Below are 558792 nucleotides of genomic sequence, written 5' to 3'. Positions count from 1 at the left end.
CTTTTCATGGAAATCTCTCAAGACGTAAAAATGTGAATATTTAATTTAATACCTTTATATTTATTTCATTCTTCACAGGACTTGGGTGAACGTAAGGTCTGTCTATCCAGCTGAAGAAAGAGTCGAGCCAGAAGGCTTTTTATTTACTATTTCTATTCTTACCAATGGTCATCAACCAAAAGAACTAACATGATGGATCTGAGAAGGTGAAATGAGGCCTGCTCTAGAGATCAGTGAGAGGCTCGTCCATTAGAATGAAGCTCAAGATCTTTGAGGTGGACTCTAGACGAACATATTTTACATGTGATGAATATTAATTATACCAGCTTATACTGGTAAATATTACAGATTCTGCTGATAAACAAGATTATTTTGATGCTCCAGTAATGTTTCTCTGTGTATTGCTGCTGCTCGAGGCGTCATCAGCACCTCGGACAGCTCCTTGTACGCACCAAGAAGGCACCAAAAATTGACCTCAACTTGCAACCTAAACTTTCAAGCACCTGGGATGTGTGGTTAACCACCTCCAGAGAGGTCACAGGTCAAAATCAGAGAAATAAGGAGGTGAAGAAACGTTGTCATGAGCATCTGGACCAAAAGAAAATGCCCCAAATGACAGACAACAGAGAAAAAGGGGAAAGAGAGTCACCTGCTCTGACAAAAGGAAACACACATTTTGCTGCTTCATTATGGTTACAATTTCTTGGAATTTTTTCTAATGTAACATTTGGTCAAATTTGGACATTCATGGAGACAGTTATTGCAACACTGTTTATTTTAAGATTGTGAAGGTCATTCACTCTTGTCACACACATACTTTTTAGCAATTACTTTTTTTAATTACTTTTTTTCCAAGCATCTTAAAACTTTTTAAGTCCCTCAAAAGTTCCACTTTGGAATCAGAATTGAACTTAATTAAAGATGAAATGAAGTAGTTTTCTATTTCAAAACAGTTTGAGATCCAGCAGAATAACTTGTTGTTCACAGTTGAATGGAAAGTTTCTTGTTGTTGTGGTCGTCAAACACTCTTCCTGTCTATTGCTGCACAAGCTTTAGAAAAGTTGACTTTTTTTCATCTCTGCGTGTCAAGTAACCACACGAGAGCTACACAAACATATAACACCTCTGCAGGCTTCATCCTGCACGAACATGCTCCGTTGAGACAGGTCCATTTTTCAAGATGTTTAATAACTTTTTAATGTTTTACAATACTGCATTTAGTTTTAGATGCTTTAATGTAAAATCTGAAATATATAATCCAGAATCAATATTCTGATAAATATTTTATAAAACTGAAAACTATTTACAATGAAAAAATAAAATGTTCTTTTCTTTTTAATTTTCCGAGCATATCTTAGCGTTCTTATTGCGATATTTTAGGATTACTTATGGCATTTGGTAGATAAGGATCTAACTAGGTTAGGATTAGAGTAACTATAGCTTAGCATTAGATTCAGAATAGAGTAGCATTAGATTCATGTATCTTATAACATAGCATTAGATAGATATAGTTCATATTTATCAAAACTATGTCATTTAAGAAGAATCTAGCTTCAAATTTTTGTGTAAATACATTTGAAAGAATTGTGTTTTCTCACACTAGGAGTCATAAGACAGGAAGCCCATCAAGCCTCAGAGAGAAGAAGACAGGAAGTCAGACGCCATCGCTTGACAGGTTTTAACGTTGCACTCTAGACCACAGAGAGAGAAAACTTTCCATTGAGCAGTCGGAGGATGAATCGAGGCTGATGTGGGAGGTTCTTTCTCTGAGAGTGAGTGTTACTTGACGATAAACACACTTTATTAAATAAATAGTACATAGACTTTTGTTGCAGTAGTCATTAGAAGTGTACCATTAACCTTAAATGTTCCAACCATTCATCCTTCCATATATTCATCCACCCAACTGTCCATCCACCTATTCATCTGTACATCTATCCACCTGTCTTTTTTTTTTTTTTAATTGAAGTCTTCCCCTCCGAGATGCATTAAGTCCCTCATCATGATGTGGTTTTGAAGTAATAACTTTATAAAATGATTTCCCGTCTAAAATCTCTGTGAATGAGAGGTTACGAGAGTCCATTATGATGTAACAATGGCTTCACTCCTCCTCCAGCCAGCTGCAACCAAGCCCCGGTTTGTTTAAACAATGAGAGTTTTGGAGTTGGAGACTTCTGGGATTGATGACACTGCATGACAAACCTTGATGTTTGACCAATCACGGCTTAGTGGGCGTGGTTATGGTGAACAATATTTCTTCTCCAGAAAAACCAAGTGATTTTAGTGGGTTTATGTCAATGAAAAGAGAGTTTTTGACAAACAGACACATACATGATGAGTACAATAGAGGTCTAAGATATATTAAAGAGATACTTAAATCAACATATTAGTTGACCTAGTTGAACTCAATTAAAAAGGGAGACTGGTGAGAGATTTTTGTGAACTGCAAATCAAATAAAATAAACATTTTCTAAAATGGTTTTCTTTTAAACTCCTGAAGAAAAAAGAAAAAATTAAGTTGTTTTAATCGCCTATTTATTGAGTGTCTAAAGCCTACTTTCTACATGTGTTAGATGATTTCAGAACTCAAATTCCTCTATTCTTAAATTTTTTTTTTAAATGAGTGGCAAGCGGAAAAATACCTTGTTAAGTTCCCCCCTATCTGCTCTTTCATTGCAACATAGAAGTTTTTTTTATTTTTATCTTAAACCTGGCTGGACTTGTGGTGAATATGTTATTAATTTATTTGCAAACAATTGTTGTCTAGATTAAGTTCAGGTTCAAACTAATAAATACGTTTCAATCACGTATTTAATGTTATTATGTCAACTGTCGACTTTCTACATTTCAATGCATGTTTTAAGACGTCAATTTCCTCTAAAGAGATGAAATATTCAGTGAGAATAATGAGGGTAAATCTTCAAACCACAAAAGATTCCTGCAGCTGCTTTTGGTTGAGAAAGTTAAAAATGTAAGAAAAACACAGAGAGAAGAGATCGTAAACTAAAGAGACACATTTTGAAAATGTAAACTTCTTCTGGGGTGAACAAAAACAAGCTGATTATTTTCATTGGTCGAACTGAGAAGAAAAAAATGACTACAGACCAATGATTCTTTTGTTCCCACCCACTTGTGTCGCAACATAAATGCTTCAGTTTGTAGGTTTTGTGTCTCAAACTTGGCTGGACTTGTGGTGAAGATGTTTTACGTTTATTTTCTCTTCGTCTTTGTCTCGACTGGAGGTAAGAATGATCAGCTTTATGAACATTCTATTTATCTATTTTAACACTTGATTTACTTGTAACAACATTAACTTGTGATTTTATATAGATATGTATTTCTTCATTTGTTTTGTCTTTTATTTTAAATTCAGTAAGAAATAATTTAATTCAGAGTTTATTTAGACTTTAAAAATGTATCTGAATAACAAACAGATTTTTCTGCTTATCTGGTACAAATTTAACCATATGATGTTGTGTATTTCACCTTTACACCGTAGAAATACTTATCAGAAAAGCTTTTTACACTTTGGTGAAGAATAAAAATAACTTGTAAAGTGTAAGGAAAATGTTCAAATATTTTAATTCACAAACCACAACTAATTGTTTAATCTGTTCCAGGATGTGATCAAAACTTTTCTTCAAGCACCGTACTTGTTGGACAGGATGTGACTTTCAAATGCAACATTGGGAGCCGATTCGGGAACTTACAGTGGACCAGATTAACTTCTGACAACCTGCTGGAAGTTTTACTCTCTGTGTCTCCCTATGGAAGACAATTACAAACCAAGTCTCGTCGATTCACTGCAAAACATGACTCGGATTATTTTGATCTGAATCTTACCAGAGCAGAGTCGAAAGACACTGGATTTTACTTCTGCAGCGAAGTTTTAAACTCAAAGATGACATTTATAAATACAACTTTTCTGCATGTTAAAGGTACATTAACACTTTCTTTTTTTTCATTTGACATACACATAAAACATTATGCGGTTAAAACATTTTTTTATCAACTTGTTTATTTGTTTATTTCCATTTCCATTCATTTAGATTTGACTTCTTTGAGTTAAGTGATAACATTCCATGATAATATCATATCAGTTATTTTAATGTCCATATATTCTGTGCACCTTCTCTTGCATCGTTTGTATGTTAATATTTAATTTTTTAACATTTAAACATGTTGACTGCTTTTTGTCTAATATTTTCTTGAATCATCTCTAAATATTTGGACTTCTTCACAGACAGAGATGCTGATGTAACTGATGTGGTTCAGACTGATCTGCTGCATTCAGGAACCTCCGGTAATCTTCAATGTTCACTCCTCACAGAGAAGAAAAACTCATGTTCTGGAAAAGAATCAGTTTACTGGTTCAAATCTGGAGCAGACAATGCACCACGTTTTCTCTTGGCTCGTGACATTGGAGGAGATGAATGTGAAGAAAACTCTACGATTCAATCGAGGAAATGTTTCTACAACTTGTCCAGAGACGTGAGCTCCTCTCACCATGAGACCCTCTACTGCGCCGTGGTCTCATGTGGACACATTTTCGTTGGAAATGCATCCAACATCAAAGAGGCTCAAGGTAAAGGACCAGTTACATTTGCATTAAGACTATGCTCAATAATGTATTTTGTTCCTCCAGATATCTCTACCGATGATTTTCTGATGACAACTAGGTCAGCAGCTGTTGTCTCCATAGGTCTCGGAGTTATGGTTCTACTGATTTACCTCCTCACGATACTTGATGAATGTGTTGGTGAGTAAATAATGAAATAATAAAAATATGAAGATGACTTTATAATTATTTTGATTTTATCTGCCGATATTTTTCACCATCCACTGAAGAGCAACATGTGCAGCAGGTAGATATTTAGGATGTAAAAGTGAAAATTATTAAATCTGTTTTTAATTCCATTTTGTCCGTTTCATTCATGCAGGGAAGTGTAGATTCATCCGTGCACTCTGTGGCCATTTTTACTCTGATGAAGGCTGGAGAGGGAGAATACAGAGCAGATGTGAATAGAAGACACATATAAAAGTGATGAGAGGATTGTGAAGAAGAAGAAGAAGAAGAAGAAGAAGAAGATGTCGACGTTTTTTTTTTTTTTCTGAAAAATGTATTAAATTTTATTTTCAGATTTGTTATGTTGCTTGCGAGATACAATAGAAAAAAAACAAAAATAAAACTGTGATGCTGTCATAATAAAGATCAGACCAGTGTTAATGGGCAACAATTCATGACTGTTATTATTTTGTATCTTTATAATCAAGTGACCACAGAAACTAAAGGAAACCTTAAAATAACTTTTTCTGTTTAACACTTTATCTTGTTTGTATTTTTATTCTTTAATAAAACTGAAATAAACTTTTGAAAAAAACAACAACAACAACGTTCGTCTCAACTTGTGTTAATCCTCAACCACGCAGACACACGATAGTAAAATCATATATTTATTGAAATATATCACATTTTTATTTATGATCATATTCAAATCATCAAATATTAAGATAAATGTTTTTTGTCTGAGTGTGAGGAAGGTGTTTGTGGTTTAGTTACATGTGTTGAAAAGAAGAAACAAATGTTCTTGACCTCATTAAGAAAGAGACAGGAAGTTTGAATATGTGACCAAAGTAACATGAAAGTTTCGATACAATTTTGATTATACTGTGTAAAAACTGACTTCTGTGACATTCAAATATTTTTCATCTTGTGAGTGAATTTCGGTGAAGGCAGACATGACTTCAAAAACACTAAAAAATGTCTGTGCCTCAAATAAGGTTGTGTTATAATAACTGGTGTTGCTATCTTGACGATCAGAAAAAATCATGGAGTTAAAACTCCAGAAGTTTTTTATCCAGCTATTGAATTAAAATTAACTTGAAAAGCTTGATAGAAAAAGCTGAGAGCTCAGTGTCATCAGCACCTTGGACAGTTCCTTATACGCACCAAGAAAACCCTAAAAATTGACTTCAACTCACAATCTGAACTTTCAAGCACCTGGGATGTTTGGTTAACCACCTCCAGAGAGGTCACAGGTCAAAACTAGAGAGATAAGAAGAAACTTTTTCATGAGCATCTGGACTAAAAGAAAATGCCGCAAATGACAGACAACAGCAAAAAAAGGGAAAGACAGTCACCTGCTCTGACACAAACAAAAGGAAACACACATTTTGCTGCTTCATTTTGGTATCATTTTCTTGGAATTATATCTTATCTAACGTTTGGAGAAATTTGGACATTCATGGAGACAGTTAATGCAACACTGTTTATTTTAAGATTGTGTCACTCTTGTCACACACTCCACAAAAAACATACATATATTATCTTTCACTTTTTAGCAATTAATATTCTTAATTACTTTTTTCCAAGTACCTTAAAACTTTCTAAGTGCCTCAAAAGTTCCACTTTGGAATCAGAATTGAATTTAATTAAAGATAAAATGAAGTAGTTTTCTATTTTAAAACAGTTTCAGATCCAGCAGAAGAACTTGTTGTTCACAGTTGAATTGAAAGTTTCTTGTTGTTGAGGTCGTCAAACGCTCTTCCTGTCTATTGCTGCACAAGGTTTAGAAAAGTTGACTTTTTTTCATCTCTGCGTGTCAAGTAACCACACGAGAGCTACACAAACATATAACACCTCTGCAGACTTCATCCTGCACGAAGGTGTGACTTAAACTGCAGCAGTCGATGTCATGAACATTCTCCTTTGAGACAGGTCCATTTTTCAAGATGTTTAATAGGTTTTTAATGTCTAACAAAACGTCATCAAGTTGTAAAAGCTTTATTGTAACATTAAAATAAATAATCCAGAATCAATATTCTGATTAATATTTTATAAAACTGAAAACAATTTACAGTGAAAAATATAATTTTCATTTCTTTTCACTTTTCTTAGCATATTTTAGCGTTCTTAATATGGTATTTTAGGATTATATATGGCATATGGTAGATCAGGATCTAACTAGATTTGCATTAGAGTTACTATAGCTTAGCATTAGATTCAGAATAGACTAGCATTAGATTAATGTATCTTAAAACATAGCATTAGATAGATATAGGTCATATTTATCCAAATGTCATTTAAGAAGAAGCTAGCTTCAAATTTTTGTGTGAATACATTTGAAAGAATTGTGTTTTCTCACATAGGAGTCATAAGACAGGAAGCCCATCAAGCCTCAGAGAGAAGAAGAAGACAGGAAGTCAGAGGCCATCGCTTGACAGGTTTTAACGTTGCACTCTAGACCACAGAGAGAGAAAAGTTTCCATTGAGCAGTCGGAGGATGAATCGAGGCGTGGGAGGTTCTTTCTCTCAGAGTGAGTGTTACTTGGCGATAAACACATTTTATTTAGGTCTATGATAAACTTGTAGTCCAATCTGTCTGATCAGAAATTAGATTATATAAGATTGACTTTATTAAATGAATAGTACATAGACTTTTGTTGCAGTAGTCATTAGAAATGTACTATTAAACTTAAATGTTCCACCCATTCATCCTTCCATATATTCATCCACCCTACTGTCCATCCACCTATTCATCTGTACATCTATCCACCTCTATCTCCTTTTTTAATTGAAGTCTTCCTCTCCAAGATGCAGTAATCCCCTCATCATGAAGTGGTTTTGAAGTAATTGATTTATAGACTTCTTTCCTGTCTAAAATCTTAAGGAATAAGAGGTTACGAGAGTCCATTATTATGTAATCATGGCTTCACTCCTCCTCTAGCCAGCTGTAATTATGCCCCGCTTTGTTAATACAATGAGTGTCTTGGAGTTGGAGACTTCAAAAGAGGTCCAATATATATTTAAGAGATACTTAAATTAACACATTTGTTGACCTAGTTGAACTCAATAAAAAAGGGAGGCTGGTGAGAGATTGTTGTGAACTGCAAATAAAATAAATAAACATTTTGTAAAATGGTTTTCTTTTTAAATCGTGAAAAAAATACAAAAAATAAAGTTGTTTTAATCACCTATATATTGAGTGTCTAAAGCGTACTTCCTGTTTTAGATGTTTTCAGAACTCAAATTCCTCTTTTAATTTTTTGTGGTGAAGATGTTATTCATTTATTTTCAAACCATCTTTGTCTAGATAAGTTCAGGTTCAAACAAATAAAGTGGTTTTAATCACATATTTAATCAACTTTAGTCAACTTTATTTCAATACATGTTTTAAGACGTCAATTTCCTCTAAAAAGATGAAATATTCACTGAGAATAATGCGGGTAAATCTTCAAACTACAAAAGATTCCTGCAGCTGCTTTTGGTTGAGAAAGTTAAACTTGTAAGAAAAACACAGAGAGAAGAGATCGTAAACTAAAGAGACACATTTTGAACATGTAACCTTCTTCTGGGGTGAAAAAAACAAGCTGATTATTTTCATTGGTCGAACTGAGAAGAAAAAAATGACGACCGACCAATGATTCTTTTGTTCACACCCACTTGTGTCGCAACATAAACGCTTCAGTTTGTAGGTTTTGTATCTCAAACTTGGCTGGACTTGTGGTGAAGATGTTTTACATTTATTTTCTCTTCGTCTCGACTGGAGGTAAGAATGATCAGCTTTATGAACTTTCTATTTATCTATTTTAAGACTTGATTTACTTGTAATAACATTAACTTGTGATTTTATATAGATATATATTTCTTCATTTGTTTTGCCTTTTATTTTAAATTCTGTAAGAAATAATTTAATTCAGAGTTTCTTTAGTCTTTAAAAATGTATCTTAATAACAAACTGTTTTTTCTGCTCATCTGGTACAAATTTAACCATATAATGTTGTGTATTTGACCTTTACACCCTAGACATACTTATCAGCAAAGCTTTTTACACTTTGGTGTAAAATAAAAATTAACTGTAAAGTTTAAAGAAAAATGTTCCAATATTTTAATTCACAAACCACAACTAATTGTTTAATCTGTTCCAGGATGTCATCAAAACTTTCCGTCAAGCACCGTACTTGTTGGACAGGATGTGACTTTCAAATGCAACATTGGGAGCCGATTCGGGAACTTACAGTGGACCAGATTAACTTCTGACAACCTGCTGGAAGTTTTAGTCTCTTCGGATCCCTTTGGAAATCAACTAGTAAACAAGACTTCTCGATTCACTACAAAACGTGACTTGAAACATTTTGATCTGAGTTTTACCAGAGCAGAGTTGGAAGACACTGGATTTTACTTCTGCAGTGAAGTTGTGAGCTCAAAGATGACATTTATAAATAAAACTTTTCTGCATGTTGAAGGTACGCTAACACTTTTTTTTTATTTGACATAAACCTAAAAAAAATATGTGGTTAAAACATTTTTTTTGCATTTTGTTTGTTTATTTCCATTTCCATTCATTTACATCTGACTCTTTGAGTTATGTGATAACATTCCATGATGATATGCTATTAGTTGTCTAAAATTCCATAGATTCTGTGCACCTTCTCTTGTATCATTTGTATGTTTATATTTAATTTTTGAGCAATTAAAGCTTTTATCTGCTTTTTGTCCAATATGTTCATGGATCATCTCTAAATATTTGGACTTCTTCACAGACAGAGATGCTGATGTAACTGATGTGGTTCACACTGATCTGCTGCATTCAGGAACCTCCGGTAATCTTCAATGTTCACTCCTCACAAAGAAGAAAAACTCATGTTCTGGAAAAGAATCAGTTTACTGGTTCAAATCTGGAGCAGACAAAGCACCACGTTTTCTCTTTGCTCGTGACATTGGAGGAAATGAATGTGAAGAAAACTCTACGATTCAAACGAGGAAATGTTTCTACAACTTGTCCAGAGACGTGAGCTCCTCTCACCATGAGACCCTCTACTGCGCCGTGGTCTCATGTGGACACATTTTCGTTGGAAATGCATCCAACATCAAAGAGGCTCAAGGTAAAGGACCAGTTACATTTGCATTAAGACTATGCTCAATAATGTATTTTGTTCCTCCAGATATCTCTACCGATGATTTTCTGATGACAACTAGGTCAGCAGCTGTTGTCTCCATAGGTCTCGGAGTTATGGTTCTAATGATTTACCTCCTCACGATACTTGATGAATGTGTTGGTGAGTAAATAATGAAATAATAAAAATATGAAGATGACTTTATAATTATTTTGATTTTATCTGCCGATATTTTTCACCATCCACTGAAGAGCAACATGTGCAGCAGGTAGATATTTAGGATGTAAAAGTGAAAATTATTAAATCTGTTTTTAATTCCATTTTGTCCGTTTCATTCATGCAGGGAAGTGTAGATTCATCCGTGCACTCTGTGGCCATTTTTACTCTGATGAAGGCTGGAGAGGGAGAATACAGAGCAGATGTGAAGAGAAGACACACACATCATAAGTGATGAGAGGATTGTGAAGAAGAAGAAGAAGAAGAAGAAGAAGAAGAAGATGTCGACGTTTTTTTTTTTTTCTGAAAAATGTATTTAGTTTTATTTTCAGATTTGTTATGTTGCTTGCGAGATACAATAGAAAAAAAACAAAAATAAAACTGTGATGCTTTCATGATAAAGATCAGACCAGTGTTAATGGGCAACAATTCATGACTGTTATTATTTTGTATCTTTATAATCGAGTGACCACAGAAACTAAAGGAAACCTTAAAATAACTGTTTCTGTTTAACACTTTATCTTGTTTGTATTTGTATTCTTTAATAAAACTGAAATAAACTTTTGAAAAAAACAACAACAACAACGTTCGTCTCAACTTGTGTTAATCCTCAACCACGCAGACACACGATAGTAAAATCATATATTTATTGAAATATATCACATTTTTATTTATGATCATATTCAAATCATCAAATATTAGTGTGAGTGTGAGGAAGGTGTTTGTGGTTTAGTTACATGTGGTGAAAAGAAGAAACAAATGTTCTTGACCTTATTAAGAAAGAAACAGGAAGTTTGAATATGTGACCAAAGTTACTTGAAAGTTTCGATACAACTTTGATTATACTGTGTAAAAACGGACTTCTGGGACATTTAAATATTTTTCATCTTGTGAGTGAATTTCAGTGAAGACATACATGACTTCAAAAACATAAACACTAAAAAATGTTTGTACCTCAAAGAAGGTTGTGTGATAATAACTGGTGTTGATATCTTGACGATCAGAAAAAATCATGGAGTTAAACCTCCAGAAGTTTTCTATCAAGCTATTGAATTAAAATTAACTTGAAAAAAGCTGAGAGCTCAGGGTCATCAGCACCTTGGAAAGCTCCATATAAGCACCAAGAAAACCCTAAAAATTGACTTCAACTCACAATCTGAACTTTCAAGCACCTGGGATGTTTGGTTAATCACCTCCAGAGAGGTCACAGGTCACAACCAGAGAGATAAAAAGGTGAAAAAACTTTGTCATGAGCATCTGGACTAAAAGGAAATGCCACAAATGAAAGACAACAGAGAAAAAAGGGAAAGAGAGTCACCTGCTCTGACACAAACAAAAAGAAACACGCATTTTGCTGCTTCATTTTGTTTTAATTTTCTTGGAATTATATCTAATCTAACATTTGGAGAGATTTGGACATTCATGGGGACAGTTATTGCAACACTGTTTATTTTAAGATTGTGAAGGTCATTCACTCTTGTCACACACTCCACAAAAAATATACATAAATTACCCACAAAGTATGTTTTAACTTTTTAGCAACTACTTTTTTTAATTACTTTTTTCCAAGTACCTTAAAACTTTCTAAGTACCTCAAAAGTTAAACTTTGGAATCAGAATTTAACTTAATTAAAGATAAAATGAAGTAGTTTTCTATTTTAAAACAGTTTCAGATCCAGCAGAAGAACTTGTTGTTCACAGTTGAATGGAAAGTTTCTTGTTGTTGTGGTCGTCAAACGCTCTTCCTGTCTATTGCTGCACAAGGTTTAGAAAAGTGTAATTTTTTTTTCATCTCTGCGTGTCAAGTAACCACACGAGAGCTGAACAAACATATAAACCCTCTGCAGACTTCATCCTGCACGAATGGATGTTGTATGTTAATATTTTATTTTTCAGCATTTAAACCTGTTGACTGCTTTTTGTCTAATATTTTCATGAATCATCTCTAAATATTTGGACTTCTTCACAGACAGAGATGCTGATGTAACTGATGTGGTTCAGACTGATCTGCTGCATTCAGGAACCTCCAGTAATCTTCAATGTTCACTCCTCACAAAGAAGAAAAACTCATGTTCTGGAAAAGAATCAGTTTACTGGTTCAAATCTGGAGCAGACAAAGCACCACGTTTTCTCTTGGCTCGTGACATTGGAGGAGATGAATGTAAAGAAAACTTTACGATTCAATCGAGGAAATGTTTCTACAACTTGTCCAGAGAAGTGAGCTCCTCTCACCATGAGACCCTCTACTGCGCCGTGGTCTCATGTGGACACATTTTCGTTGGAAATGCATCCAACATCAAAGCCGTTCAAGGTATTACAACCATGTATTTTACGATGTTGAATTCATATTTAAATTTGTTTTCAAACAGAAAAAACAGACCCTTGTGACTTCATGAGTAAACTGGTGATTGTGTTTGGTGCTGGTCTCTCCATTTGTCTGCTCATTATTCTTCTACTGATTTACATCATCTGGAAACTAAAGCAAGATTTAAACAGTAAGAACTTTTTTTTTCCACTCACAGATTAAGAATGATGCGAAATAAGTAATAACTGATCTATTTTATGATTAGAAATTAGTTTTGGGATTTAAAAAAGTGAATTGATGGTTTTATTTTATTTTATTTGTTTCTTGTGATGTTTTCTGTGCAGAGATGTTAAAGGAAGACTAACTGTTAGATCTTTCTTTTTATTAACGTAGATCATTTAATCAGGTGCACAGAACTTTTCTTCTTTCTTGTTTCATCATTTATAGATATTTTTTTCCAGTTTATAAGACACCTTCAATTAAGTAGCTTCCGAATGATGCAATAGTTTGAATTTCTAATGTGTTTTTTTGTTTTCTCACTTCATGAGAACTGCAAAGATCAATCTGTGGGTTTCCTGCAACATTTTTTTTTTTTCTTTCACCTCTACTTCCTCACTTCAGATGAATGCACTTGGTTTTTGACACAAAGATAAAATAGAAAAGAGGAGTTGTGTGAAATGTTCCTGTTGTGGTATTTAACTAGTCCATCAGTAAATGATTTTAAACATTTTTTTTTTGTATTTTACATTCGTCTTCCTGGTTTAAAAAAAGTATAAATATTAGAAACATTTTAATTATTAGATTTTTTTGCATGATTGTATTCATGATATTTTATGACTGTCATTTAAGTACATAACATATTATTTAAATATTGATTTCTGATATTGTTTTATTTGGCATAATATTATATACATTCACCACTATGGTTGATCTCATCAATGCTGTCAAGAGAAGAAAGTAAATCAAACCAGAGACAGGAAGTAGAAGTGAAAGTTCAGAGAAGTTTTGACACTATTTTGGTTGGAGGTTCAATGAAACACGTTCATCTGCGTAATATTTTCTTTCCTCTATAGAATCTTCATGTCTTCAACCAACGTCCAAAACTGATGACGGGGACCAGCAGGTAGAAACCAGACGTCACTGAACTTCTCTATTTATCCATCAGTATTAATATGTTTCTCATTTTCCAGCAGGACAATTCTGACTCATTGGTTTACGCTGTACCGAGTTACACCAAGAGGAGAAGCGGAAGAAAGGAAAAACGTGTGGATCTACAGGAAAACGTGATCTATTCTGGGGTCAATGTGAAGAAATAGATTTGTCATCATGATGCTCCTGCTGGACCTCAGATGAGCCTGGACTTGGAAACACCAGAGAGATCCTTCACAAGAAAACAAGAGGCCAAAAGAGGAGTCTGACCTGCTCAGATCTTCAAGGATTGATACGCGACAACCTCAACCTCTACTCTGGAGCTAAATCCATCAATAGAAAGAACTGTGTGGATGGACTAGGAGGAAGATCAGGAACATTGGAAGCCTCATGGACAACTCCTCTTACAGGAGCAGAATCATGGCCAAAAACATTTTATTTTAGTGACAAGTTAAATCTGAAAGAGTTCATCAACATTCATGTTTTTTTATTTACGTTAATGTGTTAATGTAAATTTTAATTTAAAAAAAAAAAAAACATGTTATCATTACCATTCGTACACTGTCACATTTAGTATTTTACCGATTTTTTTGGATGCTTTCAAACTAGTGATTGTATCTCTTTTATAACATGAAGCTTGTTCAATGTAATAATAAAAGATCAATTGTTACTTATTTTTAATCATTTTTAATTTGTAGATGAAAAAAAATATATATTATTTTCGTTTAAATCTTGCTTTAGTTTCCAGATGATGTAGGTCATTAGAAGAATAATGAGCAGACAAATGGCGAGACCAGCACCAAACACAATCTCCAGTTTGCTTCTGAAGTCACTGATATTATTTCCTGTTGGAAAATACATGTACAAGTGAATTCAACAATGTAAAATATTTGGTTAAAATACCTTGACTGTCTTTGATGTTGGATCCATTTCCAACGAAAATGTTTCCACATGAGACCACGGCGCAGTAGAGGGTCTCATGGTGAGAGGATCTCACTTCTCTGGACAAGGTGTAGAAACATTTCCTCGACTGAATCAAAACACACAAAATTTATAGTAGAAGTCGAGTTAAAATAGGTTTAAGTCAAGACTTTTGATGAATGTAGTCTTAGTGATTGAAAGGCATAATTTAAAAGAACTTTTTTAAATACTTAAATCATTATTTTCTTCTGCAGTTGATGTTAAAAGTTATAACATCTGCCGTCTGAGTCCACAAGACTTTCAACAAAGACTTCTTCCATTCGCTGAACTCAAAATCAAAGAGTCGAAGATCGTCCAATGAAATGAGAGAACTGACTCAAGTTGAAACAGTTTAACTTTATTTTATAATAATTACACGTTCTTTTCAGAGAAGTTATGGTCTGGTTTTTCAAATCCTTCCATATGACTTTCCTTTTGGGATTTTAACTTATGATTTACTTATCTTTTCTTTGTTTTCCAGGGTGTGAAAGAATTTTTATGAGATCTATTCAAGTCGGACAAAATGTGAGTCTTCACTGCAGAACTCAAATACAAATACGGGACAAGGACATGGATTCGATTTTTTACAGACAACTTTCCTGAAATGTTATCTAAGAAAGATCCCTTCAACTCACCTGATGTTTCAAATGTTAGGAAAGACTATCAATTATTGACATTTGATCTGGATTTACATGGATTACATTTGAATGACACAGGATTTTACTTCTGCTGTGAAGCGTGGCATTCTGATTTTAAGATTCTGAACGCAACTCTTTTGCAAGTTGAAGGTAAGGTGACCTCCTTATTTATTACATGTTTACTATTTATACTGTATGCGTACATTTTATTATAAGGTATATGATTCACTGAAATAGTATCAAAATGAAGATAAATTTAAGATTTCTAAATACCATTTTTACTTTCTTCATTCATGACAGAAATAAAACCTGCGATCACTGATATCCAAGAGACTTCACCTGATGTCCAACGACCTCCTTTCAATCTACAATGTTCAGTTTCTTCTGGTTCAAATAGTAACTCATGTAAAGAGAGAGTTTACTGGTTCAAAACCAGAACTGAAGAGTCACCGAGCTTACTGGTCGCACGTCAAACCAGGCCTGAATTCTACGTCTGGATTGAGGGAATGCGTCTACAGTTTGTCCAGAGAAGAGAACTTTGCTGATGATGAGACGCTTCACTGTGCTGTGGTCTCATGTGGACACATTTTCTTTGGACAAGGAACCAAAAACAAAACTAACGGTATACATTAAATACTAGGACATGCATTTTTTATTCATCTTATCAGACATTTCCCCTTTTCCAGAAGATCAAGTTTACTCGTGGAAAACTAAAATAGTGTTGAGCTCTGCTCTCACCATCAGTCTGGGAGTTAACGTTCTACTGATGTACATCGTCAAGAAACACAACGGTAAGAAAGATCGTTAGGCTAACACTGTGTAGCATTGTGTCAGGATTATTTGCTTGATCTCTTCTTGACGTTAGGACTGTTCCTAAAATAAATTAAAAAATACAAATATAAAAAACAACATTTTTTTTTTTGATCATCTAGCCACATTCTATACTTTATTTCTAAAGGCTGGTACTTTTTGCCGTCTTTGTCTTGTCCTGGTCCGAACAGTCTACAGTCGGTCGCTATTTTTTTTGATCTAAAGATAACAAAGTAGTCGTGAACATTTGTCAAGCTGAAATAAAATAATAAAGATTATATTTTATAAGTTGAACAGAGCATGAAGCTAATAGTATTTAAATGTTGATCTTGACTTGGACTGTCTTGCCCTGACACTCTCTGAACTTAAGTTTCTTGACCTCAACTTTGTTGTTTTAATTATGATGGTCAGTCCATTCTCAGTGTCATTTGAATATTGTATATATATATATATATATATATATATATATATATATATATATATATATCTTTCTGACAAGTGAAACTTTAAATTGTGATGTTGTGTGATGCTATCTTTCATCAGTTCCTAACAGTCTGAACACACCAGATAACTTCCTGCCACAATCACTCGATCTCTTATCTCTTTGCTTCTGTTTCCTTCTCTTTGGTGTTAACCTCTGATTTGATTGTGGGAGAACTTACTAGTGTTTCTACTGTATGGAAGGAAATAACCGTGTTTCTAAAGTGTGGGCCTGAAACTCTCACTGTTTCCTGTTTAACAGTTGTTTTGTTCCAATCTAGCAGCTAACAGTTTCCAACCAGCAGAGACTGATGAACAACAGCACCAGCAGGTAGATATATAAGGGATATTTATACATCTAAACATCACTTTCTAAAGATCATTTCTTAAATTGCAGCAGGTAAACAATGAGCATTTGGTTTATGCTGCACCGAGATTCACCAAGAGGAAAAGTGGAAGGAAGGAAAGATGTACAAATATGGAGGAAAACGTGATATATTCTGGTGTTCGAGGGATGGAATAGAGCCTGTATCTTCAACTATGGACCAGTGGATTCTGGTTCACATTCAGAAACTATTATTGCTCTTGTTGTAAAAAAAAAAAAAAACACAGGATTTTTTTGTGGTGATATTAGTCAATAAGTAAATAGACAAAATACAAGAATGAAGAAATTAGATGATACAATTAGTGTCAGCTTGTCAAAAAAAATAAATCTGATGCACTAAATTATCATCACAATATATAAATTAATATATATTAAGCTTGAAGAAAAACTTCCTGTACATGTTTGTGTCATGTTGAATTCCAAGTTTTCAGTGTTCAGTGTTCAGTGTTAAAACAGTGTTTTTATTAACAGTATGAATAAAATCATTTGTAATAGATGTCTCTTTTCATGGAAATCTCTCAAGACGTAAAAATGTGAATATTTAATTTAATACCTTTATATTTATTTCATTCTTCACAGGACTTGGGTGAACGTAAGGTCTGTCTATCAAGGTGAAGAAAGAGTCGAGCCAGAAGGGTTTTTATTTACTATTTCTATTCTTACCAATGATCATCAACCAAAAGAACTAACATGATGGATCTGAGAAGGTGAAATGAGGCCTGCTCTAGAGATCAGTGAGAGGCTCATCCATTAGAATGAAGCTCAAGATCTTTGAGGTGGACTCTAGACGAACATATTTTACATGTGATGAATATTAATTATACCAGCTGATACTGGTAAATATGACAGTTTCTGTATACTTTTGATGCTCCAGTAATGTTTCTCTGTGTATTGCTGCTGCTCAAGGTGTCTTCAGCACCTCGGACAGCTCCTTGTACGCACCAAGAAGGCGCCAAAAATTGACCTCAACTTGCAACCTAAACTTTCAAGCACCTGGGATGTTTGGTTAACCACCTCCAGAGAGGTCACAGGTCAAAATCAGAGAGATAAAGAGGTGAAGAAACTTTGTGATGAGCATCTGGACTAAAAGAAAATGCCACAAATGACAGACAACAGAGAAAAAGGGGAAAGAGAGTCACCTGCTCTGACAAAAGGAAACACACATTGTGCTGCTTCATTTTGGTTACATTTTCTTGGAATTATTTCTAATGTAACATTTGGTCAAATTTGGACATTCATGGAGACAGTTATTGCAACACTGTTTATTTTAAGATTGTGAAGGTCATTCACTCTTGTCACACACTCCACAAAAAATATACATAAACTACCCACAAAATATTTTTTTACTTTTTAGCAATTACTTTTTTTAATTACTTTTTTTCCAAGCATCTTAAAACTTTTTAAGTCCTCAAAAGTTCCACTTTGGAATCAGAATTGAACTTAATTAAAGATGAAATGAAGTAGTTTTCTATTTCAAAACAGTTTGAGATCCAGCAGAATAACTTGTTGTTCACAGTTGAATGGAAAGTTTCTTGTTGTTGTGGTCGTCAAACGCCCTTCCTGTCTATTGCTGCACAAGCTTTAGAAAAGTGTTATTATTTTTTCATCTCTGCGTGTCAAGTAACCACACGAGAGCTACACAAACATATAAACCCTCTGCAGACTTCATCCTGCACGAACATGTACAGGATGACTTTTCCATTTTTCAAGATGTTTAATAACTTTTTAATGTCTAACAAAACTTCATTAAAAGTAATTTTAAAAGCCTAAATGTAACATTAAAATAAATAATCCAAAATCAATATTCTGATTAATATTTTATAAAACTGAAAACGATTTACAATGAAAAATAAAATTTTCATTTCTTTTCACTTTTCTTAGCATATCTTAGCGTTCTTAATATGGTATTTTAGGATTATATATGGCATATGGTAGATCAGGATCTAACTAGGTTAGCATTAGAGTTACTATAGCTTAGCATTAGATTCAGAATAGACTAGCATTAGATTAATGTATCTTAAAACATAGCATTAGATAGATATAGTTCATATTTATCCAAAATATGTCATTTAAGAAGAAGCTAGCTTCACATTTTTGTGTGAATACATTTGAAAGAATTGTGTTTTATCACATAGGAGTCATAAGACAGGAAGCCCATCAAGCCTCAGAGAGAAGAAGAAGACAGGAAGTCAGAGGCCATCGCTTGACAGGTTTTAACGTTGCACTCTAGACCACAGAGAGAGAAGACTTTCCATTGAGCAGTCGGAGGATGAATCGAAGCTGATGTGGGAGGTTCTTTCTCTGAGAGTGAGTGTTACTTTACGATAAAGAGACATAATCTAAGCAAAACAAAATGAATCCAAACTCATTTTATTTAGGTCTATTATTAACTTGTAGTACATTTGTGTGATCAGGAATTAGATTATGTAAGATTTACTTTATTAAATGAATAGTAGATAAACTTTTGTTGCAGTAGTCATTAGAAGTGTACCATTAAACTTAAATGTTCCACCCATTCATCCTTCCATATATTCATCCACCCAATTGTCCATCCACCCATTCATCTGTCCATCTATCCACCTCTATCTCTTTTTTTAATTGAAGTCTTCCTCTCCAAGATGCAGTAAGTCCCTCATCATGATGTGGTTTTGAAGTAATTGATTTATAGACTTATTTCCTGTCTAAAAATCTGAGTCCATTATGATGTAATCATGGCTTCACTCCTCCTCCAGCCAGCTGTGATTATGTCCTGCTTTGTTTATACAATGAGTGTCTTGGAGTTGGAGACTTCATACTAATGAGTAAAATAGAGGTCCAAGATATATTTAAGAAAAACTTAAATCAACACATTAGTTGACCTAGTTGATCTCAATAAAAATCAACTGGTGAGAGATTCTTGTGAACTGCAAATAAAATAAAATAAACATTTTCTAAAATGTTTTTTTTTTTTAATCCTGAAGAAAATACATAAAATAAAGATGTTTTAATTGCCTATATATTGATTGTCTAAAGCGTACTTCCTGTGTAATATGTTTTCAGAAGTCAAATTCCTCTATTGACATTTTTTATTTTCAAATAAGTGGCTACTGACAAATACCTTGTTAAGTTCCCCCCTTGTTAAGTATCTGCTCTTTCATTGTATCATAGAATTTATTTTTATTTTTATCTTAAACCTGGCTTGTGTGTGTTGAAGATAATATTCATTTATTTTCAAACCATCTTTGTCTATATTAAGTTCAGGTTCAAACAAATAAAGTGGTTTTAATCACATATTTAATGTTATTATGTCAACTGTCAACTTTATTTCAATGCATGTTTTAAGATGTCAATTTCCTCTAAAAAGATGAAATATTCAGTGAGAATAATGTGGGTAAATCTTCAAACCACAAAAGATTCCTGCAGCTGCTTTTGGTTGAGAAAGTTAAAAATGTAAAAAAAACACAGAGAGAAGAGATCGTAAACTAAAGAGACACATTTTGAACATGTAAACTTCTTCTGGCGTGAAAAAAACAAGCTGATTATTTTCATTGGTCGAACTGAGAAGAAAAAAATGACGACCGACCAATGATTCTTTTGTTCCCACCCACTTGTGTCGCAACATAAATGCTTCGGTTTGTAGGTTTTGTATCTGAAACTTGGCTGGACTTGTGGTGAAGATGTTTTATATTTATTTTCTCTTCGTCTTTGTCTCGACTGGAGGTAAGAATTATCAGCTTTATGAACTTTCTATTTATCTATTTTAACACTTGATTTACTTGTAATAACATTAACTTGTGATTGTATATATATATATATATATATATATTTCTTCATTTGTTTCGACTTTTATTTTAAATTCAGTAAGAAATCCTTTTAATTCAGAGTTTATTTAGACTTTAAAAATTGATCTGAATAACAAACAGATTTGTCTGATTATCTGGTACACATTTAACCATATAATGTTGTGTATTTCACCTTTACACCGTAGAAATACTGATCAGCAAAGGTTTTTACACTTTGGTGTGGAACAAAAATTATTAAATACATTCTCAAGAAAAATGTTCAAATATTTGAATTCACAAACAATAACTACATGTTTAATCTGTTCCAGGATGTGATCAAAAATTTTCGTCAAGCACCGTACTTGCTGGACAGGATGTGACTTTAGAATGCAACATTGTGAGCAGATTCGGGAATTTACAGTGGACCAGATTAACTTCTGACAACCTGCTGGAAGTTTTAGTCTATGCGGATCCCTTTGGATTACAATTACAAACCAAGTCTCCTCGATTCACTGCAAAACATGACTCGAAACATTTTGATCTGAGTTTTACCAGAGCAGAGACGGAAGACACTGGATTTTACTTCTGCAGTGAAGTTGTGAGCGCAAAGATGAGATTTATAAATACAACTTTTCTGCATGTTAAAGGTACATTAACACTTTTTTTGGATTATTTGACATACACATAAAACATTATGTGGTTAAAACATTTTTTTTAGCAATTTGATTGTTTGTTTATTTCCATTTCCATTCATTTAGATCTGACTTGTTTGAGTTAAGTGATAACATTCCATGATAATATCGTATAAGTTTTTTTAATGTCCATAGATTATGTGCACCTTCTCTTGCATCGTTTGTATGTTAATATTTTATATTTTAGCATTTAAACATGTTGGCTGCTTTTTGTCTAATATTTTCATGAATCATCTCTAAATATTTGGACTTCTTCACAGACAGAGATGCTGATGTAACTGATGTGGTTCAGACTGATCTGCTGCATTCAGGAACCTCCGGTAATCTTCAATGTTCACTCCTCACGAAGAAGAACAACTCATGTTCTGGAAAAGAATCAGTTTACTGGTTCAAATCTGGAGCAGACAAGGCACCACGTTTTCTCTTGGCTGGTGACATTGGAGGTGATGAATGTGAAGAAAACTCTACGATTCAAACCAGGAAATGTTTCTACAAATTGTCCAGAGACGTGAGCTCCTCTCACCATGAGACCCTCTACTGCGCCGTCGTCTCATGTGGACACATTTTCTTTGGAAATGGTTCCAACATCAGAGACGTTCAAGGTAAAGGACCAGTTACATTTGCATTAAGACTATGCTCAATAATGTATTTCGTTCCTCCAGATATCTCTACCGATGATTTTCTGATGACAACTAGGTCAGCAGCTGTTGTCTCCATAGGTCTCGGAGTTATGGTTCTACTGATTTACCTCCTCACGATTCTTGATGAATGTGTTGGTGAGTAAATAATGAAATAATAAAAATAAGAAGATGACTTTATAATTATTTTGATTTTATCTGCCAATATTTTTCACCATCCACTGAAGAGCAACATGTGCAGCAGGTAGATATTTAGGATGTAAAGGTGAAAATTATTAAATCTGTTTTTAATTCCATTTTGTCCGTTTCATTCATGCAGGGAAGTGAATATTCATCTGTTCACTCTGTGGCCATTTTTACTCTGATGAAGGCTGGAGAGGGAGAATACAGAGCAGATGTGAAGAGAAGACACATATAAAAGTGATGAGAGGATTGTGAAGAAGAAGAAGAAGAAGAAGAAGAAGATGTCGACGTTTTTTTTTTTTTTTCTGAAAAATGTATTTAGTTTTATTTTCAGATTTGTTATGTTGCTTGCTAGATACAATAGAAAAAAAACAAAAATAAAACTGTGATGCTTTCATGATAAAGATCAGACCAGTGTTAATGGGCAACAATTCATGACTGTTATTATTTTGTATCTTTATAATCAAGTGACCACAGAAACTAAAGGAAACCTTAAAATAACTGTTTCTGTTTAACACTTTATCTTGTTTGTATTTGTATCCTTTAATAAAACTGAAGTAAACTTTTGAATAAAAAAACAACAACAACGTTTGTCTCTACTTGTGTTAATCCTCAACCACGCAGACACACGTCAGTAAAATCATATATTTATTGAAATATATCACATTTTTATTTATAATCATACTCAAATCATCAAATATTAAGATAAATGTTTTTTGTCTGAGTGTGAGGAAGGTGTTTGTGGTTTAGTTACAAGTGGTGAAAAGAAGAAACAAATGTTCTTGACCTCATTAAGAAAGAGACAGGAAGTTTGAATATGTGACCAAAGTAACATGAAAGTTTCGATACAATTTTGATTATACTGTGTAAAAACTGACTTCTGTGACATTCAAATATTTTTCATCTTGTGAGTGAATTTCGGTGAAGGCAGACATGACTTCAAAAACACTAAAAAATGTCTGTGCCTCAAATAAGGTTGTGTTATAATAACTGGTGTTGCTATCTTGACGATCAGAAAAAAACATGGAGTTAAAACTCCAGAAGTTTTTTATCCAGCTATTGAATTAAAATTAACTTGAAAAGCTTGATAGAAAAAGCTGAGAGCTCAGTGTCATCAGCACCTTGGACAGTTCCTTATACGCACCAAGAAAACCCTAAAAATTGACTTCAACTCACAATCTGAACTTTCAAGCACCTGGGATGTTTGGTTAATCACCTCCAGAGAGGTCACAGGTCAAAACTAGAGAGATAAGAAGAAACTTTTTCATGAGCATCTGGACTAAAAGAAAATGCCGCAAATGACAGACAACAGCGAAAAAAGGGAAAGACAGTCACCTGCTCTGACACAAACAAAAGGAAACACACATTTTGCTGCTTCATTTTGGTAACATTTTCTTGGAATTATATCTTATCTAACGTTTGGAGAAATTTGGACATTCATGGAGACAGTTAATGCAACACTGTTTATTTTAAGATTGTGTCACTCTTGTCACACACTCCACAAAAAACATACATATATTATCTTTCACTTTTTAGCAATTAATATTCTTAATTACTTTTTTCCAAGTACCTTAAAACTTTCTAAGTGCCTCAAAAGTTCCACTTTGGAATCAGAATTGAATTTAATTAAAGATAAAATGAAGTAGTTTTCTATTTTAAAACAGTTTCAGATCCAGCAGAAGAACTTGTTGTTCACAGTTGAATGGAAAGTTTCTTGTTGTTGTGGTCGTCAAACGCTCTTCCTGTCTATTGCTGCACAAGCTTTAGAAAATTTGACTTTTTTTCATCTCTGCGTGTCAAGTAACCACACGAGAGCTACACAAACATATAACACCTCTGCAGACTTCATCCTGCACGAACATGTACAGGATGACTTTTCCATTTTTCAAGATGTTTAATAAAGTTTTAATGTCTAACAAAACTTCATTAAAAGTAATTTTAAAAGCCTAAATGTAACATTAAAATAAATAATCTGGAATCAATATTCTGATAAATATTTTATAAAACTGAAAACGATTTACAATGAAAAATACAATTTTCATTTCTTTTCACTTTTCTTAGCATATCTTAGCGTTCTTAATATGGTATGTTAGGATTATATATGGAATATGGTAGATAAGGATCTAACTAGGTTAGTATTAGAGTTACTATAGCTTAGCATTAGATTCAGAATAGACTAGCATTAGATTAATGTATCTTAAAACATAGCATTAGATAGATATAGTTCATATTTATCCAAAATATGTCATTTAAGAAGAAGCTAGCTTCACATTTTTGTGTGAATACATTTGAAAGAATTGTGTTTTATCACATAGGAGTCATAAGACAGGAAGCCCATCAAGCCTCAGAGAGAAGAAGAAGACAGGAAGTCAGAGGCCATCGCTTGACAGGTTTTAACGTTGCACTCTAGACCACAGAGAGAGAAGACTTTCCATTGAGCAGTCGGAGGATGAATCGAGGCTGATGTGGGAGGTTCTTTCTCTGAGAGTGAGTGTTACTTTACGATAAAGAGACATAATGTAAGCAAAACAAAATGAATCCAAACTCATTTTATTTAGGTCTATTATTAACTTGAAGTACATTTGTGTGATCAGGTATTAGATTATGTAAGATTTACTTTATTAAATGAATAGTAGATAAACTTTTGTTGCAGTAGTCATTAGAAGTGTACCATTAAACTTAAATGTTCCACCCATTCATCCTTCCATATACTCATCCACCCAATTGTCCATCCACCTATTCATCTGTCCATCTATCCACCTCTATCTCTTTTTTTAATTGAAGTCTTCCTCTCCAAGATGCAGTAAGTCCCTCATCATGATGTGGTTTTGAAGTAATTGATTTATAGACTTATTTCCTGTCTAAAAATCTGAGTCCATTATGATGTAATCATGGCTTCACTCCTCCTCCAGCCAGCTGTGATTATGTCCTGCTTTGTTTATACAATGAGTGTCTTGGAGTTGGAGACTTCATACTAATGAGTAAAATAGAGGTCCAAGATATATTTAAGAAAAACTTAAATCAACACATTAGTTGACCTAGTTGAACTCAATAAAAATCGGAGACTGGTGAGAGATTCTTGTGAACTGCAAATAAAATAAAATAAACATTTTCTAAAATGTTTTTTTTTTTTAATCCTGAAGAAAATACAAAAAATAAAGTTGTTTTAATTGCCTATATATTGATTGTCTAAAGCGTACTTCCTGTGTAATATGTTTTCAGAACTCAAATTCCTCTATTGACATTTTTTATTTTCAAATAAGTGGCTACTGACAAATACCTTGTTAAGTTCCCCCCTTGTTAAGTATCTGCTCTTTCATTGTAACATAGAATTTATTTTTATTTTTATCTTAAACCTGGTTGGACTTGTGTTGAAGATAATATTCATTTATTTTCAAACCATCTTTGTCTAGATTAAGTTCAGGTTCAAACAAATAAAGTGGTTTTAATCACATATTTAATGTTATTATGTCAACTGTCAACTTTATTTCAATGCATGTTTTAAGATGTCAATTTCCTCTAAAAAGATGAAATATTCAGTGAGAATAATGCGGGTAAATCTTCAAACCACAAAAGATTCCTGCAGCTGCTTTTGGTTGAGAAAGTTAAAAATGTAAAAAAAACACGGAGAGAAGAGATCGTAAACTAAAGAGACACATTTTGAACATGTAAACTTCTTCTGGGGTGAAAAAAACAAGCTGATTATTTTCATTGGTCGAACTGAGAAGAAAAAAATGACGACCGACCAATGATTCTTTTGTTCCCACCCACTTGTGTCGCAACATAAATGCTTCGGTTTGTAGGTTTTGTATCTGAAACTTGGCTGGACTTGTGGTGAAGATGTTTTATATTTATTTTCTCTTCGTCTTTGTCTCGACTGGAGGTAAGAATTATCAGCTTTATGAACTTTCTATTTATCTATTTTAACACTTGATTTACTTGTAATAACATTAACTTGTGATTGTATATATATATATATATATATATATATTTCTTCATTTGTTTCGACTTTTATTTTAAATTCAGTAAGAAATCCTTTTAATTCAGAGTTTATTTAGACTTTAAAAATTGATCTGAATAACAAACAGATTTGTCTGATTATCTGGTACACATTTAACCATATAATGTTGTGTATTTCACCTTTACACCGTAGAAATACTGATCAGCACACTTTGGTGTGGAACAAAAATTATTAAATACATTCTCAAGAAAAATGTTCAAATATTTGAGTTCACAAACAACAACTACATGTTTAATCTGTTCCAGGATGTGATCAAAACTTTTCGTCAAGCACCGTACTTGCTGGACAGGATGTGACTTTAGAATGCAACATTGTGAAGAGTCATGGGAATTTACAGTGGACCAGATTAACTTCTGACAACCTGCTGGAAGTTTTGGTCTCTGTGGATCCCTTTGGATTACAATTACAAACCAAGTCTCCTCGATTCACTGCAAAACGTGACTTGAAACATTTTGATCTGAATCTTACCAGAGCAGAGTCGGAAGACACTGGATTTTACTTCTGCAGTGAAGTTGTGAACTCAAAGATGATATTTAAAAATACAACTTTTCTGCATGTTAAAGGTACATTAACACTTTTTTTGTATTATTTGACATAAACATAAAACATTATGTGGTTAAAACATTTTTTTTAGCAATTTGATTGTTTATTTCCATTTCCATTCATTTAGATCTGACTTGTTTGAGTTAAGTGATAACATTCCATGATAATATCCTATAAGTTTTTTTAATGTCCATAGATTTTGTGCATCTTCTCTTGCATCGTTTGTATGTTAATATTTTATATTTTAGCATTTAAACATGTTGACTGCTTTTTGTCCAATAATTTCATGAATCATCTCTAAATATTTGGACTTCTTCACAGACAGAGATGCTGATGTAACTGATGTGGTTCACACTGATCTGCTGCATTCAGGAACCTCCGGTAATCTTCAATGTTCACTCCTCACAAAGAAGAAAAACTCATGTTCTGGAAAAGAATCAGTTTACTGGTTCAAATCTGGAGCAGACAAAGCACCACGTTTTCTCTTGGTTCGTGACATTGGAGGAGATGAATGTGAAGAAAACTCTACGATTCAATCGAGGAAATGTTTCTACAACTTGTCCAGAGACGTGAGCTCCTCTCACCATGAGACCCTCTACTGCGCCGTGGTCTCATGTGGACACATTTTATTTGGAAATGCATCCAACATCAAAGACGCTCAAGGTATTACAACCATGGTTTTTACATTGTTGAATTCATATTTACATTTGTTTTCCAAAAGAAAAAACAGACCCTTGTGACTTCATGAGTAAACTGGAGATTGTGTTTGGTGCTGGTCTCTCCATTTGTCTGCTCATTATTCTTCTACTGGTTTACATCATCTGGAAACTAAAGCAAGATTTAAACAGTAAGAACTTTTTTTTTCATTCACAGATTAATGAATGATGCGAAATAAGTAATAACTGATCTATTTTATGATTAGAAATTAGTTTTGGGATTTAAAAAAGTGAAATGATGGTTTTATTTTATTTTATTTTATTTTTTTCATTTCTTCTATGTTTTCTGTGTAGAGATATTAAAGGAAGGACAACTATTGGATCTTTCTTTTCTTTTAATGTAGATCATTTAATCAGATGCACTGAACTTTTCTTCTTTTTTTGTTTCATCATTTATAGATATTTCTTTCCAGTTTATAAGTAAGTAAGTAAGTAATTAATATTTATTTATATAGCGCTTTTCGAGACCAGGGTCACAAAGCGCTTTAACAATCAAAACAATACTCAAAACAGTACATACTTCAAAGATCAAGACAACACCGAGAACAACACAGGAGTTCGAGAAATTCAAGGAAAAGCCTGAACAAATAGAAACGTCTTAAGATGTTTCTTAAAGGAGTCAGTAGACTCCATCAAGCGCAAAGAGAGAGGAAGATTGTTCCAAAGCTTAGGAGCAACAGCCTGAAAAGATTTCTCTCCTCTGGTCCAGAGCCGTGTGCGTGGAACCATAAGTAGATTCTGATCCACAGACCTCAGAGACCGAGCTGGGGTGTAAGGCTGGATCAGATCAGTGATGTAAGGAGGAGCCTGACCATGAATAGATCTGAAAGTAAGAACCAGAATTTTAAAGTTGATCCTGAAAGAAACTGGAAGCCAGTGAAGAGTTTTAAGGATCGGAGAAATGTGAGTTCTCCTACTTGAGCGGGTCAGAATTCTCGCTTCAATTAATAGCTTCCGAATGATGAAATAGTTTGAATTTGTATTGTGTTTTTTCGTTTTCTCACTTCATGAGAACTGCAAAGATCAAGCCGTCGGTTTCCTGCTACAATCGTTCTTTTTTTTCTTTCACCTCTACTTCCCCACTTGGTTTTTGACACAAAGACAAAATAGAAAAGAGGAGTTGTGTGAAATGTTCCTGTTGTGGTATTTAACTAGTCCATCAGTAAATGATTTAAAGTATTTTTTATTTTATTTTTTACATACGTCTTCCTGGTTAAAAATGTTTATAAATATTAGAAACATTTTAATTATTTGTTTTTTTGCAGGATTGTTTTCATGATATTTTATGACTGTCATTAAAGTACATAAAATATTATTTAAATATTTTTTTTTTTTTATTGTTTTCTTTGGCATAATAATATATATATTCACCACTACAGTTGATCTCATCAATGCTGTCTTAGTCCCGCGAGGGGATATTCAACCATTCACACATACTGATGGGAGTAGGCTGCACACTTGCGGCAAGTTCACCATCAGGAGCAATCAGGGTGAAGTGTCTTGCTCAGGGACACAACGACACAAGCTTGTCTGGAGCTGGGATTGAACCTGCAACCTTTTGGACTGCAGGCAACCACTCTACCATCTGAGCTATGTCGCCCCTGTCAAGAGAAGAATAGAAAATCAAACCAGAGACAGGAAGTAGAAGTGAAAGTTAAGAGAAGTTTTGACAGTAATTTGGTTGGAGGTTCAATCAAACACGTTCATCTGCTTAATATTTTCTTTCCTCTCCAGAATCTTCACATCTTCAACCAACGTCCACCACTGATGACGGGGACCAGCAGGTAGAAACCAGACGTCACTGAACTTCTCTATTCATCCATCAGTATTAATATGTTTCTGATTTTCCAGCAGGACAATTCTGAATCACTGGTTTACGCTGTACCGAGTTACACCAAGAGGAGAAGCGGAAGAAAGGAAAAACGTGTGGATCTACAGGAAAACGTGATCTATTCTGGGGTCAATGTGAAGAAATAGATTTGTCATCATGATGCTCCTGCTGGATGTCAGATGAGCCTGGATGTGGAAACACCAGAGAGATCCTTCACAAGAGAACAAGAGGCCAAAGGAGGAGTATGACCTGCTCAGATCTTCATAATTGATACGTCACAACCTCATTCTCTACTCAGGAACTACATCAATCTATAGAACATTGAAAGCCTCATGGACAACACCTCTTACAGGAGCAGAATCATGGCCAAAACATGTTGAGGAGAACACATGATCAGTCAGATCTACTCTGGGAAAACATCAGAAGAAGTTAGACATTATTGAATATCCATCATCAACCAAATTTCCACCAGAAGCCACGACACCAGAGCAATGCTAAGGAGAAACGATTTATTCAATGCTATGGATGGACTTTCTTGGAAATGTGATTTCAGAATCATACGTACATGGTTTCCTTATTTTATTTGAGTGACAAGTTAAAACTGAAATTGTTCATCAACACTCATGTTTTGTAATTACATTAATGTGAATAAATTCAATTTTAATAAAAAATAAATTAAAAATCAAGTTTTCATTATCATTCACCTGGTAAATTATCATTACCATTCGTACACCGTCACATTAAGTATTTTACAGATTTTTTTATTTTTGGATGCTTTCTCACTAGTGATTGTATCTCTTGTACAACATGAAGCTTCTTCAAATTAATTTGACAAATTGTTACATGATTATGAACCACTGAGCCGCAAATGCTGAAGCAAACTCTTATATCTTTCCTGTCTAATGAGTTCTGCGCATTCGTTTGATCCAAGGAAGAGTAACATTTTAGAATTAAATGAATGAGTACAAAAGTAGGTCGTACAAGACCTCAAATATAACAGTTTAACAAAGAAATGCAAATTATTCAGAAATACCATAGGTTCCGAGCTCGGTCCAGTCTCTGTCAGACATCCTGGTTCACCCACCAGATCCTTCCAGAGAGTGGCAGCTAATCTTTAGGTCGTCCTTTCTTTTAAAGACCTCAAGACACTCCCAAAATAAGTAAAGTAAGTAAATCTGACTCCATTATGAACAACAGATGTTGTTTGACCTAATCAATGACCTAAACAAAGAATCTTCAGACTTCCTTCACACTTGTTATCTCAAACCAGGTCTGTAGACCATAAATTCTGTGTCTTGACATTTTAAGAGTCGTAAACAAACAAGGACAGCATTTCCACATGGCTCCATCCTTCTTTTACCAATACATATGTCCTTCACAGTCAGCACTTTTGACACAGAGTTGCGCCAAGTTCCATACAAGTTAAGGAATAGATGCCCAGAGCCCCTGAACCCTGAACCTTTAAACCCCAAACCGTTTGAACCCTGCTGCCTGGAAAAGGCAGCTGTCGTCAGACAGAATACAAGAAGATGTTTAAGATCTGAATAAGAGATAACATTATCAATGTTTAACAATTAAATGCACAAGAAAGAGGACATACATTCAACCCATCAATGAATACACATATAGGGAAGTAATTTGGAATATGTCTTCAATGCCCAGGAATTGATTTATTATTTTGGCAAAAAAATCAAATGTTTATCAAATGTCATATTATTACGTTTTCTTTTTAATTCTGAATATCATGAAGACAGGTTATGTTTTTTATTTTTTTTAGCTAATTTATCTTTCTTTTATTTAATGATTATGTGTTTGATTTCCAACTTCACATCTTTGGTGATTTTGTATAGAGATTAAAACACTTTTCTTTCCAACTGTTCTAACTTGTTGGACAGGATGTGACTTTCAAATGCAACATTGAGAACAGACACGGAGACTTACAGTGGACCAGATTAACTTCCGACAACCCACGAAAAGTTCTAGTCTCTGTGGACCCCTATTGACGACCAACAATAACCAAGACTCCTCGATTCACTGGAAAACGTGACTCAGATCATTTTGATCTGCATCTTAAAAGAGCAGAGTGTGGAGACACTGGAGGAACAGAGTGTGGAGACACTGGATTTGTATGAATACAACGTTTCTGCATGTTAAAGGTAAAAGTATCTTCTCCACCTTTATTGATAGATGATCAAAATATGAATTAAAAGGAATATTTTTTAATTGAGTAAATCTGAGAAAAAAAAAAAAAAAATTCAGCAACTAAAATGTATAACTGTGTTTTATCCAGTTTTTAAATCTTCGAAAAACTTTATTTCACAGACAGAGATTTTGAAAATCTGGAGCAGACAAAGCACCAAGTTTTCTCTTGGCTCGTGACATTGGAGGTGATGAATGTGAAGAAAACTCTACGACACTCATTTGCATGAAGACTATGCTTAATAATGTATTTTTTTCCCGAGGATATCTCTATGGATTATTTTCTGATGAGAACTAGGTCAGCAGCTGTTGTCTCCATAGGTCTCAGAGTTATAGTTCTACTGATTTACCTCCTCACGATACTTGATGAATGTGTTGGTGAGTAAATAATTAAATAAGAAAAATAGGAAGTGAAAGTATCAGAATTAATCAGACTTTATATTTTACTTTATCTGCCGATATTTTTTACCATCCACTGAAGAACAACACGTGCAGCAGGTGGATATTTAGGAAGAAAAAAAAAGAAAGATCTAAAAGTTAATCTTCCTTTAACATCTCTACACAGACAACATCAGAATAAACCAAGAAAAGAAAAGGAAAATCAAACCATCAATTACATTTTTTAAATCCAAAAACTACTTTCTAATCAAATAATAGATCAATTGTTACTTATTTTTAATCATTTCTAATTTGTGGATGAAAAAAAAAAGATTCTTACCGTTTTAATCTTGCTTTAGTTTCCAGATGATGTAAATCAGTAGAAGAATAATGAGCAGACAAATAATGAAACCAGCACCAAACACAATCTCCAGTTTACTTCTGAAGTCACTGCTATTTTTTTTACTGTTGGAAAATACATTTACAAGTGAATTCAAAAATGTAAAATATTTGGTTAAAATACCTTGACTATTTTCGATGTTGGATCCATTTCCAACGAAAATGTGTCCACATGAGACCACGGCGCAGTAGAGGGTCTCATGGTGAGAGGAGCTCACGTCTCTGGACAAGGTGTAGAAACATTTCCTCGTCTGAATCAAAACACACACCATTTATACTAAAAGTCGAGTTAAAATAGGTTTAAGTCAAGACTTTTGATGAATCTAGTCTTAGTGATTGAAAGGCATCATTTAAAATAACTTTTTTAAAAACTTAAATCATAATTTTTTTCTTCAGTTGATGTTAAAAGTTATAAAATCTGCCGTCTGAGTCCACAAGACTTTCAACAAAAACGTCTTCTATTCGCTGAACTCAAAATCAAAGAGTCGAAGATCGTCCAATGAAATCAGAGAACTTACTTCCTCCCTCCTCTTGTGTTTCTACTTTAAAGTGTCGCGCCGAGAGTCTTGACCTCAAACTGTCGCATTTGCTGAAGCTGTCGTGGAGATGCTGTCGTTCTTCTATCTGGCTGCTCTGCTCTGGATTGGAGGTGAAATAGATTTACTTTACTTTACAATAGTTACAAGTTATTTTCAGGAAAATTATCTTCTGCTTTTATAAATCCTTCCATATTACTTTCCTGTTTGGATTCTAACTTCACATTCAATTATCTCATCTTTGTCTTCCAGGGTGTGAAAATGTTTTTCTGAGATCCGTTCAAGTCGGACAAGACGTGAGTCTTCACTGCAGAACTCGGAGCAAATACGGGACAACGAGATGGATTCGATTTTTTACAGACAAGTTTCCCGAAATGTTATCTAAGAGAAATCCCTCAAGTGCAGGGAAACACGATCAATTAGTGACATTTGTTCTGGATTTACATGGAATACGTTTGAATGACACAGGATTTTACTTCTGCCTAAAAGCGTGGCATTCTGATTTTAAGATTCTGACTGCAACTCTTTTGCAAGTTGAAGGTAAGGTGACCTCCTTATTTATTACATGTTTACTATTTATACTGTATGTGTACATTTTATTATACTGTATATTATTCACTGAACTAGTATCAAAATGAAGGTAAATTTAAGATTTCTAAATACTATTTTTACTTTTTCTTCATTCATGACAGAAATAAAACCTGCGATCACTGATATCCAAGAGACTTCACCTGATGTCCAACGACCTCCTTTCAATCTACAATGTTCAGTTTCTTCTGGTTCAAAGAGTAACTCATGTAAAGAGAGAGTTTACTGGTTCAAAACCAGAACTGAAGAGTCACCGAGCCTACTGGTCGCACGTCAAACCAGGCCTGATGATTGTACCTCGAATTCTACGTCTGGATTGAGGGAATGCGTCTACAGTTCATCAAGAGACAAGAACTTTGCTGATGATGAGACGCTTCACTGTGCTGTGGTCTCATGTGGACACATTTTCTTTGGACACGGAACCAAAAACAAAACTAACGGTATACATTTAATACTAGGACATGCATTTTTTATTCATCTTATCAGACATTTCCCCTTTTCCAGAAGATCAAGTTTACTCGTGGAAAACTGAAATAGTGTTGAGCTCTGCTCTCACCATCAGTCTGGGAGTTAACGTTCTACTGATGTACATCGTCAGGAAACACAACAGTAAGAAAGATCGTTAAGCTAACACTGTGTAGCATTGTGTCAGGATTATTTGCTTGATCTCTTCTTGACGTTAGGACTGTTCCTAAAATAAATTAAAAAATACAAATATAAAAAACAACATTTTTTTTGATCATCTAGCCACATTCTATACTTTATTTCTAAAGGCTGGTACTTTTTGCCGTCTTTGTCTTGTCCTGGTCCAAACAGTCTACAGTCGGTCGCTATTTTTTTTGATCTAAAGATAACAAAGTAGTCGTGAACATTTGTCAAGCTGAAATAAAATAATAAAGATTATATTTTATAAGTTGAACAAAGCATGAAGCTAATAGTATTTAAATGTTGATCTTGACTTGGACTGTCTTGCCCTGACACTCTCTGAACTTAAGTTTCTTGACCTCAACATTGTTGTTTTAATTATGATGGTCATATATATATATATATACTGTATGTACTGTATGTATATCTTTCTGACAAGTGAAACTTTAAATTGTGATGTTGTGTGATGCTATCTTTCATCAGTTCCTAACAGTCTGAACACACCAGATAACTTCCTGCCACAACCACTCGATCTCTTATCTCTTTTGCTTCTGTTTCCTTCTCTTTGGTGTTAACCTTTGATTTGATTGTGAGAAAACGTACTAGTGTTTCTACTTTATGGAAGGATAATAACCATGTATATAAAGTGTGGGAGTTAAAATCTCACTGTTTCCTGTTTAACAGTTGTTTTGTTCCAATCCAGCAGCTAACAGTTTCCAACCAGCAGCGACTGATGAACAACAGCACCAGCAGGTAGATATATTAAGGGATATTTATACATCCAAACATCACTTTTTAAAGATAATTTCTTATATCGCAGCAGGTAAACAATGAACATTTGGTTTATGCTGCACCGACATTCACCAAGAGGAAAAGTGGAAGGAAGGAAAGATGCACCAATATGGAGGAAAACGTGATATATTCTGGTATTCGAGGGATGGAATAGAGCCTGTATCTTTAACTATGGACCAGTGGATTCTGGTTCACATTCAGAAACTATTATTGCTAGTGTTGTAAAGAAAACATAGGATTATTTTGTGATGATATTAGTCAATAAGTAAGTAGACAAAATACAAGAATGAAATAAGATTATACAATTAGTGTAAGGTTGAAATAAAAAAATCTGATGCACTTAATTATCATCACAATATATAAATAATATATATTAAGCTTGAAGTAAAAATCCAACTTCCTGTACATGTTTGTGTCATGTTGAATTCCAAGTTTTCAGTGTTCAGTGCTAAAAGTGTGTTTTTATTAATAGTATGAATACAATCCTTTGTAATAGATGTCTCTTTTCATTGAAATCTCTCAAGAAGTAAAAATGTGAATATTTAATTTAATACCTTTATATTTATTTCCTGCTTCACAGGACTTGGGTGAACGTAAGGTCTGTCTATCAAGGTGAAGAAAGAGTCGAGCCAGAAGGCTTTTTATTTACTATTTCTATTCTTACCAATGATCATCAACCAAAAGAACTAACATGATGGATCTGAGAAGGTGAAATGAGGCCTGCTCTAGAGATCAGTGAGAGGCTCATCCATTAGAATGAAGCTCAAGATCTTTGAGGTGGACTCTAGACGAACATATTTTACATGTGATGAATATTAATTATACCCGCTGATACTGGTACATATGACAGTTTCTGTATACTTTTGATGCTCCAGTAATGTTTCTCTGTGTATTGCTGCTGCTCAAGGTGTCTTCAGCACCTCGGACAGCTCCTTATACGCACCAAGAAGGCGCCAAAAATTGACTTCAACTTGCAACCTAAACTTTCAAGCACCTGGGATGTGTGGTTAATCACCTCCAGAGAGGTCACAGGTCAAAATCAGAGAGATAAGAAGAAACTTTGTCATGAGCATCTGGACTAAAAGAAAATGCCGCAAATGACAGACAACAGAGAAAAAAGGGAAAGAGAGTCACCTGGTCTAACACACACAAAAAGAAACACACATTTTGCTGCTTCATTTTGGTTAAATTTTCTTGGAATTATTTCTAATCTAACATTTGGAGAAATCTGGACATTCATGGAGACAGTTATTGCAACACTGTTTATTTTAAGATTGTGAAGCTCAATTACTCTTGTCACACACTCCACAAAAATTATACTTAAATTACCCACAAAATAATTTTTAACTTTTTAGCAATTACTTTTGTTAATTACTTTTTTCCAAGCACCTTAAAAGTGCCTAAAAACGTTCCACTTTGGAATCAGAATTGAACTTAATTAAAGATAAAATGAAGTAGTTTTCTATTTTAAAACAGTTTCAGATCCAGCAGAAGAACTTGTTGTTCACAGTTGAATGGAAAGTTTCTTGTTGTTGAGGTCGTCAAACGCTCTTCCTGTCTATTGCTGCACAAGGTTTAGAAAAGTTGACTTTTTTTCATCTCTGTGTGTGAAGTAACCACACGAGAGCTGAACAAACATATGACACCTCTGCAGACCTCATCCTGCACGAACATGCTCCGTTGAGACAGGTCCATTTTTTAAGATGTTTAATAACTTTTTAATGTTTTATTATACTGCAGTTTTCAAAGCTTTAATGTAACATTAAAGTATATAATCCAAAATCAATATTCTGATAAATATTTTATAAAACTGAAAACGATTTACAATGAAAAATACAATTTTCATTTATTTTCACTTTCCTTAGCATATGTTAGCGTTCTTAATATGGTATTTTAGGATTATATATGGCATATGGTAGGTCAGGATCTAACTAGGTTAGCATTAGAGTAACTATAGCTCAGCATTAAATTTAGAATAGACTAGCATTAGATTCATGTATCTTATAACATAGCATTAGATAGATATAGTTCATATTTATCCAAACTATGTAATTTAGGAAGAAGCTAGCTTTAAATTTTTGTGTAAATACATTTGAAAGAATTGGGTTTTCTCACATAGGAGTCATAAGACAGGAAGCCCATCAAGCCTCAGAGAGAAGAAGAAGACAGGAAGTCAGAGGCCATCGCTTGACAGGTTTTAACGTTGCACTCTAGACCACAGAGAGAGAAGACTTTCTGTTTAGCAGTTAGAGGCTGATGTGGGAGGTTCTTTCTCTGAGAGTGAGTGTTACTTGACGATAAACACATTTTATTTAGGTCTATGATTAACTTGTAGTCCATTTGTGTGATCAGGAATTAGATTAGATAAGATTGACTTTATTAAATGAATAGTACTTAGACGTTTGTTGCAGTAGTCATTAAAAGTGTACCATTAAACTTAAATGCTCCACCTATTCACCCATGCATTCATCCGTCCATCTATCCACCTGTCATGCCACCCACAAAACAGGTGAGGTTTAAAGTGTTTTTTAAAATTTAAGAGTCTAAGTACTTGCAGTATGACGGATGGAAGTTCTAGCAAAATGTTAATAAATCATGCCAGCTGTGGTCCTTATCCCGCATAGAACATAACGGATCAAACAATTTTTTATCTTTACTAAATCAGCATTTCAGTTCATGTAAAACTATAAGGTAGAACACATTTTCTTAGTACATATCAAGTTGTTTTTTTCTTTGAACATGTGAAAAAATACGAAAAAAAAAGAAAAAGGTTTCACCATCTATAACTGTGGCAAGGAAGGAGGAACTTTTCATTAGCCACAGAGGAGGTGTCGGACCAATAGCGTCTCTGACTCCTCTTGATCCCTCCCAGACTGACTTGAATGTCTATTTAATAGCGTCCGATGAAGTCAGTTCACTTGTTAGTGTCGACTGTTTTGGATTAACCGTCAAAATGCTTTTCGTCCTTTATCTGTCTCTATCTTTTTTCTGCCTGGCACGTAAGTAAATTCTACAATTGATAGACGTATATAAATACCCTTTTGTAGCGAGTACTAGTCATTAAATGTTGTGTTTGTGATTTTAAGTCGTATTTTTAAGTTTACTTTATATTTGAATTTCACATTGTTAGTATTTGTCTTACAAGAGGTTTAGTCATAATGACTTTATAATAAAGTGCATTGTGTAGCAAACCTTTAGATTATAGTTGTGTTATTATTGTGACATTTTCCATTAGCTTATAAGTGTGGAGTGTGAATGATCATGACAGTGTCTAGATTCACCAGATTATTATTACATGTGTATATGATTTTATAACACAATTAATTAGGCACAAAATTGTGTATGAGATATGAGCAGTAGATTTCTGAGAAGTGAAGGTGCTTTTTGCAATCACCTGGAGGAATATTATATGTTTCAATTAAATAATAATATAATTACGAACGATACATTTTACAAATTGACGTCATAAGAGAGAGGTAACTTATCATATGTTGTGAAAGACAGTGTGTGAGAGTTTTTGTGTAAAACTTTAGGACGGCCGTGTACCATTCATCATCATCATCGGATTCCGGGAAAAAAACATAGTCTTGACACATTAAGTATAGTATAATTGTATCATTTCAATGGTTAAACATTTGCTAACATGATTTGGAATGATATGATAATTCTGTGTGAGAATTTTCTTATTAAATGTTTTTTGTTTTTTTTGCCAATACAAGAAAGTGTAGGATTTAGATTTAAACTCACATGGAGACTTGAATTATTTAACACAACACGTCAGCTAACAGTTTTTAGTCATTTTTAACAATTGTAGTGATTTTAAACTTGACCATCTATTGCATTTTTTTATGTTCTAGGATCTACAGGCACCAACTTGATACGAGTGAATGACGGGGAAAGTTTGAAACTACCTTGCAAATGCACTTCTCCTGCTATTCCGAGAAAGGTTACATATTTTTGGATAAGATCTGTTGGTAACAAAGTTCCTGAGGTTTTAGCAGGAACTTTCCCAAATTGTTCACCAGAAAAGCTAAACACTCGCTTCGATGCCACATGCGATAAAAAAAAAGAAACATTTATTCTGCACCTCAGCAGAGTGGAGGCGAGTGACTCTGGATTGTACTACTGTGTGGAAATAGAAGATCTAACGATGAATTATCTGAACACCACCTTTGTAGGAGTCAATGGTAAATTAATTGTGTTATGACAAAAAAAAATTCAGAAGATCTTCAACAAATATTAAATTTACCTTTTTTTGCAGGACCTGAAACTGACATCCAGACTGACATCTCCTTCAATGTCTCCGGACACCTTCAGTGTTCAGTCTTCTCTGGTCCTGAGAGTCCAGGATGTTCGGAAGAGCCGACAGTCCACTGGTTCACATCCAGACAGGGTCAAGCGAGCGTCCTACACACACATAAACACAGAGGCGATGAGTGTGTGAAGGAGTCTAGAACAGCTCAGCAGAAATGTGTCTACAACCTCGTCGGCAGCATCGCCTCGTCTGATTCTGAGACTCACTACTGCGCTGTGGTCGCATGTGGACAAGTCCTGTTTGGGAATGGGACCAAATTGGACACTGAAGGTTTGAAATGTTTAAAAGATCATAAAAGAACAACATGGTTTACTCACATATTTTCACAGTGAATCCAAGTCGAAGTGTTCAGTTTGTGCTGGTTGCCATTAAGACTGTGCTTAATAATGTTTTTTTCTCCCGCAGATATCTCTACTGACCTTTTGACAACTAGGTCAGCAGCTGTTGTCTCCATAGGTCTCGGAGTTATGGTTCTACTGATTTACCTCCTCACGATACTTGATGAATGTGTTGGTGAGTAAAGGAAACAAATATATATATATAAAGTTAAAGTATCAGAATTAATCAGACTTTATATTTATTTTATTTCATCTGCCGATATTTTTCCACATCTACTGAAGAACAACAAGTGCAGAAGGTAGGTATTTAGGATGTAAAAGGGAAAATGATTAAATCTGTTTTTCATTGCATTTTTCTGTTTCATTCATGCAGGGAAGTGTAGATTCATCCGTGCACTCTGTGGCCATTTTTACTCTGATGAAGGCTGGAGAGGGAGAATACAGAGCAGATGTGAAGAGAAGACACATTCAAAAGTGATGAGAGGATTGTGAAGAAGAAGAAGTACAAGAATAAAAAGAAGTATCTCGATAAATATTTGCTTGTGTCATACAAAAGAAAAAAGAAAATAAATAAAACTGTGATGCTTTCATGATAAAGATCAGACCAGTGTTAATGGACAACAATTCATGACTGTTATTATTTTGTTTCTTTATAATCAAGTGACCACAGAAACTAAAGGAAACCTTACAAGTAAGTGTTTCCTTTAGTTTATCTTGTTTGTATTTTTCTTCTTTAATAAAACTGAAATAAACTTTTGAATAAAAGAAACAACTACTTTTGTCTCAACTTGTGTTAATCCTCAACCTCACAACATTAAAATCATATATTTATTAAAGTATCTACCATTTTAATTTATAAACATATTTAAACAAGTTAACTTGATCAATTGTGGCCTCATTAAATGATCAAATATTAAGATAAATGTTTTTGTCTGAGGAAGGTCTTTGTGGTTTTGTCACATGCAGTGAGAAGAAGAAACAGGTTTTCTTGAGGTCATGAAGACAGAGACCGGAAGTTTGAATACGTGACCAAAGTAACATGAAAGTTTCCATACAAGCTCAGATTCTATTGTGTAATATCTGACATCTGTGACATTCAAACATGTTTCATCTTTTCTGTGAATTTTAATAAAGATAAACATGGAATCAAAAATGAATAAAAACGTTTGTGACTCACAGAAGGTTGTGTGATGATGACTGGTGTTGCTATCTTGACGTTCAGACAAAATCCTGAGTTAAAAACACCAGAAGTTTTCATTTAGATGTTGAATTAAAATCTCTCAGAGAGAAAAGCTGTCAGAAAGTTCAGTGTCAACAGAGCACATAAACAGACAACAATATGAATGTTAAAAAAAAAAAACTGTAATTTGATGATGGAGTTATGTCTGTTAAAATTGCAGACTTTAAACAAAACACACAACATTTATACTAGAAGTCGAGTTAAAGTAGGTGATGAATCTAGTCTTAGTGATTGAAGACATCTTTTAAAATAAATTTTTAAAAAACCTAAATCATTATTTTTTTCTTCAGTTGATAGTAAAAGTTATAACATCTGCCGTCTGAGTCCACAAGACTTTCAACAAAGACTTCTTCCATTCGCTGAACTCAAAATCAAAGAGTCGAAGATCGTCCAATGAAATGAGAGAACTTACTTCCTCCCTCCTCTTGTGTTTCTACTTCAAAGTATCGCGCCGAGAGTCTTTACCTCAAACTGTCGCGTTTGCTGAAGCTGTCGTGGAGATGCTGTCGTTCTTCTATCTGGCTGCTCTGCTCTGGATTGGAGGTAAGTCTTGGTTTCTATGATAAAATAATAATCACTGACTCAAGTTGAAACAGTTTCACTTTATTTTATAATAGTTACATTTTCTTTTCAGAGAAATTATGGTCTGGTTTTTCAAATCCTTTCATATTACTTTCCTGTTGGGATTCTAACTTATGATTTTCTTGTCTTATCTTTGTTTTCCAGGGTGTGAAAGAATTTTTCTGAGATCTGTTCAAGTCGGACAAGATGTGAGTCTTCACTGCAGAGCTCAGAGCAAATACGGGACAAGGACATGGATTCGATTTTTTACAGACAAGTTTCCTGAAATGTTATCTAAGAAAGATCCCTTCAACTCACCTGATGTTTCAAATGTTAGGAAAGACTATCAATTATTGACATTTGATCTGGATTTACATGGATTACATTTGAATGACACAGGATTTTACTTCTGCTGTGAAGCGTGGCATTCTGATTTTAAGATTCTGAACGCAACTCTTTTGCAAGTTGAAGGTAAGGTGACCTCCTTATTTAATACATATTTACTACTTACTTTATACTGTATGCGTACATTTCATTATAATGTATATTATTCACTGAACTAGTATCAAAATGAAGATAAATTTACCATTTTTACTTTCTTCATTCATGACAGAAATAAAACCTGCGATCACTGATATCCAAGAGACTTCACCTGATGTCCAACGACCTCCTTTCAATCTACAATGTTCAGTTTCTTCTGGTTCAAAGAGTAACTCATGTACAGAGAGAGTTTACTGGTTCAAATCCAGAACTGAAGAGTCACCGAGCTTACTGGTCGCACGTCAAACCAGGCCTGATGATTGCAACTGGAATTCTACATCTGGATTGAGGGAATGCGTCTACAGTTTGTCCAGAGATGAGAACTTTGTTGATGATGAGACGCTTCACTGTGCTGTGGTCTCATGTGGACACATTTTCTTTGGACACAGAACCAAAAACAGAGCCGCTCATGGTAAAGGACAAGATACTTTTGCATTAAGACTGTGCTTAATAATGTTTTTTTTTTCCCGCAGATATCTCTACTGACCTTTTGACAACTAGGTCACCAGCTGTTGTCTCCATAGGTCTCGGAGTTTTGGTTCTACTGATTTACCTCCTCACGATACTTGATGAATGTGTTGGTGAGTAAAGGAAAAAAATATATATATATAAAGTTGAAGTATCAGAATTAATCAGACTTTATATTTATTATATTTCATCTGCCGATATTTTTCCACATCTACTGAAGAACAACAAGTGCAGAAGGTAGGTATTTAGGATGTAAAAGGGAAAATTATTAAATCTGTTTTTGATTGCATTTGTCTGTTTCATTAATGCAGGGAAGTGTAGATTCATCCGTGCACTCTGTGGCCATTTTTACTCTGATGAAGGCTGGAGAGGGAGAATACAGAGCAGATGTCAAAAGAAGACACTTTCAAAAGTGATGAGAGGATTGTGAAGAAGAATAGGAAGAAGAAGAAGAATATCAAGTATCTCGATAAATATTTTAATTTTATTCCGAAACATTTATGAAGTTTTCTTTTTAGATTTTTTATTTGCTTGTGTCATACAAAAGAAAAAAAAAAAATTAAATAAAATTGTGATGCTGTCATGATAAAGAGCAGACCAGTGTTAAAGGACAACAATTCAAGAGTGTTATTATTTTGTTTCTTTATAATCAAGTGACCACAGAAACTAAAGGAAACCTTACAAGGAAGTGTTTCTGTCTAACACTTTATCTTGTTTGTATTTTTCTTCTTTAATAAAACTTTTGATTAAAAAAAAAGAACTACTTTTGTCTCAACTTGTGTTAATCCTCAACCACACAACATTAAAATATATACACAATAAACATATATTTATTAAAGTATCTACCACATTTTAATTTATAAAAATATTTAAACAAGTAAACTTGATCTATTGTGGCCTCATTAAATGATCAAATATTAAGATAAATGTTTTTGTCTGAAGAAGGTCTCTGTGGTTTTGTCACATGCAGTGAGAAAAAGAAACAGGTTTTCTTGATGTCATGAAGAACGAGACAGGAAGTTTGAATACGTGACCAAAGTAACATGAAAGTTTCCATACAAGCTCAGATTCTATTGTCTAATATCTGACATCTGTGACGTTCAAACATGTTTCATCTTTTGTGTGAATTTTAATGAAGATAAAGATTTTTTACAGACAAGTTTCCACCCATTAATCCTTCCATATATTCATCCACCCAACTGTCCATCCACCTATTCATCTGTATATCTATCCACCTCTATCTCTTTTGTTTTAATTGAAGTCTTCCTCTCCAAGATGCAGTAAGTCCTTCATCATGATGTGGTTTTGAAGTTATAACTTTATAAAATGATTTCCCTTCTAAAATCTCGGCAAACAAGAGGTTACGAGAGCTAAGTCCATTATGATGTAATCATGGCTTAACTCCTTAACTCTAGCTAGCTGTAATTACACCCCACTTTGTTTATACAATGAGTGTCTTGGAGTTTGAGATTTCAGTAGAGGTCCAAGATATATTTAAGAGATACTTAAATCAACACATTAGTTGACCTAGTTGAACTCAATAAATAAGAGACGAGGGTGAGAGGTTGTTGTGAACTGCAAATAAAATAAAATAAACATTTTCTAAAATGGTTTAAAATCAAGTTGTTTTAATCACCTATATATTGAGTGTCTATAGCCTACTTCCTGTGTTAGATGTTTTCAGAACTCAAATTCCTCTATTGACATTTTTTTTTTTTTTTTAACTAAGTGCCAACCGACGAATACCTTGTTAAGTTCCCCCCTATCTGCTCTTTCATTGTAACATAGAAGTTTAATAATAAAGTTTTTTTTGTTTTTTTTAATCTTAAACCTGGACTTGTGATTAAGATATTATACAGTTCAGGTTTGCAAACAAATAAAGTCGATTTAATCACATATTTAATGTTGTTATGTCAACTGTCGACTATATTTCAATGCATGTTTTAAGACGTCAATTTGCTCTAAAAAGATGAAATATTCACTGAGAATAATGAGGGTAAATCTTCAAACCACAAAAGATTCCTGCAGCTGCTTTTTGGTTGACAAAACACAGAGAGAAGAGATCGTAAACTGAAGAGACACATTTTGAACATGTAACCTTCTTCTGGGGTGAAAAAAACAAGCTGATTATTTTCATTGGTCGAACTGAGAAGAAAAAAATGACGACCGACCAATGATTCTTTTGTTCCCACCCACTTGTGTCGCAACATAAACGCTTCAGTTTGTAGGTTTTGTATCTCAAACTTGGCTGGACTTGTGGTGAAGATGTTTTACATTTATTTTCTCTTCGTCTTTGTCTCGACTGGAGGTAAGAATTATCAGCTTTATGAACATTCTATTTATCTATATTAAAACTTGATTTACTTGTATTAACATTAATTTGTGATGTTATATATATATATATATATATTTCTTCATTTGTTTTGTTTTTCATTTAAATTTCAGTAAATAATTTCTTTAGTCTTTAAAAGATCAGCTGAAATTATGTTTTTAAGAAAAAGATTTTACTGCTTATCTGGTACAAATTCAACCACATATTGTTTTGTATTTTACCTTTACACCCTAGAAAAACTGATCAGCAAAGATTCAAGATTCAAAGTGTTTATTGTCATATACATCGAGAAACACGTTTCCCTATGCAATGAAATTCTTTCTTTGCCGTCCCTCCACAAATATCGGCGTAACAAAAAAATAAAAATAAATATACATAGCAAAAAAGTCAAGATAAAATAACAATAAAAAAAATAAATAATAATAATATAAGAAAGGAAGGGGAACTGTACATGAGATGGATTTAAAGTGACAACAGTGCAGTGTTCAGCTGTTTATGATTCTTATTGCAGTGGGGTAGAAAGAGTTTCTCAGGCGTGTGGTCCTGCATTTTGCACTCCTGTACCTGCGTCCCGAGGGCAGGAGTGTAAACAGTCCATGTTGTGGGTGGGAACTGTCCTTGATGATGGTGGCAGCTCTCCTGTGGACTCTGTGGTGGTAGATGCTGTGCAGAGAGGGCAGTGGAGACCTGGTGATCCTCTCCGCTGTCTTAACCACTCTCTGCAGACGTTTGCGGTCCATGGCCGTAGAGCTGCCGTACCACGCAGTGATGCAGTTGGTCAGACTGCTCTCCACGACACAGCTGTAGAAGTTTCTGAGGATCTTTGTCGACATGCCAAACTTCCTCAGCCTCCTCAGAAAGTACAGCCGTTGCTGTGCCTTCTTGACCAGCTGTGTTGTGTTGGTGGCCCACGTTAAGTCCTCAGTGATGTGGACCCCGAGGTACTTAAAGCTGCTCACCCGCTCCACTTCAAGATCCCGGATAAACAGTGGTTGGTGAGGTCTCCTCTCCTTCCTCATGTCCACTATCATCTCCTTTGTTTTGTCTGTGTTGAGGGTGAGGTTGTTGTCCTCACACCAGGAAACCAGACTGTCCACCTCTGTCCTGTAGGGCGCTTCGTTCGCCGCGGTGATGCATCCTATCACCGCGGTGTCGTCAGCAAACTTTAGGACGGTGTTGTCTTTGTGGGAGGCGACACAGTCATGTGTGAACAGGGTGTAGAGGATGGGGCTGAGGACACATCCTTGTGGAGTGCCAACGTTTGTGATAATGCTGGTTGATGTTCTCTTGCCAATCCTGACAGTCTGGGGTCTGCCAGTCAGGAAGTCAAGGAGCCAGTCGCAGAGGGTAGGGTGGATGCCAAGTGTGGACATCTTGTGGGTCAGTTTGTAAGGGATCACTGTGTTGAAGGCGGAGCTGTAGAGTATCCTGATATAGGACTCTTTGTTTTCCAGGTGGGAAAGGGAATGGTGGAGGACAGCTGAGATGCCGTCGGTGGTGGACCTGTTGGGTCGATAAGCATACTGCAGGGGGTCCAGTGAGTCTGGGATGCTGCTCTGAATGTGAGCCAGCACCACTCTCTCGAAACACTTCATGATGATTGGAGTGAGCGCTACTGGTCTGTAGTCATTCAGGCAGGTGGGTGGGCTCTTCTTAGGGAGGGGGACGATTGTTGTAGTTTTGAAGCAGGTGGGAACGGTGCTCTGGCTTAGGGAGAGGTTGAATATGGAGGTGAAGACGTCAGCCAGCTCGTTGGCACATGCTTTGAGTGCACGGCCAGGGATGTTGTCTGGTCCTGCTGCCTTGTGGGGGTTGATTTTCTTCAGTACTTTGTGTACCTGTCCTGAAGAGACTTTTGGTGGTGGTGAGGGGGGTACGGCAGTCCAGGTGTGTGTGTTTGTTCCGGTGTTGTTGATTGTGGCCTCAAAGCGTGTGTAGAAAGCGTTGAGGTCGTCTGGCAGGTTGTCCGTAGAACTGATGATGCTGGTGCTGGTCTTGTAGTCTGTGATGTGCTGCAAGCCCCTCCACATCCGCCCAGAGTCAGCAGTGGAGTAGAAGCTGTCCAGCTTCTCTCGATACTGTCTCTTTGCTGTTGTGATGGCATGTCTCAGTTGGTACTTGGCAGTTTTGTACTCAGCTTCGTTGCCAGATTTAAAAGTAGTGGAGCGAGCACGCAGCATGCTTCGTACCTGAGTGTTCACCCAGGGCTTCTGGTTGGGGAATGTCCTGACATGTATGGTGGGGACGATGTTGTCAACACACGTGCTGATGTACCCGGTCACATACTTTGGTGTAGAATAAAAATAAATGGTAAAGTGTAAAGAAAAATGTTCAAATATTTTAATTCACAAACAACAACTACATGTTTAATCTGTTCCAGGATGTGATCAAAACTTTTCGTCGAGCACCGTACTTGTTGGACAGGATGTGACTTTCAATGCAACATTGTGAGCAGATTCGGGAACTTACAGTGGACCAGATTAACTTCTGAGAACCTGCTGGAAGTTTTAGTCTCTTTGGATCCCTATGGAAGTCGATCAATAACCAAGTCTCCTCGATTCACTGCAAAACGTGACTCGAAACATTTCGATCTGAATCTTACCAGAGCAGAGTCGGAAGAAAAACTCATGTTCTGGAAAATAATCAGTTTACTGGTTCAAATCTGGAGCAGACAAGGCACCACATTTTCTCTTGGCTCGTGACATTGGAGGTGATGAATGTGAAGAAAACTCTACGATTCAAACGAGGAAATGTTTCTACAACTTGTCCAGAGACGTGAGCTCCTCTCACCATGAGACCCTCTACTGCGCCGTCGTCTCATGTGGACACATTTTCTTTGGAAATGGTTCCAACATCAGAGCCGTTCAAGGTAAAGGACCAGTTACATTTGCATTAAGACTATGCTCAATAATGTATTTTGTTCCTCCAGATATCTCTACCGATGATTTTCTGATGACAACTAGGTCAGCAGCTGTTGTCTCCATAGGTCTCGGAGTTATGGTTCTACTGATTTACCTCCTCACGATACTTGATGAATGTGTTGGTGAGTAAATAATGAAATAATAAAAATATGAAGATGACTTTATAATTATTCAGATTTTATCTGCCGATATTTTTCACCATCCACTGAAGAGTAACACGTGCAGCAGGTAGATATTCAGGATGTAAAAATTAAAAAATCATTAAATCTGTTTTTTATTCCATTTTGTCCGTTTCATTCATGCAGGGAAGTGTAGATTTGTCTGTGCACTCTGTGGCCATTTTTACTCTGATGAAGGCTGGAGAGGGAGATTACAGAGCAGATGTGAAGAGAAGACACTTTCAAAAGTGATGAGAGGATTATGAAGAAGAAGTCTATGAATATATATTATTTTTCTGAAAAATGTATAAAGTTTTATTTTCAGATTTTTTATGCTACTTGCGTGATACAATAGAAAAAAAATAAAAATAAAATTGTAATGCTGTCATGATAAAATCAAACCAGTGTTAATGGGCATGACTGTTATTATTTTGTATATTTATAATCTGTGACCACAGAAATTAAAGGAAACTTTACAAGTAACTGTTTCTGTTAACACTTTTTTTTGTATTTTTTTTCTTTAATAAAACTGAAATACAATTTTGAATTTAAAAAAAAAACAATGTTTGTCTAAACTTGTGTTAATCCTCAACCAAACAGACACACGACAGTAAAGTCATATATTACTTGAAATATATCACAATTCTATTTATGATCATATTCAAATCATCAAATAATAAAATAAATGTTTTTGTTTGAGTGTGAGGAAGGTCTTTGTGGTTTTGTCAAATGTGGTGAAAAGAAGAAACAAATGTTCTTGACCTCATTAAGAAAGAAACAGGAAGTTTGAATATGTGACCAAAGTAACATGAAAGTTTCGATACAACCTTGATTATATTGTGTAATAACTGACTTCTGTGACATTAAAATATTTTTCATCTTTTGAGTGAATTTCGGTGAAGACAGACATGACTTCAAAAACATAAACACTAAAAAATATTTGTGACTTAAAGAAGGTTGTGTGATAATAAGTGGTGTTACTATCTTGACGATCAAACAAAATCATGGAGTTAAAAAGGTGAAGTTTTTTATCCAGCAATTGAATGAAAATTAACTTGAAAAGCTTGATAGAAAAAGCTGAGAGCTCAGTGTCATCAGCACCTTGGAAAGCTCCATATAAGCACCAAGAAAACCCTTAAAAATGTACTCAGACTCACAGTCTGAACTTTCAAGCACCTGGGATGTTTGGTTAAACACCGGTCACAACCAGAGAGATAAGAAGGTAAAGAAAATTTGTCATGAGCATCTGGACTAAAAGAAAATGCCACAAATGACAGACAACAGAGAAAAAGTGGAAAGAGAGTCACCTGCTCTGACACAAACAAAAAGAAACACACATTTTACTGCTTCATTTTGGTTAAATTTTCTTTGAATTATTTCTAATCTAACATTGGAGAAAGTTGGACATTCATGGAGACAGTTATTGCAACACCGTTTATTTTAAGATTGTGAAGGTCATTCACTCTTGTCACACACTCCACAAAAAACATACATAAATTAGCCAAAAAATATTTTTTAATTTTATAGCAATTAATATTGTTAATTAATTTTGTCCAAGTACCTTAAAACTTTCTAAGTGCCTCAAATGTTCCACTTTGGAATCAGAATTGAACTTAATTAAAGATAAAATGAAGTAGTTTTCTATTTTTAAACAGTTTCAGATCCAGCAGAAGAACTTGTTGTTCACAGTTGAATGGAAAGTTTCTTGTTGTTGAGGTCGTCAAACGCTCTTCCTGTCTATTGCTGCACAAGGTTTAGAAAAGTGTAATTTTTTTTTCATCTCTGCGTGTCAAGTAACCACACGAGAGCTGAACAAACATATAAACCCTCTGCAGACTTCATCCTGCACGAACATGTACAGGATGACTTTTCCATTTTTCAAGATGTTTAATAACTTTTTAATGTCTAACAAAACTTCATTAAAAGTAATTTTAAAAGCCTAAATGTAACATTAAAATAAATAATCTGGAATCAATATTCTGATAAATATTTTATAAAACTGAAAACAATTTACAATGAAAAATACAATTTTCATTTCTTTTCACTTTTCTTAGCATATCTTAGCGTTCTTAATATGGTATTTTAGGATTATATATGGAATATGGTAGATCAGGATCTAACTAGGTTAGCATTAGAGTTACTATAGCTTAGCATTAGATTCAGAATAGACTAGCATTAGATTAATGTATCTTAAAACATAGCATTAGATAGATATAGTTCATATTTATCCAAAATATGTCATTTAAGAAGAAGCTAGCTTCACATTTTTGTGTGAATACATTTGAAAGAATTGTGTTTTATCACATAGGAGTCATAAGACAGGAAGCCCATCAAGCCTCAGAGAGAAGAAGAAGACAGGAAGTCAGAGGCCATCGCTTGACAGGTTTTAACGTTGCACTCTAGACCACAGAGAGAGAAGACTTTCCATTGAGCAGTCGGAGGATGAATCGAAGCTGATGTGGGAGGTTCTTTCTCTGAGAGTGAGTGTTACTTTACGATAAAGAGACATAATCTAAGCAAAACAAAATGAATCCAAACTCATTTTATTTAGGTCTATTATTAACTTGTAGTACATTTGTGTGATCAGGAATTAGATTATGTAAGATTTACTTTATTAAATGAATAGTAGATAAACTTTTGTTGCAGTAGTCATTATAAGTGTACCATTAAACTTAAATGTTCCACCCATTCATCCTTCCATATATTCATCCACCCAATTGTCCATCCACCCATTCATCTGTCCATCTATCCACCTCTATCTCTTTTTTTAATTGAAGTCTTTCTCTCCAAGATGGTAGTAAGTCCCTCATCATGATGTGGTTTTGAAGTAATTGATTTATAGACTTATTTCCTGTCCAAAAATCTGAGTCCATTATGATGTAATCATGGCTTCACTCCTCCTCCAGCCAGCTGTGATTATGTCCTGCTTTGTTTATACAATGAGTGTCTTGGAGTTGGAGACTTCATACTAATGAGTAAAATAGAGGTCCAAGATATATTTAAGAAAAACTTAAATCAACACATTAGTTGACCTAGTTGATCTCAATAAAAATCAACTGGTGAGAGATTCTTGTGAACTGCAAATAAAATAAAATAAACATTTTCTAAAATGTTTTTTTTTTTTAATCCTGAAGAAAATACATAAAATAAAGATGTTTTAATTGCCTATATATTGATTGTCTAAAGCGTACTTCCTGTGTAATATGTTTTCAGAAGTCAAATTCCTCTATTGACATTTTTTATTTTCAAATAAGTGGCTACTGACAAATACCTTGTTAAGTTCCCCCCTTGTTAAGTATCTGCTCTTTCATTGTATCATAGAATTTATTTTTATTTTTATCTTAAACCTGGCTTGTGTGTGTTGAAGATAATATTCATTTATTTTCAAACCATCTTTGTCTATATTAAGTTCAGGTTCAAACAAATAAAGTGGTTTTAATCACATATTTAATGTTATTATGTCAACTGTCAACTTTATTTCAATACATGTTTTAAGACGTCAATTTCCTCTAAAAAGATGAAACATTCACTGAGAATAATGAGGGTAAATCTTCAAACCACAAAAGATTCCTGCAGCTGCTTTTGGTTGAGAAAGTTAAAAATGTAAAAAAAACACAGAGAGAAGAGATCGTAAACTAAAGAGACACATTTTGAACATGTAAACTTCTTCTGGCGTGAAAAAAACAAGCTGATTATTTTCATTGGTCGAACTGAGAAGAAAAAAATGACGACCGACCAATGATTCTTTTGTTCCCACCCACTTGTGTCGCAACATAAATGCTTCGGTTTGTAGGTTTTGTATCTGAAACTTGGCTGGACTTGTGGTGAAGATGTTTTATATTTATTTTCTCTTCGTCTTTGTCTCGACTGGAGGTAAGAATTATCAGCTTTATGAACTTTCTATATATCTATTTTAACACTTGATTTACTTGTAATAACATTAACTTGTGATTGTATATATATATATATATATATATATATTTCTTCATTTGTTTCGACTTTTATTTTAAATTCAGTAAGAAATCCTTTTAATTCAGAGTTTATTTAGACTTTAAAAATTGATCTGAATAACAAACAGATTTGTCTGATTATCTGGTACACATTTAACCATATAATGTTGTGTATTTCACCTTTACACCGTAGAAATACTGATCAGCAAAGGTTTTTACACTTTGGTGTGGAACAAAAATTATTAAATACATTCTCAAGAAAAATGTTCAAATATTTGAATTCACAAACAATAACTACATGTTTAATCTGTTCCAGGATGTGATCAAAAATTTTCGTCAAGCACCGTACTTGCTGGACAGGATGTGACTTTAGAATGCAACATTGTGAGCAGATTCGGGAATTTACAGTGGACCAGATTAACTTCTGACAACCTGCTGGAAGTTTTAGTCTATGCGGATCCCTTTGGATTACAATTACAAACCAGGTCTCCTCGATTCACTGCAAAACATGACTCGAAACATTTTGATCTGAGTTTTACCAGAGCAGAGACGGAAGACACTGGATTTTACTTCTGCAGTGAAGTTGTGAGCGCAAAGATGAGATTTATAAATACAACTTTTCTGCATGTTAAAGGTACATTAACACTTTTTTTGGATTATTTGACATACACATAAAACATTATGTGGTTAAAACATTTTTTTTAGCAATTTGATTGTTTGTTTATTTCCATTTCCATTCATTTAGATCTGACTTGTTTGAGTTAAGTGATAACATTCCATGATAATATCGTATAAGTTTTTTTAATGTCCATAGATTATGTGCACCTTCTCTTGCATCGTTTGTATGTTAATATTTTATATTTTAGCATTTAAACATGTTGGCTGCTTTTTGTCTAATATTTTCATGAATCATCTCTAAATATTTGGACTTCTTCACAGACGGAGATGCTGATGTAACTGATGTGGTTCAGACTGATCTGCTGCATTCAGGAACCTCCGGTAATCTTCAATGTTCACTCCTCACGAAGAAGAACAACTCATGTTCTGGAAAAGAATCAGTTTACTGGTTCAAATCTGGAGCAGACAAGGCACCACGTTTTCTCTTGGCTGGTGACATTGGAGGTGATGAATGTGAAGAAAACTCTACGATTCAAACCAGGAAATGTTTCTACAAATTGTCCAGAGACGTGAGCTCCTCTCACCATGAGACCCTCTACTGCGCCGTCGTCTCATGTGGACACATTTTCTTTGGAAATGGTTCCAACATCAGAGACGTTCAAGGTAAAGGACCAGTTACATTTGCATTAAGACTATGCTCAATAATGTATTTCGTTCCTCCAGATATCTCTACCGATGATTTTCTGATGACAACTAGGCCAGCAGCTGTTGTCTCCATAGGTCTCGGAGTTATGGTTCTACTGATTTACCTCCTCACGATTCTTGATGAATGTGTTGGTGAGTAAATAATGAAATAATAAAAATAAGAAGATGACTTTATAATTATTTTGATTTTATCTGCCAATATTTTTCACCATCCACTGAAGAGCAACATGTGCAGCAGGTAGATATTTAGGATGTAAAGGTGAAAATTATTAAATCTGTTTTTAATTCCATTTTGTCCGTTTCATTCATGCAGGGAAGTGAATATTCATCTGTTCACTCTGTGGCCATTTTTACTCTGATGAAGGCTGGAGAGGGAGAATACAGAGCAGATGTGAAGAGAAGACACATATAAAAGTGATGAGAGGATTGTGAAGAAGAAGAAGAAGAAGAAGATGTCGACGTTTTTTTTTTTTTTTCTGAAAAATGTATTTAGTTTTATTTTCAGATTTGTTATGTTGCTTGCTAGATACAATAGAAAAAAAACAAAAATAAAACTGTGATGCTTTCATGATAAAGATCAGACCAGTGTTAATGGGCAACAATTCATGACTGTTATTATTTTGTATCTTTATAATCAAGTGACCACAGAAACTAAAGGAAACCTTAAAATAACTGTTTCTGTTTAACACTTTATCTTGTTTGTATTTGTATCCTTTAATAAAACTGAAGTAAACTTTTGAATAAAAAAACAACAACAACGTTTGTCTCTACTTGTGTTAATCCTCAACCACGCAGACACACGTCAGTAAAATCATATATTTATTGAAATATATCACATTTTTATTTATAATCATACTCAAATCATCAAATATTAAGATAAATGTTTTTTGTCTGAGTGTGAGGAAGGTGTTTGTGGTTTAGTTACAAGTGGTGAAAAGAAGAAACAAATGTTCTTGACCTCATTAAGAAAGAGACAGGAAGTTTGAATATGTGACCAAAGTAACATGAAAGTTTCGATACAATTTTGATTATACTGTGTAAAAACTGACTTCTGTGACATTCAAATATTTTTCATCTTGTGAGTGAATTTCGGTGAAGGCAGACATGACTTCAAAAACACTAAAAAATGTCTGTGCCTCAAATAAGGTTGTGTTATAATAACTGGTGTTGCTATCTTGACGATCAGAAAAAAACATGGAGTTAAAACTCCAGAAGTTTTTTATCCAGCTATTGAATTAAAATTAACTTGAAAAGCTTGATAGAAAAAGCTGAGAGCTCAGTGTCATCAGCACCTTGGACAGTTCCTTATACGCACCAAGAAAACCCTAAAAATTGACTTCAACTCACAATCTGAACTTTCAAGCACCTGGGATGTTTGGTTAATCACCTCCAGAGAGGTCACAGGTCAAAACTAGAGAGATAAGAAGAAACTTTTTCATGAGCATCTGGACTAAAAGAAAATGCCGCAAATGACAGACAACAGCGAAAAAAGGGAAAGACAGTCACCTGCTCTGACACAAACAAAAGGAAACACACATTTTGCTGCTTCATTTTGGTAACATTTTCTTGGAATTATATCTTATCTAACGTTTGGAGAAATTTGGACATTCATGGAGACAGTTAATGCAACACTGTTTATTTTAAGATTGTGTCACTCTTGTCACACACTCCACAAAAAACATACATATATTATCTTTCACTTTTTAGCAATTAATATTCTTAATTACTTTTTTCCAAGTACCTTAAAACTTTCTAAGTGCCTCAAAAGTTCCACTTTGGAATCAGAATTGAATTTAATTAAAGATAAAATGAAGTACTTTTCTATTTTAAAACAGTTTCAGATCCAGCAGAAGAACTTGTTGTTCACAGTTGAATGGAAAGTTTCTTGTTGTTGTGGTCGTCAAACGCTCTTCCTGTCTATTGCTGCACAAGCTTTAGAAAATTTGACTTTTTTTCATCTCTGCGTGTCAAGTAACCACACGAGAGCTGCACAAACATATAACACCTCTGCAGACTTCATCCTGCACGAACATGTACAGGATGACTTTTCCATTTTTCAAGATGTTTAATAAAGTTTTAATGTCTAACAAAACTTCATTAAAAGTAATTTTAAAAGCCTAAATGTAACATTAAAATAAATAATCTGGAATCAATATTCTGATAAATATTTTATAAAACTGAAAACGATTTACAATGAAAAATACAATTTTCATTTCTTTTCACTTTTCTTAGCATATCTTAGCGTTCTTAATATGGTATGTTAGGATTATATATGGAATATGGTAGATAAGGATCTAACTAGGTTAGTATTAGAGTTACTATAGCTTAGCATTAGATTCAGAATAGACTAGCATTAGATTAATGTATCTTAAAACATAGCATTAGATAGATATAGTTCATATTTATCCAAAATATGTCATTTAAGAAGAAGCTAGCTTCACATTTTTGAGTGAATACATTTGAAAGAATTGTGTTTTATCACATAGGAGTCATAAGACAGGAAGCCCATCAAGCCTCAGAGAGAAGAAGAAGACAGGAAGTCAGAGGCCATCGCTTGACAGGTTTTAACGTTGCACTCTAGACCACAGAGAGAGAAGACTTTCCATTGAGCAGTCGGAGGATGAATCGAGGCTGATGTGGGAGGTTCTTTCTCTGAGAGTGAGTGTTACTTTACGATAAAGAGACATAATGTAAGCAAAACAAAATGAATCCAAACTCATTTTATTTAGGTCTATTATTAACTTGAAGTACATTTGTGTGATCAGGTATTAGATTATGTAAGATTTACTTTATTAAATGAATAGTAGATAAACTTTTGTTGCAGTAGTCATTAGAAGTGTACCATTAAACTTAAATGTTCCACCCATTCATCCTTCCATATACTCATCCACCCAATTGTCCATCCACCTATTCATCTGTCCATCTATCCACCTCTATCTCTTTTTTTAATTGAAGTCTTCCTCTCCAAGATGCAGTAAGTCCCTCATCATGATGTGGTTTTGAAGTAATTGATTTATAGACTTATTTCCTGTCTAAAAATCTGAGTCCATTATGATGTAATCATGGCTTCACTCCTCCTCCAGCCAGCTGTAATTATGCCCTGCTTTGTTTATACAATGAGTGTCTTGGAGTTGGAGACTTCATACTAATGAGTAAAATAGAGGTCCAAGATATATTTAAGAAAAACTTAAATCAACACATTAGTTGACCTAGTTGAACTCAATAAAAATCGGAGACTGGTGAGAGATTCTTGTGAACTGCAAATAAAATAAAATAAACATTTTCTAAAATGTTTTTTTTTTTTAATCCTGAAGAAAATACAAAAAATAAAGTTGTTTTAATTGCCTATATATTGATTGTCTAAAGCGTACTTCCTGTGTAATATGTTTTCAGAACTCAAATTCCTCTATTGACATTTTTTATTTTCAAATAAGTGGCTACTGACAAATACCTTGTTAAGTTCCCCCCTTGTTAAGTATCTGCTCTTTCATTGTATCATAGAATTTATTTTTATTTTTATCTTAAACCTGGTTGGACTTGTGTTGAAGATAATATTCATTTATTTTCAAACCATCTTTGTCTAGATTAAGTTCAGGTTCAAACAAATAAAGTGGTTTTAATCACATATTTAATGTTAATATGTCAACTGTCAACTTTATTTCAATGCATGTTTTAAGATGTCAATTTCCTCTAAAAAGATGAAATATTCAGTGAGAATAATGCGGGTAAATCTTCAAACCACAAAAGATTCCTGCAGCTGCTTTTGGTTGAGAAAGTTAAAAATGTAAAAAAAACACGGAGAGAAGAGATCGTAAACTAAAGAGACACATTTTGAACATGTAAACTTCTTCTGGGGTGAAAAAAACAAGCTGATTATTTTCATTGGTCGAACTGAGAAGAAAAAAATGACGACCGACCAATGATTCTTTTGTTCCCACCCACTTGTGTCGCAACATAAATGCTTCGGTTTGTAGGTTTTGTATCTGAAACTTGGCTGGACTTGTGGTGAAGATGTTTTATATTTATTTTCTCTTCGTCTTTGTCTCGACTGGAGGTAAGAATTATCAGCTTTATGAACTTTCTATTTATCTATTTTAACACTTGATTTACTTGTAATAACATTAACTTGTGATTGTATATATATATATATATATATATATTTCTTCATTTGTTTCGACTTTTATTTTAAATTCAGTAAGAAATCCTTTTAATTCAGAGTTTATTTAGACTTTAAAAATTGATCTGAATAACAAACAGATTTGTCTGATTATCTGGTACACATTTAACCATATAATGTTGTGTATTTCACCTTTACACCGTAGAAATACTGATCAGCAAAGGTTTTTACACTTTGGTGTGGAACAAAAATTATTAAATACATTCTCAAGAAAAATGTTCAAATATTTGAGTTCACAAACAACAACTACATGTTTAATCTGTTCCAGGATGTGATCAAAACTTTTCGTCAAGCACCGTACTTGCTGGACAGGATGTGACTTTAGAATGCAACATTGTGAAGAGTCATGGGAATTTACAGTGGACCAGATTAACTTCTGACAACCTGCTGGAAGTTTTGGTCTCTGTGGATCCCTTTGGATTACAATTACAAACCAAGTCTCCTCGATTCACTGCAAAACGTGACTTGAAACATTTTGATCTGAATCTTACCAGAGCAGAGTCGGAAGACACTGGATTTTACTTCTGCAGTGAAGTTGTGAACTCAAAGATGATATTTAAAAATACAACTTTTCTGCATGTTAAAGGTACATTAACACTTTTTTTGTATTATTTGACATAAACATAAAACATTATGTGGTTAAAACATTTTTTTTAGCAATTTGATTGTTTATTTCCATTTCCATTCATTTAGATCTGACTTGTTTGAGTTAAGTGATAACATTCCATGATAATATCCTATAAGTTTTTTTAATGTCCATAGATTTTGTGCATCTTCTCTTGCATCGTTTGTATGTTAATATTTTATATTTTAGCATTTAAACATGTTGACTGCTTTTTGTCCAATAATTTCATGAATCATCTCTAAATATTTGGACTTCTTCACAGACAGAGATGCTGATGTAACTGATGTGGTTCACACTGATCTGCTGCATTCAGGAACCTCCGGTAATCTTCAATGTTCACTCCTCACAAAGAAGAAAAACTCATGTTCTGGAAAAGAATCAGTTTACTGGTTCAAATCTGGAGCAGACAAAGCACCACGTTTTCTCTTGGTTCGTGACATTGGAGGAGATGAATGTGAAGAAAACTCTACGATTCAATCGAGGAAATGTTTCTACAACTTGTCCAGAGACGTGAGCTCCTCTCACCATGAGACCCTCTACTGCGCCGTGGTCTCATGTGGACACATTTTATTTGGAAATGCATCCAACATCAAAGACGCTCAAGGTATTACAACCATGTATTTTACGTTGTTGAATTCATATTTACATTTGTTTTCCAAAAGAAAAAACAGACCCTTGTGACTTCATGAGTAAACTGGAGATTGTGTTTGGTGCTGGTCTCTCCATTTGTCTGCTCATTATTCTTCTACTGGTTTACATCATCTGGAAACTAAAGCAAGATTTAAACAGTAAGAACTTTTTTTTTCATTCACAGATTAATGAATGATGCGAAATAAGTAATAACTGATCTATTTTATGATTAGAAATTAGTTTTGGGATTTAAAAAAGTGAAATGATGGTTTTATTTTATTTTATTTTATTTTTTTCATTTCTTCTATGTTTTCTGTGTAGAGATATTAAAGGAAGGACAACTATTGGATCTTTCTTTTTTTTTAATGTAGATCATTTAATCAGATGCACGGAACTTTTCTTCTTTTTTTGTTTCATCATTTATAGATATTTCTTTCCAGTTTATAAGTAAGTAAGTAAGTAATTAATATTTATTTATATAGCGCTTTTCGAGACCAGGGTCACAAAGCGCTTTAACAATCAAAACAATACTCAAAACAGTACATACTTCAAAGATCAAGACAACACCGAGAACAACACAGGAGTTCGAGAAATTCAAGGAAAAGCCTGAACAAATAGAAACGTCTTAAGATGTTTCTTAAAGGAGTCAGTAGACTCCATCAAGCGCAAAGAGAGAGGAAGATTGTTCCAAAGCTTAGGAGCAACAGCCTGAAAAGATTTCTCTCCTCTGGTCCAGAGCCGTGTGCGTGGAACCATAAGTAGATTCTGATCCACAGACCTCAGAGACCGAGCTGGGGTGTAAGGCTGGATCAGATCAGTGATGTAAGGAGGAGCCTGACCATGAATAGCTCTGAAAGTAAGAACCAGAATTTTAAAGTTGATCCTGAAAGAAACTGGAAGCCAGTGAAGAGTTTTAAGGATCGGAGAAATGTGAGTTCTCCTACTTGAGCGGGTCAGAATTCTCGCTTCAATTAATAGCTTCCGAATGATGAAATAGTTTGAATTTGTATTGTGTTTTTTCGTTTTCTCACTTCATGAGAACTGCAAAGATCAAGCCGTCGGTTTCCTGCTACAATCGTTCTTTTTTTTCTTTCACCTCTACTTCCCCACTTGGTTTTTGACACAAAGACAAAATAGAAAAGAGGAGTTGTGTGAAATGTTCCTGTTGTGGTATTTAACTAGTCCATCAGTAAATGATTTAAAGTATTTTTTATTTTATTTTTTACATACGTCTTCCTGGTTAAAAATGTTTATAAATATTAGAAACATTTTAATTATTTGTTTTTTTGCAGGATTGTTTTCATGATATTTTATGACTGTCATTAAAGTACATAAAATATTATTTAAATATTTTTTTTTTTTTATTGTTTTCTTTGGCATAATAATATATATATTCACCACTACAGTTGATCTCATCAATGCTGTCTTAGTCCCGCGAGGGGATATTCAACCATTCACACATACTGATGGGAGTAGGCTGCACACTTGCGGCAAGTTCACCATCAGGAGCAATCAGGGTGAAGTGTCTTGCTCAGGGACACAACGACACAAGCTTGTCTGGAGCTGGGATTGAACCTGCAACCTTTTGGACTGCAGGCAACCACTCTACCATCTGAGCTAAGTCGCCCCTGTCAAGAGAAGAATAGAAAATCAAACCAGAGACAGGAAGTAGAAGTGAAAGTTAAGAGAAGTTTTGACAGTAATTTGGTTGGAGGTTCAATCAAACACGTTCATCTGCTTAATATTTTCTTTCCTCTCCAGAATCTTCACATCTTCAACCAACGTCCACCACTGATGACGGGGACCAGCAGGTAGAAACCAGACGTCACTGAACTTCTCTATTCATCCATCAGTATTAATATGTTTCTCATTTTCCAGCAGGACAATTATGAATCATTGGTTTACGCTGTACCGAGTTACACCAAGAGGAGAAGCGGAAGAAAGGAAAAACGTGTGGATCTACAGGAAAACGTGATCTATTCTGGGGTCAATGTGAAGAAATAGATTTGTCATCATGATGCTCCTGCTGGATGTCAGATGAGCCTGGATGTGGAAACACCAGAGAGATCCTTCACAAGAGAACAAGAGGCCAAAGGAGGAGTATGACCTGCTCAGATCTTCATAATTGATACGTCACAACCTCATTCTCTACTCAGGAACTACATCAATCTATAGAACATTGAAAGCCTCATGGACAACACCTCTTACAGGAGCAGAATCATGGCCAAAACATGTTGAGGAGAACACATGATCAGTCAGATCTACTCTGGGAAAACATCAGAAGAAGTTAGACATTATTGAATATCCATCATCAACCAAATTTCCACCAGAAGCCACGACACCAGAGCAATGCTAAGGAGAAACGATTTATTCAATGCTATGGATGGACTTTCTTGGAAATGTGATTTCAGAATCATACGTACATGGTTTCCTTATTTTATTTGAGTGACAAGTTAAAACTGAAATTGTTCATCAACACTCATGTTTTGTAATTACATTAATGTGAATAAATTCAATTTTAATAAAAAATAAATTATTATCATTCACCTGGTAAATTATCATTACCATTCGTACACCGTCACATTAAGTATTTTACAGATTTTTTTATTTTTGGATGCTTTCTCACTAGTGATTGTATCTCTTGTACAACATGAAGCTTCTTCAAATTAATTTGACAAATTGTTACATGATTATGAACCACTGAGCCGCAAATGCTGAAGCAAACTCTTATCTCTTTCCTGTCTAATGAGTTCTGCGCATTCGTTTGATCCAAGGAAGAGTAACATTTTAGAATTAAATGAATGAGTACAAAAGTAGGTCGTACAAGACCTCAAATATAACAGTTTAACAAAGAAATGCAAATTATTCAGAAATACCATAGGTTCCGAGCTCGGTCCAGTCTCTGTCAGACATCCTGGTTCACCCACCAGATCCTTCCAGAGGGTGGCAGCTAATCTTTAGGTCGTCCTTTCTTTTAAAGACCTCAAGACACTCCCAAAATAAGTAAAGTAAGTAAATCTGACTCCATTATGAACAACAGATGTTGTTTGACCTAATCAATGACCTAAACAAAGAATCTTCAGACTTCCTTCACACTTGTTATCTCAAACCAGGTCTGTAGACCATAAATTCTGTGTCTTGACATTTTAAGAGTCGTAAACAAACAAGGACAGCATTTCCACATGGCTCCATCCTTCTTTTACCAATACATATGTCCTTCACAGTCAGCACTTTTGACACAGAGTTGCGCCAAGTTCCATACAAGTTAAGGAATAGATGCCCAGAGCCCCTGAACCCTGAACCTTTAAACCCCAAACCGTTTGAACCCTGCTGCCTGGAAAAGGCAGCTGTCGTCAGACAGAATACAAGAAGATGTTTAAGATCTGAATAAGGGATAACATTATCAATGTTTAACAATTAAATGCACAAGAAAGAGGACATACATTCAACCCATCAATGAATACACATATAGGGAAGTAATTTGGAATATGTCTTCAATGCCCAGGAATTGATTTATTATTTTGGCAAAAAAATCAAATGTTTATCAAATGTCATATTATTACGTTTTCTTTTTAATTCTGAATATCATGAAGACAGGTTATGTTTTTTTTTATTTTTTTTAGCTAATTTATCTTTCTTTTATTTAATGATTATGTGTTTGATTTCCAACTTCACATCTTTGGTGATTTTGTATAGAGATTAAAACACTTTTCTTTCCAACTGTTCTAACTTGTTGGACAGGATGTGACTTTCAAATGCAACATTGAGAACAGACACGGAGACTTACAGTGGACCAGATTAACTTCTGACAACCCACGAAAAGTTCTAGTCTCTGTGGACCCCTATTGACGACCAACAATAACCAAGACTCCTCGATTCACTGGAAAACGTGACTCAGATCATTTTGATCTGCATCTTAAAAGAGCAGAGTGTGGAGACACTGGAGGAACAGAGTGTGGAGACACTGGATTTGTATGAATACAACGTTTCTGCATGTTAAAGGTAAAAGTATCTTCTCCACCTTTATTGATAGATGATCAAAATATGAATTAAAAGGAATATTTTTTAATTGAGTAAATCTGAGAAAAAAAAAAAAAAAAATTCAGCAACTAAAATGTATAACTGTGTTTTATCTAGTTTTTAAATCTTCGAAAAACTTTATTTCACAGACAGAGATTTTGAAAATCTGGAGCAGACAAAGCACCAAGTTTTCTCTTGGCTCGTGACATTGGAGGAGATGAATGTGAAGAAAACTCTACGACACTCATTTGCATGAAGACTATGCTTAATAATGTATTTTTTTCCCGAGGATATCTCTATGGATTATTTTCTGATGACAACTAGCTCAGCTGCTGTTGTCTCCATAGGTCTCAGAGTTATAGTTCTACTGATTTACCTCCTCACGATACTTGATGAATGTGTTGGTGAGAAAATAATTAAATAAGAAAAATATGAAGTGAAAGTATCAGAATTAATCAGACTTTATATTTTACTTTATCTGCCGATATTTTTTTTACCATCCACCGAAGAACAACACGTGCAGCAGGTGGATATTTAGGAAAAAAAAAAAGAAAGATCTAAAAGTTAATCTTCCTTTAACATCTCTACACAGACAACATCAGAATAAACCAAGAAAAGAAAAGGAAAATCAAACCATCAATTACATTTTTTAAATCCAAAAACTACTTTCTAATCAAATAATAGATCAATTGTTACTTATTTTTAATCATTTCTAATTTGTGGATGAAAAAAAAAAAGATTCTTACCGTTTTAATCTTGCTTTAGTTTCCAGATGATGTAAATCAGTAGAAGAATAATGAGCAGACAAATAATGAAACCAGCACCAAACACAATCTCCAGTTTACTTCTGAAGTCACTGCTATTTGTTTTACTGTTGGAAAATACATTTACAAGTGAATTCAAAAATGTAAAATATTTGGTTAAAATACCTTGACTATTTTCAACGAAAATGTGTCCACATGAGACCACAGCGCAGTAGAGGGTCTCATGGTGAGAGGAGCTCAAGTCTCTGGACAAGGTGTAGAAACATTTCCTCGACTGAATCAAAACACACACCATTTATACTAAAAGTCGAGTTAAAATAGGTTTAAGTCAAGACTTTTGATGAATCTAGTCTTAGTGATTGAAAGGCATAATTTAAAATAACTTTTTTAAAAACTTAAATCATTTTTTTTCTTCAGTTGATGTTAAAAGTTATAAAATCTGCCGTCTCAGTCCACAAGACTTTCAACAAAAACATCTTCTATTCGCTGAACTCGAAATCAAAGAGTCGAAGATCGTCCAATGAAATCAGAGAACTTACTTCCTTCCTCCTCTTGTGTTTCTACTTTAAAGTGTCGCGCCGAGAGTCTTTACCTCAAACTGTCGCGTTTGCTAAAGCTGTCGTGGAGATGCTGTCGTTCTTCTATCTGGCTGCTCTGCTCTGGATTGGAGGTGAAATAGATTTACTTTACTTTACAATAGTTACAAGTTATTTTCAGGAAAATTATCTTCTGCTTTTATAAATCCTTCCATATTACTTTGGATTCTAACTTCACATTCAATTATCTCTTCTTTGTCTTCCAGGGTGTGAAAATGTTTTTCTGAGATCCGTTCAAGTCGGACAAGATGTGAGTCTTCACTGCAGAACTCGGAGCAAATACGGGACAAGGACATGGATTCGATTTTTTACAGACAAGTTTCCCGAAATGTTATCTAAGAGAAATCCCTCAAGTGCAGGGAAACACGATCAATTAGTGACATTTGATCTGGATTTACATGGAATACGTTTGAATGACACAGGATTTTACTTCTGCCTAAAAGCTTGGCATTCTGATTTTAAGATTCTGAACGCAACTCTTTTGCAAGTTGAAGGTAAGGTGACCTCCTTATTGATTACATGTTTACTATTTATACTGTATGCGTACATTTTATTATAATGTATATGATTCACTGAAATAGTATCAAAATGAAGATAAATTTAAGATTTCTAAATACCATTTTTACTTTCTTCATTCATGACAGAAATAAAACCTGCGATCACTGATATCCAAGAGACTTCACCTGATGTCCAACGACCTCTTTTCAATCTACAATGTTCAGTTTCTTCTGGTTCAAAGAGTAACTCATGTACAGAGAGAGTTTACTGGTTCAAAACCAGAACTGAAGAGTCACCGAGCTTACTGGTCGCACGTCAAACCAGGCCTGAATTCTACGTCTGGATTGAGGGAACGCGTCTATAGTTTGTCCAGAGAAGAGAACTTTGCTGATGATGAGACGCTTCACTGTGCTGTGGCCTCATGTGGACACATTTTCTTTGGACAAGGAACCAAAAACAAAACTAACGGTATACATTAAATACTAGGACATGCATTTTTTATTCATCTTATCAGACATTTCCCCTTTTCCAGAAGATCAAGTTTACTCGTGGAAAACTGAAATAGTGTTGAGCTCTGCTCTCACCATCAGTCTGGGAGTTAACGTTCTACTGATGTACATCGTCAGGAAACACAACGGTAAGAAAGATCGTTAAGCTAACACTGTGTAGCATTGTGTCAGGATTATTTGCTTGATCTCTTCTTGACGTTAGGACTGTTCCTAAAATAAATTAAAAAATACAAATATAAAAAACAACATTTTTTTTGATCATCTAGCCACATTCTATACTTTATTTCTAAAGGCTGGTACTTTTTGCCGTCTTTGTCTTGTCCTGGTCCGAACAGTCTACAGTCGGTCGCTATTTTTTTTGATGTAAAGATAACAAAGTAGTCGTGAACATTTGTCAAGCTGAAATAAAATAATAAAGATTATATTTTATAAGTTGAACAGAGCATGAGGCTAATAGTATTTAAATGTTGATCTTGACTTAGACTGTCTTGCCCTGACACTCTCTGAACTTAAGTTTCTTGACCTCAACTTTGTTGTTTTAATTATGATGGTCAGTCCATTCTCAGTGTCATTTGAATTTTCAGAATATACATATATATTCATATTCATATACATATAAATATATATATATATATATATATATATATATATATATATATATATATATATATATATATATATATACTGTATGTACTGTATGTATATCTTTCTGACAAGTGAAACTTTAAATTGTGATGTTGTGTGATGCTATCTTTCATCAGTTCCTAACAGTCTGAACACACCAGATAACTTCCTGCCACAACCACTCGATCTCTTATCTCTTTTGCTTCTGTTTCCTTCTCTTTGGTGTTAACCTTTGATTTGATTGTGAGAAAACGTACTAGTGTTTCTACTTTATGGAAGGATAATAACCATGTATATAAAGTGTGGGAGTTAAAATCTCACTGTTTCCTGTTTAACAGTTGTTTTGTTCCAATCCAGCAGCTAACAGTTTCCAACCAGCAGCGACTGATGAACAACAGCACCAGCAGGTAGATATATTAAGGGATATTTATACATCCAAACATCACTTTTTAAAGATAATTTCTTATATCGCAGCAGGTAAACAATGAATATTTGGTTTATGCTGCACCAACATTCACCAAGAGGAAAAGTGGAAGGAAGGAAAGATGCACCAATATGGAGGAAAACGTGATATATTCTGGTGTTCGAGGGATGGAATAGAGCCTGTATCTTCAACTATGGACCAGTGGATTCTGGTTCACATTCAGAAACTATTATTGCTAGTGTTGTAAAGAAAACATAGGATTATTTTGTGGTGATATTAGTCAATAAGTAAGTAGACAAAATACAAGAATGAAATAAGATTATACAATTAGTGTAAGGTTGAAATAAAAAAATCTGATGCACTTAATTATCATCACAATATATAAATAATATATATTAAGCTTGAAGTAAAAATCCAACTTCCTGTACATGTTTGTGTCATGTTGAATTCCAAGTTTTCAGTGTTCAGTGCTAAAAGTGTGTTTTTATTAATAGTATGAATAAAATCCTTTGTAATAGATGTCTCTTTTCATTGAAATCTCTCAAGAAGTAAAAATGTGAATATTTAATTTAATACCTTTATATTTATTTCATGCTTCACAGGACTTGGGTGAACGTAAGGTCTGTCTATCAAGGTGAAGAAAGAGTCGAGCCAGAAGGCTTTTTATTTACTATTTCTATTCTTACCAATGATCATCAACCAAAAGAACTAACATGATGGATCTGAGAAGGTGAAATGAGGCCTGCTCTAGAGATCAGTGAGAGGCTCATCCATTAGAATGAAGCTCAAGATCTTTGAGGTGGACTCTAGACGAACATATTTTACATGTGATGAATATTAATTATACCCGCTGATACTGGTAAATATGACAGTTTCTGTATACTTTTGATGCTCCAGTAATGTTTCTCTGTGTATTGCTGCTGCTCAAGGTGTCTTCAGCACCTCGGACAGCTCCTTATACGCACCAAGAAGGCGCCAAAAATTGACTTCAACTTGCAACCTAAACTTTCAAGCACCTGGGATGTGTGGTTAACCACCTCCAGAGAGGTCACAGGTCAAAATCAGAGAGATAAGAAGAAACTTTGTCATGAGCATCTGTACTAAAAGAAAATGCCGCAAATTACAGACAACAGAGAAAAAAGGGAAAGAGAGTCACCTGGTCTAACACACACAAAAAGAAACACACATTTTGCTGCTTCATTTTGGTTAAATTTTCTTGGAATTATTTCTAATCTAACATTTGGAGAAATCTGGACATTCATGGAGACAGTTATTGCAACACTGTTTATTTTAAGATTGTGAAGCTCAATTACTCTTGTCACACACTCCACAAAAAATATACTTAAATTACCCACAAAATATTTTTTTTTAGCAATTACTTTTGTCAATTACTTTTTTTCCAAGCACCTTAAAAGTGCCTAAAAAGTTCGACTTTGGAATCAGAATTGAACTTAATTAAAGATAAAATGAAGTAGTTTTCTATTTTGAAACAGTTTCAGATCCAGCAGAAGAACTTGTTGTTCACAGTTGAATGGAAAGTTTCTTGTTGTTGAGGTCGTCAAACGCTCTTCCTGTCTATTGCTGCACAAGGTTTAGAAAAGTTGACTTTTTTTCATCTCTGCGTGTCAAGTAACCACACGAGAGCTGCACAAACATATAAACCCTCTGCAGACTTCATCCTGCACGAACATGCTCCATTGAGACAGGTCCATTTTTCAAGATGTTTAATAACTTTTTAACGTTTTATTATACTGCAGTTTTCAAAGCTTTAATGTAACATTAAAATATATAATCCAAAATCAATATTCTGATAAATATTTTATAAAACTGATAACGATTTACAATGAAAAATACAATTTTCATTTATTTTCACTTTCCTTAGCATATGTTAGCGTTCTTAATATGGTATTTTAGGATTATATATGGCATATGGTAGATCAGGATCTAACTAGGTTAGCATTAGAATAACTATAGCTCAGCATTAGATTTAGAATAGACTAGCATTAGATTCATGGATCTTATAGCATAGCATTAGATAGATATAGTTCATATTTATCCAAACTATGTCATTTAGGAAGAAGCTAGCTTTAAATTTTTGTGTAAATATATTTGAAAGAATTGTGTTTTCTCACATAGGAGTCATAAGACAGGAAGCCCATCAAGCCTCAGAGAGAAGAAGAAGACAGGAAGTCAGAGGCCATCGCTTGACAGGTTTTAACGTTGCACTCTAGACCACAGAGAGAGAAGACTTTCTGTTTAGCAGTTGGAGGCTGATGTGGGAGGTTCTTTCTCTGAGAGTGAGTGTTACTTGACGATAAACACATTTTATTTAGGTCTATTATTAACTTGTAGTCCATTTGTGTGATCAGGAATTAGATTAGATAAGATTGACTTTATTAAATGAATAGTACTTAGACTTTTGTTGCAGTAGTCATTAAAAGTGTACCATTAAACTTAAATGCTCCACCTATTCACCCATGCATTCATCCGTCCATCTATCCACCTGTCATGCCACCCACAAAACAGGTGAGGTTTAAAGTGTTTTTTAAAATTTAAGAGTCTTGGTACTTGCAGTATGACGGATGGAAGTTCTAGCAAAATGTTAATAAATCATGTCAGCTGTGGTCCTTATCCCTCATAGAACATAACGGATCAAACATTTTTTTATCTTTACTAAATCAGCATTGCAGTTCATGTAAAACTATAAGGTAGAACACATTTTCCTAGTACATTTCAAGTTGTTTTTTTCTTTGAACATGTGAAAAAATACGAAAAAAAAAAAAAAGGTTTCACCATCTATAACTGTGGCAAGGAAGGAGGAACTTTTCATTAGCCACAGAGGAGGTGTCGGACCAATAGCGTCTCTGACTCCTCTTGATCCCTCCCAGACTGACTTGAATGTCTATTTAATAGCGTCCGATGAAGTCAGTTCACTTGTTAGTGTCGAATGTTTTGGATTAACCGTCAAAATGCTTTTCGTCCTTTATCTGTCTCTATCTTTTTTCTGCCTGGCACGTAAGTAAATTCTACAATTGATAGACGTATATAAATACTCTTTTGGAGCGAGTACTAGTCATTAAATGTTGTGTTTGTGATTTTAAGTCGTACTTTTAAGTTTACTTTATATGTGAATTTCACATTGTTAGTATTTGTTTTATACAAGAGGTTTAGTTATAATGACTTTATAATAAAGTGCATTGTGTAGCAAACCTTTAGATTATAGTTGTGTTATTATTGTGACATTTTCCATTAGCTTATAAGTGTGGAGTGTGAATGATCATGACAGTGTCTAGATTCACCAGATTATTATTATATGTGTATATGATTTTATAACACAATTAATTACGCACAAAATTGTATGTATGAGATATCAGCGGTAGATTTCTGAGAAGTGAAGGTGCTTTTTGCAATCACCTGGAGGAATATTATATCTTTCAATTAAAGAATAATATAATTATGAACGAGACATTTTACAAATTGACGTCATGAGAGAGAGGTAACTTATCATATGTTGTGAAAGACAGTGTGTGAGAGTGTTTGTGTAAAACTTTAGGACGGCCGTGTACCATTCATCATCAACATCGGATTCCGGGAAATAAAACATAGTCTTGACACATTAAGTATCATATATTTGTATCATTTCAATGGTTAAAAATGTGCTTACATGATTTGGAATGATATGATAATTCTGTGTGAGAATTTTCTTGTTAAATGTTGTTGTTTTTTTGCCAATACAAGAAAGTGTAGGATTTAGATTTAAACTCACATGGAGACTTGAATTATTTAACACAACACGTCAGCTAACAGTTTTTATTCATTTATAACAATTATAGTGATTTTAAACTTGACCATCTATTGCATTTTTTTATGTTCCAGGATCTACAGGCACCGACTTCATACGAGTGAATGACGGGGAAAGTTTGAAACTACCTTGCAAATGCACTTCTCCTACTGTTTCGAGAAAGGTTACATATTTTTGGATAAGATCTGTTGGTAACAAAGTTCCTGAGGTTTTAGCAGGAACTTTCCCAAATTGTTCACCAGAAAAGCCAAACAACACTCGCTTCGATGCCACATGCGATGAAAAAAAAGAAACATTTATTCTGCAACTCAGCAGAGTGGAGGCGAGTGACTCTGGATTGTACTACTGTGTGGAAATAGATGATATAACGATTAAATATCTGAACACCACCTTTGTAGGAGTCAACGGTAAATTAACTCTGTTATGACAAAAAAAACAATTCAGAAGATCTTCAACAAATATTAAATTTACCTTTTTTTGCAGGACCTGAAACTGATATCCAGACTGACATCTCCTTCAATGGCTCCGGACACCTTCAGTGTTCAGTCTTCCCTGGTCCTGAGAGTCCAGGATGTTCGGAAGAGCCGACAGTCCACTGGTTCACATCCAGACAGGGTCAAGCGAGCATCCTACACACACATAAACACAGAGGTGATGAGTGTGTGAAGGAGTCTAGAACAGCTCAGCAGAAATGTGTCTACAACCTCGTCGGCAGCATTGCCTCGTCTGATTCTGAGACTCACTACTGCGCTGTGGTCGCATGTGGACAAGTCCTGTTTGGGAATGGGACCAAATTGGACACTGAAGGTGTGAAATGTTTAAAAGATTATAAAAGAACAACATGGTTTACTCACATATTTTCACAGTGAATCCATGTCCAAGTGTTCAGTTTGTGCTGGTTGCCATTAAGACTGTGCTTAATAATGTTGTTTTTTTCCCGCAGATATCTCTACTGACCTTCTGACAACTAGGTCAGCAGCTGTTGTCTCCATAGGTCTCGGAGTTATGGTTCTACTGATTTACCTCCTTACGATACTTGATGAATGTGTTGGTGAGTAAAGGAAACAAATATATATATATAAAGTTAAAGTATCAGAATTGATCAGACTTTATATTTATTTTATTTCATCTGCCGATATTTTTCCACATCTACTGAAGAACAACAAGTGCAGAAGGTAGGTATTTAGGATGTAAAAGGGAAAATGATTAAATCTGTTTTTCATTGCATTTTTCTGTTTCATTCATGCAGGGAAGTGTAGATTCATCCGTGCACTCTGTGGCCATTTTTACTCTGATGAAGGCTGGAGAGGGAGAATACAGAGCAGATGTGAATAGAAGACACATTCAAAAGTGATGAGAGGATTGTAAAGAAGAAGAAGAAGAAGAAGAAAAGGAGTGTCTCGATAAATATTTTTATTTTAATCCGAAACATTTATGAAGTTTCCTTTTTAGATTTTTTTTTTGCTTGTGTCATACAAAAGAAAAATAAAATAAATAAATAAATAAAATTGTGATGCTGTCATGGTAAAGAGCAGACCAGTGTTAATGGACAACAATTCAAGAGTGTTATTACTTTGTTTCTTTATAATCAAGTGACCACAGAAACTAAAGGAAACCTTACAAGGAAGTGTTTCTGTCTAACACTTTATCTTGTTTGTATTTTTCTTCTTTAATAAAACTGAAATAAACTTTTGAATAAAAGTAACAACTACTTTTGTCTCAACTTGTGTTAATCCTCAACCTCACAACATTAAAATCATATATTTATTAAAGTATCTATCACATTTTAATTTATAAACATATTTAAACAAGTTAACTTGATCAATTGTGGCCTCATTAAATGATCAAATATTAAGATAAATGTTTTTGTCTGAGGAAGGTCTCTGTGGTTTTGTCACATGCAGTGAGAAGAAGAAACAGGTTTTCTTGAGGTCATGAAGACAGAGACCGGAAGTTTGAATACGTGACCAAAGTAACATGAAAGTTTCCATACAAGCTCAGATTATATTGTGTAATATCTGACATCTGTGACGTTCAAACATGTTTCATCTTTTCTGTGAATTTTAATAAAGATAAACATGGAATCAAAAATGAATAAAAACGTTTGTGACTCACAGAAGGTTGTGTGATGATGACTGGTGTTGCTATCTTGACGATCAGACAAAATCCTGAGTTAAAAACACCAGAAGTTTTCATTTCGATGTTGAATTAAAATCTCTCAGAGAGAAAAGCTGTCAGAAAGTTCAGTGTCAACAGAGCACATAAACAGACAACAATATGAATGTTAAAAAAAAAAACTGTAATTTGATGATGGAGTTATGTCTGTTAAAATTGCAGACTTTAAACAAAACACACAACATTTATACTAGAAGTCGAGTTAAAGTAGGTTTAAGTCAAGAATTGTGCTGAATCTAGTCTTAGTGATTGAAGGCATCTTTTAAAATAACTTTTTAAAAAACCTAAATCATTATTTTTTTCTTCAGTTGATAGTAAAAGTTATAACATCCAGTCCACAAGACTTTCAACAAAGACTTCTTCCATTCGCTGAACTCAAAATCAAAGAGTCCAAGATCGTCCAATGAAATGAGAGAACTTACTTCCTCCCTCCTCTTGTGTTTCTACTTCAAAGTATTGCGAGTCTTTACCTCAAACTGTCGCGTTTGCTGAAGCTGTCGTGGAGATGCTGTCGTTCTTCTATCTGGCTGCTCTGCTCTGGATTGGAGGTGAGTCTTGGTTTCGATGATAAAATAATAATCACTGACTCAAGTTGAAACAGTTTCACTTTATTTTATAATAGTTCCTTTTCCTTTTCAGAGAAATTATGGTCTGGTTTTTCAAATCCTTTAATATTACTTTCCTGTTGGGATTCTAACATAGATTTTCTTGTCTTATCTTTGTTTTCCAGGGTGTGAAAGATTTTTTCTGAGATCTGTTCAAGTCGGACAAGATGTGAGTCTTCACTGCAGAACTCAGAGCAAATACGGGACAAGGACATGGATTCGATTTTTTACAGACAAGTTTCCTGAACTGTTATCTAAGAAAGATCCCTTCAACTCACCTGATGTTTCAAATGTTAGGAAAGACTATCAATTATTGACATTTGATCTGGATTTACATGGATTACATTTGAATGACACAGGATTTTACTTCTGCTGTGAAGCGTGGCATTCTGATTTTAAGATTCTGAACGCAACTCTTTTGCAAGTTGAAGGTAAGGTGACCTCCTTATTTAATACATATTTACTACTTACTTTATACTGTATGCGTACATTTCATTATAATGTATATTATTCACTGAACTAGTATCAAAATGAAGATAAATTTACCATTTTTACTTTCTTCATTCATGACAGAAATAAAACCTGCGATCACTGATATCCAAGAGACTTCACCTGATGTCCAACGACCTCCTTTCAATCTACAATGTTCAGTTTCTTCTGGTTCAAAGAGTAACTCATGTACAGAGAGAGTTTACTGGTTCAAATCCAGAACTGAAGAGTCACCGAGCTTACTGGTCGTACGTCAAACCAGGCCTGATGATTGCACCTCGAATTCTACGTCTGGATTGAGGGAATGCGTCTACAGTTTGTCCAGAGATAAGAACTTTGTTGATGATGAGACGCTTCACTGTGCTGTGGTCTCATGTGGACACATTTTCTTTGGACACAGAACCAAAAAGAAAACTAACGGTATACATTAAATACTAGGACATGCATTTTTTATTCATCTTATCAGACATTTCCTCTTTTACAGAAGATCAAGTTCACTCGTGGAAAACTGAAATAGTGTTGAGCTCTGCTCTCACCATCAGTCTGGGAGTTAACGTTCTACTGATGTACATCGTCAGGAAACACAACGGTAAGAAAGATCTTTAAGCTAACACTGTGTGAAATTCACACTGTGAGGATTATTTGCTTGATCTCTTTTTGACATTAGGACTGTACCTTAAACACATTTTAAAAAATATATATAAAAAACTTTATTTTGATCATTTAGCCACATTCTATACTTTTATTTCTAAAGGCTGGTACTTTTTTGCCGTCTTTGTCTTGTCCTGGTCCGAACAGTCTACAGTCGGTCGATAACTTCTTTGATCTGAAGACAACAAAGATTGCAAACATTTGTCGAGCTGAAATAACATAATTAAGATTTTATTTTATAAGTTGAACCAAGCATGAAGCTAATATTATTTAAATGTTGGACTGTCTTGCCCTGACACAAGTTTCTTGACCTCAACTTTGTTTTTTTTAAATTATGATGGTCAGTCCATTCTCTGTGTCATTTGGAATTGCAAAATATAAATATATATTTTGTATACGTATATATATATATATATATATATATATATAAATAACGTATATATATATATATAAATATATATGTATCTTTCTGACAATTGAAACTTTAAATTGTGATGTTGTGTGATCCTATCTGTCATCAGTTCCTAACAGTCTGAACACACCAGACAACTTCCTGCCACAATCACTCGATCTCTTATCTTTTTTGCTTCTGTTTCCTTCTCTTTGGTGTTAACCTCTGATTTGATTGTAAGAGAACTTACAAGTGTTTCTACTGTATGGAAGGAAATAACCGTGTTTCTAAAGTGTGGGCGGGAAACTCTCACTGTTTCCTGTTTAACAGTTTTTTTCAATCCAGCAGCTAACAGTTTCCAACCAGCAGAGACTGAACAACAGCACCAGCAGGTAGATATATTAAGGGATATTTATACATCCAAACATCACTTTTTAAAGATAATTTCTTATATCGCAGCAGGTAAACAATGAACATTTGGTTTATGCTGCACCGACATTCACCAAGAGGAAAAGTGGAAGGAAGGAAAGATGTACAAATATGGAGGAAAACGTGATATATTCTGGTGTTGAAGGGATGGAATAGAGCCTGTATCTTCAACTATGGACCAGTGGATTCTGGTTCACATTCAGAAACTATTATTGCAAGAACATAGGATTTTTTTCTGTTGATATTAGTCAATAAGTAAGTAGACAAAATACAAGAATGAAATAAGATGAAACAATAAGTGTCAGGTTGAAATTTAAAAAAATAAAAAAATCTGATGCACTAAATTATTATCACAATATATAAATTAATATATATTAAGCTTGAAGATAAAATCCAACTTCCTGTACATGTTTGTGTCATGTTGAATTCCAAGTTAAAACTGTGTTTTTACACAGTATGAATAAAATCCTTTGTAATAGATGTCTCTTTTCATGTCTCTCAAGACGTAAAACTGTGAATACTCAATGTAATACCTTTATATACATTTCCTGAATCACAGGACTTTGATGAACGTTAGGTCTGTCTATCCAGCTGAAAAAAGAGTCGAGCCAGAAGGCTTTTTATTTACTATTTCTATTCATACCAATGATCATCAACCAAACAAACTAACATGATGGATCTGAGAAGGTGAAATGAGGCCTGCTCTAGAGATCAGTGAGAGGCTCATCCATTAGAATGAAGACCAAACGGCTTCATCCTTCAGACGAAACATAGATAATTAAATAGATAATTTTATTTATCTTCGGAAATCGGAAATCGGAAATTCACAATTCAAGCAGAAGATTTACAGATGAACACGTTTAAAAAAAATAAAAAGCAAGAATACAGAGTTTTGCTAACTTTGGGAATGTACATAGTCAGGTATCAGACCAAACGGCCTCAGAAAAACCTCCGTCAGACGAAAGCCTCAGAATGAACGACCTCAGACGAAAGCCTCAGAATGAACGACCTCAGACGAAGCAGCCTCAGACAAAACGGCGTCAGACAAACCTCCGTCAGATCGAACTTTGTCAACCTTCAAAATAAAAGGCCCCAGAAAAAACTACATCAGATAGCGTGTGGTAAAAATAAGCAAACCATTTTATTGCAAATTAAACCGGAAGTGCATGTGATAACAATGTGATATTAGACAAATCGACATCAGATAGCATCTGGGAAAAAAATCACCGGACCATTTTATTTCGAATAAAACCGGAAATACATGTGATGTTACACGTCAACATGCCATCGGATTTTGTAGTATAGTTATCACATGAATTTTGGTTTTCATTCGAAATAAAAATTATACGTTTATTTTTTTTTCTATATGCTATCCGATGTCGTTTTGTCTAATATCACGTCATTATCACATGCATTTCCTGTTTTATTTAAAATAGAAGGAGCGATATTTTTTGTTTCCAGACGCTATCTAATGTAGTTTTGTCTGGGGACTTTTATTTTGAAGGTTGACAAAGTTCGATCTGACGGAGGTTTGTCTGAGGCCGTTTTGTATGAGGCTGCTTCGTCTGATGGATGAAGCCGTTTGGTCTGATACCTGACGATGTCCTAAAATGTACTGCCCAGACCTCAGCGAAAGGTGGTAAGATTTTTTCATTTCCTCTCTTTAATTCGGCTTTTACTACCGAGTTGAACGTGAGTGACAGCTGGTACCCACGTGACAGCTGCTGTTCTCTTCAAAAGATCCCGCTCTGCACGCCTGTCAGTGATGCAGCGTCATCAGTGACGTCATCGGTGCTGAATGTAGGACTTCTGAATGTTCGCTCCATTACTAATAAATCCTTTATCCTTAATGATCTTTTCACAAGAGTTAATTTTGATTTATTATGTCTTTCTGAGACTTGGCAGAGAGAGGAAGAGTTTATTCATCTGAACGAACTCTGTCCAGTAGGGAGCGCTTTCCTGGGGAAGCCTCCCCTCTCTGGTCATGGGGTAGGTCTTGCTACAGTCTATAGGGAGAGTTGTTCTTGCAAAGTGATTCAGACACAGGAATTCACTTCTTTTGAGTCTCAGCTGATCTTGGTTGGTTCTAGAAGAACTTTCTATTGTGTGTCAATCTACCGTCCACCTGGTCCTGCGGCGGTGTTCTTGAAAGACTTCAGTGACTTCTTATCTTCCATTATTCAAATGGAATCTGTTCTTATTCTTGGAGACTTTAATCTTCATGTTGATGACGTCACATCTTGCTCTGCTAAAGAACTTTTAACTATAACAGAAGCCTTTAATTTTGAGCAACATGTTTCTGAACCCACTCATCAAAAAGGCCACACTTTAGACTTTTTACTCTTGGCCTGGACATCTCTAATGTGATCATCATGATGTCCATCTGAGTGATCATTCTCTTGTCTTGTTTAACCTGGACTTTATCCCTGAACCTAAGCCTTTGAAAGTTAGGTCTCAGAGACGCGTCATCTTAGCTAATACTGCAGACAGTTTTTCTGCTATGTTTGACCCTCTTTCCTTTGATGACTGCCCAAACGTGGAAAGTTTGATTCACTGTTTCACTACTCATTGTGTTGAAATACTAGATCAAGTGGCACCTGTTAAATCAAACTTGAAAATTCAGAAAAAACGGTGCCCTTGGACAAATGAAGATCTCCTGAGTCTGAAGAGACTTTGTCGAAAGACCGAGCGTATCTGGAAGTCCACTAAACTTGAGGTGCACAGACTTCACCTCAGGGATCTGATGACTTCTTACAATGGGATGGTAGAAACTGCTAGATCTGATTACATCAGAAAACTGGTAGCAGCAAATAAGAAAAACCCCAAAGTGTTGTTTGACATGATTAATTCTCTCGTGTCTCCTGCTCCTCAAATCACGCCTGTCTTCTGTGAAGCTGACATCAATGCATTGTTGACGTTTTTTCAGTGACAAAATTAAATTGATCAAAGAGAAAATCTCTCCCCCTTTGTTGGGAACCCCTACTGTCTCTGAGCCCCTCTCCTCCTCTTGGTCTACCTTCACTGCTGTATCTTTAGGTGATATTTCGGAACTAGTGAACAAGATGAAACCCTCCTCTCGCTCAGATGACGTCCTTCCTTGTAGGCTTTTTATCAAAGTATTTGATGTAATTGGCCCCTGGGTTACCAATATGGTGAACCTCTCCCTTTCCACAGGGGTTTTTCCCAATGCATTTAAACATGCCATTGTAAAGCCTCTGCTCAAAAAGCCAGGCTTAGACCCAACTGAGCTCAGTAATTTCAGGCCTATTTATAAGCCCCCTTTCTTGTCCAAGTTCTTGGAGAAGGTGGTGTCTGAGCAGCTGTCTTTGTTCCTGGATCAGAGCGACATCCATGAGAAGTTTCAGTCTGGCTTCCGTAAACATCACTCTACGGAGACAGCTTTACTGAAGGTGTCTAGTGACATCATGATGTCGGCTGACTCTGGTAAATTCACTGTTCTGGTTCTCTTGGATCTGTCCTCAGCCTTTGACACAGTTGATCACCAGATCCTGCTGAAAAGACTGAGGGATGAAGTGGGACTGTCTGGGTCTGTGTTAGAATGGTTCTCATCATACCTTTCTGGGCGCAGTTTTAGTGTATCTGCCAATCAAATGAGGTCTGAATCGGCAGATCTGATGTGTGGAGTCCCTCAAGGTTCTGTTCTGGGTCCTTTATTGTTTTTGCTGTACTTGATTCCCCTTGGTAAAATCATTCAGAGATTTCTGATGTTTCTTATCACATTTTTGCTGATGACATCCAGCTCTGCTGCTCTTTTGATCCAACTGAGCCCCAGAGGCTGAACAGCTTAGTCAATTGTTTGCTAGAAATCAAACAATGGCTGAGTGAAAACACTCTGCAGCTAAATGTGGACAAAACTGAAACTCTGGTGATTGCTCCTGATAATAAGATTCCAGGGTTGTGTTATCAGTTTTTCTTGCCCTTTAAAGTATATACTTTATTGAATATTGTTTTGATTGTTTAAGCGCTTTGTGACCCTGGTCTGGAAAAGCGCTATACAAACTTATTTACATATTTTACATGTGATAAATATGAATTATACCAGCTGATACTGGTAAATATGACAGTTTCTGATATACAAGATACTTTTGATGCTCCAGTAATGTTTCTCTGCATATTGCTGCTGCGCGAGGCGTCATCAGCACCTCGGACAGCTCCTTGAACCCACCAAGAAGGCGCTAAAAATTGACTTCAACTTGCAGTCTGAACTTTCAAGCACCTGGGAAGTTTGGTAAACCAACTCTAGGGAGATCAAGTGTCACAACCAGAGAAAGATAAGAAGGTAAAACAACATGACAAGAGCATCAGGACATCAAAAACAGGGGTATGACTGACAACAACTCAAAACCGCGACTGACATCACTGATCTTTTCAAACAAACCTTTTTGTGTTCAACAGGAAGTAGCAGTAGCTCAAGTGTAGCAAACAAAAAGTGAACCTGCAAGGAAGTGTGTGTATGTGTGAGCGTGTGTGTGTGTGGGTGTGAAGAATCTCTGTGGTGGTTGAGGTTTCCTTGCATAAGTATGGCCTCAGTTTGCGTAAGTGAATCAAACACTGGTTTCATTCGTTTTCTTTTGCTGCCATCTTTTGGAAATGAACTGAATAAAAATATTCATTAAATATATAATTATAATAATGTTGTAAATGTTAGTGTAATTTCTTTATGTATTATATTTAATTCGATTTTTTTACTTAATTACTTAATTAAGTTTAAATATTTGGTCATACGTGTATGACATGCACAACATTAAACTAGATCTCCATAACAGATACATACATACATACAGTACATACACACACACACACATATACATACATATATATATAAATATATTTAAAGTATATATATTACTTCTAATTTTTAACAAATATATTAAAAAAAAATAGCAAATTACAATCTTTTTAATTAATGCAAGATATTATTGTTTTTGCTATTTATATTTTGTATGTCCGCGTGAATTTTATTATTGTATCTCTTTATTAACTTGACCATTATATATTAACGAACCATCTTGTCTCTGTGCTTCACAGAAAACATCGAAGAAAATCAGTCATTTTCTCGAAAACATCGAAGAAAATGTTGAATAGATGATAAAAATCATATTCAGAAAGGGTTTGAAAATAAAGTTTTTACATCAATTATTTTTTTCAATAACTGCAATGCTTTACTCTAGTCTTTGTTGTTTTTCTTTGACATATGTTCTTCTTTGTCTTTATCTTTAGACTTAGTTTGTGTCATCTTGTTCTTTCTCTTTATGTTCTTCTTCTTATTTTATTTTTTATTTATTATTTTTTATTGTTTATGAAAAATTGCTGGCTATTGGAAAAATAATATAAATAAATATATTTATTAATGATAATCCACAACAATTCACGATTCATGCAAAATTTAAAAAAAGTCACTTCATGTTTCTTTCATCAAGGGTTTCTGCAAAGAGAAAGAAAAAGAAATGAACTTGGAATTAAGATCAAATCTTAAATATATTAATTGTTTTACCTGAATCAGAAACACAGAAGAAGCAGAAAGTTAAATTATAACTTCCTCAGTTATTTCTCTTGAATATATTCTCAAAATTGAGACCACAAATTGCAGTCACTTTTTCCATTATAGATAGACAAAGAGCAACATTTCGGTTACATTTAAGGTGTAAAACTGTTCAGTAAATGTATTATTATTGCTAGTTTTAAAAAAAAAACTTGGTTGTACTTCACACACTTTATTCAGGACCTAAAAAATAAACATTTGGAAAAAAAAAGGTGCATTGTTCATTGCAAGAAAAGTAAACATGGACATACATCTCACATTTGACTCTCACTTTCTGTCTGGAGACCGACCCTTTGTAGCGATATTTGGGGGGTTCTGTTTCTTCCTGATTAGATCACACAACACAACATCGTAGAGGCCTTTGCTAGTCTTCTTTTCCTTCTTCTTGAAGTGAGGGGTGAGAGGTGAAGTGAACTTTTTATTTTATTTATTTTACATATTTAAAAAGTCATTAGCAATTGCAATCCATGTCCACTGACAGAAGGAGAGATAAACAGATATAATTTTACAATTTATTCTTAATGTAGTCTCAGAATTTTCACTTTATAATCGTACTTTAATCTGAATTGTCTGATTAAATGCAGCATTATCACTTGAATCTTCTTTATTATTTTTGCGAAGTTGTCACAAGTTATGAAACTTAAATATATGTCACCTCAATTTTCAAAATATATTCTTTAATATTTGGATAAATAGACACAAAGATTACCTTTTCCTGGAGTCGTCACCTTTTGGTTCTTTGCTAGAACACAAGAAGGTTAATTTCATTAAATCAAGTTGTTATAAAAAAAAAAAGAATGCAATGAAAACATTGCTTACCTGAAGTCTGATAGATATCTATGTAGTGAATCATGATTTTGTTTGATTTGTATTTATTTACATAACTCTAATCCTAACTCTATTTGCACTGATTCTTTAAAATAAGATAACTCATTGACTCATGATCAACTGCATTTTGAAACGCTTACATTTTTAACAACATGATTTAATTAATTTAATCATTTATTTTAAGAGGGACATTTGTCAGTGATGTAACAATCTATAAACAATTATTTAACCATATATAAACCAATTTATGAAGTGAATCAAAATTGTGCAACAGGAGAGTAAGCACTCACTAAGACATGCGTCTCCGAGCTGAACCACAAACACCACAGAAAAGAGAAGTCACACTTTTAACTGAAACAAGAGTTTGTTCAAGTGGTTTTCTCAGCTCTCGTCTAGAGGTGCTGCCTGTGGGGTTTTCCTCCCAGATTAGGCACAGTTTCACTAAGATCAAGACCAAGTGTCAGAAACCTCACTGACACCAACCAAGTGATCAGCCTCATACTTCTGCATCAAAGACTTCGACTACAAGGACTTTATTGATTAGTTGAATTATTTTCTTTTTATATTGAAGCTCTGTTTGACACACTCACTACACAAGTCACTCTAAAAAACATCACTACCTCTAAAGTAATTAACATGTCTCCTCTCTGAATGAATTTGTTGTCTAAAGAAACATGTCTTTAAATTATTTTCTTCTTTCAACTTTCTGTTGCTCAACAAACTATTTTATATTCATCGAGATGTTCAGCAACATTACAAATAAACCTGTGATGAGGAAGAAACTGGTTCTGCTTCACTAAGATAACATATGTTATCAGAACAATTGGTTTGTTTGACTAATAATCAAATGAGTACAGGTTAAATATCATGGCTCTAATGAAGAGGTTTAAAAATGTTTAACTATGTATGAAAATTTTATCGATTAAAATAACAAGTAAAAAATGTAAGTCTTGATTTTGAGACAAGAATACCATCGAAGAAAATGTTGAATAGATGAGAAAATCATATTCAGAAAGGGTTTGAAAATATCGTTTTTACATAAATTATTTTTTTCAATAACTGCACTTAAACAATGTTTTCCTCCTCAATAAAAAAAAATAATATTCTATTTATTAATGATAATCCACAACAATTCACGATTCATGCAAAATTAAAAAAAGTCACTTCATGTTTCTTTCATCAAGGGTTTCTGCAAAGAGAAACAAACAGAAATGTACTGAAAATTAAGATCAAATCTTAAATATATTAATTGTTTTACCTGAATCAGAAACACAGAAGAAGCATAAAGTTGAATTATAACTTCCTCAGTTATTTCTCTTGAATATATTCTCAAAATTGTGACCAGAAATTGCGGTCACTTTTTCCATTATAGATAGACAAAGAGCAACATTTCTGTTACATTAAAATAAGTACAACTGATCAGTAAATTAATTTTTATTGCTAGTTTTAATAAAAGAAACTTGGTTGTACTTCACACACTTTATTCAAGACCTCAATAATAAACATTTGGAAAAAAAACGGTGCATTGCTCATTGCTAGAAAAGTTAACAGGGACATAATTCTCACATTTGACTCTCACTTTCTGTCTGAAGCCCGACCCTTTGTACTGATATGTATATGTATGTATGTTTCTGTTTCTTCCTGATTAGATAACACAACACAACATCGTAGAGGCCTTTGCTAGTCTTCTTTTCCTTCTTCTTGAAGTGAGGGGTGAGAGGTGAGGTGAACTTTTTATTTTATTTATTTTACATATTTAAAAAGTCATTAGCAATTGCAATCCATGTCCACTGACAGAAGGAGAGATAAACAGATATAATTGCACACTTTATTCTTAATGTAGTCTCAGAATTATCACTTTATAATCTTACTTTAATCTGAATTGTCTGATTAAATGCAGCATTATCACTTGAATCTAATACTTTTGATTTAAAAATTATAATTCTACAGGATTTAGGGGGGCAGGATTTGAAGATTAAAGATGGAATTCTGATTTTAAAGTTCCTCTTTGGTCTTAATCCCTTTGTGTTGAACATAATTGATATATTTTTTTATTATGTTTGCGAAGTTGTCACAAGCTATAAAGCTTAAATATATGTCATCTCAATTTTCAAAATATATTTTTTAATATTTGGATAAATAGACACAAAGATTACCTTTTCCTGGATGAGACGTCAACTTGTGGTTCTTTGCTGAAACACAAAAAGGTTATTTTCATTAAATCAAGTCGCTACATTAAAAAAAAAAGAATGCAATTAAAACATTGCTTACCTGAAATCGATAGATATCTATGTAGTGAATCATGCTTTCTATCGCAATTCCTTCTTTGGATAACAGATCTATTTCAGAGAACCTTGCACAAACCAAAGGACATCTGTAATATATTTTTAACCATTGGGTCCTTCACCTATTACCACCAAATCTTGCTACTGGACAGCAAACGGAAGAACGGGCGTTAAACCTGGTCCTGTGGAGTAAAATGGGCTTAGAGGGTCAGAATTCGTGACCCTCTGAGACAGAAGTCGGTGAAGATGGCTCATCTACCTTGAGGAATAAACAGATTCCTCAGAATTAGTTTGCTGATCTTTTTGAATAAAGACCCACTTGAGATGTTCTAATGTATGAACATGCGTAGATGTGTATGTGTACATGTATGTGGATGGATCTATGTAACACAAAGTGTCTGATTGACTAAAGAAAGAAATGAAAAGAATAAGATCAAGTCTTATAAACCTGCAATAAAACATCGATTCATACGATTACTAGCTGCCTACATTTGTTATAACTAATCATATAATTGATGTGTTTAGGTTTATTTAAATATCCTTGGTTTCTTGGGAAAGATTCAAGACAGAACCAATAGATTGAATGATCCCAAAACAATGGGTTGTTGGGAAATGACACATGAACAACTGCAATGGAGTTATGGAGGAAGGAGAGAGAAGGACATTTAAGGCCCCAAATAAGGAAGTCAGCAGGGAGATTGAATAGCAGCCAAATAAACTGTGAACTATCCTTTTGTGACCACTGAGTTTGTGGATAAATACTCAGTGTAAACCACTATAATGGGGTGTGCTTGTGACAACGTCAAGATTCACCCACCCGTGGTCCGCGGGTGAGCTTCAAGCCATCTGAAGCTTCCATCACGTGCTTTACGACGACCTGCCGGCTGAACTTCAACTCCTGGAAGATCCAATTGCGAGCCATACTTCCCTTCCAAGAAAAGAAAGGATCTGTTCGAGTTCCACATCCTGTTCCAGAAGATTATTTCCCTTATTCCGGTTATAAAATGTGCAATAAAAACTCATTTTTGTCATTCATCATCACAGTTTTTTAATGAATCTATAAAACTTCACGTCACTGTGCAAGTATCTATTTTGTTGTGTAACTGTCATTTTAAAAGCCTCAAAGTAAATAACAAATACTCACGACAAACAAGTAGTAACTTCAACTAACGAGATTCAAACTAGTGATTCATAGTTCATTAATAAGGCCAATTAATTAATTATTATTCACATAAATTGAATAGTTTCCTTGTACTATAAAACAAAGGTGGTGCTCCAACTTCACATATTCATACCTAGAGGCAATTTTAAAGTTAAATTGACCAAAACTTAGATGTCCTGAAAAGTAAACCTTTTTTATAAGGACTATAATCACTCTATCTATCTATCTATCTATCTATCTATCTATCTATCTATCTATCTATCTATCTATCTATCTATCTATCTATCTATCTATCTATCTATCTATCTATCTATATATGGATATATACCTGTATATATATCCACCTACCACTCCACAAGTAATGTAGAAATGTTGCCATCAAAATATAGATTTATTTTCTCTCAAAAGCAAACCACTATTGAAGCATCTCTGATCTTTGCACACAAACCACACTGGAAACGTGTTGCTTTTCTCACGACCCATTTCAACTTTGTTCTCACCAAGTTTGGTTGTCTTGACCTCAACAGTCGTTGATTGCAGCCACAAAAAGGTTTTCAGTGACAAAAAGAACATCTTCAGTTCATTCTCATGCCTTTTAGAACCACATTTCTTCATGTTTTTATGATTTTATCCTCTCAACAATTAAAAAAGTAATCACTCCGGGCTACCTGCTCAAATGAATACTTAAATGAAAATAAAAGAAACTGGTGACACAAAAAGTCAAATTATTGTTTAAACAGGTTTCCTTTTCATACATTTATTCATGGAAATGTTTGATTCTAAATTATGCACAGCATTTGTGTCAAACCAGGTTATATATATAAAAAACAAAATGGTGCCAAATTAAAAAAGATTCATCTTTAAACTGTCTGTTTTTGGAGATTAAAGATTCAAAATAGTTTGATTTGTATTTATTTACATAACTCCAATCCTAACTCTATATGCACTCATTCATTAAAATAAGATAACTCATTGACTCATGATCAACTGCATTTTGAAACGCTTACATTTTTAACAACATGATTTAATTAATTGAATTATTAATTTTAAGAGGGAATTTGTCAGTGATGTATGAGTCTATAAACAATTATTTAATCTCTATGTAAACCAAATTATGAAGTGAATCAAGATTGTGCAACACAAGAGTAAGCATTCACAAAGACAGGCGTCTCCGAGCTGAACCACAAACACCACAGAAAAGAGAAGTCACACTCTTTTAATTAAGTGGAACAAGAGTTTGTTCAAGTGGTTTTCTCAGCTCTCGTCTGGAGCTGCTTCTGACGCAGACTGTTTTTTTTTTTTTCCCACACACTTTCAGAAACAGTTTCCTAAGAACAAGTGTGAAAAAACATCTTTGACACCGACCAAAACGATCAAGACGACCTTCAGCACGGACGACCATACCAGTCTAAAAAAGATTGATACATTTAAAGTAGAACACTTGAACGCCGCTCTTAACTTAACTGTTCAACAAAAATATGAATAAAAGTCTGGTCTCAGATACTATTGTGAGCTTTAAAGAGATATGAAGGGATTAAGATATCATTAATTATACAGAGACTTCCAGTAGAAGTGTTGTCGTTTGATGGGAGTGTCTGTTAAGGACAGTGGCGGGCTGTGCATTTCACACATAGGCCTTCATTTCACTTAGCCGACAAAGTGAACAGGGAGAAAATTTTCACATTTGACTTTCACTGTCCGTGTGGAGAACTTGCCATTGTACTGACATTCGGGGGGTTTCTGATTCTCCCCGATCACGTGACAGTCGAGAACATAGTAGCGTTTTTTGCTGGTCACCGTTTCGTTCTTCTTTCCTTGACAGATGGATTTAAACTTTTCGCTGTCCACTCTGATAAAAGAGTTGATATCTTTGCACATCTTTCCCATTTGAATCTTTCTGCTTTGAATCAGCTTGTTGCACATGTCTGCAGGCCTATTTCCAAACATTTCTTTGTGGATGTGTTTGTATTGGAAACCATTCCAAGTCCCTTGATTTTTTTGGTTGTCAATGTCTCCCGATGGAACAGATACGACCAGAAGAGGCAGCAGAAGGAAGACAAGGTTGTACTTGATGTTCATCTGAGGGAGAGACGTGAGAGTCATTTTCTATCGCAAAGACTGACGGATATAAAAGACCGGGTTTTGATCTAAATTTATATTGCTCTTGTATACACCAACATAATAGATTTCAGTCTCGCGAAAAGGATAAGGGCAAAAAAGAAAATAAACTCAGATTGAGAATAAATTTATAAATCCGTCTTTAAAATGAGAAGTATCAGTGTCATTTACTATGAATTTAATCTCAGAATTATAACTTCAAGGTCAATTAAGAGAAAAAAAAAACATCATCATTTACTAAAATGTTTTTGTCGTGGGAGAAATGCCACTTGAATCAATTAACACACAAACACATTAAAGTGATTGATTCTGATTTTAAAGTGCATTAAAGTTTGAATTTTAAGAACATAGTGAGAATGCTAAGCTTGAATTATTTTTCTAATGTTGTAAACTTGTAACAGGTATTACTAATGTAAATATATTTCACCTTAATTTTAAAATAAGGTTTATTTTAGTCTATTTAAAAAAGCAGACACATGATCAATCACTTTAAGTATTATTTTAAAGTAAAAATTGCTTACCTTTCCTGGATGAGTCGTCAACTGGTGGTTCGTTGCTAAAACACAAGAAGGTTCATTTCATTAGATGAAGTTGTCATATTTAAAACAAACAAACAAAGAAATCAAACGTTGCTTACCTGAAATCTGATGAGTGAAGAAACGAACAGCCGTCTGTGAACTTGACGTCTTCTTCGCCTTCATTTAAGGTGTCAGGTGCGACCACCACCTCCCACAAACCACCTCCTGCATCCGCCTCAGACACGGATGTTTGCTTGTGAAGGGAACTTATGTGATCAAAAAGAAATTTAAAAAAAAACATTTTATATTGTATCATTAAAGTTTATCAACCATAGCTGGTATCAAGAAGTTAGAGTTATGGACCATAAAGAAAGAGTTCACTTGTTTTTAAAAAAGTTTGTTAAACGGCTGATGAATCACGAGTTCAATTGAAAATGCTGGCCTCTTGCGGCCAAATATGAGAAGGCACCCTTGAAGAATTTATTTGGCTTTACATCATAGTGCATCTAAACTATGCCTCTCTTCTTCACAAGACCTTCACATAGGCTTTAAAATGTGGACATATTAGCTTTACCTTTTAATACCGGAATGTTGCTTTTGGTCTATAAAGTCAATTCCAAAGACAACATGAGAATCTTATAGACTTGCTTAAGTCCTTTTTGGGAACAATTGGAACTCTTATAGATTCTTCAATACAAGATTGACATTTCAGATGAGCAGTACGGAGGTATTTGGATGTTTTTTAAGTGCATCATTTTGAATGAAGATAAAGGAAGAGATTTTTGGATAACTGACCCTAAATAAATCTTTGGGTAATTTTCCACGACTTAGGAAAGAATGTAGCATGAGATCGACAGGTAGACCAGAGCGGCATCAGCTGTTAAGCAGATGCTGCACCTGTCTGTGATGGTAAAAAGAGAGCTGAGCCAAAAGGCAAAGCTTTTGGTAAACTGGTAGATCAACGGTAGATCAATGTTAGCACACACACACTCTTCATCAAAGCGCTGACGTTTGTGTAGCTAACTCGAATCTGATTGGTCAACACAATCCTTCGGCTGCCGTTGATTTCAATGAACAAGGGCCATCTCTGAAGCGACTGAAGGCCTCGGGTAACACATGACCAGCTGCTCAAATATGTTTGGGTGAAAGCTCTCACATGAACGTACAATCGTGGAAGCAGTGCCCAACTTGCACAAGCAAGAGGAAAGAAATATAATGAAGAGAAAAGACTATAAGGAATAATTTAATACATATTTATGAAAAATAAACGACATGAAAAAATAAAAATGTAAACTTTTTTTTTCTTTTTTAAATTAAAACATTTAAATGTATTTTTCTGATTATGTTAAGAGAAGGCCTTGCTGGCCCACCACTGTTTAAAGAAAGACAAACACATAGATATTTAAGAGACATCTTGGCCCTCATGCTGTTCTGATGAGAAGAAAACAGCAAGACTTAGAACGACAGGTGTAGTTAAATACAATCTAATGAGTACAGGTGACATAAGAAGGAACACACAGCATGTGCCTTATAAATCGATTATAAATGTACAACTATGTATAAAAGAAAATTAATCAACAATAAATGAAGAGATAAAAATGTATCTCTGGGTGAGGAGACACGTACCCCATTGAACAAAAATATATTAGCATGTTAATTATTCCATCATAGTTTATTTAGAATAAAATATCATGTTAAACAACTTAAAATGTGTTTCATGTTAACGTTTATTTAACAAGAATTACTTTAAAAAAAAATAATCGTTTTATTTTCTATATCAATCCAACGTATGTACTTCATCTCTAGACATCCCTGAACACATTTTGAACTTTACTGGAATATAAAAAATAACATTTAGGAAAAAAGTGAAATATCCTTAATAAATGAAAATATAAGATTTGTTTTACCTGGATCAGAGACGCAGAACTAGAAAAAAAAAGTCAGAGTGAAATTTTCTCTTTTCCTTCTTGATTTCATGCACCACATTGTGGTTTCAGAAACCGACAAAAGCAAGAGAGAGAAACATCTTGATTTCTGTTTCAGATGGAAAAAAAAAGTGATGTAAATACAATTTAGTCAATTCATCTTTATTGTAAGTTTCATTACAAGGATTTTAAAAAAGCAAATGCAGCGTCAGTTTCACTTCTGACATGAGCCTGAATTATTTTAAGAGAACTCAATAGTAAAAATTTGGAAAAAGGTCGGAGGTGCATTTCTCTTTGCCCTCAAAGTGAACAGGGAGATCATTTTCACATTTGACTGTCACTTTCTGTTTGGTGACAGAACCATTGTACTGACATTTGGGGGGTTTCTGTTTCTTCCCGATCAGGCAACACAGGAGAACATCGTAGAGGTCTTTGCTGGTCATTGTTTCCTTCTTCTTTCCTTGACAGATGGATTTAAACTCTTCGCTGTCCGCTCTGATAAAAGAGTTGACAGGTTTGCACATCTTTCCCATTTGAATCTTTCTGCTTTGAATCAGCTTGTTGCACATGTCTGCAAACATTTCTTTGTGGATGTGTTTGTTTCGGAAATCTTCCCAAGTCCCTTGCTTTTTGCCTTTCCCTCCCTTGTCAGCGTCCAGCGAGAGAACAGATACGACCAGAAGAGGCAGCAGAAGGAAGACAAGGTTGTACTTGATGTTCATCTGAGGGAGAGACGTGAGTCATTTTCTATCGCAAAGACTGACGGATACAAAAGACCGGGTTTTGGCACCACCTGCTGGTCTAAATTTATATTGCTCTTGTACACACCAACACAATAGATTTCAGTCTCGCGAAAAGGATAAGGGCAAAAATAAATAAAAAAATCAGATTCAGAATAAACTGATAAATCCGTCATTAAAATGAGAAGTATCAGTGTCATTTACTATGAATTTAATCTCAGAATTATAACTTCAAAGTCAATTAAGAGAAAAAAAACATCTTCATTTAATAAAATGTTTTTGTCGTGGGAGAAATGCCACTTGAATCATGGTTAATTAACACACAGACGATTAAAGTGATTGATTCTTATTTTAAAGTGCCTTAAAGTTTGAATTTTAAGAACATAGTGAGAATGCTAAGCTTGAATTATTTTTCTAATGTTGTAAACTTGTAACAGGTATTACTAATGTAAATATATGTCACCTTAATTTTAAAATCAGGTTTATTTTAATCTTTTTAAAAAAGTAGACACATGATCAATCACTTTAAGTATTATTTTAAAGTAAAAAATATGTTTACCTTTCCTGGATGAGTCGTCAACTGGTGGTTCGTTGCTAAAACACAAGAAGGTTCATTTCATTAGATGAAGTTGTCATATTTAAAACAAACAAACAAGGAAATGAAACGTTGCTTACCTGAAATCTGATGAATGAAGAAACTAACAGCCGTCTGTGAACTTGACTTCTTGTTCGCCTTCATTTAAGGTGTCAGGCGCGACCACTACCTGCCACAAACCACCTCCTGCTTCAGACACAGATGTTTGCTTGTGAAGTGAACTTATGTGATCAAAAGGATGTCTTTCCCACGGCTATACCTATTTTATGACTCAAGTGAGAACTTACCATTTATTGCTATTATTATGACTTCTTCTCAATTGTTACAGAGCAATTTGTTAGATTAAAAATTATTAACCACTATACGTATACGCCATACTTAAATTAATGCTAAAAGATAATCAAAATATAAAGTTTAAATTACTAGCTTCATCTAAGAGCTTAAACGTTTGAATACACATTCACAATCAGCATTTCACTCAGACTGATTTACACTGTTTTCAAGGCAAGCTTGGAACAGACGTAGAGTCATGACAACGGTTATTTAAACGTGTTTGTCTGCCCTTTTCACACCTTGGGTCGTGGATCAGAAGAACGAAGCAGGGACACATCTGTCGGGGGGGGGGGGCTAGGAGACAGGAACTCCCACCGAAGAACATTTGAATGATTAGAAAAGGAAACAAAGTAGGAAGAACTCTCCGCAGGAGATCGTGACACAGGGAGGTTGAAGGAACCAACAGGGCGATAGGGGGAGGACCTCTCGGCTCGGAAATTTGCCTTAAATATAGCGATGTTTCTATCCTTCGAGACCGTCTTCCCCGGAGCTATCGACCTGAAAAGCTGCCGGCAAAGAGCGCGCCCGATCGATCGTAAAGCTTGAATAGAATAGAATAGAATAGAAAAGCTTTATTCATCCCCAGAGGGGAAACACACTTTTACAACAGCGCAGTTTAAAAAAATAAAGTGCAAGGAAAAAAAATAAAATAAAAAAGAGAGAGAGAGATAATACAAAATAAAATAAAAAAGATCTTAAAAATATACAATTATTTACAAAATTAGAAATTTAACACTATTAACAAAATACAATAGAATAAAATAAAATAAAAATAAAAACAAAAAAAAGTAAAAAATAAAATAAAACACACAAGAGGAAAAACGGCCCAGGACAGAGCCGGCCCTCGTGACCAGCCTGTTCAGTCTCTTCCTGTCCCGGTCCGTGCTGCCTGCTCCCCAGCAGACCACAGCGTAGTGGATAGCAGAGGCTACCACGGAGTCATAAAAGGTCCTTAAAAGTGGTCTGCACACTCCGAAGGACCTCAGTCTCCCCAGGAGGTGCAGGCGACTTCGGCCCTTCTTATACACGGCGTTGATGTGTGTGGACCAGTTCAGTTTATTGTTGAGGTGAACATCTTTGTTTGACTTGAAGCGGCGAATAAATGACCCGTTACACTCTGCATTGACCTTTTTTCTCCATAAAGCAAAGTATTAAGACCCGGAGGTGACATTGTGTTGGAGCGAAGGAAACGGACTCCTGTTTTAACCGTTTTAAATTACACAGTAGTAACACGTCAGTATTAAAAAATATATATTTTATATTTTATCATTAAAGTTTTTCAACCATAGCTAGTATCAAGAAGTTAGAGTTTTGTTGTTATGTTCTGCGATGCTGAACCCAAGAGCAGACAGAGGCGAAGTTCCAGAGAGTACAAAAGGGGTTTATTGAACGAAGGGGAAGAAGGTAGTTGAAGGGGAAGCCGGAGGGAGAGCGAGATCGGCGAGCTGGAGTGAGGGATCCGAGTTACACGGTAGAGTAGAGTACGATCTGGCGCCGACCGCGGGGAATCCAAGGGTAGATGAAGGGGGTTGATTGGGGATCAGGAACAGGTGAGTGTGATTGGTGATGAGGACCAGGTGTGAGGTGAGGCGACAGGAGGAGTGGCAGACCAGGGGGAGGGGAACACAGCAGGCTGCTGTGACCACAACAGCACCCCCCCCTCAAGGGACGACTCTAGGCGGCCTAGGCCTCTCTGGGTGAGCCTGATGGAAGTCACGGATGATGGAAGGGTCGAGGATGAGACCCAGCGAAACCCAGCTCCTTTCCTCTGGCCCATAACCCTCCCAATCCACGAGGTATTGATGCCCCCTGCCCCGACGACGAACGTCCAACAACCGCCGAACTGTGAAAGCTGGGTGACTGTCAATCAAACGGGGAGGAGGGGGGAGGGGGAGAGAGAGAGCTGACGGAGACTGGCTTAAGACGAGAGACATGGAAGGTGGGGTGAACGCGCATGGCTGGAGGCAGCTTGAGTGTGACAGTTGAGGGGTTGACGATGGACACAATAGGGAAGGGACCAACAAAACGAGGGGTTAGCTTCTTGGAGCCAGTCTTTAGGGGGAGATCCTTTGAGGACAGCCACACCTGTTGGCCCACCCGATAGGCAGGAGCGGGAGCCCGGTGGCGGTCGGCAATGCGCCGGTTCTGCTCGGCGGAGCGCAGCAGAGCGGAGCGTGCGACCCTCCACATCTTGCGGCAACGGCGGAGATGGTGTTGAACCGAGGAGACAGAGATATCCTCCTCCTCGGCGGGAAACAAGGGTGGCTGGTACCCCAGGGAACACTCAAATGGAGACATGCCGGTGGCAGCGCAGGACATGGAATTGTGGGCATACTCAATCCAAGAGAGATGGTCGCTCCATGCAGAGGGGTTGCGCGCAGCCACACAACGAAGTGCAGTCCCCAGGTCCTGGTTAGCTCTCTCAGCCTGCCCATTCGTCTGTGGTTGGAATCCTGAAGACAGGCTGACAGAGGCTCCAAGTGCTTGGCAGAAGGCCTTCCAAACTTGGGAGATGAATTGAGGGCCACGGTCGGAGACGAGGTCAGTGGGAATCCCGTGGAGGCGGACGACATGCTGCACAAGCAGCTGGGCAGTCTCTGTGGCACTGGGGAGCTTGGGGAGGGCAATGAAGTGAACTGCCTTAGAAAATCTGTCCACCACCGTTAGGATCACAGTGTGGCCCCTAGAGGGAGGAAGACCGGTCACAAAGTCCAGGCCGATGTGAGACCAGGGCCGACCAGGAACGGGAAGGGGACGTAGCAGACCAGCAGGAGCTTGATGGGAGGACTTGGCCCGAGCACAAACCGTGCAGGCGAGCACGAATGCCCGAGTGTCGGCGTCCATCGCTGGCCACCAAAAGTACCTCTTCAGGAGGGACAGGGTGCGGACCACGCCAGAACTTGGGAGCGAACCGCACTGGGCACGAAGAGACGGTTAGGAGGACCGTTACCCGGATCTTGTTCTGTGACTTGGGCTTCCCGGATGAGGGACTCAATTTCCCAGGTGACGGCAGCGATCCGGTGGCAAGAAGGGGAGAGGATCGTGTCAGGGGAGGCCGGTGCGTCCTCAGGGTTGAACTGACGAGAGAGGGCATCAGGCTTGACGTTACGGGAACGCGGACGGTAAGTGAGGGTGAAATTAAATCGCCCAAAAAAGAGGGCCCATCGGGCTTGGCGGGAATTAAGACGCTTCGCTGCCTGGATGAGGACAAGTTCTAGTGGTCCGTCCAAACCACGAACGGTTGTTCAGCCCCCTCAAGCCAGTGGCGCCATTCCTCCAACGCCAATTTCACAGCCAACAACTCTCTGTTACCAACATCATAGTTGCGCTCAGCAGGTGCCAGCCGCCGAGAGAAAAACGCGCAGGGGTGAATCTTCTCGTCAGAGGCAGAGCGCTGGGACAGGACTGCCCCCACCCCTGTGTCAGACGCATCGACCTCCACGATGAATTGCCTGGAGGGGTCAGGTTGGATGAGAATGGGGGCAGACGAGAAAAGTCTCTTTAGATCAGAGAAGGCAGTCTCCGCCTCGGGTGACCAGGCAAATGGGAGGGCAGGAGAGGTGAGACGAGTGAGAGGGGCTGCAACCCTGCTGTAGTTCCGGATGAACCTCCGGTAGAAGTTAGCAAACCCCAGAAACTGCTGCAGTTTCTTGCGGGAATTGGGGATGGGCCAGTCTGTCACCGCACTGACCTTCTCGGGGCAGGTCCTCACTTGTCCGCTCGCTACGATGAACCCAAGGAAGGATACCGAGGTGACACTGAACTCACACTTCTCGGCCTTAACATAGAGTTTGTTCTCCAACAGCCGCTGAAGAACTTGTCGGACGTGCTGGCAGTGCTCCTCCTCGTTCCGAGAAAAAATAAGTATGTCGTCCAGATAGACAAAAACCGAGCGGTTGAGAAAATCCCGGAGGACGTCATTTACGAGGTTCTGGAACACTGCAGGGGCATTAGAAAGACCGAAGGGCATGACCAGGTATTCGAAATGGCCAAGGGGGGTGTTAAAAGCAGTCTTCCACTCATCCCCTTCACGGATGTGCACCAGGTGGTAGGCATTGCGTAGGTCCAATTTTGAGAAGACTGTAGCGCCCTGCAGTGGCTCGAATGCGGAACTGATGAGGGGCAGGGCATACTTGTTCTTGATCGTAATGTTGTTGAGTCCCCTGAAGTCGATACAAGGACGAAGAGACTTGTCCTTTTTGGAGACGAAAAAGAAGCCAGCACCAACAGGGGAGGAGGAGGGTCTTATGAGGCCAGCCGAAAGAGAATCTTTGATGTACTTCTCCATTGCCTCCCTCTCTGGCCGGGACAAGTTATACAGGCGACTACTGGGCAAGGGGGCGCCAGGGAGGAGATCAATGGGACAGTCATAGGGGCGATTAGGGGGCAGGGTGAGCGCACGACACTTGCTAAACACCTCTCCTAGGTCATGATAGGCTGGGGGAACCAAGGAGAGGTCGGGGGGTACTTGGGGCGAGGGAACAACTCCCTCTGCTGGAGGTAGTGCAGATTGAAGGCATGTGGAATGACAGAAGGTGCTCCAACTCACCACCTTGCCAGACGACCAGTCGAAATGGGGGTTGTGCAGCTTGAGCCAGGGGTAACCCAGGACCAGAGGGGTACGAGGAGACTGGATAACGTGAAACTGAAGTTTCTCATGGTGATTACCAGAAACAATTAATTCCAGGGGCTTGGTACGATGAGTAATAAGGGCCAGGTGGCGGCCATCTAAGGCGTTAGCGTTAAGGGGCGAGGGTAATTTTTCGAGAGTGATGCCAACCTGAGAAGCGAACTTGGCGTCAATGAAGTTTTCGTCCGCTCCTGAGTCCACCAGGGCGGGTACTGGCAAGGGACGTCCGAGGAACAGAAGAGTGGCATCCAGGAGAGAGCGTGAACCGAGAGGAACGGGGACGGAAGGAGGGTGGCTCAGCAGGGCCCCGAGTCTCACTGCTGGGCCTTGTCTTTTGGCAGTGACGAACAGGTGGAGATGAGATGTCCGGGTTGTGCACAGTACAAACACACCCCATTCTTTAAACGACGGGACCGCTCAGCTTCGGTGAGACGAGTGCGCCCCAGCTGCATGGGTTCCTCTTCGGGCACAGCACATCTCACGGGGGCAGAGGGGGTAGCTCTCGGGAAGTGTGAGGAATGGATAGTAGAGAGTGCTGGGGATATGGAACTCCCTGTCATCTCCCTACGCCGCTCACGTAGGCGGTTATCCAGCCGGATAGAAACGCAGATAATTTCGTCCAGAGTCTCAGCCTCCTCCCTAGTAGCCAGCTCATCCTTGATGGACTCACTCAGACCAGAAAGAAAAATCCCACGTAGAGACTTATCATTCCAGCCCGATCTTGCTGCATAAGTCCTAAACTCTACGGAGAACTCAGCTACACTGCGGGAGCCCTGGCGTAAGGAAATAAGGCGTTTGGCGATGTCCCCTCCCTCCACGGGGTGATCAAAAACCTTCCTCATTTCCGCAACAAAAAGATCAAAATTATCCCTGACTGGAGAATCACTGTCCCATACTGCTGAGGCCCACGCTAAGGCATTCCCCTTAAGTGACCCCATAATGTAAGCTATCTTAGCCTTCTCAGTGGGGTAGGTGAGGGGTTGTAAACTGAAGACTAGGGAACACTGAATCAAAAAGGCCCTGCACGTACCCATGTCCCCGGCGTAGCGTTCGGGCGCAGGAATGAGAGGTTCTCGGGCTCGTGGCAGGTGTGCTGGGGAAGTGGGGGCAGGCGGAGGAGTCATAAGCAGTGGGGGTTCCGGTGTGTGGGGAACCAATGCATCCAGTTGTGCGGCCATCAGAGTGACTCGGGTGGCGATGTTTTTGAAGGCTTCCATAGCGTCCCGGAGGGCTTGGCTGTGCTCGGCAATCTGAGTGCCTTGAGTGGCGAGAGCTCCGTGGACTTTTGCCATGTCCGCTGGGTCCATCTTGGCCAGATCGTTCTGTTATGTTCTGCGATGCTGAACCCAAGAGCAGACAGAGGCGAAGTTCCAGAGAGTACAAAAGGGGTTTATTGAACGAAGGGGAAGCAGGTAGTTGAAGGGGAAGCCGGAGGGAGAGCGAGATCGGCGAGCTGGAGTGAGGGATCCGAGTTACACGGTAGAGTAGAGTACGATCTGGCACCGACCGCGGGGAATCCAAGGGTAGATGAAGGGGGTTGATTGGGGATCAGGAACAGGTGAGTGTGATTGGTGATGAGGACCAGGTGTGAGGTGAGGCGACAGGAGGAGTGGCAGACCAGGGGGAGGGGAACACAGCAGGCTGCTGTGACCACAACATTTGTTCAATCAAGAAAGAGTTCACTTGTTTTTAAAAATGTTTGTTAAACGGCTGATGAATCACAAGTTCAATTGCAATGCTGGCCTCTTACGGTCAAACATGAGAAGGCAGCTTTGAAGAATTGGTTTGGTTTCATATCAAAGTGCATCTCAACTATGCCTCTCTTCTTCACAAGACCTTCACATAGGCTTTCAAATGTGGAAATATAAGCTTTACCTTTTAATACCGGAATGTTGCTTTTGGTCTATAAAGTCAATTCCAAAGACAACATGAGTATCTTATAGACTTGCTTAAGTCCTTTTTGGGAACAATTGGAACTCTTATAGAATCTTCAATACAAGATTGACATTTCAGACGAGCAGTATGGAGGTATTTGGATGTTTTTTAAGTGCATCATTTTGGATGAAGATAAAGGAAGAGATTTTTGGATAACTGACCCTAAATAAATCTTTGGGTAATGTTCACGACTGAGGAAAGAATGTAGCATGAGATCGACAGGTAGACCAGAGCGGCATCAGCTGTTAAGCAGATGCTGCACCTGTCTGTGATGGTAAAAAGAGAGCTGAGCCAAAAGGCAAAGCTTTTGGTAAACTGGTAGATCAATGGTAGATCAATGTTAGCACACACACACTCTTCATCAAAGCGCTGACGTTTGTGTAGCTAACTCAAATCTGATTGGTCAACACAATCCTTCGGCTGCCGTTGATTTCAATGAACAAGGGCCATCTCTGAAGCGACTGAAGGCCTCGGGTAACACATGACCGGCTGCTCAAATATGATTGGGTGAAAGCTCTCACATGAACGTACAAGAATAGAATAGAATAGAATAGAAAAGCTTTATTCATCCCCAGAGGGGAAACACACTTTCACAACAGCGCAGTTTAAAAAATAAAGTGCAAGGAAAAAGAAATAATAAAAGAGATAATACAAAATAAAATAAAAACGATCTTAAGAATATACAATTATTTACAAAAATTAGAAATTTAACACTATTAACAAAATAAAATAGAATAAAATAAAATAAAATAGAAATAAAAACGGGAAAAAAATAAAAAGCACACAAGAAGAAAAACACACTACGGATTAGCATCAGGATATTTAAAGTAGAGAGTTAAATATCCTGACACCAGTTGGGATGAAGGACCTTCTATAACGCTCCGTCCTACACTGGGGGTGCCTGAGCCTGCCACTGAAGGAGCTGGCCAGCTCCTCCACGGTCAGGTGCAGTGGGTGAAGGGCGTTGTCCCTGATGGAGGATAGTCTGGAGAGTGTCCTCCTCTCTCCCACCTCCTCCACCGAGTCCAGCGAGCGGCCCAGGACAGAGCCGGCCCTCGTGACCAGCCTGTTGAGTCTCTTCCTGTCCCGGTCCGTGCTGCCTGCTCCCCAGCAGACCACAGCGTAGTGGATAGCAGAGGCTACCACGGAGTCATAAAAGGTCCTTAAAAGTGGTCTGCACACTCCGAAGGACCTCAGTCTCCCCAGGAGGTGGAGGCGACTTCGGCCCTTCTTGTACACGGCGTTGATGTGTGTGGACCAGTTCAGTTTATTGTTGAGGTGAACACCCAGGTATTTGAAGCTGTCCACCAGCTCAATGTCCGAGCCCTGGATGCTCACCGGTTGATGTGGTGGGGACTTTTTCCTGAAGTCAATCACCATCTCCCTTGTCTTACCGGTGTTTAAGCAAAGGTAGTTGCTCTCACACCAGTCAACAAAGTCCTTGATGACTGACCTGTACTCCAGCTCGCCCCCCCCAGACACGCAGCCCATAATGGCCGAGTCATCAGAAAACTTCTGGAGGTGACAGCTGCTGGAGTCATAGGTAAAGTCCGCCGTGTAGAGGGAAAAAAGGAAAGGTGACAGCACTGTCCCTTGAGGCACCCCGGTGCTGCAGATGGTCACCTCAGACCTGCAGTCCTGCAGCCTCACATACTGCGGCCTGTTGGTGAGGTAGTCCATCGTCCATGCTGCGAGCTGTGTCCCAACTCCTGCGTCCTCCATCTTCTTCCTTAGCAGCGCCGGCTGGATGGTGTTGAAAGCACTTGAGAAGTCAAAAAACATGACTCTCACAGTGCTACCGGCGGCTTCAGATGAGTCAGTGCCCGGTGCTGCAGGTAGATGACGGCGTCGTCCACCCCCATCTTTGGCCTGTAGGCAAACTGCAGCGGATCCAACGCAGAGCTCACCGTCGTGCGTAGCTCGCGGAGTACCAGCCTCTCCAAGGTCTTCATCAGATGAGAGGTCAGGGCGACTGGTCTGAAGTGGCTCGGCTCCTTCGCGTGTACCGCCTTGGGAACCGGAACCACACAGGAGGTCTTCCACTGGACCGGGACCTTCTCCAGTTTGAGGCTCAGGTTGAAGATGTGTGTGACCAACTCACAAAGTTGATCAGCACAGTCCCTGAGCAGTCTGGGGCTGAGTCCATCTGGTCCAGCAGCTTTCCTGATCTTCAGTCGCCTTAATTCTCTCCTCACCTGTTCAGATGTAACAGAGAGAGGTGGCTGTGGGGGGTTGGGCAGCTGAGGCAGTAGGGCGTGTTGGGGGGGAGAAAGGTGGCTTGGAGGTGAGAACGGTTGGGGGGAGGGGGCTGAAGCAGGGGAAAAGCAGCTTTGTGAAGAGTGGGGGGCAGAGATGGAGGGGGGAGGGGGGCCCTGATCAAACCGGTTGAAATACTGGTTAAGTTCAGTGGCCCATCTTTGGTCTCCCCCTGCTGTGGCTCTGGCTCCACTCTGGCCATGACCTGAGATGTTCTTCAGGCCTTTCCACACATCCCTTGTGTTTCCCTGCGCCAGTTGCTCCTCCAGTTTCCTCTTGTATTCCTCCTTGGCCATCCTGATCGCCTTCTTGAGCTCTCGCTGGACCTCTTTAAGCTCCTCTCTGCTCCCTGAAGCAAACACCCTCTTCTTCTTGTTCAGCAGAACTTGAAGTTGAGGGGTCACCCATGGCTTGGTGTTGGCAAAGCACCGCACCTTGCGGGTCGGTGTGACGTTGCCCTAACAGAACTTTATGTAATCTGTGGAATGGTCATTGAAGGTGTCGATGTCATCACCATGAGAGAACACGCTCCAGTCTGTAGACTCAAAGCAGTCTCTCAGCCTCTCCTTGGCTTCATCATTCCACATCTTAACAGTTATTTTCTGTGCAGGCTGTCTCCTCACCATGGGAGTGTATTCAGGTCGCAGACGTATCAGGTTGTGATCAGAGCAGCCGAGGGGGGGCAGGGCGGTGGAGGTGTAGGCACCTTTTACATTTGCATATAAAAGGTCCAGAGTCTTGTCCTTCCGGGTGTGGCACTTCACGTATTGTGTGAAGGTGGGAAGAATGGAGGAAAGTGAGGCATGGTTGAAATCTCCGTTAATGAGCAGGAGAGAGTTCGGGTGTTTGAGCTGCAGGTCCGACACTGAGGCGCTCAGCCTCTCGCTCGCTGCGGCTGCGTCCGCAGAGGGAGGAATGTAAACAGTGAACACAATCACATTTGAGAACTCCCTCGGGATGTAATACGGGCGGATGCCCACCGCAACGAACTCTATGTCCTTAGTGCACACTTGTTCTTTAATGGAGACATGCGCAGGATCGCTCCATCTCTCATTAATAAACACCGCCACTCCTCCTCCTCTCCTCTTTCCATCCATGTCCCGGTCCACACGCACCATCTTGAACCCCTCCAGGGAAACAACAGAGTCTGGGATCTTCTCCGTCAGCCAGGTCTCCGTGAAACATAGAAGGCTGCTCTCCCGGAAATCTCTCTGATGCCGGGTCAGCGCAGCAAGCTCGTCCGTTTTATTCACGATCGAACGTACATTTCCCATGATGATCGATGGAATAAAGGGACGGAACCTACGTTTCTTCTCTTGTTTCATCCGACCTGCTCTGCATCCGCGTCTTTTTCTCTTGATTTCCACGGGAATCGTCCATTCCGCGCTGAGAGAGAGAGCGGTGTTGCGCAACCCCAACAGCTGATCCCTTGTGTAAACAATAGACCCGCTGAGCGTGTCTGCCAACGGAGTTCCCAAAAGTGACGAAAATAGCAGAAAACCGTATGCAAAAGTTGTAAAAGTGGTCTCGTTTTGTGCACAACGGCAACAAGATCTGACCACTCTAAAGAAAAAATTAAAAAGACGCCAAAAAAAAGGAAAAAGTGTAATAAAAAGTGTAATAAAAAGTAAGAAGAAAGAGGGAGCTGTTGTAACCAGCTGCTGCTCGTGCGGCGCCATTCCAATTGTGGAAGCAGTGCCCAACTTGCACAAGCAAGAGGAAAGAAATGAAATGAAGATAAAAGACTATAAGGAATAATTTAATACATATTTATGAAAAATAAACAATAATAAAAAATTAAAATGTAAACTTTTTTTATTCTTTTTTTTTAAATAAAAATTGAAAATGATTTTTCTGATTATGTTCAGAGAAGGCCTTGCTGGCCCTGACGGCCCGCCACTGGTTAAAGAAAGACAAACACATAGATATTTAAGAGACATCTTGGCCCTCATGCTGTTCTGATGAGAAGAAAACAGCAAGACTTAGAACGACAGGTGTAGTTAAATACAATCTAATGAGTACAGGTGACATAAGAAGGAACTACACAGCATGTGCCTTATAAATCGATTATAAATGTACAACTATGTATAAAAGAAAATTAATCAACAATAAATGAAGAGATAAAAATGTATCCCTGGGTGAGGAGACACGTAACCCATTGAACAAAAATATATTAGCATGTTAATTATTCCATCATATTTTATTTAAAATAAAATATCATATTAAACAACTTAACATGTGTTTCATGTTAACGTTTATTTAACAAGAATTACTTTTAAAAAAATAATCATTTTCTTTTCTATATCAATCCAACGTTTCTGCTTCATCTCTAGACATCCCTGAACATATTTTAAACTTTACAGGAATATCAAAAATAACATTTAGGAAAAAAGTGAAATATACTTAATGAATGAAAATATAAGATTTGTTTTACCTGGATCAGAGACGCAGAACTAGAAAAAAAAAGTCTGAGTGAAACTTTCTCTTTTCCTTCTTGATTTCATGCACCACATTGTGGTTTCAGAAACCGACAAAAGCAAGACAGAGAAACATCTTGATTTCTGTTTCAGATGGAAAAAAAAAGTGATGTAAATACAATTTAGTCAATTCATCTTTATTGTAAGTTTCATTACAAGGATTTTAAAAAAGCAAATGCAGCGTCAGTTTCACTTCTGACATGAGCCTGAATTATTTTAAGAGAACTCAATAGTAAAAATTTGGAAAAAGGTCGGAGGTGCATTTCTCTTTGCCCTCAAAGTGAACAGGGAGATCATTTTCACATTTGACTGTCACTTTCTGTTTGGTGACAGAGCCATTGTACTGACATTTGGGGGGTTTCTGTTTCTTCCCGATCAGGCAACACAGGAGAACATCGTAGAGGTCTTTGCTGGTCATCGTTTCCTTCTTCTTTCCTTGACAGATGGATTTAAACTCTTCGCTGTCCGCTCTGATAAAAGAGTTGACAGGTTTGCACATCTTTCCCATTTGAATTTTTCTGCTTTGAATCAGCTTGTTGCACATGTCTGCAAACATTTCTTTGTGGATGTGTTTGTTTCGGAAATCTTCCCAAGTCCCTTGCTTTTTGCCTTTCCCTCGCTTGTCAGCGTCCAGTGAGAGAACAGATACGACCAGAAGAGGCAGCAGAAGGAAGACAAGGTTGTACTTGATGTTCATCTGAGGGAGAGACGTGAGTCATTTTCTATCGCAAAGACTGACGGATACAAAAGACCGGGTTTTGGCACCACCTGCTGGTCTAAATTTATATTGCTCTTGTACACACCAACACAATAGATTTCAGTCTCGCGAAAAGGATAAGGGCAAAAATAAATAAAAAAATCAGATTCAGAATAAACTGATAAATCCGTCATTAAAATGAGAAGTATCAGTGTCATTTACTATGAATTTAATCTCAGAATTATAACTTCAAAGTCAATTAAGAGAAAAAAAACATCTTCATTTAATAAAATGTTTTTGTCGTGGGAGAAATGCCACTTGAATCATGGTTAATTAACACACAGACGATTAAAGTGATTGATTCTTATTTTAAAGTGCCTTAAAGTTTGAATTTTAAGAACATAGTGAGAATGCTAAGCTTGAATTATTTTTCTAATGTTGTAAACTTGTAACAGGTATTACTTATGTAAATATATGTCACCTTAATTTTAAAATCAGGTTTATTTTAATCTTTTTTAAAAATTAGACACACGATCAATCACTTTAAGTATTATTTTAAAGTAAAAAATATGTTTACCTTTCCTGGATGAGTCGTCAACTGGTGGTTCGTTGCTAAAACACAAGAAGGTTCATTTCATTAGATGAAGTTGTCATATTTAAAACAAACAAACAAGGAAATGAAACGTTGCTTACCTGAAATCTGATGAATGAAGAAACTAACAGCCGTCTGTGAACTTGACTTCTTGTTCGCCTTCATTTAAGGTGTCAGGTGCGACCACTACCTGCCACAAACCACCTCCTGCTTCAGACACAGATGTTTGCTTGTGAAGTGAACTTATGTGATCAAAATGATGTCTTTCCCACGGCTATACCTATTTTATGACTCAAGTGAGAACTTACCATTTATTGCTATTATTATGACTTCTTCTCAATTGTTACAGAGCAATTTGTTAGATTAAAAATTATTAACCACTATACGTATACGCCATACTTAAATTAATGCTAAAAGATAATCAAAATATAAAGTTTAAGGAGACAGGAACTCCCACCGAAGAACATTTGAATGATTAGAAAAGGAAACAAAGTAGGAAGAACTCTCCACAGGAGATCGTGACACAGGGAGGTTGAAGGAACCAACAGGGCGATAGGGGGAGGACCTCTCGGCTCGGAAATTTGCCTTAAATATAGCAATGTTTCTATCCTTCGAGACCGTCTTCCGAGCTATCGACCTGAAAAGCTGCCGGCAAAGAGCGCGCCCGATCGATCGTAAAGCTTGAATAGAATAGAATAGAATAGAAAAGCTTTATTCATCCCCAGAGGGGAAACACACTTTTACAACAGCGCAGTTTAAAAAAATAAAGTGCAAGGAAAAAAATAAAAATAAAAGAGAGAGAGAGAGATAATACTAAATAAAATAAAAAAGATCTTAAAAATATACAATTATTTACAAAATTAGAAATGTAACACTATTAACAAAATACAATAGAATAAAATAAAATAAAAATAAAAACAAAAAAAAGTAAAACACCCAGGTATTTGAAGCTGTCCACCAGCTCAATGTCCGAGCCCTGGATGCTCACCGGTTGATGTGGTGGGGACTTTTTCCTGAAGTCAATCACCATCTCCCTTGTCTTACCGGTGTTTAAGCAAAGGTAGTTGCTCTCACACCAGTCAACAAAGTCCTTGATGACTGACCTGTACTCCAGCTCGCCCCCCCCAGACACGCAGCCCACAATGGCCGAGTCGTCAGAAAACTTCTGGAGGTGACAGCTGCTGGAGTCATAGGTAAAGTCCGCCGTGTATAGGGAAAAAAGGAAAGGTGACAGCACTGTCCCTTGAGGCACCCCGGTGCTGCAGATTGTCACCTCAGACCTGCAGTCCTGCAGCCTCACATACTGCGGCCTGTTGGTGAGGTAGTCCATCGTCCATGCTGCCAGCTGTGTCCCAACTCCTGCGTCCTCCATCTTCTTCCTTAGCAGCGCCGGCTGGATGGTGTTGAAAGCACTTGAGAAGTCAAAAAACATGACTCTCACAGTGCTACCCTCGGCTTCAGATGAGTCAGTGCCCGGTGCTGCAGGTAGATGACGGCGTCGTCCACCCCCATCTTTGGCCTGTAGGCGAACTGCAGCGGATCCAACGCAGAGCTCACCGTCGTGCGTAGCTCGCGGAGTACCAGCCTCTCCAAGGTCTTCATCAGATGAGAGGTCAGGGCGACTGGTCTGAAGTGGCTCGGCTCCTTCACGTGTACCGCCTTGGGAACCGGAACCACACAGGAGGTCTTCCACTGGACCGGGACCTTCTCCAGTTTGAGGCTCAGGTTGAAGATGTGTGTGACCAACTCACAAAGTTGATCAGCACAGTCCCTGAGCAGTCTGGGGCTGAGTCCATCTGGTCCAGCAGCTTTCCTGATCTTCAGTCGCCTTAATTCTCTCCTCACCTGTTCAGATGTAACAGAGAGAGGTGGCTGTGGGGGGTTGGGCAGCTGAGGCAGTAGGGCGTGTTGGGGGGGAGAAAGGTGGCTTGGAGGTGAGAACGGTTGGGGGGAGGGGGCTGAAGCAGGGGAAAAGCAGCTTTGTGAAGAGTGGGGGGCAGAGATGGAGGGGGGAGGGGGGCCCTGATCAAACCGGTTGAAATACTGGTTAAGTTCAGTGGCCCATCTTTGGTCTCCCCCTGCTGTGGCTCTGGCTCCACTCTGGCCATGACTTGAGATGTTCTTCAGGCCTTTCCACACATCCCTTGTGTTTCCCTGCGCCAGTTGCTCCTCCAGTTTCCTCTTGTATTCCTCCTTGGCCATCCTGATCGCCTTCTTGAGCTCTCGCTGGACCTCTTTAAGCTCCTCTCTGCTCCCTGAAGCAAACACCCTCTTCTTCTTGTTCAGCAGAACTTGAAGTTGAGGGGTCACCCATGGCTTGGTGTTGGCAAAGCACCGCACCTTGCGGGTCGGTGTGACGTTGCCCTCACAGAACTTTATGTAATCTGTGGAATGGTCATTGAAGGTGTCGATGTCATCACCATGAGAGAACACGCTCCAGTCTGTAGACTCAAAGCAGTCTCTCAGCCTCTCCTTGGCTTCATCATTCCACATCTTAACAGTTATTTTCTGTGCAGGCTGTCTCCTCACCATGGGAGTGTATTCAGGTCGCAGACGTATCAGGTTGTGATCAGAGCGGCCGAGGGGGGGCAGGGCGGTGGAGGTGTAGGCACCTTTTACATTTGCATATAAAAGGTCCAGAGTCTTGTCCTTCCGGGTGTGGCACTTCACGTATTGTGTGAAGGTGGGAAGAATGGAGGAAAGTGAGGCATGGTTGAAATCTCCGTTAATGAGCAGGAGAGAGTTCGGGTGTTTGAGCTGCAGGTCCGACACTGAGGCGCTCAGCCTCTCGCTCGCTGCGGCTGCGTCCGCAGAGGGAGAAAGTGAACACAATCACATTTGAGAACTCCCTCGGGATGTAATACGGGCGGATGCCCACCGCAACGAACTCTATGTCCTTAGTGCACACTTGTTCTTTAATGGAGACATGCGCGGGATCGCTCCATCTCTCATTAATAAACACCGCCACTCCTCCTCCTCTCCTCTTTCCATCCATGTCCCGGCCGCACGAACCATCTTGAACCCCTCCAGGGAAACAACAGAGTCTGGGATCTTCTCCGTCAGCCAGGTCTCCGTGAAACATAGAAGGCTGCTCTCCCGGAAATCTCTCTGATGCCGGGTCAGCGCAGAAAGCTCGTCCGTTTTATTCACGATCGAACGTACATTTCCCATGATGATCAATGGAATAAAGGGACGGAACCTACGTTTCTTCTCTTGTTTCATCCGACCTGCTCTGCATCCGCGTCTTTTTCTCTTGATTTCCACGGGAATCTTCCATTCCGCGCTGAGAGAGAGAGCAGTGTTGCGCAACCCCAACAGCTGATCCCTTGTGTAAACAATAGACCCGCTGAGCGTGTCTGCCGACGGAGTTCCCAAAAGTGACGAAAATAGCAGAAAACCGTATGCAAAAGTTGTAAAAGTGGTCTCGTTTTGTGCACAACGGCAACAAGATCCGACCACTCTAAAGAAAAAATTAAAAAGACGCCAAAAAAAAGGAAAAAAGTGTAATAAAAAGTGTAATAAAAAGTAAGAAGAAAGAGGGAGCTGTTGTAACCAGCTGCTGCTCGTGCGGCGCCATTCCAATTGTGGAAGCAGTGCCCAACTTGCACAAGCAAGAGGAAAGAAATGAAATGAAGATAAAAGACTATAAGGAATAATTTATTACATATTTATGAAAAATAAACAATAATAAAAAATTAAAATGTAAACTTTTTTTATTCTTTTTTTTTAAATAAAAATTTAAAATGATTTTTCTGATTATGTTCAGAGAAGGCCTTGCTGGCCCTGACGGCCCGCCACTGGTTAAAGAAAGACAAACACATAGATATTTAAGAGACATCTTGGCCCTCATGCTGTTCTGATGAGAAGAAAACAGCAAGACTTAGAACGACAGGTGTAGTTAAATACAATCGAATGAGTACAGGTGACATAAGAAGGAACTACACAGCATGTGCCTTATAAATCGATTATAAATGTACAACTATGTATAAAAGAAAATTAATCAACAATAAATGAAGAGATAAAAATGTATCCCTGGGTGAGGAGACATGTAACCCATTGAACAAAAATATATTAGCATGTTAATTATTCCATCATATTTTATTTAAAATAAAATATCATATTAAACAACTTAACATGTGTTTCATGTTAACGTTTATTTAACAAGAATTACTTTTAAAAAAATAATCATTTTCTTTTCTATATCAATCCAACGTTTCTGCTTCATCTCTAGACATCCCTGAACATATTTTAAACTTTACAGGAATATCAAAAATAACATTTAGGAAAAAAGTGAAATATACTTAATGAATGAAAATATAAGATTTGTTTTACCTGGATCAGAGACGCAGAACTAGAAAAAAAAGTCTGAGTGAAACTTTCTCTTTTCCTTCTTGATTTCATGCACCACATTGTGGTTTCAGAAACCGACAAAAGCAAGACAGAGAAACATCTTGATTTCTGTTTCAGATGGAAAAAAAAAGTGATGTAAATACAATTTAGTCAATTCATCTTTATTGTAAGTTTCATTACAAGGATTTTAAAAAAGCAAATGCAGCGTCAGTTTCACTTCTGACATGAGCCTGAATTAATTTACGAGAACTCAATAGAAAAAATTTGGAAAAAGGTGAGAGCATTTGTCTTTGCCCTCAAAGTGAACAGGGAGATCATTTTCACATTTGACTGTCACTTTCTGTTTGGAGACCGAGCCATTGTACTGACATTTGGGGGGTTTCTGTTTCTTCCCGATCAGGCAACACAGGAGAACATCGTAGAGGTCTTTGCTGGTCATCGTTTCCTTCTTCTTTCCTTGACAGATGGATTTAAACTCTTCGCTGTCCGCTCTGATAAAATAGTTGACAGGTTTGCAAATCTTTCCCATTTGAATCTTTCTGCTTTGAATCAGCTTGTTGCACATGTCTGCAAACATTTCTTTGTGGATGTGTTTGTTTCGGAAATCTTCCCAAGTCCCTTGCTTTTTGCCTTTCCCTCGCTTGTCAGCGTCCAGCGAGAGAACAGATACGACCAGAAGAGGCAGCAGAAGGAAGACAAGGTTGTACTTGATGTTCATCTGAGGGAGAGACGTGAGAGTCATTTTCTATCGCAAAGACTGACGGATATAAAAGACAGGGTTTTGGCACCACCTGCTGGTCTAAATTTATATTGATCTTGTATACACCAACACAATAGATTTCAGTCTCGCGAAAAGGATCAGGGCAAAAAAGAAAACAAACTCAGATTGAGAATAAACTGATAAATCCGTCATTAAAATGAGAAGTATCAGTGTCATTTACTATGAATTTAATCTCAGAATTATAATAAGAGATTCATCTTTAAACTGTCTTTTTTTGGAGATTAAAGATTCAAAATAGTTTGATTTGTATTTATTTACATAACTCCAATCCTAACTCTATATGCACTCATTCTTTAAAATAATATAACTCATTGACTCATGATCAACTGCATTTTGAAACGCTTACATTTTTAACAACATGATTTAATGAATTGAATTATTAATTTTAAAAGGGACTTTGTCAGTGATGTATGAGTATATAAACAATTATTTAATCTCTATATAAACCAAATTATGAAGTGAATCAAGATTGTGCAACACGAGAGTAAGCATTCACAAAGACAGGCGTCTCCGAGCTGAACCACAAACACCACAGAAAAGAGAAGTCACACTCTTTTAATTAAGTGGAACAAGAGTTTGTTCAAGTGGTTTTCTCAGCTCTCGTCTAGAGCTGCTTCTGACGCAGACTGTTTTTTTTTTCCCCACACACTTTCAGACACAGTTTCCTAAGAACAAGTGTGAAAAAACATCTTTGACACCGACCAAAACGATCACGACGACCTTCAGCACGGACGACCATACCAGTCTAAAAAAGATTGATACATTTAAAGTAGAACACTTCAAGCCGCTCTTAACTTAACTGTTCAACAAAAATATGAATAAAAGTCTGGTCTGAGATACTTGTGGCAAACTCAAGGCCACTATTGTGAGCTTTAAAGAGATATGAAGGGATAAAGATATCATTAATTATACAGAGACTTCCAGTAGAAGTGTTGTCGTTTGATGGGAGTGTCTGTTAAGGACAGTGGCGGGCTGTGCATTTCACACATAGCCCTTGAGTGGCGCACATTTGTAGGAATCCACCTCTCAATAACTACTTTAAGGTTCTCTATACACCACAGGGATCTGAGTGTGAAGTGCAGTGCAGTATATCAAAATATCACTCCCACTAGTCTTCACACTCTGCATCGTGGAAGCTCTGAAGCGACTGAAGGCCTCGGGTAACACATGACCGGCTGCTCAAATATGATTTGATGAAAGCTTTCACATGAACGTACAATTATTTTTTTTAATTAAAAAATGTTATTCATTTTCTGAATATGTTTAGGCCAGCAGAGAAGGCCTTGCTGGAAAGAAAGACAAACACAGAGATATTTAAGAGAGGTAGAGACATCTTGGCCCTCATGCTGTTCTGATGAGAAGAAAACGGCAAGTCTTAGAACGAACGGTTTAGTTAAATACAATCTAATGAGAACATGTGACATAAGAAGGAACACACAGCATGTGCCTTATAAATCGATTAAAAATGTACAACTTTGTATTAAAGATTATTAATCAAAAATAAATTAAGAGTTAAAAATGTATCTCTGGGTGAGGAGACAAGTAACCCATTGAACAAAAATATATTAGCATGTTAATTATTCCATCATATTTTATTTAAAATAAAATATCATGTTAAACAACTTAAAATGTGTTTCATGTTACCTGGATCAGAGACGCAGAACTAGAAAAAAAAAGTCAGAGTGAAACTTTCTCTTTTCCTTCTTGATTTCATGCAGCACATTGGGACCAAACTCACTTCCTGCATTATTATGTGTTTCAGAAACCGACAAAAGCAAGACAGAGAAACATCTTGATTTCTGTTTCAGATGGGAAAAAAAAGTGATGTAAATAAGGTTTAGCCATTTCATCTTTATTTTAAGTTTCATTACAAGGATTTAAAAAAAGCAAATGCAGCGTCAGTTTCACTTCTGACATGAGCCTGAATTAATTTACGAGAACTCAATAGAAAAAATTTGCAAAAAGGTCGGAGGTGCATTTGTCTTTGCCCTCAAAGTGAACAGGGAGACCATTTTCACATTTGACTGTCACTTTCTGTTTGGTGACAGAGCCATTGTACTGACATTTGGGGGGTTTCTGTTTCTTCCCGATCAGGCAACACAGGAGAACATCGTAGAGGTCTTTGCTGGTCACCGTTTCCTTCTTCTTTCCTTGACAGATGGATTTAAACTCTTCGCTGTCTGCTCTGATAAAAGAGTTGACAGGTTTGCACATCATTCCCATTTGAATCTTTCTGCTTTGAATCATCTTGTTGCACATGTCTGCAAACATTTCTTTGTGGATGTGTTTGTTTCGGAAATCTTCCCAAGTCCCTTGCTTTTTGCCTTTCCCTCCCTTGTCAGCGTCCAGTGAGAGAACAGATACGACCAGAAGGGGCAGCAGAAGGAAGACAAGGTTGTACTTGATGTTCATCTGAGGGAGAGACGTGAGTCATTTTCTATCGCAAAGACTGACGGATATAAAAGACCGGGTTTTGGCACCATCTAGTGGTTTAAATTTATATTGCTCTTGTATACACCAACACAATAGATTTCAGTCTCGCGAAAAGGATAGGGGCAAAAAAGAAAACAAACTCAGATTCAGAATAAACTGATAAATCCGTCTTTAAAATGAGAAGCATCAGTGTCATTTACTATGAATTTAATCTCAGAATTATAACTTCAAAGTCAATTAAGAGAAAAAAAACATCTTCATTTACTAAAATGTTTTTGTCGTGGGAGAAATGCCACTTGAATCATGGTTAATTAACACACAAACACATTAAAGTGATTGATTCTGTTTTTAAAGTGCCTTAAAGTTTGCATTTTAAGAACATAGTGAGAATTCTAAGCTTGAATTATTTTTCTTATTTTGTAAACTTGTAACAGGTATTACTAATGTAAATATATGTCACCTCAATTTTAAAACAAGGTTTATTTTAGTCTATTTAAACAAGTAGACACATGATCAATTACTTTAAGTATTATTTTAAAGTAAAAATTGTTGCTTACCTTTCCTGGATGAGTCGTCAACTGGTGGTTCTTTGCTTAAACACAAGAAGGTTCATTTCATTAGATGAAGTTGTCATATTTAATACAAAAAAACAAAGAAATCAAACATTGCTTACCTGAAAGCAATGTTGATGAATGAAGAAACAAACAGCCGTCTGTGAACTTGACGTCTTGTTCGCCTTCATTTAAGGTATCAGGCGCGACCACTACCTGCCACAAACCACCTCCTGCATCCGCTTCAGACACAGATCTTTGCTTGTGAAGTGAACTTATGTGATCAAAAAGATGTATTTTCCACGGCTATACCTATTTTATGACTCAAGTGAGAACTTACTATTTATTGCTATTATTATGACTTCTTCTCAATTGTTACAGAGCAATTACACAGTAGTAACACGTCAGTATTAAAAAAAAAAAAATGTTTATATTGTATCATTAAAGTTTTTCAACCATAGCTAGTATCAAGAAGTTAGAGTTTTGTACCATAAAGAAAGAGTGCACTTGTTTTTAAAAATGTTTGTTAAACGGCTGATGAATCACGAGTTCAATTGAAAATGCTGGCCTCTTGCGGTCAAAAATGAGAAGGCACCCTTGAAGAATTGTTTTGGCTTTACATCATAGTGCATCTAAACTATGCCTCTCTTCTTCACAAGACCTTCACATAGGCTTTCAAATGTGGACATATTAGCTTCGCCTTTTAATACCAGAAAGTTGCTTATGGTCTATAAAGTCAATTCCAAAGACAACATGAGTATCTTATAGACTTGCTTAAGTCCTTTTCGGGAACAATTGGAACCCTTATAGATTCTTCAATACAAGATTGACATTTCAGACGAGCAGTACGGAGGTATTTGGATGTTTTTTAAGTGCATCATTTTGGATGAAGATGAAGGAAGAGATTTTTGGATAACTGACCCTAAATAAATCTTTGGGTAATGTCATCTTGGATAGACATGGAGTAGAACCACTACTTGTTCGCATTGTGAGGAGTCAGTTCAGAATAACTTGCGCTAGCATCTACAGATAGGCAACCACAGGCGAGACCCAGGACACGCTGGGGAGACTTTGTCTCTCAGCTGGCCTGGGAACATCTTGTGATCCCTGAGAAAGAGTAAGTAAATGAGTAATACGTATGTGTAAAGCCCCCTTTCTCAGACCAGGTCACAAAGAGCTTAAACAATAAAAACAATGCACAGTCAAAGTACATACTTTAAAAGGCCAAGAAGACAGAAATAAACAGAGTAGCTCCAATAAAGTCAAGAAAAGCTCAACTAAAAAGGTCAAAAGATGTTTCTTGAAGACAGTAGATCCATCAAACACAGAGGGAGAGGAAGATCGTTCCAAAGCTTAGGAGCAACAGCCTGGAAGGATTTCTCTCCTCTGGTCCAGAATCGTGTTCAGGAACCATCAGCAGATTCTGATCCACGGACCTCAGAGCCCGAGCTGGGGTGCAAGGCTGGATCAGATCACTGATGTAACCAGATGTAACCTGACCATGAATAGATCTGAGAGTAAGAACCAGAATTGAAAAATGATCCTGAAATAAACTGGCAGCCAATACAGAGTTTTAAGGATCAGAGAAATGTGAGTTCTTCTACTAGAGCCGGTCAGAATTTTCGCTTCAGAGTTTTGTATTAACTGCAGGCGAGACACATTCTTGTTTAGACTATTATAAAAGTTTATTTTCGTGTCTAAACAAGAATGTGTGACAAACACATGGATTTTAAACTCCAGATCATGTTGGGACATCATTTAGAGATTTTTCTCAACTCAAGGAAACCGTTTTTGGTCAGTTTAGAACCATGTTTTGTTAAACACCCAGGTTTCTCAGGCTCAGTTTGACAGACTGACCTAAGTCACCCAAGTAGTGACTCAACCCTGGAACCTTATCATCAGGAGCAATAACCAAAGTTTCAGTTTTGTCCAAATTTAGCTGCAAAGTGTTTTTATGTAGCCACTGTTTGATTTCTAGAAAGCAATTGACTAAGTCTGGAGAGAAGTCTGGGTCTTTCTACTGAAGCTGCTGCCCCCTACGTCCCCGACCCCGGATGAAACGGTAGAGACAAGGTTTCATTAAAAAAACGTTCAACAATCTAGTGGTTTTTGAAAAATATCACAAAGCTTCATGAAGCTTCATCACAACTAACCAAGAAGTCCAGAAACATGGCGTCAATGTTTGCTTTGAAAGCGTCTGTAAAGTCAATGTAGATGCACAATTACTTGCAGAAATATTTCACGCTACTATATTGAAGCAGAGGATGAGACGTGTCTGGGTGGGTTAGTGTTGCTGCTTCAGTGTGTTCCTAGGGTTCTAGTGGAGGAGAAACGATGGAGTGAAATTCAATTTGGATGATTTCAATGAAACTTACCGAACCACACAACACAAATAATAGGGGATTGAGGACAGGACTTTGAGGGATACCATCATTGATTGAATCAAATCTTTTTTGGTGATTTTCTGGAAAGATTCAACGACCATATAACAGAATATCTGACCTTTAATAAATGTCTTCATGTCTGGTGTGCAACAGAAAACCAAAGAGTAACTCGAGGATTTATCTCTGTGGAAAGAGTCTTTTCACTGAGGAGGATCATGTGCAGGATGAAGTCGACCAAAGTTCATTTCTTCGTAGAAAAAGTGTCCATCTTTTCCTTTGCTGGAGTCGACGAGTCTCTCCGAAAAAATCCTTCCTCCCTCTCCCACGCAGCTCACATTTAACCATGCAGATGCAAAGTAACATTAATAGGGTTAGAGTACATATTTATACATACATATAAACTCATATACTTTTAAGAATGTTAATCTATATTGCTGTGTACTTTCTCGCTTCATACAAGGTAAAAAATAAACTTTCATACTATGTAACATTATATCATCAACATATCGAAAAAAAACATCAGTCCTTTTTTTTTTTTCTCATTTTCAGAAACATCCCTCATAAAAATATGTTTTTATTCTTCGTTATTTTACAATATATTTCTCTGTCAAAAAGAAAAACAGTCCCATTTTCGTTTTGACTTTTTCCATGGCAGCAAATCAGTCTAAATGAAACGTGTAAAATAAAAATAAAAAAGAAGATCACATGACGGCGATGCTGGTGAGAAACATCCGGGCGAGGGGTGGGCGGTTGGAGGGGGAGTGGGGGGGGTCATTCATGAATGAAATGTGTTACAACGGGCATCGGGAGCAGCCGCACTCCAGCGCCGTCTCCATCTCCTCGGAGAACGAGGTGCCGTCGGTGCAGCGGAAGACCACCTTCCTCCTCCGGCTCTTGGTGACGCCACAGCAGACGCCCGGCGGCGCCGCCGCCTGGCAGGATCGGGGGCAGTCCATACGCGGGATCTTGCTCGTGGACGTGCAGGTTCTCAAGGGCTGGATGCGTTTGAGCTGCTCGCGGATCATCTCGCCTTGACACGTGACTTCTGGGAAAGGGATAAATGTTTGACTATGATTTAGGATGGTAATGGGCAACTAATGTGTTAAATTAAGTGTCTCTTAAATTAATCTTGGACTCTATTGTGCTCATCAGTATGTGTCTGTTTGTACAAAAAACTTTTTAAATAAAGATATTTACATTAAAAACCCTTTGTATTTCTATAGCTAAAATCGTGTTCACCATAACCCGCTCTGCTGTGATAGACCAAGCATCGAGATTCGTCACTCAGCGTCATCAATCCCGGAAAAAAATCTCTACCTTCAAGGGCCACATGCATAAAGAAAGAAGCAGGGCGTTCTTCGCCGCTGCAGGGAGCATAGCCCATTATTATGTCATAATGGAATCCGCTCTCGTAACCTCTCGTTCGCTGAGATTTCAAACGTCAGGTAGGAGAACTTCATAAAGTAATAACTTTAAAACAGCGTCACGATGATAGACTTCATGCATTTGGAGAGGAAGACTTCAACATTTGAAACATGATTCCGTCAGGGGAGTTGGGTTTTTACATTCGTTTCCATTTAAAAACAACGAATGTATAAACGATATGTAATGAAACCGAATCTAATATTTAGCCTTTATTTTTAAATGTATGGTTTAATTAATTTAATTTTTAAGTCTTTTTTAATAATAAAAATAACTAATCTCCATAAAGATTATTATATTTTGGAAATATGTTAGTTAAGTTATTTAATTTACTTTGGTTTAAGATAATAAGAAATTAAATTCAACGCAAAACCTTTGTCATTGGATCAGGAAATGTGTTTAAACACTAATACATTATTATTATTATGATCCGTTTTCTGTTTTTTTTTTATTATTATTTGTATCATTTTATTGATTGTTTAATTATAAATAAAGTCTTTTAGTGTTTAAAATGTCTAATATTTGTGTTTTTTGTGTACTTAAAGTACTCAACATTTTGTGGCAAAGAAACCCAAATATCATGGTCTGCTGAAATTATTATTTTTTTGGTTCAAACTTTTCTATAAATAGAAACGTAAACCACATTTTTCTTGCGAATACAATTTTTTGGTATTTATCATGAGAATTTTTTCGTCCAAGAACCCAGTTGAATGACTGTGTCCTAATGTAAAAGAACACACCTGTGTCACATGACGCTCCAGAGTAGCCCGGCTGGCAGACACAGACCGGTTCTCCTGCCTCCGACACGCGACACTCCCCATGGCCGCAGCGTCGCCCCCTGCAGGCGGTCGGCTCCTGCCGTCTGTCGCAGAACTGACCCTGGTACCCCTCGCTGCACTGGCAGCTATAGGACTGACCTTTGGGCACGCACTGACCCTGAACACACCTGGAGGAGGAATGGGAAGTTACAACTCATTCGTCCTCGACAACGTTAAGCAGAAGCGCATCTGGATCAGGCACCTGTTGCTCTGACAGGGGTTGGATGTCGTGTCGGCGGCGGTGGTCTGGTCACACAGAGCTCCGCTGCGACCGGGCGGGCAGTCGCACGTCACGCCGGTCTCGCCGCCCTCCCTGCACGCTCCCTGAGCGCACACGCTGCATGAGTGACAGCCGGCCAGGATTCCTTCGACCTGAGGAGAAACGGAAGAGTTTTTTAATGAAAAATCGGAATGTCATTTTTCCTGCGGTGTGTCCACCTGGACGTCTCCCTGGAGCTGATGCAGAGACACGGAACATCCTCATCATCAATCCTTGGAGAAGCATGACTTCAAAAAGAACAACTCAATACGAGTTGTACAACTGTATCCACTAAATACTTGTTTATTATGTAATGGTATATTTGTTTTAAAGCTTATTCCAGACCTGTTATTTTTGTCTGTGCTTTTTTTTTAAACTTTTTTATTTCCTTATTATTTCATTCTTTTGAAGAGTTTGGAAAATCCCCACAAACTATCACTTTTGTAGATGTATTTTTTATTTTTATTTATTAGCCTGGAGGGATTTTGGAGAAAACATAATTAGAATTTTTTATTAAAGCTTGCATTAGTACGGACAAATAGGTATTTTTCTGAAAATCTGTTTATGTCTTTGGTTGTAAATATGCAACATGTTTTACGTACTTTTTTGTCAAATTAAAATAGTACAAATATGTATATCTATATATTTCCAAAGAAACGGAAAAAAAAAAAGAATTTAAATTTAGTAAAAAAACGTCTATTATTGTTTTATAACACCAATGCCATTTTTACACTGTAGCCATTAGCTTTGTAATCGCAATAAAAGGTGAATGAGTGGTAACCTTATCAATAAGGAGAAAAAAAAACTTAATGGATGAAAATGTTAAGTTGACAACAATAAATTATTTTTTAAATTATTTTTACCTTCCCATCAGCCCCTTGAGATCGACCTCCTGCAATTCGGTAGCTCAGGTCTTGTAGCTCCCCGTTCACTTTGACGTTATGTATGCAGCCGTTGAAGGTCTGCGAGGATCGTTCGGGCCCGGTCCGTAGACTCGAGGCCACCACTTGGAATGGAACGCCTGGAACGAGGACATGGACAAGTGAGCGAGCTGAATCCTCTAGTCTTGGTCCATGTGTTCGCGTTACCGCCGATGTAGAGCTGGGTGTTGTGGTCCACGGAGGGTTGGCGTGCGAGCTTGCCCAGGCTCTTGGGGGCGCCGTCGTCCACCACCAGGCTGATGGAGCGGTTCTGGATCAGCAGCTCGACGGTGTGGAAGAGCCCGTCGTTCACAGACTCCACGCTGCAACAGAGATTCCCGGGGTCAACATGGTTCCGATTACGACCAATTACAGTTTGAAGGGGGAAAATTGGTGACGAAGCAAATTGGAAACACAAAACAAAACAATTTCCAGTTTTTGTTTTTCCTTTCTTTGCATTCTGTTTTGCATACGGAGCAAAAGAAAAAAAAAAGAAATCTGGAAGCAAATCTTCCTTTTTTAACGGAGAACATCTGGGCGCAGATACAAATGATAAACATCTGGTTCCAGGCCGGCTGATACTCTACGCTACGGTACGTTCAACAGAATATGAGAAGAGATTTTTTTTTTTTTTTGACCAAAAAGCATCTGCTATTGATATTGTTGTTCGAGTTCTATATGTTTTATTATTCATCACTTTTCAACAAGACCACACAGCTTGTGGGACACTGTGTGTTCTGATCCGAGAGCTATTTTGAAATAAAGTTATCAGCGATTATTTACTATATTAAGCCACAAAATGTTGCATTTACGACACTGGTTACACAATTTTGTGATTCTGATATTTAAATTATTAATTATTTATACATTTATAATATTTAAACGAATAAAAAAAATATATATCCAAACAGATTTTTAATATAAAAAATGTAAATATGGAATAAGGGTTAGGGTGAGGGCGGTACCCTTTTTTAAAGTATACAACAAAGTAAAGAAAACACAATATTTTAAATTAAATATAGATTTTTGTTTACGGGCTTTCTAGTGTCATACATCGAATTTATTATTATTTTAAATTATTTTATTATCTAAAGTATTGTTTATATTAACTATGGATTTAACTATAAAAATATAATAAATCATATTATTTAAGAAAAATTATTGCCAAGGTTAGGAATAACTTTTCTATACCATAAAATGACGCAATTTTTATTAAATCTATCATAAAGTTATCACTCGACAGCATTTATGTTCACTTTCCTTTAATTTAACTGTAATTAATTGATCCTAAAGTGTTCTCAATCCAGATTATTCACGCAATCTAGAAGAAAGTGATTATGTCCTTATTTAAATTTATTTTCAATTCAATTTTTTAACAACCTTTACAGGATTCATTTGATTATGGATGAAGGTACGTTTTTTGGAGGAAATCCGAGTGGAAAAGTCCCCAAAGAAAGCTTTAATCCCAACCCCTGGATTTGAACCTTCAACCTCCTGTACCGCCTTGTCTTCATCTTTTTTTCTTTCTACACGAAAACTACTCAGGGTCTCTGTCGGATGCCTGAGCTAACCTTGTCGGTTAGAGTCGGGACCTTTCGAACCCTGATTCACCCTGGGAATAAAGTGTTCGTGTTTTCATGTGCGAGTGTGCGACTGTGATCCCCCCGCTGTGTGGTTTCTGCTGGAGGGGAGACAGACAGCTATAGAGACAGTGGTTTGGCACAGCGGCGAGCGAGCAAGGGAGCATGAGCGAGGTAGATGCAGGGGTGGTGGACTCGACTCCCAAATATCGCCGCAGAAAACAAGCAGAACATCAGATATATATATATGTCTTTTTTTCAAAAGACAAAAGGAGGACTCGCTCTTTCCACCGGTGGTCTCGCGCCAGACAATGCCGGTCTTTGTCTCAAGAAGCCGGGGGAACCCGGGGTCAGCGGTGATTGACAGCTGCATACAGAGGATTTAAATTTTCGGTGATGTTACATTAGGGGCCGATGTGGCTGTGATGTGAGTTCTGGATCGGTGCCAGAGAGAAAAAAAGAAGAGATCTGGACTTTTTTTTTTTTCTTGCTCTTAAAAAGGTCTTTCCCGAAAATCTGACCACAAGTTTAGGATAAAAATAGACTGATAGTCATCGAGCGTGAGATTGTCCTGCACCGGTCAGAGGATAAGGACAGAAATGATCCTGGTTCAGAGCATTGAACGGCTTAAATATTAACAGTAAATTTAAGTTTGTGCTAACAGGAGGATTTGGATGAAAATGTGGGTATAGACAATATTTTTCAGTCCGATAGTCATCCCTTTATAATGACAGCAGCCACACAAAAGAGTTGCGCTCATTGAGCGATGGCATTTGAGGTTTGTTTTTTTTATATTAACTTTATTCAATTTTAGGCCGTAATTTCATTAAAATTAGCAGAAAATAAACAAATCCTTCTAAATTTTACATTAAAGGGCATCTAATGTGAAAACCGGACTCACTCGCATGTTTCAAATGTTGAAGTCTTCCTCTCCAAGATGCAGTAAGTCCCTCATCATGACCATGTTTTGAACTTATTACTTGATCAAGTTCTCTCCTGAAATCTGAGCAAATGAGAGGTTACGAGAGCCATTATGATGTAATTATTGCTTCGCTCCTCCTCCAGCCCGCTGTAATCACGCCCCACTTTGTTTATACAATGAGACCCTTGGAGCTGGAGACCAATCACATCAGAGTGGGCGTGGTTCTGGTAAACAAGATTTGATCTCCAGAAAGGGTTTTTAAGTGAGCAGGGATTACGATTATTTTCTCATGTAAATATAGAGACAACTAAATCCTCACATAAGTTGCTCTTCAAGCAGTTGCATGTCAACCAATGACACATTTACATCAGAGAACACTATTTAAAACAAAGGACAGAAGAAAACTTAGAAAAGCGATCCAAAATGTAATTAAATTTACGTCCGTACTGAGAACTTTGGAAAGACAAAGGCTAACCCTTCCATGAATCGGCCATCAACATTTTTTTTTAGCTAACATCAACAAAAACATGTTTGGGACGAACCTCCTGGTCAAAATTGATATAATTTACGTTTAAATAACAAGCAACTCAAACATGATTGACAATGTTAAATAACAAAAATACTTTGTACCATTTAAAACAGTAATTTACAGAATAAACTCCAATATTATCGTATGTCCATATTTTAAAATAGTTAATATCATAATGATAATAATAATCAATATCATAATGACTTTATTTACTAATTTCAAGCATCAATTTTACTATTTTCAACTGGTGATCAAAAGCCACCATATAAGCTAAAAATCTACTAATAGTTTATTAATTTCACTGTAAATTGTGTTAAAAATTGCCAATGTTAACAATTAAAAAACATTATTATTCGAGTAGTGACCTTTCATTTAATGGTAGGGTGTTGGGTCCAATTGTAAACCCCTAGATTTCTTTAAAAGGCTCTATTTTATATTTAGATAAGCTGACTTTGGGGCATTTTTCCTACTTAGCACAAGGGGGCAGTACGAGACTGATTTTAAAATGTGGTCATCTGAGCTCTACAACAGGTCACACTAACCCTGATAAACTACACAGATGCAGAGAGTGATGAGATTTTGCACAAGAGGGCCTTACCTCAGTCATTCCACACATAAGATGAGCTTCTGAAGCCTCAAATGTGGCAGAAGAAATCATTTTCAATGTTCAATAAATATTATTAAACTGAGAACAAGTCTGTTGACGACAATAACGCCAGCATGTTTGTGTGTGTCCATGTGTCTGCGTCTACTATGTGTGTCGAGCAGTCTGATCTGATTAAAAGTGATGCAGGGCAGACAGGCATCTCAGTTCCATATTACCACGGTAACCTCAATTAGTCATTATTGCGATGGCAGCTGCTGAACAGCGAGCTCCTTCACTTGTTTTCTTTCCCCCTTTTTTTTTTTTTTCCTCCTCTAAGGTTTCATTAAACCGGTCAGTTCCTATGAAAGTTCCTCCTTTCACCAGTGAAATCGTTTTGAAGTCGGGCTCCTGAACTGAGCGCTCCTTGTTTTAAGGCTATACCATTTCACTTTCAGAATTTCTGACCTGCCCTTAAACATGTGACGCGTCCGTGCGTTTTTAACCACAAGCCCCTGAAAAGGATTCGGGTCAAATGTGAGGACAATTATTTTTACCACAAAATATACCTGGACGCCTGTAGAACCTGGAAGTAAACCGTTTAAACCTGTGATGAAGCAGGAAGTGATGCAAGCAATTTAAATGTCTAAAATTTCCTTTAAGCGTTGAAGGTAAATAAACAGTCTCAAAGAGTACTGATGGCAGTTGCTTCGAAGTTCAATTAGGCGTCCCCCAAGGCCCTGTAACTGGCCGATTCTCGTGTCATACATTTAACACTTCTTCAGTTTCAGCTTGTTAAATATTTCCACAAACTCGTGTTAGAATTGGAAGTCAAAGGTGGCATACCCCTGGGATCTGTTCTTGGCCCGCCAATATTTATATATTACTTATATTCACAAGTACAAGTAGTGGATGTTAAATGACACGATAATATATATAAAGTATATAGCATATACACACATGACATTGAAATTCTATGTCATGAACTTCCTTAATACTTAAAATGCTCATAGTTTAGGATTTTTAAGAGGAGAAATGGTCGATATTGGAATTAAAATATTTATGATTTTGCAAAAAGGAAGCATATCAATTATTTAGGGGGTACCCCCGTGATCTGTCCTTGGCCCTCCAATATTCATGTAGACAATGAGTTGATGTTGAAATTAGATCAAAGATTAAAAGATAAATATGTTGTTACAAAAAATATTTTTTGTTGTCCGATTCTCCTGTGAATCAAACTCTTGCGTGTTCAATCAAGCAGGTAGCAAATATAACACTCTGGACACAAATTAATACTTTCTTAAATTGAATCTAAATGTTAACGAAAAAACACTTAAAAAGAAGTCTTCAATTGTATATTACTGGCTATAAATTGAATGTCACTGACCATTTTTAAAAAAAATTACATTAACATCATGGTTTCAGCTTTCAAAATGACGGGAAAATGGGTAATGTGAGAATACAATCAAACATGGCATACTCCTGGGATCTGGTCTTGGCCCCTTCAATATCATTGTTAAAGTAATGACAATGAGAACAAACACAAATCCTTGGTTTAAACCAAGAAACATTTCAAGGTTTTCTAAAGTCAGCTGGTTCGAAAGTTAGCGAGGCTCTTGTTGGTTAATGATAATCTATTCCGCATGAACCCCCTTTAGTACTCTGGACACAGATTAAATGTTTTCCAGGTTGACAAACATTTGGTCTTCAAGAAACTATGACTATGGTGTCTTTGTTGCCACATTCCTGCTCACGCTGACAAAAGTCTCAAACGCTTGTTCTGCAGTTTTCGAGAATCAAGCTAACCAACCCCCTGGATCACCATGCAAAAACATCCAAGAGCCTGGCACCGTTCCCTGGCCATCTGACGATAAAACCGCAGTAAATACACGGACAGTGCCATCCTCAGAACCGCTGTGCTCGGATTGTTCCGATGCCATCCCCAGCCATGCCGTCTAAATGCTTCCAGATTAGGACCATTAGCGACTCCCAGGCTCACGCAATCAAAAAATGGCATGTCTAAAAACACATGTGGTGAGATGACGCCCGGGTTGCCAAACACAACAACGAAAGTGCAAACTCGTGATACTGTTCTTATCGCTCCCCTCAACAATTGCTCTCCAGTCGTCTGCTTGAATCCTCTTTTTCGGCTCTTTACCATTTCTTTTTCAATCATCACTGCCATCTCACTTAAACGAGGACCGATCAGGATAATTTCCCGACTCATTCCGTGGTTCACCATCATCCCCTACACCTTTAATTCTCAATCTTCTCCGTCTCCCACTGTGCATCAAACTTGTCCTTCTATCATCTATTGTATCCCTCCTGCTCTCCTTCCCTGCCAGGCAACCGGTACTACCTTGTTATCTCTTTATCGTGTTCCAGGAATTCTTTCCTCCTCCATCTATTAGGTGGATCTTCATCTCTGTCTCTTACGCTCAGGCTATCACTCAGTCTTTTGGTGCTCCCCTCCCCCACCATCACTCCGCCTGTCCTCTACTTTCTCCCAGACAACAAGAGGTACGCCAGCCCATCTGTCACGCTGTCTCGTTACAACTTTACAAATCTCGAAACAAGTGAAAAACTTTTGTATTTGAATAAATATGGACGCAAATCGCAGTCATAATTATTGAATTGATGTTGTATATGTAACAATTGTACCGTCGATGTCAACACAGTTGTCGTTTGGCAGCCATTATGACAGAGAGTCATTGAGCAAACTTCTTGCCCAAACTCTTACTTACAATTTAAACAGTTTAACAAAAGCGTCGGAAAAACTGTCGGAGATCACAAGAAGAACAAACACTGAGTAATACTGGTATGTGTCTACGAGGTTTGCAACGTATTAAAACATAAAATATCGGTAGAATTTTTTTAACCGTTGCGGCAAGAAATGTCTGTCATTTTTTTGTTGTTGTTGTATTTACAGTATATTTAGGCAGAACTTTATCGATCCCACCTTTATTTCAATTTCCCAAAGAAGACCTCCTGAGGGATCAATAAAGTTCTACTGTTATGTTTGAATATTATATTTAATTTTGTTTTAAAATGTGAATATATTCCTTGTGTTTAATACCTTTACATATATTTGATTATAGTCGCAGAATGTGTATAGTTAATGTGGGCGTGTAGGCGTTCATAGCAAGGGTTCTCCGATGCGAACAATGGAACACCCCAAAATTCAAGAGTTAAGTATCCCAATAGCACCTACAACAAAAAACGGTTTCCAAAGTTGTTTGTTGGCTAGAAATCTGTTCCCCTAAATGTGTATTTTACGTTACATACTAAGCCTAAGTATGCCAAATTTAAAAGTAACACTTCCAAAACATTGTCAACGCTAAAGAAAAAAGTCTTAAATAAGGACTCTATTTTCTTTTTTATTTTATTATTTATCAATTTCAAATGGTCGTGATTCGCACAGTAAAACTGGAACCGAACTTCTTCACAATAGTTCCAATATAGTTTGTGGCACGCTAGTTGGTGATTTGCGCTTCAATTTTGACTGCCTTCAAGGCATCTTGGAAAAATCGCAATTACAATTGTTGTATTTTGACTGACTCATAATTATTTGTTTTTTCTGGTTTTGCGTTTTTTTGTGTGTGTGTAAATAGGAGCAGATTTTGAACTAGTGAGTAACACATTATATGTTAATTCAAAAATGCTTGTGGGATTTTTCGATTTTGTAAAACCACACTCTTCTTACCACCAGAATTAAATTAAATATATTGGTTTTAGAAAATATGCCCCGTCGTGTTTTTTAATCACGAAAACATGACGCGTCAGCTAAAAAATGTCCACCAAGCCCCACCTGTAGACCGTGGTCGGCGGGTAGGTCGCGATGTCGTAGATGAGTCGAATGTGTCCCTGGTACAGCTCCAACGCCAGCGGGTCGTGATCTTCTTTGTACAGCAGGATCCCATTGTCCTTATCTGTCGCCACCTACGGAGACATACGAGATCCAGAGAATTCCCAAAAACAATTTATATCGACTTCGTAATGGCTCCAGCATGACTCTTCAAACACATCAGTGCTGGATGACAGCGCTGAGCAATTGGCAGGATTTGGGTTTAATTCAATCATTTAGTAGACAAGCTTGTTCCCAGACACGGACAGATTGCGTGACTAATGCCACTACAAACTCCGAAATACTCTCGAACAAACAAGCAGAGTAAACAACGTTAATTGCAGTGGCTGTTTAGATAATGAAGCTTTACTTTAAATGCTTCTTTTTTTTTTAATTTATTTGTCAAACATGATAGATTTATAACGGGATTATTCCTCTAAACTTAAGCTCAGGAAAAGGCACAAAGACACCCAATTAAATCAGTTTTTTTTGGTGACTGTTGACAATGAACTGAACCAGTCATGTCCATTTGATCCCTTTAACTTTCACACATTTAGATAAAAATCCGAAATCTATAGAATCACAAGAAGGTCACCTTCACACTGAAACAAATGTGTCGCACTCCGAGCCTGCTCCGCTACGCACAGACTAACTAGCGAATGGAAATGAGGCCAAGGGGCCAAGCACTTAACGCCCCGGCTTCAATGGAGCAAGGCCAAGACAACACCTGCTAACAGGCTGTGGGAGAGGAGACGGGGGTGGACCTGAAGAGGAGCGCTGCCAGAGAATGCCGTAGAGGTAAGTTTTAAACAAAACCAAGTGGATGGAGTGTTTGAAGGGTGGGAACCGTGTGGTGATTTATGAAGTGCTTCTTTTTTTCTTTTTTTTTCCATCTCCAGGACTATTCAAGGTCCTATTCTGTGGAGTTGACTTGACATGGCTCCTGACATGCTCAAGTGGGTGGTAAATATGTTGGTCACCTTTTCTCCTTAAGTAACAGAGCTGGATAACACATTCGTCCGTCCACCTGGTTACCTCATCTGGCTTCTCTTGATGTGGTGGAGCCGAGGTTCTACTTAAAGTCTTTTCTGGATCAATGAGCCGCTCTATCGCTAAAAGGACAGTCCGGCCATAAAACTTCAAGATCTTGTTCTTTTGGTCGGCGAAACAAGTGAGACTGGAGATTTAAATCGACCATCAAATCAAGAGGACTGCCTTTTAGCTCAGCTCTAGGATGAATACATATGGAAAATTCTTATTATTAATTATTTAAAATAACTGGTTTGATTTCATCCAAATTGGACGCATTTGATTTTTCATGGGGGCCTTCTGCCCCCCTTTCCGCCCCCATGCAATCGACAAAAAGAGTTAAAATTTTGGAAATATTATCATGTATTATTTAATATAAATGGTTTCATTTTATCCAAATTTTAATTTTCCGACTTTTGCCTCCTTGGGAAATAAATCCATCTCTTCTTGTCCAGCAATATAAACCCGATATTGCAATTTTAAGGTGAGTTCACACCAGGGGTGACAACATTTACATTTTTTGGATGTGTAGTCGAGGCTTGCGTAACCAGTTTCACTCAGTTTCACCATATAACCACCAGTGAGCTTGCATTCCATCATCTCATAATCCCATTACAGCAAAGCCCTTCCAGTAGTTATCAGCCTTTTTTTTAACAAGTCTTGTAGACCAGCAACATCACACTTAAAATCATTTAATTTTTGCAAAAATCGACAGTTGTCTTTGAGCTTTATGCATAAATTCTAATTTTACTTACTGACCTCAAACCGATTTTTAATACACAGCCCCCCCAAATCTCTCAACGTGTTGTTGAACTACAAAGCCGTATTACAAATCACCAAGTCGTTATTCCACACACAAGTATTATTCCACGAGGCTTGAAGTTTTTAAATCACATTAATAATCGACAGTACTTTTTGGGTCGTCGGCCCCTAATAACAATAGGAGTATAAAATATGGTTCGTAAAATTAACTGTAAACAATACAAAATGTAAATAACAATGATTTTATTCTTTTCTAAATTTGATTTGTAACTTCAGTATTTTAATCATTTTTTTGTTATTTTGCTTTTCGTATCAAGGCTATTTTTCTTCCTCCAGACTTTCTTTTGGGTTGACTAATAAGAAGCAACCACAACAATAAAAATAACGAAAAATAACAACGAATAAAAGTCTCACCTGAAAAGCAATATGAGCCGGGGGGCGGAGCTTTGCACCTGGTAACTCCACGTATCCATCTCTCCCCAGGAAGTGAACGGTGGCCATTTTGTCGCATTTGTTGCCGTAGAAACCGGGCATGCAGCGACAGATTGGCTCGCCGGCATCCACCAAACACTGGGCGCCGTTCTGGCAGTCGGTCTGGTCGCAGGGGCTGGTCTGCAGCAGGATCATTGGCGGTGGATTCTCACAGAACAGCCCGCTGAGGAGGTCAAGCGGTAGATAATTAATTCTCATGGCCCCTGTGATGATGGAGGAGGAGGAGCACCTCGGGTAAAAAACGTCAGACGGATGAAGCCTGCGTCAATCTTTTTCTTGTTTCCATTTTGTCTGCCTGCTAATTAACTTTCTCCTGCCTTTATGTCTATTTTATTGTAGATTGCTAAATCATTGCCGCTCCCCTCCCACTCACAGTGCCCCCCCCCAACGTGATGAATGTGTCTCTCCCGAGTGAACTGTCTGTTCTGTAATTAACCACATGGAGTTGCATCTGGCGAACACACACACACACACACACACACACACACACACACACACACACACACACAATGGAGTGTCCAATTATGAGTCAGCATCTGCATCCCCCTCCTCGGGGTCCCTCGTCGGAGCTCACCTGAAGCCTTCTTTGCAGACGCAAGTGTAGCCGTTGACGGCGTCCACGCACTCGGCGCCGTGCTGACACTTGTTCTCCAGGCAGTCGTTGTAGTCCTGCTCGCAGTGCTGGCCCACGTAACCCGGTAAACACTCGCACCTGAGGAGGAGACGGGAAGGGCGATTACTGTCGGCGCTGATTGATTAGAGATACGGCGGGTTAAACATTATCACGCAGCAGGTGAGCGGTGAGAATATAATACGTAAAAAAAATGAGGGTTTTATTCGTTGAAACCCACCTGTGATCGCGGCCGACGTGGACGCACTTGGAGTCGTGCCGACAGGGGTCGAAGCCGCGGAGGCAGGGGTCGATCACCTCATCGCAGAGGTCACCTGGGGGGTCAAAGATGGAGACAGTTTTCCTCATGAAATTCCAATGCAAGGTCACTGCACTTCAACTGGATGCTGAGAGAAAGAAACGACCGACTAGTCTAGAGAACTGGAAAAAAAAAGAAAAGTTTCCTAGACATGGAAATACCTTATCAGCCGCCGCTCAGAGGAGCTCATGGGCTCAAGGGGTTTAATCTCATCCTACTGACCCATTCCCACCCTCTTAGTCGCCATCCTCTGATCCAGGAGCGTGACACTTGCTCAGATTGTGAGGCTGAAACCTTCGCCTCACTTCATGCAATAACATTGGCAAACAGTGTCACAAAATGTTGGTTCAAATCCCTGGAATACTAGCGGAGATTTTTTTGTGGAGGATGTGCCTCATCATAAAATGGTTTATCATCAGTTCTGAACCATGATTAATGCTGAGTTCATACTTCGAAAATGATCATTTACACCATTGTGTTTTCTAAGGGTCAGAGTGACCAGAATGTCTGAAAACAAATGTGTTTTTGATATCCCTTAACGACCACGACTGCATATGTATTTATGGAAGCCAGGGAGTTGGTTCACTTTGACCCAGAGAAAACACAAGGGATACCTAAAACACATTGGTTTTCCGACCTTTGGGTCACCTTGAGCCTGAGATAACACAAGGGTTAAGGCAGAAACAATATATTAATTTGACTCCATTATCACACTGTAGGATCTGCGATATATCAAGTCATAAAGTCATCAACATCAAGTCATTTATAAAATCCAAACCACTCTTCTATATTTTTTGAAAATGTGGACTACCAAGCTCTCACTGAAGGTTTAGGAAGGGGGGAGCAAGACTCCATCAAGTCAAGGTAAAGGGGGCACAAGGGGGGCAACCCCTCCCACTTGGAAAATATAAAAAATATCAAATTTAAATGACATTTCAACCATGTATATAAGATAATAAATAAGCGATATGGTCAGAATCTAAGGTTTCTTTATGAATTGTAAAGGGGGCGCATATGGGGGGCAGAAGACCCCCATGAAAAATGAAATACGTCCAATCTGGATTAAATTAAACCATTTATTTAAATAATACAAAGCAAATATTTACATAACTTCAGCTCCTGTTGTCAATTGTAAGGGAGCAGAAAATGGGGCCAAAGACCCCCTTGAAAATGTAAATAATCCATTAATGATACATCCCATTATTTCACCAAGGAATCGCTGGGTATTTCAGATCATACAAATCATCATGAACTAAAAAAAAAGCCTTGAAGCTTTTTTATACATTGCTTGGAATCCACTAGTTCCTTAATGACTTAGATCAAATAAAAAACACACAAATTAAACATTTTAGTCAAAGTAAAGTAACTAAAAAAAAACATTGTTCAATCACGTGGAAGGTTGTTTATGAATTAAACTTTTACAATACAGTTTGTTCACGGCTTTCTAACAATAATCCACCCCAGCTTTAACCAAATGGCAACTTATTATTTTCCTATTATTAGAAATCACTTAAGTAAGAACAGTAATTAACTTTAATTGAATGTATTATGGATCGGTGAAAGAAAAACGGTATTTTTACTCAAATCTTACGTTTCAGTAAATGTTATATTAATTAAATCTTGACTCGACTCGATGTTCTTGACCACCTTCTGCCCCCCCACCCACACACCAACCCACCTTCCCTCCTCCTTGTTGCGAAAACTCCAAAACATCAGCGCCTGGATATGTTTCTAATCTTAGAGTTCGGGGCTGACATTTAATTTGTTGCTGATATTCAGGCTCCTGTCCAGTTCATTTAGACTGTGGTTTTGGAGCAACTTTACTTTAGCGATTCCAAAAGGTCGCGCGGTCCTTTTTTTTTTTTCTTTTTTTTTTTTTTTATCCGGCCCTCCTCGTCGGACCAAATCCGAGGTGACAGCTCTGCTTGCTGAGCTTGGAGAAAGCAGAGGGACCAGCAGAGGACGGTCCTCTAATGTGACACCTGATGATTACGACCCGGTTCACCGAGCTGAGTGCAGCTCCGGCGCCAAGGGATCCAGCTGTGTATGTGTTTGTGTGTGTGTGTGTGTGTGTGTGTGCGAGTGTGTGGGACAGCTGGATGTGGTGCGGTGGCCGCCAGTGTGGGAAGCTTCTGTCCGCCAACAATGATAATGACACAGTGTGTGTGTGTGTGTGTGTGTGTGTGTGTATTGACTGAAATCCAGTGTCAAAGGGGACCAGCTGTGTGTGTTTGTGTGTGTAAAAGGAGGTGAAAAAAAAACTATTCCTGAGTCAGCATTTTTCATTTGCAGACGTCTTCTTTTACTCCTTTATATATTCACTTTATTTGGAGAACAAAATCTCTTTCCTGTGGGGGGGGAAAAAGGGATTTTTTTTTTGTACGTACCGGTGTAGTTGGGCGGACAGACGCAGGTGTAGTTGTTGATGCCGTCGATACAGGTGGAGTTGTTCTCGCAGTCGTTGTCCTCGCAGTCGTCGGGGTTCACCTCACAGCGTTGGCCCTCGAAGCCCGGCGGACACACACAGCTGTGGACAGGAAGTGATAGTTTCACGTCAAGATCAACTTAAAGTTCAAGATATGGTGGTGATCTCTCAAGATGCTAGTGTCCAAGAGAAGATGAGGGACAGGAATTACGAATGAAAGACGATACAAATAGAACTGGAACTTGTTGAGGACAAAACCCTGAGATGGTTTGATCCTAAAATAATGAAAAGACAATTGATGGGTCTCAAATCGCACACTCCTCTAAGTGCACTGCTTTATAGTACACTTTAAGACAGCACACATATTTAAAAATCAAACGCTGCTGCTATTAACGTACCGGAAATGACTCGACAGATTCTTCTTCTACTACTTTTTAAACAACCAGTAGTTGGAACACTATAGCCGACACTTTACAGCATTTTTCGCCAAACGAAACAAGTTATCAGGTTGTGTTTCATTTTGTTATTACTGTTGTTGTGTTGTTTTGTGGTAAAATTTGTGCTTTCTTGAGACATTTACGTCAGACGTGTCGTCAGTGACGTAGCTTTTGTTTAGCGCTACCTACGTCACCAAGATGGCAACAGTTAAGGGTGGAAAGTGTCCATCGATCCACACTCTTTTTTTGGCCATTTGAGTGCTCCATTTGAGTGCTCATTGCAAACAAAATTTTCGCACACTGCTCATCCGGACGCACTTGTGCACTCAAAATATTAGGTGTAAGTGCAGAAGTGCTTGAATTTGGACACACCCAAGATTAAATTCTGACTCCCTGTTAGGTAAATAAGCTTTACATTTTGGTTGACCAGTGCCTTATAACAATTGTTGTCAAATGTTACCGGGCCACACAGGAAAAACAAATCTTTAAATTATTACTGCCTAAAAGGTGTTTCATTTAGAAAAATGAATTACATATATTTTTTCTGAAACATTATAAACTCCAGAAACAAAATGTCTGTTTCAAAGTCCTCATTCTATAGAAATAATGTTAAAAAAACAAACTCACACATTGGCAAAAAGTCTCTAAAATCTAGGAGTCACACACATACATCACGCCATCGTCTGCATACAATCAAATATACGTAGATGCAAATACACAAACATTTTTGTTGTAACCAGTCCATTGACAAACCTTTTAAAATAGAGCCAAATATCGAATTAATATATATGAAATGGAGACAAATGGGACAAGAAGAAGTTAATTTTTGGTTTTCTAAATAATCATCTAGATTCATGGAGGATTTGAAGATGTTTACAAACATAATTAATCCATACAAGGAAATAATTATAACTGACTGTATGGAAATTAGAATTCAAACATGTATATATTGAATAATATTTAAGGAAATAATCTTAGCTAATGTAGCATCATAGTTTTATTTTTAATACCTTTAACAATATTTAACTGAAAATGTAGCTAAACAAATCATATTTGAAGTTTGTTGATCTATAAATAAACACATTATATCTGCTGCTGTTTTTCTGCTGTAATTTATTCTGACATAACTCGAGGTAAGACCTCAAAAGCAACACTTGTAGGTGGAATTCGATTGCGCTGCGGCGCTCCGAACACATGTCATCAAAGGACTTCTCTTCCTCCTCCCGTCCATTCATCCTCCTCCCTCCTCTCCAAACTAATTTGTCTCCGATCCACTGATTCAGATTCGTCTTCCATTCTTCTCACCTTTGATCACACTCCCACCGCCCGCAACTTTGTATCACACGCTCCGACCACAGCTGCAACTCCGGTCCTCTCACAACACTCGCTTCGCCGTTCAGCCTCGACGTGTCAAGTTGACTTAAATAGACGAAATGTTCTCCACATCAAGGTCGACCCAAAGGACGTATTAGGAAGAGAGTGACAACCGCGCCGAGATGCTCTCAGTGTACTTTCATAGCTCTTGAGCTCTTGAAAATGTAGCCTTCAGTGTGAAGAGCATGAAAGGAAAAAAAAAACACAATAGCAAATTAAAATATCTGCCTACGTTATATGTATTTGTGCAAAGTAAAGCTCTTTGCCTGGATCCAACAAGCCCTAATGAAAAGGAAGAAATATATATAGTCCATTTATATTTATATTTATAGGTTTGATATAAACCTTAACTAATATTTAAATAGTTTTGTTAAAACTTCATTTAAATGTAATTTAATTGAAATTATTTATATATATATATATATATATATATATATATATATATATATATATATATATATAATCCCTCATTTGCATTAATTTGTAATATAAATATTTACCATAATTCACCCAGTATCATATAATATATGATGATATTACATTATGTAATTACATTAATCTGCCAGATTATCGATTATTATTTAAGTTTCTGGAAGTTTATTTTATTTGTCTCCAGTATTCACACCTGTTTAAGGAGTTATACTAACATACATATACTTTAAATACAATTAAAATTAAGATTATATATATATAAAACAATGTTAATCGCAACAGGCATTTACAAATGATTATATAGAAAATACATTATAATAAGTACATTTATGACAGGCCCCAACACCAAAATGTAATAAAGCCTTTATGGAAAATAATAAAAAATATAGTAATAAAGAATTTAAATGAAATAATATATTTATATAACAAGAAACAAAAGTTTCCTCTGGTTACAGACTAATAAGATTTAAATTAAATAAATGGCCAAACTCCCACAAAACTCTCCTAAGCTAAACAAAACCCTCTTAATAAATATGAACTAAGGTATCTTAGAAATGTCAAACACTTGATTGGGCCAAACGGATTAATTTAGTTTAAAAAAGTTTTTAAAAAATTATAAATAAATGGGTTTATCAGAAGGCAAAAGCATTATGGGATACGCAGTTTGTAATTTTGCCTTATTTTAAGTTGATGGTGCTCTTGAGTTAAAATAGTAAAAAGAAAAAAGGTAGAGCAGGTGTGAACCTGTTAACCCTGGGATGGACATTTATCAACCCTTTTTTGTTTTACCCTGAGTCCGTCTAATCTCACTCCTGGTGCCCTGAAGATGTTTTCTCACACTTTATCTCACTGGCTCTCGCTTCCCACACGTTTCATGATAGTTACTGCTTTCCCAAATGTGGCGTCATTTCTGGGCTTACAAAACAAAACAAAAAAAACAGAGTCCTCTGCCAAATAAAAACTGGCAGTCTCGAGATTAAATGTATTTTTGTAGCCTTCTGTTGAAGAAGTCCAATATTTTCAAGGAAGTAAAAAACGTACTTCAACACCAATCAGTATCCATTATAAACAAGTCGCATCAATGAACAAATGTATTATTTGACTTCAGAATAAAAGCTTTTTCTCCACCAGGGAATTCATATGTCAAATTATATCTTAAAAAAGTGGTAAAACCTCAATATAAAAACATAAACTCAACTAATATAGACGATGAAGCTTCGTGAAGACTCACTAGCATTCTTTTTTCTTCTATCTTTTTTCAATTGAATTTATAAAACAGACAGTGTCACTACTCTTAATATGAGGCTTCATGAAGCTTCATCAGTGCCTCCCTCACACAACAATAACATGAACATATTAAACATCATTTCCGCTGTTAAACTTCTTTAGAAAAGGTGACATACATCAAACATTAATTCTTTCCTTGAGTCCGAGTTTCAAAAGAACCGTCAGTCAGACTGACGCCGCCATCAAAGGCTTGCAGCCAATTAAATCCCAATCCTGACATTTAAACAATATTCTTTGAAAAATGTCTCCCCTCGCAGACTTATTAAGACTCATTGAATATTTCACACTCATTTTTAAACATGTAAAAATGTCAACAGGGTCTGGTTTCTCTCTTTCTCACCATCCATGTTCACCTGTGAAGAAGGAGGAACCACTAATGACGTTACTTTAGAGGTTCTGTAAAGGGCAGCGCAGATCAAAAGACTAGCAAACTAGTAAACAAAGATTTTCGCTTTTTTTTTCGAGTTTTTGTAAATATTTTGACTCAACAGTTTTTGTTTAACCATTTCTTTAGCGTTACATTAATAAATATCTTTTGTGGATTTTAGTGTAAGAAGTGAGTGAAATTACATAAAAATATAATTTAAAACAATGTTGGTATATAAAAAAAAAAAATGTGATTAGAAATAAAAAATGTAATTCTCAGGACAAAATAGAACAAACTGAATTTCTTTTGTAATAATACATTTAGTTTTGCTGCAAAGCACATTGAAAACAAAGAGTATATACTCATCAAATTGCTAGTGTTAATCAGACACAAACAGTTTTATATTTTATACATTATTTTGTTCATGCTAGACAATTTTTATTATATATAAATATAAATGAAAAGTTTTTAGCAATTTTTTGTCCATTTTTGTAGTGTCAGTTCGAAAACAAACTCGCTACTACATGAGTACATAAATATATATAATTTGATATTATATAAAAATTGGTACAATATATGTTGTAAAAATAATACATAATATTTGTGTGTATAATGTGAATATAAAAAGAATAAAACAATTGATCTCTTAACTCAATATTTAGCTCTTTATTTAGATCTTACTATTTAATTAGATAATTGTTATGGTTAAATAAGTGGTTATGGTTAAAGTTTTAAGGAAATCCATATATACTGTAATACAAAATTGTATTCAAAAAGTGCTGAAATTAACATTTGAAATTTGAAAAACCGAGTTTTCACAGGAAATATGTTTCCACGGATTCAAACTTCGACCTCGTTTGAACCGTGACAACAACCGTCACAGCAGGGGGGAGGAAAACATTGAACCACAAAGTCTTTTTTTTTTTTGCCTTCAAACTCAAATGATAGTTTCACACGTTTTCTTAGCGGCGAAAGCATGTTTCTAATAAACTGACTGGAGTCTCTGGATCATCTTGAGGTGAGAGCCGAGATTGTTCTGCTCGTAAGAACTGCTGCTGAGTGACCGTTGACCTCCGGCGTTCGCGGCAGGAGCTGCTCCGTGTCCAGGAGTGACACACTGAGATTGCAGCCGGCAGCCTGTCGGGTGCGAATGAGTCAAACTGTTTGAATGTGAAGGAGGGAGTTCTTGAGGGGGGAGCGAAGAAGGAGTGAACATGTGTCGTTCAGCTTCCCGGGATGAATGCAGATCAGTCGACGGGCGACTTTATTTTCCACAGAGGTGCATTAAGTTAAGATAAAGAAGGTGAGGGGCCAAGAGCTGGATTACCCAGACGGTCGAGGGTCACGGTACTTTCAAAATAGCTTTACCAGAGAATTCTAAATTCTTCGGTGGGAAATAGATATTTGCTCTTTTGAAACAGCGGCCAGCAACTGTCTCGAACACATTCCTGTTTGAGAAGAAAATCATATGAATCTGAAGGCGGAAAACCCTCAGCAGGTAAAAGTCATGACTCGTACTTTTGTTTAAGGTAGTGCATAATTTTTCCAGGAAAACTTTTCATTTCATCACCTAAAATTCCTTTTAGTCCTTTATCTCAGCCAACTCAATAAATAAATGTTTTTGGAAATGATTGTCCAAGTTCTTTAAACTCCCCTTCAAAATGATGAATTAATCAAGAGCCATTTGTTTATCTGATCTGCAACATTTTCTTCCATTTTTTTTCCTTTTGTACATAAAAAAAAGTTCTGGTCAAAGTTTAGTTTTAACAAAAAAAAGACCAAAGGCAAAAGTTCAGGATTTAATGCTTGATCTACCGTCCAACTTTAGGTGCCGAAAAACCCCCCCAGCTAAAATAAGATTTTCTCGGCAGGTGAGGAGCTCAGTCGTCCATGACAAACTGAGCGTAAAAAACCCTTTAGATGTCGTCTAAGGATGCCTGCTGTATGCCATCCTCGTAAGGTACTCCGGCACCAAGAGATACTTTCAGTTAGCCTGGGAACGCCTCAGTATTCCCTAAGAAAAATTTGTCCCAGACCCAAGCTTGGAACATTAGTGTAAAAAGTCACTTCAAAAAGGCTTAAAGCTTTTCTTAGGGTACTTAATGTATGACTAACGGGAGGGTCTTAGAGACCAAGTCATACTCTCACAAGACCTGGGATTGCCTCGGTATTTTCCAAGAAAAACTATTGGAGATCCTATGAGAAAGGGAAAATCGGAGCCTATTGCGCCAGATTTGGTCCTTGACCCAATCTCCGATAATTTCAGGGTCAAGTTGACCCAGAGGCCTGAAATGTGTTCGACCTCCCTGGCTTCCAGAATACTAATAAACATGCAGTGATGGAGGTTGTTCACTTGACCCAGAGACAACACATGGGATACCTCAAACACATTTGTTTTTCCGGCCAGGGTTTGAGGATTGCCTATGGGATGCCTTCCTTGTGTAGCACTGAGGGGCCAAGAAAGACTATTAAATGGCCCTATAGCGGCTTGGTACTCCTCAAGAAAAGGTTGACCGAATGTTTGTTTTTTTTTAGTTTTTTTTTAGGATTTCTTGACTTATTCGCGCCGAATGCTGACCCAGACAGAACCCAGGGGGTGGAAAAAAATCAATTCAGATGGCTTGAGGGTCTTCTTAAAATGCCCACTCGGTGTGCCCCTAGCGGGGTACTTCGGGGCCAAGAGAGTCTGGCCTGGGAATGCCTCGGTTTCTCGAGAAAACAAAGTGTTTTTAAAGTTAATTTATTTCAGATAGGAAGGTCTGAACACTGACAAAACCTTGGATAAGTGGTTGAAGATTATTGGGTAATAAGGTTTATGAAAAAGTATATGTCTTATATACAGAATACCAAACGTATTTTGAGGAAAGAACATTACAGAACCGAGAGGGGCAAATGTTACTCTAGACAGTTGAGGAAGTCAAACACAGGAAATTAACGAGCAGCCACAATTGGGTTCAGGTCCCCCGCCTCGTCCCTCAAACACAGTCCAGAAAACCCATCGGAGGGTCAAAGCATGTTGCTTTCTCGGGTAATGAATTGTTCAGTGGGGCAAGACCGTCCACTTTAATCTTGTTTTCTGTTTTTCTCTGCAGACCAAAGTGAGTTTAACCAACACGGAGGGGTCGGTGCGGGATCTCACCCGCGAACCCCAAACAATTCAATCTTTAAATAAAATCAAGTGACGACTCATGCTTGAGAAACCAGTACCTGAAGTGGTCTTCAAGTCCGGGATGAAGGTGGCAGGTTCCCCCGTTGGAGCATGGGAAACTGATGCAGGCGTTGAGCGGCATCTCGCAGTTCTGACCCTGCAGGAAGCAAACGAAACATCCTCCTTGAGTTGATTATCGTCCTCATGATAGATGTGCATTTGACATCAGAACCAGCTCAAACTGAGCCTCTTCCTCTCCACAACTTCCTGATTTTCTTTTGTCTAATTCCATTACTGCTGAGAAAGAACGAGATCCGTGATGAGAAACAGAGAATGTTCTGGGTTGCCAGGACCGCAGAGACATGGGTTCAATTCTTCTTGTCAAGCTGGTGATGGATTACAGTTTGCAGTTTTTTTTTTCTGTTAGGGGATCCCCAGTGGGTTTTTGAGATTTGTCACCGCGGGTGTATCACCAGATGGGGGGTTCTGGTGCCAGCAAGAAGCGGTGTCGGCCTTGATGTAATTTTTGAATACAGTTTGCCGGAATTCCAACAGCGTGAATAAAACATTTTGTTGATTTGTTGCACATTCCCTCTTTAAATTTGCATCAATCCACCATAATATTATGATCACCTTCCCAAGAAACACAATCTCATTAAAGTTAAACTGTCTTTTATTTCACACACAACCTAATACATTATTATTAAAACTAGTTAAGGAATAGTCAACCCACTCATACAAATATCACTTTTACTGGTTTAATGTGTTTCCTATATTTTAATTCAATATTCTTGAGAGCTGAAGGTCAAATATATTTTGTATAATTCTTAATGTAAATGCTTAAATATTCATCACAAAAGGTTTGGGAAGGACAGTGGATTTTAAACCTTTTTCTTTCCATGTGTTTATGTCCCACCTTAATTTAAGTTTGGGTCTAATGCCAGGTCATGATACCGTCTTGCATGTCATGATTTTTAATGAAAAATAAACTAATAAATTATCCATTAAATCATTACATTTAACATATGTGCAGTTATACGGATATGTTACTTTTGAGCATTTTTTTAATTGAAAATTAAAGAATAAACTATACTGTCTAACAGAGGAATAAAACTAATATAAATAATATAATATATAAAACGTATATACTGATTAATATTATTATTATTAATATTAATATGTGTGCGTGCAATGTTTAAAATAAAATTAAAGTATCAAATAAATAATAAAGGAATCAAATAAATCTAAACAAAACAAAGGTATCTAAAAGAAAAGTATTTTTTTGTGGAATTGTCTTATCAAAAATAAATCAATTAAGCAAGTCATTTATACATATATAATTAAATATATGCAATTCATGGTATTTTTTATTGGGAAAAAGTGTCAAATAAGTTAAAAAATATATAAACTAAAAATGGTACAAAAGAGAATGATCTGATTTAAGATAAACATGTAAAGTAAGAAATTATAAAATAAATAATTAAATAACAACATTAAAAATAAGTGCACAATTTCTTGTTATAGTGTATAAAAACAGGTATCAAATAAGAGATAAAAATAAATACAATATTATATATTGTATATATTTTGATTGAAAATAGATTAAAAAAGTACTGTGTAGAGAACATGAGTAACATATTGAAACGTTAAAATGTGCAGAATTATTTGCATAATATTTATTTAAACACATTTATTATTAATACAACATTTTATCAAGAATAAATCTATTATTTTGGACTAAATACTGTTGAATAAATGATCTGATTACTCGATGGTAAGAATCCAGCAATTTCCTAGAAGTTTAAATTGATAAAAAGCGAAAGTAAACTCCTCCTTCAGGGCTCGTCATCCATCCTTCAACGCTAAACTAAAGCATTTGAGGTTTCTCCGCTGATCGCAGATGAATCTGGAACCTTTAACTGCGATATAATGAGCTTGTGGCCTTGTCGTGAGTTATCGCTTTAATACAACACAAAAACCCACAACGCTCTGTCAAGCTAAGGTTTCACCATTGTTAAGAAAAAACGAAGCTGAGCCACGACTCTGAGCGATTAGTCCGGTTCTGGAGGAGGCCAAACCTGCGAGAGCAAGTCGGGCATCAAAGACCCCTCGGAGGAGGCGGTGCCGCAGTCTAACCGCACAAGAGTACACAAAACACATGGCGGCTCTCGGGGAACACTTGAGTCTTGATGCACTGCTCTTCTCACCGCACACCTTTCACCCCCCCCCACCCCTCAATTTGCAGATCTTGTATCACAAACACACACCGCTGTCTTGACACAGAACCCCCCGCGGCGCTCGTTTTAATTTCAATCCTGCAACCCTCGCCGGTCGCTAACACACCCACTTCCTCTGATCAAAGCTGCAAGGATTCTCGTTTCCCCTTCATCCATCTTCATTACTTCCTTTCCTGCTTTTTTTTTTTTTTTTTTACCTTTCTTTTAAACGGCAGCTTTTTATGTTTCTGTTGTTTTCTCTTTTTAGTTCTGGCCATCCTTCCTCTGAGTCTCCCCTCACACCTCGTATACGTCAACCTCCCTCAGCTTCTGCTCCCTCTTTTCCTTGTTTACATCCTTTGTTCTGCTTTTCTTTGATTCCTCTTCGCAGTCTAATTAACCCCGTCCCGATGGAGACGCGGAAAAAGAAAGCAGACGCACGATTGACCTGCGCCGTTTTAACTATATGCCTGAGTAACTCATTCTCTCGTGCACAATTCACACGGGCGCGTTGGATTTACGCAGCTACGTTTTGATGAACAACAGGATCCAGACAAGAGTTTGAACTTCTGTCTTCTGGAGAGTCGATTCTGCCTGCTGCAGTCAGCTTTCATTTTTCTTTATTGATCAATGGTTGAATGCATAATGCATACCAGAGGCGAGCCGATGAACCTGCTTATGTCGCAGGGCCGTCAATCTACACCTGGACGAGGATTTACTTTGAAAAAAAACCTCTCTATTTTTCTGTTTAATCAAATAATTGATCAACACATTTTAGTCAAATATGATAGTGTTTTGAGTCACATTTCTGAACTTGATAGGTCCAAAACTAATGCCTTGCAGGAGTGGAGAGAGTGACTGATAACATTGACCAAATTAAGCAGAGACAGTAGTTTATGATTGATTTTTCACTTTTTCAAGACAGCAATTGAGATCCATTTTTTCAACTCTTAACTTCTGTATTTTCAAAACACTTAAAACTCATTTAAAAAACAATAATGTTCCCTTTCTGAAGATTAAAGAGCAAATAAATGAACAATTTTAACTACAAATAAAAAGGAAATTATGAATATATCGCATCAGCTTCTAATAAATGTATTAAAATATCATAATAATTTAGAATAATATTGACTGAATAAATTTGTATATTGTGTTAATGCCATGTAAGGTTTTAATGTCATGTAAAACAGAATAAAACACAAATTAATTAATTTAAAGTATGGGTTAGTTGGGGTCACTAGACAACAAATCTGTTTATTCATGCATTACATGAAGTGTAATTCTTAGAGCTCAGGTCTTGTGACAAACCTCACTATATATATTTATCATTTTTGACTACTTAGAGGTGATTTAACTATACATTTTCTTTAAAAGTCTACATTTAATTGTTGTGATATTTTGGCATTCAAGGTCTACATTTTGTAGAAGAGTTCTTTGGCTTTCATTGATTGTAACTTGAGATAGTAATTGATTTATAGCATCATAAACCAGGCATCTTAGACATACATGAGTATAAAATAGTATAAAAATATTATTTTTAAATGATTGATTTCTACAAAATTCTACATTCAAATGATATGTTATTGAATTATTGAATTATTATTATATTAATTAAATATTAAACCCTGCCATTTTTAATGATTTAAAACCCATTTATTGGGGTCCAATCTTAATTTGTTCAAACAATCAATATTCATGGCAAAAATGAATCAAATGAATGATAAGAAATAAAAATAAAAAAAGATTAACAAACTGCATTTAAATTATTTCAGAGAATCCCCGTGAAAAGGAAGGCAGACATTTGTACTGGTGCGATGCTCTTAATTCGAAAGTTGATTGCATTTCATTGCAAAAAAAGTTTGCGAAGAACAGCAAAAAACCTCTTCCCAACATGTCTTGGGATTAACAAGTAAATATTTAAGTACCAAAAATAGAAATTGCTACCGTTGAATCTAAGACTTTCGTCCGAAAACCTATGGATAAAACACATTTTATAGTTACTATGACCCAGTCGTACTGGTTCATAGTAACTAGAAGATGCGACCATTTTTATTTATGAGTCTCAATTTTAAGATGTAAAACTTAACTGAAAAATATTAAATAAAAGTGTAAAAATAGAATTTAGTTTTAACAAAATAAAAGACCCTAAGTTAACCACATTTTAAATTCTTAAATACAAAAAAAAAAAGAAAAGTTCTGGTCCATCTGGAAGAATTAAAGTTGAACTAGTTACAATAAGAAAATGAATTTCACTATTCATTTACTGGTTAGCAACTTTAATTTTTGGTACTATTTTTGGTAATTTTGCCCTCCTAAAAATAAGCTTTTCACAAGTTGATATGAAGCAACACAACAGCAGTTCAGCGAAACGTTCTCACCTTAAACCCGAACGGACACGTGCAGTGGTACGAGCCAGACGCATCCGAAACACAAGTGCCGTTATTCTGACAGGGCGACGCCAGGCAGGGGGCACATTTGGACATGAGAGCGACATCTACAGGACCTACGGCAGAAAAGACAGATTGACGTCCGTGATGAGCGGCGCAGACTGAGGAGCGGACATGAGCGGTTTTGGCAAGTAGATGCCGAAATGGAAGATGAAGGGGTCAGACATGGTCAGACTTCTAAATGTCAGCGCTCGCAGCGTGTTAAAGTCATTGCCTGTTCTTCTGCAACCTCAGAATTTAATAGAAAATTAGACCTCAAGTTGAGTGAAAGTGCGAATTTGTTGCCAAGTTGTGGGATTACATGTTGTTCATGAATCTGTTTTATGACTCTAATGTATACAGCTAGTCTGAGTGTGTTTTCTTTTTTCGAGACAATGTTTTTATTAAGAAAAAACACCCTAAAACACCCCTAACACAGAATTTGACTTGTTAAATTCTAAATCTTTATTTAAAAACATGTCAATTGTATTCCAAACAATTATATAAAATATCTTGAAATATGTTAAATACATCTTTTTGAATGTGTTAAAAACATCAGTAGATAAAATACACATATATTTAAAAAAAATACCACAACGTTTAAAACATATCTAGAAACGATTTGTTTTAAAAAACATCCCACAAAGTACATCTTAGAAAGCTTTAAAGATACCAAAATAAATATTTTTAAAAGAGAAAAATAACTAAAAATAGTAAATGTATATTTTCTATACGTTATAAAAAAAACGCTATAAAACACTTAGATGTCAATGATATGTTAAAAACATTAAAAAATGATAAATACTGTATATATTTAAAAATGTTTTATCAAGACACGCAGAAGTCAAAATGTATATAAATAATGTGTTTTAAAACATTCAAAGATGATAAAAAAATCTTTAAAATGTTTCAAAAAGATACAAAGGAGTCAAAATGTATCTAATTAATGTTTCTAAATAATTAAACGATGATAAAACATCTTTAAAATGTTTAAAAAAGATACAGAGATGTCAAAATGTATCTAAATATTGAGTATGCAACATTAAAAGAGGGTAGAATAATATTTAAAATGTTTTAAAAAAAATATACAGACGTCAAAATGTATCTAAATAATGTGTCTAAAACATTTAAAGATGACAAAGCATATCTTAAATAAAATAAATCTAAAGAATTCATTTTAAACTATTAAAGATGATGAAATATATATTTTAAAATGAGTTACAAATATTTAGATATTAAAATGTATACACTTTTAAAGAGTTAATATGATTTATGTATGTAATAAAAAATATATCTGAGCTCATACACAAATAAAGATGTTTAAGATGGTTTAATGTTTATAAAAGCAATGTTTTAAATAGTTATATTCAATCTTTTTTATGAACCATAATACTATGACAATAATAAAGTTCTTTCAAGTTCTCTCAGGCGAGGCTTACTGTCCGGTTCTAGATAGAATAAACCGTCACGGATTTAAGGGGAACTTGAAATAAAAATCCTGTTCAGTGGAGAAGACGGTCAATTTAGGGCAAAATCATCCGGAAAATGACTTTCTAACAATACAGGAGGAATTCATACCTTTGCACTGAAACCTGTTGAGCGGAGTGGTGAGCAGGAGCCTGTCAGCCATGTCTGGAGGTCCAGTACAGCGAGCAATACCTGAAACAAAGTAACATGTCGTTACACAGGACATTAAGTAAGGGTTCAGTCACCAGAACTTGATTTCTCATACAGTCTATATGTGCATAGTAGTGAGAAGAAAGAAATGTTCTGATGGAACTCATGTTATTCTACCTCATATTTGACAACTACAGTGTAACAGTCCTTCCTTAAATCCTGCCCCCGTCTGTACTTATACATATTTAACGGTCTTACCAGGCTCTTTGAAACCCGCCTTGACCCACTGGGAGAGCCAGCGCAGGTCGCAGTTGCAGTACAAAGGGTTGGCTCCGAGAGCCCTGAACGCAAACACAGAATTGCAAACGGTGTCATTATCCTGTTTCAATTCGCCACCGAAACGCTGAACTCACAAGTGGGACAGAGAAGTGAGATGGTTGAACGCTCCTTCTGGGATGGTGGAGAGATCATTTCCATGGAGAGTCCTGGAGAGAGTCGACAGCATGTTAATGGACTCCGGAGAGATGTGGTTCCACAAGAAGGCAATTCTTGATGCTACGCACGTTTTTTTTTTTTTGTCGTTTTCATTTGATTTCACAATTGACGCACAACAATACAAGCTTGTATCACCTTCAGTACTTGATGGTTTGGAGAGTTCTTTTCAATAAATAGATAATTCACTGTTTACAGGAAGGATGTGGCTGATTAAAAAACATGTTTCATCTTCAAAAAACTGTTAAAATGTATCATTGTTAAGTAAACAAAATAAAGAAATATATTATTTTGCTGCTTTATTTGCATTATTATGTAGTTGTAACAGGAGAGGTTTTTTTTCCTGATTAGATTATGAATGTCGTTATTATTTCACATTCTTTTCTTAATATTTATAACTTTTTTAAATGAATAAAATTCCTTAAAATGCTACATTTATTCATATGTGATGAAGAAATCAAACACATGAAAAAATGTAATTAACAATAATTATAGCAGAATAATAGAATATTTAGAGTTCAGTTAATGTCTTATATAATATTATATATATATATATATATATATATATATATATATATATATATACATATATATATATAGTATTACCAATAACCTTGAAGTAATGTTTACAGATGAAAAGAGAAATACTACATTTTTTTGGGATAAATAATAAAAATATATATATAAAGAAATATATCAAAAGTTTTCAATTATAATAAATGTAATACAATCTGAAGAATTAGAATATCCAATTTGCGAGGATTTTTTTGTTTTTTGAGGAAGGGGGGTTGACTAAAAATTCCTCTAAAAACACATGAATGAAAAATAAATGTTTACATTTTCGCACACAAAAACAAATACTAGTGATGATGCTTCATGAAGCAGTGTCATGTTGTATATAGGTCAGTAGGTGGTGCCATCATTGAAAAATGTGATCATTAGAACAGTTCAAAACAAAGGAAAAGAGAGTGCAGAGGACGCCATCTAGTGGACTCTGAAAATAATGACAATGCTTCATGAAGCTTCATCAGACCATCACTAACAATTACACATTTTTAAAAGTTCAAAACAGCTCATCACACAAGCTTATAACTTCAAAGCGGAAAATGTATAAAGTGCAAAACAAATAGTAATAGATATACAATAAAGGGCATTATGACACAATTAGTAAGTAAGTAAGTAACAGTTATTTATGAAGCACCTTTTTTAGACCAGGACCACAATGCTCTTGAACAATCAAAAGCAATAAAATACATATGAATTTTTAAACTCTACAAGGCCAAGACAACAAACAAAGAAGTCCCAGAAAATTAGGAAAAAGCCTGCACAATTAATAAGGTCTTAAGATGCTCAAACTCTGTTACCAACCAGGAAACCACCAATTTTGGATTTCAAGATCCATCACGTTTCTCCCGATTAATATCCTAAGTAAACAGATAGATTTTTTCTGACAAAGGTTACCACCAACACCACCTTTTGACCACACACACGTCACTGTTGTAGCTTCTGATGTTTGCCGACACAAACTTGTGTTCGTCTCCTCAGATGTTATTCTCAGTCACGTTTTTTTTCTCTTTTTTTTATCAGTGCCGCGCAGCTATTTCTGAACAGCCTGACGCTTCTCTTGCTGTCTGGCATCACATCCATCACTGGAATCCACAATGCCAACACGTCTATTAACCGACTTCGGCGGCTCATCATTCTGGCCGCGGCCCTGACAACGTCGCCCCTGTGCTCCCCGCTAATTTTAACAATAAATTCCGAATCAATCCGGCCTCTCTTAACTGCATCTGACAGCCTATCACCCCGACTCTGCTAAATTATTTAAATGGCGTGTGCTCGTCCGGCGCCGCAGACCGACTATTATCTGCCGCTATAATGGAAAGTTGCTCAAATATTTATGAAAGTGCGACGACGAATAAACAGAAAGCTGATTTTCTAAAAGCGGGTGATAAAGTCGGCTCCTCGCTTGTCACTGGGACAAACTGCCGGCGACTCTTTTTTTTCTTTTTTTTTTTTACGGCTTCTCCCGATGGTCCGCCATTGCCATGGTTACCGGCGGGTCGTCCCTGATTGATTTAAGCAACCGGAGATGGTAAAAGTGAGGTTCTTTGCTCGCTGTGAGTCACCAGCAACCAATAAAACGCCAGTTAATATAGATCGCAGATGCTGAGCCAAGACCTGTTCACCGCCAACATGTCTTGCTGTTTACGAACCAGACAACAATGCAGGCTCGAAAAGTATTTGGCAATTTGTTTATTAATTTTTTTAACTTAAAGGCCCTGTCTGTTGTTTTAAAAATGGTGTTTCTGGCTCCCCCAGTGTTGAAAATGAGCGAGTGCAACATCGTAAGATCTCTATTTTTGCCATTTTTTTGCTTATATATTTCAATAGAAAAACTATATAAACTCTTTTTGTATTGGTTTCTCGTTTTACTGGTTACTAGCGAAAGAGTCCCAGGTAGATAACGAAAACTGTCCCAGAACCACTAAAACAGTTTGGTGGACACTTGAAAAAGGTCAAGAGCATAAATAAAATAGCAGCTACATTGTTATACTACACATGCCATGATTGTTTTGAATTAAAACCAGCCATTGCCAAAAACTATTAAAAAATACATTCAAATGTTACATACAGTATGTTGCTTTAAGAATGATTAAATATAAATAATAATTTAAGGGGCCATTGACTGCTAGTGTGGTTTTATCAAAAACTATACAATATTTATAAATTAGTTATATATATTTTTGTTTCTAAAAGGCCCCATCTGTTGTTTTTTAAATAGTGTTTCTGGCTCCCCCAGTGTTGAAATTGAGCAACCGCAAAATCTTAAAAGCTGTGTTTTTGCCATACTTTTGCTTGTATAATTATTTATAAAGATTATTATGTATTTCTCAATTATCAAAAGTATCTCAGTACTTCAAAAATGTCTTGGGTAAACAATGACAAGGAAGTTGGTAGTTACTGGCTTTTTTGGCTTTTTTGTTAAAATTCTTCCTAATAATTGCTTTAACTTTGCATAAATACATAGATTAATATAAGATACCATTGATTGCTAATCATTACAATGAATGGCAATAAAAAAATCTAGCATTTTAATTTAAACAAAATGAATTAAAAGACGTACAATTATATCGACTACCAAAGCACCACCATCAACACCAGAACCTCATTGCGTTTGAAACAACACGGTCGTTACTTTTTATTCCAATTTAAAATCAAATTTGCACTTATTTCCATTCGTTTTTTTTTTAGGAATCGGTGATACAACAAATGTGGTTTGTGCTTCGAGCTAACAAGCTAAAGCTGCAGTGTGTCCTCATTTTTGGATGTCAGACGATCAATTCAAAAGGTCTATTCGTGGAAACAGCTGTGGGGGGTGTGGTAGGGGGTGTCATTATAGCCGCTATTATTAAGTACGAGTTTGTGCGAGTCCATTCTTCAAACTTTCTTGGTGGCTAACTTTACATTCATGCACGAGCGCGTGACGCTTTGTGTTTGTGTGCGTGTGCGTGTGCGTGTGCGTGTGCGTGTGCGTGTGTGTGTGTGTGTTCGGTCTTCAACCGTCTCCACTTCGGGTCCGGTCCAGAGGGGGCTGTGTGTAATGAGGAAGTGACAGTGATGACTGCCTGGCAACCAGTTGCTACGCGGGGGCAAGAGCGGGATCAGTCCCACGGGCAACATCCAGTAAAACGAGAGCAAAAAAAAAAGAAGAAAGTAAAAAACGGCAATCTCAACTTTCGGCAAGGTGGAATCAATGAAAATGGGGGGTAGAGGACGAAACCGGCCAGACAATGAAAGGCTACAAAGTCAAAGTGTAATGGGCTGGTGTTAACTTTAATTTAACGATTAAAATTCGCTTCTTAAAGTCATGGCTGGGCAGTTAAGGTCAAAAGGGGAATGAGTTACCGTCAATGCAGCCACAAGACACATCGCTATGTATATTTTCAAGCCTTTTTTTTTCTTAACCCTCAGACCAGTTGCTAATCATGACTGATTTGAATAGGCAGCTGCTGCACTGAGTTCAATGAGAGGGAGTGAGACGAGGAGAAAGCAGTGAAAACACTGATGAAAATCCACAGGAGGACTCACATTTGATAAGGAACTCTTTTCCCGTGTTGAAAGAATCATTCAAGCAGTATGTAAGTGATAAAAGTAAAGCTTGAAAAGCACTAAATAAAATGGTTTTTTTGAAGATGTTATTTCACTTTTTAATATTAACATCACCTCATAACCAGAATGTGAGCATCAAACACATCGCTCTGTGATGACGGCGTCAGATTAATTCTTAGTAACATTTAATTTGTTTGTTCCAGCAATCTTTGAAACAACAAATCAGCAGTTTTAATTGACAAATGGCTAATCCCATGAGATATGGGTAAACATTATGACAACAAAAGCACAGAAATAGTTAATTTTTAACCTACGAGAGGGAAAAGCTTTGCTTGTCAATAAACTTGTAAATGTACTTAATCGTATGCAATAAATAGATAAATAACATTATAATAATAATAATATATATATATTTTTTTCAAATCATGTTTACTTTAGCACTTTAGCATGTGTGGTTTATATTTCACTGTGTGAAATAAAATAAGCTTTTTTTTATTATTATTTTCAATTTACGTTTGTGCATCTTTGTGTTGCAATTAACCCTCCGGCCACTAGATGGCAGCAGTTATTTCATCCTCCGCAGCTAATGCAACAATATAATCTTGTGAGATTCCATCACAATGACTGAGGATAAGGGGATACAGACAATTCCAGCAGCTTTTAAATGTTTGGACATATTTTGGTTTGCAAAAAATGTAAGCAGTTACGACTTAATCAAGAGTCATGTGAGCTGTAAATTCTGCAACAGTCAATACTTCACGTATATATTCTTGCACAGTATTGCAATATATCACATCATTGCACCTGTATCGTGATACGTATAATAGTAGTTTTGACAAGAATAATGTAATTGAGTGGATAACGTGTACTTACAGAAAATTCACAGCAAATCAAATTTTCTTGCGAGTCCACCATTAGTTTTTATAATAGTTAAAAGCGTGGAAACTTACTTGTCAACAGGAAAACATCATAATAAAAGTCCAGGATTAAAATATTGTTATTGTAAGTATGTAGAATTGTTCACAATTCATAATATTATTCATACACCCAAACTCAAACATACTTAAAAAAAAATTGTATGACCATATGATGAAACTAAAGCCATGTCAGTTTAGTATAATTGTGTTCGTAAATGGTTAAAAGCTACAACATTTAAATTATTAATCCACATTTTTACAATTCTGACAAGATATTGGCATAATTGAATATTGAAAAAGCTCCATACAGGAGTTATTTCCAGCTAACTGGGGCGACAGGCACGGGATATCTCAGACACTTGACACCCCAGTAAATGACTCTTAAATGGCGGTTAGTCGTGACAACGCGCAGAAGACGGCGACATTGTTTAAAAAACCGTGCACATGGTCGTGTCTGCGTGCAAGGTCGACCAGAAGGGAAAAAAAAAAATCACAAAGTGTGTGCGTTTGGGTTTTCTGCGAGACACGAGGGTGGACAAGAGATGGATGACGGAGAGAAACCGAGGCTGAAGGTCGATTCATCAAACATAACACTGGGCGGACAGACGGGAGGAGAGGGAGAGCAAAGCAGGGGAGGATGGATGAGGGGGTGTAGGGGATGGGTGAGGCGGAGGGTTGCCACGTAAACACGGGGTCAGACGATGCAGATCCCGGAGGGAGATGCGAGACGGTCACTTTTTTTTTTTTTTTGCATTTAGCGGAGAGTGGCTGGGCGGCCGAGCAACACGGTGATAAAACTTTGATTCGGCTCGGGAGTGTAACGAGCAGAGCCCAGCGTTGAATATTGAATCCACTGCGGCACCCGAGGTGAAGCTACTTACAGCAGGCGGAGCGACTTGAGGCCGTCGAAGGCGTGGACGGGGATGCAGCGGATTTGGTTGTAACTCAGGATGCTGCGGAGAAAGAGGAGACACCGAAGGTCACGCTTTTTTCAAACAAACCTTCAAAATCCAGTTTGATGTTCAAGGTTATAAGTACCAGTCGGGATTTATATTAGAGATTAATCTCATCATTCTCAGCTGCTCTCCCATTGATGGGTGACATAAGAAGAGCCACAACCTTTCCATCAAATCCCATTAAAAAATAATATATCATAAAATATATATACACTATATTTTTTTACATTCATTCATTGGCAATTACATGCTTTTTGTTTTTACTAATCAATACAGTTAAAATGAAAGATTTCCAAAGGAATTTTAAGACATTTTCAATTTTAATTTGTTTATTTTTATCATACATTTTTGTCATTTGACGTTTTAAAACTTAAAAATAAATCAAATAAAAATATTATATGAATGACAAAAAGAGGAAAAATAAATCACTGGCCTAATACAACAGTAACTACAAAATAATCCAAATAAATCAGCGATATAAAATGTTCTTTTTTAAAATTTGTAAATAACATTAACACATTTTTATTCGTTTTTTTTAGAAAGAAAAAGTTTTTAGTTCATATAACTATAACATTTTGAAAGAAATACATTGTGTATATTTATCAAAAGATGGTTTAAGTTGTTTATAATTGATTGCGAATACAAAAAAAAGCATACAAATCACATTGATATTATGTAATTATAGTAATAAAATAAGCAGAAATATGAAAAAATATTCACACAAAGCAGATCAATTCAAAAAGTTGTTATTACAGTACAAGTAACAGAGAAGCGATGAACCCGAGTCAGGGTCGTGAACAGACTGTATGTTTTAAAAAACGCTGACTCCCCCTCCTGACATGTATCTTTAAGATCATAATCTAAACAGAGGCGGTAAGCAGTTCCCGGGTTTACGATTCTCAGGAGTCCACTATCCCATAATTACTGATTGAACAGAGACCAGAAGTTGCTTCCAAGAAAAAGAAGAGCTGTGAACTTCAGCTCCGGCCCTAAGAACAAACTATTAAGCAGTTTGTCTATTACTGTTAGTCATTTTATTGCAAGTGTGTTAATGTCCCTGAACTTAATGCTGGGTTTTTATTACCAAAAAATAAAAGATTCTTGTAATACCATTACTTTATTTAATTACCTTTATCATAACTTTAGTGCTTTGATTATTATTCATGGCTTCGTTTTAGTAGCTAATATTAAAAAATAACATAAATCTGTGGATAATTTTAGACTCTTAAACAGTTTTGATCTTTGTTTTAAGATTTCAATTGAAGAACAATCCATCATTCAACCACTGGTCCTACTTCTTATTGGAAATATGTGATTTTTTTTACTTCTTTTTCTCTCAATTTTCTACTAAACTGGTGCTTCAGTTTCAAATATATTCCTTAATTAGATAAGATAGACTTTATTAATCCCTCTGGAGATCTTCTTCTTGAAATTGGAAATTGAAGGAGTTTTTTGTCAAATTTGGCTATGGAGACACAACAAAAGTTTCAATAAGCTGTTCTTTTTCCCAAAATTCAGAAATAAAACAAAATGTTTAGCCATTTTCGACCCATCGGCCTCAAGGTGGAGTAAGAAGCAGATTTAAAAGGATAAGGAATTGTATGAAGGGGTAACCTCGTAGCTTTGGTTTGGATAAGAGAAGGGCAAATTAAAGTTTTCTATAGGGGTGAGAGAAGATTTTGATCCAGCAATATATCAACGTAACAACATATTTTTTTCCATTTTTATTTTTGAATTATGTTTTTTTAAGCATGCTAGAATGGATGGTTTATATTTCCATAAGATGCATGTAAAAAAAAAAACTTTTTTATATTATATACTAAAATTTCATTTTTGTGTTGTGATTTAAACCTCTGGCCGCTAGATGGCAGAATTTATTACGTCCTCCGCAGCTAATGGAACAATAAAATGCTGTGAGATCCCAGCAATGACTGAGGATGAGGGGATACAGTCGAATCTAGCAGCTTTTAAAGCTGATGTTTGGACATATTTCGATTTACAAAAAATGAAAGCAGTTACGACTTAATTAAAAGTCATGTCTGTTAGTTCTGCGACAGTAAATTCTACACACATGTATTCTTGTATAGTATTGCAATATAGGAAATCATTGTCCCTGTATCGTGATAGGTATCGGCAGATTATTGCCAATACACAATCCTATTTTTTAATAAGGAATCTTGACATTTCAACCCTTTATCTGTTTTTTTTCCCTCAATATTTCATTACAAAAACTTTTCAAATAGACTCTACATCCTTCTTTTGTATCGAGGTCTATTGTTACTCGAAGAATTGTGTGTGTGTAACTCACAGCGTGGCCAGCTGGGTCATGTTGCTGAAGGTGTACGCCGTCACCGTGCTGATGCTGTTGTTGCTCAGGTCTCTGTTAATACAAACACCAAGCCATTATTTTCTCTCAAAATAAAGGAAGCGGGGCCAAGGTGAAAAGAGTCGTACGTACACCAGCGACAGATGCTTCAGCGTCGCCAGCTCCTTGGGCACAGATGTCAGAGTATTACCCTCCAGGTAACTGCAGGGCAAGACCATAAAGGGTCAACACACACATACACAACGATGCATAAACATAGAGAGAGAGAAAAGTTAAACAAGTTCAAGAGAAAACTCCACAGACTGAATTTAAAGCGATCAAGACATGGTAAGAAGCCGAGGAGCTGATCTTTGCTCCTGCTGGTTCACAAGTAGGTCATGTGGACAGTATGATGGAGTGTCGGCCTCACACTGATCAATACCTAATCACTCCTATTGACCCGGCCGCACATCTATTACGAATATTGTGGCGTTAAGCATCTGTGTACCAAACATAACTCACTAAAACATTTTCATCCATTTTCTCCCCTTAACTCATTTAACATACAGTTGATATGAGTTGTAAAATAATAAGCAGTGAATGCCTTAAAAATGGCAACATTACTTGTGTTTCTGTATTTTCATATATTTTCTGTATTTTCGAAAACAATAAAGATAAAAACACTGAAAATATAAAACAAATTATTATTAATTTACATTATTAATGCTGATATTCATTTTAATATGATTTGAGCGTTTTTACTAGTTTTATATTTTATACTATCATTTTTTTATACCAATTTCATTGAATGATTCATGAAATGATTAAAAAAATATATATATTCAACCCAACTTGATTGGAATATTTCAAATAGTGATTTTTATTCTGTTTATTTTAAGTTGATTTAAAATAGCAAATTAATAAATTGATTAATTGTATGAAGTTCATTTGTTTATTACTATTTTATTAATGTCTTTATTAACTTTTTGATATTATTATTTTCTATTGATTATGTTTATATGATTGAATTTATCTATTAAAGCAGCTGTATGTGATTTTAAGTGTTGTGGATAACTAAACATTATATGCATAATGATGGCTTTGTAAATAACATATCTTTAACTTTGTTAAAAAAGAAAAATAATAACAAAACATCTCAAGTCATGGTATATTAGTTATTCAACTAGATTAAAGTTGTTATGAAAATATTTTAGGACAAAAATATCAAGGTACCCAAACTACCTACAGCCGCTTTAAAATTGATAAAAAAAAATCTATTTCATTAAATGTTATTTAACACCTGTTTTTTTAAATTGTATTTTAAATTTTTGATTTTGTTTTTAATTATTTGATATACTTAACTGATCAGGCTTTTTGCCCTTTAATCCAATTTATTTACTTACAAGTATATATTCATGTTTGTCTTCATTTTATTTGGCATTTTATTTCATTCTATCCATTGATCAAGATGAAGTTAGGTGAAGAATTGAATGCAGGCACGGCGGCGACCAATAATGTATGAGATCCAGAAGAGAAAGACCGTATAATGAGGTGAATGGATACAAATATACAAGTGAAGGTGGTGGATTTGCGGAAAATCGGGGGGGACTCACAGCTCGGTGGTGTCTTTGGGAATACCCTTGGGCAGCGCGTGAAGTCCTCTGTTGCTGCAGCGCACGACCGTGTCAGAGCAAGTGCAAACATCAGGACAACCAGATGTAGCAAGACAGCCGTTATCCTCCACACCTGAGGAGAAGAAAGAAAAGACGCCCTGCATCTTTAAAACATGTGTTGCTAGCTGCACTCAGGAGTGTGTTTTCTTTGAGTGAAACTAAAGAGCTGCCTCCTGGGCTCACACACCAGCCCACCTCAGGTGAACCCACTAACTCCCAAACTCATTTCCAAGGCAGGAAATTAAAAAAAAGTCTAATGAGTCTAAAGACGGTGGAGGGAGGAGGAAAAAAAGTTAAGAGGTAAAATCATTAGCGAAAAAAAAACTTGAGCCCAAACATTTGTTGTCATAGCAAAAGCAGCGGTTCTTTCACGATTGGCAGCAATCGTCATGGCAACAGCAGCATCGCTGTGGAGACTGATGTCATCTCAGGCTGTTGTTTGCTGGCAGCGAGTGAAGCAGGGAGACCTCGCGACCTTTCGCTGATGGTGTGTTTTCGCAGCGTGGAAGGTGAACTATCATTCATTCCAGCGTCAACGCCAGCTTAGGCTTGAATGGGATCCATTTTAAAACACATTTCACTCTAAAGAATGAGGGAGTGATTCTGCACATCTATATTTATTCACACATAAAAAAGGTCGAAGGGGCAGCAGGTAATGTAAGAGGTCCAGACTTTCTATCTTCACACAAACTTCCTCCAATCTTTTTAGGCAAGGATAAGATAATATTTTTTCTCAGTGTGCCATGGATCTGCCCCGGGAATCCTCCCAAATGGACATGCCCGGCACACCAGACAAGAGAAGACATTCATTTTTTATTTCCCATTTATTTTTGCATTTACAAAATGTTATTTTTTTAAGCCAAACTTCCAGCACCTCCTCATTACTTTTAAGTTTATTCAGTAACCAAATTAGGACAATTTTAAAAAACAAAGCTGAGACTGAAATGAATTATTAAAACTAATTGATTAATAATACATGAATAAAAATGATATGATGATTTATTCCTTTATCGATCCCACATTAGGGACATTTAGGTCAGAGCAGCTCACAAAAACAAATCATACAGTGCACATTTTAAAAACAGAAAAAAATTAATAAATTATAATAAATAATAATAAATAAAAAATAATAATTATAAGAAGGAGAAACACAATAAAACTGTCTTCAAATAATAAATAAATAAATAATGATAAATTATAAACACAGACAAGTTGACAGTTTATGGTCAACTTAAATTATTGATTAATATATTTAATTAGTAGAATGTTTTATCGCGTTAGTGTGATAGTGTTCCTTTTTTTTTTCTTAGATCTTTGGAGGAAATTAATTCATTAAATCATGACTTTACTTCTAGTTTTCAAGGAAATTATAATTGTAAATTATTTAAGGTTGTATGTCATTTTTAAATGTTCTTTTATTCATATTTTTCTCTTATTAAGGATTCAATCATACAATACAATTCAATACACTTTCAAATAAATACAATTAGCAGGGAACCTTAGAACCTCACTGTGTGTTTAATGCATTGTGAAAAATTAATAACAAAAAACTTTAATTATATTTTATATTTATGCATTTCATTTTTACTTAATCAAATATATACTGTATATTTTTTATATTTTTATATTCATAAAAGTCAGTTTTATGTGGCCATTCTTATCCAGCATTTGACCAAAAATGATTAAAAAATAAAACAATATAATGATAATTTCGTAATTCACTCATAAGCAATAGATCGATGCATAAATAAAGGGTTCTGAGAGGATGACTCACCATCACATGTGAAGTCCGGCGCTGCCACGTCCTGGATGGGAATCTCCTTGAGGAACGCCGGCCTCTGACACCGAGGGTTCCCACTGACCACCCTGGTCTTCTTCAGCCACTGTCCGAGCCAAGTCAAGTGGCAATCGCACACGTACGGGTTGGACAAGAGATTACTGAGGAAAGAAATACAAATCTTAAATAAGTGGGAGCCTCCTAATAATCCTGTTTCGGTGATGGTCAGGAAATCCACTGACGCGTTTGAGCATGAAGAGAGAGAAAAAAAAAAAAAAGGTTATCAAGCTCTGCTTAATTCAGTCGGTAAAGTCAATGAGATACGAAGAAAGAAAAGAAGCGACAGCAGCATTGTGCCGCTTGAAAAAGAGAAAAGACGTGTTATCTGTTCATCGTATTCATTTTTGATCACTGCCAAAACTTTTTTGTCGCCCGCCAAGCGCCTCATGTAATATTCATGCCGAGCGATATTTAAAAAACGGGACGTCTAATTTTGAAGTATGTGATTCTCCATTGAAATGTGGAAGAAAGAAGGAGGAACGCTGAGCGGACGGACTCAGAAGTGACATTGTGGGAATACTGAAGAGGATCTGGAGCACATGTTTATTTGAAAAGTACTTTCGGTTTTTTTACATCCTTCTGTTGCCCTGCATGTCATTTCCTCATGTTTAAATACTGCATGGTTTGTTTCATTTTGAATCTGTGTGTTTGGAAAAAAAAAAAAAATACTATAAATGTATTTATGGGTTGATTAATGAATTATAATGTATTACTCAAATCTTAATTCATGACGTAACATAAGTCATTATTATAAATAAAAACATGTAATATACAAAGAATACAAAAAAAAAATGTTTACAAGTATTATGTCCTTCTCATTTATGTAATTAAATAATTATATTAAACCTTATACTAAAAAAAAGATAAATACAGTTAAATTAATTATATTATATTAACATTTAACTGTAAGATTAAACTAATAAAATGACATATTTATGATCAATAATTCTGTTTATTTTAAATTTAGTTGGTTTCCAGAATGGAGTTCTGTAGTAAATGACTTTATTCAAAAGTAAAAGAGCTAATACACAGTAAAACTTTATTTCAACTTCAACCCCCTAAAAATGGCCACAACATCCACAATAACTCTATGAGCATTTATTTTATTTAATATTGTGGCATTTCACCATTTACCGTGAAGTAGGTGAAGGTCGAGAGAGGTTGAGAAATAATTTAAAAATAAAATTAAAGCGTCAATGTGTATTTTTTTGTATATATATTTTTTGTTTCTGTTCAATGTTGATTTAATAAAAAAGTTGTATTAGTTGCATTTGGAAATAAATATATTCCGTCCAACTACCCATGAAGTTTAATTTTATTTTACATTTTCTTAATTTAGCTTCACATCTTCTTATAGCAGCCTTTTTTATTTATTCTTTTGTTGTTTTTTTTCAAATTAGATAAACATAAAAAAAATGTTTTTAATAGATAATAAAAATGCTAAAAAAGTATTTGTGCTGGACTGTTTAAAAACATCAACAATATGGAAAGAGTGAAATAAGGTTTGGGAGATGTGTTGCTAAAAGGGATAAACCTGGTGTGTCCAAACTTCTCAGAAAAAGTTTCAAGCTTTAAAAGCAGAAAAGGAACAAATAGCAACAATGGCACCGAGGAAAGAAAAAAAGAATAAAAGAAGGAAGCACACAGGGGAAATATTGTGCAGCATTTTTAGCATTCAGTGGGAGGCTGTGAACAATTGACGTTTTATCGATTCTACAAGTTCACATATAGGTGGTCTTAAATATCAACACACAAGCGCACACTTACACACACACACCTCTTGTTTTTCTGCCTAAACCGACAGTACAAAACTTGAAAAAAGAGCCTAAAAACAGCCGCCAAAACCTTCAGGGAGATTCTTGGGATGAAAGCATTTGAAAACAGAGACATAATTTATGATTGTGTGTGTGTGTGTGTGTGTGTGTGTGTGTGTGTGTCAGTGTGCTCGATAACCCCGGAGCATGAGTGGAAAAATGGAGGATTAGAGTTAAAAGAGATAAAAAGCAGGATCGCACATTAGCGGAACAGATAATGGAACAGCGGGAAAAGCCCGGGGGGAGCCGACCGATAACACTTACATGGTGGACAGAGAGTGCAGGGTGGAGAAGGCTCCCGGGGCGATGCTGGAGATCCGGTTGTCATACAGCGACAGCAGACGCACGGAGCTCAGACCCGTGAAGGTTGCGTTGTCGATGCAGCTGATCTGGTTGCTACGTAGCATTCTGAAATAAGCACAAATAATAATATCAAATATAAGGCGATAAAATACATCCATATTGAAGTTCGGTCACGGAAATCACTGCCATGTTGACATTCGCTCATCTTAACTGGATGGTAAAAATTGTATCAATCCTATTTTTATTAATCCAAACCAGAGATCACCAAGCAAGAGTGCCTTACGTGGCATTAAGGTTGGATAAAGCCTGGGCCATGCCGGGGACAGCTAAGTGAGTTAGTTAACATTAGCTATCTCTGGGACGGGCTAACCCAGTTAGCATGGCTATTACTGGAGCATGGAGCCTCGTAACGTAATACAGGGACAGCCGTGATGCCATTAGAGAGTCATTAGCCCCGATATACACACGTGATGACATTACCGAGTCATTAGCCGGAAAACACGGGAACATTAGCTCGGCTCGTGATTTCATAAGTCTTGATTGGACGCAAGGGGGGGAAGTGGGGTCGGGGTGGGGAGCGCATCATTAGCATTGACTTTAACAGTAATAAACAACCATCTATTTAATATTCACCGAGAGGAACGTTGTAATTATCCGTATCGGACGTCGGCATTTTATTTTCGAGGTGGGGGTGGAAATCCGCATTTTTTGGGGGCATATCAACAGAAACGAAACATGAAGTAATCTCTGACACAAAGAGTAGCTCAACACTACACTTTAAAGTAAGAAACGTACAGAGTTTTCAGGCCGGTCAGGCCTCGGAACATCTTTCCCTGCAGCCCGGTCAGCTTGTTCCCCGTCAGCAGGAGCTCCAGGACTCCGGACGCTCCGTCGAAAGAGCCTTCGCGGATGTCGCGGAGCTTGTTGTTACTGAGGTTGCTGCGAAAGAGGGTAGATGTTAGCGAGAGATAAGGACGCTTTCATTTCCGTTCCCGAGTTCAATTCCCGCTCGCTCTCCCGTCAATAGCGGGGAAAGTAGCGCGGCACTACAATGGAAGAGTAAAGTTTCAAAAGATCCTAAAGTCGCTCAGACTCGGAGTAAAGATCTTTTAAGAAGAAGATACTTTTTTCTCAAGGATATCTACAACATTTTACACATATCCAATTGTTAACACTGCTACCATTAGCCTTGTCGGAACAATTTTTGATTCTACGAAAGTGTCTTTTGTTCCCGGTCAGTCAAAACATATTTAAACTGATTAAATTGTGTTCCAAATAACATCATATTGGTTTTTCTTTGTTACATAAATTCCACTTCCTGTACTTTCTAAAGTCCAAAGTCGGTCTTAGCTCATTTCTCCCACAAAACGCATATAAAGTTAAACAAAATGTTCAAATATGTAATTGTTAGATATGTCCTTAAAATTGTTAAATGATACAATGTTTAATTAAAAAAAACATGATTTATCTCAGTATTAAAGTTTTAACTTTAGATCCTGTAAGACTTACTGACTCTTATTGACATCTAACCTTTACAATTACTTTCTTTTTTTAAGCAGAATCTGAGGCAGCAGATCACTCAAATGCTTCCAAAAGCCAAAGTCGCATTTCACATGATGTAATTTCTCTTATTAGGAGCTAGCCCGCGAACCTCACCATTCAAAACACAGGATGGTTATAACTGTTAGATATGAGATAAAGAATATTTTAATCTAAACAGGTTGCTACGTACCAAGTCTGTTACAAGTGCTTGGTGCGGTCTTTGGGTGTTGGAAATCTACCACCCATTTCGCATCATTAATGAGAGTAAAACCTTCAATAGTTGGTAATAAATACAGCTTTGCGGTTGAAATGTTGAGTTTGTATTTCATTAAAATCTCCACCCCGGTTTTTAAAAACAGCAACTCACAATCAATATTGTCTCCAGGCGACGTGACGTGTGAAAATAATAAAACTGATTGAGCATCTGTCCATGTTTACGTCCTCCCTTACCGTCCGCCAGTGTTATTTACGAGATAACACCTCACAACGACGATAAATCAACATGTATTTACGACCAATTACCGCACACATGTCGGTGATCAGTGTCAACAGACAAGTGGTCGCCATGGGAACGCGTTTCATCAGAATTATAGTGGGATTAACGTTCATCCTTGTGTGGGTTCTCAGTTCTCACAGACTTTGTACGTCCGAACGTTGAAGAAGAATGGGTGAAGACGATAAAAAAAAAAAAAACGCCAACTTTCCTCTGTGTTCAGACAAATTTGAGTGAGAAGAGAACAATGGCCACAGAGACAATACTGAGGGTTGATAGCGATCGCAGCATTTTTGTTGCGCCTCTTATCAGCTTCACAGAAGTGGGGGGAACCAAGAGAAGGACGGGAAGAAGTCGCGACTGAGAGGAGCAAAATGGAAATGAGCTCGAGCCAATCTATATTGTCAGTGACACCGTTAGATGGTTCGCAATTTCCTTTTCGATAAATCAGACGCTCTAACTCGGACACGCACACACTTGCCGAGGCCGGTTGTAGATAAAGTAAGACTGTAAATCTTCACCACGGGCCCATTTTCGACTTCCCGTTAATAGTTTTTATTTTTTTGTCAAACTCCTACACATCCTTTCTCCCTTTCCATTCCTGTCCACATCCTCAATCTCATTGAGAACTTTCCCTATGCTTGTTCATTATATTCACATATTTATCATGTGTATTGGCCTCAGCCTGAACCTCTCTTACCTTTCCTTACTTTAAACTACACTATTACAGTTTTTGAATATCAGGCTTTACTTCAAATTAAACCATACTCACATCTTTTTTAAATTAGGAAGCTTCTTAAATGTTCCTGCAGCCTCCAGGATGGCGATCTCGTTGTCATTTAATCGACTGTAAAGAGGAAAGCAAAGACACTTTTATTAGAATTTCAATTTGCATGACATTTCTGGACAACATACAAGAATTTGCCCCAGGAATCATCTAGTTGTATTCCATACTTTGACAAAACATCATCAAAGTCAATCACGTTTAGTGGCTGGAACATGTTCCTTGAGATCAAGGAGATCAGTAATGATTGAGGTTCTTACACCAAGGAGAGAGCAGGAGATTGAAAATATTTTAGATAAACTTCTTGAAGTTAAAATCTAGATATGCATCTTTCAAGATGGCTAATGGACACAGGTTTATATCTCCATCCGCAGCAGATGAATCGATCAATAATTATTATTATTTTTAATTACATGGTGATAAGAGTGGTATCCTTTTTGTCTATGAGATCCATGAACGGTAGCCGTCCAGGGTATCCGACTACTATACCCGTCTACTGTACCTGACTGCGATGCTCGTCTATAGTGCCCGTCTGCGGGGCCTGTCAATGGCACCCATCTACAATAGCCGTCTACGGCAGCCGTCTACTATATCCATCTATGGTAGCCGGTGCCCGTCTACGGTAACCGTCTACTTTATCTGCCTATGGTAGCCGTCTACTGTATCCATATACAGTACCCGCCTACTATATCTGCCTATTGTATCTGTCTACGGTATCTGTCTACTGTATCCGTCTATGGTAGGCGTCTACGGTATCCATCTACGGTATCCATCTACGGTATCCATCTACGGTATCCATCTACGGTATCCGTATACAGTACCCATCTACTGTATCTGCCTATGGTATCCGTCTACGGTATCTGTCTACAGAATCCGTCTACGGTATCTGCCTATGGAAGGCGTCTACGGTATCCATATACAGTACCCATCTGCGGTACCGGTCTGCGGTACCCGTCTATGGTAGCCGTCTACGGTATCTGCCTATTGTATCCATCTACGGTTTCTGTCTACAGTATCCGTCTACGGTATCTGCCTTTGGTAGGCGTCTACGGTATCCATCTACGGTATCCGTCTACAGTACCCGTCTACTGTATCCGCCGTGCACGGTATCCATCCACGGATTCGTCCAAAATATCCATCTACAGTTTTGGTCTATGGTATTCGTCAATTTTCAACATTTAAATATTGATATTAGAAGCTTCAAAGCATTTGATAAACCTGAATTGATACTGTTCTGCTTCTTACATTGGATACAATAAGTACCTAATAAGACCTAAGTAGCAGGGAAAAATGCACTCTTGGACAGCCAGGAGAAGTGGCGGTGTTTGTGAATCACTAGCAGCTAAAAAAGGGATCAAACCTGAAACACAATTCCTGGTATTTAATATTTTGAGTCCTACCAGTTGTTGCATTCAAGCATAAAACAACTAATACGCATTAGGAGTTATCCAAATAAAACCAAAGCAGAGTGAGAGAGAGAAGACGGTTTGATGAATCTTTTCTATGTGGTCATCAATACACACTTTGCCCTGAGTCTAGGGAAAACACTTAGAGAGATAAGGAGCCAGACATCTGCTTTATTGTCGCAATTTGTACCAAAAAGCCGCAGTTAAGAGGATGTGCTTAAGCTACACAAGCGTGTTTTGGGGAAATAAAGTGTGCGTTCAGCATCAGGGGATAGTCCATAATGAGTGTATCAACCGTGATGGAGGCAACGTGACGGATTTAAGGTTTAAAGGGGAATAGATTCTGTCTGTTTCCAACCAGCCGTGGTGCATCAATAAAGATGAACGCTAATGGATGAAACTTGAATTTAAAACAGACGTGAACAGCGTGAGCTTTTTCTTGCGCCTTTTTAAGACACAAGATAGTTGATCATTTGAGTATAAATTGTAGGGATACTAACAATAACACTTTAAGATATTTTTTAATACAACAAAGAACATAAAATAAAGTGTTTCCAATCAAGTTTTTCATGAAAAAAACAAGTGATTTGCCTTTAAACAAAGTGAATGCACATATTAGCCTGTTTTTTTCATGATGTTTGTTTTGTATTGTTTTTTTTAATAATATTTTTCTCTCCTGTTTGGAGTCTATCGACTATTCAGTATTCCGTAGAGAAGCTCTGCCCTTCTTCAGATATCATGATGGCTCCTTTGGGACTCGAGGGCGGGAAATGGAAAATACTGTCTGGAGAAATTTGAGTTTGGGAGCTCAAAAATGAAAAGTGACATTTGGGATATGGCTGCGAGGGAGTATCAGACGCGTGTCAGGAATTCCGATCATCGTCGCCCCGTCAGTATCCAGTATAGAATTTGGGCTTGCGACATGTTTGACAAGTGGAAATGATTTACATTTTTGTGTGTTTAAAAGTACGGCAACTCACAGGTCGGTGGTGTGTTCGGGAATGTGGGGCGGGAGGCGAGTCAGCTTGAGATTGGAGCAGTCGACCACGGTGCCCTCGCAGCGGCATTTCTCCGGACAGACCAGATCCTGGAAGCACTCTCCACTCAGACGGCTGCGATAGTCCTCCTGACCTGTTGAGCGGGACGATAAGGAGAGACAACAGCGAGATGTGAGGATGGATAGAGGTTGCCAGGAACAGGCATTTACAGCTAAAGTTATCATTCAGACATCGGACACAATGTTGTTAAATAAGATTATCGCAGTTGGGGACAAGGTGGGTTGTGAGCCGCCAACAAGCTGAAGTGTGAGATTGCGTGTTTACATTCCGGCTCTTATTGTGACACGTTATTACAAGAACATATTGTCGCACAACTCTTTCCAGGGGGTCAAGATCAGGGGTCCTGAACCTGTTTTCGCCACAAACCCATTTAATGTACAAATGATCTTCTTGATGTAAACCAAGTAATAAGACAAGGATGGCTAATGTTGTCTTTCATTAGATTAAAACACATTTTAGAGTCTAACTGGGACTCGCATCAAAAGTGGCACCAACATCATTTCACTTCATAAAAACTGAACACTGGCCTTGGAAAGTTGGCTAATCTCAAATCCATCCTGAATGTTAGATCTACTGCAGCTCTGTCTCGTGTGTTTCTTTATAATCTACGACAGTCTGCCTGATCCAGTTAGGTCTATATATATCAATCATCTACTTACGTATTCTTTGTAAATATTATTGTCTATTGTGTTTCGCCTTTATTTGTATTCTGTTATTATAGGTCGATTTACCACTTTATTGACACTACACGGTCCAGGAAAACCTTCCCTCTACTAGTTAGTAAGAACATAAACCATTGGGCCGCCTTCTTTTGCTGTGTCTCAAATCATGCACTTCTCTAATTTCACTGCTTTAGAGTACACTGTAAGATAGTGCACTTACTTGCAAAGTATTTCAACTGGGTAGTACTGTCACAAATCAAACAATGCCGCTACGCACTTTCTGGAAATGACTTGACGGCTTCTTCTTCTACTACTTTTGAACGCTGATTGCAACCATTGCCATTGGAACCCTATTGGCGACACTTGACAGTGCTTTTCGCCAATTGAAACAAGTTATTAAGTTGTGTTACGTCGTTTACCGCCGTCGCCATTTAGACGTAGCTTCATCTACGTCACTAAGATGGCGTCCGTTGAGGGTGGAAAGTGTCCATCGATCCACGCTCCATTGTCCAGCCGTTTGAGTGCGCCAATTGAGTGCTAATAGCCCACTACATTTTCGCACACTGCTCAGTGAGAAACCACTTTATTATTTATTTATTAAAATATTAAGTGTAAGTGCAGAAGTGCGTGATTTGGGACAAACCATTTGTCATAAGGTTTTGCTCACCAAGTTTAAGGGCTAAAACTATTTCTTTGGACTGTAAATGTACTTCTGTTTATGCTAAAAGCAATTTTATAACAGTGAATATATATATTTTTTTTTTAGTAAAACAGAAGCATTTTACTTGTATCACAAATGCCGCAAGGTGATGCAAGTCGATCCCCTTCAAGTGCAAGGTAGCTCACGAGAAATGCACCCGGCACTTTTTCTGAAAGTCTACCGAAGATTTTGCATCATATTTCGTACATCAAACAATCCAAATGATTTGTGTGGCCCTGCAACAAATGATTAAAAGATCATCATCAATACCATCCTAGTGGTTGGGGACCACTGGTCTAGATAACCACTCGCGCTAAAATTGCCCCAAATTTCCGATGTTAACAGCAGTAGGTCACAAATCCTACGGAAAAGATGCTCAGTTTGATCCTGAAGAAGGCGAGTGATTGGCTGGGAGAGGCGGGTGAGCGTGTGCGAGGCGGTCCCTGGCGCTTGACGGAACCATGTGAGGTCACAGTAGGCGGGGCCACATGGTTAGATCAAGCACAAGAGACAGCTGCACCAACCAATCAGAATGCGGGTCCACACAGGAGGAAGGCGAGGAAGGGGCAGGTTAAGGGGTCCATACAGGAGAGGAGAGGCAACACACAGTCGCAGGTCCAAACAGGAATGAAGGAGGGGGGCGCGCTGGAGCAGAGTCCAGAAGATGTTTCCGCAGACCTCCAGAGAGGGAGAGGAGATGCAAATAGAGGACTGCAAAGAAGGGAAGGCTGAAGCGATAGAACAGCCGTGACCAGCAACACAAGCAAGAGTTCTAATTTACGTTTTAATTAAATAAGGATTGAAATCCTGAATTAAGTAAGTAAGTAAGTAAGTAATATTTATTTATATAGCGCTTTTCGAGACCAGGGTCACAAAGCGCTTCACAAGATTAACAAGAACACTTTGTTTTAATACATTTGATTTAATAGCTGTAACGTTTTTAAAAATGTTCTACAGGTTAGTCCGTTTTTCCCTTCTGAATTGCTCTTACAACATTAAGGTTTTGGAGAAAAATACAAAAAACCTAGAGATTACAGAAGTGATCTTAAATGAAAAGAATAAAGCAACTGAGGATTCATTTAAACATTTAACATATATAAAATTCCTTAAATTCCCTCCTGAACCTTTATAATTTTAAAACGTTGTTTCTGCTGTAGTGCTAGACCTTGATTTATTTCCTGAACGGAGTTTAAAAGAAGTAGAAATGTGAAACTAAAGTTCCAAACTAGCATTTTAACCAAGAAAATATCACTTCAATGACTCACATTCTGACTGGAAAAAGACACTTATCATACCTTCTCACTGAACTCATCAAAGCAGCTGCTACAAGTAAATAACATGGTTTTCATTATTGATGTTCACAACATTAATTGCTGTTGTGTGCAAAAAAAGAAAGAACGAAAAGAGTGAGAGGTAAAAAAAAAAACAAGTAATAAAATTAAGCTTTTTATAAAAAAAAATAAAGTACTGTATGATACGTTACTGATTCATACATTTGAAATATAACATAACAGCACTTTTCTTTCATAATTTGTGTTTTGTATTGAAATCGTTGAGTGGAAAAAAAAGACTTTATAAATTCCAAAAGGGTCAAAAGTCAACAAAAACCCCTATAGTCATAATTAACATAAATAAACACTGAACAAATGATTTAGTTTCTACAAGATCATTGATCTCACAAGGGCCACATAAATACAGTGAAAGGGCGGCACTTTCCCCAGGTCTTGGCTACTGGATCATCACAACCTTTTGAGGCGTCACAGTACTTTGAAATCCCCAAAATCCAAGATCAGAAATTAAAAGTGTTTTTGTTTTGTTTTTTTACCTGTGCAGCGGAACTTCTTGCCTTTGACCTGGCTGATGCGTTTGTTGGCCAGCCTCCTGGGGTGGCTGCAGCGAGCGCCGCTGGTCTCGATGGGGTTGTCGAACAGATAGTCGGCCAGCCACTTCAAGTGGCAGTCACACATGAAGGGGTTCTGGGCCAGATGACTGCATGCAAACACACACACACCACGTATTATTATCGTGGTCTATCATCAACAGCTTCGATGGTCACCGTGCGAAACACTCACAGAGTCTTGATGGCTCGCAGCGGCGCGAATAAACCTTTGCTTATGGTCTGGAGTTTGTTGTCGTACAAGGAGAGCAGGTTGAGGTTCTGAAGGTCCTGGAAGGTGTTGACGCGGAGGCAGTTGATTTTGTTGGCGTTGAGAAGCCTGAAACACAAACCAGTCCATGTGAGTTGACGATAAGAAGTGAGAAAATACTTTGTGACAGCAGATTAAAAAAAAAAACATTTTTAAAAAGCAGATTTTGAAATTTTTCGATTCAAGTCCACGTTCAAACCGCAAACGTCTACTTAATCCGACTTATCGCGTCTCCACTTTTTGGGTTCAGCTGACAAAATAATTGCTGAGTCGGCGGCTTCCATAATTGCAGTCCTTCCTAACGAGCGCATTAGCGCACGTGTACTCACAGGTAGATGTGCTCGTGCTGCTTTGCGACATTTCCTCGCCTCATTAAGCGGCTCTCAGCGTGAGTCTAATTACTCGAAGCTGCAGCAGGAAAACAAAGCAGCACTGGCGTCACGACGGGAGTCCATTTTACGTCGAGGAAAAAGAAAAAAAGAAGAAAAAAAAAAGCTTTGCTCCAAATATATTTACTGTTGCTCCAATGTTTTCTAGAAAAAGTCATTGTTTTATCTGCATGATGAGGTTTGATATATTGTTTATATTCTGGTACGTGACATGACACCATTTCTTAAGTGGGAATTAAACCTAATGGATTCTTCCGTGTACTCAAAAGCAAAAAACTATTAGATTTAAAAACTCCAATTTTTATTTTTTGCTTAAAATATTACAATATTTTGGGAGAAAAAATTTAGAGGCTATTTCTACGTGTCAATAAATATAAATAAATATAGACTTTATTGTCATTTACAATTCTATAAACAATTATAAGTTAAATTATATATTTTTGTGGTGCTATTAATGCTCTAAAGTTAAGCTTGCTAGATGCTAAATCATTAGCAATCTTCGCTACTTGCTAATCCAGCTAGCACTCTTAGCTAGCTTCAATGAGGTAATATTTACCACCCGTAAAACTTTTGTTCCTCTAAATTTCCAATTTAACAGCAAATCTATCATATCTCATCTAGATTATATTTTTATGACAATATGTAATGTTTTTGACGCTAATTGACACATCATTTCATGAAGCTGGTTGACCGTGATGGTGGTAAATTCATTTTTTCCATACATTAAAGGTGGATCTCAATGACACGTGAATGAACAGTATTCATACACGTCTGAGGCAGGAATGGAAGAGAGTTTACAGTTGTCATATATATTTGCTTCACTTCTCTGATAGGGATCAAAGTTCAGCTTGCTCTAAATTATTGATATATTTCAGGTAGGTGTAGAATATATATTGATTTTTACTTAGCTACTCTACAAAACAATAAATACCATAAAAACGGGTGGTCCTATTTTTTTTTTAACATGCACTGTATATGAAAAAAAGTACCAAAATGCAGCTGGTTATATTTTACCAAAGCAAAATGTGCAAACCGTAGTTTGGGGGACCACTATCAGATGCTAATTCCTATAGCTTCATCTCCGTCACTAGCACTGCTAGCTAGAATATATTATATTTGCACTTTGTCATCCTCTGAACTTTGTTCATTTGTTTGCGATTTGTTCTTTTTTGATGTTTTTATAAAAAACGATTGTCTGCTTTGAACTGGAAACCAAATCTATCCATCTATCCATCAATCCATCTATCCATTTACCCATCTATTCATGTTTATTGCTAGGTTAGCTAGTGGCTAACAGTCCTAGGTTCATTCATTCTGAGGTAACACTTTTTGCACTACATTAAGAGGCTCTACGAAAAGACAATTCTCAATAACACATTAAAGAAGAGAGTATTATTAAAGATACGAGCCCGAGGCAGGACAATATTTATATTAACATTGGAAGTTATGTGTCTTACATTATCTAAATGGCTCATCATAGATTATTCTTTAAAATAAATGAAATGTTTTCAAAGAACGAATGGATCAAGCCTGACTATAATTTGGTCGTAATGGATGCGAGTCTACATCTCTCATTTTAAGCAGAATAGCCTAAATAATTCTTCCTTTCGCTTTATATGTTTTTAATGGGTCTTCATCCCTCCTCACCCTCTCGCTCCATCCCTTCATCCATCCATCGTTTCCCCCCTCTACTCCCACCTCTGAATATGCAGCATGCATCGCCAATGAGCCGACTAAGCCCATAAAAAGTGTTGGTTAGATGCTTCCATCCTCATTCTGTTCGCTTCGCTTCCTTTAACGACAGCAAAGCTCGGAATATTAGTTGTTCCTGCAGTGGACTGCGGCATTTTTTAAATACTTAGCAGGCAGCGACGCTCCGGCACGGTGGCAGAAACAGGAGTCAGAACTTTAGCAGAACTGCTTCTCTGCTTATTGGCCCTGAGGGATTATTCGGGGATTAACCAGAAGAATAAAAAAAGAGGTTTTTATTCAAAGGTAATTTGAGGCTTCATTACAAGGCCCAAAGTCGAAACCAGTCATGTGATCTTAAGTACGGCAAAAATAGAGAAGTTAAGGTCAATATTTTACAATTTTTTTAACACACATTCTGTGATCATGCATGTTGAGGTGTGCTGAGGTCAAAATGAAAAGTGTATTTGTCGTCAAAAGGTCATAATCCGGTCTGATATTTGCCCTTACAGTAGTAGCTAGAATGACTTTAGCCTTGTGACTAATGCACAGAAGATAATGAATGAATGACTTTGTATTCAAACACGAAATGTTTCTAAATGTAAATAAAAAAAAAAAAAGTTTTTGTTTCAAAAAGGAGAAAACAAAGTATGACGTTTAAAACAATTATTTTGTATATCCTGACAACGAAGGTGTACTCACAGCAGTTGCAAGGAAACAAGTCCTTCGAACAATCCCTTCGGTAGTTCCGTGATCTTGTTCCCGTACAGAACCCTACGGAAAAATATCAGATTCTTGAATAAACTTCAGGCATGGACGGTCGTAACCCATAGAAAAGTCTACATTTTGATGAAACCAAGAAATATACCGGCTATTACAAAGACACTGCATCTTAAATAGACATCACAGAGATAAATTCAAACCTTTGTAGGAGCCAAGGACTGAACTAGAACATTTCACTATTATATTATTTGCTTTTTTCGGTAGTTAAGTGTTCTGAGAATAATAATATTAGTAATTAAACTGTCTTTTCTTTAAATTTAAATTGAAGATAACCATATACAAGATGCTAGCTTAGCTTGCTGGTCACAGTCCTAGCTATCTGCAGACATACCGAGGTGACATTTTAGCACATTTTTTTGAGCGATTAAAATCCTAATTTTGTACATCTTCAACTAAATAACAAATTAACTTCTTAAAATGTTATGGTGTATTAAAATGTATATAACATAATCTGGACACTGGAATCTTTAAGTACATTTATATTTACAGTATATATATTTTTTTTTATAACCAATTGATATTTTGATTTTTATTTCCTTTTTTTATACATTCTGTTTCTCTGCTTGAATTAAAAACGCATGTTTTAGAGGTTTTTCATTGTTTGAGGATTTTAGGAAAACCAGAGAATCATCCTGAGAAAAACACAACAGTTATTTCAATAACTAAAATAAAATAAAAAAGTGTAAAATGTTTTCAGGCCCCGTCAAATTCCTCCAATTCCCCCCCATTTCTTCCCCCTTTGCCGATTTGAGTGAGAAAGGCGTTTAAGCCTTTCTTTTCACTGGTGGACTTAGATCTGATAAATGATACAACTATTCACATGAGCAAGTTCAAATGATCCCTCAACGTTCCTCGGCCTTACATCACCGACCGTGTGATTTTTTTTGGGGGGGTGGTGACATTGTGTGTGGACGTGTGTGACGTTAACATCCCAGCAGACTTCACCTTGTCTGCCCCCCGGATTGTCTTGTCTGTCCATCCGATTTTCATGCTCCAGATTGATTCAAATTAAACTGTCCTTCATGTTCCTTCTCGGAGGGCGACGCACGCCAAAACATTGGCTGCTTGGTTTATCCAAACACACACACACACACACTCCCAATTTGAAAAAACTGAAAAAAAAACTCCACTGTGCTTCAGCTGTCAACGTTGACAGCAACAACATTTTATTTGTTAAACCTCTGGAAATGCAATTACTCGCTGTAGCATTCGCGCACGGTACTTACAGTGATGTGAGTGAGCGAAGGCCACTGAACGCGTCGGCAGCGATGTCAGAAATCTGGTTCTTGCTCAAGTCACTGAGGAGACGGGGGGAAGAAAAAAAAAAAGGGGAGGGGTTAAGTGCATCACTCTAATACACTCTAATGGGGTTCATTCTGACTGAGCGTCCTAGAACTGTCTGACAAATGATCTCGGGAGAAGACATCAAGGCGGGTCATGGCGAGGGGACATGAGACGAGGGATGGAGAAGTAATGGACATGACGCCGGGATGAAGCAGAGACTGAGAGGAAACATGGGATTCGTGAGCGGTGGCATGTTAAGTGCATGTACGTGTCACTCACTTCCCACCGCTGTGAGATATATTATTCAACTGTGTGTGGCAGAGGAACAAGTCTACTTTTCATACATTTGCATGATTATTATTTTTTTTCTGCAGAAGGTTTTATTCCTGTGGGTGTGTGTGATCGGGACATGATGAACGGTGAGCAAGAGTGTGTGGCAGACGCTTCCTCTCCAGATGATGACGCCGCTGAGCGATGTTCACCATTTTAATTGGTCCGTCTCATCAGTATATTTCAGTTGAAATATCGCCGGAATGGTTCATGTGTTAAATGGCCACAAGTGTATTTATCTCCGTGTGTGTTGTTCAATGATGTAATAATGACCTCTTATTAATGTGAAAATTGTGTATCACGTGTTTATAGTAAATAGAAAATGGACTTTTTCTGTTGATCTTTTTCTTACTCTTCCTATCATGCAAAGATGCCAACAACTATCACACCAAGTATGACAGAAAAAAAGAAAAACTGAAGTTTAAAACTTGACATCCCTTTTTTAACATGGGCCACATTTTATACCAGATATGAAATAAAGAATATACATGAACAAATCCTTACAAGATGATAAAACTAAGCGGAAAGACGGTGTTTTAATTTAGATATATTCCATATACACATACTTTATAAACAACTATCCATATTTTATCAAAAAGATGAAAACACCAATATTTGAAATTAATTTTTGACTCAAGTCCAACATAAAATTGCTCACTGTCATTTATCAGTTTTGCAATTTTACTCTTATCTCATGAGGGTCACATGAATACAGGCAATGGCTCTTTAACTCATCTCTCTTGAGTATTAAGTACCATCCACAGAGTCAAGAATCCATTCATCTACTTGTAAAAACTGTTTATAAAAACAAAAAATGTATACATTTATGAAATAATTATAATACTGATTATTTTCATAGATTCACTAATTCATTAATTCCCAAAATTGTTTAAAAAAAACATAATTTTTAAACACAAAAAACAATAATAGATAATAAATAAATAATAATAATAATTTATTCCCATATTTTTACTCATCCATCCATTAAATCATTCATTTAATACTAAAATAAAAAAATAATTGTATACATTTAATACTAATACTATTGATTCCTGTAGATCCACTCATTTGTTTATTTTTTACCCAAAAACTTTTCAAACACAAATAAAAATAAAAATATACTATTAATTCTAATATATTTACTCATCCATTCATTTACTACTCAAAAAGTGTTTTTTTAATCCGGTCAACCCTGGATCTATGAGTCTACCAACACTCAAGGCTCTTTCCTTGTTATATATAAAAAAAAACTTACCATAGATTCTCTCATCCATTCATCAACTACTCAAAATCTGTTTCATTATATTCATACAATCACTCGCTAACTCGAACACTAGTGAATATATAAGACTATAAGGTGACGCACTATATACATTATAAAACATGTTCCTTTTGATCTTCCATCAGTTAACCCATGAACTTATACTTTATATTTCCATAATTCATATATGGACGCACACATGTAGGGGTGTGGATACGAGTATGTGAGGAATGCAAACATCTTCAGTTCAAACACAAGCTTGTATTAACAAAGTAATGTATTCATCTACATGGAGGCGTGTTTGCACTTACATCCTCTTCAGCTTCTTGTAGGAGGAAAAGGCTCCCGCCGGGACGCTTTTAATTAGATTCTGCTCCAGACGACTGTTGAGGGAGAGAGAGAGAGATAGAAGACGGGGATGAAAGGGTGAGATGACCAGATACTATAGCGACAAAAACCACAAGGATAGGAAGTAGATCGTAATGAACCTTCTTACATGAATGTTTGCTAAAAAAAAAGGCTAAATAATGCATCTGACGTATGTGAGCAGCAGAGAGGTGGAGGATGCTGGGAAAGACTCAAGGCCAGGGTCAGCTGTCAAAGTGATAAAGGGGAAATAGCTCACTCTTCATCCTCCTCCTCTTCCGACCTTACCCTGTCCTGCTCTTGACCTCTTCCCCTGTCGCTCCTACATTTGCTTAAACGCTTAACTGTGTCGCCAAGCGTCGTCCACTTTGACAAACTTGTCCTTTGACAATCGTAAGACGAGCCCAGAGTTCAATTGGACATTTGTTTTCAAGCTGTAACATTTTGCCAAATAAACATTGTAATTCCTTCAAATGATATGCCATTCCACTGCCAAGGAGGTCATGTGATGGTTACCAATAATCTGTCCATGTTAAAAACTTGAATTGTGTTTCAGAAAATGTTGTTGATTTGAAAAAGTATTGTTAAGTAAAGTTTGTATTTTTCTTGGGTTTCGTCTTGATCCAGGAAGGTTTTGAAGGATTTCTAATTGACGCTGCAGCTCACTCGGCAAGTTCCATTTAGAACTAGCAATAAAAAGGTAAAATCACTACACCGATAAGTAGTGACAAAATGGATTCTTGTTTCCACATTGTTTTAGGGTGGCCAGGTAAAGCTAATGGAGCCTTGAGAACTTCGAAATGCGGTCACTTGAAACAATATTGGGATTTCGAGTCATACATTCCATGTTAAGCCAACACAACTATTACATTTATGAAAGTGTTTACATCTTCCAAGGAGGTAAAATTCTTAGCAAAATTACCTAAAAAAAAGTTTGACAGAGAAAAATATATATAGATTGATATATTCAAGAGACTCAGAATTGTCACTCTCAGTGGTGCAGAATGAGCTGTTCTTGCTCACACGTATGGAGTGTAATGCAAGTAGGATTTAGAACGCTTCTGCCACCTGGTGTCCCATTGAGTTAACTGCTATCCTTTATATTTCAAACAATAAATTGCATACAGTATGTATAGTTAGGTCAAGTAAAAGTAGCTCCTTGGCAGAGGTATGTGCTGTCTCAGTTATTTTTCTAGTCCGATGATGCATTTGTTTGACTTGCGTGGAGGTTGTTGGATCACTTCCCTGCCTTGGAAACATAATCCATTAGCTAAAGGGTCAAAATCAATCAAGGAAATTTGATATTGACGCCAAGCAAAGACAATAAATAAATTAAACGAGAGCATCCAGAGGCAGCAAGGTTGAGGCAAAGACAGCGGCGGATTAAATTAAAGCAAACATATTTGATACTACAATAGGAAGGAGAATCTATAGGGTGAAGTGGTTTATTAAACGATGGATGGGTTTTTGGCAGCCGAAGACACGCATACGAGGATGCATGCGGGCTGATGGTTGTCTCGACCTGTATGCGGAGAGATGACTTTGTTCGACAACAGGACTGACGATACATCATCCTATTACTTCCAATTGTTTCTGGCTGTGGCGGCTCTTATTCTCCGTGTCAATTTGAGTCGCCAAAAAAAAAAAAATGAGGCAGATGCATCAACTTAAACATCGAGTGCGTTTCAAGTGTGTGTTTGCGCGTGTCAATCAATTACGGATTCCGTCAACGTACTGCACTATAGGTGTTGTGTTCCAGGAGAGAATTGCCCCCTTGCTCACAGTGCAATCAAGAATCTGTCCTCTACACAAACAAACAGCGATCAATATGGATATCAAACACATCCCACTTTGGTGGGTGTGTGTGTGTCAAGGAGACAAAACAGTCTAGATGGGGGAATTCAGAAAGAGAGTGTTGACTGCAAACAAGAACAGGAGAAACTCGCGAAGAAAATAGAATGTCGACAACTCTCCACCTACACAAAATGTGTTTGCTTATATTCTAACAATGATAGTGAGAGAACCGCATCAATTCACAATGTTGTTGTTTTTTTTTAGCTGCAACACCATATTTTAGAGACATCTTGCTTTTGAATCAATCATTTATTTAATTTTCTAAAGTGAGACTCAAGGTTCCGGGTGCCTTGACTAAAATCAACTTCTTAAGGGACACCCTGGAAAGACTGCTAGTCAAATGGATGCACACAGAGAAAGGATTCAGGTTCGTTAATAACTGGTAAATGCTTCAATATGGATAGAAATCCAAATGTTTTTTCCAGATTTAAATGGATGTTTCAAGGGAAGATTAAAGACTACTATTCTTTTAGAGCCTCAAGAAAAGTCCAAAATGGCCTCGTAGTACCTCAGACCTCAGAGTAAAATGACTTACATTTCCATGATTCCCTCTGGCAGGTTGGCCGGGATCTCAGTGAGACCTTTGCGACGACAGTCCACTATGTTGTTGTTGCAGGTGCAGCTCGCCGGGCAAACCGCGAGCTGTGGCGTACACGCCCTGGACTCGGTCTGGACCGGACCTGTTGACCCCCCCAAAAAAAAAGAGGTATTGATGTAATCCTGAAATAGAATAAGCTTACAAGTCCTGAACGAGTTCAATGAGGTTGGATAGTTGGTCTTCTACAACTTGTTTGGTTGTAAAAATGATTTGTCTACAGACTCGGTGACACTATTCTACTGCCCACAACTAGGTGTCCAAACATAGCATCATTGTTGACCATGCAAGGGACTTCATCTTTCTATATTGTGATACATCAGTATCAAGTTGCAACAAACAATATCTTGTCAACTGATTTTGACACCCAGTTTGTCCAAGTATATTTAACCAAATATTAAGTGGTCAAAGCAAGACTGTTTTTTGTGGTATACCTAAGACCCCTGAAAGTCAAGGACTATCTACGTCAGAAATTACCAACATCCAGGCCCAGCGGTCATTTTGATCCTTGAGTAGATTGTATACAGTTCCATTACAGATCCAAATGGACTATTATTCAACTAGACAATAAATCCAAGTAATACAAAACAAGATCCCATTGGTCAAGTGGAAGAAACACAAAGTAAAATAAAATAATAGTCGGTCCAAATTCCTAAATTACTTTGTCATTACTAAGTTTTCAGTTTTGCATTAAATATGTTGATGATATGGTAGCTTTTATTTATTATTATTTATAGTTTTAAATAGGATAACAATTGGTCAATTGTCGCTGTTTGCTTGGGTCAATTTCTCATAATCAATAAAGTAGACCCCTTATCGACGTAGGTTAATGTGTTGTAAATGTGTATATTTCTAACATCGAGTCAAGGACGTATAGAAGTCTAGTTAATAGAGCAAGACGATAGAAAAGTCATGAAGAGGGCAGTTCTCGACACAAGAAAAACAGGTTCGACCGCCGAAGAGGCTAATAAAGAGAAGGCCGGCTGACAGTATATTAGAGGAGCGAGCTGAATCAGAGGCCTATAAACATACCCTCGACTATCTGAAGCTGATAACACTGTTGTTCCTTCAGCGGCATTTGGGCTGATTACGCGCCGTGCATGGTGTAATTCTTCCACTGGTATAAACACGATGCGGAGCTGTCTCCAGACGATAACAATAATGCCTGCACTTTTGCGTCTGAGGTTTATTATGTTGTCTGTATCATTATTGCTCTCCATTGTCGCCACCAGACTCTCAAGTCTCGATCGTCTGTCTGCATCTCCATCAGTCCACAGGGAGTAGATTTAAATGCAATTAGATCTGATGTTTAAGTACTTTTCGCCGAACTCTACATGCTTCACTTTGAGCCTCAGGGGAGGCACTGTGGAATTCAGTTGGTCATGTTGGTTGACTCAAAGCTACTTCCAGGAATATGCATTTGATTATTACAGTAATTTTCTGAACATTTTTTGAAATAATACAGTTTGTAAACAAGCTAAACTCGCTCTTTGACCCATGATCATTATTTTTGCATTTCATACGAGGAGCAAAATATTATAATCATGTTGTCTTTTTTTTTGCGTTGACTCACCATGGCAGACAAAGTCTTTTTTCTGCACATCTGGAACGTTGAGCCCCCTCATTTGGGCGGGGGCCATGCACTGAGTGAAGGGGGCCAAACCCCGCCGAGCCCGGAGCCAATCGGAGAGCCAAGACAGGTGGCAGTCGCAATGGAGGTTGTTGGAGTGCAGACGACTGAAAAGCAAGAGCAAAGGTGAGATTTTGGACAAAGACAAAACGATGGTAAATAGCAGATGAAGCCAAGTTATTCAATAAATGTACTTCAAATGATGAATGAATGCTGTTGAAAATATATCTAAGGAACCTGATTAGGTCTATACTTAAAGTCTTTAGTTAAGGATCTAAAATCACGTCACTTTATCATAAAAAAGGAGAACCCTATACAATAAGATTTTGACACACACAATAAAAATGTTTCTGCCTCACAGGAAAGGGAAGAACACTGGCTGGTAACCATAACTACTGGTGAAAGCATTCAAGTCATTGAATGACCAGTGATCGGGTTGGCATGAACGCTTTCCAGAGGTAGAAGGTTTCCTTCAATCCTATGCAACAAAGGATGGCACACTTTGGTATTACAGTTCCATGGATTTATTTTTAAGATTCTGTTGTATGCGCTGTATTTTAAAAATGTATTCATTATGTTGTGAAAAATACAGGTTATAAGCCATACTAGTCAGTGAGATATCCTGCAAATGGAACTCCAGATCGGAAAACCTTTCATTTATATTAATTTCATATATAATAAGACAACATTTACATTGCTGACCATCAGACAAACAATGTCCGCCACATCACCCTTGTTTTTAGAAAAAGAAAATGTTAAAAATCAATGAGATTGTACTTTATAGTGAAGTCCGTTTGTCTACTACTACTGTAAGAAGACATTGAAATACTCAAAATGTTGGTGCCTCACCGGAAAAAGGAAGTTCCCTAACTGGTTATCATAACATTAGAGTCAAAACTTTTTGGGTCGGCATGAACGCTTTCCACCGCATCTCTTTGTCATCTCAGTCCAATGGATTTGTTTCTAATATTTTGTGTTTTACAGACATGTATTTTCGGATGTTTTTTTTCCATTCTGTAAAAATGCAGGGCAGTTATAAACCATAAGAATCAGTGAGATATCCTTAGAAAAAAAACTGGAACTGCAAATCTGAAAATCTTCACTGCCATACAGTACGTATATAACAAGACAACAAGTTATTTTGCTGACCATCAGTCAAAAACTGACCTCCATGTTTCTCTCTTTTACTGTATAGAGATAGAGAATGTAAAAAAAACATTGAGATTGTACTTTTTCTTGCCATCCATTTGTCTGCTACTACCAAAAGAAAACATTCAAATACAAAAAAATGTCATCATTTTAAGTCAAGATTCACTCCTTTCTCCCTATAACAATGCCTGCGACAATCCAAAATTTATAGGTTACCAAGACTCAAAGTCAGCCTCTTAAAAAGGATCTGAGGAGGATGGAAGGTACTTTCACTGGATTGACCAATAAATATTTTAACCAGTGCGTATGCACCGTATCCAAAAATACAAAGTGAGACAAGAATCATTTGTTTCCCCTCCCTCTGGTCCTAATGACACGACAGAAGTCGGCAAAACCAATTTATCCAAGTAGTTAACGACAGCTATAATTCCGAGTGTGCAGCTGCCGCAACATTAAGGGTAACGCTCAATCTAGAACACATCAGGTGACGATTCATGTCGCAGAGATCACAACAGGCTGCACAGTTGACACCGCACAGACACACAGAGAGCGAGAGGAGGGGAGGCTGGAGAGCAGAATGTCTTGTCAGCGTATTATATGCCAGCCGGGATATCTGGCCTTTCAGAGGACAGGCCCCGCTTTGTAATAAAGCAGAGGACAAATCCTGTTATGGAGTAGAGATGGGCTCATTGATGCTAGCAGCGGGGGCAGCGGGTTTTAATACTGCTCTCACATTATAAATCCAGTTTATAGTCAAACCCCCGCCTGGAGATAGCCGCGTCCCAAGACCACCCCCGACTCAGCCTTAATTACTGACAAGTAGGATTAAAACACAGGGGAGAATGGAAACAGGCAGGGGGCCGGGTGAAAGTGTTGGTGCGACGACTGCATTCGTGTGCGACTGTGTGATAAGGTTCAACGTGATTATTGGTTCGCGGGTGACTTGAGGCATTGAACACTGTTTCTGCTTGTGTGTGTGTGTTTGTGTGGTTCATTTTCAGAAGGCAACACGCTCAGCTTTGGGACAACATACGCACACTGCGAGATTGAATCAGTGGGGGTTCTAATCTTTTCATTTGTTTGATTTTCCGACTCTGAGGCATCATGATGGGAGATCATTAAGGCTCATAAAAAGAAGGGAGGCTGAAAACATGAGAGCGAGGGAGAGGGCAGTCAGACGGTTGGAATGGTAGATTTATAGTTATAGCTTTGAGCATTAGGGTCCACAAACTTATCTGTGAAAGGATTTGCGGGGGATGTTTGACTTTAATGGTCATTAAACCAAAAATTCTTCAATCTAATTATAACCTCAACCAACTAAACTATAGCGAGACAGTTATATTTTAAGACAACTCCAAAGGCAACTTCCATCAATTTATCCAAGAGGAGTGTCAACAGGTTGGACAGATTTATCAGAAAGGCTGGCTCTGTGGTTGGCATGAAGCTGGACTCACTGGTAACAGTTGCACAAAGGAGATCTCTGGACAAACTACTGTCCATCATGGATGATGACAGTCATCCTCTGAACACAGTCATCAGTGATCAGAGAAGCAGAAGGAGTGCATGGATGCTCCTTCCCAGACGTAACACTAATAAACTCAGGGACTCATTCATTACCCCGTGCTATTAGACTTTTTATTTGTACATTGCTCTTTTTATTTGCCCATTATTCTTGTTTTTTTATGAAACTATCGCCTGCAGTGTACTGGAAACCCAATTTTGAATAAAGTGTATTTATCTATCAACCAATTTGCTTCTTGTCTTCTTACCCTCCAATCCTCAGGATGCATTTTGTTGCAAATTCTCTCCCTTCTTTTCCCAGGGATAGAATTTTTCAGTTTACTTAATCACGCAAGGATTGCCACAATGGGCGATACAGTTAGTTCAAATGGACTGGTATACCAGGAAAAAGTAAAGTGGCTGGTAGAACCTATATCTCTCCCTTTCCTTTAAACGTTTTGCAATCAGTTGAATCCTCGTCCGTTTTGACAGTATTGGGTATATCTAGCTGCTGACTGCTTCAGTCATTTGGGATATGACTGAAGCTTTCAGGCAGAAGAAAATGTAACGTTTCGACCCTCAACCACAATGCCCTCCAGTTGGCGGGTCACAGCCCATCTTCTGCTGGATCCTGGCTTAACTCTTCTATCTCTGAACCCAGCAAGAGTCACACTCAGTTGCTCTACCAAACCTAAGAACGTCTGTCTTCCTCTCCACTTCTGCTATCCCGAAGGGCCATGAGAGTGTGAAATCCCTGAACCCAACCTCAACTGGGATTAGCCAGGCCTGACAATCTCTGGCTCTGCGTTCTTGGATCGAGTCCTGGTACTTTTTGGATTATTTCTTTTAGGCCTCAAGGCATCTATCTTCTCGTAAGTTCAATCAGAATGATCTTCTTGGCTTTTTGGGACAAGATGACTATGTAGGGCCTCAGGAAGGTTTGGACAACCAGGGGGAAATACACATACTTTCCCCACCCTTAATGGTGTTGACAGCAGAAATTATTTTAGATGTTTTTGTATTAGACAAAATGGTTTTACTATCCATCCTCAGGATAAAGTCTTCTTTATGGTGTCACCTATGTTGTGGAGGAAGATGCTCAGCACTTTATATCCTTTAAAGTTACAATCCTGAGAAATCTTGCCAGCTAGATATGTTTGTTTTAGCATTACGGGGTAGCAAAAAACGAAAGGAACACATAGTCAAACTCAAATACTCTTCCAGTTTCTTTCCAATGTTCTTGTCTAACAGAAGAACATACTTAATTTTGAAAACAAATAAAGCCGAGTACACAGGTAAACCACTCTTTTCAAAGGGACTTGCAGGAAGAACCTAATGAAATATTCTTCTTTTTAAAATGAATTAGTGACTTTTACAATGGTCCCAAATTCAATATCGTTTTTTGAGGGCAGAGCAACATGAATTTAATTCAGGAGGAAGAAGCGAAGAGGATGAATAGCGAGGGAAAGGGATCAGGACAAATAGGAGTTGAACATGACCTGTGAAAGTACAGTAAAGGAAGGAGAGTCTTGCAGTCACAAGTGCTGAAAAATAATCCTATTCATGATGGAAAAAGGGGGGAAGCAGTAATGATGACAAAAGCGAGTCGGAAATGAGACGCTGAGGTGTGAATTGGGATGCAGAGGATAAAATGAGAAGGAAGGAGAAAATAGGAGCAGACAGTCAGTCAGTGTTGACAGAAAACAGAAGCAGACAAGGGTTCTGATTAAAAGATATTGGATATTGGTAACTGTGCGCTCAATCTGTGGCCGACCTGTAGCTGCGCCGCTGCCAGAAATCCAATTTTGTCTCCCTGATTCGGAGCTGAGACTAGAGCGGCGGCACATTGGAGGAAATTTCCAAACACATGCTGATTTGCTGCCTTTTTTAAGGCCATAAACAATAAATAGATGTGTTTATTTTTTGTTGAGAAAATCCCCCAATTTCTGAATCTTAAAGAGGTTTGCGTGACCACATGAGTCACAGAAGGAAATCCCTCTCTGGGAATGATGGTTTGGCAACATCCGAACCTTAGTGCGGCTGACAAGAACGCTCCTTGTTGAGATGTTGTGACATCACCATGGCTACTTTACAATCATCTTCCCACTAGGAGAGGATGCAGATGAAGATAAACATGCAAAGGCGATGGATCCTAGGATCAATAGAGGGAGGGAGGGGCGGGCGGTCGTCGGTTTGCGGTGGACGTTGGATCGTGTCTGCCCTTGCATCTCTGAATGAAGTTTTGGCTAATAAGTCCAAGCAGATTGAACTCTTGAGTCACAGCAGTCTTATATTGTGGTCAGATGCGTGTGTGTGTGTATTTTTTGCATAATGGCAAAATGATTATTCTTACTCATGGAACAATAGAGCTGTCGGGATATTCATGTGGCACAGTAATAGGATCATAAAGAGAGTCAGCAAGTGTGTTCGGTTCCATGAGACAGTTCTTAAGAAAGCTTCCTTGATCTGAAAACCCATGAGGTTTCAGTGTCAGGTCATTGGAGAATTCTTACTATTAACCCATGAGTTCGCTTTTTTTATGAGAGAAAAACTATTTTAAAACTAATTCAAAGTCTCAATTATCTAAACTAAACTGTTCGCAAGATGACCTCCAAAAGATGGACAAAAATAGCTTTAAGAAAAGGCTTGTCAAGAAGAGATCAAGGTTTCACGAAGATAAATAACTAGGAGGTTACCGAGAACTGGAGAAAAAGTGATTTAGGACGACTGTGATTGGTTGACCAGGTTTGCAGAGGTGGGGGGCGATCGCCCAGGGAAATACCGAAGGTGGCAGGGGACGACCACCAGCATGTGTTCGAAACAGATCAGCCATGAACCGTGGCACATAAGATGGATGAGGTTGACCTGCGACTTGTTGCGATGATAAAACATCACACTTCAGTGCTACACAGGAGCATTTTTTGACAGTCTTGGTATTTTCAAGATTTTTATTGCTGTAGAATCTTTTAGGAATCAGATATTGCTTTTGTCCAGTGAGTTTTCGACCATATAATAACTAATATTAATGAAATGGGTTATTTTTTAACAGTAGAAAACATGGATGAGTCATTTTAACTAGTTTACATTTAACCTTCTAGACATTCATTAAAGTCTCTTCAGACAATAAACAAGTTAATATTTTGGTGTTTTTAGCTCGTCACCAAAACAGCTTTATGCATGGATTCCAGGCTTTTTACATAGTAACTACCTAACGAGCTTTCTAGCAAAATATACAACACCTTTTAACTCACTTAACAAACCACAAATCACATTTCCTTTTAACACGGCTTTTTCTTCATCTCACTTCCTCCCATTGAACTCATCATTCCAGGCGATGTGTTCACTGAAATTTTTATCTAACCTTTTCTTTAAGTTAGAAAAACTCAGATCATGAATTCAAGATATTTTATATTCAACTTTTGTTGACATTATTCCTTTTTTTAAGGTCAAAAAGTGAGGATTTTGGTGTTTTTGGCTGGTGTGGTAGATCCTGAAACATTTCCTGAACTAAAGCTAAAACTAAAACTGCTTTATGTAAGGATTAAAGGTTAGAAAAATAATAATGCTTAGCTATCTTTCTAACAATGATTTTCTAACTCACCAAATAATCCACAAATCACGTTCCATAATAAAATTATAACCCAGCTTTCTCTTAAACTCACTCCCTCTCATTGAACTGTATTCAGTACAATCTTTAGCATTGATTTTCTTCTTTCATTGAGCTCAGGTGTTCCGTTTACTCAAAAGTCCTGATCACTTTCTTATTAAAAATGTCCAAGCAGTAAGGAAGGATTTTGAGGAAATAATCTTGATGACATACAAGTTGATTTAAATGAAGAAATTAAGGTTTTTACTTACAGTGTCCGCAGCTTTGGCATGTGGTTGAAGCTTGACAGAGGGATGAGGGTGATGTTGTTGTTGTTGAGGGTGCTAGAAACAGAACAAACATACAAGAAATGTTTAGTTTTTGCGGTCCAATATGTATATTTGCAGTGTAAGAAAACAGACATGCAACATTCACACACAAACAAACTCATGAATTAAACAACGGCCGCGGTTGTATTCAGATCCTGCAAACTCTCTGTTCTTCTATTCCGATCGTGCAATCGTGTCAACGCTGTCTCTGACTATTAACTCCCTCATAAAGTACACTACGTCTCATGTGTAGTATCGACCTTGTCTGTCATTACAACCCAAACACACACGAGAGCAATCCCAGAGTGCACTGCCAGAAACACTACACCTATTGATTCTCAGCCGTTTTCTTGTTTAGAGTCAGAAAAAGTGGGGGGAAAAAAATGCATGAAAAAAACCATGTTCCATCAGAAAAAAAAAACCCTGAGAGATCCCGGCACATGGAAAGACTAGTAAAAGCTGCATAAATACCCAACACTTATGGGAGGGAGTAAATATAGCTCGGCAGGAGCCGCATGGCTGGAGCGCGGCATGCATGCACATAAAAATATATTACGCTACAACAACACACACAAGTAGACGAAGACAAACGACTCCCATAATCTAATAAGTCTCCAGTGAGAATGTGCAGAAACGGAGAGAATATGGAAAAATATCGAGGCAGGATTGTTATATCAACTTCATAAGCCAAAAAAACGCAATCATTTAGTTCATGTTTGTTGTTTTAAAATGCATAATAGCCCCTGGTTTGTTGCTATGGCGATAGTCGAGGATTCAACTGCCTCACTTCCAACTTTACTCTCAAGTGTTTTGGACATTGTTTTACCGAGTTCTTCTTCTAGCTTGCAACTCAAACGAGTACACAGAATACTTAAATCACATATGTCAAACTTAAGGCTGTATGTGGTGCAGGAAGTAGATTAATGTTGATGTGTTGCCTCTATGAAGATGTCAGTGTTTAAGATGAGAAAAGGGATACAATTATACTTCTTTTAAAGTGATAATTCACCTAAAATTCAAGTTTAACTCATTTTCTACTCACCCTCATGTCAACTAAGGCGTATGTTCATTTTAATGTAGCGACTGGAGCTCAGTTGTCTTCTTCATCTTAGTCCAAAAACACACTAAAAAACCTCCAAATACCTCCATGCTGCACGTATGTATCAATATTGGGAATTTTTCCAGATAAAACTTTAAGCTTGTTTTTAGCCAAAGATTCCAGGCTATCAGTCTTGTTGTAGCTGGAGCTAAAAGACTGGGAGCTTCTGCTACAAGAAGGATTAAAATATACAGATTTATTTAAGTTTTGGTCCGTCCAATTGCTCTCGTCAAGGCTTCAATCCAAGATGAACGTTACAGGCGAGCAGTACGAAGGTATTTGGGTGTTTTTAAGTGTGTCTTTTTGGATGAAGATAAAGCAAAGACAATTTAGCTCCAGTCGCTACATTGGCATGGAAATACATTTTTGTCTATAACTCTAAAAAGAAACTTATTACTCTGAAAATAAACACGACCCTTAGTCGACATGAGGGTGAGCAGAAAATGAGTGAAATTAGAATTTTTGGTGAATCACTTTAAGAGACTTAAAGTAAAAGATAATTGAAAGTAAATATAGTCATACAACTCATACTCCCAGATAAATATACATTTTGTTTGACGCAGGATCATAGACCTAAGGTCCTCCTGGGAATCTTCCTACAGAAGAGCAGAGAAATAAAAAGCAAAATTGCACTTTTCACTAAGACGGTGACCCTGAAAACCACCAAGAGATAAGTGACAAATTGATGGATCCAATGGATGGTTAAGTCAGCAGAATAGTTAAGGCAAGTTTTCAACTTTTAGACATCTTATCTGATACAGTACAAGTTGTTCCTCTTTTATATAGAATTTTTAAAACTGTATTAATCAAACATGCATCTAAAAGATGTAAAAAATAAGCCTTTAATGACCTATTAAGACTGTCCTGAGATGAAAAGTAGAAGAAATAGAATCACATGTGCAAACTTGCTGTTCCTCAAGTTTCATGAATAAGTAAAAACAGAACAATTTACTTCGAGATTTTAGCCAAACCAACGCTGGTTAGAAAACGCATTGTATATCCAGTGAGGTCATCTTTCATCAACCGATCACTCGTCACGTTTGCCAATTCATTTAGCACGACAACAAGGTCATCTTCTGTCTTGGCAAAGTGGTCGTCATTGAAATTAAAATGTTAAAAATGGGAGCCAAATTCAAAATGATGGTTTGTCATCTTCGCTGGAATCCTTCCTGGAAGTGTTTGTTTTGGTGCCGACACCCACAAATCCTGAAAATAGAGTTTTCTCTTCACTCTGTTGACATTACTACTTTTCGTTGTCCCTGTGATTGCCAGAGCGGCCGCAGTGGCCTCGGCAGACAGATTAGGTTTCACACACACAGACACACACACAGACAGACACACAGACACACACACAGACACACACACACATCAAGATCGCAGCTCTGGTCAGTGTTGTCAGGGGTGATTCCTTTCAGTATATGCAATTTAATTGTGGAATAACAATAATTTCCCTCTGCAATTTCCCCGTCAGTTACTCTCCTACTGACTCGGTTTACTCCCCCCGAACGTCACTTTGGCTTAATAAAGTGGCGACTGAACTGGTCGGGGCCAGAACAAACATCGTTACGAAACTGTTACGACAATATTTCAAGGTTCATTACAGAAAACAGATTTGGTTTGGGATTGTTTCTTAACATAATCATCCTGAATCGAGGTATAAATGTAGAGCTTATGTTCAGATAGTCATGGTGATCGTGAGCTTCGATACAACTGGAGAAAATTCAATTAAAAAAACTGTTGATATTTATTGTCGTTAAAAGTGATGAATTGTGGGTATTAAACTCTATTTACATGTGCGTAGATGCTAGAAAATGTTCAGCTACCAAGAGAAAAAAACAAATGTTTTCATCGGTCAAGTGGTCAATTTGGGGTTTTTCTCAGAATAGATGAAGTATCGTCGGCCCTATCCAAGTAAACTGTGTTTACTAAGCACGCTTCTGAAGTGTACCTGTAACTGGGCAGAGTGCTGGGATTGTCCACCCACACATTTCTTTGTGTCAACTGTTGTTGTTATTTTAAAATAATACGCTGCCAGGAAACAAGCTGTCATTTTAAGATACTGTAAGATTTCACACTCAAGTCAAAAGGGAAGAGGACGACTGAAAGGTTGTTGTTTTTTTTAACAATTGTATTTTTGGAATAATTTTATTCAAACATTTGTGTATTAAGAAAAAAGTTGCGTGTATATATTAGATAATGGAATTAATACATTAAATTAATCTAAAAATCAATGCTTTTTTTCAACAGATTGATATTGGAATAAAAATATTTGAAAAATATAATTGTCAAAAATCTATATTTTTTCATTCGTACCCTTTTTAAATTCAATATCAAAATGTTGGTATAATATTGCTAACAGACAATACCATAAGGGTACAAAGCTAGTTGATCGAACGGTCGTGTGATCATCTGCATGATTGGCGGATAGTTTGATCAATAAAGAACTTAATTTTGATACAATTTCTTTTTTAACCCATCAATATTTTGATGGCACAAATAAATCCACAGAAGACAATCATTTGGGTCAAGGATGAATTAAATGAAGACTTTGTTGTGAATATGTTGGAAAAAACAAAACAAATAAACAAATTGTTGTTACATTGCAGATAGAAAAACTATGCTTTGGAAAATGTATGTTATAGTCAAAACTAAAGGGGGTTGATGGAAATATGGTGTGATCTCTTTTGTGAAAAAATACTCAATATAGAACAAATAAACGTATTGAAATACACAGTTTGTACTCATAAAATATTGTTTATTATCTTAATAAAAAGTCAAGGAGGACAATTTTTGATCTTAAAGTAATTGTTACACGAACAAGTTTAATAGAAATATTGACTTTTTCTTAGTACAACCCATACTTTTATCATATTTAATCAAATGGTCGACAGTCAAAAGAAACCCTGGAAATGTTGCCGATCCGTAATATTGACGGACAACCTCTCACGCACACAAACAGCAACAACGTTTCCTAAATGAAAGGAGCAAGTAGAGAACAGACAATTCCGCTCGTCAACATTTGTTGTACCGTCTACAATCAAAACTTTTCTTTTATCTGCTTGTTTAAACTCATGGCTACAGAAAATCATCAGCAGTGTTTACTCAGGCTTTAGCATCAAACATCAACATTTGGTAAACAAACGAAAAATATATTTATACCAACATAATCTCTGATGCATCCAGATGGGGATTTTCCACAAGTCCCAAAGCCCTTTTTTATGCGAGTCTAAACTTTATAATCCTTCAGGTCTGATAGAACCAAAGCGGCCCAACTGCCACATAATCATACAGAACGAAACCAGAACCTTGGCAGTACGATCAGTACATTTCACAACCGTTATAAGTTGCAGAAAATACTTTTACTAGCATCCTGAAGCTGGAGATTGTTCCAAAAGTGAAGCTATGATTCCACACCGAGACAGATTTACTGGTTTCATGTGCTTTAAATGTATCCAAATTTATTGTTCCTTTTATCAAAGCTGCACAGAATCACGGCGCTTCAAGAAAATCACGCTTGGATGATGGAAAGTATAGACGAGTTGCTCGGACACACAGGTGCTCACATTACTGCACGCGATTTAAATTACGAGGCACTCGGCTGAACGTAGATCAACTCATACAGGCTCTCGAACATTCTATATATATATTTAAGGTCAATCTGAAAAAAAAAAAAAAAAAATCTCAAATAGAACCCTATGTCTCCATATAAAACCATTCCAGATGAACTACAAATAAATCTTGAAATTAAAAGCAGAGAGAGACTATCTAGGAAGTTCAAAATAAAACGCATCCAGATTCCATTTATTATCTGTATTTCTGTAGGTTTCCTTCAACACTCCTCATCATCCTCTAACCCTAGGTAGCTGGGATGGAATGTAGCCTTCGACAGCCCAATTTTGAATACAAGGAATAGAATGAATAGATAAATTAAATGTTTTTTTATCAAGACTTCAATTATTATTTTAATACTACCAACTTTAAAAATGAATTTCCATTTCAAAAGCATTTTAATTACATTATTAATGACTTTTAACTATTTTAGAGATCAAAAGAACATTTTTAAAGGGCAACTAATTTGAAAACCCAACTCTCCTGACTCATTCACATGATTCAAATGTTAAAGTCTTCCTCTCCAAGATGGAGTAATTCCTAAATAAACTTTATAAAGTCCTTCGCCTGTCTCGTAACCTTTTGTTCGTCAGGTTTTCAGAGTGGATTCCATTATATAAGGAGCTTTACTGTAATTACGCCCCGCTTTGTTTATACAGGGAGTCTCTCAAAGGTGGAGACTTCCTGGACACACCTTGACGATTGACTCATCACAGCAAAGTGGCCGTGGTTATGGTAAACAATATTTAATCTCCAGTAAAACAAAGTGTTTTCAGTGGGTGTGTCTTGTGTCCATTTTCTAATGTATATATTTAAATGAAAATACTTTTGTACAAACAGACACATACTGATGAGTACAACAGAGTCCAAGATCCATTTAAGACACACTTAAATCAACACATTAGTTGCCCTTAAACTACTTACTGGTTAAAGGGAAAAGGAGAAGTTCTACTCCAGGTCCCTCACAGGTCTTAAGCTTCTTAACTACTCTTTAATACACTGAATAAATCAACAAGCATGTTTTTCTGCACAATAATAATATTGGACCGTGAGAGTTTTTTTTTCTTTTTGGAAGCTGGTCTGACATTAATAGAGTGAAAACCATGGTCTTTGATTCAAAGAAGCAGATCTCGATCCTGTTTTTTCCCTCTCATGAAAAATTCCAGTTTACAAAAAAACCCTCAAAATCAATCCTTGTAACCGGTGACATTTGTATTCCGTCGTACAAAAAACCGGCTCCACCGCAGTGTAATTTGCAAAGCAGTGCCACCTGACATATACGCGCGCACGTGTGCGTCGCTGCGATGCCCTGAGTCAGCATGTGCACGCTCGCCTGACTCTGCATGTGTGTGTGTGTTTGCAATGCAGTGGTCTTCCCGTTGCAGTAAAAAGGGGGCTCTCTGCAGTCAGTGATGGAGGAGACTCTTTAGATGCAGCCCACCGGGGAGATGCTATCGCTTTGTGTGTGCGAGTGTGTGTGTGTGTGTGTGTGTGTGTGCGTAACAGAGAGTGTGAAGGAGAGCGACGTTATCGTTTGTGTCTTTGCTGCAGCCGACACGTTGAGGTCAAACTCTGTCACCTCATTAACACCACACACGTCGACGGGAAGGGAACCGACGAACCACTTTCCAAGATGATGGTTTAGTTAGATTGCACCTCAATTTTAATTCACCATCAAATAATGTCATTGTTTTTTGGTCCATATTTTGGTAGATAAAGTACATTTTGATACACATACTATATAATGTTTAGAGTTTGGATTGTTGGAGATTTTTGTGTGTTCTATTTTTTCAAGTAGAGTTGGTTTCGCAAAGAACAAAAACAAAGTTATTGAGTGTTGACAGACTTTTTATCAGAACAATTTGATAAATTTCAAACCAACTTTTCAATATCTTTAAGTGAACCAAGTTGTTTTTTTGACTGTACAAATTTTAATTAAAAAAAAACAAACATATTAAAACGAATGAACCTCTAAAAATGACAACAATGAGCTGCTTTAAAAGTATTTTACTGACATTTCCATGATTTTGTTTTTGCTTTAATTGGAAAAATTAATGAATCATTGCAAAATAGTACAGATGTTGTTAAATAACAATTAATTTTTTCACCGTAAATACACATTTTAATGCTTAAAAAACATTTTTAAAACTAATGACTGTCTAAAAGTGACGATAATGAGCTGCTTTAAAAGTATTTTGCAGACATTTCCGCCATTTTGTTTTTGCTTTAATTGGAAGAATGAATGAATCATTGCAAAATAGTGCAGATGTTGTAAATAACAATTATTTTTTTCACTGTAAACACACATTTCAATGCTTAAAAAACATTTAAAAACTAATGACTGTCTAAAAGTGACGACAATGAGCTGCTTTAAAAGTATTTTGCTGACATTTACGCCATTTTATTTTTGCTGTAGAAGTATTTTGCTGACATTTACGCCACTTTGTGTTTGCTTTAATTGGAAGAATGAATGAATCACTGCACATTAGTGCAGGTGTTGCAAAATAATTATTGCATTGTTTGCTGTAAATACACATTTCAATGCTCAAAAACTGATTTTAAAACTAATGAACCTCTAAATATGATATCAATGTTCTGCTGTAGAAGTATTTTTGCTGACATTTACGCCACTTTGTTTTTGCTTTAATTGGAAGAATGAGTGAATCGCTGCAAAATAGTGCAGATGTTGCAAAATAACAATTACAATTGCTATTGTAAAACACATTTTAATGCTTAAAAAACACGTTTTAAAACAAATAAAACTCTAAAATGACAACAATGAGCTGCTGTAGCAGTGGTCATCTGACATTTCCGCCATCTTGTTTTTGCTTGAATTGGAATTATCTGATTTTTTTTTTTAAATGTATGATGTCACTATAAAATGGTGCCAAATGTAGCCAATGGGTCAAAAGTTTATTAATAGTACTACGCTGCAAAAAGGAAAATAAATGTACTGTGAAAAGAACTTGAACACTCAAATTAAATATTCAGAGACAAAAACGGATATAGCTATTTTTCAAGATTGTAAAACTTGTTTTTCTTTGATAAAAATCTGGTCCACTTGTTGTTCCACGAGTTTGAACTCATTTAACTGTTTTGTTTTTTTCCCACACGGGTGCTTCAGGAAGGCCAACTATCGAAAACGACTTAAAGGCTTTTTTCAATCGTGTGAAGAGCCCTCAGCGTCTTCCCCAAGGCCTCATTACGACATTCAGAAGAAATACAAACACTTTTCTCCTTCGAGCATGCGCCCGATTAACCCTTTCTACAACCGCCAAGACCGTTTACTTTTCCTATCATCTGTGCAAAAAATATGAGACATTTTTCACCCCTTTCATCACTACTATGGGGTGCAAATTGCACCAGTTTATTTGGAATTCACATCTTTTTTTTAACCAAAATTGAAATAGCTTGCGGTATATTAACCTACATTTTTGACTGTTTAATAATGTTTTTTATTGGAAATACAAACCTAAAATCAATGAGTTTCCAACTCAAACAAACTCCAACTTTTACCTATAAATTGCAATTTTTACAAATATTTTACTCATTAATTTACACGACAAATTACAAATGAAATTACACATTAAATGACACACTTAATTACATTAGTTGACAGTATCGTTTTCTACCCAAGACTTGTTGACCATGAAGTGGCTCCAGAGATACCAGGAAACCTGTCAATAACCTGAGATAACGAAGATAAATGACGCAGCACTTCCACCATAACACGAGTATATATGTATCAGACGGAGACGTACCATTAGGTGTCACATGACTGAAAGACAGAAGGACCTGTGCTTGTGTGGAGTATCTTAGCTGGACAGCTGCTGCCCTTCCCTCGCCTGAGTCAGGTGATCCAAATCACTGACCCGTGAATCCATCAGTCACTGGAGAGAAGCGCATCGGCCCGACTTCACTCTTTCACCAGCTGGTTAATTGACGTTTGAATGCATCGAGGCGAACGCAGGTGAAGATATTGTGCTTTACGAAATGAAAGATAAGAACTACTTGGTGTGTTCACTATCAGTGAGCTTCTTCAGGCAACAGCTTGAAGGTCAAAACGCTCCACACACACACACACAAGCTTTACGAGTCTTTACATCCGAGAGTAAAAAAAAGGGGTTTTAGTTGAATTGTTTCATATTTGAACTTTCCCACAGGGTTTAGCACCTACTTTGCTGCTTCACACGGACCAGCTCACAGCGTTTGTGTGTTTCTCTCTATTCGCGAGTGCATCGGAGGCCGGTTTAATAAAATCTTAAGGGTTTGAACAACAGAAGTCAAACAATTTGCTTCAGAAAATTGACATTTCCAGGGCGTTGCCCATGGAAACCAACCCTGGGAAAAGGCCAGTGGTGGACTTCTTGCGCATAGGACATTGACAATGAAATAAAGATGATTAAATAAACAGTTTTTCAAACCATTGGTCAAAAAACCAAACACGTGGGTATTTCCGCTAATAAATTAAAAATAAATAACTGTAGCGAGTAGTACTCAGCGTATATTTTATCTTTACACTGACTTGATGAAATGAATTGATGAGGAATTAGCAACAACAATTAGCAGCTTTCCATTTGTGTTCTTTCCATTTGAGTAATGGAAAATTGTGCACCAAATTATAGTATTATTCAACCAGACAGTTTTAAATTGTAAATAGTTGCTATTGTAACTATCAAATAGGAAGTAGTAAGCATGTATATTTAATGCTTGCATGGACTTAAAAGATCGCTAGCGTCATTTTCCCACAGCAACCGATTCCGAAAGAATGTTGGTTGGTATTTCGAGTGGTGGCCGGATGTAAACAGCGACGTCTTACCAAGAGTTATTTCATTCAGAAGTTTTACAATTAAAGCTAATAAATTATCAATTTAGATGTAAAATGCAATTTAGGAATTAGTAACAACACCTCGCAGTTTTAATTTATGTTCTTTCCGTTTGACTAATGGGAACTTGTGCGGAAAATGAACGAGACTTTGTCAAATTGTGAATTAAAAAAAATAAAACTGTTCATAATGGAACTCGCATGCCGCATATAATCTGCTTGAGGGCCTCAAATGGGCCCACAAACCTGACTTTTATATGTCTGTGCGAAGGGCTAAAAGAAGGATACGAATGTTGGAGGACTTACGGTTTTAAAAAGGCTGTAACTTGCTTAGTATTTGAGAAAAAATGTAGTTTAAAACTTCTTCAAAATGAGAAAAACAATTTGCCTATTTATGCAATTGTAACTAATAATAAGGGAGTCGTTTTCACGCAAATGTTTTCTGGCTTTTCGACCAATGCGGACGAATAAGGCCAAAAATAAAAAAACAAATACATGAATAATACTCAAATAAAATTACAATACTTGTATTAACACACAAGTTGTGACTCGCAATTTGGTTCCTTGAGACTAGCTAAAGCTAGCATTGTTCCAGCTAAGTTCCGGCGTTCAAAGTAGCTTGTTGGAGCCTTGACTGCTCTTGACTCAGCCTCTCGTTGGCAGCTCACTCCTCATACGTCCGGACCACTGAAGAGAAGCCCCCTACACTCCGTGTCTAAATCCAAGCTGAGAGCTGAAGCCGGGACGACAAAAGGGGAGGAGAAGATCGATGTCCATGGAACTCTGCTGATGAGACTATTAAACCCTATATTGGAACAAATTACTTTTTTTCCCTGCTCCCCAGTAGCTCATCCGCTCATTTTCGCTCACATCTTTTTTTTTTTTCCTTTCTTCTTCTCTGCATGATTTTCCACCTTAAAGTATCAGTCTTATCATCCTTCTTCCTTGCCACCTGGGAGGACGTGATTAATGGTGGACGGCCGTGACGATCTTCAGCGAGCTTGTCAAATATACGACACTATTCCCTGCTACCTGCTCTGACTTTCTCTTGCATCTGTTCCTCGCAGCCTTGCGGAAATAAACAGTGATCAAATTACCCCTGCTTTATTTAGCCACTGATGAGAAATTAATGGAGCTTTTAATGGATGGAATGAAATTTACGATCGTCTCCAGAGCGGGAAGATCTACACGTCATCGTGCGGTAAAAGGTCACGCGACAGATATTTGTATCGTTGTGATCATTCAAACCCATCATGAGATCTAAACGGGAGGAATTTCAGATGTGAAATATATCAACTTTATTGACAACTCACGACCATCATTGTAATAAATCAATTTATTTAATGATCCATGTTTCAAATAATTGTCAATTTATTGACTTGTTACTCCTCCTCTTGCCCCTACAGTGATAACCTGAAACAATAATATACGTTTTTAATCCTTCCATTACTTATAAAGGGAAATATATATATATATATATATATATATATATATATATATATATATACACACATACAGTTTATATATATGAAGAGATCATTAGAAGAGGTATCGTAGCAAATTTAATTAGTAAATAATGGTAATTCAATGCTACATCTCAAGTTAATAAATACCTAAACTGTGTTATGCCATATTTAGAAAGGGAGGGGTTCGTATATATACTGCAAGTAATATAAAGATTCTCGGTAACAATCGTATACAGGAAGTATTTTTCCAGTTTATCTATTTATTTTGAAGAAAATAAATAACAAAAAAATGTTTCTCAACAGTTTATATATGAAGTTGAACTGGTATTTTAGGTAAGTTTTTATTAAAACATACATTTTTACGTTTTTTAACTTAAAAGGTATATTCTATTTTTTTAAAAAACAAATAAAAAATACATACGATTTTGTCAACTATTAGATTGTTTCTTATTTCCACCGTTCCTCTTGAAGATAATAAACTTTTCTAAGCTTAATTGTGTAAGAGTGCTTTTAACAAATTAACTTAATACTTTGTAAAATGATTTATAAGCTTCTCTTTTTTTTTGCCGTGTTTAGAGGAAAAACAGATTTGTCTTTTGAAAATAGAGAAGTGAGTTCATGGTTAACAAAGATTTATTAAGTGCCAGCCTAATGAAAAGCTCATTAATCTCCAAATATTTGAAGCAATTTCCACAACACGTTTTCAGTAATCTCTTAAAATCAAAGAAGCTACAACACTTGTATTTGTGGCAGAAACTTTGAGATCCATTCGCTTTTGAGATATCGCAACTCTATAACAGCACCGAACAATCATTTCATCATATTATTAGTGGATGTGCTTTAAATTCTGTGTGAAAAAAAGCCAAAGGTGTATCCGTCTGTAACGTGATGCAACAGCCAGAAACTACAGTTAATGATCCGCTCGGTGATCAGGACATTAGGGTGAATCAAAAGAATGATGTCAACATCGGGACATAGAATAAAAGAGCCACATAATCCTCTCATATACCATGACTTAAAAAAGAAATATATATATATATATATACATGTGTGGTACCACTTTCATGATACTGTTTAAGAAAAAAAGGTGTAAAAACAGAATTAACTGCTGAATAATTATGTAATAACAAAGAGATTTTCTAAACATCTGGTCTAGTCACCTTTTCATCATATATATAGATATTTATTTTTTTATATATTTTTTGCCAAACATTTGGTTAAAAATTGTCACAAAGAAGAAAAAAAAACTCTACAAATGTCATGTCAGGTTTGTGCTTCGTTGCGTGATAACATCGGACAGAAGTCAACTTTGGGGGAAGGACGTTTCTGGTGCCGTTTGAAGCTTCATTAAAGCGTAATGCTAACTCTCTCTCACGGCGGCGTTCCGACTGGCTGCCACGTGAGTTTAGCTTCAGGCGAAAAAATAAAGTTGTAGGTGGAGGGAGGAAGAAGTTTATGGAAGAAGAGGATCTTCGCCCGCAGCTTACAAGCTTGATACATGTCATGCTGGGTTTAATATCTGTTATTTCAGAGGCAAAAAAAAGCTACAGAATTGTTATTCTACAGCTTGGGTTCAAGACTCCCCATTTCTAAGCACCGTCTCTATTGACTTTCTTATCCATTGAGCTTGTATCTTGACATGGGAAGAATACAAGAAGACTAATGTTGAAACTGAAATTTAGAAAGTTATTCAAGTAAATATATGCGCTTGTTTTAACTCACCACAAGTCATTCAAAGCTGTCAATTGGTCACATATTGTTATAATAATTATCATTATTATTGAAAATAGCACAACAAAATGTAGGTTATCTTCAACTTCATCCTTTAGCCAGCATAGACATAAAACATGTGGGCATGTCAGTGGTGATTTAGATTAGATAGATTCAATCTCCTGCAAGTCTTCTCCCGATGAGGTTATTGAGTTTTCTTAACCTTGAGATGACTCACTGATAACAGCCTTGATAACAGAATCGAAATCATGACAAACTAAGGACGGTTTGAGGATATGAATCGTCAGAACATCAAAGTTTAAATAGATGTTTGCTTCTAAAAGAGGGGTTGTCATTTGACGTGAATGTATATTGAATGCATTCGCTTTGGAGATGAGAACAAGGACGACTGGAAAAAAAATGTTGAAGATTTAGGAAAATCTGCTCGAGGGAAGAAAAAAAAAGAAGAAAGAATCACAAAAGGGTTTTGGTGTGCGTGAGAGAAAGAGGAAGAAGAAGAGGACTCGTAGAGTGAAAGTCACCTTGTTGAAGTGAACACTGCACTGAGCATCTCTGTCTCTCCTTATGAATTATGACAGTCGCCTGTTGGCCAAACCCCTTCACCCCCTTGCCCGCACTTCTCTCCCTCTCTCTCTTCGCTCCCTCCATCTTTTTCAGAGGTGCATCTTCAGCCGGAAAGCTGCTTCACGGAGAAAAGCGATCATAAAATATGCAGCGGTTCCACTGCTCTTTAGAGTGCTTCTAAGTTCCCGAGACTCTGGACGTATGAGTGCAAATGTATGTGTGTAATACCAGCCACACTCGTTTTCTTTCTTCGTTTTTTCCCCTGTCTTTTGCTCACCTTCACGCGTTTCCTTTCTTCATCCATCTCTCTCAGTCACACCGGTGGCTTCTGTCCACTGAGGTCATGGTTCCACTTTCTCAAAAGTCCATTTCAGGTCGACAGACATCTCTAGTCTGACCTGGTTTGTGCCCACATTTCCCGCGTCCCCCAGTCCTGTCGTGTCATTTTGACCCACTATCTTTATTAAATAAAGGATTTACCGGCCTTTTTTTCTTGTATCCATTTTCATGCTCTTGAATATTAAATGTCATTCAAATAGCAAAGGGTATTTTCAGGCTGGAAGATGCGGCGCATATTAATATCTGTTGGTATTGATTAAAGCGGTAACAGAGCCAAAGAAGAAATGGAAGTATCATTTAAAATATATTGTACAAATTGATGTTTCTATCAAAGTTATCGGAGTAAACCGTGGGGCGACAAGTCCAAATTGTGTATTATTTTGAAATCAAAATGTATAGCACACAAACTGAAACATGTAAGAAAGTAAATCAAGCAAGTAAATTATACTTGTAGAGCGCTTTTCTAGACCAGGGTCACAGAACCAGAGTTTTAAAGTTGATCCTGAAAGAAACTGGCAGCCAGTGAAGAGATTTAAGGATCAGAGAAATGTAAGTTCTTCTACCAGAATGTCATAGGTTTTGTAGTATGACATTAATGTCTTTAAGGAGGTACAGTATGTATTGGTATATTCTGGATTTCCATGAGCATGGACACTTTAATAACAATATGAATGCTGGGAAAATATCTTAAGGTTGTTCTGCCGCGGTCTTTTGTATGCAAGTTTAACAGTTATACAATTTTACTTCACTTTATGCTGAAGATATAGTGGAAAAAAAACAACTAAATAGTATCAGAAATACCAATGCTGACCATGGTGGTCGTACAATAAACATGTTGCCAATCTTATGGAAGAACTTTTCGTCGTTGGATATAAAAACATCTAAAATCAGGAGCTGAAATTGGAAGAAAAGGCAACAACCAAACGCCCTCAAATCTCACTGGAAACCCCTTAAATCATTGACGGGAAGTCGAGTTGATGGAAAGCAAACTCTCCATCGACATCGAAAAGCGGAAGAAGGGGAGTATGAAAAGCTCCGAAGTGACTCGAGGTAGAGAAAAAAGGAGTGCAGTGAGCACATGATCTCTCAACCCCTCGTAAATAAAAGAGCAGGTCTGTTGTTTCCTTTGGAAGGCACACTGACATTTCTGTTAGTCTTTGTAATCTAGGTCAATGCCTGGTTAAGTTAGTTTGGGTTGAGCACCTCAAAGATGCTTCCACGTAGCAAAGAACCCATAAAATTGCTGCTTAGATAGTTCGCTTTACTTCCACTAGAACTTTAAATGTAGTAATTTAATCATTTCATTTGGTATTCAACGGTTAGAATAAACATGGATGTCATATAATTGAGGCTCCAAGGGCAGAGATTCCGAGTGAATAAAGGGCTTCTGAAAGCTGATGGACACATATTGGCTTTTAAGCTAATGGCAGAAATTATAGTCTTTTCTGACAGTATTGAATGCTTAAAGCCTGACCGCGCACGGATTCAGAAATCAATAAATCACATTAGCATAAACTGCCATTTAGTCCGAAACCGAACCGAAAGACAGAAAGGTTTTGACCAAATGTTGGTTTGGAGAGATGCGAAAATAAGTTTTTTTTTTCCACTTGAGTCACTGTGATGATCTACTTAGCATCTATTTTCATTAATCAACCGCTGTCAAGGCAAAATGAAAGATTGTATTCCACTGGTTGAAAAACGGTCGGTGAATAATTATCAATTAATTAGCTTCATATTAGTCTGACATTACCGCTCTCCAAAACTAATAGGGTCCTCAGAGAAATCCAAACGCACATTACTGGCGAAAGAACCATTTACCCCCCCGTTTCTCGAACGCCTGCATTTATTAAAACACTTTTTTCACGCATGTTTTTTCCGAGTGTCACCGGGTGCAATGTGCGGTGCCCTTTTTTTTATTTTTTCCACCCAGCTCATTGGGATGCGCGGCGCGAGCTCATCCAGTCGGAGCTGTCCGGACTCGCGTCGGAGTCATTAGCGCGCTCGTTAGTCCGGTTGTGTTAAATCTAAATTACCATTCATCATCACACAGGGACCCATCATTTATTCTGATGTGGCCCTGGCAGTCACACACGCTAACTGGATTAACTCATTCAAAGACATGCGGGCACACTTTGCTAAAACACAGTGGAATTCCAAATCAGACGTTAGCTCCTTGGCTAAGTGTTTTAAAATAGATTATACAGTATTGATTGAGACGTTAAGCGATGATTGGCTCGCCCTTGTGGATGCAGCCGTCTTCCAATCATGTCGTATTGCGGACTAATATGACTGACCGCGGAGGGGAAAAGGCAATAATGTAATATGGAAGGCTTCTGGTCTGTTTCCACGTCCCCTAATTATATCTGAATGATAAAACCCAGGACAGGAAATTTTTTGCATGACAACTGACTGTCGATATAAAGCAAGGTTGTCCAGACCAGGGATGGATAAATAGATTGACCGGTGATGGAAAAAGTTCCCCTTGAAAAGTTTCAATCCAGAACATATTCATGTCCTTAATCCATCAAGATTATATTATAATTAGATTATATTATTCTCGGCCAACCTTTGTCTTTCCTGAACAGAGCTAAAGACTTGCCAGCAAAAAAATAACACCAGGTTGTTCAGTGTATTTTAAAGCTTCCCCATCACTTGAATGTAAACAGGATATTTCCCCAAGTTACCCTATGATCTGACATTAACACCCCGAAGAAGCAAGTCTTTCTTTTCTGTAGCGTCTTACCCCAACCTTATTGGTAAGTGATGCAAAGTTCCTGTTCTCTTTCCTTAGCTCTCCAGACAGAGAACATCTCTCATAAGAGGAGGGTCATGGCTATCCAAAGAGTTCAAAAGAAGGGCAACTGGATTGAGTAGTTATCAGAGCTGTGCTTGGATATTAAACGCACTTGCTTGACCTAATCTTTTTTTCCTGAAATCATTGCAATGTTTCAGTGAAAAGCAGTGCGAGTGTTAGTAAAATGTTCCATTCATCGTTCTCAACCGTACAAACTGTGTCTCTTTTTTTTTTGTTGCCAAAACATATCTCACAAAATCTCGCGGTACGAATCATTAGAACACAATTCCCCTACTTGGTGTATACAAACCATCTGCACTAATAGTATTTTAAATTCACCCACTGACCCACTTGGGAACAGTTTGGGAACAACTGACCTTTACTGAGCAACCTCTAAAATAAAAAGGCAACACTTCCATGGACTCTCAGTGGATTTGACTGAACGGATGCTTGCATTAAAAACGTTTTAAAATAATGTTTTTGTTAGTTTTCCATTCTGAAAACACCTCCTGATAATACCTCCTGATACTTTACTATACTTTACTTTATGTGTCTATTAGAAATATGAATAGCCAGCAGAGAAACCGCGCCTTCTTCTCACTCTATATACATATGGACTCGTATGTATTCGTCAAAATATAACAGCTCTATACATTTGTATTGTTTCCAGCTTCCCTGCCTCCTTCATTTATACAAATTAAGACAATTGGGAAAGACTTGAGGGGTACAGCGATCCACCACGTTGGCACTCAGCATTAAATTAGCTCTCACTGAGTAATAACACACACAGACTCTCTCGCACACATTCGTTTTGCTGCTGCAGGGAGGAATTCCTTCCGTCTTTGTTGATGTGAGGAATCCTTGGAAATCAAAGCGGACTGCTCCGAGTAGAAAAGACTCTGCAGAGCGTAATTATATTTCCACTCCACCACTGTTTATTGGCATTAAGTTTAAGCATTCTGACCATCAAAGGTGGAATCAAAGTATAAAGAGGAAATCCGACTGTGGGTTTGTTGAGTTAAACGGTCACGGTTCTATTCCCAGTCATGCATTGAGTGGAATTCATGTTCCAATTTCCCTCGATGAGTTTGTGGCAGCGGCGCAGACTTAGCTATCAAAACATGGAATGGAAATATGCAGAGGAAAATTGTACTTATTGTCATTATGAATCAACGTGAATACTTCAGCCGTGCATCACTGCAACGGTACAAATCCTCCCTAATGTTTATTAGCTGCAAGCCTCTTCGGAACATCCCGACTCGGTGGAAGTCTAACCTTTGCAATGGAAACTCGCTAGACCAGAGAGATTGTTTCTGACATTCAGTTGAACTCCGGGTTCCAAACTGAACATGTGTGTTTGAATTTGAGGAGCTTCAATTCGAAGCCTTTAATAGCTTCGGCAGAGATAAATGGGCCGTCTGGTAATGAGGACGAAACGGGAACAAAAACATTGTGGAAAATCACTTTGGGAATGGAAAAATTAGTGGAGTGCTAATTGATTCTGATTCCTTGTCTTTACTGACAAATATGATCAGTTCCCTCAGGCTTTCAGAGTGCCGGTTGTGTTTACTTTTTCTTTTTTTTTTCGTGGCTGATTAGAAGCTCTTTTGCACATTTAAAGCTGCAGTTAAGATATTATTCGCTTTTACTTTGTCTGAATATTTTGGAAAATGTCTTGAAAATGGGTCGTTTGGGTGGGGAATTGGCTGATCTCTGGTTCATCAGAACAGACGGATGCATTTGTGTCTTGACAAGAGATTATAACGGGATTTTTCCTTTTTTTTCCATTTGTGTAGCATTTTCGTCCAATTTCCTCACATTTGCTTCGTATTATGTGACATTTGCCTTACGATGCATTGCATCTGTGTAGTGACGCACAGCATTTTACATATAATTTCTGGATAATTTCCGTAGCATTTGACTCAAGAAGCTAAACATTTGCTGTGAGGTGTGTCAAATTTTGGGAGGCAGTGATTTTTGCATGTGTTTTCATCACGTTTTGACTGAGACACAGTATGATCTGCAAAACGAAATTCAATTATCAATTATGAGGAGAAGAACATCTAGAGTCGATCATACTTTACATTTAAGGATGAATTTTTTGCGTTAAATTTTGTTTTGTTTTCTTTAGTCAGCCAGGAAAAAAAACAATATATGTATTAATTGACATTGTATGTAATATATTACATTAAACTGCTATGGATTATTTAATATATCGATTTAGTGCCATTAGTCTCTGTAGTATTTTGGCTATAGTTGATCAATGTAGACATTTTACATTTAATTTACTGTTGTTTTGCATCCTTTTTGGGATGTTTATGATTTCTGACTTTGTCCTTCCTCTGTTTATCATCTTCCACAGTAACCTATAAGCTATCATTACCACATATTTATCAACACAATTAGTCTTTATTTATGATATGTATCTGCTTTATGTAATAAAAAGCTACTTTCTATCCAATATTTCGGGTCATTTGTTACTTATTTGGCTTGAAATGCTTAATGTATTGCATGCTAATCCAAACTATGTCCAATAAAATCTCTCCTAAATGAAAGATTTGTTTGTCTAGAGCATTTATGAGGTAATAAATCAAATTGACGTTTCATCTCCAAATGATCAAAAAGTTATTATCTGGCTCCGAGTTTTAATTTCTGCTACAATCTGGACAATCTGATCCGAGTCACAGTATCAGACGCTTCTTTTGTCTGTGAAAAAAAACAGCACACTCTGTGATTATCCCTGTAAAGATCAAGACCTAAATCTTTCTTGAAGTCATAAAGCCTCTCAAAACATGTAAATGCACCTCCTGGCAGCGTTACAAAAAGAGAGTCTTCGCACAAGCCAAACAACTTAATTCCACAAATTGACTGGCACCTTCCCAGCCGCTAACCCCTTTTTTCATCTTCAGCCGATGGAATCTTACCTAAAAATCACCCGAGCGTGCCAATTTCCGCCTTTAATTTTTCACCATGGCAGCCGCGGAGTTTATCTTCATTACTTCTGGGCCGACGGATATTAAGCGGGCAGGAGAGACGGACTGTGGCAGAGGTCAAGTTGGACTTGCAAGTTAAATTAAATTTTAAATAAAAAAAAAAAGGTGTTATATGCAAGTAGATTAATCTTAAACCAAATAATAATTGATAAAACCAAATATTTTCAATAATAATTTATCCAATTTATTTGAAAAAATAGTAAATTTAGACTGAAAACTATTTGTATAGTACTTTTTTCGAATGTAAACAAAAAAAGAAGTTCTAGCTGTTTTCAAGCACACCGATTCACATAAATAATTCAGAAAACTATTATTCAGTCTTTGACCTAAATTGGCCGGCATTGATAGTGCCGGTGAAAACATCGGATCAGCACCAGTGTGGGTCTCCAGCCCGCCCTGAGTGCATCTGACAGGCGTCGAGCTCTGGAAACACCAAAGGGCCAAATTGAGTCAGGCAGTCAGACATTTGTTCCATCAATAATTAATGCCTTTCTGCTCTCCTCCCTCTGATCCCCTCAATCTTGCTTCTATCACTGCCGGGTTTTTTTTTTTTTTTTTTAAACATCACATCAGCCAGTCTCATCAGATTCCTGCCTGCTTTTCATCTCCTTCTTTTTCTTCTTTTGGCACCTTTAAATCTTTTAATGGAAATAAACAGTTCATCAGTCACTCCTAGACTATCATCCTTTTTGTTTAATTACTTTCTCTTTTCGTCCAAATTTATAATATGTTACACTTATTTAGGTGTGTTATTTTGCTGTGTGCTGACTGGAAAAACAATTTCCCGAGAGAGAAATCCAGAGGGATCAATAAAGTTTTATCCATCCATCCATCCATCCAAACTAATAATCATTCAATTATAAAGCAACAAGTATCATATTTAGCTTTGTTAAAGGTTAAATGCTAAGGCTTTTTTTTTAAAAATTATTACAAGGTTTAATTTATAAAGGATGCAAAATGACCAATTATTTTAAAACACAGATTATCTGTTTTTATGTGTTATAATACATTTTAAAATAAATCAATTAAGAGTGCTTAGTGCCTCAACAAACACAATGTTTGAACGTCCCTTCAAAAATGCTCAAAATGCAAAAAATAAAGACACATTTTCTGGATGCAAATGTTTCATAAATCAGGTAGTTATCTTGTCTTCTTGGTAAACTTCCCAAATTGTTCATACATGGCAGCAAAACTACCAACTGGGACACATATTTTAGTACGTACACACTTTTCATTAGCATCTCCAGCTCACCAATCCATTTTAAAATCCAAGAGATCACTTTCAAAGTCCTCTAAAATCTCACCCCCTCAATCTTAGCAATCTCCTCAAACACACAGCCTCTGGAAGATTTTTGTGGACCTCATCGCTAACCCTCCTCTCAGTTTCCCTCTTTTTGTTGGCAACAAACTCCCACGTAAATATCTGAACAACTACCATTGAGTTCCAGACTAGCATAACACCTCGATATAAACCTCAACAATTGGCTGGGATCTATTTTTCCTTAATCAACTATAGTCCTTTTTCAACTGTATAGTGTCTTGAGATAACTTTGTTATGATAAGACACTTTAAATAAAATTGAATTGAATTGCACTGAATGTATTTTAATACATTGTCCTTTTTGTATTATTTTATTTGTAGGTTTTAAAGAATCAAAAAACATTACATATTGATAACTTTAAGGTATATAACCGTAGAGATACACCTTAACTTAACATCGGCCATTCAACATCCTCGCCTATTAACCGGCAGGTTGTACTCGAGGCTATGACTCTTTTATGTAAGCTTCGAGTTGTCTTCTTCTCGAGCACTTCAGCTTAATTGATAGCTCTTCTCTACTTTGAAAGGTAATTGAACTAGCAGCTACGTCAATCCCCGGCACTTTATATTAGAGAGACATCAAACACGAGAGGCCTTCAGGAACCTTGGTTTGCCGATTCCGACAACATCACTTATGCACTTGAGAGCCACTGTATCATCAATCCTTGAATTAGCATTTAAAACATCTCCGACGCAACGTTAGCATTAGCCATTTGAAGTAAGTGAGTCAGGGTCAAAGTAGTTTGTCGTTCAAGACCGATCTATTTGTATGTATATCACACGCTAGTCTTGTCAACTACTATTAGCGATCTTCCGGTTTCATTTAGGGCACTTGGGCCTCGTTGAGACGTTAGCGCCGCGGGCTATCAATTAGACAGTACATGTAACTCAATGTTTTTAAATGTTTTATGCTTTGTTTTAAAAAAGAGAAAGCGCTGTCAGGCTGTTCTAGTTTGTCTCGGTTAGTTCAAACAGGCATTACCAATCGAGCATCAATGTGGCCCTTGTGGAGATCGCGTCCTCTTCTCCAGTTACCGGTATTTCCTATTACTTTATCTTTTGCATCTTCCATCCCAGCTGCTTCTCCCTCCTTTCTCCTCCTCAGATCCAACATCCAATTAATAAATGATGTCCAGGAAACTCTCGGGTTTTTTGCAACACGGATACCACACTCCTTCCTTTTTCTTGCTTTCCGCCCCCCCCCCCCCCTTTTCTTTTCCATTTTGTGAACACTGCCCACCGCCTGAAACTCTCTTGTCTCTTGCCACTCCGAGGCAAAGTGAGGCAAGAAAAAAAAAAAAAGAAAAGAAAAAAGGATGGCAAACCTAACCGCAGTCCTTTTGAGTCTAAATAAATCATGGCCAGGCACTGCATTGCTTTTACATCACTGATCCGCTGCTTTCATCCCAGCAGCCATGAAAGACAGAGGCTACAGAGACGATCTGAGGACGAATGAGTAAAGGGAGCTAATATCAAAGGATGGTGTGAATTTAAAAAGGCATCTACACTCGGATCTTTCTACGCTGCTGAACATTTTTTCGCGGAAGCCGGAACTCTACAGAAAGACTTGGATGTCATAATAGTTTCGGCAACAGGATTGTTACAAATTGGTTTTATTTTCGACAAAGCAATTTTTAAAGGAAACGCCGTGGCACTTTCCTTCGTAGAACTACGGTACTTATAACTGTTTTTCTTTCAATTTAATTTAGTTTTAAACTCTAGTTTAGTCTCTTGAAGAAGAAGAGAATTGCAAAAACATTCCAAAGTACGACCCAGGTAGCACACATAATAATAAAGTGTATTATTTACCCTTAAAATATAAAATTAAAGGCCAAAATAGGATCCTGTGAAGCAAATAGAGAGACCCCCCCCAAATTCAAGACACTATTTGTCAATGCTCATTCTAATGAAGGGTTGCTGAGGCCTCACGATACAGCATCAGCTGTTTCATGATACAGCGTCTTAATTTCTTAAGGCCACTAGATGGCAGTCTCTTCTTTAAAATAATTGGATCTGATCTACTAATTCAATGTAACCTGGCATTATTTTTCAGCGAGATTGACATCTAGTGTCAAACTGTATCATGATACAGCATCAGCTGTTTCATGAGGCCTCATCAACCCATCTAATTCCTACATCCCCCAAAAAAACTTCTTTTTTTTTCCTGCCAGTGGATAATCTTGTGTTGGGTTACATTTTTAACTCCTGAATGAGATCATGTTACTGTTCACTTTTGGCCCTCGCTCTTTCAAACATCGTCAAGAATGATTCTCCTTAAACACTTCAGATGTAGAGAGAGAAAAAGAGGACTGGGAATTCTAAAGATGGTAAAAAGCTAGAGTTGATTTTTTTTTTCATAGTGTAAATCAATGCATCTGATAAAAAGATTGGTTAGAGGGGAGATGAAACATGCTTCATCTCAACCTGACCACGAAAAAACTGTCCTTGCAATTCACTTTTCACCAGTTTTTATAGTGCTTCCAAAAGCCAGAATAACCTACAAGTTTCCTGACTGGTGAAGCCGTTTCATGCGTTTCACCCAATCATGAACACAACCAAAACCCCAACATGACGCCCCCTTCAGGAACCTCCCTCATCATCCCAGATAGCAATTACCAAAACCAATTAATGAAACTAACATACAAAAGTCCGTTCGGGTTTGTATTTGTCCGTCCTTAAGCGAGCCTGATGGCCCAATACCAGGTCGCGCCGAGCCGGCACTGCTTCTGGTGGAAGCACATTAAGCCGCTCAGATAAGGGTTCGTCTAACCCAGGAACGGCGGCTAATTAAAAACGACTGGATTAATTAATGTGGAGATTCGTTAGTGGCGCTCACGCAGTTTGATGCTTGGTTCAATTAGAGTGATGTACCTCTCGCGCACACACAGGGCGGGGGGACTGAGTCACACATCACTTCTATCGAATAATGTAGTCATTGAGATTCAAGGAAGTGTTTTTACAATCATTCTAAAGAGCGCTTATCTGGATTGTATGGCTCTGAAATCGTTGACAAATGTAGGAAAAATGGGTCATTTTGTCCGTGTTTCGATGATAAATTCCTTTTAACTTTATAAACTATTTATTTTTGAACTATATACTATGGTAAATACTCTAAAATGCCAAGGATCTGCTCAAATAAAGGCATTTAGTTGAACTATTATACATATTTGGGTCAACTTTCTTTCCCTCTTGGACTTTAATTCTGTTGCAGTTTTTTTTTGCTGGTGCAAAGCTTAAGTTAAACAATGTTGTACTTTCCAACTGACCTAAATAAAAGCAATTTTTAACTTAATAAGCACACACTTTGGACTCGTTCTCCGACATCCCTCTTATGACTCACTCCTCAGTGAACTCATCTGTGCAGCTGTGTGTGTAAATTGGATTTGTGCATTACAAAATCTTTTCTATTTTTTTACAACAAGGTTCTGTATTAGGAAGCCTGCATAACTCTTAATGTAGGTGAACCATGTCTATGTTTAGACTAGAATATGTTGTCACTTGTGACCATCATTACTGAAAAAATTGTAAAATAAAAGTGTGCGCTAATTACTGGTTCTTTATCACATTAAAAATAAATGTAATGAAGCCTACGATAAAGTAATACAACTGCTCATCTAAGTGATGAAAAAATCTAATAACAGCAGATCAGGACCGAGATTGAAATTGGTCGCACACATTTATTTATAAGCAACATCCTGAGAGAGGCTTCACCTTGAGACAAAAGAAAACCTCTCGCACAGACACACAGCTGGCGTGTCAAAGTACACACACACACACACACACACACACACACACACACACACACACACACACACACACACACACACACACACACACACACACACACACACACACACACACACACACACACACACACACACACACACACACACACACACACACACACACACACACACATACACACACGGAGGAAGGCGAGTACCCACACCTACCTGATGGTGCAGTCACATGACCTTCAATCTCCGCTATCTCTATTATCACATTTTCTACAACGGTCACCAAATCAACCCTCAGGACGGGCGAGCAGATGGATATGTGTGTGTATGTGTGTAACATCTGGGTGGGTTAAGACGCCCTGAAATGAAGATCAGTCCAGCGGCAGAATCACTTACTGTCATTCATGCCATTTTCTCTCTCTCTCACACACACACACACACACACACATAAATAGACACCTGCCTTTATTAAAACGTCACATCCAGAGAAAAGACGACGTGCTGTCACACTGGCTGCTGTGAATCCGAGCGACTCCGTATTTACAGTGAATTGTAAATTCTGCTCAACGCTCAGACGTCAGGTGACTTATGAATTGCTAATACGTCTTATCTCGCCATCCCTCCGCGTCCCACTTACCCCCACCTCGACCACCAGATGCTTCAGCGCACAGAGCAACAAGAAAAGCAGCAACAGAAAAAAAAAAAAGGTTAAAACTGGCTTGAAAATCCCCCAAAAATTGAGCACAACTCAAGTCATTCTCATGTTAAATTCAAGAAAATATTGCATTAGGTCTTAATGTCTGTTGTGTTTGCCTTCACAGTAACATTTAAGAAGTAATTTTACTTACAAAATGGAAACAGTGTATATACAGTATATTGTAATTATTCAATCATTACTTTGCGAAAAATACAACAATACAAGTTCTTAAGACTTAAAGATGTCATAGAGAGATAATCAAAGATCAATGTATTTGACTAAAATCTAAAGGTCAAACATTCTAATCTGATCTTGGATAAGAGAATCAGGTAGATTTTGGCCTTCATTGATCAGGCAGAAACCTGCATTAGAACCAGACTTCCTTTCATTTTTTCCCCTATGTTTTTTGTATTATTACCAATGTGGTAATCTGAACCTTTTAAAAGAATACAAATATTTTTAATTAATCTATGTTTCCATCCATTCTTAAACTTGAAGCTGCAGAAACCTGGACCAAAACCAGACTTGGATTGAGTGAAAGCCTCTGTGTGAAAAAAAGTGAAACCTGTTTTTCTTTTTTAAATTAATGTAGTATTATTGTAATAATTAAATTAAATAATAAAAAAAATAGCTTTTATCACCGACTTATTTCTACACATTTTTTTTAAATTATTTATCAGCATAGCCAGCAATATGCAGATGAAACACATTATTTTTGAGTCACTGCTTTTCCAATTTATTTTCTGATTTCAGGTTCACTTCCCTGCATGATTACGTATTGCGATTATAATATTCAGCCACTGTGGCGACAACCCCTGCAGGCAACCGAGCCTAAAAATAAAGTGGATTGTTTTAAAACTTTTTGTTTTTTTGTTTCATCTTCTCTGTAAGAGATGCGATGATGCTGAGACCCTACACTGCTTTTTTTTCTTATGACAATAGAGACACGTCTGGAATCAAAACCCGTCCACAACTGAGGCAACGACCTGCTCAACGGTGACAATTTTCAACGACAAGAGCTCAGATTCTGTGCGACAAAACATGAGGAGCGACACAATAAGCGGAACAGGTATCCAAACAAAAGCAGCACTGTTGAGTGTTTTTTCACGATGACAAAGTTACTGTAACACTCCAGACATGCGGAGGATGCTGATGAGAGAGAGAAAGATGGAGAGCTCGGAGACAGGGGGGGAACGAAAACAAAAGGATGGAGAAGAAAGAAGTGGGGTTCGTATCTACTCACAGGATCTCCAGATCGCGCAGCGCTCGGAAAGCTCCATCTTCGATGCAGCTGATGTGGTTGCTGTCCAGTTGCCTGCATCAGTCACACACACACACACACACAGGGAGAGAGGAGAGGGAGGCAAGTCAGCACGGTTCGGGCTGTGGGAGGGACTAACAACGCGAGCGTGGGGGAGTCGGCGAGGTGATACACCCCCCAAATCGGAAGCCGAAAGTAAGGAGTAAGAACTCTAAACGCACACCGGGGGGAGGACGCCCGTCGGCACCTAAAGCTCTCACCTCGGTGATGAAATGACCGGCCCTCCGGAGCAAGAGGAGGAGAAAGAAGAGGAGGAAGGAGAGAAGGGACCGGTCACCTCCTCGCCCGGCGCACACTGCCCACCGGGAAGAGGGAGTAGCGAGGGAGGTCGACGGAGTGAAGAGGAGAGCGAGCGTTCCCCCTCCCCCCCCCCCATCTGCTAAAGCCCACCCTTCATGTCTGTTCTGTAAATATTAATTGCATTTTCTCCCTCCTCCATCCTCCCCCTTTTTCCTCCTCCCTCCACCATGTCCTCTTTTATTCTTTTTTTTTTCTTTGCTCTGTAGTGAAAGAGGGAGTAATTTCATTACATTAGGCCAGCCAATCCATTAAGGGCCTTTTACCGGCTCCGTCACTGAAACAATTTCATTAAAAGGAAAGCCTCTGTAAATCAAGCCGGAGTCACGACACCGTCTTCCTTCCCCTCCCTCGCAGTCGTTCCAGATCCGGGCGTCAGACTCCCAGATGGACCCCATGCCCTACTGTCATCCATCCTCTTGCTTTTACCTTAATTTGCTGTATCCAACCCCCTCCTCCCCCCACCTCTATCCATCCCGCCATCTATGAACCTGACAACCCTGAAACCTCCCTCCCTTTTCTCCTTCCCCTCGTTTCCTCCCTCCACCTCTTTCTTCCTTTTTCTTTCCGTCTTCTGCTGAATTGATTGAGATACGGCAGACGGACATTAATTGTAAGATATTTTTAGCACGTCTGGTCTTGCGACTCTTTCGGAACTAATTTGACCATCGATTCACGTGGAAAGAAAGTTATATATAGTTAGAAATCATAGGATTCCATCCATTAATTACATTTTCCAACCACTACTCTTTTGGGCATGCGTCCCAAATCGTGCACTTCTCCGATTAAACCAGTGCAGTACAGGTCAAGACAGTACACGTGCTTGCGCAGTGTGCAAATTTGGACAGGGTAGTACTGTCTCAAATCAAACACTGACGCTACACACTTACTTTAAATTACTCGACAGCTTCTCCTTCTACTACTTTTTAACGCTGATTGCAACTGGCCGTTGGAACAATATCGCCTTCACTTGACAGTTCTTTTCGCCGACAGTAACAAGTTATTAATTTGAATTTAATTTTGTTATTACTGTTGTTTTGTGGTAGAATTTGTGTTTTCTTAAACATTTACGCTGGTATCTGCTAAGAAGATGGGTCACTGGTGACGTAACTTTTGTTTAGCGCCATTTACGTCATTAAGATGGCAGCAGTTAAGGGTGGAAAGTGTTCATCGTCCATTTGAGTGAGCCAATTGAGTGCTTATTGGGACGCACTTGTGCACTCAAAGTAAGTAAGAACTGCACGATTTATGACAAAACCTTGGTCACGATCTTTCTCTACAATTTAAGAAAGTTCTTTTGCAAAGCTTTTCCTTTCACTTCCAAGTCTTTATTGCACTTTCATGACTTCTCTTGATCTCTTACTATCCCACCATACTTTCACAAATCTCCGTGCCAAAAATGTTCTTGGTAAAAACTGACATTTAAGCAGATTTGTATACCTTATTTTAAAGTAAATATGGTCTAAATTATTTTCTAGAAACAAGATTTTCTGAATGGTTTTTTTCTTGACCAATTACAGGATTTCCAGTTTCATTTTGTCTTTAAATATCTTGAGATAAGACTTTTTTCTTGACTGAATGCAACTCACTTCACTTTCAATTAATGGAGTTAACTACAGTTGAACACACTTAGATATTGTTTACTTGTTGCTTAACATGTAACCACAAAATCAAGCGTCTTAGAAACATAAAATGTATCGACATGTAACAACTTCATTTCTTGGCATCAATCTTTTCCAATTCTTATTTCCCAACCTTTCTCTCCATCTATAATCCATTTCTTCTCTATCTCCTCCCTGATCATCTTTGATTCTCCTTCACCTTATCTCTTCTTAGACTCCATTCATCCATCGCTAATTCATTTATTTCCCCTTCTTTTTTTTTATCTCCGATCAAAACCCTTTAAATCTCCTTCATTTCCGTCTGCACCCATTTTATCACTCATGTGCTTCGCGAATAAAACGCTTTCAGGTTGGTAGGTTTCAAAAAACGGTGCCGGGAATCTCTCTGTGGGGCAGGACAACAATTTCAACTTTCAGAGATGTGCTTTATGTCTGTGAAAGACAAAGACTTTTGAAGCAAGGGTGCTGTAAGGACACATTTTTATACTTGATCGCCTGTTCCAATTGGATACGGGTTGTCAGGCAAAGTATAAATATCCGGACATTTATACTTTGCGTCACAAAGTCATGTATTTAGATGAAACGCCTCTCTTTTTTGTTGTGAACCATGACATTAAATGTATTTAAATTCCCTTCAAAATGACATGTATTACTTTATTGTGCGTATTAAACTGGTGCAAGGACAGCAGCACTGAAGTGTATACACAGTTATGATATATAATGAAACACAAAGCTACTCTAATATTGATGACAAATTCTGACAGGGATTCAAAATCGAGCAATTGCCTACTGCAGTTCACATGGCCGCTCGTAATACCGTGCATAGATTGTTTTACTTTCTCCCCAGGTAACACCCGTGAGTTTTGTTTGTCAGCAATATCATTTAGTGGTGTAGCACACATGGAATAATATGCACACGATGCAGGAAGTCTAGGGGGTGTATCGACCCCTGTGACTCGGAGTAGTTTCTCTGACATTTCAGATCTAATGCATCTCAGCCGATTATATCACTGGCATCACCTGGTAAAGAGTATTTAGATATGGAGAGTTTTAGCCTTTTATTGTTGCCTGTTCTTCCTTTCCAGGCTAAATTTAGAGACCAACGCTTATGAAAAAATGTAGTAATATGGCAGGAAAATAGAAAAAATGAACATGTTTTTGGTGCTGAGAAACGACTAATATTCAACTTTTAACAAATTGCAAAGAGCTTGAAATTTCCTTTTGTGTGTAAGTAGTACTTATTTATAAAGCGCCTTTCTAGACCAGGGTCACAAAGCGCTTGAAAATCAAAAGCAATTCAAAAATTTAAAAATACCTACAGATTTAAAAACTCTAAAAGAATACCAATCAAAAACTTTAATTTTATATATCTTTCTAAATTTTGTAGTTACGTTGATGCCCTTTTTTTGCCAATAACATATGCCAAACACCATTAAAATATGTTTCATATGCATGTTAGTTACTATTCTGTTCCTGTAGCCCATCCTTCTTCCGTATTGTAAAAATGATTTCCATCTTTGATCCAAATTCCTTCTCAGACTTTCCCTAACCTTAATAAATATTGGATTCAGATAAATTGAAATTCAAAGGCTTTAAAACGGACATCAACCGGCTGCTGCTGTTGGTAAACAGGTTGGCGTTAGTTCGGATTTTTTTTGGGGGGGTGTCGCAAATATCAAACAGCTTTTGGCCAAACAGCCAAGTGTGTTGTGCCAAAGGCTTTTTCTCCGGATCACCAGAGGATTTCTAGAAAGTGCTCCGGTGGTTAAATCTGCTTTGATGTGCTGCCATGGCAGGTGATGTAGAGATGGGTTGTTTATAACCCTATTTATCAAGTTCACAAAGTTAAAAAAAATCTGGAAAAACATGTTTTTGTTTCAAGTCTGATCCAAATAATGTGACAGGTTGTCTGGTTGTGTTCTTCGTATTTTCAAAAGTGTTTGCTCGAGATGCGAACGTTTGTTTGACTGGACTTCACAAATATAGCCGAGGGTCTAAGCAGCCTGTGGCCAGGCCGGGGTTTTTGATAAATGTGATTAAAAGGGACGATATGTTGGCCAGAAAACAAGCTAGCAGCTGTTTCCGCCGCATGGCGATACACAGCCCTGTGGAAGCTCGACGTAAAGATACAAGGGTTATGAACACTTGAGCGTGGGAATGATCTACAGCAGCTGAAAATGTGTAAATCGACATTTTTGTTACTTTTATGTTCATGGGATGACTTGAAACGCAGCTAGCAAAAAAATGCTAAAGTTTAGAGTTGTGGAGCTAATAAATACATCAAGTAACATTGTGTAATAATGTTATGTAATATTTTCTTTAGTTGTGGTTAAAGTGAAAAAAAAAATGAAAAGACAACAAAAGGCAGCTGAACTTTTGTCTACTTTCGGAATAATTTGACCGTTTGTTTCTAGGCAACTGCATAAAAATTATGAGTAAAATTAGCATATTTATTTTGAGCTTAATCCTGTCAAATTACAGTTGAATTCTGACTTTTTTCTCTTAAATCGCCATTTTTTGGAAAAGACAAATTAAAAAGAAAAAGTTTATCACTAAGAAAATGGCTACCAATGTGTGTAACTTATGAAAGATTATGGATGGAGACTTACAACTATTGTTAAAGGAAATCAATTTGATGTGAATCTAATAAACCCTGATAAACATAATTTAGTAAATAATTTGTTTGTCGTCTGCAATTTTAGTTGTCTGGGAAAAGAAGGAAAAAAAAAACAACCTTTGGATTCAGCCCTGTCCCTCGAGTAGATCGAGCTTGAGTAGTAAATGAGGTGAAGATCTTTTTTATCTTCAACCATGTGACAAATTAAGCCATTATCAATGAAACTACTTCTGCGAGCCGGAGCACTCCAGATCGTGAGTCACATCATCTGTTTCATTTTAAATCGACAAAATAAAAGAAAAAAGTTTCCCACTCAAGCGCACTTGTTTGTCGCAGGGTTTGACTCGTCCTCGGCTGCAGTCGGTTTAATTATGTCGATCATCGGGGCTATTGATGGACTGATTCAGCTCAGGCCAGCTGGAGCGAAGGGAAGATAGCGACTCCGATGTGGAGAAACACACACACAAGCCCTTGTGAATCAATCAGTGAGCAACCAATCGTGAATGGAGAGAAGAACTTACTGGCAAACATCAGGGCTGGAACTTTAATATTTGATGGATTTTTCATTCAAACTCAGACGTTAAGGAGAGAGGGAGTTGTAATAGATTCATCTTCATTATGCATGATAAAAAGTCATAAAAGTTATTTAAAATTGAACAAAAACTGTTTCTTTCAACTGAGAAAAATCTCTAAACTTAGTAGCATGTTGTCACAACATGATCTGGAGCTTATAATTCGTGCGTTTGTGTCTTCTCGTTTGGACTATTGTAACAGTTTATGTATGTGTCTAAACATAAAGGAGCTGTCTCGCCTGCAGTAAATACAAAACTTTGCAGCCAGAATTCTACCCCGCTCTAGTAGAAGAACTCACATTTCTCCGATCCTTAAAACTCTTCACTGGCTGCCAGTTTCTTACAGGATCAATTTTAAAATGCTGGTTCTCACTTTCAAATCTATTCATGGTCAGGCTCATACTTGCATCAGTGATCTGATTAAACCTTAAACCCCAGCTCGGGCTCTGAGGTCTGTGGATCAGAATCTACTTATGGTTCCTGAACACGATTAAAAACCAGAGGAGAGAAACATTCCAGGCTGTAACTCCTAAGCTTTGGAACGATCTTCCACTTACTCTGTGTTTGATGATCTACTGACTCCTTCAAGAAACAACTTAAGACATTTTTAAATGTGTATTGCTTTTGATCGTTCAAGCGCTTTGTGACCCTGGTCTGAGAAAAGTCACTTTACAAATAACTTTTTCTCACTTACTTAATTAGATTTAAAGTTTGTGACTTTTTATTTCACTTGTGTTGGATTTTTAGGCCAAATTTTGTCATTTTATGTGGCCCGTCGAAAGCTCAAAATAAATGTAGCTCATTGTTCTAGTGTTTTAGATAAGATACCACTTCATCACTTTTACAGAGACTTTCAATCAGAGTTGAAGAAAATGAAAAGAGGTATAACAAATTTAAATTAAGATAAGTATTTTGGCTTGAGACACAAACCGTGTAAAACCCTTGCACGGTTGAGTTTGACACCACTGTTTTAGATGATTGTGACTAAGAATAGCATTTTTTTATGTGTTCTGGTTTACAATAGCAATGTACTTGAAGACGAGTGTGTGGCATAATTAAGGTGAAATAGCTTTTCAATTACTTTTTGTAGTATCTATGTGTTTTCTTTGGGGTGGTTTTTTTTCTGGTAAAAATATAACATCCTGATATTTTTGAGACATTTTTTTCTGAGAACATCATGTCTGCGGCTCCTTAGAAACCTTAATTGGATAGAATTTGAAAATAAAAATGATGTGTTTAAAATAACAATATCCAAAATATTAATTGTGACAACAATTAATTTAAATTATTCAAATAATTAATTGCAATTTACAATGTTAGGTCACCAGTCCTGGATAGTTTTGTTGGTAGAGAACTCAACTATAAGACCTGAAAGTCCAGGGTTTGAATCCCGACTTCAGCACTGTAATTTTTTACAAAAGTTATTATGGTAATCTTTTTTTTTTTTATCAGGCTTTAGTAGCCGACTTGCGTTCCCTTTTCTTTTTGTTCAATGTAGAGACATCGTTTATATATTTTGGCATTAGCCACAATAAGAGACTTTAAAGAATAGGGTCACTTTTTTTTTCCTTCATTTATATTCCCACAAAATTGAGTATATTTTGACGTAGTACCTTTTAAATTATACGATTCATTATACTAGAATACAGATATTTCATTGTATTTTATTAAAAATCAGAACATGTATAGCCAACTATTACAGACCTTATGGATAGAAATTTTAATAATTTGGGTCCAGCAAAGTCACCGCCGTGGACCCTCGGGCAAGGTTCTGAAACAGCAGTTTATCCACTGTATGCTGTGTTCTGAAATTTAATGTCAAAAGTGCAGGTGCGTTAAAGGTCATTGTGTATCAGATGAACAGCTCATGTGGAGATGCTCGGAGACAAAGTTAAGGAGGTCGGATGGACAAGCAGTACGAAGATCCTGGAAAGAGGAAGACGACTCATGGACGCGTTAAAGATGACGTGAAGAGAAAAAGAAAAAAAATCTAGAGAGAATGATGGTCATTAAGGTGGACGGGGCCGACTTGCTGCAGCAACACCTGGTGGGAAATGCCATAAGTAAAAGTGTAAAAGGTCACTTCTCTATCTTCTCAGCTGGACTTTTACCAAGTTCCGTCATTTTACATGCAAGTCAGCACGATGCATTTCATGACCTTCTCACGGATTATTAAGATTTTTATTCTAACTACCGTCCTATATTTGTTTTTTAAAAACTAATTAAATGTAACATTAAGTTTTACTATTTTAAAACCTACAGCATCGACGCACAAACGTTATCTAATGTGTCACAACCCAATGTTCCGTCTGCTTAAGTGCACCTTACGTCAGTACCTATGCTTCCTGCGATCTCCCGGACTCTTCGTAACATGTTGCAAAAAACATGGCTTAAAATGAACCCTAATGACTGAACACACTCTCCCTGTTCTTCCTGAATGATTATATCATAATCACAACTGCAGCATGTACCGATTGCTTTCCCTGGTTGACCGTTGACTCATCTGTTACAGAGCGAATGTTTTTGAAGCTCTGCTGATGTAAGAGTCACGCAGGCATCGGCCATGACTTTGACGGCACGTAAAGCAGTGAAATATCTTTAGGAATACAAAGGAGGTCGCGCTTAAGTGGCGTCCAGGGTTTTTTTGGAAAGCCTTATTCTTGCAGTGGTTTCCTCGCTGGACCGCATTCCAGACTCGGCGTGATCAAGGATAACGCAAGGTCCCTCATCTGCATTCTTTTTTTCTTTCCGGAAGATATGTCGAGGCAAATAGCATTTGTTGTGACATTGATCAAATTCAGATGCTGCCAAGTCCAGAATGCTTAATGAGACAGAAGTAGTGACGCATCTCCATTTAGTTTCAACCTTCTTGGCTTAAAGTAAACTTGTGGATCAATCTATATCTATGAGTCAGCTTGGTTACCTTCTCTCGGGTGCTACAGGGGTTCTACAGGAATATTCTTCGGCTCAAAATGGCTGCCATAAATCAGTTTGTTTTATTCTAAGGTAGGTTTTAAACTAAATTATTAATAAAGCCCTGTTGATAAAATATAAGGCAAGTTACAGCCTTTAAAAATAAAGTTGCATGTCCTCCAACTTTTTGGCCTTCTTTGAGCCCATCTGAAAACGCAAGCATGTTAAACTAAATGTAACATGACCTCTACATTCTTCATTTTAAATATTTTTCAGCAGTTGTATACCTTACAGAAATCCCCAGGTACTTCAGCTTGTACGAAATTAAATCATGTTTATTCATTGTTTATTCAATATTATTGATGTTATGCTATTATCCTAAAAAGTTTATTATATAGTTGTGTAAAATATCCTTCTAGGCCAGGTACGCGTTTCTTTGAGCCATTTTTGGTTCTAAACTGAATAAACTATGTTGCTTTTGAAAAAAATTATTACATTTTTTTATTTTAAATGATTGTCTACCATTCGTAATATTTCAGTATTAGATGTTTCATGCACAAGCAACACCGGGATGATTCCACATTTTAACAAGACTGAGCAAAGCTAGAGCTCTGGATGAAGGAACAGGAACTGAAAAACATTGCAGAAAAACATCACCAGAGAATCCTGACCTATTGAGAATCTTTGGAATATGCTTGACAAGTGTTAGCGGATTATTTTAGTTTGTTGTCTCTTTAAGTTGACCAGGGAATTTTCAGAACTGGATGCAGAGGTAGAGAGTAAACAAAAAAATATCTCGGTATCTTGGTAACTCGACTTGGTGACTGGACTATGAAGCGTTGTATTTGATGCAATTTTTGGTAGTTTGTGAAGTGTCAATCGATCTCCAGTTACAGTCCATTGATATCGTTGATGAATCGTGCTTCTCATGGTTACAGTTGAAACACAGAATCGAGTTTAAACTCCTGCCGCGATAGAGAATCAACAACATAGATAGGTTTGTGTGAGCGAGTCCAACGCGGTCTTCTCATCCCTCTCTAAGGCGCTGTAGTAATAATTCAAACAAACTGCTACCCTGCACTGCATTGTGGGAAGGGAAGCGTGAAGTGTGGAGGCGTTTTACGAGGTGGAAGGGAAAGGACAGGATGACTGGAAGGAGCCGCGAGTGAAGAAGTGAAGCCATGGGGTGGGTACTTTAAAAATACAAAAAAAAAAAAAAGGGGGTACTGTTGGCTGAAATTACATATTCCATTTTCTGAACACGCTGGAGCAAAGCACCTGGAGGTGATTGTCTAAATGTTGAGCATGGGTGGACTCAGTTCGAAGAATGAATCCAAGTTCATCATGTGTAGAGGAGAGATATGATGGCAGGATACAGTATGTGTGGGCACTGACTGAACAAATCAATTATTAGAAGTTTTATATAATTCAGTTTTAGTTTCATTTGCATTTCCACTCCATGACTTCATTGACTGTGAGGTCGCAAAACCTGGAGAAATATCTTAGTAAGAATATTAGCAGCTACAAAACACTGGTCGCTGGTTTCATATGAGTTCAAGAAACGGTCAGAAAAGCCATGCATGTATCAAACAAATGTGTGTGTTTGTGTAAAGCTCTTGAAAAAGAAAAGGTATAAGTATGAATACTTCTAATATATTTATAGTATTGTCGAGTACTTAACACTGCTGTTGCAGAATTTAGAGACCACATGACTCTGTATCCTCTCGTCCTCAGTCATCATATGGAATTTTAATGTTCATTTAACTGTGGATGTAATGGCTGATGCCATCTAGCGGCCGGAAGAATTATTGCAACAGAAAAAATGAACAAAACGCGTGAATATTCACAATTAATTGTATAAAAAAATCGAATTATTTTATTTTACATACACATTGATTATTGAAAACCACTAAAAACTATGTTTACACGTAAAATATGATTTGCAAGCCATAACATAAAATGAATAAATAATTGAAAATAATCGATACAAGGCTGATTAAGTATACAATATCGTGAAGAAAGAATATCGCAATATATCTCTACCTCTACCTCTATCTATACCTCTACAAGTAAAACAAAAACAATATTAAAAAAAGGAAAATAGTGAAGGCATTAAAAAGTGTTTTTTCAACATGCCATTTTGAAATTGACATTGTTTACATACAAATAACTAAAGAAAAGTAGGAACACAAATTTGAAACATGATTTAGAATCACTTTTATATACCAAATATCAGGCCATTATTTTATTTTGCTATATTCCAGTGTATGCGTTTTAAAACTAGTAAAAAAGAATGAGTAGGAAAATGCATTTGGATATATGTCATGAATGAAAATGTCTACACATTTAGTGATGCATAAATAAAGTCAAACGCCACCCTTTTCTTCTCGTTTGTCATTAGTGAATATTTTCTTTATACAATTACTTATAACTTACTAACAGGAGGACAATCTAAGAAGTTGTAGCACTTATTAGTTTAATGTAGTCTGTAAACATTTAAGTTAAAAACCACTGAGAAATACATAAACATTTGTTTTACACATCTTTAATGACAGTTTCCTACCTCTTAGTATTATACTGATTATTATCGGCTGTTTTACCTCCTAATTTGTCTTTTTTTTTCATGCAGCACTTTTTCTACAACATTAATTACAAATTAAACAAAAACCTATTTAAAGATGAACCTCATTTATTTCTATACGCATGGAAACACAAATACTCCGTAAGAAGGAAGTAAAGAAAATCTAAAGTCAGAACCGGCCACATCAGAAACAAGCTCGAGCGCCATGACTAGAAAAAAAAAAGAAACCAAGACCACAGAGTTTAGAGACTCCCCAGTAGTCAAAGACAGTACCACCCCTGGAGCACGACGCCCCCCTGACCCACGGCACCAGAACCACCACTGACAGCAACGACCAAAATGAGTGTGAATAGAAATAGTTAAGAGCAAAAAAAGTAGAAGCCGTTTAAAAATAGAAGTTATGTTGTAAAATTAGCACGGTGGCGCAGTGGTCAGTACCACAGAGAGAAGGTCTGTGTTCGATACCCGCCTGAGGCGACCCTGCAGGTTTCCTCCCACATACTAAAAAAGAGTTAATATGTGAACATGTACAAAGACTTATTCTATAAAAGCATGTATGCATTTAATTCAAAAACATGTCAGTTTTCAAGACACATTTATGCAAAACATACAGTAAATACATTTATTTTATTTATTTATTTTACTAAATTTGTAACCTATCATTGGCCAATACAGAAAAAGTGAGTTAATTTTTTCAAGCATATATATATATGTATATATGTTTTAATTTATTGCTGAAAAATGCTTTGAATAATGACATCTAAAGGAACCTCTTTAAATGATATCATAATTTATGATGGGATCTAAGAGTAACTTCTATAGGACGGATCTTACACTACTTTTCTTTTGGTCTTTTTTTTTATAAAACTAACCGCCATAATCTGTTGTTTGATTGACAGCTCGAGCATCCGGAGAGGACAGGAGCAGCAGTCAGCAGCAATATTTAAAGGAGCACCTACAGACGTGTGTACTGCATTGACCTGTCTCTTAAGATTAGCACAAAGATCTGCTAATGGTATTTGCCAGACTCTTGGCAGTGTCAGTAAAGCAGTCGATCTGATAGCAGGGTCCAAAAGGTCCAAGCCACGTGTGCAGAAAAGGGGGGGAAAAAAAAGAAAAAAGTTGCAATAACTGGACTGCTGTGGTCGCTACTGGGCATGAAAGTGAAGAGCTGAGGGACAGAAGCTGGACACCCCCATCCTCCCAGATGATGGAGAGAGAGAGAGTCAGAGGGACGGGGGGAAAAAAGAGAGGGCGAAAGACAGAAACAAAGTGGAAGAAAGAGGGAAAATCAATGCTTCGTCCACCAGGGACAGAATGTCATGAAGATTTTTTTACTCTCTGCTGTAATGGAGGGTGGGAGCCTTTTACTGCAGGAGTCACCTTGTCTAATGGAGGCAGCCTCTGAAGAATGGACGGAGGTGGATTGGTGAGAAAATGTAGAAGATGGACAACTTTTTTTTTTTAAAAGGGATGAATGTGACTAGAGAGAAGGTCTGTCCGTCGGTCCGTCTTTATCAAAAATTGATTTCAATCAGATTTATTGGACATCAGGTACTTTAGACAAAGATACGTTATAATCCGTCTGTCAATCTATCCATCTTTCTATCTCCCGTTATCCATCTCCTTGTTCATCAATCCATCCCTTCATCCATTCATCCATTAAGCCATCATTCATCAGTCCTCAACCATTAATTAATCTATCATTTATCCCTCCCCGTATCCATTCATGCATCTATCCACTCACTCATTTATCCATCCCCTTTTCCATTCACTCAACCATCCATTCATCCATTCACCCCTTATCCATCCATGCATCTATCTACTCATTCATCCATCCATCTATCCACCACTTATCCATCTATGCATCTATCCACCCATTCATCCATCCGTCCACTACTTATCCATCCGTGCATCACTCCACTCATTCATCCATCCATCCATCAATCCCTTTTTCCCTTCATGAATCTATCCACTCGTTTATTCATCCATCCATCTATCCCCTTATCCCTCAATGCATCTATCCTCTCTTTCATACATCCATCCATCCCCCTATCCACTCAACCATACCCTTATCCATTGACTCATTTACCCAACCCCTTATCCTTCCATCCATTCATCAATGTATCCAACCATCACCTTATCCATCCATGAACTTATCCACTCATAAATCCCCTCATCCATCCATCCATAACATCCTATATCCATCAAGCAATCCAATAATCCATCAGTCCACTCATCCTTCCATCGTCTACCCTTCATCCAGTCTTCCATCCCCTTTTCCATCCATGCATTAATCCACTCATTCATTCATCTACTCATCCCTTTAATTCACCCATGCACATATCCACTCCTTCATTCCCTCATCCAACCATACATCTTATATCCATTTTCCATCAAGCCATGCAATCATCTATAAATCCACTCATCCATCAAATCATATAACCTTCATCCATCCATCAGTTCCATCATCCATCTATATATCCATTCACTCATCAATCCATCCATCTCTATACCCTTTCATCCATCTATCCCATTAATCATCCACCCATCCTTTATGTAACCCCTTTCAATCCATCCATCTCCTTATCCATTCATCTATCCATTCATCCATCCCAGTATTAAGCCATCCCCTAACCCATCCTTCTCTCTATTCATCCATCCACTCATCTATCCATCTTCATCTCTCTCCCTAATCTCATCCCTCTGCCCATCCATCCATATCTTTATCCATTTATTCATCCATCCATTCATTGACATAAATAAGACTTCATCATTCTTCACTAAGCTGCTAAATTTGTGTGAAATCCTCTCATCTTGTGAATCAACAGTAGATTCTAAATGTTACTAAAATACTTCAGCGAGTTCAGGGTCAGGCACACGAGGCTGAGCGTAGTTTAGTTTGGACTCAATTAACAGAGACCGGCTTCATGGTCTGAGGCCAACTTGGATCGGGAGGATTTGGTTGGCGGCCATTTGACGCTCGCTAGCTTACAAACACACACCCGGCGGTAGATAGTACAGGAACTTTTGGGTCCATTTAGCACAGAAGTAATAATCCTGTGTGGACTTTGGCAGTGACTTTACATCACGCTGGAGAGAGAATCAACCAGAACAGCTTGTGAGTTACGGAGATGCGGTGAGAAGCAGATTAACCTCTCGACAAATTGTGTGATTTAGAAGATCTCAAACTGAAAAGTAGAATCTGTGGGAACGCATTTAATTAAGAGAGAAAACCTTTTATTTTTTGTACATTCCAATGAAATAAAGCCTGAAACCCTTAGCTAGATTGTCGCATTTCTCCACTGGAACTGTTGATTAATCTCTTATCACCACTTCACATAAAACTACTTTCACTTATTCCAGATCATTAGGAAGCTTTTGGCAGTCAAAGAATCAATGCTTTGACTCTTTGTTTTATTTGTCAATGGAATTTAACTGAATTGTATTTAAATAATGACATGTTTAAGACCAAAATAGAAACCAAGTGTGACCTCAAGACTATTTAAAATATTATTTTATTGTGTTTTCCATCATTGTTTCAAGTACAACATGAATTTTAGCATTTAGTACTTTCTCTAATAAGATATTTTCTCACCATCCAACCCATTATATTTTCTTCCAAGGGAAAAGTATACTTGCAAATCATGGGAATGTGGTTTTACTTTGAATTTAGTGCAGGGTTGTCAAACTCAATAGTATGTGGTTCCAAGACGTTTACCAAAATCTGGGTCAATGGCCAATAAAAATGTACCGTACATCTGTTGCATCATCAGTAACTACTATGATTTATGAAAAAAACAAAAAGTGGTAAAACCTTCAAAGGTAAACTTATGAAAAAACCCAACTCTCCTGACTTACTGACATGTTTCAAATGTGTCAAAAGTTTTCCTATCCAAGATGCAGTTAGTACCTCATCATGATGATGTTTTGAAATTATTACTTTCTCCCTCGTCTAAAATCTTGGCGAACGAGAGGTTACAAGATTGAAGTACATCATCAAGTAATACTGGTCTTTACTCCTCCTCCAGGCAGCTGTAATTGTGCTTTGTTTATACAACGATTCCCTTGAAGGTGGAGACAACCTAGATAGATCACACGTGGTGGCAAACCTAGATGTTTGCCCAATTACTGCAAAGTGATTATGGTAAACAAGAATTTAGCTCCAGAAAAATGAAGTGTTTTCAGTAGACAGGGCTTGAGCACATTTTCTAATGAGCATATATTTAAATGAAAATAGAGTTTTATATAAACAGAAATACTGATGAGTAGAATGAAGGTCCATAGTCAATTTCAAGAGACAATTAAATCAACACATTGGTCTCCCTTTGAAATATTTCAGGTCATTTTTGCTGTTTACTATAGACTTTTTAATTGAATTTGGTGAATTTCCTTTTTAATTTTCCAGATTAATTATGATTAAATCTCTTATCTCTCTAAAACAAAGGGCTTTCTTAGTGGCTGAGGAAACACAATCTTGTTCACTCGGGCCCATAAGCGCCAGCCTGGTACCTAGACAAGTGGACTCAACCTCATATGGAGATCTGGGTTTTATTTGACTGGCGAGTATTAACGACTTCCTCTTGCCCAATCGTGGCTGGGATCGGATCCAGACCTCAACATCCATCTCAGGATGAGAGGAAGAAGGGATTGGGCGACGGGTGCAGATTTTTTTTCAGGCTTGTTCTTGTTGTGAGGTCCAAAAAACATTGTTTTTTTCTGGAATTCTTCAAGAGACTCCACCGCGACGGGCATTCTTGTCTTCTTGTGGTTTCCCTGTTCGGCTTTGTTTGTTTGTTGGTTTGATTCTCTGTGAATTCAGCCGGAACTGATAAAACACAACTGGTTGTTACAGCGGAGACTCTTTAGCGGCGCACTGGCAACACTCACAGTCACAAAGTCTCGTCCTGCGCCGACAAAAACAATTGTTGCGAAATGAAACGATTACAAGAATATAAACCGACGTCAAAGCGTTTTTTTTTTCTTAAACGTGCTTCATCCCTGAAGAACTTTAAATGAGGATTTGGCCCAGAGGGTGTGCAGACTCTTGTGGCATCAGATTGATCAGGGCTAATTGATTGGCAGTATGGATTAGGCAGAGTATTGACCTCACTATTGGCGATTAGGACGCCATGAGCAAGTGACAGGAGGGTATTGAACATTTGACGTGGAGACAAAAACTCTCTGGAAAGGTCCAGAGAGAGATGGAGAGCGGGTGGGAGGATAAATGAAGAAAATAAGATGAGATGGAGGGTAATGTAAAAGATGGTCAAACCTAGTTTTTCTTATTTTATGAAAATAAAGTTGTGTTTTTTTTCACCCAATGGTCTAGTTCAAACCGGTTAACAGTTAGAGGCCACACAAGTCGACACAATCCTATCCTATAAACATTTTCTTAAATGTAATTGTTACCTTTCGGAGCTAGTTTGCTTACAAACAGAAACACAGAGAGACCTCCTTGGCAGAGGTAAACATTTTGACATGACCACACAACTGTTAACTATTTTGTAGTTTTTTTTAAAAATTCATCCATGTGTATAATTAGCCACTTTTGGCAATTTATTTTTAGATCTACTGTACACCAAAGAATATAACCAATGACACCTACAGAATACATTTTTATAGGTTTCAAAAAGTTAACCACAGAAGCACAGGCTCATGTTTAACTAGCAGAAGAATTTGAAAACACAATTTAGAGTTGAATCACTTAAATTAATTAAATTAAATTAATTAATTATCAAAGATTGTGTTCATTTCAGTAAGAAAAAATATAAATTATATTACTTTAATTATGAAAATTACCTTATTCATTTTTTTGAGTTTTCCTTTTTTGCATTCGTTTTGTTGTTTATTTTCAACCGTGTTTGTTACCTGTTGAAATCCAAGGCTATGAAATTTTAAAAAGAAAAAAAGATCACTCTGATTATAGGCTTTTAAAATGCCAAAATGAGATGAAAAATGGAAATCATTCCTATTCAAAACAATATTTATTCTATCAAAATATTTGATAACATTACTCCCCCCCAACACCCTTGTGCACCCCCAGAATACAAATTTTAATTGAAACTCTGATCTGTTTTCCTATTTTATTGTGTTGTAAATGACATATTGGAATTTGTATCGGGGTGTTCTGCCCCCTTTCTCTTGACTTTATTGCGCCCCTACTGTCTTAAGCCTTCGATGCGAAGTCAGTAGTCAAAATAGTATTTTCAAGCTATTTTGTTGAATGTTTATGAGTAAATAAGACAAAAAAAGATCAGACAAACACAGACATAGTATTCTATATGTATGTTGTATATGGGTATTGTTACAGTATATCAATTATTTAATGATAAAACTGAAGCAATAATGTCTCAAAATGAATGGATTTCAAAAGATCACTAGCGATCGATACAAACCAGAACATTTCGGTTCGAAGCGCTTTCTTAACGGCTGCTGGGTCATGAATATTCATGAATTTAATGTATTTGGTTTTATTTTGTATTCATTATTAATTATTTACATCATTTAACATTAATGTCTCTAGTTGAAATTTAGTTTTTTTTATATTTATTTATTTTTTCATTGATAATATTTCCTCCTTTTTTCAATGCTGGGTTCACAATACAAGTTTCTGATTCCGATACGTTTCCCTTTTCGAGTTCTGGTCGACAACTTTCTTTGATTTCTGAATGTACTACTCTTGAACCGCCGCCACAAAACGTTGCAGGAAGAAAAAAAAAAGAAGGGGGGATAAGTGGCGGAGCTGATGGAGCTAAATAGCCGACTCACAGATTCTTGACGTTGGTGATTCCTCTGAACGCTTTTCTGGGAACCGCCTGGATCTGGTTCTCGCTGAGGTCCCTGAAGAGCAAGAGAGACGGACGACATTAGTCATGGTATCACAAACACTCCCAGATGAATGTCGTCTAATGATAAACAAAACCACAAACATTTGAAGTATAGAACGCACACACTCTCTCGCAGACTTTCACATAAGGACAATTACAAGAACAAAGGCACAGAAGGAGAAAGAGATGGATAGTGAGAGAGTGAGAGGGAGAGAGAGAGAGCAGGAGAATGGATGACATGACATTTATGATCAGCGGAACAATTTGGAGCAAAGAGCTTCAAAGACAAAAAGAATGATCAGAAATGCTGCTGGCTTGACTCCATCTCCCGCCTCAGTGTGTTCGTGCATTTATGGCCGTATGTGAGATTAACAGTGAGAGGAGGGAAAGAGAGAATTTAGGGAAGTGAAGGCAGCACGGTGTGAGATCTTCACGTATAAAAAATTAACAGAACTTTTACATATTTCTATGTGACATACTGATCCTGTTTCAGATCATTGCCATTAGAAATACTCAAAGAAACATGTTTTCTTGGAACTGTGATGCATTACCGATCAATAAATTACACTTTTATTTATCAAGGTGTTAAAATATATCAACCATTCTACTGTAGAACTGACTTAATCGTGTGTTTTATTTGTACTAAAGTTGGGTACAATAACAGATTAATAGATGAATAAATCAGTTTTTAATCTTGAATATGTATAATCTAATGGTTATTTTGAGTTGAATAAACAATTCCCTACAATTTAGAGAACCACATTTGTTTCATATTATATTTTATTTGAATATTATGCATTTAAATATACATTTTAAAATAAAAAACCTCCTTTTAACAGATGTTAAGCAGAAAGTTACATTAATCATTAATCAGTCACATTAATTTAATATCTTATACCTCAAGACTTACTGATTATTTTTTCAAATTTTGTAAAACCTTTTTTTTTGTGTGTGTAGTAGTAAAACTAGGAGTAGAATTGATAGTACAAGTATAAGTAGTAAAAGCAGAAGTAGAATAAGTAGTAGAAATAGAAAAAGAAGTAGAAGAAGAAGAAGTAGTCGAAGTTGTAGAGAAATTAGTAGTAAAGGTAGAAGTACAAGTAGTCGTAGAAGTAGACAAAAGTGTTTTTAAAGTTGAATGAAGTTTCTAAGTGTGAGTACATGATTGTACCTGTGGAAGGAGTTGAAACACGAGTCTTTCACAAGTGAATGGGGAAAAAAAACATAGAAAAAAAGATAGGGTTGAGGAGATAAAAGAAAGCAAAAATATAGACTGCAGATCAGGAACAAATATTAATAAAAGTTGAATTGGTTAAAATCAGATACAATTTGTATGAGTAGATGTGATTTAAAATGTAGGTCATTAGGCCAAAAGTGGATCTTAACAGTCCCTTCAGCATCACACAATAATAATAAAGTAAAAATCTCAGATTTGGCTGCCACTTCACTTCGGGTTTATCAAGTCTACGGGTCCAAAAACTTTGACGTACGAAGTGAATTTAGCGATTTTCCAACTCTGGTAGCGATCACATTCGTTCTAAGAAATCAAGGAACAAACAGGAACATCAATCATCGTTAACGTCTTCCAATTTCCACACATTCTTTTTGAAAAGAAATGGCTTAAACTTTTTCGCAAAAACCAAACAATTATTTACTTCTTTTTTTTTTTTCTATACCTCCATAATGAATACCTACATGAGCCAAATGATTGTTGACATGATTCTACAGCCCGGCCTTAACTCTATTAGTGTTTGTTTGTGGCGGAGGGAGCCTGGCAGGCACACACCGGGCTGAGAAAGCACAATGAAATTAGAGTTGTGGGTGAGGAAGGGGGTGAGCGAGATATGAAATATCAGACAAGCTAATCACCCCTTTTATTCCTGCCAGTCATGCTTGACTTGGTTAAAGACACAAACCCGGCTTGCGTACGGCGCACACAGGCAATCAGTGGTAGCACACAAACACAAGATCATGCATGTAAGACGACTGACACACACACACACACACACACACACACACACACACACACACACACACACACACACACACACACACACACACACACAGTCGGGGATAATGACAACACAACCATGTTGGAAAAACAGACCGCGACGACGACGACTTCCCCCTTTTGACCTCGCAAACAAACAAGAGCGTGGAAAAACGAGCCACTCCGGGGCTGAGAAGAAGAGGTAATTATCCCGGCGCTATACGTTTTTTCCCCGCCATTGCAACGTATTGATACATCAACACAATCGCCTAAATACACTTGCGACATCTAGTTCAGACCCTGGGAAGCGATAAAAAAAAAAAAGCCTCTCTCCGGAGCCAATCAAGGCCGTGAATGTTAATTGGCGAGCGTGGCGTGGAAAACAGAAAAACTAATTTCCTCAGACTAACAAGGTTTCATCGTTTTTTGATGCTTCCCCCCCCCACCCCCTCTCTCAGCACCATTTTTCTGGATCATTCCCTTTTGTTTGACAAGAGATGATCGCTCCCTCTCTCTCTCGCTCTTTCGCTCCGCGGGCTCTGATGGGAAAAGTGTGCGGCTGGCGTTGTATACTCTTTAGGCAAAGAAAATATGTGCTTTTATGTGCAATTCCGCCGCGCTGTTTGTGGTAACGAAGGGAGCACGGGAAAAAGGCAATCGCTTGACAGGCAGGAATGGTGTGATGATATTTTAATGTGCGGCACAGCCGGAAAATATTCCGCGTGTTTACGCTTGTTGTTTTGAAGGGTCTGACACTTTTTTAATCGGCTGGGATTGAGGGGGGAATTTTTTTTGATAGTTTTTGCTTCAGTTCTGATGTTAAAAGAGAAAATGGGAAACAGATAGAAAAAAAGGAACGTTGTAAGATCTTCATGTGAGCTTCTTTGTGCTTTTTTTTTTTTTTTTAAATCGAACATCTATCCTGAACAACGAGATAATGAGAGCTGTAATCAACTGGAATAAATATATAAATTGCTAACATCGCTCATTACGCCAAGACCACCTTCGTCGGACTCTAAATAGGTCATACGTTCCCCTCAAGTTCTAGCTTTCTGCTTTTATAGACAACTTTATGAGGCTAAATTGCAGCTGATGATCCCAACTATGGACGAATCAAGGACTTGCAGTACTAACCCAGGTGTTGAGGTCCTAGGGGGGGATGGAGGAATGATATTGCTGTTATGTCAAAAATAATTTTCTACCTTTTGACCTGAACAAACAACTAACACACTGCATTGATCTTTGCATTCTCATATTTCGGATTGTAAGATAAACGAAATAAACAAAGTGACAAAGTTCAGCTGGTAAGCAGGAAAATGGAGATAATAAAGATCCAAGGAGCAGTCCAACAACTTTGTGTAGATGATTGTGCTGCTACAAAATCTTCACATGGTTATTTAATATAATTCCAAAATATGAAGGAGCATACATGAAGTATGGCTCTTTCGAAAACATGGCCACGATTGCTCAAAATAATAAATTAATTATTGAAAAATGAGTCAAAGTAAGGAAACACAAATTCATGTGATGTTTCTTTTTGCCATAGTCCAATGGTGTTCGGGAACCCCTGCACTCAACTATCCTGTTAGCACTGTTAGCATTGTCACTAGCATATATTGCTAAGAAAAGGCTATTGAAGCTTTATGGTGCATAATATACTGTATATTTAGCATTGAATTTGAGGATGAGGCTTCATGAAGCTTCATGGCTACATATAACTTGAATGAAAGCCTATATTTTAATGACACAGTTTGATCTGCCTCGCTAACATTAATCCTAACACCAAGACCACCTTCGTCTGACTCTAAATAGGTAATAACTTCCAATAATCTTTCTATATTAAAATAGTAGGCCCATCTGTCTTTGTGTATTTATTTGTCTGATCTTAAAATCCTATAGTTTCACAATCCACTCGACAAACGTGAAGGTTTTAGGGGGGTATGAAATGTAAATGGTTCAAATTCAATGATATCTAAACCATATGCAATATTAAATCATTATTATTTCCGTAATCATTCTTTGGCAACGCCTGGTATTTCACAAAGTGCACAACAAACGATAAACTATGAATGATTTCCCCAAAGCATCCTTGAGCTGTCGATCTCCAGTGTCCCACATCTTCCTAAAAATAAAACCGACCGAGATGAATGACGGCGTCAATTAATTTGCGGAACATAAACCCAAAAATAAAAGCCATACTTCAGAACAGGCTCAATCACTAATTATTGCTTTTTATTGTTTTGTTTACCCGGCGAATATTTTATTTGTCGTTTCCCCGCGACAGAAGGCGAGACATCCAAGTCAAATAAAAGCTATTATGAGGCCGGCCCCTCTGGTGGCTGTTATGACTCCAGCTGACTGACACTGGCTCCCGGAGACCGCAGTGAAAACCAGCGTAATAAAAGTCATATGTCACCAGCGAGTGAGGAAAGTTTTCATCATGCGGCTGGTTACCGGTCGTCTATTAGCACACTTGGTTTTGAAGGTTATAGAATTGTTGATTTGATCATTTCCAGCTCTTCAGGTCCTGATGAGATTTTTTTTAAGGCTCATAGCGATAATAAATAACGAACAAACTGGGATGATTTTGTGGAAAAAAGAGGAAATAAAAAAGCAAATTGAGCGGAAATAAATACTTGGCCTGTCACTAGTGTTGATGGGCAGATTATATGTATGCCTTCTGATGAATACCTAGCCATCATTTCCACCTCTGCAAGGAGGTGCTTCACTTTTTATTTTTAATGTTTTCATTGAATCTGTCTTCATGAGTGTTTGACACTCACAGAAGAAGAACATCAGATTTCTCTTAACAAATAATAGAATTTCAGTCCATATTAAACCCTGTTGAGTGCTGTGACCGCTGTCAGAAGCATGTCAGAAGCAGAGGAAATGAAAAAAAGGTGAACATGAGTTTCGACTCGCCGACCAGTGAAAACATTCCTGCAGTTCCATTCATTCAAACATGTGCATTTTTCTCAAGATACCGTGTCGTGGCGCTGGATGGGGGGGCACTTTCAGGTACCAGGCGGTCACGTCCAAAAACACCTCGACCAGTCAGCACATGTGATTCTTATCAGCGTTTCTTTCAACATGTAGGACTTGAAAAAGCATTCGGAGAGCGAAGCCCTTCACCAGGCACCTCATTTTCACCCAATTATTTTCTTCAATTTTTTATATCCTGTACATATATATATGGCTGTCTAGCAGATTAAATATCTATTATACGTGTATATATTATCAAGTGCTGAAGTACATTAGCCTGATGCGTTATCAGGCCACAGCACTCGTAGAAGTTAAGATAACAAACAGATGAACAAACATTGGTTAAAATGTCGCTTCTTTGGCACCAGTCAGTTTAGATTTTACATCATGAGTCAAAGTCAAGACAGACATGAGCGGATAACATCACATCTTGGCAAGATGTCACTTCTGGTGGTCCTGCATTCAGCTTCAAGCTTTGCCAATATTGTGAGACCAAAAGCAAAAAAATATCCATGTTTGTGTGTGGATTGGGTTAGTGGTTAATAAAGGGAAGAAATCGAACAGAAACTGTGATTCCTCTCAATATTACGATTTCAACTTCTAACGAGTTCAAATATGATACAATAAACCTAAGCAAAAAATGGTTGATGCAAGAAAGGGAGAAGCAATTTTGGGGTATTCAATTAAACTCTTTACTTCTTTTGGGACTGTGCAAGGGAGTTTCTGGAGTAAACCCATGCAAAGAGAGAAAGAAAAGGTAACCTAAATTTTCCACAAGGTATAATTCTCTACCAACGAATGTTTATTAAAAGGTTCACCTCAGATCTTGTCAAATTCTTCAGAAAACTACTGGGGGTCCTACAAAGAAAATAGAGTCCTGGTGTCTTTTAGAGTGATAATTATTTGCTTTCCCGAGAATTTTTGGGCAATTATATACGGGGCTTCCCGTTGAAATTGCTGCCTTTACAACACCAAAGTGGTGACGAGAAAAAAACTCCAATTTACATTTCTTCAGAAAACCTCACGAACAAACGGCTTTTGTCTTGTTTGGAAAACTCTAAATGGAATTTTTCAAAAAAAAAAAAAAAACATGTCACGGGGTGATTAAGTTTTCACCCCAGCTATCATTTCAACACTGTCTACATCCAGACCGAGCAATACGTCTTCACGTAAACAGGTGGCCTCGTTCTCATCCCTCTGGTGAGTCATACCCGCTGACCTTTTAGCGGAGTGGAGGAAATCACCAACAGGAGATTGGCCTGTGATCCCTGAAAAGGACACTCAGTGATGGACTAGCCTTTGCAAAACTCATCGGTACACAAGGACCCTGGAATACTTTGTACACTGGAGCCGGGCAATCGGCTGCAACATTTCAATTATTGGATTTAACCTTGTTGGGTCTTTTACCAGTGATATTTGATGAAACAGGCAATTAGTCTTCAGAGATTCTATTAAATCAGGAAAGATGGCCGAATTATCCGTCAGTTCCATTCGGATGACAAACACAATGACTTATAAGGACGATGAATTGGAAAAGAGATCTTTATACGAGATATTTTTATATAAATGGTTTGGACAGTGAAAGAGCGATTTATATGCTGACGACATTAAAGAGAGTCCAGGTACTTTACCTGCATCATGCTTCACCATAGCCAAAGATACATGTTTGTATCTCTGTCAAAGTTTGAGCTAAATATGAATCTATTGATTCTATGTACAGTTATCTACACGGTATATTCTAGAGTACAATCTGGGAAATCTGAATAATCCAGGATCACGTGCGCAATGACCTGTTTTATTCGCCATGTTTTAATGGCAAACTGATTCGGACAATAACACAGTACTGTATTATAGTGTGCACAATCTGGGAAATCATCAGTGAACCATGTGTATGCAGGTTTGTTGCAATATAATACATTACTTTATTTATATAGCTGAGAATGTATTGTCTTGTCGAGTCTCAAAACATTTGAACGTTTTGTCTACGATGTGAAATTTGTTGAAACATTAATATTTATTATTTACCTTGTGAGAAAATGGGAGTTTCTAAGGAGAACCACCATTTTGCTGCACAAACTATTTTATTACCATCGACACAAGCATGTTTTCCACTAAACTGACATGAAAACCATCCCTGGAACGTCTTAAAAGTGATTTTGATTTTAACCACCTGATGGCATAGAAACGCTTTTCTCTTACATCTTTGAAATCAATGCTTTGAGACATGAACAGTCACTACGTTATCGGTTATTAGAAATCAAGTTTTGTATTTTGAATGCAACACATATGCGTGAATAGATCGCTGGTTTCCAAGATCGTATTCTATGTTACATTTTTGTCCGAATCTGGTTGCCGTAAAAACATAGAGGATCGAGATATGCAATTGTGCATGTGTTCAAGGATTGAGCAGATTTCCCAGATCGAATGCTGACAGGCCAGAGGCCTCTTTTTTAAAGTTTATTACTTCATAATAAAGTATGAAATAAAATGTAAAATTTAGATCCTGTGAGGCAAGCAGATTGTCAATGCTAATTCCTAATTCCTAAAAATCCTTTTTTTCTGTCCATCTGTGGATAATAAAGTGTATAACTGGTTTCATGTTCGACTCCTGACTGAGAAAATGTTGATGTCACTTTTAAAATTGTCCCCCAGTCATTCAATCCACCCAAAAAAAAACATGCCATGTGTTGTTCAATGGCCGTTTGCAGCTCATTATAATGAAACAGAAGCACAATAGTTCACGTTTATATTTCTATTAAGCTCAACAGCTGTTACAAGAAGTAGTGAGTATTTCTCTGTAGTCCACTATTATCATGAACTGACGACTTTCAAAGGAGGCCATGACGTCAACCAGCAAATTCAAAGGTTAAATAGGAGTTACAGCAGTTGGCCACAGAGATGTTTCTGATGGGAAATAAAGCAATTCCTTTTGTTGAGGCAAACTGTGGGTCTAGTACGTCAATTTTTTATCTTGCTTTGAAATGTTTCACCAAAAAAAAGCTTCATAACTTTCCTGTTTTTTGGTGGGAAAAAGTGGTTCTGCAGAGACTAAAAAGAAGAAAAACAAGGTTCACTCAGAAATGAGGGGAATTCAGAAGAGAAGGAAAGCGCTTGAAAGCATCACAAGAACAGATGTATTATCTGCTGTTTGTCATGGCTTCCTAAGTACCGCGTAATTTAATTTTTACCAAATGTCTTCAAGATTTTCAGCATGAAGACCTCCCTCTCTCTGGCTCTGTTTGCCAAATGAAGGCCTCTTCTCCATGGGCACGACAGTGGCCCTCGTGTGATCTGGAGGAATCGAGGATGACAGTTCCAGATCCTTATGGCGTTGGAACAGTGTCTGGGAGAGTGTGTGTTTGTGCGTTCTTTGCTTCAAGCGAACACCCCCCCCCCCATATTAAGTTCCATTATTCATGCGAGAGGAATAATGAAAATGGCCAGGTTGCCCTTTGTCCCATCGGATATTACAGTTAACCCTTGAGTGAGAGGGAGACCATCTGCAATGGAAACATGGATGAGTCGCAAAAAAAGAAGGGAAGTTTTTGCTGTAATTCTGCAACACAATAAACATTGCACCCTCTTTTTCTAGGGAAAGGGAACCCCTTAAAATAGCATCACTTTTCATGCTTAATTTAACTGTTCCCAAAGGACTAGCACAATCAAGCTAGCTCAAAAACTACCAATAAATGACATTTTTAATGTCAATTAAAGTCTTTGATCTCTAGTAATGTTGATATTTTTGTCAGTGTCAAATAGAGAATAATTTGAAAAAGTATTGGATCATCAGGATAACGTTAAATTACATGTGAACAATACGCAACTGTGGATCTACAAGCTAATCGTATTAAGTTAGCTTGTTTTTTGCACAACAACTATGGGTTTTTTCTTGCCAGAGGATCTTATCCTACATATTTTTATGAAACAAAAGCCTCCACATATTAGATCATTGCCCCCCCCAGGCTTGGTGAGATATGAAACCGAGGTTGCTGAGGTTTTTTGTATATTAACCATGAAACATGGGAGACCGAGGATGGGCCTCCCCCCCCATTCCATAAGAAAACCCAGTCGGACCACATCACAGGAGGTCCCGGGCAAGATGGAAGAGACAAGGAAAGAAGCAAAGGTTGCGGCGGTGAAACGGTGAGCAAGTGAACATCTGTATATGTGTGCTATTTATTAAAGAGGAACTGTAGAAGAAGAAAGACACGGGGGCTGACCCTTGGCTCTGCTCTGGGGGAGTGATGAAGGAAAAAAAAAAGGGGTAGGATAACAAAACTAAAGTGGTTCAGCTTCTTCTTTGAAACCCGAGAGACCCTCAGCTTTCTTGCTCTCCCCACCCCTCACTTTGCCTCTTTATGTCTTTCTCTATTTCGCTACCCTTGGGGAGCTGTAAGTGCATTTAATATTGTTCCATAAAATGAGTAATAAATATTGACCGGTAGCGAGCTCATCTTCCGAGTGTTCTGCTGTCAGATGGGACCAAAGTCATACAGAAGGTATCGCTGAGAGTTCTCTGTAGGACTGAATCGATATGTTTTTTGTGGTTGTGTTAAGCTGCGATCCAGTTAAACAGTAACAACTACTTAAAGAATGACTCGAAAGATAGATGCATCATGTTTTTTCTGAATCTAATGTTAACAACTTTATACATTCTGTATATTCCTAATTGTCCAGACAATTATCCCAAGGGATTAATAAAGATATATCTTCTTTTATCTACTTTATCATCACAGAAGTGTCTCTGCCAAGAAAGTTATGTTTTCACTGGCTTGGGTGACATTTTTTTTGTCTCCTTTGTTTTCAACTCCAAAAATATTTTTTATGAGATTTTAAGTTGAACATTTTATCATAATGGTCAGTTTGATTTGGATTCAGGGATGTTTTGATAGTTTTGCAATCTAATGAAAACAACATTAAACCACTTTCTTGTTGTTGTTGTTTTAAAAATTGTCTTTAGTTAAAACTCAGGGATGTAAATGACTGAACTACTAGTAGTGTATTGGCTAAACTGCTACACTATCACAAAAACAATGCAAAGTTGTATTCCCTATTTTTTCTATTCCAGGTGAGGGAACTTGGTTTTCAGATGTGAGCCAACAAAATCCACTTTTTTTTATAAATCCTTTCAATTTTGAATTTCTATAACCGTGAAATACTCTGGACCCTCTGATTTCCTCCCAACAGTCCTAAAAAACACAAAGTTAATTTAGGAGTACCCTAGTGTGTGAGTGTGTGAATGAATTGTTGTTTATTTTTGCATTCATTTCGGGAAAAAAAGCAGCTTGACGGAAGTATTTTCCGTGTACATGCTATATATAAAGTACATTTATATGTATTATTGTCTGAGAACCCGAGGCTTACTTCGTCGTAATTTCATAAACAATCTTTTTTAATTTTTAGGTTATTTTGGTTTCAAAACAAATCATTTTGCATGTTTTTATCTAACAATATGAAGTTGATTAATCTTTGTATCATGCATTTGCTAACTAGAAAGACAAATACTGTCATTTTATATAAATATAGATCCACTTGGGCTTCGTCCTTGGTGTCCTCCTAATGGAGGACGCACTGACTGGTTGTCTTCCCATAACTCTCCTCCCTCCCCCTATTTCTTCCATTCTTTATGCCAGTCTTGGTAATTTTTCATCAGACTTTTGACTGTGTGCCCTTGCTCTCTATTCCGTCTCCATCCCTCCCCCTCTCCTCCCCCTGCTCCCCGCCCAGCTCGCTTTGATTGAATTAAGTGGGCGAGCATGAATAAAAATATTACCCCCCCTAGACCCTCCCACCCACCCCCTCTATCTATTGATCAAGTTGGATGGGCGGCTGGGACGGGGCAGGACGGCAGCGTCGTCCCATAAATCGCTCTATTACACAGATCTAAGTAAGTATCTGTGTCAGGTTGTCAGTGTGCGACCTGTGTGTGTGTGTGTGTGTGTGTGTGTGTGTGTGTGTGTGTGTGTGTGTTTGTGTGTTTGTGAGCTCATTTGGCGTGTTTGTGAGCGAGACAGTCGCCAGGGAGCAGCTAAATCAAACTAAGCATTCTGAAATGCTCCCCTGGGTTATGGAGGATCCTTTTGTTAGAGCCACACACACCTCAAGCGCGTTTCTTTTGATACATACACTGCATCAGCATTATAAATGGACATTGTCTGCACTTTTCCGTATCCCTGGGTGTCCCGGCTCCCCCCCTCCACCACCACCACCACCTCTACCCATCGCTCCCTGAGCCTGTAAGTATCTATTATGTTTTGTCGATACTGTAATTAAATTGGACAGCTTAATGCAATTCTCCGTGATCCATAGGCCTTTATGGATATAAAAGCTTTTCTGGCCCCGCGCCCGAAAGACGTACGACAAATTTAGATGAGTTACAAGCCGGGTTTTTTGGGTTAAGGCAGCACGGTGCGTACATTCCAATTTGTTGCAGGCAAATTCTTTTTAATGTCCCCTCACACCATTTTGTTTTATGACACTCTCTTATTTGAATTGTCATCTGAAGGAGTAAGTGATATTAAGACTCTCCCCTCTCACTCTTTTCTCTTTTTTTTTTTGTCCTCCTCCTCTCCCCTTCTTGTTAGCTCTTCCTTCCTCTTTGAGTGTTATAGCTAAGCGATATTGCAGGCTCTTAGGGACATTTATGGAGCTAATAAAACTTCAGCGGCAGATGATCTAGAAGCAGCACCGGGGCTGACATGGCTGGTGGAGATTGGGAAAAGGTGTGCGCCTCAAAAGGAAGGTGACCCCAGAAACGCTCACAAAAAAAGCTATAAAAAATAAGAATTATTTTTTAACAAAAGTATTAGTAACAGGATCATTTGATGCTGGAATTAAAGTGCAGACTAAAATGTTAGTTATTTGAAAAAAATTGAGAATAAAATCGGAAAAATGTTGTCACATGTTCATTAACATTAACTGCAAAATTCATGAATAATATATTTTAATATTTATTTATTTAGTTTCCATACGTTTTCAAGCCTAAACACAAACCAAAATGTTTACTCTTTTGTTTAATAAAGTTATCATCACATCCTCATCTGTTTGTCATCTCAATATTAGGCATGAGTAAACATTAAAAGATAATGCAAGGACACATTAGAGATTTTAACACATAAATGACCCACCAGTTTTCAAACATATTCAAGGAGGTGTGGATGATCTTCAAAGTAGTGTGAGCAAGCAGCATTTTTGAATACAAAGGAGGGAAAAATATTTCACTTTTCTACTACAGTATATTTAATTGGTAGCAATGTTAGAAGATTGTTTTTCTTAATTTATTGGTATATTTTTTATTTATCACCAGGTAATTTCATCCCCATTATGGTTGATTGACAGACAAGAATATAAAGTGAGAATAAAAATAAAATGAGAGAAAGTAAGAGAACATATTTGTAAAAGAAAAGGAAATTATGAAGACCCAGACCGGAGATCATAAGCCATTAGCGATAATGATCAAATAATAAATAGTAAACAAGCTAATAAACATGAAAAAAAGGCTTTTAAGTGCAAGTTAAGAAAAGACTTCAGTTGTTATTGATAAATATAATCAAAATAAGTACTTTAGAGATGAAGCCACGTCATGGTTAAGATCTTCCAACCAATGTCTTTGAGAACATGATCCGATCAATAGTGATTGACCTGAAGGTGTAAATACATCGTATCATAATGCTTGAAGTATCCGCGACGGAGTCTTCCAGACAGGGAACTTTGGCCATCCATCACTGAAACATCCTCCAGGAGGTGTTCGCTGGAGTCGAGCCAAACTGGCAGCGAGCGAGCGGCGTTTACCTCGCCGGTCAATCAAACGGCTGACAGCTATTCTCACTTCCATTCACACCCACGGGCCACGTCGAAGCCACCGGTGAGAATCACCTGCATGTTTTCCCCGAAGGTCTCAAGAGTGGTGGCGTGCGAGGTTGAAATCCAAACAGGATCCATTACTGAACGAGACGCGAGAACGTATGGACAGAAATGAGCTTATTGAGAGGTGATGACGGCGGGAAGAGGATTAGTGGTGAAGGTGGATAAGGATTTAGAAACAATATATAATATATGATAAATGTTTTGGTTTATCATGTTGATCAGGGATGAGAAGTATTTTTTTAATATTTTTTAACCATTATTGAGATTTTGATTTAGTAGGCAATTTTTTTTTTAAATATTTTTTTTACAATTATGTCTAAAGTATGACAAACACAATTATAATAATAATACAATTATAATAAAATATACTTTTTACCTTTTAACAGCAAAAATATATATTTTTTAATTTAAATAAAACATCACTGTAAAAGACACCATGAATAGAAAATATAACAAATAATTAAACATATCACACAAATTAAATAATTAAAAAAATGTCAACACTTTTGCACTTTTTAATACAAGCAAAAAGTTCTTTGCCTCAGTCTGCTTTTGTTTCTGTCGCCACCTACTGTAAAGTGGTTTTTGAATGTTGAATGTTAATTTAATTGGATTTCTAAAACATTTTTCAGCCCTTTTGTCAATAATATGGTTTATTTTTGATTTGAGGGAGAAAAAAAAAGAGGTAATAAAGTGTAGCCTTCATTCTTTGTTGATCAAAATTTTACCTTGAACCTTTAATATCACCGTTTTACTTGAACGTCACCTGTGCAAAAAAAATGAAACCGACTATTTTTGTTGTTGTTTCAGTACAAAAACCATAGTCTGAGCCTTTTTTTTCGCTGCTTCCATTTCCATAAACAACCCTCACGTTAACAGTGACTCTCCGTCGAACCCCGAACACCTTCGGGACACCAGCACTGTTTTAATGTCTTCTCGGTGCAACGGTTAATTGTGAAAATGGCCTTTGGTAACCTTGACAACACTGACCTGCTGAGAGACAGGAGCGGCGGGGGGTTGCCTTTTTTATTTATTTATTTTTTCGGGAAAGACGCACAAACACAAGAACCAAAAGTACCTGCTGCGGTACTACCTAGATTTTAATAAACTCATCGATTTTACTCAACATCCTCTCTCGTCATCTTTTCTTCCTCTTTTAATTCCTTCCACCTGGTTTTCTTCAGCCGTTGTTAAAAAACCCTCAACACTCTGGTTGACCTCTTCCCCTGCTCTCCTCGTTCTGTCTTCCCATCGTCATCTCTAACAGCCGCGCCGTCAATCTAATATATCCGTCTTTTCCCCCAGTGATGATAATCTGGCTTCTGTCATTCAGGAAAGAGTCAAATAAAGGGTAGAAGGTTCATTCTGTGCAGCGTCCTTACAGGTTATTATTATTGTTTACAGGTCTGTTTCGATTTGCTCGATAATGAGCACGAAATGTTCCGAAAACTTTTACATCTTAACCAATTCACTTTGGAATATTTAAGTCTAATCTTGACTTTTTAATCAAATTCGTTTGGCAAGAATAATCTTAACTTCAAGACTCCAGATGTTCAAAAGTTATGTTGCTTTGGTTTATAAAATAAGTACTTTTATACGTGATAAAATGTTTGGTTGCACTGGTCAGAAACTTTAAAAATGTGTCTCAAACTCAATGTAAAATCAGTTATGACAAAGATTTCATTCATTTTTTATTAATTCAGATATTTGTTATATCTTCCTAGTAATTATAGTAGTTTGTTTCAACAGGTTCTTTGTTGTTTAGTGTTGTAAGTTTGCCAGGAATAGTGTTTGGTTGTCTGCTAGCATTTAGCTTACTTAGCAAGTCGGCCATTTTGACACTCAAAGTCAAAGCTTCTTTTTTCCTTTTATGTTGCTTTAATCTTTTACTCTCTTTTGATAGGTTTTTAGTATTTAAAAAATAGTCTATAATCAAGTCCAGACCATTAAGTCCATACAACCATGTTTGCCACAATGGTGTCAAAAGAAAAGTGACATATATACTATTAAATACTCTGTGGAAAATAATTTTGACATTTATAACCAATTCACAGTTCTAGTGATAACTTACATTAGTACCAAGAATAAAAATGTACATTCTGATGTATTTCATGGTCATGTTTTATGATTATATTATACAACTTTTTTTTATTATATTCATCTTTATTTCTTTGTATTGAAAAAAAACGTCCGACTGCCTTTATATTTGGTGTTCGAAACAGGATTTTAATGCATATGGAGATAATAAAAGACCCGAACGGCTCCAGCGATGGCCACGTTTATCTGCGAGGGTAAAACAAAGTGATTCTAAAGGTTAACAGAGCAGACCGTCGTCCTCCACGTCCACGCCGGTGCCGCTTAATTCCTCTGACAGACTCACAATGGCTCCTGGCTGCCGGTCGGATTTTTTTTTTAGCCTCGGGGCTTGTCTGGGAGAATGAAACCCCGTGCTCGTGGATGTTTGGGTTACCAGGAGCCGGAGACCCAGGAAAAAAAAAAAAAACGACAAAGAGGTGCGCGGGAAAAAACAAACAAAAAAAAGTGTATATCTCGGCGTGTGTGGTTGCTACGCCGTCTCCAAGTCCCTAATCGCTTTACTAAGCCCTCGTGATCCAGTTAGAAACGGTGAGTGGTTGATGTCAGGAGTAACTGGACGAGACGGATGTTTATAAATAGAAGGGAAAAAAGAAAACACCCAGATGCATCTTTATTTTTCATTTCTGATGCTAACAAAGCGGTTAATCGCTCGAACACAAGTATCTGGAAAAACACGTGTCAAGCTTTTTAAATTGAGTGTGTGTGGCTCGGCAACACACACGCTAATTATTAGAGATTAGATTGAGTGGATCCAGAATCAGCGCCATTGTTCCCCTGCAAACAGGCTTTTTTTTTCTCGGTTTAAAGAAAGCAGGTGCGGGAAATGGATTTGGGTGATGTCGTAACGAGGTTAAAAGGCGGATTAGGGTTTAAAAAAAGAGATGCGTGAATGGTGACAAAATCAGGGGGAATATTCCAACAAATGTGACTCATCATTTCTTTTGACTGGGAATTCATTTGACCTCATCGTCAATTACTTTGTGTTATGTCATTCTCTTTTTAAGCACATTACGAAACTCGTTTGCAGTAAAATGACACCTTCAGCATCATTTCATGGTCCGCTGACTTTTTATATAGGCTGCTCCTTCATGCCCACGCTGCATACCAAACCACCAGAACCTTGTTTCGGAGGAAGAGAGGGAACTCCGGGATAAAGTGCTGAAGACGGCACGTTATTTTCATGACACAAACATTAAAAATCATCATCGTCAAAAAAAAGAAGAAGTAGAAGGAAGTAAAATTGTAATGATCATCTTTGAAAAAATCAGTTTACCAAGCTTGGACAAGCAACAAGTACTGGAATACCAAGATGGACCCCCCACCACGTAACTATCACCCGGTCGGGAACGATGATGAATAAAAGATGACTGTGTGACTCAGTTTTTAAGTATTCCTATTTTGTGTGGTTAAAATAATATTCAAATTAGAAAATTCATCACACGCCTGGCTTCATATTTGTGCTGAAGGTATGTTAAACGACAATCTGCATGCCTCTGCCAAGGGCCTGATTTAGCATGACTGTATAAAATCAAAAGCTTATTAATAAACAAACCAAATGATTGGAGAATTGACATTGGAATTTCCCAGGCATGTCTCAATTTTGTGTCTTTAAACAGCAAATATCTTTACCAATGCGCCACCTGTGACTGTCCCTGCAGTTCTTCTATCGTAAAAACGTCATTGATAAACCACGATCTGTTATTATGTTGTGAAAAAAACTTTATAAATAGAGGGAAAAAAACTTATATAGAAGGAGGGACAAAATGTCAGTACGTCTTTAGAAAATAAAAACAAGGTTCCGGGTAATGACAGATCGAAAAAATGTCAAAAAGGTGACAAAAAGAATGGCAATCCTGCCGTACTATTGGAGAGGCTATTAAAAAAAAGTAGAGGGAGATGGAGACAATGCAATTAAAAAAGCTAAACCCTAAAGAAATTCACTTTAAAATAGACTACTTAATAAAATCTTATATCTAAAAAGGGCACTTGGTTACCCTCTCTCTAGGGGTTCTACAGACTTAGGCTTAAACCGACCGCCATGAACTTCTCTGTGTCTGGACTGAGCCTGACTTTTTTATTTTTGCCTTATTCGACCGCAAAGACCAAAAAGGTTCAAAAATAATTCTGCGCTTTTAGTGCTACAATAGCATGGATAGGCTCATGTTCTTCGTCCCATTCCAAGGAAAGTTTTGTATCAACTTCCTGATTTCCAGAAATACATTTGCAGTGGTGGAGGTCGTTCACCTTGAGCCAGAGACAACACAAGGGATACCACAAACATATTTGTTTTCTGGCTTCCAGGTCGCCTTGACCCAGAAATAACACAAGTGTTAAGCAAGTTACAGAATTGTAAAAGCCGCAAGTCACGTCTTTCAAATACATACAAAAAAAATGGGAGAAAAAAGTAAACTGAAGAGCCGCGGTGATTCACATTGTCTTCTTCCGCTACATGTGATACATTTCCGTCGCCTATAGATTTATCGTAAACGCGCCGAGAGTTGACGCGGGAAGACTAAAACAGACTCGGTAATCATCCGTTCTGTCAACGAAGGTAAAGGCAGGACTAACTCACCGGCTGTCATAATAAACGATAACACGCTGACACAACGGAAATGATTTAGAAGCGAGAAGGCGCTGGCTCTCGAGAATACATAAATAAAACCATCTCAGATTTCACTGCCACCGCCGTCCGTCTCCATAAAGGGGGGGAAAGACAACGACGGAAGCCGCCTGTCGTTCAGACTTCACATTACTCCCCGACCCTTCATTTCTGGGGAAATTTCCGCATCCGAGGCGCCTTCGTGTGACAGCCCCGCGAGTAGCTCCGCTCAAATATTGTGATATGAAAATCAGTCACGCCCCTGGGGAATGTGCAGCGAAGGAATAAAAGATGAATGCGAGGCCAATAGAAATTGAACTAAACTCTCCGCTCCCTTCCAATGACGTCACAATTTAGCCGCGGCGATACTAATTCGGGCGTGTTAGCGCGACGCCGTCATGCATATACGTGTCGTGTGTTAACTTAAATTCTGTGTTTGAATGCAATCGTAAGACGGAAAGGGAAGAGACGGAGAAAAAAGAAGATGATTTAGGAGTAATAGGAGCCAGTAAAATCACGGTGCCCAGCGGCATTATGGGACTAAATCTAATCTGCTAATGGAGAAGGCGGTTGGAGTGGGGTGGGGGGGCGGGCAGTGGGAGGGGCCGCAGAAATGAAGAAGGGACGAGGATGAAGGTAGAGGACGGAGAAAGGATAGACGGGGGAAGATGAATACCGAAAAGGAGAGGGGAAACAAACGATGATAATTAGGAGGATAAACAATTAAAAAGAAAAAGGAGGGGTAGGTAGAGGTCAAGGGTACTGTGGCAGGGATGGGAGGTGAGGCAGGAAGGTAAGGGGCGAGGGCAGGACCCAGGAGAGCACCATCAGCACATGCTGCGATCACATGACGTCCAAAATGCAAAGTATGCAAACACACACACACAGATGGCCACACAACGGCTTTACACGTGTCGCACACAAACGTGGTTGTAGTTAGCGGTCGCTCTTCACACCTACTTATCCGGAGCATCCACGGTTTTTAGTTCATAATAACCTGAACTCACACGGCACCTGTAGCTACAGTAGATCACAGGTCGACAATTTCCGAATGCTAATATTAGCATAGCATATCTCTGTGGTTTGTGTCACAAAACAAATATTTTATGACTCCACCTCATGGCACGAGGGACAATCGGGGGTTTTTTTCGCTTCAAAGCACATCTGCTTTTCCATATTTCAATGAATTCCCTTCCATCTAGATCAGTTTTTCATAATGTTTTCAGATGTATTTTGGATAATTAAGATCTTTGGGGCTAAAAAAAAAAAAAAAGTTTTCCGGTGTCTATTGGGTTATATCTTCAATATTACATTACTATTTCAGAATCATAATCGGAATTGGGAGACATCACCAAGCCCACTTCATGTTTAACTAAACTTTATCAATTTATATTTGTTGCAAGAAACCTTTTAGTTCACAAGATATGTATTCATCACTATGTGGATCGTAGAATAATGCTTTTGTAGTTCATCAAGAAGCTGTTTCACAAGTTTGTCAAATAAAGATCAACTTATTTTCACACATTTCCAACAGCCACTGTTCCATTGTAATTCCTTTTTTTTTGTGTAGGGCTCAAAAGAAGACGGAAGATGTTGCACTGATCCGTTTGTTAATCTAACACTACATCCATTTGTCACTTGTGAACAAGACACCTAGAATTTAAACCTAATTCTTAAAGCTCATTTTTTCATTTTGACAAAAAAGAGAAGGAAACAAAAAATAAGAAAATATCATTTTTTTTGTTAATAACTCGATAAGAAATTTAAGCTAGGATTCAAGGACAGTAACTAAAATGCTTATTGGGAGAATAGACTGTTTTTTTTGTCGACTCATGCTTCTTTTTAAATGAAAAAAAGTATCAGCAACATTAAAATCGACCACAACATTAATATCAGAAACAAAAGTGATGAGAATATTTGAAATAAAAGTGGTCACATTGACGACAACATAAATAACTGAACAAATAAAAACACATAATTAACAATATCAACAACAATGACATCAACTTTCTTAGACTAAATACTTTGTTGAATGACAAAGAACAGAGAAAAAAAACAAGAGCTGTTCTTTTCTCTGCAATCTCGTTTAACAATAGAAAATAAAGTTTGTCCTTTACGTTGTGAGATACCGAAAGAAGAAAGACGACCTCAGCATTTTTTCCGAACTGGGTGGCCAACTGTGAGTTCACTGCATTGCACTCTATCATATCATGTTGTCTTAAATCACTTTTATGACTCATGCGTCTGTGCTCATTTCTATAAACACAATCAGTTGAAAAACGATCTGCGACCTCAACAGTAAACTCCTACATGAGATCCAGACACCCTCTGATGCTCGCGCCGTAACCTCAGGAATCCTCGCCTCGACGTCACACACACACACACACTCCGACGTTACATGGCAACTCTTGAAAGCAAACAGGAACCCGACCTTGAAGAATCGCCAGGCAACCGTATCAACACACGTTTGGTATCCATTTAAAAAAGCAACAATAAACTGAATTTCAAAATCACCAATTTGATACTTTTCTAACGACCAGCAGGGCGAGCGATCCCTTCCATGACCTAACACAACGAAGTCTATTAAAAAAGAAAAACTCTCGCTTGGCTCCGACTTTTATACAAATGAATTTGTTAGAGAATACTGTGGCGGTCGCACTAGGCAGCGGCGATAGAATGTCGAGATACATGGTTTCGTCAAGGACCATTTGGATCGCGCGTCGACGTCCCCGGCGCAGCTTAGTCAATTACGCCAAATTAGAGTGAAACTCTGCAGTGGCACTTTGTGTTTATGAGGTAATGTACAGTTGCAACCCAAGCGATCGTACCCACTCGAAAGAATGCAATCAAAAAGCCATTACCGTTTTCAACGCCACGGTTGAAGGAAAGCAGAGGTGGAAAGAACCCGGGTCAATCGCTTGACTGTTGTTTGCCTATTTTTTTTTTCCCCAACTTTAGAGAGGAAAACCACGATAAAATGAGGTCAACGGAGAGCAATTCATACAAGTCAACTTTTGTAAACAATAAGTACCCAAAGTAAAGATACCACAGAGGTCCTTATTCAACCCTTTATTGATCATAGTGTTGCGGCTGATTACCGTAATTCGCCCAATCACAGAAACCAGATTCCACTGCTCAAGGGTCAAGAGTAAGACGGGGTAGAAAAACCTCAGAAAAATTGTCGCCATGTAAGTAAGTAAAAGTTATTTGTAAAGTGCCTTTCTAGATCAGGGTCAGCAATTTACAGTTTAAAATACCACAAATGTAAAAACTGTAAAAGGCCAAGACAACAAAGGAGTCCCAGAAGATTAGGAAAAAGCCTGCACAAATAAAAAAGGTCTTAAGATGTTTCTTGAAGTAGTCAGTAGATCATCAAACACAGAAAGAGGGGAAGTTTGTTCCAAAGCTTAGGAGAAACAGCCTGGAAGGATTTCTCTCCTCTGGTTCGGAAGTGGGTTCAAGGCCCATCAGTAGATTCTGATTCACAGACCTAAGAGCCCGAGCTGGGGTGTAAGGCTGGATCAGATCACTGATGTAAGGAGGAGCCTGACGATTAATAGATCTGAAAGTAAGAACCAGAATTTTAAAATGGATCCTGAAAGAAACTATGCAAGAGTTTTAAGGATCGGGAAAATGTGAGTTCTTCTACTAGAGCAGATCAGAATTCTCGCTGCAGAGTTTTATACTAACTGCAGGCGAGACAGCTCCTTCTTGTTTAGACACAATTTGTTTCAGTTTTTATTGAGTTAGAAAGCGAGTCAGAAAGTGCCAAAGATAGATTTTTTATGTATTTAACTTTAATAAGAGTAAAAGACAAGCCACATATTAACAATTACATTCAGTCATGACACCTAAATAAATCAAAGCGACCTGTATATTAGTCATGAAAATGTTTAAAGCAAGTGAAGAGTCTTAAAAAACATCACCTTCCTCGTGCTACTTTATACTAATAATATCTCCAGCAGGGGGTCCTTTGAGTCGTTTCCTTTGACCCTGATCATCAAATGACATTTGAAAGAGCAGAGTATCTTTGAATAATGTATCAAAGTTAAACTTCATTCCTTCCCGGTGGACTCGGTGTCACTGCTCTCTTATGCATTCACAACCAAAACGCACGGACGCATTTACAAGCATTACCCCGAACCCTGCTCTGCATTGAAGGATGGATGAAAGGAGGACAAAGTCCTCCTCCCTCCACCTGTTGCGTGTCCTCGCTTCACGCGAGTCCGTCTATTCACAGCTTTCTTTCTCCGAGGGAAGAAAAAAGGGACTCGCTGGAGGAAAAAGGATCTGAGAATCATTATCCTCTGCTCACCTGTGACTCTGACAAGCTAATAGGAAAGCAGCGGGAGACGCGTGTGGAGAACGAGGACAGTTCAGAAGAGAGACATTTCGGTGTCGCAACTGGATGTGTCAATGAAAACACTTTTTTTTTTTCCTCAGTTTTATGCATGTGCCGGTGTGTTTGTGTGTTTCTCATTTCCTCCTTCAACAGATTAGAGGCAGAAAGAGAGCAGCACTATCAGACAGCTGGAAATTAGATCTCAGTAGGGGCCACTACTCCCCGTCTTTCTTCTCATCCCTTCCTTCGGAACCCCCCCCTATCATCCTCTGGTACCGCTCTTTCGCATTCTTTCTTCTATTCGTCTTACTTCAGCTGACCTCCTCCCCGCCTTTTTCACTATACTCTTTTTTTCTATAAGCAACCTGGCTTCACCTTTCCTTTTCGGTTTTCTTTTCACTCATCTCTGCCTCCGTTTACCCCCCGTCAACCCTTTCTCGTGTCTTCCCCCTCTTCGTAGATGAGGTCCCATGTGTCCTTTCACTACATCTCACTGGGCCTCCCCTCATCAATCTCTTCTATCCATCTCACAGTGGAGAGGAGATCAGCAGTATCTGAGATGTAATCGATTCGCTTCCAATACTCATAGAGCGCATGGATTCGGAGGCAGATCCTGACAAAGATATTCATTCATCTGTTCATGTGGTTCCGCATTTCCATCGTCGTGAGGAAGTAATCAAAGGATGAACATATGATTTATCGTACAGGTTTTTCCAAGTGGAAGCTTCTTGATTAAATGAAGTAAATGTGCCACAAGCCCATTGTAGAATTTTGTCTTTTTCTGTGGTCTTAAATATGAAAGGTTGGTACCAAAATGCAGCAAAAAAAAGTTGATATTGTGACAAATGAGTGAGACACGAATGTTAAATCTAACACAGCCAGTGGTGTCAATTGAAAAGTGCAAAAAAAAAGCGCAGTTCAACACATGTCCACTTGAGGCTAGCAGCCAAGAAAAGATCATTTTTTTCCAGAATTAAAAGAAACATTTAAAGGATCGTTCAAAACAGATTTGGGTCTAAAACCATTTGATTCCTTTTTTAATATATTTATTTTTGCAGGGCATGGCTAGTGGTGGATATCAAAAGTGAGTTATTTCGTGGCAAGGAACAAAATTCTATGGTATTACAGAGTATCGAAACGTACTTTGTGTTTCGGCGCCAAGTTTCAGTACCCATGCGTGATCGAAACTTAAAAATGTGTAAAATTATATATTTTTTGAACTAATAAGTGACAAAGACAATGAACATCAGATTCATTTGTCACTTGTTAGCAAGTGTTCTTCTGCACGGGAATTTTTTTGGCATTTATTTTTTACCTAAACTAATTTCTTAGTTTTCAAAAAACAACCACACACTCAAAAACACAACACATGTTACTGTGACGCACACCTTTTGTGTGTCATGCACGATTGTGTAACATACGAAATTTCAGGATTAAATCAAAGATGAGAAACTAAATGTTGATTTGCTAACACAGTATCTAAGTGTACTGGGTTGTATTTATGTGTCTCTGTGTGTGTGTGTGTGCGTTAGCTCCCACTATATCTTGGACCACTGATGCTCTCCCAGGAGACACCCTGAAGGTATAAAGCCACCCGACTTACATGTGGCGCCGCCGGTGGTGTGGTCACTAATCAAATATACGATCCCCGGTGTCAAGTCTCGATGGGCTTGTAGCCGCGGAAGAAAGATGGCGGTGCCAGTGGAAGACGACGCCGGACTGGCCCGCCTCGTTTGACCTCAGTCGGAGACGAAGAAGAAACGGGGGGAAGACGGAGAGGAACATCGGGGGGGAGCTGATTGCAAACACGACAACACACGCAAGACATTCATAAATCAGGTAATCTAAATGTTAATTGGGGCTAAATGGCAGGTTGGAATAGGTTAAGTGGATGTGCAGGATTGGTGTACTTTACGTAGGCGGGTCGATAAAATCTCATTTCCTAACCCATAACTCCCCAAATATCATCCGTGTCACAGACGGAGAGTGTTTTTTTTCCAGAGATGTACGGGAGCGTCCTATTGGTCAGTGTCTTCTCCTCCAACACTTATCTTCTGCATCCTACACAGTCACGTCTAGGAATGTTTTAATACAATTTGAATGGAAAGATAAAGCCAGCGTTTTTTTGGGGGGATGAAGTTTCATCAGAGGTTGCCAGGTAGGTAAGCATCCCTCATTCACATCCACAAGCCTCAATCATCTTCTTCCTCTAGTATCTCCATCTACAATCTAAAAACAAAATAAATTACTACCTCAATTTACAAATGATGACTCCAACTAATATTTTCATCATTAACATGTGAAAAAAAATACTTTACATAAGTTTGCTTTATAAGCAGTTTACCTATTTTTATCTAGTGTTCTTGTTCAGCATAACATAGGGGACTGCTTAAGACTTAGCTGGGTTCAAATTCTATTGTAATCTTCTTTATTATCAAAAACACATGTCTTTAAAAAAGAATTGTTGTTTCTCTCTAGAGCCAAGAAGGAGACAAATATACATATTTAAATGAGTTTGTTACATTTTACATCACCTACATTTTACAGTGTTTTTTAATTATTATCATTATTTATTATTTGTTTTTTACAGAGAAGCCTTTTTTAAGATACTATGGCTCTAACTTGTCCAACTAGCTGCTTGATGAGATTAACTCTTTTAAAATGACCTTTCAGTACATTAACAACTAATCCATGAGCTCCAACTGTTGCTATGCATGATGGGAATATGAGTCTGAGTAATGCAAGCCCTATTTATCATCAAAAATGTTTAACACCTTTGTGTTATCTCTGGGTCAAGGTGACCCAGAGGCCCGGAAACCTCTTAAACCATTTCCATCCAGAGGCAACACCATTAATTCCTTAAAACATATTCGCTTTCGGGGCCTCCGGGTCACCTTGACCCTAATATAACACGAGGGTTTATATATAACAATGCCCGGTACCTGGATTTTGACCAGTAAATTGAAAATTACCGCAGGATTAAATTTGGAATAAACCATCTTTTTTTTTTTCTTTCGTATCCTGGGCCTCGTCATTTTTCAACAAGTGTCACTTTGGGATCAGTCTGAAGGGTTTGGTGGATCAGTGTTTGACAGGCCCAGTTAAATTACTGCAACGACAAAACACACTGCTGCTTGTCCATGTCCCGCTGGGATGTATCCATGTGTGTGTTTGTGTGGGTGTGTGTGTGTGTGTGTGTGTGTGCGCCCTGATACACATCCAAAACACACCAACACTGCGACAAGAGTGACGAGCCGTCGTCTGCAGGGGATCTCATCGATCGTGACATCATGAGGCACGTTTGATTTATACGCCTGCTGTGCTAAAGAGCATTAGAGAATAAATGGATTCCAGGTGGCGCTAAAAGAGTGAGGAGGGGAAATGAAATGCAGAGGAAGAAAGGAAACAATAACAAAAGACCAGTAGGACACAGAAGAGGAGTTGGATTAGCAGCGGACGGTTGTAGATCATGGATGAACAAAGTCGACCTTCCTGTCTCTGAGCAGCCACACACACACACAAACGCGCACACACATGCATGCGCACACACACACACACACGAACAAACACACACGAACACACACACACACATTCCTCCTCTAAAGCGTCCCACGACTTGGTGTATGATTAACTGTAAGGTTATACGAACCATTTACATCACAAGCAGAGGGATTGTACTGCATTATACGCTGAGGTCAAACCTACGACCTCTATTCTCACTTTAGTCTGGAGGTGAATACACAACAAAACCAGATTAAATACTTTAATTAAATTACTCCGCAAACATGTCATTCATCTTGTTGGCACTGTGAGTGTCAAGACAACATTGTCAAGGCTTATTATCCTTTATATTAATGAGTAAAAAGGGAAAAATTATATTTAAATTCATTTATTTCAATTAAAATGAACCTTTTTCTTAAATTTAAGAGACAATCTGGGAGATAAAAGGATGAACAAACAAGTTATAGCAGCTTTCGAGGATTTATTCTGATTTTAATTTAGTTGTATTTCAAATATGTATATGTCTGTGTTATAATTCATATTTATAAATAAGTATAATATACACTTGTTTCTCCTTTTCTTCGTTTCTCTTCTCTCCCATGGAATACGACTGTACGGAAAGTTTTTTGATGGATTATACGCTTAATTATATTTTTATTCATGCATTATTTATTATATATTAACATGAATTTTTTTATCCTAAGCCTGATAAAACATCCATTTTTTATTTATATATATATATTTTTTATTATATATCTTATAATAATGATGCTCATCTTAAATATTCGTTTTTTAAATTTGTATTTAATTATTTGTATATTTATTTTTTAATGGTCTTGACTGAATCCAATGCATCAATAAAAGGTAAAAAAATATATAGTTCACAAGTGAGAGATTAGCGAAGAGATCGCCGTTGAACAGACAGTAAGCTGTTGAAGAAAGAGCTGAGCCATAAGGCAAAAAAGCAAGAAAAAGCCACAGATAAATGCCACATAGCATTCACTCAAGATTATCTCTGGACTCGGAGAGGGAAACAACCAAGAAAGTGAAAATAAAATGGGTGGATGGATCAATTTTTCATCTCAGAAATTATATTTTTTAAAGGTTTGTCCTTGCTGCACTCGAGTGTCAAATACTAACGGGTTCATAGCCACTAAAAAAAAAATAGAAAGAAAAAAATATCCAATCCAACCGCATAAAGCAGATCATCTCCACTTTTACGGCTTCTAAAAATAATGTCACTATGATTTGTGGCTGCGACCTAAACTTTCTCACACTGCCATTTTGTGTTTTATGGATCTTCCCCACCTGGCTGGAAGCATCGGCCGGGATGTGAAAGCAATTAAGTAAAAGCTTAATTTGAGCCAACATTAAAAAAAAAAGAAAAAAGAAAAAATGACATACACCACCGCTCATTGAAAACCCTTCCACAGGGTCCAAATGAAACAAGGCAGCGGCCAAGATGGACTTAAATTCAGGTTCTAAAAATCTCAGCACCTCACACCGACAGAAACAGTTTATTGTGAATGATTGCGCTTTAATACCTGGTTGCAGTTTTCATATAACTGTTTTGTTTGTCATTTAATAAAGAGTAAAAAAAAGAGTATTAAAGGTGGAAATCCTTTAATATTAAATTCTATAATTATGTTTCTTTATAGGTTTTGGCGGATGATAAATAAGAAAAAGGGAGTGTTCAGGAGAGATTCAAACACAGTGATATAACTCTTTATTTCTTCCTTTTTTGGTATGTTCAACGGTGGAGCTACAGACTGCAGATGCTGAGACATATGGTTATAGAACCCACGCGCTGAGCTCCAGTAGCTCATTAAAACGGCTCATTTCGCCCTCGACCGCAGCCCAAAAAAACAAAACACACACTTTCCTATAGAAACAGCATCACGTGAACACACTCGCTGATGTGTTCAGCTGTTGCATCATCGCCCGAGTGTTGCTTTCAGGTGGACAACTGTTCATTTTTATTATTTTATTTTGTATTATTGAAGATAAATGTAAAAATGCATCTTTATCTTTCCAAGATTTTTCATGCAAAGACACACTCAAAGACAAATGTCTGCAGAAAATAAATGATAGTTACACTTAATGATCTTAAAATCTATTTTATTTAATGAAAAACTACAATTATTTTCTGCTTCATCCCCCAGAAGGACTGTCACGAGTAAAACTATTTGGAGGCTGATGCAGAACACAGAGTGTCTGGGGGTTTGTGCTCCATCAATCAACAATGTGGAGAAGAAAAAAAAAAAATCTTAAAGAAAGAAATGAAAGGAATGTTGCTTGGGAAGGAGATGAAGAAAAAAATAAAAGGTAAAGAAAAGAAGCAGAGTGGTAGTGACTGATGAAGATGGAGAGAACGAAGCGCTGTCATCACGACTCGAGAGGAGTTTGACCAGAGAGAACACACAGTTCTTGAAAAAAAACTTCATTTGAAATGTAGATTATTGCGTAGAAAAGTTTTATACAAGCTTTTACGTTTGTTTAGCATCATTTAAACACTACTTTCTCACGCACTTTGTATTTATAATCAATAAAACGGCTAAAAGAGAAAGGTTTAAAACATCATAATCATAATGCTTTCCAAAAAATTCCCCATAAAATCTACCAGTGCAATAATATTTTTTAAGGGGATGCCAATATAAAAGTTGTTTATCCGAGTTTAAACTTGCATTCCAACAGATTTTTTGGGGGGTTGATGCTTATTATATTTAGACCAAGAGAGGAACCTAAAGTACCTGAAGAAAAATTACTTGGAAATGTATTGTGTTTTATTGAACAATGAAACTGTATATTTATTTAACTTATCTCTAAATAAACAAAAATATTGTTATCACAAGAGGAAAATGTGCGAATCAGATAATATTGTTTTTTTCCAAGTATTTGAAACTTTCAAAACATTATTTTATATCTTGAAAAAATGTCCATCCATGCATCCATCTATTCATCCATCCATCTATCCATCTATCCATCTATCCATCTATCCATTTATCCATTTATCCATCTATCCATCTATCCATCTATCCATCTATCCATCTTCCTTTAACATGTTTAGGAGTTTAACTGTTTCTGAGATTGAAGGCATATATCTATGCTTCTTTAGTGCTAAAGCCAAAACTATAACACTATAATAACAAAAACTGTAGATCCAAATGTTGTGTCACAGCCATTTACTGAGTAAAAACAGTATGCAATAAAAAAGCAGGCCACAAAATCAAACATCATGCCAAAAAAATCATCAACTTTACATAAACTAGTGGGCATAATCTACAAAACCTAAACTTTAATGTGCTTTTATAAGTATATCAAGATAACCTTAAATATTATGGAGGGAATAAGAGCTAATATTTGAATTATATATTCTAAGTTCTAAGTCAATAATTACTGACTACTTCACTTACTACTGTGCCATGTGAAACATCAGGATTCAACCAAACAAAATGGATACATATGTGTCTGATCTTCATCTAATCTATTCTTTGGTAAAGATTACAGATGCAGGAAGACAAATGTATCCTCTGTCACTGACTCCATTCAAGTTGTTAAAATATATTTAAATGTCGACAAGTGCGCCTAGTTTGACGTACACAATTGACTTAACAAAACAACCCCAGCCACTAACCAAACCGAAAAATACACATTTTACTTTTATAAAAACCTCATTTTACTTTCAACTGTAAACGATACTCCCGACTGAGCTTTAACCCTGGCAGCAGAACTGTGGTGAGAAACAGAAAAGTCGAACGTATTTGTAGAAAATATATCCATGTTAAAAAGCGTGTCACCCTTCAATCATAATCCACACTGGAGGCAAACAAAAATAAACCAACGCGTCAAATCTGAAGCGCACGCTGCTGCGTGTTTATTGTACTTTGCCCAATAACGATATTCAATCTCTGAAAATATTTACTTTACTACATTACGTTCATTCAACTCCTGCTGATTCAATCGAAGCGCCGCTTCTGTCACTCAACTTTTTCATCAAAAATACTTTTTTTTTATTTTTTTTAAGGCATGACCAGAAAACCATAAAATCTCCTTCTTCTTGATCCAATCTTTCCTCCAGGACCCAGAATAACATCCACCACCTCGTGGCCTCCAAAAGAAAAAGAAAAAAAAAATCTGGATCCAGTTTAAGCGGCGCTGGGATACCGGGCGGGGGCAACTGCTGAAGCTTATAAATAAATAACATGACGAGAAATGGCACGGTCGGACGACTCGGGTCATGTTTGATGTATTTTCTTGCCTTTTAATTTAATAAGAAGCAGGGTTTTTAGTATTTATTTTTACTATATATATATATATATATATATATATATATATACTGAAATATTTCTATAAGAGTTGGCAATAAATTCTTCATATATTATGAGTATATATATTTAAAAAAAAAACGATTATTTATTTTGTATATAATCTTTGTTGAAAAAAGTTTAAGAGCGTAAAATACAAATTGAAATTTTATGAATAATTCTTTTAATTCCCAAGATGTATGTAAACCTTCTGTGAGTATTTTTTTTTTGCAAGGTCTTTTCAGCTGTTTGGATTTTTCCTTCATCTGCTTATGTCCATCTTAACTTAAACCTCTTGCAAACCACGAAACATAAAAATCTCATCCAACAGCCACAATCTTGGTAACTCACCTGCCATCTGAGGTCCTGCCCAGTGGTTCAAAATTCTATAAATACATTGCATTAGATTCTTGAAATAAACCTATGAAGTTCAAATTTAGTTCAATATATCAACATTTATTGTGTGAGGATTTTATTTGTAATTTTTTTTAATCGTATCGTTTGGTTTTTAAATAAAAATTAACAAAAATAGGCAATTATTTAGTAAAAATGATTTACTCAAAATGTGACATTTCCTTGAGTTTAAGCTCCTACATTGCATGGATGAAGCAAACCAGTGTCTTTTATTTCTAAAAGTGTATTTAACATCCCTCGCTTGAATTCCTTCACAGAATATAATGCCAGTGCCACATGAAACAAATGAAAAAAGAGGGATTATGTCAAATAAAGAGTGAATGATCGTTTATTTACTCAGAAAGCGTTACTAAACTGAAGTCTGAATTGGCAGGAGGGCAGAGGCACGTTGAAATGTTTAGACATTAAGTATTTCTAACGTTAATAGAAGAGTCAAATCATCTCACGGATAAAAGTCGTGCGCAGAGGTAAAATATGGAATCCACAGCGGGGGCCAAACTTAGGTTACCATATGTTGCATTGGTCTTGACACCTTTATGGGACACACATGGTAAAGAGAGACATACCAGAGCAGACGCAAAGAGTCCAACATCACCATTATCCCTAATGACCTCAAGACTGCGGCGCTTAACCTGCCAAACACAGATGCTGATCCTTGACTATGTTGTAAACCAGCGTTATACGGCGATACCACAAATGCAGGACAGTTCATTTATACTCATTTCCAAGAGAAACTAGACTTGGTTTATCTTCCTTAAATTTGTTATACCTATCTATGGTATTTTTCAGACAATGAAGCGTCATTAAAGTGAGAGGTGAACGTCTTCCTACAACTATATACAATATTACTCAGAGAGGCCTGCAGTATTCCCCCTGCGCAGCTCTGTAGTATTACTCCGTAAGGCTCCATAGTATTACTCGGTGAGGCTCTGTAGCATTTAGCTGCGACTATCTGCAGTATTACCTTGCAAGTCTCTGTAGTATTACTCTGCATGTGTCTGTAGTATTACTCGATGAATGTCGATGGTATTACTCTGCGAGTGTCGGTGGTATTATTCTGCGAGTGTCGGTAGTATTACTCTGCATGTGTCTGTAGTATTACTCTGCGAATGTCGGTAGTATTACTCAGAGAGTGTCGGTAGTATTAGTCTGTGAGTGTCTTTAGTATTACTCTTTGATTCTCTTTAGTATTACTCTGTGAGTCTCTGTAGTATTACTCTGTGAGTCTACATAGGACTACTCAGCGAGATTCAAGAATATTACTCTGCTAGTCATCGTGGTATTACTTGACGAGTCATTGTAGTATTACTCTGCAAGACTCTGTAGTATTACCCTGCGAGTCATCGTAGTATTACTGTGCAAGCCACTGTGGTATTACTCTGCAAGTCATTCTAGTATTACTCTACAAGTCATGGTTATATCACTCCAAAAGGCTGAGCAGAATTACTCTGTGAGTCTTCGTAGTATTACTCTTCAAGTATATGTAGTAGACTTGCAGACTCTAAATACTTCAAAGAAGCACCTCCCTTAGTGCAGCTTGTAATTCAGTGCACATTATAGTCTTAAAAATACAGTATTCATCCATCCATCAATTCATCTACTGTTACCTTTGTGTTTATTTATCGTCCTGACAATGTAACTGAAATCGTTTATGACTTTGTCTGCTAAGCTAGATAGACACACAGACCACAAGACGCCAACGATCACACAACTCTTCGTCAGAGATAATACTTTACAGGGAAAAAATATAAAGTAAAGTCATCTGCATCCCTCCTGACCTCCAGAAGGTTACGTTCACCCGTCAGCAGCTCGAGGCATCAACATCGAAACGACTCCCCGAAAACCTTTAGCCATCGAGCCAGACTGTAATGCCTTGAGACTCGGTTCAAGTCTCAGTCTGTGATTGTTTCTCTTATTCGCTGCTACTACCACACATGAGGCTTCAATCACCAGCCGAGGCGAAAGCCGAGGCAACACCTGTAAGACGGGTGGCACATCACAGTCGGGGGAGTCGGGGGGTTACCATGTGTTTCATGATGGTCCTGACACCTCAACAGGATCTTGTGCGGAGTCATATATATTGGAGGTGAAGTACAGTAGTTTCTCCCTCGCTCGGCATATGGAAGTCATATGGAGATGGAGGAACAATGAGAGCGGATGAAATTGGAGGGAGGGTGGGGTTCCCGTGTCGCTCGGCGTGATAAATGGGCACATCAGCTTGTGTTAGGTTGACTCAGAGTGTGCGTTCGGCAAAATGATTAGACACTTCTTGTTTTTCGCATTGTTCTATTTTTCAATGGATGTCTATTGGTAGCCAGTAGACATCCACTTGAATTAGGGACGACTCTGTAAATTCTGTACGACAACAGCTTTCTGTCCAAAATGCAACTCATTCAGATGCTCTTGTAGAGCCCCGTAGAACAGTTAGCATTATTGTCAAGTGTTTTTTTTTTTAACTCTTCATGCTGCTGCGACTGGATTTAAGGTCTAGAAAATGTTTTTTATCAAAAGGGTCAGAGATGTTCATTTATTTTCCCACACATATTGTCAGATGTCAGGTTTGGGCTGAAGTACCCAGTAAGTAAGTAAGTCATAGTTATTTGTAAAGCGGCTTTTTAGACCAGGGTCAAAAAGAACTTGAGCAATAAAAAGCAATTTACATTTAAAAACTCTAAAAGGTCAAGAGATAAGACAAACACATGAGTGCCAGAAGATTAGGGAAAAGTCTGCACAAATAAGAATGTCTCAAGATGTTTCTTGAGGGAGTCAGTAGACTCCATCAAACACAGAGGGAGAGGAAGCCAATGGAGAGTTTTTAAGGAATCGGGGAAATGCGAGTTCTTCTACTAGAGCAGATCAGAATTCTCACTGCAGAGTTTTGTGTTAACTGCAGGCGAGACAGATCCTTCTTGTTTAGACACGAAAATAAATTCTGACAATATTCTAAACAAGGAGAAACAAACGCATGGATTATAAACACCAGATCGTGTTGTAGGAAAAGTATCGTTGGAATATCTTATTCAAGTTTACAGTAACCTGACAAATACTGTACATGTGTAAACAAGTGAACAAACTAACAATTTAATATCTTTCAAAGAGAAAGTGATGAAAATCCCTGTTTTAATTCTTGAATCCCTAGCATAAAATATATTTTCTTGTTCCCTCCTTCAGCACAAACTCCACTTCATAACAACATAGACACTGCGTTTTATCCTCAAAGCACATCTGCTTTCACATCTTTCATTGAATTCCCCTCAATCTGCATCATTTATTTGAAAGTTTCCAGATCAATTTTATACTTTGAAGATCTTCCCTTGCAAGAAAAACAACCCCTGCAACGGCAAGGTTTTTAACAATAATCTCCATGGGGTTACGGTATGGACATGTATTGGAGGACATCTACTTTTCAATGGTCTTCAAATGACAGCTCAGGACGTCTATTTACTCTAGATGTAATCAGGCGTTCCGAGGCCGGTCACCCTCGACTAGATCTTTATTGCCACATCCAAGACCACAAATGCAACAAATCATAGGAGAGGATGTAAATCTCGAAAAAATTCCGAAAACATTGCGAGGCTCTTTTAATTTACAGCGGAATATTGTCCACAGGAGTCCGTCACGCATCTGAGGCGTTCGTGTGAGAATGCATCGGAGTGTGTGTGTTGAACTTGATGACGCTTTCATCTGTTCGTGGAGTCGAGGGGGCAACAGAGTCCAACAATTCAAGCAAGGAGATGACAGGACCCCATACCTTTGTAGCTCAACTCCCCCCGACCCGACACCACACACATTTCTTTGTCCATCTACTACCTTTTCATCTCGGCCTCTTTGCTCCCTCGTCCACCTTTACTGTCTTCATTTCACTTTCATGTGAACTGTTGATCTGCAAGGAGTCCAGCCAGTTGTGTGCGTGAGCGTAATTGTGGGCACCCCCTGTCTGTGGGCCATAAATGGTAACCAGCCAATGGCTCCAAGATGTCCTCCACTGATCTCTCATCTTCTTGCCAAAAAATCTTACTTGACAGACATTTGTGATCTCACCGGGACCACCGTGTGTGTGTGTGTGTGAGTGTACAGGCAGGAGTGTGTCCATGTGTGTTGGCAATATACTTGCGATTGTATGAGGAAAAAAGATGGGGACTATCAGGAAGCCATGAGTGCTCGTGTGATGTTTGCGGTTCAGGCTTGGATAATGATTATAAATGGTGGTTTGCTCAAAAGCACTTAGTGTCTGTCACTATCAGTGTCTTACCACCTTCTAGTGATACACCCAGCTCTTCCTGAGCTAAATGTAACATAAGTTGAATACGATTTTCCAACATCCCTGGACTTTTCTTAACACTGAATGTTTGGTGATATTAACGGAAACACCTGAATTAACTAAATTTAATGGATTCAATTACCTTATTTTCCACACTATAGCACTTAAAAGCCTTTAAATTTCTCAAAAACGTCAGTGGGCCTTATAATCCAGAGTGCCCTATATATATGAACATTACCTGGTGGTCGACTTGCTTACAAACAGTTTCATGACTCTGCACCGACTGAGCCAAACACGCTGTGGGCAGGATTCGTCATTGCGTCATCATGGGGTGGCCTTTACGGCGCAAGCAACATCATGGTGGACGTCTTTGGAGTGATATTACTGCCACTGGTTTGAGCGAGTGTGTCTTCGTTGTTGTACACTCAAATTCACTCTGCTGCGCGCTCAACCAGTCATACACGTGCGTTAAACATGTCTTACACGCGCTCTAGCCGTCATACATGCGCTCAACTTCTCTGCTGCGCACTCAACATTTGTCTGCTCAAAACACCGGTCTCGCGCTCTGCTGCTTGAAGCCTTTTAAACATCTTTTGAACATCGTTAACATGGGAGTGAACGGAGTTGTCAGAACGCTTAATACCGTTTGACTTTGTGCGCCCTATTTATGAAAACAGTTCTGAAATAGGCCATTCATTGAAGGTGCGCCTTATTATCCGGTGCGCCTAATAGTGTGGAAAATACGGTAAATGTATTCCCAACTCATCTTGTCCTAAATGGAATTTTTGGGGATTTGTTTTCATTTTTTTTTTTTACCTTTTTACACTTTATTAATGGCTGTAGAGAATCTCCATTTTCAGAAGAAATCAGTTTTAAAACAGCTTCCAAAGGTAATATAAAAACTACTTTGCTGCACGTTACCCTCTTACAACTTAATTAATAGCAACTTCATTGCTAACACAACCACGAAAACACTCACACTGAGATGATGTTTAATTCACCCAGAAAGCCAAGCCATCTTTAAATTCAACCCATGTTTCCTTCTAATATAAAAAATAATAAAACGCGACCACGACTGTCAGATTTTCCCATACATCTAAATATTCACATGACTGAGTTCGAAACATATGCTGAAGTCATAAATGTTCTGCAAATGTGGTAAAATGATTGTTTTTACTGGCTGCAGTGGGAGTGAAGCTCACAGTAGGTGTTCCATGTTACTTCCACACTGGTGAGCCACAACAGTCCAGTTTTTCCCTCACGTTAAATATTTGACCAGACAGAGGAGAGTCTGGTGGAGCTTTTGAAAAGAAAGACAGTCGGGGGGGAAAATACAAGTAGGTTATCAATCAAATGTAAGATATATAGGATGAAACAGTTTTGAAGAAGATGTTAAGACTTAAGTTACATAGATGTACGATACAAAAAGGTTTCTTAACCAAGAAGTAGTTATGTCTTAAAAATGTTTTATACAAAAACTCACCAGTAAAAAATAAAAACAGAATAAATAATGATGTTTTCCATTTTTGTTCTATTGTACATGGGAACTTATGATTAGAAAAAATGTTGTACTTCAATGTTATACATATTTATTTTATTAAATGTTATCAAAATATTAGTATTTATTTATTCAAATTATTATTTTATTTATTTTACATATAGTTCAAATACTGAATATAAATACAACATAACAATATTCATATAAAAATGTAAAGGTGTTAATAAATATGTTCTTAAAAAGAAGGTAAGCCATGGTAAAAAAATAAATGGAAAAGGAAAATGTTAATACGATTTTTATATCAAAATTAAAAATATAGATATATGATTGATTACATTTCATGTGAATATTGAACTGTTGAATTTAACATTTGAAATATTGTAACATCAAAGTTGTTTTTCAATAATTTAATTCAAATGGTTGTATAATGAAGGGTTGCATTTTTTTTTATTGAATAATTGATTTTTTTTTTGCTTTTGAATAACTGAATTTAAAAAAATCGAATATTTCTTTAAATGGATTCATTTTTTTCCAACACAGTCGATATTTTATTTTCAAAAATGTAATCAATCAATCAAAAAAAATAACAATATTTAATCTATATTGTATGAACATAACATTACTTAGTTACATAGAGTTTTAAAAACCTTAAAAACCTCATAACGAAGTTAGTTTATCAACTTGTCTTTTGTGAATATGTGAAAAATGTATTTAACATCAAGAAATAAAAGGTTTTCCAAGACTCTGAGCTTCTGAGGCAGCACATGTGAGAAGTAAATCAACCGTCCATACGTGGTCATCACTTTTTTTTGCCAAATACTGAAACACCCATCAGTCAGCAGGTGTCCACCCGATCCCACACACTGACACACATACACAAGAACAAGCCTTCACACTTACACACAGGCCAAAAAAAAAAAAAAAAAATCAAACACACACCAAACACAATCAACTGACCCGGTCCAAACCCCCTACTGTCCAGTTTGTGCGACTCATCCATCTTCTTCAGCTGTCAGACGTCAGACACCTTCTAAACAAACCCACACACACACACACACACACACTATTCCGTTTACACAAGCACAATAAAAAATCCATTGCTGGGACTATTGACTGCGGTACAAACACATACCATTACCAGTATGTCCATGTGTGCTGGTGACTGATGTCCTGCCAAACTCTGCAGGGGTAGGCAGCTCCAAAATTATCCATGGTTGATCATCACTGCATGGCTCATGGGCAGGGGCAAAGAATAAAAAAGGGGGCACGCCAGCCATATTTCATCCCTCGGTCTTGGCCAAAGTCTCTCGCTCGTTCTTCTCCCGAACCAGGTGCTGAAAAGCTACATAAAACACGTCTCCTGTACCGTTGCTGCCACGTTTGAGTTGGACACACCGAGTGGACGGCGGTCGTGACGCGATGGTTTGATCTTTCCCGAACTCCGTGTTCGCGACCACCAACGGAACATCTCCCGACTTACGGTAAACCTAAACACCATGTCGGATGCCAACAGACCAGAGCCAGGGCAAACAATCGCTGGTGTTTCCTTTTTTTTTTTTTTGGGGGGACCACGTTTCCCAGAAAACACTTGTCTGTCAAACAGTCCAACATGGAGAATCTGTGTCAGGGTTGTGTAACTCGACCCGTTTGTTCAGCTTTGTTTCCGACACCAGATGCTTGGCGTGAGAATCGTCAAGTGTCGCTGGATTAAATTAGTATATTAAAATACAGTTGTTTTGTTCAACCCTTGTGTTATCGCTGGGTCAAGGTGACCCGAAGGCCTGAAAGCAAATGTGTTTTGTGGTATCCCTTGTGTTGCTTGACCCTGAGACAACACAAGGGTTAGTTTAATTTAATTTTAATTTGAACGAATGAAACTTGATTTCGACTAAACTGGATTTGAAGCACAATAAAATATTATATTGATCATTCATTTTTTATATTATTTAGCAATAAAGTTTTCATTCCAAAAAAATTGAAAATAAATTCTTACTAGTCTACATAACTTCAATTATTAATATTGGTATTTCAATTTAATTTAAAATTAACAGAATAAAATACAGAATACATTTCCCCACAGATACACATACATGTATACCTTATTTTCTGATCCCTTGGCTGAATCAATACATTACATTAAAATTATCAGAAACTTTTATCACCACAGTTTTTTTTTATATTTTATTATAAAGAAACAATAAAATATTAAAAATATTAAAAGAAATAATATGATTTTAATTTAAAGAGATAAAATATGATTAAACCAAATAAAATAAAATACATTATCACAAAATTGCATTTAAATAATTAATAATTAAGAAAATTAAAATACCTTAAATTACATTTTTATAATTTAATTTAATCATGATTTGGGAAGCAGAGTGGTAAGAAAAAGTCTTTTTTTTATCTTTGATGTTCTTGTACATATCGATCTCCTGCTGGAAATGCTGTTAAAACACAATTGTTTATGTGCTGTACTATGAGAGAACGCTTGCATTATTTAGTTCCAAAGATAATTTAAATAAATCATTGATAGAAGACTGAAAAACGAAAAGCTATTTCACAAGTAATGGGTCTTCCTTATTGTCATGTCCTTCTCCCTGCTAGACTCTCTCTCTCTCTCTCTCCACCGCGGAGGTCTGGACCACAACGTCTGACTGGCTTTTACACTTTTGCACTTCATAAAAGTGGCACCGAGGAAGCATTGTGCCAGCGCAGATGACAGAGCTCTCTGACCCACAAATAGCGGCTCATTTGCACAAGTGCAGACAGAGACGAGGCTGGTTGGCAGGACCGCCGTGTGGGCAAAGACACAAAAACACACATAAAGACACACACAGACTGAACACAATGAAGACAAGACATTACCAAATTTCATGCCCGTGTCAGGAATGTAAAACCAAAGGAATACACATTCATAGGGAATGTCTTACACACTCTTAAAATGTCCAAAACCTCAGTTCTAGTCACTTCTATTCACAACCACAATCGCCCACTGATGGGAGTAGGCTGTGACGCAGGGCGCCAGCCATCAGGTTAAAGTGTCTTGCTCAGGGACGCAGCGCCACAATCTCATTCGGAGCTGATCTATATAACATCAGGCCTTTATAAATGTAAAGCATAACCAATATAAGTAGTAAATGATTCACCATCATTCATCAATTTCCACTTCAGGATGTGACTGACTTCAGACAGATTCATCAAAAAGACACTTTCTAGACAGAAACAGTAAAATTTGAGATTCAAAATGTAAAAAAAAAACATCAGTAATTATGAAACAATTAATTAATTAATCACAACTAATCTAATAATTTTCACGCTTGTGTTATCTCTGGGTCGAGGTGACCTGAAGGCCAGTAAAATGTTTTTAAGGTATCCCTTGTGTTGTAGGGAGGGTTGTTCACCCTGACCAAGAGACAATACAAGGGATACCTCCAACACATTTGTTCTCTTGCCTTCGGGTCACCTTGACCCTCAACTAACACAAGGGTTAACCAACTATAAATATACATCATATTTCCACCTTTTTTTAATGATTTTCAGAACATTTTTTAAAAAGTATGTATTCCTATCGTGGAAATTGACTTGTGCAGACGGAGAGATCGTCACCTTCACGTTGACCTGGTGACCCACACGTCAGTTGCCGCAGGTAAGTATATGTTCACTTAAAAATATTATAGGAAATACTGCTCAACATATTCTAGAGGGAAGGATGTCGAAAAATTTTTCCAAGTAGAGAGAAATAAACTATCCTCCGAGTCTTCTCTTGACTTTTCTCGACCAATACCCCTCCATTTTTTTTTCAAATTTCTTCTTCTTTCAGTCTTTCCCTTCTTTCCTTCTGTGTCGCTCCCCTCTTTTAACGGGCGTCACCGCACAGAGTTATGGCATGTGTTCACGATGCCACAGCAGTAATTTAACACTGTCTTACTCACACACACACACGCACGCACACGCACACACACACACACACACACACACACACACACACACACACACACACACACACACACACACACACACACACACACACACACACACACACACACACACACACACACACACACACACACACACAGTGATGGATCACTCAGGAGACGCTCCCAGGAGTGCGGCACGTCCCCGCGTGGCTATGACGGTCATCGGATTTGAAAAATGTGCAACAGAAAACGATGCAATTTTTTAAACTGCTTCAATTAAAAATTGATATCAAACTAGCTGAAGTATCCGGCGTTGCCTGGAGGACTTTCAGATACAAACCTGGAAAAAACATTTTAAATATCTAATTCCAAGACCATTTAGTTTAGTTTTAAAGGTTCTATTGCCCCTTAAACGTGCTTGATTGGAATTAAAAGGATGATAGCGTGATTTTTTGATCGCAACCGATTCCGAAAAACAGAGCGGAAGCTAGTAAGGGCTAAAAGAAGGTCTTGCAACTTTATAACAGGCTATACAACTAAATAAATACTAATTACTTGAAACTTCTCAACTGAGAAAAATCTCTAAATTTAGGAAAATGATGTCACAACAAGGTCTGGAGTTTATAATCCATGCATTTGTGTCTTCTCGTTTTAGACTATTGTAACGGTTTATTTCCGTGTCTATACAAGATGGATCTGTCTCGCCGGCAGTTAATATAAAACTCTGTAGCGAGAATTCTGACCCGCTCTAGTAGTAGAACTCACATTTCCCCGATCCTTAAAACTCTTCACTGGCCGCCAGTTTCTTTCAGGATCCATTTTAAAATTCTGGTTCTTATTTTCAGATCTATTCATGGTCAGACTCCTCCTTACATCACTGATCTGATCCAGCTTTACACCCCAGCTCGGGCTCTTAGGTCTGTGGATCAGAATCTACTGATGGTTCCTGAACACGGTTCAGGACCAGAGGAGAGAAATCCTTCCAGGCTGTTGCTCCTAAGCTTTGGAACAATCTTCCTCCCCCTCTGTATTTGATGGATTTTCCTTCAAGAAATATCTTAAGACATTTTTATTCATGCTTTTCCCTCATTTTCTGGGACTCTTGTGTTTATCTTATGTGTCTTGGCCTTTAAAGTATATATTTTAACTGAATATTGTAAATTTTGTCCTTTTTGCCTTTTTGGCCTTGGCGGATGAATAAGGGGACAAAATTAGGAACGCCCCTATAAGTTATAGATAGATGTCTTGATGTTCATTATACTTTTGTCTACACAACAATATTCTTTCGTGATTCAAGAGTAACAAAGCTGTTGTAATTTAGGTCTAAAATACACTGTTTCAGCAGTGGCACAGATTAAGAAAAATGAGCCGGCGCTGGAATCTAATAACACATTATTAATTTGCAGCGTTGCTTTGTTTCCAAATTCCCTCCGTTCAAGTCGCATTTAAAACATTTCCATTTCCTCATGTGAGCCACACTTTACATTAAGAAGAGTGGCTCACAGCCGTGAATCACGGTCCTGCATTACTGAACAAGCTCATTAAATCTGACACGAGTGTTGGGAATGTTTTCTTATGGATTTATTCTAAAGAGCACCGAGGCAGACAAAAGATAAGGGAAATGGAAGATTAAGGACGGAAATGTTGGCGAAAAAGAATTGGAATCATGTTTACGGTTGGCTTGATAAAGCTTATTTCATTGTGCACATATGTTTTCTGACGAGTTATTCCTCTAATGGTTTCTCCGGACCGGGCCGCGGAAGATTTCGGGGAATGATCATTCGCACAGGTGGAGACTAAAGAATTTTTTTAATAATTGTAATAAAGATAATATTGTTTGATGAAGCAGAAGAGATTAGCAGATTATTATTAAACCTAGGTCTTGTTGAGGAGTAAGATCACACATGAAAGTAGTTGAGATTTCTCATTATGTTTGGCGATACGGTTTCTTCTTTTATCGGATATATTGTTCAGTCATGGAATAAAGACCAGTCCCCTAGTTCATCAACTGCATTCCATGCCCTTTGTTCCCAAAAACACAACTTGAAGTAAACCATTGTTATCCGTTTTTTTCCCAAAAAATTGCGTAAAACGCAATCGCTTTCCAGACAAATACTACAAAATGTTGATACCGGGCTCAACTACCTCGCCTACTTCTGCTGCGCTGAGCTGAATTTATGGATTAGTGCAGGAGATAATTACGATTATAATGGATGAGGTTGGTTGATTGCTGTAACACGAACTTTGCAAAATTAGTAGAGATTACATCAAAATCTTAGAGTCAATTCTCTGGCTTGGAACATTCTGAACACGCTGCTATCCGAGGATAAAGAGGTCAAGGACTATTTATTCCAAGTGCTTCCTCTGTGACCCGACTTCGAGCAAACATAAATTAAAAAAAGGTTACTGAGGTTTTTAAAATGTTCTCCTCAACTCACACTAGGAGGAAACGCTCCACATAACACATGTAAATACAGAGTACCCTGAACTCATGGTACCCATTTCCAACATTGGGAAAAATTGGCAGAACGTCCAAATTCATTGTATTTTCGACTTCTCAATAGTAATACAAATATAATTGTTGAACCATGTCTATGTCAGGACGTCTATTTCCCGTTGTATTGTAACATACATATGAAAAAGATACGAACAGATAAGGGGGACGCGTAACAAAGTTAGCGGATAGTTTAACTAATTAACTAACTTAATGAGTTCAATGTAATATAATTTTGTGCAACTCTTCTTCGCCTACTACAGAGTTCCATCACAATACTGCCACCTTCTGCCCAACTGAGATCATTGCTATTCATGTTTATTGAAAAACATAAAAAAATCAAGATTGAATAAATAAAGGATGATAAAATCAGATTTAAAATAAACTACAGCCTGGGTAGAAGTTAGCACTCTCACTAAGGCACCCTGGGAAACCCTGATAGCAAACCCGATGTGTCAAAGCTTCCTTCCTATTTAAATAACATCAAATATGATTAAAGTCAAATTTCAGTCCAGGCTTCCAACGCTGGTTCTCTTTCCCCCTCCAACCCCAAGACGCAGATGTAATGCTCATACACGGTTGAGGTTACTTCACTGATCTGGTAGCAGCATGAGCTGATATACTAATAAACTCCCAAGTGGAGAGTTGGGAACTCTAATACGAGCAGTATTACATTCAATCTCTCCGACTACTTCAATGTCGGGGTAACCTCGGTAAAGCTCGGAGTTCTTTGAAATACCGAGGAAACATTTGTTGTTCCGTGTAAGAACAATGTGTTCCAGTAAATTACCAGACTGTTGATAAACATGTTGTTGACGATCATTTTCAATTATGAGTCGGAAAGTGAGGCAAGTATAAAACAGGATGTATGTAAGAGGAAAAAGAAAATAGCCGTGACTCGACAGAAGTACAGAAATATGTTGTTTTTTCTTCCATCACCGAGTCTGAATGGTATAGGATATTATGATCATAATTACACATGATTGCACGAGATCGGATCAGGAAAGGGAGGAAAGAGAAAAGAGCCGGGCCGACAGAAGCAGAAAAACCAGGAGGACTAAATCATCTGCATCTGTTCGGTTTCTCCGCAGCCTCTCAGCCTCAGTCAACAACCTGGAGTCATTCTACGGAAAAGGCGACGGATCTTATTCGCATCTGTCTCTTCATCGAGCTGTGAAGTTAAAAAAAAAAGAAAAAACGAGCACCCTTGCTACCTTGCAGTCCTGGCTACACCTGTGGCCCCCCACATCAAAGGGGCTGGAAACACTACAGCACAGCGCTCCCCGGTGGTGGACGGTTTGAATTGCAGCAGAGCAGCCCTCAGTAGCTATTATATTCAGAAATACATAAAAAAAAAACATGGTTCATTGACTTACATAATTAACTCTTTTTGATTTAAGATAATGATAGCTAAGAAGATTAGGAATAAAATGTAATAAAATTATAAAAAAAATAAGTAAAATATAGTTAGGAAAATATTTAAATTGTGCTTGATCCACGGTAGGGTTGCAGGGGACAGGAATTAATCCCAGTTTCCTGGGTTACAGGCTGTGGACATTCATAACAATTGGCCAGGATTACAACCACGAAAACATCTATAGAAACCTATGCAGGTAAGGCATGTGTGCATCGCAAACATAGCTTTTATTACACAGTTTTTAGCTATAAACAAGAGTGTCCACCTCTACACGACATAAGGTACGCATATCTGACATTGTTTTATAAAGTTATTTTTTATTTAAATCTAAAAAATGATGTTCTCAGAGTGAGACAAGCACATTTTTAATACGTATATAACTATAAAGAATAGCTTCTGAAGTGAAAATTAGAGTTTATTTAGTTATAAACATCATTTCTAACCTCTAAATGGCATATCTGATGTTGTTTGATAAAGTTCTCGCAGGGTACGTTAAATATCAGCCTTTTTAATCACCATTTGAAATCAATATTAAGACAAACATACCAAAACAAAAAACACCATATTAATAATATGGGTCCAAGTTATTTTTTAAATAATGAAAATAACTTTTAAGTCAACTGAAAACAACTCGTACAACATGGTACAGATTTGAGCCATGAAGAAAAATATTGGTTTCCCAAATTCTCAATAAATTAACTTGAATTCAAACTACATGAGCGGCGTTACAGTAAAACCATAATCTGAATCTCACGCAACGGTTTCACCATTTCGTTAGTTCCGCTGATGTTATTTTGCATGAATGTCTAATCTGTTTTTTATCAATAAAACTAAATATTTTGAGATTGAAAAATGGTTAGTAGCAGACTATGTTCTACTGTAATGTCATTTTAAGCATCCACATGAGCCATAAATGAAGTGATAATAATGAAGGTGTAAACAGAAGAAAACTGGATTTTGGAAAAAAGAGTTCAGACGGCAGACATGAGAAAACCCAGATGACTCAGTCCAAGGAGAATCTCCGGGCGCATCCTGATGTAATCAAAGGGAGCGACTGAGCTAATATCTGTGTCCTGCTCTCCGTCAGGGCGGGAAGAAGTGATCAGACCTCCGTGGTAGAGGTGAGAGGATGAAGCCATGAGGAAACGCCTGCTAACTATTCCAACAGCCATCAAACCGTCCCTTTAACACAAAGAGTTCTGAGGAAATAAAAGGGTTCTGCTTCTCATCAAGATGAATCTTTTTCAAGAAGTATGTTTCGTCTCCTTTTTTCTATCCCCGACTATTTCTTGTTTTCCTCAATCCGACCCCTTCGCGGTGCATTAGGACGCTGCTCCCGTCTCTTTGACGAGCCCTTTTTATGATGGGACCGGACAGAGTGATGGCAACGAAATGTCTGCCGATTGGCCGAGACAGCAGGAAGTAATCAAATCAAAGCCCTCCCAGCATGCTCCACTGATTACGCTGTCCCTCCATGTAGCTCTTGAGTCCTGCAATTTGTAACGTGGATATTGCCATCGTGAGGAATCGTACGGGAAGAACACGGAGAATGACGAGCGCTGACAGGCCAAATCCCAGCACAATTAATACTCGGTTCCACATGGAACGTGACATTTAGCAAAAAGACTCTCGAGGTTTGGCAAATGGAGGGTTTGAAACATTCACATGGAGAAGTTGTTTATTAATAGTGAGTACACTTGGGGTTGCACCGTCGATACCATGGTTACGATTCAAGTCGGAAAAAATGTGATTGACTAATATCTAAAGTAGCAAGTTGATAATAGTTTTTCTTTATTTAGCGTTGTACTCTGTGTTTGTTCATTTCAGTGTTTGTATCGTTTAAGGTTTATTCCATTACAAGTGCAACATTACTAATAGTGGATTAGTTCCCAAAAATAAGGATTAACATTTTGGCAGGACGTTTTTATTCTTATTTTTTTGCAACTTTATGGCAAACTAAAATAATACATTGTGGCGACCAATGTTGACCTATGTCTTCTGCTTTTACGCCACATCAACGCCGATACCATGTACCTTCAATAAATAATAGTTTGCCTTGAAATATTGTTTCACAAGTTTTTACTTTTACTTGTAAACTTTAATTCTTCAGTCAGTCTTTGTATTACTTGTGTTTGTTTAGGTGAGAGGCTGCGCTAAAGTTGCCACCAAGCTATCCACAGAGTCACTCACTTCCACTGCCATTTAAATCTTCCCCTCTAATCACTCTGTTGAGATGATGCTGGTGAGACTTCAGGAAGGATGGTGGCTCGGTTAGTCTTTGGTCCTCCTAGATAGAACCAAACTGTGATTGGTCTTTTTGCCTCCCCAAATCATAGTACATAGTTCTGACTCAACCGCAGCTTCATGAAGTTCTGAAGGGGTCTTAATAGTGACCGACAATTTTGATTGGTTTACATCCAGATGTTATCTAATCAGAATGACTGGCAGTATTAATGACAGTAGGCTTCCACTAAGAACGCAGATGACAAGATATATATTGAATGTTTTTTCTTTGAAAGCGTAGAACACTACGCTTCCCCCCTGTCAAGGTATTTTGATGATGTCTCTTATTTAGTGCCAAGCTTTTGTTTCAAGTCTCTATTGTTTGGATCAGTTCGTGTCTCTGGGCCTACACTCCCCCCTCTCCACTCTTTCTCACACTGTTCCCTCCTGTGGTGTGACAATGATCACTTCTTTTACATTACAAAATGAGTGTCCACAGAGGGTTTTATTGCCAATTGGCTCTTGCCTGGGAATTATAGGTAGAACAGCAAAATGCTGGGACTTCTAGTGTTAAATTTCCACCTTCAGATTTTGCCTTTTGGTGATTCGTAGATAAGGACTGGCAAAGTTATTGCAAAAAATATAAGTTTGACTCGAGAAAAGTCTCATATTGGCCGAGTCAAATCCTTAGCAAGACATCAAAAGGGAGCTTAAAATGAATGCTCCTCAATGGATGTTGTTCTACTAAGTGAGTGTGTGTGCGATGATGACAAGTGTGTTTTCCTAACCTCACATGCGTTGCATGTATCATCGTCAAACTACAAGGACATTTGTGTTTAACTGGCAGCGGCGGTGCCATCTGTTTGTCATTACAATGTCGACAGAACTGTAGGCCGGGTTAATTACCATAGTAACAGGTTAATTACTCCAATTAAACATCACTGAGATGCTGGCTTTACTCAACACAGACACACACATACATCAATGCAGGCGCGGCGAAATGATGAAGAGTTGCGAAAACCTGCAGGACCGGGAAGATTCTGCTATAATAAATGTTCGTAATGGAGATGAATGAATGGGTCCCTATGTCCAGAAGAAGGCCCCTGTGTTGCATCTGACAGGAACAGGAAGTGTACAGGAAGGGTTTTGACAGCCGAAGGCGGGTTTTTTAGGGCCGACAGGTGGTTTTTTCGGTGGACGACCCACGGCGGACTGGCACTGGAATTGTGAGTCTCTTGTGAGACTCGTGGGGGTAATCCAGAGGAGGACCACTCGCTGGGCGGCTCGTGGAGCAAACGGGGCACGCGGCCAAGCAACACACTTCCATGCACACGTTAAAATAACACGAACAAATAAGTCTGACTGGTATCCCGGATTTTTCCTTCCTCCCTGCTGGACCTCTGTGTATAGGTGTGTGTCAACACAGCTATTAATCTGCATCAGATGTATGTGGAAACACTAAACCTGATGGATTTACATCTTGCTCCAGCGTGTAGTAGCAAGACAGGGGGTCAAATTCTGCTGATGCTCTTGAGCGCAGGATTTGGTCTTTTATTTTGAAACACTACACATCAATTTATGGGAAAATTCGCCTCCTGGGAGGATCGTGGTTAGAAGACGGAGACCGCAGGTTATGTTCCGTCCAATATTTTATATGTTGATGAAACGTAAGTCAATTGAAATGATCAAATATTTTAAACATCTATTTTTTTCTTCCTCAAATATGGACTTTATTTTATTTTGTATTTGGAAGGGGCCAGCGGTGGTCCTCCAAGTGAACCAGGAGTGGGTTCGGGAAATTCCAAAAGGCGAGGAAAACAGAACTATCGCTTAAAGAGGTTATTGTGGAAAATACAATGTGGTTTTTGTTTTCTTCCAATTTATTTTTTTTCACATCAACATCAAAACCACACATAGATTAATGGATTTAAATGGTGTGTGAATAATTGTTTTTGGGTAACAAAGCTACGAGGGTTGGGTTGTTAAGTTTTAGAGCAACTTGTGAGGGCTGTTTTTTGAAACAAATTAAATGGACATATAAAAACATCAACTCAATAAACCTTCACACTGAGCTTTTAACAGGTGCTCTTGCTAAAAGAGTGTCTTGAAAAAAGTCCCATCGTGCTATTTAAATCTCCCCCTTTAACCACTCTACCGTTGTTGTGCTTCAGGAAGGCTAAAGACAGAATATTATATTCAAATACGAGATCATCATAACACCTTGAAGGTTCGATCTCACTAGAAAACTATGTTTTAAGGCAGAACAGGTACAACACTAAACTTGCCGATTTGATTGAATTTATACAGAATGATAAAAACTGGAGCAGAAAAACTGATTTTTACTGTTTTATATTGATGGTAAAAGTGTACAAAAGTGAGTTCACTGAGAGGGGAAGAGACCGTGGATGTAGAATACAAATTGAGTAAGAGTATAAAAGTTATTTTTAAAGCCAATTCTGAAACAATGACAACCAAAACTAATTTAGTTTTAGATTATTTCAGAAACTGTTTAAAGTTATACAAAAAACAACTGGACTTCCACTTGTCATCCAGATGGAAAACTGAATAATAAAAGTCCGGGAGTAAAAGTTTGTTTTGTCATTCATCATCCTGGGTTTGATTATCGGAGCTCTAACCATATTATGAAGTTGCAAATGTGTCTTTCTTTTCTCCAAACTTAGTTATGCACTTTTCTTTTGTCGTAACACATTCAACAGAAGTTTAATTTGTTCCTCCATTTGCAGAATCCCATGGATAAAAAAAAAGTTCTCAAATGATCAAGGTCGTACTGCGTCATGGAGATCGGAATTTAACAGCAACTAAGATTTACTTTTCTTATTTGATTTAATGAGAGTTGGCCGAACATGAATCTTAACTCAAGGCCGTGTAATTTACTTGTTCCAAATCTCCCCAAACTTTTATGTGCTCCAATTTAGGCGTACTTTGCAATAAAAACCCTTGACGGCAAATCCTGCTTTACTTGGTCACCATGGATACAAACTATTTTCACTTATATTTGGGAACATATAGACAACTTGGTTTATGGCATACTTGCAGTGTGAACCATTTTTTTCTTCTTGTGTCCGACACAGGGAAATCTGATTTGCCTTTAGGCTAACATTATACTTGTGTTGCTCTGATGTTAGCATCAGTGATTAATACATGAAGCTTGAACATCTTGACTAAGTCAAGAAGCAGATATCAAAGCACGACACATGTGGGCATGATCTTACGTGAGAATCCACGTCAGAAACCGGGGAGAGAAAGTGATATAAAAGATAGTGGAAAAACTCAACGATTAGCGCGTGTAATGAGGCGAGCGGTTTGTTTAGCGCTAAAGTGAGCGGGGTTTTATGGGCGGTTGGTGCTCCACTATGTGGGATTGGCAACTCGGTTGGACGGGGAGGGAGACGACTTTGAAGTCCGACGAGGAAGAGGAGCGACACAAGCGCAGGAAGTGATAAACACGCCGCCACTAAGTGTAGTTGGAGATGGCGGCGATAAAAAGGGACGACATGAAAGACGGGCGGGAAAAAAACAAACATGGAAATCACTGTTTGACTTTGCAGGAAGTCATTGTAAAAGATTGATTGACCTGGAGCACAGCGATGCATGATAACCCCCTTGGTTTTTTCCCCGATCCCTGTTAGCTTAATGAGATTACTATCAGAAGGATCCGCACAACAAGCATCAATACTTCATATTGCATCCGTCCGTCCCTCGTCGGGGACAAACACACGCCTTCTCGATTGTCTTCGGCGAAACAACAAATTCATTACGAGCGCGGAACGAGCAAATAATTGTCCTGCGTGACGGAGATACAGACGTGTTTTTGAAAATCCATCAGTGAATTAATTTGGTCACTACTTGAGTCAGAAATTGAACGGAGAGATGAGGGCAGCGGCTGGACGGGAAGATAACCGAGACATGAGATGAGGCAAGTGAGAGGAATAATAACTACAACGGCGTCATTTCCAACAATACTGCGTCGATTCGGGTGAAGAGTTCAACGTACACAAACAGCAGAGGCAACAAAAAAAAAAAAAAGAAGGGATGGATGAATGTTGCAATATCCCATAATCGGTACTGACAGCACTATTAAGAGTTGACAGAGGATTTACAACACTTGTTACATTCACACACAACAACACCGCAAACAAACAAACACAAATTAGTTTCAAGATAATTAGGTCGAGGAGAAAAAAAAAACCCCAAACAATTTACAGCGTTATCTTAATTGGACGCGTCCTCATGGTTTTACAACGTTGATGGATCCGGTAGCTCGGACTCTGTTTCTCCATCAATCTACGAGCTGATTGTGGCCGAGGTCGCCGGCTTTAGAAGAGTTTATTAGAATTTATTATACAATGTGTTGAGGGAAAATATGATTAGAACTGAAGTTGCAAACTTTATCTGCACCTTTGACTATCATCTAGCATTGAGATGAATACAGAAGATGTATACCCTTTTAGAATTTAAATAGTATGTTGTAAAATGGAGGGAAAAAATGGTTAAAAAGTAAATCTACTAAGATTTGAACAGTGACGGGATATAGTTTAGATATTTTTAATATGGAAACATGGACACACCAATCGATATTGAAGGCAAAGTTGCACATAGAAAGATAGAAAAATGAACTAAATAGAAAGCATAACCAATTGTGTGTACAATAAATAGTATGCAATGCAATTATGCAAGTTTTTCTTGCCGTTTTTCTATGTCAGGTGCATTTTCTTAATTATATGATTCATATAAATACATTTTGATTGACTATCTTGCTTATGTTTTGGATAATAAAATAAGAACTAAATATTTAGTACTATATATTAATAATACATCAATTATATACTGTATATCCATTCAAATCAAAGTTATCATTGAGTTGTAAGAAAACTGTCGAAAAAGTACATAGCTGAAAATATGTACCATTATGTTAACATTTAGCAATAGAATTTTAAGCAATTTTTTGCCCTTTTTTGTAACTTACTACTGTATAAACTAAATCAAGAAGTTTCTAGAACTGTTTTACCTACAGTTAAAGGACTTAATTTCATTGAAACAACTTTATTGTGTTTTATTTACTCACGAATTTCAACATAATGATTATAAAAAGAGATTCTCTTTTATCTTCACCTCTCGCACCATCATACCAAAAATCATACATTCATGAAGACTTCTTTCTAACCGTGCCTGTCAGTCAATCACTATAGAAAATAAGCATCTTTGACAGTAAAAAACTAAAGTTGTTGTGGTTTTCTTTTAATGTCTTTGTCCAAACCTTCTTCCCCGAAAACCTCTTAACCTTTAATGAGCTCATTATGTTGCATTTAGCTGGACCCGTGTTGATAAATGCAACATCTGACAACCATTTCAGGAAAAACATTTTGCACATTAGAGTCCAAGAAAGACGCTGAAGGTGTCAACAGACCCGAGATGTTAAAAAACAAAAGAAGGTGTCATCTACGGAGGATGAACACTTGCTGTTACCATATGGCGAGGTGAGCTCCGAAGGGTGTCGGAACAAAGTATGTCATGTCGGTGATTCATGAGTTTGTGTGTATTCTGGTACACGTGTGAGCCTCAAATGTTATCTTCCAGGGTGAAACCATGTTGTTCCGGCCATGCAAAGGTCCCAGCCACATAAATCACACCTATCATTCAACTCGATGTATACGTGTGTCGTGGAGCAACACCTGCTACTAATCACACATCTCTGAACTCCGCAGAAGGCCGCGTGGTGACGTGTTAATATTTTTACACGTCCGTACACACATGCGTGTGCGGATTAACAGCCAAAGGTCGAGGCCTGAGAGGACGAAAGAACAAAACGCTGGTGATTGAAACATCAACGTACATTAGCGGTGACGCGGTACGACTGTTTTTCTTCACCACTTGAAATGTACAGTTTGGACAAGTCAGATGAACAGACTCCAGTATCTGTTGCTCCTCAGTGGATTTCCATGTTTTTTGTCTTTTTAGGTTCATGGTTTTTGAGGTGTTTAAGACTATGCTTGTCCAAAGTTACCGAGTCAACAGTCCAACTTGAACAATGGAGGCCTGTTTTTATCTGGCGACCATAAACTGATATAGAATTTTTATTTATAGTTTCAACTTTCTTTTAGAATATTTACAACTATTTAAGTTTGTTTTCAAATACTTATTTACTGCTTACAATTAATTAATTAATCCATTTTATGAATTTTGATTTTGTTGTGCCCCTGTTTTCTTTTTAATTCATCATGATAACATACATATTTTATTTTGAGTTCTTTTTATTAATCTATTACTTTCCCACACAATGATTTATTTATATTGACAATCATGTAATCACATATAAGCTAAGAAATACAGTTAATGTTGTCTATATTTTACCAAATGTGTAATTGTAATCCCTTTTATTTTGTATAAAAGTAATTAAAAAAATCTTATTTTATTTCCTTCTGAAATGTACTCCAATTTATTTTACTTTATGTACTTTACTTGCAAACAAGACAATAAGATTCTCCCCAATGTTCTGAGGAAATGCATGATTAAGATGTTTTATTTCATTAATTCTGAGAACCATGGTCTCAGATTGTAGCAACAGATAACCAATGGAGTTCACAGTTAGATGTTTACGCCAAATGATTCACCGAAAGCGAAATATTTGGGTGAACCTTTAAACGCCACGTGTAAAATGACGTGAAATACAACGTACTTAACAGTCGTAAACATGAAACGGTCGTGGAAACAGCCTCAGCACCTGTATTATCTTTACTACACGTTCATGACGATTCAAGAGCTGAACTCCAGTTTATTTTCTTTTTTTTTTTTTTTACGACGCTCATGAAGACTTAAAGAATAGCGACGACCATCTCAGCTTGTAAATTGCGAAGCGGCCGGGAAAAGAAGAGATAGGCCAGACATCTGTTAAGGTTGTCACCTGTTCTTTTTTTCTTTTTTTTTCTCAGAAACTTTTCATGGCGAGTCCAACAGAGAGGAGACCACATGAAAACAGGTGGAGGAAATTAATCTCCGTGCAGGTCTGGGAATAAGAGACTCCAGCCAAAGCTAATGGGGTCATGGAAATTAAAGAGTGCAATCCCTGACAAATGCAGCAACAGATGAGCTCAGTCTAGAAGATCCAATCAGAGCGTCGATGTTGATGATGAAAGATGACTAACTATAAACAGAGAGGAACGTAGTGTTTTTGAGTCGTTCACAAAATGGTAAGAAGTTTAAATGAAATTAACAAATTGAATAATAATCTTTTTTCCTCTATATTCGCTCTCATTAATCTTTTTTTTTTCCAGAAGGGTTCGACATCATCTAATCAGTAGATTTGTCGTCAATGACCAGGTTTTCATGCACAGAAAAACTTCTTCTTTTTCTTTTTCCCTTTAATTTCCTTTCGATGCGACTTGTCTTTGCAGTTGCGATATGTCTTCCGTCAATGAGTTTGCAATTCCAAATTCTTGCGGAATCATGTGAGACCACACTGTGATCATGGAAGGCAAATATATTTGTTGAAGAAGAAGTGACCGACTGATGATGTCATCCTCCAAAGAGCAACTTTCCTCGAGCTGAATGTATGCAATGTTTCGGGAAGGGCAACATATGGTTTAAAAAAGTGAAGCCATTGAGAAAGTACAGAACTGTATCCACAGTTCATAGTGTCCACTTGATGCTGGTTGTGAAAAGACTGAAAGTCACATACACACCCAGCCGAAAGGAACAGAATTTTACATTGAAAAAATATATTAAAAGCCTGATTCGACAACAACTTATCTCTAGCGGACCCATGTACGTAGGGTAATGATTATATTCCTGTTGTATTTGACGGTGCATCAGTCGCAGCCTCAACTTAAGACGAGTGTTTTCACTGGAGTTTGGCTAAATTACAAGATAGCAAATCCAAGATGGCCGCTACAACAAATTGCCTTTTATTAAAGCAGTTGCATATCAGGTGAGTCACCGAAATGCAACAGACCCACATCCAGTTTCAAGTGAAAGTTATTCCCACCGTAACACTCGCTAAAAGCTAACAAGTAGAGACACCACGACTAGCTGTTTGTCCCAAATGATCGGTGCTTAAAAGGTAGAATAGAAATAATTATTCATGGGAAATATTTGACAATTTGTAGAGAAACCTAAATAGATGCTAAATAAGCCAATAATGACGACTCAGCACTGTCACCATCTATGGTATGGTCAAAGTAGTCGACACTTTTTCAGTGCGAATGTTTTTTTTTCTCCAAATACTGGGACTGTTACGCCATGTTTTTGAGGGTACACGTCTTCTTCCCATCAATATCAAATCCATATAGCATCAGCTCGACTACGAATCAAAGACGAGCACTTATTTGGTGACTGGAAACTTGCTCGGAATTCCATGAGCAGGGATAATACAAAAGGAGAAATTATGAGTGGATATCATCGGACGATGGATTCTGGCGGGACGGCGAGAGATAAGCAGCGCCACAGCTGTACCGCTGAAGGGAGGGAAGACAGAGGAGTGAAAGATGGGGAGACATTACAGCTGAGAGGATGAATGGATGAAGATATGGAGAGATAAAGGCGACGTTCAGCGCGGGATGCTTTATAGCATGTTTTATCAACATGCTGATAAATGGGCGGAAGAGATGGATGAAGGGATGATGGATGGGCAGGAAATGGTCCTCGAGATGGATGGATGTCGGGGATGAAACGAAACACCACCCGCCGCTCCGCCAAGAAGCCAAACCGACAATCAAAATGTAGCAAAATATGAGCAGCGCAAATATTTGGATGATTACAGCGGCTTCGTATATTCCTTCCCACCTGTTTCTCCAAATTACCTCAATCTCTCAGATCTCTCTCTCTCTGTTATTAACCTTCTTTGTTTCTATTCCCCCCTTTTTTCTCTCTCTCCGACTACATCACAGCCTCTGCTCTGCATTAGTTCTGCTGGTTTTGAGGCGATCGGCATGCATGATCACAACCAGACCCGACCTGAGGAGAAAGTGCGAGCCGGGGGCGAAAAAAAAGACATAAAGCTAAAAGAAAATATTATTAAATTAGAAATTACGAATGAGAGCAGGTTTTTTTTTTTTTTTACGACCCCACTTTCTCGTTGTTAACAACTGTAAACACCAGGCACAAAATATTGTTTGCGCTTACAAAAGGTTGTAACTTTCAACGTTTTCTTTGGACAATTAAGCCGAATGGAAATTGGAGCGCCCGTGCGTGGTTCGGTTTCATTGCACAATCAAAGTGGTTTTCGGAGGTACAGTACAATCGCCAGCGAAATATTTGACTGCAATGAAATTTTATACATGCTGTCACTGCCATGGATAACTCATTCAGTGGGTTTTATGGCTATTATCTGGTACATTAGAAGACTGCCAAGTACATTTCTCTGTTAGTACAATGAAAGCATGCAAAATCGTCCATTAGGAGCTAAAACCTAAGATCCATAATCGCTTCCACAGTCCAAATCAAAAGTCCAAGATATGGCTCCGCTTTGGTCTTTCCAAAAGAATATCAGTTTATACTCTTCAGCGAAAGCATGAACGGGATTTTGTCTTGTGGGGGGAAGATTTCCAGTATTATTTCTCTGTTTCTAATTTGTATAAGTTTGCTCCGATGTTTACAGGACGATAGCACGACACAACTAGAACGTCTGTTTAACAGTACAAGTCATGATAATAGCGACCATCTGTCTTTTTTTCAAACACACATTAAAGAGTTCCATGCAAAAAAAAGTCACTAATAGCAAGAGCCGCATCGATACCACATGAGAAGCACTGAAGACACCTTGTGTATTTGTACCCATCGACCCATCTAACACGAAACCCCCAACAACTCAATAACCCACAGTTTTTGGCGTCCCCCAACAATATTGGTTTTCCGTCAGTAATTATAAGACTTGATACGCCATCAGTTCAAAACTTTTCATCTAAAATCTTGGATTTTTGTTCTAGTACGCTCTGTATTTTGTACTTTAGAACAGTAATTATACAACTTTAATGACACTACACAGTCTCGGAAAATGAAGGTTGCGTCTACAGTTTGTGGCACATCTCGCACCAACATTGGTTTTCCTTCTGGAATAATAAAACGGGATACGTCATCAGTTCCCCATTTTTCATCGAAAGTGCGAGATTTTTGCCCTTGTGCGCTTTGATTTTTGCAATTTAGAGCATTAATAATACAACCCTATTGACTCTTCGTGGACCCAGAAAAATGATGGTGGTCCTGGTTTGATCGGACCAGCCCTTTATCATATAAAATCCTGATAAATCCTATTGATCCCATCAAAAGTTGAGCCATGACGTGGTCAAAATGACGCAGCGGTCCCCAGAGGAAGGATATTAGTTTGATTTAACAAAGGGAAAAAATAACTACGCTTTTAGTTTTAGCCTGTATGGAAGCCATGGGTAAATTACAAAGTCATACAAATGGCCAATATGTCTACCCTTCATATTCCTTTCCGAAGGCAGAAGGAGGACTTTTGGGAGTTTTTCCCGTTTCATCTGGGATCCACATGTACGGACATCCAACTTTACAAAATAGCCAACATCAAACAGAAAGGTCGGCACACATAATCCATCCAGTGTTGCCTTTAATAGGTTTGTAAAACAACAAATGTGATAGTCTGATGCACCCTTAAGAAGATACAAAAATCATTTAAAGTAAGTTCCTCATGCTTTAGCGTTTTTCTTTTTTTTCCCCAGTTTTTTTCTTGTTTTTCTTCGTTCTTTTGGACCAGCCACGAAAACACCTGCCATCTAATGCTAATCACTGAGCTTTTATGTCGGTGAGATGTAGCGTGAAGTGCATTCATTTGGACCACATTGGTTTTTAACAGGCTACACACAACAGACAGGTTTTGGGTTACACAGAGCCTAATCAGTTTGATACAGTCAGAGAATTGCATGAAAGAAACAGATGGAAGGGTGAAGGGACGAAAAGATACAGCGGGAGGTCCTGTTGGGTTTATAGACCAAAAATCGACCCGCGGTGTTCAATAACAAGACACTGAAAAACATTCAATTTTTTACTGAAGCTAAATACACAGATCATGATCAATATGTTTTTTTTTATAGTTCGCTTCTTTAGCCTGGCAGTGACAAAAATGCAACTTTGGATCAAGAAAGTGATTTTTAAAAATAAAATGAATAATTTTTCTTGCTGTGTGACAAATGGAGTCCCTAGGCAGACACCATAAAATATGTATTTTAGAGGGTTTTTCTATCCTTTGATGAAAAAGAAAAAAAAGATGAAAGGAGTTTTGGCAAGATTCCAAGTGTTTCTTCTGGATTAAAAAAAAAAATCGGTGCATTAAATGTTAACTGGAATAAGAGCTTTTTCCTTGTGTCTACAATTATTCTATGACATTTCCTTTGATATATATTTTGACATTTATTTCTTATCAATATGGCTCTTTTTGGTCACATTTTTAAGAGTCGGTTTTGCCCACTACACAATATTCACAAGATTTATTTGAAACCAAATTCCCATTATTGGGTTGTTAATAGCAGAATTAACACAGTCTTTTTAAAGGAGTATTTGGAAATGATTAATTTAAAATCTACTTCAAGTGATTGTTCGCTCAAAATTTCAGGTAGAAATGTATGTGTCGCGAATGGCGACCACTTTTCTTTTTATTATAATGTAAATTTGCAGTTAATTTGCGAAAGACATGGATTATTCTGAAAATAATCCCAACCCTTAGTCCACATGAGGGTGAGTGTACAGAGGTTATATGGGAATTTGGCGGAAATTGACCATTAAGCGGTTAAAGAAAAGAAAGTAATTAATTGATCACAATGATAAACTACCTTTCCTGACAGAAGTAGCAACAACTCCTCTTCTGTTTCAACATCTAGTTTTTAGAAGTTTGCTTCTGAAATTCTGTTTAATCCTTCATGCTATCAAAGTATCCAAATTAAAGGAAGACTTTCCTTTTAGATGTAGTGAAACTCAAAAAAAAGGCGAATCAATCTTAAGAAGATATTTAAAATGTATTTGTTCAGTTTGGTTTATTTTAAAAGGACAGTGTGAAGGTTACTTTTATTTGGGGAAAAAGTCAGCGGTCAAACATTTGTTTCATGAGAGGAGATAATGTCCGGCATCAACATCTGTAGTTTAACACACAACCATGCAAACTGATTCTGACACTTTTATAGACCCCAGATCTTTCTTTCACATCGTGGAATCTTTGATTGATCAGCTTTTCCAAACCGTGTTACATTCCGCTAGAGCAGCCGCCACCATTTTTTTTTGGCGTAGGGGAGTCAGCGGGCATCACCATGATTGATCAGAACTTGCCGCCGAAAAGGTCAGCGGGTCCAACTGGTCAATAGCGTTGGCCGAGATGGCTCCTGATGTCCACCATCCATAAAGACAACAAATGGGATTCAGACGTGACTCTGCCGTCTACATCTGGAGCACAGCTGTCTACACTCCGAGTGTGTGTGTCATCAAAGTTCTCCACCCCACCGCACACCTCTGCACACGCACAATCCACACACACACACACACACACAGACGCTGGATTAATGTGTCAGGGAATCCAGTGACCAATAAATGAGGAAACGGCCTACAAAAGATGAAGACGGTTGTCAATGAGGCATGTCAGGGCCGTTTTAGGTGTTCCCGTTAAAATCGGAAATTACATCAATGCGGGACAGTCATGTAGCTAAAAATAATGGCTAGGGAGTTCCTCTGCAACGGTTAATGTGGAACAGCATCGCCATCATTAAGGATCACTGACTGGAGTAAGGCATGATATACTGGACGACAGCACATTCTTTCAGGAGGCGAGACAATAAAAATCTTTCACAGTTTCATGAGAAGGAAGTGCGCCTCGATTCCACACGGAAAACCGGCGGTTTCAAGTCCGATTTGTGGACGGATCTGAAAAGCCACATGTTCGTCGAAGAGTCAATGATTATAGAGGAGTGTGTTTTTTGAAAATGAAGCTTCATGAAGCTTCATCGATGATGTTTAGCTGCTCTGTCAGATTTTATTTTTCATATTTGGTTCACGGACCTTGAACTACAAAATAAAAATATTAGAATTGAGTTGTTTTTTTTAATTGTGACAACTTAAAGAAAGTTTATTAAGTAATTATAATCAAACAATTCTAAAGATTTTCTTCATTTCTTCATCCATTTTTCACTTTAAAAAACTTTATATAAACAATAAATGAAAAATACATGAACAAAGAACTAATACACTTAAATACCGCAGATTTTTTTTACAATACCGTATTGATAGTCAACTTTTTTTTTCTATTAATATGCAAACATTTACTTTACAAGAAACACAATGTGATCATTTCTACAGTTAACAATATACCGTAATATAATTGTATTGTTGCTGTATTGTGATACTGTCACCAGATTCTTGCCAGTACACAAACCTTAAAATTAGATAATTTTAAAGTTTATTTTCTAAACATTGATTTATTTGTATAAAAATAAAAATATTAGATAGAAAAGAAAATGCTACATGAGGGGAATGTCTCTATTCCTACCATGACATGATAATGTGATAAGTAGATACATGACTGTTCCGGGAGCCAGACAAATAATTGTATGTTTTTTGTTTTTTTGTGCGTTTTTTTTGTTTTTTTCTAGTTGGCTTTTCCAATTTTAATAAATCTTACAAAGAAAATGTGTCATGCAGGGGAAACCACTTTGAGGAAACATGACTCAAACAAGTTGTTTGGCCAAGAACTACTAAGCCACACAGACAAACACACATGTCTACACGCACACACACACACACACACACACACACACAAAACCAGCGTGTCGTCATAGCGACATGTTGTTTTTGGCGGGCTCCTGACACACATGTTTTTGAAGATGGAGCTAATAATACTAATAATGATTATCGGTTAGCTTTAAGCCAGCGCTATGATTCATACAGCCTACTATAATTACCTGCTGTTGCGCACAGATGTGGACACACACACACACACACACATCTACACGTCCATCTGATGTCCCTCATTCTCTGGCTCTCTCCAAATCATAAGATAATCTGTAATAGGTTAACCATTAGGGAGTGGACGGACACATTCACCTCGATACCATCTGGTAATTGGACTCAAGGGAGGCAGACCAGAAAGAGTGACTTGACAGAGAACAAGTATTACAAGAGTGAGAGCTCAAGAATGACGGACAAAGGAGAGTAAAAGGATCGGTTTTGTGTTTCAAGGTTGTTAACACGGCCTGCTGTGTTTTTTAATAGCGAGTATTTTCGGTCAAACATTAGCAAAAATGACACGAACGACGGAGTGCAGAGGGACGGAGAGAAAAACCTAATCAGACGAACATCTCCGCGGGGCAGGGCTGCTGAAGGAGGCAGACGTGAGATTACATTAACATGAGTCGGGGATTTCTGACTCCCCAGACAGGATGCACAAGAAAGTGCCAGAGTTTAGCTACTTAGCAGACGAGAAACGGTTGCCGAGTGAAGCGAGTGTTGACCACAGTTCTGAGGGCGACTGCAGTGATGGAGGAATCCTCAAATGAGGAGGGAGCGAGGGTTCTACCCTGAGTCTCTCCTAGATGATAGTTGTGGGTAATTACCAGAAGCTTTTAGTGTTATCTTTATTTTTAGTATTTTAAGTATTAGTATGAATTGAGATCTTTATTGAGGTTAAACTTGCAGTTTTTATACATGCAAGTTCTGGTAAGTTCAACAAATGTCAACAAAAATCAACAAAATGTATAAGAAGATGAAAGAAAAAGAGATATTTGTATGCTGCACATACACAGTATAGAACTGCAATACTCTACATATACTATATAATTGGACAAAAGAATACCCAAACAATTATAAAAACAAAAAGATAAAACAAAAATTAAAAAAAAAAAAATACAATTAAACACTTCCTTCTATTCACTGCCACCAATTATGTATTATGAAAATAAAATAAAAACGTACAAAAGTGTAGAAACACACACTAAAAATGCAGTAACTAAAAAATAAAAAGGTTTAAAATTGTTGCCCTCAACCCTTCTGCGGGAATCTCGGGGACTGGAGCATATTTAAGGGACACCCTGGAAAGGTAGCCAGCCTATCTTGGTAAAAATGTGGAACATTTGTGTTAAGATCTTAAAATGCATGTATCTTAATTTAACTTAATCTTTTCATATAAACTGTAAATAAGTTAGGAAGAACAAGTAATATTTCAATCGTAGCAAAGAAATTTAAAAAAAAAAAAAAATGCAGAAACCTCAACAGAACCGGTTTTAACCGGTCAGGAAGATCAAGGTGTATACTAAACTCACTTGGAATTAGTTTGCACTGTTTTTCACCAGCTTTGTAGAAGCAAAATTGACATATTTTCCTGAAAGAAACTCCCCCTAAAAAAATATAAATAAAACCTCTGGACACATCACACATAATTGAGCACAGCCAATAAATCCATTTCTCCGGAATTTTCCCCAGGAATCCGTCTGCTAATGACGACAGAAACTGACGTGAGCCACAGCTGCATCAAGTTAGAAGATCCCTCCATCAACGCACACTGTCAGACACACACACACACACACACACACACACGCTTGTCTACTTCCAGACGACTCTATCATGTTAGGTCGAGGCCGTCGGTCGTAAAGCGACGCAACCCCATTACCATTTGAAGTCGGCTTAGATAGAAGATACAGGAAGTCTTCGACCGAGCGAGCCCCGTAAACACGACACACCTCGGGGTCTGGGTTAAGAACTTAAACGTGGATCGAGGCCTCGAAAAGTAAACTTGGTCAGCGCATGTCAAGCAACGTTAGATCATCGGCATGTGGCTCTGATCTCGTGACGGGATTATTAAAGAGCCGAGTCAGGAAGAAATCAAATATTATGTCACGTTCTTTCGTTTTGTCAAGGATTTCTTGAGACCTCATTAGCTTGTTATGGAAAAACATCTTACAGATGCTTTCGGTGTCCTTTTTTTTTTTTTTTTAAAGGGTTTATTAAAGCCGCATGTTCTTTATTTCTGAAGTAATAATGAGGTAAGAAGTGAGCTGATCCGGTTCAAAAGGGGTTCTTTTATGAAACGTTTCTTGATAAAATGCATGACTGGCGTTGATGAGATCACAGCATAACGACATATCAATTTGTTCATCCTTAGTCTCTTTTTATAGACTCAACTAAACCATCTGGTGACCGGGATTTTATCGTCCGTTTATACTACCATACTACCATTAAAATGTATTATTTGTCTCGGGTTTTACTTTTGCGTAACCATTTACTGATCACAACAATACGACACCACAAATGATTTGTGTCACTACAACACAGCGGACTACAACATAGGCCTTTCTAGATGTGCCACGTCCCCTATTGTAAGTAAGAAATCAAAAGCAATACACAATGAAAAAAAAAAACCTACAAATTTAGAAACTCTAAAAGGCCAAGACATAAGACAAACCCAGGAGTCCCAGAAAACATGTTTCTTGTCTTAAGATGTTTCTTGAAGACAGTAGATCATCAAACACAGAGCAAGATCGTTCCGAAGCTTAGGAGCAACAGCCTGGAAGGATTTCCCTCCTCTGTTCCGGAAGCGTGTTCAGGAACCATCAGTAGATTCTGATCCACAGACCTTAGAGCCCGAGCTGGGGTGTAAGGCTGGAGCAGATCACTGATGTAAGGAGGAGCCTGACCATAAATAGCTCTCAAAGTAAGAACCAGAATTTTTAAATTGATCCTGAAAGAAACTGGGAGCCAGTGAAGAGTTTTAAGGATCGGGGAAATGTGAGTTCTTCTACTAGAGCAGGTCAGAATTCTCGCTGCAGAGTTTTGCATCAACTGCAGGCGAGACAGCTCCTTCTTGTTTAGGCACCAAAATAAACTGTTACAATAGTCCAAACGATAAGACACAAATGAATGAATTATAAGCAGCATTTTCATAAGTTTAGAGATTTTTCTCAGTTGTATGAAACATTTTTCTGGTCAGTTTTTAACAGTGTTTTACTAGAGACATTGTCAAATACAACACCCACTCTTGTCCACCTGGAGGCAGTGACTGCAATTTAGTGGACATCTTTTGAAGACGTCTTATCTTTGCACCAGCTCCACATTCAGGAGTGGACAACTCAAAAACAAACAACAGGTAGCACCAAAAGAAACAAAAAACGGTCCCATCTTGGACACTTTACAAGGCTGTATTTTATAGATTAATTGCATCGACTTATCTATCCGTCCTACAGGCTTAAGCAACAGCATCTTCCAGCACTATCCGCACAAGAAACCTCTGGAATTAAGCCACGATCAGGAGTCGAACTGACGGTCAATGTTGACCACGTTCTTGCCTCCAATTGAAGACAGACTCCCTCCAAAAAAAAAAAAAAAAAACACCATTTAATTTCATCACGGCCTGGCACTCACAAGATGGTGACAGATGACTGGAGGCAGGTAAAGGTAGATCTGTCTCTGTCTCAATAGTTCAAAGTGAACCCAGCTGCTAGTGATCCTAACCTCTGCGGCGGGAGCTGACACGCCGACCCCTCCAGCACACACACACACACACACACATAAACACTTACACACACACGCACTCACACACACTTTGCGTCCCGACAGCTAAAGCTTTTTCGCAAAGTGCTAGAGGGCGAGTGTAAAAGAGAAAAAAAGAGGGAGAGTTTTTTAGTATGTGCCAGTGTGTGTGTTTGTCTTGCTGAACCCCCGGGTACCTTTTCACCTCCAGGTCAGAGGTCAACGGAGCAATCAAAGCCAGCTTCCATCTGCTCCCCCGTCCGGACACGTCCTGTGTGCGTCTGCCTGTTTGTGTGTACAGCTTCCCCCCCTTCAGCTATCCATTTCAGAGGCTCTGTAACTATGTGTGTGACCACTTGGATTTGTGCGTGCATTTGTGTTTGAGTGTGTGTGTGTTTGTGTGTGAGTGTGTGTGTGTGTGTGTGTTCCACCCTCCAGCGGCAGTTGCCCTGTAGTCCGAAGGAACCCCTCTTCAAAGGGAAAGAGAATGTCGGAGGTGTCTGGATCGTCAAAACTACCGGCGACTTCTGAGGCAGCAGTCCATGGCGTGTAATGGAACGTTCTCCTTCCAGCTCTGATGAAAACACACACGGATGCTACACTTTGACCTCACGCCACCCCTTTGACAAACTTCAGGTTTCAACTCCAAAAGAAACCCCGGCTGGAAAACAGATTTTTGTGAAGATATAGGCAATCTGTTATGTCTTAACTCTTGTGTTATCTCAGGGTCAAGGTGACCCAAAGGGACTTGAAAACAAATGTGTTTGTAGTATCCCCTGTGTGGTCTCTGGGTCAAGATGAAAGACCTCCGCCACTGCATATGTATTTCTGGAGGCCAGGGGGGTCGTTCACCTTGACCCAGAAGCGACACAAGGGGTAAAAAAAAAAATTGCATTCGTTTTCGAGCCTTCCGGGTCACCTTGACCCAGAATTAACACAAAGGTTGACTGCAAATCTTTGAATCTGAGATGGAAAAGTGTTATAATAGTCATAAAGTGATACTTTATGACTCCCACAGATCAACCAGCACATGCTCAAAAGATTGGAAGAAAAATGTATGAGATTTGAACCAAAACGACAATTTAAATAAAACATTTTAAAAAAAGTACACAAATATGCTAAAATTATCCTCCTGTCATCAGATAACTTACAATAATACCATATTCTATCAAAATTTAGATTTCTTGTCTTTTTGTTTTTGGCCACAACATGGAAGAAATCTTCACTTTGTTTGATTTAATTGAAGCTTTAATATAAACCTTTCACTAAATCATAAAAAAAAGTTAAGATGTTAGATGTAACAGATTTATGAACAGCATCCATGCAACATGATCCATCTGAATCATTAGTGTTTATTAAAACTCATTAAAAACTCATTGTGTAATCAACATTATTTTTTAAATAGACTTTAAATCCCCAAATTATCTTCCTAGAGTTACAAAGAAAAGAGAAAATGTGATAGATGTGTGTTTAGTTCATTGTTATTGTAAGATCGTTTAACATTAATCAAAAAGTTCAGGCATTTTCCAAAAGGTTTTTCCGCACTTTTTGGAAATGCACAACGAGCACCAAAAAAATTCATGATTGGCGAGTTTCCCTTAGGAAATGTGTCTCTTAACTTTAAGAGAATATGCTCAGTAATAATCACATTCGTCTGCTCCATGAAGAAAAGTTTAACACGAGTCAGTGCATTCGCAATGAATCTCTGAAACTCCTCCAGGAACTCCGGGAGCCAAAGGTGCTGGACCAGTTCTGGCTGAGCAGGCGAGGTCAGACTCAAACACAACCACCGACTCCCTTCAGACAAGAAAGGTCTTCGACCAGGAAGTTTTTCAAAAATCATTCTACGATCAAACTAAAATCTATTATTTCAGGGTTCATCCCAGACTTGCTTGTCTATCTTGGATTTTCAGATTGTGGAAAAAGGTGATGGGATATTCGGCATTAATATGTCTGTATTATAGACAAATAACTTAAAAATACGACTACATATTTAAATTTTTTGTTAAAAACTTGCGCACAAATCTTTTTTCCGATAAAATTTAGAACAGGTTCCGGAAACTACTGCCACCTTCGGTACCAATGAGCTCATTGCTAAAAATGACATGTTCAAGGCTAATAAATGTATAAGATAGATCAAAATAATGTCGTACCAAAAAAAAAGGTAAAATGAACGGGAAAACCACAGCTGCTTGGCAGGGGTCTATGATCTCGGAGTGCTTTTTTCAGTTCACTAACTTCATACTTTCTTCTGGGACATTGTTTACAAACATGTTGCGACACTAAACTTGGATGCTGAGATGTCAGCCTGACTCGGACTTGATTTGGTTTTTAATTCAAAAACTGGAGATATTAGCTCATCATAACCGTTAACGTCAGCGTTTTCTGTGCCGTATAAGAAGCATGTGAGGATATTTATGTTGGAAATCGGAGCTTTGTGTTGAGTCCAACATCCCATTATTGCACATATTACACGTCTATAAAGAATCCTGTCACTGTGCGAGTGCATATGAAGTAAATTACCATCGGTGTTGCTGCGAGAGTGTGTGCGTGTATTTCAGCAGCAGCGCTTATAGACGACGTATATGACTTTTGTGCCAGATTATGTGTGTGTGGGCACTTGTGTGTTTCACCCCAAAGCCAACATTTGTGTTGAGAGGGGAGGCAACCAGCCGCTCTCCGCGCACAGCCCATGTGTTTTCATTTTTCCATCGGTATTCATGAGGTTTTTTCTTCTTTTTTTTTTTTTTTTAAAGGGGGAGAAAGTAGAGATAAAACGAAAGAGTGTATTCCCAGAGAGATGTCAGATCAGAGAACAGACTTGTTTCACTACCAAGTTGGTTTAGTGCGACTAATTTTCCAGGACCTCACAACAACAGCTTCACCTCTTTATCTTCTTTTCTTGCATTCTCTCGCGAAAAAACCCCCCTCTTCTTTTTTTTTTCACACGCGAAGCAAAAGAAAATGTCTTACACTTGCACAAACACACGCTAAAAAACAGACCGCACAAAAAGTTTGTGGCGCTAGCATGCCCCAAGGAGAGCGGAGAGAAGGGGAAACTGGAACCATACGAGGAGGTGAAAAGAGACTTTTCATTCTACAGAACATCCCAACAGTGCCTCTGAGCGAAGTCCTATGAACGATTTTGATTGTTGTGTTGAGATTCATGACGTTATAGTTGGAGCTTGAACCCTAAATTCTGCAGCAGGGTGAGGTGAGAGCGAGTTCAACGTGAGTAATAAGCATATAAATGTCTGCAGGTACGCGTCAAAATGTGTGTGAGTGTGTGCTGGTGTGTGTACTGTACAGAGTGATCCCTCTGTTTTACACCCAAACAGCCAACAAATCAGCCGGCAGCCACACAAACGTGCTCCGTATAACCTGCTCATACATCAGCCCAGGTGTGTTTGTGTGTCTGTCTGTTGAGAAGGAACAAGCGGCGGCAGCTGGTGAAAGGCGAGAGTTGGACAAGGTGTTCGGAGAGATAAAGACAGAGGGGAGAAAGGCCAGAGGACGGCGAGGAGATATAAAATGTCACGGTGGACTGACTGAGTGAAAAAATAATATTTGATCGTTTGTATAGAGTCGAAAAATCAACAAGGGAAACATGAAGAACTTTTTTTGTATAACAATGGGTTTATTTCTAGTGATAGTGATTGTTTTGACAAGTAGGTGAAACACTTAAGTTTTTGATAAGTTCCTTTGGTTCTTAAAATAAAGTGTTTCATGAAGCTTCATCAACACATCGCCAGGTCTTATTAACTTATTGCAAACTATTTTTTATTATGATTCCAAGTCTTGGTCACTTGTTTTCTTGGCTCTTTAATACAAGTCAACATTAAACTGCTTTAAGTAACTTAATAAGTATTCAAGTAATACTTTTAGAGCGCTTTTCTAGACAAACGATGATAGTAATAATGTATATTATGTATATCATGTGTATTCATGCCTATTTGGCACTATATAGCTTATTACACTATATTATGTTATAGTGTTTATATATTAATATACATGTATTTCTTGTATGGATATCTGTGTAAATATATGTGGTAATGTGCCACAATGAAAATAATTAAAAAGGGGTAGGAAATAACAAAAAAAGTACTTTACTTCTCCTTTTTGAAACTACAGGGTTTTGTTACGTTTTTTAAACTGCCTTTTTGTGTTTTTTGTTTTGTTTTGTATGTACAAATAATTTATGATTTTGTTTAAAATAGATTTTCATGGCGCTTCCAATCTGAAAAAAAGTAGTGTTAATTCACACTATGCCCCATAGGGGGCAGCCGCAGCAGGCGGACTCGGGGTTCAATCTCGCCATTTCCATCCTATTTTATTCACGCGACGTCGTCATGTTAGCGATCATGTCCCATGTTATCAAACCACCTGATAACATTTCTGATAGCCTTCACCAGTAATTGAGCCGGGCGTCCCAAGTTTCCCCTCTTTTAATTAAGAACACAATGTATTACAAAGCTGATGAGCGAGTGACTTGATAATTACTCTCTCCATCTCTGTCCCTGCTTCTTTATTGGCCACGACACTGGATAAATGTTATTATCAGCCGGAAATTACACTGGACGTGCGTGGAAGTGTCAATGAATGAATTCTCCCTCACTTACGCCTCTATTTCTCCCGCTCATTAAGTGTGTGATGACAAAACGCTGGCGGTAATTACGGCAACTGCGATATTCTGCATCAATATTCATGTCAGAGGTGAATCACTCACGATGGCGGAGCCTTCCAAAAAGTTATGACAATGAAGACGGAGATAAATTATGAAATGAGAGCATTTGGAAGGACCCTTAACGATCTTATGTTTGTCTCTGTTGTCTTGACCTTTTAAGTATTTATTTTATTGGGTATTTTTTGATTGTTTAAGCACTTTGTGACCCTGGTCTTGAAAAGCGCTCTATAAATACTAATTACTTACTTACATTATTTACCATAAGCAAAGATTTAAAAAAAACATCACTTAGATTAAAAATCAAATGAATGCCTCGACAGAATCATTGTTGTTGGCAGCGTAGGATTTTTAAAAGGAACTTTAAAAGACAGTTGTAACAACAGCAATAAAGGAGCGTGGTTTGGGGTCAGGATCATTTACATTTTTAGTGAGTATAATGATATGATAAAAACAGCTTCAGCTTCTGTATGCAGTATTTTTTTTTCTTATTTAACTGAAAGAATTCTTCTTGGTGTCCATGGTCATTCTTGGATTAGATTAGATAGACTTTAGTAATCCCTCTGGAGACCTCCTTTCGGAAATTGAGTTTCAGGTTCACAGCAAACATCATCAAAAGCAAGACGAGAACAAAGTGCAAAGGATGACAAATTGCAAGTATAAAGAACATAGATCAGAATAAAGAACATAGATCAAAAGAAAATGACACAAATAAAGGATACATCATATTTTCACTCCATTCCTACCCCCATTATGGAGTCTAATAGCATGAGGAATGATGAGTCCCTGAGTCTTTTAGTGTTGCATCATGGGAGGAGCACTCCATCTACTTCTCAGTTCACTGATGACAGTGTTCAGAGGATGACGGTCATCATCCAAGTTCACTTTTACTACGAAATTTCATCTTTCTGGAACACCTTATATTGTGCAGAGACATCCCTAGTTATCCTGGAATGTATGAAGCATTTGAGAGCGAGTTTCCCAAGCTTGCAATTGACCTTCATTTTCCTTCCCGTTCATCGCTTTGCCTCCCCTAGAGTATGAAAGGGCATAGTTCCAATGTCAATCTGCTAATTTGACTGAAGCTTCTGTTCCCTCAGACATGGAAAAACAGAGGAAATGTTTTTCTCAGCAATTTCTCTGACACTTCAGTGATCGTTAAAACAACCAGGAGATACTGAAGTGGCTTTTCAATCCAGCAGAGGAAGTATTGATGCAGCAAATATTCTGAATTATAAGCAAGAAACCCATATAAAGCATCACCTTTCAGAAGAACTTAGATTCTTGACTGGCGGATAAGGGCGTTAGCTTAAGTATCCTACAAAAAAAAAAATTGTTCCTCCACTATCACATTTCGGTGTTTTTGAGAAAATAAACTGATCCCACTATATGTTGCAATATACAAGCAGTGAAAATGAAACGCTTGCTCTGCATTACAAGCAGTAAACTCCTGGCTCATAAAGAGATGTGGACCCATAACAATAAACTGGCTGATGTAGAAATGGATGTAAAAATCACTTGAAAGAAAAAAAGAGTACTAAAAGGTGTGGTTTTGTCGAATTAATAACCGTGAAATCATCTCGCAACGTTGCTAATACAGAGAGTATGAAATGCCTGAGAACATCTGTACGATATCAAGATGGAAGAACAAAAAAACTCCACGAGCTGACCAGGTGCAAACCTTCTCCAGGACAAATTGAAATGGATACTAGAGACGAAAAAAAGGCGGAATAACAGTGTAATGTAAGACGAAACACAAATGAGAGTCGGAGAACAAGGCAAGAGGAAACGAGGGCAAAAAGCAACATGACAGGGGTGAACTTTTTCCAGTCGGTCCAGAACTCCCAGCGAGACGTCTGTTCTGGTCATCACGGAACGACTACCTGTCATCCTGTGTGTTTGCAGCGCTGAGAAGACTGCGCTGTTTATGCAGCAGCGAGGAATGTCAGGAATCCCTCTCCCTAAATATGTCACTACCCTGTCAGCCGCTTTTTATCAAACAAGCACATCGCTCTGTTTTGTAGTCCGGACGAGACTTCTGAGGTCGCGGGTCAACGAGTCAGACCTCAATGTCTTGGTGAAGCAACAAACCGGATGCGTCATAATAATTGTTTAAAGTCTATCAATTTTAAATGATATTGGGCGTCAAGGAGGGGTAGGTGTTATCTTAACAGACCCTATTTAATAATTTAAAACATTTGTGGAAACGTGTTTGCTCGAGACCTTGACTCCTGCACGGGTTTCTGCCCTCTGCACCTAAATAAACAGTGTCTTTGTAAGGGTAACTTGGTGGTTTGAAAATGTGCACGAGGGATATCATTCCACTGCTTGATTCCTTACCGGGGTCACAGGAGACTATCCCAGTATCATAGGGTGAGAGGCAGGGGACACCCTGGACAGGAGGCCAGTCTGTCACAGGGCACACACAAAGACAGACAACCGTTCACACACACTCTCATACCTATAGACAATTTTCCCAAAGTTATCAATCTACCTCTGTATGTTTTTGGACTGTGGGAGGAAACCGGGGTGCCCGGAGTAAACCCACGCAACACAGGGAGAAAATACAAACTCCACTAAGAAAGGTCACAAGTTGGCTTGGCCTGGAAGCGAACCAGCAACCTTCTTGCTGTAAGGTGACCGTGCTAACCACTTGAGTGGTATCAATAAAAGTATAATTAAAAACTGTATTAAATACAAAAAAAACATCAAAAAAATCAGTTATTATTTAGTATAAAGTTCAAAATTGTATTTAAAAAATAATAATAAAATTCAAATAAATACAAAATATTATTTAACATCAACTTGATAGGTGCTAAATCTATGCATGACTTAAAGACATGGGAAAATTGCCAATTTTCGTGGTAAAGATGACTAAAAACTGCCAAATATATATTTACAAGTACATTAAAACATGACTTAACAACAGTTTTGATCATGTTATATTCATTTTGGCCCAATTCGCGTTAATTTCCAAGAGCTCAACTGCTTCCGACTGATACCGAACAAATCAACAGGATCGCAGTTTTTACCGACGGTCGTCTTTATTATTCCGACAGCGAACCAGAGGAGCCGATCGTTTCCTTACCTGCGAACATTCTAAATGTTTCTCTTCTGCTCTTTGCAGCTCGGAGTCATTTGTCATCCGCTGACAAGCCGTGTAACAAAAATGAAGACGGTGCCAACATAAATAGTGTCTTACTGTGCGCACATGGAGAAAAAGTGAAACACCGGCGAGAGAAAGACAGGAAAGGAGTGACAGAAAGGAGGAGGGGAGTTGAAGAAAGGCCAAACAAGGAAAATATTTGAAAAGGAAACGCTGATAAGGAAAAGGATGGACGGACGAGCGGAGATGCATCTAAAAAATGCATTGGCTTGATAAAAAGACGCGATTACGAAAGGGTCAGGGGAAGAATTTTATCTTCGGAGGAATCTCCAAATCCTCCTGTTGACGGAAATTTCCTCTTCATGTCTTTGCCTTCATCTGAATTGCCTTTGTGCGTCTACCTGGTATGTGTGTGTGTGTGTGAGTGTGTGTGTGTCCCTCAGTAATCTGAAGAGGCTTTGTGCCGTCACAGCTAGGTTAAGTCTTTCAGAGCCGTATTAAATCCACTTAGGGAACACAATGATGTTACAAGTGGCTCCTTTGAACACAACAAGCCCGGTTCTCACAAAAATAGTGGGAAAAGGAAGGGCTGAATCTGTCCATCATTCATTCCAAATTCTTTCCTTCCTTTCCAGCCGAACTCTTTGTTTTCCATGCCGTTAAAGTCGAGTTTCCTAAAGCTGACTAAACAGTCGGACAGGGGGGGGGGGGGGGGTAAAGTACAGCGAGACAAGCATCAAGTATTGACCTTGTTGGACTTGACAATTACGAGATTAGCTGACGATATGAAATAAACTGGAAACATAGGAGACAAAACAAGTAAACTTTGTTTGTTGCAGGAGGCCACGATAATGACAGTTATGTTCGCCTTAAGTGCTGGTTATCTTCTTTCGGATGGGTTTTTAATCAAAATAGCTTAGAGTTACAGTAATTGGATATGTCAACTCCAGTCGGTGGATATTTACTCATAGGAAAAAAGTCAAAAACACTGACAACCTGACTCTTCAAGTGATGGTTCACCCCGAAATTCAAACTTCACTCATTTTCTACTCACCCTCATGTCAACTAAGAGCAGGGATTATTTTCAAAGTAATCCTTTCTTTTTTAGCGTTATAGACACAGATGCAAGTTAATTTTAATGTAGCAACTGATAATCTGTTGCCTTCATCTTCTTGAGACAAACTTAAAAACATCCATATACCTCCAGACTGCTCGTCTTTAACGTCCATCTTGTATTGAAGCTTTGACAAGAGGTATTGTTTTGAGAAACTTAAAAAAAAATCTACATTTTTAAGCTTGTTTTTAGCCAAAGCTAAAAGGCTAACATGCTACACAGACAAGAAGTATTCTGGGTAAATAATACAGGAAGTACCCAGGGTAAATATTTCAAGCGCTTCCAGTCTACCGTCTACACCGGAATACTTCCTGTCACTTAAAAATGAACGTACATTTTTGTCTATAACTCTGAAAAGGAACAAATATCTCTTAGTCGACATGAGGTATGACTTTTTAATTTTTGGTTAACTAACTCTTAAAGTTGTGTTCAAAATACAACTATTGGTAAATCAATGTTTATAATTAACCTTTAGAATAGACAGTGATTAAAAGGAATTGAACCGACAACAAAATGAAAGAAATTATCCAAGAGCTTGAAAGCTTCTTAATCACATCGTTTGATCGACTCAATAGAACTCCCATCAATAGCTTCTTACTGTAAAAGACAAGAGCCGCTTAAGACCGGTAGGAAGAAAGAAAACGATGTGACATCTGTCGGTAAATTGACTGACTGTGCCTTTACAGGAAGAGATAAAGGCCGTTTAAGAAAGACGGATGGCCGGGTCGACCCGATGCGTCAGCCCCCGTTTGGAGCGCCAATGGACCAATCAACCAAACATAAATTAAGGGCGTCAGGCTGTTATTAGAGGGTTCAGACGTCCGCCCGCCAATGGAATCTCACTGCTGGGTGTGATTGGTGGGGACGGCCCGAGGCGGCGAGGTAATGATGGGTCATTGTAGCGGCAACAGAGCTCCGACTGTGAGGAGAAGCACCTTAGAAAAGGTCAGTGTTGCAAATCATATTTGAACAGTTTAGATGTTGATGTGTATGTTGGAGTCAGCAAAGAAAATAAGATTGATCATATTTAAGAATAATATATCAGTTATTATCTGCTTTCTTCCACCGTGCCTTCACTCTCCTCTTTATCTTTTATGTTTACAAAAAACTAACCTAGTATTCAAAACAACTAGCTAAAAAAAAGTTATTAGAGTAAAATGTATTTAAAGGGACATTTGATGTAGGATTGATTGTGATTTTTTTAAAACTTGATATCTACCTTGGATAAGCTGGTACATTATTACTACTACAGAGGTCAGTCTGTTAAATCATCCTTCAAAATAAAAAAGGTATACAAACAAAAACTGTGTTTTTAAATTAATTAAAAAAGTTCCAGTTCCAGAAGCAACCTACTGACAAAAAACAACTTCTTTCTAAACTAAAGTTGAGTCAAAAACATCTACTAATGACCAACCACGGATGAATAATTTGACTTTTCTTTAACCATTTGCATCATAAAATACCTGCTTGAAATTGAGACTAAAATTGAAGATGATACACACATCTCTGTAGTCCACTATGGATTTTATGGCGAAGTGATGACTTTTTTGGTTAAGTCTAGAGACAAATGGAGACACAAAAAAAATGTTTATAAATCTATCAAAAAGTTGCAGCTCCAGTTCCAATACAAAAGGGGTATGAAAGAAAAAACTATTAGGATAGGCTAACTCTGTGGGCCAAAAGTTAGCGACGGGCTTTGGCTCATAAAATAGCTTATAAAAGAAATTAACAAAAACTGCAATACAGCTTGATTAAATAAAAGTTATAAAGTTATCTTTTAAGTTAATATTACGTCAGTCTTCCTTATTCATCATTTCAGCAGAAAAATCTGATCCACGTCTTAAACGGAATTCATGACGTTATCACTATAATCAAAGATGTATGAAAAAATTGCACAGGCAGTACTTATCGAGATAAATCAGAAGCGCGGTAGTCATGGAAACACCATTTAGTCATGAGTAATGTAAGCAAATGGCGACACGCTCGAACCACGGGCATATGATGTGGTTTCGATAATGTTGTTTTTAGTTTTTTCGAAGAAAACTCAATTCAGCGAACGATAAGCAAAAGAAATTTCATTTAGCAAATTTATCCGGTCGGCCCCTCCGAATACCCGCAATGACATCAGTGTCGTATATTTGCGATGACAACATGTCGTCTGCTCCGCCAGACAAATTTATGTGCCTCGGCATGCTTCATGTGCATCCATCGACTTCTTTTTCGAACCGCACGTACCATAAATAAGCATCAACATAAAAATTAAAGGGGTTTATTACACGGTCGAGTGCATTATGTTTGATATGACGTCTGTATTTTCCACATTATTCATAAAGCTGTCGTTAGGGTTCATCTGGGAATCTAAACTCACTTCCTTTATGAGAATTTTCTCAAAATGTCGTTTTTTTTTTTAAAGATGTTTTGCAGCTTTTATAACCCAAATCCTCCCCCACCACAACCTTTCATTTAGTCACCTTAGACACACTCGTTTCATCGCCCTCCAGCTCGGTCCCTCCGCTCAGCTTTGCACGCCCGGCTCTGGCCTCAAATCGGCATTTCCATATTGGCTGTCAAACACCAGCAACGGTCCAGGAGTGAGACCTCGATGGGGGCCCGGGGAACGTGAGGGCAACAAATCTTTACTAATCTAATGGGAGCGAGAGCTGAGAGTCGTCCGTGTGCATCTATAGTGTAAGAAAGAAGCAATAAATAAGGGCCTGAAAAAAAAAGGGGGCGAGAGGAATTGACACCTTTCAAAGTGAACCTTGTGTGTGAGTTGCGATCATCTGCCAGCTTCGTCACCTTCATCCCTGCGTATGTAATCTCATGTACTGCATGACCTCACGTCCCTTCACAGGCCAGAAGACTGAAACCAGGTGGGGACAGCCCGAAGGTAAAGCGAGTTAAAAAAAAAAAAAAAAAAAGCACAGATCGTCAATGTGAGGTCAGGGTAGTTCAGATGCTTGGAGGGTCTTGTGGGAGCCGTAAAAACCTCTACCACTCCGGCATCGTAATAGAGAATGTCAAAACTTTCCTTTGCGGTCCGAGCAAAACCTTTGATTCGTGTCAAGTACGACTTTCACATCAAGTATTTTCTGCTTGCGGACAAAAAGAACGGTTGGATGCTACAAAGGGAAACGCTCCAGGTGACATCAATATGATGTCTAGGGGATACTATAAAGTGAAAAAGAAACTCATCTTAGAGTGTATCGAGGCTGAACAAGCTTCCTTTATATTATTTTCTTTAGACCTTCTTCAGAGAATCAGTTGCTATCCATGATCCCTCCAAAAGTAGCTATAAAGTTAAATTAAGGAATAAACTTTTGCATTCATTTCTTACAAATACCTAATTATTTATAACAACTTTGCATGATCTGGTACTTGTGTTATACACTTGTATTTCAGTGCTAGTATATCTGGTATATTTTATGGGATTATGCCCGAGTGTAATTAAAAAGGGGTAGGAAAGTTAAAAAAAAATGAAAAAGTAATACTTTTCCTTCGTATTCCTTTTTTGAACAACAGTGTTTTGTGATGTTAACAATTGATCCTTTTTTTTTTTGGATTCCATTATTTTGTATTTACACGTTTTATACATGTTAAAAAATGCAATAATTCAATCATATTTTACTTTGATTTACCCATTACTTTTAATATGTGTTCCCTTTTTTTTTCTTCTTTGGTTGGGGCTGTTTTTAACCTTCTGGTTGACCATTTCAGGACACACTTTATCGTAATATTCTGCTATTAAATCGTTCCAGCAGCATACTTGATTGTCTGGCATTTGTTGATTTGTTCGATCATGTTTCAAGTTTTCAAGATTTTGTCAAAAGACGTTTTTATTTGTTCAGGCTTTTCCTTGATTTTCTGGAACTCCTGTTGTGTTATCAGTTTTATCTTGACCTTTAAAGTATATACTTTATTGAATACTGTTTGGATTGTTTAAGCGCTTTGTGACCCTGGTCTGGAAAAGCGCTATATAAATAAAAATTACTTACTTACTGTAGTGTCATTGTCTGCCGTGTCAGCGTTTTCTTGTGGATCATTACCCTACTATCGGATACATGGATTTGAATAACGGAATTGTCGGCTGAAGTTACTTGACCGAGCTTCCTTATTCCAACTTAAACAATCCAACATATTCTCGCCGTGGAGACAAACTTCAATTCAAGCACCTCACAGGGACATTTCAGAATGAGTTTGTAAAGTTGATTTCCATCATCACGTCCACCTCGCTGGTCGTCTTCCTTCTCAACCGAACTGTCTCCAAACTTCTCCTCCGACTCTTCTCCCTGGATTATGAAGACGAACATCTTTAACTTTATACCTTTAAATTGAATATAGAGTGACCTCAAGTGACCCGCAGTTCCTACTTATAAGTTCCTGAGACGTACGACTGCAGACTCATCGATAGTGACGATCCGTCTTTGCAAATCTGCGAAGCCGTGGGAGTAAAATAAAGCTCCAGCACTATTGATTTGGTGTAAGTTATTCCTGTACATACATCACTCTGTGTGGTGTGTGGGCACTAGTTAACACATAATGAGCCATCTATATGCACACACTATTTTATACGCCCAGTGCATTCGCCGCAGAATCAAGACAAATGCCGTACGTGAGGATTGACAAAAGGAAATGAGTGTGAGCTGCCGAGGAAGGGTGGACGGGAAGATAAGATCTAATAAAAATGTGAATGAAATGGAAAATGAGAGGAAGTGACCTGCAGCATTACATCAGCATTACTCCCGCGCGACTTGTGCATGTATATCGTGTCCTCTGCGGGGAAAAAAAAAAAAAGTGCACGGAGAGCAAAAACGCACGTCTCGCTCTGTGGAATGTGCGGAGTCGTGATGATGCACTAACACCGACGTGACAGCCGAGGATTGATAATCTTTTCTGCGCTGACGACCAGATGCAAAGTTGAGAGCGAGGCCAAGCGTGAATACACAGGAGCCGGTTTGAAACAACAGGCTGCAAAAAAGTTGCTTCTGGTTCTATTCATGTACTAATGTGTTGTTTATACGAAGTGCAAGAACAGTTAAAAAGCAATTTAAACGACTTATAAGGACATCGTACGACAGCAGCAGTTAGTTGTATTCAAAACTTTTCAAGGGATTTGAAAACACCCGTTTCCAATTTCCAAAGACGCGGTGTCTATTTTTCGAAGACTATTTTATAAGCAAATTGCTTAAATCAGAATTAGAAACAGCTTTATTCACCAAGTATATATTGACAATATACAAATGTTTTCCTTTGGCTGTTAGTCACTCTTTGGACACTTGCATTGTGTGCAAAAGGGAGATAGAATAGAAATTTAGTATGAATAAAAATAGAATAATTTCCCCAAAAAATATATTTAGAAAATAGTAAAAAAGTCAATTGTTTCGGTGGAAGATAGTGTCACACTATCTGCACATCACCGAAAAAGTTTTCACATAAAAAAAGCAGAGAACAGAGTATGGCTAATTTGGCCACAACATATTGGCACAAAATCTAATCTGTCATTATAATGAGCAGCAACGACCATAAAAAAAAAACCTTCATCCGTTGAATCACATTGCAACATACATGCATTTTTGTTTTAGCTGCTTTAATGTGTTACCTTTTACTTTAAAGCATAAGGCCAGATGTGTTCTGGTGACAACAAAGACGTAGTTGCTAACTTTGAGAATCACTCAGCACACAATGAAGGTGGTGTTCAACAAATAGACACACAAGTTGTGAATTACAAAAGTGTTCTTTGAACTCCTGGATTGGTTGATTGTTTGTTTGCGTGAGGAAGTAAAAGGCTGTCAGTTAAAAGTTGGCCAATTTAGCCCAAAACACCAAAAAAACTTCAGTGCTAACATGAGATTACAGGTTAGCTCGCCTTACATACAAAAACAAAACTAGAAAATAACTGTAGAGCGCATACTTCTGGCAAGTTATAAACTTCACATTTATTTGCCAAAGTCACTTTAAAGTTCAACCAATATTTGGATTAAAGTGTGTTTTAAATATATGTTGGACTCTATTGTACTCATCAGTATGTGTCTGTTTGTACAAAACTCTCTTTTCATTTAAATATTTACATTAGAAAATGTGCTTAAGCCCTGCCCACTGAAAAAAAAAGGGTTTTCTGGAGCTAAAATCTCATTTACCATAACCACACCCACTCTGCTGTGATTGGTCAACCATCAAGGTTCATCACCGCGCGTCATCAATCCCGGAAGTCTCCACCTCCAAGGGACTCTTAGTATAAACAAAGCAGGGCTCGATAACAGCTGGCTGGAGGAGGAGTGAAGCCATTATTACATCATAATGGACTCTGAAATCTCGGTGAATGAGAGGTTACGAGAGCAGACGGATGATTGTTTTATAAAGTAATAAGTTAAAAACATGGTCATGATGAGGGACTTACTGCATCTTGGAGAGGAAGACTGTGGTTAGCAATAAGTGAATTACAATTCCTATGAAACGCCAACAGAATAACTTGAGTTAAATATTTAAAACATAATCAAATATGCTCTTTAGAGGAGCTTCATAATCTTTTTTTTTTTTAAGTAGGTATTTTTTTCTTAAAGCTTCACAAGCTCCCGTTTTGTCTCCGTCTGTCGCTCACAAACCTCGTCTTTGTCCAAGGATTTCCCTCCCCCAGTTCCAGCCCTATGAATGCAGCTGATGAGAATGTGTACGTGGTGTGTGTGTGTGTGTGTGTGTGTGTGCACGCATAAGAATAAAACATTCCTGTCTGCTGTTAGGTAGGGGTGCACACCTGCAGGGCAACAGAGGTCAGAGGGTCCAACACACACACACACACATAAAGAGGGACACGCATGACTGGGCACCAACTACCTGTTGCCTGCTACCTGCATACCTGAAGGAAAACACACTTTCACCAGCCCCCTCAGACGTCTGATGATTAAAAACTGGAACTCTCCTTTTTTTCTACGCGTCTCGCCGACCGGAGCTCGTAGCTAGCGGTGAGAAAGTCATTAGCGATAGTAGTTTGTCCTGGGATTAGAGGACTAAGCTGGTAAATACAGCAAAGCTTTTAGCTGGCCCGCCGCAAAATGGAACGGAGAGGAACCAGACAATGGAAAACGTAAGCCACAGACAGGAGTCGGCGAGGGAAAAAGAGCAGGTGAACGATAGACGGACTGGAAGCAGGACTCGATTAGGATCAAGTCGGTAAAGAAGAATCCGGCTTCCCCCTCCCGGTTGCTCATTAAAAAGTTGAAGGAAGGCAAACAGAGCCGGTGGCAGCTTGCGGTACTTCTGGTGAAAACTAAACAGAGGATAAGACGGGAAGAGAATAGAAGAGTGGCAGAGAATGAAAGCACTTTCGTTGTGCTCTTGTCAGTCTTTGAAAGAGGATGGTGAGAGCCGGGACCTTTAAATAGGAAAATAAACGTGTTGAATAGTTAATAGTTGTTAATGTAAGAATCATTTATTTAAGTTGAATGTTGTTTCATTTTTACTCGTCCATGGAGTTCTCTCCGTTTTGTTTGTTGATCTGTTGAAGTTTTATAGTTTTAATTGTTTATTTTAAATTCTGAAATGAGTTAATTCATTCAAATATAACACACATTTTGTGTCCTCATATTGTGTGTGTCGTGCAAGTGAGTTCGACAAAACACTCTTGCCTTTCTGCTCATTGAAATGCACTGTATTTGCTAAAACGGTATCCAATTCTATGGATGATCAATTAAGGAAAATATTCCTAAAATAAAAGTCCCATTCCTTTATTCCAGCAGCAATAATTACAATGACTTCATTCTTTTCCTCCTAGTATAGAGTTTAAACTTAACAAAGAAGTGATTTAAAGCCAAAACGAGAACGAGCCACATGTGCAAAGAATTGGTAGGAAAGTGGATGAGCTGACGAAGCCTGTATGAAAATGCCAAAGACAAAAAAAAAATGTTCTGGTAAGTTTTTCTTTCACCGATTTAAGGTTTTGGAGTCAAAAGGTTGAGATATTTGGAGACTCAGGACTGGATGAAGTGATATGTACCCCTGGCTTGGTAAAGTTTAATGATACTTCATTTAGAGATTCTGGGAATCCTAAAATTAAACAAGGATCACGAAATGGATAAACGTTTAAAGACCCCTTGTTAATATTGCAAACCCTTCTTTTTGTACTATTTTGGCAGAACATTACCATTTTACATGCACCTACTTTCCACAAACTGTAGCACCCCCGGCTCAACCACCACGACTCTTCTGTTATACGACGGTTCGAGAGTGCAAAGTTGAAGAAAAAAAAAAAGGAAGCATCACCCGCAACAACGTCAGCCTGCTGAGAATATTCATTGTGGTGGTCTAGCAATATAAAAAAAAGGACATTTCATGTAAACGTCGCCAACATCAGCTCTTTAGAATAACAACTTGCATCATTCCCATGAATCACGTCCACTTTGAAGTGACATTTGAAAGTCTAAAAATTGTTTCACCAACTTTTTTTTTTCTCGCAAAACACACCAGACACACGCAAGAACCCTGTGACAAATGTTCCCGGTTCTGTCACATTAGCGCAAGCGTCGCCCCGGCGTACACATGTGTACTGTATTAGACACAGGCGCACGCATACAGTCGAGACATTGTCTTTGAACCGGTGGCCAGTGTGGGACCAGAACTCTCAGGATTTCTGGGAAAACGTGTCAGTGACAAAGAGCCATCTATGGGATGGAGGGATGTGGGTTTCGAAAGGGTGTGAAAGGAAGGAAAAACAAAGCGGAAGAGAGAGTCGAATGTGTACACAGACGGACAGAGGGAAGGCCCCTCCAGCTAATGAAATGGACTGGAAGCTTTTAAACAAATAGCAGAGCGAGACGTTTCCGACTAGAACCGAGGTTAATGCGGAGAGAGTGAGACAGGGCCCACATATCAGAGGTGCCCGCAAGACGAGCAGTCAAAGGCAACAATAAGCAAAAAAAAAGTGCAGGGTCTTTAAAAGCTAGAAGGAATTAGTTTGACCATTTACCTTCAAAAAGCAACACTGATGAGACACAATTAAGTCGGGCCGGTCTGGCCATTATGATAAGTGGAGTCAAATATAGGTAACTCGCAATTAGAGGGAGAGAAGAAAAAAAAAAAGGGATGTTTAATGGCTCGATCAGAAGAAACCAGGACTTTGTTATGTCAATTACAGGGGTTTGAAAGTAAAGCTAATTGACTGGCCATGATTATGTGCAATCTCACAGATAAAGAAGTTTCTTAAAAATCATGTCGTTTTGCTCTCTTTGTAGGAAGGTAATTACTTCTGGAGATTTTTAAGAAGCAAAATTACAGCCACAGTGGCGCAGTCAAAAGTGACAAATCCAAAATGATTCAAACCTTAAACCCCCTCGAGACCAACGAGTGCTTTTGTCTCATTATTATAAATCGATCCCTTAACTGGTTGTGATTTAGTTTGGATTGTGTAGTAGCACTTTAAATAATCCAAATCCAAGAATCCCTAAATAACTGAGCACATTGGTGAAGCGGTTTGCTTCCAGAATGCCTTCTTTTCTATGTTGAGTCTCGCGTGGGTTTTTCCGGTTTCTTCCCTCAACAGAAAAACATCCAGAGATTGATAAAAGAAAATTGAAAATATCAGTTGGTTGGAGTGTGAAGGTTTTTGCATCTCTGGTAAGACCAAAATTGCTTTGTGCCGGATTGAATGCAGGACAGAAAGTTAAAAAAAAAGTGCTTCTCACTCCTTCTCAGTGAACTCATTGGGAGAGTTTTACCCTTTGCCTGATGGAAAATATTTTGTTTTTGCTTGTTTCTACCAGTAATTGTAGCTACCGTAGTATATTCTATTGTGTGGACAAATCTCCGACAGTAAGTTAAAATCCTGCTTGTAGTGACTGTGAAAAATAAAAAATAAACTCAGTATTGGTTAAATTAAATATTTAAAATACCGTTGAATTCATCTAAAGTGCAAGTTTCTTGCAGTTCCTGAAATAATTTGGCTTTAATCCCCCCAAGTCTGACTTTGCGTTATGATGCATCGTCTGCAAGGAATTACAACCAGAACGTGGAAATGAATCATTTACAGATGATGAAAACTTGGATGAATAATTGGTCATTTTCTTTCCTCGAAACATCGCTGGTGCTGGTGTGTGTATGTATGTGTGTGTAATTTCAGTTTAGCAGAACAGTAAAAAAAAAAAAAAAAAAAAAAAAAGAGGAAGCTGTGGGCGATCGGCTCCTCTCTGTACCATCTATGTGGTTTGGGTTCTGTGTGAGTGTGTGTCTTGCTCTGATCATGGGTGAGTAGAAGGGCAAGCGTATGATGCGCCCGGCTGTGCGTGTACGTGCGCACGTTTTCCTATGATCGCGATGAGCGTGGGAGGTTTAAAAATGTTACATCAAGCCAGCAGCAGAAGCCAAAATATGTGTGTGTGTGCATATAGATTTCCCAACCCGCCTATTTACAGCGAAAGGAAAACTATGATTAGAGAGATGGAGAGAAAGAAGGAGAAAGAGAGGCGAGGGAGATAGAAAACTCTCTCCATCTGGCCCAGCGGCAGGCCTGCCAGAACACACACATCTACACCAGAGTGTCCTGTTCTTTACCGATTCCGGTGTTTAACGACGGAGCAAAAAAAAAAAAAAAAATGAGTCGACGACACACTCGGTAGAGACACGAACGAGTCGGTGAGTGTCTCACGTGAAAACATCCACATTAGGTTCTGATTTAAGGGACTTGAACCAGGGCCCCCCGAAAAAACCACAATGTTAGTGAGTTTAGGTATTGGGTAACCTACACACTGATACACACACACATATTTAAAAACACAGCTTTAGCTACTTAATATTGGCAAAGAGGTTTTAAAAGAAAAAGGGAGAAACGTCTCAAAGCCCCAATTTGTCAGTGTGTCCCCGTTATTAAAACCAAACTTCTTGACATATGTTTCAAACGTTGGAATATTTTTTCACTTGAGCAGGCACCCAACGAGGCAATGATATATTAGTTTACGCATTTATCCTTATGTCCATTAGCAAAATTGTACCAAAATGTTTTTTTTTGTTTAGATTTTTTTTCTTTAACCAAAATTACCATCTGGATCCACAAACATGAACTCTCGAGATTCAGGCTTGCTTGTACTGTGTGTGTTGCGCAAGCAAGTATTGGAACGTTACTGCAGATGGCTGTTCGCTTCTCCATATTGCCATTAGCTATATTTCAAATGCTAAAAAATGGTATGAATAATATACAGTAGATAAGCGCTGGGCAATTATTTTAGGCAAAAAGTTTGTCAAAGTTGATCTGAAATTGACCGCGATAACTCTTTCAACCTAGATAACGTATTTCTAATAATACTTAATATGGAAATCATTTTATTTGGAATTTATGCCTGAGTCTTGAACTGTTGCAATATTTTTCATTTAAATTACAATGACTACACTTTTCAAGTATAGAGTTTATACTTAAAAAAGAACTTGAACTTTGAACTTTGAAGCAATGTGTAGACTTGAAGAGGCTAAAAGTGCAAAGAAAATATAAGTAAATAATTAAAAACAGGAAAAAAATGAATCGGTCGAAAATGGGGGACCTTTAACTTCTGTGGCAACCTATGTATGAAAATGAAAAAATGCTAAAGAAAGAAAAAAGAACACTGAATCGAGTAAAGACCCAGGACTGGGTGAAGTTGATACTTCTTTTAATTTGAGGATTGTTTTACTAACATTTTGAAATTACCGGTCATTTATTGTGACAGGTACATGCCTTGATAAAAGTTTTTCAAAATGCCTATAGTCAGGATAGTTTTTGAAGAAAATAGTAATGTAATTGCCAATACAGACCTCTTAAAAATCTATACACCAGTCTACAACCCATTGAAGAAAATAAAATAGAAAATAAAGGGCCATATTAAAAATGGTAGAAACTCATCAGAACCTCTATAAATCTATTTCTGGTTGTGACGCGTATCCTCGCTTCATATTCTTCCAGAGAGAGTACTGGACAGGAAATAAAACCCGCCGTGAACAAATCCTACATTAGCAAGCTAACGATAATCTGTTTCTGTTTAAATTCTCACAGGGATCCGACGGGTCAGAGACCATTGCAAACCCTCATGGAAATACATGAGGCAACACGAACAAGAACAAGACAGTGAGACAAGAGTAGGAAAAGAAAAGTAGACTCGAAAAAATGTTGTCATAGAAACAAAAACCCATGTGCAGCCTTTTATTTCTTTCACCACAAAAAATGCTTTAGCCCAGCGCTCCCAGCACCAGGCCAGCGCTTTCCTGCCAAAGAAAAACAGTGTATGGACAGCAGCCCTCATGCTACTGGAATTGTGACTTCCAAAAAAAAAAATTGGCTCCAGCTCGGTTTGGTATCGAAATGTCATTTGCTACCTCTTCCTTAGATGAGCTGCACCTTGTTCGCAACCCTGATTAGGAAACGGCCCTTTATTGTCCTCGGGCTTATCACCCCAGCCGCTTGTTTATGCTAACGGTGGTCAGTGCAAACCAGGTCACCCCAGAGATTTTCTATCAGCGGGGGGTCAAGAGGCTCCCACTGTGATGTTAATGTTCTGGTCATCCAGGCAGAAACGTTCTCATGTTTCCTTTTTTCGCGGATTTTTTAAAGGCCTCTCAGAAAAGACGAATTAATCTCTCGAGCCAATGTAAGCCGAAGAGAAAACTAATAGATGGGCTCCATAACGGTTCAAATGCAAGCTGACAGGAGCTTACCGAGAACGCAAACACACAAATATGCATCCACAAATAGACATTTGAGCTTCCCTCGAAGCGCATACGCTCACGTACTACGCTAACCGCCAATGAATCTTTGTCAGCAGAAGGCGACAAGCAAGGTCATTGGATGAATGAGCGGAGGGATAATTGATGATCGTTTGGATCTGGAATCTGTTCAAGCATAAAACAGATCTCACATCTGCTGTTTGAGTTTGGAAACGGAACTCTTGATTTTGGGGGGAAATGTTTGCCCCAAAAAAAACGCGTTTCTGGAACAACTCGGGAATCTTGATTGGGTCACCAAGACCCGGGTTGATTCGAGGTAAAAGGAAACGGTGCCAAAGAAATTATTCATAAATCCTCAACTGGTGGGTAAGAGATTCGTAAGTGTCTGGAATACAACCATAGTATCACACCGTGGGGGATACTCCAATAAAAAAATGACGCATCATCTTTAATGACTTTGATCTTCAAGGACAAATCACATCCATTGGTAGAAGATGACACGGCTATCATTTCTTCAATCCGTCTAATCAATCAAGGCAATAAAATCCATAATAAAGTTAATTAGGGCCACTACAGGTCAAGGTCCATCTCAACTTTTTCCATGCCACTTAACACCTCAGTCCTTACTACTTTTATGTGGAAATGTTGTCTCTGAAAACTGTCATTAGTAGTCCATCTTCTGCACAAAGTCTTGGGGTAAAATATCCCACCCACTGCTGTTCATTTGCCACGAAAATCAGACCAAATTCACCTCTTCGTATGGAGTCAAAGTCCCATTGTGATCGAATTTCCAATTTGAGCAAAACTGACTACGACCTGATTCTCAGTCCATAGTGTAACAGCCTTTAGGCAATCAACGATAATCGTGAAATCTAATTCCATTTCTGTTTTCTGTACGACAACAATCAAACCCGGGGCCAGGAAACCTTTGCACTCACTCCTTAGTTACCGCTGGTATCCAAAATTCAAGGAGTTTTGGAGTCAGCGGTGAAGTAAAAAAAAAGCAATACAAAGATGATTTGAAGTGATGGTTACACACAACAGACACAGATCGCCTTGACCTTCATATCAGCCCGTGGACCCAGAAAGAGGTACAGTAAGGAAAATAGACGTTCGTGATGAATCAGGTCTGACAGACTGAACAGAGCCATTAAAAGACTCTCAGTCTGGCTGAAAGGTTTTTCACCAGCATTTCATGGTCCTTTTCCCATGGTGGCTGGACAACAACTCCTCGTGGCATTTGCAGAAATATAGGCAGACATGAAAGTTCACTGAGAAGGCAAAAACTTCTTAATATATATTCTTAATACCTAGTTTCTGATACAAGAGATTGCCCTGAAACATTTTTAGAACACACCTGGCGTATAGAATTTCAATTCCACTATAAAGTGAAACTGATAAAGGAAAACAAACATTATTTTGCCAACTATAGAGAACTGTAGCCTAGTTACTTAAAATTGGAAGGAGACTAAATAAGACAGTCTGGATGTTTGATATCATTTAAAAAATCAAGATCAGATAACGCGAAACTTAGACCGAAGGGCCAAACAGATGCAAGACACATGAACAAGATAAATAAGGACGAGCTGGAAGAGCAGGAACATGGAAACAGACCTTTGGATCACTGACCGTGGTTACATGACTGCTGAGAAAGTCAAATTATTACTTTAGTGAGGCTTTAGGAAAAAATATTAAAGTTGTCAGAATAAGCTAGCTAGCTCGAGATTCTGTAATCGCTTGTAGATGTCCTTGAAACATGTGTTCAGTCATGTTGCTGTTCCCCATGATAAAAAAAGATTTAAAAGAAATATATTCCTTCAACCACATTCACATACTCAGGCATACGGTTGTGAGTTCTTATATGTATAAAAGTGAAAATTAGTTTAAGGACATTAACATTACCCATTTGTTGCGGGGGACGCAACATTAGCAAGGTTGCTAACTAGCATCTTGTTTTAATGTTACTGCCAAAAATCAATATTCTGATGTTTGAGCACACGTAACAAAAAAATTAATAATTTTAGCAATATAAAGACAACAGGCAAGGATCAGAGTAAAAACGACTTCTTTCCTGAATTATGTATTTGATTCCTTAAAATCATAGTAAATCTTCAAGATATCAAATGAATATAACAGTATTCAGGTGTTGAAATACTGAACCAAGAATCCTCTAAACCAGCTGTCTTTAGAGTAGTCAAGTGCAGTTGTAGTAATAAATAAATCCTAATATAGAATTATATTTAAAAAATCATGACATGACAGACTGCAACTCTCCTTCTAAGTCGATACCAAGGCATCATGGGACTCGTATGTTACCTTCCTGGCGTCTGGTCTGCAGCCTGCTCTTGACCTTTGGCCTCGGCTAACTACGACCAATTTTAAAGAACACCTAAGCTTTGATTCGCTGTCAGGTCCAGTCAAGGCGGAAAACCGCCTGCGCAGGTTTTTTTTGGGGGCGAAACATTTCCGCACTCACATGAAGTAGCCAAGGCCATTGTTCTGACCTTTCCTTCAGTAAACTCAGAGTGAATTAATTCTGACGGAACCATCTCACACTGAAATCCAGGAAGACACTGAATCCAAAAAAAATACTTGCCAGAAAAAGGTCAAAGTCAGTGCTGGCAGGAGTCTAGACGGAATTTTAAACGGAGAGAAAAATGACGGGATACCTACCATGACCCATATACGCTTGACCTACCGCTGTAATAGTAGCACCGCCAGAGAACGAATTTGACATTGACCTGAACACAAGCTGGAAATTGAAGCACTCGTCGAGCATGCTGAGTTTAAAATGCATTGTTTGTACTGGCCATACTACATACACGAGTGAATTTAAGACTCTACTGTTTAAATTATGTTGATTACTCTTATAAAAACAATGTGTGGGGATTTCTAAATTACAAAAACTTTGTTTTATAACGCAAAAAAATAAAAGCATTACATTAAAATGAATTGAAAATGTGAGATCTTAATGGTTACGGCACAATTAAATAAAATAAAAAAACAACGAGGTTCACTTAACAAAAGAAAACTACAATAGAGTACAATATAACATATAAATAAACTTAATTGATTGATTTTGTGTATATTCAAACTAAAGCACCCTTTTGAACGCAGTGATGAATTTATTTATTTTATTTATTTCTACATTCCTGAGGTCAAAACTCAGTCCTTTTTTTGTTATATTAATGACTGTTTTTAAATGCTATAGTCGATATTTAACCAGGCAACTCAAATATGTCCTTAAAGAAAAAGTAACTTTACATTATATAGAAGCTTGTTTTAAAAAAATAGTCTAATTAGTCAAATTAAATACTGAGAAAATAAGATTTTTGGACAGAAAACATACCTAGAACCAAAGAATTACTTTGAAACTTGGAATATTACTTCATTTGATCCCAGATTAAATTAAATTATTTAGTTTTCTTTTTTCCTATCCCTTTAGTAAGTTCCTAAAAAATGTTTTATTTTTTTTTATTTAAAAAGAAAAATATTATTTGAAACATTGGTTGTTTTACTTTAAAAAAAAAAAACAATAAAAAATAATATATATTTACTCGTGCATGTATTGCACATATATTGAATATTTAAGAATTCAAAGGAAGGTTATATAACGGGTGATATAATGCTCGTGGTGATTTGACGTCATTTTTAACACGTATCAAGCTTCCGCGGTTTCCGTACGGCGCGACCGACGCGGAAATCCTGGACAAGTTATTTGAGTAAATCACAGTTTTAGTTAAGAACACAGCCGGCAGTGCTCGCGCTCCTGCTCCGACACACCATGCAATTAGTGGTGGATTCTTAAATAACGCACAACAATTACAAGAAGAAGTTTCCAGGAAACACTTTTGATGAATATCAGCGATAAACTCCACAACATCACACTTGTATTGACACTTTGCGTTAATTTTAAAGCACAATAAAAACATAAACAAAAAAAAAAAGATAGTCTCAAGTTTGTCAATGTTGTTATTAGGCGAATTAGGATGTAAGCTAATTATGGGATGTATTTTTAGGATGTGTTAATGACTGGCTGTGCTAACAAACTTCCAAAATAAGTGGCACAGACGCTGCTGAGCGGATACTGAGCTCGACGGTGAGTCACGGACCTTGAGACAACAACAGGGAACTCCCAACGCACACGAGGTGTGTTTTTTTGTTGGTGTGTGTTACTCTGGACATGCACACACACACACACAACAACTGAAACCTCTCTCTTTACAGTTTCGGCCGAGACATACGTGTGCTCAGCCAGGTAAAGACCCTTCCTCCCCGCTTCAGCTTTCACTCAGCAGTTTTCATTAACATGGCTCCTCGAAGACCCTTTCATCTCCGGGGTCTTTTTCCGGAAAGGTAGCAGAATGGCCCTATTTACAAGCGAGGGCCGCTGAAGATCTGAACATGCTATCATTACTATCTCGTTCAGTGATTAATAGACGCTCTGTGTGTGTGTGTGTGTGTGTGTGTGTGTGTGTGTGTGTGTGTGTGTGTCAGTGTGTGAGCGTGATTGGAGTACAAAGAGACGGAAACACTTTGGAGAGAGTGGGATTATTAGAGAGGAAGAGAGACCTTCCTTTTTATTGCCCATTAAGTGATTTAAATCCCAAAGTGAACCTTTTAAAACTGATTCCCTTCCTCAGATAAGTCTTCTCTCCCTTTTATCGCTTTTCATGACAGAAAATTGTCCCGGAATTGATAAAAGAATGATCTTGCTTTGTGCTCAAGGAGTTTGCTGACATGCTTGGATAATGGACTGATGAGACAAAAGAAAAGCCATTAGAAAAATGTCAACTCTATATAGGAATGGCAAAAAAAAATCTGGAAACTTTTCTGATGATAATGTTCTGTTGCTTTTATGGTATGTTTCCAACACATAGGAGTGCATATAACGTTTTATCAGTTTATTGTGATGCATCACTTGAGACCTAAAGTCAGGTTTTTGGTTTATTTACACACTACCTTGAATTCTAATGAATAAGTTTGATTCAAAACCAGAAGGTTTTTTAATAAAATTAGTCTCTAATAGTCCAAACATCAGCTTTAAAAGCTGCTGGGGTCGACTGTATCCTCTCGTCCTCAGCCATTATTGTATTATTTACACAAAATAACGCAAGAAGTTTTATTGTAACTAAAAGTTATATTAAATATTTGCATGTAATTTTTTTAAACAAAGAAATAAATTAAATTATTTCATTTTACACACACTATTGAAATAAAAGTAAAGACTTATGATCAAAATGAAATATGAAAGCCAAATTATTTTATTTTTTTGTGATACAGATTGATATATTTATATTGACTATCAATACAGTATCAATGAAAAGAAATTGCAATATTAAGTGTAGTGATAATTTCGCTCACCCCTAAAAACCAACCCTAACGTGCAACTATCTCCTGGTTACACCCTAATTTGAAAATTCAATTTCATTCATTTTCAAATCAATCTGAAATTTGACTTATTACTTAGTTCTCCAGCGTTGAACAGACAGTTTTCAATTTGATTAACCCCTAAAAAATTCCTGTATGGTTTATATTGTGCATACATGCTACTGAAACAAAGACCCTAAATAACAACCCAAACATGAGGGGAAGTCATAAAATCCGAAACTAAATGTCACCGTCGGGAGGGAAAACACAGGGAGAACGAGCCACAAAAGACAAAGCTTGCACCTCTTGAACTGGAAGGAACTTCAATTATCTGAAAAATCTGGCAGAAAAACAGAAGTCTATTGTGTGCTTAACTGTGGGAGCTCTAGGGATGCAACCTACTCTCTACCCTCATCATCTTCGGGAATCCAGGGCTCCTCGAGGAAAACGGGAAAGGATACGTCTCACAGGGGGGGGAACACAAATATTGCCTTGTTTCAAGGTGATATATGTCACGGCAGATGTTTTGAGGGCGAGACTTTGTGCTTTAAATCACCCCCGAATGTCACGACAACATGGTTTTGAAAGTTGAACTCCGCTCCCCGGGCCCTAGCAACACACGTTCGACTGGACCGAGCAGAGGGAAAAATAGGGGAAGAGGATGTGATTTATGTTGATGTTGATTGTTGACTCTCGCTGCCTTTCATTCTTCTTCCTCCTCCTCCTCCTCCCTGCAAACTGCAATGGATCTTTCTGTCTGTTTTCTCTCCCCGTCGCTCACTCACTGGTTGTTCTCATTTGTCTGCCGTTTTGTCTTGAATGAGTTTGATACAAAGCAGCATGCGACGTTACCATGCGAATAAATGAGCGGACACAGACGATAAAGCTCAAAACAAAAGAGTATAAATCAACAGATCAGACGGTTTAACGACAAGAATACACATTCTATTGAAAGAAACAACTACTTTGTAATGGGATTCTTTATTTATAAAGACTGGGATTAGTCAAATCTCTTGTCTGGTATTAAAGATTTGCCTTAAAAAACGCCCGAAATTGATTAAAAATAAAATAGTAGACGTAACCTTGGTAATGATGCTTTAACATAGGGCCGTATGTGAAGTAGATTGTACAAATTTCAACTGACGGTATAAGTAAGTAAGTAAGTAATTTTTATTTGTATAGCGCTTTTCCAGACCAGGGTCACAAAGCGCTTAAACAATCAAAACAATATTCAATAAAGTATATATTTTAAAGATCAAGATAAAAGTGATAACTCAACAGGAATTCCAGAAAATCAAGGAAAAGCCTGAACAAATAGAAACGTCTTAAGATGTTTCTTAAAGGAGTCAGTAGACTCCATCAAACACAGAAAGAGAGGAAGATTGTTCCAAAGCTTAGGAGCAACTGCCTGAAAAGATTTCTCTCCTCTGGTCCTGAACCGTGTGCGAGGAACCATCAGTAGATTCTGATCCACAGACCTCAGAGCCCGAGCTGGGGTGTAAGGCTGGATCAGATCAGTGATGTAAGGAGGAGCCTGACCATGAATAGCTCTGAAAGTAAAAACCAGAATTTTAAAGTTGAAACAAAGCAAAGCAAAAACAATAAAGGACCCAGAACAGAACCTTGAGGGACTCCACACAATGTATAGTTGTACTGCTCAAATCTTTACCGAAATGAAGTCATCAGACCTGTTTCCAGACAATATGTCCAGGAAATCTCTCTAATTTCTTCACAAAGGATTAAATTCATACCTCAATTTAAGATTATACCACCCAGCCATTCTTTAACATAAATAAATAGCCTTCAAATATGGCTCAATACTGCTTTATAATGTAAAAATAAGCATATCATTTCATAAAACAATGGCCTCAAAGGTTAAGATTAACCTCGGAGAATGATGTTGGCATCATAATCAGACACGCTGATACCTTTTAAACAATGAGCTCAATAAACATAGCACAGCGGCTGCTACTCAAACCTTGGCATGCGTTTCAAAGGCCTCAAAGAGCGGGCATCACTGCGCTCAAAGGCTCTTTCCCGTCATTTAAAACATAATCCATATACGTGTGCGGTAGGGCCCACGTGCTTCCAGGAATCCGTGTGCTAATGAAACGGTACTAATTAAAATCAGAAGTGCTTCAAAAGCGCCGCCAACGTTCGCCATCCATGACATTATCTCATGTCATCACACACGCAGGAAACTATGCAAAGATGTAATGTTATGACAAAAGGACGAACACCCTCTTACAGTCCCTCGGGGGGAAACGACGGAATAGAGTCCAACATGTGTTTCTTTTTTAATCTCTCCCAGTTCCTGTAAATATAACTGCAGATAATAAATCGTGACTTAGGGATCTCTACGAGTAATTAACTTTGACTTTGTGAACAGTAGTGTATCAGTTTATACACTTGGACAAAAGACTGAACTACTTGACTTTTTAGGGGGTATCACAGTTTTCACTTGGAAAAAGAAAGTGTATTACCAAAGATTCATTTAGTAACACAAGAACTTTATTGCAAAAAATTAATCAACATTTCAGCCAAGAGTCCCTTCAAAACTTGTTAATAAAAAAAATAAATATAACTGATTTTATTAAAGAAAATATAGAGGATAGTCTTTTTCTACTTCATGCATGCTCTTCCCTCTTAAATAAACACACGCTTGAAAAACAAATAGAAAAAACATTGCTTGTTGAATATTTAAACTCAATTATATTTATATATGTTCCTAAACCATTTGGATTTAGGCCACAGCGCCAGACACAAGCTTAATAGCGTTGTGGTGTGTTCAGGACATCTACAGAAAAAATAGCATCCCATCATATTTTCATAAAGGAAAGCTTCCGTTAACCTCAAATACAAGACAGATCTGTTTATTTAGCTTAATCTCCTGATAGTACTAACATTTATTCACTCCTTTAAGCCCGAAACATATTAGGGTTGAGGTCCAATTCTCCATCTTAGCCATACCCCTTCGCCTACCCCTTAGCCCTAGGGTTAATTGGTACAGTCCTACAACATTTATGCTCTTTGTTGCTCACTTGCTTCACCATGGTCTCAAATCTGTACCATTTTGGGTAAATGCATTATACCCCTCCGTTTCAAGTGTGCCTCCAACTTCCCTCGTTTTCGAGCGCTAGCTGGATTTTTGTCTTACCCCTTCCCCTTCATCCAATGGAGAATTGGGAAACCCCTGTGTCTCACAGGTGGTCTCAACAGAGGTGTAGGGCTGGGATCGAGGGCTTAAACAAATTGAAATATAAGTTATACATATAACTTTAATTTTGTGGAAAGGAAAAAAAAACCTCAACCTATGCTATGCTTTCACTTACTACGCCAAAGCGTTTAATACAGGAAGTCGAACCACGGTTACAATTGTAACCTTTGGTTTATGCCAATTTATAGGCAGGTAAATAGCTGAAAGTTTAGCAGAACCACAGGAGAAATCGTCCACCATCATATTCCCACAAGGGGTTGCTTCATTAAAAGTCAAATAGGGGATGATTTGGTATTTCAAGTGACGGGTGGCAGCCTTATAAACTCTCAGAAAAGAACCATGAAAAACACATTGGTTTCTCATTAAATCTCAAAACACACAAACACGCGTATAAACTTTATCGCCGGTAACACCTTTTGGTGGACTAATATGACCACATCAGATCCTGAGGCTACACATCCATGTGTGTCCCCGTCTTAGTTGTGTGTTTTTGTTCATCTTAATCACACTACAAAAGTGCGTCTAATAAAAGCCACGTGTGTGTGAGTGCGTCAGCCCTGATTCACTTAAAGAAAATATGGAAGAAATGCCAAATATGCCAGAGCCAGGCATGGAGGGGAATACAAGACACAGAAGGGAGGGTGAAGCAGTGCGTCACTTTCTGCTGAACCATAATTGTCGTCGCAAGTTTTTTTTTTTAAGTGCGAAAGTATTCCAAACCCAAACACAAGGCTCTCATTTAGTGATTTAGGCGCTTAACTGGATTATGTTCGGCACAGATTTTTGAGTACGTGAACGTAATCAGGCAGACAAACTAACCCACATCTGATCCGCGTCTGGCTTGCACGTGCACGACCGAAGACTCGGCGAGCGCCTTGTCACCGAGGTGGCATGAACGAGGTTTTTGTGTTTGCACAGAAATGTCCGCGTTCTCATCAGCCGACAGCTCCTCTAAGTCCGACACCTTGTAAAAAAAAAAAAAAAAAAATCTTGTCAGGTCTGTTTTTCCTCCCGAGATCCTTTTTTTTTTTTCCTGCTTCCGAAAACACAAAGCCATAAAACGTCAGTTATCGGAAATATTTGGAACCATCTATCCAAGACGTCCATGTTCTATATGTTTATTTTTGAAAGAAAAAAGCCGCGTAATGACTCAGGGCTGCTAATGTGGTGTGAATCAGCCTGTTAACGGTGGCAGCGCGGCGGAGCAGACTCGACTAAGCAGTGGCCGGTGACATCATCTCTTAAGCGACCACATCAAAGCGGGCCACCAGGCGGTGGGTGGCGAGGACTTTAGTAGGCACCACTTGACGCCTCGGGGCTGTTTATTTAGCTTCGCCTCCTGATGATACTAACATTTATTCGCTCTGTTTAGCACTTGATCTTCCTCTCTCGGATTCTTGTCTGTGTCTCGCCTCTGAGCTCGGGGTCATTTCCTGCCTGTGCCGAAAATGTGCGCCTCCCAGACATGGACTTCTCAGAAGCACGCTTATTTGTCTTGGTCCGCTCGCTTACATGCGCTTGTTCTCCATTTCTAGAATCGGGGCCCCGGGTTCCTGCGCTCGAATGTTCTCCGTATGATTAACTGTGTTTCGAGAAGCTAATGAGTTACATACCTGATCCTGAACCATGAAGAGAGGTCACGGTCTGACAGACCCTAAAAAGGCAATTGGTGTTTCTCTCTAGACTTTCACGGTTTCATTAGATATTCCTTCTGTATTCAATCAACAGAAATTGCCAAGATTATATTTTCTCAACTCTTAAAGAAAAAATAAAGACGTCCTCATCACCATCTGGTTTTCTGCTGCAACAGTATTTAACTGAAACACCATGAAACAACACTAGCTACCTTCTTTGATCAACCATTTTTATTAGATGTGATGTACGATTGCTCGCATTGTTAGCTTTAGCAGATATGCTAGTTTATGCTAATGTTAACCCTAGTAGCCATAGCCATAACATTTTAATTCGGTAGTATGATTGAGTAGAAATACAAAATATTTTTTAATTCATGTTTGAAGTTTTATTTATAAATATGAAGGTTTAAAACTAAAGCTATTTGAGATACCTCAATGATTTTTTACTGATGCTAAAACTTCTGGTAACTTTCCAGCGATACCTAGCCTCGGCTAATAAACAAACATGGAGCTACATCAAACAGTAGTTTTTTAACCTCTGTAACAACTGATAGTCCCCCTTTCCAACCCCAGACGATAACTGTTGGCCAAGAGTTGTATTATATATAAAGATAGAGAGAAACTTATTGATCTATTGGGAAAAATGCATTTGGAAATCAAGTATAAATTCTAATATATATCCCAGAAAAAAACATATAATGTCTCGGAAGATATTCTATTATTTTCTCTTTTATTAGTCATTGCTAATGCAAGTGAAACCCATGCATTACAATATTGATAAAATATATTTAAGTGTTAATAATAGTTATAGTATTAATAGTATTTTTTCTATTTGTATATGAACACCCAGTTTACAGCACCCGTTCGTTCGGGTCACAACCTACTATTTGAGAGTCAAATAGAGACTAACAACTTTATTTTTGGATTATATTATTTCTTTCGTTTTACTTCCTCTCTCTTGACTTGCTTTTCTCTCTGCCACTGTGATTAGAAGACAAAATCTATAGTTACTTTGAAACGTTAACACAGCGTGCGTCAGTCTTTGTTTGAAACAGCCAAACAATGTTGGCTTTTCACCATCTTTCATTTCCATTCTTGACCTAAATATAACCACCGTCGTTCACCGTTAACAGAAGGTTAGCCTAGCTTTCATCACTACACACCTTAAAACAGGGAGTCGTCGCACACAAGGCGTACACAACTTGGTCATGTATAGGACAATTTTTGCAGCTGGGGTTCAAAGACAAGAAGTTATTTTAATGCAAGCTGAAGGTGGTTACATAATATTTGCCGAGCAGTTTCAATAAAGGGGCAGAAGTAAACAGAGACTGAGTGTGTCCTCTGGTCTATGACTGTGTTTGTGACTGAGGTATAAATATATCTCAACAGGTTTTAAAGTGGGTTTGTGGCGCTCTGTATTTAGACCAGCTCTGGTTAAATCTCCATTCATGTGGCCCAATCTCTCTGTCTCACTTCTCCGTTTCTACTTCTGCTGACTCTTTCATTTCATTCTCTCCTCTCGCCGGCCATCTCTCTCTTGACTCAACAAATGTAGCAAAAGCTCCAATATAAAAGAAAAAAAAAAAGTGTGCTGCATTAGTAACCGCTGGACACTGTTGTACTATTATGTTTGGGGTCATCATACTCTGCTCAGATGTTCTTACAATATTCCGAAACACCAGTAAGCTAGGTTCCTTGTGTTGTGGTTGATTCATACATTGCGTCACGTTATAAATCTTTTCGCAGACGCTTTTATCGAAACTGACTCAGGAAAGTTCCTGCATAAGCTCTGGCGGTTTTAACCAAGAACAACAAGCACTGAACCAGGTTTAAAAACTCAAGTAAGCAAAAGATTGGTGAGAACATTTTGTTTCCAAATATAATTAAAACTTCTCCATCATACAATATCAACTTTACTAGTGTCTACACAACGGTTTAAGACACAGGTCAAACTCAATTATTTTTAAAAAACGGAGATGCGATCGATACAATCCAGATTTTGGCCCAGGACTAAAGCCTCCCTCAAAGACATGTATTCACCACGTAAAATATTACATTTTACTGCATGTTATCGTCTCTTCATTTCCTTATCAAGCTACACTGAAGCCCAAACAGCAAATATCAAAGTGTCGCTTGAACAGGAAGTAGTGCAATGTCACCCGGAAAAGAAGTAGCGAAGCAGGAAGTTCTTATAAACGTATCTTTTGTCTCTGGTTAAGTTTAGTGAGTTTAACGTAAACACCTGCCTAAGATTGTGACATGATGTAGCTCAGTGGTTTTTAAAGTGAGGGCTTTGCCAAACTTGGGGGGCAGCAAGGGCATATGCTATGCTATGGGGGGTTTTGAAAATTGGAGGGAAATGGAAGAATGGAATTTTAATATCCGAAATACATTTTTGACCATTAACCCTGAACATACAAACAAGGAAACTGCCTTGATCTTCAGATTCACAAGTTTCCGATTATACCTAAACAAACGTCAACCTAGCTGTATGCACCTGTTACCATGTAGCTTGTAGCTAGCTTGGAAGCAGGACATTTTCAATTTTCTGAAAGGAAAAAGAGCAAAGGAGGAGACTAACAGCTAGAGCTAAAGATGAGATCTCAAATACGGAAATGTTAGGAAGTATACACAAAGTATAGCTTTACAGACATACAGAAAAATGGCCACAATTGCCCCACAAGTCAAAACAAATAACAAATGAGTGAAGAAAGGAAATAAAGGTTTGGTTTTTTTTTCCAAAGCTTTTTTCTGTTTTGCAAAGGGGTTCCCCGGCAATGGGCTAATGGTGTTTGGGAGGACTTGGCGTGGTGAAGTTTTGAAAGATGGATCTTATGTTGAAATCACTAATCATTGATTGATTGTATTTGTTGTGGAATTTTTGACTTATTTTTGCTTGTTATTTTTATTGTGGGTGTGTTGACTTTTGCTGCCGACTTCTGGTTATCTTCTCTGGCGCATCATCTTCTTTAAGGAAGAACACAACATTTTTATGCTGCGAAATTCAAGCGGAGCAACATCAAAAAACTTTCAGAAAATATATTACATCATCAACAGGTGGCAACACAAGCACATCTTGCGAAGCGTTTAATGCGTGTACTCTCCAGCTGGTTAGGTGTTTGATGCATATCAGAGATGCCATGTTTTTTGGCAAAAAGATCAGTGACAAAAGGATGTTTCTGGAGCTTTTTTAGCTTCTGGCATAGAAATGTATTTTTAATAACATATACAGCTATAATGATGTAGCTGCAAGCATTTTGCAAGGAATGGATTGAAGAAATTTAGATTTGCCTTCCGTCCTTCACTTAAGGCTTTGTGGTGTTTGCTCATGAATAGAGTTTGACTTGCTAAACGATCAAATATGTGTTTTGTGATCTGCAAAAAAAACCTCCGGATGCTTATAAGGTGTCCTGGGATCAGACTCATGGAAAAAAAAAACCCTTCCAAGATTAGACAGTTGTTAAACTTGGTTGTTTTGCCTGTGAGGTCATAGGCTTTTGTAATGCTGGCCATTAAAGAAACACACCCAGTTCATGAAATAATCCAAGAGCGTATGCATGAGCTCAATAAGCTCATCCTTACACCTGTTTTGACTCTTTTGAAACAGATGTTTTTCGCAAACCTTTGATTAGTTCGGATTAGTTAGAATCGCAGCAACCTGTTGTGGTGGAAAGTTGAAGTACATCGTATTGGTTGTTATCAATAAATGTGTGTCTTCTTCTCAAGGCTGAAAAAAGAACATAAAATATCAGAACAATGAGCGATAAAAAATTATGATAACAATACGTTTAAAGAGAACTTTTGACATAAGGACTTAAACCAACCAGAAGAAAATGTTGCCGTCTGAACATGACTGTATAACCAGATGAAAATACATTTATTATCTTACAAAGACTACATTTGTCAGATTGTGTCTTTTTTTTCTTGAAGGTCTTTCTTTCTAGTATATCTAAATTATGTTACAAGATTATTTACTTTTAGGACAGTGTGGTGACAGAGACACATTTCTTTTCTGCATTAATTAAGCCTTTATTGCTGGTGAGACAAAGTACATCCTGGTGAATTTTGTGGCGTATTGGGTTTCAGAAATTACATTTTTAAAGTTTGACTATTGGAGTTTTATTTGAATTGTAATGTATGTTGACAACCCGTCGGTGGCACCATGGAGAATGGTTGCCCCCTGGGAACTCGCCCACTTTGTGCCCAGCGCTACAATGACAGGTAGATGGCAAATTCCAGATAGCAAATGACATTGACCAAATTTATTATTGTATCATCTAGGATATTTTTGGTCTTCCTGGCATTAAGCGTTAGGCACCAAGGAAAGAGAATAGAACTTGACATTCAGGGGGTGAATGCTTAAAAAAGATCCAGAATCTTCTAATCCCTATTGTTAGGGGCTCTGGAAAATAACCCTATGATGATCAAGGGACTGTAAACCTAATTTATTTAAAACAAGAAAAGAGCTCAAACCTCTGCCAAGTTTCTCCCATATATATTATTTTTTGGCATTTGTAATGAAATTGCCAATCCCCAAATACGTTTAGATTTCCTGAACATTGACAGAGCACCCAGGCGATCATATAACCTCCTTGGCAGAGGTTATAACGGACACTGACTCAGTGGCTTGATAAAATAATCTCGTTGCTAAATAGATTCAGGACATGCTCCAAAAAAATGGATTTCACTTGTTCCCTCTCGCCCCATACGCGAGCATTAGCGTACGACACATGGTTTTGCTTTAGGGAGTTCGTCACTCTTTGGTTAGAAAAGTGTAATGTTTATACTACAGATAGAGAAAATTAAGTTATTGTCAAATTTAATTTGGTGCTTTCTTACAGATCGCCTGAAACTCAAGATGATTGATGGGCCTTGTTACATGTGTAGTTTTGTAAATAGTGTTTCTTAATATATTTATAATACATTTTCCATTTTTTTTTTCTTCCCCCAAAGACTGTCATGCACGGAGAAGATCATTGGCTCTTCCTTTCGTTCTCACTGGGAACCGTTCATCAAATTCCCTATCCTCATTCAACTTTCTGCCAAACGCTATTCAGAGAACGGCTCCATTTACACGAGAGAAACTGTAGTTTCTGCGCGGCGGACGTCCAGCCAAATCCGACAAGGTGGCACTCAACGTTGAATTCATTTCGGTTCTCGGGTACAGCTGCCGATCTCCACTTTGGGAGGGAGAGAAGTATTGTTTGCAATGTTTAGTCTAATGTTTCAGCTTCAATGTGGACATGATTAGGGAACGTTCAAATGTTGGATTGTAGTAGCTAATGTTATTTTCGTCAGTTAACTCGTGGGAAACGGCTTCAGGATCCAAAATTAGGTCTTCGAAAAAGAAGTTACGCCACAGTAACACAGTAACGTCATGACAAACAATCCATTTTCAGTCCCTGAGAGAATCCAGGATGACGTACTTCATTTGTCTTACCGTTTGATTTTTGGTATATTCCAAATCACGAAAGTTTGTTTTCCATCTGTGTTTACACGCGAGGCTGGTCGGTGTCTGGGTCTTTCCATGTGTGTGACCCGTTTTGTCCGAAGCCCAAACAACAGTTTGGGTTCATTTGTCGCTGTCAGACTTTACTAAAACACAGTAAATCACCAGCTAAACCGATGAACTGCCACAGACAGCTAGTAGACTTAAACACAGAAAATATGAGTTAGAAATGAGGACGTGCTTGTGTGCGACACTTGCCAGTGCCAAGCATGGATACTCCAGCCATAATAATGGTGAACAAAGAAAAACAGTAGCTAAGTAGACCTCCCACAAAGTGGGACAGCTGAACACACAGAAACTGGCATGAAAACCTCAATTTTAAAATTCAAATCGCGGCATTTGTGGTTTGGAATTCTGTAAAATTATAAATTACAAAAGCACATACAGTTTGTAGACCACCAGCATCGTATTTTGGCAAAAAAGGAAGAACTCAAATCTGGACTCAAACTGCAGGGCCCTCACCAAGTCTGACGAAATCTGCTGCTAACATAAATGCCAGGGGAAACACATTGTTTACCAGGACTGCCAATACCACAGGACCATGAATGTACCATCTCAGGCCCTTGGCAAACTATCCTTAAAAAAAACTTTAAAACGTAATTTACTTTGAAACATTTACTCAAGTCAATTCAAAAGAAATTGTTCAAAAATGACCATGTTTTGATTTTCTAAAGTTTAAAAAAGCTGCTTTTTTTCCCATTCAAAAAAGTTAAATGCCAAAAAAATAAACGTATCCAACAATTACCGCAAAACATACATTTAGATAAATGAACACAAAGAAATGTTACCCAAATTTGGAAATGGTAATTTCTAAAATGTCAAATATCCAGTAAAAAAAACTTTTATTTTTCATTCAAAAAAGTAAAAAATAAAAAAAAATAATGCTGCAAATACAAAATATGAACGCAAAAAAAATGTAACTCAAATGTTCTGAAAGGAAACCTACATTTTTCCTTTAAAAAAGTTTTAAAAATGCCCAAAAAATTATCAGTTAAGTTAATTGACTTAATACCTTACAACTATAAGTATAGTATGTATACTAATCTGTAGTGTACTTTAATTACATTATACTGATACGTCTTTGGTATTAATTGGAACATTTTAAGGTTACAGAAGTATACTACCAAGTATAGGCATCTTCTCTTTCTAGTAAAAACTAGAAAAGGACTTTGGAAAAAGAGGTAGTTTCAAGTCGCTTTATATAGTGTGGCATTCAATGAGATCAATCAAACTTTCATTGTTCAATATTACTCTCCATGTGGTCAATGGTAATAAGGAAGAATCCGGTTCAGGATAAATATCTATAGAAATAAAAGTGGTTCATCTCAACAAGCTGCTTGTAAAAAAAAAAGAAAATCAAATAAATGGGTTGAAAATCGCGTGAGACGAACAAGCTGTAATATTTTAAGGAAATTTGTGGCGAAAAACTGACTCTTTTATTACATACGGATTTTTTCTAATCTCAGCTGAAAACACTAAAACACATCTTATTACTTTCATCCACAATCAAGCATGTTTTTACTCTCCCGCTGACAATTTAATACAAGTTCCATAGTCCTGAAAAGATGTGTGTTCCCCCCCCCCCCCACCACCACCATCACCACCACCAGCCGTTTCACCACGCTGCCAAAGGAACTGCTCGTTCTGGAAATATAACGATGACATAAAACTGAAAGCTTCCATGAGGAAAGAATCTGTCTTTTCTATCATCGTAAAGTCGTGAATGTAATTATGGAGAACATTGTATTTGTTTAGCGGTTTCACTCCTGTCAGTGATGGAGTGCAGTGTGTGCTCTGCTTCAGTGTTTTGTTTTGTTTTTAAAACCAACGCCGTAAACACATTCAAAAGCTAACGCGTACATAGACGGAACCAGAAGCCAGATGCCGGGGATTTTAAAAGAAGGTTTTAGGAAAATAAAGCAAATCGGTGCCAAATCATTAGAACGCTGCGCAAGTCAACAATCAACAAATGCTTCTAAACACTTTTTTTTTTTTCAATTCACCTGTCAACCTTAACTTGTCTGGTTTTATTTCCACTCCGCCCATTTGGATCCTCTTCAACGCTCCCTCGTCCATCTTCCTCACTGCTTTTTTTTTTTTTTTTTTCCTCCTCCAGCTTTATCCCGCGTTCCAGGGAGTGCAGCCTGTTTTTGATTAGCGTTTCTCATGTAAACCTAAATTGCGATTAAACAAACACTACGCAAATGTGTTTGGCACTGAATCAAGTTTACCTCACTACATGTACACACGCAAGCAAAAGACGTCTATATAAGTAGACGCACACAAATACATTCAAGATGTATATGAGAGGAGAGGCAGACGCGAGTGGAGACACAAATTACCCCAACAAATGAATCACACAGACACACAACTAAACTTATCTGAAACATTTCTAATAAACCTCTTTTTTTTTTGTTGGACTCCTGCATCCACCTTTATTAATGTGGTTAAATGACTTCCAGGTGGAGCCACTTGCTGTATAAAATTATTTTCCATAAAATTTGAGACGAAAAAAAAAGAATCCACATAAGCCTCCCACAATTATTTAATGGTTTCAGGCCCAGAGGCAAAAAAACAACAAAAAAAAAGCTAGCTGGGTAGCTGCCACGGTGAGTGAGGTGTTGCTGCCGTGAACTTAAAGGCGTCATGCCAGGACTTAGTCAAACATCAGAGCGCGATTCCAGCAGCATGCTCGCAGGGAATGATTGAAGTAGTGACGAAAAATCCAAGCATTTATCACCACTGGCCAGTAGATTTAATCCATCAAATAGGCCATTTCAGATCAAACTCAAAGCCAAAGGGCTAAATCCAGCCTGCCAAGTCGTATAGTTGTCTTCTTTTATTTTGTGTACTCACACCTTGCTCAATAGCTCGCAAAGGACGGACGTTATATCGTCATCGTTTAACTCCGGATTGGTACAGTCACCCTTTTTTTTTGTTCTTGCAAATCCGCCAGTCACACTAAAGAACGTTCCTTGGAGGCCATGTTTTGTGCGCCTGGAATTCTGGGATCATTGGACATTGTCCTACTTCTCAACTGAATTTTTTTTTCATTGGACTTTGGTTTAGTATTATTTTCCTCAATGACTTTATTGAAATCTAGCTGAAAAAGCAAGCTATGCCGAGATAAGTTGGGTTGGTAGCTTCATTTTAATAGGGGTGTAGAGATTACAAACACACAAATACTTGAATATAATCAAAAATACACTGAGAGCATAGAAGGAAGAAGACAGTTCAGGAAGATTGAGGGTCTTACCAATTGACGAAATGAGCAGAAAACGTGAAAATCTTCCTAATTTTGAAAAAATTAAACATAGTATGAATTTAACTCTTCTGTTATCTAAGGGTCAAGGTTTGTGGTATCCCTTGTGTTGCTTCTGGGTCAAGGTGAACGACTTCAAGAAATACCTATGCAGTGGTGGAGGTCGTTTACTTTGACCCAGAGACAACACAAGGCATAACCCAATAACTTTCTTTTTTTTTTCGGGCCTCCGGGTCAACTTGACCCCGAGATAACACATGGTCAATTGAAATTGGACCTATTCAAATTTTCATGGGGGGCTTTTCTAGCCCTTGTGAGACCTTCCAGTTGACCTGATTGAGTTGACCTCCCCCCTTAAACCTTCACTGAGAGGTCAAAAGTCAACATGCTAATGTTTGAGTCTGTAAGACATTACGATGAGGCACATGGACAGGAAGACAAACACGCCTTTTATAAATATCTATATATATATATTTATATTGACACCTAACGATGGATAGCAAAGATCAAATTATTGGTAGTTTTCTAGGAAGCAGACAATGGTTGCACTAAAGGGTATTCCCTTCTGAAGTACCTTGGCAAATAACGCTATACTACCATGTGTGCGGCTGCAACAAATGGAAGCGAATACCTCCTTAATTCTTGTCAATATGTTTATCTGAAAAACATCATGGCTCTTCACGGAACGTGGGATCTGAGCCACTGAAAGAAGCAGTAATTCAGAGGACTTCCAGAAAACATGTCCCACTTTGGAAATTCCACTGATAATCAGTGATGTTTTAGTGGTGCAGGACGTGGGCCTCCTGGGGCTGTTTAATGCAGCGACACCCATTAGGCTTTGAACCAACTGGCATGTTTATTACCCTTGTTTGAGGAAGGGATTATGCCAAAAACATTAAGACTCAATGTGAGAAAGATTGATTAACCTGTGGGACAAGCATAAATAGTCTACCGCTGTGTATGGTCTGTCTGGAGCAGCTGCATGTCAGGCTCTACCAGCCATGTGCTGCAGCTGCATAATAAGGTTTGCATTTCACGGTCATTCTTATTTAATTGGAAGGTATCTCGCTTTACACTGGTAAATAAAGAACCTCACAAATTCACTTCCCCGACTGACTTTTCCGTGAATGTTTATTCTCTCAAAGAAAAACACTTATTAAACAATGAGTGATGGTGATCAACGGGTGTCATGGTAACCACATAGGGAAAGATTTAAAGTACAAATGTCATCGTTACCCTCCAGGTTGGTGCTAAAAAACAAATTCCGGAATAGAGGTTATCTATGTGCGTATTTGTGTAACTCTGAATAATCGGTTTCTCGCCAGTCCCAGTGCCGTGAAAAACAAACAAATTCCTGCAGCCTAGTGACAAGAAAACAATCTTCTGATTCCTGTCAGCAACACAAACATTTCAGCTGTTTGTTCTGCTGGTGTGGTATAGGGGGGTATGGGAGGGGGTATCCAAGAGACCCTACGCTGAGAAAGAAGCAGGATTAAGGAAGGAAAAGCTAAAAGGTGTAAAGCCTCCCAACCATTCCCACCAATGGAAGTTGAGATCTCGACTGCTTCATCCAATCGCTGTTCTTGAACAGAGCACCCGCTTCCTGAAACACTAACCCAAACATTCCAGCAGGTAAACTATGGCAGTCGCCTCTAAATGGACAATTAGCAAAGATTAAAGGCGAACTCCTCGTCTTTCTCCATTAAGTTAATTAGGAGGAAAAGACATCTCAAATGACCCCTTCAGCCTTCCCTTCCCACTCTCATTCCTCACCCTCCTTGTATTTACAGTAACAGCCAAGAAGCGTTATGCTCCCATCTGGAAGCCCCCGCTGAAGTATTTGAAGGTTAAGTGCCTTGCTCAAGGGTAACTCAATAGTTCAAGCAGGTCTCATTAACAGCAACTCATCAGTTCAGGAATTTACACTGGCAAGCATCCAGGTCAAAATTCAGTGACCACTACCTTCTCAATTGTTTCATCTGGGTTTAGTACCATTATCTTCGCCCCCCAGTTTCCTGCTCCACTTTTCTTTTGAGGTGTTGATCTAATGTGGTTATCCCTGTTGGCCTGCCGAGAGAGACCATGCGGCGATTAAACATCATTTTCAAGGACACTTTGATGGTATAAAATTCTTCACAGCATCCCTCTGGACAGACACTCAATTTTTCCATTAGGCCGCCAACAGAATCCTTTCAGGCTGAATGTTTTTGCTGGTATTCCTGCTGCGATGCATTTTATTGGGGCGCCGTAAGAGCATCGTGAGCACGGCAGCATTGTTAAAGACGGAGCTGAAGGCCACAAACTGGAAAAAGACACTCTGGAGTTTTCTCGGCATCGGGGTCTTCATCAAAGCAAATATGGTGGCCAGACCCAGCAGCTCTGTGTTATTAGCTCCCCCTACTATTTTTGGAAAGAGGCACTTTGTTCTGGAGTTATATTTCCAATCATTGTGGGATAGCGCAGGTGGGAATTCAGACAAATTGAGGAAGGATGCAATGGCCTGTGCGTGCACGGTGAGAGAAGCCTGGAAGAAAACAAAATCTGAGAATGGAAACAGGAGAGGTGCCAAAGTAAAGGTTTGTCGAGACTGTGAAAGAGGCCATGCATATGGTTGAAAAGTAGACGTGGAGATATGAACAAATACAGCTCGTTTGTCATTAGCCTTACACCCTAAATGTAGAGCCTAATAAAATCCATCTGGCATCACAATCCAAATCTCATTAAGTATTTACCGTCACCTCTTTATATTGTTTCTTCTGGTCCACCACCCGAACCTATCTTGACTCTTTTCACCCTTAAGTCCATAATTGACTTGAATTTCATTCATTTTCATCTTCAAGTCCTGTCTCCAACATTCATGGTCCAACGATGTCTCTCCCCTTTCAAGTGTCCAAAAGATCCTTCTCCCCTAATTTCATCTCCAAACTGAGCTGCCCCTTTTAAATACCAGTTCATGATCTTGATCTCCCAGATAAACTTCTTTAACCCTATCTCTTCCAACTGTATTCAGGAGCTAATAGCATTAGCCAAACCTTCACAAGATGCATCTTTCTAGGACAGGACAGTTTTATTCAGGCACTGTCATCTGATGGCATTTCACTACGGCCAGTAGTCTACTGTGAGTCAGGACATTGTTTCCGAAAACTTACAATGCCCTTTGACTAAATTGGACTAAATAATAGATAAAATCCCAATGTGTCAACATCATTTCTAAGGACACTTTCTGGCCTAGGAACACAAACAACTTTTTTTTAGCCAATAGATCTGACATGTTAAAGGACCCTGACTTTTTAACAGGACTTGTGCAGACAGACCTACAATAGAACTGATTTGGACGTTTATAGATTTGCATGGGTATCCCAATATAGTTTGAATAATCGATTAGGCCAAAATATTTCATTTAGTTTATTGAGAGAAAGAGACATTAGAAAGAAAGATCGTTGGAGCTGGCTTTGTTGTAAAAATAAAATAACTGTACCACAATTATGTTGAATAACTGAAAAACTGTGTCGGTCCAAAAAACTAAGTTTCAGACAGGGCCGGGTCTAGACAGGCATGTATGAGGGGGCAGCCACAAATCTTGAGGGGGCATTGTGCTGTTACTTACTTACTTACATGTAAGTTTGAGGGGGCACAACATTTATTTGAGGGGGCCAGGCCCCCTCTTGCCCCTGCCTAGACCCGGGTCCCTGGTTTCAGAATATTTTTAAATAATAATACAGCCATAAAAGTAAAGTACATGCATTCCCCAGAATACATTTGTTGTCATAAAAAGGGTTAAAATGTTCCTTATACATGTTACACACGAATAGTTCTGCTTCTAATCCAGTACCTTGAACATCTGAGGTCCCTCTAGACTTGCAGGAGAAGAAAAAAAAAGAAGAAAGGAAAAAGTATCTGTCTGTTCTAATGATGCTCTCATTTTTTATCTTCCACGTGCCGTTCTCCTCTCGTGGAAACTAATCAAGTGAAACCTGAGCTGCTGTAATAGAGGAGAATAATGATGCTTCACGAGCATCGCTGGCAGTAAACCAATGTTTCTTCATATACACAGACTGGACACTGGGGAGCTCTGCACGCAAATACACACTCACTCAATCTCAGCAGAAGGATCATAACCATAAAATATAAGACAGGGAGCCGGATGAGACTGCATAGCGTCGTGCATACTTAGTCGTATAAATCTTTCTGATACGTTCTCTGCTTGTAAACAACAGCCAGCAAAAAAAAACAAAACAATGGCTTCCACAGTCAAATGAGAAATGTATATTCCTGCACACAGATGGCGTCCACTCCAAACTCGAGCCGCATCAATCGTGAACCGGCGTGGCGACCACAGACTGCACATGGTGAAACCCACAGAGTCCGATCGAATATCCGTCCATACGGCCATCCAGACCACACTCGTTCCCCAGCTGCGTACCTACTGGGGCCACTCGCTCCGATCACACCATCCATCTACCGACTCCCTCCATCCTTCACCGGCATCCTTTGATCCGCTTGACCTCCGCGTTACCTGCCGTTCATAAGTCACCGTCAAGTAGTATCTGCTGGATCGATCTCAGCCCGGTCTTTGAAACAACGGTGGCTTTTCGTGCCATCGAGGCAGAATGGCGTTTTTGTAAAAGCCATTATCCGGTTTGATACCTCTTGGCCGTAACTCCTGCCCTGCTCAAGAGTCAAGGCCCACATCCCTATTTTCCCTTAATGCTAGTCCAGCTTCTTCCCTCCCCTGCCGTCTCCAAACCTCAGACCACAGAGCTTTAATAGGAGGGGTTAAGAGGTAATTCCTATCACACTGCCATCATTTAATATCTAACCAAGGCTGACAGTAGAGAAGGTTATGAACTCAAACCAGAAAGCCGCTAGCAAAAAACGACTCGTCTCCTCCTTCTTGAACCTCCTGCTGTTATTATCACTCTCGCTTTCCAGCCTTATCTTCTCTCTCTCTCTCTCTCTCCGCTCGGGCTTCTCTGACTTCATTGTCTGACTTTATATCTGCGAGACTCTGAGCCGCAGCCGACACAAGATGGATTCGACAAGTGCCAATGTCAACAAGTCATTGTTAGTTTTGGTTTCATCACCAGTTGTTTGAGTGCTATGTGCGGGTGCTACAAGCAGCTGTGCGGTAGTAGGAAATTCAGTGATGCAGACACAATCAACCCAATCTGGAATTAAAAGCTTTTTCATTTTATCAAATAATCTGGGAGTTTATTTAAAAAAAACTAAACACTGCTTGATTCCAATATCCGCCTCCAGTAAGTACAGGCTAAACTGATTCTGCTTATACTCATATCTCTGTTTTTACTCTTCAATAAAAGTCGACTTTTGTTTGGCCCGGCAACTTGGACTGTGTTTTATCAACCACACCTTCTTGTGTGATTGTGTTTGACACTGCTGGTTCGGATGTTTAACTGTTGATCACAACTGTTGATTCGAAAAAGCTTCCAAGTGTCATTATAAGAACCAAATACGTGATTCTGATTTCAGACGAGTTAACGATGAGCTCACAGTCTCCACAAGCTCTCAATGAAAAAATAAAAATAAACTATGTAATGAAAACAGCTTTTTGTTTTGTCCAAAGCGACTTGCAACACATTCAGACTCTGATGGGAGTAGGCTGCAACGCAGAATGCAAGCACACCAATAGAAGCAATCAGGGTTTAGTGTCTTGCTAACTGAACGATCTTGAGCTGGGATTGAACCTTCAACTTCTTAGGCCACAAGCCAACCACTATACCGTCGTAGCTAAATGCAACAAAAGTGTAGCCATTAGCATCTCCGATGATGTTGCTAATGCACTTGCTTCTTGGAGCGAAAGGCTCCAAAGGAAACCAGCCGAACTTAAACACATACCGATGGTAACCCTCAATAACTGGTATATAAAACGTGCTGATGGAAAAAGTAGGTACAATTTATAGTGTTGTGTTTGGACCACGCTTCCCCCATTTCCACTGCTATAACCCAGCAGACGGTCCTACAGGGATCCATATCGAACCAGCTTTTTTTTTGAGAACAATTGGGGGTTTTCATGGAAAACTGAGCCAGTCAGAGGAGGAAATATTCTCACCACACGAAAAAAAACAACTAAACACAATGAGAAACGTTGCCGTGTTTGTCACTTTGTATCCCAGAGAGTTTTCGGAGCGCGATCTAAAAGCCGCAGCTGACGTAGATGACAATTTCCTTCCAGCCAAAACAGTCGACTCGACTGTCCCGGGCAATACATCAGCCATTACCACAAATATAAACACAGTATCAGTATGTACAGAAATTTGAATAGAGGTTGCTCTAAGTGCACCCTGCTGTGAAGATTTCATTTGCGTCGTCCTTTCCTGCCAACAGGAGGAATCGCTCGGAGGAAATGGTGAAGAAAATACTCATGACCAGTATTTCTTCTGAAACCGTTTGATCGCACAGATATGAAAATGATTGAAAGCTGAAAGAAAGTTGGAAAACCTCACAATTGGATTATACAGATTAAGGTGGATGCCAACGTATAAAATAAAGACCCAAAATGATGTAACAGACAGGCAAATGACATTTTTTGAGAAATTGAGTCTGGAAAAGTTGAAAAAACATTTTAAAATGATATAAAACTAGAGCAGAGCAAAATAAGAGTATGAAACAAAAACTGTATACAAATGAGATCAAGGTTTGCTTAAAAACTACAGTCAAATATAAACATTTCCCATTAAACATAGACTTTATACATCTAAAAGACACCTTTTGGTCCTGGTGGTTCTTTCAGTTTTGAAAAAATGTATATATTATCATAAGTCTTCTTTTAAAGTTGCTTTCGGGATCCACTAAAGTGTGGGAAAAACAATTGTTTTGTGTTTAAATCACTCAATACTGGCATTTGTGTCTCATTATAAAAATAAAAACTGAATAAAATGTAGTAAAAAAAAAGTCCAAAAAGCTGCAAGGTTATAGAATTTAAACATCTTCACTTAAGAGACAGACATTCAATTATATATCATATATTATTAAGCGCAAATATATTTCGTAGTTAAAGTACTTGTGAGATCAAAACACAATATTGAAAGAACCATAATAAAAAACTGTAAACTTACATAAAAGTCATAAATTTAACCTGAAATATTGAACCTTTTTTAATTGTAATTTGTTTGTTTTTTCGTTTTTTTTACATTTAACATTTTCTAAAGGTCATGTTGATATCAAGAAGTCTCAAATAAATGTTTGGCATGTTGTGAAGTACCCTGACACTAATACCAGTATATATGCAGCAGTAGTTTTTCTCAGATGACGACTTTTTTTTCTCCCCCATACATTTCAGTGGTTTCTTTTTTTTCCATAGAAACTGTCAATCTAGATCTACTGAAACAAAATAAATAGACCAACATGCTCACATGACAACATACGAAGATATCAAAACAGTCTATGATTTCTGTCAAAATACTAAGAGCAGCTTTCGACTTTTAAGGTGTTTCTTGGCATCACAGATGAGTCGTATGATAAACTCTGATATCCAAAAATATAGCCTTTACATTCCACCAACTACTCCCAGAGAGCATGTTTCTTTCACCCGCCCTCACATCAACTCCTCTCAACATGCACGGATCAGCATTGTTACCGAGTCTTACAGAATCAGATTCTGTCACAACAGATCACAGACGACATCGGAGGCAGAAAAGGCGGAGCAAGGATCAGGCGAGAAAAGATGGAAAAGATGTACTTACAGTCGGACGAGCTTGGGGTTGGACTGGAAGAGGAGCTCGGGAAGGACGTGGAGCTTGTTTCTGTTCAGGCGACTGTTTTAAAAGACAGAAGGAAGAATTAAAGATCGAGACAAAGGCTATTTCAAAGAACAAAATCAATATTAATATACCTAGAAAGGTTTCTTAATCAACAAACCATTTAGCAGCATTGAACTTTCTTTGAGTGTTGTAAACACAACATATTGAATTGTTTTTTGGTGGCAACATGATAGAAAAATTAGGCAGCCAGAGCAGTTTATAAGTGGCAATTAAACAAATACTAGAATAAATGGATTATTCAATAAAAAATACGTATATAAACCTTTTTTGTCCTTCATGGAAAATTTAAAAGTACAGTTTACAGAGGTATATCATCACAGGTAGGTTTTTCTTTTTCCTGGAACCATTTTTACTTCGCTTTTATTTACATTATAGACACAAAAGTAAAACATTGTCAAGTATATTGTTGTTATTTTTGGTTCGATAATTTATTATTCTAATAATAGTCTGAAACTTGAACAGTGTATCAGTCAAAAGAAACCAGTTTTCAATGTATTGTGAGTATAATGTCTTTTTTTTAAATCAAAGTACATATAAGCATATGCCATCCATTACTCGATTATAGGTTTAGATTTTTAGAAGCTGATATTTGATAATTTTTGGTTGCTGCAGCCCTAGTTATTGGCAACCTTCAGAAGTGAAAATGACCTAAAAACATGCGGCTGAGGTCACTGAGAGGGAGTGAGATGAAATAAAAAAACAGTGAACATCTTTAATTTGTTCGGAACTTAGGTTAGAAAGTGAGTCAGACAGTCATTTTGTTTCGGTTAAAATGATATTTGGGCTGTTTTGTGTCACATTGAAATGCATAAAACTAATTTTTCTATTCATCTCTGGTTATATTATAAGTCCTAAAACAACGGCTTAAAAACCCTTGTCGAAAAAGTATATAATAATAATCAGAAGTGTAAGTTAATAGTATGTTAAGTAGTTGAAAATCCAGTGATTTGTGTTGGGTTTTTGTCAAAACACAGATTTTCATCACGAGTCAAACAATATATATAAAACAGTTCTACATCCATTTAATACATTAAAATAAAAACAGGTCACCTGTATGCAATTGTCCTAAAAGGGTTAAATAAATGGTCTGAACTGACATGAACCAGTCAAAGACACCACCTTAAAAGGGTTGTTGGTTCATAGGTCAAATTTTGTACTCTAGGGAGTCTGTCTGGTTTCCTGTGATCATGACCTGAAGGTTATCATTAGATGTGTGTGTGCGAGAGAGAGGATGTGAGTCCATATCAAGCTGTGCACCTCCTAACGCCAGATATCACTCTCAGATCTTAGCGTGTCCTGACGTGGGAGTGAACGCACGAAGATCTGAGTGTTTTAAAGTCGCCAGTGACCTTCAGGGTCATTTCAGTTCTTGGGAACTACGTCGAGAAGACGGTCGTGCTTTTTTGATCGGCATTATGTGGGAAGAGTCTTAAAAACAGAGAAAGTATTGAGAAGCGGAGGAATGTCTCGGAGGGCTTGTTTTGTCTATGAGTCGAACCTACAACACTTTTGAATCTGCAGAAAAGAAGAAAAAAAACAAAGGAATGGGAAACACCTTGTGGAGTGAAAACCTCAAAATAATTTTTTATTTTTTTCTTATTGTTGAATGTAGTTTTAACCTCAAGAACTGGTCTCTAGAGTTATTTAGACTATGGGAGGAATTTAACGCCATATTTCCTTTTATAGAAGTCAAACTAAATTATTGCATAACAACCCAAATATAGGTCGAAGTGTTGTTTTCAGTGGGTAAAAAGCAGAACAATGATTTGCATTTATTTGTTTTTATTATTTATATTATTTTTACACATCCAAATAAAACACAACTATCACAACCTTGACTTCAGCTCGTGTGTATTTTTATTTTATTATATTCTTTACTAAACTTAGGACTAACAAAAAACTTATAATATGTAACAATTATTACAATAAATTAAAATATTACGTTATCTTCCTTCTAATTAAAATGAAGCATTTTTAAAACAAATCATTTGATCCTTTCTTTTAAATAATATGTTTAAATCTCTCCATTTTCTTTAGATAATAGATTAACACATGCACAAGAAACAACATATATTAATCAAACAGATAATTTCTATCCGTTTATTCCATGGAAAAATTTTAATAATTGTGAAGTGATTTATATCATATAATTTAAAAAGTAAAATAAATATATGGTGATGTTTAGATTTTATTGGAAATGTAGTACAAAATATGAAATATAGTTGCAAATATAATGAATTATTATTATTTAGATGAGTTGATTTTGTAGAAAATAAATAAATAAATAAATAATAGTAATCTATAACATAATAGTATGACAACGTTAAATATTTTTTTATAATAAAATCTAAACATCTCCAGATATGCATTTATGGGTTTTTTATACTTTATTACATTAAAATAAATAGAATATTGTTAAGAAATTATCCTAAATACTATATTATCTAAAACTTATCAATGTATTTATTTACAAATAACTATTAATTACTTAATTTTTCAAATTAAAAGATGTGAGATTAATCACTAATTGTAAAACAATTATATATAATTACATATAAATATAGAATAAAATAGAATAAATAGTTGGCAGCTGCTAAAACTAGAGTGTGTGTGTTTTGTTGTGTGTGTGTAATCGAGGAGGAACCATTGTGTGTCGGGGCCAGAGTGGAAGTTATCAAAGCTACCAAAACATTTGTTTGAGAAACGAGGCGTGGAGGGGAAAGAAGCAAAAGGAAAGGAGGGTGGAGGTCTCGGGGTCACTCCGTCAAACCAGGGCTGGAGAAGACACAGACGCCGACCTTTCAACCCTCAGCGATAATGATAACGGGGACCCTGACTTTCACTCCTGTGGGCACCCGTGGAAATAAACCCAGAGGAAAGACGCCCACCGTTTGAAATCATTGACCCCCGGCTCCCCCAAAATAGCAACACCTCCTATTAAAGTTATGAATCATCACCAGACACTTTCGCACAAAGCAGTTTCCTGACGAAGAAATCCTTTTGTGCTTTTCCAAATCATGACAAGTTTCTCCCCCGTTCGACCACGGAGAACACCACCAGACCACACGGTCCGGGGCACGGCGATCCCGAAATTTGGAAAATGATCCCTCTTAGTCATAATCATAATAAAGGCCAGCGAAACAAAACCACGGTTCTCAGTGGGCTCCGACCTCTGATTGTAAAACGTCCTGGTTTGGCAAGAAGCTGTATTTAAAATAATGTTTTTTATAAATATGTAAAGGCTATAAAACTGACCGCCTCGACCCTACGTCTTGTTGGTTATTATTGAATCAGAGTCATGTTGTTTTCTTTAAGCCTTCAAGTACCATCCTGTCTCCACTGACATGGTTTGACGTTTTAAAACTACTCTAACTCCTGGAAGGATTAACCCACCTAGAAAATTTAAACACCATCTACACCAGGGTTCTCAACTCAAAAGGTATATTCTAGAGAAGACTACGCTACAGGCAGAGGAGTTTTTCACATTTATATTATTTTTATTTGTTGATCTATATTTATAATGCTCCTCCCATGATGCAACACTAATAGACTCAGGGACTCATTCATTACTTGTGTTATTAGATTGTTTAATTCTGAGTTTGAGGGCAGGAGTGGAGGGAAAAGATGATTCTATTCCATGTTAACTTTGTATCCTTCTCTTTGCATTATTTGTCTTTTGATCCATGTTCTTTATTTCGATCCATGTTCTTTACACTTGTACTTTGTTTTGCACTTTGTTCTTGGTCTTGTTTGTATGGCATCTGCTGTGAACTGGAACCCAATTTCTCAGAGGGATTAATAGAGTCAATCTAATTGTTGTCTAACATTTTCTGCATTCTTGTGGGGTTTAACTGTGAATTTTCGTTGAACATTTTCTGGTTTAAATAGCTGCCGTTTGTAGGTCAAATACGTAGGTTTGCTTAAAGAGTTTTAAAATATTTAGATTCAATTAAATTTGAAAAGGAACACAAACAATGCTTGAGAAAGTGAGCTGAGATATGAGAGTAAATTCAATAAGTTTACGGGATGAAAGGAGCAGATATTATGGAAATCATTCTTACTGTAAATAGCTTATAAATATGGTATTTTATTTCCTCCATATAACAACATATTTTAATTTTCCCAGGTGGTCTTCTGCCCCCCTTTCCGGCCCCCCTAAAATGAACACAATATACTTAAATTCTGTCAATATTTCTTTATTACCATGTAATAATTATGGTTTAAATTTAATGAAAATTTTGAATCTTCTTTCAAATTTCAATGGGGTCTTACGCCACCTTTGCGCCCCATTTGCTTGACCTGATCCAGTCACTATACGTTACAATCAGGCAGATACACAAAAAGAAATTGAAAATTTTCAGAACTAGAAACGTTTAGTGCCAGTGCATATATTTTTTTTTATTTTTGATGAAATTAAAAAATAATAGTTATATTTCTTGTATCTAATTATGACTAGAGCATTTTTCTTTTATTACTTTAGTCCTTTTATTATAATTAAAAAATAAATAAATACAACGAAATTATATTTTTATAATATGTAGCTTGATTTTATTGTTTGATTATATATGTTTTACCCTCCTTAATTTTTACTCGGTGGCACAAAGAACAAAGTGCAAGGGATGACAAAGTGCAAAATACAAAGAACATAGTTCAAAGGAAATGACACAAAGAAAAGGATGCAAAGGTCAACATAGAATAACATCATCCTTTGGCCACAAGTGTGAGACCCCTGATCTTTACACTTTATCACTTGAGTAACTCTTGAATAATCAGATGAGATGAAAACAATTCTAACGGAAAAAATGATGTTAGCTGCACACACTCATTGTGAGACATCACGAAAAAATTGTTTGCCGTTGAAATTGTAGTGTGTTTTTAGAGTTAAAAACCACTTGGAAAACGATCGGCCGTCCTTCCGTCTGCTGTGCCAGCGAGCTCCCCTTTACGGTCCGAGTGTCATCTTTAAATATGTACGTGTGCAGATGTGGATTCCTCCGTCTGTCAGTCATCAGTGTTTCCTTGTATCCGTGTGTCATCGTGTTTCGAGTCATTCATTAACGTGTCCGTCAGTTAGTCTGTCAACCTCCATTTCCATTTTCCTGTCAAGCACGTCAACCAGTTTAAAATATTCTTTTTTTTCCCCCTCAGTCTGTCTTTCCAAACTTTAGGATTCCGTTCAAGCTGACGTTGAGTCCATCTTTTTTTTTTATTACGTTTTTACAGTTATACTGCTTGAAAATGTAATCAAAATTCCAAGGCGGCGGATAGATTGATCCATCCTACGCACAGGTGTCGACACAAATGAAAACCCTCTCTCCTTCAGCGCCGACGTTTTTCGCATCTCGCCGCCATAAATCACACGGACTCAACGCTAGGAGCCTCCGACCTCTGACCCCCAGTCCTGACTGTCATTTCAATAACCATTTCGGCGACGTGAAATTAATTTATCGTCCTCGCGCCGATGGAAAACACATGGAGGGATTTGTTTGCGTCGTCGTATCGCTGACAAACGACGCGACGCTTTCCCGCGGATTCGTCGAAACGATCCCCTCGCGCGGGCTTGAGACGACAACTGTTTTGACCCCCTTTTACCTCGTCCTCCCCTCTCCCGGCGACCTCCGACCCCCTCTTGACAGACCACATTTCAGAGCCTTTTAACGTGAAGTCAGCCCATCGCCGCTCACTCACCACTATCAGAGGTGTCATCTCCATTTAGAGGCAGCAAACACATGTTTCTGTCACTCACAGCTTTTCGGTTCCGCAGCAGGAATCTTCCGCCACATGACTTGAATTTATCCCGCAGTTACGACTTCACATCTGCGCTTTTGATGTAGCAAACAATACTTTTCAAACATGATTTTATTAAACTTGTAGTCGCTGACATATTGAAGGCCAGTAGGATAATTAGACTTATATACTAAAGATGGTTTTTGGTCTTGTTGTTTTGTTTTTTTACACAATAGTTAGTCATTTTTATGTTTATTTTAAGCAGAGTAGTAGTAGTTTAAAATAATATTGGAAATGTACTTTATACATTCTGGTCCATAGTAGTATTTGTCATTATATTGTTGTCCTTGTCTTCATTCATTTGTTGTTGTCATGTTGCTGTTATTACATCGTTGCGTTGCTATCATTATGTTGTTATCGTTGTTGTCATGCGTTATTGTTTTTATGTTGTTCTCATTATTATCTCGTTAGTCATAATGTTGTTGTCATTGTGTTTTTGGTGTTGTTTTGTTGCAATGTTTTCATTATGTTGTTATTATTATATGCATGTTGTCGTTGTTGTCATTGTTGTTGTTGTCATGCGCTGTTGTTTTTATGTTGTTGTCATTATTATCTTGTTAGTCATTATGTTGTTGTCATTACGTTGTTGTCATTATATGCATGTTGTCGTAGTTGTCATTATTGTTGTTTTTATGTTGTTGTCATTATTATCTTGTTAGTCATTATGTTGTTGTCATTACGTTGTTGTCATTTTATGCATGTTGTCATTGTTGTTGTTTTTATGTTGTTGTCAATATTATCTTGTTAGTCATTACATTGTTGTCATTACGTTGTTGTCATTATATGCATGTTGTCGTTGTTGTCATGCGTTATTGTTTTTATGTTGTTCTCATTATTATCTCGTTAGTCATAATGTTGTTGTCATTGTGTTTTTGGTGTTGTTTTGTTGCAATGTTTTCATTATGTTGTTATTATTATATGAATGCTGTCGTTGTTGTCATTGTTGTTGTTGTCATGTGTTGTTGTTTTTATGTTGTTGTCATTATTATCTTGTTAGTCATTATGTTGTTGTAATTGTGTTTTTGGTTTAATTTCATTGCGATGTTTTCATTATGTTGTTGTCATTATTATATGCATGTTGTCGTTGTCATTGTTGTTGTTGTTGTCATGTGTTGTTGTTTTTATGTTGTTGTCATTATTATAAGCATGTTGTCATTGTCATTGTTATTGTCATGTGTTGTTGTTTTTATGTTGTTGTCATTATTATATGCATGTTGTCGTTGTTTTCTATGTTGTTGTTGTCATGTGTTTTTGTTATGTTGTTGTCATTATTATCTTGTTTAGTCACTATGTTATTGTCATTGTGTTTTTGGCATCATTTTCGTTACAATGTTGTCATTATTATATGCATGCTGTTGTTGTTGCTGCTGTCATTGTTGTTGTTGTAAATATTATGTAGTTGTCATTGTGTTGTTTTGGTCGTTATGTTGATGTTATTATGTTTTTGTAATTGTTGTGTTGTTGTTATATAGTTGTTGTTATGTTGTTGTCATTGTATCAATGTCATTGATGTCATCCCCATTGTCATTATGTCGTTGTCATTATTGTGTTGTCTTTTTTATTATTGTGTTGTTAGTAGTAGTTATATTTAGTTTTCTTAAATGTTGGGGGTTTTATTTGTTGATTTTTAATAGATTTTTTAAATCTTTGCCAAAAATCATTAATTGATTTTTGAGATATTTCCAAGACCACTTCACAGCAAGAAGGTTGTAGGTTCACATCCAGTTTTCAGCCTTTCAGCGTAAAGGATCACATGTTCTCCCCCGTGCTTGCGTGGGTTTACTCCGGATACTCCCGTCACTTCACGAGGGAGGCATCATTTTTGACAAGCTCACCATGCCACCTAAAAATGACTTCGCTTCTCACCTCATCCATTATGTTGCTCGCACGTATCATTTGGTCGTAACCCATAATTTGTGACCACAGGTGAGAGCCTAAATCGACCCTGAAAGGGCTCAAATTCCGCTCGCAACTTTTTTTGGTTTTGGGTGTTGCTACCATCTCACAGCATGAAGGTTGCTTGTTAGACATTGGTATATAATCCCTGTGCTTGTATTCGTGACTCCGGTTTCCTCCCACAGTTCAAAAACATACAGAGGTTGATTGGAAAAACTCTAAACTTTCTATATGTGTAAGTGAACACAAATAGAAAAGTCGGAGGATAAGCATGAATAAATACCAACAAAAATGAAAATGTAAAATTCTGTACAGTAAACTAAATGATATTTATGAAAAATGTAGATTTTTAAAATCTTTTGCCACAATCGAGAATTGATCTTTGACAGCAAGAAGGTTGCAGGTTCTATTTTACAGTTGATTTAGAGATTTATTATTTTAAAATTTAATTTAAGGTTTGAACTTCAATACTGAACACTGGTTTATTGGTTTTTGGTTTGCATCAGGAAATCACAGGACGTATTAAATGAACATAGAAATAGATGGAGTGGACGAATGCTCCTTCCCAGATGCAACACTAATAGACTCAGGGACTTATTGTCGTTATCTCGTGCTATGAGACTGTATAGTTATGAATTTGAGGTTAAAAGTAGAGCGAAGGGATGATATTATTATTTTATGTTAATCTTTGCATCCTTTTCTTCGATGTTCTTTTTATTTGTACTTTGTTCCTTTTCTTGTTTGTACTGGAAACCCAACTTCCCAAAGGAGATCTACAGAGGGATTAATAAAGTATCTATTTATCTATGTTTGATGACCATGTCTTTTTATTACACTTGTTTTTTTTCCATGTCTGTCGGTGTCAAATGGATGCACTCACACTCTCTCCAGCAGTCGGAGGTCTTGGAAGGCTCCTCTCTCGACGACGCTGATTTGGTTTTCCTCCAGGTGTCTATAGTGAGAAAGCGAGAAAGATGACATTAGATGCACTTCATGTCATTATTTCAGAAAATCCAGGATCTTAAACCAGCTGCGGCAAAGTGTGGGTGGCCCTGCTGGTCAGCCAAAAACAACTGCTAGCATTTGCATGTCTTTAAAGTTTTCCTGTTCTTCAACTATCAAAGCGAAGAACAACCAATTATTTAGGAAAACGGCTCGTCGGCATCGACCTGTGAGTGAGTGAAAAACAACAAAAAGAGCCGCTTCGCCTACGAGAGACACTTGCAGTTGTATAAACAAGCAATCAGCACAACGAATCTATCACAGAGCAAAAGTTCGGGTCACACAAAATTTCACAAATGTCATGATCAGGCCGGGGCCAACAGAAATAGTCAGCAGCCCATCCCTCTCCCAATCCTCGGTGGATTCCTTTGTCTTCCCAGTGGCACTCCCACTGCAATTCATATCCCCCCCCTTCCCACTCTCAGGATGGTGTTGTCATGTTTGTGAAAATGATCTAAGGTTTTCCAGATGAGGACGGCAGAGACAATCTCTCTATTTTTATTCGCCGAGGAACGTTGGATTTTCACCGAGAGGAAAGGAAGGAAACCGTTTTGCCTAAATCAAAGTCAGACCAGAAGATGTGAAGGCAAGAAGAAACAGATGCAAAAGAGGAATACGTGAGAGCTTAGATATTAGACATTGTCTGGCCCCGACATGCGGGGACTCTTTTGGCAGGACCAGACAAACATTTGGTCGGTGCCGTATTTAACAGGCCATGATGTGAAACCACTCTGTTTACTCGGGAGCTTAGGACAACCAGAGTGGTTGACGCAGAATAATCCAAATAACGGTCAACGTAATAACCGGGGTTGTCTGAAGTTGAGCTTGAAGTTGAGGGGAGAAGAAAAATGTACTGTATTAGTAACACATTTGCAGCTTTTCGGTCAACTTCCTCCAAATCATGACCACTTCTTTTATACATTTTCCGTTTTATTTGTACCAATAAGTCGCTAGTTTGTCGTCTTCAAATGGTTTGTTCTTTCTTTACTGTTTTTTTTAGTTGCTATTCCTGGTCCTTTTTTGCCACATGGTGGCAATTATTGACAGACAAGAACAAGTGAAGCACTCAGCGAGTGCAGACCTCCAGCAAGAGTCAAAAATGTTATTGATTACAATGCGCTCAATAATAAGGCAGGTGTCAAGAGTATGAAAGTACATTAGAGTAATCGGAATATTTAATTGTTAAATTTTACAAACATATTAAAGGGTGAAACTTTACATTTTTTATTGAAAAGTATTTTTAAAAGGGTGTATTTTATTTCTAATAATTGTATTTGTGTGATTGGCTGACATTTTTATATTGAATTTTAAAATGCTACGAATTAGAAATTATATTTATTTTTTGAATTAGCATATTAAACTTTGTCTAAATAAGTTAATTAATTCATTAAATATTCCATGAAATATTCCATGGTAAATGAAACAGTTCTATATAGATCGAATTAAATGATAGATTATTAAAAGAAATAATGAAATAAAATCAAAATAAATCCAATGCTTTAATAAAAAACAATTGTATTAAATATAATGTCAAGTTTCAATGTTATTAAATATTGTAATGGCACTAAAATACTTAGAATCTTAAAGGTCCAATAAGTATCAGAAAAAAAAAACACAAAGTGGTCAACACACTCCGTGATGACGCAGGCACTGAACTAAACAATATATAAGGACTATGAATAAGTTAAAAAACGAACAAGAGTATGTAAAGTGTAGCATGAGTAGATAGAGCCTGCATCAAGCTCAGGAAACGTAAACAGGAAATGATACATTGGATGGAGATCATAACAAATAAGCCATTAAGAGAACAAAAGTTCAACCAAAACTCGACATCCTGTTCTACTTAATTTTGTTTAACTGCTTCCTGTTTGTCTGTCAGAGGTTTGTAGTGCGATTTTTTTCCACAGTAGCTGCTTAACCTTTGTATTCAAGGTGACCCAAAAGGCTTGAAAAAAAAATGTGTTTGAGGTATCCCTTGTGTTATCTCAGAGTCAAGGTGACCCAAAAGGAGAGAGAACAAATGTGTTTGAGGTATCCCTTGTGTTGTCTCTGGGTCAAGGTGAACGACCTCCCTGGCTTCCAGAAATACATACGTGTCCTTCCGGGTCACCTTGACCCTGACATAACAAGGGTTAAGAAGAAGTACATTTTGTATTATTTTTCTTTAGGCTTATATGTTATTTTGTAGCAACTCAAGCTTTTCCAAATTTTATATATTTTAAGCATTTTTTTTATTTATATTTCCAAAGTTTAACACTTGTGTTACATCAGGGTCAAGGTGACCCGAGGGCCCGAAAACAAATGTAATAGTTATAGCTCTTGTGTTGCTCGTGGGTCAAGATGAACGACCTCCACCACTGCATATGCTTTTCTGGAAGCCAGGTCGTTCATCTTGACCCAGAGACACCACAAGGGATACCAGAAACACATTTGTTTTCGGACCTTTGGGTCGCCTTGATACTGAGAAAATAGAGGGGTAAAGATTCTGTTTGATTTAAAAATTGACTTAAACAACATTTTCTAGCTTCTAAATTAACATCAATCTATAATATTATATAGTATATAATATATATTAATATAAAAAGAACAAAATCAGCTCTTCAAATGTATTTGTGAACATCAAACTAACATTCAATTCTCGGGTCAAACCTGAAGCTAAATAAATAAAAAAGGTCATTATTTGTATTGGGACGTTCAACAGAAGCTCACCTTGGCGAGAGGAAGGATAACAACATTAGCTTTAATAGATGTATGAATTTCAAACATCGTACCTTCTTTTGTTTGTTTGTATAATGTTTATTGGACGTCGGGTCCCACCGAGCGTCGGCTGCAGTTTAACCTTGGTTTGAATTACAAAAACCTTCCCCAAATCATAACAAATTAAGAGCAATTTGCGCTCGCAGCTTTCAAACACACATGTCAAAAAAAACAGCATAAATACACACCAGGACAAAATTTACGCGATGTCTGATTCGTCTGTAAACATGCCTACGGTGAAAATAGATGGAACGTTATCCTTTGGAAGCCCAAACACGTGCAAAGACTCAGTTTACAGTGAAGCTGAATCCATCAGGCGTGTTTACTTCTCACGATCGTGATAAGAAAGACAGATAAAAAAAAAACATTTTGATGCAATAAAGAGAATTTTTGGGTTGAGTGATCGATCGACTGCACGCTGATTTCTCAACAATACTTGAGAAACACATGGTGCATGGATTCTTTCTTCAACATTAGTCATAATCACAAAGAAAAGATGGATAAAGCAGAGAAAAAGTGTATTGGTTTCACGTGTGTGCGTCTAATAACTGTCTCTCAAAAGCCCTTTTCCCGGCCACTATAAAACAAAGTCATGATGTCACTCTTACCTTCGGCAAAAACTGACTTGGCGAAATAAGGAAATACTTCAGGGGATGTTAACTTTTACTTCATTCCCGACACACGACGAGTGAAACCACAGTAAGCTTCACCGAGCCAATCGTTTCAAGTGAAATGTTTTCACCCGTTTTCATTTGTTTGAGATGAAAAAATTCATACGAGATCTGGACGAGATTTTCATGATGCAACTCTGCCAAAATTATTTCTAGCGATGGTGAGACAGGAAGTAGGGAGTTATTGTGATGGATCCGTAAGAATCTTTTCGAAGTGTTGCAAGTGTGGTTTTTTTTCTGTTCAGTTGGTTCATTTAATGTTTATTGAATGACATATTTAACTTAAAATAAAAAAAATAACCATTCCATGTTAATCTTTGTGTCATTTTCTTTGATCCATCCTTCTTATTTGTGCTTTGTTCCTTTTCTTGTTTGTACTGGAAACCCAATTTCCCAAAGGAGATATACAGAGGGATTAATAAAGTTTCTAAAAATATAATAAATAAATATAATATAATAAATATAATAAAGTAATCTATGTTTGATGACCATGTCTTTTTATTTCACTCGTTTTTTTTCTGTTTTCCTATGTCCGTCGGTGCCATCTATGTTCTTTATCTTTAGATTGTGTCATCTTGCACTTTATTTTTATTGCACTTTGTTCTTGTTTTATGCATCTATCGTCTGTGTTGCTGTGTGCTGGAAAAACATTTTCCCAAAGGGAACAACCAACCTATATATATACATATTTTGGAGAAAAAAAAGAGTTTAATTTAGTGTCGACAAAACTTAATGCCTTTGGTGTTTGATATATGCTGGAAAAAAAAACAAGAAAAGAGGTTGTTAGGATGTAACAAGAATTTTTTTTTCTAATTAATTATTTGAGATAGATTCGTCGCACAAAACTAACTTTTAAAGGTTTTTAATCTAAACTCTAAAATGACGAGAAAAAATTGTTATAAACATACAACTGTCTCAGGGGAGAACATTGATCCAACAACAATCTTTGAAACTATTTAAAATATTTATTTCCGTGTTCAAATGTGTTTGAAAAGACCTCATTAATGCAAGAGATTTATTGATGAAATCATTTGTAGGGACGGCAATACAAGCAGAACTTTGAGAGTCATGAGTTTTTCCTGAGAAAAGTATCGATTCAACAATCTTAAAAAAAATTTATTCCATTTTTTTTTTTTTTTTTTAAACGTCTAGCGGATTATTTTATGTTTAAATTGAAGCAAAATGAAAGAGGAAGAAAGATAGAACGATGGTATCATTTTCAGCATTTACTTTATGCCTTTATGGTCTGATATATGATGGAAGATAATATACATGAATAAAATCACTTGTGAGGACGTTTAAAGAAGGCGGTCGTTTGAAGATTTCATAAAAATACCGACAGATATTAACGATCATAAAACGTCTTTGACAGATATTATGATCAAAAATAGCTTTGAAAGCTAATAAATAGCTACAAGTATGCTTTGATATGAACAAAAAACATTTGTCAAGTAAGTCCCGGAGAGGAAATGTTAACATCAGAGAAACTATTTGTTTTTTCTCATGCGTTACTAGAACGACCAGCTAATGAGACATTTTCTGCGCTACAGATAAGAAAACAGGGCCACGGGTGTCTTTGCACATCCTTTTAATAGAGACACATCAACGCGAGTGTGTGTATTTTCTCAGGCTATCACCACTTTCCCAAGCCATCCCCGACCCCTTTTTTCACGAGATTTAGCGGCAGGGAAATGTCACAGCAGTTTATCACCGACCACATGAAAAGAAGCTGCCGGCACAACCACATGCAAATTCACACACACCATCTTTCGTCTTCCTCCCCTTCTTCCACGAGAGACATCTCTCCCAAAACAACCAGAATCATTAATTGGCACGAGTCTCGGAGCCACCATGGTTAAGTAAATGTGCTTACAAATGAAAACACACAGATGTATGAAGTTAATTCCACTTCTCAGCATAGTTTGTGCTACGGGTGTATTTTTATCTACTGGTTTGGTTAAAACAGAGAGAGCAGGGAAGCAGCCAAACGGTGATTATAGTTATTACAGCGCTTATACATACACACACACACACACACACGGTTGTGTGTTTCCATCGCATCAGTGGACCCTACAATGACTCTTATTGAGTTTTTGAAGAGAAACAGAGACCCTTTCCCGACGTCCTTAGCATCAGATTTAAGGATTATATAGTTATTTGAACCCTTAATCAACTTGTGGCTCCAAATTTTGACAATGAATTTAAAGAGTTATTTTATTCATATTTAAATATACAATATTTAATAATACATATAAGATTATGAAACTCACTTAAAAGCGATTCAATTTAATATTAAGATATAATTTATACATATTTTTTTTAAATATTGAAATAAAAGTATTTAACAAAGTTATGGAATGGAAAAAAACATTTTAAAAAATATATGGAATTAAACTATTCAAAAATATATAACTATAAGAATGTAATGGCTTTTAAAAATAGTGAAATGTAACATTTTTATACTTAGTATTCTAGCTGAAGTATCTTTCCTTGCCCTGGTAAGTTAACCCATGTATTATTTAAGGGTCAAGATGACCCGTTTCGGGATAAGATGGGAACATATACATTTTTATTTTAAGATTTCAAAGAAATTGGACCAATTAAAATTTGTAAGTGGGTTTTCTGCCTCCCTTTTAATGTCCTATTAAATTATACATACCTTCAAGTCATTACTGATTTTTATACTTTTCTGCACTTATGTTTTTATAATTATCTTTTTCTTTAAGACACACTTGAATTTTGTTTGAAGTTTAAATGAAGGAAAAGTGTCCCTTTATTTTGTTCTATATAGCTTTTCTGTTATTATATCACTATAAATGTTATAAATGTACAGTTTTTCTCCAGATAAAGTTAAGAGTAATAGAGTTATTATCAGTGAATACAGCAGTAGATGGAGTCTTTTCTCTCAACTCACTTTCAACCACAACATTTAAACCAATTCATGATTGACTGGAGGTTTAAATTAGCTTCTTGTCTCGACGCATCAACCTTTGATCGCTGACTTCATGTCTGGAGTCATGTTGCCTCTGTGACGTTGCGCCGGCTGGATAATCCACTCATATTCTCTTCTGCCCCAAAAATCCCTCATTAGGTTGGGAAACTATTTTATAGAGTCTTGTTTCCCCTATAGCCATATGCACGTCTATTGGGTAAATATAGCATTTCCCTAATTGTTCCAACATGGCTGTTTTAATGGCAGCGCTTGTAAAGAAACAAATACAGGTCCCCAGAAGAAATAAAAGAGAGATATAGTTGTAAAAAAAAAAGACTGGTTCGCAGTAATCCCTCTATAAACAAGGTTTTTTACAAGGGTACATACTGTATTCACATTGAATGTGAATGTGTAATTTAGTCAAATCTCAAGTTGATATAACTGACGAAAGTCACTTATCAAAAAGTAGCAGTAGTTCACCAGAAAAAGCTAAATGATAAGCTACTGGGAAACAATAAACTGTTTAAGGTTAATTGGTTTCTTTTTATCTACTGTGGTGATGAACAAGCCTTTTTTTTCCAAGAATCAGGATGGAAATTAACTTTAAATTAAAAACCATGATGTTGATTAAAATCTGCAAATAGTTTAATTAATCCATTTGTTGTTTCTCACAGATTTTGTGTAAATCCATATTCAATTCTCGGTAAATAACTGAATTTTACCAGTAAATCAGTCTCTTAATCTCTTATTCTGATGGACCCATTTTTGAGCAGCAATAGTTATCATTTGGTTTGTCATAACAACACATGGTTTTTGTAAAGTCATTTTAGATCGATACTTCTGCCAAAGAGTTTAGGCTCTCGTCTTCTGTTCGCAAAATAGCTTGAAAAATCTTGAGGTAGTTTTCCAAAAATGTAAGAAATATTTATAATGTGACAAAGTACAGTAAATGTTAGTCTTCACGTCTTGTATTACCGTCCGGACCCATGAGTCTTTGAAGGATACATCAAACTTTGCCAAGAGAGCTAGAAAACTGTGTTGCATTAAAGACAATTTGCTGAAAAATGTGACTTTTAAGACAGAATTTACAAGTTGAAGTGTTGTTTAAAATATCTGCAACCATCAATCGTGTTGAAGACCAACAGACTACCAAGTCAGAATGTAGGGCAATAATATTGGAAATCATATGACATGATGAGCTGTTTGGAGGAGGTCTGCATTATGGAAAGCATTACGGAAGTTCAAAAAAGCCAAACAAAAAACCCACATCTTGCTTGTTTGTATTCAACTGCTCCTACTTCAGAAGAATTTTCAGATACTCACAGAATTCTGAGGTTCTTGAGGGCGGAGAAGTCCACTTTGGTGATTCTGGTGATGTTGTTTCTGTTCAAATCCCTGTGGAGAAAAAAGAATCCGGTCACAAATCATGCTTCAGGTTCAGCAAATATCTCTAATCAACAGGACTTTTTTTTTTTTAATAGAGAAAGTCTACGGAATCGGGCTCGAGCGTGAGAATGCCCCGGAGCTGCTCATACCACGACGTACAAACACAAACAGAAGTCCAAACACACAAACAACCCGACCGTCTGGGCACCGCAAGAATTGCATACAACGGTTCCCAACTGAAAAAAAAAATAAAAGAATCATTTTCCTTTTCCATCATCGGAGTTTAAAAGCTTATCGTGTTTCCTGGCAGCCATTCAAGCCGTTTTCCCTGTGAGGGCACGATGTATACACACCCCGATATGAACCGGCGGCCAGAGTGTGTGTATCGACTGCTTCTCTTCATACCATGTTTATTGAAACGCTGTCGCTCCGGAGGAATTAGGCTCAGAAAAACACAGACAAGACAGCGAGGACCAATAACACACACATTTTCATCATGTAATTTACACACTCGCCCACTCTGGGAAGTGCACGCTCATGCACACACACGCTAATACAGTATAAACACAGTCGGCTTCAGCCCGGGACGGTCCGTGTGTGTGTTTTTCATAATACACCTAAACATTTATAAATCTGATTTAAGACCATATTAGGTTTCAAAAGATTTCCCCAAGCTGCCATGGCGAGGACCCCTAATAAGAGCCATACTCCGGCCCCAGAGAGGGGAGGGGAGGGGGGGTCGAGCCGTGGGCGAAGACTCGTGGCCCTCGGGTCGGGAAACTTCTCGAGGTTCTGGCGAAGGCTCCGGGGTAATCGATTGTTTAATTTAAACTGATACAGTGGGAGGTCAAATTAAAGTTTCAAAGTGAAAGTTTTACACTTATGTTATCCAAGTTTGATCAAAACCAATAAATGCTCATATATGACGAACTGAAATCACACGTTCAAATAAAGGTTCTATAGGAGTTTCAGTTTCATTAATTTTCCTTAAAAATAGGAATACAATTTGTAAAGAATATACTCAATAATGAGATCCACATTATAGAGGAAAATAGGAAATTTATTCTTAAGGTAAAGGGAAGTCTTACATGGCAAGAAATGACATGAAAAATGGAAAATACCACCTGTTTTGTGGCATTTTCTGCCCTGGTGGAAAGACCAGTCCTTCTGGAAGTTTTGCTACATAAGTGTAATAGTACAATTGCAGAGCACGTGCAAGGAATATATATCGTATTTTCCGCACTATTAGGTGCACTAGATTATAAGGTGCACCTTCAATGAATGGCCGATTTTAGAACTGTTTTCATATGCATCCACTAGATAAAGCTGTGCTAAAGGGAATGTCAACAAAACCATCAGATAAAGTCAAACTTTATAAGCGTTGTCAAAACTCTGTTCACTCCCATGGTAACGATGTACAAATGATGTTTAAAAGGCTTCAAGTATCAGCCTGTGAGACTGGTGTTGCGAGCAGAGAAATGTTGAGTGCGCAGCAGAGAAGTTGAACGCACATGTGTAAAAAAAATGTTTTGAGTATACAACAACCAAGACACACTCGTTCAAAACGGTGGCAGTAATCTTACTCCATAGACGTCAGCCATGATGTGACGTGCATCGTTAATCCCTCCCCGTGATGACGCAATAACGCCCACGGTGTGTCGACTCAGCCGGCGCAGAGTCATGAAGGTGTTTGTTAACAAGTCACCCACCAGAAAATGTTCATATATAAGGCGCTCCGGATTTTAAAGCGCACTGTCGTATTTTGAGAAAATGAAAGGCTTTTAAGTGCGCCTCATAGTGCCTAAAATACGGTACATTAAATAACAAAACCTTAGACCCTCAAACACTTGTATTTTAAAATCTTTTTGGCCACATTTTTTTGGTACATATTTGGACAGCCAAATTCAGCACCTAGAAATATGATTAATGATCCTAAACTAAAATTATCGATTAAATGTTTAAGTTGAAGAGAAAGTATCATTATTGGCCGTGTATATACATCAATGTAATTTGAGTATTAAGAAGATCAAATGACGAAGAAATATTGGATTTTTTAAAAAACCCTTATTTTGTGACTATCCTTTAAAAATGAGGAATAACAGTTCGGTAACAAATCAGTCAGCTCACCATCACCGTCCATACAGAAATATGTTTAATACATCTGTTCTACCAAGTACAAATAAGGGTTTGATATGAAGCAACAATTGCGATCAGAACTTCCAAACATCAAAAACTGTCTTCCCTCTAATGTATCCTTCAAAGGGAATATGGAAAGCAAAACGCAAAAAAGTCACGTCGTCAAAATTATCCGATATTTTCTAAACCATATTTCTTTCCAAAATGAAAAAAAGGGAGTGATGTCACTTCCATAAAAGGCAATAACGACAAAAGCATTAATGCATCATGTGGTCGAATTTCAGTCCCGACGCTCGACTTCATACGCAGACGTTTGATCGCGACCAGATGTGTTTAGAGACAAAAGATCCGAGATCAAAGTTTGGATATTGCGTTCGTCGAAATGAACGTTCAAAAAGACCAGATATGTTTTTGACAACCGATCCCCGTTGCCGTCATCCAGGGCAAGATGCTCCTGGTTATTGTCACAGCCTCGTACGCTTGTTGTCAGGCGGTCGGGAAGTTATGAGCTTCTCAGAAATACATTTATCATTTTCCGGTCAAGTTGGAGACACTTGTATCGTGAGATTTAATTGTCCGTTTTTTTGGAAAGTTTCTTTTGATTTTTTAGAACCGGTTACACCTTGCATTCCCATCCTTCCTCGCCTTTTCTCATCCAATTCCTCCCTTTAATGGCATATCGCCCTTCTATCGCCGTCACCGATGTCTAATCTTTGACTGTTTCACAGTTGACTGAGCACTTTTTCTTTGCTTTCCTTTCCCTCTAATCTCATAGCTTTAATCTCAATCTTAAACTCTTTTACAGTCGGCTACACACCCCTCTCGTTGATTCTCTTTCCCCTTCTCTCTATCCTTATCTCCATCTTTCTCTTGTTCACAGTGGAATCCCTCACCAGGGAAACTGCCGCAGAGTCAAACAAACACAGAGGACAAGGTGCCAGGTGGAAAATGATGGCATCGCTTTGGCAAGAGAAGCGTCGAGAGATTTACGGCGACTACAAATGTGGATATTAGCTAATAAAGTATGTTAGAAAGGATAATAGATTACTGTAATATAGGTAGGCGGTTAAGCTTTTTGGCACGACACATGGCCGAGCGGGCCAAATGGAGAATCTGCCTTTGAGCTCTTCACTAAAACATCTGTAGAATCTTTGTACTCGTGAAGTAAAAATTGAATGTTGTAAATGAGCGATTTAAACTTTAGCTGGACAACATGCCTTGAATGATGACTTTACATAGAGATATGTATCATAAAAGCAAAAACATTTTTTATTAGCTACACTGTCCACAAAAAACACAGCTTTTCCAATACAATCGTTTAAAGACGGATGCCTTTAATCCATTCACAAGATACCTATGGATGCAGTACACAGTCCAAGCCTTTGTCTGGTGCTGAAATGGTCGTTTAGACTATTGTAACAGTTTATTTTGGTGTCTAAACAAGAAGGAGCTGTCTCGCCTGCAGTTAATACAAAACTCTGCAGCGAGAATTCTGACCTGCTCTAGTAGGAGTGCTCACATTTCCCCAATCCTTAAAACTCTTCACTGGCTGCCAGTTTCTTTCAGGATCCATTTTAAAATTCTGGTTCTTACTCTCAGATCTATTCATGGTCAGACTACTCCTTCCATCAGTGATCTTATCCAGCCTTACACCCCAGCTCGGGCTCTGAGGTCTGTGGCTCAGAATCTACTGATGGTTCCTGAACACGCTTCCGGACCAGAGGAGAGAAATCCTTCCAGACTGTTGCTCCTAAGCTTTGGAACGATCTTCCTCTCTTTCTGTGTTTGATGGATCTACCGACTCCTTCAAGAAACATCTTAAGACATACTTATTTGTGCAGGCTTTTCCGTGACTTTCTGAAACTCCTGTTTTGTCTTATGTGTCTTGACCTTTTAAAGCATGTTTTTTAGCTGTATATTGTTTTTGATTGTTGAAGTGCTTTGTGACCCTGGTCTAGAAAGGCGCTTTACAAATAACTATTACTTACTTGTACTATTACGTACAAATATTTAAAAGAAAGTTACAACTACTCTGATTGCAGAATCTTAAAGAATCTTAAAGTCTTAAAATTTAACGAAAAGCCATGGCAAGGAATGTTGACGAAAACCGTACAAAACAATTGAGGACAGGATTGCTGACGAAACTCTGAAGTGATGAAAGACGTGCACCTTGTGTGCCGAAGCTTGGGTGTCCACTCCACCCTGTCGTAAATTTAACTGACCAGCTGGCAGTCAGACAGCCAAGTGACTCCAGACCAAAAACCCGGAAGAAGGACAGGCAGATGGAAGATGCGTGCGCTTTTGTGCGAGACATTATTGAATGAGAGAATAAAAGCAGCAGGAACTAATGAGTCCGTCTACTATAATAGACGTCAAATTTCAAATAGAAACCTTTGCGTCAAGTTAATGTGTAGCCAAGTTGGAAACTGGGGGAAACAAAACAGACTTCTGAGGACGCAGCAGTCTGGAAGTAAAAGAAAACAGAAATAATGATAACAGAGGAATGTTATATCAGCTGACTCCCCGGAGTTCAACAGCGCGAGGTTATTTAAAGTCGACATAATGTTAATTGAACTGAAGCCATGTTGTCCTTTTTTGTTTTTGTTTCTTTCTTTCAACCTTGTCCCAGAGTCTGAAAGACAAAGTTTCCGATCTGTCTCCTGTCTTCGCTCTGCGACTCTGCCAATTCCTCTGTCGCTCTTTTCCTCTCTTGTTTATCGAACAAATCTCTCTCTTCCTTCGGCCTTTGTTGTTCTACTTCATATGCTTGGTCTGCAAATGCATCCCCTTCCTGTTCTAATCTCCTCCAAAGCTCTTGTACCTCTTCACTTTTCATTTTCCTATCATGCCTTCCATCCTCTTCCCCGTGTAAGATAGGTATGCCCAATTTCCCCTCGCAAAAAAGCTCCCAGTTACGCTAGGAATCCTAATTGCTTTCTTCCTTTTTCCTCCGAGCTTGACGAGCTACACGACGTCTGTCAGCGGTGGAAGAGAACTCGGTCAGGATTCATGGAAAGTTCAGGGGGGGGAAGAAACTCAAAAGATGCTAAAAATTAGTTAATTTCAAATAGAGACTTTGATTATGACTTGTAGATTAAGCATGACTAAGGCTCAATGCAGTTCAATTTAATGTCCTGGCTTTTCAAAGCAATGTTTTAGTGAAGATACATTTCCATACCACTAGTGGGGCACAAGTCTGAAACACCAAAGATTGAAACTTGTCAATCCACAAATATAAATTTTGGATCTCCACCCCTGGGACTGTCTCTACAATAGTAAGCATCTTCCTGAGGCCCAAAGGTTCATGGAAGTCATTTCATTGATTCGATTGTGTTTTCCTACCGCTCCTTGGCTGAGGTATGTGCTGACTGGGTGCTTTTCTAGTCATGACTCACAATGTGAAGATAAGGATGTTGATAAGAACACAGGAGAGAATTTTGAGTCATTTTAAACCAGGAACTTAAAACTCAATCACACAAAGTGACAAAATCTGTTTGCAATGTTGGACAACCAAATGTACATTTACCGGTTGGTCTGACTGAGATATTGTATCATCATTCCTAAAGGCTTGATAAAAAATAACTGATGGTCTGCATTTGTCCTCTTTCACCAAACAATTCCCTCAGATTTCCGGCAAAAATCACTTTTACGCTTTAAGCGAATCTTTGTATTAGAGGTTACCATACATCTCTGTCCATTATCTTATCTTAAACCCTGGCATTTCTATCTGACAAAGGATCATCTTGAACATTAATCTACTTTGATTTAGAGCCAACCATTTGGTGGGCCACATAAAATGACTTGGGGGTGCCAGAGTTGGCCCCTGGAATCTGGGTTCTTTAGACATTACATCATAATTTAAGTAGAGGTATGTTTTTTCCCGATATCCTTCTATACTTATATGAGAAAATAAAAAGTGCAAGAACCCGACCCTACGATTAGCAAACCCTAGCTTTAATGTGTCAATGAGTTTTCTTTAAAAAAAAAAAAAAATCAGTTTCTGGTTTGTGGGGCGGTTGGTCCCCTATGAAAACGTTTACTGCTGTTTTAGATTTCTGTCATCGTGATGCTAATAGGTAGTGAGTTCTCTCCTATTACCGAGCTGCTCACTGGGATGCACAGCAGTCATCACCGAGGGTTTTTTCGGGGCAGCAAAGGCATGAGAAAAAAAAAATCTAACACACAAGACGTTCTCGGCTGAGGTTACCTTTGGGGAAAACGAGGTCGTGGCCTTTTTTGACACGCCATTAAGTCGTACAAATATGTTCTCAGCCACCTTGAATTGGAATATTTTAAGTAGGTGTAAAGTTACAGTCGGTGTTGTAACAAAGAAGATGTTTTAGTATTTCAACAAACACACATTTGTCACGTTATCGAAGGAGACTCTAGTGTTACGATTTCCGTCTGCGCGTCATCCCGTTTAACCTGAGCTTAATAACACTCGAGAGCCGTTAACGTGTTGACCGACATCCATCAAAGCCAGCACGAACACCATTTACACAGCGAGAGCAAATATTTGGCAAAACACCAGTAAAAGAACTCTGTTAACGGGACAAAACATTTACTGCCGTGACAGCGAGAGACACTGATGGCACTGTTGCGAAAGATTGTTTCCCAAGTAGGCAACACATATTTCCTAGAAGCAGTCCGACACTTGACATTTGACTTTTCTGCTGCCTCTTGTTCCTACGGGCATATTTGTCACTGACGGTAAAAGCCAGTTTTGGAATGAAAAAAAAATCGTGGTGAGAGACGTTTTTCAACAGGATCAGGAAGAAATGTTTACTTGCCATTGAAAAAAAACATGTTTCATTAAGTTACACTAGTTACAATAAATCAGCTTTAAATGGTGTTTATGGTAAGACAATGCAATTTTCATCTGGAATCATCTCAAAATCCAGTATTAAACTAAGAAAAAACATTTTATTTAGTATCTCTGTCATAGACTTTGTCTGTTTATTAGCAAAATAACTCAAAAGGTTATAAAGAATGTCAATGAAGTTATCAGGAGATTTGGATATTGGGACAAAAAACACTTTTTGATGATGGTTTTATACAAATTCTGTAGACTCTGCCAACAATGGTATTCATCTCATACCATAGCACAGTTTTTCTTTTAATCCAAGCTACATTTTACCAGGGCACTTGAGACAACAGTCTCATTGAGATCATTTGAATTTAGCAATATCCAAGATCTTTCAAATGCTGAAAAAGTTATTTTTTTTTATCTGTACTCCATCTCTACTTTAAATAAAGCAACATATCTTGGTTTGAAGGAACCGTTACGTAGAAACGAAATACTAATTTATATTTTTTCATCCACTGGAATGAATTTTGATTATTTGACTATTTAAGGCACAATTGGATCATATTAATTTCCAGGGTTACACAAGAATATTTTGGCCATCAGCTCTGGATTGTAACCTTTGTTTCCCACTGCTCTGCTTTTTGTCATTTAGTCACTTCTTTTTTTTCTCTCCTTATGTCACTTCATTCTATTCTCAACATTTACTATCCAAAAGCTCCTTTCTGGATTGTTTAATATCATTTACTGCTTTGTTTTCCATCTGTCAACACCGTCTTTCCAACGGCAATGCCACCCAACCCCTTGAAATTAATCTCCTGTTGACACTTTTAACCATTCTGGCTTGACCACATTAGGCTGCCGCTTCGCAAGCATGACTTTCTTTCAGAGTCACGAGCCAAGGGGGCTATAAACCAGCGCTGTATTTGGATAGCTCTCCAGAGTTTATAGGCTGCATTGCTTTTGTCTGGATTCACTTCTGCTGTACTGTAAGTGAACGGGGTGGGGTGAGGAGCAATTTGGCTGCCGAGAGGCCACTTGACAAGAACGACTGCCGCTTCCACAACACGGGCCAAGTCAGAAAAAGAAGCGAACGAGTGGAACAGAAAGGTTACGATGATTGAGAGGCTGAGAGAGAAAGTGAGTGATGAAACGACACACGGAGGAGACAGATATGACACACTTTGGCATTCAGAGGCAAAAATAAACGTATGTTCTATAAAGTGGCGTAATTGTCCTCCTACCGATGCACTATAGACAGATTTTAGAAATCCATTCATCAATCTTAAACCTCCTGTCATGAACCAGGTCAGTTTTGAAACCAAGCTAAACTGTCGTTGCCATATAGAGAGTTGGGAAAGACGGGTTTTTGTTGATAGTATACTTCAACAGCAGAACAGAAAAGCTTGTATTATATGAGCCAATTCAAAACGACGGATAAAAGCGAGCGCCTCATGCATAATCATTTTGACCCCACAATTGAACAAATTGGTTAAAACACAGGACACCAACAAGACTTAAGATTTAAAGTCTAAGATTACTGCCTCTATGTTTTGGTCAAGTTGGGAGGAAACCTGAAGTCTCTGCGGAACATACCACAATATAAAACAGTCCTGACTGAAATTTGAACTCTGGAAACAACTACACAACTGTGAATAAAGCTGCAAAAATATTGGATAATAGCAAACAACCAGATGTACTGAAAAAAAGTGTTTTTAACGCTAGTAAGACTGTCATCATCATATACGTCCACATATGGCAATACATTGATTTTTACTTTTCATTTGTTTTCTTTTTTAAACAGTGTTTCCCCTTTTTTCCACTATTTAAACCATGGCAAAATTAATATATTAATTTAGAATTTTAAAATTGTAAACTTTTTTATTAACAATAACAATATTATAGTTGAGCTTTTGTAGGAAAAAAACTAAACCAGAAAGTTCATTCAGTACTTTCCAAAATGTTGTTTTCTTGTAAGCTGTCAAATACAAAAGTGTGTCACCTTATTTTAGATGTGTTCCATTTTCGGTTAAATCGTCTGACATCTGGTTCCAGTAGCAATTTTGGAGCAATTTAACGTCATGTAATGAGTCATCCTTTCGTGGCACAAATTATGGTCAAAACTACATGAATAGCTCCATGTTGTTATAAACAAAAAAATCATCTTCGGTCGGGATTTTGTTAAATTGGATTGAAATCGGTTAGAGTATGTCATCGAAAGGTTAGATACAATCTAGGAATGAACTCATGTCATGGAGCGTGCGGTGTAATTTAGACCATATTTGTCATCGTACGTCAACAAAATGTCTCATTTTCTATAGATGTGTTCCAATAAATGGGTGCTCCTCTTACATGTCAGTGCATGATGCCAGCTCCCATAAGGGCAGAAGCTTGCGGTAAAACGCCAGCTGGCAGCCGGAGTGAGAGTCGTTATATATATGAAAAAAGGTCAACGAAACATGCTGGAAGATATCTGCAGAATATCACCCACTGACCTAGAATTAAAGCCGAAATCTTTGGCTAACCTCGCTCGTGTAAGTGGATGGAGCATATTTGGAAGGGCGCTCGAGAACTCACCACGAGATGGCCACAGACGATAGGCGTGACATTAAAAGGCTGTGTAAGAACAGCAAGCTCATTGTGGTTTTTCTTAAACTTCTTAAGTTTGTCTGCTGCAGCAATAACCCTCGGGGCCGCCTCTCCGGCGCATTACATCATCGCCACGATAACAGAACACTTCAAGTCGCCGATGGATTCTAGCAGTTACCAAAAGCTTGTGTGCTGATGGAGCCTTTTTTTTCCCCCCCCCTCTCATCGCGGCGCACTTTTACAGAAAAAAAAACACAAACTAAATGGACGCAAACAAAATCACTAATTAGCCCTTTGGTTTCCAAAAGAGCTGCGGAGCCAAAACACCACAAGATTTATGGTGATTATTAAAACAGTTGGAAAACGCATCTTGCATTTATAAGAACGGCCGACTGTTGTGCAGACGCCGTATACAACACAACAATGTTGGACCGACTTCAGGCGAACGCCACGACCGCAACGGAAAGCAGTCGCGCCAAACAAAAGAGAACGACAGGGTTTCTTCAGAAATTACAGATTGTAAATCTAGGAAACAAAAAAAAAGAAAAAGTGGTATAAATTAGCTGCCCTCCTACGTGGACAGGTTTGGCTCCATTCAAAGGTTTGACACACACGCTTGATGGCAAAGGGGGGCGTGGCAGTATTAGCGTCCGTTGACCAATCAAAACGGCAGTTTGATAGAAGCCAGAAGCAGAAGCTAGACCGTGTGTGTGTGTGTCTGCTTAACACACACACATTCCTGGTCAAACACATGCGCACACAAAGCAGCGGGGATCCTACGGTTTTATGCGCAGTGGTAGGTTGGCAAGGAGCGGAGGAATGGGAGCTGTGAAATCTGCACTATGGGGATGCTGCTGGCAAAGTTGAGGTGTGCGTGTTCAAAGAGCAAAAGTGAGATTGAGATGTAGGAAAAGGGGAGAGTGAAGGAAGACATAAAGATTTATGAATGTAAAGAAAGACGGCGCAATAGAACGGGAGGTGAGCGAGAGGGAACGCAGGCTTTAGAAAACAGAGAATGTGTTGCTGGTGAAATACCTGCCAAAACGCTCTCAATGTGCCGTCAGCTCAGGAACAGAAACGTAGGCAGGAAACCCGAAATCATTTCTTGCAAAAATCGGTTCGACTGCTACAAAGGTAATGTACACAAATGTATACCAGGAGGCCGCACACAAGGTCGGTATCTTCATCGGCGCACTAGGAAAGTTAAGAAAGTGATATTCATTAATGGTTATTAATATTATTTTTACAAGGACTCAACCTTGATGTTGGGGTTCGACCGTGTCCTTATGTAGCTTTGAGTGGATGTTCAAGTCAAAAAAAGAAAGTACCTCAAGTTAAAATTTAAACTTGATTTGCTTCTTATTCTTAAGTTGATCCCTAGGTTGACAGAAATTGAGATTTTATTTTTTAATTATTTTCAGTTTACTATGAGCAACTGGTTTATAGTCCATAAACTCTCAACATGCCAAAAAAGGGTGGGTGGTTCAAAACCTTAAGGGGCCTTTTTTGCCATAGAGAACCAGGTCCTGGTAAACTATAATTTTGCTCAAATACGTGCAGAAAATAGCAGGAATTGTCCCAGAGTTGGTGTCATAGGCGAAGAAAGGGTGTGATATTTTGCCCAAGGAAACACATAAATATTTTTGTTACTCAACCCACTCGAAAACTGGTTTTCTCACACATTTTCTTTTCTTGATACTGCCCCCATCTGGACAGAGTGGTTATTTAAAAAATAGGACCATAAGGGATTTTTTCCATGAGATTTCTCTATATATCTTATTTAATAAGGAATATTTCATTCATAATAAGGGTAAAGGTGAAGTTAAGTAGTGGGGGTTTAAACATATTTGGTGGGGTGACTCCTGCAATAGAAACACATAAAGTAGGGGAGGATTGTATGGACAACCAAATGGACAGAAAAGTCCATAACAGTATAATATTCAGTTTTCCTTAGTGTAAGGGTAAAAAAAGAATTGTTTTACTGTGTTTGTGAAGGTAATAGTGCCTGTATTTTAAAAAGTTGTGTTCTTTTAAGCCACATCCCAATATCAGATACACTTCTGCAGACATTTTCGATATAGCAAGTTCAAAATACAAAAAAAACAACATTCGACTTTAAATCCGAGCCGGGGTTTGCTTCAAAAGGGCAGCAGTTTGGAATTTTTTTTCGGGTCTAAAAACCAACACCCCAGAGCGTTTGTGTGTAGGAACGTGGTCCTCTGTAGAGCAGGTGAAAAATAGGCCCAGGAGAGAAAAGCTGTTTCTCAATTCATTTTGCTGTGCCTTGTTAAGGCCCGCTAAGCCCCCCTCCCATCCTCAGAAACCCTCCACTCAAATTAGATGCAAATGAGGTCTCGAGTGGTTTCCCAAGGAGGACATTACAGCATTGACTGGCCTGAGGTGATCTGTAGATTCGGTTGTGTGTGTGGATGTGTGTGTGTGTGTGTGTGTGTGTGTGTGTGTGTGTGTGTGTGTGTGTGTGTGTGTGTGTGTATCCGGCTCCAATTTTTCCCTCTCATTAACCTTTCCAAATTCTGTTTACAATAGTGTTGAAAACAGGCATCCGTTTCTTGTTACGGCAGGTGGACTCAATATTAATCATCCTGTTTAATAAACAGAGGAAGGCTAGACTTAAAGCTTAAGTCACGCCGTTGGTATCCCCAGTGTCACCAGGATGAACTATCCCATTTGATTTCCCTCCCTCCAGGCAGTCAAGGTACTTTTTTCTTTTCTTTTTTTTTTTCTAATGCAACTTGTCAACGTATCCCTGACTTATTTCATCAGCGAACCTTGTTCTGAGGTCTCTTTCGCTGCTGCACATGGTGGTTTTATTCAGTACATATGGGCTAAAGAAGTGATGAACACGGGGAAATATCTTGTTTCATTAGATCCTGGTGATGACTGGTGATGGTTTTCGATTGAGGAGATTGCTTTCTGTGTCCGGAACAGCAGAACACAAGAAAGTGCTTTTCTGAACCTCCAGAGAAATTGGGATCCAACTTAGTGGCTGATGTTTTATACCTTTTACATACTTTATGAAGTTCTATACCTGCCATCATGTTCAACGTTAAGGGCAGTTGGAAGTGTATCTATATTTTATTAAACCCTAACTGAAGAACACAAACTACAAGGGGCTTTAAGTACATCTTAAAAATTATAGTTCACCCAAAATTCACAACTAAGTTTCTACTCACCCTCATGTCGACTCAGGTTCGGGATTATTTTCAATGAGTAATCTGTTCCTTATTAGAGTTATAGGCAAAAATGTACGTCCATTTTAATGTAGCAACTGGAGCTCAGTTGTCACAGTCTTAGTTTTCGTCCAAAAAGATTGTTTTTGTAATGAACCCCTCGACACAAGAAATTGTTCTGGAAAAACAAGTCTTTTTTTTTAGCTCTTTTGTAGCAGAATCTTAAAGGACCATCATCCTACACAGACAGGAAGTACTCCAGGTAAATATCGCAAGCGCTTCCAGTGTATGCAGTAGACCGTCTAATGCATTAAAATGCACTTGGACTTTTGCCTATAACTCTAAAAAGAATCCGGATTTCTCTGAAAATAGCCCATAGTCGACATGAGGGTAAGTAGAAAATGAGTTCATTTTAGGTGAACTAACCCTTTAAACCATGGTCTGGTTAAGAGTCCAATCTATCCAGTTCAGTTTAGTTTAGAGTGTAGCAAGTAGCAATCAACCCAACAAGTTGACCAAACTCCGTTACCAGTACCCCACAACTGGCCCAGTTTCGCCTAAAGAACCGGGAAGTCGGACGCATGTTCCTCAAACATATAAGAAACTCTTGCTCAACATGATCCTTAGCTGAACAATTTTAGCTGTAGCCACTGACTATTGGGATCGTTGGTGGCCATTGTTCACCAAACGAACAAAAAAAAACTAAAATATTTATAAATAAAAAAGGTGAAGGGTAAACTAAAGTGAAAAGTTGAGGTAAAATCGAAAAAAAAAGTGTTAAGAACAGCTAGCATTAGTACGGTGTTATCTACCAACACGATGACTCATCTACTGGTTAATTATTGGTTAATCTACTCAACCACTTCTTTTCTTAACCAAATCTTTATTGGGAATATTCTTATATTCTTTCAAGTTAAAGTGAAAGTGCTAGAGATGAAAATATAGGGTTGCAGACTAACTTTACCAACTTTTGTTTTGAAGTTGATTGAGCCAAAAGTCTCCTTCCCCCAATAAAAAGTAGAGACCAAGTTGAAAGACAAAGGGGGAAATGAAGCAAAAGTAAAAATGCAACTATTTGCCAAAATCACAACTGAAACATTGGATACATCAAGAAAACAGACTTCAGCAGGGGTTCTGGTTACCCACATGCCCCACCCGGGGGACCCAACTGAGAGGTAAGAAACCCCCACTGCTGCACTACTCCATTACAGGCGGCTTTAATTATTTATTTTTCTTGGGTGTAAATGTCTTTAGGGAGCAGTTGTGCAAACCCATGCAGGTCCTGGGAGGTCACGATCACCCTGTGGGGTGAAAGGGGTTGATCACCCTAGGAACACAATCACAGCAGCCAACCCCGGAACGAAAAGAAATACATGGTCATAGAAAACAGCAAATCCTCCAATATGGACACTTTTCCTCTGCAAGCCTTGCTGATTGTGTTTGTTGTCTCAGGGTTGGGCTGTTGTTGACACCCTGCAGGGCTCCGGCTGCTTCGTTATCATGCATAATCACTTCCATACCTCATCAGCATGGTCTGTGGGTGTGTGCGAGTGTGGCCGGGGGGGGGGGTGTTTACGTGTCAAAATCAAGCCTGAGGTGAGAGCCAAGAGCCTGTCTTTGCCTCAACTGATCAGCATCATTTGTAAAGCCTGGGTAGTGCATGGAGATGTGGTCATTCAGATTTGTTTTTCCAATAGAAATGATTCACCTTTACTTTTAAATTTGAGTCCCATCAGAGATGATGGATGCATGATTGGGCACAACATGGTTGATGTCAAAAAGGAATTAAAGTGTTCCTTCCATAAAGTTTGTAGACAATTTGTTTGTGTGGACAAATTTATATGGATCAAATATTACAGAGAAGGTTAAAGCACTTATTTTTGGATTTGAAATTATTTTTTAATACATCTCTGGGTATCGAACTTCAGTTATTTTGTGGCACCGAAATGATTAATCGATTCATGCTTGGTCTTTCAATTTCCAACGCATGATGAAAACGTTTTTAAAGGTGTTCTTTTATAATGGAACTTAATTTATCATGTATTTTTCAGTAAGAAACGGTAGAGATTTAGAAGATTTTGTACTTTTTTTACATACTTTGTATGTATTTTTTTTTAATTTATCTTAGAAAATTGGTATTGAAAAAAAGTTCAGGAACCGGTATATGGAAAATATTGTACAAGCCCATTCTTCACACATCACATTGTAACACCTATTTGTTCTAGGTAATAGAAAAAAAAACGTTTTCTTAAAGTGACACCACAGACTGTAGATGACTATATTTAAAACAAGAGCCAAGGTCTCACGCAGGCAATTTCCCAAACAATTTGTTAAAGTTCATTTTTTGGATTATAACCCTGTAACGCATAAGTGTTCAAATTAAAACTGTAATGTGAAATCAATGCTTGTCGATAGTCACTCTGTCAAGAAATGAATGACTCTGTAACAAAAATGTTTGCAAACTTCATTTTGTATCTCAGTATCATAAACAGAAGAGAAATAAATGTAATGTTTTGATATAAATGTCCGACTTATGTCACAAATGGAGTTCTGTTACAATGTGGTATAGATGCTCGATGGGATCCTGACCCAAAAACCCCATCAAAGTCCTTTTAAAACTGTGATTTAAATGCTGATAAAAGTTGTTAAATCAAATATAAAGTCACAGCCAACAGTAGTTAAATGTGATGCAACCAAAACGTGGGGAGGAAAGTCTCTGGCTTCTTCCAACCATCAGCAAATTCCCATTGTGCAAGAATGTCCGTCTGATGGTTGATTGATCCAAAAAAGCAACTGATTTACTAAGTTTAAAACAAAAAAAGTTGGTCCTAAAGTTGTACATCAATTTGAAACACTCTTCTGCTTCATGTTAGTTTGAAATATTTGTTTGTGCATTGATTTATTATCAAGAATACATTAAAAAGTTGCAGAATGGATGGTTTAATCTAAAAAGTAATGTTTGAATAAAAATACTTGTGAAAAGGAAGCCACTGAAAGTTTTGGAAAGTGTCCCAAAAAGTACTATAAATTCAGCCAAATAAAAGATTAAATGTTATCGATTCCAAAAATTCAGCGTCAACTTACAATCGTTCGGCATTCCTGGGCACCCCTTTGGGCACAGTCTTCAGACCCAGACCCTGACAGTCCACATGAGACCCGGAGCAGCTGCACTTGTGCGGACATCCATCCACCGACGCGGCGCTCAGCAGCAGCAGCAGCCCGGCGAGCAGAGCCCAAACCCGGCAGAGCGCAGCGCGCCTCTCCCCCCCTCTCCAAGGCTCCATATCCACTCCGATTTAAAAAAAAAATAGAGAATCCTTGTTGGCAACTTCAAAAAAAAAACACTCAGTGGCGATAACTTTAAAACCACATGGGATGACAGTAAAAGTAAAAAGACTAAATAAAAAATTTAAAAAACTGTCAAAAGTTCATCCAAAGTTTTCCTGGATTTAAAAGTCACCAAATCGCGCTTCATCCATTCAAAGAAATCAAAGATCGCGCTTAGAAAAAGTTTACAAAAATCTTCCCAAGTGCCCCCCCATTCACAAACTCGAGGTGATCCTGAAGTTTCCAAGGTGAAAGTGTGGAGTTGAACCTCCTCCTCTCAGCGAACATCCCAGTGAGAAAGTAAGTTGCGCTCAGGACAGAAGTTGACAGACTTGTGCGCCTGGAGGTTGTGCGAGAGAGAGACTCAGGTCTCCCCCCCCCCTTTAAAAAAAAACTCCCTCTTTTTTGTGCGTTGATGTCACCAAAAAGAGGAAAAAAAACGAGGCAAACTTTCACTGGTCACACATCTTCTTCTGTCTGCGGGACAAACTTCCCAGAACTTAAAAAAGGACGAATCTTTTTTTTATTTATTTTGAGTCAAACACGCTGGACTCATAAATCAATTTCTTTTGGAGTCCATTATTTTAGCCATTTATTTCTACATTAATCAAACGAAACATGTCGTATTTTCTACAAGCGGGTCATCCAGATAAAACAAAAGTTTACTTTCTCTCTTTCTCTCTCACCCTTCATCAATTCTCAAGCAGTTTCTTTGGAGGAGAAAGTGTGAGGGAAAGAGTAAAGTTTTCAGGAGTCAGGAGATTACAGTGATGCTGCCCTCCGTTGGTGGAAAAAGGTAAAACTTTCAACATGTTGCTTCAATTCTACTCAAGGATGAAAAATGTGCCAGAAAAAATCGCGAATTTACTTTTCTTATCTGCTTTTCCCTTAACAGTTGTCTTGATGACGTTAAAATACATTGTTTTTCGCTCTTAATATGAGGTTTAAGTTGAAGACATTTGACCCATAAATGTTACATTTTCTCTTTAAAATTGGTGATTTATTTCAGAAAAATTACATTAATAGAGAAACAGTTGCTCGTACCGGGGATAACGAAAGATTCACTGTAACACTTGTTTTATAGTTCCCTGTAAGACACCTTTTTATCGTTCTTGTCTTTAAAACATCCGTTTGACTGTTGTCTTTTTTAACTGTTTAAGATCACCAGGCCACCTTAACTGTTTTTTTTTATTCAAAAAAAGTTTCTCATTTTTATCAAATGTATCGTTTTGGTTAAATCAGTTATTCTCCTACAATCCAATACAGAGAATATGATATATTTTTTTAGGGTACTGTAACGATATACTTCGACGCAATTCTTTGTGTTGCGTGGGTTTACTCTGGACACTCCGGTTTCCTCCCACAGTCCAAAAACACAGAGGTTAATTGAGAACTTAAGGGAAACTTTCCATAGATATGATTGCGTTTCTGAATGGTGGTATGTCTTTGTGCGCCCTACAACAAACTGGCGTCCTGTCCAGGGTGTCCCCTGCCTCTCGCCAGAAGAAGATGGGATAGGCTCCAGCCCACCCACGACCCCCATAAGTGGTAGAAAATGAATGAATGCATCGATTTTCATCGGCACCGTTTTAAAATAAGGGCAGATTTTGGTAATAAAACTTATAGAGAGCAGTTTATGACTTCATCAAGAGTAATATACTCGTGCAATACTTCAAATATGAACTTGTTCCTTCACTTCCGCAATATATTGTATCTTGTATCGTGATACATATCTTATCTTCATATTATTGCCAATACACCTCTAGTTCCCACGCTCTCGCCCCAAGTAGCTGGGATAGGCCTGGTAGAAAATATCGGTACCCGAGCATGTATGTATAAGATAAACAACAGTCTATATACTTTTGATTCAGTTTCTGTTGATTAGTTTCAGAATGACCTTTACAACGACTCCTCTTCTGCCTCCTCCACTTCTTTATGTACAAAAAACACAGCGTCTCACTCTGATCAATTTTCCATTTCACCGCCGGCCTCAGGAGCCGCTCATCGCGACACAAACGTGCCAAGAAAGACAAACGCACCTGAAAAATACCTTCTAATCCAAACTCATACCTGGAGGCTCAAAGTATACTGTCGTATACTTCTGGCCACACAGATCTTACCCGTTACGTACGTAATTATTTTTTCGCAGAATGAATGTGTGCAACTTTTATTTCCCTCAGCACGTCGCAGTTAATAAATATTATAAAACCTGGAACTCAAATGGAGCGATTTTGACTTTAATTCTGCGGCTTGAGGAAATTAAAACATCAGTCTCCCTGTCGTTTGGAGAGCCACCAGAGACTGACGGCTGGCCAGTTAAATAATAAATCCTCCGCTTAAGATTTTCATTAACATATTTGGTTTAACGGTTGGCCGAGAAAGTTGTCGTTTTTTTTTAATATTCAACCCAGCACGACTCGCAGCTGTTGCACAAATGTGTGGATGAACTTTAGTCTGTGTTTGTTAATTACCTCTCCACGCGATGACATCCTTCTGGCATATTATTAAAACAAAAATCACATATTGTGTTCATTTGTTTCACCAAATATCTTTCACGATTGAATCCAGTTTTTCTGCTCAGCACAACAGATAACAGACGCATGAGAAACGGTTGTTTTTCCACCCCATCTCAACATCTCACTATTTGCCCTCCTCCTGGGTTCCCTCCGGGGTCTCTCTGACATGACTGGAAATTAAATCCCTCAGAGTTTGCCGGGTGTGCCCTGAGGTTTCCTCCCCGCTGGTTGAGCCCGGGGAGCCCCTGAAGTCAGCAGCCTGTCAAGATGAGTGAAGCCCCGCAAGCGTGGTGTTGAGAATACCCATTACAACCACACGCAATAAGCTCGTGGCACCGGCTAGGATGATGAATATAAAAAAAAAAAAGTACCACTTTCAAGGCCTAAAAAAAACAGCTCCCAGCAGGATAAAGTACACACTAAAGAATCCACATCTTAAACTCGTGCGAAACAAGGAAGGTCTACGTGTCACACTGGGAGTTGTAGTTCAACTAAGATTATAAGAATGTCGATGCAACTCCGTGTTAAAGAACTGAAACTACTTTATCGTAATGCTTCTTGGCATTCATTCAAAAAGAGGAAAACTTCTTCAGAGATTTTCGCCCATACTGACATCCTCCGAATGCTGCATTAGTACCGCAAAAAAAGTTGCTTTACGCTCCAGGAGACATCGTTTTCCTTTTGTTTGTTTTTTAAAAGTAAACTAATACAAAAACCCAACTCTCCTGACTCACTCCCATGTTTCAAATGTTGAAGTCTTCCTCTCCAAGATGCAGTAAGTCCCTCTGCATGACCATGTTTTGAACTTATTACTTTATAAAGTTCTGCCCCGTCTGAAATTTTGGCGAACGAGAGGTTACGAGAGTTGAGTCCATTATGACGTAATAATGGCTTCACATGTAATCACGCCCGGCTTTGTTTATACAACGAGTCACTTGGTGGTGGAGACTTCTGGGATTGGTGATGCGCGATGACATATCCTGATGTTTGACCAATCACAGAAAAGTGGGTGTGGTTATGGTAAACCAGATTTAATCTCCAGAAAAATAAGCGTTTTCAGTGGGTGGGGCTTAAGCACATTTGCTAATGTAAATATTTCAATTAAAAGAGAGTTTTGGACAAACATACTGATGAGTACAATAGAGTCCAACATCTATTTAAGACACACTTAAATCAACACATTAGTTGAACTTTAAGTAACCACATACAGATACATTGCAGAGATATGGTAACAACAATTAAAATCTATATATTCAGTTACACCAACTAACCTGTGACTCCAGTTACTCAACTCATGATTATCCACTGTTTTTAGTGTCAAAAAAGATAGACGTGAGCCTTTTGGCCAGGTTTAACCTTTTCAAGAGATAAGGTAAGGTAAGGTAAAACTTTATTGATCCCTCAGGATGCGGGTAATACAGGTTAAATAGCGACTATTTTTTGTAATTTAAACATGCGGCTAGTTCAGAAGGTAATTGTTGTCCACTCTGTTGGGATTGTGTGCAATTTGAAAAAAAAGGAAACACAGTAGTGTCTCACAGAAGCTCCAGAGACAGAAAATCAAAAAGCCTTACATTCCCACATTGAACCAAAATGCATGTTTACATACTGTGGGTGGAAACTGGGCACTCGGAGGAAACCCAAACACAAGCAGAACATATAAAGTTAGCACAGAAAGGTTAAAAAAAAAAGTCAATATTCTGGTCGAAAACTGGTTTCAAGTTTTACTAGACCTGATCTAAAGACGAGATCAGATATCAGACTTTGTGTTTTTGATACTCCAGCGGCCAGCGAGAATAAATTAAACTCCTTCTCACTCGAGTTCTCACTGGAAGCATCCTGGGTCAGTCTGACTCCTCGGTAAAGAAGGCCAAGTCGTTGACTGACTTACGTGATGAATCGTTTACGATTGTGACGTTGGGATCAGTCAGCTTTGATTGTTTACAGTGGAACGAAGAAACCACTTCCTGTCCATCTCCGCCTGTCACTGGGTTGTATCTGTTTCGTCAATGGTTATTAAATTTATTTGAAATGGAGGGAAATTTAGCACCGGAGTTTCTAAGAAGAGACTATTGTTTTGAATTCTCTAAAGCTTCCCAGAGTCATGAGAAAAACAGAAGCTCAGAAAAAAAAAAGTTCTACATAAGAGAGAGGAATGGAAAGGAATGCATTTTAGCAGAAGATGTGAAATGAGAAAAGTATGCTGATAATTTTGTACGATAACATCTATCTTTATTGAATTAACTCCGATGGTTTGTACAGATGTAGAGGAGAAATATTAAATAATGTCCTGAGGACAGAGACAAAGTCGGTCATTTGTACATTACTGCGAAAAATGGAAAATGTGAAAAATATTTACTGGAGTTCAAATGATACAACTGCCATGTGTTCAAGTTTAGTTTTTCGAGTTAAAATATGTACTGTTAAATGTCATATATTTAAGCAGCATTACAAGTGACAACAACAACAACTAGAGCCTTTATCCTATTTAGTCAATTTAAATAAATGAAAATGCTGTATGTTGCAAAGGAGCAACGGAAAAGGCAAGACATTGCGGTTACACCGTTCTGACAATGACAGGAGCAGGAAACTTTATTTTAATAACTAGATATAAATCTCATATTTTTAAACTGGCTCATTTTGTAGTTCCCTTTAAGAAAGTTTTTTTTATCTTTAAAACATCTGTATAACTTGTCTTTTTCACTGTTTTATAATCCGTTTGTATGATGTCCTTGTGTTTCTTGAAAGGCACCTTGTAAATAAAATGAATTATTATTATTATTATTATAGATATGATTACATTAAAGCGGCACTAAAGAAAATTGAAACTATTCTATAAGAAAGGTAGGAGACTTGAGACTGATTGTGAGCCATCTGTGTAATAAGGCCCATGTCAAATATGGTTTCTGGCTCCCCTACAGTTAGAACAGCGCAAATGCAAGACTTGTAGTGAAAACTGAAGACCCGTCACCGGTCTATATCTTTATAAAATGAAAGGATGGCTTTCTTGTGTTCGGTTTCCCCTTTCTGGAAACTTCAAAAAAATAATATCTGTACTTACAGCCATTATGGTAATTAATGAAATCGCCATCTCCAGCTCACTGCTTTCTTCTAGTGTAAAGCGAAAAGCACTGTTAAAATAATCGCTGGAGAGTTCTATTGCGCAATCATGAAGGTCTCAACCAAAACGCTTTAAAGAAAACATTGGAAGTAGACTAAATGTCAGAATCAAAGACATGACTCGGTTAAAAGACGAAAAGTTTTGAGGTCTTTATCAAGGCCAAAATCCGTACATTTTTAAGGCTAATGGCAATTTACAGAATCCAGATCCACAGCAAGAGGATCATCGACCATACCAGATTTAACAGTACAAACTAGGCGGTAGAATCCTGACAGGGGTTAGTTTGAAATAGGGTCAAAAGGTCATGATCTCCTGATTCAAGTAACGGGTAGGAAACAGGTGAAACAAGACAAAATAAAAGGTGCACACACTTCTGATCATGTGATCACCATCCATCTGTAAAGTTTAAAACAGATCCTGTGATTCAACTCTGTTGAAGAACAAAAGAAAAAAAAAAAGGAAACAGTAACCATTTCAATATTGACATATATCTTGTTAACTTTTCTGCAGGGCTTTCAGGACGATTTTAAGACGAGCAGCTTCTCTGCCAGGCTCTTGACCTCCAGGTCTCCTTTGTTAATACAAGATTATGTATTTGTTTTAAAGGAGTCGCCCCGTATTACTTTCATTCACCAAAGGGTTGAGGAGGCAGAACAAAAAGCACACATTGAAACACTCATCAGGACCCACTGATCATCCTTTTTTTTCTTACACAAACCACTCTTCTGTGTGTAAAAACCACTCGCTCTGCTTTGTTTGGGCTCATTGGCATGTGATTCCCGTCATTAACTTTTTGAGGTTGAGGGTTTGAAATTATGCTCAGGACCATTTTTTTGATTCATGATCCCCTCTCCAGTAATCTCAGCTGAGATTTTTTTTTCTTTTTTTCTGGTGAACAAAGCGGAAAATCCGAACTTGACAAAATGAGACATAAAGCAGTTGTGAAGTAAATGTATTTGGCTGCTGCTGAACTTCTCACACCACCATTCTTTGCCGAGATTTTCCTCCTCGCCATCCCACAATTACACTTTAAAACCCTTCATTTCATTTTTTTTTCTCCCTTATTCTTTTGTTTGGCCATTCCGGGATTTCTCATTTTTTTTCCATGATGCGACTTAAATGTAAATCCCCATTTATATCTCGGGTCCTGCAGTGTCTGTATTTTTACAAGCTGCGAGACAGTGTGTGACTAATTAGCATCTTTTCTGGGGGTACGAGGCACCGGCGGCTGACCGGAGATAACGGCTTCACACTCGCGCACACACACACACACACCCGGAGGAAACGAGGCACGCAATACTATCATGTTGTCACAGGGAATTTCCTCCCTGTTGACCGAAAGGCATGAGACAATGACGGATTCCAGCAGGAATTTTATTTACATTGGACAATAAAGGGGACATTCCTTCAGCGCCGGCGCCGATATTGCGGATCGTTTTTCTTCGATACGGAGCGTCGGTTCAGGTTAAATCTCATTAATCGTGCTGGCTGATGTTCATTTGTTGGACCATAACAAAGCGTCTCAGGCGATGATGTTTACATGGACTATTGTTTGGGAACACTGTCTCGCAGGTTATAAAATATGCTGTTGATTAGCAGTACAAATTCCCGTCAGTCTTTTTTTTTTTTCCTTTCCATTTGAGCCTTTTTCTTTCCGCTCTGGCGTTCCTCTTGAGCTTTGTAATGTGGTGGTTTTAGGTCACGAGAAGTGGTGCTATGGTTCAAGTATACAGGGTCAAAAGAAATTTAAGTAGAGAGGTAAGTAGAGAAGAGATTGCAGGCAGGGTGGACATGGAATAAAGCGATTATCTGACTGAGATGACTATGAGAGTGTGAAAAAGTTTGTTCACAACAAACATAAATTGGCAATTTTTGGGGGATTCTAGCAGCAATATTACTTTTGTTCTTTGGGTTGCATCTGAAAATGTAGGGGGATCTTTAGGGGAGGGAAGGGTCCTGAGTCACACATTTCAAATGTTAAAGTCTTCCCCTCCAAGATGCAGTAAGTACCTCATCATGACCATGTTTTGAAGCTATTACTTTATAAAGTTCTCTCCCATCTGAAATCTCAGCGAACAAGAGATAACAAGAGCGGAGTCAATTATGATATAGTAATGGATTCACTCCTCCTCCAGCCAGCTGTAATCACACCTTACTTTGTTTATACAATGAGTCACTTGGAGGTGGGGCCTAAAAGGATTGATGACTCACGGTGCCAAACCTTTATTTTTGACCAATCACAGTAGAGTGGGTGTGGTTATAGTGAACAAGATTTCATCTCCTGAAAAACTAAGCGGTTTTAGTGGGCGGGATTTCAATTGAATTTCAATGAATAGAGAGTTTTGTACAAACAGACACATACTGAGGAGTACAATAGCGTCCAAGATCTATTTAAGACACACTTAAATCAACACATTAGTTGATCTTAAAGTCTTTGAACAGATGTTGCTTGAAAATTTCACCCAATACTCCTTGAATATGTGATATGCTAACTGTTCCACCAAATGCATTGTATCCCATATAGGTCTTAGTTTCAGGATAGTGTAACTCCAATGATGTGGCTCCTCTGTTGCACCGTAGCCACATACGGCATGCGCATTTTTTTTTCTTGTCGTTTAATTTTTCTTCCTAGTAAGTTCAGAATGTCTCTAAGGCATATGAAAACAATGTTCTTTAAATCAGTTTGAGTATCTAACAGTCAAAGTTGTGAAGAAAACCAATCAGAAATAAAGTTAAAATATCATAGTGTTGCTCCAAGAGTAGCTCTATTGGACAGTAGTAGTCACTGTCATGGAGACTCATTAAGACAGCAGAGCCAAAGATGAAGATGCTGAGGTTATTGAAGAGAAACCTGTCATCTGTGGCATAAAGCTGAGAGAGGTCAGCGAGGACATCTATTCCAGGAGCGCCCCATAAAAAGGGGGGGAACATCATGTTTTGTCAAAACTGTCCCCCATAGTCCAGGTTTAATGCTCAATTTCTCATTGTTGGCAATTACAGCAATGATCAAAGTCTCATTTAACAAATAATAAAAAAAAAGAAAATCCATGGTCAAGTCACAGCTTTATTTGAAACCATAAAAATAAAGGAATAGAATAAATTCACATTTACAACAATTGTTCCAGACAGGCAACGTAGATTTTGCAGGAAGTCGTTTTGCCAATTCCATATTATGTCTGTGAATTGAGCTCCTTGGCAGAGGTATGTCTTCTATCAGTACTGTTTTTAAAGTGTGCATGTTCATGGTTTTGTTTTGTCTGTTTGAATTATTTCTTGAAGCTCAATTACAACAAGAGCAACTGAATAAATTGAATTATTAACACACAACTTAAGTTCCATTTGACTGTCACTTGTTTTTCTTTTCACACTCTTCCTTTCCAACGAGACTGATTAAAAGCACAATTCGGTGGAAAGTTTGGATTTTCTCTCTCCGCACTGGGCCTCATCCTTTTTTCAAAACCAGCGTGATATGCGGTGGCACCGTAATTCCACGTGTCACGGCCGTACGGGTGCACGAGCAAAGCGTGTGTTCTTAAAGATGTCTACGTGTTTAAGTGGCTCATTTTATACTCTCGGTGCGTCAGTGATGAAGTATGTTTTCGTGCGAGGCTTCATGTGTGGGTGTACGGAGTGTGTGGTTTAATGGCTTCTTTAGCCAGACAGATCTTTGGCTGGCTTCGACTGTGGCCCCTGCAAAGCTATTATCTCCCTATAACACTGTGTACACACTACTTCAGTGTGTGTGCAATAAGAAAGCCAAACTTTCTAATATTGCCTCGTCACCGCGGGCACGCACACACACACAATGAAAAAACACATTACAGAGTGACAAACGGCCACATGTGAAGCTTTTTACGCGGTACTGAGAAGGGGAAATCCCTGACCATTATATACATTTTTCCAAATATTACTGGTCAAACTAATGCAACAGGCTGAGATCTCCCTCTTACTTTAATTTACTTGAGGCCACATAGTGCGGAACAATAAAACGTCAGGAAATGTGCCCGTCGTTCAGCAGTAATTCTCGGTTTTGGGGGTATTTTTTTTTCTGAATGAAAAGGATTCACTGTGGCGCCAAACATGGAGGTCGGAACCAAAAACATTTCGAAAACAAGTTATAGTAACGTAGATTACGAACAAATGGTGTTGAATTGAAATAGAAAAAGTGGTGGTTTCTCCCTTTATTGATCAAATTAATACATATTTAAGATTTTCCCTAATTGAAAAGTCACATGTTAAAAGCAGAACTGCCACAATGTTGTTTTTTTGGCTTTCAAATCCTATTTAGTTTTTTATCATGGTTTAAATTTTAACATGTGTATAAATTACATCCAAGTGTTCATTTTTTTGTTGCAATTAACCCTTCGGCCGCTAGATGGCAGCAATCATTACTTTCTCCGCAGCTAAGGGAACAACGAATGGGAAATGATGACTGAGGACGAGAGGATACAGTCGACACGAAGGGCTTTTGAAGCTGATGTTTGCACATATTTTGGTCTCAAAATAAATGCAGTTACGACTTTGTCAAGAGTTGTCTCTGAATTCTGCAACACTAGAGTCAAGTACTCGACAATACTACAATAATATCCTTTCTACTACAGTATCCCAATTTATTGCATTGTTTCCTCTCTATAGTGATATGTATAATATCGCCAGATTCTTGCCAATACTCACCCCTAGTATATAAACACTAAATACAGATTAAAATCCAGTAGGATCTGGAATTCTACTAAACAGATTGGAATTCTAATCTGTACTAACAGGGTTCTAATCTGTACTAGTACAGTAGTTACTGAACTCGGATCTTAGTATTGATATGGGTTAGGTTAAGGGATCTGAATTTCTCCTATTAGATTGGAGATTGTCTTGGTAGAATTCCCATTTGTCCTAGGACAGATTTGAATTACAATATTCAGATCCCAGTTCAGTAGTAGGATTCTAATCTGTACTAGTAGGATTCCAGATACTACTGGATTCCAATCTTTACTTTGACATATGCATTTCCTTCTTTTTGTGAAGTCGGAACTTGTTTAAACTGAATGAAATGAATGGGGTTTTTTTTACTTTATTAATAAAAATTGAAGCACTTACAACAACACCATTGATTATTTTATTCAAAATCGTATTTATTTAATTATTATTTATTTATATTGAATTTTACAGGACAGTGTTTAAAAGGGACATGTGTAAAGAAAAAAGTTTGAGCCTGTTGTATATTTATTATTATTTTCCTTTAACTCTAAACACTTTAACCATAATCCACTGCAAAGGTTGAAAAGTCATCATTTGAATACAATCTAAATTTAACTGTAAGTATTAAAGCTGGTCACATATATAAAACTAATTTGATTTGCAGCGTTTAGCATCTTTTTTTAACAAGGTAACTGAGTTATGTGAAACTTCTGCTCACCATCCTAAAGAGCCAGAAGTGTCATTTCCAGGATTGTAATACGTTGCTTTTCCATAGGAAAGTTGACATCCGAGTATTAAATATCACCGAGAGCCTGACTGCGAGCAGAACACACACGACCGTGTCAGCTAAAACCACGGCATGAATAATTAAAGCTGCATTATTCCTTGGCTTTATAAGGTTTGATTGATGGTCTCATTAAGTAGAATATCACGCACACAAACTACTTCACAAAAGCAACATGTCGAACTGCATGTGCGCCTGTTTTGGTATTTCTAAATGTTAATTAAAGCAACCCACGTTTTTTTTTATCTTATTCCTGAAATTGTGAATTCAGCTCTAAACCCTGCAACAGACACTAATGCAAATCAGTTCAAATTAAAAAAAAAAAATTCTGCTCGCTGGTGTTCACGAATGGGAATATTTTTAAACAGGAAAGCATATATCAGCACTGGAAAAATAAAATGTAAGATATTTAAAATGTTATTGTATTAAGGAAAGGTTTGGAATTAATGAGATTTTCTGCGGTACCAATTGAAAACTCAGAGCCGCAAAATCAGTTTTATCAACAAAAAAAATAGGCTAACAAAGATGATAAATATAACAATTTTAAAGAGAAAACAAATATTGTCACTTCAACCTTTTTATTAAAATACAGTATATTTTTGATCTCCAACAAAACAATGCTGAGTGTTAAGTTTTCTTAGGTTCCCTTCCTCCCCGAAAACAATTAAAATAAATAAAACTAGCTTTAACCAATAAACTTCTCACTCAAAAAGTCGGATCAATATAAATTAAATGTCTTTTATTTGTTCAAATATTCATTTTATTTATCCATAGTTGTCCTCTCTAAACTGCCAGAGCTGTGTCAAGGGTTCGAAGAAGTCACATGTGGCTCTGGAGACCCCCTGGACTTAACTTAAATTAAAAAACGTGAAAGATATTCTACGTTGTGTTGATGGCAAATATCCAAGTTAAATATTGATGTGCAGACTGGCAGCTACCATCAGGTGCGACACTGGTTCCTGTTTTTGTTTGCTATAAAAATCTATTAAAAGCTACTTCAGCTGCAGCAGATTTGCAATAATGTCAGCAGATTTGTCTTAAATTATATAATTTATTGAAGTTCTTTATATTTTTTAAAAGTCAGCTCCGGTATAATAAGATTCCTTTTTTTTAACTGTGACAAATACACGCTCCCGAAAAAGCCATTTGGGGGGGATTTGCAAGTCGGCTTCAGAGATAACACTTGATATAATACAATAAATTAAACAAACAATACATTTATTTGTTCAACATTACAACTTACTTGATACAATAAAAAGCTTAAAGGCAAGTGTACGCATAAGTGCAGAGGTCAACCTCGTCTTTTTCCCTCCCTAACAAGGAAGTGTCAAAGGTCGCGATACAAATGGAGGGAGGAGAGGAAGGAGGGATGAAAGGATAAATAGTAAAAGGAAGGAGACTCGAGACTGATTGGGAGCCTTGTGTGTAATAAGGTCCATAAATAACCAGGTGACAGGGAAGCCATTGAGCCAAACTTTGCCTGAAGCTACAGCGAGTTGATCACGTTCACGTCACATCGCTCGACTTAGAGAGAAAGTCAGCACTGATCGCCGCTCTGGGACGGTTCAGAGTTTACAGACAATAGTACGATCATCACCATGGAACTGTGACTACAATACACAAATACTACAGTTGTAAATACAATAAAAATTATAGTTTAATTTCCTAAAACCTAACCACCAGATGGATAATATTAATTATCTTTTTGTAATTTTTATTATCCGTTTTTTCTTCTCTTTAAATTAATTTTAAATTAATTAAATTAAATTAAATAATACAATTATTAGGTGTGTATTTAGAGATTCCATTTTGTTCTTTCATTAATAATCACTGTCTTAGATGGTATCTAAACAGGGTTAGGATGATTGGATTATGTTTTAGCTTTAGCAACCAAACCAAATTACCGTTTAGATTTGGGATTGCAGGATTGCTAAAAGCAAAAGATAATGTACATTTTATTGAAAACTTCCACAAATGGGAGGGTCAATCATACATCGTTGTCTCCGACAGCCATATTTATGACCCATCTTAATTCGGGTGCTGGTTTCATCATGATCTCGCCGCAAGAAACAAAATGCTATAAGTTGAAAGAACTTAATGTTGCTGTTGTACAGTTAATGCAAAATTTGGGCCTAATAAGAAAACGTTTAAGGTACCAATGGTAAAATTGATAAAGTTCCTCAGTAAAACAAACCCCATCCAAGAGATCTTCTAGAATTCAAATTTGACTCAAAGATATGTAATGATTTAAAAAAAAAATGTAAGTCAATGTAAGTGCGGAAAGTCACAATTCATCAAGTGTCCACTTGAGGCTGGCTGCAGAAAGACAACAAGCACCTTTGCACTATTTTCGGAATCTGTGACCAAAAATTACACCAGCCCTCTTTTAGGTCCAGATAAGCATGTTAAAGGGACAATAACATATTTAAAAGTATATTTTAGTATACTTGTATGTTTTGACAAAAGTGAGTACCAAAATGTTGCCAAAGAAGGGCTTTGGAATTAAGATAACTTATTATATTGTGTTTATAGCTTATCTTGCTTATCTTAGTGATGTTATACCTCAGATCAGATTATTTTATTTTTGTCTTCTGTCATTTTATATTTGGTTAATGGTTTATTTTACACATCTTAATATTGGTATTTTTCCAGCCTTTATCCTGCTTGTTCATTGTTACATGTTATTATTTTTAATTATTTATTTTCTGCACATTCCCAAAGTTTGCACAACTTTGTATTCTTGCATTTTTTCATTTTTTAAACATGTTTATCTGTAACCCGTGCTCTTTAAATTGTGAATTTCTCTAAACATATTTAAAACAATCTATGATTATAATGCTATAAATACTCTTTGGTCAAACCCAACTCCAACAGAAGCTTTATCGTTCATATTCAAGCTACATTTGGTGGTTCAAATCGTCGCTTTGTGAACTAATCGTCCGCCTCATCAACCCACCCATGCACTATTCCTCCAATCTCCCCTCCTTGTCATCCCTCCATCCGTCTCTGTCTGCACTCCGGCCTATCAGATGTGCCGCGGCCTTATCACGGCTGGGAGGCTCAGAGTTCTTCTGACCCTGGCTCCGCTGCACCGACGCTCCACTGAAACAACAACACATTCCTGCCTGCTGTGTGTCTGGGGTTGTGCGTTTACGCTGCTTGTGTGTGTGTGTGTGTCTGGGGTTGTGCGTTTACGCTGCCTGTGTGTGTTTTGGAAGATGCTGTGAAAGTGAAGTTAGCGGATCTGTGTCTTACTGCAGCGAGACAAATACGGTCTGTCTGTTCGTGGCATGTTGTTCCAGAGATATGAAAGTAATGCATATATAAGTGTGTGCGTTTGTGTGCGTCTGTGCGTGTGTGTGTGTGTGTGTGTGTGTGTGTGTGTGTGTGTTGTGCACATTCCTCTAAAGCTGCCCCGACTCGGAAGGCCAATAAAAACACACGTAAATCGTGGCCGGATATAAAAGCCGCAGCAAATCAAAAGCTCTGTATGTGTCCGTGTTTGCACACGGACCTAAATAAACTCAAAGATAAATTTGACACCAAAACAGTTTTTTGATGCCATTTATAGCCTTGAAATTGTCTGTAATTTTCGAAACAGTGAGGTTTTCTGCCAACAGAGACACGAGCGAGCGTAAATATTTTTATTTCTACATGCAATTTTACAATTATATTAATGACAGGAAGTGGTTTTTGGTCGGGGCGACCTTTTGATGAAGAGCTAAATGTTTTTGACACAAATGTGAGCCGACCGTGTCCAGGTTACCTGCCAGCGAGAATCACGGGATAATTCCGGCATGTTACCTGATCCAGCGTCACGACTGGATGTGTGAGCGAGCTTTTTTTGTGTGTGTGTGTGTGTGCGCGTAACGGTAATGATATTATCCCGTCAGCTTCTCTCGTGGCTGTGATGTTATCAGCTCGATTTATGAAAGATGTTGATGACATGTGAGACCTTACATCAAACATCACTTCAATTATTTTTAATTTATGTCGAGTCAGAATATCTTAAACCATGGACGTCGAAGTCACAAGTGGGACAAAGTCCTTTAGACTTTTAATGATGGGTTTCCACCCAAAAAACGAGCATATTTAATAAATAATTTAAAGTGTTGTGGCTGCATTTCATGCCAGTCTTTCCCTAGTCTTGGATTTTGAAAATATCAGAAGTGTTTTTGAATAATTTATTTTAATATTTCAGAATCCTTTGTCATTGTACAACGAAATTCAAGCAGTCAAACTACACGTTAAAAAAAGGCGTTTTGTGCATAAAGGAATATAAAAATACAAATACATGAAATAATTAACTCTAATATTTTTAAGATGAATAACTTATATTCTAATTCCAATAATAAAAAAAAACAAACAATATTTCTTAATGATTAATTTAGAAAATGTCCTTTTTTTTTAATTCAGCAGAAAACACATTTAATTATGTAATAAAAATAAACTTTCAATAGACAAATTATTGAATGTAATTATTAGATTAATTAATTACAACATTTTAATTCTTATATCAAACCATTCAATATTCAACTGGCACTGATTTACTTCCACATTTCATTTCATGTTTGTCATGCTTCTGTCCATTTAAAAATAAAAAAGACATGCAATAAATATACAATCGGATATTTATTAGTTATTATGTTATTGCAATTTCTAATGCTAAAAAATAATACTTCATAAAATCTGTCTTGTGTTTTATTTCAATGATTATTATTTTTTTAAGCAATACAATAAATAAAAAAGAAATATCCAACTTGTAGTTTTAATTATTACTCAAAAGAATGCTAAAAAGAAAAATAAATACCTGTCTTGTATTTTTTTTGTGCGTCTAATTGGTGACCCTAGATTCACCTTTCGTCCTAAACTAGTCTCAGACTAAAAACCCTAAACCCTTGTGAGGTACTCCATGTTTTCTCGTAAATTCAAGGTGACCCAAATGTCCGAAAACAGTGTTTGTGGTATCCCTTGTGTCTCTGGGTCAAGATGAATGACGTCCCTGGCTTCCACAAATACATATGCAGTAGTGGAGATTGTTGTTCACCTTGACCCAGACACAACACAAGGGATAAAACAAACATTTGTTTTCAGACCTTCGGGTCACCTTGACCCCGAGATAACACCAGGGTTAACAAAAACGTTTAGGTTCGTCCTTTGCAGCTTAAATAAAAATAAATACCTTTAAAAGACTTGTTTAAAAAGGAACAAAAAGGGTATTTTCTGGTGCAAGCTCACCAAGATCCTACTCTACACAGTTGAAGCGGAGATATATTATCTCAACGTGGATAATCACACCAGGAAGGAAAATGTTATTTTGACTTGCATTAGGGGGAAAAGGAGAGCGGCCCTCTGGCTAAAGTAATCAGGAACATGCTTTTATTGTGCTCAATCCCACAAGTGGGTGTCAAAGATTGGTCTGAAAAAGTCAGCAGACGGACAATGATCTATGGAGAGGAAATGAATACATCATGCCTGCTTCATTCGCGACTAAATTCCCTGCCCCGAAGCAAAAAAACTCTGATCCCCCTCCTCGCTCTAGATGAGCTACCGCTTGGTCAGCAGCTGGATCAGACCTACAGCCCCGGCCTGTGTGTGTGTGTGTGTGTTTGATATGTGACCCTTGTTCCTCGGCAACTACCCCTTAAGCTCTACCTGTAAAACACAAGAGGTCGCGGTCGGGGTCAGTTTCCTCTGTGCCGGACATTTATCAGCTTGATTTACGCTCGTACCGGAGGGGGAAATTCTGACGGCCCAATGAAAGTGGCGGAGATTTTCTTTTTTTTGTTTTTTGTTCTGTGCGTCTTTGCTCGAGGACACGTTAAAACCCGAACACGTGAAGCTGTAAGTCAAACTCACAACCTTGTAATCTTTCGGAGGCGCGTTCCACTGAGTACAAACACTCTTTGGGTGACGGATGACCCTGGTTCCAAGAGAGTCATCAATAACGTGAGTGGGACGTCGGACTATTCGACCGTTGTCACGTCGTAGAACAGTAGCTCAATGTTACAACTACCTTTCCACGGAACTACTTGAAATTATGGATTTTGATAAAACTGGCAGGAAACGTTCATTGGAGAAGAAACTGATTTTTTGATGGTTTAACAATCTGGATCATGTAAGGATGTATTATTGAAGTAGGATCCATTTTATGTGCAGTGTGTTGTGCAAGTGAGTTATTCAACGTTTATAAATCAATTTTCAAATGCTGAAAAAGGTATTAAATTATACTCTTAAAACTAAAAGTAGCAATTATATTGAAGAATAATAATGCTCCCCAGATGCAACACTAATAGACTCAGGGACTCATTCATTCCTCATGCTATTATGCTGTTTAATTCTGAATTTGGGGGCAGGAGTGGAGTGAAAAGATGATTCTATTCCATGTTAATATTTGTATCCTTTTTCCTTTGTATCCTTTTCTTTGAGTCGTTTCATTTTGGTCCATGTTCTTTATACTTTTTTGCACTTTGTTCTTGCTTTTATGATGTTTGCTGTGAACTGGAAACTCAATTTCCCAAAAGAGATCTCCAGAGGGATTAATAAAGTCTATCTATCTAATAAGATATCTAAATAAACAGGAGCTTGGCAGACGCTTGTATAATTATCGTATTCTATTGTACAAAAATATAATAATGGGAAGGTAACTAGTGAACATTCTACACAGAAAGTGCTGAATTGAACACCAGCGTTACTACTAAAGATCTAACATACTTTTTTCTGGTCCTTTTTACTGTTGCAACAATGTTATTAATAAATCTTGAACACTCACAATAGATCTTTGTAAAATTATACAAATATTTCTCACTTGAACACATAAAAATAGGTTGTGCAGCTCTGGTTTCCATGACTACCAATATTTTATGTACGACAAAAACGATAACGATGCGTAACTTTGAACAATTGATGAAAAAATGTTGTACCTCACAATCATTTTACCCTGTGATTGTCTGTTGCTGTCTCTTTTGTAATAGTTAAGGTATGTTAATGAATAAAAGATTAATTGCAACTGTGTGAATTATCATGAAAACTGAAGTGTCACCAACCCTCCTGCCAAAAGTCATTCAGGAAAAGTTTGAGTCACTTTTTTCTTCTGAAAAAGCTGAAAAAGTCTCATCAGTACCACAGACATGATGTAAACAAATGCAACTGCCGTCTCCAACACACTAATTTAGAGTTTTAAAAGCGTTAAAAAAGTAACATTCTGAGAAATGATGTAAAGAATCACAATGTTACGTTGTTATGCTTTAATATAAACAAGGTTGATATTAATTAATCTTAATGACTTATTAAGAGGCAGCTAACAAAGAAACAAACTGATGTTTCATGGGTTCCTTTGGAAGCTCTAAGATCCAGATGACTCTGGTTTGATTTCAGTGCTTCCATAGTGACTGAACAAAACCACATTTCTGGTCAAATATGCTACATAGGCTTCTCAGAAAAATGAGTCCGGCCAAGACTTAATGAAATAAATTTCACCGTGATTTCCTGTCTATTTTTATTTTTTTAAACTCCATCAATCCACAGAGAGTGTTCGGTACATCAAAGCTACCAGCCTGCTGGTAACAAACTCACCAGGAGTCAGGTTGCCATGGAAGGACACACACACTCACACACACACATACACACTCACACACTGTTAGCTTATCTCTGATCCAGCATCTCTCTTCCTGCGGTTTGAATCTGATGAAATCCTTCAAAGTTTGTACCGTATGTGGACGTAATGGAAAGCACCTGCCCTCGGCGAGGCGGGAAGTATTTAGCGAGAAACAATGTGACGGGATAAGAGGAGATTGAAAGGCGGATGGAAAGATGAACATAAAAAAAAATGTTATGTCACCTGAAAAACTATTTCCACAAAAGCTTTTTCTTTTTTTTTTTGGTTAATGGAGCTTTAACCGTTGTCGGCGAGATGGACGGACGGATAAATAAAGTGTCCAGATGCGGAGTTTTCCTGAGGATATAACCGGCTTGATGACTTGGACTGGACTGGAGCAGAGAGGCTCAGGTGGGATCGGTATAATGGGTGGATGGGTGGAGAGTCGGGGGATCAAGAATGCCGAAGGAGGGATCGCGCCGATCAGATAAAGAAAAATAAAGATGAAAACATTGAGTCGAGTGGCGAGCAGTGAGTCAGGGAGGGTTTAAAACGTCTGAGTGGATAGAACACACAAGCCTGACGGAGGGATGAAGGGATGGATGAGAGGATGAAAGAGCCAATTGAGAAACTGAATATTTGGTGCAGAAGTTTGCTCCCGAAACATTGAATAAGACATGGACACTCACTGATGGTGAATTCTTTTTTTTTTGCAAATTCATTTTTCCACCTTATCTTTATGGTGAATTATTTAATTTCAAATATATTTAGTTTATCTGCAACTTTATAAGTTTATATTTGTTATAGTTTCATGAATGTTTTTTATTTTCCATCCAAAAAAAGGATAAATTCTTAATGATTAAAGAATTATTTGATAACCTACATTGCAAATGTAATAATATATTGTCTCAATAGTATATATGATTTTATTTTACTTAATTTTATTAAGAATTTCATTGTGTTTTACATATACTGGACACTGTCCACTGTCTGTCCTCTCTTTTTCTCTCTCCGTCTCTCCTCCCCCACTCTTCCCTCTCTCCATCTTCCCGTCTCCCGTCTCGCTTGGACACAGCAGTAGGCCATCCACGTCGAGTCTGGTTTTGCTCTAAGTTTCTGCCTGTTAAACGTTACGTTTTTCACGCATTGTTATTCGCTTCAACACATTATCCTCTACATTTATATACTGTAGTTTTATTTAAGTTAAATATAGTGTGCTGAGTAAATACTAAAGTTGAATTTATTTCTTGTTCATTCAGGATTTTAACCAGTTTTGTCTTTTTTTAATTGCCTTTTTCTTAAGGTTCCATTTTTTATTTACTACTCTGTTGCTTGAATTTTTTTTTACAGATACAAACCCCCATTTTGATTATTGTACTTATTTGAGCTCATTTTAAATAAAGTTTCCATAAGTTTGTGCATTAATAACTGGTTCTTTTGAGTTCACTGGATTATCAATGATCTGAATTTTTTTATTTTGCATCTTATTTGTAGATATCTATGTTAACATTTTGTTAAATCACTTCTCTTTCTTCTCCTTCTATCTTCCCACATGTGAGAAAACACGGTTCACAGAGAGTTTAAAGACGAAGATACATCATTGGGAGGAACACGATCAGAAAGACATTAAACTTTATTCATCCCCTGAGGAAATACTTGATTAATTGATTAGGATAATAGATCAGTGATTATTTTTTTCAAAGATAACATTTAAAAATGGTTGTTCTTTTGAGACATTTTAATATAATTTCTCCCTTTTCTTCTCTTCAGGGTATACTATTTCCTTTTGTTCGCACCAGTAAGGGCCAACAAGGATGAATGACAGCTGGAGGCAGAATCGGGAACAAAAGTAACTATTTTGTGTATTTAAACTTCCAAAAAAATAATGACATGCTATCATTAAGTTAAGACTGACAAAACAATTGACGTCTAATGATGATTACACGCCACGGAATACAAACCCTGAGGTTCCATTTCCGTCAAGAGATCATAAAGAATGACTGAGAATAAGAGTTCAGCCTCTTGGCTCGGAGCGCCGTCACCTCATAATCTGCTACTTCTCTGCGATTTACTTTGGATCCTTCTAACATTATGGCTTAAGAATCAAATCATCGTTGGCGAATATGAAAGGGACTTTCACTCCGCGTCCTTCAGCTCCAATAGGAGGATATTTTCTTAGGAAAATAAACACCCCGGCGCTCTCGTCGGTGGAGCGCTCTCTGATGGTGTCTTCCCCCTAAATTGGTTTACATTTCTAAGCGAACTACACTTATTAAATGGAAAGGGGAGAGCGGCTTGAGTCAGAACGTATCACGTTCCTCTCAACACGCTGTCAAATTAACACCAGAAGTGCTGCGGCACACGCCCATTTGAAAAGCAGGTCAGCGGAATGAGGGATCGGTTTTAAATGGCGGCGTTGAAGATGATAATACTTTAAACTTATCTTCATTTGAAGTAAATCATTGGGACAATGTGAAAGAAAGAGAAAACTTTTTCCTTCGGTTATTTTCGGTTCCCCCGTTAGTGACATTTACTAAAGAGAAAGAAAAATATTTTTACGTCGTAAAAGTCATGCAAGCGTCGTTGGAAGCCATTGTGGCAGTTCCTTCTAGACAATTAAAGTTCATTTCGCCCTTAATGTGCCATATTTTTTACCTCCGGCCAAGTCTAAACTGAAAGGTTTAAAGGACGAGAAGTGATTTGGAATGCTCTTCTCATGTTTTTTCCAAACACATTTTGACATCATATTTTTTATAAAAACATGTCATAAGGTGACCATTTTACATTACAAAAATTGTCAAAAAAGCATTTGAAATTCATTAATTTTCTACCACTTTATCCCTTGTGGGGGTCATGGGGAGACTGAAGCTTACCCTAGTATCATAGGGCGAGAGGCAGGGGACACCCTGGACAGGACGCCAGTCTGTTGCAGGGCACACGAAGACAGAAAACCATTCACTCACACACTCATACCTATGGACAATTTCCCAATCAATCTCTGTAGTATTTTGAACTGTGTTGAAACCGGAGTGCCCGGAGTAAACCCACACAAAACGAGGAGCACAAAATACAAACTCCACACAGAAGAGTCACAAGTTGGCTGGGGCTGGAAGCAAACCAGCAACCTTCTTGCGCTAACCACTGCGCCCCAGCATTTAACATATAGAACGAATTTTGGGATATTTTTTATTAATCAGAGCATTAAAATATTACTTAGTATTTTATTTTACTGACATTCTTAACCCTTGTGTCATTTCCAGGGTTAAAGTGAACCAGTGGCCCAAAAACAAATGTATTTGACCCTTAGGCAAAACGAGGGATACCTTAAAAACATTCATTTTCGGGCCACCGGGTCAACTTGACCCAGAGATAAGAGTTAACAAGTGGGATTCCCATTTGATAAACAAGTGGCTTAGAACCTCTTAATTTCCTGGTCCAATATAGAGAAAAACTAGAGACTTCTTGTAAAGAATTCAGAACTTTAACCAAACTTTTTGAGCCATATCTACCATTCAGATGATGAGAATTTCAACTATACTTACTCAACTATATTTCTATGTTTTCTGTCAAATCAAGGGTTTGAAAACATGTTCCTGGTCAAGTGGTTTAAAAAAAAAACAATATACAATAACAAATTAAATAAGCCTTGAAGTCTTTGTGATTATCAAGTGGCACCAAAACTCCTGCACCATTGAATTAAATCTGTCAATTGATTAAACAAATATACAAGTGAGCTCAAGTTAGCGCCGCTGATTAATCACAATTACTATTTAAATAGAAGCTAAATAAACGGAGATAAATGAATCCCAGTTGTGCAGCAGTTGAGAAAAGTTTTCACTCCAGCGTTCACACTCTGGCGTCGTAGATAAAGGTGACCGTAAACGTATCCACATGCTTAAGAATGAGAACAATGTTGTCAACAATGTTGAATGTTGAGCTTCATTCATAAATGTGTTGCAGCGCGAAGTCTGTTCCCTGTTGCTTTGACTCTGTGTTCTCTGGAATTAAAATGTTTTTCAATGTGCAAGTTATTAAGATAATAAAGCGGCGGAACGTCTCTTCTGCGGCCAAATCTAGATGACTGATACCATTAAACATCAATGGAAGTCTGTTGATGGAAGTGATGAAATACTCTCGCGTCTAAACACAGTTTTTTCCCCGAGGGTTGTTTGCCTCGCTGAAAAAAAAGGAGTGAAAGACGGGATTGAATCCAAATAGAAAAAGCAAAATAACAAGCGTTTAATAAATGGGGGCATCGCAAAATACTCTTTCTAAACCCACTTATTAGATTTCACTGCGTGCTACTTTTTAAAAGCCAGAATTTTGGACAAAATTATATGTTTCGGAGCTCAGTTAGCAAAAAATTCTGCCATGTGTTGCAAAAGCGAAGACATTCGTCTCAACTGTACAGCAGCCAGCTATTCATTTTCACTCCAATGTGTGTAATTTACTGCCTCCCCACGCACAATATCAGCAAATTATGGGTTTTAATGCGATGCGTGAGCTACATCAATAACAAGGTCATTCGGAACAATGGGGGGATCGCAGACTTTACACGGATGTGACACTTTAGAAGCCGCAATAGTTTTTTCAGGGAAGTGTGTTACTCGTTACCAAGTTTGGAGGACTGGATCATAAACGTCAGGAAGGAAGCGTAAATTTAATCGACCCGGGGTTTGGAGTCGATCTTTCCCGAAGGAGGTGAAGCGAAATAAAAAAAATGGCCATTATTTATTTTATTTTCGGTAAAATTCACTGCATGACGTAAAGGCGGATTATCAGGACTTTTGAAAAATTTCTGGGAAAACTACACAAGATAATCCAGAGTATTTGATGTTGTTCAACAAACTTTTGAAAAAAAATGTACATATTTTTGTGGTTGCGACAAAAAAAAAAGAAAAGGGATTCCCCCAAGTCTTGACTACTTGTACACACCATGTTTTTGTTTTACAGTGATACCAAAAAGTTACTTAATTACACTTTAAAAATGTTTTAAGAAGCTTAATAGAACAGAACACTTTTTCAAAATCCTCTAAAATAAAAGATTTTTACTGATTCAATCCGACTTTTTTCATATTAACATCACATCATTATCACAATAGCAACATAGCAAAACATTTTCCACAACTAACACATTAGGACTTGACAAGCCTTGTGAAGATGACGTAAAGAAACTGATTCTCAAAGTCTTGCCAGGATGTATATCCACTGTCCTGGTCTATGTTAAATACTGTCAAGGCAACTGCCGTGATGTAATCATAACAGTATCATCTTCCTGTAGACTCGGCCCTCGGGATGAGATGAACCTTCTTAAAAATCTTGAAATATATCTTTTTTTATTTTTGGAAAAAACATTATGAATACACATTTAAAAAATATTATTCTGTCAATTAATACAGCGCATGTCTGTTCGTAGCCGGCCTATGACAAGCTGCACAAAAGTAGCAGTTCGTTGAGGCATTTTACTGCTGAAAATACAGGTTCTGAAGATTCAAGAAATTAAAAATCCCTCTGTTCTAACAAGTTGTAAGAAGTTGGGTTGGGACCATCTTTGGGGAAACCATCCTTTTTAGAGTTATAGGCAAAAATGTAACTAGCTAAGTAATAGTTATTTGTAAAGTCCCTTTCTAGACCAGGGTCACAAAGTGCTTGAACAATCAAATGTATGTCCGTTTTAACAGTTGTCTTAGTCTTCATTTTGGTCCAAAAATACACTTTAAAACATCCAAATACCTCCATGGTGCTCGTCTGTAACGTCTGTCTTTTATTAATGCCTCGACATGAGGAATAACTATATTAACTATAACGAGTCTATATTTGAAGCTTGTTTTTTTGGTGTACACCTCCTTACAGGAAGTACTCCGGGTTAATAACGTGAGCGCTTCCAGTCTACTGTTAACACAAGAAGCGCTTGCAATATTTACCCAGAGTACTTCCTGTACTGGTGTGGGGTGTTAGCCTAGCATCTATCCTAGCAGTGTCTGCTAAAAACCAGCTAACAATACAGATTTTTCTAGAACAATTCCTCATGTCTAAGAAGACAACTGAGCTCCAGTCACTACATTAAAATGGATATACATTTTTGACTAAAACTCTAAGAAGGAACAGATAGAGTAAATAATCCCAAATGTAAATCGACATGAGGGCGAGTAGAAATTCACTTTAAAAGCAAGATTGCCTTTGTTAACCATGACATCCATACGACTGAAGAAGCAAGAATGTCCAAGCAAAACGGGCAGATAAGGACACAGACTGACTTGACTCCAAACTGCACTGCGACCCACCCTCGTGGACAATCATAGTTGAGGATTACGAGTCAAAACTCTGACCTCCAACAGTCCCCGGGTGTCTAAGTCGCAGGTATTTGCACTTTTTCCCCTGAATGTTTGTTCAGCAAATGTGAATTATTTAAGCCAGGGGCGGGAAGAGGAAAGAAAAGTTTGCGTTGCTAGGCCTAGGCCTTACATTTCCCCGTCCCAGGATATTAATAAGGAAATGACACATCTCTGTAAAGAGAAGGTGAACAAGGAGAAAGGGTGCAACTTTCACAGTGAGGAATTTGCTCCACCAGTAAAACCATCAAAAGGAGAGAAAAAAGGGTTTTATTTGCTCCACGTTTGCCAAACAGTTTACCTATTACCCTCCCCACTTTCGCCCGCTCTCCTTCCCTTTCCTGATCCTAGAAGGGGGGCACATCGGAATCCAGCAGGCCTCCTACCACTCACACACACAATGACCAAGAATTACTTGCAGATGTGCGATTAAACCAGTGCGAAGGTGCGCATGTGTCCGCTTCAAATGCACCACATCAATTTTAAACTTGAATCGCATGTTTATCTTGCCGTTTTCTGAGCCGCGATACCACCTGCGTCCAGTTACTGTACAGTAATCCATGGTTCTGGAAGAACAAACCGTCGTCACCCCGACCGGATGTGTTGATAACCTAGCGAGAAAAGGTTTAACCCATTCCATTCGTCTGATTCAAATGCCAGCCAAGGAACAACAACACACATCTGGCGCCTATGTTTCCTTCCCAGTGACAGTCGGAGTGGAGTCGGGAGACCCTCAGAGGTGCTAAAGGAAAGCCCAATAGGCCCCTTGTAAAAGAAGGATAGCTTCATTTTTGCTATTATTTCACATGTAGCTCTTTGCTTCGGCCATATAAAGTACTTAACCTTAGGCTGTAAACCTAAAAGCAGTTGGTGAGTTGATAAGGTCAGACATGTCTCGAAATAGATTTTGGTTAAAAGGAGCAGAAGTCTTGTATCTGCTTCCTTTTGCTAATATTGGATTGTATAAAAAAAAAAGAAAAGTACAAGCCATGAATTAATCATTTTTATTATTTTGCTCCAGCAGTCAAGAGTTCATTTAAGATATAGTTACTTTATCTTGCTACCCATTTAATTAAGTATTCTTTTATCATGGGCATTTCTTTCTCTTCTTTTATATCTATCATTTGATTAAGTATTTAGGGCAAATTCATTGTCGCTTACATTTTTTGCATTTAGCAGATACTTTTCCCCAAAAGGACCATTTTTAGCCACAGACAGGACTAGGCTCACCATCAGAAGCCATCAATAGTGTCTTGCTCAGGGACAAAACGACACTATCTCATCAGGAATTAGATAAAAAATTCATATAAGGAATAGGCCAAACACTCTACCGTCCGAGCTGTGGCGCCCCCTATAACATATTCTGGGAAGTATACTTCTCTACGGATTTGTTAAGCATGCAGAAATGTTTGGTTTTTCTAGATCAAATGTTTATTTTCTCCAGAATTTAAGTTTGTATTTCTGTTAAACAATGTTTGAAGGATTTGATTATGAGGGTTTCATTAGGAAGCTCTTGTTCCTTCAGGACCATCTTGACTATGTGGTTGTTAGCCTAGTTAGCTTTGACAACAAAGCACCTCAATATATAAAGAATCCAAACATTTTGGGTACAATAACATGATGTTCCGAAGGTGAAACAACAAAAAAAAAAGTAGATGTAAATTGAATAAAGCAACGAAATATGGATATAAGTGGAGCAGTTGATCCAAGTGTTGCCTTCAAAAAAGTTGATCTCGCCGACAGTGAAGTATCTACTTTGCCTCCCCCTTTCCACCTTCCATTTCACCTCAATTTCCCCTTTTGCGTTCCCTTCACATCAAACTGGATCAAAGCATGACATTAAGGGGAAGGGGGTCTTAACGTGGAGATAAGATGAGGGTGTTTGATTTCCACCACAGCTAGAGGTCTGACTGTCATGTCATGGATAGATGACTTCAACAAACTTTCCCTCAGATGACACCAGCAGGCACTCGAGATACCTCCCCCAGTGGCATCATATGGCACTGATTTAAGCGCCGGGCTCACGGCAATGCATCGCTCAGAGGTTTAACCTTTTTTTATGCACCATCTACTTTTTGGTGCTTGATTTTAAAAAGGGCATGTCAACTTTTAAAGGGGAACATGTTCATCTCAAAGCCAAAACTTAAAAAATTAACATTTACTTTTCTTGCTAGCATCTCTTGACGATTGGCATCATATGTTTCAGGTTAAAGAGAAGCCTTGAATTTGTATTTTTTAGAACTTCAATGGACATGGCCGTTTTCGTTATCTGTGCCTCAAGAGGGAAGTCCGCAGATAAGATCTTCGTGTTGATGTTTGTTTGAACGCTACGTGACAGATAACATTTCCGTCTCCAAACATGAATCAAAGACGGACAGAGAAAGTAAAGTGTTTATAGGCATAAAACACTGCTTGTAGGTCAGAGAGATTACAGATAACGTGTGGTGGTAACAAGAAGAGATGCTGTTGTTTTCCCTTTTTTTTTTGGGCAGACCTCAAAGACTGATCTTTTAAAGTGATACACAACAGGAATTTGTGTGGTGTTTATCTACTGGTCACCTGCCAGTTTCTGCCAACAGTGTAAATATCTGTGAGAGTAAACAGGACAGAAGATCAACGTGATGCTTCATGACTTTGAAGATATAACCTCTGGTTTTTTGTAAAGGTTCCCCGTATTTCATCAACTTTCTTCTAATTAGAATATGACCCAATATGTCGATTTTGTGTGCCATAAGATCCACCTGCTGTCAATTAAAACAGATTTTTTTATTCGTGCAGGCTTTTCCTTGATTTTCTGAGACTCCTGTGTTCTTCTGTGTCATCTTGATCTTTTAAGTATATATTTTATTGGGTATTGTTTTGATTGTTTAAGCGCTTTGTGACCCTGGTCTAGAAAAGCGCTCTATAAATACTAATTACTTAATTACATGTCTTAGAAAAATCATTGGATTAAATAAATGAAATTTTCTGATTGCATTGATCCAAATGTGTGACGGCACATTGCCCGGTACTCCCAATACTTGGTCCAGTCCAGTAGGGGGTGGACATCCAAAATCAATCTCTTTATACAAGTAAGTGAAGGAAGATCTGCTTGGATAAGTGATGCGTTTGTTTCACAAATTTAAAGCAACATATCATCTGCAAATAGCGTTGCCTTTTAATTGACCAGACGCACTATATTGAGTGATTTCTTGACTGTACTATGCTATCAACATCGGCGCAGCGACGTCGAAAATATTAAACAGCTTTTTCAAAACATGTCTTCTGAGGGATTTGTGTCATATAAATTGTTGCAAAAGTAATGTCAGTAACCACTTTTAATTTGAAAGAATTTAATGTTGGTTGCCGAGTTTCTCACGACATCTGAAAGGTTTTACGAGTCTGATGATCCTTACAAAATGTGTATGGTTGAAAAGTGAAATTACTATTTTTTATTTTTTATATTTTACCACTACTGCTTATTTTATTTTGAAGTTCCCACCTGGCTTACCTGGGTTTGATGGAAATGGGACCCAGTTTGAATTTAAACTACTCATCAATTAACACAACTTTTCTTAATGGCAAAGAAGGTTGACCTGCAAGATTCTCATGCACGGTTATCCTTGTTGCTTTAAAGTTTCTGTTTGCACCCTTTTATTTTCATATACTATCACTTCCATCATCTCTAATCAGACAATATCTAATTTCATTGGCTTTTTTCTCCTGGTGGTAAAGTTAAAGGGTTAAGAATAAATGAAGCAAAGTCTCAAAATGTACTTTAATAAAAGCAAAATGATAGATAAGAGTAAAAGATAAATGGCTACTTGTCTAACAGCAGTCATAATGCTATTGTGTCGTCCAAAAAAAAAACAACCCTTTATAAACTTTAAAATATTTAGCTGTAAAATAAGAGTTTCATCGCTTTGGTTGTATGTTGGCTTTATTGACCTCACGGAAGAATCATTTTGATTTTGCGGTTTAAATTATTGAATGGGAAAACTGTAAACCTGGAAACTGGGAAAAAAAACGGCTGGTGCTAACCGCTAACAGTTGTTAATATTCATCAAAAATCACATCAACAGCCAACTTTTCAACTTTCTCACCAGTCTCCGGTGTTTTTCTAGTTAGCAGTTGACTTAAGTGTCAGCCCTGAACCAAAGGACGCCTGCTGGGGTTACCTAGAAGCACCTGTGCATATGGACCACATTAGCCATAATTAGCTTGTTCGGTCGTGAGACTCGTAACGTCTGTGGCTTTGATTGGTCGTTCCATTGAGTGTTCAACTGTAGTTCTGGGGGGGGGGGGGGGGGTTGAAGTTCTGTACAACGGGATCTACTTTCTATGTAGTTTTGCACGGAACACAACATTCATATCCTCATGTAGACAATCATCTTTCGGTCCAACATCGCTGCATCATTTGTTTTCAGAATGGTTTCTCGCTCCAGATTGAGCTCTTGTGTTTTTGTGTAATTTATACGCCTCCTCAGTCAATCCCATGACCCTCTGGGAAACGTTCTGTGAGCCCTTAAACAATACCAGGACGCTCTGCAACACATTTCTTACAGCCAAATGGTGTCATGCCTTCATGGCAACGCCAGAACACATTTCACAGCTTTAAACCAAAGCTTGTTTTCACAACCCTTTACCGACTTTAGATATTTTTTAACAATGAAAGTCAATTAAATAGTTAAGAGCTCTCAAGAGATTGGATTTTAAGAGCCTTAGTTTGCTTCTGGATCGTAAGACAAATGAGTTAAACTACTTCGACTGCGTTGGTGAGACGAGTGCGTGCTTAAAATTCACTTTTGTTAAATGCCACATCTTAATAATCAAAGCTTTGTGGAGGAAAGAAAGCTGAATGGAACTTTTCTTATGGATGAAATGACTCGTTTTAAACTTATTTCAATTTTCGATGGTTAAAAAAATAGAGATAATCACATAAAAAATTGCCAATTAAACAGTTTGACAAGATTTTTTTAAATTATATATATATATATATATATAAATAAAATAAACAGGACCAAACACTAACGTAGAAACCACAAAAAAACTGAAAGATCCCCACAGCCTTCGGCCCAGTCTCAAAAATATTTTACTTCTGGTGGTCTACTGGCTAGTCAGGTTTGAGACCCCTTTGGGGAAATCCAAAAGTAGTTGGTACTAAGTAACATTTCCATCTATTAAAGCATTATCGTGATCTCAGAAAAATGTTGAATTCAGGGCAGCGAACCTCATTCACTCCCACAGAAAAATCAAGTTGATGACCGTGAAGGAAAAAGTCACTGAGTAAATAAATAAATAAATATTTTCTTGATGACCAGTCAGAGTAATGCCTTAGAAGAGTTACCTGGGTTTGAGTTTACAACAGTGGAAACATAGTCGGACTCCAACCACAGTCAGTAACTGTATCTCACACTGAGTTAATTACGCTTTCTATTAGCTTTTATTGGTCACACACATACCCACACACCCACACACACACTAATGATATAATTAAACGGAATGTTTTACTCCTGAATGGTCATAAGAAAACGTGCAGATATAAAAGTGAATGAAGCTCAATACTGAACCCATGTCGCCGGATAAAACGTATAAACACAAAATAGGATAATTAAATAATGATAGTATTAAACCCTCTTAATTATTCCTTAATGGATTAGAAAATACATGAATCATTTTTTGATTTTTAATTTTTAATTCTTTGACGCTGCCCCAGGAGCTAACTTGCATTGAATTTGCTTTCAGCAAAATCCATAACTTTATTTGATTCAGATTTAAAGGCTTAACTGCCGACATTTATAAAAAGTCTGTCAAGAAGCAAAGTCAGAACATTAATGTCAGTAGGTTGAGTCATAAACCAGTTTTTTAAGGTGATATTTAAGAAGTGATTAAGTGGGTGAGACCAAAACAATTTACTTTCTCATCGTTTCTCGTTTGAGGTTTTTTTTTCAGTTTACACTGAAGGAAACATAATTTACTCACCATGTGGTCAAGAGGCAAAATGGTTATATAAAGATTATTTCCTGCTTTTAAACACCTGGACTGTCATCACTGGGGTCATTGGGTGCTACCATCTTTGAGGGGAGTGTAGATTATATGGCAAGTGTGAAATGTCTTTAGTTTTGATGCAATGTTGTCTATTTTGATCACAGATGTGTGCGATAGTAAGTTTATATTATTCTCATGGGGTGTTGAATGAAAGATTCATTAAATTAATGATTTCTGTGCGGTGAAAAAAAAGAGTTTTCCCTGAAGCTTGGTTTGTTCCAGGTGGATTCAAGTCATGTGACACAATTTGTTTTGCATTACCGTTTAAGTATTATTTTAGTTCAAATATGTTAGCTGTTTAACTTTTTTAAACTTGGAACATTCTGCATTTTGGTGGAACTTTTTGTAAACTCTTTACTTTTAAATATTTCCCGTCTCATGTAATCCAGTCATTCAAGCCAGGCCTAGAAAATAGTATATTTTAAATTTTAATTTGAGCTAATTGTATAGATTTGAAACTCTTTCGCGTCACAACAAAAATTACTTTCCCAAACAGTTTTTCTGGTACTTTTCCTGTGTTCTGAATCTCTTCAGTGTCGCAGAATGTTCTGTCATAGTGTGGAATTTTGAGTTGAAATAACTAAATCATGCAGTTATACAAAGCAAGATATTAGCTTAAATATACAATCTCTAAACTAGGAAATGAATTAGATTAGATTTACGAAGGGTCCACCTTACATTTTGTAAAAAAAAAGAGGTTTTTTGTATTAGTTAACAAGGTGGAAAACTGAAAGGATCAACTGTAAAATACCCAGTGTCTATCTTATTGAGAATAATAGGATAACATTGTAATTTTATTGTTTTATTTTATGTACTTGTTTAAAAATGGAAATTTTCTTTTCATACCTTTTGGAAATATTTGTTTTGCCTGTTGATTCATTCTTCAATTTATTAAAATGAACTTCAAGTTTTGTTGTTATATAATAGTAAAAAGGTTTTTATCTAAGTAACAATAACACAAAGAAAAAGAAAAATACATGTCCATGTTATAAGAAAAATAAGCTACAATTGTTTTATTGTCTAATTATCTAAAAAGGAAATCTAAAAAAAATGCTTGGAATTGTTTTTGACAAGAAATGAAAATGCAAATGCAGAAATGAAGTATTTTTTAGTTATCTGTAGTTTTCTATTGACCTCATGAGGGCCTGATAAATACAGCGAGTCGCCACACTTCTCCCACGTCTATCCTGCATCTATCGCTCTATTTCTCACTGTAGTAAAGCTGTGATCTGTGTGTCAAGTGTGGACGGTGACTGAGGAGAAACACATTCATGAGGTCATCGATTCTATGTTTAGGATTAACATTAAAGAATAAACAGGGCGACTGAAACAGAGCGGCGGGGCCGGCGATGTTAAAGAAAAAGATTAATGACTTGTCAAGAGCTAAAAAGGGAGGCATTATAATGATATGAGAGAAACATGAACGAGAGCCAGCCATGCTGAGAGTCTTTGTAATTGTTAAATCAGTCTCAGTGAAAAACATTTCGTGGCACACACACATGTTAGGGATCTGAAGAGAAAGGACGACTACAAGAAAATAAAAAGAAGCTTCTCAGTTCAGAGCTTTGGTCGAAATCATGTGATCATATTAACAGGGTCAGCGGACGTTTTTATCTGGATCGTATCAGAATGTCGGATCGCTTCCAAATTGAGCAAAAGTTTGGAACAGTCGGGCTATTTATCTCCGTCTCTCCGGACCCTCATCAGTGAATATTTGCCTGGAAATCAGTCTTTGTTTAAACACTGTGGAGGGCTCGCTGGTGTCTCGCAGCCCCCCGGGCACGCAGGATGTGAAGCCTCCGATAAGAGAACCACACAGCAGTTTGTGTGGAGAAAAAAAAAAAAAGCGTGTCATTTAAAAGTTGGTGCAAAAAAAACGGCTGGACCACAGATTGTGTTTTGGTTTTACTGAGACGACGCGTTACAGTCCCGAGATGAAGTGTCGTAGTTTAAAGTTGTTGTTGTGTTTGGAGAGACGCTAATTGAAGAAGACACACAGAACAAAGGCCTTAACAGCTGACAGATCCTGGAAGCTGACGAGGGGATTTAACTCAAAGTGACATATGTTCATTTTCTGAATGTGCAAAAAAAAAAGAGGTAAATAGCAAGAGCTCAGATATCTTGTGGTGTAAATAACAGTCACATGTGTTTTTCTGCCCCCATTGAACGACAATGGCCATCGTTCCAACTTGAAGATCTGCTCCGGAAATTTTTTTATGTGAGCAAACTGTAAGACAATATACAGTAGACACATTTGAATTTACCAACTTTTTTTTTCATGATACTGTTTTGATATCAACTCACAAAAGCAGTCGTCATCCTACGCACGTAATCCTGCGCGATACCGGCAATGACTGAGGACGAGAGGATACAGTTGACTACAGCAGATTTTTTAGCTCATTTTTGGACGTTTTCGTTACAAAACAAAATAAACTAGTAACGACTTTCTAAAGAGTCATGTAGTCTGTGATCAATGACTGAGGACGAGAGGATACAGTCGTCTCCAGCAGCTTTTTGAGCTCATTTTTGGACGTTTTCGTTACCAATCAAAATAAATTACTAACGACTTTCTAAAGAGTCATGTAGTCTGTGATCAATGACTGAGAACGAGAGGATACAGTCGTCTCCAGCAGCTTTTTGAGCTCATTTTTGGACGTTTTCGTTACCAATCAAAATAAATTACTAACGACTTTCTAAAGTGTCATGTGGTTTGTGATCAATGACTGAGGACGAGAGGATACAGTCGACTCCAGCCGCTTTTTGACCTGATTTTTGGACGTTTTTGTTACAAAACAAAATAAATCCGTAACGACTTTCTAAAGAGTCATGTGGTCTGTGAATTCTCCAATGCCAGAGTCAAGTACCCGGACAATACTACAAATATATCTACGGCATTGCATATTGTATCCCTGGCCTTGAGACGCTTCACCAGTACACAATCCTAGAGCCAACAGGTAAACATGTGTTTTATTACAAGTCAAGTCAGACCCATTTTCTTCAAAGTAAACCCATTACATAAAAGTCATTAAAACAGAAATAGTGGGAAAATACAAAATATAGCACAGCTGATAATTTATCTTACAGTTATAAGTAAGTAAGTAAGTAAAGGTTATCTGTAAAGTTCCTTTCTAGAAGCCTTACTGTGTGTCTTGAGTCCATGATACCAGGGCTGTCAAACTCAATCACAGAACAAAATATACACGTATATATATACCTAACGGGAAGTAGGACTTTAATCTTCATCATCTGTGTTTATCCTTCTACACCAAACAAATTCCTTTCCTTCAACATAAGCTTTACTCTTCCATCCATAATGTCTGTCCCTTTATCTTAAGATTGACATATCAATAGGTCACTATATCAACATGAACATCATCTACTTCGATTGAGAAAACAACCATCCGTCGGGCCACGAAAAACGACACGAGGGGTCAATTTGGCCCCTGAGCCAAGAGTTTGTCGGACACATTCACGGAAAAATAAAAAAGACGTGGATATAGAGCAAAATTGTAGCAGTCCAAGACATCTGACTCATCCTATGTGCCACACATAAGAAATAAAACCAACTAATTTAGGTTGCATTTTAAAACTACATCACAACTGAAGTCAATTGGTAACCCATAGATATTTTTTTACACTGAGATTCGTGTCTGAAAGTTTATTATAATTGTTGGATTTCCTGTCAGAAGTGTGTCGGATAAACAAAAAGCATGTGTCGTCCCCCCAAATAAAAAAAATCTTCCAAATAAATCCTCAAATAACATTATTTTCTATCTAAATATTGAAAAATGATCATCTATGAATGCATCAGTATGTTCGAGATATTATTATTATTATTAATTCCTCCTGGTCTGACTCAACAGTCACACACTGAAGATAATTATTTGTTTGGTAAAAAAAAAAAATGAAATGATTGAGGATTTACTGTAACTAATGACTTATTTATACGATCATTAATCATCAGGTTTATAGAACACGGCCAGTGTTTGACAGAATAAAGTCCTATATTTTAAGATAATCCAACCAAACCGGCGGGGAAATAAATGTTTATTTCAAGTTTGATGGGTTAGTGACTAGCCACTGTTTCTTACATTTTCCCACAATCCATCCGTCTGTTTATCCCCCTCGAATCTCCTGCATACTACAACCATTTCATTTCCAATCTACACTCCATATTGTCTATAAAATCAAGGCAGAAGTAGTAAATAGACCAATTCTAGGGATAAGAGCGAAAACCTCAGAGCACATAATGACAGAGAGAAATGGAAGTAAACTCGCTTCCATCGCTCAATCAGGCCTCTTTACATCCATTTTGCCACACAATGTATTTTAAAAAGCTTGTTTGTTTGTCTTTCTCTGTGCCATCTCTTTCTTGGGATGATTTATTTGACTGCATCACAGTGCTCAGCTCCAGTTTCAGACAGCTCAGCCAACATAAACCATGTCACAACTCGGAATTCCTGCTTAGGCTACAGCTTCCAGGCAGAGCTACAGAGGATCAACGCTGGATAAATACACGAGATAAGCTCCGCCAGAGCCACACAGAGCTCACAGGGTTTGACGAAAACCTCCTGATCAGCAATGAGGTCCATATTTTTCACTTCAAAAAAAAAAAAAAGGTCTAAAAATAATGGAAATTAATTATATACAGTTTTGTGGGATATTCTGTTACATTGAGTTTCCACCTGGTTTTATGTCTACAGCCCTTGGGTAATTTAAGAAAATATGTTGTGGTATTGTGTGTTTTCTACTCTGTGGTAGACGAATATCTTAAAGTAAGTGATTTTTATAATTCAAAATTATTCAATTTAATAGCTTTAAAATCCACAACTGTCAAATAAACTGTCTGAGAATACTGAGAGAGTAATTGTTTTGTGACTCGAAAGAGTTTCAAATCTATACAATTAGCATTAATTAAATTTAAAATACACTATTTTCTAGGATTGGCGAGAATGACTGGATTTCCTGAGATGGGAAGTATTTAAAAATAAGGAGTTTACAAAAAGTTCCACCAAAATGCAGAATGAAGTTTACAAAAGTTTAACAGATAACATATTCAGAGTGAAAAAAAAAACCTAAACAGTAACGCAAAACAATCTGCACAAATAGTGTCACATGACTTGCATCCACCTGGACTGAACCAAGCTGCAGGGGAAACTTTTTTTTCAGTGCAAAGAAATCATTAATTTAATGAATCTTTCGTTTATCACACCACTATAATAAAATAAACTTACTATCGCATACATCTGTGATCAAAATACACAACATGGCATCAAAACTTAAGACATTTCACACTTGCCATATAATCTACACTCCCCTCAAATATGGTAGCACCCAATGACCCCAGTGATGACAGTCCAGGTGATAAAGCAGGAAATAATCTTCATATAACCATTTTGCCTCTGGACCATATGGTAAGTAAATTATGTTTCCTTCAGTGTAAACTGAAGCTCAAACGAGATATTTTCTTTGCGCTCTTAGTCCAAAAACACGCATCAAAAAAACATCCATTACCTCCATGCTGCTTGTCTATAATGTACCCCTTGTAATGAAGCATCGACATGAGAAATTGTTCCAAAAAGAAAATCTGTATTTTAAGAAGCTAAAAGGCTAACTTGCTACAAAGACAGGAAACACTCCGGGTAAATCTTTCGCAACAGTCATAGGGACATTACTTTTTGCCTGTAACTCCAATAAGACATGTATAACTGTAAATAAAGTAAATAAATAGAATAATCTAGAGTCTTAAATGAAATAAGGGTGAGTAGAAAAATTGTGAAATTTGAATTGTATCTTTTTTCTATCGCTTTTACATGATGTCATCAGCAGTCATCAGTCCAAAACATGCTGATGTGATTATTGTATGTACTGTACAAGTGTAGACGGGTCTTGGGATGCGGTTGGTTTCGATTCATTCTTATATCCAACTCTTGCTACAGTAATTAACTATTTACATTAAAAGTAGTAATGGGCTGATGAAGCTTCATGAAGCTTGGTTGTTATTTTTAGAGTGCAGAAGATGGCGCCATCCATTTAAAAATTAAAGCAATAATCATTGATGTGTTGATGAGGCCTCATGAAACAGCTGATAAAGTATCACGATACAGTCTTCATTTTGAAAGGCCACTCGATGGCAATTAAAACTCTTCAAACTGCAAATGCCAACTAGTGGTTTTCCAAAACAAAGACGCTGTATCATGATACTTCACCACGTGTTTCATGAGGCCTCATCAACCCATAACTAGCAAACGCTTATAAAACAAAAATTGCCATCTAGTGGGCCCTGATTATAAACAAACTGCTTCACAAAGCGTCATCAACCCAGAACTACAAAAAATAAACCTTTACATTAGGGTAGACTCTCCACAAACAAGAAGGATGTCTCGCCTGCAGTTAATACAAAACTCAGCGAGAGGCTGTCCTGCTCTAGTAGAAGAACTCACATTTCTCCAATCCTTAAAACTCTGCACTGGCTGCCAGTTTCTTTCAGGATCCATTTCAAAATCCTGGTTCTTACTCTCAGAGTTATTCATGGTCAGACTCCTCCATAGTGATCTGATCCAGCCTTACACTCCAGCTCGGGCTCTTAGGTCTGTGGATCAGAATCTGCTGATGGTTCCTGAACACGCTTCCGGACCAGAGGAGATGCATCCTTCCAGACTGTTGCTACTAAGCTTTGGAACGATCTTCCTCTCCCTCTGTGTTTGATGTTTGATCTACTGACTCATCATCTTAAGAGGAAACATCTTAAGACCTTTTTATTTGTGCAGGCTTTTTCTTGATCTTCTGGGACTCCTGTGTTTATCTTATGTCTTGGCCTTTTAGAATTTTATGTGTTCAAATGGATTAAACATCGTGTTACTAATAAATGCGTGATGTGATTAGAACACCATAAGAAATGAGAGCAAAAAGAATTGGGTTTGATGTGGTACCAAACTACTCTCCCACTGATTTCCAAACAGAAAACTGCGTCTCAAGCAAGGAAGCGCCGACGTCAGATGAACTGCCCATAACTTTAGATACGATGATGTATGAACCAGTTGGCATGTTATGAAACTTGCTCGGTAATTGCAACACACTACACAAGAGTGTGGAATAAAAAGTCTTGGCAGAGAAGAGATCGGTAGAACGGCGCGTCACTCACTATCAAGGGTTTCTGCCGTCACTCCGCTGTATATCCAACCGACTGAAACCGCCAGATGGAACGAGACGGCGGCGGCTGACGAAGGAGCGATTTGCCTCAGTTGACTGAGCCATTCTTAACCTGACAAATGTGATACAGAACGCGAGGATAAACGAAGTTAGCTTCATAAGTGTATAGCATGTGTGGAATGGTTTATGCTGTATGACTTTTAACGGCTTCCAAGCTGACAGAGAGACCCAAACAAAGTATATCAATCCTAGAGAGTAAGTGAGAAGGTGTGTTGTTAACGTCACAAACACCTTGGTTACTGACACACTGTGGCTATGCTAACCCTCCTCAGTGTTTAGAATGATTTACTGTAAAGTAAGATACATTCATTAAAAGTAAAACTAGCATGAAAAGCATACCACATCTAACTTATACTTAAAAAGATTTGCAAATACAAATGAAACTACTACTTACTGCTATTAGGCCAATAGGCAGACCATATGATGAACTCCTCGGTGGAGAAAATAAAGTCACTATGATGTGAAATAGTTCTAGTTATTTGTTGTTATGAATTCAACAAGTCACTTTCAATTCTCCTTGTTTTCTTTCTCATGGTCTGTAGCAAATATTTCTGCCTTTTTTTTATTGATTCTCTGAAACTTAAAACCTGTTTAGTTATTTTGTTGCTCTCTATAAACAATAAAGTTTATTATAATAGTTCTCCATGTGTTTACAAGCGTCATAGCTGTTGATACTTAATTTTTTTTTATTTTATTCAAAGGGCAACTCATGTGGGAATCCAACTCTATCACATGTTTTAAATGTTGAAGTCTTCTTCTCCAAGATACAGTAAGGGACCACGTTTTGAAGTTATTACTTTATAAAGTTCTCCCCCGTCGGAATTCTCGGCAAACAAGAAGTTACAAGAGTGTAGTCCATTACGACGTAATAATGGCTTCACGCCTCCTACTCCAGCCAGCTGTAATCTCGCCCCGCATTGTTTATACAACGAGTCCCTTGGAGGTCGAGACTTTAACTGGTCTTTTTATTTTTTCTCATCGCCAAAATATAAATACACAACACAAACACACAACCAGAAATGTGAGGGATGTATTAACAATTTGACGTAAGTGATCTTTAATAGGAATTACTGTAACTGAAACAGAAACTGAAAGGTCTTATTTTACTCTTGACGGTTCTCACTGCTGTCAATGTGAAAGTTGTATCTGAAAAAAAAACTGACATCGCAGACGTAGAGACATGATAGTTTTGACAATCCAATCAAATTACAAACATGTGAGACAAGAAAGACGAGAAGACTAGTGAACAATGTTGTCATATCAGATGAGTCGGCGCCCGAGGGGGAACACCAGGATAGCTCTGGAAAAAAAACATGGAAATCACTTTCCGAGCTCGGCATCACACGACCGCATTTATTCAACTGATTATCCCGAGACAATGACGCTGCTGGGGGTTGAACCGTCAACCCCGTATCGTAGCAGAAGTGAGATCATTATTCATTTCTGACTGATTTTCAAAGCGCTTTTTTTTTTTGTTAGCCAGCGTGCGAACCACATGGGTCGACTTTTACTGTGTGAGAACAATGATGTTATGTTGGCCTCCAACTCCGAAATAGTAAAAGGTGCTACTTTGTTCCATTTGTGTTTGTTAAAATTAAGACCATGCTTCCCGTAAAGCTTCCTGAGGCATGCGTTTCTTAAACAGTGCCAGGAGCAGCACCCACACCGCGAAGTTTTAACTGTCATCTTGAATAATGGTGGTGCGGAGAAATGTGCTCAGTAAAACTGTTCATATTTGATGCCTTCGGGCGCTCTCCCTCTGGGTATCAAGAGTCCAACAGCGCAGAAACAAGATTTATACGACCTCTCCACGTCTCCACACACGGATTAAACAATACAGTTGAGTTTAAAGCGAAAAGTGCGTCACAATGTTACGGCCTGTTGTTAGATAAACAGAAGATGCTTTCATTAGCCAAAGGTTTTTCTTGTTTTAGGCAACCTTTTAGCACCACTGTCAGTTGTTTCCTGCCCTTTTTTTGCATCACTTACTAGTAAAACAGTTCATTTTTAAAACCTTTTATATCAATATAAAATTATTAATTATTGGAGGATTGTGCAAAACTTGATTTGAGTTGTCCTTAATGAATCCTGATAGTTTAATCCTCTCATACCAGATGATTTCAGATCCAGGTGCTATCACGGTTGTTAAACATGAACACGCAACAGGACGGAAGAGCGGATCAACACACAACAGGATATGATTAACACAACACAGCGAAGAATCACAGGTCAGAGCAGATGTGGACAAAAATGCAGGACGACTTCTCTGTGATATGAACGTCTTTGCCTTGGACTTTTGGTTATTTAGACATTAGAGATTTTGTTTTGGAGACAAATCTAGAGATATTTTAATAGATGAAGACATGTGATGGTCCATAAAGATGGGTTTTGGTTGCTAATAGATATGCTTAAACAAAAGGAGGGATCAGGAGGAAACTGACAATGATAAAGTATAATTCAAAAGCAAGACAAATTTTGCAGATCCATCAATTAACCTACACACGTTTATTGTCGTGGATACGCAGGGTTTAATTGGGATCAATTTCATCCAGCAGGTCTGTTGCTTTCACAATAATTTTGGATATTCACTCTATTGCTGAAGAAGTTTTGGACAGTTGGCCGAAAATGTCTTCTAAAATCTGGATTGCGTCTGGTCTCATTTTCAAACCGTTTAGATAAGGTATGTCGCTCTTATACATGTCTTCCTATAACAACATACTTTCGATTTAACCTTCCAGAAAAATGATACCCTACATTAACTTATTTATATAATTGGATGCTGGATGTCAAATAAAAGGGTAACAGGTACTTCATGATCTGCAAACAAAACAAAATTCAAATTTACAAAGATGCAAAGCTGTTATCAGGTTGCTTAGCGAGCAAGTATTTGTTAAATAAAAGTTACTTTAGATGAAAAATACCCAATTTAAGTTGAACTGTCTATTTTGTGCGACCAGGTGATAAAGTTAAGCTGAACAATCCATATTATACTCCCAAATATACTGTAATCCTGATCAATTACAATACATGTTGGATTCTGACCTTGGCTCCTTCTCTGGTTTAATTGTTAATTTAGATCATATGTAACTGTTTAAGTAAATTCCTTAGTGTGGGATGTACATATATGATGCTTTTTTACATCAGGAATTATACTTTTATAAAAGAAAAAACTAAGAACAATATAGTATCAAGAACAACATTTCAAAATACACTAATGTTTATAGTCCATTCTTGGATAAGGGAAACAAATGACTGTAATATGACCAATGCAAAAGCTTTGATAGCTCATGAAGAAGGAATGAAAAGCTCTAGTAATAATCAGTAAGTGCTTTTTTTCATTATCCACGAAATCCTCACTTGTCCAAGCGTGTAAATGACCAGAGGAAAGCAGTAGGAGGGAATAAACAAAGGGGAAATACAAAAGCAAGAAAATAACCAGTCGGTTAAAAAGTTGTTTCGAATACACTTTTTGGAAATGCGAGAAAAATAGGGATGTATGCATTTTTTTATTTTAATACACATTTCTGTGGGTATTTATTTCACCTCAACCATTGGATTGAAGTCTTGTTTTTTTCCAATCGCTTATTTATTACCTAATTATGGCCCTCCTAGCATTCCATACGTCAGTGCTTGTAGCATTTAAACATGAAAGTTTCTTCAGATCTACACATGCAATATCCTCGCATGTGTAGATCAGAAAAAAAAAATCCTTCTTGTGATCTTCGTGTGTCACATCATGCAGTCACTTACATAATTCAGCTTCAACAAAGAAATGAAAGAGTTAAAAAAAAAACTTCAATTAAGTGTTTTAATATCTGCTTTTAGTTTGGTCAAACCTAGATGCGGTTTCACTCCCTTTGCTCTTCTTTTTTTTTTTCCTTTTTTCTTTGATGTGAACTTTGCCATATGCAAAAAATGCTGCTGACTTTGAGATAAGTAATAGTTTCTGTCTGATCCTGAAACAAATTACTCGTATGATTCATGGAAATCCTGTTCGCTCTGTTCTGCTTTACTTCAGTGAAGTCACAGAGGGATAAATCATTGTCCAGCAAGCATGTGTGTGTGTTCACATTCTCACATTTCTAAGCATTACCTGGGATGCTGCCCGTAGCCTGATTAAAGGACACCTGATACTCCATACATCAGTGGTTGCCATGGCAGCTAATTGGCACAAATTGCCGAGAGTGTGGTGGTAATTTCCCTGTTAAGTGCTCGGGGAGGTCACCGAGGCTAACATTACACCGAGCACTTGAAGTGTTCTGTGTCAAGTCGTCAGATGCCTGCAAGTGTTGCCACACAGCCCTGGGAAGAAGAAGAGCATGTTCTCCCCTTTCTCTTCCTTTCATCTCTCGCTCCATGTGTTTCTTTTATCCGGCAAATGTGAAGCAGCCCAAAATAAAAAGTTTGAAAGTCGTTTGTTTGTTTCAGGCAGAACATTTCTGAAGCGTTCTCAAATGTTTCTGAACTGATTTAATGTCAAAACAAAAATCTCCAGCAAAGTCATCTTTTTTATTTACCCAAAATTCAGATTTCACTCGTTTTCTACTCACCCTCATGTCGACTGAGGGTTGAGATTACTTTCAGAGTAATCCGTTTTAGGCAAAAATGTATGTTCGTTTTAATGTAGCAACTGGAGCTCAGCTGTCTTCATCTCTATCTTGCATGGGAGCTTTGACATGAGAAAATCTTTATTTTAATCTTGTTTTTAGTGGACGCCTCTAGGCCATTGTATGTCAATCTTGCACAGTCACTTGCAATGTGTTTGAATGAGGAATAAAGGAAGTTTTTTCGTAACAATTCTTCTTGCCGAGGCTTTAAAATCGCTAGCCGCTACAATAAAATGAACATATATTTTTGCCTTTAAACTCTAAAAAGTAACGGATGATTCTGAAAATAAGACCAACCCTTATTCAACATGTGTGCAGGGTAGATAGATTTTGGGTACTAAAATAGAAACTAAAATGTTGGCGTCGAGGCTGCGGGCCAAATGAAATGTATATTTAAAAGACAGGAAGTATTATTTTGTATTATTGTTATTAAATTAGAGGTTTCATTGTCTTTATTTCAATTATCACCATGTTTGTTTTCCTATACCAGAAGATAAAATTCACAAATTCCTTTGACACTAGCATTATTCTCATATAATCTCTGTTCCTTATCTTATCTTAAACACTGATATCATGGTCATGATACCAACAGGAACATTTATCTTGGATTCACAGCCTACCTCCCGGTGGGCGACATAAAATAACTTGGACAGCAGCCTGTAGAATTGTGTATCCATTGTATTTAATGTTAAATGTATCCAATATCATACATTTTTGTTTCTGGAACATTGAAACAAAACTAAAGTCATTTGTGTTTGGTCCTTCTTAAAGATCTATCAAAGATCAAATACATTTATGAATAGTTAATAGTAACTTTTTCCAAAAGCATAGTGAGTTTGTAAACAAAGCGCCTTTCAAATATCTGAATTTACTTATTTTTACCAAAATCAGATTCATTTCTTAGGGTGGAAATTATTAGGGATGGGCTGAAGCGTGTCATGATATTTAGTGGTCAGCAGGTGGCGCAATCAGTTTCAAAATTATGTTATTTTTCATTAGAACAGTTTTTCAAAACAAAGGAAAATAGTGCAGAGACCACCATCTAGTGGACTCTGAAAATAATGAAACTGCTTCATGAAGCATCACTAGAAATTATGCTCCGGATTCTATATTATTGTTTTTTCTCTTATGAATTGATTATTCCTGATGTAATAAATATCCTGATTTATGTCGATCCCATAATTTCTCAAACCAAAAATGTCTGGATTATAGAAAGACAGTTTTCTAAGTTAACTTGGTAGGTTTTAGCTTTAGCAATAAATAAGTAAACTGTTCGACTTGAGTTAAGTTTTTAACTTTAATGTTAAGATTTGTTTTTTAATAAATGTATTCTTGCTAGCTGGGCAAGTCAAAAACGCACACGCCGCTCTTTAACTATGTGGACTTTACAGAAGGAATTAATAGACATTAAAACGAGGACAGATAACTTTCAACAAGAAAATGATTTATAGAAACGGCTGAAGAGTTCGACGGAGGTCGGCGCTTTCAAAACATGTCAGGGTTTTATCTAACAACTGATAAGCCTTACCGAGACAAAATATTTAAAGTCCTATTAAAGTATTTGAAAAATGACACGGTTGTCATAACATTTGCGGTGAAAAATATTTCCGAAAATTACTCCTTTGCCCTGGCGCTCCCTGAAAAGAAAAAAAATCTCCACATGACTAATTATATTTCAAGGTGAGCTCAAGTGTTTAACACAAGTCCTGCATATTTGTGAAGGCTTCGATGTTCGTAGACGTTTCCAATCACACACAAATGTGTGTATACATATTTCACACATCATATATATACACAAAACACAGCATGTATTTCCTGCATGTCAGTCAACCTACACGTTCAACCGCGGTACAGGGAAAAAAAAAAGGGGGTTATTCTCTTGTTCCTATTGTGTTGACTGATACGGACCACATATGTGGACTGTTTCTGCTTTACGTCCATTCAAAATAACGAAAAGTCAAACAGAGCTGCCTCAAACCACCTGCTCGCTCACAGTCAGCAACCACACACACACACACACACTTACTCGCTTACGTCCGATGTGTTGTCTGATTTTACTGGACGTCGCCCCCTGTAGTCTAAACATGATACGTTTTCAGTATTGTTTCAGGTGAAAGCAGGACTTTTTTTTACCTTTGAATTGATTTACTCTTTTTTTTTAAAAACTCTCGTATTCTCAAGAAAGAAATGCCCAAAGACAAATATGATATGAGCAAAAGAGAGTATAACTTGCTATTGAAATGATTATGCAATCATTCTTTCTATAGTTTAACTATTCAGCATTGTTACAGCCAAAAATGAAATAAGACTCTTTCTACTTAAAATTCTTTAAGATACTGTTTCTTTAAATTCATGACTTAGCAGTAAGAATTCCCGCTCATTTAAGCCAAACAGCCTCACTATGGTTCATGATAAAAGTAATGATTGAATAATAAGTGTTTTATTTAATGTTTTTAAATATGATTTAAGAAACTTTAAATCTTTAGACTAAACAAAAGTATATTTACAATAACTTATAAACTAATTAACTAATAATCTTATTTTAGATCCCATCATTAGACCTACTAAGCTTGCCTTTGCTTTGACTTATTAATGAAATTTAAAATTACAATTCTGGTTGGTCAGTATGACCTTAGCGCCCCTATCTACCGGAAAGAGCAAATAAATGTGTGCCTGCAAATGTGTCAGGAGTCACAGGTTAATGTTAATACAGGGAAAAATACCATCTTTTAACAAATTAGAACACATTATAGACAGTAATAATCAATAGCAGCGACATTATTTAAATGTTTATTCCTTTCTGTGTGGTCCAGTAACAAATTGGTTCCTCGAACAAGGGGTTTGGTACCACTGACTTAAAGCAAGTCTTTTTTTTATATCTTTTTTTTTTCTAATATATAAATAGTATCAAGGGTATACATTGAATAATCCAACACAAATGTACTTTTTTTCTAGGATGGACCTTCTACAAATAGGGAGATTGTCAATTTTCTTGTTTAAAATGGCCAGAAAGTCTATGGTTTATCTTAAAATTGAAACATTTTATGTTGTTCAAAACATTTCTATGAACAGTTTGATCATTTAAATACATTTATATAAAAGTGCATGAAACCGTTTACCTAAAGTATAATTTCAGTAAACCCTCATGTATTCTTCATTCATAATAGACATTGAAAGTCTATTGAAAGCAAATTTATTATGGGGTTAATCACAGAGTTTATGTTTGTCGTGTTCATTTGAGGTGAATAACAATCAACATGTTTTGAATCAAACAAAACAATCTGGTGACGCATTTAATGACCGAAAACAAAGCTGCAGGTGCAAAAGAAATCCAACACCTGCTTCTTTTGTTATTCATTCAAACAAATCAGGAATTTATTCATGTTCCCAGCTCCACCTCCATCGGTCACGAAAAAAAACACCCAAGCTGTTAAAAGTCCTCGTTAATGTTTATATAAACCTGTTGCTGAGCTACAAGTGTGCCGGTGTTTCAAAAGTACTAATACAATAAATGGAATCCTATCAGGTTTCATTGCCCTCTGATAATCGCCCCAAAAGAAAGAAGCAGATTGCACCCAGATGTAAGCACTCACAATTCAAGAGCCACATTTTAAGACTGACCACGTTTACCCTCAATAAAAAATAAAAAAACACAAATAACATAAATCCAAGCGTGCGTCCTCGAAGTGGCTCCAAGAATTCTCCTATCCTTAAATGCATCACAGATGGTAATTAATTGATAATATCGCTGGCCAAGTTCATGCTTAGTCAGAGTTAAAGTAATATAAACAAATGGCACATGACGTAGACCCCCATTAAAATTCACATTATGAACTTGTTTGATTGCGCGGCTGCCAGCCGTTAGCAACAACGATAACTCTGGAGCCTAATGAAGCGGCAGACATAAACAAGTGCATGAAAGGAAAACAAATGGCGGCACATAAAATCTGAGGAAAAGTCAACAAAAGTAGCCAGATGATAAAATACAAATAGTGAGACCCAAGTGGGATTTATGACTTGAGTTACCAGGTGTTTACGCAACAAATATAATGGAATGCAAACACAGATACATCGTGGTGCGTTCACTAATGGCTTTGGCCACGATTGCATCTACAGAAGCCAAAATCTGCATTTACAAAACCGTCCGTCAATCCCAGCTTTATGTTTTATAGACTCTTAGAATGATTTGAAAATGATCGTGTCGACTGCCGACCTTTCAGTTAAGGTTTTAGGGGGAGGGCAGCTCAATCAGGTCAAGAGAAAGGGGGCACAAGGGATGCAGAATACCTCCTTGAAAATTCAAATTCGTCCAATTGAGATTAAATTCAAAACATATGTATCACACACTAGGTAAGGGAAACGTCACCTCAATTCAAAACATATTTATTATATACTAGATAAGATAGATTTTCAGAATTTAGATAATTTTGTTAATTGTAAGGGGGCGCAAGGGGGGCAGAAGACCCCTATGAAAAGTTTAAAAAAATCCAATTTCGATTCAATTCAAACCAAATGTATTATATACTAGTTAGGGAGATTTACAGAATGTCAGTTTATTTTGCTAATTGCAAGGGGGCACAAGGAGGGCAGAAGAACCCCTTGAGAATTAAAATTCGTCCATTTTAGATTAAATAAAAAAATATATGTATCACACACTAGGTAAGGGAAATGTCCCCTCAATTCAAACCATATGTAGTGTATACTAGATAAGATAGATTTTCAGAATTTCAGTTTCTTTTGCTATTTGCAAGGGGGCACAAGGAGGGCAGCAGACCCCATTGAAAATTAAAATTCGTCCAATTAAGATTAAATTAAAGAAATATATTTATCACACTAGGTAAGGGAAATTTTAGCTCCTTTTATTAATTGTAGGGGGGGACAAAGGGCGCAGAAGACCCCCTTGAAAATTCATATTCCTTCAATTTAGATATACTTCAAAACATAGGTATTGCATACAAGATAAGAGAGATTTTCAGAATTTCAGATGCTTTTGTTAATCGTAGGGGGGAAGGCAAGGGGGGCAGAAGACCCCCTTGAAAATTCTAATTCCTCCAATTTTTAATAGCTTAAAACCATATGAATTGCATATCAGTTAAGAGAGATTTTTGTTAATTGTAGGGGGGTGCAAGGGGGCCAGAAGATCCCCAAGAAAATTCAAATTGTTCCAATTTTGATTAAATGCAAAACATATTTATGACAAACTAGGAAGAGGTAATTTCCAGAATTTCAGCTCATTTTGTTAATTATAAGGAGACGCAAGGGGGGTAGAAGACCCAGAAAAAATTCAAATTGATCAAATTTTGATTAAATTCAAACCACAATACAGTTTAAAGTTTAAAGAAAGATGATTTTATATTTTTCAGGTTGTTTTTTTTCTAGGTATTTCAGCTAATTTTATATTTAAAAGTTATTTACACATTGAGTCTCCGCGTTATGAAATCAACAAACTTAAAAATGTAAATATCCAAAAACAAAACAGGATGCTGGGGCCGCGCCTACGATGTCACTGTGCTGAGAACGGTCAAGAGTGAAGGTTTAAGAGAGGAAACTAGGAACGCACAACAACTACACAACAAGTGAAAATAGTGGTCCGGGCCAAGCAAAATCCAGTTCTATCCAGTATACTAGATATGATAGATTTTCAGAATTTCAGTTTATTTTGCTATTTGCAAGGGGGCACAAGGAGGGCAGCAGACCCCATTGAAAATTAAAATTCGTCCAATTAAGATTAAATTAAAGAAATATATTTATCACACTAGATAAGGGAAATTTTAGCTCCTTTTATTAATTGTAGGGGGGAACAAAGGGCGCAGAAGACCCCCTTGAAAATTCAAATTCCTTCAATTTGGATATACTTCAAAACATATGTATTGCATACGAGATAAGAGAGATTTTCAGAATTTCAGATGCTTTTGTGAATCGTAGGGGGGAAGGCAAGGAGGGCAGAAGACCCCCTTGAAAATTCTAATTCCTCCAATTCTTAATAGCTTAAAACCATATGAATCAGTTAAGAGAGATTTTTGTTAATTGTAGGGGAGTTCAAGGGGGTCAGAAGATCCCCAAGAAAATTCAAATTGTTCCAATTTTGATTAAATGCAAAACATATTTATGACAAACTAGGAAGAGGTAATTTCCAGAATTTCAGCTCATTTTGTTAATTATAAGGAGACGCAAGGGGGGTAGAAGACCCAGAAAAAATTCAAATTGATCAAATGTTGATTTAATTCAAACCACAATACAGTTTAAAGTTTAAAGAAAGATGATTTTATATTTTTCAGGTTGTTTTTTTTCTAGGTATTTCAGCTAGTTTTATATTTAAAAGTTATTTACACATTGAGTCTCCGCGTTATGAAATCAACAAATTTAAAAATGTAAATATCCAAAAACAAAACAGGATGCTGGGGCCGCGCCTACGATGTCACTGTGCTGAGAACGGTCAAGAGTGAAGGTTTAAGAGAGGAAACTAGGAACGCACAACAACTACACAACAAGTGAAAATAGTGGTCCGGGCCAAGCAAAATCCAGTTCTTCTTCTTGAAAAATAAGATGTTTTCCATTTTGAGTTTTACCACAAATAACTCACAAGTTCCTTCGACTGGAGAACCATGTTGCTATTGGAAGAGGTTGAAATAATAAATTGAATTTAAAGTGTTTTCATAGTTTTAGTTTGTACTTCTCAAACAGTGTAATGAGCCATTATAAACCAATTTACTCACATAAAGAGTGTTTAATCTGGCGAGTACTAGAAAACCAGCCTGCGACACATTTATCATGAATAAAACATCAGTTTGATATTTCATAGGTATTTTAAAAGGAAGGGATTTTCCTGAATAAAACCACAAATATATTTGTTTTTGTTTAACCAGTGCAAAAGATTGATATACAGCTCGGTTCACGATGTCACGCTCCTAATTTTTTATGTGAAGTTTTCTAATCATGATAATTTAATCTTGGGCTAAAACAAACAAAAACCAAAAGTCTAATCAAAAGCTTTATAATTTGATTTTCTAACCGAGACACACAAGCAGTTTGTTACTTGACATCTGGTCTGAGGAGAAGAAAAAAAAAATGATAAGAGGAAAAACATTTCAACCTTAAGGCTGATAGTGTTTTATAAAGTTCAGCACTACATCAAACAGAATAATTACCTCCGTTAAAACGAGTTTTCTCCCTCAAGACAACGGCTTGTGTAAACATATCTGTAACTGGAACATCCAACCCAAGTCGATTTCCTCGTGTACTTCACAGGGTCACAGGAGGCCGGAGCATTAATGTCTGTCACAAAACCAACGGTAATTCACGCTCGCTTTTCTTCTTGCCAACAACTGAGTCACCGAAATTTCCTAACCTGCTTGGCAGCCCCGCGCTAAACCCTTTACCTACAGCAGGCGCACAGGATGGGTTATATCCTCCGACTGGATTCATTTACAACCAGCAGCCACAAAAATGAGAAATGTGATTCTCGCTATTGTGTACATCGGAAGTTTGCACTTGGCAGAGTGGAAAAGTCTTTGAAACTGCATCTAATAAACTAATCCGGAGAAATAGGACCCATTTTGCGGTACCATTAAAGGTCCTGCATTTATTTAGTCATGGTGTTTTTCTTCTTCGGGAAAGAAGGGGGAAAACATTTATATGGGCATGAGCTGTTCTCAGTCGGAGTAACCGCAGAATAAATATATGTAACTTGTAGTGAAACAGAGGTTTCTTCGAACATTTCCCATCAGCGAGTTTGTCCACCTTGAACTTTCTTGACGCTCCCTTGTTATGTCCTGGTTTGACAGCTCATTCTTTCTATAACTCTCCATGTGTCTGAACCATCTCAACTCTTATTGCGTGTCAACAAGCTCCCCTGCTTATCTAATAAATTATAAAGTGATTTCTTATCTTCCTACTAAATCCCAGACTTCAGCATCTTCAGCTCAACCCCCTTAAAGCCAGGGACTACTATAAGGGGCCGTCAACCCCCCAACAAGGGATAAAGGAAAAACTACCTTAATGTGGAGGAAAAAAAACGTTTTTTAACGTAAAATATCAAATGTGTCACATTGTTATTGTGCATTTATTTCAGTAATAATACATTTAATTTAAAAGATAAACTACTTGGATATAGAGGCAAAACCGGACCAAAAAAAGGGGGGGAAAAGTTAAGTTCCTTACATATGTATTTATTTAGAATAAAACTATTGATAATTAATTAACATTGTAAAAAGCAAACATTACATTACATTTTAACTATCCTAATGTGAGACATCTTCTATCTGCTACTTTTCGATCTTTAAAAAAAAGTTGTAAATTGTTCTTGTGAGAAGTATGGAAAAACTAAAATGATGTATGATTTTAAATCACATAAATTGTGAACTGATGTACAAGATGAGAATAAAATGGCCAAAAATTGCAACTCTAGTCTTGACCCATTCTACCCCGGCTGCACTCTTTTTTTCACCTCCCTTCATCTGTCCTATACTTTGGATAACTTATTTTAAAGAAATATACAAAACCCCAAAATAAAAGCATGTAAAAATCCAAAAATGTAGAGTCGTCAAGGAACAGCTATGTTCTTAGACAAATGAAGAAAACCAGCATGAAATAAAGTACTTTGTGTACCATAATTACACAATTTGGCAAGACTTCTCTGCATGTCTTAACCCAAAACAACCAACATGACATTTATATTAAAAGTCATAAGAACAGCATAGCTAAATGAAGTAGTAACCAGAGACTTGACTTTAACACTAATAGGAAAACAACAAAACAATAACATTATTATTGATATCATAAAGTGATGGAAGACGGTGTCAAAATAAAGCTGTGGGAATTATTACTGGAGGAAAATATGCGTCATATCTTCTCATGTTAGGATCTTGAATTCATAAATAATAAGTCGGTGGACAAGTTTGTGTTGTAACGAACTAACCCCTGCTTCTCACAATCTCTAATTCATTCAGCGTCTGTATTTGTTTGTGCGGCGGCATGACATTCTATCTCTCCGGCTCACAACACGCTTGAAAGCAGGGAAGGAATCGTTCCTGAAGTGTTGCTTGGTTACTATCACCATGGACTGCTTTTGTGTCAGGTGTGACGTTCAGGATGTTGGGAAAATACGGACAAAAGCATGAGATTTTAATCCTGAGCATAGGAAAAGGTCTTAACTTTTTTTGAAGACTGAACAAGGGAAAAAAAGTGTATTTTACATATGAATACGACGACCTGCAACTGTGCCTTTGGTTTAATGTGAGACTGGACATATTGGTTAAAAATTGACTTTCTTTAAGTAAATCTTTATTGTGATTGACAGAGCGCCATCTAAAGGCCACAACCGGATCTTGTCCCTATTAGTAAAGTAAATCCAGCCTGCCAAGGGATTTTTGCTAGAGCTTTAAATACAGTCAAAACTCACATTTTAGTACAAATATCTAAAGGAAAAATCCTATTCAAATGGTCGTTTTTATTTTTTCAAGTGTTGTAAAAAGTGCGGGACAAAAGAAAGAAAAACCTGTATTAAAAAAGACAATATATTGTGCTGGCTTTCCTTTTAAATTCTGGCACTGTTTGAGATTCAGTTCTATTATTGAGATTAACGTAGCGCCATCTAACGGCCACGACCAAATCACATTTCCAGCTAGTAAAAGAAAAACATTACAATAATAAATATGACAATTATTTAAGCCTAATATGAAGTTTTTGTGGCAGTTTCTTTCTTCCTAATTTGGCACTTCCAACTCCCCCTGCAAACTCACAATCTTGGCTCGTAAATATAAAAGTGTCTTAGAATGTTTTTTTTTATTTAAAAAGTGTTGATTATAAAAAATAAATGACAGTTAAATAAAGGAGGGCTCATAATAACCAAATACATTTCATGTTTTGGATTGGATATCCTGGATTGTCCAATGATAAACTTTCATCCTCTATTAGCTATACTGTATTAGCAATTTATTGTTCAATATAATCACAGAATGTATCTAATGTAAGGGAGTAAACGAGTAGAAAGGCGAACAAAGTGCCTACAGGCAGGACGTGTTGGTGGCAAGAGCGGTGGTCCAATATGATCTGACGGCAGTTTCGCACCCACATATGTCTACAATCTTGCACAAGTTAAGTTGCTGGTATTATTCAGGTGTCAGGGAAACAGCAGCAGTTTTCTTTAACGGACAGTTAAATTGTTCTCCTGTCACTAGGAAGCACAAAAGAAAATCTTTACGGCTCAACTTTTAACAGTTCTGTCCTCGGGTGAAATACATATAGAAGCGTTAACTCAATAGCTTTAAATTGGCCTATAAAAAAAAAGGCTCCCAGAAACCTGAATCTACTAATAAGAGGGAGAAAAGTTGAAATCCACGCAGCCCTAAGAGCCAGTAAATCACCTGAGGAGACCTTTTTGCAGTGGATGGTCAACAGTGTAAAGAAATAATGGTTCTCTGCGTTGGCGCATGTGCGACTTCACCTACTTTCATGTGTGTGACCCTGCATGTAAGGTAATAGGCAATAAGTTGTGTTCCGAGGAATTCCCGCGGAACCATGGTAGCGCTCACAGCTAATAAATACAGCTCGTTAAACAAGACGAATAACTTCACCTCTGGATTGGAGACTTTCAGGTGGACGTTTGGTGGGAATTTTAACTCAAAATGACTGACGTGGAAGGAGAATTTATAGTCCGTGCTCATCTCAAACTGACAATTAGCCAGTTGAAAAGGCCCCAGGAAATATTTCCTTCAAGGCGGACACGCAACTGTTCCCTCGGAGGATCCTGGCTTGAGAAATAAATCGGTTATGAATCATGAGAAAATTCCCACGAGGACAAGATTATCAACCTGCTCCGATGATCCCGCTAACACCTGGTGAGGAAGCACCGTGTGAAATCGCGTTCGGAAAAATCTCTCTGGTGATTTTGACATCATTCCGAACCGCACCGCTGAGGGACGCGCTTTAGTGGACCCTCGCCTAAGTTGCCTCGATCCCGGACTACCACGCCAGCAGACCACAGTTCATGAGGATTAAGAAATGCGAGGCGAACACGGTGGTCTTGCAGTACGCGGGGCACAACAGGGAACACTTCTGGCTCCCTTTTCTCTTCAGCCTCTTCACTGCTGACTTCCCTAAAGCACTTTGGACTGCTACCACCAAAAGCTCTGTGGTCATTGGCTCAATATTAAATGGGGGAAAAATAGATTTCAACAATCCTGAACGGGGGACAATGGAGACTGGTGGTGCTGGTACACAACCTTGTGATCAATGGAGGTGAAACGGGGATTTACTTTTCAGAAATATTCCAGAGGAAAACTTGCAAAACCTTTTCTGATTATTATGCTCATCCACTCATTATCATGAACTTTGTATAAAGTCAAAGTTTGTCTGTTTTGATGTGGTCTTAATGACTAAAGTGGAAAGCAATTGGGATGAGGATCCCAGATCTCAGGTTCTAGCAATACTGCTTAGTGTGGTCTACCATGATGAGTCCAACTTAAGCCTAGGAGGGATTTTCCGAAGTAGGTCTCCAAAGGGAATCTATCTATCTAGGATTTGAGACGTAAACACCTAGAGAAACAAGCAAAAGGTTTCCATGACTTGGGGTCTTAAGAAAATAGTCTTAATTCTCTATCCAAGAGAACACGGTTTTAAGCCACTCCAAGTTGGAAACTTCAAATTCCAATTGTCTCCATTTGTTTTTCAGGATAAAGGAGGCCAACAGACCAATTTGTGTAGGCTCCCAATTCAAAGGCTTGACCCTAGAAAAGCCAAAGACAGTTGATGGATATAAAATGTATGGAGACAAAAGTAGTTTAGTGTATGGGGTCTTTCAATGAAAGTACACAATTCTTGTTTTTCACAACGCAACAAAATAACTGTTTTTTTTGTTATTTCAATTTAAGTTTTTTTCCTTCTTGTGCTGGGAGACCCATAGAAGTTTGGGCCAAAAATTGCATTTTAAATGTCAACATAAGGATCACATTCCATCTATAGGTCTATAATGAAGGAACAAGATGGAGTAGGTGAAGGACATTTCTTCAAAGGAGGGCCAAAACCCGAGAAAAGTTGAGTTGCATGTTATCAACTTTCTGTAGTTGTTGAAAAAATGAAGAAAATGTTTTACCGCAGACAATACTAGAGCAATTCAAAAGTCAGAGAAACTAGTGATCGGCTGATTAAACTTCATTAAGCGGTGTCATGTTGTATATTGGTCAGTGGGTGGCGCCATCAGTTTAGAAAATATATTATTTTTCATTAGAAAAAAAATTTAAAACAAGGGAAATAGTGACGAGACCGCCATCGAGTGGACTCTGAAAATAATGACAGTGCTTCATGAAGCTTCGTCAGACCATCACTAAGAGAAACCGAGAACAACCAAGATTTTATCAAATTCTTGTTCAAAAAAATGTTCATAAACCAAAATGAAAATAATTTTCCCTTACTCTCTTTATCTTTCAAGTTTCTGGTGCTGTGATCATTTTCATTTAGGACTTTGGATTAAATCAAATCGGCTTCAGGAATTCCCCAAAGGAATATACCCAAGGGATTAATACATTGATATCTTTCAATATATCTATCTAATTAACTATCCAAGATATCTTTCCTAAAGTCACCTCCTGGGTGAAAAAAGAGGAAGATTTCTTTCCCCTTTTCTTCTCCTTTTCCTATTTTTTCAACACCACAAAACATTTCCCATCAAGATACTTTTCAAGCACATTTTCTAAAACTTTGAAGCTGGAAATGATCACAATCTCTGCAGGCAAAAAGAAACCGTGTCAAGCAATATTAAACTGTTTTTCTACTCGAGAAATTTGGACAGTTAGGCGGCAGCTATTAAATGTTTTTTTTGACTTGTGAAAAACAGAGAAGAAAATAATGTTTCTGGCAACTTGTTTTTTGTGCAATTTAAGTTATTTGAAGTGAAAATAAGTGCTTAGTGGGGCAGTATACATAGGGGGATACTTCAGAAAACATTTACACTAAAATAAGTTTAATAAATGCAAACAAACTCCTGTTTGAGTTAACAAAATTCCCAAAGACAAAATATGTATTAATTGAAATAATAAACGTAAAACAGATGAGAGAGGTTAATGTTAAGTGTAAAGTCGGTAATTTTCCCTCCATAAACAACATCATTACCTTAAGAAAACTATTAAAAACATATTGTAGCATATAAAAAAAAAATCCAGAACCTGAGGCGGTAAAGTTTAACAACTCTATCGCAGGGTTTTTTTCGCGAGACATGTATGGAGGAGGGGGTCTCAAACATGAGCTCATAACTGCAGCATTAGTGTAACATTAGTGTTAAGTGCTCATAAAAAAAAAACCCTCTCTGCGTTAAGATGACCTCACACTGGACGGGAAGTGAGAAGTGAAGTTTTATTTTCGTTCAAATCTCACGGAAGGAGAGAGGTCAGAACAGTGAAAAGTTCAGGGATGTCGAAAGGATAAAATGGTGGTGGAGAAAGTGGCCCACACAGGAACTGGTTACTAACATCTTTCCCTCTCTGGTTGTTTCTCTGACAATTACTACAGAATTCAGACCAATAAATATAATTCCTGACAATAGTTTAAGCGACTAGTCAAGTGTATAACCGGTACATGTAAAATAAAACGTTTTTATATCGTAATTTCATTCAATAAAAATCATTTGAAATAAGTCGCCAAGGCCCTGTGATGACAAGATAGTATTACAAACCATTCAAAAAATATTATTTGTCTTTTAACTTAATTTATGAAATGATTTTGTTTTAGTTTTAGCTATAATAGGAATCATTTATTTTCTTCTTTTATTTTGGTTTTATATCGTTTACTGTTCACCATCCTTTGATAAAGCATTCCGTATTTCTTTTTTTTTTTAATAAAAAAAATCACTACAGCGGGCAGGAGATGAATGATAATTTGCGTGTAAATAATTGAACTTTTTAGTTAATTAAATCGGGTTCTATACTTTATTTATGTAATATTGTAGAAATATATTTCACACTAATGATTTTTGAAATCCAACACAAATGCAACATCAAAATGACAAATAAAAGCAACTCAATGAAGTTATCCAAAAAATATTTCTTGATCAATTTGAAATAGATATGGAAATATATTAAAAAATAATCAATATTTTGTAAAATTACCCAAAACATATTATTCTCAGTTTGTCAAAAGAAAAGGGAGGGGGTTTTAAAATATAGTAAACTTTGAATAGGAATCTTCTTCTTCAAGGGTTATAGTAAAATTTAAATCATTAAAGACAAACTTATCTTATAAAGTGGTGCATAAACACACTTTGCGCTTGATGGAGTCTACTGACTCCTTTAAGAAACATCTTAAGACGTTTTTATTTGTTCAGGCTTTTCCTTGATTTTCTGGAACTCCTGTTGTGTTATCAGTTTTTATCTTGATCTTTACAATTTATACTTTATTGAATATTGTTTTGATTGTTTAAGCGCTTTGTGACCCTGGTCTGGAAAAGCGCTATACAAATAAAAATTACTTACTTACTTACTTACTCTCATTTAAGGCTCTAAAAGAAATTCTACTTACTTAACAACCTTTAAAAAACGACAAGTTGGCGTGCAAGCCGATCTTCCTCTCCATTCTTTACTCTTTAATGACCTGTCTAGAGAGCAAAACATGTTACGATTTACATTCAAAGCCCCACAAAAAATTCCACTGAAAGGAACCTGACGTGAAGAGGAACGTGCAGATAGGAACAATGTGAGTAGGAGTCCATGTTTTACTGTTATTTGAGCTTATCTCGCTCTGACAGGTGGGAACTCGTCCAACAGCCTCCTGCAAAAAAAGAAAAAAACACATTTACAGAACATAATTGATGGTTATGGAAGTGGAAAGAAGGTTTAAAAGAAATGTATGTAGATGTAACTCAAGGGTAACCGCAGCGACTGTTGACTTCAATTCTTATGAGCGTCTCTGTGTTTTGTCTTGAAACTGGCTCGGTCGGGTTTGTTACATAGTTTGATGCACAGTGGTGAGTTTTCACAGTAGTGTTTTGAACGAGGTTTACTTTGGAGCAAATAAGGTGAGAACGAAGGTTTTTGCTGTTCTGTTTCTGCACCACAGACCGGTTCAATATAGGCATCGGCCTTCAAATTGTGGCAGATAAATATATATATATATGTATAAGTAATGACAGTAATCAGCCAAAAATACTAGTTGAAATTTACTAAAAAGGAAGTATAAGTTATTTTTTAAGGCTAAATCTATCTTAATTATCTCCAGGTTTGTTACTCATATTCCAAGCATTCCCATCAAATTCTTTCCTTCAACATCAGTTTTAATCTGAGATAATTTATGTTCCTTATCTTATCTTTGACACCATCTGTCTGTCTTAATAGGTAGGGCTGGTTAGCGATCAAGAATTTTCAATACCGGCACTGATGCCTTTAATTTCATACCCGTTCCTCATTAATACTCATTAAGATAGCAATTTAAACATTGTAACAACTATAAAATAACATTACATATGGTAAAAATCTCAAGTTGAGTTTCTCAGCTTTGGTCAATTTCACAGTTTTTTCTTACTAAAAAAAATAAAAAAAAATAATGTCCAGTGCAAACGTACACTGGCTTACAAGTGATAAATTAATTGGATGTTTACTGCCTTTTCGATTTGCACATATTATCAATTTTTGTTCATGCAATGGCACCGAATCTTGGCACCAAAAGACACGCATTATTTTGGTGCCACAAAAGAACCGAAGTTTGATATCAACATAACCATTAATAACTTGGAATTTCAGCCACATTAAAATAGCTTTGGCCAGACGAAATTAGAACCCCGAGCCTTGTTTTTTTAACTGAGTTCACACTTTTACATTAAGAGCAACTATTAGTTTTTAGTAGTTTTGAACGTAAAGCCACTGGTTCAGACTGAACATATCAACTACAAATCCACCTTCGTACAAATGTGGTGACAAATGATGTTATTCTTAATTGATTAACCACAGAGGCGTCCGTTTTGGAAGAAAGTATTTTCGTTTTGTGAATCAATCATTTTATAGATTGAAGATTTATATAAATCAATCGAATGCGCCCCCTTGGCAGAGGTATGCGCTATTTCAGTGCTTTACTAGTTTTGTTCAGGACTATAAGAAAAATAAAGCATGAATATCGGAACATAAATTCTAGAAATAATTAATGAGCATTTTATGAACAAATCAACGTGGGGTAAAGAAGACGATATTTTAGTTTGGAAACACAAACGACTGTGAAGCATCTGCTGCACTAAATCCCGGCTTAAATATTGTTCAAAGTAGAATCGAGCAACAACATCATGTCACTTGTCTCCCGGGCATCTCATTACGACCTTCGCTTCCATCCTTCCTCTGACGTCATGATGGCAGACGAAAGGCTGGAGCTGACCCTGGTCCGGGGCCAGAATAATAAGACTCAATTGCACACAAAGTCACAGGACTGAGAGTCAATGTTCTATGCTGCTCTGTTCCACTCTGCTTTTACAGCTGGCTCCATTACATTACACTTTTTATTTCCCCAGTCTGGTGGCTAAATATCTCCCTTTAGCGTAATGGGCCCCCTTGGTGGCTTGGACCAGTGTGTTGGTGCACTGGTGTGTGTGTGTGTGTGTGTGTGAGGGGCGGTGGGGGGGTCCAGCTACCTGGCATCCAGATGTGGAACAAGAGGTCTTTTCTGGCGGCACAACTATTGTTTCCTGCAAACTGTATGAACTTCCTTGGAGCCAGCTGATATCACCGTGGAATCGACCGCCATCGCTAATAACTGGAATCACCGACTAAACTGTTTTTAAAGAGCGAACCAAAGGCTGCGAGTGGGAACGCTTTAATTTTCAAATAGTTCACTTTACAATGGAGTCGATTCTGGCTTCTTTAAACGCTATTTAGGAACAAACTTTGATCAAAGATACTCTTTATAACGGGGAAGTAACGGTGTGTTTGTGCTGTTTATTGTTAAAGTTATATAAGGAGCTAGCTAACATTTTTTTAGAAAGAAAAACAGAAAATAAAGGTACATTTTAAAAGTTTAGCATTGGCATGACATTAGCTTCGTATCAGTATTAGCCTAAATGTTAGCATAGCATACCAGAAAGTGAAAAACAATTTTTTACCACAAGTTAATATGATGCATTAGCTTTAGCATGCTAGCAAACATCTACCAGTATAGCACAAGATGAAAAAAAAGAAATAATTAAAAATAAAGAAAACCTAATCTTACCTTATCTTATAATGGAGACGCTACTCCGCTTTAGATTTGTTTCAATGCCAAACGTAATTCTTTCATTGAATAAAAACTTTTAAAAAACTTCAAGTTTCAACACACAGCCTGTCTTGACGCACCTGTTCAATTCTTAATCATAACGAAACTTCCTGTTTGATGTAAAACTATTTCTTCAAAATAAAAAACCCTGCTATAAACAAAGAATACTACAAGAGGAAATGCTTAAATATAAATGTTCTATTACCAAACACACATGCTACTATTTATGGATTTTATTATTATTTGTTATTAATGTTTAGCTAATTTAAGACATAATAGATGTTGATACTTTATTTTGAAACTTAATGAATTCAATTTTCACTTCTTCCTTTGATCAACTGTTAGAGTTAAAATGAACAGTCAGTTTTGTTTCTATTTTTAACAATAAACGTGTTTAATTAATACCTTAATTAAGACAGACGTTCAACAGAATCAGTGATTTAAAGCAAGAAATAGGGACAAAGGGTATTTTACAATAAAAGTGATGTTTATACTTTATCAATATCTTAAATATATTGTTTTATTTAGCAAAAACATTCTCTTTTATGTATATATATATATATATATATATCATGGTAAAATCTCAAAAGTACCAGTATCTGAACCTAAGTATGGATCCTTACAATGAAAGGAAGAAGAGAATAAATACTGATAAATTGAAAGTAAAATAAATGATAACGTCTAGAAGTATCAATACTTTTTTTCCAGCCTTTTAAAATAGAAAACAGAACAGCTTTTTAATTTAAGAAATACTGGCTACAGTGGCGATCAATATATCACTAGAACTCATTTTGTGGCGATAACAAAACAAAAAAAACATCTTAAAGTACATGTGCGTTTGTTTAAAATCTGTTGCAATGGTGCATTAAACCGGTCGGCTCTGTGGGTTCTGGCTTCCAATTGTCTGCATCTTTTATATCAGATGTTGCACAACATCGTGTCAAGAGATGGCAAGAAGTATGTGGTGCTGTTTTTTTTCTTTGCAGCCAGCGTTGGCTCCCGCTCCAAACCCACTTGTTAGAAACGAATACCACTGTTTTGGAAAAAAAACACTAGATTCCTTCATGAACGGCAGCAGTTTGTTAGCGCTTGAGGTGAGACTGTTTTTATTATGAGTCTTTGAACGCATCCAATGTCAAATATTAGCCAATCGAATGACGTTTCTGTGTGAAAATGAAGATCTGTTGGTGGAAATACAAAGTAGGAATTTGCAACAATTGGTCAAGTTTGAAATTCTGTTATCAACATGTAGAAACCTGTCCAGAGCAAGCAACTACAATTACAATCAATTATTCTTAATAAAGACGTATCAGTGCGATAGAGCCAAAAAAGAATCGCGTACATCCATCGTCCAGCTTCGCTCTTCTTGTCGATTTCTGTTTTGCTTTGCTAGGAAATTGGTGCACTTTGGCCGTAATCGTTGCAAAACTGCTCGCTAATTATGACCTTTTGAAAACAAAGTGCACTGATTGAATTTGACATTTTGCTTCGCCTGCACAACGCAAACGGCCTCTTGCACTGGCTGACGACCAGGTAAAACCTAATAATGAAAACAACTTCTGTCCAAGCTGCAGCTTTCAGGGAATTGAAGGGATTCGATCGCGGCCTCCTGCCCGCTGTAGTGATTTTTTCTTCAGCATTAGCAAAGTTGCACATGAACCAGCAGGTTTGAGAACTTATGAAAACAACCAGCGGCAGTTTTAGTTGATCGATACATCCATGCATATGATAAATAATTATCTCAATATATATATGAAGATATAGATTAATTAATTTCTTGGGGCAGTGGTTGCAGGTTCAATTCCAGGTCGGAAAAGAAGGGACCTTTCTATGTAGAGTTTTCACTGCGGTGTTTTCTGTGCAAAATAAGTCTAAATAAGTCTAAATAAGTTTATTCCAGGCACTCCGGTTTCCTCCTAAAGTCCACAAACATACAGAGGTTGATTGGAAAATTGTCTGTAGGTATTAATGTGGGTGTGAATGTTGACTGCCATAAGGGAACAAGCGGTAGGAAATGAATGAATGAATCTCATTTAGTAGCAATTGTTGGCAATAGTGATGTGTTAAACTGGTGCAGAATGTGTCCAAAACCTTACGTTTAAGTTACATTTTTATATTTATTAATTTAAAAAAATAATGACGGTTATCCAAGTCATGTTCTGTCAGAAGCCACTGATATGACTACATTTTTTATTCATGTTGAATGTATTTCATTTAGGGTTGGGGGGAGGGGGGAATCAGGGGGAAGTTTCACTAAAATCACAATCAAATTTTTGGTACTACTATTTATAATAATCTGATAAATGTTTACTTTAAAAAACAAAAATAATTAATATAATTTAAAAAAATATATATGTATATATAATTATATATATAATTATATATATATATATATTCATATATTCCTTGTTTTCTGGAACTCCTGTGTTGTCCTCAGCGTTACCTTTACCTTTAAAGTCAAACTTTGTTGAATATTGTTTTGATTGTTTAAGCCCTTTGACCCTGGTCTGGAAAAGCGCTCTATAAATACAAATTACTTACTTACTTGTAAATGAGCAGTGATTGCCTCCTTTTCTTACACCACTAGATGACGCTATTTCACTCTGTGGTCTTTGAACATCCGTTTAATTCGTTCAAACGATTTGATAAATGTTTATTTAAAAAAAAAAAGATAACTATGTTGAAAAATGTTGCTATTAAATAAGAACTGGTCTTTGAACATATGTCTTAAGTAGTTTAAACTTTGGTTGTATGTAGTTTTCTAAAAACGATGATGTCATCTGGTGGACAAATATTTTTATTGATTTGCTCATAAAAAAAGTACTTTTAAAAAGAAACAGACTTTTAAGGTGAACCGAGATCAAACTTTTATTTTGGAGACAATCTTTTGAAGTTTGCATTAAAGACATTTTAACAGTCTCAGGTTTGCAGTTAAGAAAACATTAGAGCGGATTTATTTTTTTATCTGCACTCGTCAGACACGTCCAAACATCTCTTCTCTCCTCGCTTTGAAAGAGAGCAAAGGATCTGGATCGAGGCCATCAACAATATTCTGCTGCGTGTCACAGTTCAGCTAAATCATGGAAAGGGAGGATAGTGAATACCTGACTGGAACAGAAATGTGTGGTTTTCTTTTCGTGTATCATAAATTAAACTTCAGAATTTACGTTAATAAAATCTTCATTGTCTTCTACATACTCGAAAAAGTTTTTATTTAAAACGCCTCACTAAAAATGTTAAGGTTTTCCTTAATTTTCATTCTTATAAGATGTTTTGTGCGAGTGTGTTGCTGTTCTTCAGATCACCAGAAGAGGGCAGTACGCCACAAAGAACGCAATCAAAATGAGCTCGTCCGGATTTTATTCCCTTAAAAGGCCACGTGTTATCAATTTCCCAAATCAATCGATCAATCTATCTATTTTAATTATCTTCTCATTCAAGTTTGTTTTCCATTAAGTCACATTAATCTAAATCCATGTAGTTATACTCAGTGACCACTAAGTGTCACTGTTGCTCTATAGTTTTAAGCAATGTTTTGCTCGATGAAGTTTCTTATTTTCATAATTTAGAAAGCGTTTGATTTTTTTTTTTTAATTGCATTACGCTCGAAATCTGCTGCTGATAATAAATATCTATCTGTCACTGACGTTAAATATTAAATCATAGACTACACATACTTGTTGTACTATTTCCAAGTGCACTTCTTAAATGTACTCAGGGATTTAACATTTACTGCTTAATATTTCATCTTTACATTCCCATGTAAAATAAAATACTTTCTGCTACTAGTATAAAGATAACTTTCACCACAACTTTTACTATTGAAGCTACTAAAGGAACTTATAATAAACTTCTATATTTTACTTGTAGTACTACTACTACAGATGTGAAGTTTACTACATCCTTTACCACCACTAGTGGTGCTCGTATTAGTACTATGTAGGTTCTACTACAGTTATGACTACTACCACTGCTAATTCTACTACAGCTGCAACTACTACTACACCCTTCACAATCATAACTAATGCTACTACATGTACTATTATTAATTCTGTAGCTATTACTACTATTATGGCTGCTACTACTAATTCTACTATTACAGTGCTACTACCAGCAATTTCTAGTCTTAGTAGTAGTCTACTACCACTTCTACTAATACTATTATTGCTAGGACTCAATGTACTGCTAATACAACCATTGCCACCACTGCTTGTACTACACCTCCTATTTCTAGTACCAAAACTTATTCTACTTCTACTATTAATAATAATAAGAGAACTGGTACAGTACTACAGCTCCTCCTACTACTACTAATTCTACGACACAAACTACTACTAAAACTACAATTGCCACGACTGCTAGTACTACGCCTATCCTTCTAGTACTACTACTAATTATACTGCTACTAGTAATAAGGGAACTGCTATAGTACTATGGCTTCTCCTGCTACTATTTCTATGACTAAAACTACTGCTAATACTACCATTGCAACTATTGCTTGTACAACACCTAATACTTCTACTACTAAAACTAATTCTAGTTCTACTACAAATAATAATAATCAGGGAACTGCTACAGTACTAAAGCTCCTACTACTTTGAGTACTGCTAGTTCTATGACAAATTGTACAAAAAATACCATTGCCACAACCGCTAGTACTACGCATACTACTTCTAGAACTACTACTTCTTCAACAAAACACTACTAAAAAATACCATTGCCACCACCGCTAGTACTACGCATACTACTTTGAGTTCGACTAGTGATTCTACCGTTACTATTAATAAGGGAACTGCTACAGTACAACAGCTCCTTCTATTACTTCTGCTACTATTACTTATACTACTTAAACTACTACTAATACTACCATTGCCGCAACTGCTTGTAATACACCTATTACTTCTAGTACTAATACTAATTCTAAACTAAACTAATGATAAGCCTACTACTTCTAGTGCTACTACAAACTCTAGTACTAATACTAATACTAATAAGGGAGCTACTAAAGTAAGTAAGTATGTAAGTAATTTGTATTTATATAGCGCTTTTCCAGACCAGGGTCACAAAGCTCTTAAACTATCAAAACAATACTCAATAAAATATATACTTTAAAGGTCAAGATAAAACTGAGAACAACACAGGAGTTCCAGAAAATCAAGGAAAAGCCTGCCCAAATAAAAATGTCCTATAAGTCCTACTACTACTACTACTACTACTACTACTACTACTACTACTACTACTACTACTACTACTTGTATGACTAAAACTACGACTATTGCCATTGCCACAACTGCTAGTACTACGCCTACTACTTCTAGTACCGGAACTAATTCTACTGCTACTTCTACTAAAGATACTGATACAGTACTACAGCTCCTCTTTCTACTAATTCTACCATCTCCTTTACTAATGCTTTAACAATACTTAGTATGTTGCTTCTACTACAACTTGTATTATACAACTTAAACTACTAAGTACCGGTACTGCTACTGCCCCTATTTATGTACTTACAAAGTCCAACTAGAGACAGACAAGCAAGACAGCATCATTTACTCATAGTACTTAATATTTATCTCTATAGTCATCAGACTGGTTTTGCTCCTAAGAACCAGGTAAATAAACAGGTAAATAAACTTTCACACACTTTCTGCACTTTCAACTCTTCCAAATTTGTCCGGCACTGTTCTGCTCTCCTGATTGGCCGACGCTCTGATTGGCCTGCGCTGTGATTGGCTGAAAAAGTTTCGGCGCTGGGTCAGAGCGTCGCTGGAGTTTGTTTTCCTGCCTGCGGCTGAACGTGTGGACGGAACCTCGCCGCCGCAGCCGAAGTGGATCTAGTTATTTCTCCTTTTTTTCATTTTTTTGTCAATGTAGAGTACAGATCCGAGAGAAGAAAAAAGTTTTTTTTATTTCGAACTCTTTGTTCATCTGCGCGGTTCCACTTCGAGTGGGTCAAACACGAACCCTGTCATTTTTTAGAAAGTCTACAACAGCTCGTGCACGTGCTGGAGCTTAAACTTTTCTTTCTTTTTTTTTGAGCCTCCAGTACACGGACGAACTTTTTTTCTGATTTATTCCTGGGTTTAACCGGCGGACGCGGTCAGAAAAAGTCACTGCCCGAGAGGTGAAGCGCTTCCTGCGGGACTTCGGCGTGAGACGGACGCGGGTCACCAGCTGCTGACAGACCCCAGCGACTCTCATCCCCGCTGGAACCTTTTTTTTTTTTACTGTAAGTCCTGTGATTTATTTCTTATATAGTTGTTTAAAATCTGAACTTGATGAATGAGAATGTCACGCTTTATCTCATCAGATGACTCACAGTGGAGTTAATGGCTACAGTTGAACTGTGATGATGAACTTAAACTTTTTTCTTTAAAGATATGTTTAATATTTAAAGCAACAGTGTTTTTTAATGTATTTAATGTAATAGGTTGTTACTTATAAATTGCTTGTAAGATCTCTATTTACACTTGACATTTTACTGTAATATCCACTTGTATTGTTGATTTATAAATAACGTTAAAATGAAAGTGTAACCCACTTACTACAAGCATCTGTCATGACGAATGGTGATGAAAAACTAACTTAACTAGCTTTAAAACCTGCTCATATTTATGGTTATGTTGACAACTGGGATTGACATTTTCTGGAGCGTCGCCTTTGTCATGTTCTAACGGACTTCATTGATGAATTTTTGCAAGAATGCTTGACTTTTTTGCTGCTCTTTGCACAAAAAAATCTTTCATCCCTCAATTGTTTTTTGGGTAGATTTGACAGTTTACCTTGCTTTATGCCTAAATGGCTTTAACCAGCCACATTTGAGGAGAAGCAGATCCTAAAGTATGGATGATCTTTTGAGGAAAAAAAAGACAATGGAGGAAAAAAGTCGGATGTCATCTGCAAACATGTTGTTATAAGCACTTTGTGTTCACAACTAAAATCCTACTTTTATGCTCTGAAATTCCCACTATGACTCTCTTATTTTGAGAAAAGAAGCAACGACTGTTTACCTTTTCATCTTTCAAGCATATGTATTCCAAATCTTATAATAATGCTCAGTTAGGTAAGTAAATCTACCTCAATTGTGTCAAAAGCATGCATTACAATATTCTTTAACAGCTCTCCTGAGATGTTCCTCTACAGGTACAAATTGTCTGAACAGGTCGATCAATTTTCCCAAGTGCTTCAGGAGTCCGATCACGTAATTCTCCGGAGGAGAATTTATACACTGGACAGATTGAAAGGGCTGTAAAAAGAGACTCGTGGACAGGTGGAAGGAATAAATCTGCGAAAGAAACGAGAGTTTTGTCTTGCAGAAAATCGCCTGCTTCTGTGCGATAAAGTTTGGACAGTTTTATATCGCTGTCAGGCTTGATGATGAACACGTTTTCAAGGGGGGATTGGAAATGAAGATGTTGCAAAACGTCCTCTTAAATGTTTTTGCTCCATCAGCTACGTCATTTAAAAATAAAAATAAACGTCTTTTTTTGATTTCAGGTTGGAAAAGATACGTCGACACTGAAGCAAAAATGCTGCTGTTCTGGTTCTGTGTGCTGATGTTTGCTGGGATGTCTGGTGCTGGCAGAGGTGAGTTAGGTCAGTCCTTTAGTTAAAGTTACTATAAATAGTTAGTACCTGTCAATTATTGTATTTTTTATTTATTTTGACCATGATTCACTTTAACTGCAAATTAATAGCTACTCCTTATACCTGTATTGGCCTTTAAAAAAAAGAACAATAACCCTCACTTGGTACTGGATATGTTCATGCTTTTTAGAGAACAAGATCTGTTTATCATTTAAGTCTCTTTTTTCTTATTTAATGGACTTGCTCGATGAAATTAAGTAACTTTCCACGCCGGGGGGGTTGTTTGGTTCAGGCAATTGAAATGTTGTCATGACTGAGATTTGTTTTCCAATAAGTCAATTACATAGTCAATTCATTTACTTCCTGACAACAAACATATGTATCTTTAACCAGCCCCACATGTTCATCCCCGGCTCTCTCTGCCCTCAGTGGAATGTAGTAGAGAGATTATCCTCGGATTCACAACCCCAAATTAAGACAAATTACAGAGATTTGTCATGATTTGAGTTTAATATTCAACAACAAACCGCTCTTTTTCTGCTTCGGATGCACTTGAGGTTCCTTTTTTCTTAGTTCATCGCTGCTGAAGCAGTTTTACAAATCACTGAATACTGTGATCAGTCGATCCCTTGTCATTCTTATTGCTGGTTTTCAGTGAATATATTCAGCTTTCAAGAAGGTTTAGGTAGTAATCTTCCAAAAAGGTAATCAAGTACACCTGAAATGTACATTTAATTCTAGTGTTAAAGTGTTAAAAAACAATCTGTACCCAACATTTGCCTGTATTTCATGACAACTTTAAAAGTTTTTATGAAGTATTTAAAGTGATAATATCATTTCACATGTTGACTTTTTAAAAGCAGTCATTTCTTTGTCGATCTACACAAGTCTAATTTAATTTTTTACCAAAATTAAGACTTAAATGTGTGTTTTCTAAGTAAGACGGATTAGGATTTGTCCTCATTTTTACTTAAGGTGAAGATGGTCAACTCAAATCAGAATATTTTAGATCACTATATCATCAGCAAACATCACTGTCCCAGAAGACCTTTTTTTCCAATTTAATTTCCTCAATCTCATTGGAACTCCAGTTGTATTTATTGTTTCAGTTGAACTTGCAATGTTTGGTCTTTTGCTCGCTGGAGGGTCATCAGACATTTCTGAGTTAGAGTGGCGGTTAAATTGCTCTACCTTGTTCTTCAAAAAAAAAAACAAGATGTACTAAGACATACTTTCAAAGATGTTGTGCAGTTTTTTGGCTGAACAAAATGACTCATCATAAAACAAGTGATGACAACCGCTTGCTAACGAAAACCATTTACCATTGGCGTCTGTCATCTGGTGGCTTCCAGGTTCATGAGAGTTCAAGTTTCAGTTACAATAAGCACCATTGCTGTAATCTAGTCGAACAGGGGAGTAGAATTGAGTTGTGCAAGCGGCCTCAACTTTAAACCAGGTCCAGGTGGTTAGTTAAACAAAATACAGTTCGATCTCCTTTTGAATCGATGAAAGCTAATTTTAGCGTTAGCATCGCTGTGGTTTAGCTTTAAAACTGTACTATTTCACCTCAGAACATAAGAAACATGCAGTACACACTTATGTATCCTAGATTCCCTCAGTGTTCGCTAAGATCAGTTTTCAAAGTTATCCTGATAAAATATCAACAATTATAAGTAGGGTAGTTATATTAGCAAAATTCCAGTAGTCAATACCAATACCACTATTTATTTTCAATACTTTGATATCTTTCAATTACATGATTAAAACAATAAATATCTCGGTATGTATGCAAGTATAAAATTGTATTTAAAAAGACTTACAATTAATAATTGAACATTCAAAAAGTCGTAATGGTAACATATCTTTTCTCATAAATGTGCAAATTAACAACAAAACCTACAACTATAATACATTCAAACAGCGGTCATGGGCAGCCTTTAAGTACTGTATACAAAAAATCTTTCTTCTTTCCCATCATTTCTTTGACTTTTTCTTTTTTTGTTGCAAAGAACTTGGGTATTCAGTGGTTACGGTATACACTTAAAATGACCTTGACCTTTTATTTGAATTTGATGTTTTGTTGTGTCATGTTTTATGGATTTCCGTGTGATGTCACTGTGAATTCAGGCCAATTTAGTCTTATTATATTTCAACTATTTGTTCCATTTTAACTATATGATCGAAGCTATATAAATGATTACGTTTGAAATGGAGGGCCACGGAATGTCATGTCTCAGGACATGAAGATTCTGTAGTATCGTCAATATCGGTCTATCTTTAACATATTCTCTAGCTTCTGTTATACATCATCTGCTCTGAACGCCCGTCAAAAACAACTAGTCTCCAAAAAAAACCTCAAGTCATGGATGAAAACAGCCACACAGTGCTGGTTTTTTTTTAAAAAAAGCCCTGACTCATGGTGGTATCCTGCATCAGGGGATGTCCTCTCCGAAGCACAGCGAAAATAAACAACAGCCACAGACGGTGTTTTTCGTGGAAGGTATCCTTCCGCCTGCAGGCAGAACAGACAGTCGCCCGGACCTCAGATCACACCGATGATGAGTCTTCGGCGGGAAACAAAGCTGCATTCAGGGACAGGCGAGCCGGAGAGAGCAGACACGAGGCCGAAAGTAAACATAGCGCCATAGACCGCAGAGAGATGAGATTAGATTAGCCTATTAGGGATGTTTGCTACGCACTGCCACAACATTTCCTCCCCCTCGCCGCCTGCAGTACGTCACCCAAAGAAACAGAGCGAGCGAAGAGAGGAAACCGTGACTATCAGATCAGACGAGGGATATACGGGTGTCGTAAGCCAGCAGGAAAATGAGGAAAAGAGGGGAAATGGTTCATGAGGGAAGGTGTGAAAAAAGGCCAGAGGGCAGGAAGAGGACACAGAGAACCAAACGGCACATAGTTGGAATTCTCATGCTTTTTTTTTTTTTTTGTGAAGCTAAACTTGGATCTCGGGGAATAATTGTCACTCTTGTTATTCTGAAAGAAAAATAAACCAAAGGTTAATTCGCCTTTACTGTAAAAGGTTGTTTCTTTTATTGTCATGGGAAGATGGTATTTTTGGACGATGTTGCACTTCAGGAAGGACAGAAGGTCTATTCAGGACAAAAGTGAGTGAAATAACAATCATTTACCAACCTTTGTTGTACCACAGACCAGTTAGATGTCAGGATTAAAAATACAATAGCATGACCTGCACAAAAACTATGATTAAGTGCAGGAAAAAAACACATCTCACCATAACGCTGAATCAGCAAGAGCTCTGTTTGTGTATTTGCATCTATATATGTTTGATTGTATGCTGACGATGGTGTGCTGTATATGCATGACTCCTATCTTTTAGAGACTTTACACCAATGTTTTAACCATTATTAATATGGATAAGGACTTTCAAACAGAAGTTTTGTTTCTAAAAAGAGTCACTAAACGCATAAATAAAACACCTTTCAGACCGTAGTAATCATTAAAGCAGAAATTATTTATTTTGTACTTTGGATACTATTCATTACTAGTACACAATCTAAATATAACTCATTAAAGCGATTTATATTTATGTATACAGTATATATAAAGGCAGACGGGAGAAAACATGGACTTTTTTTTATCAGCAATGTCACGCCTATCGATGTAAGAACTTATGATGAAGAAAACCCTACAAAATCTCTGGATATCATAGATGTAAAACCCTCATAATAAATACAAATGAAAGTGATTATTAAAGCTTTTAAATAGTCACAAATTATAAGGGACCCCTTAGGAAAACCCTGTTTTGGCGCATACCAAGTGCGGTCCAGGGGCCACATGCGAAATCCTGTTTTAAGCCAGAGTTAAAATGTACAATCTAAGATGTTTTATCTCGAAAATGGTCCAACTTTCTACATCCTGCTTGCACAGATCCACATCCACAAGTCTATCTACCGACTTCCTTTGTTGTCTGTGGCTCAAGTCGCAGGCCACCATTGTAAATACCATTTGACATGCTGATAACCATTATACGGCCTGCTGGTGCTGGTGGGCATCTGGCTGCCAGCCCCCCTGGTTTGTAGTGCAAAAACCAGATCCTCCATAAACCCGCCGTCGTCATCCACACTTCATGGGTCAAAGATGTTATTTCCATTTTAATCTTTGAAACGGATACGATTTTCCAAAACGGATGAAAACAATATGGCTGATTTTTTATCTTTTTTGCTTTCTTTTGAATGGAGGATTGTGTTTGTCACTTACGAGGTGATTAGCAGCCGGCGGGGAATCTTCAAAGAGAACAAATGACTCTTAAAGTTCCTCTTGTTAAATTCTAATGCCCGGACCAAATGTTGGGGCCAAATGACTGACGCAGTGCAACAAATGTGCCTAAAAAACTTATTCAAAAGAACACGCTATCACTCGATCTTTGTCTAAATGGAGAGAATCAGCAGCAGATAAGAATTCAAAAGCACTCAGATAAGGCATACCTCTGCCAAGAAGCTACTTTTATGTCACTTTTAAAAGCCTACACTCAAAGAAATTAAACTAATTTGTGTTAGCTAAAGACTAAAAAATCAAATTCCCTGACTCAACATTTCTTGGGTTTCTTAAAGTCGTTTTCTGTTTGTTGCTAGTTTGACAAAACCTTCAAAATCTTCTTGAATCCAGATGGAACCCCAAAAAAACACTCGAATTCAATGATCTCCACTTTGATCCATTGTAAGTAAGTAAGTAAGTAATTTTTATTTGTATAGCGCTTTTCCAGACCAGGGTCACAAAGCGCTTAAACAATCAAAACAATATTCAATAAAGTATATACTTTAAAGGTCAAGATAATACTGAGAACACAACAGGAGTTCCAGAAAATCAAGGAAAAGCCTGAACAAATAAAAACGTCTTAAGATGTTTCTTAAAGGAGTCAGTAGATCCATCAAGCTCAAAGATTGTGATCCTGTAAATAAAGTTTCAATATATACAGATCCTTTTGAGTTATTTGGCTCTCAAGGCATGTTTATCTAAAATATTGCTCAAATCTAGCATTAAAAAACATCTTTCTAAATATCGTTGCTTTTTGGACAAAAAATTGAAACTTGCTCACAACAAACTGACCAGAAACTGGCCCGAGTGCCAGCGCTGTATTGCGTAACTCCAAAGTTTTACAAGGACTGTTAACGTTAGAGTCTATTAGCCGACGTTTAGATAAAGTCAATGTTTGCTTAAAGTCGGCTAATGGCGGGTCAGTAATGGGGCTGTCTGGACGCTCTCAGCGGGGGTCGACTATGTGACACAGTCATGTGAAGATGTGATGTGTGTTTATGGAGGGAGGGTTGGGGGGGGGGGATTTGGGAAGACCTGCCTGGAGAAGATAAGATAATAAAGAAAGACAAAGGGGGCTAAATCACTCCAGAACAATGGATTTAACCTTTTAAACTTGACGTGTTCCGACCCCTCACTGTATCGCCCGTGCTTACTTTATCAGTTGTTGAGCTTTAAATAGATGTTTGTTTTTCTTTCTTCGCCGCTGCTCACTCTCCTGTGAAGAAGAACACAAACCGAAGCATCAAAAATTACAGATGTTCTCGTAGATAAGTTTGTTGTCACAAAAATGCGTCAACTTTTACTTTGATTTTTTTTATCCGATACATCAGTGGGATGATGTCATCAAGCTATTTCAAGCTTGCATTTTCGCTACGTCAGCGTTTCGAGGTACATTAACCGCACACTCTCTTTGTCAAACAAGAGACACAATGGCACTGTGTGTGTGTGTGTGTGTAGGTGTATTTGTAACTGGGCTTGGCGCCACCTTTCTCCCAGCATTGTAGTCCCACTGGGGCTGGGGTATGTTTGGTCAAGCTACAGCACAAGCGGGTCAAAGGCCAGCCAACGGATCAGGAGGAGGTCAACGCGGGTGTGTGTGTGACCGTTTTATGAGTGTGTGTGTGTGTGTGTGTGTGTCTTTGTGTGAGAGTGGGTCAAAGAAAGCACATGGCTGCACCGGAGGAGACTGTAACAACATGTCGGGAACCCCGCCAGGACAACACACTCTCCACTTTCACTCGTTTATCTCCCCCCTACCCTCCTTTGTCTCGGCTGATAAAACTTCAGTTTCAAACTTTCTCAGAGTAGTAGAAATGCCAAGAAAAAACGTCGATATATTGATGGAAACTAATGTGCTGTCGACTAAAAGTTGATCTTTGACCTTAAAAACATTGACTTTGTGACGTCATCTCAAAGTATATGTGAAGTATTTCACACCCATTTTAACTGACAAACATTTTATTGCCGAGGACTTTATGACAAATACAAAATAATTAAACACATAAAACAAGCTGTACTCGTATCATAATGCATGTGGATACTATGATGGGTTCACCAAGAGGGTGTGAGACAGAGAATTGGTGCATTTTGATTGAGTTTTAGAGGGTTTAAACTGGATTGAGCTGGAAAGAAAATTTTGTGTAAGTTAAAATTCTTCTTAAGGAGATTCATCTCAATTTTTAGTACTTGGAATTGATACTACATGTAATGTTTTAAGGAACTGTCGTATATGTAACCAACACTTACTATAAGTATTTCTTTCTTTCCTAATTATCCTTTTATTCGATCATCTCTAACCACTTGAAATCCAGCTTTTGACTTATTCGGCTTCTTACTACGATATTATTTATGATGACCTTGAGTGTCTAGAGATTTGTTATTATTAAAATGTTGTGATATTACCACAAGACGGTTCAGTTAGGGTCATTGAACGAGTCAAAAATAAATGTATATCGTCTTCATATTAAGACACATTTCTTCAAACAATGCAATCGAGCCCGGCTTTTTGATCAAGAACAGGGTGGTACGGGGGCCACAGGTGGCCCTTTGAATGTATTTATGCGGCCCTCATGAGATGAAAAACTGTTATGTTGAGATATTTTCAGATAGATATGAAACAGAAATAAAGTGGCTTTTTATTATATTTACATTTTTTTCCAGTTTATTTATGATGCAAATGGAGTGTTAGCTTAGAAAAAAGAAAACATGGAATGCCCAAAAGCACAATTCTAAAAATGTAAAAATTGTCATGCCTATTGATATAAGATCTTATAATGAAGAAAACCATTGAAAATATCTCAATATAATCTCTTAAATGTATATTTTATGCATGATATTTTCTTCTTATCGATATATATTTGTATGTGACGGATCAATAAAGTTCTACCTAACCTAACCTAACATTCAATGGGTGTTCCTTCTCTTCTCATCCACCTCCATCACTCCCGTCTCTATCTTGTTCATTGACACTAAGTCTTCTTTCACTTTCTTCACCTCTCTTCCTCCTTGTCATTCTCTGCCAAAAGCTTTTAAACCCCCCCCCTCCACCCACCGGCCCACCCACCCTACCACACACACACACACACACACACACACTCCCCAGCTGTTTCTCCATGATGCCATTACAAGGTAGATGTTGACAGGTGATCACTGGGACAAGAGACACAGAGACCCTTATTTCAGGCTGTCAGACTGTGTTTGTAAAGGGGGCGAGGAAGGGGGTCTGTGAGTCAGTCAGACAAGGACAAAAATAACACCGTTTTTGACCTGAAATGTTCTGCTGTGGACAGTCCTCTCGCTCAGCGGTTGTTTACAGATGATCTTTGACCTCAGGAAGTGTAGCCTGATTAGGAGTAGGATGTCAGGCCTAGACAAGCTTCAGGGCAGCGTATCTGCAAGGCTTTTGTTTCGAGCTCGACCGGACTCGATTCCTGCCATGAATGAAAAAAAAAAAAATCAAGCGGGTCCGCGGGAGCAGGAAAAGTAAAATGTCTCAAATGCTCTTGTACTTCAGTGCCAGCTGTCGATGTGGAACCTATACTGCGGGGGGAATGTGAGAAGTGTGTGAGAGACGTGGGGGTGGGTTCTGAAAGAGGGACTGCTGGCAGTTGTGAGCCTGAAAATCTGCTTGAAAGAGATGTCGAGGTTGAAACTTAGAGTTGATTTTTATTTTTTTGGCAGCGATCGATTCTTTTTCGCTTGTCTCCAGAGGTGTTGGGGTGAACTTGTGTCTCTAGAAGTTGATAATCACAGCTTATCATTAAATAAAACTACACATACTTTTAAATAACTTGCGTTTGTCAATGTTTTGACAGAAAATGTTAATATTTTGTGGCCAAATGTAAAGGATAAACACTGATGCTATTAAATTCAGATGCTAAAGGTTTATTATGCTAGTTTGAGATGAGTCAGAAAACCATATAAAATCTATTTTAAGGTGTTTTGATTTCATCGTCTGACCATATTAAAGATTTTGTCATCTACTTGTTTAATGTAATAGTGTTTTTGTCCTAATAAGAAAGTAACGTCATCAACACTAAATCAGTTATAAACACATAAAAAAACATTGTTTTGGTCTCAATAGAATTAAAATTACAAACAGGGTTTCAAAGTCAACACCCGGAGGCTTAATCCGGTCGGTTAAATCACTTTGTTTGGCCCCGTAAGATAACACACAGGTTGTAATACGTATGTTGACATAAATTGTTGTAATTTAGTCTGACAAGTAAATTGGTGGCCCCCCACCCCAACACATCACTTGGATTTCCCGCCAAAATCAGTCTTGTCTTGTTTTCTTTCCAAGTACATATTTAAAGTTACCGTTAATCCTGTAAACCTTAAAGTAAATGAAGCAGAAAGAAGGGAATTCCTTTTGTGTTTGTCTCCCTTTTCTTATACGCCAAAATGATATTCATTAGTACCAGCTATAGACGAATATATGCAATTGAATAAAGTACGAATTTTGTTTGGCTTGTGTTTTGACAACCTTGAAACGACCACTATTAGAATCTGAATTCTAGAAACAAACTTTCCTTATTAAAAAAACTAAAGAGGGTTTATTCATGTCTCCAACAGAACACTCTTTCTCCATCATATAGGGAGTGTTTTCCATCTTGACACAAAAAACAGTCCAGACTGTCCTCAGTTGTGGTTCCAGTCCTGGTAGAACCCCCTTGGAACCGTTTGAAAACTCAACACCTCTGTTTCTTACACCTCTACCAACCTGCCTACCTCGACTTTTTTATCCCTGCTTATTTTTCCTGGTACCTCCAGCTCTTGAGTTTCTTCAGGTTCTCCTGAAACTGAACTGTAGCTTTGTTGTTGTGGCTACGTCTGTGTGAGAGTTGATAATAATCTCGTTGGTTTAGTGCGAAATCAAATCTAATCTAATGTTTTTCAAACAGTGTTTGATTTGGGGGATTTAATGACAGAGAACAAGAGAATCATTTCTCAAATAAAAAGAGAGTCGGAGCCTCTCAGAAAAGACATGCGGTCGTTTAATAATCCGACTGTCCGCGGACGAGTTAGCCTTGTTAATGATTTCCCTCGACATGGTTCTCCCGTCACACCGGTCAGCTCGGCGTACACATTATCCCGGCTAATCCCTCCGTTGTGCTGGCACCATTATCGTGCTGGAACACAACAGGCCTTTTCTTCCACGCGTAATTAACAACGCTACTTATCAAGCGCCGCTCACGGAGAATTAACCGTTGTGTCGTCTCGGCTTTTCGGGAAGTTGGATGGAGCGGAATGAGAGGGGGAAGGTGAGGGAGAAAAAAAAAAAAAAACATCACAGAAGGCTTAACACACCTTTGATTTGGAATACAAGCTGACGTTCTAAATGTTATGAACGTAGTTGTGGTAGAATAATAATATTAGGAATTTAAAAGGATTAATATTTAAAGGGCAACTAATGTGAACTTGCATGTATTCAATGTTGAAGTCTTCCTCTCAAAGATGCAGAAAGTCTCTTATCAGGACCACGTTTTCAACGTATTACTTTGTAAAGTTTTCCCCCTTCTGAAATCTCGGCGAACGAGAGGTTACGAGAGTCCATCACTCCTCCTTCCAGTTAGCTACGAGTCCCTTGGTGATGGAGACTTCCTGGATTGAGGGTGGGCGGTGACAAACATCTATGCTTGACCAAGCACAGCAGAGTGGGCGGGGTTATGGTAAACAAGATTTAATCAACAGAAACAAAGTGTTTTTTGTGGGCGGGGCTTTGTACAAACAGACACATACTGATGATACAATAGAGGTCCAAGATCCATTTAAGACATTAGTTGCTATTTAAGTAACATACAGTTAAGGTCAGAAAAGTGCCACCTAAAGGACAATTTAATTTATTATTGGGTATCAAACTCAAATTTTAGCATTCTTTGTACTTTTGCACTACCCCATGTCCTCAAATGCACATTTAAGATCCTCCTTCCTCCTAAAAAACTATCCAGAACTATCTCTTAACTCTTTGTTAATGTCATAAAAATGTCACTCAAAACTTCCTCGACTTCCCTGTTGTTGATTATATCTGTAGGTTGGATAATCACAAAATGGCGCCGCAGTTCGACCCTTTCAGGACAACCAAACATCGCTATCGTTTACATCACAATGTTATCCATGGGAACAAAATTGTGTATATATATATATATATATATATATATATATATATACAGTATATATATATATTTTTCAAATTTTTGTAGTATTGTAATGTTAAAAATAATGTCAATAATGCTTTCAAAATGTTATCTTTATCTTATTTTTTTCCCTCTATTTTTGCTCAGTTATTTAATGTATTTAATGTTTATTTATTGATGGAATTTCTTGTCACCACACAGTTAAAAATATAACTCATCAATGATGAATTCAATCATTAAAATGGGTAAAATTATGAAATGTTATTAGTTTATTTGCCAATATTTTATGTTATGTTCACTGTAAAAAAAATTAAAAGTTTTCTTTTTTAGTAAAAGAAAAAAATTCTATTTTAATTTTTTAAGGAGTTTAAAGTCTGAGTTACTATTTTTTTGAGGACAATAAATCTGTTTTCCCTCTGGATTTTAGATGCTAAATATTCAGGCCGCTCAGTCACTTTCATTGCTACACGACAACATTCTGAAAATCTATGAATCATAAGACAGTGACATATTGTTCTTGGTGTCACAGATCAAAACCCACTGAGAGATAAACCAGCACCGACAGTCATGTGCGACACGATGACTGATTAATTTGGGGTGTTATTCTGGAGTTGACTTTGTGTCTCCGCGATCCGTCGACACCTCGGAAAGCTCCGTCCAGCCGTGCGCGTCGTGGCGAGTGACGCCGACGCTAAAAACAACCACAACACACATTCAGTCACGGAGCTTTTTCTCTCTCTTTTCAGTGAACGTCGGTGCAAGTTAGTTATCATTCAACTGATATTCCAGAATTGTTTTGTCTCGGAGAATCCGCCAGTCGCTCCCAAAGTTTGAAGCGTTTCCAAACATTTCAAAACAGTTGATTCGTTTTGAAGATTCACTTTTTTTTCAAGGCCAGAGTTGAACCACAATTTTAACAGACATTTTAGAAACTGCAAAGACATTAATTTTATAATAAAGTATATATTTAGCTATTCCACACTTTTATTTATTAAATTATATCCAAGTTACAGGATTGTTTTTTAGTTGTTTTTTTTAATATAAAAGTTCCTTAATAAGTTAAACATTACAGTGAATGTGTACTTTGAATATAGATGTCAAAGTACAGATTGGAATCCAGTAGGATCTGGAATCCTACAAATACAGATTGGAATTCCAATCTCTACTAGTAGGATTCCAATCTGTACTCTGGCATATACATTGTAAAGCTAAACAAAAATGTAAAAACTTTTTTTTTTCCAATTTAATTTAACAAAAATTGTGTTTATTAACATTTTAACATATTTACAAACACCAGCTTTCAAGCTCCTTTATTTGTATTATTCAGGTTTTTGCAATTCCCAGGTGTTTTAAGCTGGTGTGGTAAGAAAAATATATATTATTATATAATATATTTCATACAAAGTTTAAATGGAACTCAAACACTATATAAAAAAAACTAAAATTAATAACTATTTGACTCATTTTCTAACTCAATGACTGCATAGTAAGGGTTATCAAGCTTCTTTTATGGCACTAACTGAAAAGCTTTGACAGCACTTGAGTATCGAAAACATTCTTCATATTCTGGTTTTGATACTCACGTGTGATTAAAACTTAATAATATAAGGATTTTTCTTAAAAAGAAAAACTAATACGTGACAAAAATCAGTGAAAATCCCATGAATATATATATATATCTTTAAACTACAGATTTGTATTTATGTATGGTTTAATGTCATTTACTTTTCGTCACAATTGTATTTACCTTATAAATTTGGTATTTAAAAAAAAGTATCTGGTATCAACCAGTATTAGTATCAGTAAAGGTTTTGATTGATACTCAGCCATATACCACTTTATCTCATCCCACCCTTCCTTTGTCTCACACCCCCTCAGTGAACTCATCCTTGTGTCTTCATCTCCATTAGTTTTTTGTTTTTTTTAAGTGATTGTTGTTTATTATCGCACTAGTTCAGGAGTTATTATACTGATTGGAAAGAGTAACTCTTCACGCATATGCAGGTGAATCTGCTCTGTTTTTAGACGTGTAGCGTTTTTACGTCTTTGGGAAGAAGTAAAAACGTTAACTTAAATTTTATGATCTCTTATCTTATCTTAAGGATTCTTAGATTAGAAACAAACTGGGGTGTTGTACCAACAACCTCTGAGGGATGCTTCAACATGCTTCAGCAACAGTAGAGTTGTGTGTGCGCGACAAAGCAAACCGGGCAGACAAGGACGAGACAATGAGACGAGCCGAACAAACGGACTCAGTCACGGCTGAGGATTGGTGTGGAATGTGGGAGGTGAGCGTGATTGCTTGAACGTCCGTCTAAGTGTGTGTGTGTGTGTGCGTCTATGTGTGCGCATGTGTGTCTTATGTGCATGCTTGGAATGTCTGACTCTCCACCCAGTGAAGCAGAAAGTCGCAGGTGTTTTCTTCTGCCGGACGAGTCGAAGACTGGATGAGCTCATGAGACAGATGATGGAAGTTTCTCTTCTTCAACAGTTGACATCATCAGAGACGCTGAGCTACCAGAACCTGACTCAAAAACGTATTAAACCAACTTTTATAAATGCATTTTTGTAATTAATATGATTTTTTTGTATTAAAAATAACCCTACCTTCACATATTGGTTAACCTTGTTATTTGTTAAAGGTTATATCAGTCCAGATGATGCAATGATATTAGATTCTAAAGAGCTTTTATATTTGCTTTAAAAACTTGATTTAATTTCACGATAACACATAGTGACAATGAAATTTCTTCCTTTTTATCTCCTTTATCGAGCTGAAAATAACCATAATCATAAAGTTTTTAATTTGACCAACTTGTGAAAAAAATCCCTTCAAAATAAAAGTATAAATTTGTATTTGCTTGACTAGTAAGAAGAAGCATTTTCAAAGAAATACTTAAACATGAAAAATATATTAAATATAAATGTGTTTTTCAAGGCACCTTTCAAAGGACTCAAGGACACCATACAAGACAGATTAATAATCAACAGTAAGACACTTAATAGAGTTATAAGTTTAAAAAAAAAATATATATATATATATATATATAATTTTAAAAGAAAAATGACTAAACATGAATCACAGTCAATATAAGAAAAAAAAATACTTTCTGTAAAATAAAATTACAATGTTTTACAGGTTCAGTGTATGCTTTCATAAAAAGTATTTTATTATTTATTTTATTTTTTGTTTTAGTGGGAAATGTGTTCTTTATTGAGTCTCAAAATCTGACTTTTAACACAACATCTCTACAGCCAATATATAAAAATGTTTTTTTTTCAAGCTGGAATTAAAATTGTATTTTATTGCAATTGATTTTATTTTAACTTCTAGTATTTCTCTGTTTCTCTCATTGACTTATGTCGCATTTGAGCGAGTAAATGTTTTTTAAAATGTCCTTATTTACGGGCAACCGTGTGCGTCTGCCCGTGTGTCTTGTTAATCAGTAATGACGTCTGCCTCCAGTGGGCTGATAAAACTCAGGTCGAGGACACTTTACACACACACACACACACACACACACACACACACACACACAGGAATGTTAAAAGTCCTCTTATCTATTTTCCTTCACATTTGTGGTCTCATTTGAACAACGGCTCGTATAAAAGGACGATTTTGACAACCTGAGGTTATCAAGGTTTGACAAATTACTTGACACTTTGTTTGCTTTAAAGGGTCACTGCTGGCTCGCTTCCAGTCGTGAAGGTATTTGCGTTCAGTGTTAGCTGAGGGGAAATACTAACACCTTTATTTTCAATGTTATTCTCCCTCAATGTTGCTACGCATTCCCTTGATCATGGTTTGTTTTTTTGTAAATCCTTCTGTAAGCTTCAGAAGTCCAACTGCCTTCAGGTTTGTTCAGAGCTTCTCACCCTGTACGTCTGAAAAAGACATTCCCACACACATTGTTGGAATATACCATTGCTTCTTTATGAGGTGTCTGTAGTGCTGACTTAAGATTTTCAGGTTTCAGTCTTGGCCAAAGGTTCAACGCCACACTAAATTAGGTGTTTTTAACCAAAGTTTTCATCTTTAAACTGTCAATTCAGGATTCGAATAAAAGTTATTTACAGGAGGAGCTTGTACGGTTCCATATTTAAAGGCGATGTTGTTTGTTTTTTAAGTTTAGTAATCATAAATAAATTCAGCGTTTTAAATGGAAATTTTCTCATTAACAGCTACAACAAGAGTTGGTTAAAAACAACTAGCATCTTTATATTAAATAAACGTTCATTTGTGTCTAAAGTGATAAATAAGTGATTTAATCTGGGTCTACTTTATGATTTATTGTCTGACAGAACTTAAGTAAGCAGTATTTAATCAAGTGGACAACTTCTAATTAACAACAATATATATCCAGAGTGTTGGTAACACATTTCACGTGTGGACATGAACCAGACGCACAGATTTTGAGCGCAAAAACAACATAAAAACAGGAGTTCTGGTTTTAAGAAATAGTGCGGCAAGGTGCAAAGAACCAGCCACAGACTACTTCTCTTGGGGTTTTGGACTTGGCAGGAGGAGAGTTTACTGAGTGTAAATCCAGCCAGTCCAGCACATAAATTAGTTCCAACGGAAAGCCCCTTCTGAAAGTGAGAAACGTATTCACCGGATCAGTCAGAGAAACCCATGTTTGACTTCTTTAAGCGAGTGAAAGAACACGTATAAATATTTATCTAAAATAAATGCTACATGTAAGTTTCTGTAAGCTCTGTATTTTCATCGAATTATGTTTCACACAAATGGGTTATATAATATGTACCACAGTTGGACCTCTAAACTTGACATTTTACTCTCAATTCACACTAAATCTGACTCACTGAGTTACTTTTTAGTCGAATCCTTGAACCTGTACTGTACCCCAAACCAAAGACCCTCTTAAAACGGCCTCCATTCTTGATCCTAATTGCGGATAAAAGTGCTTAAGAAAACGGCAAGGCCAGAAAAGTGTAAGGGTGGAATGAAATAACCGGCTATTAGACGAAGTGAAAAGAGCCTTGAGGGGAAGAAGAAGAAGGACAAATAGAATGAGGAAAGAACAAATAATGTTCCTAGAGACAGATTTTTCTCTGGCTGTAAATATGAAAAGTTTTCTTTCTTTTTTTTTAATGAACGGCTTCTTTTGTAGAGCGCTCCCTCCAAAAAAAAAGTGGTGTGACTCTCAGAAGAGGATCAAGTTGCTGTAACAACCACTCAGCAGATTCCACAGACTGTTCCTGGCTACTGAGTGTTTTTCTTTTGTGAGTGCGAGCGACTACTGTAGACCATTAGTTTTATGTGTGCGTTTGTGTGATGGCGAGGATGACGGGCGCATCCTCCCCTTTGCCTGCAGGGCCAGTGTTAGCTGTCAGAGCCAAGTAACAAGCGGCAGTTGACCTATTGATGGGGCTGGAAGTGACGGGGGTCACCACTAGAAAGAGTGTGTATCTGTGGTTTTCTCTCTGGGAGGACAACTTAATGTGTACTTGTCGTTGTGCGTCTGTCGCCTCAGGTGAAAGACGGCTCTTGTTCTGTTACTCTTGTGTGTTTCCACATGGTGGTAGGAAAACAATCCGTCTTGGTTTTTGGCTTCTATCTTGTCACGGTAGATCTTATCTAGCTGAGGGTTTGCAATTAACACGAAAGTGATTACAGAATGTGTTACACATATTAAGTCATAAATACATATATTGTTGTCCACATGAACAACACACTTTGGTCTTCAAAGGCTTGTGATGTGATTGTACAGGAGTCAACCAGATCTTTAGTCAATAGGACTTTGTATGCGTTTCTAGCATCACCTGTTCTCACAAGGTTTTGGTAGTTATTAAAGAACTTGGTCAATTGGTATTAAAGAGACGGAGTAAAAATGGACTCTGGCTTTATTCTAGATGGCCCCTGAATGCCTTCCTTGTGAGATACCCTGCTAGGGATGGGCCTTGAGGCAGACCCAGAACAAGATGGAGAGATAATGTCTATTGGCTTGACCCGGAAACTAAAGCTTAAAAGTCTGGTGGTGTGTCTCAAATCACATACTTCTCTTAGTGCACTGGCGGCTAGTATGCATCAGGATAGTGAACGTACCAACTAGTACGCAAATTCTCGACAGATAGTATGTCTCAAATCAAAAACTGCTGCTACACACTAACTGGAAATGACACGACAGCTTCTTCTTCTACTACTATTTAACGATGATTCCAACACCTGCTGGCAGCACGTTTTGCATGTTTGGATCAAGAAATATGAGACACGAAATATTTGCGAGATATTTTTATGCCGGTATCAGCACCGAAGACGTGTCATCTTCCTACTGCTGGCGGAAAATGCACCTGTAAGTATATGCATATATGCATATATACATATATATATATATATACATATATATATATATATATGTATATATGAAGTAACTTCCGCTTACAATGTCAAAGTCAATATGGCGGCTGCTTAGGGTAGATAGTGTCCATCGATCCATACTCAGTTTTGTGGGCGCTTTAGTACGCCAATTTAGTGTGCATGGCGCACTACATTTCGCATACTAAGAATTGAGATGCACTTATGCACAAACAATACAAGTTTAAGTATGTGATTGGGACACAGCTCAGGTTCTGGTTACAATCCTGTTGGACCTTCACCAATTCCCCTACTTTGCTCCACTTGATTTTTGTTGCATTTTCCATCGGCACGACACGTCGAAGCAGACACTAAATTTAGCAGCAATTCCAAGCAAGCCTAGCCAGCTTAGAAGAGTGATACCGACCCACTGCCGGCCAATGATTGGCGAAAGAATGACATCCGTAAAGAGTCAGTAGAGTCACTCCCAATGCAAGAAGGAGAAAGGTATGCCGGTCCTAAAGGTTGGTCAGTGGATGAGGTAAGTACGCTATTACGTCCAAGTTTAACGAAGATATGCTATGACAGCCCAACCCACCACAGCAAGGTAGCAGGACTGGAGGAGTTTGTGTAGTGGAAAAGGCTCCAAATGTCTCTCAGTTTTGACCTGAAAATGAAAGCTTGCTGGAATCAGTTTTGTTTTAAATACAGTGTTGGTCTATAGCCATGAACCTTAACGCCGGTCCAAAGAATTGTGAATGTGCAGATCCATTTACAACTCTAAAATTTCCCATGGGTTCTGGTATGACTCTGTGCCCAACGTTTAGCATTTATCTTTGAGGCAAAAAGAGTTGTTTACCCAAGTGCACCTTCGTTGTCGGGGGTTGACCCTGATCCCAGCCACTTCATCACCTTGGTCAGGAACACAGACTTCTTTCTCCCGATTATCTACTGTCTGAAGCCTTCAACTGTACCGTTGTATCTGTGGATTGTCTAACCTTTAATTACCCGACCAGGCTGGGCAGCGTTGACAACATGAATCAAAGATACACACTCACCTCAGTACATGAATAATTCAGGAAGTACTGCACTCTTATGAAACACACACTCTTTTTTTGCCGGGTACAGTACATCAGCACCGTGTCCCACTGTTAAGTTTCTCCTCATCAAAGCATTCCTCAGCCCCCCGCTCTCGCTTCAGTCTCACTTCCGTGCCAACAGCAACTTTCTGTTGGCCTGGACCGAACCATCTGACTCTTAAGACCGATGGAACGTTAAGGGCATTAAAAGATTTGGAGGGAAAAGGCGGGGGAAAAAAAACGACAATTGGGACTGTGATGCCCAAAAGACACTGCAACTAATTGGAAGAAAAGTTAACCATATACACCATAGTGTAAATGTAATCATAGTTTTTGGTTGAAATGTTGAATTTAGAAGAAAAAAAAAGCATATAGTTTCCTATAAATCAGTATTTGGTGGTCAATTTTGTAACTGCAAAATTTTACATATGTATATGAGAAAAGTTAAGTAGATTTTAATCCTTATTTTCACTCTTGAAAGGGTGGATTAAAGGTCACTTCACAATCTGAAAACCATCTTTGTTTCCATACGCAGTCTCTCGCACACACTTGTCTGTCTTTTTTTAACGATATCAATCTGCAGAATCATTCCCGCTCATAGACATCACGATCGAATACGGTTGAGTATGGCGTGACTGGTCTCCGGGTTTGCGTGGAGGTAGAGTTTCAAGATGTGTCTTAAATTAAGGAGCAAAAGCTAATAAAAAATATTAGAGCAGAACAATCGTGGTAAAGTAGTTAGCACAGCTCGCTACAAGAGTCAGTCAAAGATAGAATTGGCAGTTTAGGACTATTAAAGGAAACTTAAGACACGAAATGGTGAAATTTGCCTACCTAAAATAATGGATGTGCCACTGTGGGAGTACTTGCAGATGGGGTCACTACTTTTCTTTTGTAAGACTAGAGAATAACAGACACGACATATGCACTGCCTCCCTCAAACAGTGCACACTTGGTGTGTGTGTTGGGCTTTATCGTGGTTAAAAACGAATTTTAAGTACTTTATAATTGCTGATTTTGGTTGTAACCCAGAGTAAGTTATACGTAAAACCAAACCTCGGACCCTAATCTGATAGACCCGTTGTCTTACCCAGAACCTGAATAAGACCCAGACTATAGTCTCAAGACAGGAGCAGGCAAACAAAGACAAAGACCATAAAACTTTGATACTTGATCCAGAACCAAATGGAGACACATACTGCTCTGTCAGGTCTCTAATCAGACCAAAATCAAGGGCCCGAATTAGGCTCACATCTGGACCCAAATCGAGACCCAGATGTTAAGAATAGGGCTGGGTATCAATGGGAGTTCTACCAATACCAATACCTTCACTTCGATATCGGTTACTTATCGATGCTTTTTTCGATACCAGTTTGATAAGATCAAGTCAAACAAAAAGAAAAAATGTTCAGCTTAGTACATTTCCCCTCCAAGCAGTTTTTAAAGAAAAAAAACGAGTCACAAATGTATCTGATGTTCACTGCTTTGGTGACTTATGAGTTTTTCTTCAGACAAATATAAGTAAGTAAGTAAGTAATTGTTATTTATAGAGCGCTTTTCCAGACCAGGGTCACAAAATGCTTAAACAGTCAAAACAATACTCAATAAAATATATACTTTAAAGGTCAAGATAATACTGAGAACAACACAGGAGTTACAAAAAATCAAGGAAAAGCCTGAACAAATAAAAACGTCTTAGGATGTTTCTTAAAGGAGTCAGTAGACTCCATCAAGCGCAAAGAGAGAGGAAGATCGTTCCAAAGCTTAGGAGCAACAGCCTGGAAGGATTTCGCTCCTCTGGTTCTGAACCGTGTGTTCAGGAACCATCACTAGATTCTGATCCACAGACCTCAGAGCCCGAAGAACCAGAATTTAAAAGTTGATCCTGAAAGAAGCTGGAAGCCAGTGAAGAGTTTTAAGGATCAGAGAAATGTGAGTTCTTCTACTTGAGCGGGTCAGAATTCTCGCTGCAGAGTTTAGTATTAACTGCAGGCGAGACAGCTCCTTCTTATATAACATAAGTTTAGGTCACATATTGGGTATTGAAACTTGCCACCGATAGACGAAGCATGTTTCGATTCTTTGTACTAGTGAAGCCACAAAAGAACTGACGTTTCAATACCCAACCCTAGTTAAGATGAATGTTACATTGCCTACATCAACATCATATGTTTCATACCCATCAGTTACAAGTCAGCCAAGCTTAAGGAGTTTATCGTGATGAAGGCGACTTTGGTTTCCTTGCTCATTACTCTTATCAGAACGAATTAAGAGAAAGTTTCTTCTCCGGTCCTGTGTGTTTGTGTGCACGGCCAACTAGTAAATCACCGCAGGGAACACCGGGGGGGACACTATCCCGGCCAGAGAGGATGTGTGAATGAGTGCGATGAAAGAGAAAAGCGAGAGCTGGGAGAAAGATGGGGGCATCCACAGAGGGAAAGAGTGACGACAGATAGAGAGGGGAAATAAAGAGGTAGGAAGGGGAAGTGAGGGGTCATGTACCCCGGGAGAAGTGGCAACGTGGGACCAGTATGAGCTCACATAGAGGGGAAAATAAATATTGCAAGAGATGGCTTTGAAGGTGTGTATATATATATATATATATATATATATTAGATATGTCCCTCAAGTAGATCTAAAAGTTTATTTCAGAGGTATGTTTGTGCTGAACCTTGGTTTAAAGCTCTGTCCATCTTTTTTTTCACCACTGAAGACCAACATTTAGAGCCAGGTTAGGTTCTGTTTTTTCACATCTTTTGTGACGAATGGTGTCAAAAGTGGGATGGTAAATCGGACCATATGAAGTTCATATACAAGTACAATGTATAAAGTTAATATGTCTATAGCTATAAAGGGCATTAAAGTCCTAAGAAGCTCTTCTTGGGCTCAAAATGGACGAACTAATGAGCTCCTCTGTGTCTGGACTAAGCCTTCTTTTTTGAAAATGGTAGTGGGATACCTACTCTTTTATTATCGGTGCCATTATCATCTCATTACAAGGAAGGTTTTAAACTAAGTAGGTGCTTTGTAGCTCAAATATCAAACAAGATACAGCCTTTTAAAGTCTTTCAACGTTTTCCCATAGCGGCTTTGACACATTTTTCGGTATCCCTCGCATTCAGCCGAAGAAGACGCTAGCGCCTCCGTGCAAGCATGTTAAAGGGACAATAAAAAAATATTATTATTATTATTATATTTATTTACAATCTAAATCTAAATTAGATTGCATTTTTTGTTCTAAACATTTTGTATCTTCATAAAATCTCTGGGCAACGCTTGGTACTTCCGCTAGTTTTTTTTATACGAATAGAAGTTTTGGGCACTCTGTGACCACTTTACGGACCAGGAAAGCAGGAGCGAAGAAAAGTTCCTAATGCCGACCCACACTATGACCAAAAACCTGACCCAGAGAGGGCCCCTGTACCACCTTGAACCATGCCCAAGTTCTTGTCTGCCCGAACAAAAAACTTTAGAACCCTAGATCCAGACCTCCACTTGAAATGTATAAGTTGATGTAAAAGCTACAGAATTGTATCTCAATATGGCACGTTTTAAAATAAAAAAAGATAGGTTGAAACAGAAAAGAGCAAGCCTGAGAAATATTCAAGTTCAAGTTTGAAAAAAAAAGAAGGAGGTAATAGAGAGAGAGGTGAGCTGTCGGGCCCCTGATGAGAAAGCCATACAGCTGCAGGAGGGAGGAGGAGGAACTGTGGAGAGTACCTCAGTGTGACTAATGGCTTTTTCACAGATTTCACCTCCACACATCCATCATGCTGTTCACCTTCTGCTCTCATGTTGAAACAGTTCATCGTGACAGCAAATCGTACAAGACTACTGTTGCTTTTTCCCTTTTTATGTGCTGTCGTTTACTTTTGGCCATCTTTTTTTTTTTCTCCTTTTCCTAACATGTTCCCCTCATCTGTCTGAGTCGTCAGGGCATATGTAGACTTACTGTGTTTGTTTCGTGTGACGGTTGACAGCTGGGAAGATTTATGTGTGCCAGAATCTTTCAAAAGTGTGTTTTGTCGTGATTAATCAAATAGAAATGGTGGATTCAGCTTCACTTTCACCTCTTTGTTGTTTCGCGATTAGCTTCTTATAATTAAAGTATTATGTATGTGTACACATATAATATAGACACTTTCCTTTAATATTTTTACCCTAAATGTTTTGTTAACTAAAGTTAAAACCATGAGTAATGAAAATATAATTGAGCCAGTATAGCTTACATTAAAAGTAAATATTGTCATGCCCTCAGCTTATAAAAAGAATTATGGTTACGAAATGTATTTGTTTTATAAGTTTTTCTGTTGTCTGACAGAACTCAAAATTCCCAATTTTAGATATTATTTTCCCTTTATACAGATTTGATGTCGTTCTCAGTTCAGTTGATTATTGTTTAATTCAAATAGTGACAACAATTTCTGTCATGGTTCAGCTTATTTAATATGATTTATTGATGTGAACTTAAGCATTTCTGTTTTCATTGAGAGTTGTCATAGTTCCTTAATTTGGGAACAGATCAGCATGTTCCAGAACAAATCAAAGCAAAATAAAATATATTTAGTTCCATCATTTATTTGTAAATTATTTCTGTTGTATGACAAAACTCCAAATTCCCAATTTTAGATATTATTTACCATTTATACATGTTTTATCATTCGGTCATTCTCAGCTAAATTAGTTTTTTTTTTATTCAAAAAGTGACAATTTATTGATGAAAAGCTTCAACTTGTGTCTTAGTTCAGCTTATTAAATATGATTTATTGATGTCATCCCGAGCATTTTCTGTTTTCAGTTCCACCATTTATTTAGGGACAGATCAGCATGTTCCAGGACGAATCAAACCAGGGTCGTTTTTTTGGTTTTTTTTGTAACTCATGTCTTAAGTCAAATTTATATCGTATCATAGCTCACATGACTTTTTCCTCCTGGTTATCATTTGATTTAATATTAAAGTAATCTTCCCAGATTTAACAAACATTCATTCTTGCATGTTTGAATGCAATATGTATAGTAATACTGTTGTTAATCTATAGTTTTTGAGTATCTTATGTATCTTTGAGAGACAGTATCTTATGGTTTACTTTTGTGCTACTTGACTCTATAACAACTTGTTTTCAAAGCTAAACCCATCAAACTTGTTATCACTTTTGATTCATCGGGACACTGTGCACTTTGTTCCTGGGACATGTTCTTCTCTGGGACACTATATTTGGAAAAGTTATTGTCTTAACCCAGAAAGAGTATTGGGAACCCAAACAGCGAAGTCCAGTATCAAGTCCACTCCTACGCCTCTTCCTGTATGACTTTCTTTGTGCCTGACGTCCATTCAGGCATATTTCATTCTCCTTCTGTCCTCTGACTTACTCCCTCAAATTCCTTGCGTTCATTCACTCCATTCCCATCATCCTCCTCTGCCCCCCCCCCCAGTCCACGCTCTGCATCTCCCACCACTTCTCCCCGTCACCCTCCCACCTTTCAGCCTGCTCTTCCACCCATTTTGTTTTTCTAGTGTGCAGTTTCACCCTTGACTGGCTACTGAGCGGTCATGGCCACGCTTTAGTTTTTAAGCCTCCGGACGATGGTTAAACCCGGTGTTTTGCTTTCCTGAGGGACGTCGTTGGAAGTTTTAAGTTCACATTTCAGATCTATTATGAATCATTTATGAAATAAATTGAGTGATTTTTGGAATAAAATCAGCCGTTAATTTGAAAGGTATGTCTGGATTTGCTGTCCGACCGAAGAAGGAATGGCATTTTTTGGGGGAGTCTGACGGTTTTTGACAGTACCACAACTCCACCATTGTGTGTCCTTGAATCCAAAGTAGAACAACATTTTTTTTTTATTAAAACACTTATTTTTTTCATATAATGATTATTTATTAGTTTGGGCCCAGTTTTATCTTGACTGAAACTGACCGTCAATTATTAATCTCAGTTTCCTTGAGAGGAGGTCAGAGCGACCCAGTGAGGGAAGAACCAGTTTAAAAATAATGACCAAACCCTCAAAAGTATTTTCCTGTTTCCAAAATGCTTCGATGACGTATTGTTTATGGAAGACTGTACAACCACAAGACCTTGATAAAGATGAATATATATTCCAGACCATCAAGGATGGATACAGTATCACGGTTAGCCTGCATTCATCCTTTGTGTTATCTCTGGGTCAAGATGACCCGGTAGACCTGAAAACAAATGTATTTGTGGTTTCCAGTTTTTCAAGGTCAAGGTGAACAATCTCCCTGGCTCCCAGAAATACATATTCTGTGGTGGGGGTCGTTCACTTTGACCCAGAGGATACACAAGGGATAACACAAACACATTTTGTTCTTCAGGCCTCCAGGTCACCTTGACCCAGAGATAACACAAGGGTTGGAAGAGTCAGTAAGAGTACAGTTAAAAAGGTCTGAAAGATCTGATTTTAACCAACAATACAGAGTGCAATCTGTTACTTTCTCTTCTTCTCACGGAACTACGAGCCAGTTTAATTGTGAATGATGGTCCACATGAAAGTTTGCAAACGGATGTCGTCAAATATTCGAGCGAAGGTCTTACAAGTCTTCGTCTGAGCTCACAAAACGATGACTTAATTTGGCTCTTTTAGTTGTCTCCCGAATCAAGTTGACCTTGAGATAACCCCAGGTTTAATGTCTGCTATAGAAATCAAGCAGTGGAAAAAAGTTATTTTAAAGCAAAATCGGTGCCACCAGCAAATCGTTTCCAGTCACAGAAAAATGTAGTTTGGTAGTTTCAACAATCACATCCCAAGTGAGCCTGGTCATAATGTTTTGGCTCTTTAGTCCTTTTACTATTTTAACTTGTTGACACTTAAAAAAAACAACAACATTGATCTCCTCCCCTTCTACTTGAAGGTCCACCAAGGGTGTCCGAGGGAGTGGTTCACCGGCAGAGCGTCCGCCTGGGCCGCACCATGAAGCTCCCCTGCCCAGTAGAGGGCGACCCGTCGCCGCTCATCATGTGGACCAAGGACGGCCGCAACATCCACAGCGGCTGGACGCGCTTCCGGGTCCTGCAGCAGGCGCTGCGGATCAAGGAGGTGGAGGCGGACGACGCCGGGACCTACATCTGCAAGGCCACCAACGGGTTCGGAAGCGTGAACATCAACTTCACGCTCATCATCATAGGTAAGGGGGTGGGGGATTATTGGTGAATTTACCAGTTTTAATCAGCGATTTTGGGTTTAGAAAGGATACGAAATTGGTGAAACGTAGACGTACTTTGGAAGTACCTCGACCAATCCCGACTTCTACCTTTTTTCCTGCAGTTATAGTGTCATAGTGTGATCCTACTTCTGACGCCAATCTCAAAAACCTGTTAAAGCGCCCGCTAAAATGACTTCATGTAAACGAAATATCCCGGAAGAGGACAGTGTATGAAGTCAAACCCCCAGCCATTCCATGGGATGTGTGTGTGTGTGTGAAGTCAGGTATGTGTGTCCGCTGTCCTACTGTGCGTGCGTGTGTTGGTGTGTGTCGGTTTTCAGTCCATAGCCGGGATGCCAACAGGGGAGATTAAGGGCTGCGCCGCGTTCCAGAGAATCTGACTAAAGCATCTCCCTCTGCCCAAAAGTCGGCGCTTCAAACGCCGGATTGAGTAACGCTCAAAAAAAACGGATGCCGCTGCCGAAAACTTTCCGTTAATCTTAATGATTTTAAATGAAGCGTCTCCGGGTGGAGATTTCAAAATAAAAGCACGTAAGCCATGGCTTATCGTAGCTGGTATTAAAGTCCAGGCTATTAAAATGTTATCTTCATGTCAAACATCCACGTTAAATTAAAGCTGTTAAAATTTTGAGGTTTTTTTTTTTTTTATTGGACAGTAATCGTTATCGGTATGCCATTGAAGACGCTCCGGTCTTGACCCCGGACTTCAAAGACAAGCTGGCAAAGAGAGCGAGAGAGGGCTATGGTGGTGAGAAGGGGGCGGGGGTCCGACAACAGCTGCCGCTCTGGTCGTCCATGCAGACAGCTGCTCGCTCCCTCTCGCCCCGGTATGTTGTGACATACTTCACCTCATCCAAAGAATCGTAGCTCCTGACTCCTGGAATCTGGACGGGAGAGGAGCGCAATATTTCCGTGGGTTAAGTCTAATGGGTCGGTGTTCGAAGACGGGGAAGGAGCAAATGACGATTACGAGTGATGGAGAGAAGGAAATCATTTGCTTTGTCAGGGTTTAAACGAGTGTGCTCGGTCTGCCCTGGGGCCTCCTCCCATTTGCCTAGAATACTTCCCAAAGATGGGTGTTTAACCTTTTTTTTTAACATATTTTACTTGTTTTCTTCGAACACCAAGATCACTAACATCAACCAGCAAATCTGTTTTTACCACAAAAAGTTTTTTTGGAAATCAACCTCTTGACTAAAGATGCTCTTTGCTATCCTCACTTTTGAACTATACTTCCATATTTAAGGATCCTTAATGCTTTGTCTTATTTGTTGCCTCCATCAGTCCGTCAGAAACGGATTTTGCAGCAGGTTTACTGTGGATTTTGATATATAAGTGAAGATTTGTGAAGTGTAAAAGTGCAAAATGTGGGGGTCGAAGGTCTAAATCGTTGTTGGAAGTTTTTCTAAATATATTTTAAGTTAATTTGTTAATTTATTTACCGTTTCAAAAGGGCAAAGTTTATCTCAAAATTTGAGATTTATCTTCAAAAATAAATATACTTGTTTTTAATGATAATAACTGAATGCTTAACATTAGAAATGAACAAGTGATAGTAATTTAATCTTATTCAAGCACATTCAAGTTATTTTTGCATTATATTTTGTTATTTGCTCACATTTCTAAAAAAAAAGCTGTGGTCACATGTGGCCCTTAACCTGTATTAACAAAGCCCTAACAGGGTCAGAGTTAAACTATTAAGACATAAACATGTAGGCAAATAAATTGTTGTTTCAACAACAACTATAGATGTACTTTTAAACCTGCCTTAACACATATCAGACTGAATTCTTTTTAAGTTTTCGATTGTCTTTTTTACTCTCTCTTTTTCATCTGTAAAAAGTATGTCAATAAAACTATTAGTGGGACAATTAAAATCATCATAAAGAAATGTTTATCTAGATCATTTCAATTGTCATTTTTTCTAATTAAGTATTAATTCCTTTTATCCAGATTAATACTGGTCAAATGGAAAATCATCATTCAAGTATCAATTCAAACTTTTACATTTTGTAGACACTTAAAATCAAGTAAAATGCACATAAAGGGAAGTGATATATCATGAAATTATCCTTTTTATAATCATATGATCAGACTCCTTGATATTGTTTTTTGCAAAATGTGATAGTTTTTTTCTATATATTCTCAAATTTTCCTAGTTTTTTTCCCTTAAATGAAGGCTTCGTCTACCTTTTTTTCCGTTCTAGAAAAGTATCCGTTGTACCGTCTCCAGTAGCGGTTCACGGTTAGCAAGTTGTATTATGCAGTCGCTGCCCCGAAATAGTCCTGCGGGTTAACCTTCAAAGATGACCCCTCGCTGAAACACAATCCCCAAATCATGCCGCTGCATCCCTGCATTGGAATCAGTGTTTTCATAGCTGGAACGATCCGCATACGCGTGATGATGTCCGAAGCACTCGAAGAACGAACGTCATGTTCCCGTCCTGCTCCGAATTCTTTCTTTTTTTTTTTGTTGCCAAAGAGAATTTCATGAATGGCTTCTTTTCCTCTCGGCTTTCATGTGGTCTCCTGTGTGGTCCCGCTGTAATTATTCCGGGCCTGTTTGACAGTAATGAGCCCACACCTGCGCATGTCCTCCTTCCCTCGGTCCTTAAACACCTTTTTAGAATTAACATTTCATCTTTATTCTGCCTCTCGCTGTCAGTCGGTTCATTTTTTTTCACCTAATTTGTATCAATATTTTCACAGTTTCACATTTTTTTCCTGGCGCGTCATCTCTCAGTGTTGGTTGAAGTGATGGAGAGCAGCCCCGAATGGAAACATTTTTTCTTTTTTGTTGCTGAGATGAGAAGAATCCTTAAGTGTTTGTTGCTTTATCCTGTGGCGGTTGGCAAATGTTTGTAAACAGCACGTGTGTGTGTGTGTGCGTGTTCGTCGGAGGGATTGTGTTCAAAAGACCACCAGTCGAGGTCCTTCTATTTCTCTGAGGCTTCCAGAGTAGGCCAGATTTTTTTTGGCCGTTCCTGCTCTTGGAATTTTGCAAATGTGATCACGAAAGGGCCATAAAAACGAGAATACAACTGGTGTGTGTAAAAGCCATAACATTATGACCACCATCCGGTGACACTCAACAGCAAAAAATGAACAAGCTGCGTTTAAATTAATATATTTTGTCCTCAAATGTCCAGTTTTATCAATACACTGAGTGCGCTTGGAAATAGATATGTCTTAACCAAAGCAAAAAAGCGACATAACAGTGAATTCACTCAGGTAGTATCGCGATAAAAAAAAGCAAAATACAAGGTTGCAAATCTGGCCCATTGTGTTGTTTTATGTGGTATAATTTAAACTTGAAATATAACTTTTAATTTTGTGTTTATTGCACCACATAGTAGGTAAGTAAGTCATTTTTGTTTTGTAAAGCGCAGGGTCACAAAACGCTTAAACAACAATATACAAAGTAGAAATACATACAAATTAAAAAACTTCCAATGTCAAGACAATACAGTGACAAACACAGCTCACCACACATTAAGTTAGATATTTTAGCACAGAAAACAAGACTAAAATAGGTGTATTTTTGTGTTTGTGTGGTAATGTAGCATTTAGCTAGTTCGCTACATCTCATACCAATATGTAGTTTGTTGTGAAACAACATACGTTGTAACAGTGGTCCTGCAGCTAGCTAGCATGCTAGCTTATGTTAGCATGTTTGGCTCTGTGTTCTAATGAAACATTTCAGAATTAAATAATTAAGTTTGCAGTTGAAAACATGTCATCAATATGTGCGTCCGTTGGTGTGAATGAAAGTGTCGTACCGAGTGACTGCTGCGATGATTTAAGAGCTCCAACATGGCCGCTGACATCTGGACAAGATTGTCGACACACACCGCATGTTTCAGGAATTGATGTTATTCAAGTGATATTTAGCGGCGAATTAAGACAAATGGAAGCGCATGAATCATGGATTTGACCCTTTTTTTCTCTCTGCGATAAGTCGTGACATCACACACAACCTCCAGTCCGGCACAATGACATTCTCCCTGCTCAGGTTTTCTAAGTGTTTTTGTATGTGTGAGACTGCAGCTGTCGTCCGGCCAGAAACACAGAAGATCAGGTTGCAGAACAACATCATCTCTGGATCCCTCAGTTCCTCCGGTCCTGATTCCTCTCTCTGTTTTTCTCTTCTCCAGTTTCTGGCCTTTTTTAATTGAGATCTCAGGCAGTGTGGGAAGGACGTGAAAGGTGGTTTTAATGGCCGCGTCCCACGTTTGTTTTCTTCACATCTGTTTGGATCTAGATGTGTTTGTCCGAGGATCGGACTTTTACCTCCTCCTGGGTTCCTCTGCCAAACGACTTCATTCTGTGGGCCCTCAGAGGGGATTTAGGGGGGGGTCTTAAACATGATTTACTGGACATCAGTACCCAGAAATCATGGGCTGGTTCCATACCAATGAGCTGTATCGTTGAAAGAAGTCGTCCAGAATCACATTTTCAGTGGATGTTTCGTGTCACTCACTTATGGAGCCTCAGAGAAAGTTGTAGCTTATTTTCGTTGAATTTTAAAGCTGCCGGTTTCCTCCCCAAGTCTGGGGAAAAAAAAGATTTTGAGGTCAATCGATGCCTTTTATTGTCTGTAAACATAGACCAGATTCACCTGCACATGCATCAAGAGTCACACAGGCATCTCAGTAGAAAAACTAGTGTGATTAAAATAAGTTGTTGAAAGCAGAAAACTGTTGCCTCCACGATGATTTATGACTTAAATCTGCCGTTAAATGGCGGTAAAATCCAGCTTCTGCAGTTCACTGAGAGGGAGTGAGATGTAGAGACAGTAGTTCAGGTCACATTAAGTTAGAAAGTGAGTCCGAAAGGGGTGTTCTTTTTTTTTGGTACCAGTCAAGTTGTCTGTTATTCTTATTTATAAGTTTGAGTGTCACACAAAAAAGTACAACATAAAAGTTTGTCTCTATAACTAAAGATTGAAATTATTACCTTAATCTTTAACTTAAAAGTTCAGTTTTTGTCTTTTTTCCAACTGTAACAATTATTTTATATGATGAAAACACACATAAATGTTATTGGATATTGGAAATCCTTGAAGTTCCTTTAAATAAAGTAACAATGTTACTTTCCTTTTTTTCTCAATTTTAGCAAATTTTAAACTATAAAAAGAACTATTAACCAAATCCACCTCTAATTATAAAAGTTTCTTACCTTTTAAAACAAATGTTTAATCGATTTTTTTTCTTATTTCATCACAGTTCTTTAGTTTAAAACAAGTTCAACATTTTCCTAATCTCATAATTATGTTTATCTTTAACATGACTAAAGAAATAACTATTTTTTCAACAAATTTAAAATAATACTTCAAAAATTGTCATATCTACTCATTGACAATAACATTTTTCACGCCTCATTTACTCACTGAAAAAAGTGTTTAATCCTCTATTATAATGAATATTTTTAATACAATCTCGCGTCATTATTTTCTTAAAAAGCTTCAATAGGTTCTGCTCCACTCTTCCTCACGATCATCCGTCACTTAACTTAACCTGCGTGTTGACGTGTAGAAGCCAGAGCTGGTCACGACATGACAAGTTCATCCGCCGCCACATGACTTTGCTTATTATTTCTATATCTCTGCGATCAGTCTCTCGACGCCGCCGTCAGATCTTTTCGCTCCACGTCGGTCGTCCGGTCGCGACAACAACCGTCTCACAACTGAAAGGGTTTTCGCCGTCGCTCAGGAAATCAGGGTGGCAGCGTGGAGAAACGCAGATGTAAACACGCCGGCGTCTATGAAACGGTCTGTGGTGATGCTGGAGATACGGTGGACGGAGTCGGGTTTCAATCACGTCCAGACAAAATTCAGATGCCAGATTGCGCCGTACCTTCCGGTGACGGAGCGTAAAATATAAACAATCGTAGACGCCTGGAACGTACGTCGGCGACACGTGCGAACAAGATGAAGACGCAACGAAAAACAGACGAGTAAACAGAGAGCCCTTGCTCTCCTCGGGGGCCCTTGGCCTCCATTTCACGGCTGTCTGTCCCACATCCTCCTGTTCTGCCTCGCTTCACTTCCAGCGGAGAGACGGGAAGAAGAAGATGGGCAGATGGAGAGAGGGAGGACGGGGAAAGAATGAAGCTCCTGTTTTTTTTTTTTTTCTTTTTTCCTGGCTTTCCATCTGATGTTGTCAACAAGTCTGGAGAAGAAGAAAAAAAAGAATTTGTAAACTCGTGTTCTAAACATTTTGGGAGACAGATGTGCATCGACGGGAGTACAGATGTAATCGTCATGTATTTAGATCAGTGGACTCTGAGGTCATACTGTGACACTGGGATTAAAAAAAAGTGACTCACAATGGCTTCAAACTACAAAAGTAAAAGGAAGACAGAAATGGAGTTTGTTGAAAGTGAATGAATGTTTTTGTTTCTAGTGGTTAAAGTGACAATTTCTATAACTTTTACTATAATTTCAATCTATTTGAAAGAAGACATTTTTATCAATTTTAAACTTATTTTTCAGCCGTTAACTTTGACTGAGTAAAAACTTTTGACACCTTGCAATATACAGCTTGACACCCATGCTCTTAAAGGGATAGTCCACCTAAAATTCCAACTTTACTCAGTTTCTACTCAACCACATGTCCACTACATGTTGGATTATTTTCACAAGCTCTGTCTTTTTGTTACAGTTACAGGCAGTAATGTATGTTAATTTGACAGTCGCGACAAGAGCTAATTTCTCTTTGTCCAAAAAGACACACTTGAAAACATCCTAATACCTCCATACGGCTCATCTTCTGTTCTGCTCTAGTAGGAGAACTCACATTTCCCCGATCCTTAAAACTCGTCATTGGCTGCCAGTTTCTTTGAGGATCAATTCTAAAATTCTGGTTCTTACTTTCAGAGATATTTATGGTCAGTCTCCTCCTTGTATCAGTGATCTGATCCAGCCTTACACCCCAGCTCGGGCTCTTAGGTCTGTGAATCAGAATCTACTGATGGTTCCGCGTACACATGACATTTGTGCAGGTGAATCTTTTCTGTGTTTCGGCAGTTCTACTTTAGTACTCTTTCTTGGTTTTACGATTATGTTTGTCTTTTCCTGACAGCATAAAACTTTGAGGATTTATCGTGATTGGAAATTTGAACTTTAACCCTTGTTGTTATCTCTGGGTCAAGGTGACCCGGAGGCCTGAAAACAAATGTATTTGTGGTATCCCATTTTTCAAAGTCAAGGTTAACAACCTCCCTGGCTTCCAGAAATACATATGCAGTAGTGGAGGTTGTTCACTATGACCCGGAGGAAACGCAAGGGATGACACAAACACATATTTTTCTCTGGCCTTCGGGTCACCTTGACCCAGAGATAACACAAGGTTTGAAAGAGTCAATGCAATCTGTGAGTGCAATCTGTTACTTTCTCTTCTTCTCACGGAAATCCGAGCCAGTTTAATTGTGAATGATGGTCCACATGAAAGTTTGCAAACAGATGTCGTCAAATATTCGAGCGAAGCTCTTACAAGTCTTCGCCTGAGCTCACAAAACGATGACTTAATTTGGCTCCACGGCTCTATACATTACAGCAAATGCGGCGTGACCGAACCATTTGGGGGAAAAAATAACACGGCAACATAAAAGGCAAAAAGTATTTCACCGCAACACGACCAGCCTCTTTGTTTCCCTCCCTCATTACTGTCTGCGACACGCTTCCACCTGTTCGTCTTCCTTTTCTCCTCCCTCTCTTATCGATAATCTAACCTCAATTACCTCCTCTTCACTCTTCATCCGTGACCCTTCCGCTCCTTTCTTACACTCCTGTGGATGTTTTCTTTCTGGCATCTTTCCTTCCTTTTCCCCTCTTGTGTGCCGTCATGCTACATCTACATGTGTGTGTGTGAGTACATTTCTCATGGACGCCTAATGGGTCTTAAATACCCGTCGCTAGTTTTGACTTCAGAACTCCCTGTGAGATGCCATCTGTCAGTCTGCAGGCTTTTTTTTTCCAAAAACCTGAATCGAGAGTGAGTCATTCTTGGAGAGAATCCACCCGAAAAACAGAAGTCGTGCACACGTTTTTTCTTTGTCCAACAGTCTTGTTTGATTCGAAGCAACATCGACTTTGATTCTCGCTTCTTGGACGCCGCAACAAAATAATAGAACCTTTGGAAAGCGTGCAATGAACATAAGATAATTTTGTTTTTGAGCGCTGACTCAGCATTGCATGCTATAAACCTTTGAGTCACCTAAGAGCTGGATTTCAAGATCATGTTTGGCTTTGCGGAATACAAAAGGAGAATTTATATTCACACCTGCCAGGGAGGTTCTTTTTATTAATCATAGAAATGTCAATGATGACGACATGTTTTTGGATCCACGCACCTTTTTAAGGATTCGTCACTCTCTGTGGGGGTTAGCTTCAGCTACCGCCTCCTGCTGTCCTGTTCACATGGTTCAAAAGGCCTTGAACTTAATTTTGTAGCATTTTTTTACACTTTAAAATGTTAAATATTTGGAATTTTTTGACCGCGTGCCGTTATTTTTAACTTGACATTTAAAGAAAATCACACTTTGAAAGATTTCCTTGATCCACTATGACCTGAACGGGTTATTTTTTATATATATATTTTTAGAGAACAATTGTCCGCTTCTTTCGACTGCATGGTGGTTATTTCATTAATAATCATTATTTATTATTTTTTTCAAATACCATTTTTCTGGCTATTCTTTTGTGGTTTTCCAAAATCTTGAACAAATGTCTAATTTTGTTGATTAAATAAATGAAGAGCAACTGATCAAATCTGTTGTCAGGGACCAAAATGTTATCCTTCCTGAAAAGTTAATTGAAATATGTTCTACAAGAATAAATATGATAATATTCGGTCTGATAACTACTGGAAGGGCTTTGATATAATGTGATTAGGTCGGAGCTATTTGAATGGAGACAGACTGGATCTTTAATGTGGGATGGTTGTCACAGAATCAAAGTAGATTATTGTTCATGTTGATATGCTGACCTATAAAGATGCCAGTGTTTAAGATACAATAAGAGACCGATTATTAATTTGTTTGGTGAAGCAAGACAAACACAGAGACGGTTAAGATGTGATGAGGCTCATAGAATGAAAAAAGACAAAATCACAATCATAATTACTAAATATTTGTAGTTATTTTGCCCTGATGCACATCACATGATCTCCTTGGCAGATGTTGTACTTTCATTAAGTTACATTGCTATAGTTGGAACAAAACAATATTGTATATAAAGGTACGTTGCAAGTTTAATTCTAAATTCACTTTGAATTTCAGCCACATAAAATGACTTGACCTCGAATTTGACACGTGATTTAAATGATTAAATCGGACATGAAGTCAAAGTAGAATGATGCTATTATAAAATGAAACATAATTCCAAATTTCTGTTTGGTGACCTGGATCAACCCCCACGAGGAGGTAAATGTTTCTCAACCAACATATTTATGGTCAGACAAAATCTGTTCAAAATTGAAGAAATAAACGTTTAGATTCCTCTGCAGCTCTCAGTGGGCAACGTCACCGTGAAAAGATACATAATCAGTAACAAATGTCAAAGAATCGAACACAGGTCATTTGTTGCAGGGAGGTTTTTTTTTTCCTTCCTTTTTTTTTGGTACATGCCGTCCCTGAGTGAAATTAAAAGTGAGCTGGTTGAAATGATCTCAGTTCCACAGTTTGTTTAATGTAATTAAGACGTTGTGTCACCGTGTGAGTCCAACAGTAACAAAAGATGAAAGAGCGATGGAGGGGGGGGCGAAGAAAACTGCCGAAATATGAGTTATAATGAGGGGCGTGTAATAAAAGACAGAAGCACCATCAGGCAGAAGGACGCAAGAGCTGCAGCTGAGAAAAATTATAAAGTTCAGATCGTGTTTCGTATCTTAAACAACTTCTTTTATACGTTTGACGCTGTCGGGTTTTTAAAGATTTAAACCACATTTTTCTTACTAACCAGTGAAAATAACTTGAAAATAAGCTGAAATGATTGAAAAATACGTAAGAAAAAAGTTTTTTTTAAGATGAAATAAAATATAAACAATGTTTTTATTGATACAAAGAAATATATTGGGCATTTAATCACTGTAAACCATCTTTTTCTCTTTTTTTATTTTTTTAATTAAATATGCTGCTTCTAATAATCAATATTACTTGTATATATTTGTTCTAGTCTTAACTTATCTCGGATTAGACGTGTTGAACTAAACTTCTACTGAGTTTGATACCAGTTTAAAACAGATAACTCACAATTGACAATTCGGTGTCTTTAAAATTGAGTCCATTTTTCTTGAAAACTGAAAGGTTAGACATCGTTTCATGGAGGATGTGAAGTTGATACTTGGAACATCTTGAGCGCACGGCACTCAACATTCTCGGGGCAGATGGAAGAACCTCTTAAAAGAACTCATCGCTGCTTAAACAGGCACAAACACACTTAATGAATACAATAATAAATGATTTAAAGGTATTTTGAAAGAAAAATGTTAAATAAGTGCAGCGTTCCTATTCAACAAATCAATCCGTTGGCAGGCGAAGCTAAATTCAATAAGTAACAAACACAACGTTAAATATTATTCATAAATACAATTTTTATCCACATTTTTCTTGCTACAAATCCTGTTTTAAAATTTAAAAAAAAAAGTTTGAGAAAAACACAGTTTAAATCATAAAGGCAACTCTGCAAACCCTCATGAAATCGACAGCTAAATAAGTTTACTTTCATATTGTAGTTTTCTGCTGGTGTTTGCTTAAGTGGACGAGCAGAATGAAGACAGGCAGAAGAAGAAGTCTGTCAAAAAAAAAAGGGGTGAACCTGGGGGTTGGGGTGATTAGAGCAGTTAGCGGGGGGGGGCTGTGTACTTGTGAATAGACAGCTTAGTGGCCATTATACGGTCTGGAGGATTAGTCCTGCTTACTATTGTTACCCCGCAGGGGGTGCCGTCAAACAGACACACGAGATACGCTCGCACACACGACACCACACCCGCACTTCTTCATTGGACTTGTAGCCGTTGTTTTAAAATCAGTCAAACTTTAAAAAGTTCTCCGTGGATACCTCCAAGTCCGATCTATTGACGGGAGTCTTTCCCTCATCAGGGGTCGGGATCCGTCCCCGGGGTCCTCACGGGGCTCCTTTGTCACGCGTTGTTAGGCCCTCGCGCCGCTACAAGCCCTGGTCTGAATGGAGGTCTGGTGAAGGGCGAGGCAATTAGCCGGGACATGTTTGAAGAGAGGACGAGGAGAATGGATGAGACCTGTAGAAAGGAGTGAGTGGGGCCTAGAGAAGAAGAAGAAAAAAAAAGGCTTCCTTTGAAGTTTTACAAACTTTTGTCCGCCCTTCAAAGGCGACCACCGGCTCTTCACCGCGTCCACGTTTCCCCTCTTCTGGCCCGGCCTTTTCTTTCTGTTCTCCACTCGTTGGTAACTCTTCAGGCCGGAGAATGGGGTTCTGCTTTGAAAGCTCTTGTATCTTTGGGGAGATGCTTTGATGTCGTAACAACGGCCGGAGGAAGTGAGCGCCCTCTAGTGGACTATTGTCTCCGGGATGGATGGACCAATTTTGTGATTGGTGGATTCATCACGATTGGTTGACATGTTCTTCCTAAATTTAAAAAATGGAGAAAAGTGCTTGAAGATTAAACGCAAAACAGTGGAAACAAAGGAATAAAATCGTATTTCTTGTGGAGAAAAAATCGAACAACACATTTTAATATCAATTATCTATAATATTTTATGACTATTTTTAACAAAGAAAATAATCAAATTATATAAATGTGTGTAATAATTGCTTTACTTGAGCCAAACAGTAAGATTAAAGTAGAATTCGCTGACTTAACATATTTGTAGTGAAATCAATTTATGAATGTATATAATTTTCATTCATATTTTGTAATAAATGACAAACAAACCAAATAATTATCTTAAATTAACATGTATTCAAAACTATGGCATAAATAAAAAATGGAAAATAACAATTCCCATCAAACCTTATTGTAAAATAAATTGAAATACGTGTTCATACTTATATGTGTTCTTTCTGTTTAATATTAAAGCTTCATTTTATCTCATTTAAAATGAGGAAGTGTCTGTGAGTCTTACTTCTACATAAGAAGAAATCAAAGTAAAAATTAAAGTTATTACACCAAACAGATAAAAATGTACTTAACTTTTCTAAGTTTTCAATTATTTAAATTCCAACTTAATAAAAAGGGCGATTAATTGGCTTAAAAATAGACCTTTTTTCTCTTTGATACCAATCATTTCTGACATTTAGATACGAATACGAGTAACAAAGTGGAAAAGAATGTGAGAGAAAGAGTTCACTCTGAGGAAAAAGTGATAAGTATTAAAAATTGCTGTTGGGAATGCCAAAAATAGTCGGTGATATTTGATCCAAACGTAATTGTGTTGTCATATGACGACAACGTCTCCATCAAACAATAACTCATTATGGTTGTGTGCGCGTATGTCTGGGTCGTGTGTCTGCGTGCGCTCGCTTGTGTTGCCGCATTCCATCGCATTGTATTTCACGTAAATGCATGTGGAATATCTTAGCTTCTCCAGATAAGGTGTGTGTGTGTGTGTGTGTGTGTGTGTGTGTGTGTGTGTGTGTGTGTGTGTGTGTGTGTGTGTGTGTGTGTGTGTGTGTGTGTGTGTGTGTGTGTGTGTGTGTGTGTGTGTGTGTGTGTGTGTGTGTGTGTGTGTGTGTGTGTGTGTGTGTGTGTGTGTGTGTGTGTGTGTGCGCGACGTGTTTCCCCCGCTGAGTAAACACTGCGATGGCGCCGCGGCTATCAGGATGAAGTTTGATCAGCGTGACAGCTCAACGGAAACTGATACACACGACACACACTCTCTGATTTTTACCACAGTTTTTCAACTTTAGCTCTTCTTTCTACATGTTCTCAGTCCTGCTGAGCTCGGTCCAGATCTCAGCAGCAGCTGAAGTCACAACACGTGGAAACAGAAGGAAGGAAGGATGTGTAGACAAGTGTTACAAGTTGTGTCCTCGAGGCGACAAATTTGATTATAAATCATCAGCTTGCAGTTTCCACATGATTGACAGATCGGCATTATATGACTTTCACAGTTAGGGGGCAGCAAACTGAGTTCAAGGTTCACTCAGGTACTGCTTATCCAATCATAAACAACTATGACCTTTCACAACTTTATTTATATACAGGTCCCCTGGATTTATTTTTGATTTGATTGCTTTTCAATTGTAGCAAACCTTTTTTTTCAAGAAAAATTGAATTCTTAACAATTGATTTTAAATGAATTTGAGTTTTTACAACGTAATACATGTTTATAACATGTTACTATTCCTAAACTGCATTATTACTATTAACTCATAACTGTTTCACATGTTTACATTATTTTACCATCATTGATTCTGTTTTTCAGTCAGTAACCAGGTATTTTTAGATTGTTAGTTAGGATTTAAAACAGTTCCTGAACTCAAACAGTAAATCATGGATGTCAAAACACATTCACACAAGGGGCCAAAATCCAAAATAAGACGTTTTGGTTGTGGGTCGAAAACATTTTATATTAACCAATTAACAATTAACAGTATCTTATTCCCATTAAATCCCTTTAATTCAACCTCAGTTTTACGGTTATTGGAATTACGTACAGTTCATGTGACTCTGATAATCGCAGGGATTAAGCTAAGATAAGTGACATAGATCATCAAAGTCAGGATATCAACATGAACTTTTATCTACTTTGGTTTTGAGCCAGGTATCAGGCAGACCACATAAAATATCCATGGTGTGAAAATCATATTTCCGATTGGCCATGTAACTCTTGTGACTCTTAACATGACCTCCATCACCATTGCTTTGTCTTGCTCCCTCTCAGTGAACTCATCCTTGAAGTTTAGTTGATTTTCACCATCAACATCATTGGAAACAAATGGTTTCTTTGTTTAAAACGATCTAAAAGTTCTGCTGAAGACTCCAGTCGTGGATTATGAAGCTCTCCTCCTGCCTTCCCATCACTGTACACGAGCCCTCCTCGGAATCTAACGCCGTCCACATGTTTCAGTTTGACCCCCTGAATTCCTCTGGATGGAGATTAAAAGCTTCATTATTAAAAGTGCAAACAACTGTGAGAAACACAAATGTGCGGTTAAGCCGGAGCAGGTATCGGAGGAGGGGGTGATTCATCCTCCCAACATCTGCCGGCGGCGCATCGCGGCCATCCAGTTAGTTTTACACTGTTGTAAATAGTTGTTCATCAAAGCGCCGCTGTCAGCGGGCAGCGAGCGCCGACATCTTTGAAGTTAAAGACGAGACCTGATCTTCTGCAGGGAAGGAACTCGCGGACTGATGAGCAAAGACGTGTGTCTCGGCAACGGAAACTCTGGCTCATACCAGGAAATGTTTAATAAGGTCAGGGGGGGGGGGGGGTGGAAAGGTGTGAGGCTTCGTGAGGACCATCGTCGAAGCCGCTTGTCAGAGCATTTCATGGAACTTTTAAAGAGTATTTGCCAAACTCAAGGTCAAATGTTTGGCTCCAGATGAAAGTAGATTCATTTTCTTTTTGATATCATGCGCTTATACGTTGATCAAGGAGTAGAACTTACTGAAACTGATACAAGGATGGAGTTCATTCATAGAAGCTTACAATCAGATTCATACTTCCTTTATAGAAAGTACACATTTCATTCGGCCCCACGACCTTGACGGAAACAAATGTCGGCCCCCTTGTGTGAGTTTGACAACCTTTGCTTTAAAGCAACGTTGTTAAAAATTCTCCTCCAGCTTTTATGGAAGAACACCAGGGCGATTCCCAGGCCAACCGATGAACATGATCTTCCCAGTGTGTTCTGGATCTACTCCCAGGGAACATCCCTCGGAGGTATAAGGTCCCTCAAACTGGATTATGTTGTTGCAGTAGGAGTTTTAGTGGAATTGAAAACAAGACAAGTTTAAGACAATGAAAATATTTTGTTGTAGGAAGTACAATTTAAAGTGGAAATCAAATCCTGACACGAACACGGATGAAAACACTAACCCCTCACTGCTTCAGAAATAGTTTGCTTTTCTGTCTTTATATGACTTATGAATCATGAAGTGATTTATAAGTCATGTAACTGAAGGTTCTAACACTCGTGCAATCTTTCTATCCCATTAACATTATAGATCCAGTCTGTCTCTATTCAAATACCTCCGACCTAATCCCATTACGTCAAAGCCCTTCCAGTAGTTATCAGACCCAATATTATTATATTTATTCTTGTAGATCTACTATGAATACGTACTAAATTATGACTAAGAAAACAGAATAACTTAATTTACTGTTTATTACAGACTTAAAGGCGCACTTTAATTTACTTTCTTACTTACTTACTTTAATTTTCTCAATGTATTACTAGTGGTCGACCCAAAAGCCGTACCGCAAGTATTACTCCACGTAATCCACCTCACGGAGTAATACTATGAAGTTTGTTTTTATAATTTGGTAACAATTTAAACCCTGTAGAAGTAAAATAAACAAGTTTGTATGAATACAATTGTTACCCTTAACACCTGTCGCTTTTCTGCTGTTACATGATTTTAAATTATTATTTTCTATTGCCAGTGTTGTAAAAACAAACAAGAATATCACACCTCTACACCTTGTATATTGAAAGTTTGGGAAGTAAGAGTATAGGAATGAAAAGAAAAACATATACATCGATGCATAAAACGGTATATCGTCTGCAAAAATACTAGTCGTGCTTCTGTAAAATTACAGTTTTAAACGTATTAATATTTGCATAGTTGGCACTAATAGAAATGTTTGTCATTAAATGAAGTGACTGAAGTAAAACACATTTCTCAGTAAAGGCCACACTTCGCCCACAGCAGCTGAAGCCAAAGCGTCCTCCAGAGTGTAAGACGAGCGCCAGGGCCCGAGTGGAAAGCAACGACTAAAGCACTAATGAGGAGACATTTAACTGGAGGAACATCTGATAGCTCACGGGAGAAAGAGAGGAGTGATTGCAGGTTGAAAGTGCCGATGCGAGGCCGGGCCGGTGTGCCTTTCAAAGGCGGCGCGTGGCGATGGATGTGAGAGATTCGTTAATTCAGCAAAGAAGCGCCGCCGCCTTGAAGTCGACTCCAGTTACGCGGCGGCAGCTGGACGCACACAGATGCAAATATATACACGCATGAATGGGAAGGAGGGAATTTAAATCGGATGTTTAATTCACTACAACCGCCCCCTCTGACTGGTCCAGCATTGATAATAATAATGCTTATTTCTCTATAGAAATAGAAATATTTTTGTGGAAAAAAATTGAACTCTATCCTAATTTAGAAGGTTTTTTTCATTAACTTCTGTGGTAAGTTATATCGCTTTATTCCAAAATGTGAAGGCTTTATAGCAGACATCTCTGCTGCCAGGAGTTCTATTTAAAGCATATGACAGCAACTACTATGAAGCAGGGAACAGTGATGCTGGACGTGAATTGCTATTATTATCCCAGCGACTGACGGAGAAATGTTTGTCGGTCTATTTTTATCGTAAAAAATAATGATGCTGTTGTGTTGCAATGCACGATAGGTTCTCTTCTTAGATGGTTCAGATTCCAACATCGTTTTTGGTCCACGATCGCCCATGATTTGGCGCCTTTCAACTACACAAAAATGAAACGAAACAACTTTTGCCAGCTGTTCTATCTTGTCTTTTACATTGTTTTCATTTACTTATTTATACTCAAGAAATGTTGGCGTCTTATAAAGTATATTTTATCTACACTATGGAACATTTTTGGGCTAAAAAGGGAGTTTGTTAACACATATACGGATGAATAAAATCACATTTACAAAGTCAATTTGGTTGATCATTTTCGTGATTAATGTGCTCATTAATAATCAGCAGAAAGTTACCAACTAGCCGCGTCGTAACTCGCTGTTATAACTAATCAAAAGTCAAGATATTTGAATCATCTACAGCCTTCACAATGATTTTTTATCAAGTTGTTGTTTTATATTTAATCCCCATAACTTGAGTTTTAAATCAATAAAAAGGGGCGATCCGGACAATGTCGTTTTTGACAGGAAAGTTTCACAATCCTCCAATTTTTTTTTGTCCAAGTCACAGAACATCTGGAGCTCTTCATTGACCTCCTGGCGAGTGCGCGTTTGTTCCGAGGACATTTTATACTGTACAACGTTAATATCACACACTCTCAGGGGTCTCGGGGGGGGGGGGGGGGTCCCCCGGCTCGGGCGGACGTGAAGTAATTCTCCCCAATTCCTCTGAATCATCTCCGTCCTTGACTGGATCCACTCGGAACGTTAATCTGCCAGGTGGATGGTCAAGGCTTACGAGCGCAGCTGCGCCGCATGTCAGATTTTCACGTTGCGACGCCGCTCTGTTCACACTCTGTCGAGGGGAAGTTCCAATCCATGTTCCACACTTGACCCCGACGCTCCATTGATGAAGTGCGAAGTGTGATGTGAAACAGCTCCGCGAGCAAAACAAAAAACGACTCCGGCAGGAAGACGGAACGAGAAAGGTGGCCCGACTCGGCTCCGGGACTCGCCAGCTGAACTTAACCAGATGCATTCGTCTTCTAAACACACTCTTGAATTAACACGATCCTCCGCTTGTATGTTTTTAAAAGCTCCTCAACTCTGTGTGTGACGTGATGAGCGAGCGCCCAGTGCCCCACGTCGGTGTGTTATTTCAGCGCCGCGATGATATTTTTTTGACACAATCCATGTTCCAAACTCATTGTTGCTTTTTCCCCGAAACATTTCTCGGATCGTAACCCAAACGTTTGGAGGTCGTTTCTGACCCCGGTTCCAGAAAATATACAACATAGATCTGAGCTTATTAACCGCCTGTAACAATGTGGTGTTTTTTTTTATTTTTTAAAGCATACGGAGATTGGATGTTGCTGAGTCAGCTAGACTTGACACAGTTGAACTCTCTTCACTTCCTTCCCCCTCAGTGAGGAAGCGCTTGCTAAATACATTTTCTGCCACACTTGGTGTCATAATGGGTGTTTAATGGGATGTTTTACTGTACCCCAGAGGGGGGTTTTCCTTTTCCAACCTATTTTTCTTCTTATTAACACGTGCTACTTAGATCATTTCCTGACTTCCTGTGGGTGCAGGAGCACAAATGCTAGGGATGGGTAAATACAAGGGATAGACCGCCGATTTTCGATGCTGATATTCGGCATTTTGAGGCACATCAGCGTCTGCTTTTTTGACAATCCGACGGTCGATAAGAGATCAATTTAAAACTGGGTTATTTTGGCTCATCTATCACAGACCTGTTATTGCGTGGCGTTGCTAACTCTTTTTGAATGAAAGTAGCTAGCACTAGCTCCAAAAGTTGCTAGATGCAGCAACAAACATTTACATATGATGATTTAATTACATATAACGACTACTGGTTGTGTCTGTTGCAGTGAGGGAGGAGCTTATTTTAAACCATATATACAAAATGGTTGATAGAAAAATCTTTACCAAATAATCACAAACTCACTAAACGGACAAATATATTTGAATTAAAAAACAGTAAAGGGAGGCGCATGCATGTGAATTACAATATAATATATTTCTGTTGGCAACACTGGACGTTCTAGTTTAGCACAATAATAAACCCACGTACACAACGCACGCTTTACAACGGAAGACATAACGTAAGTGCATTATAGATACATGAACTGCATTGTTTTCAGGGCTCAATAGTCTCTTCTATTGCCATTGTACTATTTCTCAGCTATCGTAACATTAATGGTTAGTAGTAATGAACTAGCATAGTTTTGAATTATGGGGTCCCTCTTATCACATTAAAATATAACAATCACATAATAAAATTAACTACATGCTTCCGAAATTCTGTTATAAATTAGGCATGATGAGTTAAGTATATGTTAGCATGTGGCCCCACTTTTAACTCTCTTTTTTTCAAACCCTTATTGCAGATGGATAGACTTAAGAGTGCAGTATGGGAGCTTTACACTCAACCCACACCAGGGAGTCTGTGACAGATGCAATGACGTTGTCAGCATGGGAGCAACAATGTTGTTATTTTAAAACAAATGATGTTGATGTTTCTTTGGTGTTTAATAAAAATATGGTTTGAGCCATTTAAACAAAGTTAAGCGTTGGCGTTTGTATTACTCAAAACCAATGAATATCTGCTCCAAATGTCGGTGATCGGCCTCCTTGACTACTAATAATCGGTATTGGCCATTAAAAACCATATCGGTCTATCTCTTGCAAATACTTGGTATCATTTAATGACATAGGTTATCGGTGGTGATTATAGGCAAGTGTGAACCGGGCAACCGAACAGGGGCAGCGTGTTTTGGGGGTGAGCATGATCCATGTCGGGGAAAAATAGATCAGGAGCACCGATCATAACAGACCATTGTATTTGAAGTAATACAGCATCTAACTTATAATGTCAAGATTGCGGGTTCGATACCTGTTTGTGACATTTTCCGAGGTCACTATAGAGGCCTTATTGTGTTGCAGCTGCAATAAACATTACTCTACCTATTTTTCATTATTGTTTCAGCGTTATTTATATGTTTTTGCGTTCATATTTTCAGTGTCACTGACAGTAAGACTGGAGAAAGGGGAGGCAGCGATCTGTGCAGGATCAGCCAAGGGACAGAGTTCAAATCATACTTGGATCGTCGTTTGATTCACGTTATGATAAATACAGTTGCACAACTGCTGCATTTGTTCTTGAGTTGTGTGATATATAGTGACCATTCGTCCTCTTTTTGGGGGTCTCCCAGAAGCTCTGTCACCGGGGGAGTCAGTCGGTGTGAGACACTTTTGGTTTTGATTTAAAACTGTTGTGATCAAACCCAAAAGCAACACAGACTTGAAGGTTCTTTATTTTGATTTAGGTTTAATTTTCAAAATCTTATACAATCAATAAAACACGATAAAGGGGAGCGACAGCTAGCCTGCTAACAAAAACAAAATCATAAACAAACAAGTAACAAAATAACATTTTAATTGACCACAACATCATTGTTATTAGAAGCTAAATATGGATATATGGATAACTAAATAATAGATATAGACAACAACACCCCCAGGGACAAATATAATAAAATAAACATTTATAACAAAATGAACACATTTAGGGAAGACATCAACAGCAAAAACATTGATTAACTATACATTTAATGTTCTATCTAGTGAAAAGAAAAAGTCTAAATCATGAGCAGAAATACATTTTAATATCTCTGGTTGTTTTTAATATAATTAAACTTGATATGATTGTAGTAAAAACTATGATTGTATAGAAACCATTTTTTATGCGTAATTGTAAATTGGCAACTGACTGTATGGGATTGAAATAATAAACATTCACGTGACTGTATCAATGACACACACAAAAAAAACACTGGCCGAAAAATCTACAACAATTAAAAACTCCCATGATTCAAGAATTGTGCTGGATCATGTAAAAAAAAGAAGCATTGCAGAAATAATTGGTCTTTAGATCCATGAATCTCAGTGATTAAAATGATATTACATTTCCAAGAAATAAATGAAATCCTTTAAAATGTTGTAAATTAAGCTATTGTAGCTCTTAGTTGTTGGTAGCAATTCTGTTTTACTTTTTTTTTTCTGTCTGAAAACCACTATAATTCTTCACCAAAACATTCAATCACATCATTCATTGAGCAGATGTTGCAATGTGACGTTGAAATTGTGGCTGATTTCCGTGTCGCTGAGTCAGCTAAAACGGAACATTTTAGGGAAACGATAAGACTCTGGTTTTAATGATAAAATACAGCTGTTGGTGTAAAAAAAACTTGTTGAAAGGGTCTGGGACTATTTTGGGTCCGTATTGGGAGGTAGATTTGACTTCCTGGAACTGAGTTATATTGCTGAGTAATTGAAGCCAAAGCTGGGCTCCTTTGGCTTAAATTAGTCACTTGGAAGCGTCGGCTCGCCGAGGATTCTGCTGGGACGACCGGAGAACTTTGCTGTTCTCGCCGGCGGTTTTTGGGTTTCTTTTTTTTTCGACCTCAGGCCAATAACAGTCGTCAGATCAAACTTTGCTGTTACATTGTTAAAAAAGGCGAAACAGAAGAGCTCCAGATGATCCGAGCGTCGGTCGTATGAATATTTACGGCCGTGGCAGTAAAAACCGCTAAAAAAGTGTCTGATTGAACACACAAGTGGAAGCCAGCTGCCATTATCGTAAAAATGCAAACTGAATCAATCTGCACTTGAGCTCGACGGAGGTCGAACGTGTACCAGCAGGAAAACGTAGATCGCGTGAGACAGTCCTGAGGGATCATGGGTAATGTATCGTGGCATAAGAAACTGTATAGGTTATGTTTAACTACATATCTGATAGGATTTTGTTTCGATGTAAATCTACACAACAGCTCAGAAAGATCCACTCACACACGACACCATTGATACATCAGCATTATGCAGCCCCCAGGGCCAAATTAGGGTTTGACCCTGCTTGACCCCAAAGTGTTCAATGTCAAATTAGAAACAATACTACGTAGCCAACATGTGTTTAAGGTACTCTCGTGATTTCACGCAATTTGTACAACTTAAAAGTTGTTAAACAAAGAGTAGACTCCATAAACTTTCTTTAATTTGTTCGTACGATTAAATACTTTTTTGCTTTTCTTTATATATTTATTGATAGAATTGTACCAGTGAGTGTTGTTGATATTTATTTGTGAATGTTACGTTATTTCTGGCTTTTTTTCAAAGGAATAACTCAATGAAAATCTACACATAAAAATTTCCGAATACATAAATATTAGAACTTTTATAATAGATCTACTTAAAATAAACATTTTAACGTAACAAAAATGGACCTCACTCAGACAAACATGCTGGAACGTCAAGAAACATGCTTGAAAAAGATTAAAGCTGAAGTGCTTCTTGTTTCGTACCATGAGTCCCTTTGTTGTATTTTCTTTAGTAACCTACACACCACTATGGGGCCCACGAAAGAAAGAAAAAAGAATAACATTCTGAGCACTCATGGTTTGTGTTACAGCCTGTACGACGAAGTGTGTTCTGGACCTGATGAGTGACTGACAGCTAGACAAACGGACTCAGACGTGTTTCTGCTTGGTCGTGAGATACAGTCGAGGTCAATGTGAAAGAAAGTCGTTTGAGAAAGACCAGGCGCTCGCACACAGAGATCTTAGAGGAATTTTGCCTTGGCAGGCTTTATTTACATTTTCACCGTGAACCTCTTAATCCGATCTTTTGATTTAGCCAGCAGCGCTAGCTAGCTGTCGCGGCACAAACGTTAGACAGATTTCTTTAGTTTAAATTGAAATAATAATGTTAAGTTGACCAGATAAATAGTATTTGGACAAGTTTAAAGAGGAGTTAGTAGATTATATATACAATGACTTTATAAAAAAGTTGTTTTACTTGTTAACTTTTGCTTCAATACTTCCTCCCCTTCTCAAGCTGCGCTGAGCTGAACTTATGAGTCGTGCCTTAAAAGCTTTGTCGCACTGTTTTTCCAAATGGATTATTATCTTTGTGTATCTGCTGTTGGCGACGCCTCATAATCTTTTGGGATCTAATGCACTGTTAAGAGCTTTCTTTTTTTTAAATAAATAAAGACTATTCACTCCCATAAAAAATGTTTGTTTTTTCGAAATAACGCATTTTTAATGAATTTAAAGGATTCAGCGGATTCAGAAATGTGTTCTTTTTAATTATCAGTTTTTTATTAATAAGAAAAAACGAGAGAAAAAATCTAATAAATAAAAAGACGCCGCATTGACATTAGAATACATTCTTTTTTGTATTACATATTTTTGATAAATGAAAAAAAAAAAAAACAGTACTCCAATAAGAAATGTATTCTTTTCATGTTTTTATCGTTTTTCTTTACTCTTTTTCTTTTTATAAATGAAAAACGGGATTCAGCGCTCTTATAAGAAATGTATTTTTCAATTAACTGTTTTTTATTTAAAAAACAAAAACAATAAGTAGTCCTATAAGAAAAGAAGAATTCAATTTTTTTTAATGAATGAAAAAGATGTTTTTTTTGTATTCCCTATTTTTAATAAATGCAAAAAAGTCATCACTCCTATAAGAAATGTATTTTTTTTTTTTTATTAATAAGAAAAAAGACTGTAGTCATGTAAGAAAAGGACTCTTTTTTATTATATATTTTTTATTAATAAAAAAAAAAGACCAAGCACTTCCATAAGACATGTTGTTTTTAGTGTAATTACACATTTCTATGTGTAATTACACTAAACCATGAGCAGAATGTCTTATCAAATATGGACTTGTTTTTGCTCAGATTCACCCATCAATGAAACTTCACTCTCTGTGATTCATTCTGATTTAAGGAAAACAAAAAAAAAAGAAGTTCTTCAGAAGAGACGACATGATGTAGTCTGACCTTCACTGATTAGCTTGATGAAGCTCGTCTGCGAGACCATATACGGTCCTTTTTCTCCCTGTCCGAGACAAGAAGATCGAGATCTGTGTGAAGAATTCTATTGAATCAAGATAGTTTTTAAAGCACATCTCCTGCTGCACCATAAAAAAAAAACCTTCATTATTGCTTCATATAGTGACGCACACACAACTCATTCATACACTTTGATTACCTTGTGTTGCAAACAGAGTCTAAAATCAAATTCTGGTTCACGTCACGAACATTTAATGCACAAGTTTTGTAAAATTTCATCAGTGATTCTGTTTTTCCAGAAACACACGTTTTTACTTTTTCACCGTGCAATCATGTGACTCACACTCACACACACACACACACACACACACACACACAGGTGGCTGTAATTAGTGTATTGAGCCCATTCATGGCACGAGATCAAACCTCGGCCCGCTTTGCTGCAGGAAATACAGAGCTCTGTTCAGAGTTAAACACACACACACGTGGATGCATGCACCTTGACTCTTTATTTCTTTTTTTTCTGGCATACAAAAGTTTCCTCTGGGAAAAAAAAAAGTGTTTTTTGTTTAGTCTGTGAAAGATTTCTGCTGACGCTCACAGGTTGGCGGGCGGAGGATTAATCGCGGAGATAAGCTCAGAATCTCGAAGATATGGCTCCATTTTACACGGTCGCTTTCGCTGCCACAATCATCAGAACCGGTTCGTGGGTTCGGATCCAGACAAGGTTGTGAAAGCAACAGAAGGAAGAGGGTGAATCTGAGTGGTCAGCAGCAGCTCTTTTTTGGTCTCCAGGAAATCGCAATCTGTTCACACCCTTCCTAGGTATTTATGGGATGTATGTTGATTCTGATGGCCAAATGTTCAACATTGTCTTAAACGTGTCAAATTCTCAAGGTCAATCTACCTTTAAAACTTTAAGGGTGCACTCAAAGATCAAGGTTGTTAGGTCGAAAGATTTTTGGGGGGCTGGGCGGCAAAGCATTATGGGAGCTTTTCAGGTCACTGTTACTAAAAGGGGATAGATGGATAGATAGATAGAAGGAAGGATAGATACGTAGGTACGTGGTTGGATGGATATGCAATTTTTAGTTAATTTCAAATACATTTTATTAAATAAATGTTTTTAATAATTTTAATATCACTGAAGAAGTAAAACATTAGTGGTCATTACTTCATGGCTCTAGCTTTATGCAGGATTTAAGTTACCATGACGATTGCATAATGAACAACACACTTTTTATATGTATAGAAATATATATTTTTATATCTTATCACCCTGTTTAAATGGTACTTTGTCAGTGTCAACGTTCACTTGTATGGCTTCTCTGCGCTGCTCAGGTGGCCAGATCATCATCAGTCTTGCATCTTTTGGCATGAACCTTTTTATTCTTGAATCAAGTTTAATTGTATGTATTTTAATCTGGCTAAATCCTGTTGTAGGAAATCAAAATACGTTAAAGTCTACATTCTATACTTTCTATAACTCATGACACGTAAACTCCAAACCTCCCTGTGGAATGTCAGAACTGCTCAGTTGTTTAGACTCGCATCATATTACAGTAACTATTAAACAAACCTTGACGTCATGTTTGGACATCAACCCTTCCATGACAAAACCTGTAGAGTGTCAAATAAGATGTGTGTAGCGAAAACACGCACACATGAGCCTCCCAAAATCTGCCTTGACTCCTAAACTAGTGCCAGACAGCGAAGCACCCTGGGTAATCCGCCACATGCTCATACGAGTGTATGATTCCTCAGGTTTGCATCAACAAAGTTGGGAAGCTGGAAACAATTGACGGTGGAAGGTTGACGTGTGTTCATCATATTGCTGAGCCCAGAATGGCACAACATGTAATCACATTTGTAAATAGCGTCGTAAAGTTGCGCTCGTAAAAACGTTTTTTGTTGTGTCTTGGCCCCTTCCAAGTCGGCTGAGGGGAGGTGGGGGTCAAATATTTGGAAGGCAAAATGCTGTCAGGTGTGTGTGTGTGTGTGTGTGTGTGCACGGGTGAAATTTTGTCGGGTGATCTGTTCCAAAAAACGTCTGAGATGAAAAAGCTGATTTATTTATGATGTTTTTAAACTCTGGAAACGGTACAGAGTCCATGTTAGCATGTCAAGTCTGTACATTATATAATACAAATCTAAGAAATACAGTAAGACCTTATACTTTGAGGCCATTTTGTCTTCAGTCGTAGACTTCCTGATGTCCCTTTAAAGCAGTTAAGTATCTTAATGTCAAAACATATAACATACTAAGGCGTTGGCAGCAACAAACGGCGTCATAGGTAAAGTGTGGGGGGGGAGGGTCTCTACTTGATAATGGACTCCAGTTTATGGATGATCCAAATGGTAAAATACAGTGTTTCTACTTTTTTATAAACTGGATCCCATTAAGATTTGAAAATCGTTAGGAAACTTGGAATTTTCTTGTCAACAACTTTTCTTGGTCCACATCAACATCTTTAACACAGTTTGTTTAATGCGACACACTGTATCGTTCCTAAGGGGTGAGCATCACTACACATCATAGGGGGCATGGCAGGTGTACTTCCTGATATTCATTGGTTTTGTGTTGAGATTCTCCTGTGACTCTGTTTATAGGCCACTTTTTTCCAAAAGTACTGCGGGAAAGGAGTTGTATAGGAAAGGTATTTGAACCTCTTTTGACCTAAGGTTGTGGCTTGAGTACATAGGCCCACCTTTTTTTCTCGGGAATACTGTGGTGAACACACTCTACTATAAAGTGTGGAGAAGTAATGGTTCTGCTTTGAGTCTGTCCAAGATGACCCAAGCGTCTGCTCTTACGGCTTCAAAAGTGTCCAGATCCTGCAAAACTCCTTCATCCCCTAAAGCACAGCAGTATAGGTTTTGAGATCTCTCTCTGGAAATTACAGTTCTATGTATTTATTCTTAATATACTCTAGTATAAGTCGATTATTTGCAAGATCTCAATGTAGACAAGTCGATCAAACTGTCAAGTGAGTTTCAAAGGTTCTCACTCAGAGTGTTTTCAGAGATGAATTGAGGCGATTCTGAATATTAATTTTCAACCTCCCTTCTCTTGTGGTGAAGTGACAAACTGGACGTGTTTTTGTGTTACACGTTCCGTACAACGAGGAACAACGGTTCATTATTTTTACCACAAATCTTACCGGGATTTGCCATTTCGAGCCGAACTTGACTCGCCAAGTGTCTCATAAAAGTCTTGGAATCAGGATTCACTTAAAAGGACGTTAAACAGCCTCTTAAATCGTAGCTGGTCTTGAAAAAAGAATCTCTAATGAGATGGAAAATAGAAAAAGTTAAGCTTGCTTTGAAAATAAAACAAGAAATCGAAGTGTTATATCTTTACATCTTCAGTATGATTTACACCAGGTACACGCACGAGCTGTCGATCCGTAGTAAGTCAGTGTTGTCACTTTAAAAAGCGTAGCAGCTAACCATACAATTGTCTTCTCCTCTGCCGCAGCTGATAAATCTCTGAGCGCAGATTCATCTCATCCCAGCAGGCTTTCCCTGCTCCTCGATCTTTTCATCCCTCTCCCGCCGCCTCCTGACCTTTTGCCGAGCATCGCTCCGATGCCGCCTCGCTCTTTCTCTCTCTGCGGCAGGTTGTCTCATGCTGTTAATGGAGGTGGACGGTGTGGAGGCACGGCTTCGTAATGACTTCCATGAGGCTCCGCAAGGAAGGCAAACGTAAATCACCGGAGAGGTCTTTGCAGAGTGACTGGAGAGAAATGCGCTCGTCGGCACTTCCTACTGTTCTCCTTTTGACCGAACTCTTCCGCCGATAGAAACGATCGTTCTTTCGTGTCGTGAGCGTTTGTTTGGTCACTTTTTCATTCTGGTTATTTGTTTTTTACTCTTGCAGTTTTCTAAAATAGGTTACTATTGTTTAAACTCAAATGGTCACAGATGGGAAATTAAAAGAAATGAATACAATGGACAAATAATATTTTAGAAACATAAAACTAAATACAAAAGACTGGAGAAGCTCAGAGGAAATTAGGAAACATCAGGAGCAGAGCTTTACTGCAATCAAAGTCATTATAAAAGTTCTGGCGCCTGCCAATAACACGTCCACCATCCTCTGGATTGACGTGTTATTGGCGCCTGCACGCCGTCCTTTTCTGTAAAAAGTATTAAATAAAATATACAGATGTAATTCAAATAGTAATGTGGAAATGGTAGCTTGAGGTTTGTCTTTCAACATTGTGTAAAAATGTGATATTTTCATTACGGAAAGACGAGTAAAAGTAGAATTTAGTTCTTTTATGTGTATGATAATTGAAACCATGGGTTGATATTTTTGGGATGACACGGATTTACAATTTAATAACAAGGAATTTTGAAGGTCCAGGTGAAATACAGGAGAAAAGTAAAGCTAGGAGTGAAAACATAGAAGGCAAAAACTGAAAGTTCAAGACCACATCAAAAGAGCGTTGGAAAAAGTAAAACAGGAATTATCAGCAGAGTTTTGACGAAACTGATGTGTCTATTGTCCATCATTCGTTTGCAAATCAGATGCCCGGCGAAAAAAAAACAGGACTTGAAGCTCTGCACAGAGATGATTAAATGGTTTCGAAAAAGGAATGTCTTGGAAAATGTTTGATTATCTTAGTCCTGAGAACTTCAAAATCCTCCTCTGGACCTCTTAATCTCTGGATCTTAAACGTGGGATCATCCCATAATTAAAAATTAAACATCCTTGCAGAAGGATCCCCCCCCAACGCCGCCCCCTGAACATTTACAGTCATCCATATTTAATCTGGAGCTTCACAAAGTCAAACAAACCGCCTTGATAGAGTTACACTGTTTGTAATGTTGCTCCAGCCAAGACTGTGTAAATATCCCCGAGAACGACAGCGGCTGGAAGGAGAAGAATGTTTGGAACTCGGCGACGGAAAAGCAGGAGGACGATGTTGTAATCTTCCCCTTTGCGAGGGGAGAAGTATTTAGAAAATGCCGGCTGCAGCGATGATGATATTCCAGAGCAACATGTGGTCGGTGCGGGGAGCTTGATGGAGATATAATGACCGAGTGGGATGTGGCGGGGGGTCCGAGGCACCGGCCGGTCAGCCAATGGCCAGAGATGTGAGTCCGTTGATCCTGCTGTGGAGGTGTGAGGTGAAGAATCACTTTTTGAATTTCCTCTGACAGTCACGCAAATGCCACATTCATCATCCTTCAGCTGCACACCAGTCGAACAATAGAGAGATCACAAGTCGACGTTTACTTCTGGTCCACGCTGTGACTCAGATGTTTCTTCTAGTCCTGTCTACATCCTGTCATACACTAATACAATCAAGAAAAACAGGTGATTCTGAAACACAAATACATATAATATTCATAATAAACATATTCTAAACTCCTGAAATCCCAGAACTCTGCCATGACTGAGGACGAGTGGATACAGTCGTCAACGGAAACTTTTTTTTTTGACATATTTTGTTTTCTAAACGAATTAAAGCAGTTACGACTTCGTCAAGAGTCATGTGGTCTGTAAATTCTGCAACACTAGAGTCAAGTACACGACAATACTACAAATATATCCTTGTTACTACAGTATCACAATATATCGTATTATTGTATATATACACAGCTCTTATATTTAGTATTGTTTATGTATGCGTTTATCAGTTGGACAGCACAAGAAAATCTGTTGACGGCTAAAGGAACAATGAAATCTCAGAACTCGGCCATGACTGAGGACGAGTGGATACAGTCGTCTACGGAAACTTTTTTTTTGACATATTTTGTTTTCTAAACGAATTAAAGTAGTTACGACTTCGTCAAGAGTCATGTGGTCTGTATATTCTGCAACACTAGAGTCAAGTACTCGACAATACTACAAATATATCCTTGTTACGGTATCACAATATATATCGTTATATTGTATATATACACAGCTCTTATATTTAGTATTGTTTATGGATATGTTTATCAGTTGGACACTGTAAGGAAAGCTGTTGACTTCTTAGGAAAACAAATGAAATATGACTTTTTATATGGTTTTTAAGGTTTATTTTACACATGTTATCTGTGTAAATGTTCACTTGATAAGCAGTTCAACCAATAAAATGCACATTTTATGGTTATTTTCTTTCACTAATGATAAATGTCAAGCCTTGTCTAAATCTATACCTATTTTTTTTTTGTATGTATTCGGTTATGTTCCGCAAAATGATGTATTTAGAAATGTGGCTGGTTCTTTCCGAGCGCTGACACTGTGACCGAGCCGAGTTTTACAGGACTAACAGTGGTTAACTGGGCTTGTCAGGAACACAAACCCATGTCAACGCTGCTGGTTTTGGCTCGGGTTCTGCAACAACCGGGCTTGAGTCAACGCTGACACAGAAGCTTTACTTTCGGCTGCAAACAGAAATAAATATATCGGCTTCGGAAAACACACAAACACACACATAGCACACACGGAGGTTCTGTCCACATATCCAGTGTCTCTATATTAAAACCTGGAAGGACATGACCCTTTAGGAAAATACTGGACACACACACACACACACACTGGGCAGTTGGGACTCGTATTTCTGCACGTACTTATGTCCATTTTTTCTCAACAGACTTGAAGGTAAATATCAGACGGGTTATACAAACACACCCGGGCGGGTGAATGTGTGAAATGTAGCACTCGCTGAGCCCGGTCCCTTCTCGCATATTAAAAGTCAAGACACCCAGGAGAGAGGTTGATGGTTTGTAACAAGAGAACGGCAACGACGGAACTCTGGGAAATTTGCTTTTAATTATATGTTGCAGTGAAACATGTCGGAATGCTGCAGCGGACAAGGTTTTCCTTAAAGTCTCTGTAAAACAGTCAGTTCGAGTTCCATGATCGGTGTTGTTTGTTGTCTGCCGGGTTGTTTGTCCACGTCGGCCAACATGGTGCGCTTGAAGTTTATCGAACGCAGATGAGGTAGAAGCGGGAATCGTGTCGGGCTTGTAACGGCCATTAAGGAGACCCCCAACCTGGCTAATGGAGCTGAAGGGCACGACGCCCGTTCTACTGTGTGGATGTTGAAGAATGCGGTGGCGAACTGTTGTTAAAGACTTGAACGGGAATGTTTAAGACTATAAATCTGTCTAACATGGGTGGCTAAGCTTAAACACTAGCGGACCATTCAAAACCAAATTTAAAAAACTGATGCTCAGGAAAAACTCATTTTGATACGACCGTTGCTGTGCAATATAGAGAATTGGTATACGTTACATTTAACGCTTTTAATACGACAATTACATGCAGTTTGTGCTGGATTTTTTCAATTTTACTGCAAAAGAAATTGGTTGAAAACTGGTTTGATTTAATGTTTTGTCATTTTTCTAATATGCATTATAGAAGATACAAGATTTGGGATTAATGACTTCCTTTTTTGTATCTTTTTTCAAGTTTATTACATGGTAATACAACCTCTAAAAAGGGACAAAGTGAACTGAGAATTTTATTTTACAATATTTTAGGTTATTTGACAGTTGGCTTGTTGAGACTTGAACCTAATCTTGCTTGAGCATTTTTCTTTTCCCCTAAAACAATTAACATCACCGTCCAAAACCTTTAGATTAAAACAAAATCCATCTTCGACTCACTCGATATGACTCAATAAGCACTCTCTACCTGCGCCAAACTAATTTTCAACATCGCCCACTCTTCGTCTTGCTCCCTCTCAGCGAACTCAGCTGCAGGCCTTAAGCAAATTTTACACCCCACTTCATTAAAAAGCATTTCTGCTTTTTTTTTTAATCGTGTTAATTATTAAGGAAGGTCATTGTTCTGACAAACTGTTGACGCATGTGTCTGTGAATCTAGTTTGGTTTGGATGTTCCTCAATCAATGTAATATCTTCACCTAATACTTTGGTTAAAAAAATGTTTTTCTCTTTGTCCGTTTGCCTGACTCGTTCAAATGTTCACTTGTAATATGAATATGTTAACTTCATAAACATTTGTAGAATCAAACAAAATCATATCAATAAATCCATTATATATCATTTATCCTTCCCATTAACTTCGATATATATACGTCTCAAATGATGTCATTTTTTTGGGGGGGAATACCCTGTACATCATTCAACTAAAATTTCCTGAGGCCAGGTTTTCGGGAAGGATGTCCAGCCTGTGGGTCGGTCAACCCCTCGTCCACTATTTCCTGTTGGAACTGAAAAATAGATCCACTGTTATAAACCAGTTGATGCTCATGTATTGAAATGGAAACACCTAAGCGTCTTGTTGACGGCACCGACATAATGACACCAAAACCACATGGGAACAGCTTTAAAAATACGACTTTGTAGATATTTTTCAGTCCATTCGACGTTTAATCTTCGGTTTTCCGTGTCAACTTGTGTTGCTTTTATAGAGGCCATGTTGCGTTATTTAAACCGGAGCTTCCTGGCTTAACGTAAAAGACCGCCTTTGTCGAAAGGTGACGAAAAGATCACTCAAAAAAAAACCTCATTATATTAATTTATATTGCTTGAGGACCGGATATGGCCCTGTTGAACGCAAACCTCTAGACCTGGTGGTCAGTACGGGGTTAACAATAAATGGAAATAATCTAAGTCTAATATAAGTGTTGACTGAGGTGGACGTTTCTCACCCTCATGTCGACTAAGGGTTGAATTATTTTCAGAGTAATCTGTGTCTCAATAATCTGAAATTTATTCCAGCCTCGACAAGAGAAATTGTTCCAGCAAAAATTAAATGAGTCTATATTTTAAGCTCGTCTGTTGCAGAAGCTAAGAAACACTGTGTACACTGGGGGCTCCCGCAATATTTACCCTGTTTTCCTGGCTGTGCACTGGTTTATAGTACACGTTAAGATACACATTGCGCGAATTTCCGACGGATAGTACTGTTTTTAGTACTACTTTTAGTAAGTTTTTAAGTGGGTCATTTTGGACGAAGAGAACAAACTTAGTCAACGAGTTTCACAAACGTCAAAATGCATACATGCATTTTTGCCTATTACTCCAAAAAGGAACTATTTCTTTATGAATTATACAAGTCAGGTCTGACCAAACATGTGTTTAGTTTGGCACTGATGTCAACCTTTGAAACATATTTGTCGATTGTTGTAGCTCTGCATGGAGAGTGGCAGTGGTCCAGCCCCCCCCCCCCACCCTCCTCCTGTGAGGGTCTCCAGGAGGCCCCCTGCCAGAGAGGCTTTGCAGACTCGCACCAGGCCTGGCAGGAGTGTTTGTTAGCTGTTAAAGAGCGCTAAACCATGTCGTCTCCTCAGATGTGGCCCTCGCCGCTCACCTTCAAACACGCCGCCCCCTTTACTCGGAACATGGCGCTCGTGTGATAGGAGGGCCGGGGGGGAGGAGGACCAGCAGAAGTCGGGGGCGGGGGGGGGGAGCACCGGCACCTCGAGTTACACTCATGTTTGAGTTACCATCGCTGATGCTAACGGGATCAGGTCCTTCCACAGATCTCAAATAAATTCCAAAATCCAGCGATGTTTTTTAAAGACGTTTGGCAGGACCTGGACACCCGCGAGCGCTCAGGTGGTCTCTTTGAAATACGTCTATAAAAGCACCAGCACGCACGATAAATATATCAATACACAATCACCGGTTGCTCTCACGTAGCGCACGCAGGTGGTCCGGTGAAAATGTTTGAATCCACGTCTACCATCAGGTTCTGGTTGAGGGTTGCAGGTTTCAGGCCAAGTTAACCAGCGAGCGCCCGGGATGTGTTTTGACAGCGCCCCGATATGGATTACAGTCCGAGGGCCTCCTGGACACGCGTGGGTTACATCTTGAAGTTGTTGGTCGCACGAAAAGTCCCGGTAGATGTTTTTTATCTTTTTTTAATAATCAATGAGAGGAGGCGTGCTGAGCGAGAGAACCCGACACCAGCGACGTGGAAGTGGTAGAGTGAGCATGTTTGTCAGGAGACATTGTTCTTTAAAAAAAAATCTGCGTAACTCTTGACACAAGAGTCTGTGTTTGGATGGGAATTTTAAATGACATGATGAAGAAGTCATTCAAAAACAAGCAGAGATTCATTGTGGTGCGAATGGGTCGTCTTTATGTTCTCCTGCCTCTCGCCCTGTGTAGCTGGGATAGACTTGAATAAACCAAATACATAACTTAAATGTTAATGAATTCCTGTCTTTGTTTCCAGACGACCAGAGTTCCAGAGGAGGAGCAGAAGCCGATGATTCTTCTACAGACTTGGCCGGGAAACTAGGTAATAATAAATTCCATCTAATCTAATCTAATCTAGATTATTACTTTTCAGACTTTTTCCATTTTTTTTGCTTTGTTGGTTTAATTTTTGTCTTTTTCTCTCAAGTTCAACTCCATATAATCTTTACTTTTTCTTTACAGTTTTCCATATTCAACACTTTTTCTGATATTTCCAATATCTTTGCGACACATTCTTCAAATTTTGTTTTATTTGAATGTTGAAATTAAAATGTTGTGACGATTATTTAAAATGATTTCATAGCTCAAACATTTCTGTTTAAAAGCCATTTACTTCGCTCTTATATCCTAATTACTTACTTTGTTGAATACACTATACAAATATAAATGACTTTCTTGCTTACTTACTGTCTTGCCTTTAGTTAATACAAAACTCGTAGCGAGAATTTTGAGTTGCTCTAGTAGAAGAACTCACATTTTGGAACCAGAGCTTTGGAACGATCTTCCTCTCCCTCTGTGTTTGATGGATCTACTGACTCCTTCAGGAAACGTCTTAAGAACCTTTTAATGGGACTCCTGTGTTTGTCTTATGTCTTGGACTTATACAGTTTTTTTTTAATTTGTATGTATTTTTAAATGTATATTGTTTTTAATTGTTAAAGCGATTTGTGACCCTGGTCTAGAAAGGCGCTTTACATTTTACTTACTTTACTTAAATTTCTTTCATTTGATTTCTCAGATATTTTATCTCGACCTTCCGACTTCATAATATCGATGTACTGTATTTCCAACGAAAATGTATTAAATGTATCAAAAACCTTTGACATCTTTTGATAGAAAATTGTCCTTTTTTCGATTTTCTAACGTGAGACAAAAAGTATAAATGGTTATTCTCCTCAAAAGGAGAAGCCAGTCGTCTGTCCTCTGGGGGGAGACATAGGGACGGACCTAGGACACATTGGCCTGGAAACATTCTTCCAAGAGCTTGTAGATAAGAGATAAAATCTGGGTCTCTTTTTTTCTGACTGCTGCCCCCTCGACCTGACCTGAGCTTAACAGCAGAAGCTTAGTTGATAGATGACCAATTATCAATTTTACAAAGAAGTATAAATACTTTAAAGGTAGTTTTATATCAACAATTTATCTGTTCCAGGTGTAACACATTCATGTAACGTTGAACGTCGTCCTCATCAGTTCAAGATCAAACACGATGACCTCACAGGCCAAAACTTTCCTTATTTTTTTTTCATTTTCAAGTTCACGATCTCTCCCCCCTCAGTGAGGAACGCTCGCCCTCGGGATGATGAAAGGCGGTCAGTCGGAGGGTCATCCTGTATTTTTACACCGTGAAGTGTGGCGTCGAGGTGGCCCCCCCCGAGACCCTCTCTATCGCCTCCCCTCTCTCTCTGTTGATCTGCCCTCTCTCCCACCTTTTCTGGAGGTTTCAATCATCTGTACAATTTTATTTGTCAGTTGAAACTTTTCTTCGCCTTAAAAGGAACGTTCTTTCTTTCAACTTCTGTTTGGTTGACGCGCAGTTATTCATCGTTGACAGATCCTTGACCTGAGTGATGGAGAGATAAGAGAAAAAAGGTAGAAATGGGAAGTTTTATGAGGTCAGACACCATTGTTTTGAAAGTAAATACTACAATACTTCACATGTTTTGTTTAACTTTATAAAGAAAATGTTCAACTCTAGGTTTATCCTTTTATCCTTTCATTTTTAGTTAGATATTTAAAATGTCACAAAACCGTCCGACAAATGTAATTTTTTCACACTTTTGGCCTCTTTTTATTTTTATTTTAGAACCAAACTGAACTTGAACTGAAAATAGAAATTTTCAATTTATTTGGAATTGGATTGGATCAGTTTTTTCATGTTGGTTTCCCTTTCATCACAATTTTGTTGCGTCACTATGAAATAAATAAGAAAAAAGACACAGAACTTACCAGAAAAATACGCATTTTATTATTTATAACACATTATTTCACAATAATCAACATGTTTTTTTGTATAATAAACATCTTATATAGCTGAGTTAATATCAAATTTTCTTCTCCTCCTTATTTTTTGCCTTTATTTATTTATTTTTGTTTGCTTTAAAAGTCAATCATTCAAAGAATTAAACTGATATTAAATAAAATATCTCTACCTCATCACACATAAACCTACTTGCTATGTCTAGACTAATTATTATTTTGGCATTTAAGACTTTTTAATAGAAAAATGTATCTGAACGACAACGTAAATCTCGTCACCTTTTTTTTGGTGCTCGTTTAAATATTATATATAGTATATATATAGTATTTGAATTAAAATCTGATCCAACTTTAGACGTTAAAATCTCTTCCAGACCTTATGAAAAGAGGTGCTGTAATTTTGAAGGGTTTTTTTACATTTATCCATTATCATTTTGACCGTTTTCTGCCAACTTTTAAGCAAATACATGTGAAAGTATGTAAGACTATTCTCAAAAATACATTTAAAATTGGAATTAAAGTTGTTGAATTTTCATGCTTTTCATCTCTTTTGTTCATCGTGTTTGGTTAAATCTAATCTAAATTGAGCTTATTGTCTCAGTTACTATTTGTTTTATAAAATAAGTAAAGGACTTTGTTGAAAATCCTTTAACTGTTTGGGTTTGTCGTCCGTTTTAATAGCTTAACTTCTCCATATCTCGTTCTTTTTCTTTCTTCCCATCTGCTCAGATGTTTTTCTAAAGCCATGTCTCATGTCTTCTCCGGCCTCGTCTCCATCTATTAACTGTCGGGTCGCAGCAGTCGTCCAGTAGCCCAGCGGAGGCCAGACTTGAAAGGAGTCGCCGCTTTGTTTGTTCTGTCCTCCTTCCCAGCCTCGCGTCAGTCAGCCGAGAGTTATATTCCTCCGAACTCAAATCTCCAGATCGCACTCCGTCACAGAACTCCGGCCCGGCTCGCTTACCCAGAACCGGGGGAATAAAAGAGTGAGAAGGAGACGCAGCTGATTTATCTCCTGGTCTGTGTTTATCTGCTGCGCTGCGATGATGAAGTTCTATTCAAGCGCTGGAAACAGATTTGTGGAATAAAAAGTCTCGCAGAAGTTTAGAGATGAACTGATAAAACTCCTGTCGTTCTCTCCTACGGTTCAAAGGCTTTCTGTTTTATTACCTCTGCCAAGGAGGTCATGTTTTTGTCTTCACGCATCGGTTAGCGAAACGATCACGATTAACGAAAGATTCAACAAATGTTGATAACAAGAAGCAGATGATCTGTCATTCTTCGTGTGAGTGGTGTGTATCGGCAAGAATCTGGTGATACGATGCGTATCACAGGTTATTAATACCATGTATCGGATACTCTAAGAACAAGAATACATTTGATGAAGTCGTAACTGCTTCCTTCTGTTTTTAAAAAACAAAATATGTCCAAACAACAGCTTTAAAAGCTGCTACTGTATCCTCTCATCCCCAGTCTCGCAGGTTTTTATTGTTCCTATAGCTGCAGGCTATATATATATATATATATATATATGTATATATATATATATATCCTTTAAAAAGGTTTATATTATTTACACTTGTCAGTATGTAAACCATGAACAAAAATTACTAAAAACTTTATAGCCTTCTAACACTTGAAATATATATATGCTGAAAAGTAACTAGTTGGATGGGTATACTACCTGAGGTTTTTTCTTTGGGTTTTTATTTTTTATTTTATTTTATTTTATTTTATTTTATTAATTTTTTTCGCGTTCCTTTATTTTTTTATTTTCAAATCTGTATTTTATACTTGAAAATGTACTATTTTGTATAGAAAATGTGATTTTTAAAAAAAATATATTTATGCAGGTATATATACTTGATGATCATGGAGAAAAAAAACATCTCAATATATCCGTGGATCAGTATTTTCTCATTCATACCCAGTATTGCCAAAGTAGTTCTTGCCCGTGTGTGTTGTGCAAGTGAGTTCTGGAACACTACTGCCACCTGATGCCCCATTTATCGCATTTCAATTTTTTCAAATGCTAAAAAAGGAATAAGAAGTAAATTTTGGTTAAATATTTGCATTGTACTTTAAATCAATTTTATTTTTTGTCCCGTAGTTCGACCGCGGTTCACTCAGCCGGCCAAGATGAGGAAGCGCGTCATCGCTCGCCCGGTCGGAAGCTCCGTCCGACTCAAGTGCACGGCGAGCGGGAACCCTCGACCCGACATCGTCTGGTTCAAAGACAGTCGCCCCCTGGAGGACGAGGACGGGGTCACGGAGGGCGGCAGAACCGGAGTTGGAGCCGGAGGAGGAGCCGGAGGAGCCGGGAAGAAGAAGAAGTGGACGCTGAGCCTGAAGAACTTGACGCCGGATCACAGCGGGAAGTACACGTGTCACGTGTCCAACCGGGCCGGAGAGATCAACGCCACGTATAAAGTGGAAGTCATACGTGAGTGTTTGATGCATTTATTAGTGTAAAAGGTTTTTTTTCAAAGCGTGACATACAATGAGGTCAAAGGTGACTTATTACACACCAGTGTCGTTAACCAGTTCAACACAACATTGAACTTTTTCAGACACGAAAAACATTTTCAGAATTTATTAGCATCGACGCTAACTTGACTTATTATATGAGGTAAATATATAGTTTTTCACTTCTGCAAAAGGCCATACTTTGTACACGTCGGTTTGGTTTCCTCAAAATTACAAATATTTTAATTATTTACACTATCTTCTATCTGTTTTTGTTTTTTTTATACTATCATGTTTTATATATATATATATATATTTTTTATTTAATTTTCTGATTAATGGTTACATAGAAAAAAAGTATTATCTGAGAAATTGTGAAAAAAGTGTGTTTAATTCGGAAATATTTTAATATATATATATAATTAATTGATACTATAAATAAGTAATTGTTTATTACATTTGAATAAACTTTCTTTTTTAATTTTTAATTTTTTCTGTGTTTTTGGATAATATTGAATCATGTTTTGACAACAAACATGTAATTATTATTATTTTATCACATATTTGATTCATAATTTACTTTAATTTTACATTTTTTAATTGATATATATTTTACTTATCTATAAAAACCTTCACAATTTAGTTTTTTTTTTAAATTAATATAGGTATTTAGTTGGAGTTACATTCATAATCTTCAACATTCAGAATTCATAAAGTATTAACACACATGTGTAACAACTATAAACACACAAAAGGACACACAGAGTGAACAGAAAAGTCAATGTTTGGAGCAGATAAAGTCTAAATATCGTGGTGGGCGATGGAAACGGCCTCGACCCAGTAAATTACACAGATTGTGTTGCAAGTGTTGTTGGTCTCGTCGTGTGATTGAGATTGAGAGCGCCGTCGGAACCAAATGGTGGGTTCAGAAATGTGTTCCGTTCCGAAGCCGACTCACGATGCGGTGATTATCTTGACCTTCTCATATCATCCGGAACACTATAATTAACTCCGGAAGAATCCAAATGAGTCGCTGGCGATTGCCCTGAGATGTTTTTTTTTAGTGCTTGAAATACCTGAGAGAGTGTTTTGTTTTGGGATGGAAAGCAGACGTGTTTGTTTTATACCGACCACGCAAAACTACCTTTTCGTGTTTCGCCGCGAACAGGATGAGAAAACACAGTTCAGCAGCCGATGCTTAGTCGCAGCTTTGTCATCCATTCAAGACATGGAGTAGAGCAGCCTAATAAGACAGTATCGTCTTTTTTTCTTCAGGTTAATGTATCTTTAAATCAGCTTTACTTCCTCAACTAGAAAATTCGGGGGAGATTTAACGATGAAACTGCATAAACACAGAGAAGATTCACCTGCACATGTGTCAAGAGTAACGTCTTAGAAATCTAACCCTTTAAGTTAAATGGTTTCTTAAAGCTGAAACCAAGAACCTTCCACGTAAGATATTTTCATGCTAAACGTGCTAAGGGCAGTCAGCTGCTGTGATGAGTTCACTGAGAGGTAGTGAGAGCAGTAATGAAAAAGCAAGTTTGGATTGTTTATTAATTTAAAAGGTGATTTTTTTTTTTTTTTGCTAGAAAGCTAGTTGGCATAAAAAAAATGATTTTGGTTCAGTAACTTTTTCAAAGATAAAAATTTGTTTTTTTAAAAATAAAAAAGTGTTTATACAGTACAGTAGCTGCTGTGATGAGTTCACTGAGGGGAAGTGTGGTGCAGAGAAAGCAAAAATGGAATTGTTTACTGAGTCAAAGTGCTTTTATTTTAGCTCTAAGGCTCGTTGCCGTAAATATTTTCAGTTTAGTAACTGTTTTCAATTTTCAATTTGTTTCCTCAATATTCTTCATCTTATCTTTCACAGTATCTTGTTTTTTTTACTGTGATTACTTACTATACTTTTCTTTAGTTATTGCACTAAAATAATGATATAGACCTGAAACAAAATGTTTTTCATATTCTGTTCTAATCATATTTATTCATAAATAATAATACGATATTTTAAAGTAAAATTGTATATAAAATACATGGTTTATTTGCTGTTTTTATTTGATAGTAGTGGAAAGGAGAGAGAGCAGTGTTGTAAGTTTGAATTCATTTAATTTTAGCTAAAAGCCTAAACAAACGATTACCTTTGGTTTCAAAATTCAAACTTTATAACCTCAGTTTGCTTCCTCACATCATTTTATGTCATAAACTTGAAAAATCAACATGTGTTTTTTCTATTCAAACTATCATTACAACGTCAAAAACTCACTAAAAGTGTAATTGTTCACTTACTCGTCACTTTATTTTACAACATAGCAGCATAAATCTAAGTGTGGCAGTAAGAGGGTTAATATATTGAAGTACTTTATTACACATTATGAACTCTTCACTAGAGGCTCCTCTGCGGATCCACTAAGACGTTACCGTCGACCAGCTAGCGTGACTTACGGTGAACCACAGAGTGTGTTTTTTGGCTGGAGGCTCGACGAAGCTGCTCCGATGATGTCAGATTTACGGCCGGGATATTTTGCTCGGCAGTTGGTGTTGGATTTGTGGGCCTCGCGGAGTTGTATGTTCATCTAAGTCCCGAGCGGAGTAATCCCCCCCAACAACCTCACATGTGTTTCACATCAAACTACAGCTGTAGTTGGACTCGCACACAGTCGCACACAGTCACGCAGATACAAATCAAAACGCAGCTCACGCCTGTCAAACAAGACGCTTGATCCATCAGGAGAGATTCACCCTCTTGTCAGTTACTCCTGAAAACTACAACATATCAGTCGTGAGGGTTGAAATCCCTGCGTTTAGGCTCCGAAGGCAGATCATTCCTGGATTTAAGTGACGGGAGCAGGAAACTCTTTACGTCAGTGACCGCTTTAAAGTATCACTGAAACATTAAATTATTGATCCCAGTTGTTTTAGAATATTATTTTCAGGTATTTGAATCCAAAAAATCAGTTAATTTATTTGTTTTATTTCTGCTCAGCACAATTATAAATAATTCATATTTGTTTTTTGTATATTTTAAACTTTTATTTTATTTCAACTGTTAATATATTTTATTACTTTAAGGAGAGTTTTTTTTCATTTTTATCGTTTAATATCTATTTTACTTTATTTAATCCAAGAAATATTCAGCAGATTTTACATAAATAAATAGGTTTGATTATCGATTATGAAAATTAATTTTAAGATTATTAAGAAAACGTTTTTTATTGTATTTGTTTTATTTTATTTCAACATCATGCCTTATTTTTATTCAGAAACAATATTTATTTAGATTTAGATTTATTAGATATTAATATTATTTATGATGTTTAAATATTCACACTTACATTTTTTTTTTAAATAATAATGTAATAGTTTAAATGAAATAAAATGATAAAGTAAAGAACATTTATTTTATTTTACTTTTTTTATTTTAAAAGTTGTTTTTTTTTAAACCACAATAACTCCTACTATAAATCTCATAATGTACTACAACAGTTTAAGCTCTGGGTGGAGTCGATCTGCAGAGTAACACAATTCCAATTTTGTGTTTTTCATGGCGACAGAGCGGACCAACTCCAAACCGGTCCTGACAGGAACCCACCCGGTCAACACCACAGTGGACTACGGCGGTACTACATCCTTCCAGTGCAAAGTCAGAAGCGACGTCAAGCCCGTGATCCAGTGGTTGAAGAGAGTAGAACCGGGAGAGACGGACAAGTTCAACTCCACCATCGAGGTACACACCTTTACGATCTACTACACAAACATTTGATGGTCAGATGTGTTGAGCGTGTTCTTCTCCTGCAGGTCGGGACGCACAAGTTCGTGGTGTTGCCTAAAGGTGAAGTCTGGTCGCGTCCGGACGGATCTTATCTGAACAAGCTGCTGATCAGTCGAGCCAAGAAGGAGGACGCCGGCATGTACGTCTGCTTGGGCGCCAACACCATGGGGTATCGCTTCAGGAGCGCCTACCTCACCGTGCTGCCAGGTCAGTCCTCAGACCCGGATCCGACCGGAGAGTTGATCCTGAACACCTTTGAACACCAGAGTCAGTCCCACTGCAGCTTCTTCTGCACATGAATCAAGAGTTCGTCATGTCATGACTTGGTTTAAAAGATTGATTTCTGAAATCAGAACCTACGAGCTTCCTAGTGATGAGTTCACTGAGAGGGAGTGAGACAAAAAAATTAAAAGTGTTGTAAAGTGAGTCAGAAAGTATTTGAATTAGAAGTTAAGTTGGACAGTGTAGCTTCATAGCTTCTAGCATCAATAAAAACATATATTTATTTGCCTAAAAAGTCCAATAATTAAATTGTATATTGTATAAATGTATTTTTATGTTAATGTGAATATATTTTACTTAAAAAGATTTAAATCTATTGAAGTATATCAGTACAATTTGTTTATTGAAATGCGTTTTTATTAACATGAATTTAATTTATTTTTAATAATTGAATTAAATAATCTCTATTATGTTGAATTATTTTATATTAAATGTAATTAAATATGTTCTGTATTGTTTTATTGAATAATTACATTTGAATTAAAAAAAAAAATTAAAAAAACTTTAATTTATAAATTATTTAATAAAAAAAAAAAATTCAATTATTCAGAATAACAAGAACAAATTAATTAAGTTTCAACATTTAAATAGTTAAATTCTACCATTCAAGTTTTTTAATGTAACTGATATACCTTCGTATAAATTTTCATGTTTGTTTGATTGATTATTTAATTTAAGAGTTTTAAACGTGAAACTAAAACTGTAAATTATTTTTTGTCTTTTTTTTTTTAATGCAAACTATTACTTCGTGGTCAAAAATTATAAAGCAAATTTATTTTTTTTTAAAAAAAAGGAGTAATTTCTTCCAAAATGAACTCAAATAAAAAAAGGGAATGATAAATAATTGTAATTAAACGATTAACTGTCTTGATTTATTCATTTAAATTCAGGGTTTGTTTTCTTAATTGTTCTTGATTTTTTTTTCTCCAGACTCGAAGCCTCAGAGCGTCCCGGTCGCCACGGCGACGTCCCAGAGCCTCCCTTGGCCCGTGATCATCGGAATCCCCGCGGGTCTGGCCTTCATCTTCGGCACCGCCCTCCTGTGGTTCTGTCAATCCAAGCGCACCTGCACCTCCTCGTCGTCCTCGTCATCCTCCTCCTCGGCTCTCCCGGCCGCCCAGCGCCTCCCGCCTCCGAACCGCGAGCGGTTGGTCGTGCCTCAGCCTCAGCAACCCTCCGGCGGCGACAAAGACTGTCTGTCCTACGAGGACTACGTCGCCCACCAGCAGCTCCTTCTCGCACAAGGTGGCGGGAACGCCGCCGTGCCCAAGGTGTACCCCAAACTCTACACGGATATACACACTCACACACACTCTCACGTCGACGGGAAGGTGCACCAGCACCAGCACATCCACTACCAATGTTAACAGCAGGAACAAACAAAACAAAAAAACGCTTCTCACTGCCGACGGAGAAAGAAAAACCACTGCGGACTCCTTTTTTTTTCCACTCTTTTTTTTTTTTTTTTTTTTAAGGAACGATGTGGACGATGAAGAATGTAAAAAAACAAAAAAAAAAACATTTCACTTTCTGTGCTTTTTTTCTAGACAACCACAAACTCCTCAGTAAGGATTTACCAAACTTTGATGTGAATTAAAACATTTTGTTGTTTAGCGTTTAGCTACGCTACGTCAGTTACACAGTGACTAAAGCATGATGGGAAATACGAGGTTCAATATAATACACGATTACAATAAAAATACCTACAAGTTTACCAAACTTAAACCAAATGTAAGGCTTTAGACGCTGAACTGAGAAGATCCATCGACATAAAAGGGAGCTGCTACCGACAGATTATTCTTTTTCTTTTTTTTTTACCGACTTTATTCTCTTCGCTGCCGAGTGACGAGGATCTTTAACCCGTCGCTGCAGAGACAAACGTCAACAGCGTTGCGGTGAACACGGTGCCGTCGACAAACCAACACCAGATTTGGTGGATTTTCGGACGGATCATCGGATATGAGGCTAATCTTCTGAGGTTTACAGGGATAGAAAAGACAACCGAGAGACTCGAGTCGACTCTCTCTCTCCACGTGCGGCACATTCAATACGTTTCAGATCGACTTATTTGTGCCATTTTTCTGTTTAGATTCTCACCTACATTTTCCTGTAAGAGGTGACATAATGGCGTGAGTCAAGTTTGCTGTCACAAAAAATGCTAAAGCAGTAGCATTTAATAGCATTTTGAGAAAACAATACGTGAAAATTAAATGGTTAAATGGACCGATATAATCCAGATGCTGAAATAAAACCACATTAAAGAACATATTTCATAATCCTAAATATATAAGAGTGACTCAATGCTAAATTTACATTTAAATTAAATAATTAAGACAACTTTTTGGGACGAAATCTGTCTACAAATCCAATTTGTGATTCAGATATACATTTTGAAAGTCATTTTCTGTTCAGAAAAACACATTTAAATGCTTTTTTCTTTAATCAAAATTTTGTTTTACAATGATCTTGGTCAAGATCTGTCTGTTGTTGATCAATTCCAAACAAAACTTGACTAAATATTACATACATTTTTTGTCTAAATTAGCTATTTTGTATCACTGTCAAGGTCAAAATGGAAATCTCTGGGGTGATTCTACATGTTTAATTTATTAAGAAATGTTTAATTTACCCATGAAAAGGATAACAATTTCATAAATAATGAGATTAAACTTTAATCTCCACAGAACTCTGGATCTAATTTTGCCAAATCCCCAATTTAAGCCTCGACCGACTCAGTCGTCTAATCATCTGAGATGTGAAAAGTGTGTAAACACGATGGTCTGTTAGCAATCTAACAATGAGCGCACAACTGACCTGAGCTGCCAGAATGTGACGTCTTTTTGTCGGGTTTTTGTCAGCCAAGTCGTGGTGTTATTTATTTGCAGTATCGTTGACATAGTTTTTTTTAGATTTGGCTCCACGGGATGTTTTTTTCTTTTGCGTCCGTTTTTTATCGCGGATTTTCAACCGGTTACTGTTAATCATTCAACAGGAAATTTGTTTGTTTCATATGGTTTTTGCTTTAGATTTTTTTTTTGAATAACAAGAAAAACTGTTTTTATTCGTTAAAGTCTCACGTGGCCAACGATTATTTTCATTTCCACCAAAGAAACGCCGACTCAAACGTTCATTAAAAGTTTAACACGACTGAAAATAGCATCTTTTCTTGGTTTCAATGTAGAGTCACATGAACAAAAGCCAGAGAAGCTGTTGTATGTTTGTTTTTTTGTTCCTTTTCTTTTCGTTTCAGTTTCATCTTTCATGTGAGTTTTGTGTCAAAGCTAAAGGACTGCCAGTGTGAGAACGATAGATGGAGGGAACGCTTCGGACCATATTTTTTTTTTTTCTCCCTCAAACTTGCGAGCATCAAAAGCAAAAGTTGTGTATTTCTAATTTATTTGTACTATGTTCCTTCTTATTCATATATAATTGGGCATTATATTGCATGAGTGCATTTCCTTTGTTACAGTCATATTGTAAGCTATGTAGCAAACATGTCAGTGTAAGATACTGTATTTATACATGCGGACAGAATATACAAAATTTTTATTGATAATCCTTGTATAGACAATCTTTGTACAGTCTATCTTCATTAAGGTCATTGTTGTTGTTTTTTTGTGTTTTGACATATTATCCCTGTTATTGGTGCCATTAAAAAAGTTAAAGTTTGACAAAATGTTTCTTCATGCTAGTCTTTTAATTTGCTAAATGTTTACTAGGATTTAACACGTCATGCTAAACTAAGCTGGATACTTTAGCCTTCTGACTTATTAAGCTTAAGCTAATTCCCTTAAGCATAAACGGTTTAGTTTAATACATTTGCAGAACTGTTAATAATACTAAATTGTAAGTTAATTAAATGACTAAATCTTTAGCTTAACATCAGCTAGCTTAGCGTTTGCATTGATGATGTCAAGTTGTTTAGCTTTAATAGAAACATAATTATTATTATAACAAAATTAAACGCAAAACTATAATTTGCTTAATGTGGCTATGATTTAATTAGCATTTTACACATCATGCTAAGCCAAGCTGGATACTTCAGCGTTATTTCCCCTAAACTTTTAGCTTTAACTTTTAATAATACTACATTTTAAGATAATCCGTTGACCAATTATTTAGCTTAGCTTTTTTATTGATGATGTAAAATTATTAAGCTTTGATAGAAACGTTTTTAAAGTTATATTTCTCAAAGTATAATTTGCTAAACGTTGCTATCATTTTTACTAGCATTTTACAGAGCTTCCTGAGCTAAGCTGCCTACTTTAGCTTCACAGCTAAATTAGCAAAGTGCGGCCTACGGTCCACATGTGGCCCCTGGCTGTCTTTATGCGGCCATAATGATGTCACAGTAGAACATGTTGAAATTGTTCTACCAGCTACATTTATGTTGTACTTATTATTGGAATAATTCTGAATACAATTTTATTTAATCCTTAGTTTTTATTTTATTTTTTTCCTTTTTTTTGAATTATTCATGCCCCTCAAAATAATTTGAAGGTTTATTTATAGTTTATTGGCATATTTGGGTTCATTTTATGTTGATACTTGATGTGTTTATTTAAGTTTTTCCATCGTATTTTGGCTCATCGTTCTTCTCTTTGACTAAATATCCCTGTATTGTGGCTCCTGAAGAAATCTAATCTAGAGAATGACTCACTAAAGAGCCATTTCCTTTTAGCTACCATTTGTTTAGCTTTAAACTCTAATGATACTAAATTTTAAATGGATTTATTCATTGATTTTTTTTAGCTTAGCTTCAGCTAGACAACGAAAGCATTGGTATTATGAAGGGACCTATTGAAAACATTCTTAATTCACCAATATATTCATTAGTATGTATATATATAAATAAAAATCAGATCAATTAAAGCTGTTTTTTTGTCAACAGATTGCTCAGTGAATAAGGAAGGAAAGTCGATGGTAAAAGAAAAATGTGGTGTTTGGACTGACATGTGTCAGAGTTCCTGCAGAAATACCTCTGGGTGCCATGGGAGCGTCTTCAAGTGGCCGTCCTCCTCTAAATAGTTGTAGGCCTTCGCCGGTGCGAGCTGCAGCCGGTGTTTCATCTGTCATCGTGTCTGTGTGGGGAGTTGACAGATGGACAAGCGTTGCGTGCGGACGGAGGGAGTGAACGTCCAGCGACTCGCTCTGACTCATTGAACAGAGGTAAGACAGGAACGTCTCGCTGACAGAACGGAGGGGAAACGTAAGAAAAAGAAAAAGGCAACAAGAGGACAACGCAACTAATAGCAACTGTAGCTTTGATTGATCGTGTTTGGTTTGTTGATCTTTTTTAGTTGCTAAGAGGAAATGATTCAACCTCAGATCACTGATGACTTATTTGTTTGTTTGTTACAGAAGTGTATTAAAGAAGAGAAAGCTACAGGAGTACAAATGCTAACACATGATCAAGGAAATGCTGGTGAAAAGGTTGAGAATGAAGTTAAATCGAATGAGAAATTGTTGTCATAGTATGGAATGTGGCCATAAAGTGAAAAAGATACATGGAAAGGGGGTTAAAATAGCCTTAAATATATTGGGGGAACTAAATAAAATAGAAAGTTGGATATGGACAATTAATAATAATTATATTTATGCTTGAAATATTTTCATATACTGTTTTGCTATTCATATCATTTTATTTAGATTAAAAAAAACGTTCTCATTGTAAGACTAAGAGCAAAAATAATCATAAATATTTAACACATTTTTAATTATTATTAAAAAAAAGTTTTTTCCATTTTGAGGATGGAAATTCACCAAAAGATTTAAATAATAGTCCTACAAAAAGGAAAAGAAAAAGGTGGTTTAAAAAAACAAATAACTTTGTTTAAGGTATAATAGAATGTTTTGAATAACATTTAAAAAAGGACGAATTGCAAATGATAAAAAGCCGGACTAAAAATATTGTGAAAATGAAAAATGGCACTATAACAATAATAGGGCCACATCAATACAGGAAAGGGACCACATGTGACCCCCAAACGTCAGGTGGCAGCTAGGTCTGTACTAAAAGATAATGTTCAAATATATATATGATTAGGTACTACCTACAGTGGTTCTGAAGAGTAAAAAAAATCAATTTAGTTTGAAAAATGACAATTTCTTCTACAGATCCGTTTCTGCCTTGTGTTCAGAACTTTGTAGACTTGTTTTGCAAATCCTGAATGTGTTGAATAATGAAGTTCAGCACCTCAGGGCCGCAGTAAAGATCCGATCCACGTTGACAAAAGCCAAAATAAACGTTAACTCTCGACTGCGAGGCATTTCTGACAGTGATTTCACGATCATAATAGCGGGAAATCTTTCATAAGAGGAACGTTAAACTGTCTTTTAAGTGTAACCATCAAGCTGACTCAGTCACTCACGGGATCATTACCTACAATTATTCCGAACATCTTTCCTTCAGGATTTACGGCCCAACAGATGAAAGACGGATACGAGGGTAGTTAGGCATCGTGAGTAAGACAGGAAACGACAGTAAAATTACATTTCCCTTCATTTAAGCATGAAAATACGTCCCTCGTTTCCCCAAAAAAATCCCATTATTCTTGGACGAGGCACTATGTAGTGTTTTGTTTTCCAGCCTAAATTAGAGCCATTAAAGTCCATATGTTTCTGGGCTCGTGTTGACGAAGAGAGGCAGGAACAACGGGAGAAATAGAAATACCTTGAAAGGGGTTTTGCGGGTTCTGACGTCACGGTTATCGGGTTAACATGCCAGGGATTCGACAAATCCCTGGATTTCCATGCATCTGGAAAACCGTTGGAGTGATAAATAAATAGAAAAGAGATGTTTTAGCTGTGAAAGACATTGGCTTTTTCGGAATTTCCGTGTGGGAAAGAAGTAAATACATCTGATCGAACAGAAACTCCTTTTTTTTCTCTTCTTATCTGGTCATTTCTGGTTCTGCTCATCATCCGAGAGCAGCTCAAAAGAGTCGGGATACACGGCGGCTCGGACAGAAAAGAGGAGGACGAGCGTGGAAAAGGGAGGAGGATGACACGGAGCGGAGCTGCTGACAGACGAGGGTTGAACTCACCTCCTGAGGAGCCGACATGAGAACACGAGGAGCAGCAGGTGACGAGTGTAAACGTGTCGAGTAAAGAAGACGTTTGTGGAACTTCAAGGGTCAGTTTCTGGTCTCTGTTAACATCATTGGACATCATGGTTGTCTTGGATATTAGTGATGATCTAATGGGTTATGATAAAGTTTCATGAAGCAGTGTCATGTTGTTTAAAGGTCAGTAGGTGGCGCCATCAGTTTAAAAAATACAGTGATTTTTCATTAGAACATTTCTTTAAAACAAAGGCAAAAAATACAGAGAACGCCATCTAGTGGGCTTTGAAAATAAAGACACTGCTTCATGAAGTTTCATTGGACCATCACTACTGGGTATCTGAAGGCGAGAGGCAGAATTTTTTCACCTTTCAAAAAAAATAGATGTTCAAAAACTATTAGAAAATGTAATCTGTAGGATTTTTGGGTGCGGAGAAATACTGTATGTCAGTTTATCGTCTGTAATCACCTGAATCTGATGATTACAGCTGAATATTTCGCTTTTTTTTACTTCATAACTTCCACTGTTGCAATGCATTATGGGACTTTAACAATGCTCATCCCCTACATTTAGTTTACCTGCATACATTTTATATGTTTTCAATTTAAAATGTCATTAAAATGTGACCAAGCTTTCTCTTTTACCCCGACATCCTCTTAGCTCCCATGATACTTTGCCGCCCAGTCAACCAATCACGACTTAAAGAACTAAATGTTAAAAAATAGTTACTTCTTTTTGTTAAGACATCATTCACAGTATATTTTTTCACAATTTACAGTAGGTTGGTTTGTCCGAAAGTATGTACTATTCCAGTTGTTCTAACATTTGTTAGACTAGAAGAGATATATTTATTTTATTAAAAATCCGAATATTTATACAGAACTATTACATTTTGTTGAGGAGATATCATTTCTGGTGATCATTTAGTTTTTAAAATATCTAAGATGAATGAATATATTGTTTAATTTAACCTGGGTCAGATGTGTCCCGCAGGCCTTGAGTTTCCACGTTTCACTCTCCACTGTTTCCTGTGATAATGTAGCAAAAAAACATTTTCTACACTGTTTTACAATACAATATATCCCTGACGGCTGTTGAACCGCTGGAACCGCCTGAGTGTCTAAAGAGGCTCGACAAAGAAATAAAAAAAACACTCCATATTTACGAGCCCGATACCCTCGGCAGGCGTGTGGCGGTGATACATGATCAGTCCCATCTGTGCGACAAATGTCTTCAATATGCTTCATGTAAAGGGATGTATCTCATAACCATCCAGAAGCCAACTTTTTGGAGTATGTCATCCCGTTTATTTTCGGACTGATTATTGGATGTAGCTGAAAATGTTCTATCATTGTTCTTTGCAGAACTGGTTGTTTGTATTTTTATTGGACTGTCTCTGTACTTTAATGCCTTCGATACCTTCTTTATATTACTTTTCCTAACGTGTTACATGGCAAGACCTGATTTTATTGATCCGAAATTGAATCTGACTCCATTTTTTTTTTTTTTTTTTTGGCTCATGACTCACATCTGTCTAGATGATAAGAAAACCACCCAGTTTTATTGATAGCTTCTTCATTACTTTGGATTATTTCCCGTCCGAAAGTGGAAGAACGAAACCACATTGTCTGGTTTTTCAATATACGAACACAAACAATCTGATCAGATAACATTTGCTTTTTTTTCAGAAAGTAGTGAAAGTATTTGGAACGACGATTGTTTTTTTTACGGCTTGACATGAATCATCATTTTCACCACGACAGGAAAGAGACAGTGTAGATCAAAATGTAACATCCAGGGAAGAGTTTGGGAATTTGATGCTTCGAGTTGAGCTAGAAAATGGATGAACTGCCGCTTCCAGAAAGAGACTCAGTGCCTTGAACAACATCCAATGTTTGGTGTCATGTGTTGCTGGGACCCGGGGAGCGATCGTAGAAGCTCAGCAGCAGCCCTCGTAAAAGAGAATCTTGCAAGTCTGGCAAAAGATACTTTGGGTTGTATCAGATTCCATCGGACATTTCCAACAAAAATCTCAGCTGGAATGTGTAGTAAGGAAGGATGCTGATGCACACTGAACATTCTTTAAATTGTATCTCAGCTTTAAATTCACATTTGAAGTGAAAAGATTTGCTCTCGCCATTTTGTGTATATTTAACTACCACAAAAATGAAAGAAAATTATTTTATAAACCAATAATTCTATGAAGAAAATGCTATTTTTTTGCAATTTACAATATGATTATTTGACTGACCTGTACATTCAGAATGATTCATGAATCCAATTGATTTTAACAAAAAATATTTTGTTTTTTTACATCTGCACAAATTGTCTGCTCTCAGTCCCATTTTATTTAGGTTTTTAAGTTGTTTTTATATGTATCTCAATGTTAACACAATGACTTAAACTCATCTAATCTAACCTTTTTAAATGTATATGATCTTTTTTAATAATTTCTAACTAAAGATCACTTATTTTTTATGTTTTAAAAGTTCTGTTTTATGTTTGCATCCAGTTTGTTTTCTAAATTTTTAAGATATATATTTATAATCAGTTATAAAGGTGCCAAAAGTTGGATTTTTTTTTTGAGACCCTAGTCGTAATCATAATGGAGCTCAATGGTGACATCATGCATTAAATTTTTTTTTTTAATATTTTTAACTATTGATAATTTATTTTTAATGCTTCTACTAGTGTCCCTTACTAAGCATCCACTTTATATTCTATCATTTTCTAAAAGCGATTAAATTGGTTGCTAAATGTTGCTAAAAGTTACCAATATAATTTTTTATTCTTTAAAGATCAATTTATCTCTGATTATATATTTGTATTTCTCTTGATTTTAGAGCCAATAAAGACCTTGTTTATAGTTTATAAGCAACTTTTTCTAGACTCCCACTTTGCATCCACTTTAGTTTCTTACTGTGACGACCAAATTCTAAGCATCACTTTTTGCTTCTCACTCAACTTAGAACATTTCTTATGTCAAATATATATGATTTTCTTTCTTCAATTTCAAAGCCATTTAGACCTTTTACTTCTTAGGAAACAAACACTTGGAATAAAAACATATTGATTTAAAATCCAGGTACATTGACATCACACTAAATCAAACAAGGAGCCAATTAAACAAACAAAAACAAAAACTGTTCTATTTTTTCTATAGATTATTAACAATTAGTAAATTTGAATTTTATTAATATTGTCTAATGTGTTATAAAAGTGATGACAAAATATTTGTTAAGTTTTTATTCAAGCATCACTTTTTGCTTCAAATAAAAAATGATCAGAAATGATCCAAAACACCCTAAAACTGAATGATTTTCCTGTTTTGCTGGTGGTATTTTATCTTTGATCCCACTTGTGTATGTTGAATTGCTGGGATCTGTTTTTCCTTTCTCCACTATAGTCTTACTTCAACTCTAAAGTGTCTTGAGATAACTTTGTTATGATAAGACACTTTAAATAAAATTGAATTGAGTTAAAAAAAAAAGTTTTTAAGTTGCTGGTACAATTCTACAACGATCATGTAACACAAACTATTCCAAAAACTTTTTCCTTTCGCCGCATCTGCCCCCGGGGTCGAGCCTTTCCTCGCGAGCGTCTCTCTGTGAGCCAATAACAGGCTTTTATTTTGACACAAGGGCCGCTCAATTGTCAGAGCAAATGTTGGGTCCCTCAGACCCTTGTGCTCTTGCAGGACCTTTTGCTCCCTGGAGGAGGGTTTTCTGGTTTGCGGTTGGCTGGTTAAAAGGGTGTGAACCCGCCGGAGAGATTCCTGGGCGCTTGAGTCAACAGCAGCTGAGGCTGGTGATGAAGAGAAGCTGTCCAAAGAGCTTTCTCACCCGCAACCGCCTTTTCACCGTGAAAGAGCCGCTCAGGTGAATGGAGTCAGTGACCATGAAGGGCTCTCGCTCAGGAGCATGCAAGGATCAGGCCCGACAACAATGAGATGTAGCAGCAAATTACATAGGAAGAGCGTCCGTGCATGTACTTGGATATCTTGGGAAAAAAAACTTGTAGAAATGTGAACACACAGTTCAGACACAAAAGAACACAAATGGGAAGAGCACAGACACCTGGCCGGCATTGAAGCAGCGCTCCTCTGTTTGCATACCTCGCCCTCGCCGCTCATCCTACAGAGCCGACACTAAAACTAGGAAAACAAAAAGCACAAAAAAAGAGGCTAAAAGGGGCAACAGGAGGCTTCCATCCGTCTTCCGACAATCCCTCCCCAATCTTCCCCTTTTCCTCGTTTTTTTTCTCTGTGGCCAGTGTTTACCTTCCATCTGTGAATGTGGAGAGACGGGGCGAGAAAAGAAAAGAAATCTGGCACAGGAGAAGAGGGAGCCTTTAAAGTCGGCCACAGAGCCGTGACAAAAGCCGCCCTAATCTCGGTGTTGTCTTTCGGGGCCCCCGTCTTCTCCGCAAACATCCTGCCAAGAGCGTGTTTGTGGCCGGGCGAAGAAGGGGAGTCGGGAGGAAGGAGAAATAAAAACTTTTGAATGCGATAAGACGGAGATTATGAGACAGAGATTTATCAGGATGTTTTGCTGCAGTGTTGCAGAAGTGCTAGCTAACAGGGCAAACTAACAAACAGGCTAACTGCAATAGTTAACCTTTAAATGAGCTTTAGAGTTAGGATCCCCTGTCCACTGCTTAAAGTAAAGTGCTGTTTGAGGATCAGATCCATTATTTAAAAATTTTGACTGGGTGCTGCATGTGACCCCACAAAAGAACACGGTCGGATTACAACAAGAATGATTTTTTTTACTTTGTATTTTTGCTTGATTGTCCCTTACAAGTGTCACTTCATACACTGTGGCCCCCTTTGTGAGTTGATTTACCCGCCCTGGCCGAAGAGTGGTTAGTGTTTGCACCTTAAATGGTGAGAAACCTCTGAAGAGTGACTGAGTGCTAATCCCTATGGAACAAAAACATTAAAAATATATATATATAATAATTGTATTTTACTGCTATGAAACGTTGTCATAGCTGTACTTTAAATACATATTTAAACAATTTCCCGAAGGACACCAATAAAGTTCTATCTATCTATCTATTAAAAAAAATGAATATATTTATTGTATATATAAACTTATATCAATTCAATATACAAGCACACATACAGTATCTCGTCTTAAAAACTGATTTTATGTGTGTATTTACTCAATTTCAGAGCCATTAACACATTTATTATTAAAGGGAAACATACACTTCAAATACCAAACACTTGAAAAGTAAACAATCACACAAGGGGCAAGAAATGTTTTAGTACAAGTTCCGGCCATACAAAAGTATATTTACTAATATATAATTTCTTAAAGCTTAATTGTGCTCTGATTAATCAGTTTTTTCTTTATTTTAGTCTTTTTTTTTCTTACAAAACAAGAAAAAAAAGTGCAACTATACATTTTATTACAATGTAGCTTAATGTAAAGAATATTTTACTATAGACAATTGATATAAAGGTTGTTGATCTATGTTCTGTATTCAGTACTTGCACTTTGTTCTTTTGTTTGCACTTTGTTCTTCTTTGAGTCAACTTAGTTTGACACATGCTCAGATGACCCTCATATTAAATAATGAAGCTTTGATGCTTCACTGATATCCTCCTACTTTTCTCCCTCTATATTACATCAAAATGAAAACAATAATCTTGCCAACACTGTATGCGTCGAACCCGACCGGCCACATCTGTTGTTCTCACGTCTTCGGATGATGGACATCGGAGATTATCGACTGCGAACCGACGCGGGAACACCCCGACCGACGAGACAAATAGCTGTGGTGTGAAATCATTTAGCTCATGTCATGTCTTGCCCAAAGGGGGATTACACTTACACCTCCTGAAAGTACAACACAAAAAAAATGTTCCTGAGTGACAAAGTGTAGAATCTGGATCAGATTAAGTGGGAAGCTCTTCTCTCTCTCTTTCTCTCTCCCTCCCTCTCTCTCCTCTTACCTCTGATATTCCGAATGACGCTGTGGGAAGACTGGTGAATGATTAAGGCTGACATCACAATAGTTTTCCTTCGCTCTCTGAAGTGGCGGAGACTCATTTGTACAGCCGCGGGCCGGGCGGAGGTGAATGTTTGTAAGGTGCCAGGACGCTTGTTTTGACTGGAGTCCTAACATCCAGCGTGAGTTACTATAAGCAACATCAGACGAGCGTCTTGTTGTGTTTATAATACCTGATAAATCAATCAGTGCAGGAATGAGCCTGCGAGAGAACGTTACGGTGATTTAGTCGTCAGCCCTGACAGGGAGTTTCGCCTCCGGGGAGACGTCTCTCTCTCTCTCTCTCAAGCGGACCCTAAAAAACAGGAAACTCTTTAGGAGTCCATCGGAACACAAGAGAGGATCAGGCGGTATGGAACCTGCACACATGTTGGATTAAAGAATTGGCTCCCGGGCCATGTTTGACCTCTGGCTGCCCCTCTTTTCTTCAACAGTATATAAAACTGCAGATGTTTTTCTGTTTCAATAAACAGAGGTTTATTAAATATACATATATATATATATACATATATGCACGTGTGTGAGACTGCTTGTCTTTATACATTCATGTGAACTTTTGCAATATGACTAGCATGGTCTTGTGTGTGAGGTTTACTCATTATAATTGTATTTTATTTTGCGAACATTCACAGTCTCTAGTGTTTCTATCATGCTCTTTTGTTTCTGTTTTAGTTTAAGTTTGAATTTTTTTTTTTTGCAATAAAAAAAGTTGTTTTATGTGATTTAAACATTTTATTCTTACTTTTATTTAACATTTCCTTGTCATTCTGGAAAAGGTGCTCTTAACTCTTGTGTTATATCAGGGTCAAGGGGACCCGAAGGCCCGTAATCAAATGTGTTTGTGGTATCCCTTTTGTTGCCTTTTATTTAAGGTGAACGACCTCCACCACTGCATATGTATTTATGGAAGCCAGGGAGGTCGTTCACCTTGAACCGGAGACAACACAAGGGATACCACAAACACATTTGTTTTCGGGCCTTTGGGTCACGTTGACCCTGAGATAACGCAAGGGATAAATAAAATTCAACATTATTATTATTAGAAAGCACAGACCTCCCCAAATCTTATAATGAAGTGATTTATTTAATACCCAATTGTATTATGCTATATTTATTCAATATATATAATAATACCTTTTTTTTTAGCATTTGAAATATTGTTGACAGCAGGTGGAAGTAGCATTCTGAAAAAAAAAAGTCCATAATTTCCTAAGGAATCAGCAAAGTTATATCTATTTATCTAAAAGGCGCGAGCAAGATCAGAAGCTTTTGCAAAAGTTTTGATTATTCAAATAATTTGTGGATCCAAAGCAAATGTTAATATCTAACCTGTGTCCAAACGTTGTTAAAATTGCATTTAAATAAGTTTCTTAAAGACTTTGCTAAGCTAAGTCGATCTCAAAATGTCCTTGGCGGATGTAAATACTGTATTTATTTATTAAAATTTAATTTTTAGCAAAAATGTTCATTAATTCATCTCTTGTTGTTACGTTTATTCACAGGATAATTCGTTGTTTTTTATTTAAAAGATCATAAAAAACTCCAGATAAACTTCTTGCAACACTTTTTTTCCGTCAAGTTATTTTTACAAGCCTCTCCACTCAAGTGGCCTTCTTGGAAAAAAAAAACGAACTTCTGTTTGGTACCTGAAGGTTGCGTGCACAGCGGTGGAACACACAAGCAGTCACACCTGAGCCGCCTTCAATAGACACTATTCACCACCCTGACAACCGAGGACAATAGAGGGAAAAACTCCGATCCACAAACAGAAAGAGGTGCGTGCCTGAACACATCCACTCGTCCTTTGCCGCCCGCTTGATCACTCCTAGCTCTGGTGATATCATCTTTCTATATAGTTACACTCCTCTCTGCCTCTACTTGCATCCGTTCGGTTACATATGAGGACAGAAGCAGAAGTCACACAGTCTTCTCCGGGCCATTCTCTCGACTTTTGATGGATTAAACCGTCAGATCACCTGAAATGCCATTTATTGTTCACTTAAACCCAGTTCATCCTCCAAAAAAACTGAGCAGGTGGTGGAGTTAAACTACTGTCATGTATATCCGTTTTAAGGTGTGAGCATCCTCTCTAAATAAGAGTCTGAATCAAGAGATGATTGTTTAATAAATTGAAGTAATCACTCACTAAAACTGTAAACATAACACAATAGGATAAATCAAATGATGTAAATAACTAGACATTAATAGTGGTGTTCCTCAAGGCTCAATTCTTGGTCTATCTCTCAGTGCTCGCAGTGATCATTTCCTGTCAGCTTTTATTTTTTTATGATCACTTCCTGTTTCCTCCCACACTTCCACATCCTGACTTATTTCTCTTGGGGTTCCCAGCTACACACCTGGCCTCAATCAAACTGATCACCTGGCTATTTTTTTTAATACGTCCCTGGTTTGCACCTCTTCTTATTTCTGCATGTATTTTTGTTGTTGTTGAGCACCCATAGACAGTAGAACTAAATCCTATTTCCTTTCACGTTTGGACTTTAGAATGGTTTGGAAATGTCCTGTTGAAGCTAATAAGTGGATTCCCTTTTCGGTATTTGAACTCCTATCTTCTGCTCCTTGATCTCTCGCTTGTTACTTTGATTTCCAGGACTAAAGCTTTGAAAATAAAGTTTTCCTACATGATTTAATTAATTTGATTTACATTTAATTATTGTTCATAACTCCATTCTCTTCTGATTTTGTGTGCATTTAAATGTACTTATGTTTGTTGTTGCTGAAATATTTATCAATATCTTATTTTAAATTGTATTTATAGTAATATAATGTTTTGAATGTTTCAGTTTCCCCAATGTGGGAAGAATAAAAATGTTATCAATGTACAAAATGTTTCTCCTGACCCTCTCCATTTTATTAGTGGCTACTATTGATCAATAATGTGGATTTCCGAACTGTTAGTGGTTCACAACAAGAACATGCTTTGGCGGCAGCCTGGTTTTTAAATCCAACTTTATGTATTCAATGCACTTGACACTTTTACACAAGGATGGAATTGCAGATGATTCTAACAAGAATCGTTGTTTTTATCAGGTTATAAACAACGCAAAAGAAAACTGCTTTACAGTAGTTGAGATTGGGTTGTTGTTTCTTTTGGGGTTTCATGGCGGTCCAGGTGTTCGTTAAGGTGAATGACGGAAGAGGGAGGGCACTGGGGAGAGCCGTAGAGGGGTGCTGGTTTTGAAGAGGGGGGACTGCCACCCGGACATCCGGCCGAAAGTCATATCTGGAGTCACTGGGGCTCCTTGTGAACGACTAGAAGAAACATGATGAAAATATTAAAATAGAAAGTCTGGGAAGTTAACAAATCAATCTAAGATTATTTCTCTCACCTGACTGTCGCTGAGGACGTCGAGTGGTTGATGCTGTTTTGACTGGCGGGCCTCTGAGAAAGAGTGCTTGGACCTGAAGAACAAATACTCAGTTAGTCCTAAACACCAAGCAAATTGACTAAATTATTTGTCTCAATTATAAAGTTTAATTTTGATAACGATCTGGACAGACGAGACAATAGTATGCTTATTAAAATCATTTTTAATCTCGTCCTCATCTCATACTTACCTGGAGCTCAACATAAAAATGTTTTTTAAATCCAATTATCGTCATTTAACAAATGCCTTAAACAACCCAAAAAAAATGTATTTGACATTTCGCCTAAAGTTCTAGTTTGTAAAAACTAAGCTATAGAAATTAAATGAATACATTTATTGGACAAAACTTTACTCTTTTTTTGACCAAGTTAATACCTATTTTTTTTAATGAAAAAAGCTGAAAAATAAATAGTTGACATATTACATATTAAAATAATGTTTGTCTTTAAGTTTCCTTGACTTTATATTTTTTGTTAACTTAAAGCAAAAAATTATCTATTTTCTATGTAGTTTGACTTTATAATGAACACATTGGAATTGAATGCGTCAAAAAGGGAGCCTTGTTAAAGTTCAGTTGAACCAATAATGGTAAAGATTTTTTTTTTATAATTGAAACACTGCCTATCTTGAGTAAAAAAGTTGTAGAAAAGATAATGTAAAACATACCTATTCTTCCTCGCTGTGGAGAACTGATCAGTGACAGCCTGGAAGCCGTGATGGGCTGAAAGAGTTAAACCCCCAAAAAGAATCAATGTTTGCAGAGAGAGGGATTAGCTCGACAGCTGGATGTTCACTAAAATAAAATGGCAAACTTACTTTCCTGAAAAGATGACTATCATCCATTTCCATGTTCTCCATTCTGCAAGAAAGACATTGATCTGAAAAACTTCCTTAAAATATTCCTTAAATTCCTATGACGTACGCGTCATTTACTTCCACCTTAAATGAAAATATCTTTCTTGAAACAACATTAACTAACCCGTTTTCTCAGGAGACGAATCTAATGATTTGAGGATAAAACAACATTTGCGTTATTAAATTGGCTCAGCCAATCAGTCCAGAGTAAACAGTGTTGGAAACCTAATAGGGATGGATGACTAAATCCAAGCAAAGCTCGGCTTATTCAGGTGTGTGTGCGCAGACAGCTGCGACGCTACACAGTGGCTGACACAAGATTTGGGGCTGAGCTGAGGATATAGAATGTTTGCTCTGAGACAGACCTTCTATATTAGTTTGGGAACATGAAGTGATGCGGCAGGATCGTGATGCAGCAATGATCGAAACACATGCATGAGGTTATGAATTTAAAAACTAGACAAACTTCTGATCTATTGTAAAATGTATGACGTGAATGAGTGAATACTTACAAACTTAGTGTTGATGGATGTCGGGAGAGATGCTGTGGGGATTGCTGATGGTACTGCAGGACTAAAATGAAACAATAGTATGAAATAAATACTTCACTTATTAATACTGACAGAAGATAGAAATAAATATTAACAACTTGTATAGCGATAAAGAAGAATTTCTGTGATTTAAATTGATAAATTAACCTAATTCATGGCTTAAGTTAATTAAATATTATGATAAAATAAATGAAATACATTGGATCATTTTTTCTGCATTATAATTACCGATAAATCATCAATGTAAAATTGTAAAACTATTACAAACTTAAAGACCATACTTAATGTCTATCAAAGGTATAAGAAGTTTTCAATTTTCACATAAAAGATCATGTTTTACCAGATTTATGTTGCATGTGGGAACTGAAGGTCATTGGCGACGATTTGGCACTAAACAGAAAAAACAAAATGCATCACTTCCAGACAAAACGATTACTTTTGACCTTTTTAACTTGTATAGTTCACAAAGTAGAGCTGACCTTTTTCAATTGATCAAACAGTGACATCTAGTGTTAAACAGGTGAAATAACATCCATGGTTTTACCTCTGATGCTGAAGAGAATACTCAAGTTTGGAGATGTAGGAACTCTGTTCATTTAACTTTCTGTGGTGAGGAAAACAAATCACAAATTAAAAGATGAATTAAAAAAATAAAAAAAAGTTTTTAAACAGACTTGCTCATCTGCTGCATGTCCTGCTTCATCTTCGTTAAAACTTCCTCTAGTTTCCCACTCTGTCACGAGTTAATACAAATAAATATAAACGGCTTGAGGAACGAAAAGTGAAATGAGAGAAGATTTAAAACTCACTCTTTGCTTGTAATAAGTCAAAAGTCTTTTCTGATGCCTCGCCTGGAACACGAGAACCTGCAGAAGGACCATGTTAATATCATCTAACTACATTTTATTTAAAAACCTGCGTTCTTGTCAGGTGCTGCTGAGAAATAATGGAACAAACCTTGTTGATTTCCGTCATGTGTTTCTTCATAGTATCGCCAACATCCGTAAACAAAGCCTTCACCTCTGGGCTGCTCTAAAACCAAACAACAATGAGTGTTTGTGTTTCATAAAACCACAATAATACACTTCCGATGACTTACTTTGCTTGTAAGTGGAGAAACTTGACATCGTGTGTTGCATATTAAACACTCATTTGGTTTACCTTGGGTTGGGAAAAAAAAGATACAAGATAGACCAGTAAATAAACAACATGTTCCATTAATATGTGGTGATATACTTGTATTAAAATTTCAATGATAGAAATCAAAATGAGTATAAAATGAATTCTGTTTCTGTGTACTTCTCTGATAGCAAACATTGCAGACAACATGTCCACAGCTGGTGACAGCAAGTCTTCGTTCGTTGTTTGGAGACAGAAAGCAGGAATTACAGCAGACCCAGTGGGACATTGAAGCAACTGCAGGCAAGAACAACAGGTTGAAAATCTTTAAACCAGCAGGGATTTGAATTTTTATTCGCCATATACTTATATGTCAATGACTTTAAACTTTTAGTGCTAATGCTAGTTGCGTCACCTAGCATAACTTAAACAGCGATGCTAGCATTAGCACGTAGCTATGTATGATTTAGAATCCATCTGACATTTAAAAAAGTATACTTACAACAAATATAAAGAGCTCTTTGGAAAAACACACTTGTCCTCGACTCGACGAGTTAACTTTATCTTTGACTTCTAGCGCAAATGATTCGAAGTGAATGAAAAAAACATGCTAACGGCTAACAGTGATGTGGAGCTGCCTGTGTTGACTTTGAAGTGTCGCTCCACTCGTCCTCTGAGACAACACACAATGAAGTCCAGTTTTCAATGGTGAAATATGACTATAAAGTCACTTTACTCATCTTCCTTTAGGTGTCAGAGTTGGATAATAACTTTTAATTCACTTAAATATTTGCTCTCTTACACCAATGCCCCAATAAAACGCATAACGTCGCAACAACGTATACGAAATGTCAGTTAAAGGTATCAAATTATATAGCAAAAATAAATGTTATATTTTTGTCAATTATAATTTTACTTTAATAAAAAATAGTGTGAAACACTGACAATAATAATTATAATTAACGAAAATATATGTCTTCTTGAATTTAATCCCATTATTTTACAAGATGAAGACGTTGTTTTATGAGATTTTAAATAAAATCTATATTTAAATATTGTTTTTTGAAATTAAATTAATAATGTGAATTTAGTCCTAAATATCATAACATTTATTTTTATAATAATGAAAAATAAACAATAAGCCCGTTCATCTTATTGTACCGATTTTTTCCTTAACTTGGCAGTATAAATTTAAGCCTAAAAATGTAATTTAATTGAAATAACAATTTGTTTTATTTTAGTAGTATTGGACACTGGAGAGAGGATTTATTTGTTAATTCAAATACATTGGAAAAAAATTGACAACATTTGATTTTTTACTTGAAGGCTAAACTAAATAGTTGTATTCAAACCAGTGAAAAATCACAAAAGTATTTTTGAAATTGTATTTAATTAGAACTCATTTTGTCAATAAAGTAAGAAAAGTCAATCTGTAAGTCGGAATGGGAAACAACATCAAAAGGCTGAGATCGTGATCAGACTATCTTTTTGGAGATGAAGAAGTCTTTGAGTCGGTTCATCTGCCAGAAGCCCACAGAGAGCAGGATAGAAGTCTGGATGATGGCCCACCACAGCACAGACGTGTTGGTGTCTTCACTGATTTCACGAAAAGACTCCTCCCTCTCCTGAAGGAGGATGAAAAACAAAAACATTATGAATTGAATCAGTAACAACGTGCTTGACTTTGTACCCTCTGGTAGTCCTGTTGCCTCATGATGTAAAACATCTGGTCGCGCATATGACTTAAGCTGCTCTCCAGAATATTTAAGTTGTCTTTGGTGCGGTCGGGACTGCGGTCGATGGAGTGCTCGCCTATCTGTACGTCCAGATGGAGCTTCTGCAAAAGCAATTGAAACACAACTACAGTCATGCATATGATTGGATTAAATATTGATATATTTCAAAATATATTGTAAATACTAAGCCTTTGTACAAACTCTATAGAGAAGTGTTTTCAAGAAATATAATGACTTGTATTGTTTTAAATATATATTGATGAAGTTGTATTTATCTCACCAGACGTTCACCTGCAAACACAGAAAACCTCGTGGAGTTGGTCTGGAAGCAGAGGTAGTGCTGTCCTGACATGTGCGTGGTGAAAGTGAATTTGCTGAATTTCCCATAACGCTTGGTCATCACCACCTGTGAAGACATGCATATTTTCCTCCATTCACACACACAATCACATACTGATGGGAGTAGGCTGCAACGCATGGCGCCAGCTATAGAAAGGCGCTATACAAATAGACATTATTATTACTATTAATTAATATTATCTTATCTTTTCTAGGGGCACAAATAAAAATATCATATTGTAGACCTGTTACTATCTGTTATCATGGTCTCCCCTCTAAAGGGTATGTGTCAGACGTATTCATTTGACTTTTCAAATACCTTTTTGTAATTCTGAAATTAAATTAACTCATGATTCATTTGATGTGGAAAAAGTAGTGTGGATTTGTCTGTTATTCTTGGTGCTATCCAGCAGGTGGCGTAATAAACTCACCTGCGTAGTAGTAGACAGTAAGATAATATAACTTAGAACACTTTTAAATAACTAAAGCTTTACCAAAGCACATTTGTAACCCACATCACAACAAAAAAAATTGATAAAAGATAATGAAGTTAATACATTTATGTGTGAAATTGCTTTATCATGTGTCCCTGTACCACATTTTTATTTTATTTATCTCACAGCAAATGTATTGCTTTAGATGGGAATAGAACCCATGTTGACGTTTTATACCAAGCAGACTTGAAACACATTTTGCTACTGGAAGCACGTTGAAGTTGTTAAAATGTAGAAACTGTTAATTGTTTTGTTTCCAGATGGTCATCAGGTTTCCCACCAAAAATCTAATCCTACCATATTTTTTTTAAACCAATCTAAAAAAGCTTTTTAAAAAAATTTCATTGAGAAAATAACCTCCTATGCTGTGGAGACTTAAATAGTGGTCACACCTCATGGTTTGGGTCTCGTACTGTCACGGTTACACCGAAGTGAGGCGTCTCTCTGAATCTGGTGCGGTCCCAGGGCTCCAGCAGGAAATATCCTGATGAGGAAATTTGATTTATCTCATGAAAAATACTATTATATTAAACAATATTTCAATCGTTATCGGATAAATGCCTGATTATGAATCGACTGATCAAGCATGAAATCTTTTTTTACTTCCAGGACTCACCAGTGACCAGCATGTCATCAGGAACCTCCTCGATGATGCATTTCTCCTCCTGCTCCCCCAGATCAAAATACATGGCTGCCGCCAACACCAGGTAACACTGCAGTAAAAACCCTGTACCTCGCAACCCCATTTCTGACTCTACCGTCGTGACCTCGGTGTTATAGTCGCACTTGTCGTTAAAAATATTACAATGATGAGGACATTCTGTTGCATGTATGTCAAGACCTGCCGTGTGTGTGTTGACGCTCGAGTGTGAGAAACACACAGGTGCTGCTTTGTGTGACGAGACACTCGTGGGAGCCAATGGAGAGGCTTTTCTGAGGTGACACGTTGATACCAGAGAACCTTTTTTAGCTCCACTGAAAAGACCATACATAAAGTGTGTTATTTATAACCCTTCCATCATTTTTCACGAATAGAAGATGGAAAACCTAGTTTTTCCTACTAAAAAACCTGTTGAGTCTTTAAAATAATATCAGAATAGCCTCGTTTTCATCAATTTCATTTTAATATCTGGTACATCTAAAGGTACATTTGTTTGACAAATGTGATGATAATTGTAGTTAAATTTAAAAGCTTATATCTAGAAATTTCCATGAGAGCAGAACCAGTCAAAGTGCAACCTAGGGGCCATTTCACTGGATTTATGCGGCCCCTAAAAAGGTCACATAAATGTGATTGTCTTACAAGGGTATTAAAAATGTATATTGTATTTATATTTAATTTGCACATATAACAATATACATTTTTTCTATCATTAAGGACTTTTCCCCCCTTCTTTTTATATATACATTCTATATAGTATTAATTTCTTCCTCAAAATAATTGCCTTTTATCTTATTTTATTTAATATAAATCAAAATAATAATTGAAGCTTATATACTGCAGCTTTATTATAAAATATCAAAGCATTATGACATCTTTTTTCTTCTCTTTTTTTAAGGTTTTGTTCCTTCTTTCTAAAATATCTAATTGCGCCCCCTACAGCATAGCATTGCTTTTAGGCATTGTTTTCTTTTCCGTCCTTTAGTCACATTAAACACAGAAGTTGCTACTTGATTTAATTGTTATATATATATATATATATCTAATAAAAAAATAATGTCTGTTGTGAAATAAATTGCAAAAACTGTAAAAGCACTCAAATGAATTTGTCTTAATTGCATCTTGCAGACGGTTTAAAAACAAAATCCAACTTTTAATAACTTTAATGGAAAATTGAACTCAACCAGTTCATGAGTGACATATATTTACCTAGGATGAGGTCAACACCCACACCCATTCAGCGAGTGAAACCTTCTCATATTTAGCATCTGCTAAAGTTGTCATCCCTCAAACGCTAAGCAGAATATCAGATCTCCTCATCATCCCCCTACGCCCAGGCTTTTCCAGAGAAATCTGAATGCTAAATCATTAGATTTACTGTCATTACTGTCAAAACGCTGCTCAACTCGCACTTTTTATTCAAAACACACTACACACAAAATCTGTCTTTATTATTAGATTCAATCGACTGTTTACCTCTTTTTGATTTTCAGATAAAAGAGTTTTTGGGCTTCGTATGGGCAACTTCACCTTGGCCTTTATGACCCTATAAAGGGATGGTTCACCAAAAATTCAAATATCAAATTTTTGGGTTCCTTTAAAATGAATGGAAAACACATGTGTTAAACTCAAATCTGTTTAATATTCATTGAATGTTCACCAATGGCTTTGTACTTTCCAGAAAGAAGTGGCCAATGAATGTCAAAAATGCATCTGGAAAATGCAGATAAAAAACAAATGGATGGTTTACTTCAAGTTGATGAAAATTAAATTTAGTTTTATTATCAATTATCTTTGCATATTATATAAAAAGATAAATGTGTTTCGGTTTTTGCCCCTTGTATGGTCATGGCAGGTTTTCGTGCACTACATTTATTGTATTTTGTGATTTTATATCATGTGTTTTTATTTTATTTCATGAATAAAACATTTGTTTGGTATTGTTAAGTGATCTTAAGAGTTTTACAAGGTGCTTTGGAATCAAATCCATCAATATTATTTATCTGCGATGTTAAAATAATTTAATGCAACAATAGAAAATGATAAAGGAACTATTTTCTAACACATTGTTGAGGGGGTTTCATCCACTTCCTGTGCCTCATTTTCATACTAGGACCATGATTAGGGATCAAGAAGAAACCAACCCAGAGACCACCGTGACTGACCTTCCTTGATTGGCTCGATGATGTTACCTGATCTGATTATTCTCTTGAGTAAAGTCAAGATGCGATTTATTATTCCAGAGGAAGTGACCATTTATGGTTTGCTCCATTGCTAAACATTAACATGCACTTGATAGAGTGATGGTCCTCTAGCTGATGGGATGCTATTAGAGAAGGATGTTTGGTTTGATTTACCTGCTGCAAGCCCATTGATATTCTAAAGGTAATCATTGTGGCGAGTCCCACTCCATGAAATGAAAAACTACAGGCTGAAAAAAGGGTCCATTCATTTGATTTAAAACCACCGGTAAGCCATTAGATCCCGCTGGATTTTACATTCACAGCTTTATAAGTACGATTCCCCCTGCGTCTCGGTTATTTATGGCAAACAACTGTACGTTCATGTCCGCCTCGTACATCTTGTACGTTTCAAAACAATTGTTAGGGTCCAATTTGGACAGATGAGATTCTCATTGCTGGAGCTTGGACAGATTCCTACAGCTGAGGTGGAACAACACATCCTGAACTTGGATCATCCCACTTTCCAAGAATTGGGTTTTGATATCACTTGACATGGAGGCGGTTTGTCATGGACAGTAAGGAAGGTCTCCAAGTGCGAATGAGTTCAGCGTGATTATGACTAGAAACAGAGTTTGTTTTTTCGTTTATACTGTATATTCCATTTTATTTTGGTTGTGTATTTATGTTGTGCATTTTGTCTTAATGTTAACAGCATTCAGAGAATTCAGACCTGAACTCTTTGCACCCTTTTTTTCTTCATCCCTATTATTGTTGCCCTAAATTATTTAGATTAAATAAGTATGTATTTAATGGGGCAACATGTATTGTGTTGTTTTGTAACAGGCATTCAACATGTGTAACATGCATGCATAATACAAAACGTTTGTCTGAAAAAATAACTTGTAGAGAAGACTTCTATGACATCTTTACAGTTTACAATTTTACAATTATTTGATGTTTACTTGATCAACTGTAATGCTGAGCATTAAACCTAATCTCACGAGAAATTCAAACAAGATTGAAACATTTGTCTCTGATATCTTTTTTTATCAGACCTCCAGGTGCATTATGGGTACCGAAAGTATGAGTGGTGGAAGTTCTTTGCCAGCGTAGCTTCAGTTATATACTGTGAAATGTCACAGTCACACCTTATGCTGCTGTTTGCCTTTGCATTTGACATACCTGGTGTATTCTATTGTTTGATTAAAATTATATTTATTCCATTGATTCATATTCTTTGGAACTAACAGTATTGACTAAAAAATCCCTTATGTAACTTGTCCAGCCAAAATGGAATTGTCTTATTCAAGAAGGATTCACTTTCTGCTGATTTGTTACAATAAAAAAAACATTGAGTTCTTCATAATCCATCTACTTTCTACTCTGCATGGCCTCAATTGTTCTTTTTATATACTCTAAAGTAATGAGTGTTTTTCTAGCCAGATAGTATTTCCATATCCACCTGTCCACTTTCCTCTTGACAAAGCTTTTCAAGAACTTTGCACCTGCTTATTCTTCATTATTTATGAAGCATTTATTACTCCGTTAGATCTCCTGGACTTTTTCAAAATAAACTGGTTGAAAAACCCTATTTTTCCCCTTCTTCGTCATTCCAAAGTGGACTCCAGCCCAACACATGTAGCAGATGTTTTGGGTTTTTGTATCGCTTTTCAATGTGTTATCTGTTTGCACAGCTCCGTTTAAATCACTCTTTTAACGCTGTTGAGTTCACTGACTTTGGATGTCGCTGCATGAAATCTGGAGCCTTGTTTGCTAAATCAGCCTTTGGTGAGTCGCCGTTAATATGTGGCGAACGCCCCCGTCCATTTTATTACCGACACTTCATCAGGGCAAATGCGAGCCAACATCGGGGCTTGAACTTGTGTCATTGATTTAAAAGCGGTTCTGTCTACACTCAATTTTTACCCTGCTGTGTGAGTCCAGCTGTAGCGCGGCCAGCACACTGTGTGGCTCCAATATACGACCGTCTAAAGAAAGAGTCTTTTGTTAGGCAAGGGTTTGCAAAAGGAATCATGACAACACTGTCGTTGTAAAATAGTCGACAAATAACTCCAAAGGTACACACATGATGTTTATTTTTTTTCATCTTACAAAAAAATAGTTTAATATCTCAGTAGCATAAAATAATACACATTAATACAAGTATTTTTTCGATATACTGTACATCACAGGTAAAAATCCTGTCAATAAATATATTCTTTGAATTCAGGGAAGCAACCACAAATTTCTCTGTAAACACGATCCTTCGAATGTGGCTTTGTTTTTTCGTGACACCTTATGGATGGACCTAAATATGTGCCTTGTTGTACGCCTCGTCATTTCTGTAGAAATGTTGTATGGAACGTTTCGGAAGCCGGCCAGCCTGACAAACTAAACCGGTGTCTACTGGCTTTAACGCCACACTACACCTTCCATAGACTATCAGATCCACCGCTTCAATTTGAATACGACGTAATCTAGTTATTTACAAAAGCACCACCAGGGGGGTTTCAAGCTTCAGAGGAATACGCCGTCTCTCTTTTCTTGTTGTTCCTCCGTCTTCGTCTTTTCCGTCCCTTCCTGTTCTTCCTGTCTTTCTTATCTTTCTTCTCCTTCCCGTCCTTCTTGTCCCCCTTTTCCAGGCCTAGTCATAAACAGTTGTCGGGGAAGCACTTCTTCTCCTGCTCCAGCAAGGGGCAGACGGCGCCGTTGTTGGCCGGCTGCAGCAGGACGTAGCGAGTGCGATGCTGGACGCCGGAGTCTCCGCACTTGCCTTTGCACAAACCCCACGGTGACCACACCGACACTTCGCAGTCTAGAGGCGTTTCTGCAACGGAGGGAAAGATTTGCGTGTTAAGATTTCAATTCACTTAAATCAATTGTGCATGATTGACAAATGTTTATGCATTTGGAACCATTTGGAAACACTGAATGTACAGAAAGGGTTGAAAAGACTATGCTATTGCTTATCTTACTGACTTTAGGTTAAGAACAGCAACTAGTAGTAACTAGCTTCATATTAGATGAAACCTAGTAAGAATAAGTCTATTTAGCCTAAACTTTTTAAACATATACAAAGTTCCAAATACTGGAATAGTTGGATTTCCTGATTTGCATTTTGCAAAATGTTGGGAGAGATTATACTTTTCTATATTTTATGACCTTTTTCTTTGAGCTTATTGTTATTACAGTCATGAAGAAAACAGGAATTGGCGTCTGGGTGGTTTTCTTTTGTAACTCATCTTGAATTACTCTGAATAAAGGAGTACTTTTAGAGATGATGTGTTGAAAAATGTGTTTTTTAAATGGTGTTTTAAGGCCGTATGGTGGCACTTCCAAATAAATATATATATTCTAATGCATATGGTGAACATTCGTCTTTTAATACTGCTCGACACCATCGCTCGGTCAGCCTTTGAATGATGTTCGGGGAAAATGATTCAACTCTATTTATTTTCCGTTCTGTCTTCATTTCACCTACAAGCCCAGCGACCACGGCCAATCTTGTAATATCCATCACAGACGCTGTCGTCACTCACAAGTGGAAAAGCAGAATGATTAATGGAAGTTTGTAAGCTGCATTGATGAATGTTCAGGTGGATGGCTTCCCAGTCCTTTTTTTCAAGGCTGGTTTTGGACATGTCCGGGGACATCTTGTGTGTCCACTAAGTTGCGGTGAAGATGGATAGTGTTAAAGTTATCATTCTGTTCAGTCAGAGCTTTTATTGGTTTCGATCCAAAGTGCTTTTTCGACGAAAGTCCTACAGGCAGGTTGTAGATGCAAATTGTAATTCCAGGACTTTTGTCGAAGGTGAACTAAAGATGGAGCGATCAAGGAAGGGAAAAATAAACAGCAGGAGGGCCAGAATGGAGCCAAGGGAGTTGGAAGGAAACCCCAATAGATTCTTGGCCTCCTCCTGTTGTTTGTTGATGGGTAGTCAGGGGAACGGACGGTAGTTTCAGATGCCGGGTAAAAGTTGGACGACTGACCACTTAAACCAATGAATGAAATAGTGTGTGACACACTATCATAGCTTCTTTTTTTTCCAAAGGTTACTCGTCAAATATACACGTTGACATTCACTTCTGAAAGTTTGCTCAGTGGGTAGTTGTTAGAATACGTCCACCCTTCTTTTGAGGCATTCTTTGAGATACAAATAAAATGGATGAATGAATTACTTTAAGCAATATGAAGAGCTAGCTTAGCAATAAAGGACGTACATTAGAAGAATTACTGTTGTGTTCAATAATCGTGAGGTTTTGTTGTATATTAAGAGACAATAAAGCTAGTTATTGGTTAAATTATTTGGTATTATGTGGAAACATATAATTTCGTCTAAGGTTTGTCGTGCATTTATACATTTGTATTTGTGCTGCAAGTGTGAACAGTTTGTAGAATACTTCAACCAAAACTCTAAATTATATTTTTTAATGCTAATACTGAAACAATACCCAAATTACCTTATTTTAGTAAGTTTAACTCCTACCCGCTTGGCTTTCACACGAAACCCCTTTTTTACGACTCCTTTTTAAAAACTTTTTCCCCTTACTGTCTCAACACAGCACAACCAGGAATAATAAAATGTAACAATGTGCGAATTACGGTTAATTAAAACCCAGCTTCACCTTGTTAAAAGTGTGCATGTCTGCAACCAATTTGGTTCCGTAGTAAACACTGGCGTGGAGACGTTTTGCCATTAAAAATGCGGCAAATTATTTAGCCTGTTCTTTCTTTAGTGTACTATACTTGATCTAAAATGTCTTAATCGAACACATAAAATATATTTGTGTCTTTTTATTAAACTTTATGAACATATTGTTGTGTCGTTCTGAATCTCAGTTTATCGCCAACCATCTTTATTAAAAGGAAGCCTATAGTTTGTGTATTATCATTGTCTTATGCTTTGTTTACACTTAAAAGATTGGTGTTTTCTACAGTGTCGGGTAACATTGATCGTTAAAAACAAAAACCCAGAAATTGCACAAGTTTCTCTGGATGGTGTCAGAACTTTTTAAAGTTTATTGTTTTTTTTAAATGCCGGCAAGACAAGAGTAATGAAAAAAAGTCTTCCAAGACATTGCTGTGCTACGGCTGATAACTGGACTTACTTATCAGCTTGTCTTCGATCTCATTTCCTGTCGGCAGCAGATTGGACTGAGTCACCTCCATTGGAAGACTGAAAATCTGATTGGTCTTCTTTATCTTGGTCAGTGTCACTTTGGCAATGGCCGGGAGATGCTTCAGGCGCGGGTAATAGAAGGAGTTGGCCGGGTGGTTGGGGAAGGACGACGTTATCTGTTCGGAGAATAGCAGAAGACAATCATATAAACTCGGAAGTGACTATTGTTATTCGTGAAGAGGAACATGAGAGGATGCTTCTCGGCCGTGTGTCTCACCCACCTGAGTGATCTTGTCTTGAGGAATTGTCTCAAAGTTTGGCGAAGAGAAGGTGAAACCGCTGTCGGTTCCGGCGTCGTAAGGGAAAAGCTCCAGTGTCAAACTGTCTTTCCACTCATCGCCGGCACATAGGTTGACGCTGTCCACGCCCACAAACCAGTCGGGGCTTGGAACGAGTCGCACCAGAAAAGACAGCTGCAAAAAAAGAGTACAAAAGAGACTCAGAATACACCTGCGAATAAAGTACACGTGTCGATGTCGCGAAGGAGATTTATCGTCAACGTGCCGCTACATCTGACGCTCATCTGTATCCAACTGGCAGCTCTCCATTTATCTCACCCGAGTCCAAATCCCTGTTTCCGCCCTTTACTCCCATCTCTGTCTCGCTTCCTGTCCAAGTCTAGAAGCTGTCTGTTCAAGTGTTTGGTCAGATGTGTCCCCAAATTTATGACCCATCCAGAGGCTCGTCAATCAGAGGCTTTACATAATTTAAAGACGCAAACGAGAGTTGCAGGAGTCACAAACCTGGACCTCCGGTTTTATTGAGCAAATTAATCTCATTATTGGATCCACTAATTGTGTTTTATTAGCAGATGTTGGCAGTGGTCGAGTAATAATAAGAATGTTAACTTGAGTGCATGACAAACAATACGGAATGTGATCTTTTCTTTTGATTTAGGACTATCTTAGCCTTCATTATTCAACCACATTGTCATACTCAAGATAATATTACTTTTAAAATAACTATATTTACAAAATGTACGTCTGACTTTACATTTAGTAGTTTACATAACTATTTTAATCCCATCAAAATATTTTAAGATTATTTTCATCATATATGTAAAGGTATTTATACTTGTTTTTCTTTTGAATATTGCATGTACAAAAATCTAAACGATGTCTATTTACATCTCTTTTGACTAAATCTCTCAAAACTCAAATCAGGAATTTGTAAAAACAGAAATGTTTGAGAGGGGAAGAGATTAAATGGCTCGATTAACAATGCCTGTTGATAGAAAAACTTTATAAAGTAGGACCATGAGAAGTCAACATGTTAATGCATGCAAAATACTATCTATCCAGGCATTATGCAACAGGAAATAAGTATAATTTATTGTCAATATCTTTTTTAATTATTGAAATATGTGGTTAATTTCAGTCTTCCTTAACCAAAGAGTTAATTGATTAATGATTGACATTTATAAACTCTCTCTTACATCATGATTATAACATTAGTAGTTGTTGTTACTGCTTTTTTTGAGTACTCAATTTAACATTATTATCAACCATTGCATATGCAAATCTCCTTGTAGACGAGAAAACAACTTTGTGGGTCAGATTTGATGCTTTTGCCTTCAGTTTCACGTGCGCTGTAAATGATAACGTTTAAGGTTATTTTTGAATGTGAAAATAGGTTTTCTGGTTTTAAATAACGAATATAAGTCCAATTCCAAGTAGTAATTTGTGAGCTTTTCAAAACACAATCGACACGTGAGTTGTGTCCTCAATAAAAACTTTTTTTTTTCACAGCAGCTATCAAATAACTGGCTGCACTTGTCGACCCGCCTGAGATGACTAGCAAAAAACAGGTGACTTACAGAAGAGTGCCTGGCGAGGACCTCAAACTCAGTGTTCATCTGGCCGGTGCCTCCCACAAGGGCAGGAGCGGAGAAGATCCCGGACACGCTCTGGATGCGTTCCCCGTCCGCCTCGACTTCCTCCATGAGTGTCCAAGCCTCTCCTCTCTCTGCGAAATCCCTCACGCCGTTGCTGGCGAAGCCATTACGCTGCCACATGTGGTAATCGGAGCCGTGCGTCACCCCTTAAAGCGCAGAAACAGACAGCAAAGGTCAGGTGGATTTGATGTAGTTTATGTACATCTCTGCTGATTGAATAAAGTATGGTTTTGAATAACTTGATATCATGCAACTACTTCCTGTGGACTCACCAATGAGGGTGGACCACTGTGCGGGGGGGCGGTAGACGGGATACTGCTTGGGGAAAGCTGACCGGGTCCACTTGCCGGTGAACGTTAAGCTGTACATTGCCGGTTCCGACGCTGTGCACATGGGCACGTCGGTAGGCACGGGCATTGGATGAACGCCACTGCCCATCATCAGCACCGTGACGGTCAGACGGTAGAGGGTCTGGAAGGCGGAAGGAGTCTTCTGTGTGGTCTGCATGGTTGACTTTGAAAGAAACCTGTCAAAATGAGTTCAGAGCAGTTAGAGTCACATTCTTCCTGATAGATTAGATTGACTTTATTAATCCCTCTGGAGATCTCCTCCAGGAAATTTTTCCTGATAGTTCTGGATGTCAATGATGTTCCTTGAAAGCTACTCAGGAAAGTTGTCTTATCTTTACATGGAAAACGGCTAAATGTTTAGGTTTCCTAAATAATGAAACGTCCTGTGTAATAATTTAACTTTATTTGTAGTTACTACACTGTTTTGTCAATTATCATCATTATCTTTAGCTATGTTTTTGGATGTTAATATTTATATCCGAATATATGTATATATTTTGATAATGAATCATATTAACCATTTCCATTAAAACTGGCTTTTGAATTTTCAGTTTAGGACGGTTTGATTTTTGTTTCACTACTTGGTCATATTCCATTTCAGCCAAGAGTTGAGCTATTATTTTAGTTTTGACTGACATTCTTGAGGTTTTTGTTCATTTTTTATCACAAGTTTTGCTTATTGTATAGTACTTTGTTGTAAACATCTTGTTGTAAAAAAGTCCTTCATATATAAATATGACATTTGAGGATTTAGAAGCATTCTGTGATACTAGCCAAAGGTGTTTCTTGAAGCCAACATGTACATTTACAGTTTGCAAATGTGCAAGAAACAGGATGAAAGAGACCTTAGAGAGAATTTTTTTTGTTGTATTTTTATATTTCTGCCTCTTGACTATTCCATTTTTTTCAGTATAACCTGCTCTACTAAATAGAACACTGTACCGAGGTAGAAAATAAAAAAAATAAACTTGAAAATCACCATAATCATGATGTAAACTGGAGCTATGACTCCACCTATTAGGGACCTGGACTTACTGGTACCATAAGTTTGGCGTGTGCTGATTGGCTACTGCAGGATTTCTGCTAGTTTCAAAGCTCAGAAAACATATATTCTACTAGTTAAGGTATACAGTTGTTACACTTTGGTGCAATTGTTGTTAGTGTTGATGTCATAACTGTCCAATAATTACATTTGTTTGATCAATGCATTTAGAATAACTACATAACATCAGGATCAACATGCACAGAAAAAAACAATGCAAATGAAAGTGAATATCAGCAAAAAATATTACACTACAGTATTTGTTTTAATGCACAAATGCATTGATTCTTTTTATGGATCACTACATATTTATGTTAAATATATGCTGCTTTCACATGTTCTGAATTATCCTTTTTTAAAGTGTCTCTGTGATGCGAAAACTACTCACTGTTGCCCAGGGTGTCAGATGAATGACTGCAGCGTTTGCAGCAGATGTGTAGAGAGCCGGGCCGGAGGTGAGGAGAAGGGGAGAAGAGAGCAGCTGGTGTGGCTGTCGGCAAGAATTGACTGCGAGGGTACAAGTCCTCAATCGCCTATTTATGTCTTTCTGGAAGGTCATCCCTCTCCCTCTTTTCCTTACTTTCCCCCTCTTTCTCCACTCCCCTCTTGAACTTGCTGTGCTCTTTCAGCATGGCTCTCTCTCAACTCCTCATGACTACCCTGCCCCCTTCATGCCCTTTGTTTTTGGCTCTATTTCCTGTACTTCCCCCCCTTTACTCGCTTGCCTACTTTTTTTTTATAAGTAGCCTATTAACCAGTTAATGTGTTCAACAGTTGTGAATGCTTAGCCAGCAATTCTGAGCACCACATTGAAGTGATACCAGGTCTAAACAACACAAATGCGTCGATATTTCACGGCAAAACCACAGAATGATCTGCAGTTAAATTATTTCACTCGTGATAGCTAGAATAAAAATGTTTAGTACTTTGTTCCAAATGACTGAAGCCCAAATCCTCTCCCATTAAGGGACCAATTTGTGCTAATTCATAGGCTTATAAACACAATGGACATAGCAGAGTTGTGTGAAATGTGAAGCTGTAAAACCCAAAGTCTTTTCAAACGGCCAGATAGGAGCTCATGTCTCTGTTTGCATAGAAGGTAAGAGCTGGGTCAGTCGTTACGACACCTTCAGATGCTCTTTGCTCGGTGTTATTTTTTCTCTAGACAGATGTTTTGAGGTCTACTTATTATCCTTCTAATAAAGAAAAGTTAATATGTTACCAATTAAAAATAGAAAAAAATGGTTTAATGTGGTTAACATCTGTGAAAGTCAATACAAGATACACAGTTGATCACCTAAAATGCAGGTTATAACAAAAAAACATTCTTTTTTTATATATATATTTTTATTTAAGGTTAGTTGGACTTCAAATGTCGACCTCTTGCATAAGAGTTTGATCCACTGCCCTTGAACTATTAGTATTCAGATTGTAATCCATAATTGCATCGTTTTTTGTTACTAGAATCTATCCGTTTATTTTAGAGTAGTACTGTAACATTATAAAGTACCTTATAATAGCACAGCCTCAACACAACGCAGCTTGACCCACAAATATTATTGTTTTTCTGTCAACGCCTTTCTTCAAACGTGAAGGGTTAACGATTAGATATCTTGAAAAAAAACAAGTGTATTTGTCATGGAATAATCCACCGACTGTCGATCTATACAGGAAATACTGTCAATGAAGTCAGAAAATTCTCCACCTGTTTTCCAGCCTGGACTTGATACAGACAGAGACGGCAATGTCTCATAAGAAGTGTTTTACAGTGTGTGATGTTTGTGTGTCACACCTTCAGGAGGCCATGATAACAGTGCTTGTTTTCTCTTAGATCCTGTCTTGTGTGTTTTAGCCCTCACTTGGCCAGGTTGGTGTGTGACGGCACAGTGAATGTGTGTGTGTGTGTGTGTGTGTGTGTGTGGTGGGCTCCTGCGTCGCTGCTTACCTCGAGGTGGCAGACGGCGCTCACGTGCACGTCCACTCGTGCTGATTCAGCCTACATCTAAGGATTTCCATATGGTCACGTTTTCGGCAAAACACGCACACACTCGAAGCCACCTTTCGGCGAAGGCCATTTCCATAATTTCTCATCTGGACTTTGTATCGCCGTCTGTTTTCTGCCGGTGACATTTAAAAAACGGCAGAGTCATCGGCCACGGCTGCTTTGCTTTTAATGGGCCACGGAGTATGATGAAGCACAGCGTGATCGTTAAAGTAAACACAATCTGAATTTTGGAATTTTTCCGCTCGAAGGGAAACAAATATAATGGCAAAGTTTATATTCTAGCACAATGTGCCAACATGCGACCTTTTGCCTTTATTTATTTGGCCCCATTTTTCAGTCAGGAGGCCATAAGGGGTGAAGATGGAGGTGGTGACTTGCTGTAAGAACTTCTCATAGAATTGATGAAAGACAATGGACCTCAAGTTCGGGGATCTCTTACTTTTTTTATTCGTATTTCAGCTGTTTTTTCTGCAACTCTTTGGTACATTCGATTTATATTTGGTTCTCAATGTTTTTTTAAAGGTTAGAATCTCTCCCATCTTAACAAAACAAAATCAGATTGCGTCCAAACTTTGGCCTGAACTGTATATGTGTGTGTCTTTGTGGATTGTTTCTTTTTGTAAAATTGGATAAAAGTAGACACACATTAAAATAAGTTCTTGGGCGTTTTTACCCTTGACCTTTGCACAAATGATGAGGAAAAGAAGAGACAAATAGATTTAATTCCTCAGCCTTTATTTGACAGTTTTTGGTATAATAGGTTAGGTAGAACTTTATTGATCCCTCAGGAGGTCTCCTTCAGTAAAAAAAAAAATTCCAATTAGAACACAGCAATACAGCAATTATTCATAAAATAATAAATAAAATAAGAACAAGAACAAAGAGAAATAAAGACAAAGAACATGATAATCTCTGTGAAGTGTAAGTGTAGTATGTGGATACACATTTATATTCACTGGAGTTTTCCTAAATATATTTTTGTCTGATACAGCTAATAAAAAAAATCAGTCTAGAGTAAAAATAGGCGAAAATCTCAACTAAATTATGAGATAAACAGTTTAAAATACATTTGGATTACTTGACCAACAAGAAGAAAATAAACTGATTGTATTCTTTGTCATTCAAGTAAAATGAAACAAGCTTTTCAAAGAGGTTTTTCAGAAAATAACTAGCTTAAAAAAGTATTAATTCATACTCCGAGTTTCATCTGATATATATCTATATATATAGATATATATAGATATGTTCCTATGTTCCTATGTTTTTCTTTGACCTATGTTCTTTATCTTTAGACTTAGATTGTGTCATCTTGTTCTTCCTCTTTATGTTCTTCTTCTTATTTTATTTTTTATGTATTATTTTTTATTGTTTATGAAAAATTGCTGGCTATTGGTAAAAAACAATTTCCCAAAGGAGACCTCCTGAGGGATCAATAAAGTTTTACCTTACCTTACCTTACCTTATATCTGATATTTGGGTCAACATCAATTCACTATTTGTGATAGTTTTATTTCAGCTATACGTCCCACTTTCCATCATGTATCGCTTGAGCATATGATCAGAATAGCCGCAGACTTTTACCTTATTTTACAACCTATATCATTTCCAAGCTGATGCGTGTTTTGGGAGGAAGTGGGCCAGTCATGTGCAGTTTGAGGTGAGGCAGTAAATACCTGAGCCAAAGACATAAAGAGAATATAGGTCAAAAACACTACACGGGTTTGAGAGGGGACGTTTTTGGCACATGTCTGCTATGATGGTGCGTCGAATATGTGAATACCGATGTGGCGGTGAGGTTTGTAGATTGTCAGAGCCCCTGCCATTCATTGGTAATAACTTTGATGTATGACTGACATGCATCCCTGGAAGTAAGAGTTCAACGTACTGTTGACCTCGTGCCTCTCAGCCGCTGCGTTACCACTTGCCACACTTTCAAAAAATATTTAGGGCATGGGTTTTCATAGCAAATCAAATGTTTATGTATGTCAGGTGGAGGGATATCTTTGTAAAGTGTTTTTGTAGTTTTCATGATCATCCAGGTGTTTATAATTTCATTAATATATAATGGATTAATCGAAAAACTATTATTCATAGACAATAATTTATGTTATTTTTCTTAAGAAAACTAAATACTGGCGATAAGATATATAAGTGATCATTGACCTTAAATTCAACTTCATTCATTTTCTACTCACCCTCATGTCGACTATTAAGAGTTTTGATTATTTTCATTGGTCCGGAAAAAAATTAAAAAGTCTATATTGGTCCGGAAAAAATTAAAAAGTCTATATTTTAATGTTGTAGATACTGTAGATGGATGGATGGATGGATAGATACTGTTGATACTGTAGATAGATACTATAGATACGATGGATAGATAGATACGATAGATTGATACTGTAGATGGTTAGATACTGTAGATACTGTAGATAGATAGATACTGTAGATAGATAGATACTGTAGATACTGTAGATAGATCGATACTGTAGATACTGTAGATAGATCGATACTGTAGATACTGTAGATGTATAGATACTGTAGAATCTACAGTATCTATCTAGCTACAGTATCTACAGTATCAATCTATCTACAGTATCTATCTGCTGTAGCTAGATAGATACTGTAGATGCAGTAGATAGATACCGTAGATACTGTAGCTAGATAGATACTGTAGATGCTGTAGCTAGATAGATACTGTAGATAGATAGATACTGTAGATACTGTAGCTAGATAGATACTGTAGATACTGTAGCTAGATAGATACTGTAGATAGATAGATACTGTAGATGCTGTAGCTAGATAGATACTGTAGATAGATAGATAATGTAGATGCTGTAGCTAGATAGATACTGTAGATAGATATATACTGTAGATAGATAGATACTGTAGATACTGTAGCTAGATATATACTGTAGATACTGTAGCTAGATAGATACTGTAGATAGATAGATACTGTAGATACTGTAGATAGATAGATAGATACTGTAGATGGATAGATACTGTAGATAGATATATACTGTAGATAGATAGATACTGTAGATACTGTAGCTGGATAGATACTGTAGATAGATAGATACTGTAGATAGATAGATACTGTAGATACTGTAGATAGATAGATACTGTAGATACTGTAGATACTTTAGATAGATAGATACTGTAGATGGATAGATACTGTGGATGGATAGATACTGTAGATGGATAGATACTGTAGATGGATAGATGCTGTAGATGGATAGATACTGTAGATAGATAGATAGATAGATAGATAGATAGATAGATAGATAGATAGATAGATAGATAGATAGATAGATAGACAACTGCATTTAAACTTCTGCTTTAATAAAAATTACTTTTGAATTCATGTATACATTTTCTTTCTATAATGTTTCATAATTTTAACATAATTTACTGGCCTCCCCCCATCTCTCCCAGAGGCCTTGTTACAGCAATAATCACGCTGATTTCCAAGTATAATTTCCTTTTCCTCCGTCCGTGTATTCACAAGTTTTCTGAACAAATGTTGAAGCCTGTCCTGTTGAACGGCCTCTCCATGTCTGAGTGGAAACAGCAGTGATATGTATATAACTCCTAAACAAAAACTTTGAGTTCAACGAAAACCACTTTCTTGTCTCTACAATCTTTTGTCGAGAGTCTGTTTCCACCGAACTTGTTTTAATGTTGGCCGTGGAGACGAGTTTCATCAAATAAACCGTGTGACCTGCCTGATCCATTACCTGAAACCTACTGTTTGGCTCCACAGAAACGGACCGCTGGCATCGTTTTCACGACTTTGTTGAATGTTTGTACCATCAATCATCCAAACCCACCACCGTCAGACGCGCTGATATTAGATATCGGGGACGTAAGCGATTTATATCTTGAGAATAATGGATGAACAGCTCTGTTTTGGGTATTAAGAAGACCGCAGAGTATTAAAACATTACACATAAAATTTCCACCATTAGAATGCTGACTTGACTTTTGCCGCCCCCACTCACTTGATCTTGTGTCACTGTCAGGGTTTGCCTATGAGTTGGCACCGACGAGTTGTCTTGTTTCAGAGAGACTTGAGAAGAGAATAAATCTGGTAGTGGTCAGAGGTAATGTAAGAGTTTGAAATCCACCAACGTGCCTAGTTTTTTAGGCACAAATTAAATAGTATTTATTCATTATTTGATGCATAGGGAGCACAAGAAGAAATATATTTGACAATAATTGTGGTCAAAATAACCACATTTAAGTATGTGTGTAATTTAACATGTTGTATTTAATAATTATGATTGCAGTATTTAAATTAACATCACAACAAACAAATGAAATATAAACACATTTTTCTGAATTGTGTTACTATTTGGTATTTCATCAATAAAATCATGGATATTTCTTTATACATGAATTAAAATAATTACATTTTACAGAGCTGAATTATTAAGTTAATTTCCGAAAGACTGAATCAAATTAAACACTTTACAGTACCAAGTTGGATAAAACTATAATATTTAACATTTAGATGTTCTTAATTCAAGTAAAATCTGATTTTATATGTGTAAATTAATGTAAAGAAGCATAACGAAAAAAGACCTGTTTCTCCCTACTCTAGTCTGTTTCCCATATTTAGAAAAGAGGAAGGAAACCAGCCAAGCATATATTACAACTGTAGACTTTCTCTTTATAAATACATTAAGATTCATTTTAATATGATTTTATATTACTTTTCTTTTTGCACGTGTTCCTCTGCTGACTTAATATTGTCATTTTACGACAGTAATCCATAGGCTACTGTTGGTCTTTGTCCAGCTTGTCCCATTCATGATTGTCTTTGTCTTAAATATTCCAGCACTGCGTCTTTATTAGGGATTTAGGTCAGTGTTACTTTTCCAGTGGGCCCCTTAAAAAAATGGAGCCTCATTCCCTTTAATGAGTCTTGGTCACAGGTTAAGAGGCAACATTTGCTCAAAGTCTGCTCTCTCAACTGACATCATCGACAGTGTGAGAACATTTATTGAAAAATGCTTTCCTGCTAACAAAATTTCATTTCTGGGTGCATTATAGTAGTGATTCCCCAACTGGTGGGTCTTGACCCCAAAAGGGTCGCCAAGAGTTTTTTGTTGGGTATTGGGCCTTTGAGCAGTGATTGGTTTACATACGCATGGCATTAAATTTTAAAAAGCTATTTTGATTTGGGCCACTATTTGAGGTCCCAAAGCCAGAAAAGTTGAGCACAGCTTTTGAAAATAAAATAAAGCAGTCTGTCCACTTCTGTTTGTGTCATAAACATGGTTGTTAATAAAGTTTTTTGAAAGACCAAGTTAAAAATATTGATATTTGCAAATTATTTTTCTGATTGGAAATGCCAAATGACAGAGATTCATTGATCATTTTTTTTTGTGTGTGTGTGTGTTTGTGTCACAGTATTCCTCAAACACAATCCATAACGTTTATTTTCCCCCTGCTTACCAAGTTAAATATTACAATTTAGTTTCCCACATTTTCATTAAATATGAAAAACAGCCTGCAATTTATTATGAGCAACCAGATTCCTAAACAAACACATTAGTCTTCCACAGTTTATTAGACGTTGATGATTAAGTGGACGTTCTAATAGAAAGAGACAAATGTATTGCTATTTTTTCGGTCAAACAAAAATGCAGTATTTGCATAATGGCGGTTCCAGTGGTGGTTTTCCTGAAATTAAATAGAAATATGAGTCTATTTTTTAATGCTGGTGAGTTTTCTGTATTTTATTATTATGTCCCCTACTGTCCTCTGGCCCTGCTTTCGGTGACCGCAGATACTCCTTCATCTTTCACGTTCTCTGTTACCCCGTTCTCCTGCTATTTGACCCTCAAAAGTGAGATGTAGCTGTGTTTTTTCCATCATCCCCCCCCCCCACCACCCTTCAGTCAGACAGTGAACCCCAAGCCAGTGGTATAAAGAACGTGATTTACGGGGTCTCTTGCATCAAAAAAGGAGGGGAAAAAAATTAAATATTTAAAGAACAGACTTCCAGAACAGTCTTCCGGGGTCTAATGCTTTAAACTCAAATTGAAATATGTTGCAGTAACCATAACATGGGGTGGTCCAATTTTTTTGAGAGGTGCCTGGGGTCATTGACTTTTCTGCAACTGTTGACACTTTTATTTTTTTACATTTGCTTCCCGTTGCAACAGAGGAGTAAAAGTGTGAGATTAGGCTTAAGTTTAAAGGTGTACTTTTTCCATCTGTATTTTTATTTTTTATTTTTTTAAACCCAATATTATTGGAATACATTTTAAATAGGATTGACTTCATCACTAACCAAATCAAAAACTAGCTCAATGGGAATAGCATTCGTTTACTAATCCTTCAAAAGATGTATGGATCCAGATGGTAATCTAAAACGGCTTTGTCGGCTTTTTTGGCAACAAAGATTGTTTGAAGATCAACTCAGATGATCACGTAACCTGACGAAACAATGACATAAAGAGAATGCATTTCTAATCTAGATATTTTTCTTTCCTCAAAATCGGATGACTTTGTATTATCGAACTTGGTGGACGCGGCTAACCGACTTATCATAATGACCAAGAATCCCCACGCCAGCTGTATTTTGGACTGTTACATGGGAACTACAGCGTCCAATAAAATAAAAGTAAACTTTCAGTTGTTGACTTGTTAACTTGTAAATAGTAGATTTAGTGGCGCAGCTCAGGACACTGCTCTGAACGCTATAAACATCTGGAACACTGGACCTGTTCCATTTGACCAGTGGGCACTTCAAATCCTCATGTTGATGAGGAAGTGAAGACAATTGTTTCCTTCACATTTAGCCAGGATGTAGGTCTGACTGGGGTTTATTGGCTTAGAAATATTAAGTGTAAACTGTGTTTTTATTGGGAGGATTATTTTATCTGTAATTTTCTTGTTTTTGTCGATTTTGTGGTTCTGGAAACCTAGAGTACCATAAATAAGGAATTGCATTCTACAATATGAACCATTAAAATTAAAAGTAAATTAAGAGTAAATTGTTAATCTCTGTATCTTATATCGTATGTATCGTATTTTAAGATATTTTTGGTTTTCTCGTTGATCTATGCTTTTTCTTTGCACTTTGCTCTTTTTATTTGAACTTTGTTCTTGTTTTTGCCTTAATTAAACTTGAATAAATCTTAAATGTCCTTGGAAAAAAAGACTTTGGATGCAATTGTTTGAGAAAATTCCATTTAAAATAATAAATGTTCCTCAATACATTCAAGAGAAAAATGTTTATTATCTAAGACATTTTCCTATCTTAAGCCAATTTCAATACCTGTAGTTACTCTCTTCTTGATATTGTTCACTGAACTGAGGATCCTACCTTTCTTTACCATCTCAGTGGCAACTTTGTTTTCTTATGCAACACGTCTGTCGTTTAAATCTCGTCGATGAAAATACTTCCTGCTGCTTGGTTTCTGGTAGATGCCGCACTTCACTTTTAGTTTTGAACTAACCAGGCACCAAGTCCTACGCCTGCCGTCTCTGACAGTAGCAGAGTGAACTCATAAATTCCACCTCTGGATGCACACCAATACATCTGTGTTTTAGTGTCACTCCCAAAACACCGATAAGTTATTACATTGCGTCAGCGGAGCTTGGAGCCCAGCTACTGTTGCTTTGTGATGTTCTTACCGAGTTTTATGTAATTTGTCCACAAAATCCCTTTGTGTCCGATGATTGAAACTCCTTCAGGGGGATCACTGAACCAAACAGACATTGCTAAAGTTAGAAATAAAATGTGCTCGCTATCACAACACTAGGTGTGTGATTGTCAAGCAAGCCTTGTGTAAATGTCAGTTGTGGTGAAGATGTTTAGGACCATTCCTGGCTTAAAGCCAACTTCCTTTTCTATTTTTCTGACCACAATACCGTATAGATATTCAACAGCACTGTATCAATTATCTTATTTTTTGTGGCTTTCAAATCATACTTTATTTCTTTCATTATCATCTATGGTTTACATTTCAATAAAGTACATTTTTTGTTCATTTTGGTGTTTTAATTTAACATCCAACCACTAGATGGCCTCAGTCATTACATCCTCCGTAGATAAAGGAACAATGAAATCCAGAGAGATCCCTACTATGACTAAGGGCGAGAGGATACAGTCGATTCCTGCATATTTTATATCTTGATGAGTGAGATTAGGCTTTAGTTAAAAGGTGTAACTTTTTCCCTCTATATATATATATATTTATTTTTTTTCACCCAATATTATTGGCATACATTTTGAATAGGATTGACTGCATCATTAACCAAATCAAAAACTAGCTTAATGGGAATAGCATTTGTGTACTAATCCTTCAAAAGCTGTATGGATCCAGATGGTAATCTAAAACGGCTTTGTCTGCTTTTTTGGCAACAAAGATTGTTTGAAGATCAACTCAGATGATCACATAACCTGATGAAACAATTACATAAAGAGAATGCATCTCTAATCTAGCTATTTTTCTTTCCTCAAAATCGTATGACTTTGTTTTATCAAACTTGGTGGACGCGGCTAACCGACTAATCATTATGACCAAGAATCCCCACACCAGCTGTATTTTGGACTGTTACATGTATACTCTATGTATATGTAATGTATATGTCATGTATATATGTCATGTATATCTCTTTATATTTGGGCATATTTCGTTTTTTTAAGAGTCATTAGTCATGTGGTCTGTAAATTCTGCAAAGCCAGAGTCAAGTACACGACAATACTACAAATATATCTTTGTTCCAACAGTATCGCAATTTATTGCATTTTTTCCTTTGCATAGTGATACATATGATATTGCCACATTTATGCCAATACACGCCCCTACTACTTATGCACACATTTCTTTGTAAAAGCCTAGGAGTACAATTAAGTGTCAATGTAATAGAATACTGAGCTTTCTTCTATTGATCTCCAGTCTACGAGAAACAGGTTTTTCGCTATCCATCATCGGGTTGAACCTCAGTGACGGAGGAGAAAAGGGAAATAGTGCAGACATGAATCCAGCTGTCAAGCTTCGATACAGTCAACTTACTCATACTTTGGAGTGAGAGGAAGAGAGGATATTAAATTATCTATGAAGTCAAAAGAAAAACCCTGAACCTCCTTCAGACTTTGGTATTCTCCAGCGTCAGCAAGGAAGTAACAACCCAGCCTTGTAATCCCAGGTTCCCTGGGAGAATGATGGATATCTGAGATGTCGTATGAAGAGTCTCCTAGAAAGAGCTGAAGACACAGAAAAGAACTAATTACCTTCAAATATATCACGATAACATCATTTTAATATTGCTTAAACAAGCAAGCCTGCATCTGTGAAATCACTGGACCCCTCCGGCACTTGCTTTCAACAGGCCCTAAGACTTTAAGGCTAAACTCTACACTTTGTATTTTTCCTAGAAAACCGATAGCTTTCGCAGCTCAGGAATATAAGAAAACTAATTTCCAGGTAACACCAACTCTAATGCATTCCACAGACCTCAGCATGTTGAGTGATGATGTCAGCATCGAGATTAAGGTGACTTTAACGTTGGGACAAATGGTGAACTTACGATATTCATGTATTATATAATGGCAGTTACATAATGACATACGAGTGCTCCGGCTGATATATGTGTTCCAGTTTTACAAGGTTTTGAGAGGAAACATGCAGACATACTTTAAAAAATATATATTGGAAACTTATTACTATCTTTTTTAAGTTTAATGATTTTGATTTACCGTAAATCAAAGTGACCACGGTGGGAAAGTTTTATTTGGATTCACGATGCCATGAAAGTGAATGTTACTTAAAGCTTTTAGTTCTAAATGGTTTAATTACAAAGCCGACCTGGAAATGCAGAGGAAATTTATAGCATCTAATATAGAAAATGTTATTATAATAATAATAATCTCTATTTATATAGCGCCTTTCTAGACCAGGGTCACAAAGCGCTTTGACAGCCATTCACACATACTGATGGGAGTATTATAATGGATTATATATTTGGTAACATGTTCTATTAGGACTTGGGTTTTATGCATTTGGAAAACCCTTGTTACAGATTATAATGCATTAACGAGGCCTTATAGATGATGTTATGACATTTTCTAATTATTTACAGCAACTAAAACTAAACTTTCAAGATGATTTTAAGGGCTTTAAGTAAAGTGGAAACAATGTATAAAGAATATGAATATATTATTATACTTTATTGTAATAAGATTATAAAGTTTTGATTTAAAGCCCTTAAAGTCATCTTGAAACTAGCTTAAGTTATACTAGTTTCCATGTGCTGTGTAGCCCAGTACTTCAGTTCACTGTTACAAACGCAGTCATCATCTTATAATACTTATATATAAACGTTGTTATAAGGTGCTATACAAGAATATTACATTCACTGATAAAGCCATATAAACGCATTATAATGTCTAATTAATGTGTTAATAATGCATTATACACAACACCTTCATTGAAAGTCGACAATATATTTTGAACAAAAGACCAAAACCTTCATCAGCTTCTGACCTTAGCATTGTTAAGTTCTCTGACCAATCTTTAAATGCACTACAATAGCTTGTAGCTCGGTCAGTCAATAACTGTTATGTGCATCATTGAGCTGGTAAATGAGCTGCTAAAGATCCGTGCACGCTTCATTGCCTTTTCTGCTTAAATTACCGTGAATCATTGGCAAAAAAAAACAACTCCACACTATTTCAAACTAGCAAGAATACAAATGTTTTCCTCCAATGCTGGAATAAAAAACACCATCATTATCCATCATTAAACTAGTGTTAGTGGCTCTCTCGTGTTGTTATCTACTTTAGATTAACCGTCATTCTCCGAGGCACCGTTGATGCTTTCAGCTCCTGCTCCAGATAGAAAAACAGTAGGAACAACTGCCACTTCCATAAAACGGATCGAGTCGGTGGCGTCCAGATGAAACGCCTTCTGACATAATAGATCTGGACGGGGAAAAGACTCTTGAGATAGGAGACGGATTAGGTTGCAGTACAGTTCTCAGAAAATATTTAAAAAAAAAAGAACAGCACATGAGCGTGGAAGCGTTTAAACTTGTCATATAAGATTACAAACAAAAGCTTCAAATTAAATGAAGATTCTGTGCACAGGAAGTCAGAGATTTGGTCAACTGGACCATATAGTTTGCTACATTTTGTTCACTTAATTGGTCTTTTTTTTGCTGTAATTTTAACAGAAAGCTTTTCTTAAATATCGACTAAATGAATATTTTATGAATTAACATTACATTAGTATTACCTTTGGTCTCCGACTTTTACATTATTTTCAGAGTCTGATCACGGTGAGATTATTGACTTTTCTCCCCCTGGTTTCTAGTGATGCCCCAGCAGTGTAATACAGTCCACCCATTCTGTTTTCATAGGTGTCAGCAGTTACTGGGTAATGTGGTGTGTAAATTGCTGCTGCCAGTCGAGTCTCGGGTTTCCGTTCTGATGAAATAACGAGGATGAATGTGAAGCACATCTACGATTCTTAATGCCTGTGCATGCATTCATGCTAATGATTTTCTTATAGTGCATTAATGCTCTCTTGTTCACGAGTGAATGCTCAGAGGTTTTACTCTTCACATACCATACATTGACACTTAAATCAGTTGCTATTGACCTTTCTTCTTCTCGCCATGACACTGGGAATTGGCCCGTTTTTTCAAATCAAACCCTTCTGGATCAATCTTTAAGGGAAAAAAAGCTTATCTTTAATGGAGTGTGTCGGTGCCTTGTGATCTGACGATACTCAATGTGTTCCGACAAGACAAATATTTTACATATCCGAGCCAACCTTGATGCTTTCATTTCTTTTGAAAACGATACTATTATGCAATGAGTTATGCGCAGTTTTAAGCAAGATAAAATGTCACCTCATCATTTAACCAACATTTTTCATTTTGGCAAATCTGCTTAAACTACTGTCCAATATGACACCACTTTATTAGGAATATTTATGTAACTGGTTGAAAACGACACCCTGGAAAAAAATAATAACTCCACCACTGCACAGACTGAAAGATGATAAACCAAGAAACTTTACAGTTTAAATGAATACTAAGGTTCAGAGTATCTATTTCAAACATTTGTTTCCCTGTGTGTGTGTATCGTCCTCTGCTGAAGTATGTATAGCGTCACTCAAAAAGACAAAACTATACATCAAACTAAAGAAAAGGATCCCTTCTGGGGGCCAAAAAGCAAAAACCTCACAAATAGCTTATTGTTCTTATGAATATACTGCTAATTAAATTTTAGTTTTTTAATTTACTTCATACTGCTTGTCCCATTTTATTATTGCTTTTAAGCGAAGTAGCAACGACAAATATTGAGGATGTATATAATGGCCATCAGAATGATTCGTAAAGATATTAATTGAACAATAACTCTACTTTAAATGTATGTTTAAACTTCTATTTCCCTTGAAATATCTAAGGTGCTGCTTGGGCTTTATGTTGGAAAGATAATTCAGTGAATTATTTAAAACCTTCAAAACCTTACCGCCCTCAATTAAGTCCTAGTTAAGAGGTTCAGTTATTCTGATTCCCATTTGTATTGAAGGTAATGGAATGTATTAAAGGGAATGAAATTACAGGACTAAATGTAATTACTTACAATTGGCCTGGAGTTGGATTTTTGGTTCCAGATTTCCCCAAAGTAGATTTCAGGGACCTTTAAAGAACTCACGTGCATTCTGAATATCTGCCAGCTGCAGGATCCTCATATGGGCAAAGAGCAGTATAGAAAACCACAGAATGTTGGCTTCCAAAACTGGGTCAACACCTTCACATAGTTGTAAGGGAAAATTCCCCAAAACACACACATCGAAGGAGCACGTGGAGGAAAAACGTGACTTTGAGTGCAAAACGTAAACAGAATAATTGGAAAAGCCTGTTTTGTAGCCTTTTAAAATAAGTGGTGCGATACCAGGAAATGATTCAATGTAATAAGTAGGTCTGTGTGAGTCTGTGCTCTGTGTTTGTAGGTTCACGATTTTCATTCAGTCATTACAGGACGTGTTTGTTCATATTCAACTCAGGGGATGCTCGAATGTGTCCAAAAAAATTGTGTAAATCTTATCTTATCAGCCTGGAACTGGGTCTCATACTTAGATGTTTTTAGTGGTTTTATTGATAATATATAAAACTAAAAGTTCTTGCATCAATAGCTATGACCTTTACTGAAGAAAACAGGGATTTTAGTCGTTTCATGTTTAATTTTCTGTCAACATGATAAATAAAGGAATTAAAGCCCATACTTGTCTATTCAAAGCGTGGTCAATACCTAAGATATTTACCCTTCACTTGACAAACTTGAGATATTCTAACATCAAACTCTGCAGGAGGCACGTGTTTTGAATGTAGACATTAGCCCAAGTATAAGGTCTTACTTATTGCAGAGCTGGCTGTTGAATACATCCAGTGCTCTTTGTCGAAAATGTACATTTATGCTCAATTATCTGTAAGGCAATGGAGAAACATACTTTAATTCAAGTGCATAACCTTTTAATTTTTTTACATTATGTGACAAATTAGTGTCTAATTTGTGTCACAAGATTGGTTGGGGATCATAGGATATATACTATCGTCCTGCATATTATATTGCTTATTCAAATATACTGTCAAATGTATAAGTCTGAAGTAGAAGCTCACTATTATTAAAATATTTCTAACTACCCTAACAATCCCTGTAAATAATCCATTTATCACAAATTTCTAATTTCTCTGCCACTTTAAACAATAGGCTGGATGATGTCGCTCGGACACGAAATCACTTTATTCGAAAAGTTTGCGGCGAGTAACTGCAAACGAAGAAGGATTAATAGATGTGGTTCTATAAGTAGGTCAGATGAAATCCAACCGTATTTGCGTCCCATTAACCAAACGATGGTTCGCTGCCAGCGGAGCAACTGCTCTGGCACGTTTCAAGGTTTTTAGCCATCATTTACAAGTCTGAGGTTATTTTAACCAGCAGACATTTTTCTTGGCCGGCCCGAAGGGTTTTATGGAGTAAAGTATGTAAACCAATGGACGTGCGAAACAAACACGCTAAATGTGATGGAGCACTCTCTTCAACTAGGTTTCCAAACTTCTTAACGTACGCTCGGCCACTGGTTGCGCCGCGTCTTCACGGATTCTAAAGCCACCGGTGGACTTTTGTTTGGATTGTTTCAGGGCTGATCGGCACTGGAGAGAAAGTTTCTCGAAAAGAAAACCGCAAAGAGGTTCAAGGGAAAGGTGAGCTGAGTGGTGGAGAGGAACTGGTGATGCCAAAGGAAGTGTAAAAATCCACCTATTTCCTCCTTGTCCATCACCTCCACACACTCGGCTCTTTGTCAGAGTCGAGACCTTCTTCTGTCTGGAGAGCAGAAGGTCACACTGTAATAGTGGCCGTCTTCCATTTCTTCATCTGCAGCAGCTGGTCGAGATCAGCACAATGTTGACATACATACATTGAGAGGGGTTTCGTATATATTTCCTTACTGGCAAGTTGCTGAGTCGGCATTTTCATGCTTACAGTAAAATGATTTTGTTGAAGCCTACTGTAATTGAAGTTAGATTTTATAGTATAGAACCATATCTAACATCAGGATCGCTCCTTTGATTTGTTATACCATTTTTATTCCGACATAAGTTTGATGATACGCATTCTTTTATTCATTATTTATTGGGACTTTAAGGTGTAAGCCTGTCCTGACTTGCACTCAACCAATTATTAACCAGGAGTAGCTCGGTTGGAAGTGGGATTTTAGTAATTTGTGAACTGGTATTTCATTTTAAACTTGTCGTGTATTGAGCAAATTTTGATGCCTGGATTTTCTGCAATCTAAATCAGCCAACCGCTAGGGGGGCCATAAAATAATCACTGATGTTTATATTTCATTCTGTTGCCTTAAAGGGATACCTTACGCAACTTTACTTAACATTATAATTTTACTCATTTTCTACTCACCCTCATGTCAACATGTTGGATTTTAATCCAGTAATCCATGTGTTTCTGGAGTTGTAGACATGAATGTATGACCGCGTAAGGTTTACGAACAGCACATATTTAATTAGTCTTTCTTAAAACATACTTAAAAAATACTTCCATACTGCTTGTCTATACTGTCTTGTTATAAAGCCTCAACAAGATGAATTATTCAGGCCTTAAAAGCATGGCAGAAGAACGAAGGAAATAAGCAAAAATGCACTTTGTAATTACACTTTTTTATAGCATAATTGATGATTTGGTTTTTATAAATGTAATGTATTATAAATGTCATTTTTGCACTATATGTTTAATGTTGCACAACGCTACCAAAACAAAGTCCTAATTGATGGAACCCTGCACTGATAATGGCAATAAAAATAATTCTGATTCAGGTTCTATTTCTGATTAGCTTTGAATGATTTTTTCTTTACAGTTTGTACTTGCATCTGTTTACTATATGTATTGGCAAGACTCTGGCGCTACGATATGCATCACGATAAAGGGTGAAAAGACACAATATATTCCGATATTGTACTGTACTGTACTGTAAGAACAATTACACAACACAACTATATATTCATAGTGTTGTAAGGGTTCTCTTGATGAAGTAGTTACTGCTTTCATTTGTTTCGAAACCAAAATATGTCTGAACATCAGCTTTAAACTCTGCTGCAGTCGACTGTATCCTCTCATCCTCAGCCATTGCATGGCTCTTTCTAGATTTCATTGCTATTTTAGCTGCAGAGGACGTAATGACAGCTGCTATATAGTGGCCGGAGGTTTAATTGCAACACAAAAATAATCAAACTACTGTACTATAATGTTATTAGAATTGTCAATTTGAAGACTTATATATTTTATTTTAAACACACTTCATTATTAATTACTATTTTAATTTGAAAGCCAAAGAAAAACCCAATAAAGTGCTATCGAATTTCGATACAGTATAGACAGTAGAGAGTATATAGAGTAAAAATTGCGATCTAATTTCAATATATTTGTATTTTCTAACACCCCTACCATTTATATTTTCTTCTGTAATGCAATAAAAATAATGATATTCTGACGATCAATACTTACAGTAACAATACCAAATAATGGTGATTATCATTTTGGCTGCTATCACTGCAAGCCCTAGTTGTAGTAAATGGTCTCATGAATGGTAGTATAAAGGGGACATTAGATATATGTATAAATGCTTTAATCATATTTTTAGAGTTTCAAGAATTAACCACTTTTTTCGGTGTAACTATGAGCTGCAGAAATTGGTTAAGCAGAGGGTTGCTACGTCCATGTGTCTTATTCAAAAAGGGTTTAAACAAGAATAAAAAACGCCCCTATCACACTTGAACATTGTAAAACAGGATTATTCGCAACCATAGATTAATATTTACAGCCTTGCCCAAGGGCAGCTCAATGGCAACTCCGTTAAAAACTCCTAGCCCAGAATTTCCCCTTCATCTAGAAATCCCAAATCCCCAAAGCTTAAGGCTTAGTGTCTGATTCCTACAAAGGAAGATATGGGTGGAAGTGTTCGGTGCCAGCCCAGTTGCCCTGAGGTTTCCGCAGACATTTGCATCCCACTAAACGGCTCCAGTGGCCTCACGAAAAACTTCCTCTGCGCACGATGCCCTTTGGAGGTCCCCCCACGCTCGGTGAATTAAAGTCATCTTTTTTATTTAACAGCATCTGGTTCCTATTCCGCTTCCTGAGGTTTAGATGAAACCATCTTTAGTTTCCAGCTGCCGGAGAGTCTGTTCCAGTGGTTGTAACCCTGAATGGATGAACCAGAGAGAGACGAAGAGGGAAGAGAAAATGATACGCAGGGTCTTGGAAGACGAGAGAAATAATGAAGAGATTTACTGTTATGTAAGCGACTCAATACAGATAAATCTATAACACTGATAAAGAAGCATTACACGTCTTTCTCACTGTCCTTGGCGGCGGATGAAAGTAAGCTCTTACTAGATAATAGCTACATGAACGTTAAAGAACTAATGGTCATATAACACCATCTTAAAGTTTAACATTTTAGTCATAAAAAAATGCCTCAGTGATCGTTTGACCGTCCAGAACTACTGCAGTCACAACGGCCAAACATAGACCGGATTATTTTGCACATGCATCATGAGTTATATAGACTTCCAAGTAACAATTAAAAGATTTGTTTTTTAAGAAGAAAACAAGATCAATATTGCATGCATGATGATTGTAAAAATCTTCTCGGCGATGAGTTCAATGAGAGGGTGTGAGATGAATTGCAAAATGGGAGGGGGGGACAAGTTTGGAGCAAGTCTGTTTTGTTAATCAGCATTGTATTGTGTTGGACAGTATGTTTTCAAGTTATTAAAAGAGGAAAGAATAAATGTATTTATGCTGTATACTGTATATACAATGTATATTCTTTAGGGGGATATTTGGACGGTGTATATCCTGTTGATCCTGAGGGATCAATAAAGTTCTACCTTACCTTATATTTTTTGAGTGCTTCCATAAATCAGTATTATTTTCAAAAATAAACTATTTTAAGTGCTACCAAATCAGCTAAAAGGTTCAAGAGGGAAGGTTTTATAGGCTGTATATAAAAATATAGTTTCATTTTATACAAAAATAGGGTTGAATAGCATTGAAATCCATCCATTTTTTAAAATTAATTCTGTGGTTCTTACCATATTATAAGTGGACAAGTCCACTGCTGTTATGTTTCCCATAAAACTATTAATAAAAATAACTATTTATCAGCAAACTCTTGAGTCACAGGGTCAGGATAAGACCACCTGTGTATAATTGTATCACTGA

At 37.4% G+C, this 558792-nt stretch overlaps 18 protein-coding genes and 2 pseudogenes across 23 annotated transcripts; 11 read left to right on the top strand and 9 right to left on the bottom strand.

Moving 5' to 3' along the window:
• The first annotated feature begins 3193 nt into the window (after window positions 1-3193).
• On the top strand, window positions 3194-10698 carry LOC148071906 (uncharacterized). 2 transcript variants are annotated; one of them, XM_087799454.1, is made up of 7 exons: window positions 3194-3242; window positions 3621-3938; window positions 4244-4585; window positions 4646-4759; window positions 4849-4865; window positions 4941-5055; window positions 10371-10698. In XM_087799454.1, exons 1-6 carry the CDS (start codon window positions 3200-3202, stop codon window positions 5037-5039), a joined length of 933 nt encoding a protein of 310 aa, XP_087655580.1. In that variant the 5' UTR covers window positions 3194-3199; the 3' UTR covers window positions 5040-5055; window positions 10371-10698. The 2 variants fall into 2 exon arrangements, with proteins under 2 accessions (XP_087655580.1, XP_087655581.1); XM_087799455.1 differs by lacking the exon at window positions 4849-4865.
• On the top strand, window positions 8491-10698 carry LOC148071905 (uncharacterized). Its single transcript, XM_087799453.1, has 6 exons — window positions 8491-8549; window positions 8929-9246; window positions 9544-9885; window positions 9946-10059; window positions 10149-10165; window positions 10241-10698. Exons 1-6 carry the CDS (start codon window positions 8513-8515, stop codon window positions 10346-10348), a joined length of 936 nt encoding a protein of 311 aa, XP_087655579.1. The 5' UTR covers window positions 8491-8512; the 3' UTR covers window positions 10349-10698.
• Window positions 10699-14518: 3820 nt separating this feature from the next.
• LOC148071904 (uncharacterized) lies at window positions 14519-15973 on the top strand (annotated as a pseudogene).
• A 17138-nt stretch (window positions 15974-33111) lies between these two features.
• Window positions 33112-34916, top strand: LOC148071903 (uncharacterized). The gene is made up of 5 exons (XM_087798611.1): window positions 33112-33277; window positions 33430-33765; window positions 33830-33934; window positions 34674-34723; window positions 34791-34916. The coding sequence occupies exons 1-5, from the start codon at window positions 33112-33114 to the stop codon at window positions 34914-34916; spliced, it is 783 nt and encodes a 260-aa protein (XP_087654737.1).
• A 2295-nt stretch (window positions 34917-37211) lies between these two features.
• On the top strand, window positions 37212-40070 carry LOC148071902 (uncharacterized). The gene is made up of 5 exons (XM_087798857.1): window positions 37212-37271; window positions 39024-39347; window positions 39483-39590; window positions 39698-39714; window positions 39789-40070. Exons 1-5 carry the CDS (start codon window positions 37223-37225, stop codon window positions 39891-39893), a joined length of 603 nt encoding a protein of 200 aa, XP_087654983.1. The 5' UTR covers window positions 37212-37222; the 3' UTR covers window positions 39894-40070.
• A 1069-nt stretch (window positions 40071-41139) lies between these two features.
• LOC148071901 (uncharacterized) lies at window positions 41140-42877 on the top strand. Its single transcript, XM_087798856.1, has 6 exons — window positions 41140-41198; window positions 41382-41687; window positions 41830-42168; window positions 42230-42337; window positions 42445-42461; window positions 42536-42877. Exons 1-6 carry the CDS (start codon window positions 41156-41158, stop codon window positions 42638-42640), a joined length of 918 nt encoding a protein of 305 aa, XP_087654982.1. The 5' UTR covers window positions 41140-41155; the 3' UTR covers window positions 42641-42877.
• An 8588-nt stretch (window positions 42878-51465) lies between these two features.
• Window positions 51466-53486, top strand: LOC148071900 (uncharacterized). Its single transcript, XM_087799231.1, has 6 exons — window positions 51466-51508; window positions 51902-52219; window positions 52525-52866; window positions 52927-53040; window positions 53130-53146; window positions 53222-53486. Exons 1-6 carry the CDS (start codon window positions 51466-51468, stop codon window positions 53318-53320), a joined length of 933 nt encoding a protein of 310 aa, XP_087655357.1. The 3' UTR covers window positions 53321-53486.
• A 3387-nt stretch (window positions 53487-56873) lies between these two features.
• LOC148071899 (uncharacterized) lies at window positions 56874-60787 on the top strand. The gene is made up of 6 exons (XM_087799097.1): window positions 56874-56962; window positions 57354-57671; window positions 57973-58314; window positions 58373-58498; window positions 60102-60151; window positions 60219-60787. The coding sequence occupies exons 1-6, from the start codon at window positions 56920-56922 to the stop codon at window positions 60342-60344; spliced, it is 1005 nt and encodes a 334-aa protein (XP_087655223.1). The 5' UTR covers window positions 56874-56919; the 3' UTR covers window positions 60345-60787.
• A 2959-nt stretch (window positions 60788-63746) lies between these two features.
• Window positions 63747-67983, top strand: LOC148071898 (uncharacterized; annotated as a pseudogene).
• A 761-nt stretch (window positions 67984-68744) lies between these two features.
• On the top strand, window positions 68745-74780 carry LOC148071897 (uncharacterized). The gene is made up of 8 exons (XM_087798610.1): window positions 68745-68790; window positions 70061-70384; window positions 72247-72300; window positions 72483-72788; window positions 72931-73266; window positions 73331-73435; window positions 74234-74280; window positions 74348-74780. The coding sequence occupies exons 1-8, from the start codon at window positions 68745-68747 to the stop codon at window positions 74471-74473; spliced, it is 1344 nt and encodes a 447-aa protein (XP_087654736.1). The 3' UTR covers window positions 74474-74780.
• A 9986-nt stretch (window positions 74781-84766) lies between these two features.
• LOC148071896 (sialic acid-binding lectin-like) lies at window positions 84767-86974 on the bottom strand. Its single transcript, XM_087798609.1, has 3 exons — window positions 86911-86974; window positions 86795-86829; window positions 84767-86234 (listed from the first exon to the last, which is right to left on the bottom strand). The coding sequence occupies exons 1-3, from the start codon at window positions 86972-86974 to the stop codon at window positions 85803-85805; spliced, it is 531 nt and encodes a 176-aa protein (XP_087654735.1). The 3' UTR covers window positions 84767-85802.
• A 1950-nt stretch (window positions 86975-88924) lies between these two features.
• Window positions 88925-90232, bottom strand: LOC148071895 (ribonuclease, liver-like). The gene is made up of 3 exons (XM_087799477.1): window positions 90132-90232; window positions 90016-90050; window positions 88925-89438 (listed from the first exon to the last, which is right to left on the bottom strand). Exons 1-3 carry the CDS (start codon window positions 90193-90195, stop codon window positions 88968-88970), a joined length of 570 nt encoding a protein of 189 aa, XP_087655603.1. The 5' UTR covers window positions 90196-90232; the 3' UTR covers window positions 88925-88967.
• An 11591-nt stretch (window positions 90233-101823) lies between these two features.
• LOC148071894 (ribonuclease, liver-like) lies at window positions 101824-103173 on the bottom strand. Its single transcript, XM_087799753.1, has 3 exons — window positions 103073-103173; window positions 102957-102991; window positions 101824-102379 (listed from the first exon to the last, which is right to left on the bottom strand). The coding sequence occupies exons 1-3, from the start codon at window positions 103134-103136 to the stop codon at window positions 101909-101911; spliced, it is 570 nt and encodes a 189-aa protein (XP_087655879.1). The 5' UTR covers window positions 103137-103173; the 3' UTR covers window positions 101824-101908.
• Window positions 103174-107571: 4398 nt separating this feature from the next.
• On the bottom strand, window positions 107572-108063 carry LOC148071893 (ribonuclease, liver-like). Its single transcript, XM_087798608.1, has one exon. The coding sequence runs from the start codon at window positions 108061-108063 to the stop codon at window positions 107572-107574; it is 492 nt and encodes a 163-aa protein (XP_087654734.1).
• Window positions 108064-109943: 1880 nt separating this feature from the next.
• Window positions 109944-111239, bottom strand: LOC148071892 (ribonuclease, liver-like). The gene is made up of 3 exons (XM_087799204.1): window positions 111209-111239; window positions 111093-111127; window positions 109944-110514 (listed from the first exon to the last, which is right to left on the bottom strand). Exon 3 carries the CDS (start codon window positions 110512-110514, stop codon window positions 110044-110046), a length of 471 nt encoding a protein of 156 aa, XP_087655330.1. The 5' UTR covers window positions 111093-111127; window positions 111209-111239; the 3' UTR covers window positions 109944-110043.
• A 2333-nt stretch (window positions 111240-113572) lies between these two features.
• On the bottom strand, window positions 113573-371715 carry slit3 (slit homolog 3 (Drosophila)). Of its 3 annotated transcripts, none has more exons than XM_087799783.1 (38): window positions 371127-371715; window positions 355260-355331; window positions 347455-347526; window positions 338814-338885; window positions 227104-227175; window positions 209653-209724; window positions 183179-183250; window positions 176615-176778; window positions 174982-175126; window positions 172538-172609; window positions 170578-170649; window positions 169271-169342; window positions 166416-166559; window positions 166169-166332; window positions 162904-163054; window positions 160506-160580; window positions 158494-158637; window positions 157660-157803; window positions 155519-155682; window positions 153685-153817; window positions 152225-152293; window positions 152075-152146; window positions 149692-149763; window positions 143702-143773; window positions 143547-143629; window positions 143250-143330; window positions 141624-141748; window positions 137089-137186; window positions 129947-130086; window positions 127482-127575; window positions 127205-127342; window positions 126553-126793; window positions 124312-124442; window positions 117058-117212; window positions 116833-116990; window positions 115913-116082; window positions 115633-115838; window positions 113573-114512 (listed from the first exon to the last, which is right to left on the bottom strand). In XM_087799783.1, the coding sequence occupies exons 1-38, from the start codon at window positions 371324-371326 to the stop codon at window positions 114262-114264; spliced, it is 4632 nt and encodes a 1543-aa protein (XP_087655909.1). In that variant the 5' UTR covers window positions 371327-371715; the 3' UTR covers window positions 113573-114261. The 3 variants fall into 3 exon arrangements, with proteins under 3 accessions (XP_087655909.1, XP_087655908.1, XP_087655910.1); XM_087799782.1 differs by having other exon boundaries at window positions 113573-114515; window positions 371127-371714; XM_087799784.1 differs by lacking the exon at window positions 227104-227175 and having other exon boundaries at window positions 113573-114515.
• Window positions 371716-437234: 65519 nt separating this feature from the next.
• fgfrl1a (fibroblast growth factor receptor like 1a) lies at window positions 437235-509820 on the top strand. Of its 3 annotated transcripts, none has more exons than XM_087799811.1 (8): window positions 437235-437703; window positions 438972-439061; window positions 463764-464036; window positions 497625-497690; window positions 501735-502067; window positions 505645-505817; window positions 505889-506069; window positions 507075-509820. In XM_087799811.1, exons 2-8 carry the CDS (start codon window positions 439004-439006, stop codon window positions 507509-507511), a joined length of 1521 nt encoding a protein of 506 aa, XP_087655937.1. In that variant the 5' UTR covers window positions 437235-437703; window positions 438972-439003; the 3' UTR covers window positions 507512-509820. The 3 variants fall into 3 exon arrangements, with proteins under 3 accessions (XP_087655937.1, XP_087655936.1, XP_087655939.1); XM_087799810.1 differs by having other exon boundaries at window positions 438972-439070; XM_087799813.1 differs by lacking the exons at window positions 437235-437703; window positions 438972-439061 and adding an exon at window positions 453095-453135.
• A 12360-nt stretch (window positions 509821-522180) lies between these two features.
• Window positions 522181-525956, bottom strand: rnf212 (ring finger protein 212). Its single transcript, XM_087799169.1, has 13 exons — window positions 525644-525956; window positions 525322-525438; window positions 525122-525183; window positions 524980-525054; window positions 524832-524888; window positions 524697-524755; window positions 524567-524626; window positions 524363-524412; window positions 523984-524044; window positions 523433-523475; window positions 523283-523337; window positions 522578-522650; window positions 522181-522500 (listed from the first exon to the last, which is right to left on the bottom strand). The coding sequence occupies exons 2-13, from the start codon at window positions 525428-525430 to the stop codon at window positions 522368-522370; spliced, it is 837 nt and encodes a 278-aa protein (XP_087655295.1). The 5' UTR covers window positions 525431-525438; window positions 525644-525956; the 3' UTR covers window positions 522181-522367.
• A 633-nt stretch (window positions 525957-526589) lies between these two features.
• On the bottom strand, window positions 526590-528543 carry LOC148071888 (transmembrane emp24 domain-containing protein 11). Its single transcript, XM_087799155.1, has 5 exons — window positions 528327-528543; window positions 528103-528194; window positions 527158-527283; window positions 526832-526978; window positions 526590-526766 (listed from the first exon to the last, which is right to left on the bottom strand). The coding sequence occupies exons 1-5, from the start codon at window positions 528454-528456 to the stop codon at window positions 526617-526619; spliced, it is 645 nt and encodes a 214-aa protein (XP_087655281.1). The 5' UTR covers window positions 528457-528543; the 3' UTR covers window positions 526590-526616.
• A 4566-nt stretch (window positions 528544-533109) lies between these two features.
• Window positions 533110-539601, bottom strand: spon2b (spondin 2b, extracellular matrix protein). The gene is made up of 6 exons (XM_087798989.1): window positions 539409-539601; window positions 537901-538154; window positions 537551-537774; window positions 535956-536147; window positions 535664-535850; window positions 533110-533381 (listed from the first exon to the last, which is right to left on the bottom strand). The coding sequence occupies exons 2-6, from the start codon at window positions 538133-538135 to the stop codon at window positions 533203-533205; spliced, it is 1017 nt and encodes a 338-aa protein (XP_087655115.1). The 5' UTR covers window positions 538136-538154; window positions 539409-539601; the 3' UTR covers window positions 533110-533202.
• Between the last annotated feature and the right edge of the window lie 19191 nt (window positions 539602-558792).

The sequence above is a fragment of the Callionymus lyra genome, chromosome 9 (genome assembly GCF_982586985.1).
Source record: "Callionymus lyra chromosome 9, fCalLyr1.hap1.1, whole genome shotgun sequence".
Lineage (NCBI taxonomy): Eukaryota > Metazoa > Chordata > Actinopteri > Syngnathiformes > Callionymidae > Callionymus > Callionymus lyra.
Note: the sequence above shows the minus strand (reverse complement) of the source record. Positions and strands in the feature narration are given on the sequence as shown.

Bases quoted from the DNA above. Each gene is read 5' to 3' on its own strand.
- LOC148071906 (XM_087799454.1), top strand. From the start codon at position 3,200: ATGTTTTACGTTTATTTTCTCTTCGTCTTTGTCTCGACTGGAG. The intron at 3,243-3,620 runs GTAAGAATGATC...AATCTGTTCCAG, and splicing joins CGTCTTTGTCTCGACTGGAG to GATGTGATCAAAACTTTTCT. The intron at 4,586-4,645 runs GTAAAGGACCAG...TTGTTCCTCCAG, and splicing joins CAACATCAAAGAGGCTCAAG to ATATCTCTACCGATGATTTT.
- rnf212 (XM_087799169.1), bottom strand. From the start codon at position 525,430: ATGTCCCACTGGGTCTGCTGTAATTCCTGCTTTCTGTCTCCAAACAAC. The intron at 524,627-524,696 runs GTCTGTTTAAAA...TCCTCACCACAG, and splicing joins GACATGCAGCAGATGAGCAA to AAAGTTAAATGAACAGAGTT. The intron at 524,413-524,566 runs GTAAAACCATGG...TTTTCTGTTTAG, and splicing joins TATTCTCTTCAGCATCAGAG to TGCCAAATCGTCGCCAATGA.
- LOC148071900 (XM_087799231.1), top strand. From the start codon at position 51,466: ATGTTTTATATTTATTTTCTCTTCGTCTTTGTCTCGACTGGAG. The intron at 51,509-51,901 runs GTAAGAATTATC...AATCTGTTCCAG, and splicing joins CGTCTTTGTCTCGACTGGAG to GATGTGATCAAAAATTTTCG. The intron at 52,867-52,926 runs GTAAAGGACCAG...TCGTTCCTCCAG, and splicing joins CAACATCAGAGACGTTCAAG to ATATCTCTACCGATGATTTT.
- LOC148071901 (XM_087798856.1), top strand. From the start codon at position 41,156: ATGCTGTCGTTCTTCTATCTGGCTGCTCTGCTCTGGATTGGAG. The intron at 41,688-41,829 runs GTAAGGTGACCT...CATTCATGACAG, and splicing joins AACTCTTTTGCAAGTTGAAG to AAATAAAACCTGCGATCACT. The intron at 42,169-42,229 runs GTAAAGGACAAG...TTTTTCCCGCAG, and splicing joins CAAAAACAGAGCCGCTCATG to ATATCTCTACTGACCTTTTG.
- slit3 (XM_087799782.1), bottom strand. From the start codon at position 371,326: ATGGAGCCTTGGAGAGGGGGGGAGAGGCGCGCTGCGCTCTGCCGGGTT. The intron at 166,560-169,270 runs GTGAGTACACCT...TTTGTGTTTCAG, and splicing joins CTTGTTTCCTTGCAACTGCT to GCTTCTCAACGCCAACAAAA. The intron at 124,443-126,552 runs GTGAGACTTTTA...ATGTCTCCGTAG, and splicing joins CGGCTCATATTGCTTTTCAG to GTGGCGACAGATAAGGACAA.
- LOC148071888 (XM_087799155.1), bottom strand. From the start codon at position 528,456: ATGGGGTTGCGAGGTACAGGGTTTTTACTGCAGTGTTACCTGGTGTTG. The intron at 528,195-528,326 runs GTGAGTCCTGGA...TTTCCTCATCAG, and splicing joins TGATGACATGCTGGTCACTG to GATATTTCCTGCTGGAGCCC. The intron at 527,284-528,102 runs GTGTGACCACTA...ATGTCTTCACAG, and splicing joins TACGAGACCCAAACCATGAG to GTGGTGATGACCAAGCGTTA.
- fgfrl1a (XM_087799810.1), top strand. From the start codon at position 439,004: ATGCTGCTGTTCTGGTTCTGTGTGCTGATGTTTGCTGGGATGTCTGGT. The intron at 502,068-505,644 runs GTGAGTGTTTGA...TCATGGCGACAG, and splicing joins GTATAAAGTGGAAGTCATAC to AGCGGACCAACTCCAAACCG. The intron at 506,070-507,074 runs GTCAGTCCTCAG...TTTTTTCTCCAG, and splicing joins CTACCTCACCGTGCTGCCAG to ACTCGAAGCCTCAGAGCGTC.
- LOC148071902 (XM_087798857.1), top strand. From the start codon at position 37,223: ATGCATTCATCCGTCCATCTATCCACCTGTCATGCCACCCACAAAACA. The intron at 37,272-39,023 runs GTGAGGTTTAAA...CTTTTTTTGCAG, and splicing joins TCATGCCACCCACAAAACAG to GACCTGAAACTGACATCCAG. The intron at 39,348-39,482 runs GTTTGAAATGTT...TTTCTCCCGCAG, and splicing joins GACCAAATTGGACACTGAAG to ATATCTCTACTGACCTTTTG.
- LOC148071903 (XM_087798611.1), top strand. From the start codon at position 33,112: ATGTTATCTAAGAGAAATCCCTCAAGTGCAGGGAAACACGATCAATTA. The intron at 33,766-33,829 runs GTATACATTTAA...CCCCTTTTCCAG, and splicing joins AACCAAAAACAAAACTAACG to AAGATCAAGTTTACTCGTGG. The intron at 33,935-34,673 runs GTAAGAAAGATC...GTTCCAATCCAG, and splicing joins CATCGTCAGGAAACACAACA to CAGCTAACAGTTTCCAACCA.
- LOC148071894 (XM_087799753.1), bottom strand. From the start codon at position 103,136: ATGAAGGCGAACAAGAAGTCAAGTTCACAGACGGCTGTTAGTTTCTTC. The intron at 102,992-103,072 runs GTAAGCAACGTT...CTTGTGTTTTAG, and splicing joins CTTCATTCATCAGATTTCAG to CAACGAACCACCAGTTGACG. The intron at 102,380-102,956 runs GTAAACATATTT...TCTCTCCCTCAG, and splicing joins TGACGACTCATCCAGGAAAG to ATGAACATCAAGTACAACCT.
- LOC148071899 (XM_087799097.1), top strand. From the start codon at position 56,920: ATGTTTTATATTTATTTTCTCTTCGTCTTTGTCTCGACTGGAG. The intron at 57,672-57,972 runs GTACATTAACAC...ACTTCTTCACAG, and splicing joins AACTTTTCTGCATGTTAAAG to ACAGAGATGCTGATGTAACT. The intron at 60,152-60,218 runs GTAGAAACCAGA...CTCATTTTCCAG, and splicing joins CTGATGACGGGGACCAGCAG to CAGGACAATTATGAATCATT.
- spon2b (XM_087798989.1), bottom strand. From the start codon at position 538,135: ATGCAGACCACACAGAAGACTCCTTCCGCCTTCCAGACCCTCTACCGT. The intron at 536,148-537,550 runs GTAAGTCACCTG...CTTTTTTTGCAG, and splicing joins TCCTCGCCAGGCACTCTTCT to CTGTCTTTTCTGGTGCGACT. The intron at 535,851-535,955 runs GTGGGTGAGACA...TTCTCCGAACAG, and splicing joins CTCAAGACAAGATCACTCAG to ATAACGTCGTCCTTCCCCAA.
- LOC148071896 (XM_087798609.1), bottom strand. From the start codon at position 86,974: ATGAAGGCGAAGAAGACGTCAAGTTCACAGACGGCTGTTCGTTTCTTC. The intron at 86,830-86,910 runs GTAAGCAACGTT...CTTGTGTTTTAG, and splicing joins CTTCACTCATCAGATTTCAG to CAACGAACCACCAGTTGACG. The intron at 86,235-86,794 runs GTAAGCAATTTT...TCTCTCCCTCAG, and splicing joins TGACGACTCATCCAGGAAAG to ATGAACATCAAGTACAACCT.
- LOC148071892 (XM_087799204.1), bottom strand. From the start codon at position 110,514: ATGAACATCAAGTACAACCTTGTCTTCCTTCTGCTGCCCCTTCTGGTC.
- LOC148071893 (XM_087798608.1), bottom strand. From the start codon at position 108,063: ATGACTCTCACGTCTCTCCCTCAGATGAACATCAAGTACAACCTTGTC.
- LOC148071897 (XM_087798610.1), top strand. From the start codon at position 68,745: ATGCTTTTCGTCCTTTATCTGTCTCTATCTTTTTTCTGCCTGGCAC. The intron at 72,789-72,930 runs GTAAGGTGACCT...CATTCATGACAG, and splicing joins AACTCTTTTGCAAGTTGAAG to AAATAAAACCTGCGATCACT. The intron at 74,281-74,347 runs GTAGATATATTA...CTTATATCGCAG, and splicing joins CTGAACAACAGCACCAGCAG to CAGGTAAACAATGAACATTT.
- LOC148071905 (XM_087799453.1), top strand. From the start codon at position 8,513: ATGTTTTACATTTATTTTCTCTTCGTCTCGACTGGAG. The intron at 9,247-9,543 runs GTACGCTAACAC...ACTTCTTCACAG, and splicing joins AACTTTTCTGCATGTTGAAG to ACAGAGATGCTGATGTAACT. The intron at 9,886-9,945 runs GTAAAGGACCAG...TTGTTCCTCCAG, and splicing joins CAACATCAAAGAGGCTCAAG to ATATCTCTACCGATGATTTT.
- LOC148071895 (XM_087799477.1), bottom strand. From the start codon at position 90,195: ATGAAGGCGAACAAGAAGTCAAGTTCACAGACGGCTGTTAGTTTCTTC. The intron at 90,051-90,131 runs GTAAGCAACGTT...CTTGTGTTTTAG, and splicing joins CTTCATTCATCAGATTTCAG to CAACGAACCACCAGTTGACG. The intron at 89,439-90,015 runs GTAAACATATTT...TCTCTCCCTCAG, and splicing joins TGACGACTCATCCAGGAAAG to ATGAACATCAAGTACAACCT.